This window comes from Macrotis lagotis, chromosome X (genome assembly GCF_037893015.1).
Source record: "Macrotis lagotis isolate mMagLag1 chromosome X, bilby.v1.9.chrom.fasta, whole genome shotgun sequence".
Classification (NCBI taxonomy): Eukaryota; Metazoa; Chordata; class Mammalia; order Peramelemorphia; family Peramelidae; genus Macrotis; species Macrotis lagotis.
This window is the reverse complement of record NC_133666.1, coordinates 616,025,670-616,491,187: the sequence shown is the minus strand read 5'-3', so window position 1 is coordinate 616,491,187 and position 465,518 is coordinate 616,025,670. Positions and strand designations below refer to the sequence as shown.

The 465,518-nt window shown below is 39.5% G+C and overlaps 2 protein-coding genes across 5 annotated transcripts in view; one reads left to right on the top strand and one right to left on the bottom strand.

The window, feature by feature from the left end:
- The window catches only part of LOC141499418 (maestro heat-like repeat family member 5), a 108,376-nt gene extending 68,722 nt beyond the window's left edge, over window positions 1–39,654 (top strand). Inside the window, exons 14-23 of the mRNA XM_074202138.1 lie at window positions 1,732–1,916; window positions 9,296–9,433; window positions 10,387–10,498; window positions 13,509–13,652; window positions 15,616–15,792; window positions 31,116–31,271; window positions 32,137–32,259; window positions 38,314–38,416; window positions 38,809–38,883; window positions 39,517–39,654. Of these exons, the coding sequence (XP_074058239.1) occupies window positions 1,732–1,916; window positions 9,296–9,433; window positions 10,387–10,498; window positions 13,509–13,652; window positions 15,616–15,792; window positions 31,116–31,271; window positions 32,137–32,259; window positions 38,314–38,416; window positions 38,809–38,883; window positions 39,517–39,614 (1,311 nt within the window). The 3' untranslated portion in view covers window positions 39,615–39,654. The remainder of the gene's footprint in view (window positions 1–1,731; window positions 1,917–9,295; window positions 9,434–10,386; window positions 10,499–13,508; window positions 13,653–15,615; window positions 15,793–31,115; window positions 31,272–32,136; window positions 32,260–38,313; window positions 38,417–38,808; window positions 38,884–39,516) is intronic.
- A 27,720-nt stretch (window positions 39,655–67,374) lies between these two features.
- On the bottom strand, window positions 67,375–335,871 carry ADGRB1 (adhesion G protein-coupled receptor B1). Of its 4 annotated transcripts, none has more exons than XM_074202856.1 (32): window positions 335,782–335,871; window positions 284,229–285,282; window positions 245,712–245,870; window positions 243,082–243,189; window positions 225,599–225,763; window positions 224,972–225,136; window positions 219,652–219,816; window positions 218,771–218,935; window positions 217,992–218,093; window positions 216,886–216,992; window positions 214,513–214,707; window positions 213,138–213,206; window positions 212,014–212,122; window positions 206,229–206,372; window positions 201,699–201,774; window positions 201,454–201,556; window positions 200,318–200,361; window positions 160,425–160,566; window positions 146,210–146,313; window positions 140,905–141,007; window positions 138,219–138,369; window positions 135,808–135,877; window positions 130,067–130,133; window positions 115,910–115,995; window positions 103,834–103,932; window positions 94,957–95,128; window positions 90,432–90,527; window positions 87,487–87,541; window positions 81,923–82,641; window positions 78,393–78,428; window positions 76,009–76,119; window positions 67,375–68,395 (listed from the first exon to the last, which is right to left on the bottom strand). In XM_074202856.1, exons 2-32 carry the CDS (start codon window positions 284,995–284,997, stop codon window positions 68,198–68,200), a joined length of 4,854 nt encoding a protein of 1,617 aa, XP_074058957.1. In that variant the 5' UTR covers window positions 284,998–285,282; window positions 335,782–335,871; the 3' UTR covers window positions 67,375–68,197. The 4 variants fall into 4 exon arrangements, with proteins under 4 accessions (XP_074058957.1, XP_074058958.1, XP_074058959.1 ...); XM_074202857.1 differs by having other exon boundaries at window positions 87,502–87,541; XM_074202858.1 differs by lacking the exon at window positions 103,834–103,932.
- Between the last annotated feature and the right edge of the window lie 129,647 nt (window positions 335,872–465,518).

The following is a 465,518-nucleotide window of genomic DNA, read 5'->3' as shown; positions in this document are numbered from 1 at the left end:
AATATTTGATCTGATCTGGTTTGGTCATTTTTCAACCAACATTTTTTTCGGTCCTCTTCTTAGGGCTTAGTGCTAGGCTTTCAGTCAGAAACACCTGAGTTCAAATTTGAGTTCAAAGTCTAAAAAATTACACTTATTTTGTGATCTTTGACAAGTTATTTACCTCTGATTGCCTCAAGAAAATGGCAAATCACTCCATTATCTTTGCCAAGAAAATCTCAAATTGCAAAGAATAAGGCATGACAGAAAGGACTGAACAGCAGCAGATTCTTCTTCATCCAATCTGCAGCATTTTATACTTTTGACCACCCCATCCTCTATATTCTCTGCCTTTCACTTAAAATACTACATTATTTTTTTGGCTCTTGAAGCATCCTTATGTCTCATTCTCTGACTCCTTGTCCTCTACAAGATGGTTCCCAAGGTTCTTTCTCGATAACTCTTCTTTCTTACATAGTCTTGTTCTTGTTTATCACTTTCACCCCCTTGACTTCAGCTACTAGCTCTTCAGGGATGACTATGGTTTATTTCTGTAACACTGATCTCTTTCCTAGATTGCAGGGCTCCCATCTCCAACTACTTATAGGGTTTCTAAGAACCATTAAACTTGATCCCAAATCTGTTCCTATTTCTAATTTTGCTATTCATGTTCATAACATAATGATTCAATTTGCCTTTCATAATAAAAAGAATAATAACCTTGGAGTTAGGAAAGACCTAGATTCATATCCCACTTCCAATTATCTGATCTCTCTGAGCCTTAGTTTCTTAATCTGTAAAATGGAGATAATACTTGTGGTAATTGTGCTAAGGAAATGTTCTAAAGATCCAATGGGATGACATAAAATCCCTTTGAAAATATTTTTAAAGCACATAAATATTAACTATGTTAAATTGGTATTAATTCTTGCTCTTCCATCTTCTTCACTTCTCACATGGCAGCCTAATCCTTAGCAACATCTCTATAGTCAGTCCTCTGTTCTAGGTCCTGATTGCTACCTACATGAATCTTCCAATAGTTTCCTATTAGGCCTTCCTCATGCCACTCTTTTCTCTTCCAAACAACCCTTCATACAGTTTCCAAATTTCTTTCCTTATGCCTAAATCTAGTCAAGTCAGAACCTTGACTTAGACCCTTCAATAGCTCCCCATTGTCTAGTGAGTAAGTTCAAATTCTTTAGCCTGACTTATAAGAACTTCCACGGTCTAATGCTATTTCATCTTTCCAGTTGTTTCAAATCTGCTTTATGTGCCCTGTGCTCTAGTTCAAAGGCACTAATCATCACTCTTCATACATGTCCTGAATTTTTACCATCGATGCCTTTCCTTAAACTCTTTCCTATTGGGACAGTGATAAAGAAATAAGACTAGATGGACAAGGTCTAGATCAGGGCTGTCCAAAATGCAAAGCACGGGGTGATTTTATGCAACTGCTTGTGAGTTTATTAAATGCTTTAGTAAATGAAGTCGAGCTATGGCTGAGCTCTTACTAAAATGGCGAATCAAAATATATTGTGTATTGTTCCAACTTTTAAGATTGGACAGCCCTAGTCTAGATAATAGGAGGCCTTGAATCTAAAGACTGAGAGGCTAGATTTTATTGGAGAGGCAATGGTGAATCATAGTTGGTTTCTGATCAAAGGAACACACTGATAAAAGTGGTACACCTTGAAGTCATGTGTTTTGTTTTTTTTTTGTCATTTCCCCACCCCACCCCCAACCCCTTTGCAGGCAATGAATACAATATATGAGCTTCTCTACATCCAGGAGTTCCGGAAAACGGTCCATTGGGCTTTTTCCGGTATTTTTTTTGGCCTGTTGACACAACTGCATTACCTCTTTGAACTGAATATGGTGGATGAGTCCTTGGACCATTTCGAAGATGCCCTGAATTTGGAGAATCTCAGTCCTTTCAGGTGAGAGCCTCAGACCTCTGGAGATTGGCTCTTCTGAGTCTTTACAGGTACTTCATTTCACCTGACTTCCAATTTCTGAGCAGATGGAAGGTTCTAGTATCCAGGAGTAACAAAAGGAGAAAATTCTCCCATTTTGTTCCACCTTTTTTTGTAACTTTGACCCTGACTTTTCCCCCTGAGGCATCAGGACCTGGTCCTGCAACAGGGACAATGGTAGGGTAAGAGAAAAATAGCAGAGGATATCCATGTAGGAAACTGTCTTCTTGTTTTTAACTTCTCCAGTTTGTTCTTGGTTCTACCACCTTAGGCCACATAGATTTCCTCTAGTTTATGTCAGTCATTTAAATACTTGGAAGCAAAAACTATCTCAATTTTCCCTTTTACAGGTGAAATTTCCTCTGTTTCTTTCAAATAATACTAATAGAGCCTAGTTCTGAGTTCCCTCCCTCTCCTAGTTACACTCCTAAATGGGGCCCCACTTCATGAGGAAGGCAATCCTGTTAGCAACTGTTTCCTCTGGAAAAAAAGCTTAAAATATAAGGTCCATGACTAGGTCTGCTCTGAGCTAAAGGAAGGGAAGAGGATCTTTATTTCCAAGCTGTAAACAAAATTCAAAAGAATCATTTTGTGTCCATAGTTGTTTCAACAGTTCTTAGAGCCTGGAGAAGATGGGACACTCACTAGGCTAGATAATTTATGAAAAATAAAAGTAATAAAAAATATCCTTGCATTGTAATGGCAAGCTACACTGTTTAAAGCAGCAGGCTTTTAACAAATTAAGCAGATTTGTTTGAGGGTTTTTTTAAAGTAGTAAAAAAGCATTGTGCTCCCCTTCAGTAAAGAAATAGCAGCAAAAATATAGATTCTTACCCACCCCTGGGTTATGTTAATTCAGTAACCCATCAAGGATACACTCTTGGGAGCTAGCAAAAAATTTAATTGGACAAGATGTAGCAACATCTAGTCTGGCATACATGATTTTCTAGTTCTTTACAAGGGGCGAACCTCATCTGCCTGTGGAAGGTGGGTACCCACAAGGACTTAGCCTCTGTAACTCAATACTTTAGGGATCCTGTTTCTGTTGGTGGTATTGCTGCTCTCCCATTTCTCAATCTCTACTTTGAACCTTCCAGTATTTTAATTGATAAGCAAACCAAGTGTCAACTCTTCTGTCTGCTCCTAGATCTTCACCCTGAGGGTCTTTAGTATCACACTTTGCTGAAGGAATTAAAAAGCAGTTGGCCCAACTTACGGCTAGTATTAAGTGTTATCCTATGCAGCACACCTCATGGGGTAGGGTCATCTGCTTTCCACAGCCTTGCAAATGGCCCTTCTCTCAGGTGAAAGCTCAATCAGTGTTAGTGCCACACCTGCTGGGAAAGCCTATCCTGATCTTCCTCCAGTCACTAATGCCTTTCCCTGGGAATTATTTAGTATTTAATTTGCATATATTTTGCATTTGATTTTCTGTGTATATATTGTTTTCCCTCAATAAAATGTAAGTTCCTTGAGAAAAGGAACTGTCTCTTTTTTGTCTTTAGCCAAACTGGAGCTTGTTGAATGAATCAATATAGGTGAAAACATGCATTCACACCTAAAGCACCAGAAAGGGAAGAGAGTGCTTGCACAATGAGGCCTACTTAAAAAAAAATGTTGCAAGCAAGCAAAAATCGTGAATGCTTATATGATACATGCACTTATTATTTAAGACAAACGTTTCTATCTTGAGATCTCCAATGTAGAGGCACTGACAATGTAATTATTTTACATACAAATGATCAGGATTTATGAATGACTCAGTAGTCACTGATTTGGGTTATAATTTTAGCCCATAAAAGGCATGCCCAATCAGATAATGATGACCAGGTGAGGACCAACTATCAAACTGAAGATAAACAGGAAATAACTGAACATTAACATGAAGGGGGGGGAAAAGGTGAGATATCAGAACCAGAAGGAAGAGTCAGGACTTAGGTTCAAACCAAAGAGTTGGAATTCCCATGCCAAGAAGATACTAAAAGTGGGACTTGGGAAGTATGAGCCCAGTTGGATAGGAAGGAGAGAATGAAACAGCAACTAGGATAAGAACACTATAAAACCACCCAATTAGAACTGGAAGGGATATTAGAGGTAATTGATTCCAATCTCCTCATTTTGCACACGAGTAAACTAAGACCCAGGTGAATTAGGTGATTTCTCCAAGATCACACAGTTAATGTTAGAAGGAGAATTTGAACCTAGATTTTTCAGACTCTTAAGAGATGAGCCAATGGGAGCCAGTAAAACAAGACTAGAGGAGATGTAAATAAACTTTCTTTTCTATAGTGATTACAGAGCACTGTCTTCACAATAGTACTATGAAAATAAAGAAATTATTGTTGCTATCCTTTTATAGATAAAGAAACTTGGCCTCAGAAAAGTGAAGTGATGTCATAAGTCTCATGATCATCAAATGGCAGAGTCAGGATTCAAACTCTGGTCTTTTGACACCTCTGGTCATTCCCCAGAGCTAACAAAGCAATTGATTCAGTATATTTTCCAGCAGGATATTTTACATACCAATGATCAATAATCTGACTGAGGATGCCTTTTATGGGCTAAAATTATAACAAAATAAGTGACTATTGAGTCATTCATAAATCCTGATCATTTATATGTAAAATAATTAATAGTTTTCAGATCTGAGTACCAGACAGCAAGAAGAACATAAACTATATCACTCCCAGAGGAAGCAACAGGATGATGAGAAGACTAAAAACTCTTCCTTGATGATCCATAGCAAATGACTATCTGCCCTGGACCCTCTGCATGCTGGAAAAGAAGGATGGACTTGAAGCACCCGTCAAACTCTCTTCTAGCTCAAGGACTTCACAATTTTATGTATTTCCTTATTTTTAGAATGTATTCTATCATTGTTTTTCTCTTAAATGAAATAGATTTGCCTTTCTAATTCTGTTTGCATATAGCTAATATGAATCCAAACTTGCTTTCCATGCCAAGCTAAGAGCTCATGGCAGCCAAGGACAAGGTTCTTTTAAATATGAGCTCATTTGGAAAATATCACAGTATAAGATATAGAGATTACAAGTAGGCTTATCTTTTAGAAAAAATAATTGAGAAGTATAGTAGGCATGTAGAAGAACCAATCAATGGCTAAGTCTTTGTTTTCCTCTTTCTTCCTTTTCCCCATTTTTTGTGGTGAGTGAAAGAGAGAGAAGATAAAAGTGGACACTGGAAACCATAAGAAAGACTCTATTTCTCAGAATATTAGGATCCAAAGGCACAGGTTAGGAAAAACTCTGACTGTAATAAGGAATCCTAGGAAGACAAAACAGAAAACACATGCCACTCAAAGAAGAAAACTTCCTAAATATGGTAGTTAGAAGCTATGACTGATTCCAAATGAATGCCTCACTTCCAGAGACAAGTGAGAGAATTATAAAACTACTACAATATTTGGGGCTTTATCAGGACCAGAGATTTATAGAAGTAAGCTGAGCCAGATGGAGGATAGAATCAGGAGTTGCAAGCAGATAGCAAAGGCAGAGCATTTAGTACATGGGATGAAGCATACATACCTTCTATTCTCTTCCATTTCATATCCTGAACCCTTTGTGATCCAACTCAATTCTAAACTCTTCGTTTACCAATTTGTCCTATCACTGATCACACTTTGTCAAGCTCTTACCATCAATTTTCCCCACCACCCATTGGTTTTGTCCCCCTACTCATGTCCTCCCAAATGAAACAGAAAATCACAAAAACATATTGGGTCTACTACAAATGTGATACTTAACTAACTCCTGATGACAGCAAGGCAAGTATTCTATTCTTTTCCCATTGATCTATTGTCCAAGCTCCATCTCATCCCCAGACAGTATCTGTTCTAAACCTTTTTGTTCAAGTCTACCACCACAATCTTTTCACCTACCCTCTTAGTCAAGGACTTTACCTCATACTTCACTAAAAAATTTGAGGTCATTTTCTAATAGTTTATCTTCAACTCACCATTCATTTTTCTTACATTAGCGCCTCCTTCACCCTGGTCTCAGATGAAGATGAAGAAACAGGACTTGTCCTTTCCAAAGACAACCCCTCCTAATTTCCCTACCAGATTGTCTCTATAATAATTCCTGCTGCTCCCTAATTTTCAGTCTCTTACTATCTAATGACTTCTTCCATGCTGCTTATAAATATGCCCATATCTTCTTACCCTTAAAAAAAATCTCCACTAGATCCTATCATCCCAGTTTTGCTTGTGAGCAGGTGGCTACATGGATCCCCTGGAATGTGGAGCTAAACATTTGAATATTCCCATATTTTCTCCAGGCTTTAAACCATCCTCCCCATTGGATCCCATTATCCACATTGTGTTGCTCTTCAGTCATGTCTGATTCTTCATGACCCCATTTAGTGTTTTTTTCTTTTGGCAAAATACTAAAGTACTCTTGCATTGTCTTCTCTAGCTCATTTTACAAATGAGCAACTAAGGCAAATATAGAGCTGAGGAATTTGCCCAGAGTCACATAGCCAGTAAGTGTCTGAGGTCAGAATTGCACTCATGAAGGTGGGTCTTCTGGATTCCCAGCCTAATATTCTGTCCATTATACCATCTAGTTGCTATTATCCTCATTAGCTATTGTATTATAGCTCTCTTCCCTCTTTATGGCTAAACTCTGATAAACTTTTCACACTTAGTGCCTCCATTTCCTCTCCTCTTACTGTCTTTGAAATTGTAGTCTGACTTTCCCCATCATTCAAATGAATTTTCTCTTTCTAAAGTTACCAAACATCTAACTGCCAAATCTAATGGACTTTCAAAAATCCTCATCCTCTTTGGCTTCTGTAGCATTCAATGCTGTTGATCACCTACTTTTTTTTTTTACTCTCTCTTCACTAGGGTTTAATGACATTGCTTTCTCTTGGCTCTCCTTTCTCTCTGACCATTTCCTGTCAGTATCCTTTGCTAATTTGTCCACATCCCACCCACTAATTTTGGGTTACCCTTAGTGCTCTTGTCCTCTTCTTTTATACGATCTCAATTATGATCTCATCAACTCCTAAGGATTCAATTATCCCTCTGCAGATGAGTATTAGCTCTTTATATAGAATCATACTTCCTCTCCTGAGTTCTAGGTTGGCATCCCCAAGATTTGGGACATCTTGAATTGGATGTCCTATAGGTAACTCAAAATACATGTGTCCAAAACTATACTCTTGAACTTTTCTCTCCAACCCTCCCCTTCACAACTTCTGTACCTCTATTGTAAAACCAACATCCTCCTAGTCTCCCAAGACTGCACCAAACTTCATTGCCATCCTTGACCCTATATTTGCCCTTCATAACCATCATAATTTCTCATAAACATCACCTCTCTATTTACATAAGTATTACCTAAATTCATGTTCTCTTCACTTCCTACCTGGACTATTGCAAAATCCTATTCTCCTTATCCAAGTCTTTCACTCCTCTCATTTGACTTTATCCAGCCATCACAGTCATTTTTCTGAAGTGTAAGTAAAACCACATGTTACTTCCTTCCCTAGTGGTTCCCCCATATTCCCTGAATCAAATATAAATTCGTTTGATTTAGTAAATCCACAGGGGGCAACATAAAATTGCACTGAAGGTCACATTTTGGACAGCCCTGTCTTAAAACAAAATGGGGAAAACAGTTAATAAAACTAAACATCAAAAATTCTGCTGTTCTATGTAGGATTTTACATTTTTAGTCCTGTTCATTTTTTAGTTGCATCTTGACTCATGACCCCATTTGGGGTTTTCTTGGACAAGATAATGAAGTGGTTTTCAATTCCCTTCTTCAGTTCATTTTACAGGTGAGGAAACTGAAGCAAACCAGGATTAAGTGACTTGTCCAAGGTCACCTAGCTAATAAGTGTCTGAGGCCGGAATTGAACTAGCATTTCCTGATGTCAGGTTCAGTACTTGGCTCCACTGTGCCACTGAGCTGTTTCACTATAGTCCTGTTCCTTTGTAAAGAAGTAATTTCTTATATACGCTTTGAAATGAGGTTTGCTTATAATTTCAACATTCAGTTTCATTTGATTTTTCATTCCAATTATTTTGCAATCAGTGTTCATGCCTTCTTGCTTTTATCTGCTTCATTTTGTATCAGTTTAGATGTCTTCTAATGTTTCATTTCTTTCATATTCATTTCTTATAGCACAGAAATATCTATTACATTCATGTATCATAATATGATACACCATTCCTAAATTGATGGGCATATACTCAGTTGCCACTTCTTTACAATTCCAAAAAGTGCTTCATTTTTATAAATAAGAATTTTTGAATACTTTGGGGCTTTTCTGTCATTGATGTCCTTAGGATCTCTGCACAAACATACACACACACACACACACACACACACACACAAACACACACACATACATGCCAGTGAAATCTCTGTGTCAGAGGGAATGGGCATTTTAGTTACCTTCTTATGTCAAATTGATTTCCAGGATGGTTGGATCAACACTAGTTGGACCAATGGTTGGATCCTCCAGTAGTACATTAATGTACTTAGCTCTCCACAATATTTACCATTCCCATTATTTGTCATCTTTACCAGCATTTACTCCATTCTAATTTTTCAGAAGCATTTGCCTTGGAATAAAATGCTACTCTGAAGGCTTTCTCCTGTATGTATGCTGAAGTCACATAAGATTCTAGAACAGATGGAACTAATAAGTTTGTTCAATGAGTGCTAAGACTAAACTATACTTAAGAGATAAACCCTCCCCTAACTGTGTCAATATTAGATATCCTGTGCAGATTCCAAACAAAAGTTTTGGGGTTTTTTTTGGCTATAGGAAAGGTTTTCAAATTCAGGGATGAATGATATTGCACCAAACCCTAGATTAACTGATTCTGCAATAAAATCTATATTAATTTAAAAGCAGTTTAATCATACATACTTCAAAAACTCAAACTGAGAATTTGAGCCCAGGGCCTTTGCTGAATTGAACTAAAAAAAAATCCTAGCTTCTTGAACATTAGTTAAATTAACTCTGGGAGCTGTGTATTCTCTCTCACTTAAAATGTTCATACAAAGGATAGATGACTATATGTGGGAATCTCAGAGGTTTTTAACAAGTTTGTGGGAGTTTTGCAAAGATTTATAGGAAAATATGGACAAGACTCACACAGGATGAAAAGGCATAATCAATGAAACCATTCAACTGCTCTGGTGAAAATAATTCCAAGTCTCACATCTGCCAGAGTTCTAGTAATAAAATAGGTTAGGGATTAGCAGAGGTTATGGTAACCTAGGTGAACAAGCCCATATAAACGCATTCTAGCATAAATAATTGGAACTGAACTTGAACCCTCTTATTTTGATTTCTCTGCTCCATAGGACATGTCTGGAAGCCCTGAAAGGTCTCTTTTGGACCACTGATAACTGGGAAGTATTTGCCTATATGAAGCTACAAGAAGGCTGGAATCTTTTCATGAAGATGAATACATTCATACAGGGTGTGACACTCCTGACTAGGTACCTGGGGAAAAGATATTGAGAATAGGGACATTTTGGTCTATGGTTTCATTGAAGTATACTATACCTTGGAGGAAATTAGATCCCAAAAGTCATATCTTTGCAGTTTGCAGCCAATGTTTCTCCTCATTTCTATGCCCATAGACATGTCTCACCTTGTCTCCATGGTCTTCACCCTGCCTCTGGGTCTATTCTGTACATGTTGGAGTTATCTCCTCCCTGTTGAGTGGTTTGGAACTGGGTATGATCTTCATTCTGAGAGATTGGCACTTTAAATGAGAGTCAGAGAGGGAAATGCTAAAACCCAAGAGATGAAACACAAAGAAGAGTGATCCAACTGTCAAATAACAGTGGATGAGACCCAAACATATGCACAGAGAAAAAGCAAAAAACAGGGAGACAAGACATGCAGAGAAAGACAAACAGAGACACAGGGGGGAGGGAGGGAGGGAGGGAGGGAGGGAGGGAGGGAGGGAGAGAGAGAGAGAGAGAGAGAGAGAGAGAGAGAGAGAGAGAGAGAAACAGACAGATACAGAGAAACAGAGAGATGTATACATTTCTAGTATATGTTTGTGTGCATGTCTATATAAACCCATATATCCATATGTACTATTATTTTTTTACTTTTTCCTACATTGATTGGATTTTCTATTTTTGGGAAGTGAATGACATATAGTCTAAAGAAATGTTGCATTAATGGTAACATTAATTTTAGATCCTATGACAGAGTAATGAGAGAGATATTTGGGAGAATATGTCCATGAAATTTTGTTTCATAGATTGCTGCTTCCTAAACATATAAATAAATCCTATATGCCAACACTTAGAACAAATCCAGCACATAACAAAAAGTGCTGGTTGACCTATTGGATTCCCAATCATTACCCATCTTCAGCAAGACAAGTCTATCATTAGAGATTAAGAATTTTCCCTTGTTTATTTCCCTCTCCCAGGGCCATAACTCACTACAATTGTGAGATCAAGAACATATTCAATCATGTCATGCTTTGCATGAAGAGTCCATGTGAACGGGATCATTTAGTAGGCATCCTTGTTATCACTGAGGTAAGGTTGTTCACTCTTTAGGAAAATAATAGATTCCAAATCTCTCAGTCAGGACCTCAAAGATAGGGGGATTGAGAATTCAGAGTATTTCTCTCTCTGGAAGTTTGTAAGGAGAAGCTTATGAGGCAAAGCAGAGTAATAATTTTCTTCAGATGACTTTTGGTCTAGTGATGCATATGAAGAAGTCCTCTTGATGGTAGTTGAATGCCAAATTGTTGTTGGGGTAGCCTATGTGAAAAACAACTCTCTCCTTCATTCCCATAAGAGCAGGAAGAGTGGTTGACAAGATTCAGTCTCAGAACTGACAGGGACCTTGGAGAGACATCTAGATCCACTTAGACCTGAACAAGAGTCCCCTTCTCATCCCAATAAGTAGCAATTCAATGTCCATTGAAAGACCTCTGCTCATGAAAAATACCATTTGTGACAGCCCATTTCACTTTTTGACAGTCTTTATTTTTAGAGGGTTTTATCCCTTGTATTGGGCCTAAGATGATCTTCACAGTTCTCACCAAGTGTTCCTACTTCTGCCCTTTTGAGGCCCTGCGAAACATGGTGGCTCATCATATATTTATAAACAGTTCTCATGCCCCCTCTAGATCTTCCTTTCTGCAACTGAAGCATCCTCAGGTAACCCAACCCTTTAATAGTTATCCCTTCCACATTATGACTTTCCCTATTGCAATTTCAATATATCATGAATTTGCATAAGAAAGCAAATGGGAATTTTGGGGGAGTTTTGTGCAAACTTAAATGCAAAGGCTAACAGATGACATATAAAAAGGTTAGAAACTCAGAAATGCATAAAACATTATTATTGTATAAAACCAACATATTTTATCTTTTAATACTATAATAATTCAGACTTCTTTTGTATGAAGGGAGAGTCAAAAATTTATGTGAATTTTCAATATCATGGGGACTCCTACCCTTAACTCCCATGAAGGGATAATTATATATCATGGTTTCCAGTCCTATTTTGGTACTAGTTTCCCTCCTCTGGTCAGGCATTGGTTTTTCTATTTCCTAAAATGTGATATCCCGAATTTAACACTTAACTCCCAATATGTTTTGGGCAGGTCAGAGAATAGCTGTTAATTCACTCATTCTGGATACTCTATCTCAATGCATCCTCAAATTTCACTACAATTCAGGAGGTTGCAATGTAATATTGTTGATTCACTGAGCTTGTCATCCTCTCAGATCCCAATTTTTTAAAGCCAAGACACAAACAAAAGTTAAAGAAACCTCTTTTTAGTGAAATATCATACTGACAGAGCATATTACTAGACCAATCAAAGCAAGCATAAGATTAAAGGAGGAGAAGGGAGTACTGCGAGGTTCAAATGAAATAATATAGATGAAAGCAACAAAGAAAATTTTGACATATACTTTGAAAAGTATAAAATATCCAAAAGAGAGAATTTCATTATTGCTATTATAATAAATTCTTATCACTTATATTTAGAGCTTTATAACATATAAACTACTTTCCTTTTCATTTTTGTCATTTAAGTCTCATATCCTTGGAAGACAAGATGAGAAACATTATCCCTTTTTAATATTCCTTTATATATAACTGAGGCTTTTGAATTTAAGGACCTTGACCAAGTTTAGAGCTGTTTACCAGAAAACTGGGGATCCAAGTTCATGTGTTCTGTCCCCCACTCTTGTAATGTTTAGCTTGGAGAAAAAAAGACTTTGAGAGCATGCCAAAAAAAATGAAATCTTTCTCCAAGTAAATGGCAGGGTTCTATTTCCACATGGCTCTAAAATGCAGAACTAGGAAGAATGGATAGAGAGGGAGATTTAGTCTTGGTCTACAGAAAATCTTTCTACCATCAGAGCTGTTCAAAAGAGAATTGAACTTCCCTTGTAAATAATTGGTTTCCTATAATAATAATAATAATAATTTATATTTCTGTACCACTTTTCTATAGCACAACATGTTTTCCCCAAAATAATACTGGAAGAAAATTTTTCAGCAGTTAAATAATTTTCCCTGGATCAAATGTACCCAATGCAATCCTGGTATTTATTGCATTCATTTTATATATAAGACTCTGGCACAAAACAGGACAAATTTGAAAAATAAAAACAATCCCTTTCCTTAAGTAGATTGTGAATTGGAGATTTCTTCTTAATTACCTGACCAGTCTGAGATTTGTGAATCTGTCATCTGATTCTTTCCTCTGCCTTAGTGTAAGATCTAACACAGAATGTAAGTAGGAAGAAAAGGAGATGAATCTCATTTTGGCCAAATATAAGGTAGGATAGCTAGAAAAAAAAACATTCCAGATCTTGCAAAGGGGAAAACTGTTTCAGAAAGGCAATGAGACTTGCTTAACATCACATTGAGCTAGGATTCAAGGTCAGACCTTCCTCAAGTTTGAGGGTAATGGGCCCAAAGAAATGCCTGGGAAAGATCCAGGAGATGGGTAAAGAAGTTCTTAGAAGTCAGACTGAAAAGATAAGACATTTTAAGGTTGAATGATTGAAATGGATCAAATCCTCTAAGCAGGAATAAGACAGAGAGCTGCTGCTTAGACATGTTGCCCAATCTCTGGATATGGACTCTTAGGGACCCTTCCCTGATAGCTAACAGGAAATTCAATACTAGGCTTTCATTGTCCCTGTACTAAGTTTTCATGAGGATCTCATTCCCCAAAAGAGGTTGAATTTGAGAATTAAAAAAAAATGACCATAGAATGAATAATGGAGAAGAGAAACAACAAGAGGATGGCAACATCCATCCATCCCACTGAGAGCAAAATTTCACTCAGTTTGGGCCACCATATCTAGTTTGTTGATAAAGATGATAGAGAAGCTTGACCACACCTGTCCTTGGGGAATGAGTATTTTTCATATAATGGTTCCCCACCCCCCACCCCCATTAGGATTGGGCCTGAGGTTACTCTTGGTGCACAAGTCCCTGAAATGGTTGTTGAGGGCCAGAATTCAGGGTCAGATTTGCATAATGTGAAAAACTCACTAGAAGAGTCCTGTTCAGCTTCTCAACAGCCAGCATGCTCCACGATTTACATCTCGGCAGACCATTGAGAGTTTCCTAACTTTGTCGCTGAGCAATTCCAACAAGGTGGTACAGACCATGAGTTTGCAGGGCTTGGGCAGTCTTTTACTTCAACCTGAGAAGGTAAGAAGGAAAATATGTCAATGCTTTCAATGGAAAATGTACCTAAAAAGGATTATCACTACCAGTTCAGATTTAAGGTTTAAGGCCACGATTGTTCCTCTCTGTTCTCCCACAATTTTACATCTTCCTGCTCTCTTCTGCTTTCCAATCACTATGTAAAAAAATAAATTTACTTCATTGCACTTTCATGCTCTTCCTGGATACACACTATATTCTTATTTAGCACTAGAAAAAGTGCCTGTTCTGTTTTATCCTATTTTTTTTCTTATTTTCTCCCCACCTCCAACACCCCCTCTAACATAGAAATTCAAAGAATTACAAGATACCTCAGAGATCATTTAGACCAACACTTGCCTGATCAAAAGTATCTACAATTGAGATATTCAAATTCTAAATTGAATTTTTAATCTAACCAAGCCAAATGTTTCCTTCAATAATTCAAATTGTAACCTATGTCTTCCTGTCTGATTCTGTTATATCTTGTCCCTATCTCCCAAGAAATTTGACACAGGTGATTCAACCAATATGCTGTGACTTAACACTGACAGTGGTAGAAAACAAGTATTGCTTATTGGATATTTCCTGCTATTATCACACGGTCATTCCATTTTTTTCCCCACTCATTAGCTTGGAGGACATCCTTTAGTCAAGTTTTTTTTTTCTTTGTAGTTCCTTATTTGTTTTGTGTTATAGACTAATCACACCCAAATGTGTCATTTCATTGTCCTCTAAGTTATATTCATTTTAAAAACTTCAGAAACTATAATAGTCAATAACTCAGTCATATGATACTGACAGAATATTACTATTAAAAAGATGGAACATTGATGAAGGAGAATTAAAAGAGCGTTGCAATTTCTTGAAAGTAATTTAGCTCCCTCTTATACTGAGTCTCATTGTCCACTGTCAATATCTATCCAAGAAGCACCTGAGCACTTTACACAATTCCTAAATAAAATACTTCTCTTAGACATTTGAACAATAAAGATTATTCTTCCATTTGGTTTTTTCTGTGAGTGGTTATGGATCTTTTCCAGAAGGCTGTGCAGATTCCAGGGTCTCATGAAACCAAAATCTTGTCATTTGCAAAGAATAACATCTGGAAGATTTCACTATCTACAAATAACTTTTCAAATTAAAATAGATCTTTTCTATTAAAATGGCAAACACCTTTGGTTGGCATAAATCATTATATCCCTTGTCTAGTATTAATCATCAGAAAAATCACTGAATAAAGCTATCCGTATTATATATTTCATGGGATTTTGAATAATTTTAATAAGTGCAAGAAAAGTATCTTTTAGGCAGTATTTTGCTCTTCTGAATCAATAGTCAATAATCATCAGACCAAATGAGATCTTAAATTCATCAAAGGATCTTCACTAGTCTAAGCATATCTGATAATAATGAATGTACATAATTTTATTTATTTATTTTATTTGTTTTTATAACTACATGCAATGATGGTTTACCAATAATTTTTTGCAAGGTTTTTAAGTTTTACATTCCCCCCCTCTCCCCCTAAAAAAAGCAATTTAATATAGGTTCTACATTTGTAGCCATGCTAAATATAGATCCATATTTTATATAATATGATTTCCAGATTCTTCTCCATCCAAGTTAGATAAACTCTATTTTGCAATATTCCTTTACAGTGTAGTACATATGCAATGGTTATGTTATTTCCATTTCTTCTCTCTTCCATTTAAATCATAAATAGTTCTTTTAATCCTATCTTCACAAAATAAGATTTCCAGAATCTCTCTTCTGTCCAGTAAGGGGAGGGACTGAAAACACACAAACTTCCATCCCTTTACTGTTTTCCTAAAGACCTGACAGATCAGGGAAAAAAGCTGAGGGATTTGGTGTTTTGGGTGGGAGGTATTCAGATACAGAAGATACAGAGCCTCCTTGCAAGGAGTAACTGCAGCTATTTTTTTATTCCCATTCTCATTCCCTGCAGAGAGATCTGCTCCAGAACCAACTGTCACACCTGATGGCAGGACTGTTGCTTAAAGAAGAGGAGAACATTTTGGTACTTATGAACATCATTGGTGACATCCTTCATCGTCTGACTTTACAGGGTGCTGGCTCCAACAGCCTCAAAGTGGCAGAGCAGCTGTTCGATCTTTTTGATGATGTAGGTGCCATGGTGAGGAAAAGGGGTGGGTAGCCCAGGGTCAGAGGCTAATGACTAAAATCACCTCATCTTCCTGGAACACCAAGATTTTCATTTATGGTTGCTTTCGAATCCTTCACCTTCAAGACAGGAGTAGCAGTTTTTTTCCCATTTAAGGCAAGACCGAATCTTTTATTGATTCCCTTTGTCTTTACATCACAGTCACGACAAACTCTTTCCAATGAATTTTCTTAGTTCTGCATTTTAAAGCCATGTGAAAATAGTGATAGGAGTTCAGGAAACAGATAATAGAAGCATGTTTCCTTCCTCATAGAAGAAAAGTCAGAAAACTAGGAGACAACAAGGCTTTATGCAATGTCACCTTATCAAATGTATTTTTCATTTTTTTCCCCCACAAGGGATTCTTTATCAATCATGGAAATAAGTTTTTTGGCTTATATTTGATATAATTATTTTCCCACTTTATAATTTCTCTTCTTTATCTACCTGAATTTTAATTTATGCAAAAGCTTTTTAACTTAATCTTTTTATTTTCTCTACTTTCCTAGTTTTAAAAACAGTTAACAAGGGGAAGCTAGGTGGTACAATGCATAGAGCATTGACCCTGTAGTCAAGAGGACCTGAGTTCAAGTCTAACTTCAGACATTAATAATTACCCAACTGTGTGACCTTGGGCAAGTCACTTAATCCCATTGCCTTGTGAAAACCAAAACCAAAAATTAGTATTATTAAATGCTACCATATATATTCCAGCCAAGAATTTCACATTCTAATGGAATGAACAATAGGCCAAAAACTATGTATCTACAAGATATTTATAGAAGAGATAAAACTTCAGAGGAGGTAGTATAAGTAGCTGAGGGGCCTAGAAAAATTCTTATAAAGAAGGTCGAGTATGAACTAAGTCTTTAAGGAAACAGAGAAACTAACTGGAGAATGTGATGATGAGCATCCCAAAGATGAGAGGGGAGATGGAAATTTGTGTACAAATCTGAGCAAGTAGGATCATGAGAGTGCTTGGAGAAAAGCAAAATATAAGAAGCCTGGAAAGGTAAGAAGAGACTAGTTTAAAATTCTATTTTTAATCCTGAAGATAATAGGGAGCCATTGGACTTTATTGAGCAAGGCTTTGACATAGCTGTGAAATGGGGAGACCCACCCCTTAGGAAATTCTAAATGGCAGATTAGTGGAGGATGAATTGGAGTAGGGAGACATATGAAGTAGGCAGGCTGGTTAGAAGGCTATTGCAATAGTCCAACAAGGAGGGCCTGTGGACAGAATGAAATTTATATGACTTTGTAAAAGTGGAAATGACAATCTGACACTAGACTGAATGCCTGTGGTGAGAAAGAAAGCAGTGAAAGATACAGTAAGAAAGGGAGTCTGGTTCACTGGGAGCATAGTGATGCTTTCACCAGTAATAAGAATGTTGTTTCTCAGTTGCTTGTGCACTCCCCAAGTGACTATTTTCTTTGTGTCTAATTTATATTCACCTTTTTTTAGGTATTTGTGTTGATTCCTCTATTAAAATTCAAGTCCCCAGAGGGCAGGGAATATTTTTGCTGGTTTTTTTCTTTGTATCCCAACATGGTAGCTGGAAAATAGTAGGAGTCTAATACATCATTATTCAATGAAATAATGTTACCTATATGCCAATCAATCCTAACCTCTCATGGACTTGAATTCACATTAATGAGAGCCTTTTTGGGGTAAGCAGACCACATATGGCTTAAGTCTCTCTGCCAATGTATTACTGGAGACTTAAATTCTACCTACTATGATTAATCACAAGATGCTGTTATTACTTTATTAACTGTAATATGGATAGACCACAACATAAAACCAGTAATTTAATTGAAACAGAAAATAAAATCAAACATTAAATGCTTAATCATTCCCCAGAGAAGTAGATTACCATTCTCTAGTTCCCCAGTGTTTTTCCCATTATGCATTTATGCATCTGGTGAGAATAACCCATCCCGTCAGTTTTTTTTACTTTCCTTCCTTCCTTGATCACCAATTCTCTTGTCCCACCCATCCTGGTCTCATTGGGTCTATGAATTGGAAAACTGAAGTCCATCCTTAGCCTTCTACTTTTTTCTTTCCCTATTCTTCCCACCATGAAAATGCTCCAAGAGAATGTGAATCTACCACCTGCCCTCAAACTTGACACCTTGGAGGCTTCTTGAGCTTTTGGTAGAATGAGATTTAATGGAAAATACTCTGGGAAATCTATAATGTCTCTTTTGGTTTTTTAAAACTCCTATTGCATAGATTAATGATCAAATAATCTATTTTGATGGTGTAAGGGTCTGTGGGAAAAGATCCAGAGCTGAAGAAAGAGAAGGATTCAGAATCAGGAAAAAGTTCAGCGACTGAAGTTAAGGAGAATCTGAAGGAGGAAAAGGGCTAAGCTGAAAGAGAAAGAGGATCCATCAAAGATCCCAAGGAACAAAACAAGCAGGGTAATGAATAAAAGAAGAGAAAGGAAAAGAAGGAAAGATGGGTATGTCTGTCAAGGTACTAAAGAGATGAGGAAACAGAGTTTCAGATATGCACAAGCAATTTGCCCCAACAGTTCTTTAGAAGAGCCGCTAGCAAGAAAAACAAAGAATTACAAATCTCACTTCCAGTAAGTCCAAAGATCTACATAAAATATGTAATGGTTTTATTTCTGAGACTGTATGTGTACCTATAGTGTTCACTAAGAGAACTTCAATGAACGCAAAACAAATGTTTAAATTTGTTTAAACTGAAACTCTTATTAAATTCCAGTTCTGTTAAAGGAATTTGTAGAAAAGCTATCAATGAGTATGATGCCTCTTTTAAAGAAGGAGGCAAAAAGGTGTTAAAATTTTTTTTTAAAAAAAGTATAAAATCTGAATAGGCAAAAGGAAATGATGACTTCTGTCAAGAAGTAGGAAAGTAAAGGAATGTGACAAGAGAAAAAAAAAAGAAAGACGATGAAATACTTGAAGTAATCAATATGAGAAATGTCCCAAGGAGGTTAGAGCTGGACCCTCTGTTGAAGCGGCTAGTTTTCCTTCAAGAAATGGTGCACTAAGTCTTCAGGTATAATTAGAAAAGAATTCATCCATTAAGGGTGAGAGGAAGAAGAGAGGAGTAGTGGAGGGTGGTGACTCTTGTCTGAGGGGTTTTCAAAACAACTGTTCTCCAAAATTAATAACATTATTGAAGTCAGCTAGCTTCCCAAGTATTCCAAACACATGGAGGAGAGTCTTTGAAGACTTGCTGAAATGTATGAATGCTTCACAATTCTGGTGATTAGTTTAAGCACAAATTATACTACTCGGAGAAATCTAGAAGACATTGTTAAATATTACAACATCATGCACAAGAAAGTGAAGGATTTCAGGCACAGATGGTGTTTTCTTCAGAATGGAAAGACCTATTTAAGAAATGAATAGTTTGAAAAAGCCTATAATAAGGAGACATATGCCCCTGATTGATAGAGTAAGTTCAGAAAAAAAATAGATCAGGATCCCATGACTACAATTCTAGAAAGGAAGTTGGCCCAAGAAGAATAGGAAGCCCTCAGTAATGAAAAACTGAAGACTGAAAAGTGAAACAATTCCCACTAGGAGAAAAAGAAGGAGTTGTCTAAAACAATATATGAAAAGGCATAGAAACATGCACCAATTTAGATTTTAAAATCATGTAAAAAAGAAAGAATAGATGATTTGAACAGGATGATAACTAAGTGTAGCAAGGTTCTACAAGAATACCATCAAGAACACTGGAACTCTGGGGCAGCTAGGTGGCACAGTGGATAAAGCACTGGCCCTGGAGTCAGGAGTACCTGGGTTCAAATCCTGCCTCAGACACTTAATAATTACCTAGCTGTGTGGCCTTGGGCAAGCCACTTAACCCCATTTGCCTTGCAAAAACCTTAAAAAAAAAGAACACTGGAACTCAGAAGGAGCTGAGTCTACTGAGGAAACAAGCACAACAAAGAAAGAGCAGTATTTTTAGTTATATTAAAGGTCAAAAGAAAGAAGCAAGATTAAGACTTATTTGAAGGGGATAGAATGTTGATAGCTGTGAAAACAGAATAAAGCAATTTATTTTGCTTCTATTTTCTTGGTCAAGATCTTTGAACTGGGAAGGAAAAAACCAAAAGGGTCAATGGAAAATTGATATCGGGGCAGCTAGGTGGCACAGTGGATAGAGCACCACTCCTGGAGTCAGGAGGATCTGAGTTCAAATTTGACCTCTGACACTTAATTGCCTAGCCATGTGACCTTGGACAAGTCACTTAACCCCATTGCCTTAAATAATTTTTTTAAAAAGTTGATATTTAAGATAAGTAAGGACATAGTAGTAATAAATTTCCTGCTGACCTTGATGAATTCAAATCAAATAGCCCAGGTGTCTTTATAGCCTGGAGTATTAAAAGATTCAAACGATCTCTACTACTCCTCTCTTTTTCCTCTCACCCTTATTGGATGAACACTTTTCCAATTATACCTGAAGACTTACAAATGGTATTATTAAACCATGGTCAGTGATTTCTATTAACAGACTATATATATATATATATATATATATATATATATATATATATATATATATATGTATATGTATGCATATATATGTGTTAGTATAAAGAATATATAAGAAATAAAAAAGGTAAATTGGGGAGCACTAAAGCTAGGGGGGATCAGGAAAGATTTCATGTAGATCAGGGATTTTTCACCTTTTTATGTCATAAATAACACCTCTGGCAATCTGGTGAAATCTCAACAACTCAGAATAATGTTTTTAAATACATGAACCAAAATACATGGGATTACAAAGAAAACCAATTATATTGAAATTTAATCATTAATTTTTTTAAAGTAACAAATTCATGAACCTCAGGTTAAGAAACCCCTATGTGGAGGAGGTCTTGTTTGAGGAGAGTTTTGAAGGAATGAAAGGATTCTGAGAAATGGAAATGACCTTGGAGTGCATTCCAGGCTTGAGAGACAATAAGTGCAGACAGAAAGTTAGGAGATGGGGTGTTTGTGAGGAGCTGCAGAAGGCCAGTCTGGCTGGACCATAGAATGTGCAGAGGGGTCACATATAAGTAATATGCTTAGAAGCTTGGAAGGGCTATAAATGCTAAAGAGGAGTTTATATTTGATCCTAGAGGCAACTGGAAACCACTGATTTTATTAAAAGAATAAAACATGGTTAGACTTGTGCTTCAGTTAGCCACTTTGGCAACTATGGGGAAAATGAATTGGAAAGGATAGGAATTTCAAGGTAGTGAAATCAATTAAGAGGCCACATTTATGGAGGGCAGCTAGGTGGTTTAATGGATAGAGTATTAGGCTCTGGAACCAGAGACTAGAGTTCAAATCCGACCTTAGTCACTTGCTAGCTCTGTGATCCATAACAAGTCACTCAACCTTCTTTGCCTCAAGATTTCTCATCTATAAAATGACCTGGAGGTGACAATGGCAAACCACTTCAGTTTCTCTGCCAAGAAAATCCAAAATAGGGTTAGAAAGAGTCAGATAGAACTGAACAATGACAAATGAATGAATTATAAAATGAATGCCTAGTCCAGATGTGTTATCAACATAACAGAGCAAAGCTTAATGGACCTATAACCTCATTCTTGGAAGTGATAGTGTTTTGTTTTGTTTTTTAACTGAAAATTGTATGAGTTATTTTACTGCCTTGTCATATGGTTGACTCGTAGTGAATCATTAAAGCCTTCAACATCTTTTTTCAAACAAACTACTTTTTGAACCATGCCTTCCCCATCTTGTATTTCTAAAGTGTTTCTTAAAGTATTATAAGAATATATTTTCCTATTAAATTTCATCTTACTAGATTCAACTCAATATTTTACTTGTAAAGATTTGGGAGGAGGGAGAGATACTGTCTGAATTTACTAGGATGTTAACACTTCCTTCCTTGTAAATTAAAACTTTGATAAGAGAAACCAAGAAAAATAGATTTGCTTCAATCTGGATTCAGACACCACCAACTCTTTTTCTAGGGTTAGATAGCATTCTTCTAAGTGCTTCACATCAATCTTGGGTCACTATATTGCTGAGAAAAGCTTAGTCATTCACAGTTGATTGATCACCTTCCAATTTTGCTTTTGTATTCAGTACATTTCACTTTGCCCCAGCTAAAGTAAAGTCTTTCAAGGTTTTTCTTTTTTTTATTTTTCCAATTATTTATTATTTTAAAATATTTATTTTTATTTTTGTGCAAATGATGTTTTTATATATTACTAAATTATTCTTGTTTAAGAGTAAACATAATACCCCATCCCCCTAAAAAATATAGACCCTCATGAGCAATAAAGTAAAGGAAAGAGAAAAAAATTAAAATTAAAAAATAAAAATAATAGGGGGTGGTGCAGTGGACAGAGCACCAGCCCTGGAGCCAGGAACACCTGAGCTCAAATCGGCCCCAGACACCCAACAATCACCCAGCTGTGTGACCCTGGACAAGCCACCCCAATCCCATTGTCCACAACCCCCCCCAAATAATAATAAATATGCTTTAGTCTGTTTTCCAATACCCCCGGCTCTGTTGTGGGTGGATCACATTCTTTATGATAAGTCCATTACAAAAGCTACTTCCATGTTTTGCCACTGTTGCCATTGCTGATTGCAACTCCCTCCATTCGTACTTTCCCACCACCATTCACTATATTTTCTCTCTCTCCTTTCACTCTGTCCCTCTTCTTAAATGTGCTGTAGGGTAGCTGAGTGGTGCAGCAGACTGATGACTGATGCTGGGGCCAAGAGGTCCTGAGCCCACATACCACCTCTAAGGCCCAGCAACCACCCGGCCCTGTGGTCCCGGACAGGCCATCCAATCCCAGCCCCTTGCAAGAAGTAAAAAAGAAAATGTGTTATATCTGACCACTCTCCCCCATGATCCACCCTCTCCTCCATCACTCATATCCCCCACTTCCCTCATCCCCCTTCTCTCCTTCTTACTCTAGATGTCTATACCCCATTGAGTATATATGTTGTTTCCTCTCCTAGCCACTTCTGATGAGAGCCAAGGTTCTCTCATTCCCCCTCACCTTCCCCCCTTCCATATCATTGCAATAGCTCATTGTAATAAAAAATCTTATTATATGAAATATCTTAGCCTATTCTACCTCTCCTTTCTCTTACTCCCATTACATTTCCCTTTTAGGCATTGACTACATTTTTACTAAATATTATATCTTCAAATTCAGCTTTCTCCTGTGCTTCATCTATAAAAGCTGCTTCTACCTGCTCTATTAAATGAGAAGTTTCTTATGAGTATTATCAGTATCATTTTTCTATGCAGAAATATATGCAGTTCATCATCATTAAGCCCCTCACATTTTAGCCTTCTCCTTCACTCTCTATGCTTCACCTGAGTCCTATATTTGAAGATCAAACTTTTTGATCAGCTTTGACCATTCCAACAGGAACATTTGAAATTCCCATGGTTCATGGAAAGTCCATCTATTTCCTTGGAAGAGGATGTTCAGTTTTTCTGGGTAGTTGATTCTCAGTTGCATTCCGAGCTCTTTTGCCTTCCAGAATACTATATCCCAGGCCCTATGAAGCCCTTAATGTAGTTGCTGCTAAGTCCAGTGTGAGCCTGACTGCAGCTCCATGATATTTGAATTGTGTCCTTCTGGCTGCTTGCAATATTTTCTCTTTGACTTGGGAGTTCTGGAACTTGGCTATGATATTCCTGGGGATTGTTTTTTTTGGATCTCTTTCTGGGAGAGATTTGTGGATTCTCTCAATTTCTATTTTGACCTCTGCTTCTAGGATATCAGGGCAATTTTCCTGGATGAATTCTTTAAAAATGATGTCAAGGCTCTCTTCCTGATCATGACTTTCAGGTATCCCAATAATTTTAAAATTATCTTTCCTAAATCTGTTTCCCAGATCAGTTGTTTTTTCAATGAGATGTTTCACATTTTCTTCTAATTTTTCATTCTTTTGGTTTTGAAGTATTGTGTCTTGACTTCTCATAAAGTCAGCATTTTCCTTTTGCTCCATTCTAGATCTGAAGGATTTGTTTTCCTCAGAGAGGAAAGTTCTGCTTTTTAAAGATTTCTTCTCCTCAATAACTTTTTGAACTGTTTTATCCATTTGACCTATGCTGGTTTTTAACATATTACTTTCTTCAGCATTTTTTGGATCTACTTGACTAAACTGCTGACTTCTTTTGCATGTTTTTCCTGCTTCTCTCTCATTTCTTTTTCCCAGTTTTTCTTCCATCTCCCTGACTTGATTTTCAAAATCTTTTTTGAGCTCTGTCATAGCCCAAGCCCAATTTCCATTTTTCTTTCAGTCTTTAGATGCAGGAGCTTGTATTTCTTCATCTTCAGATTGAATATTTTGATCCTTCTTGGTATCATAGACAAAGTATTTTTCAGTGGTGTGCCTCTTTTTCCTCTGTTTACTCATTTCCCTAGCCTGTGCCTGGTTTTGGGGTGCTTCCTGAACTTTTGAGTATTATTGGGACACCCCCCCAAAGCATCTCAGTGTGTGAAGTTCTGTCTTCCCTCCTGGTCTGTGAATGACCACAAGAGCCCCCCTCTGCCATGGATCTGAGGTACAGGGGGGCCTGTCGATCTATAGGGCACCTAAACTGTGATCAGGATCTGAATGTGGTCAGAGACCCAGAGTCCTGTTCCAGGTACAGAGGATAGACCTCGGAAGTTTCTCTCCACCCCCCACCCACCTTTGGCAGGCTGAGCATTCAAGGCTCAGTTGCCTGGGGACTCCTGCTTACTTACTCACCTGCTTCCAATTCCTGGATCTGCGATGTGGCCCACCATACCACCACTGCTTGCTGAGTGCCCTGAGGGCTGGGCTTCACTTGCTAGCTCTGGCAGAGCCCCCCACCCCACGCTGATCTTCCAAGTTGTGCCTATGCTCCCCCGGGGTGTAGGTCCAGAAACATCCCCCAATGCTGTGAGCCCAGCTCCCAGGCACCCTGGGGATGCCTCCAGGAGGCATCACTCTGGTGAGCCACCCCTCTAACCCCATAAAGCGGAGACTTTCCACTATTTTCCAGGTTACCTTGTTCTGGAGAATTTCCTCACTGGATCCCTCTGTGGGTTCTGTCTCTTGAAAATTTAGTTAGGGTCATTATTTTATGATTTTTGAAATATTAGAGAGAGAGAGAGAGAGAGAGAGAGAGAGAGAGAGAGAGAGAGAGAGAGAGAACGAACCTAAGAAAGGCTGTTCTCCTGTCACCATCTTGGTTCTGCCCCCAAGGTTTTTCTTGGAGCATCCTGATCATCATTTCTTTTTAAATTTTTTTATTTATTTAAGGCAATGGGGTTAAGAGTGACTTGCCCCCCCCCAAAAGAGTGACTTGCCCAAGGCCACACAGCTAGGCAATTATTAAGTGTCTGAGGCAGATTTGAACTCAGATCCTCCTGATTCCAGGGCCAGTGTTCTATCCATTGTGCCTTCTAGCTGCCCTGATCATTCTTAAAGAAGAATAGCAGTCTATCCTAATCACATACTACAATTTATTTAGCCATTCCCTAATTTATAAGCATCCCTCAATTTCCATTTCCTTGAAACCAGAAAGGAGTTTCTACAAATATTCTTGTACAAAAAGGTCCTTTTCCTTTTTGCTTTTCATTTTTTTTGGGATGTGGACATAAAAGCAGCATTGCTAGGCTAAAGGGTTAAATCTTTGGACATAGTTCCAAATTGCTCTACAGAATTATTGAATCAGTTCACAATTCCACCAATAATACATTAATGTCTCAATTTTCCCTCCATCCCCTCCAATATTTGTCATTTTCCTTTTTCTGTCCTATTAGACAATCTAATAATATAGGGACATAGCTTAGAATTATTTTAATTTACATTTCTCCAATTGATATGAATTTTTAAAAATATGGCTATAGATAGCATTGATAACCTCATTTAAAAAGTATTCATACATATTCATCATTTTTCAATTAGGGAATACCTCTTATTTTTATAAATTTGATTCCAGTCTCTATATATTTGAGAAATGAAAACTTTTATTAGAGAAAATTCTTTCCATTTTTTTCAGTTACTATGCTAATTGTGTTTCCCTCATTCTATTGCTCTCCCCACCTTGTTTATTCTATTCTCTCTCACCTGTCTCCTTCCCTCTTTCTAAAGTATTTGACTTTCTGACAACCCTTTCCATAATCTGTCCTCCCTTCCATTACCTCCCCCCTTTCTCTTATTCCTTTCACTCCTCCTACTTTATTGTAGGATGAGATAGATTTATATATCCAATTGAGTGTACCTGTTCTTATCATAATTAGCTCAATGAAGAGAATAAAATTCACTCACTCCCTCTCATCTTGCCCCTCTTTATTCCACTATAAAATCTTTTTCTTTCTTCTTATGTGAGATAATTTACCCCATTCTACCTCCTTCTTTCCCTTTTTCCTAGTACATTTCTCTCTCACCCCTTCATTTTATTTTCAATATATTATTTATTCATATTCAACTCACACCTGTGTCCTCTGTCTCATTATAACTGCCCTAATAAAGAGAAAGTTCTTATTACCAGTTTCATCTTCCCATGTAGGAAAATAAACACTTCCACATTAAGTCCCTTACAATTTTCCTTTCCTGTTTACCTTTTTCTGCTTCTCTTGAATGTTATATTTGGAAATTAAATTTTCTATTCAGCTCTGATCTTTTATATGTTTCTCTCCTTCCTCCCCTTGCCTCCTTCTCATTGAAACTGAATAATCTGATATAGGTTTTTTCATATTAGTCATTTTGTAAAAGAAGAATCAGAACAAGAAGAGGGAAACCATGGGAAGGTAAAAAAATTAAATTTTAAAGGCTGAAAATAGTAACATTGTCTGATGAACAACTATGATAGACTTGGCTCTTCTCAAAAGTACAGTGGACAAAGATAATTCTAAAAGACTTGTGATGGAAAATGTCATTCACACCCAGAGTAAGAACTATGACATCTGAGCATACTATTTTCAAAGCCTACTATTTTCAGCATCAGTTCATTTCTTTCCAGGTTTTTCTGAAATCTAACTTGCTCATGATTTCTTACAAAACAATAGAATTCCATTACATTCATATACCACAATTTGTTCAGCAATCCTCCAATTGATGGGCATCTTTTCAATTTCCAATTCTTTTTCACTATAAAAAGAGCTGCTATGCACACACACACACGTATTTGTACATATGGATCTTTTGCCCTTTCTAAATGATTTCTTTAGGATACAAACCCAATAGTGGTATTGCTAGATCAAAGGGTATGCACAGTTTTATTGTCCTTTGGGCATAGTTCCAAATTGCTCTCCAGAATGGTTGGATCAGTTCACAACTCCACCAAATGCATAAATGTCCCAATTTTCACACATCATCTCCAACATTGATCATTTTCCTTTTGTTTCCATTCTAGCCAATCTGCTAGGTGGTACCTCAAGAGTTGTTTTAATTTGCATTTCTTTAATTAATAGCGATTTAGAGCATTTTTATATGACTATAAATAGCTTTAATTTCTTCATCTGAAAGCCACCTGTTCGTATTCTTTGACTAATTATTAATTGAGGAATTACTTGTATTCTTTTAAATTTGACTCAGTTCTCCATTTTAGAAATAAGTCCTTTAGCAGAAATACTAGCTATATAAATTGTTTCCCAGCTTTCTGCATTCCATCTAATCTTGGTTGCATTGATTTGGCAAAAATTTTAACTTAATGTAATTAAATTTATTCATTTTGCATTTTTAATATTCTCTATATTTTGTTAGGTCATAATATTTTCCCCATTCTATAGATCAGGCAGATAAATAATTCCTTCCTAATTGGCTTATGGTATAAACTTTTATGTCTAAATCATGCACCAAATTAAACTATCTTGGTATAGGGTCTGAGATATTGATCTTTGTCTAGTTTCTGCCACATTATTTTCTGGTTTTCCCAGCAAGTTTTATTAAATAATGAGTTTTTAGCCCAGAACCTGGAGTCTTTTGTTTTATCAAATCATAAATTACTACAGTCATTTACTGTTTCTTTTGTACCTAAATCTATTTCACTGATCCACCACTCTTATTTCTTAGCCAGTACCAAACAGTTTTGATGATTACTGCTTCATAATATAGTTTTAGATCTGGTATAGCTAGGCCCCTTCCTTTGCATTTTTTCATTAATTCCCTTGATATTCTTTTTTTTTAAGGTTTTTTTTGCAAGGCTATGGGGTTAAATGTCTTCCCCAAGGCCACACAGCTAGGTAATCATTAAATGTCTGAGGCTGGATTTAAACTCAGGTACTTCTGACTCCAGGGCCAGTGCACTATCTGCTGCACCACCTAGCCACCCCCAATTCCCTTGATATTCTTGGCCTTTTAATGCTCCAGATGAATTTTGTTACTAATTTTTCTAGATGTATAAAATAATTTTTTTGTAGTTCAGTTCAGGTCTTTTCATCAGAAAAAAATTTTAATTTCCTATTTCCCTGAATGTCCATTTTCCCCCCAAGAAAGGAAATACTCAATTTTGCTGGGTAGTTTATTTTTTATTGTAATCCAAGGTCTTTTGCTTTCTGGTATATCATATTCCAAGTCCTATGATCCTTTAATGTGGATTCTACATTATAGAAGTTGCTAAATCTCGTGTTATCCTGACTATATCTACAATACTACATCTATATCTACAATACTTGAAATATTTCTTTCTGGCTGCTTGCAATATTTTATCCTTTACCTTAGAGCTCCAGAATTTGTCTATAATATTCCTTCGAGTTTTCATTTGCATTCTTTCAATTTTTATTTTACGTTCTGGTTCTAGACTATCAGAGTAGTTTTCCTTAATTTCTTTTTTCTTTTTTTAGGTTTTTGCAAGGCAATGGGGTTAAGTGGTTTGCCCAAGACCACACAGCTAGGTAATTATTCAGTGTCTGAGAATAGATTTGAACTTGGGTCCTCCTGACTCCAGGGCCAGTGTTCTATCCTTTAATTTCTTGAAAGATGACATCTAGGCTCTTTTTTGACCATGGCTCTCAGGTAGTCCAATTTTCAAATTATCTCTCCTGGATATATTGTTCACATCAGTTGTTTTTTCTAATGATATACTTCACATTGTCTTCAATTTTTTATCCCTTTAATTTAATTTTATTGTTTCTGGATTTCTCATAAAGTCCTTAGTTCCACAAATCTAATTTTTTTAAGAAATTATTTTCATCAGTGAGCTTTTACATCTAGTCAATTCTTTTTTGGATCTATTTTTTCATTTGACCAATTCTGCTTTTTAACATGTTCTTTCCCTTGTCTTTTTGAACCTCTTTTATAATTTGGCTTATTGTGTTTTTAAGATGTTATTTTCTTTGGTATTTTTCTGTGTGTGTGTTGCCTCAGTTTTCATTATTTTCTTACATCACTCTCATTTCTCTTCCCAATTGTTCCCTTACCTGTCTTGATTTTCAAAATCTTTTTTGAACTCTTCCAATGGTCTGACACCAATTCAAATTATTCTTGGAGGCTTTGGATGTAGGAGCTTTGACTTTGTTATCTTCTTCTGAGTGTGTGTTTTGATCTTTCTTGTCACTGTAGTAACTTTCTATGGTCAGGTTTTTTTTTTCTGTTTGCCCATTTTTCCAGGCTGTGACTTGATTTTAATCCTTTTTTATAGTAACATTCTGCTGAACTTCAGAGCGTTTGCATAACTGTTTGCAGAGGTACTTCTCTGGATCTGCAAGTTTGCAGTCTTCCAAAGCAGTATGATTTAAGTAAATGTTATATACTACTCTACTGGTCTGTGATCTGTGAGTGACTATAACTACTCTTTTCTGCCCTGAAAATGTGAGGAGATTCCCTTCTCTCCTTATGTTGCAATTTCTCATGTACTATTTCTCCTCTGTGACCAAGGGTCTGCAACCAGGACTGAGACCCAGATCTGAGTAAGGGCAAAGCAACAGAGTCCTGCCTCAGTACCAGCAAAGAGACTCCTGTAATCTTTTGACTAACCATTCAACCCACTTCCCATCTTTGAGATGAGACCTCTGAAAACAGCTGTTGCCACTGCTGATTCAATGGTTTCCCAAGGTCTACTCTTGTTTTACTGAAGCTACTGAACACTAGACTGTTCTCCATTCTCATCTAGGAGCAACAGACCTTTCCTGTTGACCTTCTAAGTTGTCTTGGTCTGAAAAAAAAATGTTTTACTGTCTTTTTGTTGTCTCTGCCACTCTGTAATTTGTTTAGACTCATTATTTTGGAGTGATTTGGGGGCAAATCCTTGCCTTTACTCCCCATCTTGGCTCTACTTCCATGTGAACTCTTTAATTATTCAGTGTTTTCCTGACACCATCTTCTATTTCAATAATGACGCCTTTCAAGTTCCTAGTTTCATCAATTGCAAAAAATGCATCCTGGATAGCTCAAAGTCCATTCCTTTCTTATCTTCTCCCAGACTCATCATCACCCTCTGAAAGCAAAGCTCATATCCTAAAATTTTAAACAAATCAGTGAGGTTGAGACCATCTGCATTGCCCTTTATAAAAGCAAACTACTGTGTTAGGAATTTATATTGAAGCTGCTTTGAATAGAGGTTACACATCTGTAAGTCTCAGATCCCATAAACTCTGCTCCCAAGAATCTCAGAATCTAGGAGAAAAGAAAGCCATACAGAAATAAGCAAGATTGTTAAATGGAGCTGAAATCTACCTTTCACCTTTTCCATTCAGCTGGATCCAATGACCATAATTTACATAATTATAGCTTTGAATATTGTAAATTTGAATACATTTCACAGGATTTATTATTTGCACTTATCAGAATACAGTTGTATACCCATTTATCTTAGTGCTTTTCTCTGAAGCCAAGTGAAACAAATTAATCCACTTTTTTTACATTTTTAATAATTGAAAAAAACTATCATTATCCCAAGATGTCTTCTTCAGGCTAAACTTCTACAGTTTCTTCAACTGAATGTCCTAAGGTCTGATTCCCAGTCACTCTCCTCTAGATAAGCTTTACCTTATCAATACTTTCCTAAAACACATTGTCCAGAAGTTTACATAATACTCTAGTTTAATTCTGAACAGGGCTACTGCTTCCATTTCTAAGTATTATATTAATTGGCACTTGTATTAATATTTTTCAGCTGCTATGTTCCACTGTTGACATTTATAATTTTCATTCTTCTAGAAATTTAGCTTTTTCCCATGAATCATTGGCTAATCGGTATTGTATATCATCTTTGTTTTCCCAACATCCAGAACAAGAATACTACCTGGAAATCCTAAATTAAACCCCAAATCCTAGATGGCATCATTTTGTTTGTCCTCTCAAACCTGTTTTAATGGATTTGTGCTTTTCAGGAGAGAGAGAAGGTTCGAGGAGAAGCCATCTTCCTCTATGGAAATGTGATCTATAGTGCTGGAAAGAAGTATGAGCAACAACTGAAGACACATGCTTTTCAGTGCCTGGTTCCTCTCCTCTTTCATCTGGTTGACCCATGCCCAGAGGTAGTTATGGTAAGAATATATCATTCTTCTGGTACTTAATGGGAACCTCTTGTGAGCTCAGTGTGGGCTCAGCTACCATGTGGGGGAGATAGAAAGAGGGGGAAACAAAAGTCTGTCTCTCTCTCTCTCTCTCTCTCTCTCTCTCTCTCTCTGATGTAATTCAAAGCTTTCATGGTAAGAGAATTTTTACCTACTGGCTGCTGAAATAGGTACATCATATATTTTGTTGTTGTCCAGTCACTTTAGTTGTGTCTGATGCTTCTCTCACCCAACTGGGTTTTCTTAGCAAAGATACTGGGATGGTTTACCTCTTCCTTTTCCAGAGCACTTTGCAACATCATATATGATGCTAAAATTTAAAATGTTTGTCATCTACTGAAGGACTCTATGAAAGAGAGCCATTGTAGTGGGTCAGAATAAGAAGGGAAGAACTGCTAAGGAATATTGATTCCACCTTTGGTTGAACAATGGAAGGTAGGTCATACTAGACAGAGAAAGTAATGGGAGATTTTGAAAGGAAGAGGGGCTGTGGAAACCGGAACAACAGAGGCTGATAACAAGGACTCTTTGACTAAGGGACTCAGCTTCCTCCCTTTCTTGTATTCTTCCTTCTTGCTCCCTAAAAAAACCATGAGAATTCCCTTCTATACCTGATGGGGGACCTAACATACAATGCTTGTAATCACTTGGTGTCTTGTGGCAAGATTTCCTATCATATTAACTTTTTTTGTTGCTTATTTTTCAAGTGTGATCAGGAAGGGAATAGAAAGCATGGAAAGTGACCCCAGAATCTCCGAAGCAGTAGGGTTGAGAAGATTATGGTAAAATCTGAATGCCAAGACTCGTGACATATTTCTTTGCTTTTTCCTGGCAGAAAACTAAGTCCACATTCATGCGTCTTGCCATTTTATTCAAATGGTGCTATCGAAAGGATCTGTTCACCACACTGGCCTGGCGAGAGGGCTTGAGAGCTGAGAGTGACATTTTTCTCTACATGGTGAGAGGAGCAAACTTTCCTTTTGGAATTACAGTATCAGTGTAGTTGGGGAAAGGGGTCATTTAGGAGCAACAGGTCAGGACCTGACATTCTTCTGCAATCAATTTATTCCTAATAGTTTTTTATGGGGAGGAAACAGTACAGGATAGATGTAATAGGATTATCTTTGCCCCCTTCCTTACCCTCCCCTGCCCCCAGTCCTAACACTACCATTTCTCCTAAAGTTGCCTTCGGCAGCTGTTGGTTTATTTTGAATTTACAATCCATTAAGATCTTTGTCTCATCTAATCATCTCAGCGAATTCATCCAGTTCTTTTGTGGATAAATTTTGAAGCCAAATGTGACACTTTATATTCTTCTCTATTAACTTTCATTTTATTTGATTTAATCTATCATTCTTTTAGTTGATTTAACTATCCTTTTTTTGTAAATCTTTTACTTCAAACTTAAATGCAAAATGAGAAAAGAAAAAAAAGAGAACATTTCCATATACTCAGCAAAACACAAGAGGATTCAATAAACAATAAATGTCTATTTCAAGAAGCTTTATTTTAAAATTACTACTTATTTTTTCAAAGCTACCCAACTTTTGCTTCCTTGATATTTTTCTTTTGTTCCTGTTGTGTACTTTTTTCCTTTCTTCCCCCTACCATCTCCCACTCCCTCCCAAAGAAGGCTACAATTAAATGCAGATTCATATATATATGTAATTCACATATATATGCACATATACACATGCATATATGTAAAATTGTATACATTATAGAGATTCCCACTTAGCACTCTCTTTATCTGGAAGTGTATAGCATCTTTGTTGGTCTTTTCATGTTTTTCTACATCAACTAGCTCATCATTTCCTTCACCAAAGCAGTATTTCAGCACAATCAAACCCTACCTGAAAAACTGTTTATGAAAATTTTCTCTTCATTCCTTATAGTCTTGACTATTGGCTTTATTTATACAAGCAATTTTTAACTTAAAATAATTTAAATTAGCCATTTTACACATCAGCAATGCTGTCACCTTATAGTTTAAAGTTTGATACTGCAGAATCTTCTTCCTTTATATCTTTTCCCCATTTTTTAAATTCCTGACCTTTTTTTCTTTCAAATGAACTTTGTTATTATTTTTCTAACTTGATGAGATGAATTTTTAGTAATTTAATTGGGATGGAATTGAACAAATAGTTTTCCTTATATTTTTCTGGATCTTATATACTGAATTTTCCATTAAGTTCTGATCTTTTTGTCATAAATAAATGAAAATCTTTCAGTTTGTTAAATGTCCAGTTTTTTTCCCATTCAGTCTTCTATATTTCTGGATAAATTCTGATCATGACCCCAGTTTTTTTGCTCTATAAAATAAAAGTATTACAATGTAGTAGCTGCTGGGTCTTGTGAGATCCTTATTATAGTCAATTGTAGTATAAAGTGTGCTTTTTTTCTTGTTGCTTGCAATTCTTTCTCCTTCTCCTGACCACTTTGAAATTTGGCTATGATATTCCACTAAATTTTTGTTCTGGAATCTATTTCAGGTGGTGAGCAGTGAATTTTTTTTCCATTTCTGCTTTGCCTTCTTGTTTTACAACTTCAAGGCAATTTTCCTTGATAATTTCTTAGAATACGTATTATTTTTTTTTATTGTACTTTAATGGTAGTTCAATTATTCTTACATTGTTTCTCCTTAATCTATTCTCCAGATCAGTTTTTCTGATGAGATGTTTTATATTCTCTTTCCAATTTTTTTTCATTCTTTTGATTTTGTTTTAATATTTCCTCATGTCCTGGGATGTCATCATCCTCTTGCCCAATTCTAGTTTTCAAGTAATCATTCTCTTATTAAGCTTTTGATTCTCTATTTCCAGTTGATTGACTTTTTCATTATTTTCCGAGCTCTTATTTTTAAAGTTTTTTCCTGGATCTTGAAAGTCCTTTTTAAGTTCTTTCAAAAAAACTTTTTGAGCTTGGGACCATTTGAGATTTCTTATTGAAAAAGTAGCCTTTTTAGCTCCATTGTCTTCCTCTCAATATGATTTATCTATCCCCAAAATAGCTATCTCTGCTTGGGCTCATTCTTTGCTCACTCTTTTTTTTATTTTATTTTATTTTTAGGATCTATAAATATAAGGCTCTAGCCCCAAGGTATGGAGAATGATGCCCCAAGTCACAGGTTCTTTTCCAGGACTCTCTCCTAGGTCCAGTCTGGGGTACTCTTCTTTACCCCTTGGTCATAGGTCCTGAAAATATTCTTACCCTCCTGTGGTTCCTTCCAATAGCTGTCCTCTCTTCCTTGAAACTGAAACCAGAGACTGTGCTTTCCTGCAGGTGACCCTCATTATCTAGTTTCAGTTTCAAGTGCTAGCCCCTTCTCTAGCCCTGACTGCTTCAGGTCAGCACAGCTCTGTTTAGCAAGCCTCCATAGTGGAACCTCCTTCAGTCTTCTGCTTAGCCATCCAAATACTTTTACCCATCCCTGAAATGAAAGTATCTGTGGCTGAAGCTGCTTCCCTACCCCAGCTGACCCCAGGGCTCATTTGTTGATTCTGAAGAATTGACTTGGAGTGGCTTGTTCCTCCCTCAGGCTGAACCTCTACTCTTAAAGGTTGAGTCTTGGGGTTTTTCTCAAATTGTCTTAGGAGGAAAACTGCTGTATGTTTCTGCTGATCTATGTTCACTCTGAGGTGATGTTTTGTCTTTTTTTGTGAAGTAAATTTGGAGAGCTGAAGGTTTTCTGACCTATTCCCAGAATTTTCTTCAATTTATCCTATCATTTGAATCTGATGAGAATTTGCTGGATTCTCTGACATCCCATGTGCTAACTCTATTTTGTATCATCTATAAATTTAATAAGTATCCATTTTGTCATTAACCAATATCACTAAATTCTAGTATTAAAAATTGCTAATATTAGTTCTTATCACTAACCACCTGCATAATCTTCAAGAAGTTACTTTGTCTAGCTGGCACTCTGATTTTCTACTGAGAAGTCTAAGAGTCTTTAACTCTATAAATTGTGAAAATAGGTTTTTATACCAAAAATGGTATCCCATCACAATTGTGTTTGGGGTTTTAATTCAATAAATATTTAGCGTTATATGCATTGGACAGAAATGGTGCAATGAAGTTAAAATAAAACTTTGTCCCCAGATAGTTTTACTATCTGATTAGTATATAAGATGTAGAGATAACTAAAGTAATCATACATTTTAATTGGACCTTGGTGATTTGACCTAGGGCACAGTTGATTTGCTCTTCTCTTGGACTTTCCACACTCTAGACCCCAATTTGGATCTATAACATAATTACAGACTTGCCCCTCAATGGGCTTGCACTTTACAAAGGCTGCCCCTATCCCTTATCAGTTATGTTTGTTGTCTTTGAAGATTCAGGAAAGGGCTACAGTTTTAGCCCTAGAAAGGGCCCATCAGGCTGAATTTGAGATCTTTTTCTCTCTCTCTGGGGTCAAAGGAACAGAACTACAGACATGACCCTGCTTTACAATTACTGACATGATCATTTGCTTGAGGGTTAAATTCCTCATCTTGGACTAGAAAAAAAATGACCCTCTGTATATTCTTCTTATACTTCTGGATCTCTTCTCAGTCTAGCATCCTTCTTGTATCATTGTTGGAGTATTGTGGGCTGGATTACTTCCTCCTATTCTGTTATAATTACTAGTCCTTGAGGGAAGAAGTTTCTTGTGGGGTGGGAGAAGGAAAGATTTCTACAGCCAGTGGTGCTAGAAATAAGTGTTAAAGAACTGATCAGAGATCTGCTGCCTCCCAGAAGCTTTGGCTTCTATGGTTTCAAGTCTGTATGACCTGCAACTGCTTGGTTATAACCCACTGGTATGGTCATGGCCTGGGTCTGTCAAACCCATTCTTGACTCATCTATGACAATGAGACTTAGCCATGGAGGATGTAGATGAGCCTGATGGATGAGAAGATAAAAAGAGAGCAATTTGGTTCAAGTACAGAAATGAAGGCAAGTAAGATAGGGTTTCAAAGTTAAGTTGGTGCCAGTTTGAGGAAGGTTTTGAATATCATGTAAACATGAAATGGTTTCCCTCATTATTTTACCTTTATATCCCTTCCTAGTGCCCTCTCCCTTCTTTTATAGTATCTAGTGTCTTCAGCTTCCCAGTGATCCATGCTCCAAAATTATATACCTCTACTTGCTCATTCAAAGTTTCAACCAATTAGTAATAATAAAAATAATCATCTCTAATATTTTAAAGAATTAAACAATTTACAAAATACTTTCCATTGTTTCCCAGCAGCTCCATGAAGAAGGAAGACCATGGATTAAAAACTAGGTTTTTCCCAGTTCAGATGGGGAATTGAGGCACAGAAAGGGGAGGTGTTTTGCCAAAAACCATGTAGCTCTTGCCAGTATGAGAACCAAGATTAACTTTTTCAATTAACAAGCATTTATTAGGCATTTATTTTATTTCTTGATATTGTTCTTGAAACTGAAGTTTCAAAGAAATGAAAAATTCTCTACTCTAGTTTATAGTTTGCTGGATATTATTGATATTCAACAATATTGGTACAAGGTTTTAAAATGTATAAAATACTCTCTTTACGACACCTCTTTGGATGATGTAGTTTATTATTATCCCCATTTTGTATATGTAAAGAAAAGGAGACCTAGAAAGGGATATGTCTCCCTCCAAAATGTCTTTTAATTCAAGGTCTATTACTTTTGTTTCTTGTTTTATTTCACCCTTCTGTTTGTCCCAGGTAAAACTGCTGATATATCTAATAATATTCAGTCTTGAATAATATACCATATTTTATCATAACTTAATAAGCTCCCTCCCCCCTCATGGAAATTTGTCTTAAAAGAGTTTAGTATAGAGAAGATAAGTGTGTGTCAAAGTGCTGATGGTGGAACTCACACTTCCACATTTAGGATGAAACCTTTGCTGTGTACCTTCATTTTATTTACATCTTGAAGGAAATATTCCACTTCTTAATGGTTCAGATCAACTGGGTCTAGAACCAATGAAGGATTTTCAGTTTTTCATTGCCAATATGGAAATAATCCCAGATGAAAACTACTGATAAACCTGTTATTCAGACTTGAATAATTATTTTATATTATATTATAATATTATATATTTATGTATTATATATATATATAAATATCATATATTACCACAAATTATTAGCATAGTTTAATAGACTCCCTCTCCCCTCAAAGAGAATTATAGAGAAGACATGGTAGATGTCACAAATTAAATGCCAATGCTGGAACTCCCACTTCCTTATTTAGGACAAAACTTTTGCTGTGTACCTCCATCTTGTCTGTACCCTGTAGAAAATATTCCATTTCTTATCGGTCTTGGTCAGCTGGGTCTAGAAGCAATGAAGGATGTTCAGCTATGCATTGTCCATGTGGAAATAGTCTTGGAGTTGAGGGAAATGGTTATCTGTTTTGAGGAACCGTGTAATTTCTCCTCCTCTATCTGTTCATCCATTTGACTGGTGCTTAAAGTTATAGTTATAAACCGCTACAACTAGAAGGGTCCGAAAGAATCACATAGAGTTGAAAGGGATCTCAAAGCTGTCTACTTCCACACAGCCTTAACTAGTGGGGGGTGGGGAGAGACAGTGTACTGCTACTCTTCTTTATTAACAGGATACAATTTTCCTACATCAAGCCTAAATCTTTTTTCATGTCATTTTCCCCCATTGCTCTTACTTCTGCTCCAGGGGAACAAGTAGAACAAATTGAATCTCTCTTCTTATATTATCACTTTATCATGTTGCACACAAAGTCTTTTCTTTTTCATGAAAACTGTTCAATCCCCACATATTTATTCATATCCCTGACAAAATCCAAAACTTTAGTTTGCTGAATGGGGGAACTGAGTCTCAAGGAGAAAAGGAACTTGCCTAAAATTACACATAACTGGAATTTCTAGTGGGAAGATGAATGTATAGGAAAGATGGGCTTGAGTTGCATCTTTCCCTTGGCTTGGGAAAACCGATAAAGAAGGACAACCAACCAGTGGAAGAGAGCTTTAACTTGTTGTCTTCTCCTTCCCAGGTAGAGAGTAATTTTGGGGAGTACCATTTGTTCCTCCTGCAGGCATTTAGGTATGTCAAGAGCCCTCAGAAGTACCTCCAACGGGCTGCCATGAAGTTTATTGGTAAGCCTCAAACACCCCCCCCCCAACTCACACATGCTAGGATCTCCCTAAAGTTCTCACTGCCTCTGATTTCAGAGGCTCACTGAGCTTACGTGTTCCTCACACCCCAACCTTGGCCTGCTCCAGTATCAAATTGTGCTGAAACGAAAATAGCCAGAGATGTGATCTCCCCCTGGAGCCAAGATCTAGGTTCTCTCTCAAGAATAAAACTAATCTTCCATCCATAATTGAGCTAGTAATTCTGGGTTCCCAATTCTTGATAGAGGAGAGGATCAAAGGCCCCATACCCAGGCAGGCTGCAAGAAAACTCCAGTTCATAACTGGAGAAAGTGACAGCCTGGAGTTGCCTTCTCCCTCATGTTAAAGATGTGTTTTCTTCAATTCTTCTTCAGGTGCCATGCTTCAAGAGTATTTTCCTGATCTTTGTTTTTACTTGAACAAATCAGATGTGAAGCTAGTGACAAAAAGTAAGCTCTAGTCTCATACTGTTAAGATACAAATTTGGGGTGTGGGAAAAAGACTCCAACAGATCAGACACAGGAATCAGGTGAAACCAAGGAGCTCTCCTCATTGCAGGGTCTATGTCTTCTCCCCAGATCTTGGGCTTTTGGAGAACAAGTTCCTAGGGGGATGTGATGAAGAGTGTTCTTGAGAGCCTGGTCCATGTCTTTCCTTCAGACCAGGAGTTTCTGTAGGATAGGGATTGGGTTTCCCGTTTGTTTCAAGGGCTTCCCCAGCATAGGGCTATTTTCCTCTCTTAGATTAGAGGTTCTCTAAGAGTTGAGACTGTCTCAACAGGCATGGTCTTGAGTCTTCACTCTCATGTTACAGGCTCCCTAAGAATAGGAACTGTGTCTCTCCCTCAAAATCTAGAATTCCCTAACAGTAGAGACCCTTTGTCGTCTGCTTTGTCTTCCAGTCAAGTCTGGAGCTCCCTTCTCTCCTAGCCTTTTTTCCTGAGTCTTTTTATATTTAAGTTCCCCCTTAGGATTAATCATCATCAGATCCTGTTTCTTTCCACCCCATCCTGAGCTCCTCAGACCCTGAGAAAGAGCATTTGAGATAAGATTTTTCTGTTCTTCTTTGCTTTTCCCTTTTAGAATTTGAAGAGCTGCGAAGGGATGAAGACCCCAGTATCAGAAAGTTCTACCTGAATTATTCAGAAAATATCTATGAGCTGTCCAGATATGTCTTCTGAAGCTTTAGTAATTTGCCTTTTGGTTTTATCTTTCAATCAACAGTGGAAAAATAAAAATTGAGTTTAATTCAACAAGCATTTATTAAGGACTTACATATGTGATCAGGTGATGGAAAAACCACAAGGTATAGTTGAGACATCAGCCCTGCCAACATGAAACACATCTTCTAATAAGCAGGTTCCAACCAGATAGCCACAATAAGCACTAATATGTAACAAGCGCATCTAAGAGTGCAGGAAACAAAAGATGTGATCAAGTCTAGGGAGAAAGGGGTTGTTACTAATCAGAGGAATTGGGCAAGTCTTTCTGTTAAGAGGTATCATTGAATCCTCAGGTCATAGAAAATGAATGGAAACAGAATGGGCAAAGGGAGGAACTTTTGTTCAGTACAAGGTGGGTTCAGGGTCCTCACTTAGTTCACAGTCTAATACAAGACACATGTATTCAAGTAATGTGTCAAGTGCCCTAAGAGAAGAGCAGACATTAGAAAGTGGGAAGTTAAAAAGAAAAAAGATGTTATTTTTGCCTGAGTGGTGAAGGTTCAGAAAGGGTCTATTTAAAAGGTATTTAAGCAAAATTTGATCTTGAAGGACTTCCACAGGCAGAGATGACCCTGGAAGTGAGTTAGAGCATTTCAGTCAAGAAGAAGGGACTTAGTATGTTCAGGAAGGAATGCAGGATCAATTGGAGGGAGTAGCCTTGATTTTTATTTGTCTTGAGGAGTATATATGAATGTGAAGAGTGGAAGATGATGGCAGTAAAATGGTTGGCACATGCCAAATCATGGTGGGTCTTGAACATAAGTCTAAAGAGGATGGATGTTTGTTATGAGTGGGGGAAGCTATTGCGAGTTTGTGAGGCAGAGATACAATGGTGGGATTATTTTCATCATCCATCTCTCCATTCTCAACTCTTTCCTAATCACTTTGTATGGGGGAGGGGGAGAAAAGAGAGAGGGATAGTGTTTAACACATGCAGGGATACAGAGACAAGCCCTTGCAGCCCTTCCCATCTGAGATAAAGCCCACATTTGTATAGCAACATATCTCTCTGCTTTGTCATCTGCTGCAAGTATGGGGATCAGGAGAATGGTTGGGACCTCTTGGAGTCTTCATGGTCTCACTTTTCCCCACATCTCTTTTTTCTTCAGATGGTGTAACCGGATCACAGGGTTGTAGAAATCCAGTTCAATCCCCTTACTTTATAGATAAGAAACAAGTCATTATAGATGTCCTGGTTTTGGGGGATCTATGAAAGATGAAACAGATCAAGAAAAGTCTAGGAGGGGATAGGTAGAGGGAGCAGGGAGAAGGAAGGGATCCTTCAGGGAACAGGGGCTTTTCAGTCATTCAGACAAGAGGCAATTGGAACATATGTGTTGGACTGGCTGTTTATGGGAATTTATCTCTCTCTGAAGCTAGCATAATTAGGAAGCCTTCATGGAGGAAAAAGTCATCTGAAATCAAAACTGGTTAAAAGCCCTTATGTAAGTTAGGCACTCCCTTCAGGGAATCATGAAGGTTCCAACAAACGTTAAATTCTGTTGACATTTAAAATATTCTAGGAACTGTGGGGAGGGGGTGGGGACAAGTAATCTCCTAGAGTACCAACTGTAATGAATGAAAAGTCAACTCCTAACTTCCAGGCTTCCTTTCAAGGTGTCTTTCTCAACTGTAATTGGTCAACTGTCCCCTCTTTAAAAGGAACTAGGGACAGGTATCAACTGACTTGCAGCTTTTTGTCCAACAGTATTGTATAAGGCACCAAAACTTTAAAGAACTTGCCCAAGGTCCCACAGCTAGAATGAATCATAGGAAAAACTTGAACTCCAAGGCTTGAACTCAAGGCTCACCCTCTAGGCCCTATGGCATACTGTCTCCATATTCTGACTTTGTCATCATATATACTCCACCACGCAGGTAGCAAAATGTCCAAGAGGAAGAAAAGTGCTCCAGGGAATGAGAGTTATTCTAAGTTTCAATATTTCCTATCACTCTAGGGTTTTGTTTTACAAAGCAGGAACTTTTCTCAACCCCCCTTTATTCTGTCCTCTATTAATTATCTCCAATATATCGTCTATTGCTTCTAGGGTGTGTTATTCACATGTCATCTTCCCCCTCAGACAGTGAACTCCTTGAAAGCAGGGACTATCATTTGCTTTTCTTTGTATTTCCAGCATTTAGTACAGTGTCTGATATATGATAGGTGATCAATAAATGTTTATTGACTTTCTGTCATAAGATGCCTACAAACTAAGTTGGAAGTGTCTATTTGTGAGACATTGCAGTAAAGTGAAATGTATTCTGACTTTGGAGTCAGGGAACCCTCATTCAAATCCTGCCTCAGACATTTGCTATGTGATTATGGGTAAGGCATATAATGCCTCAGAACCTTGGTTTTCCTATCCATCAAAGGGAGATATTAATACTTTATTTTGTGTACTCATTAGCTTCTTGTGAGAAAAATATCTTACAAATTTTATCATATAAATAGAAACTTTGATTCTTATTTTCTCCATTTGTCAGATAAAGAAACTAAGGCTGGAGTATGACTTTTTCATTACCATATAAACAATACAGGTCAGAGCAAGAATTTGAATGAATCTCTTCAAGTCTAGTGCTGTTTCTACTTCATCTCATTATTAGTCAACAAACATTTATTTAAACCCTTAAGGTGCTCAAGACACCATGCTAAAAGTAGAGAAAAAAAAAAACAAAACAAACAAAAAACTCCACCACTTCTTATTCTCAAAGAGCTCACATTTTAACTGGGGAGACAACATATAAGTAACTACATACTTCCATGGCAGCTGAAGAAATTCAGAAAGGCCTTCTAAAAAGATAGCATTTTAGCTGAGTCTTCCAAAAAACCAAGTAAACAAAGTGACAGACATGAGGATGTGAGAGGTCAGGCCAGTGGAGGAGCCAGACTTGTGGGGTGCAGAGAAAGGAGGCAAGGATACTGAGGCTGTAAAGGGAATGAGACATCAGTTTAGGAAGAGCTTTAAATGCCAATCAAAGGAGATGATTGAACCACTGGAATCACTGGGGGTAGGGGAAGGGGCATGGCCAGACCTGAGCTTTATCACAATCACCCTAGCAACTGAGTTGAAGATGGATTGAGACAGACAGAGAACTTGAGGCAAGGAATCCCAATTAAAATATGGTTTGAATAATCCAAGTCAGAAGCAATAGGGGGACTGTATGAAAGAAGAAGGCATGCACAAGGAAAGGTAGAAATGATGCTTTTGGACTAGAGTGTTGGGCAGGAGTATGAGTGAAGAATTGAGAAAGGTATTAAAGTTGAGGGCCCTAGAAGAGGATGTCATGGATTTAATGAGCAGTCTGAAGAAAGGAAGGGATCCTGAGCTAAAGTGGGTCTGTGGATGGTGCCTGAAAGGCATAGTTGGGGTCCAAGAAGTCGTCTTAACTGACTGGAGCCTATTTGACTGTCTTAGAAGGAGCAGTGGGAGATGAAGTTGGAGAGCAACCACAATGTTTAATCTTCCCCATCCCTCACAATGGTTAATAATAAATATTTATTTCATGCCTACTACTTCAAGCACTGGGCCTGGGGATATGTATTAGAAAAAGGATAGTCCCTGTCCTCAGGGAGTTTGCAATCTAATAAGAGAAGAAAACACTCTAAAGGAAACTGAAAAGGATGTGGGGGGGGGGGGATGAAGTGAGCCATTCATGGAGTAAAGGCTAAGCAAGATGCATGGAAAACGAAAGAAGCACTAGATCTTTGTGTGTGTGTGTGTCTGTGTGTGTGTGTGTGCGTGTGTGTGTGTGAGATTTACCAAATCTTATGTACTTTCCCTTCACAAAAGCTTTAACCTGATTAGGCCAGACCAACTGAAGCCAAGGCAAGGATGATGGGAATAAGCTCAAGGTGCCTCTGATCATGTGGGGAGCCTGCTAGTAGTCAACACCCCCCCCACACACACACACACACAAACACTCTCCCTCTCCCTCTCCCTCTCCCTCTCCCTCTCTCTCACCTCCCCCCCATTTCTAGTGCCTTCCTGCTGTTGACTGTCTCCACTTTGGCTTGGATGTAGTTTGTATGAAGTATACATGCTGTTCCTCTATTAGATAGTGCCCAGAGGGCAGGCCTTGTCTTTTGCCTTCCTTTGTATCTCTTAAGGCTTAATACAGAGGGAGCTTAATAAATGCTTATTGTCAGACCAGTTCCCAGATAGTCTAGATGTTGCAGAAGAAATTCATGCGTCATTCTGATGATGGGAAATGGGTGGTGTTGCCACAAAGAAAGATCAGGATTCTTGGAAGTAGAAAAACTCATAACTGGCCCCAGAGCTGTAAAACAACTCAGATCTTTTATTCATAGATCTGTAAAGATCATCAGAGGACTGCAAATCACAAGCAATTCACAGAAACAACATATACCTAGAAAGGATTTTAGGTACAAGCCCAGAAACAAAATATGAAAGAGCTTAGAAGAAAGAAAGGAGAAGGAAATGGCAGGGAGCCTGGGAGAGGAGAGGAGAGGAGAGGGAGAGGGAAAGGGAGAGGGAGGGGAGGGGAGGGGAGGGGAGGCTTAGATCAACATCAATCCAGACACTTGGAACTGGGACCACATTCCTCCAGCAGCATAGTCAGGAGCATGTGGTTCCAGTTTAGAGAAAGTGACCATTCTGCCAGAAAATGAAAAGAAGAAAAAAAAAAGAGAAAAGAGAGACCTCCACTCTGAAGAATCTTGCTTATTTCCATGATGGGTGGGTCAAGGGTAGTGCTTGGGGAATTATTTAACACCTGGATCTAGGTATTCTCTAATATGTATGCCACAAGGGTGGCTACTAGCCTTTCTTGTTCCAAAGGGTGTGACCTTCAAGTCCGATGTGGCATTTCCCTGTGCCCTGCTTCAATTCAAGGCCCTTGGTGAAAAATCTATGCTCAGTGAAGAGAGGTTGATTATTCCAAGAACACCAGCTGAAATTCCAGAGAATTCCAGAGACATGACAGATGACAACTTGCCTTTCCTTGAGTGGTAGAGGCTCTGTGGACATTGAGAGTGCTCCACTATGCTTTGGAGGAGGGGCCTGGATGCTCAGCTCAGCCTTGGATTGTCTGTCTCTATAAAATGAGGGAGTTGGATTAGATTGTTTTACATGTCCCTTCCCATCCTGATAGTCTTTGTGCTCAGGTCTCTATTATTCTATGACAAGAAAAAAAAGAAAAAGAGCAACAAACAAGCAAAAAAAAAATCATGTACAGAATAGAGAGACCTTGTCCTCAGATAACTCATGTTCAGACAGCTTGTTGTGGTCAGCAATGTGATTCCTTCCTCAACCTTGTCTAAGAAACCCATCCCACTGTTTCACTCTAGGGTCATCTTCCACACTAATCACCTCCTTCTCTCCAGGGTCAGAGTTAGAAGGAAAGGAAAAAGAAGTTGCTTGAGAAAAACCTCTATCACTCAGGAATTTCCAGAGAATTTTATCTCCCAGTGTCATCAGAATGGCCATGCATGATAATAACCTTTCATATCTAAGAGCAGGTCAAACCCCTGGAGAAGGAAAAGCATAGTCTTTCCTAGGACCATATTGTCCTGGAGAATTATAACACAAAATATCATAAGCATCATTTTTTGTTTCAGCTAAAACAGCATGTCCAGGAAACTGGTAAAGGTTTCATTCTCCTCCACCCACCATCATTTTTATATGAGGCCCACAGGAATAAAAGTGACTTGCAATAATGATTCAATTGCAGAACCAGGGACTTCCACTGAGGTCTCCAGAATCCCCTCAGCCAAAGATCTTGAAAGTATTCAATTGCTACATCTGCCTTTCCCCCTCTTCCTCAAGTTTTAAGGGCATTATTTTATGCATGGAAGTGATCTTCCACTCAAAACAAAGTTTATGAGCCCCCTCAGATGTGCTGCTTTTATCAAGAGACATATTAATTCAAAAACAAAAGGCAATTAATCAAATAACAGTGAAAGTTGCAAAAATGACCCTCTCCCCACATATCCGGGGTATACTCTTACACAGGTTGCAACCTTACCAATAGGTGATATGACACATTTCCTTTGTTGTGACTTTAATTTTGGGGGTTTTGAGAATGGATATTGCTCCAAGGAAACATGCCAAAAATGTAACTCTAAAAAAACACTTTGATGAAGTTTAGAGCTATTGCAATGAATATTCATAAGGAATTTCAGATATTGAAGCCATTGTGCAAGACCCTAATGAAATATCATTAGCAAAGAAAGAAAAAAAAACACAAAGTGGTCAAAAATGAAAAGGAAAAAACCCCAAAACTGGCAATACTATTTCTGCAGAACAGCCCATGTAGTCCCCCAAAAACACAGATCTTAAAAGGCATCTAGCAGCTGAAAGAGCTATTCTCGATTCTATTTGCAGTGAAGCATTGGATTCTTAAAGCTAAAAGACAATTTAAAAAAATTCCATTTCTAAGAAGATAAAATTCTTGGCCTTGGCAGAGTAATGTAAATACTGGAATGCAGAAGAATGGGGAAAAGATAATTATTTTCCTGATGAAAATCACTTTTTCATTCAAAGCTTTAACCAAAATCATAGTTAAAAGAATTCTATGTGAGTCTGTAAGATCTAGACATTGTCAGAAGATTGAACAAGGACTACCCCCTACCTACTTCCACTGAAGCCAATGTTTGTCTTATTGCCATTAAGACAATGATGAACTCAAAAAAGTATCTTAATATTCTGTACAAGAATTACAGAAATCTCCAAATGGAGATAGAATGTTACAATATAATTGTACATCATAGAAACCTTAACAAAGATTATTATAATTTTGCAGATGAATATGCCTCATAGGCTGGGAACTCACTTGATTGAAATTGTAGTGAAAATCTTTGTATTATAATCAAGCTGGACTTGGGAGGAAAATGATCTGTCAAAAATGCACTCAACATTTAAAATGATAAATGTGCAAATTCATGATGAACCATTAAAGATTGCAGAAATCAGTGCTAATTGCTTGGAAAAGTAATGGCAGTAAAAAGATTTGTGTATATTAAAAGTTTATTTTTTAATTGTAACAAGTGTTAGTATTAATTTTATTTAGCTAGCCAATATTAACTATTTTGCATTGTCCTAATGTGTATAATAAAAATATGAGGGATTTCTAGTGATAAGATAGGGAGATGAAAATGGAAGATAGAAGGGGGAAATACGAGAAAAGTTGTTTTCTTGGATCTCAGAATGTGGAAGAAGAAAAATATACTTAAATATTCTGGAAAAATAGTTTAGGATCAAGTTGTAAAAGACTTGCAAAACCTCACAGAGGAGTTTATATTTTATCCTAGAGGCAATACAGTTCCAGAGAGGGAACTGGAAAGATCTATTCTTAAGGAATATAATTTCGGAGGCTGTGTGGGACAGGAGAGAGACTTGAGGCAGGTAGAGGAAAGAGGTCAATTAGAATGAAATTGCTTTAACCTATGTGTGAAGGGATGTCTTGATATAAGGAGGGGGTGGCTGTAGAAGAGGATAAAAGGCATCAGATTGGAGAGAAGTCTTAAAGGGAGAAAGAGAAAGGTTGCTTGTTTGATGATGGAGGGCAAAGGAGAGGAAGGAGGTGAGGACAGCACCAAGGGGAAACCAGAAAGAGTTAACGTGAGTCAATCCTTTGAAAGAAAAAGGTAAGTTAGAGAAAGACATGGGTTTGGAGGGAAAGATGAGTTCTGTTGAGGTGGATATTTCTATGGAAAAGACAAAGAGACTGGGACTGAATATATAGGTCTGGGAGTCAGTGAATTCTAATTAAACCCATGGGAGCAGGTAAAAGTTACCAATGAAGAAATGCAGAGAGGAGGACCTGAGACAAAACCTTGGAGAACTCCCATAGAAAAGAGATATATGATGAAAAACCTATCTAGGGAAATGAGGAGTTGGGTGAACCAGGAAAGAATAACATGACATCTGAAAGAGAAAAAAGTTTCTAAGAGGAAAGGGAGATCAGTAAAAGAAATGAAGCAAGAAAAATCAAGAAAGATTGACTGACAGGCTTTGTGAGGAAGAGTATTATATGCTGGCAACTTTGGAGAGAGCAGTTATGGTTGATGAGATCAGAAGTACGATTGCAAAGAAAGTAGGAGTTAATGGGAGGAGAGGAAGTGGAGGTACTCAATGAAGAGAACAACAATGCAAACAGAACAACAAGGAAATTGAAAGCTGCAAAATTATAATAACCAAGCTTGCCCCCACAAGAAGACTTTCGAGCATCCCTCCCTCCATTCTTTGCAGAAATAGGGAACTATGGAGGTTGAACAATGCATATCATGTCAGACTTAGCTAGTGTGTTATTTAGTTTTGCTGAACTGTTTTTCTTTCTCAAAAAAAAATCTTTGTTATAAGAGCTTTGGAGACAGAAATGATGCTGAATAGAGCAGGCCTTGAGGCCCTGGGAGTCCTGAGTTTAAACTCTGTCTCCAACACATAATAGCTTCATGACCTTGGGAAATCATTTAACTTCTGAAGGCTTGAGTCATTTCTCTAAGTGCCTAAGTTCAGAGAAGGTGCTGACCTGCATTGGTAGAAAGAAATAGTTTCCTCATCTGGCAGCTCTCTCTATAGCAATGAAATTACAGATCCAGACCCTATTCCTCTAAAAGCTATCTCTTTGGAAGAAGGTGAGGAGAAGGCTATTTAAGAAAATGCGGATGGTATAAAAACAAAAGATAAACATATAGATAGAAATATGTAAATATATATTATATATATATACACATATTTACATAGGATGATATTGAGGTTTTGAAGCTGATGACTTAAGAGAATATCATTTCCTTAGAAGCATAGAAGAGTGGTGACTGTAGTGAAAGAGGATGAGCTTCATTTTAGATATAAAAATTATGTTTGCCCTTCATTTTAGAAGAAGACCATGACATCGGGGAGGTGATGCCAAAACAAGCCACCCGAATTAGATTGGAGTGTTTAGGGAGCTGTGCTAAGTCAGGAGCCTCACTTTTTCCTCAGGAGCCATCTGGGTCCAGTGACCAGATATGAATCAGGAGGACCTGTTTGGAGATGACCCTGAATGTGAGTCAATCAGGGTTAAGTGATTTGCCCAAGGTCACACAGTTAGTAAGAGTCTAGTATCTGAGGATGAATTTGAACTCCTGTCCTCCTGACTCCAAAGCCAGTGCTCTATCCACTATCATATAGCCCCCACATGGTGAATCCAAGTTGACAGTCATGCAGAAGAAAATTGTCAGCAACAATTTAGAAATATGGGAATGGAATTCAGGATGTAGATTAGGACCAAACATAGAAATCTGGGCATCATCTGTTAGGGACATTTGAACCCCTCAGAGAATATATAATCATCAAGTGATAACAAAGAGAAAGGCAAGGGGCCAGGAATGAGCCTTAGGGAACACTCACAATAAGTGGGAGAAGGAAGATGATCCAGCAAGAGAAGAAAAGTAGCATCTGACAAATCGCGGGTAATCTAGGAATGAGCAATGGCACATAGAAGCCAAGGGAACCATTTATTCAAGAGGAAGAAAGTGATTGACAGTGTCAAAAGTTGAAAAGAAGTCAAGCAGGATGAGGAACAAGAAGAGAGTATGGGACTTAGCTGTTGAAATAGGATTGGGAGTCTTGGAAGGAGTTGTTTCAATAGAGAGATGGAGTCAGAAGCAAGGGGTGAAGAAGTGAATGAGTGGCGGGGCAGGAGAAGAAAGTATAGATGACTTGCTAGGAGCTCAGCAGCATGTTCATCAATAGAGTAAGTGCCTACTTTGAAAAGTGCTGGGGTTCTAAGAAAAAACAAAAATAGTCTCTTCCCAAAGAAGCTTCCATTCTAATAAGTGGATGGAAGGTAGTCTTATAGAGGAGGGTCCCAGTAGCTACAGAACAGCTAAGTGGTGCAGTGGATAAGAGTCCCAGACCTCAAGTCAGGAAGACTCATTTTCATGAGTTAATATCTTGCCTTAGACAGTTTACCTACTGTATGACCTATAAGCCCTGTTTGCCTCAGTTTCCATCTGAAAAAATGACCTGGAGAAGGAAATGGCAAACCACTCCAATATCTTTGCCAAGAAAACCCCAAATTTGATCACAAAGCATCAGACACGATTGAAACAATAATGGGTAATAGTACCTGTATGGGACAAGGAAAGTGTTCCCTGCAAGAGGTGATTTTTGAGATGATCCTTAAAAGAAATAAGGGACTCTAAGAGATGAAAGGAAGGAAAGAGAATTTCCTGTATGGAAGACAGTCAGAGGTAGAAGACAGAGCATTGCGGGTGAAGAACAGCATGTAATCTGAGATAGCCAGACTGTAGATGCAGGGAGGGGAGTAAGGATAAAAACAGGATATAGTAACTGGAGGAAACCCTGGATCAAGTAGCTTTTTATGAACAGAGAAAATCTGAGTGTGTCTGTAGACCCTGGAAAAGTAGCCAGTAGATAAAGATGAGAGAGCTCCCCGAGAGAAAAGAATGGGAGAGGATCAAAGACCCAAGTAGTAGTCTCTGACCTTTCTCAGAGACTGAAAGAAAAAAAGGGGGAGAGAGGTGGACAGAATGATAGAGGAGTATTGTGGACTAGAGTGTTGAAGGTGGGGGGGGAAGGAGGGAGCTTAGGATGGATGGTCTTGATTTTCTCAATGAGAAAGGAAAATGATATTAGCCAATGTGAGAGAGTTTTAAGAGTTCTGCTAGAGCTTAAGACAAGAGAAAGTCTGAAAAACAATGACTGTAGAGAGAATGATAGCCAATCCGGAAAGAATAGAAATATATCTGTGCAGACACAACCCCAAAAATGTGACCAGGAAGAGTCAGAACTGAAAAGTGACTGAACAACAGCAAAGTTAAGGTCCAGGGGAGATCAAATAATGTATATCTGAGGTAGAAAACTTTCTTCAATTGTAATTGGCTGCCCAGAAATGGGAATGGATAAAAAGTCTTGGGAATAACCCAGATAAAGGACAAGGTCAGTGTATAGTTACATTGGCTAACTCTAGGATCAAGACTATGTAGAGACTGATGTAAGACCAGTATGTACTATTGGATAATATATTGAACCTAGGAGTAAGAAAGACCTAGGTCCAAGTGTCCTCTTTGATACTTTTTTTGTTTTTGCTTTTGCAAGGCAGTGGAATTAAGTGACTTGCCCAAGGTCAAACAGCTAAGTAATCATTAAGTGTTTGAGGGAAGATCTGAACTTGGTTCCTCCTGACTCCAGGGTCAGTGCTCTATCCACTGCACCACCTAGCTGCTCCTCTCTGATATTTTTAATACAACTAACTTCTACAAGTCTAAGCTTCATCTGTTACAAAAGAAGAAAACTGCAATAGTGACAACACAGAACTGTTGAGAGGATCAAATAAACTAATGTATGTAAAGTACACTGCAAACTTTAAAGCAATATAAATGCCAATCATTGTTGACTTGGAGAAAGTGAAACAGAGAAGAGGCCAAGGTTAATACAAAAAAATTAGGCCTAGGAAGAAGGGATATGAGAGTTTAAGGTAGCGAGAAAGTGGAGGCAGAGAGTATGGATGACTTGCTGGGAGTATGAAAGCATAATGAAAGAAAAACATAGCTTGAGGAGTTTATAGAAGGGTAGGAGACAATTGATCAGGATCCTCTATAACACTTGTCCTTCCTGCTCATGATTTTTAAAAAATGCAGCACATCAATAAAAAAATATTTTTAGTATTGACCACAGCTTTACATTAAAGGGGATTTTCCATGTGATATTGAGCAAAACACTTCCACTTGCTAAGCCTCAGTGTTTCCTCATTTAATCTTCCTTCACAGGCTAGTGAGGTCAAATGTGATCAGAGATATGGTCATTTTGTAAAAGTGTTAGAAAACATGAAGAACATCATTTTGCTAAGTATATATAAGTTTATTCCTTATCATCCATATAATTGATCCTATATTCTGCATATTATATAACCCATATATAATATTTAATAATATGTAATATTATATAATTATATAATATATAATATAATAATATATAATCCTATAATAATGTATAAATATATTCAATTTGTCCTGCTCTGTCAACAACCTGACTATGGGTCTATATAACAGCAGGGTGGTATTTGGAAAAGGGGCGAAATAGGGACTTGCTGGTAGAGATTTGGACCACAAAGCACTTGGAGGGCTGGTGACTAGAGGTGTGGGGATGGGTATCCTAGCCCCTTCTAACCTCAGGAAATTTGGTTGGCACCTAGGACTGGGGTCATGGTGAGGAATGACATGGTGGGTATTTTTAATATATATATTCCCTTTATTTTAGCAGCTTTCACTGACTAAAAGTTCTGTGTCTGATATGGCAACATTGGGAGTGGAAGAAGGTGAAATGTGAGTTGGAGGGTAGTGATTTAGCCTAAAAATTGTGGAAGAGGGCTGTCAGTTGTGGTGACTGACTGAAAGTGATAGATATATGTAAGGTATTACTGACAAATTGGAATGGGCTGTCTTTCAGGATAACTTCCTCCTGGGAGGTGTTCCAACTGAAGCTGGATGACCTCTTGCTAGGGATTGTGGAATGGGAATTTTTTTTCAGGTATAAATTAGAGTCGATGATTGCTAAATTCTCTGCCATCTCTCTCATTGTGCATTCTATGAAAAAGGTTACCTAATGGATGGGCAGAGGAAAATCTGGGTGGGGATATTAATGGGAGGATGCTGACTGCTCCCCCTAAACTTGTGTTGAACTAGGGAGGGTTTCTACAAACATATGTGCATATATGCTTATATCTGTATATATGTACACATGTATGTGAGTATATGTTTACAGCAAGATATAGATAATGAAAATCTACAATTTTATAAAAGAGGTTTGTAATTTTACATTCTGTTTAACTTTGGATACAGAATTCTCTCTCTCTGTTTCTCTGTCTCTGTCTCTGTTTCTCTCTCTCTGCCTCTCTCTCTCTCTCTCTCTCTCTCTCTCTCTCTCTCTCTCTCTCTCTTTCTCACCCCCCCCTTAGTTTCTGTTCTTTTGTATCTCTCTTCTCTTTCTTATTCCCTTTCTCCACCCACCCCTTTCTTCATTAAATTCAAAATAAAAAAATTAAGAGAAAATACAGAGTGTGTTTGTGGAAATTATTTCTTTTTTAGAATGGGGAATGTGTTTTATGTTAAGAATAAGAATTCTAGAGGGCAGAGATTGGATAAGGGTAAAGACTGAGCTGAATCAAAAATAAAAGACAACAGGGAAAAGGCATTTTCACCTTATCAGAAGATAAATCTATATCCCAGACTCTAGGCTAGGAGGAAGTGGAAGCTGCTAGACTAGATGGAGAAAAGAAGTGGATGGGTCCCCCAAGCAGACATCTTGAACCTTAGAGCTTTTGCTTGGCCCATCTGACACAACTGATTATCCTTCAGCATATTCTAACCCAGAATTGTAAAATATCAGACTCACAACATTTTAGGAGCTCCATGTTAGAAGGGCTCTCAAAAGTCATCTGGTCCAGCCTGTATCCTAAATCTCCTCTGGACAGTCCTGGCACCCTTGGACTCTCAGCTGTGCCTCCCCAGCTCCTGATAATGAAGACCATCTATCTTCTCAAAGGAGCAGGAAGAAATTGGGGCACAGGAATCTCTGCATTGGGGGGCTGGTATGTCCTGCCGCCCGAGCCCCGCCATGAATTTTCCCTGTGCAATGTTCTTTAAGGCACCGGAAATACGAGAAGGTTCTGGATCACACACCTCTCCCAGAGGAGGAACTCCCAGTGCTTACGCAAGAGGATGAGTTCAGGTTGGCTGGTGTATCTATCTATATCCCTAGTTGCCTTGTATGGGTACTGTTTCCGCTCCCCTCTGAGTGACTGGCACATTCCCCAGCTATTTAGAGTTGTTTCCACCCTACATTATTTTTAGTCCCTGGAAAGACTTCTCAGATGCCAGCAGTACCAGGAACCCTCTAGAAGGCTGATCAACCTGGCACGGGATGCGGGGGAAGATCAACAGGCAGGAGGCTGACAGCCGAGAGCGGGGGTGTGGGAGGAACTGGGGGAAAATTACAGCCTATTTCATTCAAGACTTCTGTTCCATAAGCTCCCATCACCACCCCCATGACCCTTGCCACTTGATCCTCTATCCCCGGCATCTCAGGGGGAAAAAACATTGGATTTGGAAGTGGACATGCTGGGTTCTTTCATTTGTTTATGGGTTAGAAGTAGGACTTAAACCCAGGCCTTCCTGGTATGGAGGTCAGCCCTCCAGATCCATTGACTCACTCTGTGTGACCCTGGGGAAAAAATTATTTCACCTCTCTATGCCTCAATGTCCTTCTCTGTAAGATGAAGGGGCAGAATTGAATGAAAGGTTCTTATTCAGAGGTCCATGGATCAGATTTTGGGGGTCTGTGATTTTGGAAGGGGAAAAAAGACATCTGTTTTAATATAACTGGTTTCCTTTATATTCCTATGCATTTTCCTTTGTGCATTTGAAAAAAAAAATCTGTGAGGGAATCCAGAGACTTCATCAGAGTGCCAAAGGGCCTCCTAGCCTATACTAAATAGTTAAGAAGCCTAAGATTAGGTGAATCCCAAGGTCCCTTCCAAATTCAAATCTTTCAATCTATCCTGTATGGACTCCCCATCTCAGTACACCTTGAGTAGGCGTGGTAGATAATTCCTCCCAGGCAGGACACATGAGGTGTACTCTCCCACTCTATAAGGAATTTAACTTCTATTTTCAGCTCTCCCACTGACTATCTGTTTGGGCATGATCATTCCTTTCCCACTCCTAAGACTCAGTATCCTCCCATGCAAATTGAGGAGACTATACTTAGTGGTCTCTCTGGTCTCATGCACTGTGATATCCAATTCTGCTGTCCTTTAGAGAATTTTCGAGTATTTATTTACCCAATTGTCAAAATGACCTACCATCTGGATCAGCCTCAGATAGATCCACTGAGAAAGCGGAAGAAACTAGCAGGGTCTTGACTCCTCGATTGTCTAACTACAGATTCCATAGATAAGGAGCTTTTCTTGCCATGACCTTATCCCTGGGAGTGTTCACCAACTGCACATGTGTGCACAGACACACACACACACACACACACACACACACACCACCCTCCAGATTTGTCTGACAAATCTAAATATGACCTCCTGAAAGTGAGTGATGCCCCTCACCTTCGAAGTTTTATTCCATACCTGCCTACTCTGGGAAGCTTTCACTAACTGTTCCCATTTGTTTATCTCTGAGGTTTGACTAGCCGTTGTCACTCTGAGTAAGGGAGGCTTCTTCATATCAGAAATGATGCCGAGTCTTGACGTCTGACACTGCTGGGAGGCAGGTGAGTTACAGGGGAAAGAGGTAGCTGGTGGGTGAAAAAGAGTACTGGGTCTGGAGTCAGGAAGAGCTGAGTTCAAAGGAGATTTCAGATACTACCTGTGTGACATTGGTTAAGTCACTTTACTGCTGATTGCCTCAGTTTCCTCAATGGTAAAATGGGGATAATATCTATAACTCCCACCCTACCCTGGATTATTGAGAGGATCAAATGAGATATTTGTTTACAAAGTGATTAGCACAGGTCCTCACATATAGTCAGTACTATTAATTTATATGTATTTACTTATTTTTTAATCTAATTTTCCCTTAAAGGATATCATCCTCTTTTATATGTTTATTCTGTCTAAAGGTAGCGACAAATTATTCAATGACTTCGTTTCAATCTAGTCAAACTCTTCTTGCTATTCCTCATGGATAAAGCTCCATTTCCTATCTCCAGCAGGCTGTACCCTCCTTTTTCACCTTCACCACTTAGAATCCCTATTTTAATTCAAAGCTCAGCTTAAATGCCACCTGCTACCTGAGTCTTTTCCAATTCCCTTAGCTGCTACAGTTTCTCTCTTCCTCCCTCCGCCCAGCACAAGTTACCTTAAGATTCATTTGGAATATACCTACATCTGTACCTGTTGTCTCCGCAAATAAACCTCCTTGAGGGCAGGACTCGTTTGATTTTTGTCTGTGTATCTCCACACGTGACATAGTGCCTGGCTTAGAGAAGACACTCAAAAATGGTTTTTTGAGTGATTGATTAATTCTCATGCCTAGACTACCTAGCAACATTGAAACATAAAGAGAACCAGAGTTACAAAGCTGGCATTCCCTACCCTGGCTCATAGAGTGGTGATGTAGGAAATGATTGTTTAGGGGGAGAATTAAGATTCAGGAGAGACTTCTGTGTGGCAGAACAGGGGAGCAGACTATATTTGTATTTATATTGGTGTCTGGGTCCCCCTGTGTTGAACTTGACTGGGCAAATTTTGTCTTCTGGCCCATGAGATGCCTTGGATCTTAGACTCTGAAAATATCAACAATCTAGAGAGAAGATGACCAATTCACTTCAGTGTCAGAGCTAGCTAGAGCTGGGAGGAAAGTTAGAAGTGATCTTGTTCATCCTCCTCATTATAAAGGAGATCCAGGGATCTGGAGAAATGTGCCCAAGGTTACACTTGTAGGTTGCAGAGGCAAGATTCAAACTCAGATCTGATTATCACAAAATTGTTCTTTTCAATAAAATTCTTGCAAGTAGACATTGACAAGTCAGATAGGTTTGACCATAGACTATGTGTCTGCCATCCAAGGACTAACCTCCCTAAGTTCAGACCAGGGGTCCTGCCTTTGGACCGCAACAAATCACGAAGACTTTATTGAAACATGGACAAATTTTTCATCTGAATCAGGAGGGAGACCAGGGCAATTACTGACCTTTGGAAATATGAAGTATGTACAACAGGTACACATCTCTTTAAACTTCACACTCGAATGGTCTGGTGCATTGAATATATAGAAATACTAGACATGATACAGACATAAAGGAAAAATGTTGGACACAAAATATTGGCTATCATCAAAAGTTCAGGGAGCATTCCAAAGGCAGCGGAAAAATCCTTCCAATTCTTTTGCCTAAATCTCAAAGATGTTGCTATGACTGAACATCCCACGGGGCCAAACTTTCACTTCACTACAAAACTGTGGCTCCCATTTTCATCTTCTCCTTTCTCTTCTCCAGAGTTTTTTCTTTTGATCTGTCTCCTTTTCTTGTTCTCTCTTCCTCTTTTCTAACTTTTTCCTTTTCACTTGATCCTGTTATGTTCACTGCTTTATTCACCTACCACTTGCACAGTCCATCATTCTTTATATTTATTTTCTTGTTTCTGTAGGTTCATCCTTTCATCCAAGCACCTAATGACCTTGGGGTAATCCCTTAACACTCAAGAATAAGACAGAAGGGAAGCATTAAGCAATGCTTATTGCCTGACTTATAAAAGACAGGAATTCTAGCCTGGACTCTCTAACTAGTTATGTGACCTTGGGATCAGGGCTTTGTCTGAAAGAATAAGTAGAAATTCACTGGACAACATCAGAGATGTCAAGAAAAGAGAACTGGGGAAGTAAAGGAAAAAATATTGCTACCAAAGATCTGAGACATAAGGATGAGAAGAAAAAGAGGTTTTGCTGGATTACAGAGTGGGTAAGAGGAAGTAATGAAAGATAAGACTGGGAAGGTGATTTGGAATCAAATTATGGAGAATCCTGAAGTAGGGAAGGTGGTCTTTAACTGCAATAAGCAGCCATTAAAAGTGATAGAACAAGTAGATAATATGATCTGAGTGTGTGCATTAGGAAGCTTAATATGAAAAGATGCAGAAGGGAACTTGAACCACTCACTATTCAGTAGGGGATGTTGAGCACTCCAATCTCTTTCAGATCAGGAGACTTGCTGTCCTCCCTCTGCTCCAGGAAAAAAAAAATTCATTAATAAATAGCAGGATTTAACTTATTCCTAAGGAAAGATGTCATGGTGGTAGTTATAAAATTTGATATGTTGTTGATAGAGGGTGACTGCCATGAAGGTCTTTACAAATGAACCTTCAAACAAATAAGAGAGACCTAGCTGCTTGAAGTATTTTGGGGCAATATTAGAAGGGAATGATGGAAAGAGGACTCAATCCTTAACTTTGCTTCTGCCATTATTTACTTTGTGACCTTGAGCAGGCCATTTCTCCCCTTTTCTGGGTCTTAGCTTCCCTTTATGTAAAGGGGTTCAATCAGATGACCTCTAAACTTCCTCCTAGAGCCCTTTTACACTAGGGAGGTAGTATGAAAAGAGAGAATTGGGTTCAAATCCTGCCTTGAAACTTAATTTTGCTTTTCCTCTTTGAAACTTTCCTTATAAATAAAAGTAGGTAAAAACAGCTGCAGTACCTTAAATGAAATATCTGTAGAGTGCTTAGTATAAATTTCAAGTATCAAATAGCTTCAGCTATAATTTTTTTTTAAATCTCTGTCCCATGGTCTATAATTTAAGGTTGCAGTTCTGATATTCTGTGAATCTAGGATTTCCTTATTAAAGCAAAATTAACTTATCAACCTCTCAGCATTTTCTTGTCTCCTGGAATTCCTTGACTTGTGAAGAGATGACAGAAGGAAAGTTGAGGTGGTACCTAGTGACAGTAAGTATAGGTGACTCATTACCGTTGCTAAGGAGAGGGAGTATGGGTGACGTATCACAACGCCTCTGATTGCTCTTGCCAATTCTTCCTTGAGTGAATCTATCCTCAGGATCAACGGAAACTGTCAGAGACACTATTTTCCCCTTTCTAGGGAATTGCTGACCCTAAATACTCTCATCAGAGCATCACCATCGTTACCTCATCAATAACACCATCATTACTTTTTAGTCAACTACTTGAGATAATTTATTACCACTACTATCATTTTCACCAACACTGGTTTCTGTTTAGCTTGAGAAAAAGAAGAAAACACTTGGAGGGACACAAAGATTACATTGCAAGGTTGTCATATAGAAGAGTTATTCTGCTTGATCCCAGAACAAAGGATGAAGTTACAAAGAAGCAAATTTTGACTCAGCAAAACGAAATATTTTCTAACAATTAGAACTAATCTAAAGTGAATTAGTTTGTCCTAGGACTATAAATGTGGCTATTGATAGTTTTGATTTCCTCCCCTAAAAACTGTCCATTCATATCTTTTGACTATTTATCAATTGGAAATTGAATCTTATTCTTGTAAATTTGATTCTATTTCTTATATAGTTTAGAAATTAGACATTTATCAGAATTTTGCTGCAAAGATTTTTTTCCCTAAAGTTCCTGATTTTCTTCTAATTTTAGCTGCATTTGTTTTGTTAGTGAAAAACCTTTGCAATTTTATGTAATCAAAAGAAATAGGTCAGCTAGGAGGTACAGTGGATAGTGTCAGGGGGCCTGGACTCAGGAAGACTCATGGATTGACAAGTCATTTAATCCTATTTGCCTCAGTTTTGCATCTGTAAAATGAGCTGGAGAAATAAATGGCAAACCACTCCGATATCTTTGCCCAGAAAACCCCAGATGGCATTATGAAGAGTCAGACATAATTGAAAAGTAACTGAGCATCAATATAAGAAAATGAGATTGTCACTGAGTGATAGATCTTGAGCACCAAGGAGGCCTTCTGGTTCAATGACATTATTTAACAGAAGAGTAAATGGAAATTCATGACTTGCCCAAGATCACCTAATTAAGAAGCATTCAGAAGGGATTTGAACACATATCTTTTGACTTTAGAGTCATTATCCTTTCCCCTATACTACACAACATTTCATTTAAACTGTATCAATGTGTTGCTAAAATGGAATGAAGGAGATTGTTGAAGATGAGACCCAGATCACAAGAGTGGTTAATAATAGAACCAGGATTTGAATCTTGATTTAAAAAATCTCTCTTTTTCTACTGTCCCATATTCATTTACCCTGCAAGCATAAGTAGATTTCATGAACTTCAAAAGAGGAAATGTCATTGTCAATTATTGGTGGAAAAAACAGTCAGGAAGTCAGTCTTTCCCCCCCTCTCCAATCTATTTTTCTCATAGATGTTAAATAGATATTTCTAAGGTGCTGATCTGACTATAGGGACATGAGAGTAGTACCAATGCTTAACAAACTTATGTGGCTCCTTATTGGCCTCTGGGGTGAATTAAAATTTTCTCCTGTATTTAAAGGCCCTTTACAATCTGTCTTGATCCTTTCTAAATTGGTTACATATTATTTCCCCTCATTATCTCTACATTCCAGCCAGAATGGATTATTTGTTGTTTTCTTTTATATGATAGCCCATCTTCTGCCTCCATGACTTTTTTCAAACTGCCATTTTCATCAAAAAGCTTGTTTAAATATTCCCTTTTTAATCACAGATTTTTATTCTTTTTTAAAAAAATTCCAAATTCTATTTTTTCTCCTCCCAAACCCACAAAATGAGAAAGCAAGAAAAACAAAACTTATTACAAATATTTATAGTCATGGAGGGGGGGAAAGGCAAGAAAATGAAAGAGAAATATGTTTCAATCTGTTCTCTACAATTTATCTGGGGGCAGATTGCACTTTTCTTCATGAATCTTTGGAATTGTGGTTGGATGTTATGTTGATAGAATTATTAAATATTTCACATGAATCACTTAATCAAGATCACAATCTTGCTTATCCTTATAATATTAGCTACTGTGTAAATTGTTCTCCTGGTTCTACTCATTTCACTTTGCATCAAGTGTAGTCATACACATCTTTCTGGTTTTAGTGGATTTTTTTTGGTCAAATTATCCCTTTCATCATAGCACAATAATATTCTTTCAAATTCATGGATTGTTCATTATTTTGCCATTCCCAATTAGTGGACATAACTTCAGTTTCCAATTCTTTGCTACCACAAAAAAAGAACTGCTACAAATACTTTTTTTGTATATATGGGTCCTTTTCCTTTTATCTTCTTGGGGCATGTACTGATAGATCAAGGAGTATACATGGTTTAATAGTCTTTTAGCTATTATATTCACCAGTATAATAAGTACATTAGCACCCTTGGGTACCTGTTTTTTCACCTCTCTTTCAATATTCATGATTTTACTTTTTTTTTGTCATCTTAGCCAATGTTATGGGTACCTCAGAAGTGTTTTACTTTACTAAACATTAGTCACTTCAAGCATTTTATATGACTATTAATCTCTTATTTATTCCTCTAAAATTTTCCTATTCATTTCCTTTGATCAATTATCAATAGGAAAATTGCACTTATTCTTGTAAATTTGGTTCAATTCTCTATATATTTTAGAAATGAGACCTTTATCAGAGAAATCTGTAACAAAGCTTTTTACCCTCAGTTTTCTGCTTTTCTTCTAATTTTAACTCGTTCCAATTTTAGCTTCATTGGTTCTGTTAGTGCAAAAGCTTTTATGTTTAATATAGTTTTAATTATATGATAGCCCTTTTATCTGTCAAGACCCTCTCCAGTTCTTATTTGGTCATGAAATCTTTTCCTAGTCATGAATCTGACAGACAATTCCTTCCCTGCTCCACTAAATTGTTTACAATTTTGTTCAAACTGAGTACCCAGGTTAAGCTTACTTTGGTTTGTGGTGTAAGATGTTGGTCTTTTTCTAGTTTCTGCCAAACCAATTTTATCAACAAGTTTTGTCAAAAGGTAACCCTAAGAACTGGGATCTTCAGATTTAATAAAGGCTATATTACCGTGTTGATTTGATTCTGTATATTGTGTACCTAAACCATTGTACTAATTAGCCTCTCAAATTTTTTTATGATTATAATTTTGTAATAAAGTATAGTTAGGCTCTCTTCCTTCACATTTTTTCATTGATTTCCTTGATATTTTTTTTCCAAATGAATTTTATTGTTATATTTCTAGCTCTCTAAAGTAATTCTTTGGTAGTTCAATTAATATGACACTGAATAAGTAAATTAATTCTTATCGTATTGACTCAGCCTACCCATGAACAATTAATATGTTTCTATTTACATGGATATTTATATCAAGCATGTTTTATAATTGTGTTCACATAGTCCCTATGTGTCTTGGCAGGTACTCTTTTATATCATCTGTGGCTAATGTAATAGAATGTATCATTTTATCTCAATACATTTAATTTATAGTTATAGAAATATTAATAATTATGTAGATTTATTTTAATATCTTAGATCTCTGTTGATTGTTTCAATTAGTTTTTAGTTGACATACTAAGGTTTTCTGGACTAAACCATCAAATAACTAGGAAAAAAGTGATGGCTTTGTTCTATTCTTATTCCTTTTATTCTTTTTCTTTTATTATTTATTATTCTTTTTTCTTTTCATTCTTTATTATTATTTTTCCTTTCATATATAAAAGTATATATGTGTCATAACTCTTATGTCATTAGTCCAGATGTATATTTAGACATATGTGTTTATGTATACCATGAGTTCAGGCATAGTTGTACAGTGATGTATATTTACATGTACACAATATTCCACATATTGTAGACATATCTGTACAGAGGATCAGTCATCTGTTCAGCCATACACGCCAGATATAATTTACTGAATTCTCAGCACTTGTACATGTATGTCTAGACTCATGGCTATACATTCAGGTAGATCTGCATGTTATATATTTATTATTCTTTTATTCTTTTTCTAGTACAATGTTCAGTAATAATAATGATAATGGACATCCCTGCTTCACCTTTTATCATATTAGGATGACTTCTACCTTATCTCCATTACAAATAATACTTGCTTTTTTTGTTGTGTAGATATTACTCATCATTTTATGAGATGCTGTTTATTCTTGTGCTATTTATGGGATTTTTTAAATAGGAATAGGTGTATTTTCTCAAAAGCTTTTTCTGCATCTTTTGAAATATTCATATGACTTTTTTTGCTATTGATGTGGCTAATTCCTTTACAGTTTCTAAAATATTGAACAAGTTCTGTATTCCTGGTATAAATTCAGCCTGGTCATAAGGATATAAAGTGGTAAAATTCTATATAGTGCTATAATCTCCATGCACATATTTTATTAATAATTTTTTCATCAATATTCACTAGAGATATTAGTCTGTAATTTTCCTTTTATATTTTGACTCTCTCTGGTGTAGGTATCAAGACACTATTTATGTCATAGAAGAAATCTGATAGGATTCTCTCTTATTTTTTGAAGCAGTCTTTGCCGTATTGGAATTAATTTTTCCTTAAATATTTCATAGACTTGCCTGTGAATCCATCTGGTCCTGGTATTTTTTTACCCTTAGGAAGCTCATTTATAGCTTCCTCAATTTCTTTTTTTTTCTCCTAAGCTAGGGCTATTTAAGTATTCTATTTCTTGTTCTGTTCATCTGGATAATTTTATGATTTGCAAATATTCATTTAGATTGTCAGTTTTGGCATTTAGTTGGGAAAAATAATTCTTAATAACTTTTTGTTTCCTCTTCATTAGTGGAAAGTTCACTTTTTTATTGATGATATTGGTAATTTTTTCCCTTTCAGATATACAAGTAAATATGTGTCACAAGTCTTATGTCATGAGTCCAGCTGTACATTTAGACATATATATATACATATATATATATGTATATATATATATATATATATATATTTATGTATACCATGAGTTCAGGTATAGTTGTACAGTGATGTGTATTTACACGTACACAATATCCCACATATTGTAGACATATATGTACAGAGGACCAGGTATATTCAGACATACATGCCAGATGTGATTTACTGAATTCTTAGCACATTGTACATGTATGACTAGACTCATGGCAATACATCAGGTAGATCTAGAAAGGCATGACATGTGTCTGAAAGGTGGACTTGTGAACAAGTTCAGACAAAAATCTGGAAATACATGTCCACTTGTCATGAATCCAGATGCACGTCTATGCCTACACGTATTTGCATGTTGTATCTTTCTAGACATATGTCACATTCCAGATGTAACTACATCTACATGTATGTGTTTCATGAATTCGGGTCTGTTTCTAGACTACTCCTACATGTCTCGTGAGTCTAAATTTATATGTTAATTGTTGTCCTTTGTTCTTGAGGAGGACCAAAATTACTTCACTTTGTTAAAGTATGTCCAGGCATACATATGCCATGAGTCCAGACACATCTAGGTATTCCTATATAGAATCTCACAAAAAACTTGCGAGATTGGTGCTATTATTGTCCTTATTTTATAGTTGAGGAAGCAGAAGCAGACAGAGGTTAATTGACTTGCCCAGGGTCACAAGTCCAGTAAATGTCTGAGGTCACATTTGAACTCAGTTCTTATCAAATTCAGAACTAATCTGGACTAGCATTCTACCAACTGTACCACCAAGTTGCTTTTAACCTGAGAGTGCAGGATAGCTTCCAGTATTTTACATCAGAAATAATAGTGGATTTTTCAGTATGGAAGAGTGAAAAGTATGGTGGGTATGGAGTTGGAGGACCCAGTTCATATTTGTGCTCCTCCATTTCTTGTTATGATATAACTATGGATGAGTTATTGGATATTTCTTTCTCTGTAAAATGAAGAGACTGGAATGGAAGGCTTCTAAGGTCCCTTCAGGTTCTAAATCTCTATTCCTATGATTTATATAAATCACAAGCATCATTGACCAGAATACTCCAATGATTGCTTTGCTTTACTCCTTCAATGCCACCTGCATCCCAAACCTTTTGGCCAAGGGTTCTGATTTTCACTACCCTATTCCTTGAGAAAATTGAGGCTCAGAAAGATTAAACACACTTCTGGAGGTCATCCAGAAAATCTTTGGCTAATGACTTAAGAGCCCCTCCTGAGCTTTCATCTTCCCTCTCCCTCTCTCCAAACACACAGATAGTACCCAGTCCCCTGTAGCCCCATTTCTGTCTGGGACCTGAACTTTGAGAAATATGCTGCCTAGTAATGTACAAAGCAGTTAGATTTTTTACAAAAAGGAGGTAGTTGGGATGGCTAGGTGGTACAGTGGATAGAACACCAGTCCTGGAGTCAGGAGTACCTGGGTTCAAATACGATCTCAGACACTTAAGAATTTCCTAGCTGTGTGGCCTTGGGCAAGCCACTTAACCCCATTTGCCTTGCAAAAATCTAAAAAAAAAGAAATAGAAGGTAGCTATCTGTGCCCAAAATGTGTGGAAAAGAAGTCACGGGCTCTGAAGCCAATGGCCATAGTTTGAAAGAGGAAAGAAGGAATGGGAGAGAGAGGGAGAGAGACAGAGAGACAGAGAGAGCTGAGAAGACAGGAGAAAAAGGACTAGGAAAAACATGGGTGGAAAAAGGGGGGAGGAGGAAAGATGAGAAGGAAGAGAGATGAGGAAGAAGGGAAAGCCTTGTTCAGTTTAGCCCCAGAGGGCATCATTAGAAAGATGTGGTTGGCAGAGAAGCAAACTTTGGTTTAATGTAAGGGAAAGCTTCTTAATACTGCTTTCCCTAAGTGGAAAAGTATTCTTAGTAGGCAGGAAGTTCCCTGCCTTGCAGGAAGCTTTTAGATTAAAATCTTCAAGGGGAGACTGGATGACTACTATTGGGAAATAATATAGAGGGGATTTCTTTTCAAGTACAGGCAAGATTAAATAACCTGAGATTCTGTAACTGTGAGAAGAAAAAAGAGAGTAGGAGGAGTAGAAAAAGGGGTGAAGGAAAGACAGAATAGGGAACAGGGGAAGAAGAAAGAGAAGGGAAGAGGCAAATGAGAAAAATGATAATAGGAGAAAGAGGAAAATAAATGGAGAAAGGAAAGTAAGGGAAAGAGAAAGGAACAGAGAAAAGAGAAAGAAAAGAAGAGAGAGGAGGGACCAGGTGAAGGATGGAGAAGTAGGAGAGGTTGAAAAAGAGGAAGGAAGAAGAAAAGAGAGAATAGAAGGGAAGGGAAGAAGAAAAATTGAGATAGATGGAAAAGACAAAAGAATTAACCAAAGTGGTGACTCTCAGTTGTTCTGAAGAATTTTTCCTTTCAGTCCTTACAGAAAGCAAGTTGATTTTTTTAAAGCTATGGAGTCAGGGATCAGTGGGGAACCAAAAGAAGTGATTCAAATATAGCAGAAAAATTTGCTCACTGTTCCCCATCTCCTCTAGGAACTAATTACAGGTCCTAATGGTCTGGAAGATGGGAAGGAGGGATGACGGCAGCCAGGATGGAATCAGGGACAGTCGGGGGAGTTCTTCCCAGAGTATGAACCAAGTAATACTCATGAAGCCTAAGATGCTATGTCTGGACAAGTAACATTCTTCTTTCTCTTCCTCTTACAGAGACCCAGAGGGCACATGCTAAAATTTGTATATGACTTTGTCCATGATTGCAAGAGATATGTCACAGGTATTTTTGGTTTCTCCAAACCAGTTCTAAAAGGGGGGGGGGAAGACTTGTTTTTCAAAAAAAAAAGCTATCTGGGATTTGGGTCAGGATCAAGACCTTTATGGCAGCCATTTTGAACCAAACAAAGGCTATCCCATGGGCCATTCCAGTTTTACCGCTCCTCCTCCTCCTCCCTCCTCCTCCTCCTCCTCCTCCTCCTCCTCCTCCTCCTCCTCCTCCTCCTCCTCCTCCTCCTCCTCCTCCTCCTCCTCCTCCTCTACTTCTCCTGAGAAACCTGGAGGCCCAGAGATGGGAAACAATATATCCTAGGGAAAAACACTGTATCTGGAGTCAAGAATCACATAATCCCAAAGTTAACAGGGTTCCAGAACTCATTGAGTCCAACTCATCCCTGAGCAGGAATTCCATCTCTAGGATAGTTGTCCATTTTCTGCTGCAACAGCTCCAAAGGACAGTTTGTTCTCTTCTCTCAGACACTTCTGTTTCTCTCTCTGTAAAATGAAGAGATTGTACCAGATCATCTCTCCTCTGTGTTGGATGTTCTAAGGTTCCTTGTGGCTCCAGAAATTTCTGAATGTGTGTCACATTTAAATCATACAGTGAGTCAGGGACAAGACCAGGATTCGAATCTGGGAGTCTTCTCTTTCTCCCTAGTGACTCTTGGCCTTGTCTAAACTTGACCCCTCTTCAACATAGATAATAAAAATAAAAATAATGATGATGGTAATAAAATAAATGCCATGATCAGGTTTGCCGATTGCTTTCCTTACAACATCCTTATAATCCTTTCCTCCAAAGAGAAAAAAGAAAAAGGAAAAAGACCCAAACGTACAAAATTATTGATGGCAACTTGCTTTTGTAGTGGCAAAGAACTGGAAAGTGAAGGGTTGCCCATCAACTGTTTATCAGCTGAACAAATTACGTTATATGATTATAATAGAATACTGTTTGTGTCAGAAATGGCTTATAGAATTTTTTCAGAAAAACTTGGGAAGATGTATAAGCTGATACAGGAGAATAATTTATAAAGTAACATTATAAAGACAAACAATGTCACAATACCGACGTAATAATCATCTCTAGAGGACTGGCTACCAACAGGGCTTCCCACCTTCTGACAGAGAAGTGACATGCAGAATAAGACAGAAATTTTTGTTCATGGAAAGTATGGAAGTTGATTTGTTTTGCTTTATGGTGCCATTTGTTCAATTTTTGTAAAGATTTTTTTCCCAGGGAGTAGGGGAATATATATTGGAAAGAGAGAAAATAAATGCTTTTAGAGTGAAAAAATGATTTATATAAATACAACAATAATTCTGTAAGATAGGGATTGCACTTCATATTATACCCATTTTATAGCTAGGTCACATGAGGCCTGGAGAATTCAAATGACTTTCTAAGGACATATAGCAAGTTAAGGGTGAAGTCTGTATTCAAACCCAGATCTCCTGATGTCAAATTCAATATGATTTCTAATACACTTAAATCTGTTTTTTTCTAACTCACACAGGAGCCAGAATTGGTAGTGTCAATCTAGGGTAAGGAGACAATGATCAAAAAGAGAGAGTATTTCTATTTTTAATTCTTGTTTTATTGAAGAAAAGAAAAGGAGAGAAAAAAATAGATTCCCCCCCTACCCCCATCCCTGTACACCCAGCCCTATTTCCCCTCAGGAGGGTGGGTGCTCTGGCCCTTTGTTCAGGGAAGGCCAGGGTGTAAGGAGGCTCTCTGCCTGGGCTTGGGGAGCATTGTCCAAACACTCTCCCCTGGGGGGAGGATTTGGGGGGAGTCTTAAAAAAGGATGTCCAGGGCTTGAGAGGTGAGGCCAGGGCTGCTCCTGGGAAAGCTGGCCTTTCTGATCACCAGTGTGTCCTTCCTCCCTGGCCAAGGGGTTCCTCCAGGCTGAGAAGAACCAGTCAGGTGGATTCTCTGTCTCCCACAGTCACCGTGAGAGCAGACAGAAGACCTGTTTGAGCAGGACCATGTCCTAGAATGATGTAGGGGCCACCCCCGGGCCCTTGGAGGTTTTCCCTGAACCTCATGATGGGTCCAGTCTCTGGCTCCTTTCCCTGGCCTCAGTAGGTTGGATGGTCCCCTTTGGCCAATGGCTATCAGGCCTGCCATGGGTCCCCTCCCTTTTGCCCATCTCTGTGCCCCCCTCCCAGAACCTAACACTACTGTATTCCCAGAGATGCCAATCTCTGTGCCCCAGTCAGAGGCTAGGCTACTTGGCTCTGAGGCAGTTCTTTGCGGGGAGCCAATGTTGCTTGCCTCCCTGTCCCGACCCTGCTGAACCTGCCTCCACTCCAGGGATCCTCAGGCCTGTAGGTCCCAGGGCCAGGCGCAGCAGATTTCCTCCCAGGAGCCTGGGGCAGGAGGCGGTTTGGGGGAATGGGGATAGGGGGAGAGATGAGTCCTGCCTCGTCCCCAGCCCCAGGCCCCAGCTCAGACCTCGGTCTGGAGGTCAATAATGTCTTGTCCCACCAGAGGTATCGTAGCCCCAGTCTTCTCCCATTCCACGGTTTTGAGTTCTAGTGGAGAAGGGGGGAGAAGGTCTATCTCTTTTTTCACCCAAGCGGGCGTTGTCTGACCTTTCCGGACACTGTCCCAAGGTCTTCTGTTCGGTGTCTGTTGCTTCTCTGGCTGTAAAGAGTGGAAAAGGAGGAGACCAGGAGAGAGAGAAAGATGGGCAGGGGAAAATGAGATGGAGACAGAATTAGAGAAAGACAAAAATCAGAAACAGAGACAAATATGAACCAAAACAGAGGAAAAGAGAGAGAAAAAAGGAGGGAGAGGAGAAGACAGGACAGGACAGGACAGGAGAAGAGAGGACAGAAGAGAAGAGGACAGGACAGAAGAGGACAGGACAGGTCATGAGAGGAGAGCACAGAATAGAAGAGGAGAGGAGAGGACAGGACAGGACAGAACAGGACGGAGAGAACGGGACAGGAAGAGAAAGGGAGAAAAGAGACAAGAGACCAAGAGGTTTAAATGGTTGGTATAGAATGTAGATATAGCAAGGCAGAAGGAGGGGGAGACAGAGTCAGTGCCATAGAAACAAAAGAGAGAGAAAAAAGACAGCAAAGCCAAGACAAGATGGTAGAGACAGAGAAAGAATGAAAAAGAAGAGAGTGAAATAAAAAGGTAGAGATAGAGAAGCAAAATTAGAGAGAGGCAGAGATAAAAAGATAAAATGGGGGGGAAGAGAGGCAAAGTATTATTTGGTAGATTGAATAAGTTTTTAATTATTTATTTTTGTGTGTGTACTGATGATATAGATACCTAGTGCAAAGTCAGTGGGTGCTCCCCCAGCTCTTTCCCTGGCTCTGACTGAGGCAGGCTGAGAAGCCAGGTGTCTCCAGACATCCAGTTGCCCATTCTCTGGGGGGCATCAGCTAAAATGTGGCTGGGGGTGGTGGACAGAGGATTAACCCAACTAAGCCCTGGGGGAAATAGAATACTCAGTGGCTATAATACACAACAGAGAAAGACTAACATGGGAACTAAAAAAAATGGAGAGATCACTTTAGTGTTGGTGAAATTGAGGGGGCCACGGTGGACAAAGAGGCAATAGGATTTTATCCCATCCACATTCTTACTGGGTACTCACAGAAGAAAAGGATTCTGTTCATTCCCTTTATCTGGAGAAAATAGGAGCAAACTAAGGTTCAGATTAAGGGAAGGGATTTGCCCAAGGTCACACAATGAGCCAGTCAGGGGCTTAAACCCAAGTTTGCTGACATGTCACTGAAACCCTTTACATGGAAACCCAGTGGTCTGGTCACAGCTAATCCCTGGTCTGTCCTCAGGAGGTAAGGATGGGACATGGGGGATGGGCAGGAGAAGTGGTTGCTAATAATTCTATTTATGTGTACAGTTATTTAACACTGAGTCAGTCAACAAACATCAAGTGCTTTCTATGTACTGGTTGTGCTAAGCACTAGCAATACAAAAAGAGACGGACAGTTCCTACCTCAAGCAACTCACAATCTATGAACCAAATAACAAGTACGGTGGAATAGTGCACAGAGAGCTGGCCTTGGAAGTCCAGAAGACCTGGGTTCACGTCTTGCATTTGCACAAACACTTAAAAGTTAAGCATGCGTGCACACACACTTTATATTTAAATTATATAAATACATATCTGCATGTACATGTATATACAGATATAATACTTCTAAATGTATATGTATTTTCATCTGTTTCTCTTTCTATATATATCTATATCACAGCTAGGTTGAACAGCTTTGGACATAGAGACAGGAAGACCTAAGTTCAAATACAACTTTAGACACTAATTAATTGTGTGACCCTGGGCAAGTCATTGACCTCAGTTTTCTCATCTGTAAAATATAGTAATAATGCCATCTACTTTTCAAGATTGTTGTGAGGATAAAGAGAGTGAGAAAAGTTTTGAAAAGGAACTTGCAAACTTTAAAGTTCTATATAATGTTTGCTACTCCTACAATTACCACCACCACCACCACCACCACAACCAACAACTGGGGATTTGGAAAGACTTCATGTAGGAGATGGTTCCTGAGTATTGTTTAAAGCAGGGGTGAGGAACCTTTTTTTTGTTGTCAAGGACCATTTGAATATTTATAACATTATTCTAGGGCTTTATTTAGTCAAACAATTAATTCACCCCTTAAAAGTTCCTAGATTTATTGAATTTTGAGTCCTGTTTGTGGTTGCCTTGGCAATGCCACACCAGGAAGAGGTTCCCTGCCCCTGCTTTAAAGGAAGTTAGCGTTTCATATAAGCTGAGTTGAGGAAGAATTCTCTAACCAGGTGAAACAACCTGTGCAAAGACAAAAAAAGGTAGTAAATGGAATATTATATTTAGGAAACAACCCCCTTGACAAATATGAACCAAAATGGAGGAAAAGAGAGAAAACATGGAATTCATGAAATAGAATAATAATGAAATAGAACTAGTGAGACATGGGGAACTATATTTTGGAAGGTTGAAAATTGCAATATTTTTTCCTAGATGTAATAGAGCCACCAAAGATTTGGGGGAAGAGAGTGACATGCTCAGATTTGTATTCGAGGAATATCAGTTTGGTAGCAGTGTGGTGGATGGATTGGAGAGAGGAGAGACAAAGAGGCAAGGAGATCAAGAATTAGAGTAGAAATGCCTGAAAATGAGAAGGGGAAAGATCCAAGGGTTGTAGGAGTAGAGCTGACAAGTCTTGGAGACCAATTATAATAAATGTATGCCATCTATTTTCATGAAGTATCAAGGAGGTGTATCATTCAAGAATGACTCTTAATTTCAAGTCTTGGTGAATTGAAAAGATGATGGTTCCCTCAAAAGAAATATCAAGGACTGGAGGAAGGCTAGAGTGGATTTAGTGGTGGAAATAATGAGTTCTACTTTAGACTATAGTTGAGTTAGAAAGATCTAAGTGGAGATTTCCACTAAGCCATTAGTAATACAGGGTATTGAAAACAGACTGGGCTAGATGTAGATTTGGGAGGAATCTTCACTGAGAGCAATTAAACTCATGGCTGTTGACAAGATTATCAAGGAAGAGAGTGCAAGGAAAGAAATGAATAATGTCCAAGACAAATTTTGCCCATACTTATTAGATAGAAAAATAATGATGAACCAACAAAGGAGATGAGAAGCAATAGAGCGAGAGAGAGCAGAAGGACCAAGAAGGGGCAGAATTGGAGAATATTGGGATGAGGAAGTGGGGAGGAGGGGGAGAGAGAATGGTTATTAGTTACTAGTGTTACAAGCTTCAAGGAGGTCAAGGAGAATGAAAACTGACAAAATGCCATTGCATTTAAGCAGTTAAAAAAAATCACTAGTAATCTCAGATGAGTCATTTTTCTGTTGAAAAGTGAGGTTGGAAGTCAGAATGATTGAGGAAAGTCTGGGAGGTAAGAAAAATGAAGATCATGACTTAAATAATGCTCTATTGGGAGTTTGGTTATGAAAGGGAGAAAAAATAGAGAAGGTTGCTTAGGAGGATAATGAAGCCCAAAGAAAGGTTTTTAAGGAAGGGGAATATTTGTAGGTATTAGAAAAGGTCTTGTGCATACAGAGAGATTGAAGATAAGAGAAAGGAAGGGAATGACTGATGGTTCAAGCTTTAAGAGAAGATAGGAGGGAAAAGGCTTGAAGGTAAAGATCCTCCAGGGGTTGGCCAGCACAAGGAGAAATTCTTTTTCTTTAGAAACTGGAATAAAGGGGAGACAGAACAGGGAATGATGAAGAGATGTTTTGAGGAGAGCATATTTCTCAGATTTTTTTTTTTTTGCTTTTGGCAAGGTAATGGGGTTAAGTGACTTGCCCAAGGTCACCCAGCTAGGTAACTATTAAGTGTCTGAGGCCGGATTTGAATTCAGATCCTCCTGACTCCAGGGCTGGTGCTCTATCCACCAAGGCACCTAGCTGCCCCATGGCTTCAAATTTCTCAATCAAGGAAGAGAGAGACTAGAGGACATGATGTCTGGGGAAGAGAGGGAAAAGTTTAGAATAGACATAGGGAAGGGTACGATAGAGAGGCAAGCAAGGTGGGATAAAAGGATTTTGGTTAAAGGGAAGACCCAAGTGGTATTAGGGAATATAAATTTACAATGAACTTAGGAGGTATGTGTGCTCAGGTTTTTCCAGGAGATAAAAAAAATAACAATAATAATGATGATGATTCAGTCTTGTCTGACTTTCTGTGATCCCATTTGGAGTTTTCTTGGCAAAGATGGTTTGCCATTTCCTATTCCAATTCACCTTACAGATGAGGAAACTGAGGTGAGCAGAGTTAAGTGACTTGCCCAGGGTCACATGGCTAGTAATTGTCTGAAGGTGGATTTGAATTCAGGAAGAGAAGTCTTTTTGACTCCAGGCCTGGTACTGTGCACTACGGCACCACCTAGCGCTCAAATGATGATGATAACTATCCTTTATACATGAAAGTTCAAAGCACTTTACCAACATTATTTTATTACATCTTCAAAACACCCCTAAGAGGTAGGTGTTATTATTATCCCTATTTTACAGAAGTGCCTGAAAGAACTTTACTCAAGGTCACACTTACAGGCTCAGGCGGAACTTGAATTCATATCTTTCTTATTCCAGTCAGTACCAAACTTCTCCCCACCTCTCCCCTCCCCTTCCTCTCTCTATTCTCTCCTCTCCTCTCTCCCTCTCCTTCTTTCTCTCTCCCCCTTCTCCTTCCCTTCTCTTCTCTCTCCCTCCCCCCCAGGAGACAATCAGGGTTAAGTGACTTGTCCAGGATCACACAGTTAGTAAATGTTTGAGACCAGATTTGAACTTAGGAAGATGAGTCTTCCTGCACCACAATGCCTGTCCTGTGGTCTCCTTGCCTCAAGTCTCTTCCCATTCTAGTCCATCCTCTCATCAGCTGTCAAAGTGATATTCCTAGAACACAATTCTAACCATGTCATCCCTTGCTATTCAATAAATTCCAGTGGGACTCTATTACCTCCACAAGGAACCATAAAATCCTCTCTTTGTTGTTCAAAGCCCTTCACAAATTTGTCCTCTTTTGACCTTTCTAGCTTTTGGACATCCCATTCTATCCTCTTTCCCCCTCCCCATTTCTTGCAATCTCTGACCCGGGACTGACTGACTCCATCTCCCAACTGTGAACACATTCGTGAATATGACTGTCCGTCACACCTCCATCATTCTCTCTCCTCATCACTGCCTTCAAGTTCCAGCTAAAACCCCACATTCTATGGGAGGCTTTTCACGATTTTCCTTAATTCTAGTTAGTGCTTTCCAACTGCTAATTATCTCTCTCTCTCTCAAACATTTACATATATATATATGTATATATATCATTTTTTGGCAAATATTTATATATATTGTATCACTTTATACACACACACACACATATATGTAGCATCAATCTTTTGTAAATAGTTGTCTGCATGTCATCTATCTCCTTCATTGGACAGTGAGCTCCTTAAGGGCTTTTCTTAGGATCCCCAGTGGGAAAGTACATTGACTGCTTCATAGTTGGAAGTTAACAAATGCTTTCTGATTTGATTTATTAACTAGTGGAATAAGTCAACCATGGGATCTTACTGTGAAGAGAGGAAAGGATAGCCAGAGGAAGAGAAATGGACTAGCAGAACAAGGAGGTATGGGAGAGAAAAGGAAAGGGGGGGTGCAGTAGCTTGGTGAGGAGTGCAACCTTTATAGAGAAAGGAATTTTGGAGTTCAGGATAATAGAGATGGGACCATTGCAATCTGAGATAAAGTTGGGCCAAGAGACAGGAAGTCCTGATTGCAAATTCAGACTTTCTAACTGTGTGACTCTTAACCTTTGTCTGCCTCAGTTTTCTCATGTGTAAAATGAGAATCATATTAATATTTACCTCCCAGGGTTTATGTGAAGGTAATATATGTAAAGTGCTTTGCAAATTTTAAAGGATTGTGAAATGTTAGAGACATCAATAAGATATTATCATCATCATCATCATCAAGGTTATAGTTTAGAAGGAGTGAAGGTGATGGTAAGGGAGTTGATGGAATTTGGAGATCAGAATTTTCAAGGTAACTTATAGAAGGACTGAGGAGAATCTGAGGGTAAGAAAACAGAGGTCATGACAAATGATACTTTTCTAGGAGTTTGATTCTGAAAGGATCATATATCTATATCCATCTATCTGCCTCCATATATATCCAATGTATATGAATATGTTTCCACATATATGTATATGTGTGTGTATATACACAAATACATATGTATATTTGTATGTATAAAAATATATGTATAAGAATATATGTCTAAATATATATAAAATACATACAGAGAGAAATTCATCTATATGTAACATCTATATCTGTGTCTATCCCTTTCTGTTTCTATCAATCTATGAATCCATTTCATATTTCTATCCATTCATCTCTCTCTCTCTCTCTCTATACCCCTACTTCTCTCTGTGTCTCTATCTTTCTCCCTGTATCTCTTTCTGTCTTCTCTCTTCTCTGTCTCTCTCTCTCTTCATTTATGGACTCCTTGAGAAAGCAGAGGAGAATTATCTGGAGACTAGTTGGTTACTGGAACAATAATAATTCCCATTTCAATAGTGATTTAGATTTCATTGCACTTTCTTCACAATAACCTTGTAAGTTAGATATGTTAGGTATTATCTCTATTTTATAGTGGGGAAATAGTTTCAGACAGTAATTAAGTCATTCAGTAATTAAGAGGTCATGGCTGATACCACTCGACATGTCCAAATTTCCCTCTCGTTTCTCCCTCACATAGTTTATGCATGAACCACAAAGATCATAACTGTTGTAGATTTCAGTATCATTCTCTGGGAAAAGGCTAATAATCCTCACACTACCTGCCTCACAGGGTTGTCCTGAGGAAAACATTTTGTGAATGTTAAAGAAAATAGAAATGGGAATTGTTCTTTTAACTATTAATAGATATTTATTGGGTTGAATTAGATTCACTCGACTATGCATGCTGCCATAGTGATTTTCCTAAAGTATGGATCTCAGCATGTTATCCTCCTAATCAATAATCTCCAGTTGCCTTCAGTATCTTCACCACCTGGCCCTCGCTCTTTATCTAATCTTCTTAGATTTTGTTGCCTTCCATGCACTCTACAATCCAGTTTCAATAGTCTACTTGCTCTAAAAACAATTTTTATTATTATTATCATCTCTCCTCTCTATGCCTTTACTTATCTCAGTCTCTTGGAGCCCCTGGTTTCCATCAGGACTCAGTTTCAATGCAACCAGAAGATCTCTTCCAGTCTTCTTTGTCCCCAGCTGCTAGGAACTTCCCCTTCACCCCCACTCAAGATCACCTTCCATTTATGTATGTTATTTACTTGATGCCCCCCTGTTTGAGAGCAAGCTCAGATCATTGAGGGCAGAGGCTTTTCTTTTTTTGCTCTTTTTCTGTATCTCCAGAGGCTTAACACTGTATTTAGTATATAAATAACGCATGCTTAATAACTGTTTGTTACCTGACTGAATTCAAGTCTCTCCATAGTTTCATGTCCCCCCCCTCAACCTGGTTGCCCTTTAAAAGCAAATGTACACAACCACCCAATGGTCAACAATAGTATGGCCCTTAGGGATGATCTAATCTAATCCTTGGATTTTTATAGGGAAAGAACACCCAGAAGGAAAAAGGGCTTGCTGAAGATCACCTAGTGAATTTTTTGACAAAGCAGAGATTTGTCCCAGTAATCCTAATGTTCAACTATGCTTGACTTTGAGCCCTTGGCTCTTGGATAAGGTGACTGACCTTACTCTCTGCAACAGGTGGTTCCTTCTCTTTCTCCTTCTCCGCATGCTGCAGCTTACGGTTCAGGTCCTGGAACATGTCTTGGTGGCGTTTCCGGGTGTGCATTATTTTCTGGAAAAAGGATGAAATATGGACAACAACACATGGTGGAGAAAGAAATGAATGGCTATCTCAGAGTTCCCATGAGTTTCACAAACACTGGTCTAATCCTGCCTGGCCTGAAGCTACATACAGGCCCCTACTGATGTGGCTTGGGATCCTTAGAATTTTAATCACTGAACTCTGGAACCCCACAAGAGAGCTCTCAAAGGGCATGATCTTTTCCATTAGACTTGGCTTATGACTTAAGAGTTGGGGTTCACAAAATTATGCAGAATCTCAGGTGGAATAATAATAGCTAGTATTTTGGATAGTTCTTTAAAATATGCAAAATGATATCTAATGACATATATACATATTATTTCATTTGATCTTCCTGATAATGATAATAAATAACATTTATAGAGTGCCTATGTCAGCACTTTGCAATTATCATCTCATTTGATCCTCATAACAAATCTGAGAGGTAGAGTCTATTATCTCCATCTTACAGATGAGGAAACTGAGGCTGACAGAGGTTGAGTGACTTGTCTACTTTCCAGTTTCCCTGGGATCTCTTCAAATCCCAAGGAAGATCATATTTTCACCAGAACGTCTTTCTTAACTCCTCTTAATTCCAGCACTTTCACTCAGTTAACCTTTTCCTACTTATCCTGTATATAGCTAGTTTTGTATATATTTGTTTGCATAATGTCTCTCATATTAGATTGGAAATTCCTTGGGGACAGGATATGATTTGTCTCTTTTTACATTTCCAGCACTTAAGACTTGGCTTATGTCGTGCTTGGTTATGACTTAATAGGTACTTAATAAATATTTATTGGATGGCTTGGTGTCACCCCACTAATAAGTATATGAGGCAGGATTTAAACTCAGAACTTTCTGATTACAGATCCAGAGCTCTCTTAACTCTCAAATGTCTCTCAAAAGTGCTTAATTCAGAGCCTAAGGAAAGCTTATTCCCATTCATTCTTTCCCTTGATTATGCCTCAGAAAGGACCTTGGCAGTCATCCATGCCAATGTATCCCTGAAAAGGACTCCCCACTCATACACTGGACAATGGTCATCCGTTGTTTGCTTGGAGACTTCAATGAAGGACAGCTCCCTATCCAAGACAGTTCAATATAGTTTGGATTATCTTAAATTTAGGAACTTTTTCCTAATGTCAAACCTAAATTTGCTTCTTTGCAAATATTTACTCATTTGCTCCTTAGTTTTTCCCTTCTGGAGTCAGGGATCAGAACGGCTCTAATCAATTGAGGAAACCGATGCAGAAGATAGGGGATTTATCCAGGGTCACACACTAGTAAGTGTCTGAGCTTGATTTGAACTCAGTCCTTCCTTATTCTGAATTAGGTGTTCCATCTACAGTGACACCTAGTGGTCTCTTGAGGGCAACTTTCATTTATTTCCACCATAAGTTTAACTAAGCCTCCTCAGATCTTCCAGCATCCTTATGTGACACAGATTTGATATCCTTAACCTTCTGTCTGACCTACAAAAATGTTCTTTGACTTATCAATATCTTTCCTAAATTGTGGTTTCTAAAATTGAACAATTCTTCAGATGTGAATTCAAATTCAGATTCAGATACTTATTAGTTGTGTGACTCTGGACAAGTCAAGTAACCTCTGATCAACTCAATTTCCTCATCTTTAAAATGGAGAAAATTACAATACCTACCTCCCATAATTGTTACGAGTAAAAATTTTTGCAAAACTTAAACTCTATTAAGCTATTAATGAACATCATAGAAGATAGCAGAACTATCAATTCCCTATCCCTGTAAGTTATGCCTCCCAATGCAGTGCAAATGCACATTATTTTATTTTATTTTTGGCTTTTTTGCAAGGCAATGGGGTTAAGTGACTTGCCCAAGGTCACACAGCTAGGTAATTATTAAGTATCTGAGGCCGCATTTGAACTCAGATCTTCCTGACACAAAGGCCGGTGCTCTCTCTATCCACTGTAACACCTTGCTGTCCTTTTTTATTATTTTTTGACCATCACATCACATTCGCTATTTTATTCATATTGAACTTGCAACCCCTAGATAAGCCCCAGATCTTTTCTTAACCCAGACTACTGTTAAGATATACTCTCCCTATCCTAGATTTGTGAAGTCAGTCTTATGAACTCAGGCATAAACTACCAAGGTCAGAAACTGTATATTATTCCTCAGTAAATTTCTCTATCAAACCACTGATACCCAGAAAGCAGTAGCCCTGGCTCCCCATTCAGAGGAGTAGAGAGGACAAGAATAGTTAGTGAAAGAGATACCCACCTCAAAATCCAGCTCTGCATACCGAGATTTCCTCCTCTGTGAAGATAAGGAAGAGAGAGCTCAATGTGAATATACAAGTTACTCTTAAAACATGCATGATTTTTTTTAACCAATGTCCTTACCTGACTCCCTTCCTATTCTAGCATCATGACCTTTCCTTATTCTCCTCCACTTAGGGGGAGAGGGGTGATCTGAGGTGTAGCAGGAGTCCCTGGATCACATACTTGTCCCCCTCTCCTCCCAAACTCCTTGAAATTCTATCATTACTGTTCTTGATCCTTATGATGAGAAAACACTGAAGGTGCTATCATGACTTCAGGGCCAGCAAGTTTTTCAAATCCTTTCCCATACACTGCTGTTTCAGGTTTAGATGTAGGCAGTGGTGGGATTCAGCCTGTTTGCCCAGGTCGGCAGAACCAATATCTAATTTTATGTCGAGTTCAGTGAACTGGTAGTTAAAATGGTATTTGTAATTAAGGTTTTCTCTAAGGTGGGTGCCTGGGCTGCCACCCAATGTGGAAGAAACACATTTACATTCATTATTCTTTTTTAACATTCTTCTGCACAATAGTGTTTTATAAGTGATGGGAATATTGATCAGTCTGTCCATAGGTGAAAATAATTGATGAAACTAAGCTTGTAATATACATTTATTCATTTCTTAAAACTCATTTTATTTTTGATGAAATGCTATATTTTAATTCCCTCATTTTTGTTACTTCAGTAAACTAACAGATAATGTAAAGAGAAAAGTACCAAACAAGCAGGGGGTGATAAGCTGTCATTTGTTTCCACTTTGTGTTATATCCCAAATTCCCCAGAGATATAATGAGAGTTCTGGTGGTCCCCTAATGGTGAATCTAATAGGAAGCTGGGACACAATGAACCAATAGAAATATAGATTTCAAGGTTTATCTTATCTCCCATTTCAGAAGTCATGGAAACAGAAGAAAAAAAAGAATTAGAATAGGTAAAATGAGTTTTGGTTCTGAATATGTTCCAACATTGCTATGGTCATGTGACTGCTTTCTCTCTATAAGGATACATATACTTACATAAATAATATACTATAATCTAGTTTTTTGTACCTCCTTATTGTTCTTATTTGAGTATTAAATGCATGAAATACTAAACTATCTTTCAGTATATCTTAAAATGGTCATTAGGCCAGAGAACTTGTTAATTTATTTGAATTCCACCACTGAACGTAGGCAGAAAGATATTGAAGGAGAGATAAAATTGAGAAGGTGGGGAGAGGCAGTGGAAACTCTATGAAATAAAAGTCAGGTATGGAGAAGAAAAGAGCAGTGAAATGTCTCAGTGAATAAAGTTCTGGGCCTATATGATCCAGTATGTTTGCCAAGAAAACCCCACAGCCAGCAGTTCATGGGGGCATTACTGATTGGCAATGGAGAAAAGAAGTGGAACAATGTAGAATATACTGCCTTGGTCCAAAGGAAGTACTAAATGCTTCAAAGTAGTGTCTCATTAAATCCTCATGACCAGCCTGGGAAGGAGGTGCTATGAGGTTACCCTTTTAACAGATGAGGAAACTGAGGCAGTCTGAAGTCACACAATGAGGAAATGGCTAAGGCTGATTTTAACTCGTGTTTTTCTGATTCCAGGTTCAATTACCTCTATTCACTGCCTTCGGGAGGTAGCATGATGAAAACTGGCTCTAGACTTGTACATGTTTGCCTCTTATTTGAGAGTATGGCTCTAAATTGCCCCCTAGTTTCATATTGTCAACATAGCAGTTAAGGAAAAAATATCATATTGGTCTAATTTTATATGCCACTTTGCAAAACAGAAGAGGAAGGGAGAAAGGGGAGGAAGAAGGGGAAGGAGAAGAGGAGGAAGAAGGAGGGCAAAGGGTCAGTGAAGAGAAAAGGAAAAAGGAAAGGGGAAAAGGGGAAGGGAAAAGGGGAAGGGAAAGAAAAGGAAAAGGAGAAGGGGAAGGGAAAAGGAAAAGAGAAAGGGAAGGGAAGGGAAAGGAAAATGGAAAGAAGAAGAGGGAGGGCAAAGGAAAAGGGAAGGAGAAGGGGAAAGGAAAGGGGAAAGGGAATAGGGAAGGGGAAAAGAAGAGAAAGGGAAAGGAGAAAAGAGAAGGGAAAGCAGAAAGGAAAGGTGAAGCAGAATGGGAAAGGGAAAGTGATATTAAATCTTAGATTACTAATCAGTGCCATTTTTACATTATACAATATCTCTCCTTTCTCCAGGCTATCATACAAACAGCTGCCAAAATAAAACTCAAATGAAAAGTGTGAGTGACCGTATATGTCTCCTGCTCAAATGATTTTGTTGGCTCCTTGCCATCTACAGTAGTGATTCTTAAACTTTTTTGATGTTGAGACCCCTTTATACTCTTAAAAATGAATGGGTACATCTCAAATAGCTTTTGTTTAAAACCAGTTCTAGTTATCATTATATACATGTTAGAAATTTAAATGTTATAGAACTATTATGAAAATATTTTTAATCTTGCGGACCTCTAGAAATGGTCTCAGGACCTACAGGGGCCCCTGGTATCACACTTTGAGAACCCCTAACCTTGGATCTGATCTTTCCCAGACCTTTTCCACCTGGCTCCTACCCCAATTTTCAGAATATTTTTTTACACTTTCTTTTTAAGCTCTCCAATTCAGCCAAAGCAAATTGTTTAGTATTCCCCAATCTGACCTGTCCTTTCTTGCCCAATGCAGCCTGCTGTTGCTGCTGTTGCCAAGCCTGGAAAACACCTAACTCCCTTAATCTCTCTTTGTTCTGACATCTTCATGTTCCTTCATCTTCCTCCCAGTATACCTTGTCCAGGAAGTCTTCCCAGGACCCCATGGCTGAAAGCAAACTCCTCTGCTTCACTTTCCCTAGTACACCTTTTCTTTTCTTTTCTCCTCTCCTCTCCTCTCCTCTCCTCTCCTCTCCTCTCCTCTTCTTTTTCTTTTCTTTTTGGCAAGGCAAATGGGGTTAAGTGACTTGCCCACAGTCACACAGCTAGGTAATTATTAAGTGTCTGAGGTAGAATTTGAACTCAGGTCCTCCTGACTTCAGGGCCGGTGCTTTACCCATTGCTAGAACACCATTTCTAGATTGCTTCTTCTTTTCCCTGATATACTTATTATACCTTGGATCATGTTTATCACAGTATATGTTATATTTTCTTGTTCACCTGTTATTTCCCCAAGGCCAACACAATGTGCTTTTTTTTGATGATTTATTAAGTGCCTACAGCATGCCAGACACTGCTAAAACTTGGGAAATAAAGAAAGATAAAAAACATTCCCTGTTCTCAAGGATCACAGACCGATCAGTAGTGAAGTTCCTGAAGAAATTCCACTGGTTCCTCCAAAATGTGATTTCTAATGTTTGAATATTAAGGCTGGGCACAAAACCTCACACAGAGAAGGGGTTTAGTGCATATTTGCTAAATTTTTAATTAATTTAAGTTTTATTTAAAAGGTGTCTCGTGTTGGGAGAACAGTCTTTGTTTGGCCCAGTTATCGTAGGTACTTGAACAGGAGGCGGCCACTTACCTCCAGAGAGCTCATGGAGAGTGTAGAGACTGTCTCAGTCTTGTTCACCACCCCTGTGGGTGCCCCTTCGCTGCTAGGCTCCCCTAGGTTGCTGGGGTGTGGCTCTGGGGCCAGGCTGTGTGGGGCTGGGGGTGGGGGGAGAGGCTGCTGCTGAGGTTGGGGTGGTGCTGAGGGTGGTGCTGGGGGCTGTGCAGGAGGCAGGGGTGCGGCCTGGGCCTCAGGACCGGGGGCTGGCTCCCGGGGTGGGCTCTTCACCCCATACCCTGGATCAGCTGCCATGTTGAGGTGGATGAGACGGGTCTGGGGCATGTGGTCAATATTGATGCTGTACTTCCCCTCATCCTTGGGGGGCTTGGTCCGGAGGGTGGCGGTGTTGGTGGGCAGGATCACATAGCTGGTGTCCAGCACCTTTTCCTGGGCCCGGCTCAGCTCGGAGTCCAGCTTCTTAAAGATGTCCCCATCACAGATATAGATGGACTTGGGGGTCTTGTCTTTCTTAAGAGTCAGCGTGTGGTTGGCAAACTCACCCAGGTTGACGCCACCCAGATAGTGGGGTGATCCCTGAAGGTGCATCTTGGACACGTTGGAAGGAAGACTGTTAAAGTTAGAGGGGGTTTTGGGGTGATTGAGTTTCAGTTTCTCCTCATCCTGGATGGAGGGGCGCTTCAGCGTCCCAGTGATAGTTGAGGTCCGGCAGGCTGTGATGTCCTTGTTCAATACTAAAGATAGGGAGACACAAAGCAAGAGGAGAACTCAGGACTGCCCTACTCCATGAGACGGCAAAGTCAGCGACACACTCATGCTCCCTCCCCTCCCTCCTGGGCCAGCTGTAACAGCCCCACTCAAATAGGGGTCTGGGTCTCTTCTCTGTGTGGGATGATCCTTGAAGGATCTGATAGGCTCACACTCAAATAGAAATGGATCCCCAACAAATCAACTTAGAAAACCACAAATTAACATTATCTAAGTTATACTGTATTTTTATTTTATTTTGTTAAACATTTCCCAATTATATTTTAATCTAGTTCAACTTCACTTAAACAGTGATTTGACACCTCTGAGAAAGGGCATTACATAACTCTGGACTCTTGTCTTATCTCTGATAAAAACATGTTATACTATTTTAACAGAGAGAATCCAATAGGCTAAGCTTTGGCAACCTTACCCCATTCTATGTGGTCTGTGATGCTTAAAGATACTAACAGACTAACAAAGCAGATCACACACAAAAAGGGCCACTACTTGATTTATCATTCACTGAATCAATGTAAAACAATTTCATTCTTCCTAAGAAAATGGTTCTTATGAAAAACTTTTGGCAAGAACAAGGTCCAGAGAAGGGAAGCTGCTCATGCTAAAAAACTGTGTAACAATCAGTTCTGCCCCACAATGCCCTCCTCTGGTGGATAGCTATTTTCACAGTCATACCTCACAAAGTAAATTATCTCCCTCTCTGATGCACTGATCATGAAATATTTGATATTTATCTAAATTTGATGATTTTTACTTAACTTAAACTATGTGATACATAAGGAGAGGTACCCTATCTCATCTAAACTTTGCATCACTCCCAGTATCAAACAGTGATCTGAAGAGAATAGTATATGTGTTGGATTGTGTTTGATAGTAGTGAGCTTCCCATTCCTAGAGGTATTCTGGTAAGTGAAAGCTAAAGGAACATTTATAGCTGGAGGGAGTTGCTTTTCAGCTATGGTTTGGATGATGTGCCTAAAAGGTCCCTTTGAAATTTTGATATCTTGTGACACTGTGACTGTGCCAAGCTGAGACATCTCTATCCCTGGAGAATGATAAGGTACCCTTAAAGTCAAAATGATTTAACTTACTATTTTCAGGTTAAGGGTGTATGAACTGAGCAGGCAGTAATCTATTCAAATGAACCAAAATTTCAGATTCAGAAAGGATCTGGGAAGTCATATATTCCAAAATTCTATTAATGGCTAGAATGGTAGAACTAAAAGTTATTTTTAAAAGTGGGTTAGAAAGGGAAGAGTTCTAAATAAAATTGTCTCTAACTCAAAATAAGGAATTGTCCCTTTAAAAAATGGAACTGAGGGGCGGCTAGGTGGTGCTGTGGATAGAGCACCAGCCCTGGAGTCAGGAGTACTTGAGTTCAAATCCGGCCTCAGACACTTAATAATTACCTGTGTGGCCTTGGGCAAGCCACTTAACCCCATTTGCCCTGCAAATTTTTTTTAAATACTGGAACTAGCTGTTTCTGGAGTTGGGGGGATGGAGAATAGTAGGATCATCAGTAAAATCACATAATCTGTGAATTTCAGAGATCACAGAAGTCATTTAGACCAACTTGTTCCTGAATGAGATAGCTAAATGTCCTTTGAAATTTATCCAAGCTCTGGAGTTAGGTGATTGGAATATTTAAGGTTATTGTAGTTTATTCCAGCAAGATGGGACAGAGGGTGTCTCTCTTGAGATCTTTGTTCCCCTTCTCCCTCAAGTCTAAAAGGGAGGAGAGGTGACCACTTCCCTAAAGTTACATAGGCAATGACAGATTAGGGGAATTTCTCCCCAATATTCCATGTTGAACTACCAATTTTCTTTATTTTTTTTGCAAGGCAATGGGGCTAAGTGACTTGCCCAAGGTCTCACACAGCTGAGTAATTACTAGAAATGTCTGAGGACAGATTTGAACTCAGGTCCTCCTGACTCTAGGGCTGGTGCTGTATCCACTGTGCCATCTAGCTGCCCCTGAACTACTTCAAATGAATTTGGTAATTTTATGCTTTGAGATCCCTGGGATAGGAGGTGGGTGTTCCCTGACAAAAGTGGCATTTTTTGAGTTTCTTTTTAGATAGGCTATCCAAAATTGGATGCACTGATCCACAGTAGCAGAAGTCCATAGAAATTTTAAGGGCCCTGTAGGTCCTCTGATATAACTTTTTCCACTTTACCCGAGTAGTTCTCTCTTTCCATAGTCTTTTCTTGAATCCTTCCTCTATTGATTATCACAAGTCTCTGAAATAGTAGTATTCTCATTTTACAGTAGAGAAAACTGAGACCCAGATGTCTAATGAAGACTTGTCTAAGTTCACATAGTGAAGTAGATAGAGTGATGGACCTGGATTCCAGAAGATCAGAGTTCAAATGCAGCCTTAGATACCTCCTAGTTATGTGACCCTGGGCAAGCCACTTCATTGCTATCTGCTTTAGTTTTCTCATCTGTGAAATGGTGCTAATAATTGCCCTTACTTTCCAGGACTGTTAAGAGGATCAAATGAAATATTATTTTAAAAATGCTTAGCATATTGCCTTACTAAATGCTTGCTGAAAACAAAATAAGGCACTTTGCAAACTTTAAAGCACTGTATAATTATTATTACCACCAAAACAACCATGACGCAGCTTACTAATGTTGGCATCAAACAGGTGATGGCTTTTCCTGAGTAATACTGATCATTTGGTAGGATTACCTACCATAATGGTTAAAGTAGAATTGGGAATATTGTTCCAGAGTCTACACTGAATGGCCAACCTCCATGTTATCCAGATTTTCAATCTTAGAGGAGGAGCCCAGGCCAGTTTGGAGAGTGGGACCCAGATCCAGGACAATACAAACAATATGAACAAACACACACAGACACACAAGCACATTTGTCTTCTGCAGGAACCCCAAGTTATGCAGATGGAAGGGTCCAGGCTGCAAAAGAAAGCATTAAGTTGTGGGCAAGGAAGTCTGAGATGAAGTGAATGAAGGACAAGAGCTAAGGCCAGGGCCTGCTGACAGTTGTTCACCAATAACTCAGACTAAGAGGTCAGGAAAGGGAGTCTAGGAAGTCAGAAAGGAGAAATGGTAGACTGGGGAATGGGGAATGGATGTGTTTTTCTCAAAAGCAATTGCATTAAGGCAATATATTCTACTACAGAAGAATTGTGTCAACAAAGGTAGCTGACCTTGGTGGAAGTGACTGAGCATAAACACGGATACCAGCCTATGTGAAGGGACTGGCTATCCAGTGGATCTGATCCTCCTGAAGGGGAGTGTATGCCAGTGAGAATCTATCAGAACTTGGGCATGGGAGTCAAGGGGGTGTACAACCAGAAGGACCTGATTATATCCCTTTTCAAAGGTTAGGGGAGCAAGGAAGAGCAAGGTCGGATTTCAATCTTTCCACAGATCAGTGTTCAGATTATGGATGATCTTTTTAAGATCTTTCTAAGAAGGTCTTTCTAAGAACATAAGATCATAGAATTTAGAATTGGAAGAGATTTTACATATCTGGAAGAAGGGGGGGGAAGGGGAAGGTCCCTGTGAAATAGGAATGGAAACATGGACTTTTTGAGGGCAGGATCTGCACCTTGGGGCTGTCTCTTAGCGTCAGGGTTCCCCCAAGGGCAGAAATACATAATAGGAAATCAGATCTTATGACCTCATTTGTTCTTTTTGCTATGTCATACCTACAAACAAGGTTCCTTCCAGACCTGACATTTCATGTTCTGGGCAAGGTCCTTTCTAATTATTAACCTTTTCTGCTCTGTCTTGTATGCCCCAAGACCTTAGAGCTGTCTGCTGACTTAGGGGATAGAATACTTGGCTTAATTAAGCCACAAGCTGTAAAGAGAGAGTTTCCCTTTCCATTCCCTCTATTAGCTCAGATCCAATTATCAGACAGGTAGGAAAAACCTGCGAAGGAGAAATCCAGATCTACAGTAATAGATTTTTTTTTTAAACCAGCTTATTTGCTGAGTAAGGGAAGGGCAGAAAGGAAGAGGCTTGATGAGGGGAGCTCAGGGCATGGGGAATGGGCAAGGCTCTTGGGGCCCCTGTCTCCTAGAATGGAGGGAAACAGAATTTTGGTAAAGGAGGGAATCTGCTATTTTGGCCCATTTTAGAAGGAAAGGAGATTGTCTCTGTGGAAAGGGAACAGGAATATGAGGGTAGAATCTGTAGCTTTTCATCTGAATCTTCTCCCTAAGAGGGATTCCCTGATGACAGATTGTGACTTTCCTTTGAATTCAGCATTCCCCAAGGGCCTCAAAGTGTTTCCTCCTCTAGGCTAGATTTTCTAGAGGTGCTTCTGGCTCTTTCCCTTTCTTTTCTATATATCCTCCCATTAGGTTCTTGACTGTGGCCATACAGAGTGCACACTATTAGGTGATGAATTGGCTTAACACTGGGGAAAACAGTATAGGCATGAAGAATTATGGGCTGGTCAGAATGAGCCATATTTAGGGACACAGGGGAACTGGGAGATAAAAGAAGGCATTGGTATCCGAGGAAGACTGTTCTTCATCTAATCTGGAGCAAAACCAAATTACTTCCTAGTCTGGAATCAGACAGGGGAGACTCAAGGAAAGGAAATGGTGAAATGGGGAGGAAGGGAAGGGATAAGCTAAGAAAGATGGCAGCAGTACAGCCCGAGTCCAGAAGCAGGAAGCTAGGAGAAGAAAGACATAAACACCCATATTCCAACATGCACCCTCTCTACCACCCCCCCATCACATACAGATTTTGCACAAACAAGGTCACAAAGTAAAGAGAAAGCCAAGGCGGACCCCCAAATGCAGGTCGCTTGTTGATTTCTCACCTGTCAGGTGCTCACCTGATCTACAGGCCATATCCACATCCTTCTCAAAATCAGTCTGAAAGACAGAGAGGAGAGGCCAGGGTGAACGGGAAAGGGGTGTGGGGAAAGGAGTTTACATCACCGTAGATAACCACCAGAACTTTTTTTTATGCAGAAAGCCTTGACTTACTTGAAACGTGAGTTTTCTGAGATAGTTGGTATATTGTTATTGCTTTGGGGGGGGGAGGGGTGTTACAGTAGCAAATTCCAGGTTTGTGAGTTCTAGCCACTTCCCTCCATTACATCCCTCCAAATCAATTGATGGTATGCCCATACTGGTCTATTTGTTTTTGCTGATAATTGATGTTTCATCTCCATCTCTTTGCCTGGATATCCACCATCTCTAGAATCTTCTCCCTGCTCATCTTTGACTTTTAGATTCTCTGGTTGCTCAAGCACTACCGTCTAAAATAAGACTTTCTTAATTTGTGAGGGCCCTCCCTCTTTAATAACTTTGTATTTATTGATTTGATAACCACACTGAATAGCCACAAAATAGATATGTGTATATATTGTCTTAGACAAGTGTATAAAAGGACTGAAAGATTGAAAGACTGGTCCAGAGATGTGCTGGAGGCAGAACTCCCTATTCTGCTGTTCGTACCATTAGCCTTACTTTAAATATAAGTGGACTTTATGCCCACTATGGCACACTAACTCCCTAACAGCTCTCATATCTTTAATGCTTCAAGGTTCACAAAGCATTAGTGAAGTGAAGTAGGCAGAACAAGAATTATAATCCCCATTTTATAGATGAAAAAATAACTGAGGTTTAGAGGTAAAATGATTTGCCATGAGTTATATAACCTGTAAGGGTATTAGGATTAAAACCCAGGTCTTTGAGTGCTCAGCTATTTCAAATAAACCATGAAAATGCACCTACCTACAGTGCTGTAGTGAGGATTAAATGAGATAGCCTATGTAAAGAGCTTTGCAAATCTTCGAGTAATTATCTATCTATTTATCTATCTATCATCTATCTAGCTATTCCTGCCAATTTATTATGCATATCAATGGAAGGCAGAAAGAAATATGTTCCCCTTCCTTTAACTTTCCCTAACCCTGTGCTAACTCCTTTATCAAACTGATCATATTAATTTGACTTATAGTTATCACCATCCAAATATGGTTCTCTTTACTGTATATATACACATACACATATATATATACATATATATATACATATATATATATATATATATATATACATATTTTTTTTAAACTCCATGAGGGCAGGGAGTTGTTCTGAGTCTGGACAGCCACTAGTCATGGAGGGTGTAGAGGTTCAAATGAACCTAGTATGAGGTATACTATGACAAACAACCTCCCTCTCACCACTCAAACCAGAAGTGCTTAGGTCTTCCTGTCTCTCTCTGTCTATTTGTCTTTCTCTACTGCGTTTTCTACAGCACAGGGTCTCATCTCCTCTTATGTACTAATCTCATTGTGGTTTATAACAAGAGAAGGTAGGCTGGGGGTGGCCTTTGGAGAACTTCAAAGTTCTATTTAAGACTCCAAGCTGCACCTTGAAACAAAGGCCCTTCTTTTAGACACCCATCTTCCTTTGATGATATAACTATAAGGGTAAGGAGGCTAGACTCAAAGGCATTTCTTATTGGGTTTTTTTTTTAGTTCAGACTCTATGATCCTATCATGGCTGACCCTGTAAGTTAACAGGAAAAGCCAGGAGGGATCCCAGCTTTGAAACAGAAGAGGAAGGAAATTAGGTTTAATTTAGGCTTGAGAGAGGCCATAGCATGCTTGACTTTCACAAGCCAGGCCAGGGCTGATCTCTCAGACTCCATCAAGGCAACATTTCTGGGTATTTTCTCTGTTATATTCTCTCCCTACTAAGGCAGTTCAACAACTATTTTGTAATGTCTTCTCTTCAAGAGTCACCTAGAACATTGGAAAATAAGAGACTTCCTCAGGTGACACATTTATTATGTGTCTGAGGTAGAGAATCTGAGGCTGGCAAAGCTTGTGTGAAAATCCCAAACTTCTATCTCGAGTGAACTCAGGATAGCAAGGAGATTTCCAAGTCAAGGTGAGACCCAGGAGGTGGGAACAGAACAGAAGAGACCTATAGCCTCATAGTTTTAGAGACCATTCAGAAAATAACCTAGATGGGTCCACATCTACTTCTAAGGCTCAATCTTCTAAGCACAGACTGAGATCTAGGAAGTCCACCTAAAGTTTTTTTCTTTCTTTCTATATTTTTTTGGCTAGGCACTTGGGAGTCAGTGACTTGAGCATGGTCACACGGTTAGTAAGTACTGAATGTGGAGACCAGATCTGAACTCAGGTCCTCCTGAATCCAGGACCAGTGCTCTATCCACTATACTAGCTAGATGCTCCATGAGCCCATCTAATCTGAAAGAAGAATCCTCCTCAAAACAGTCAGGTCATGTGGTTATCTGATCTTCCCTTCAAGACGTCCAGAGACAGTAAAACTGATACTTCTCAGGTGGGTGGTCATATTCCATTCTGGGGGCAGCTCTAAACTTTTAAGAATTTTTTTTTCCTTTCATGAAGTTTAAGTCTGCTTCTCTGTCACCTACACCCATTGCATCTAGTTCTGCTCTGGTACCAAGCAAAAGAAGTTTTATTCCCCTGCCACATAAAGGTCTCTTGGTTATTCAAATATAACTTCCTTAGCACCCCTAAATCATTTCTCAGCCAGGCCAAATATCCCATATCCAAGAGACTAAGCATGTTGTTGCTGCTGCTGATAGATTCTATTTCTGCAATAAAGTAAGGTGTGCAAAACATTTATTAGGTAGATAGAACTGCAAATGTGATTTATCCTCATTTCACAAATGAGGAAATAGAGGGTCAGAGGCTCCCGTGACTGTGACCTCCAGGCTCAGCTGTGGTTAGGAGCACACGAAGGCACTGGGTCCTACCATGAGCTGTGCATGACCATTCTGGAAAGATCCCCCTGAGTCACCATTGCCTTCCTCTTGGCGGTCTACCACTCGGCACTTTACAGCATCCTGGACCTGGGGGGAAAGAGAGTATAGAGTGGTCAGGAAGAATGCAGCACCACACTAACAACTAAAACAATAACAACATAGTCCTCATCTCTGCAAAGTCAGCCTACCTAACATCTACCTGCAAGGGTTGTCAATGTTGGAAAAGACTGTGATTTCCATAGATTTGGGGGTCAATAAGGACAATCCTATTTGCTGAAAGGAAAAAGAAATTAAGTAATAACAGCTTACTGTTATAGTCCCCTTAAGTTTTACAAATTGCCTCCCTCACTGCAGCCCCTCTGAGATAGGCTTGTTACCCTTCAATCTTTAAGAAGACCATGATATCCATTTTACAGTTGAGAAAAACTGTTATTTCACACAAGGTGAAATAACAATGTCAAACAGAAAGTAGATGTCAGCATTGGACATCAGATGCATTCCTTCTAGGCTTAAAGCTGGCAGTCCTTCCATTGGTGTGTGAGGATGATCACCGTGTGGTGTCTTGATAAATTAGAAAGAGTTCCACCCCTAGAATCAGAGAACCTGGACTCAAATCTGACCTCTGATATTTATCTGTGTGATTTAAAGCAATGATGAATTTAAAGCAATGATGATGGTGATGATGATGATGATGATGATGATGATGATAATGATAATATTTTACAGGACTTTAAAATTTACAAAAAACCTTTACAAATATATCTCATTTGAACCTCACAACTACTCTAAGAAATTAGTGTGTTTACCTCCAGTTTCCGGGTGAGAAGATGGAAGTTCAGAGAGGTGCCATGGATTCTACATTTAACTGTTGCCTCACCCCTGGCTGATTCAGCAAGGTACTTAACATTGTTATATCCTAATTTCTTTCTCTGTCAACTGAGGATGTTGGATTATTCGATTTCTGAGGTTCCTTTCAGCAGTAGACCTATGATATTAATGAACCCTTAGCTTTTTTTTTTTTTTAGGTTTTTGCTAGGTAATGGGGTTAAGTGGCCCAAGGCCACACAGATAGGTAATTATTAAGTTTCTGATACTGGATTTGAACCCAGGTACTCCTGACTCCAGGGCCGGTGCTTTATCCACTGTGCCACCTAGCTGCCCCAAACCCTTAAGCTTCTAATGACATGATTCAGTGGTGACAAATTCTCTTCAGAAAGGACACTGATGTTATCTGACTGCACCATGATTTTTAAAAGAACTTTGCCATGTTTCGATAGTGGTAACAACTTATATTGAAGAGAACCATATCAGCAAGAACATCAGATTCTGGTAAAGAGGAATAAAATGTTTACATAAAGTGAATTATGTTGTAATAAGAACAACAAGCTATGTGGGAGACACTATAAGAGATCTCTAGCTTTGAGGAGAGTATCTTCCTTCTCTACCAGGGTTGGCATCTGCTGGGTTGACAAGTCTTTCAGTAACTACTGCTCTCAACCCTTTCTGCCCTCCTGGTTCATTGCATTCTCTGAAAGCCCCATGACATCATTTGCAAATTTGTTTTATTCTAAATCTGTTCATTTTACACTCTTTCCATCTTCAGCTCTTCAAAAAGACTTGAATCCCTTCAGAAGATATTGTATCCCTGGCTGCCAACCCTCTCACTGGAGACTCTTTTGCTCATGAACTCCAAAATGCTGTGTACAAAGGAAGAAAAGGAATCCACTGTTCTTCTGTCTTACTCGCAGACCATCCCTTTACCACCATCACCCAATATGAGGTTCCCTCCATTTGCATCTCTCCTGGTTCAAATTCTTGTTAAAGTTACCTAACAATCTCTAGGATATTCTTCCTACTTTAAAATAAGGTGAAGAAGTCCACTATTTGGTTCAGTTTTACTCTTTATTAAATTCTGACCTCACATTTGGAAACTTTAATATATGCATAATGTGCCTTTGACCCTCTACCCTCCAGTTCATAAGCCTTCTTACTTCCCATGACTTAATTGTTCAGCTACCAACAGGGATGGTCACATCTGAGATCTCACTATAAACCACAATTTTGTCACATTCATAACCTTCAATTCTAAAGTATTCCCTGTGATAATAAATCACCTACTTTCATTTCTTCTTCTGTCCGACTCTTCTTAAAGACTTATTCTTCTTTCATCTTTCCCTACCAATAGGGAAAATACCTCTATCTCTTCTACCATCATTCTTTACAAAATCTTTATCCTATGGCTGACCAGTCAGTTATTCTCTAAATCACTGCTCATTCACTTGATCCCTTTCTAGCTCTTCTTTGTGGGTTGTCTTCCCCAATTAAACTGTAACCTACTTGAAGGCAAGGATTGCTTCACTTGCTTATATTTGGATCCTAAGTGCTTAGCAATGCCTGGAGGTAGTGAGCATTGAGTCAATGATCTATTCATCTGTCTACCCTATTTATGAGTTTATCTATTACATTCTATTTAAACTATTTAATATTTACCTCTTTCATCTCCATGATCCATCTATCATCTATCTATTATATATTATCTATTTGTATAGCTGTCTGTCTATCTATCTATCCATTCATCCTTTTTATCTCTCTTAACAATATTTTTCAAAATCTGTTGAAATTAAGGAAATTATGTCCATTCACCCTCTTGCCCCCAAAAGAAGGTAACCAGTTCAAATAAAGGGGATTGGCCATTAAAGGAGAGTTGATTCTGCTGGAAGGGAGTTTGTCAATGAGAATATGAAAGTCTGAATTGCCTGGGAATGTTATCTGTTGTGAGCTAGTTACATTACACTAAGGAGAAAAAGAGAGAAATTCATATGATCGATCATACAATCACAGATTTAAAGCTGAGAGGGACCTTATTGGGTCATCCAGTCTAACCTCATCATGAGTTAACAATGATATTGGCCTGGCTATTCATTTTCAGGTGGAAGGGACTTTTAAAAAATAGTCAAGTCAACTTCACTTTTGAAGAAATGCAAAATTGGATCTAAAGAGATTTTGAGTTCACATTGATAATAAGGAAGCAGAATTCAGGTTTCAAATACAAACCATCTGATTTAGATATTCAGAATTAGGATTATTTTTATTATACAATGCTGACCCTAAATTGGGCCCAAATCTCTTCCAACTCTTGAACTCTGCTCTGATCACAGTGAGAGCCCTAAGCTTGATCATAAGGGATGGGCCCTTTGCCCCATGGCCTGTGGGATAGGGACGCTGGCTGCCCACCTGGCTGCAGGCCATCACTGGTTGCTCCTTTCTCCTGCCCTCCTTCCCCAGCCCAGTCCTCCACCTGTTCACCTCTCCGTATCCGCCATACCCCCAGGTGGAGCCCCCTCTCAGGAGGCAAGGAGAGAGCCCCAGACACGTGGGTGTACTGAGGGAGCTGGAAAAAGGGCCTGAGAAGAGAAGGCTGAGGCACCAGGGATGGAAGGGGACTGGACCCTGGGGGTGGAGGCCAGGTCATCCAGAAGCCAAGAGCCGGACTTGATTGTACCCAGGAGGATAGATGGTCAGCCTTGGTCTGCCCTCACAGGCTGTGAGCAGGTATCTTCCCCCCACACCAAAATAGGATTTGAAGCCAAGAATACAATAAAATCATTGAAGCTATGTTTAAAAAAAAAAAAGAGGCCCCATGGCCTCTTCTTGCAGAGGAGGAAATGATCAGTCCCAGAGAGGGAAAGTGTCCTGCCTAACATCACAAAAACAGTAGAGAATCTGAACTTAGGCCCTGATGCTAAATTCAATTCAATTTTTTTTTTTTGGTGAGGCGATTGGGTTAAGTGACTTACCCAGGGTCACATAACTCCTAAGTGTCTGAGTCTGGTTTTGAACTCAGGTCCTCCTGACTCCATGCCTGGTATTCTATCCATTGTACCATCTAACTGACCCTAAACTCACTTTCATATTTTCCCTGGGGCGGGGGAAGTGGTTAAAACTCAGGCCATTCTTGAATCACACTCCACTTTGATTACAACTCTTAGAGCTGTTTGTAATTATGGTCACCTCCATTGTAGCTCACTGATAGGGCTTGTCATCTGTGTCATAGATTTTGTCACTAAGAATCTTATAATCTTAGGATGTTAGCCCTGGAAGGAAACTTAAAACAGAATATCAAAGCCAGGATGGGTTTTGGACTATGGAATGTTATAGGTGGAAGGGAACTAAAAACATCAAACACCAAAATTGAATCTTAGAACACAGAAAATAAGCATGAAGAAAGATTCATAGAGATAATTTAGTCCAATTGCCTCAGTTTCTCAATGAGGAACCTGAAGCCTAGAAAGGTATAAGATGATCTGGCTTAATGATATAGCACATTAAGTAGGATTCCAGCAAGGAATATGATGAGTACAGTATGTGATCTTTGATCCTTAGCTCTGGACTTCCAGGAGGCAGAAACCAGGCTGCAATTCCCCTTCTCTCCTCAGTGCCTAGGCTGAATTGGCTAACCATGGGTTACTGAATTCAGTGCACACAGCTAAGTATGCATTTCTAGGAGATGGCCCACCTCGCGCCGGAGGATGCAGTGTACCATCACGATGACAAAGCCCTCCAGGGAGTCGAAGACAGCAAAGAGGATCTGGAAGAGGGCAGAGCGCCGGTCAGTGACAGCTAGGACGGCAGACATCCAGGTGAGGGCCAGGAGTGGCAGCACCACGCAGGAGCTCCATAGAGAGGCCCTACAGGAAGGATGGCAAACAGGTGCATTAGGTAAGAGGTTTGGAGTACTTGTGTCCATTATAGGGAGGAAAGAAGTTCCCAAGGTCCTGGTCCTCCCACCGTCTGTTTCCCACTACCCACCATCTGCCTAGGAGAGCCCCAAGGGAAGTGGAGAAAGCCCAAGGACCCAACCAGAGACAAGAACTAATTTGGAAATGCTCTCTAGAGTCTACTAAGGAAAGCCTGCAGGTGGTATCTAATCTATGGGTCTTATTCTTTAAAGAACAAGTGAGAAAAGCTTAGATGAGGTAACCTCTTGATCACTCAGTTTCAATAGGACAAAGAGATGGGAGAGACTATGGGACCTAGTGATGCTATTTGAGGATGAGATTTGTTTGAGGTTTAAGCTTCAGATCACCCCCTTCCTCTGTTCTGTGTCACAACCCTCTATGCCCTATCACCTTCTTCTTTTGTTCCATTCATTTCTGTCTCTCCCCATTTTCTTCTACAGCTTTGCATGTGTTTTTTCTCATTTACCTCAACTTTTTTCTCTATTTCTGTCTCAGCTTCCTTGTCTTTCTGTCTCACACAGTCAGTTTCTCTCAGTCTGATTGTTTGTATCTCTCTCTCTCCATTGTTCTTCTCTATCTTTTGTTTCTTTTTCTTCCAGTTTTTTTACCTTGCCTCTCTCCCCCCCACTTGGGTTTCTGAATGTTTTTCTGTCTGTCTGTTCTTTTCATTTATCTCCCCTTGTCTCTATGTTATTCTGACTTCTTGTTCCATCTCTGCTTCTGGACCTATCTCTCTATTGTTTGTTTTCTCTCTCCTTTAGTCCTCTCTCTGACTCTGTGTCTCCTAATTCCTATCCTCAATACATCATGAATCATTCTCAATCCAAAATGACCTTTCTATTCACAAAACCTTTCCTCTCCTTTTTTTCCTGGATGGGGAACATCTAAGTCTTGTATACACAGGTTCAGCAGCTGGGCCTAGCCAATTTGAAGCTGGAGCTCTGCCCAAACTCTCCCTTCTTCTTTTCTCTTAGGTCCTCAGTCTCTCCAGAGAAGTTGGCGAGTAGCTAGAGAAGGACCTGGGCCTAGTCCCATAGAAGACCTCTGTCTATGGCTAGGCAATATCAGGGGTCTTCTATCATGTTACCATGGTGAGCTAGACCTTCCAAATACTAATAGGACCTATGGAATGTAGAAGGAATTATTTTGGGAGAGGAGGGAGCATAAATGAAGGATGGTCTCAGGACTGGCAGGAAAATATGGTCAAACCTCACTCCTAGAAAAGTCAATATGAGACCTGACAAACATTGCCCTACACAAACCACCTTGCCCTATAGCTCCCTTTCCTTTCTCCTGGACACCAAATATTCTCAACAAATGCTGATTTTTATCCTTCTAGAATGGAAATTCAACCTTTATTACAAAGAAGGACCCTCAAACAGCAACCACCTCCCATTTCAGTTCCTGTACAAAATAAATAAATACATAAATGGATAATAAAAAGACAAATAAATAAAACATGTATTATGTGACATCTATATTTTTGCCTTAGGCAAAATTGGGTTTGTTTTTAGCATGTCACTTCTTTCCTTCCTTTTTAGAGCTAGTGAGACATTTTAGTTTTTTTTCCCCCTAAAGAATTATTCTTGTTTTTCTCTGCTTAATTGCAATTAGACTGTTTTCTTAGATATAGTCAGAGAAGAAGAGAAAGAGATTAGGGAGAAGGAGAGAATTGAAGAGGGGAAGGAGGGAGGGAGGGAGGGAGGGAGAGAGAGAGAGAGAGAGAGAGAGAGAGAGAGAGAGAGAGAGAGATGAGGGAAGAACAGAGAATGGAAAGAAAAGAGAAGAATTGGAAAGGAGGGAGTCAGACAGAAATATAGAGATATCCAGAATTAGAGATAGAAAAATAGACTACTTAAATTATTCTGGTTTTGTAGCATGCTATCTTTTTATGGGTGTCCTATCTGTCCAGTAAGACTTTAAACTCCCTGAGAACAGGACCAGGCTTGGGTTTATTTCTTTTCTGTTCCTCAGGCTTGCTAAAGACAGAGTCAGACCCTCTCTCCTCCATGGTGGCGGTGAGCACCGAGTTGGACTCAGAAGGGGTTCTGACACATTGCTTGAACTCAGTTGATACTTGAATCTCAGGGTTCATTCCTCACATGCATACTGGGGACTTCTGGCAGATTGTCTCTGGTCTGTGCAAAAGCATCAAGATGGGTCCCTGGGCTTCCCTCCCATCTACCATCCCTTCCCTGCTCCTCCCCTTCCCCTTTTCCCATCCCCATGGGGCCAAGACGGGACTGGACAGGACAGGACAGGACATGGGCAGAAGGACATGGAGGCAGCAAAGAGGGAAAGTTTGGGGAAGGAAAAGAAACCAGAGAGGGGAGATATGAACAGGCAGAGAAGGATTAAAAGGAGGAAGGGGTAGACAGGCGAGTGGGAGGGGCTGGGGAATCCAGGGAAGAAGTGAGGAAAGTAAAAGGAAAGAGGAAAGGAGAATTGGAGATAATGGGGGCCTGTCCAGTTGTGCCCCATCATCAAAGTCTCTGATGCTTCAAGACAAGGAGGAAATCTTCCTGGGAACTGAGTTAGGACACCTTCCAGAATCAATCTTAGGTGTATCCAATTCCTAGGATGGTGGGGGAGCTCTCGTACCTCACACATATATGCATACAGTGCACACATGTTCACATAAGTACACACAGAGAAACTCACATAATGTAGAGTTGAAAAGACTATCCAGGAAATCTGCTTATTTTCCAAAGGGAGAAACTGAGACTCAGAGAAAAAGTATAAAAAAGGGACTTTCCCAAGAATCCATGAGCGGCAAAGGTCAGAAATGAATTTCATACCCAGGCCTACTGAATATACATTCATAGCTCCTTCCATTGTTTACACATGCCTACAAACAGAGGCATACCTTTCCACACAAAATACATGCATGCATACAATACATAAAAATACATACATTGCACATTCACATGTATATTTTGGTAGATTCTTTTTTTATTGAGACCTAGCAATCCAGATAAAGAGCTGAGTGTTTCCTGGAATTCCCTCATTGGAAGAGCCCCCCAGTATCACCTCAGCAGGAACATTTTTCTACCATATTCCCCAAATCCACCCTCTCCACTTGAAGACTTCTAAGGATGGGGAGCTCACTATCTCATCAGTCAATTCCATTTTGAAATGGTTCTTTCTTTGGAAGTCCTTCTTTATAATGATGTGGCTGGTGGTCAGAGCAAGAGAGAAGCGGGGACAGGAATGGAGGAATCTGTTATTCTTGGCAGTCTCAAACATCTCCCACTCTCTCAGAATTTATTTCATTCAGTCAGTTCATGAGTCTTCCACTTCCCAAATGAAGAAAACCATTGTTCCCATTATTCCTGCCTTATCTCTGCCAAGACCCACTAAGGATTTCCAGGGATAATATAGAACAAGTCCTCCTAGAAAAGAGTGACAGAGTTTAAAGCACCCTTTCCACTTCTCCCAACTTAAAATCCTGGTTTAACAATGCACATTCCCATTTCTAATTTATTTTGGGTTAAGTAGAATGAGGTTTATTCTTCCTCCTACTACCCTTTTTACAAAAGAGGAAACCAAATCACAGAGAGGACAAATAATTTGCTAGAGTCAGTAAGAGCTGGGAATGAAGTCATTGTTCCCTGACTTTAAATACAGAGCCCACTCCAGTAGACCAACTACCAGAGATACAGTCCTGCCTGGGGACTGTGGGTGGATAATGACATTCTAACTTCATGCCAGCCTCCAGGATGCCTCCTTCCTTCGTGGTTGCCTTGCTCTCCAAAATCAGTCTCTAGATCCTTCTGGTTGAGCTAGGGATAGGAACTCAGTCTACTACATGTTATATTAGTTGATGAATTACTTTGTATATACTGGATGTTCAAGGAGATAGGTGTTCTATCTCTCATCAAAGTAGTTGCTCCCTGAAGGTAGAACCCAAGAAACTCAATATTTCTTTGAGGGTATAGGCAGTATTTCCTAAATTTTCTAGATTCGATCACACTAATGAGATTTTACCAGAAGTGGAAAATGGATAAATTGGCTTTTTGATTTTACTCTTACTATTGGCAAATCTTTAAAATATAAAACTATCAGAGGGTCTCTTTCTTGTGCATGTCCTGATTTGAATAATTGTTGAAGCTATCTCTCTTTTGACACAGGGACCTATGATTCTTTAGAGACCCATCATTATAGTCCAAACATAGGGCAGAGAGATATAAACCATATAAGCAGGTAGGGGTTTTAAGCTATGTCTTCATTAAGGAAAGTGAGATGTATTGAACCATCTATGCATACTCATTATGATTTTGTTTAGAACTAAGTCTATGGTCAGGGCTAGAGTACAGTTTGGAAACAGGGTCAGTATATAAGCATTATATTTTTATTTTCATTAACCTCTAATTGACATGAAATATTTTTGGTTATAAAATTGTTTATTAGATTGTAAACACCTTGAGGTCAAGGACTGTCTTTTGCCTTTTTTGCATTTGTAGTACTTAGCACAGTGACTATCATATAACAGGTGCTTAATAAATGTTTAAGGGTGAAATTCATAGACTTCATCAGATTGCCAAAAAAGTCCATGGCACAAAAATGATAAAGATCCCTTGGTCTAGGGTTAATCTGTGCTAAGGGTCAGACCTCAAACTTTAAATAGGGACCAGACTCAGGGCTAAGTCTAGGACCAAATTTAGTCTTCAGCTTATTATGATCAAGCTTAGGGCTCTCACTGTGATCAGAGCAGAGTTCATAGACAGAAACAACATATTTCTTCTTTTTTCTCTATGAATACAACTAGCCAGCAAAGAAAGGGAAGTTGTAGTCTTGGTGCCATCAGTTCTTGCCCTGCCCTGCCCTTCTCTTGCTCTAGAGGGGAAGCATCCCAGATGTTGGTTTCTGTCTGGTTTGTAGGCAGGATGCCCACATTTTCTCCCAGGTGATGGTTCTGGGATGGTTTAGAAAGAGCTAGATGAGATCCTATCTAGATTCTCTCTCTTTAGTTTCATCTCTCCTTGTAAGTCTCTCCTAAGTTCTCTCTTTCTCCTCCCAGGCTTACTAAGCAGCTCTCAGGTTTTAGTGGAATAAGGTCCCAGATTCAGAGTCAGAGGCCCTGGGCTTGAGCCTTCTATATGCCACATAACAAGAATGATTATATTATTATTATTATTATTAATAATAATAATGACAATTATGAAAACTTTTAACATTTATAAATTTTTCCAAAGACTTTATCTCAATGGATTCTCACAAGAACTCTATGCTATAAATATCATTATGCCTATTTTACCAGTTAGTAAACTGAGGCTGAAAGATTAAACAATTTTTCAACAATTATAAAATTAAGAAGTCTCAGAAGCAGAATTCAAATTTAAGTCTTCCTGACACCAAGTTTAGGGTTCTTTCTACTACATCATGTTGCCTTTCAAATGTGATGGTGGTATTACCTTGGACCAGTCTCTTCCACTCTCTGGGTCTGGGTTTCTTCCTCTGTAAAATGAGGGAAATAATAGTGCATGCTCTCTACTTTACATATAAAGCATCCTGAGAATATTAATGATGATGATAGTAGTAATGGGGATGGGGTAGGGATAGTATTGGAATAGAAAGAACCCAACAAATCTATTAGCTATCTTGTGCCTTTATACTTCAACTAATCTTGAACTAAGAAGCTTTAGGAAGGGTTCAGACATGATGTCATAAGTTGTCAAAGACCTAACATCATAGCCCCAACCTTGGGGCTGGAAATACTATCATTTTGACAGCTCCAGACCAAGTCCCAGAAATTTTATAGTAAACATGCCATGGAGACAGTGCTGATTTTGTAGCCAGAGGTCGCTATATAGTTGTTTCAGTTGTGTCCAATTCATTGTGATCCCATTGGAGGTTTTCTAAGAAAAGATACTATACTTAAGAGTGGTTTGCTATTTTCTTCTCCAGTTCATTTTACAGATGAGGAAACTGAGGCAAACAGAGTTAAGTGATTTGTCCAGGGTCACACAACTAGTGAGTGTCTATTGTCAGATTTGAATTGTGTTCTTCCTGATTCCAGGTCTAGCACTTTATGATTACCTCACCTAGCCAGTGGACCTTGGTGCCATTTACTCCCTGTATGATCTTGGACCAGTCTCTTCACTTCCGAAATCTCACTTTCCTCATCTCTAGAGGCTTTTAAACATATTCTTTAAGGTCCTTTCCAAGTCTATGTCAATTTAATGATCCAAAGAAAAAAGGGAAGGGAAAAACATGCAGCTCCCTAATGTATCTCTAGAAGTTGAAGCCCCTGAGACCTCAAAAAGCTCCAGATCCCATGACTTAGATCATGAAGGGACCACAGAACATGAAAAATCACAGATTAAGAACTGGAAAGAGCCTTATATATCATGTCTTTTAACCCCCCTGAAAGATATTTCACTTTTTAGAGAGAAAAAATTGAGGCCCAGGACCCTCCCCTAGATACAACTTGGTTCCAAAACCCATCTGGAAAAAAATAAGCAAGCACTAATGGAAAGCCTGTCATCACCAGGGTCCCCAAAAGAAATCACTAACTTGATTCCTTCCAGTGAGATGGATGGTCACTAGATCTTACTATCTGCCCCCATCCTAGCCTTCTCAGGTTCTCCAGGCTTTACTATCTGCCCTTCCAATATCCCCTGTAGATCCCTAGCACTCTCATTTAAACAGATCATAGCTGCCAAGGACCACTGACTCCTATCCACTTCTTAGGACTTCCAGACCTTTCTTTTCTACTTCGAAACTGGTTTTTCTTTTATGTGTTGTCTCTCTCAATTAGAATGTGAACTCCTTGAGAGTAGAAATCTTACATTCTTTATATACATTCCCAAGTGCTGAGCACATGGTAAGTGGTTTTTTCAAATTCATTTAATCATTTCTTTTAAAAGATGAGAGAATTGAGAACCAGAGACAGAAAGTGACTTGCCCAAAGTCACACAATAAATCAATGACAAATCTTCCTTAGCAATGGTGTGACCTTGGCTGGAACATTCCCCTTTTCTGACCCCTGTTAAACCCACTTATAAAATATGGATATTATAATACACTACTTAACTATAAGGGATATCATGAGGAATAAATGGAGTCATGCTTATGTGCTATTATTAGTAAAGAAAAATATGTTATTATAGGACAGTGCTATATAAAGACCACATATTATTGCTGATCTGTCTCCTTCCCTTCTCTTCCCTGCATCTCTTCCTCCCCACGATACCTAATATAGAAAATATTCAAACTGCATTAGAAAGAGATCAAGCAATAGGGAATCTCAGGCCACAGCCAGGGCCCTCTGACAATAACTATTTCTTTTTTCCTGGAAGACCAAGGGAGCCTTTAATGACTACTTGTGTTGGGCCATTGAACAGGCCTTTCATAGAGCTCCCCATCTAAACCTGTTTCAGTTTTCAAGTCTTGATTCTTTCTGCTTCACTTGTTTCTCTCCCAGATACCCTTTGGGTCCTGTCACTCTCTTGCTCAAAAGGCCTTTGCTGTTTCCACTGTCCCCATGTACTTCCTTCTGAGCTATCCAGGTTGGTCTCCTACATGAGACAGGTTCAGTCCTTCATCTTGTCAGGGTAGATCTCTCCTCTTATTTCCCTGGATGAAATCTGTATCTCTTCAAGGCCCTATCAGCTCTACCTCCTGATTATTTCAGTTTCTTCTGAACTAGGGCAAATAAAAGTCAGAACCAAAGAGATCTGTTAGCAAAACTATTGAACCTAGAAAGGCAGTATATTTTTTTTTCATCTTTTAACAATGAGCATAACTCCTGAACATGTAGGTACTTTACACATTTGAGTTCAATCAAAATTAATCTAGAGTCACAGATTTGATTATAATGTTGGGCCATAGGGTCATAGGATTTAGAGCAGGAAGGGGGTCTGGGATTATCTCATGAAATCTTTCAAATCTTATAGACTCAATTTACTCCCTCTAAGAAGTTTTTCTTTTATGATCCCAGATTGATTCCTCAATTTCACATCCCACTTTGAACCTTAGCCCAGTAATAGAAAGAATTCTGAGCTTGACCACAGGCTGAGCCCAGACCATGGTCACAGACAGAGACTTGAATAGCTGGAGACTGAGCCCTGAGCCTTTCCAGGCTGATCCCCAAACTTGACCATAGGCTGAGGTTTAATCATGAGCTTAGATTGAACTCTCGCAGTGAAGACAGGTTGAGACCAAGGTCTGAACATAAATGGAGGCCTAATTCTGACTAGATACAGAACCTTAAACCTGAACTTTGACCCTAAGGGTTGAATTCTGCACTTGACCACAGCCTGAGCCCTGGCCTTGGTCACAGACTGGCTGACTCCAGACATTTCCCTGGCCCTCATTTCAGAGGGGGTGAGAAAACCCAAGGTTGAAAGGGAGGAAGACAGAAAGGAAGAGCCAGGGAAAAGGGTGGAGGGAAGAAAGAAGGAAGGAAGGAAGGAAGGAAGGAAGGAAGGAAGGAAGGAAGGAAGGAAGGAAGGAAGGAAGGAAGGAAGGAAGGGAGGGTGGGAGAGAGGGAGGGAGGGAGGGAGAGAGGGAGGGAGGGAGGGAGGAAGGAAGGAAAAGATTCAGGAGATTGGGTGAAAGGAGGCAGGAAAGGTAGGTGAGGACTCCATAAGAATGGGAAGGGTCAGGAGGCAGGAGGTGAAGGGCAAAGAAGGGGAAGGGGCTGCACTAACATGGCATTACTGGTGGTGGCCGCTGTCTCTTGGGCTGCAGAAACCACTCCGCACTTGGCACATTTCAAGGCCAGACCATACAGGGGCACTGCCATCTGACTGGAAGTGAAATCAAAGACTGAAACAAAACCAAATACCTTTTGCTTGCAGAACACAAAAGAAAAGGGGGATAAGGAAGAAAAGGAGGGCAAAGGAAGGGAGGAACCCCAAAACTATTAGGGATGGAGGGAAGGATGCAGTGGGAAAGGAAGGACGGAGGTGAGGAAGGAGAAGGACTGAAGGATAAAGTTCACAAGCATAGGGTAGAGAGGTACCTCTCAGCCCAGTCCCTGGTCCAGACCTGCTCTGAGACTCTGGGGGGGCAGTAATTGCAACTCTAGTTCTCATTTCTGAATCCTGACTGGCAGCAGCCCTGGGAGAGAGGGGGCAATGTGTGAAGCTGGGGTTGATTCTTGGGGGTGAATGTTGGAGGGATCCTGTGGATTTCACTGGCTATCTGAGGATCCAAGCTGACATGGAGGGGGTGGTCTTGGTGGGATTTCTTATTCAGTTTTTAAATCCTTGTGTTGAAAAGTCAGAGAAAGATTTAGGAGGCAGGATCTGGGAATGTGTGTATGTGTGCATGTATGTTTCTTTGATTATCTGTGCATCTGTATTTATATCAGGGTGAGAGAAAGCAGGTTTATAGCTGTATGTCTATGTATCTGTGTATATTTGCACATATCTATATGCTAGGATATCTAGGCATGTTTGTATGTGTGTATTTGTCCATGTGACTGTCAACTTTGACCTCCCCAGGGAAGTGTCACGCTTCTCCTTCCCCTTCATGTAACAGAGTTCAGCATCACGGGACTCGGTAACAACATACTTACATGTCTATCTATAACTAGCAATACACCTGTGTCAGTGTAGATGAGCATGCCTGTATGTGTAAATGATAACCTCAGAATACCAGAGGTAGGAAGGGACTCAAAGTTCAATCCTTCCTGATTTAGGGCCCATCTTTCCAAAAGACAGGGAGGGACAGTGGAAAGAGCACCATGATGGGCTCTCTGTCCAATGGTAGGATCCTTCCAGGTCACAAGAGCTGATTGTTTAATTTTCCATGCAAACATCCATCCACACATCTGAAATTGGCAAATGCTACTACTCAGGGCTTGAATTATCATTTTGTTGGTTGTCAAGACCAGATGTATCCCTTATACGAACAGCAGCCTTCCACCACCCAAATCTGCAGCCAAATCAGATTAAAATATAATTTGGGAAATATTTAACAAAATAAATAAAAATACAATAAAACACAGAAAATGTTACTATGTGCATTTCTTAGTCAATATGTAGCCTGCAGAGATCCTTATGTACATTTAATGAGTTTGACACTACTGCTCTAAACGTAAGAAAATGAAGAAAATTTCAATAATGTAAGCTAAAATTTAAAGTATATTTGATTTCCTCTCCCTGCCCCAACCCCCCCCCCCACCTGACCAGAGCTGGTTGCTAAATATTTGCCTGGTTCCATCTAATACTTATTACCTAAGTGGTCACTTAGGTAACCACTTTTCTTTTTGTTCTTCAAAAGGGATTGTTCTTGTGAGTGATTTCAGTCATGTCTGACTCTCTATGACCCCATTTGGAGTTTTCTCAGCAAAGATACTGGAATGGTTTGCCATTCCTTTCTCCAGCTCACTTTTACAGATGAGAAAACTGAAGCAAACAGGGTTAAAGTGACTTGCCCAGGGTCATGCAGGTAGTATCTCAGGCTGGATCTGAACTCAAGTCCTCCCGACTCCAGTGTTCTCCATCTACTGCTCCACCATGTTGCCTGAGACTGGCCTTGTTGACCTCCAAAGTCCATCCCTGTCTAACAGTCTATGCTGACTTTATGATCCCAAACAGGCAATACAATTTGCACTTTATTAGCTCTCATGATAGTGAACTTACTCTTTTCTGGGTCAGCCCATTCCATTGCTGGAGAGCTCTACCTCTTAGGACAGGGGTAGGGAACCTTTTTTTCTGCCAAGGGCCATTTGGATATTTATAACATCATTCACGGGCCATACAAAATTATCATCTTAAAAATTAGCCTGCTCTATTGATCAAACATTTAATTAATTCATCCCTAAAAAGCTCCTGGATGTATTGAACTTCGAGTACTGCTTGGTAGCAACAGACCAAATGATTTCAAGGGTCTTCTACAGATCATAGGCTAGATCTTCCTTATCCCTGTTTTATGAGAAAATATCAAAATTTTTCTTAAACTGAGCTTATGGTGCCTCCTTGTAATTTTCAGGATGGATTACCTAGTTCTTTTCTTTTTTTTTTTTTTATCAATAAAGAAATAGCAGGTCAGAGCAAAGAAAAGACTTATTCAAGGTAATGAAACAGATAGGACAACTGGGATTTTGTCCTATGTCATTTGCAAATTGGCGTCTTTGCTAATAACTTTTACCCATTCCCTCCAACCTAGTTTTGTTCTTTGAGGTCAAGTTGAACAAAGCTAAACCCTCTTGTACATGACAGCTGAGTTTTCTCTTCTCCCAGTTAGGCATTTCCACTTTCTCAATATCACCTTCCTTCACCATGCTAGGGACCATGCTCTGGATTCAACCTATTAGATAGTATGAGCCAAGGAGTTACCTATGAGGATTTGCCTAGAAGTACAATGGATAGAATGCTGACCTTGCAATTAGGAGGAACTGAGTTCAAATCCAGCCTCAGATACTTACTAGTGCGTGACTAGAGGCATGCCATTTAGCCTCAGAGGGTCTGCCTTAGTTTCTTTGCCTGTGAAAGAGGAATAATAATAGCACTTATCTCCCAAGGATATTGTGAAGATTAAATGATGCAACACTTGTAAATGCTAGCTATTAATATTGTGTTCATCTGACAGATAATTCCAAAACCCACACTCTGTTCAAAGCCCTGGGCTAATAAGCACTAATGAGCAATAGCAATAACAGCTCACATCTGCAAAGCTCTTTATAGAAATGATTTCCTCAAACCACCCCAACCCAACCCTCCTCGAGGTAAGTCATACTTCTATTATCATCTATTCAGTAGAGAAGGAAAGTAAAGCTCTGAGTGTTCAGGATTTCGCTCAAAGGTCAATTTTGGGGGTGACTAGGTGGCACAGTGGATAGAGCAGTGGTCCTGGAGTCAGGAGGACCTGAGTGCAAATCCAGCCTCAGACATACTTAGCTGTGTGACCTTGGGCAAGTCACTTAACTCCATTGTCTTGCAAAAAAGAAAAAAACAAACAAAAAACCAAAGGTTCCTTTTTTTCACAAGTATCCTTTGAGGTTCATAGGACACATTCTAATTCCTATTTTACAGATGAAATTATTGAGACTCAGAGAGGGGAAGTCATAGAAGAAACTGCAGTGGTCTTATCCAGACGTTACACTGCCTGTAATTATTGTGTATGAAAAAGGTTGGGGTGTGTGTGTGTGTGTGTGTGTGTGTGTGTGTGTGTGTGTGTGTATGTGTAGAAATTTTGTTGTTATTCAGTTTTGTCTAATTCTACATGACCCCATTTGAGGTTAATTTGGCAAAGATGCTAGAGCATTTTACTAATTTCTTCTCCACCCCATTTTATAGATGAGGAAACTAAGGCAAACAGGGTTATGTGATTTACCCAGGGTCACACAATTAGTAAGTGCCTGAGGCTGGTTTTGAACTCAGGAAGATGAGTCTTTCTTGTCATTGGACCCAGTGTTCAATCTACTGTGCCACCTCACTGACCCTTGTGAAGAAATATCCATTTCCTTGAAATTGTACCTGGTTTGGTTTCTGTTATGTGGATAGGAAACTGTAAACATTGTTGGTTTGTGTGATACAGATGAGAAACTGTAAACATTTGGGGGACCTTAGAGCTAAAACAATATTAGTTTGGTAAAATGAAATGACTAGTTCATTATTTTTCCTAGGGCTGTGCCATTTTTCAATAGAGAAATTATAATTCAGAATTATGCAAGTTGCCCAAGGTCTCATTTAATGATCAGTAGAAAAGTCAAGGCTCTCTTTCTGAGATACAGGAATGACTCCTTACTCCCTAGAATGTCTCAAGAACATAGAAGTTTGATCTGCAAAGAAGAGAAGGCAATGGGGTCTAAGGGTCTAAACCTCTAGATTTAGAGTGAGGAGACCAGCATTCAAATATCTACTCTGCATGTCTTTGAATAAGACACTTTTACCTCTATCGTTCTCAGCTTCCTCCACTTTAACATAACTTGATTTAGAACCAGAGGACATAGGTTTGAAATTGTTTTCTGCTATTTACCATGTATTTGTGTGGATCTGGGAACATCTTTGGATCTTTGTTTCCCAATCTACAAAATGAGAGGGCTGGACTAGATGTCCTTTGTGGTTTCTTTCAGTTCTAAGCTTATGATCTTTTAAGATTCATCAAATGGGATGGCGTCCGACTTAAGGTACATAAGATTTCAGAGTTCAAAGGGATGTTGCATATCATCTCTTCCACTCTCCTCATTTTACAGAGGAGGAAACTGAGGTACAGAGATAGGCTAGGGACTTGCCCAAGAATGAACCAAGATCTCCTGATAGTTTTCCAACTATCATGGCTTCTGTGGTGAGGTGGGCAAATCATATCTTCTTTGTGTGTCTCAGTTTTCCAGTCTGTAAAATTGGGGGTGTCACTGAAAATTTTTTTTCATGCCCAAGATCATAAATATTGTATGTAGTGGAATTCAGGATTTTAACTCAGAGCTTCTGAAGTCAAATCTAGAGATTCACCAAGTTGGAAGAAGTTTCTGAAATTAGAGTCAGGGAGACAGATGTCCTGGGTCCATTTCTTAATGAATTTTTTATCTGGATTTGTCAATTAACTTCTCTGAGCTTTGCTTCATCTGCAAAAAGGAGATAATATCTTATAACAGCCTTACAAGGTTGTCATAAGGCTCCAGGAAGATAATCATATTATTATAGAAGTTGGCAGATGAGTGGACTAGAAATGGAAAAGAACTTCAAGTTGTTTGGATGTCAGAGGCCAGGGAGTGATGGCAACAGGCCAATGGTTGATGGACTTAGGGTTGGTCAATCTGATAGCGACTGTGTGATCTTATACATGCAATATCCTTTCTGAGCCTTAGTATCTTCATCTGTCAGGGTGAGGGACAATGACAGTACTTACCCTCCGGGGTTGTCATGAGACTTGAAGGAGATAAAATTTGTAAAACACTTTGCTAACCTTAAACTGAAATTAAATATTAGCTTCCACAATTATTAATAGCTAGGCAAAGGAGAAGATTTTCAGGATATAGAATTCAAGTCTGATACAGTAGAAAAGGAAAAAAGTCTGATAATAATAATACTAACTTTTATATAGCATCTTTATTATATATAATTGCTAATATTTATATAGCTCTTTTATATATATTCATATATATATACATATATATATATGTCTATGCCAGAAAATTACTCTATTCTATAATTATTTTCTCATTTGATCCTCACAACATCCCTGCGAGGTATTATGATTCCCATTTTACAGATGAGAAAACTGAGACAGAGATTAAGTGACTTTGTCTGGGTTACACAACTAGTAAGTATATGAAACTGAATCAGGTTTCAAATACTGAATCTTCCTGAACCAGATCTGTTGCTTCCAAATCAAGTTATTTTAAAGTGGAGGAAGCTGAGAATGACTGAGGTAAAATAATCATTGTCCTACCTAACTGCCCGAAGACTTTCCTGGTCTTGGTTAGGACCAAAAGATCTGGACTTGGATCCCAACTCCAACCTTTAATGGTTGAATGATAAAGCAATACTCTCTTTAGTTTCATTGTCTTCCTCTACAAATACTAGGGTCCTTCAAGGGTTACTGAAGACACTGGCAATGTGGAGGTACCTCTTCCTCTGAGATTAGCAGATGAGTGGTTATTTTATCACCTAGTGGTCAACCGTCCCAGGATGTTTCTCCTCACTCAGCAAGGCCAATTGTCTGGTATAATAGAAATAATTCTGGATTTGAAGTCAGAGAATGTGGGTATGAAGCCTAATTCTTCTACTCAATAGCTAGATGACCTTGGTCAACTTATTCCCTCTCAGCTTCTGTTTCCTGATGTATAAAATGAGGGTTGGATAAGATAAACTCTAAGTTTCTCTCCTATTTTAGACCCTAGGATCTCATGGTACATGGAAAGCAAAGATCCACTGAAGTGCCTGTGCCTGAAACCTCTTCAGGGCTTCTGTTCCACTGTCATATCTTCTGAGGGCCCCTAGAAATTATGGTAAGTATATCACCCACCATAGGGGTACCCCTGGGATACCTCTATGCTATGCCATGATAACAAAACTGGAGGAAGATATCAATGAGGATTCAATATCATTCCATCTATAAAATGAGACCTAAGAGTACTTACATTCCCTACCTTCCAGCACCACCATGAAGAAGGTGCTTTAGTGGTAGGAGCTATTATTTTATCATAATTAGCTTTATTTCCTCAACTTTCCTTGATCAACAGTATCACTGCTGATGTACCAGTACCATTCATTTCTGGAATTAGAATCAGGAAGTTAGGGTTTCCAGGTCCATTTTATACTGGATGTATGACAATGGATAAGTCATATATAAAACAATGGGACAATATAGCACTGGTCTGGGAATCAGAAGGACAGGAGTTTGAATACAGCCTCAGAAACTTGACACTGGTTATTAGCTATGTGACCTTGGGTAAGTCACTTATACTTGATTGTCTCACCTGATTTATATCTGGCCACTGGACCCAGATGTCCCTGGAGGAGAAAGTGAGGCTGGTGACTTAGTATAGTACTTCCTCACTCAAATACAATTCATGTGCTTGTTGTGTCATCACCTCCCTTTGATGGAATGGTCTTCTTCAAGAACAAAGGATTTGTCCTGTCATCATCAAGTCAATTTAACTTCCCTGAGTTATTGTTGCCTCGTCTGCAAAATGGAGATAATACCTTATAACAGTCTTACAGGGCTGCTATGAGGTTTCTGGAAGATAATGTGTTAAGTATTTTGCAAACTTACAAATGCCATATCAGTGTATAGAGTTTGTATGTGGGGAATGGGGAGAGAGTGTTTGATGACATTCAGAATTTTTTAAAAGTAAAATTTAAAAAAAACCCTTTAAAATGCTATCTGAATGTCAACAATTATTATTACTACTACTATATCTCTTTTTTGGAGAAAAGTGTTCCTTGTCTTGGGAGAGCTGAGTGAAGGAAGGGGGGGTGGTATCTGTATTAAAGCCAAGAGAATCTGATAGCACTGAGGGGGAGAGAGGGAAAGATACATGTTCAGGCATTTTCAGATGACCCATTTGAGGTTGTCTTAGTAAAGATACTGGAGTAGTTTTGCCAGTTCCTTCTCCAGCTCATTTTACAGATGAGGAAACTAAGGCAAACAGGGTTGGATGACTAGTCCAAGGTCACGTAAACTAGTGTAAGAGGACTATTTTGAACTCAGAAAAATGAGTTCCCTATTCCCAAATCCAGCTCTCTAGACTCTATAGTGCCACCTAGCTGTCCAGGGAGGGATATAGGTAGAAACTCCTGGCTCACCTCACTTCCATCAGCTATAGTCCCCATAAGCCTTTCTTCACATTCTTCCACCTCTAACTCCCAGATAAAGATCAAAGGATTATTAGCTTTAGAGCCAGAAGTGAGCGGAGAGATCATGTAGCCATTCGGTCATTTTAAACAAATTAAAAATTTAAACATTTTAAACAAAAGGGATTTGCTCAAAATCACACTAGGTAATAGGATTAATCAAATCAGTCTGTTTACTTAAAGATCTCTAATTAAGAGGAACCTCACCCCCTTCTTGTTCTTGCTTCTCATTCTTTTTTCCAGAATCCAGAATGACAATATAATTATTAAGTTTTCCTGTTTCATCAATGCATCTCCCTATGGCATGAAGTCCAAGTCTTTAAGCATCCTGTTGCCTACAACTTGGCTTGACCCAACTCAACAATAGCCTTCCTAAAATATGACACTCGGAAATGAATTCAAAACTTTAGAAAAGGAGCAGATGACAAGGGAGCCAATCGTCTCTTCTATCCTGATCGCTATTTCATACTTGATGTAGCTACAGATTTTATTTCTTGCTCATCATATCCTACTTTTGTCTCATTTTGAGCCTGTGGTCCTCTAAAATCTCTTGATCTTTTTCCAGACAAACTGCTGCTAATGACCTTATGCTCCTGGAATTGATTCCTTGAACCCAAGAAGGAGCTCTTGCATTTGCCCTTAATAGTTTTCATTTCATTAGACTCAGGACAATATTCCAGGCTGTGAAGATTTCTTTGACTCCTGACTCCTCCATCCTGGGTTTAGACTATTCTTTCCAGCTTTGTGTCACATGCAAGTAAGATTCTCTTGTTCAAATCATTAATTCTTTTAAAAGGTTAAGCACCACAGATCCCAGAAGACCTCCAACCTTTTATGGATTGAACCATGAATAGCCATCCAAGTCACTGGACATCCAACCAGGTCTGAATCCAATTAACTAAACTATTGCCTTGACCACACATCTTTACCCTTTTCATAAGAATAGCGTGTAATTCTTTATTAAATAATTTGCTAAAATCTGAGTAAATGTTATCCACACCATTTCTTTAATCTGTCAAATTTCTTGATCTAATTTGAAAAAAAGAAAAAGGTTAGTGTAGCATGACCTACTCTTGGTAATTTTTCTAAAGCACAGATTTGACCATTTCTATAAACTCTAGGAGCTACCTCCTCTGGTAGCAAATGTAAAATCCTTTATCTGGCATTTAAAGTATTTTACAAACTGTATCCAACTTACCTTTCTAATATGTGTACATATGTGTATGTATAAATGTGTATATGGGTACATATTTGTATGTCTGCATGCATATGTAACAAATCTAACACTTTGTATAATATGTAGACACATGTGTGTGGTATATAATCATATATAGGATATACATACATACATATATAATAGTTGTGTATATATAGATATATATACATACATATACATATGTGACTATTCTATATAGCCAAACTAACCTTTCAGTTTCTCTTCTATCTATATCTATCTATCTCTAATCTGTATCTATAGCTATAGCTATATCTTTCCCTCTTCTATCTATATCTTGCCACTGGACTCAGATGACTCCAGAAAAGAAAGTGAGTTTTGGTGACTGCACAACACTCACTTCATTTAAATCCATTTCACTTGTGTGTCATGGCATCACCTCCCTGTTGTCATGGCCCTCTTCAAAAACAACAACCACCATCACAGGAGTTGCCCTTTGTATAGGTTGCCCCAGAAACCTGGAATGTGCTCCTCTTTTGCCTTTTAGAATCTCTAGTTCCTTCCAATTTTGATTCAAGTATCCTATTCTACATGAGGTCTTCCTTGATTTCCCCTATATTCTAGTGTTTTCAAACTCACCCCTCTTAAGTGTATTTACTTTGACTATAATTATATGTGAATGTCAGGACCCATATTAGAACATGAACTCTTTGAGAAGACAGCTGTTTTTGTATTTATAGCCTGGCACAGACCTACCAGAAGCTGGGAAACTTTTTTTTAAAGCATACCTGAGATTCTGTCAATGCAGAGCAGCCCCTGCTGAGAAACTTCCTCTACCAATGTAGATATTCCCCTTATTGGTGACTAATAAGTTGCCTGGGGACTCACCCAAGGTCACCTGGTCAATGTGTGGCCACAGTGAGATATACATACCTGGCTCCAACAGCAGCTCTTCATATACTATACAGGTACATGACAGGTACTTAATAAGGGCATGCTGTCGGACAGATGGATACAGTCCTGGTGATACTCTTTGATCACTGCTTCCTTTTCTAGAAGTTCATTCACCTTCCTTTTACTAATAAGTCCTAGAACTCTGCCAAGAATCAAAGTCCATTTCACTGTCTCATTGGGCTACAGAATTCAGTCACTTGTCTCTTTTGAAAATCAGTCTAGCATTTGCCTGTCTCCAGTCTGGAAGCATTTTCCAACAACCTTTTCCCCATCACTGAGCTAATGCTCAGGTCTTCTCATATCCTGCCTAGCCTTCTTTCCCTTCTACCAGCTGGTCACCCCTTCCTCAGATTTCTTAGACCATATTATTACCTGGACCTCACCTTTGTACTTCCTTTTTCTTACACTGTGGTTTATTTTAATCACATCCTTCCATTAGCTCATAGATAGCAAAAATTGAGACCTACTTAAGCTGTTCTCTTCTAGTTGTGAGCAAAGGCAGCTCTGTAAATACTTAATACTGTCCATGAGATTAGATTGAATTGTATAGAATAAGGAAGAAGACCCTGAGTTGGATTCCTTTTTGCATGTTTTAAAACAGCACCTGTCTCTTGGGTTTGCTCTTATCGGCAAATGAAATAATCCAGTGTATATAAGATCCTTTGCAAACCTTAAAGTGATATATGTGTGTGTATTTATGTATTATATATACATATGTATGTGTATCTCTCTATATATAATATCTCTTAGCTATAATTGCTGTTATTGTATATCCGTGTGTGTGTGTGTGTGTGTGTGTGTGTGTGTGTGTGTGTCCTCCTATGAATGAATATCAGGATGGGAGATGACAGTGCCACTATGGTTGCACCCCTGAGGGGATTCCCAGACACTTCCTAGATACCTGGCACCCCTCCTATGTAAGATCATCAGGGCATTTCTGGGACCAGGGTGAGCAAAGACTAAGAACTGAGGCAAAGAATTGAGGGTCAATGGTAGGGGGTAAAGAGCAAGGGGTTGGGGGTCCAGGGCTAAGGGTATTATTATTATAGGCTGAGGGCAGAGTGTAGAGAGCCAAGGAATTAGTGCTAAGGACTGAGGGCTCAGGGAAAGGGGAAGAGGCAGGGACCAGAAAATTGAGAACCAAGGATCCAAAGCTGGGAGTAGGGGCTGGGGCTAATACCTAAAGGCAAGAGGACTGAGGCTAAGTAGGTGGACCACCTGATTGTGAGGCTATGGTAGTGGGAGTGTGTTACCCTCTGCTTGGGGGGAAGGCAAGGTAAAGAGGAGTGAGGAGAAGAGAGGCAGAGGGACAGAGGAAGGGCAAGAATATTGGGGGGCAGAGAAGGTGAACTCAGAGTAGCAAACCTCCTAACAGGCAGAATGCTAAAAGACCTTCCTGGACAGACAGACAGACAGACGGACACATACACAGAAACAGTGGCACCAAGAAACAGAGATGGGTCTGGGGAGTTTGAGAGCTGGAGGGTAGGGGGACAAGTTTCAATAACAAAATGAGATCCATAACCAGCCAGCTAAGGCATCAGCCCTTCTCTTCCCAGGAGACTCTAAATTTTATTGTGCTCCTTATACCAGCAAGAAAGAAAAGGCCTCTTTCATGGACCACCACATGACTCTCTGTGTAACCTCAGACAAGTCTCTGCTCTTCTCCAGGTCTCCTGCTCCAACTATGCAAAGCAGGAGAAAAAAATCCTACCCCCTTCCCCCAAGTCTTGCTCTGATTGCTCCAAAATGATATATATTCAAGAACATACAGCCCTTTATAAAGTGTTATCACAGAAAAAAAAAATGGTGCTATGAAGAACCTGGAAGATTCTATAATTAACCCCCCCCCCCCCAATTTTTCAGTCAGAGAAACTGAGAACTAGAGAAAAGAGACTTGTCCAAGGTCTTCAAGAAAGCAAATCATGCCAGAGCAGGGACACAAAGTAGGTCTCCTGCTTCAGGTCCTCCGTGGCATCTAATGGGCCAGATGGACTCAAGGTACCCAATGGCTCTCCTGGGCATGCATTACATATTTCCTGAATGTTCACTGATGGACTGAGGAAACAAAAATAGAGATGCAGGGCTCTGGGGAGCCCAACTCAGCCCTGCCCAGCCACCCCCTCTGCCTATGCAGGGCAGGAGCCCAGCTGAGTCTCTTCCCCATCTCCCCCCACCCACTCCACCCCATGACCTGTCTCTGGCATTTGACCCCACTTTGCTGCTTGGTTATGAATCAAAATTGTCTTCAGGGACTTGGAGGTCTTTTTTGGGGGGTGGTTTCAATATTTCAAAACAAAACAAAATACTTTTTTTCATCTTCTCAGAGGAAAGAATGAGGCCGCCTACCCTGCCCGTTCCTTCAGCTTTTTATCTGTGATCCCGTCTTTGGACACAAGTTTGTTAAAAACCAAGATCCCGATGACCATGTTCACCTGTTGGCACAGAAAATGAGAGACGAGTTGGCAGGGCCCGAGGGGGCTGGCAGGAACAGCAGCTCGCTCACTTGCTCCCTCCCTTGGGGGTAACAGCCTCTGTCGGGCTAGGGGGAAAGAGTATCAGACCCCATTTGACTACAGGGGCTTCCTCTCTGCTCTACTCATCAATCTAGCTATCTACCAAGCAGACCTGGCAGGACATGAGTAGGAAAATGTGGACTGGACTGGGGATAGATCTGCTTCCTTAAACTTCAAATTAGCTTAAATCTTGGCTGGCCACAGCTCTGGGGAGCAAGGGAGGTTCGGGGCAAGGTGTGGGGAAGGTCTTGTTAGGGGCTCTGAGGAGTTCAAGACTATTTCAAGTGTGAGGGGAAGAGGAGTCCCTAGAAAGGATAAAGGGACTCAGAACATTCTAAGGAAGTGGGAAGAGCATGTGGCACTGCTAGGAGGGTTGGGGAGCTTGGGGGATTTCTGAGAGGATGAGAAACGGTAGCAAACCTGGGATATAAAGAGCACATGGCATTCCTGGGGGGAAAGGGAGAAGGTCCAGCATCTCAGACCTAATTATCCACAGGTATCAGGTAGCTCAGTTAATATAAAACACATTCAATCTCCCAAGGAGGGGTTGAGGAGACTGGGGTGATTCCGGGGTATCATTGATGGATAGGAGGGGCCTATTGACATTCCTGGTGAAAAAAGGAGAAGTGTCTATTACCTCCCTAACAAACAGGCATAGATGTGAGAGACTGGTCCATACTTACAAGCCATAAGGGACTAAGGCCCCTGTAGGAGAGTGTGAGTATTCTGGAGTGTTCTAAGGGGAAGGAATGGTGAGAGGTCGGAGTACCCCTTTGAGGTATGAGAGGTCTGACATATCCTAATCAAGCTGTGGTCTGTGAACTTATTCATATTACAATTTTGATAACAATTTCAATATAACTGATTTTCTATGTAATTCTATGTATTTTATTTTATCCATTCCAAAAGCATTATCTGAGGAGTCCATACTCTTTACCAGACTGCCAAGGAGTTTATCAGACAAAAAAGAGATTCAAGGGACTTATAAGGGATTAAGTTAAATCATAGAGTATTCTAGAGTCATGGGTTTTACAGATAATAGATATTCAGATATTAAACCTTACAGGACCATCTTTCCAGGGAAGAGAAAGCACCAGAAGACAGTTTGGCTAGGCACAAATATGGAGAAGGGGCAAGCCCCAGATCCATTGCATGATCCAAGGGAGGGTAAGGATTAAGTATGAATGAGCTTTGGACTTCCTTAGCATCAGCTGGGTTGATCCTATTTTCTGGAACCTGTTTCCCAGTGTCACTGACCATTTGGTGAGATGGTTCTGATGTCTGTGTATTGTACAGCTATGATCATAATCCAGGGTTCCCCCTTCATGAGAAAGAATGGAGAAGCTGGTATCTGGTCAAGGACAGTGTGGAGAAAGGGAGGCGGTTCCCTTTGTGATCAAGGTTAGGGTTCGTTCTAGGGGCAGGGGCAGGGGCAGGGGCAGGGCTTGGTTTGTGACCAGGGTCAGGTCTCAATTTGTGATCAAGGTAAGCGTTCAAAATAGGGAAGACCTTATTCTCTTTCTGAATAAATAAAATAGAATAAATAGAAATCAAATACAAAGCCCCCAAAAGACTTGATTCTAGTATCATAAGCTCTTTAACCCAGCAATTGAAGTGGTATAAATGGGGCTTTATAGGACAAATGGTATGATGACAGGCCTTTTTTTCATTGTGACCATGAACCCTGGTAGACCCTAGCTCAAGGTCATTCTGAGCTCCAATTCTGCTATTAACCAGGTATGTCAACTTGGGGAGTTATGAGAACCCCAGTTTCCTCTGGTACTTAACAAACTGTTTTACTCACAATACAATGAATAGTGTCCCCATTTGACAGATGAGGTAACTGATGCTCTCAGTTATTAGTTCTCTAGGGTAACACAACTAGTAAGTGGCAGAACTTGAATTTGAACTCAGGGCTTATGACTCTAAGTCTGTTCCTATTCTCACTACATTCACATTGCTTCTTTCTGGCACAATGAGTCGATCAATTTTTTTCTTTGGACCTCAGTTTCCTTATCTGTAAAATGTGGAGAGTAACTGATGCCTTTCAGTTTTTCTTGAGAAATCTCTAAAATGAGTTTTTTGATATGACAATAGATTAGGAACCAATGTCAATATTGGGGATACATTGATAATATATTCCTGGGGGTATTGAATCAACTCAGCCAGTCCTCTTATTGTCCTCCCAATAAACCTGTGATATGGATAAGATGGGAATGGTATTATTCTCTCCATTTCAAAGGTGAAGAAAACTGAGGTCCACAGAGAGAAACATGAATCCAGGACTTCTGAATTCTACTTCCTACATTCATTCTCCAAGAGATGGGGAATGAAATAGATAAACTGATAAATCCTTTGCCCAGAATTTTATTCTCCAGTATATGCCACCTTCCCAAATTAGGAGAATTTGGGAACTATTCCTAAATTCCCATTCAAATATCCAGGAGATGGAAGCAAAAGATACTCTAGTAGCCAGTCCAAAGAATCCAAGTTGACCCCAGATAAAAAAAACCCAAAGATATAGATTCCCCCACTTACCGACCAGATACATTTATAGAATGATTATTCACTTTTCAAAAACATTTCTTCTTTTCCCAAGTGCCCATTTCTCCCATGGCAAAAAAGGGTATGTTTATGGCGAATACATTCCTTGGCAAAAGTCTGGTAGGGTTGGGGAGCAAGGAGACTTAAGTAAGGCATTAAAGACCTCACTCTGGAACCAATCTTCAAGAGATGATGGTAAACTAGTAAGGAAGCATGGGGTAAAGGTTCCACCCTCTTGTTTAATATCACCTCACATTTCTGCCCTTCAGATATTCTTTTTACACTCAAAGTGAATTATTTGCTCCAGGGGCTTTTTGCTCATGCCATCCCTGGGGCCTGGAGTGGGGAATCATCCACCCTATATTCCAATTTTCTTCTGTTGAAGTCCTTCTTTCTTCCTTCAAGGACAAACCCTAATAACATCTCCTTCATGAAGCTTTCCCTGATTTTCCTCTTGTACCATGGTAAAGGATTAGTCGCCAAATAGGAGGTAGCATGGTACAGAGGGAAGAACCCTGGCTCTGAAGTCAGAAGACCTGGGTTTGAACCTTGTTGATACCAAAAACCTATCTGTGTGACTTTGGGCAAGTCACCCTCCCTATGTCTTGTTTTCCTCATCAGCAAAAAAGGGGGAAGGGAGGAAAGAAACTGCTCTCTCTTTTTCTTTCTCTCTGTCTCTCTGTCTCTCTGTCTCTTTGTCTCTCTCTCTCTCTCTCTCTCTCTCTCTCTCTCTCTCTCTCTCTCTCTATATATATATATATATATATATATATATATATATATATATATATTCAGGCAACACATCTTCTTTGGCATCGTAATTGCTGTGTAAAATAAGGTGTATATGTGTGAAAAGAAAGAGGAGGGAATAAATATTTACAAAGTTAATGTTACATGTTAAACACTTAACAAATATTATCTGGGATGTAGGTGGTACTATTACCATCCCCATTTTACAGATGAGGAAACTAAGGCAAAAAGGGGTAAGGCAATTTGCTCAGAGTTACATAGCTAGTAAGTGCTCAGGTAGGATTTGAACTCAGTTTTTCCTGATTCCAGGGCTAGCGTCCTATCCACTGAGCTAAATTATGGGCTCCCCAGGATAGGATGCGGATCTCTTATCTGTTCTCCTCTGGTGCCTCATAGTAAGAGATAAGCCCTTAGGTCTAGGTCTGAGGGCCTCAAGAACATGGAGACTTCATGATCTTTAGGAAACTGAAATTTCTGAGTTCAAATGGTTTGCCCAGCCAGATCGGCTGATGACAAAGTTGGTGAAGTTTCTAGTGATGCACATTAACCCCTGATGTCTGTTGAGACACCCTTCAAGCTCCAACTCAGACCAGCTATCAGTTTCATGAATAAATGGAAGCCAACCACTGATAAGGAAGGGGTGGATATGCTAACCCTGGAAAAACACTGTTCCCTCCAGTCACTGAAGGATGAGGAGCTCACTATGGTGAAGGCTTTGTTATGACTGTCATTGGATAATGGTCTTGGGAGCACAGGATTTAGAGATAGAAAGGGCCCAAGATAGGAACTAGGCAACTCCCTCATTTCACAGTAAGGGGAACTAATACCCAGAGAAGTAAATGGATTTCCCTGAGGTCACATAGGTAGGAAGGGACAGAATTAGGATTACATCCCAAATCTTCTGACTCCAAATTCAGACTTTCCCCCTACTTAACTATATTACACTTCCTCAGTTCTCAAATTGGGAAGAAATATGAAGATAATTTATTTCAGTCTCCCTGCCTTTAATCTGTTATAGACCAGTCTATTTATGGGATCAAAGAAGGTGGAATGGAAGGAATGGATAGAGCACCAGCCTTAGACTCATGAAGAACTAGGTTTTAATCCTGCTTCAGACAAATAGCAGCTATGTAACCCTGGTCAAACTGCTTAACCTTCAAGTATCTGTTTCTTCATTTGTTGAATGAGCATCATAGCATCATAATAACCTCTGAGGGGCAAAAGTCAATCCAGACTCGTACTTCATTTTATGGAATGAGCAAATTATTTAACTTCTGTTTGCCTCAGTTTCCTCAACTATAAAATGGAAATAATAATAGCTTCTACTTCACAAGGTTGTTGTGATGGTCAAATGAGACAATATTTATATAAAGCAATTAGCAGTGTCTTGCACATAAGAGGCACCCCCACCTTCCCCTATTTCAATGATATGATAGCCCCAGCCTCAAAGGCACAGATGGGGGAGGGTATCAGAGAGATGATGTATGAGAAATTATATGCAAACTTAGAGCGCATCAGGAATGTGGCCACTCATGATTGGATCTCTGGGACCTTAGAAGTTTTGGTAGAAACCTCTAGGAAAGGAGCATCCATAGCCTCCCTCAGGCACTGATTCCAGAATTCAACCCACATTGTTTGGGCATCTAGTTTGTTGTTCCTGACTTTCCTTTATCCATTCTCACACATACTATATGGTATGGGGTCCTTTTTTCCCTATTCTCTGGTTATCAAGGCAGACAAATACCCACGAGAACTGGATCTGGAATCAGGAAGACCTAAATTCAAATTTGACCTTAGACACTTTCAGTTATGGAACTCTCAGAAAACCATTTAACCGTTTTGAGCTTCAGTTTTCTCACCAGTAAAATAGGAATAATAATTCCATCTCCCTCCCATGGTTGTACTGAGGGTCAAATGAGATAATATTTTAAAGGCCTTGGCAAACCATAAGGTACTATATAAATACTAGCTATGATTTCTATTATGCCAGAAGCCTGACAGGTTCCTTATATGATAGGTCCTTTTGTTCTTCCTGTGTTTTAATGGTCTCTTGCTGAACAAACTTGTCTTAGAGGTGATAGAATAAACATGGAGAATTTTGGTTGCTGTTCAGTTATTTCATTCATGCCTTTCTCTTTGTGATCCCAATTGGGGTTTTCTTGGCAAAGTTACTGGAATAGTTTGTCATTTTCTTCTCCAGATCATTTTACAGATGAGAAAACTGAGGCAAACAGGGTTAAATGACTTGCCTGGAGTCACACAACTAATAAGTATCTAAGGCCTGATTTGAACTCAGGAAAATGAGTCTTCCTGACTCTAGGCCCAGAACTCTATCTATTCAGAATTAAGAACTACCTTTTTGGATATAGTCAACATGGGAATGTGTTTTACTTGACTCTACATAGTTTCATGAGGATTTTGTTTTTCTCCTCTATTCTCCCCAGGGGGATAGGAAGTGGGAGGATGATAAAAATAAATGTTTGTTAACTGAAAATAGTTCAATAAAAATATAAGCTAATAGGTTCACAGAATTAGAGCTTCCTTACTTTAGTGATGAAGAAACTTTGGCCCAGAGAAATTGTGACTTTGCCCAAGGTCACAGACAGAATTTGAATCCAAGTCCTCTGTCCCTAAAACCAATATAGTGCACACACTAGCCCTTCCTCCAGGCCACATTTCCTTAGTGATTTGTCCTTTCACTTGACCTTCTCTAAATGTTTCTTGCCATCTTGGGAAAGAAGGTTCCATCTTTCTGATAGGCACATCTTTTCAAAAGAACAGGAACCCACCTTCTGGCTGGAAACTAAGCCCCTGAGCTCTCTCAAGGCTCCACTGCACCAAAAGCAAAGGATTCTAGAGTTTTTCTGTTGTTTTGTGTTTCTATAAATGTATGGGTCTGTGAACCTATGATTCTGGGAGCCTTTGATTTCTATTTTTTTCTGAGTCATTATTCCATGATTCTATTCCACTCTGGCCCAGTGTTATGGATGCTTAGTCTGGCTTCTAGCCAAGGGCACTCTGTCAATGTTAGGAAACCTGTTCATTTTCTGGCAAGAGAGAAATTCAGGAAAGAGGCATCTTCTCCAAGGTCAGTATAAATCTCTGTAGCGACAGAGACTCAGGAACACAGATCCCAGACCAATGCATCAACCCTTTGAGGTCTGACCTACACAGATCATTTCTTCCTGCTAGTGCCATTTCTTCTCCCTGCTCTCTCTCTCTCTCTCTCTCTCTCTCTCTCTCTCTCTCTCTCTCTCTCTCTCTCTCTCTCTCTATCCCTCCTGTCTTGTCTTTTCCCCTTTTCCCTCCCTTTCTGAGGTTGGCACTGGATGCATGGATAGAACTTTGACAATGGGATGTAAAAATAACTTCCCTGGGGCAGATCTCCCTAAGAAAGTGCTCAAGGGCCCAGGATGTCTGACGAATAAAGTACAGGTTTGCTATTAATACGCATAGCACACTCCCTGCCTACAGTGCCTTCAAGGAATAAGGGTAATAGCATGAGATGTAGTCTATGAAAAGAAGGCTTTTGGAGGAAGGCTAGTAACCCAAGGAGATCAGACATACAGTCGAACTGGTCCCCATCCTAGAATCTCAGTACTGGAAAGGCTCCTAGAGGTTATCTGTCCCCTTTCACTCTCCCCACATTCTTACTCACCCTCTAGAATCTTTGAATAAACAGTAAAGTTTGAAAGGACCGTAGAGTCTAGAGTCTAAACCCTTCACTTTGTAAATGAAGAAACTGAGTCCCAAAGGACTTGACTTACTCATGTAAGTAGCAGATCTGAGACTTGAAATCACCAAACAGATCTCACCCAGGGTCCATTTGGATATCTCTGGGATGATGAACTCATCACCTCATGAGCAAGAACCATTCATTATTAGGCAGCTTATTATTGTTAAGAAAGGCTAAACTGGGGGGTGGGGGCAGCTAGGTGGCACCGACCCTGGAGTCAGGATTCCCTGAGTTCAAATCCAGCCTCAGACACTTTAATAATTACCTAGCCGTGTGGCCTTAGGCAAGCCACTTAACCCTGTTGCCTTGAAAAAAAATCTAAAAAAAAGGGAGGCTAAACTGAAGAGGAAATGTGCTATCCTACTGCAGAGACTTACTAGCTGTATAATCCTAAATTTCTCTTGTCCTCAGTTTCTTCATCTGAAAAATGAGAAATTAGATCTGATGACCTCAAAAGTCCCTTGCAGTTCTAAGACTATGATCTAACTTCCTTCTCTTCTCCCTCTACCCCCACTGTTTCTAGTTCTGCCCTCTGGGGTCTTATCTCTAACCCTTTGGATACCTTAAGATAGCATGTTCACTTAAGCTCCATTTCTTTATTTTTTTTTCCTCCCAAGAAAACATTCTGATTTCTTTCAACAAGTTCTCCCATGATCAGGTCTCTGGTTCTCTTCCCAACACAATCACCCTCTTCTGGTTTATCTAAGTTATTCCTAAAATATGGTACCCACATCTGGATTTGGTCTGATCAGGGCAGAGGACAAGCAGACTTTTGCCTCCCTCCCTTGAGAAAGGCTTCTATCTCTGACCTTCTGTCCTTTTCTCAGTAACAGTTGTCCTCTACTAAGAACCACACCAGCAGACAAGGATCCAAAGGGGACTGAAAAAGGAACAATGCTGTGAAAATTCAGGTTTGCTATAATTTACCCAGTAGGCTCTAGACAGATGTGCAAAAAAGAAATTTGTCTAAATTGAATGCTATTTCCCCATGATGATCCCTCTTCTGTCTCAAGATGTTTCATTAGATCTTTTCAGATTTGAAAGAGGACCCCCAATGTGCTTCATTGGGCATCTCCAATCCCTGTCATTTCTACCTTCATAACATTTTTAAAATCCCCTTTTCTCTTCTGACATGGCTACCATTCTAGTTCAGCATCTCATCACCTCATCATTATCACTCCCTGTCTCCAGTTTCTCCCATCCAAAATCCATCATCCACTCAAATGCTAAAGTGATTTTCCTAAATGACATATCTAACTTCATCACCCTCCCAAAAGTTGGGGGCCTTTACAACCTGGGCCCTTTCTAGCAGTCTTTTTTATACTTATCACTTTTCAAAGACACTATAATTTTGAGACTTTGGCCTTCTTCCTCTTCCTCATATTTAACATTCTGGCTCCCCATTACTTGCCTTTGCCCTGGTTGTCCTCCAGCCTAGAATGCTTTCCCTCCTCATCTCTACCTCTTGGCTTCCTGACTTAGTTTATATCTTTCTTTTTGTTATGTGGCCTTTCCTAGTTCTCCAGAGTTAGGGGTTTCCCTTTGGATTAATTTTAATTTTCACTATATATATATATATATATATATATATATATATATGTGTATATATGTATTTATGTATTATATTACAAGGTTATTTGCATCCATCTTGTAGCTCCCATTGGGGCCATGTTTTTACTTTTCTTTCTATTTTCAGGTCTTAGCATTGTTCTTCACACATTATTGATATTCTATCAGTTGAGTCATATCCAACTCTCTGTGAAACCATTTGGCAAAGATGTTAGAGTGGTTTGCCATTTCTTTCTCCAGCTTTTTTGGACAGATGGGGAAACTGAGGCAAATAGAGTTAAGCAATTCATCTAGGGTCATACAGCTAATAAGTGTCTGAGATTAGATTGGAACTCATGAAGCCCAGTGCTCTCTCCATTGTACACCTAGCTGCCCTCCTTGATGAATGTTTATTGAGGAGTGATTGAACTGCATGCCTCTGTTTGAAGACCTCTGGTGATGAGAAACTCACTATTTCTCAGTGTAGCTCACCAGGATGTTTAGATAACCTGCTCCAATTACTGGGGAATTTTTCTTTGTGTAGAGCCAAAATTTGTCTCTCCACAAGTTCTAGCCATCTCTCAGTAGGCAGTGAACATGGGGCTTTTCATATCCTCATTTTAAATTTCACTGACCCATCCTCTCTTCCTCCCTTCTCCCTTATCTCTCAACACCACACCCCCATCCTCCCCACCTCACCTTACACCAGGTCACAATGTTATGGGATCAGGAAACAAATACTTAGATGAAAACAGAAACTTCGATGCTCAAGGTATATTCTTTAGATTTGAATAATCGCCCTGGATTTGTCTGCTTTTTAAGCCTAAGGTTCTGTCAACATAAAAAAAATTGAAATACTAGGTATGCCTGAAATGGGTCTTATCAGTATGTTGATAGGGTGGATTTTGAAATGGAATTTCATTCTGAGTCTAGATACAATCTCTTTGCCTATGGTATTGAGATTCTAGACCAAAGGAGGGATCATCAATGGAGCCTTGGTGGGTCAGGACTTGGAAGGGGATAAAATTAATTCCATTTAGTCTGGGATAGTGAAGATATATCTTTTCCCCTACCAAGCTCTCTTTAGGTTTTCCTCTCTGGTATCTTCAAGAAGGGAGGATGCGGGGCAGCTAGGTGGTGCAGTAGATAGAGCACTGGCCCTGGAGTCAGGAGTCCTGAGTTCAAATCCGGCCTCAGACACTTAATAATTACCTAGCTGTGTGGCTTTGGGCAAGACACTTAATCCCATTTGCCTTGCAAAAAACCTTTTAAAAATAGAAGAAGAAGAAGAGAGGATGCAGGGAGCTCTGCTGGGGATATCCACAGTCTCAGGGAAGAGAACCAGGGAAGCAGCATTAGATGGAAATAACAGCACTAGGCTAGAAGACAAAAGACCTGATTTGAGACCCAGCTCTTTCATTAAGACCTGTGCAACCTGGGGAAAGTCATCAGACATCTCTGTACCTCAGTTTCCTATTTAGCAAAATAAGGGAATCATAATGTGATCTCTAAGGTCCTGCCAGTTCAAAAATCCCATAGCAGCTTCTCCCACAGCTAGACTTAAAAGTACAAGGTATATGGAGGGGCAGGGATATCCCATATACAGGACATTTCATAATATAAAAAGTTAAAGACTTTGTGATTGGATTTTTCCAAATCCCTATGAATGGCCCCCCACCCTTTCCTAGCTCCTGGCCTTTGTTTGTGCCATTTCTGGCCCAGAAGAATTTTTTCTCTCCTTTTCTTCTACTATGGAAATACCATAATCAAAAAACAAACCCCTATTTTTGGCATTTAAAGTGCTTCATGGCTTAGCCCTTAACTGCTTTTCCAAGTTTGGGGTTTCCTTACTGCCCCTCACATATGACACTCCATCTGCTATCCTCTTGCCTTTATACAGGGTATCCCCCTCACCTGTCTCTAAAGATCCCTAACCCCCTTTGGTCAGGGTATCCCCCTCACCTGTCTCTAAAGATCCCTAATCCCCTTTGGTCCAAGCTCCACCTTCCACATAAGTCCTTTCTTTATCATCCCAGTGGTTAGTGTCTCCCCCTCCACAAACTTGTTCAATTTGAGTTGTATTCAACTCTCCATGACCCCGTTTGGGGTTTTCTTGACAAAGATACTAAGGTGGTTTAACATTTCCTTTTCTAGTTCATTTTACAGATGAAAAAATCTGAGACGGACAGGGTTAAGTGATTTCCCCAGTGTCATACAACTATTAAGTGTCTGAGGCAAGATTTGAACTCAGGTCTTCCTGACCCCAGTCCCAGTTCTCTATCCTTCTAGCTGCCTACTTCTCAAATGATGTTATATTGATTTTCTATCTATGTATATGTGTACACATGGTCTGTCTCCTCCATTAGAATGTAAAGCTAGAATGAGGGCAGGAAATATATAATTTTCATTTGTTTTCTCAGAGCCTAGCAATGGATAGTAGTTATTAAATGTTTATTGATTAAAGGATATATTGTGCATGTGCATATGCATGTGTGTGTGAGAGAGAGAGAGAGAGAGGAGAGAGAGAGAGAGAGAGAGAGAGAGAGAGAGAGAGAGAGAGAGAAACAGAAAAACAGACAGGAGACAGATACAGGAGACAGAAAAACAAAGTGAGAGACAGAAAGAGAGACCAAAAAAGAGAGAGACAATTAGAGATGGAGACAGAGGGAGGGGCAGGGAGGAAGCAAAAAAAAAAATGGGAAGTTTAGCAAAGTCAAGGCAAAAAGAGTTAGGGTTTATACAAGGGCAGGGTCCATGGGAATAGAAAGGAAAAGAAAGATGAGAGATTTTGCAGAGGTGGAAGCAAAAGGACTGGGTGACAGTTTCAGACAGTATCTTATGGGCCTCCTATCTTTATGGTTGGGGTGTGAGACTCCAGGGAAGATGTACATGTTATAACCAATTCTACAAAATCACCCACTGTGGGATAGCTCAGAATTCAGCAAATCATTCCCCCCTGCCATATAGACATATATCAGTCAGAAAGCATTCAAAAAGCACTTACTATGTGCTAGACCCTTGCTAAGCATTGGGGAAACAAAACAGAATTAAAAAAAGAACCACTCTTCTGCCAAAGAATTCACAGTCTAATAGGGAAGACAGCATGTAAGCAAATACATGCATACAAGATAGAGGATGAATCGGAGATAATCCGTGGAGGGAAGGCACTGGAATTAAGAGGGGATCAGGAAAGCCTTTCTGAAGTGGGTAAGATTTTAACTCATCTGGAAGGAGGATCAGGAAACAGAGAGGAGTAAGAAGAGTCTCTGTCTCTGTCTGTCTGTCTGTCTCTTTCTCTCTCCTCCAATCTATCAATTTTCTGTAAGCTGCCAGAGTAAACTTCCTTTTGTAAAGCTTTCACTTGGTCACTTTTTTTCAGCAGGTTCCTATTGTCTACAACAGGTTACTTTGGTCCCTTTAGCCTGGCATGGAAGACCCTCCACAATCTGGTCATGCCTTAGCTTACCAGTCACACTCTTCTATCTACAACCACCAAGACCTGAAATTTCCCGACTCTGGATCTTTGTTCAATCCATTTCCAATGCCCAGAGTACCCTTCTCTTCTATCTGTTTGAATTTCTATATATCTATTTTTTTCAAAGTTGATTCAAATCCCACCTTTTTTAAGAGGTCTTCCTCTTGATAATGACTTTCCCCTTCAGATCTCCAGTGGCATTTTGTTAGCCCATCTCCGATATCCTTATCATATAATATTGGGCATCAAATTTTATGTCATAGTCCCTTGCTAGACTGAAAACTCTGAGGACAGGGCTAGACTCTTCTTTATACTTTGTAATTCCCCCAGGTGCTTCCTCCAAGACCAGGTATACAGTAGGTGCTTATGGGATGCCCAGTTAGTAATGCTCCTCTGAATTTCTCCTACTTCTCTGCCTACCTTCTCTCTTCTCTAGTTCACAAATCTCTTAAGAGCAGGAACAGTTTTATTTTTTTGTAGTACACAAATTGTTGGTGCACAAATTGAGGCTTGGAGCATAGTAGGTGTTTATAAAAACCTACATTTAATCAAATCAAATTGGAGTTTGCTTGATACATTTGTTTCATTTATTAAATTATTTTTTCCAAAAAGAAGAGTTGCCAATTAAACCCAGAGATATTTTAACATTAGTAAAAAAAGAAAGAGTTGAATTCTGTAGGGCCTTAATGGGAATCTTTTTAAATTCATATCCTAGAATTTTTTAAAATTCATAATCTCTCTTAGGGTTGATCTGCAGAGTCAAATACAGACCAATGCCCTTTTTTCTAATAGAGGAAAGGGGACCCAGAGAGAAGCAGACACATGTCTAAAGTCAACAATGAGTCATCAATAGAGCCAGAATTTAAACTGGGTACATTAATTCCTGGGACCTTTGTCCAGAAACAAGGGGATAATAAGTTAAGAACACCTCTTCCTCAACCTGAGCATTTTAACCCTGATATCTCAGTTTCCTTATCTGTAAAATGAGATGGAGAAGGAAATGACCAACCATTCCAGTATCTTTGCCAAGAAAACTCTAAATGGGGCCAGAAAGTTGAATAGGACTGAAAAAAATGACTGGAAAAAAGAGGAGGGGGATAAAGGGAATTGGAAAGATATGATATGGAATCAGGAGCTTATGCTGGGGAGTATTTTGGCTCCTATTTTACACTGGAGGACTGGTAGAGGTCCAGATAAGAGAAATAGTAAACACAATTATCAGCAGCATCAACCTGACCACTTCAAGGTAAGGCACTTAGCCCCCTTCTTCATTCTCACTCACTGTGTAGCAGAGTCCTAGGTCAGATGTGTATCCAGCTAAATTAGCCAATGGAAGCCCCGGATGAAAGCCTATTAAACTGAATTGCTCTGTGTGTGAATGATGAATGGTTCTTATCTATTCATTAAAGAAGGCCTCCTCTTGACAATATTATGTTATGGAGATCTAAGTCCTTAGGCTCTTTAGGTGGAAATGGTTCCTTAGAGATTGTTGAGCCTGGCCTGTCAGGTGATGAAATTGAGACTGGGGGAGTGATGCAAGGATAAGCAAGGAATGAGGAGAATCCTATATTGTCAAGGGCTAGAATGGGGCCCAGAGATCATCTAGTCCGATGCTCTCTCTACAGATGAAAAAACAAGCCCAAGTGCTACCCAAGTCAGAGAGTGAGTTAGTAGATTCAGACAGAGACTATTAGGAATGGAGTAGCCTTTACAAAATGCCCTTGTTCTTTAGGCCCCACTAGGCACAGGAACCTGCTCAAGGTCACACAGCAAAACCAGGACTAAAACTCAGGTCTTTCTGGGATCTTAGGTAGGATGAAGAGGGAAAATGAAATAAGGTCAACTCTTCTCTAGACCTAGCAGGACAAAAGGCCCTTTAGAAAGGGGCTATGGGGAATCAGAAAAGGAGCCCATGGTGGGGTGGGGGTGGGGCGTACCAGGACGACGGCAGCAGCTGGTCCCACGAAGGCATACAGCAGTCCCCCTTCCAAGGAGAGCCAGCAGCTAAGAGAGAGGGAGTAGATTAAAAAAAAAGCTTATTAGTCCAGATTAGGTGAGGGGACCTTCCCACCAATGACATCACTCCTTCCTTCCTTAGCTTCTGTTCTTATCTCACAGAATTTTCATTCTGCCTCAGTTCTTGCCTGTTTTAGCTTCTCTTCCAAATCTGCCCCAACCCTATCTCTCAAAGCCACCTCCTTCAGAAAGCCTTCCCTGACTAAATACAATTCCTGTTTCTAAAACTACACAATAAGCTTGGGAGCACTAGAGGATAGGGACATCAGGACAGACTTTCCTCTAGATTTTCTTCCAGGGTATCTCCTATTCCAGCAAGGATAAGGACAGAGACATCCCCAAATGATCCCTGCAGCATAATCCTGACTGCACTTTCCTTCCCAGTCATCACCCTATGCTGCCTATATCTTGCACCCCATTCTCATCTCTCCAACACCATGTCTTTAGACTCCCTGGTCTCTGCTAAGCTTTCACTCATCAGAATTGGGGTCCCCTTCTAGCTCTCACCATGTTATCTGTGTATTGTTGGCATTCCCATTCTACCAATGAGGACATTGAGGTTAAAAAAGGTTTTGTGATTTCTCCCAAAGTTATACAAATAGTAAGCTTCTGAGGCGGTATTTAAAAGATATGAACTTGGGTCTTCCTGACTTCAAGTCCAACCCCTCTATCCCAAGTATTGGGAGCTGCTCTTGGGTCAGAGAGAAGAGAGGGAGGCTTGGCAAGGAAATATTCCAAGGGCCTACACTCCCACTGGTGGATCAGAGCAGTCAAAAGCATATGCCTACCAAATCCAGTTGACCTAAAGTAGCTAGAGCAGGGCAGAGGGCTCCGAGCCCAGAACTAAAGACAATTTAGGTTGCTTGAATCAAAAGAATGGGATTATTTTTGAGGAATCCTCATGTTTCACATTTTACAGGTTATAGTTCATACCATTACTCTGCTGTTTCTGCAAGTAGGATGTGGATAACCAGGAAGGCAGGTGGCACTGTGGATAGATCCCTGTGCTTGGTATCAGGAAGACTCATCTTCATGCATTTAAATCTAGTTTCAGACACTATCTATGTAATCCTGGGCAAATAACCCTAACCCTGTTTGCCTCAGTTTCCTCACCTATATGAGCTGGAGAATAAAATAGTAAACCCCCTGCAATATCTTTGCTAACCCCAAATAGAATTGCAAATAGTGAAAATGACTGTACAACATAATGGATGTTGGATAACCGCAGTATAAGATAGAAGATATGATGAAAGAGGCTTGATATAACAAATGAAAGGAAGCTAGTGTAACTTCCTCCTTGACAAATTAAAATAAACCTAAAGGTCAGAGAAGTTAATGATTTGTCTAAATCACAGAAAGTAACTTTAATAATTGTTCAGGACCAGACTCTTTCTGACTCCATTGGATAGAGAAGAGATCTTGGAATCTGGAAGACTCATCTTTGTGTTCAAATTTTACCTCAGATCGTTTACTAGCTGTATAACCCTGAGCAAGTCAATTAACCCTGTTTGCTCAATTTTCTCATCAGTAAAATGAGCTGGAAAAGGAAATGGCAAATCACTCTAGTATCTCTGCCAAGAAAATCCTAAATGGGGTGATGAAGAGTCATATGTGACTGAAAAAATTAAATAACAAACTTCCTGACTCTTGGTCTGAAGCACTATCCTAGGTGGCCCAAATTTAATAGCAAACATCAACAATTATCAACAAATAATAAAATAATAATAAACATTATAAAACTTTAAATTTTGAAAAATATTTATACTACTTCATTTGAGCCTTCACATTTAATTTTTTTTCTATAAACATCTATAAAATTCTATAGAAATCAATAAAAATAAAGGGTTGGACCACACAACCTCCAAGTCTCATTCTGGCTATAATGATCAATCTATGACATCTCTGTCACAAGATGGATGGAGATTCAGGGTCAGAAGAAATTGGAGTCATTTCTTGTTTGGGGTAGAAGGGAATGGAAATCATGACAATGAGACACACCCACAGAGAAACAGTAAACTAAGGCAGAAAGGGTCCCAAAATTGGATTCAGTACCTGAGTACTTAATAGCTATGAGATCAAAGCAAATTACAGGATAATAGATTTAGAGCTGAAAGGAATACCAAAGGTCATCCCATCCAACACTTTTATTTTACAGATGAAGAAACTGAGACTTTGTAAGAATCACATCAAAGGTAGAATTTGAATACACATCCTCTGACTCCAGAGTCAGTGCTCTTTTCACTGTATCCAAACTTCGCTGTAAGGTATCTCGATTTCCACGTCTGTAAATTGATGGATTAGTGGTGCTAAATGATTTCTCTCTTGGTTCTGATATTTTATGATCCATACAATAAAGTATATTAGAGTTTTCCAAAGAGTTTTCTAGATTATTCTCTTGCTGGAGAAACCTAATAACTACCCTTTCTTTTTAGTTCTAAAATTTATAAGGCTCTTTCAATACAATGACCCCATGAAGGAGTCAATTAAGGAAAAATTAGTCCCTTTTTTCATATGAGGAAACTGATGCCAAAACTGACCTGAGGTACTTACTTTGCTCTATTTATCTGCTTCTTCATTATACATACGTGTGTGTGTGGGTGTGTCCTATTTTCTCTCTTAGTCACATAGCCTAATTGTGTTTCTCTTCCATCGTCTATCTGGTTCTTTCTTTAACATATCCTGCCTCTCTCCCTCTCTTTTTCTTTCCATGTTTTTGCTTCAAGATCTTTGTCTTCAATTTTTCTGTCTTTGTTTCTGTCTCTCTCTCTTTCTCCTCTATCTCATTGTGTCTCTCAATGTCTTTCTTTTGTTATTGTTTTTCTCCCTCTCTATCTTTGCATCACCACTCCTTTTCACCTGAATCACAGCGTCATTAAGGCAGTGGCTGGTCTCTCTAAGGGGCCATTGTTTTTGTCTGATGCCAATGGGCAGTCGGTGCCCCACCAATAAGATCTTGGGCTCCTGGCATTCCCCTTGGGTTTCCTCCTTTCCACTCTCCACATCTTCTCCAGTTTCCTTCCACATGCTATACTCATCCCTAATTGAAGCCAACACTGAACCTCTCTGATTCCTCCCTACTCCTTCATCTCAGTCTCTCCGGCGCCAGGACATGATGACTGCACCATTATTCTTTTGACTTCTGCTGAGGCCATGTTGTCTTAGTTCTCCTAGTCCAGACCTTCAATTCCCTGAACTATGGCAATGGTCTCTTTAGTTCATCTTCTGGCTGCTGGTCTCTCCCTCTCTAAAGAAAGATGGCAGAATCATATTGCTAAAGCCCAGCTCTGATCAGAGGTCTGTAGATAGAGAGCCAAAAGGGAGCTCAGAGACCAACTAATCCAGCCTTCTTCATTTTCCATAGGAGGATACTGAGCCCCAGGGACTCAGAGACTTGTCTAAGATCATATGGGTAGTAAGTCTTGATTTCAAGACCAGTGCTTTTTTCCACTGTCCTATACTGCCTCTCCTGTCATTCCTTCTATCAGAGCATCTATGCAGGAAAAAGTCTAATCAATCAACAAACATTATTAATGTCATTTATGTTCCAGACACTCTGCTAAGTTCTGGGATTACAAAAAGAGGTAGAAGACAGTGCCTTCCCTCAAGAAGCTTACAATTTATTGGGAGAGAAAACATGCAAAAGTGCATGTGTCTATATACATATATGTGTGCATATGTATAGAAATATACACATATATATATATAGGTTGTATATAGGTATATATTGTGTATAATATATGTATTTACATGTATACATGAGTGACTCTGTGTGTATATGTGTGTGTGTGTGTGTGTGTGTGTGTGTGTGTGTATCTCCAAACTCTTCATCCTGTCACTCAAACCTCTCCATGGTCTGGGTCCAATCCACATTTCTAGTCTTACCTCTCTCTCTCTCTTTACTCCTTCACTTAGCTCTAGTAAAAAAAAAAATAATAGAAATTCACTTCATTGATTTAGCACCTGCTCTGTGAAAGGAGCCTCAGTGCTGGCAGTTTTAAGACAAAGATGAAGAACCTTCTTCTACTGAATATGGTGTTGAAAGATACCCCCAACTCACCAAAACCTAAACGTGATACCTAGACCCCTGGACTCTGATAGGAAACTCATTTTCTCTTACCAAGAACCAGGCTGTGTCACTTATGATCCATTTCTAAACCATGCCAACATGTGTCATCATCCCCTTTCTAGATCCTTTTTACATGCTATCCCCCCCCCATTTGAATGGAAACTCCTTGAGGGCAGGGGCTTGTCTCACTTGTTTGTGTTTGTGTCTCTAGTGTTTAGCCCAATGATTGACATGTAATAAGAACTTAATAGAAGTTCATTCATTCCTTAGTCACTTAACTATGGAGATGTCACTTTTCCTCTCTAGATCTCATTCAGCAAATCTGAAATGAGGAGAGGATGGAATTCAATATTTGACAAGGTCCTTTTCAGTTCTAAATCCTATGTTCTTAAGGACAATCTACTGCTCCCTAACAAGAGCCTCACTTTCCATTTTATGCCTTTGTAAATGATTTTTCCCTTTGTCTGAAATATGCTTTCCCTCTCCCCAACAAAATTTGTCTTTCAAAGCTAAAATGAAGACTTCTTTTAAGAAGCCTCCCTGAGTCTTCCCCATTAGGAAAAAAAAAATCTCTCCTTCTTCTGGGTCCCCACTACTCTGAGTCTCTTATCTTACAGCATTTATCCCATCCTTATGTTATGTAAGAATAGGAGTAACTTATGTTTCTACAATATGCATAAAAAACTTTCTTCACAGATACACATTGAAGTAGAGTGGTTCAGACTACATTAGTCCCAGTTTATAGATAAAGAAACTGAGATTCACAAAGGAGAGTCTTGCCCAAAGTCACATAATTGCATGTCATCCATCTTATTTTATAGGATCCAGATCCAAGAGTGATCTTAAAGATCAAGTAACCTAATTCTTAGGTAGCTAGGAGGCACAGGGAGAGATTACTAGGATTGGAGTAAGGAAAATTTATTTTACTTTAGACACTAACTAGTTGTGTGATCCTGGGCAAGTCACTTAACCCTACTTGCCTCAGTTTTCTCATTTAAAAAATAGTTGGAGAAGAAATTAGCAAGCCATTCCAGGATCTTTGCCAAGAAAAACCCAAATGGGGGTCACAATGAGTCAGCACAATGAGAAAAAACAACTAAGCAACAAAACCTTTTTTTCCTTTTACAACTGGAAAAACTGAGACCAAAAGAGGAAAAGAAGTAACTATCGTGGGCCTCTGTTTCCTTCTATATATAAAATGAAGGGGCTGGACCACATGGCTTCTGAGATCCCACTTAGCTCTAAATCTCTGATCCAATGATCCTAAAAACCTTGACTAATTTCACATAGGTATCAAATGAAGGATTTGGGATTTGAATATGAGTCTTTTGATTCCACATTCAATGACTTTTTAACTACATTGTGAGGTCTCTGGCATTTATGTCTCTTATTCCCCTATCTCCACCCCATTAGACAGTGAGCTCAGTGCTCAAGAGAAATTTTATGGAAGAATGACTGGAGAAACCACCTCTATGCTTTTGAAAGGGAATGAGAATTTCAACTAACTTCCATTTCCTGACTTTGGCTGAGCGTCAACTGGGGGCAAAATTCTAGCGTAGGGAGAAAGGGGCGGGGGAATGAAGTCTCAATACTTACTAGTTCACCGTGCTATAGCCTTTAGCCTTAGTAAATCCTACGGAAATGGCCACGACCAAAGCAGGAAGCCCTAAAGAGGGAAATGCCAAAAAAAAGAAGGTAATAGTTAGATTCCAACTTCCTAACCCCTCCTGTTTCTAACTGTCCTCTCAAACCCTCACACAATCCTATCAGCTTAATGCCAGAGATAAATCTGTGACAGGTTTCAACAGTCTCATTAGGTTGGTGATAACAAGTTTTGGAACCATAAAAATGTAAAGTCCTATAAGTAGAGGCTTGTGACTGCATAGTAGTTTGTGTGAAAAAGATCTGAAGGTCTTAATGAATTACACTCCACATCTGGAATATTATGTTTAATTCTGGGTGCCACAATTGAGGAAAGATATGGATAACTTTAGCACAATGCCACATAGTATGTGCTTAATAAATATTAATTGATTGTTAACTTGGAGAACATCCAGAAGAAGGCAACCAGGAGAGGAAAATTAATGCATGTGAGATTAGATTGAAGGAACTGGGGATGTTTGACTTAAAGAAGGGAAGACTTAGGGGGTACATGATATCTCTGCATTGCAGAGAAGTCTGTGCTCAGGGCTGGCTTAGAGCATATGAATTTTCATGTGAAGGAAGGATTAAACCAGTGGTGGGATTCAAATAAATTAGCCAGGGTTTCACAAAATTAAGTTATCAGTTCTGCTGTAAGTGGAAATTGCAAAGAAGAAAACCAAGACTTGAAGGTTGGGGCTGGGGGTAGAGAGTATAGGTCAACACAAACTTTCCTAATTAGGACTGTCTAAAAGTAAAAGACCTATTTCTGGAGATTCAGCATGAGATGAATTCACCATTGGAGAGCTTTAAGCAACATGTAGTTAGTCACTTATCTGGTCTGTTGTAGTTAGGATTGTTATTATCTAATAGTTGTTTTTCAGTCATGTCTCACTTTGTGACCCTTTGAGTGGTTTCTTGGTCAAGATAATGCAGTGGTTTGCTGTTTACTTCTCTAGCTCATTTTACAAATGAGGAAACTGAGGGAAACAGAGTTAAGTGGTTTGCTCAGGGTCACACAGCAAAGTGTGATTTGAACTCAGATAGCACAGTCTCCTTTTGTACAATTGAAATTGGTCTTCCTGCTTCAAGTCTTCCCACTCCTCCTCCTCATCAATTCGTCCTCCCCACAGCTGGCAATGGGATATCACTAAACCACAGATCTTACCATGCCCCTGCATTCCTGTCCCAAGTTCTGGGCACATATTAAGCACTTGATAAAAATGTGTTTATTGACTGATCTCAAGACTATCTTGTCTAAGTTAGCCCTAAAGAGAAATCTCTTCTTAACAGTAGAACAATTATCACCACCACCACCACCATAACTATCCTTTGTTTGTAAATCACCATTATTTGTGAGCTGCCATCTCCCAAGAAAGTCCATCTCACCTCTGGAGAATGATGATTATTGGAAAGTCTTTTAGAAAGGAGGAAGTCTACAGTGGCTTCTCTGAAAATTACAACCACTGATTGTACTGAGTCCACCCTTTAATGTCCAGAACAAGTCCAATCCCTCTCGTCAGCCAATTATCAAACTGAAGACAGCTATGATAGCCCCACTAAGTCCTCTCTTTTCCAGATTAAATATCCCCATTCCTTTCAATGGATGCACATAAAGCATGATCTCCAATCTTTATTGTTATTTGGTGACCATCTTCTGGAAGCACTTCAGCTTGTCAGTGTCTGACCTAGACAGACTTCACCCATAATTGAATACAGTGCCCAAGATGAGGCACTAGACATTGGAACTGCCACCTTCCTCAGTATCTTAGTGAAGCTTGGAACAGCATAAAGTTTTTTGAGGTCATGTCACACTATTAGCTTATATTATTATTAATCATCAGTAATTATCATCAGTAACAATAATGATAAAAATAATAGCTACCATTTATAGAGGGCTTTAAGGTTTACAAAGTACTTTACAAATATGATCTAATTTGATCCTTACAACAACAAATTATCGTAATAATAAGAGCCAACATTTACATATTGTTTAATGACAAATGCTAAATGTTTTCAATTTTAATCTCATTTCAGTCTCAAAATGGGAGGTAGATGCTATTTTAGATGAAGAAACTGAGGCAAACACAGTCTAATTATAAAACCCATAACTTTTCCAATATTGGGCAAGGAAATTGGATAAATCCAGCTTTTTGGAAAACCAAAAAACAGAGTAGAAGAGATACAAAGTCCAGGATACTGAGACAGTAGGAATTGTAGAGATCATAGAGGTCCAAATGCTTCATTTTAGGACAAAGCCTGGAGGATGTAACCCAGGTAACCCTCCTCCCACACCAGGGCACTGTCGTCTTGTCTCACCCACCCATTTTCCTGGCGCAAGGGATGGGGTCTCTGGTTCCACTCACCCCAGCCGAGGCACAGGAAGCGCTTGCGGATGATGCGGTTGCGAAGCCTCCCGGTGACAGCCATGTAGGATTGCCAGGCCTCAGTGAGTACCCAACAGAAGGAGGACAGGAAGAAGAAGTGTAGGAAGGCAGCCACTAGTGTGCAGATCACCTGGGCAGGGAATGCAGGGGCCAGCCAAGCAGAGGAAGTTGGAGGAGGACAGGGACAGGAGGTATCCACCAGCCAGACCCCTCTCAACAGTACTCTGTGGTCCTGCCTCTTTTCCCTGACTTTCTGGTAGCCTTGAAACTGCTTCTCCTACAGCAGGAAGCCCCTGTACCAAACCAACCATGAATCCCGAACCCTCGTAGCCCAGAGCATATGTGAGATAACAGGTAGACCAGGGTTATCTTTTGCCAGGGTCACGGACTCAGACTGTGACCTAAGTCAGTTACACTCAGTATATAAAGCAAGGTAAATATTTAATGGCTAGACTGGATCAGAACGCAGGCTATGATAACAGGGTTAGAGCTCACTTATGGCCAGAGCTGGACTCAGTCTGGACGCGGGTTTAGGCCTCAATCTAAGGTTAGCTTTAAAATTTAGCAAACTGGATTATGGCAAATTCTATAATTAGGATTAGTGCTGAGTCTGGGACATTATGCTGTGAGCTCATTCTAGTCCTGCCCAAGGCTAGGACTCAGCCCGGGACTGAGTCCAGGATTCTCTCACTCAATCCCCAAAATTGGATCCAGTCTGTGACTGGGCAAAGGTCTAATAAACTGGGAATAGGAAGCCCTTAATGCCTCCCCAGGATATTTCCTACCAGGAAAATGAAGTAATAGATATAATGTTATGAGATTAAGGAATTACTATGAAGTTATTATAGTAAAGAAGATCAGAGATGAAAGCAAACTTAGTCCAACCCTCTTATTTTGCATAGAAGGAAACTGAGACACATGGCAGGGGAAATGACTTGGCCAAGGTCATATAGTAAATTAAGTGGTAAAGATTAGAAGGTAATCTTGAGTTTGCATTATCCACTTTAGTGTTTTTCTCACTACGACATGTATCTGAGATGATACGGTATTTCTTTATATTCCTTCCAGTTTTAGTTAGGGTTATTTCCTTTTGTTTAATCCTCAAAGGATTAAAATAGTTGAAAACAACTATTATGCTCCCTCCTCCCAAAAACTCTTCACACATATAAAAAAGTAAAACTAATGTAGCATGAAATAAGAATCAAAAATATATACTGTGATCTTAGAATGAGTGAATAAAGGCACAGTAAGGTCTGGATCAAGGGAGAGGTTGGTCCCCATGGCCTCCACTTTAGTCAAACCTCCCCTTACGTTCTGTTGTTCATTTCAGGTAGATTTATTTGCATAGTATCTCCCCCCATTGGACCATGAGCTTCTCTGGGGCAGGCATCATATTTTTTTCTTTCTTTCTTTGTAGTCCTAAAGCTTAGTACATTGCCTGAGATATGGTAAGCATTTAACTATGCTTGTTGATGGACTAAGTTCTGGGTCCAACAATTTAGAAATGACAAAATCTAGCTGGAATATGTCCATGAAAGGATATACTCAGATTGTGATAGGTTTAAAATACCATACTACAGGAGGGTCAGTTGAAGGAACTGGGGATTTTTAGTCCACAGAAAAGAATACTTAGGACGAATATGAGAAAGGTCTTTAAATATTTGAAGAACTCTGATTGGAAGAAGAGTTTTACTTATTCTGCTTGACCTTAGTGGGCAGAACTAGGAACAATGGATAGACATTATAGAGAGGGCTATATTTGTTACCACAAAGCAGAACTTTCTAACAATTTGAACTGACCCAGAATAAAAGGGACTCTTGGGAAAGGAGAAGATGGATGACTCAAAGAGAGGTGATAAGGGGCCCTTATATGAAGATGGAACAAATAGAAGAAGAAGCACTTGATCTGGAATCTGAAGACCACTGTTCAAAAGCCAACTCCATTATTTACCTCCTAGACATCTTGGGAAATTTACTTTCCTCTTTAGGTCTCAGTTTCTATAAATTGAGAAGGGTGGATTATATTAGAAGTCTTTAATCTTATTTGTGCATCAAAGACCCCTTGCAAAAGTTGATTAAGTTCATGGAGATCTCAGAATGTTTTGATGTCTATCTTCATCATTGTCCTCATCAATAGCATTCATATAGTGCTTTAATGTTGGCAAAATATTTTACAGATTTTAACCCATTTTATCTTCACAACAACTCTGGGAGGCATGTGCTATTATGAATACTCATTTTACAAGTGAGGAAACTGAGGTAGGCAAGAGTTAAATGACTTGCCCAGGGTCACACAACTAGGAAATGTTTGAGGCAGAATTTGAACACAGCCTCACTTTCTGACTCCACGTGTAGCTGCTTCTAGTTGGAAGAAATGTTTGGTTTTTAGTTAGAGGATCCTGAAAACAAAGATGCAATTTTTTTCTGATCCAAGTTTATCCTCCCTCACCTCCCCCCTCCAAGTTAAGGATCCTTTGGTTTATGGGTTTCTAGATCTATCATATAACTTGCAAGAAAAGAACAATATTTCAGCGACAAAGCTACATCACTTTGATGGATTTTGGTTATTGATTATGTTAGGAGCTACTTGTGCTAGGGCTGAACTGAGAATTTGCTATTTTTAATGATTTGTAATAGTAAGATGGGATCTGGGGAGCATTCTTACCTTATTTCGAGTCTGGGTCTGCCCGATGAGGATGAGGGCGTTGGAAGAGATGATAGAGAGGCAAAAGTTGATTAAAATAACAGACCTTTCAGAACGGATGTACCTGGAGAAGAGAAGAAACAGAAGGGCACTGGACCAGTTCTATTTTTTTGAACATATCTTCAATGGATTCTGATGTTTTATTCAGGGATACTAAACTGGACAAGTGGTTCATTCATTTAGAATCATCATCTGCAAGATGATTGCCCTCACTACCTTCATCTTAGTCAGTGACATAATCACATCATCATTAGAGAGACAATTGAAATAGGTAGACGGTTGGCCTTAAAGTCAGAATAATCTGGGTTCAAGCCTTGCCATGTACATATACTGATCGTGACTCCCTGGTCAAGTAATTTAATGCTGAAGGCCAGTGGTATCAAACTCAAATGGAAATGGAGAGCTATTAAACCACACATAAGCATCATTGACTTAGCAAACAACACATTATCTATATTCTATCGTATTCTAATTTATTTTGCCAAAGATTCTTAATTAAATTTTAATCTGCTTCAGGCTAACTGGCTGTGTTTGACACCTCTTATCTAGATAATTCTCTTAAAATGGCACAGAATATGCTGGTATATCTTGGCAGAGGAAGTTTCATTCACCAGGTTTACTTCCCATCTTGTCCCTTCCATTTACATAATTGTGATCATCATTTACATGTCGTTTTCCATTTGCTTTTGCAGAGGATCAGTGATGTAATTGATCTATGTCTTGACTTATGGATGAATTGGGTTTAAGTGAGAAAGAGTTGCACAAAGCATCAGTCTCACTCTCAAAGTCCAGTGGCAGAAAAAAGTTCAACATGACTGGTTAGGACCAGGATTCAGTGGGTGACCTAGGCATCTTTGATATCTGACCAAGCTGTAAGTACTTCACTGCTTGCTTTAGCCACCTTTATGACAGTTACAAAAAATTATTCTCCTCCACCCATTCCACCAGGGTAGGTCTTCACAAGCCTTCACAAGACATCCCCAACTCACCAATGGATGCAGTTCATTGGTACTCTCAGCCTGGTTTAACCTATCTGTCAAGATGATTTTACTGGAGTACAGCCTCTACCCCTGCTACAGCTTCCTGGAGTCATAGGTGAGAGTTAAATGCCAGTGACATCAAAGGTGGATGAGCAGCCCTGAAAATGGCTCAACAAGTCTTCATACCAGAAATGCTATAGCTCCTTGAATAGCCATATACTCCATATCTATAGATAATCAACCTCATCACCACAATTGCTTCAATCCTTGTGATCACCATCACCCTCTTCAACATCACCACAATAAGCACAATATATCACTATCCATGTAACTGACTTTAGTATCACCATAACCACAAATACCAGTTCTACCATCACCAACATTATCACCATCACCACATTTATCTTCATAAGCATCACTACATGGAATTACTATCAGTACTGTATTACTTTATACAAAATTAATATCACCATCAGATGATGTCAGGTAAAAACATAATCACAATCATCCCCATATATAATAACCATTATGACTATAATTACTTTTTCTCCGTCTCTCTTTATCTGTGTCTCTTTCTCTCTTTTTATCTATCTGGATACCTAGATAACCATCTTTAAAAATCAACATTACCATAATCACAATCACCATCATTTCCATCTCCATAATTGCTATCAGATGATGGCATGTGAAAACATAATCATGATCATCCTCTTCCATATAATAACCATCATCACTAGCATTATTCTTTCACTGTCTCTCTGTTTCTGCCCTCTGTCTGTGCCTCTGTGTCTCTCTATCTCTTTTTCCAGCTAGCTAAACAGCTAGGTAACCATCTTATAAAATTATAATTACCATTATCACAATCACCATCATCTCTATCTCCATAATTGCCATCTGATGATGGCACATGAAAACATAATCACAATCATTCTCATCCATATTATATCACAACTACCCCATCTCTCTCTGTATCTCTCTCTCTCTCTCTCTCTCTCTCTCTCTCTCTCTCTCTCTCCATCTAGCTGGCTAATCATACTATAAAATCACCATTACCATTACCACAAATCATCATCATCTCCATAACACCACCATTATCACAATTCATAAAATCACGGTGACCACAATCACTGTTATCGTTCAACACCTGAGCCATCATCATCATACTCCCTGGTCCAAAGAATTTATCAGGCCCTTGGAAAGAGTATCAACCAGTAAAAGTAATGCTGAATTTGGAATCAAAGGATTAGGTTCAAATTCTCTCTTTATCTTATGACCTATATGACCTTGAATAATTCATTTAACCACTCTAGTCCTCAGTTTCATTCCCTATGAAATGAAGGCATTGAATTTTAGCACTTCTAAAAATCTATGATTGACACAATTCTGTGTTTTCTCATGCCCTATGTATGAAACATGAGAGCCAACAATAATGATCACAACCCATTCCCATGATGACATAATAGAAGTCACATTCTTATCAGACTTCTATTAGACTGAAAAAATATCTGTCAAAAAAATTAAACAAAAACCAAAAAATAACCCTTGACTTTCTCTGGAGAACTAGAGGGTTCACTCACATGGAGCTCCTCCTTGGGGGACAAACAACCTAACCTGGACCAATATTAAGTCAAAGGAGGGACTAATAAATTTGGAGTTGTGAGACCTGGGTTCAAATTCCTACCTCTTAGGTCCTCTCTTTCTTCACTTATAAAATACAGGGATTGAGTCTGAACTTTGAACTCTGTATCTGTTGTCCTATGAATACGTTCTTACTTTTCAACCATCTGCATGTGACTAATCCTCCTGATCAGTATTTGTATATCCAATATGCGCCCTCTCCACAGATCTTGTACGAGGATGTCGGTGAGAGTGTGTGTATCTGAACAAGAGTCAGTGGCGAGTGCATATAAACTTGCGAACCTGCCTGTGCAAGCATGTTTGAGTGTACAAACGGTTATGTCTAACTCACAGAGAGTGTATGTGTAAGGATATACATCTGAATGTGCATAGAAAGAACTTCGGTGCAGTCAACACCCATAAGGCACAAAAACAATTGATTGCTTTAGTCTATCCAATTCTCCAAATCTGTGAGATCAATGAAAATCTCAGTCTTGACCAACAAGCAAAAACCAGTCAAATTGGGTCCTTTGGGGTCCAGAAAAAGCATTCAGCATTAGAGATAGGAGAGACCTTCTTACATAGAGCATTTAAACTACAAAACAGAAAGCTAGAGCTAGAAGGGACTTTGAAGGAAGAAACATTACCCAAATAATGCTTGAGAAAATAGAATATTAGTACTGGAAAGTTGTCCTATCATTTCAATCCTATCTGTCTCATCTGAGGTTTTCTTGGCAAAGAAAATGGAATAGTTTGTCATTTTTTTCCTCGATTCAATTCATTTTTAAGTTGAGGAAACTGAGACAAACAGGGTTAAGTGTCTTGCCCAGGATCACACAACTAATAAGAGTTGTGTGAGACCAGATTTGAACACAGGATGAATCTTCCTGACTCCAGGCCCAGCACTCTATCTACTGTACCATTTAGTTGCTTATTAGAGCTCAAAGGAAATTTAGAACAGAGAACATTACAACATCAAATGATCTTGGAGAGCATGTTATCCTATGCAGTCATTGCACAGGAAACCTCAGGACTAGGCAGTGACTAGTCCAAGGTCACAACCAACATAGAGCTCCAAGTACCTGCTCAGAGCTCTTTCCAAGGATACACCCAGTTGCTTCTAGAGTTGGCTCAATGAGGTCATTTGCAAGGACAATGTCAGTGATAATTGAACCTGACAGTTCCTGACACAATCCCGGGTTGGGCAGCCTTGGAGGCAGAATAGGTCGATGTGACCCAGAGTAGGGAACTGACTCCACTTTCCTTTTCAACCGGCATTCAGGATAATTGGCAATTGAGTGTAAGGGAGGGGTGGAGGTGGGAGTGATGAGAGATCAGATCATGGTGGCTGATGCCTCTGGGAAAATAACCAGTAGCTAGTACCCAGGACTCTAGGAATCAATTTCCCCACCTATAAAAATAATTTATCAAAATATTTCATCATGGTCACTGATTGACTGGGTGACACTAGCTAAGTCACTTTCCCTCTCTGGCCTTCAATTTTACTATCAGTCAAATGTGAAGGTTGTATTAGTAAAGCCCCTGTAAGGCCCTCTGAATTTAAATTCTGTTCTATGTTCTAAGGTCATCCTAGCTCCAATGTACTCTATTCTAAATTTGAACAGGGCATTAACTTTTTAATGCATGGTTACAGTTATAATTGTATTATATCTTCACAAAACCCTATGGGAGGTAATCAGGTCAGGGAAACTGAGCTACAAGAAGTTATTTTTTCCCCTGCTTCACACAGGCCACCACAGGGATAGATCTCTTGACTCCCAGGTGAGGTGTCTTTACAATACTGTCTGTCACTTGTGAGCATTATGAAAAATCTTCTAAACTAAGCATCAGGGTGGATGGTACATATCCCACAGGCATGGACTGATTTAAGATCATTGATTTAGAGCTAGAAGAAACTTCAGAAGATAAAAAGAGGAGCAGCTAGGTGGCGTAGTGGATAAAGCACAGGCCTTGGAGTCAGGAGGACCTGGGTTCAAATCTGGTCTCAGACACTTAATAATTACCTAGCTGTGTGGCCTTGGGAAAGCCACTTAACCCCATTTGCCTTGCAAAAACCTAAAGAAAACAAAGAAGATAATAGAGTCCAAATTTCTTCATTTTATAGCTAAGGAAAACTGAGACACAGAAAGATAAAGACTTATTCAAGGGAGAGCATCAAATGAACCCAGGTTTGCTGACACCAAGTCAAGAAGCCTATGTACTACTCCACACTGACTCAAAGCCTCACTTGTCAAAGCCCCAGGTCACATAGCCTTCACAACATTGATGGAAGGAAGAAGGAAAGGAATTGGTATGAAATGAGGAGAGGGAGAAAGACAGGGAAGGAAGGAAAGGGGGAAACAAAGAAAGAATGAAAGGAGGAAGGAAGAGAAGGGAAGGGAAATGAGTTTGTTTTCCCCATTTTACAGATACAGCAACAGAAATCCAGGTTCAAACATTTAACAGACTCAGAAATAAAATTCAGACTTGCCCCATCCAAAGAACACTGAAAGGCCTGATGAGACAAAGGGGTGAGGACTGTGACGGGTGCCACATCAGGTCTGGGGGAATCTCTGACAGCCAGCACCACCATCTGCCTCCCCAGTCCCAAACAGGCCTCCTCCCATGTCCCAAGGGACATTCTGAGAACCCTTCAGTCACCTGCCTACCTCCACACAGAAACGTAGATGATGATGAGAAGTAGCAGGGTCAGGGAGGACACGCCGCAGCCCACGATGAGTGTGACTGAGGGGACAATCGGCTTTTCCATGTTCTGCAAGAGGGAGAGAGAGACACACACACATACACACACACCCAATGGGAAGGTAACATGTCAGTATTAGCCCCTGGCATAGGAAGGAATGAGAAAATAGAATAGAATCAAATAGTATGGACTCAAATGGAATGTGAAGGGATCTATTAGACTGCAATCCTAGTCCCAATTCTGAAGCTCACTTACCAAATTGGGAAGCCCCTTTTCCTCTCTGGGTCTAGGTTCCCTCATTTATAATTAAAGAGGCTGCAATACAATGGAAGCCATGGAAGCCTAAGGCACCTTCTAGTTTTTCCATGCCACAAGACTATAAATGAAAGGAGACAGAGGGTTGGGGTTCCAAGTCCATAGCAGAGTCAGGAGAAGAAGCCCTATTTACTGACTCCCATCCTAAGGCTCTGTCCTTAGAAAGTATTGCTTTCCTATCCATTTTTCAAAGAAAGAGTTAGATCTTACCTTCTCCTGGCTCCCTGCCTTCTCTCCCTGACCTTGCCTAGTAGGTACTGACCTTTCTCTCCTAGCATACTCACTAACTAGATCCCATAGCTAAGCACTTGACATTAGTCTCTGTCTCTCTGTCTCTCTTTCCCTCTTTTTCTCTCTCCCTTTCTTTCTCTCTCCCTCTCTCTGTCTCTGTCTGTCTGTCTCTCTCTCTCAATAGAGAAGGCATATCTTTCCCTAGTTCTCTGTTTCTCTCCTACTCCCAAGCAGAATACAAACCAAGGCTGGTCATTCAATGAAGGTTTCATTCATTGCAAGGATGAGAAAAAGCATAAAGGTCATCTAGCAGAAATAACTCCCTAATAATTGCAGTTGTCCCATAATGGAATTTGCCTCCTTGGAAGAAAGTGAGCTCCCTGTAATTAGAAGAATTCAAGCCAAGGCAGGCAAAAAGCTTGCATCTCTGTAATATTGAAGGCTTATTAAGACTCTTTTATTAGGTTCTCCAGTGCCTACTCTAGGGTCTTGCTTTCCTGACATGGAGCATTCTCTAATGGCAGCCCAGACATCTCCCTGCCATGTCAGCCCCTGCTCTAAATAAATGAAATCACAAGTCTGGATCAAAAATAAATTTTAAATGATATACAAAGAAATGTAGGCTATAGAGGAAGGTAGGAATTAACCGCTCCGGACCTCTGCTTTCCTGCCTGTAAAACAAGAGATTCTAGAGATATAACTGACAATTTTCCATACAGGATCAGAAGTCTGACCACCTGGTTCTGAAAAGGATTCAAAGTACAACCACGGGCAGGTTCCTTTCCCTCTCTGGGCTCACTTCCCTAACTTGTCAAATGGAGGTCGGGGGAAGGGAAAAGATTTGGAGCAGTGGCCTCTACGGTACCTCCAGTGTCTCTGCTCTCTGCTCTGTGTTCTAAGGTGACTTCTAGTTCTCACATTCGAGGATTCTTTCCCTCTCTGTCTGTTCATCCTAGCAATTAATCCCTACTCACACTCACAGGGCTTTGAGCTAAGATCCCCACCTGCTGTTCTCAACTATATCTCAGGCCATTTGAATAGCGAAGGGGTGGGAAGCAATTTGGCAGTTTAGAGGGAGAACTGACAATTATTTAAGGGGCTCACAGTATCCACAGAAGGAACTATATTGACAATTCCACCTTCCTGTTTCTCCTTTCTTCCTCCCTCTCTCCCCCTTCTTTCTTGTTCTTCCTTCCCTATCTCTATTACTTTCTCATTCTCTGACTAAAGGAAAATCTCTCTCTCTCTCTCCCACCCATTTCTGTCTCTTTGTCTTTTGCTTTCTGTCTTTTATTTCCTCTTGATCCTTTTTCTCCCTCTCTCCTTCCTTCCATCTGTATTACTCTATCTATAGCTCTCTATCTATAGCTCTCTCTCTCTCTCTCTCTCTCTCTCTCTCTCTCTCCCTCTCCCTATTTCTATGTCTTTGTCTGTTTTTCTCTTCTCTCTGTCTCTTATTTCTGTCTTTTTTCTCCCTCTCTCTTGCTATCACTTTCTTTGTCATTCCTTCTGTCTCTATTCTCTGTATCTTTTTCTCTGCCACTTCCTCTATCTCTCTGGATATCTGCCTCTGTCTCCTTCTATCGCCTTTCCTTCCCTTCCCTTCAGTCTGGGGTTGCATCTGTCTCCAATGTTATGCTGGCTTCCAGCTACTCTAACCTACTTTAACAGCTGACACAAAGAAGAAAACCATCCAGAAACACTAAAGCACATAGCACATCCTTTCTTTACCTCACCTCAACCCTATCCCACTCCCACCTCTAGGACACTGAGGTCCACTCTCAGGATCTCTCTCTCTCTCTCTCTCTCTCTCTCTCTCTCTCTCTCTCTCTCTAAATCCTAAAGCCATCCTTGAAGAGAGATCTCAGTCATGAAGCTAAGGGGACAGAGCTTCTCACATCCCGCAGAACTCATGCCCACTCAAAAAGTTAAGTGCTTCAAAAGACCAAATACAAGCACTTCTGCTTGATGTTCAAAGCCTTAAAAAATCTAATCCAATCTGGAACCTTAATACTTGCTCTCAATCTGTTCCAGTCAACTCATCTCATCGTCCCTTTCCTAAACCAGGATTATTCCTACTTTCTTGTTTCTCTACTTATTTCCCCATCATATCATCCAATTTCCTTATCCTTCATGGTCCATCTCATGTTCCATCTTCTTTAGGAAGCCATCCATTCCTGAAATGCCTAGCCTTTTCTGGCTTCTCCCTCCTAGCAATTCCTGTAAATCTATCTATATCATTTAATTCATTACTTGTTCACATCAGTTCTAATTATCTTGATTATCAAACATTGGTATACCTTTTTATGTACTATTGTTATTTCCTTCCAGTAAGGTAAAATGGAAAGAACATAGGTTCAGGAGGAGAGGACCTGGGTTCAAATCCCTCTTTTCATACTTAGTTTCTCTATGACCTTGGCCAAGTCATTTGAATGTCTCTGACTTTAGTTTCCTCACCTGGAAGACTGGACTTGATGGATCTGAGATCCCTTAGAGCACTAAAACCAGGATCCTATAATTCCTTGGTTGGGAGTCAGGAGACTTTGGAAGCAATATGGTGAAAGACCAATGGTTCTGTGTTCAAATGTTGCCTATCTATCTCTAATGCTGCCTATCTGTGTGATCTTGGATAAGTCACTTAAAATCTTTAGCCATCATATTTCTCATCTGTAAAGTAAGGGAGATGGACTGGATATATCCTAAGGTCCTTTTAGTTCTATGTCTATGATCCTTTGAACTTTCTAAGTGAGACTTTGGGCAGCTCACTCTCCTTCTTTGTGCCTTACTTTCCTCATCTGTTAATTGAGCATATTAATTCCTACACTACTGCCCTAATCCTTAAAAGGATATTGTGAGGGTCAGTTCAGGATATCTGGGTTCTAGTTTCATATTTGGCACTGATTTGCCAAGTGTCTTTCCTTCTGGGCCTCAGTTTCCTCCTTTTTATGTCACATGAAAACTTTGGATTAGATTTTTCTAATGTCTCTCCAACTCTGATATTATGTGATTATTCTGGATGAGAATGGGGGGGTAGTTTTGTGATTAAAGAATTATAAAGTTGGATAGAGGTATTTACTTAATAGAGAAACTGAAGTATAACATAGGGAATAACTGGCCCTAAGTCACACAATGAGTCATTTCAGTTCTTGGAACTGAGATTTTCCTCTTCTGAAAAACGTAAATTAAAAAAAAAAAAACTTAATCATATCTACTTTTCTAGACTACTGTGACTTATCAACTTAAAATTCTAATTTTATTATTTTATTATTTATTGCTTATTATTAATTACTTGTTGAAGTCTAAATATTAATTCTTACAGTGGAGGAAAAAGCACTGGACTTTAAATCTGAAAATAATATATTCCCAAATCTTGTCTCCAAGAACTATTAGCTAGGGGATTGTGGAAAAAATCTGCCTCAGTTTCCTCATTTATAAAATAGAGATAATGCTAGCACTTACCTCATAAAATTGTTGCTAAGATAAAATGGCATAATGTGAATTAAATGCTTTGAAAACTTTAAAACTCTATGAATAGCACCAGTTTTTAGTTCAATAGCAATGACAAACATTTTGGGGGAAGGTGGATCAGTTATGTGACCTATCAATGCAAATTAATGCCTCCTCTGAATGTTATCTTAAAGAACTATGTTGGATGCTGAATGGTTAAGTGATTCACCTAGGATCATAGCTTGACCTCTGCACTTGGTCATAGACTGAACCCTGACTCAGGATACCAGACTATTTGTCTAAAACATATGCGTGGGTCACCAGGAGATCTGACTGAAGGTGAGAAGACGAAATCAGAGTGGCCCCTCTCCCTTCAGGAGAAACAATACAGAGCCCCCTACTCCTAATGGGGTTTCCCCCCCTTATCAGAAAGATGATATAAAGGAGACTCTCAGGATGTCAGAACCAGAAAGGACTTTAGGAGTCAATCTCTAACAACTTTTAGTTTTACAGAAGAAAACAACCAAGGTCCACAGTGGGAAAGGAAGATGTCCAAAGCTACTGTAGATATTATAAAAGTGCAAACTATCCTCCAAGGGAGAAGGAATTACAGGTCAGTGGAGGAAATGACCAAGAGGATGACCCCTGAAGAGGCAATGCATTCTCTTGGCTAGATAGCTCCTTCATCAATGTTGGTTGGCTGGCCAGAGACTCCAGGGCCTGGCCTGTTGTCCTGTCACCTGCAAATGGACATGCACTACTTGACGGAGGGCTCATTCTCTATGCCCCTCTAGCCTGCTTCTCCCCTCCCTTCCCAACCCCGATCTGCTGTGGCCATCTGCCTCTTCCTGCCCTCATTAGGACAGGGCAGCTGGCCTCCCTTGCCCCCATCTCCTCCTTAGTCCTGCTTGGATCCTTCCCAATGTTTCCCCACATTCCTTTTGAGTCTTATCTTACAAATGTTTACTTCTTGCGTATTCCATCATATACATTCCCCTAAATGGGGAAGGAAATGAGCCTCGAACATCAGAGCTGGAAGGGGCTTTAGAAGGGCTGACTCGTCCAGTCCCTTCTGTGATTATTCTTCAGTTCAGTCCAATAAGCATTAATTATAAAGAAAAAAAAAATAAAGGCCCAGTACTTGCCCTCAAGGATCTTACAATTGACTCAGTGGAAGACATGAATACTCAAAAGAAAGCATAAAGTGAATAGAAAGTAATTTCAAGTGGTGGAGTCCATTAATTCCTGAGGGGATCAGAGGAAGCCAAATGGAAAAAGTACTCAAATTGTGCTTTGAAGAAAGCTAAGAATTCTACGAGTTGGAAGTGAGGATGGAGTGCCACTCCAAACATAGGGGACAACCTATGTCAAGACACAGGCATGGAACATCATATATGAAGCATAGCTGGTATTTCATGATCTTGATATAACAATAGCTCTCTCACTTTTTTAAAGTAACTAACTAGTCTAAAAACCATGAAATTTGACTTCTATTCCAGGCTCAACTTCTGTCTGTATGATAGTGACCATGCCTCTTTATCTCAGCCTCAGTTTCCTTACCTGTCTAATGAAGATAATAACCCCCACTTTCACCACTGGGATGCTTTGAGAATCAAATAAGGCAATGAGTATGAAGGTGTTTTCTTTGGATAGCATAAAGCTTGCTGCAAAGTACAAGCAATCCCATGGACTACAGATCCTCTGCTCACATTCTGTAATTCAGACCCTCCTCAGTGGACAATTCAACATGGAGATGATAAATCTATTCACAAAGAATTTTCTTCATGACCAGTTCATTGAAAGAAGAGGACCCAGTTATCAGGAGAGAGTAAATAATTCAGCCTAAATAATCCCGGCCAAGAGGAGGAGAAAAGGGAGTGAGACTAAGGAGGATGCTTCTCAGTGGAAAGGTGGTGCAGGATTGGGTCAGAAGGCATGTACTGTAAGACATCATTGAATCATTTTGCTTAAATAGGTACTGCTTTGTTCTAAGGGAGGTTTCTCTAGGAATGAGGTGGGGACTCTGGTAAGTGAGAACAATCTTTTAAAAAGGAGTATCAACAAAATATTTAAAAGACTGATTTTTTTTTCAAAAAAGGTCAGTAATTTTGTCAGTATAGGGAACTACCTCTGGCAACACAGACCAGTCTATCTGCTCTGATTTAGGAGATAATATTAGAGAGTTACTTGAGACACATGGAGGTCAAATAACTAATAAATATCAGGAGCAGTTTTTGAACTCAGATCTCCTTGACTGGAAGTCCAGTACTCTATTGACTATAATAGGAAGCATCAGGGTCAGGGAATGAGAGCCAGGAGAAACTATTAAGACCCATATCTAAAATATTTCAGGTCCTCCACCCAACTATTTTCCCAAAGAAGCTAAATGACAATAAAGAATTCTTTATAACAAGGATGTTCTCTGGGAGGAGGGAGCAGAAAGTAGACAGAGAGAAATCTAGGCATTGCAAAAACAAAAGATATAAATAAAAATAATAAATGAAGGTCACAGGCAGCAAAGAAGCAAAATTAAGATTAGAACTCAGGTTAGTAGACTCCCAGTCCACAGGTCATTCCAATCAACCATTTTGATCCCTTCAAGGAGTTCTTATTCCCTTTTGTTCAGTTGAGGAAACTGAGGCTCAGAAACTGAGCGGTTCTGACCTCCAGCCAGTCAATGTAAAGGCCAGGATGGCACAGCCAGCACTCTTTGCGCTGGACCATGCTATCACAAAGAGAGGCCACTTCAAGTAGGCTTTCACTTGATCTGGGCTCCCCTCCTTCCCTCACCTCCTCAACTTAAACCTCAGTACTGCTCAGGGAGAAGAAGGGCTACCCAGGCCATGAGATAGGGAAATAAACCCAGGGAAGTGCCAATAATTTGCCTAAGGTCTGGGCTGAGGACTCAGTCTTCTCATAGTTGCTCATTAAGTACTTAATGTCTCCGTGGGGGCCAGGGCAGGTTTTTTGGCTTGAATTTTAGCTAATAGTTTCCTAGCTGCCTTGTGGGGGTGGGGCTGTATCAAACAAACCACTCCATAATCCTTTAAAAATAGGAGATTTTGTTCTCTGAAATTCTCATTTAATGTAGCACATTTTTTTCATAACTTTGAGAGAAGTGGGTTATCCTATATGGATCTATATATGGAAAATATACACATATACTTATTCAACATACATATGTATATTACTGTATACCCATTATAGAATATATCTATTTATTTTAACTAGCCTCTAACTGAAAATTTTGCATTTCCGTCAATTATTAATTTAATTTTTTTAATTAAAAATGTTGTTCTGATAAGGGGTCTGGATTGTTAGAGAGTCTATGTCGCAAAGAAGGTTAAGAATCCCTGAGCCCTTGATCACTCTCCTTTCTTTATTTCCTAGATGAGGATGCAAATCTAAAGAGATTTAGTGATGTGTTCATGGCTGACTCATTTGTCCACGATGGTGACAGGATTTGAACCTGGATGCCCTGGCTCAAGTCTTAGGCTCTTGTCTGTCCACTAGGTCCATGCCAGGACTGTCTCTCTAAAATCACCTGTGGAAGTCGTATCTAATTAGGAAAAGAGGCCAGGCCACCAGTGTAAGCGGGAGTCCAGACAGAGTTTGGCCTGCCTTAGTCTGTGGCGGCCTCTTTTCTTGTCAACCCCTGCTGGGTCCAGAGAATTGGGCCGGGCCACCTGCAGGCTCTGGCTGGCCCTACCTTTTCTCTGCTTCTTATTTTAGCCTTCGCATCTCTAGCAAACCCCCAACCTGCTCAGGCAAAAACCTGACTTGGAAGATCTGCTCCAATCCTGTTTCCCCAGAGAGAGGAGGTCACTGACTGGGCTGGATGAACCTGGGTTCCAATCCTAATTCTACCACTTAAAAGCTACGTAATCTTGGGCAAGCTGCTTCTCCCACTGGGCTGTTTTCCTTGTGTGCCCCATGAGAGCCGTGGGTTAGGTTAGGGTCTTTAACCTTCTTTGTGTGTGTGTGTGTCATGAAACCCTTTTACGGAGCCTCAGAAGCATGGGCTTAAATGCATGATGCAAAAGACAAAAGAAACACCTACACTGAAATACCATTTTTCAAAAAGTTTTTAAAAATTTTTACAGATCTCAGGTTAAAGAGTCTTATGTTAGAGCATGTCTGTCAAGTGGTCAGCCCCCGCCCCATGCTGGGGACACTACCACTCTCTGAATTCAACTCCCTTCCCCCCAGAATTTTTTTCCTGCTATTGTTGCTTAGTCGTTTTCAGTCCTATCCAACTCTTCATGACCCAATTTGAGGGTTTTTGGGCAAAGATACTGGAGCATTTTGCCATTTCCTTCACCAACTCATTTTACAGATGGAGAAACTAAGGCAAACAGAGTGAAGTGACTTGCCCAGGGTCAAAAAACTATCTGAGCCTGGATTTGAACTCAGTTCTTCCTAACCACAGATCTGTTACTCAATTCATTGTGCATCCTAGCTGCCCCATTCCAAATTCCCTCCCTCCCCTTTCCTTCTCGTTCTTTCCCTTCTTGATTGCACACTAGCAATGGGGGTACAAGCCTATACTGAAACAACTCACAAATAACAAGTGAACAATGCTCCCTCAAGGAACTTCCAAGAAGAGGGGCACTTGAGAAGTTCCCCCTCCTCAAACCCAAGTCAGTCATTGATTTGTGACAGTATGGGAGTCAGCCAGGTTTTAGCCTCTGCCTATTTCTTCTTGTTTCTTATGCCTTCCCTCCCACTGAATGCTAATAGCTAACATATATGCATATATGACATGAGTATATGTCTAAATATAATATCTACATGCCTATCTATTTATATATGTGTATGTACATTAGATGGTGCAGTAGATAGAGCATCAGACTTGGAGTCAGGAAGATGTGAGTTCAAATCTAGACTGAGACACTTAACATTTATAGCGGTGTGATCTTGGGCAAGTCACTTCACCCTGATTACTGCCTCACATCCAGGACCATCTCCAGTCATACTGATTCATATCTGGCCACTGGACCCAGATGGCTCCAGAGGAAAAAAGTAAGGCTGGCGACTTAGCACAGTCTACCCCTCCCCCCGCTCAAATCCAATTCCTGTGCTTGTCATGGCCTCACCTCCCTGATGTCATGGTCCTCTTCAAGAACAAAGGACAAGCATCCTCATATTATATATGTATGTATATATACATATATATATATACATAGTTATATATGTATGTATATATATGAAACTATATATATATATATATATATATATATATATATATATACATATATGACACTTGTGGTCTATACCCCTTTAAAGAACAGTAATTCTGTAAGGTATGTGCTGTTATTAATTCCATTTTCATTACAGATGAATGAAGTGACTCACTCATGGTCACAGAGTTGGAGAAGAGTCCAAGGCAGATTTCAAAGTTAGGGCTTCCTGTCTCCAGGTCTCATCATCAGTTATTGATGCGCCCAGCTGCTTAACTCTTCTTTAAAATCCAACACAATGCCATCTCTAGGAAACTTTCTCTGATCTTTTTCTCCATTCCCCTCATTCCCCTGCCCCCCCCAAAAAAAACCACTTCTTCCTCTGGCCTCATGTGGCAGTTTGTTTGCAGATCTTGAATGCATTTATCAGGTAACAAGATGAATTAAAGTTATCCGTGTTTTGTATCCTATAGCTCTGATAGACCTGAAGCTTCAAAGGAGGGTAAGCATTGAATATTATCTAAACCTCCTAACTTTGCCAAAGCTGAGCCCAGGGCTCTGCACCCAGGAAGTCTTTAATGCATTTTTGTTAGATTATACTTAATGGGAACTGTATCCAAAAAAAGACCTTCCAAAGCTGTCCTAAAGAAGCCAAGTCAATTTAAGGGGTTGGAGGTAGGGATGACATGCTTGACCATACATATTTATATAAGGATTATTTTTCCTTTTCCTTTTTTCAGTGGGTAGGGGAGATAGGAGAGGAGTTAAAAGAGAAAATAAATGCTTGCTAGTTGACAATTATGAAAAAATACAGTGCTCATTCCTCAACATCCCTGTACTATCTCAATTAGCAAAATAATTAGGGGAGAACCAATGGTCTCTGAGTCAGGGAGACTAGGTTTCTAGTTCCTGATGGTTCTAGTCCCAGGAAAGAATAATTTCCTTTCTTCTTCCCTCCAAAAGAATTGGAAGGATTATAGGAGATGGAAGGGAAGTACCTTGAAAAGCATAACAAGGCTCACATTCTCACATCAAGTCATAATCATTTCCCCAAGGCCAACAGGCAATTTACTCAAATACCAGATTGTGTTGCAGAGATCTGTTTCTTGGCAAGCCATCAACAAACTCTCTACTCCAGCATGTTATCACCTTTATTATCCTTCTTCCTATCTGACCTAAATCCCTTGTGTTGTTGGCAGAGGGGAGGAAAGCCCTGACCTGGGACTTGTAAGATCTGAGTTCAAAACCAGAGTCAGAGCTCTGACACATGCTTGTTGAATAACTTTATGATCCTTCTTTGAACCTTAGTTTCCCAGGTGGTTGGATATAATATTACTACTATCATGACCACTAATAAAATTAATATAATAATAATAATAATAATGGCATAATTATGACCTGAAAGTTGACTAAATACTTTGATTCTATGATTCTATGATATTCTAGTTCAACCTAGAGCAGAGAGAAATCTGCTCTGAAGTTTCCCTTCCCTAGTCTAAGAGCTAGGGTCAACTTGCATTGCAATGTAGTGGAAAGGACCCTGCCCTTGCAGTCTGATCAAGACTTCCTCTTCATCCTACAGCCTTCTCTCCCTGGAAGATCCTCCTGCCCTTGAGGCTACCTTCTCCTACTGTTGAACCCTCATTTTGAGGAAGTACCTAGACCAATCATGTTTATTCCTTATCTCTTTTCTAATTTGTAATACTGACTCTTTAGATTTGGTTACTATGACCCCTCAAACCCATTTCCACCCCACCTCACCTCTAAAAATGCCTGTCTTCCCTTATTAGAATATAGAATATAAATAAGCACATTGAGGTCAAATCCTGTCTTTTTTGTTTGTTTTTATTCTCAGATTTCAACATATTGTTTGGCATGGAATAAGTGCTTAATGAATACATTTTGCCTGAATGACTTATTAGTTGAGTTCACTTTCCCCACTTGGGGCCTAAGATTCCTTATTTCTAAAATCAAGGGTTTAAACTAGTTGGTTTGATCTCTTTTATTTCTAAAGGGATTTGGTTCTATGATTTCTAATTTGTCTCAGAGCCTTTAGAGAACACCGAAGAGAAGGACCAAAAGCTACTGTGGAATCCTGACCCTTCCCTTCCTGTGGTGACTGGAGATACTAAGCTGCCTCCTCCAGGTAGTCTTCTTGGATCAAATCTACTTAGTTGTCATCTGCCAGGGGGAATTTTCCTCAACTACTCACCTCAAGGCACTGCTGTCCAAGCATGTATTTTAAATATAGTTAATAAACATTTTCTGATTCTTCAGAATTCTTCAGGAATTCCATCACAGAGTCATTTAGTCCTACCCCATTTTGCAGAAGGAAAGTCAGAGGCCTCTTTGAGTTAACTGGATTTAATCTTATAGTGGCTTTCATATGAGCTAGATGCCATCTCCATGTAGAGGTCCCTATTTTCTCTTCAGACAGGGACTTCCTGAGGAAGTCTGTGTCTCTCTGTTCTCAAATTAGGACTCATTTCTCTTCTTCCCCAGCAATATCCTGGCTGATCATATTCTGCCTATTCGACTGCCTAGATGTTGAGAGATGAGGCCACGGGACTCTGACAATTTCTGGTCATGCTAGGTCCCCAAAATGTCCTAGATTCCCTAAGAAGGGGCTTGACTTGGTAGAACACTGGTGAGGAGTGGATTTGTGTGGGATAAATCTTGCCCCAGAGGACCCTGTCGTAGGAGAAGGGGGACTATGACAGAATGAAAAACAGTTCCTATCTTTAGGGCAACTTAAGGGTTGCTGAGAAACTGTTTGACAAAAGGGTTTATAAGGTAGGGAGGAGCAGCGTAGGGTGGGGTTGCTGGCTTGTCCTATCCTGGAGGAAAACCCGAACATGCCCCCAATGCATTGAGTTGTTTATTGGAGCCATCACTATGGGTAACAACGACAATAATAATAATCACTCACACACCAGAAAATCTAACAAGATATCTCCAGCCCTTCACTTTTGCTTTTCTTCCTGGCCCAGTTAATTCTATCGGTACCTGCTCTCCCTTTTTTTCACTACAGACCTGATTGACATGACTAAAGCAACTCTGCCCTAGTTCCCTAAGAACCCCGAAGCAGAATCCAAACACCCTTCTTCCGGTTAACAGAAACAACTGACTGGGCTCTTGGAAGCTCTAAAGCTCCCCCACTCCCTTCCAGGAGTGTATGGAGACTCAGCCTTACAGACAGCCAGAGCCTTAGGGGAGAAGGGGGAGGTGGGATGTTGTTCGAGGAACAACCATCCCCTCCCCCAATCACCATCGTCATCCCTCCTTCTCCTCTCAATCTCATACCCCCAAGGTTTGGGCCTCAGACATCCCTGTTAAACAGAGAAAAAGGGAAGTCTCGGTTCCTCTCCCCAGTCCCCAAGAGCTCTTCTATCGCTGCCATTCTAGATAAACCTAGTGTCCTAAGCCTCTTCAGGGCCCCCTCCCAGACCTTTAAACCCCCTCAGCTCCTTCCCCCAGTTTCTGGGCTTCTTCAGTTCTTTTTCTTGGGCCATTATACTCTTCCCTGTCTTCTGTTCCTCAAGATCTTTTCTCTTCCCCAGCAAATCTCTCAAATCCCTATACTTTCTCTCTGGTCTATGAAGTCCACATAGGCCACTCTAAACTCCTTACTTTTCTCTCTCTGATCCCCAGGTCATTTATCTTCCTCCCCAGCCCTCCCAGGCCCCATAATCCCTCCTAGGTTGTGGGCCCCTTTCTCTTCCCTTTCTTGGTCCCCACCCTCCCAGCTTCTGAACTCTTCCTCATCGTTCCCAATGCCCATGAGCTCCCAAGTTAGATGTTCAAGCTCCACATTCCCCTTTCTAGTCCCCCTCCCCCACAGCCTCACCTCTCTCCCAGATTCTGAGTCACTTATTCTCCCTTTAGTCCCTGGATACTTCGGAGCTTTCCCTCAGGCCCTCAGAGCCCAGATCAACTTCAGCCTGCCTAAGCAAAGCCTTTCCAAGATTTTTCAGAATCCTAAATTCCCTCTCCCAGGCTCTGCTTCCCATCGTGCCCCTTCCCATGCCTCAGACTTCACAGCTCCTGGGCTCCCCAGAATACTCGGTTCCCAGCTTCCTCTGCTCTATTCTCAGGTCTAAAGTCTAAGAAACACCAACTTTCTGACAGACCTGGCTAGCCAAAACTCTTGCTCTTTTCCCAACCCTCCCCTGAGATCTCAGCCCAGAAGTCCAGTGCCCTGGTTAAGATCCTCTGCCCGCTGTCATCCCTTGGACCATTCGACCCCTAGATTTCTTTGGATGAGGGAAGGAGACATCCAGGGAGAGAGATGGGAGGACCCCCAAAGCCCAGGAAAGGGAGGCGAGAGTGATGGAGCTGCCCAGGATTCAATGGAACTCAGTCTTCCTATGGGGTATCCCTAAGAACCAGACATCAGACAGCCCAGGACACCGATTTTCTTGCCTGACACCTCCTGCTCTCCCTCCCTTCCTTCCCTATTCCTGGTCCGAGCTGTGCAGTTATTGGAACATGCCGGTAAGTCACTTCTGACCGGAGCTGCCCAGCCCAGCCTCTGCTCTCCCTTCCTTGCTGGGCACCGGCCACTCACAGGGTCCTTGAACAAACCCCTGTTCCCCTCCCCCAGTTCCCTCCAGGTCTCTGGGTTCCCTGGTTCCAAGGCAGGGAGAGAGGCAGAAGCAGAGCCAGCAGCAGGCACCTGACGCCTTCTATCTATCGCTTTCAATGTCATTGGGGAAGCTTTCCCATCTTGGCTTTCTGTCTCTCTCTTCTTCCCCATCCCCCCAGCCCAACTCTCTCTCTCTCTCTCTCTCTCTCTCTCTCTCTCTCTCTCTCTCTCTCCCTCTCTCTCTCCCTCTCCCTCGGCCAGTTCAAGTCTGCAGGGACGGTATGCCTGTGTATCTCACAGCATCTCTCTCCTTCCCTGCCTCCCGTTGCCTGTCCTCCTCCTCCCTCTCTCCTCCTTCTTGCCCTCTCTCTCCCCCTTTCTCCCTCTTCCTTTCCCTCTCCCTGGGTCTCCCCAGGACTTACCCCGTCAGCGCTGAGCTGGGCTAAGATGGCGAAGGTGGACAGGCGGTCACAGAGGCAGCGGGTTCGGAAAGCATCGAGGGGCACCGTGCGGCAGCCTCGCCAGGACCAGGGGCCGAGCTGGGAGGAGGAGGAGGAGGAAGATCTGGAAGGGGTGGAGGTAGTGGTTGGGGTGGGGGGCCGGAGAGGCAGGCGGTGAAGGGGGGGCGGGCGGTGAAGTGGGGGGAGGAGGCCAAGCAGGAGGGAGGCAGAGAGAAAGAGAGAGAGAGAGAGAGAGAGAGAGAGAGAGAGAGAGAGAGAGAGAGACATACACACATGAAGGAGAGAAAACACAGCGTGAGAGGAGGCAGCAGCAGAGAAGGGAGGAATGAAATCATTAAGGGATCATTGGCCAGCACAATACAGCCAAAGGGACTTCGTCTGGCAGGCCGGCCGGCTGGCTGTCCGTCTGTCCTACAGCTTCTGTCTGTCCATGAGTCCGGCTAGCTAGCCATCTGTCAAAAAGCTCCCCCCACCCCAGCCTGGGCTGGCCCAGGCACCTCCTCACCTCTGCCCACAGCCCAGCACCCAGCCCCTAGGTGCCTGGTCTCCATCTCTCTGCTCCCCCCGAGGCCCCAGAGCTTCCTCCTTCTCCACCCTCCCCCCCACACCCACCCCCAGGCAGCAGGAGCCCTCTGAGCGAGAGCCCAGTAAGCCCAGGGAGAGAGGTGAGGAAAGGAAGGCAGGAGGGAATCACAATCAGAAGGGGGGGCCTGAGCAAGAGGGGAGCAATGAGAGATGGGAGGGGGAGACAGGGGGAAAAAGACAGACTGAGACAGAGATAGAGATAGAGACAGAGAGAGTTGCCTACCCAGCCAGCAGTGGGTAGAGATGCCAGGCGATTGCTGAAGTCTGGAGAGCAGCCAACCTTCAACCCCCACCACCACCACCAAAAAAAAAAAAACAACCCATACTCACTCACACAAATACACACACTCCTACGGGCCCAAGTCACCCACCAGCCTGGCCTGGTGGGGGAGGGGGAAAGCAAAGACTCCACAGGGGAAAACAAAGGGGGAAGGGAGAAGGGGACACAAGAGTGAGTGGATGAGTGTGAAAGAATGCACATCTGTACAAAACAGCAAGCATTTGAGAAAATGTGTGACACTGTGTAAGGTGAGTGGGCTGGGGAGGTATACGCACGTGTGAATATTTTTTTTTTTGGCTAAGTGTATATATGAGAATACATGTGACTGTATGAATCCCTGAGGGTGTGCTCTGTGTGAGAAGGCACTTGAGGATTGATGGTGTGAGAATGTTAGCTTGGATGTCTGTGTACATATAAGTCTTTAAGTAGAACTGTCTCAGTTTCCCCTTTAAAATTTCATGTCAAATAGAGGGGGGAGTGTTCGGGAAGAATACCCTTAAAAGTCTTGTGGAGAAGCGAGGAGAGGATGGTAGAGGGGTCTTGAGGAGGAAAACCTATTCTTATATGGCCAGGAGGAGGAAGAAGCTTCCTATGGCATTTGGAGTGGGAGCAGACGGGTCACAAATCATCAATCCAAAGGGAAAAAAACTCAAAGATCCTACAATCCAATAACTTCATCTTACATGTGAGCAAACTGAGGCCCCAAGAAAGGGAAAGGACTTGTCCAGGAACTCAGTTACTGATCTAACAGAGCCAAGATTTAGCTCTAGATCTTTGGGTTCTGCTGTATGCGCTGAAGAGGCGACCTACTCCAGTCTCTTTGCCAAAAAAACCCCAGCTGGGGTCAGGAAGAGTCAGAAACAACTGAAATGACTCAACAACAACCACTTTTGGACTCTAAATCCACTGTTCTTTCCAATACAGTGTGCTAACTATGTCATGCTCCCTCCTCCAGGAAGTCTGCCATGACTGCCTCTAGTTTAATCTCTTACAAATGCAGATTGAGGACTAGAGATCACAGGATCATTGATTGATAGCTGGCAGGTATAGTCCAAGTCATCTAGTCCAACGCCACCATTTTATAGATAAGGAAACCAAGACCCAGAGTCTTATAGACATACATACATGTGTGTGTATATATGTGTGTGTGTGTGTGTGTGTGTGTGTGTGTGTGTGTGTTTTATATATATGAACTGTGGTTCATCCATAGTCATATAACCAGTTAATATCAGAGGTAAGATTTGAACCCAAGTCCTTTGACTAGATTCAAGCTTGTTCCACTGTACTAGTTTACTTTCTGGCAACCAATGAGTGGACAAATCTTTCTTGGCAGAATCCAATGTGAAGCTGTTCCTCAGCTCTTTCATGTCTGAGGTTCCCATCTCCCCAGCAGCTCCAGGAGTTCTCCTCACCTCTGCTCCCAGGTTCAAGAACTCCTTGACTATATCAATGACCCATATAGAAAAAAATCATGGTGCTGGAAACTGAGGGTGGCTGAATGGTCAGACAGCCTTTTCATCCTCATACCACTAGTTTTTTACCAGAGTCCTTTTCTCATTCATTCTCCCATGAGTCTCATGGCGGGATCAGGAGGCCTCCCTAGGTAGTTGATCTTGGACAAATTACTTCTCTGAATCTTCCCTGTTAAACAGGGATGACAGTTCTGTACTGTCACCCCATGGGACTGTTTGGCAGAGGTTTGTAAGCTGGAGTTGAAATGGGTTCTGTTACTATGATTGTGAGGAAACAGTGAAATGAGCTGCCCAAGGTCACAAAGCATTTTAGTGAAGAAGCTGGGATGAGAAACTAGACTGCTCAACCTTATCCCACTCCCCAACCCCCACCTGCCGGCCAAGTCAGGATATACCATACTGCCTCCCCAGCAAGGACTCAGTCAACATCAACCAAGGCTATTGGTTAACTAATTCCCTGGGGGTCTTGGAAAAGAAAATTGATTCTCTATCCATATGTTTTTGGTGAAACTGGATGAGGAGCCTGGAGATAGTTAAAAGGATTTTGCATGGTTCCTTCTAATTTTTGCATCCTGTAGCCAACCACCTTAGGTTCAAAAAATAAAATAAATTTTAAAAACAACAATTCACATCCTATACACAATACTTAGCTTTGAATTTGGAGTCAGGAGAAATTAAGTTGAATGCTGGGTCTGACATTCACGAACTATGTGACCTCTGGTAAACTAATCCTCTCTCTCTCTCATCAAACCTATGATTTTATTGGTATAGGAACTCCTGGTGAGGAAACACCCTCCACCAATGCAGATTTGCATCTACTCTGCAACTTGGAATCTTGGGGAGCTGCTGAGGTGCTAAGAGGCTACATCATTTTTCCAGTGTCATCGCAATGTGTGTTGAAGGGGAGAGGTGATGGCTTGAATCCAAGACCTTCTAATTCTTAAACCACTACTCTATCCACTTTACCCCATCATCTCTAGAAACTGAGGTTAACTAAAATTTATCTTACATGTTTGCTGTGAGGAAATTCTTTGAATAAAGAAAAAGTCACAAGATGAAAATGGGCTATTATTATCATTGTTGCTATTATTGTTACTATTAAAGGTTACAAAGTATGAGTTCATCCAGAATCTCATTTGATCCTCACAAAAGTCTTATGAGATAGTCACTAATCATGTCCATTTTAAAGATGAGGAAAATGAGGTTCAGAGGAGAAAAAAGTGATTATTCAAGTGACTGCATTAGTCAGTGATAGGATTAAAATTTGAACCTAGATTATCTAATGCCCTACCTAAGGCTACTCCTGCTGTGCAGTGCCAAGGTTTCTCACTTTGATGACACTACTTTCCTTGACTTGAGGTCAGTCTTCTCAAAAGGGAAGACATGTCCTGTCCTGGTGAGTGTGTGCTGAACATTAATCTGTCACAGGCTGAACTAGAACATTCTTGTCATATTTTCACACCAACCAAGGAGGTTAAAAGATTATATTCAGCAGCACTGAACATGGGGATCCTCAGGGAGCCAGGCAAATACAAAAATATGGATCTTGCCCTCAAGAATACCCACTTATCCACAATATAGCAAAGAGGGAGACATGGCCTCTGCCTTGAGATTCCATTGCTAAGCAAGTTATTTCTGAGCCTCAGGTTTCCTGAGGAGTTTGAGATCATTTAACTGAGTAGGGTTAAACTAAAAAGTTGCCTTGATTTCTACCTTTTCTTGAGGTCTAGGGAAATGATAAAGAAAGATCTTGCTTCTTTGAACAAACATTAGGATATTACCTAGCAATATCAAAACCTGAAATTTAAGATTTGCCTAGAATAAACTAATATAGAAAAACCTTAATAAATCAAAATTAAGAATTAAAAAAAATAAAATTTGGAGTAGATCATTTCAAGTGTCCTTCCCAATTCTTACATTCTATGAGCTCAAGAACATTCTAACTCTAACATTCTCAATTGCATCTTTTAAGGCCCATTGTGAAATGGATTATATATATATATATATATATATATATATATATGTATACAAAATGATTCTTAAAAATGCAGGCCAGTCCCCTTTAATGTCAACTCCTTCCCTCCATTGCTCATTTTATTCTGTGTGCATTTTGTTTGTATATCTGTTGGCTATTTGCTTGTTGTTTCCCTCCTTAGAGTATGATTTCCACCTCTAGATCAAGGATGGCTTTTGCCTTTCTTTTTTGCAAATGCTTATTAATTTGGATTGGACTGCCTCAGTAGGGAGTGAATTCTTGTTTCAATGGAGATTTTTAACCTAAGACTATCAAAGTGACTTGTGGAGTATATTATAGTGGGTCATTTGAGTTAGCCTAGAAAGGTCATTGAGATTCCTTCCAACTCTAAGATCCTATAATTCTGTGAATTCTCATACTTCATAACTTTAAGGAATTCTAGAAATTTTAGTTATTGTTCTATCTACTCTGACATACATTCTAAGGACTTGTCCAGCCCTATTATGCTATGTTCTGTTCTAAGGCTCCCTCCAGATCCTAGGTTCTAGGATTCTAGGTTTTCAAGCCAGATACCAGGCTATGATTTGCAACTTGTTTTTTTTTTTTCTCCTGAGAAGCAGGGGCTCCGTGGTCAAAGGGGGGGAAATAGCTTGCTCTTCAGATGGAAATGCTTCCCTTGGCCGTGAGTGGCTCTCGGCCCGGTGCTAATTATGTTATCAGCCTCCACAGAAGGTGGTGGTGGGAGAGTGGCCAGGCCCAGCTCTCTCCACTGGGTTGGCATAGAATCTGGCAAAAGGGAGCAGCAGTGAGGCCCTCCTGGGGCTGGGGCCTGGGAGAGCCTGGGTCTGATCTCTTATGATTCTTACTCTAAAATAGCAAGAATTCTAGATTCTAATTCGATATTATAGAATTAGATTATAGTTTGTCTTTTGCTGTTGTTGAGTCATTTTAGTCATATCAGATTCTTTTTGACTCCATTTTTATGGCAAAGTTAATAGAGTAGTTTGCATTTCTCCACCTCATTTTATAGATGAGGAAACTGAAATAATTAGGGTTAAGTAACTTGCCCAGGTCACACAGCTAGTAAGTGTGGCCAAATAGGAACTTGGGTCTTTCTGACTTCAGACCTGGTTCCTAATCCCGTACACCACCAACCTCCCTTTCACTATAGTTAGGGTCCCTTATTTGTTAACTAGTCCAACTTTTCTCATCTGAAATACTAGGAAGTTGAAGAACAGAGAATAAACTACCCTGCCCAGAGTCATGAATTTAGTCAAGAAAAAATGCAAAACAAGAACCTAGATCTCACAACTTCCTTGTCTGCTCCATCACACAGACACTAGTTCAGGAGTAAATGGAAATGGTTATTAATTTCCCATGTAATCTTACATGTCAAAAGAAGTACCTAGGCTTAGCTGTAACTTGCTAGCTACAAGTCCTAAGTTAAGGTAACACAGAAGGGGAACATGGGTCAGAGGACCTGGGCATCACGTTAGAAAGAAAGAAACATGTCACTAGCTCCTTCAACTGGTCATCACATGGGAAGATTGTGTGTGTGACCTACTGTGTGACCCCAGTAAGTACTCAGAGCCAAGTGCATAAATCACAGGAAAGAAGATTTAAGACACAGTGTCTAGCTCATTGAATCTGAGAATTTACCTTTCTTTTAAAATAGGATTTCCTAACCTGGGGCCTACAAATCTGGCCTTTTTTTTTAAAATGACATTTTGATTATTAGATTTCAATAGCATTGATTTTCTTTGTAATTCTCTGTGATTTTTAAGTTTTTGCCTTTTTTTTTTTAATGCACAAGCTCGTGGGCAGGTTAAGAACTGCTACTCCCAGGTAGATTCATTGTATTGGGAAATTCTTCCCAAAGTTTGACTTAAAGGTTTCTTGCTGTTGAATTAAGCTGTTTCCCCCAAATTCTCCCCTATCTTCCCCACCCGGACCCTTATCATTTCATCATAGTATTCTATTAAGACACTTAGATTATTTTTTTTTAGGTTTTTGCAAGTGGCTTGCCCAAGGTCACACAGCTAGGTCATTATTAAGTGTCTGAGACCGGATTTGAACCCAGGTACTCCTGACTCCAGGGCAGGTGCTTTATCCACTGCGCCAGCTAGCCTCCCCAACACTTAGATTTTTTAAAAATTCAATTCCCTAATTTTACATATGGGGAAAATGAGACCCAGGGAGACCAAGGGATTTGCTCCAAGGATTTTAGCTAGTGAATATCCAGGTTTCCTGATTTTAATTCCAATGTCTTCTATATTTCACAACCGCACAGAAGATGTTGTGAAAGGTTGCTCCCTCCCTGTTTTTCTAATCCCTTCTCCTGGGCTCTAGGAGAGGGTTAGGTGACCCTGCCAAGAGTCTGCTCTGTCCTAGGTTACACCTGCCTGAAATAACTAGATCAGGGAGCTGAGTGCCCTTCCTCCTGCATTCTAGTTCTGATGAATGTGGGTCAGTGACTTTTCTGTTTCCCCTCCCCTCTTCCACCTCCTCTCACCTCACCTCACCCAGAACGGAGCTCTGGGGAAGGTACTCTGTCAGCTCCCAATCTCAGGAAATCCAGGGATCCTTTTTCTCTAGGCTAGCACAAGGCAATGGTGAGAAGAATACACTTTTGAGTCACAGAACGCTGAAGCAAGAAGGGATGTCAAAGACCAGTCTCTTCCTGAACCAGACCTCCCTTCTCTGCACCCCGCTCCCCAGACATCTAGACAACACACCCTACAGGAGATCAGCCTTGAAGGATTCTAGTGGGAGGAAAAAGTGGTGGCAATGCAAGGTAGCCCACTTCACTTCCAGACAGTTTCAATTCCTAACAAGTTTTTTTTTTCCTTATGCTAAACCTAAATTTGTCTCTTGGCAGATTCTACTGGCTGCTCTGAGGACAGAACAGACCCAAAGCCTCTTCTCCAGGAAAGTCTTTCAAATACAAATATCCCATCTTCCTCTAGTGTCTTCTTCTAGGTAGACACCCTCAGGGCCTTCTGCTAATTTGCATCTAGTATAAACTTGAGGCTCTTCCCCAGAGTTATTCTCCTCTGGAGATGCACTAGAGCTATTCATCTGAAAAATCCCAGGATGATCCATTTACAGATGGAAAGGATAGAGCGAGGGTGGGGAACCTATCTAGTCCAATTTCCTAACTGTACCAATAAATAGCCACACCCACATAGCCTTTACTTCCCTCCACAGAGGTGGAATGATCTATACTTGGGGAAAAGTGATCAAAATCTCTCTGGAAAAAATAAAATATGTTAGTCCATCCTCTTTTACCCTAACAGAGTGAACAAGATGACATTTATAATTACATTCATTTAAAATTATTTTTTTCAAGTAAACAATAAAGGAAGTGTTGAGGAGGTTGGATTTTGGCTATTTTTTCCTACCCATGTGAGCAAGTACTTTCCACTCTTTGGGCCTCAGTTTCTTCTGATGTTAAAAGAGGGATTTGGTCTTTACTCTAAACACTAAATTCCTGTGCTACCCCACCTCCATGTTTCTTTAATCAAAAGGCAGTTCAAAGACCTTCCTCATTTTGTAGCCTTCAGAGGCTGCCATCTCCCCAGCCTGCTCAAATCATTCCAGAACTTGGCGCCCTTTCAATAGCTCTCTGCGCAGTCTGCAACATAATCCTGTGGCGCTGCTTGGTACATTGCTCTATATGTCTTCTATACGTGTATGTTGCCTGCGAGGATGTATGGTTGCATTCTCTCATTCCCTGCAGATCTTCCCTGAGGCAAGACCAAGTCTCTCCCTCAAAAGAGGGTCTCTTTGAGTCTCTACCTTCCCATGAGGGGGATCCCTAAGGAAAGGAATTGTTTCTCCCCTGAGATGAATGCCTCAGAGAACAGAGGCTCATCTTTTTTCCTTCCTTTCCACACTGTCCTCTCTTTAATCCTCTCCTTTCTGATAAGCTGGGACCTGACTCTGTTGCTAGATCATGCTGGGGAGAGATCAATAATTGATCAATAGATGCTCAGCTGTCACTTGATTAATCCTCCCCTGAAATGGACAGTCATTGATTGGGAAACCCAGGGTGATACCAATATGTCCCTGAGGGAACAGGAAAGATGTTGTTCCTGGGAAATTATCCAATGGACTCAGGGTGCTAAGCCCTAGACAAATCGTTAGGGGACTCTAAGTATTAGGTGAGCTGGGTCAACATAATAAGTATCCATCCTATTAGAACTAACTTTCCAAAACATTACACTGATTCATTAAAAAAAAATCTCCAAGTTTTTTAAATGAACCAAATTCTTTACATGGAATTGGTAGTGGGGAGTGGAGGAGGAGGGAGATAAAGTTTAATGGAATTGGTTCATCACTTCCCATGTCAGCAACATTTAATGGTTGCCCATTGCCTAAGTGAAAGTCCAAATTACTCATCTTGCTTCTCAAGGTCCTCCCCAATCACTCCCCAGATCAAGAACCCAAAGCATACCACTCCTCATCTCTGCAATCTTTGGTGGCTCCCTGTTGTTTACATGAAGTCAAGGTCCTCCACAATCTATACTCTACCTCTACCCAGTTCTCAAACCTTCTTATTCCTTTATCTGTTCAAAACTAATCAATCTAGATAGGCTTTCACTATCTCCCACATGAACTAATCAATCTAGATAGGCTTTCACTATCTCCCACATGTATGGTTGATCCATGATTGGAGAAGTTGAACTGAGGACCCTCTGAAATTCCTCCAAGATATGTGATTCTATGGTTCTAATATTTTAAGGTTCTCATTCTCTCCTTCAGACTAAATACTCCCACTTCCTTTATTTGATCCTCAACTGGTTTCCAGTTCCCTCTCAACCCGCCGACCCTCACCAGACCATAAAATTACAAATTTACAGTTATAAGTATAGATTTTGAGATTATTATTAGTAATTCTTGCTCTAGATTTCATCTCCAAAGTCAGCTCTTCATATTGTTTCATGTCAGAGATAGCAAAAACCTCTCTAGTTAGTTCTGAATAGGAATTGAAGTAAGAAATTTGAGAATTAAGGTAGGTAGAGTATATATAATCTAGTCTAATTGCCTCATTTTTTATCAAAAAAGGAAACTGAAGTACTGATGCTTTCAATCAATCAATAACCTTTTATTAAGCACTACCTATGGGCTATGCACTATGTTAAGAGCTGGAGATACAAAGAAAGAAAGGGAAAAGCAGTCCCTGCCCTCAAGGAATTCACAGTCTGATTGCTATGATAACATGAAAACAACTGCATTATGTAGTTGTTTTCATGTTACCATAGCAAAGGAGGAAAGACATTAGAATTAAGAGGGATTACAAAACATTTCCTATAGAAGGGATTTTGCCCCAGGTTATCACAAGTAATAAATGACAGAGTCAGAATTTGAACTCAGGACCTTAAAATCCAAGGCCAATGCCTGATATATCATGCTGCCTCTCTATTCTAAGATCCTAAGATGCCTGGATTCCATGCTTCTGAGATTCTTAGGTTTATAGATTCTAAGATTCCACTGTCATGTTCTATTCTCGCACCTATTATTCCTGTGTATGAGTCCTTTTTTTGGCTAATTCCATGGTGAGGATGGAGGAACAAAATGTTAAGGATGAAGAGTGGAAACTGAGGTCAGGGCATATGTCTACCTTTATCTGTCTCTTGTAAAATGGAACCCCATACAAAACCAGACATAGGAGACTGAATACAGTCTGTAGTAACCTGTTGATGGATTGGGCATCCTAACTTGTGTGTCTTTTTCCTACTCTTGAGGGAGTGAGAGGAGAGCAGCTGGGGATTGAGCCCCTGGTCCCTTGGGCCATCAAGTAATGGGCCATTTGGCTCCAGGGATAACATCCCTATCCAAAGGCCAGGGACAGTGGGCAGATACAGGGCTAGTCTGTGTTATGACTGGAACCAAGCCAGTGCAAGACTAATCCCCAGGGGGAGGCTGGGAGGCACAGCCAGGAATAGCAGTTTGATGGGCAATAAATTCTGGCCCTTCTCTTGTTGCAATGAGATGCCAATCACACCTTCCCAGTGGCCATCTTTCCCAACACTGACTCCAGACCTCCCTCATTTGCCCCCTCTTCCTCAATTGCCCCCCGCCCAAGCTTCCAGACACTGGCACTAAGAAGTCACCAAGCCTCAGGAGCCTGAGACTTACTCTACTACTCCTCCAGCCTGGCATCTGAGAGGAGAGGCGCCAGTGGATCCTTTGGGAAAAGAGATGGGTAAAGGAAGGTCGAATTGATAGAAAGGTCACAAGTTTTCCTGCCTTTGGCCAGAGAAGCCACTAACCCACTCTGTCTTCCTCTCTACCCACCACTGCCACTCTAGACACACAAACACAACAAATACATACAACATGTGAAAACATAATAGAATAGGGGAGCAAGGAAGAGCAGAAATAGAAATGCTGACTTTGGAGTTCACTTAAGATTTGTTTGGTTTGGGAACGAAACAGAAAGCACTGGCTCTGGGAGATCATTAGATTGAATAAAGATTTACAGAATGTTTGTCTTAGGGATCAGGGCTCAATCTAGGCTCAGGTTTGGGAGTCCTTGTGGTTGAAGGCTCAGTCTGTAATCTGGACAAGTGCTCAATGGAGGACCAAGGTCAGAGCTCAGTCTAGCACGGGGAAATAGTGTTTATCTCTAGGTTAGCTGTCCCATATGGATGAAAATTTACTGAAATCATGGGTAGGAGTCTAGTTCACCTGCCAGGGATTTAAGAGGGCTGCCGCAGCCCACTCATTTTGGTCCTGTGGGCTCCTGAGCTGTGGGTGACAGTTCTGTCGGAAGACACTGAGTCATCTCCCTGGAATCCAACCATTTTCCAGGAGGGGAGGTTGGAAGTGTAGCCAGAATTATTCCCTCTCTTGCTATATCCCTTTCAATTATATAGCTAAATAACTGCTAAATGTTGGTGAGGGAAAAGAAGTCCTCATGTATCCCCTGTTCTGTCCCTATAATGGACTGTGTCATTAGAACATGTACTACTCATCCTGAAAACAAACTAGGAAACAGAACTGGATGTTTGTGTTTCACTTCAATCTTGGTACTGCTAAGACTGGCTATGTGACCTTGGGAAAGTCTTTTTTTTTCTTTTTCTTTTTTAGGTTTTTGCAAGGCAAATGGGGTTAAGTGGATTACCCAAGGCCACACAGCTAAGTAATTATTAAGTGTCTGAGACCAGATTTGAACCCAGGTACTCCTGACTCCAGGGCCGGTGCTTTATCCACTGTGCCACCTAGCCACCCCCATGCGCCACCTAGCCACCCCCGGGAAAGTCTTTTCCCTTCTGGGTCCCTACTTCATCATCTGTAAATGAAAGGGTTGGATTTGAACATTTCAAAAGATCTTTTCCATATCTACTGCTGCTGTCCTATGTTTCTACATCTCCATGCTCCAATATCTCTATGTTCTAATATTCTATAGTCTATATTTTAAGGTCCAGCATTCCATGTTCTAAGGTTCCTTCTAGTTCTGACATTCTAGAATTCCAGGGAGTCAGCAGTCACTAAACAGCCTCTGTGAGCCTCACCTTACCTCCCATGTTTCCTTGTTCCCTCTTCTTTCGGAAAAGTGGAATTTATTTAAATCTGTTCATTGTTCATTCACATATTCATTTATGCAACAAATACTTCTTCTGTAACCTGTATTTGGTACTGTAATGTCTGAAAAACCAAGTAAAACACAGCTTCTGCTCACTCTTTAAGTCTTTCAGGGGAGATGAGACAGATACTCAGCTAAGTAAAGTATGAGCCAGAAGTCAATAAATGCACAAGAATTATGCACTATGATATAGGACTTCTAAGGAGAAAGACATTGTGTCAGTGTTAGTCTGAGTGATCAAGAAAGACCTCATGAAGAAGGTAGTATTGGAGTTCATCTTTAAAGAATTAGTAGGAATTGGATAAGGATAATTGAATAAAATGGCTATTTCTTGTATAAGAGATAATGCGAATAAAGGCAAGGAAATTTCCACCATCATCATCATAACCACCACCACCAACACCACCACCATTGCTATTACTACCACAATCACCCCCATCATCTCCAAGCCTAATACATCTCTACCCCCATCTACCCTATCATAGATTCAATGATCACCATTTACATACCGAGATTTATCACCATTCCCAACATAATCACCCCCACTAGCAGAACCATCTCCATCACTACTATCAGTATAATCCTGCCCATTAACATCATCCAGCCACTAGCATAACCCATCACTACCACCAATATAAACCCTCTAGTCAACACCACACTACTACTAGCATAACTGTCCCCATCAACACCATCATTACTTCCAAAATAACCATTGCCATTACTACCGCTAATATAACCACCCCTTATCAACATCATCACTACCATTAGCATACTGTCATAACTATCAGTACCATCAGACTCCTGTTACTGAATATGAACAATTATTATTATTACGAACAGCAAAACTGTCTCTATCTCTACCATCACTGACACCAGCATGAGCAATTCCATTACCATAGTCCTTCTTACTAACATAAGCATCCTTCTCACTATCATCACTATCACTAGCATAATCCTCTTCACTGAAACCCCCACTCCCATGACCCACATCCCTAGCACACACAATCCCTAAGAATGATTTAAAATGTCATTTCATTTCCCTGCCTCTTGCTTCTAAGAAAAATTGCCCATTGATTAAGACAGGCATGCCCTTCTTGGGACAGCTGACACTGTGTTTTTGAATATCTACTCTGAGAAAGTTCTTACTTGTATCTAACTTGATTCTCTTCCTTCTATAGCCAATGCTTGCTCCTGCCTGTTCTGTCCTCTCGAGATGGAGAACAGCTGGTCACCACCCTCCCAGAATCCATAGACTTGAAAACCACTATTATCGCCTGGGGAGTCAGAGTTTTGATTAAGACTTGTTCTCCTAAGGGAGATGGGTAATTAAGTGTCATTGGCACAGGGAGCTTTGAGCTCAGTTTTGCAAAGGAGGGACAAAAACACCCTCACTTTCTCATCTATCTAAATATGTTGCTTCCTTCAGTTACATCATCCCAACAACCCTGAACACATTGCCTTTTCCAAATTTTTTCACAAAGATATGCAATGGTGTACAAGTCTCTTCCCTGAAGTTCTCACTCTAAGTTACTTTGTACTTACAAAGGTCATAGAATCACATAACCATTTAACTTTAAATTCCTCAAGCTTTCAAAACTTAAAATAATAGCAGTATGTTATTATGGGAAGGGGTACCATTTTGGGAGCCAGGGGAGCTGAGTTCAAATTCTACTTCAAACACTAGTTGTGACCCTGAATAAATCATTTCACATCTCTGGGTGTCTCTATTTCCTTTTTTTTTTTTAAAGGAGGGAGCTAAATTATATGACTTCCAAGGTTCTTTCCAATAGAATCATTGATATCTTTAAATCATAAAGCTGAAAGGGACTTTAGAATTTAACAAGTCTTTTTTTTTTTACTAGTCCCCAGGGAAAGGATCTTCAAAAATGCATCACAGTACTCATCCAATCTCTACTAGTTTACCACCAAAGATGGGGGCCACAATGTGATATAATGGCAAAAGAGCTGTTTGGAGAGATAGAAAATCTGGGTTCAGGTTCTGGTTCTATCATAGTCGTCTGTGTGAACCTAGGTAAGCTATCCGACCTCTCTGAGCTTGTTTCATTATCTGTAATACAGGGATAACAATCTTCCCTCCTTAAAGAGAGTAGCCAGACACTTGGTAAAACTTTAAAAATAGGAACTGGTATTGTAATCAGCACCTCATCGCTAAGATATCCTGAGGATATTTTTTTTTTTCCTTCTGTTCTTTGGAAGTGGTCATTCTTGGCCTCTTTGCCTCATCTCTCTCTTACCCAACCTTAATAACTGAATGGACATTTTCTCAGTCCAACTGTGACCTGGGTAAGGTCTAGCTTTAAAAGGCCAAGATCTTCCATTGCATCCAGGACCATTCCCCAGCCATTCTGATCTACATCTGACCATTGAAGTCAGATGGCTCTGGAGGAGAAAGCTAAGTTGGTGACTTTGTACAACACTCTCACTCAAACGCCTGACGTCATTATCTTCTTGGGGAACAAAAAACAAACAAACAACAACAGCAACAACAGCAACATGAGACAGCCTATTCCAATGAGAACCAAATCTGATAGCCACAAAATACCTTTTTTAATAATGAGAAGGAGGGGGTGGCTAGGTGGCCCAGTGGATAGAGCACCGGCCCTGGAGTCAGGAGGACCTGAGTTCAAATCTGGCCTCAGACACTTAATAATTACCTAGCTGTGTGGCCTTGGGCAAGCCACTTAACCTCACTTAACCCCATTTGCCTTGCAAAAATGAAAACTTCAAAAAAAACTTAAAAAAATAATGAGAAGGAATCTGCCTCTCAATGAAATCCCATGTATAGGTATGAAAGCCATATTAAATCCAGAAAAGTCCTCCTTGCTCAGGAAGCTAAGTATCCAACTTCAGACCACACACAGTTGCTTCCTTCCCTCTAAGGGAGGAACCCGAATTTCAAGCCTGAGTCATGGATATTGAGCCCAAAGACCATTGAATTTGAAGTCACACAATCATGGAATTTCTGAGAACCTCCTCATGGAGGTTCATTTTCTATTTGGAGATTATAAATTGTTAGGAAGTTAAACTAAAATCTGTCTCTTTGAAATTTCTATCCATTGCTTCTAAGTTCTGTCCTCCAGGAATAAGATTAATTATCTTAGTTTCCTTCTCCTAGTATACTCCCAGAGAAGGAAAGTGACTTGTCCAAAGTCACACAGTTAAGACAAACTCTGATTGAATGACTTGAATACAGCTATCACCTTCACCCAGCTCCCATTTTATTTTAAATTTGAACATTCAGATTCATTCAATCAATTCTTATTTGATAGGTCTTCATTCCCCTCATTCATTCCAGTCCTTCATGGTCAATAAACAATCAATGAACATTAAGCAAAGTCTTAAGTATTAGGAATACAAAGGGGGAAAAGCCTTCAAGGACCTTTTCCTCCAATAGCAGCCACACCATTTATTGGATACATATAAGATGTACACAAAGTTGATGGAAAGCACTGGAAAGAAGTTGGAGATGGGGAAAGGAGGGAAAGGAAAGAATTCCTGAAGAAAATGAGATCTGAGCTTTATCTTTAAGGAATCCAGAAACTAAAAAGTGAAGATGAGGGGGGCAGAGCTTTTCAGGAATGGGGGCAGTTGGTGGGTACAAAGAATTGCAGGTGGGAGATGGGGTAACCTATGTAAAAACAGCAGAAAACCCAGTGAAGAAGAATAGTAGAAGGGGGTAAAGTATTTAAAAAATGAGCTGGAGACACCATGACTCACAAATGTCCTCCCTAGAATGTGACATTCAATATGCGAACTCAATATAAACTAAATAGCCTCTATATGGGGGGGAAGAAACTTTTTTTTTTTTGCCAAGAGCCATTTGGATATTTATAACATCATTTTCAGGCTATACTTGTTCAAACATTTAATTAATTCCCTGAAAAGCAGCTAGCTTTATTGAATTTCAAGTTCCCCTTAGGTTGCCTTGGCAATACCACATCAATATGGCCATGGGCCGAAGGCTCCCCACCCCTGTTCTATATGGTTAGAATACAGTAGAGGTCAATAGGCCCATCAGTTCTTCCTTTCTGGATGCTATACTTCTACATATGCAACCGAAGATAATAGATTTTGGTTTAGGTTTTTGCAGCTTTTTGGACTGCTTTGCTGAAGCATCTGCCACCTCTCCCCTTTGGCCTGAACCTGCCTTCCCATATAACACCATGGTGATATTTTTTCCTCATTTTCTAGTCTAGAGATATCTTCTCCCTTTGATGAGACCTTGTAAGTGGCTCTGGCAGGAATCCACCTGGGTGTGATATCCCCTACTGATTCTCTTCCATGAGCTGTATTTGGATTGGGTGATTAAAATGGGCTCCCAGCTGTGGGTGAGAGCAGTGGGCTCTTGGTAGAGATCCAGCTAGAGAAATTTCAAGTTGCCTGCAGTTCCACCGAATAAGAGGTGGGGAATGGGGAGTCCCAACTTTCTGAACATCAGGCCCGTGGGTGCCTAACTGTGGAAACCTCAGTCCCCACCCCCAGGTTCCTCATCATCCAGAATCTGGATACCATATTGACCTGGAGGAGTCAGGAATATAGGAAACCAAGAGTAAGGAGATATCCCTTCCCCAATTCCATTTCCTCCAGGATGTAAATGAATCAACATCAGTGAAAAAAACCCACAATTTCCTAATAATTAAAGAAAAACCATCAAGAGAAACTATAAGATTAAGAGTTGGAATGGACCCAAGTAAGCAAACCCTTTCACTTTTAAAGGGAGGAGAAAATGAAGGCCAGATAAGGGAAGGGATTTGACCAAAGTCAGACAGTAAAGTAAGGCAGAGCTTTGAATTGAACCTAGGTCATTTAACTCAAAATCCAGGATTTTTTTTTCCAATTATACTATACTGGTGTGTGTGTGTGGGGGGGTTCTTCTCGGCTCTTCTAGGGGCCAAAAGTAAGAAAGAAGTTGAGGCAGAGTGGATTGTAGTGAGACAGAGTTTTACTTGATCTTCAGAAGAGGAGTGGGATGTCAGAGGAGGTAGTGAGTTCTCAGACACTGAAGAGATTCAAGAGAAGGGTAGATAGCCATTGTCAGGAATAGAAGAATAGGAAATTTCTGCTCAGCTCCTTACAGTTTAATAATTTCTAAGGTTTTTTAATGCTTTCAGTCCCATCATCGTGTGTTACTACAGGGAGGGGGGGAGGAATCCTAGGCCATCCTCCATATAAAAAGTAAAGTTCTAGGTCATTTCCAGATCCATTCATTCATAAGCTAAGGTCTGTGGTCAAAGTTAGAAGGGTCATTAAGGATTATCTAATCCATTTCTGTCACTTTAGAGACAAGGAATCCAATGTCCAAGAATGGAAAGTGTCCAAGGTCACATAATGAACTGATAACTTAATGGGACTAGAATCCAGGACTCTTGATTCCCAGCCCTAGGCGGTTCCCTTCCATAGCACCCACGCATACACAACAATCCTCTTTTGGGGTGAGAATAGGTTATCTTGTGAATTTTCAACTCTATTCAGATTTTATTTCTCAAGTATCTGGAAGTCTTTTATCAGTCCCTCAAGGTTGAGGGGGTAGGCTTAACTTGGGTTGAAAGGGTCCTAACAACAAAGATGACTATCTTGTCCTGAGACCAGTAGTATGGTCCTTCCCACTGATTTCAGCTTCCTAGATTCTGTGCCCTCAGCAAGGTCAGGAGTCTGGTTCAGCGCATCTCAATATAGCTGTGTTTCCTCAGACCTCTCACTCTGGCCCCATCTCTTGGAGAAAAGCTAATTAGCTTCCTCCCTCTCTGCTCTCTCCTCAGTTCAATGTCCCCCTCCTACTTCCTAGTCTCACCCGCTTCCCTCCTCCCCCAGCCCAGCCAAAGCCCAGAAGCAAAGCCAGCTGTTGTACCAGCTGTGAAGAGTGTGAGAGAAAAGTGCTAGCCTCTTGTCCTGGCATTCAAGGCCACAACTTGGTCTGAGTCTATTTCCATTTAAATAAAGCAAATGTTTAACCAAGAATCCAGCCTGGTCAAGATTCTAGAAATAAGTAAAATGGAATGTGCAGTAGAAAGAGCTGTGAACTAACTAACAGGTTACTGACCTGGGCTTTAAGGCAACTAAGTAGTTCAGTAGGTGGAGTTCCTGACCTAGAGTCAGGAAGATCTGAGTTCAAATCTAGACTCTGGGCAAGTCGCTTAAACCCAATTTGCTTCAGTTTCCTCATCTGTAAAATGAGCTGGAGAAGGAAATGGAAAACCACACACACACAAAAAGTAATACAAAGGGGCAGCTAGGTGGCACAGTGGATAGAGCACCAGCCCTGGAGTCAGAAGTACTTGAGTTCAAATCCAGCCTCAGACACAATAATTACCTAGCTGTGTGGCCTTAGGCAAGCCAAGTAACCCCATTGACTTGCAAAACAAAACAAAACAAAAAAACCGTAATCCATGACTGAAACCAAAGAACAAAAACTGGCTTTACCATGTGGTTTTGTATAAGTGACTCTCCCTTTCTGAGTTGTTTCAAAATCTGTAAAAATCATGGCCTTGAAGAGATGACCTGTAAAGTCCCTTCCACCTTTGGCATTCTGTGGTTCCTAAAATATCTATTTCACCAAATTTATTTCCCGTGAGTACTAACTATGGAGTTGAGGATAGACATTGACCTTTGAGGCAAAGAGACCTGAGTTTGAACCCTTCCTTTGCCATATGCTGCCATATATGTGAGACCCTGGACAGTCACTCAGCCTCTCTGGTAACTCACTAAGGGAGAGGTAGTCTCCACACTGAGAGTTCTCTACAGCAGTGACATCACAAGCTCATACTAAACAAAAAATATCCCCTAAACCAGAAATATCTTCCACAAAGTGATGTTGCTTTGCATAGCAGTTAATGGGTTATATTTAAAGCCTGGAGGACTGGGTTAAAATCTTACAGAGATAATAACAGCTAGCATTTATATTAATGCTTTACAAATATTATCTCGTTTGATCCTCACAAAAACCCTGGGAGACAGATGGTATTATTGGTAATATTCAGTCATTTCAGTTGTGTCTGGCTCTTTGTAACCCCATTTGGGGTTTTCTTGACAAATACTGGAGTGATTTGCTATTTCCTTCTCCAGCTCATTTTACAGATGAAGAAACTGAGGCAAATATAGTCAAGTGACTTGCCCAGGGTCATACAACTAGTGAGACCAGATTTAAATTCAGGTTTTCCTGACTCTAGGTTTGGAACTTCATGCACTATGGTGCCATTTAACTTCCTTTAGATGTTATTATGATGCCTATTTTATAGACAAGGAAAATGAGTCTGTAAGGAAGTAGAGTGACTTGCCTAGAGTCACACAACTAGTGAATATTTGAGGTCACATTTGAATTCAAGAATCCCGAGTCCAGGCACAATATTCTATCCTCTGTATCAGCTGACTACCTTTAGTCTTCCACTAGGTACTCACCCTCATATGACTCTTTATATTTACCTATTAAAGGTATCAGTGACTTAACCCTTGTGAAGGTGAAATAAGTCACAATACTATGAAAACTTACCTGTGTAAAACCTTGAGCAAAGAATTTCTCTTTTCTCTGGCCTCAGTTTCCTCCTCTGCAAAAGGACCCTCCCAGCTACCTGTTCTCCTTTTTCATTCTACCTGAGCTAGAAGATAACAGGGCCATCTGGCTGGGACATCTGTCACCTATTGATGGGAAGCATTGATTTGGCTGACCTGGCTGACTTGGCAGGTGCTCGCTTCTACCCTGAAGCTCAGCTGAAGAAGGTGACCTTCCCTAATAAAAACCGCTTACATTTATAGAGAACTTTAACGCTTATGTTATGTATATATTAATTCACTTAATCCTCAAACAACCCCACAGGTATATGCTGCTATTCTTCTCCCTCCTCTCAATTTACAGAAGAGGAAACTGAGGCTGAAATGAGGTTAAGTGATTTGCTTGGTTATATACCTATGAAGTGTCCAAGGCAGGATCTGAACTGAGCTCTATCCTGAGTCTAAGACCAACACTATCAGGCACTGAGATGTCTACAGGCACCTTTCCTTGGCCACCTACAGGGTCCAAAAAGGAAAGATGACAGTCTTGCTGTCCTTTGACCCAGGTAAGACCAGTTGGAAATAGAAGGAGACTAGAATGTGGCAAAGTTAGAGGAGTAGATGGAGGGGATTTTTAGTCCAGAGTCCAGAGTGATCTCATAGCTGTCATCTAATAGCAGCAGGCTGGTTATGGAGCATTGGAATTACTTCATGCTCTGCTGGGAATAAAAGGGCAGAGTAAGGAAAGATAAGAACATGTTCTAGGGAAGGAGATCTCAGCTGGAGTGACAGTGTTTAGATAGTCCTGATGGAGTCTGCTTTGGTCTGTGAGGGAGCTATGAGTGTCAATGGATATATGTAAACAAAGGATGGATAACTAACTCCCTTGGTGGAAGGCTGAAAAGGAGGCTCTGCAACTGGGTGGAAAATTGGAATAGATAATATCTGAAGGCGTTTCTAGCGCAAAGAGACTGGAATCACATTTATAGTCCCACAGAACCAAATCCAGTTTGGTTTACACCAACCCCTTAGAGTCCATGGTTCTGGGGACAGTTTGTGTCTAACCTGACTAAGAACTGGGATCCACCAATAGCCCAATCCTCAGAAGTCAACACTGGGAGACCTGGAAGCAAAGGGCAGGTGAGTAAATTTATGCTGCCTAGGCAGAGAGGGTTTACAGAACAGAAAGATATAAAGCACGTGGATAGACCCTCATAGATCCAAAAATACTCCACAAAATGGATAGAAGCACACACATTATTACAGCCTCTGGACCACCCAGAGGCACATATTCACCAGCAATCAACCAGTCAACTAATCAAAAAACATTTATTAAACACCTACTAAGAGCCAGGCACTATGCATATATGTGAACATTCTCACATCCATATGGACACATAAAACAGGATACTTTGATGAATTCCTTTTGTTATACCATCAGAGATCTAGAGGTAGAAGGGACCATGATGTCAATGAGTCCCTCTTCATTTTTATAGCTGAGAAAACTGAAGCTAAGATCTATTTGACTTTCCCATGGTCACACAACTAGTAAGCATCTAAGACAGAATCTGAGCCCAGATTGTCCTGACTCCAAGTCCAGTGCCCTATCCATTACACTATACTGCTTTTAGAGCATCAACATGCATCATCCTTCATTGAGGGGAGAACCTCCCTGTCTCTTCTGTTTGAAATTACAACCCATCCAATATTTTCTCATCCTTGGAAATTCTTGCCCATGTCCTCTCTGATGTAATCACCAAATCACAGACTTCTCATGACCATCTAGTCTAATTATAGGAAAGGAAGACCCCCTCCCCAAATAAGATCCTTGACTAGTGGGACCTTAAAGGAAGGAAAGTCAAGCACCCCTCATGGTGGCCAATCTCACTCTGGAGAGGCTCTCATTGTTAGGCTATCTTTTCTAACAACTTCTACCCGCTGCCTTTTGAGACCAAGGGGAACAAATCTAATTCCCCCTTCATATGACAAACTGTTAGATACTGCAAAGACAGCTCCCATGAGCCTTCTTTCCTCCAGGTTAAATATGCCCAGTTCTTTAAATATGCCAGAAAATTGCCTATCAAACTTTCAAGTCTCTCCTTCAGTAAAGAGTTGTGAGTGTATGTGTGTCTCTGTGTATGTGAGAGACAGACAGACAGACAGATAGACAGACTGACAGAGACAAGGAGTTGTAGATCACTTTAGCCTTTTCAGGAAGCCTATGAATCTTTCTCAGAATAATGTTCTTAAAGTCCTAAGATAAAACGCATAGAAATACAAAGGAAATCAATTATTGAAACATAGTGATCAAAAGATATATATATATATATATATATATATATATGTATATATATATATATATTAAAATAAGATAATGGACCCCACATTTAGACCCTGTACCCCTGCTCCAGGTCTGTTAATATCCTTTGCACATTGATGCAGTTCTTGGTCTCTCCATCTGTTATACTTTAATGGTGCTACATAATTCCCCTCCCTCTATCTTTTGATCACAAAGAAAAGTGAACAATCCTATGATCACAGGAACATAAAATTTAGAACTGTAAGAGACCTCAGAGATCAATTAGTCCATTCTCTCTCTTTTGTTACTAAAGAGGGAACTAGTTGCTCAGTCATTTTTCAGTCCTGTCAAACTGTCTGTGACCCCATCTGGGATTTTTTTGGTAAAAATACCAGAGAGGTCTGCAATGGCAAATAGGTAGAGTGTGTATTGACTCAGTTTTCATGCCACTATATTCACCTGTCTCCCCAAGTCCTGATTGGAACCTTTGGGGTTACTCCTCATGCCCAAGTCAACACCAGCAGATGCCTCATGCCCACCACGCACCTCTTCATTGTCTTCTGAGTCACCCTCAACACTGATTCTCATCCAACTACAACAATACATAAAACACATGTACAAACATAGCTATGCAAAGTATACTGACTCATGCCTATCCATGTGGCCACACAAACCCTATTTCACATTCACATGAACACACAAATGTGCCAGTATAGGTGTATCATCTCACATTCCAATATACACTTGTCTATATGAACATACGTGATTATGTACAAAGGAGTGTTGATCCCCAAGGGCAGATCCAGAAACACATATTTCCAAACATTTTGTCACACACAGAGGAGCACACACAGGCAGATGTGTGCACACTGGGACAGAAACACATATTCCTCTGTTTCCACAGTACCCTGAACAAATAAACATAAGCAGACAGTATAGGCAGCTCATGCACACACATACACATACACACACAAACACACATAGCCACACACAGAGACACACACACACAATGCCCCTTAATGAAACACGGACCCATCATTGGCACTCCTGCCCATTCCTATGCATGCTCAAATACATAGGCAGGTGCTAACCACCCGGGCACATCTAGGACCCAGCAAAGAGCCAGGCGTCTTGCTGGGAGTAAGATCCCTGGGAGAGCAGCTCAAGTCTTTGAGATTTAAACATCATTTATATTCATAAGGTAAGACATTCCCTTTGCAAATACTTAAGAGCTTCCTGCACATCCCTCACACCTTCTCTCCAAGGAAAATAACATCTTCTGTAGCATTGTAACCTGAGAAAACAAATATGCCCCATTCCCCTTCTAAGCATAGGCTTTCTATAGCTTCCTCCTCTCCCGCTCCAGCTGGCTCTGAACTGTGCTTCTGTTGGGGGGGGGATGGGCTACCCTGAGCCCCATCCTCATGCTTATTCAATTACCTATGCATCTATCAGACCTTTACTACGTCAGGTCCTGGATCTATGATCAGGAGCAGGACTCAGCCTGGGAGGAGGGTCAATGCTCAGTCTGGGGCCAGGGTCAGTGTATCAAGGTCAAGCCTCAACCTGGCACCTAGTTCCAAGCCTGTGACTGAGTGAAGCCTCATTCTGTAGTGAGGGTTAGGGGCACTCAGCCTTTGGTCAGTGACACAACTCAAGTCTGAGACTGAATTTGGGGAGGGCAGAACAGGGAATGTCATTCTGAAGCTAGAATCATGGGATGTAGCCCTGGAAGGAAACTTGTTCAATTGTTTTTCAGTGGTGTCTGACCCTGTGACCCCATTTGAGGTTTTCTTGGCAAAATAACAGAGTCATTTGCCATTTTCTTTTCCAGTTCAACAGAATAAAAGGACTTGCCCAGGGTCACACAGCTAGTACGCATCTAAGGCTCAATTTGAATTCATAAAGATGAGAATTCCTGACCTTTGGCCCAGCATTCAATCCATTGAGTCATAAGAAGTCTTCAAAGAAAGTTTAGATATGTGCTAATACAAATTTACAAATGAGGAAGTGGGTTCCCAGAGAGTGGAAATGATTTATCTAAAATCCATGAGAATTAAGTAGTCAGGTCTGAATTTGAACACAGTCTCTGACTCAGAACCCCAGTCTCAATCTCTGACATGAGTTAGGATTTTGCTTCCAGTTGAACTTCTGTCTCTCACCTTCAGTAAATATTCCCTGACCACATAAGCTCCCTAGGTGATGGACGAGTATGAATGACCCTTTGAGATGTACAACAAAGATGCATCTAATGTGGAATTCATAGGACTGGGAAGTGGGACCCTTGAATTCTGGTCCTGGACTCAGTGTGTAACTATGGGCAGGCTATTTGTTCTTTCTGGACCCTAATTTTTTCAACAATTCCATGAGAAGATGAAAGAAGGCTACTCCCCCAAGTACATGAGGGACACAGGTAAGATGAAGCAGTGATATAGAAGATATTGGTGTAAAGGTAGGGGATGACTTGTAGACTTCCTTAGACTAGAGCTGCATTGGAGTAAATGAGAGCCAGGAGAGGGGTTCATATGGTGCCTCCTTCCACCTCCTGCTAGCAAAAGTGAACCAAGCACAAGGTGGTAGAATTATCCTGCTTGCATCTTCCAGAATGTCACACGGAGACAGAATCGGGTCCTCTGCTCTCTGGTTCTAACCTTCTCTCTAGTCTTATTCTCATCATATAATCTACAATCCAACCAAATAGGGCATGTCTTGGTCTGCCCTATCTTGACATTCTACTCTCACTCCCTTGCCTAGAATGTACATCTCCTTACCTCCTTTTCTTGGAATTCCTCCCTTCTTTTTTTTTAGGTTTTTGTAAGGCAATGGGGTTAAGTGGCTTGCCCAAGGCCACACAGCTAGGTAGTTATCAAGTGCGTGAGACTGGATTTGAACCCAGGTACTCCTGACTCCAGGGCCGGTGCTTCATCCACTTCCCCACCTAGCTGTGCCTTCCTCCCTTCTTTTAAGACTCAACTAATGTACCACCTCCCTGAGCCTTTACCCTCCTTCCCATGTTGTGCAGTGGATTAAGCACCAGTCCTGGAGTTAGAAGGACCTGAGTTCAAATCTGACCTCAGATACTTGGCATTATGTGGCCTTGGATAAGCCACTTAATCCTGATTGCCTCACATCCTGACCAATCTCCAATCGTCCTGATTCATATCTGGCCACTGGACCCAGATGACTCTGGAAAAGAAAGTGAGGCTGGTGACTTAGCCCAGGACCTCTTACTCAAATTCAAATCACATGCTTGTCATGGCTTCACCTCTTGGAAGTCATGGCCTTTTTTGAGAATAAAGGACAAACAACAATGTGTATATATAATATAACCTGTAGATTCCACTCCTTGAGGAGCATAAGATCAAAAAGCTGAAGGTAAAAGGAACCTCAGAGGTACAACAAGATCAGTAGTTAAGTTGATTTTTTAACGGTTATTTTATTTTATAGTTGTGTGGTATAATTGTGGTCCAAGGAGTTTAAGTGATTTGTCCAAAGTCAAAAACAGTGAGCATCAGAATCAGAATTTGAATTGAGAACTTCTAGTTCTGCAGCCAATGAATGTCCTTTCCATTGTTTCATGACTGATTTGCTTCTCCCTCAAAGTAAGAATTTGCCATTGTACATAGCAGGTGTTTAGTAAATAAATATTTACTGAACTAAATTAAAGAATCTCCTAGACCTTAAAGCTGTTCCATAATGCAGCAGCTTGTGTGCTAAGTAGTTGGAAAGATTAAGAAGCCTGAGATCAAATGAAATCCTCTGCTTGGCCTTCAAATTCCTTCAGGAACCCCCTACATCTCCAGTCTTTTTATACCTTTCCCCCAGCCGAAATCCAGCGACATTGATTTTCTTGCTTTTCAGATCATACCTTTCACCTCTAAGTTCTGGATATTTTCACAGAGTGTCACCCACACTGGGAATGCTCTCCCTCCTCTGCTTTACCTCCTGGTTTCCCTAGCTTTCTTCAAGTCCCAGCTAAAATCCCACCTTCTAAAAGAAGTCTTTCCCCATCCTTCTTCATTCTTGTGCCTTCCCTCTGTTAGTTATTTCCAATTCAGTCTGCATAGAGCTTGTTTGTTCATAATTATTTGCATGTTGTCTCCATTGATTGCAAGATTCTCTAGGCAAGGTCTACTTTTTGCCTTTCTTTGTATTTCCTAGAATATAATAGGTACTTAATAATTGCTTACTGGTCATCTCATCTGAAGAAGATAGTAACACAAGCAAAGTTCAAAGGTCCAATATATATGTCTGCTATAATAATTAATAGTCATTATTCTTTTAGATAGTATTTTACTCTATAAAAGACCAATTTGGCTATTTCCCCTAATACAGGGTGATTGGGTGACTGCCAAGATATAGATACAGAAAAGCTAGATTTCAGGTGTGTTTGTTTGTAGAACAATTAGTGAGTGAATGAGCTGAAATGAAAATACAAGAGAATGGGGGAGCACAGAGCAGCCCAAATATTTATGGGACAATGACTATCAGACACGGTACTCCCAGAACTTGGTCTCAGGAGCAGAATATTACCAAAGAAGGGTGTCTGAGGAAGACTTTTGGAAACCATTTGGGGGTCAGAGGTACTACGATATCCTGGGGAGGGAGTGTGCTGAATGTTGAGACATAAGGAACTGCATTCAAATCCTACCTCAGATATACTAATTGTGTGAACAAGGGAGAGCCACTTAGCCTCTCTGAGCCTCAGTTTCCTCATCTGCACAATGGGGATAAAAATAGCCTATGCCTCATAGGATTTTTCTGAGGATCCAAATGAGATAATGCATGAAAATAATTTTTCAAACCCTCAAGCACTATGTAAATGTCAGCTATTATTATAGTGAGTGAGTCAGTCAAGTGGTGGGCGTTTGGGCAAAGTGGATCCTAGGGCCAAGCAGAGGCGAACCTCCCCTGGTGGTGTAGTTGGCAGGACAAGTTGGGTAGCGCTGGTCCTAATGCCCATCCCTGTGAACCAATTCTAATACTTTGGGAGCTTGAAGGAGAGATGTCTTAGAAACACTACCAATCATAGCAGCACATTTCAGAATCCTGAGTAACCTTCTCAAAGAAAAAAAGCATTCAGGGAAAAGTCAACAAACGAGGGCAACTTGGTGGTGCATCAGGCCTGGAGTCAGTAAAACCTCAGTTCAAATCTAGACTCAGATGCTAATTTTGTGATCCTGGACAAGTCACAACTCTATCTGCCTCAGTATCCTCATCTATAGAATGAGAAGGGAACAACATTCAGTATCTTTGCCAAGAAAACCCCAAATGGAGTCACAAAATGTCACAATGCAATTGAAATGACTGAACAGTAGAATCAGATCAGAGTTCAGGTGGAAATGGAATTAGCATCAAGTCATTAAGAGTTTCTGATTGTATCTGAGTGAATCTGTAAGAGTAGTGATGTTCACCATACTAGCTATTTATTCATATTCATATTCATAGCAATATGAAAAGAGACAGAGGTCTGGGATAGTAGAGAAGACATGTATTCAAATCCTACTCCTGTTACTTATGAGTAGTATGACCCTGAGTAAGTCACCATATAACTCCTAGAACTGTTTTTTTTTACTTTTATTTTTGGAAGGTAATGGTGTTAAGAGACTTTCCCAAGTTCATACAAAAAGTTTTTAAGTATGTTTCTGAGGTCAATGTGAACTCTGTTCCTCCTGACTCTGAGGCCAATAGCATCACCTAGCTACCCCTCCCTGTAACTGTTGAATGTTCTACCACCATCTTTCTCATCACTCAGGCTCAAAACTCAGCATCACTCTTACCCAACATATCCAATCTGTAACCAAAACTCAGCATTTCTACCTTCTCTCCATTCCCATAATCACAGCCCCAGTTAAGATCCACAACTCCTCTTACCTGAACTATTTCAAAAAACTTCTAATCTCACCAATCTCCCTGTTTCAAGTTTCTTCCCGATCCAACCGACCCTCAACTTGGATGCCAAGTTGATTTTTCTGACCATGTCACTCTCTACCCCGTCTGGTGATCTCTTTGGCTCCCTAGAGCCACCAGGTACCTCCTCGTTGGCCCCTTTCTACTTTTCAAGTCATAGTTTAATTTATTCTCTTCCAAACATTCTAAGATCCAGTTCCATAGGCCTATTTGTAGGTCCACCAAGACTACAATCCATCTCCTCTACCTGAACTACCTTCAAGAATATTCAAATCCCACCTTCTACAGGTGACCTTACCAATGCTCTCCCCAGCTGCTACCCTAAGCCAGCTGCTGGTGCCCTCTCTTCTCATATTACCTTCTTTGGGCCTATTCACAACATTTTCTCTCTTGCACTTGGTTATTTATCTCCCCTTTAGATTGTAAACTCCCTGAAGGCAGAGGCTATGTCTCCACATCTAAGCTATTTGAATTGAATATAGTAAGTGCTATAGTATTTATCTGCTAAGTCACAGAAGGATTGCTATCTGCATGGGTAGAGGAAATTCTTACATTGAAGATTCTCCTAGTGTGACATAATCATAGATCCTGAATATATCTGAGTTTGGAAAGGACAGTAGATGATGTGAGTTAGAGGCTTTCTAAAAGAGGTATTATGGTAAAATGGAAAGAGTATTAGACACTCAAGAGATCTGGGTTTAATTCTGAGGTCTTATACTAATAAACCATATAGCCATCAGACAATCATTTCCCTTCTCTGGGTGTCAGTTTTCTCCTTCGTAAAATATAGAAATGGAACAAAATGATCTCTAAAAAATTCTATGAGTCAGCTTAGTCCTGGAGGATTGCATTGCTAATCTAATGTACTTCCCTCTTTTCTCTCTTTGCAGAGGTGGGGGACAGTGCATGTGGAATATTTCAAAAAGGGACAATGAGTTGGTTGGTTATGCGGAAGGGACCATTATTTTTCTTTTTTTAATCTCTGTTACAAGGGATGGTTTTCTGGGTGGGGAGAGTAAGAAGTGTTAAGAATTGAAGGTGATAAAACCCCCGTGCATGAGTGTGTGTGTGTGTGTGTGTGTGTGTGTGTGTGTGTGTGTGTGTGTTTGTGTGTGTGCAGAAGCACATAGTCAAGAAAGTGGGAAGTTATATGGGGTTAACCATTCAGGACAGTCATTCTGGGGAAGGCAGCAAGATTTCAGAATAATAGGATCTCAAATCTGAAAGGAGATGCTGAAGCTTCCAGGTCCTACCTATACCTGCACAGTTATCCTATGTACAGGAGTAAGGGGAAGGCTGGGTTCCCAGGAATCTCAGTAGGGCCATGGCAGCCTTGGAAAGAGAAGTGCCATAGTAACCAGAGTTATTTATCCTTTAGGGCTGAGTTTGGCACAATTTCAAGAAAAAGAGGAGCCTGGTTTCTTCCCAGGGAACTGAAGAAAGTTTCTTTGTTGTTTTCCCCAAAGCATTTAGCTGGCCAGCCCTCCCTCAGTCTCTTCTCCCAGGGGCCCTCTTCCCGCTGTCCTCTCATTAGGAGGTGGGCCCCGGGTTTGTGAGAAAACTGGGTCTAAGGGGAGGGACGTGCTGGGTGAGGAGGCTACAGAGGAGGCCCTGCTCCCTGCCAGCACACTCGCTTCCGTACCCCACACAGTGTCTTTGTACCATGGAAACTAGGGAAGGGGAGAGACTCTTGGGGTTATGCTCTTAAAGTGGCCATCACTCAGAGGATGAGGTGGAGTATGTGTCCAGAAGATGATGGGGAATAATAACATGCTCTCAGAATCCCTCCAGAGTTCCAAATTGCTAGGAATGGGAAAGACAAACTTTCGATTTCAGGGAACCTCTGATTTAGAAAGGGAAAAAGAGTCCCTGTCCTGGGGAGCTCTTAATCTGAGGAAGATACATAACTCTTGTCCTCAGGGTCTTCTGAGACTAAAAGGGAAATAGAGCCACCATTTCTGTGCTCATGGGACCCCTGATCTTTGGTAGCAATGCAGTCCCTTAATTCAAACACTCTCTGACCTGAGGGGGCAGAGGGAGACCCCTCTCTCTTCAGGGAGCCCTAGGCTGAGAGAAGAGAGATACAACGCATTTGTCTTCAAATCTTTCTCTTCCTACAATAACTCCTCTTCTACTCAATAGCCCACCATGCCTGTCTTCCTTTTTAAATTGATGGCAAAGATCATTTTCCTTCATAAACATTCAATGATTAAACCCACTTGGCTCCTGTTATTCCTTTGGTTCTTGCTTCTTCTCATCCCTTGGGCCTTTCATGCTCAACACCTCAGCCTTATTTTAAGGAGATAACATACTATTAACATGCAACAGTCCTTGTATATGCATATATACAAATGTACATGTATATGTATGTATATAGGTGTGTATGTGTGTCTGTTTACATAATTAGAGAGATCTCAGATAGATCTATATCTAAATATGTATAGATTCAAGATTTTATTGATATACATATATGAATATATATAATATATGTATGTGTACAAATATATTTATAGAGATGTGATGGTTCTCTAGCTATCTCTATCTCTATAAAGATATAAATATATATGGAAATATGGAAACTAGGTGGATCAGTGGACAGAGCACCATCCAGCTCAGATACTTGAAACTTACTAGCTCTGTAACCTTGGGCAAGTCACCTAACTCTGATTGCCATCTCCAGTCGTCCTAAGTCATACCTGTCCACTGGACCCAGATGGCTATGGAGGAGAAAGTGAGGCTGATAACTCAGCACAGAAACCCCTCACTCAAATCCAATTCATGGGCATATCATGTCATCACCTTCCTGGTGTCATGGTCTTCTGCAAGAATGAAGATAAACTTCAACAAAAAATATATAAATATGTAAATATTTATGTGTCTTTAAAAAGATATATTGGATAGATCTAGATCCATCTCTCCATAAAGAGATATCTATATAGATATACATGTATATATATATTAATCTATATAACTATACAGGGAATATATATATATATATATATTATATATATATATATATATATATATATGTAAAGTCACCTTTTAAACATGTTGTAAGCTTCCATTATTTGATATGAAAAAGCTTTTGTTCTGAGATAAACTCCAATAATCACCTCATTCTTTAATTTGCAAATCTAGAAATTTTTGTATGGAACTCTCTTAGATTTGTACCTATCTGTAATTATTGTCAGTTGGTTCTGGCACCCACAGAACCATGCATGGATAAATAAAGACAACCCTAGCCATGAAGTCTGGTACTCTGGGTGGTAAGCCTGGTTTTTCCTTCATCTCAAAGTGTGGATCTGAGCACAACTTCCCTGAGTCTTAGTTTCATTAGATTCTTTCTTGAGGTTTCTCCTCTGGCTGTTGTTGCAATGGGCCCAAAAGGTTAAAGGGGATAGGAGCTGTCGCTTCAGAACCATCATGATTGGCTCAGTAATAGAATGACTAAATGTGAGAGCCTGTTTCAGATGGTAGATGGGATTGGTTCAGACTTAAATCTATGGTAGCTAAGAACTGCATGGCTATGCAAGCAATTATGATGACCAAGAAGAAGTTAAGTGGTGTGGTGGATAGTATGTGGCCTGAAGTCAGGAAGACTTGAGTCCAAATCTTGCCTCAGACAATTAAAATGATTTTGTGACTCAACTTCTGTTTGCCTCAGTTTCTTCAACTGCAAAATAAGAATCATAATAGTGCCTACCTCCCAGGTTTTTTTTTGAGGAAGAAATCAAATAATATTTTAAATGCTTATCACTGGCACATAAAAAATCTTTTTTAAAATTTATTTATATATTTAAGGCATTGGGGTTAAGTGACTTGCCCAAGGTCACACAGCTAGGTTATTATTAAGTGTCTGAGGTCAGATTTGAACCCAAGTCCTCCTGACTCCAGGGCCAGGGCTCTATTCACTATGCCGCCTAGCTACCCACACATAATAGAATCTTAATAACAAATGCTTGTTTCCTACATCATCCCAGGTACGTGTCTCTTTCTCTCTTCATGCCTGTCTTGAAATGTTGAAATAGATACTTAGTCCAAAAAGCCTAGCCTAGCTCTATCAAAGACTTACCTCTTCCAGAAAGTCTTTGAGATTAACTCATCTTCTCTCAGAGCCCTTCCTCTCTTCATTATTGCCTCTCGCTACATTTCACCCCAACCCCAAGCCAGTTCACAGTACTGACCTGGCTTTTATAAAGACACACACACACACACATACACACACACACGTGTCTACTTACAGAGACAAACACATAAGTACTGACACAAACTGACAAATGCACAGAGACACAAAAAACACTGCCAGAACCAAAAAGGGAGGGAGACATGTGATGTATAAACATGGTAGCCCATAAGGACCTGTATTTAGCTGGTTCAAAAGGAGAGGCGAGGCTCAGATCCTGGCAGCTGATCAAGAGCCAACCACATCCAATTAGGACTTCCATCACCCAGAGCTGGAGGGAGCCCAACATGGAGAGACACAGGAGACAGAGCCAGAGACAGAGAGACAGAGACAAACACCTAAAAACAGAGAGAGACAGAATGGATAAGAGAAAGCAAGAGAGAGAGAGACAGAGCTGGGGAGGAGGGTGGGTGGAAGGTGAGTAGAGGAAGAGAGAAAGAAAGTAGAGTAAGAGATAGAGGAGCTGAAGTAGAAAGAGGAAGAAAAACAGAAAGGAGAATAGAAAGGCAACAAGAATAAAGAAATGGAAAGAGAGATAAAGGAGGAAAAGAAAGGGACAGAAAAAAGAAAGAGAATGAAAGAAACAGATTCACAGACAAAAGTAGAAGGGAAAGAATTTGCAAAAAAACATAAAGGAAAGAGATGGGAGAAAGAAAATAAAGGCAAAGAGAGATAGACAGAGGCAGAAATAGGACATTAAGTGACAGCTATTAGGAGAATGAAAGCTAGAAATAGAGAAGAAAGATAGCAAAAAGGAAAAGAAAAGTAGAAAGAGAAGAATCATAGAACTGGAAGGGTCCTGAGAAATTATCTAATGTACTCTGCTCTGCCCCAAAGAATTAAGGCTTGTCAACATAAAGGGATCTGTTCAGGATTGCACAGATAGTATCAGAGGAGAGGTTTTCATTCAACCCCTATACTCTAAACCTAGAATCTTTCCCATTGCATCACATTTCCAAAAGGAAGCAAGAGAAATGGAGAAGGAAATATCTATATCTATACATCTATGTATAGATATAAATATATGTGTATATATGTATGTGTATTTATATATACACACACGCATATACATTGAGAGGGGAAGAGAGGAGAGAGAAAGAAAAAGAGAGGGGAAGAAGTAAGGACAAGAGGGAAAGAAAGAGAGGAGATGAGAAGAGACAGAGAAGAGGAGAGAAAAAGGGGGAAAGGGGAAAGAGACAAGAAGAGAGGGATAGAGAGAAGGAGAAAGGATATATAGAGGAGGAAAGAGACAGAGAGAAAAAAAAGACAGTCAAATGGAAAAGAGGATAAAGATGATAGGGAGACATACTGAGGAAAGATCAACAGCAAGACAGGAGATGAAGAGGGAAGGGAGCTCTTAAATAATTCAAAGATTGAGAAGGCAAAGGAGAAAGGAGGAGAGAATGTAAGGGAGGTAAAGAGAACTTGGGGGAAAGGGGGAAAGAAGGAAGGGGGAGGGAGGGAAAACAGTGGGTGGGCCAAGAAAGCTTTCTTCAGAGAAACAGTCAGCTCCTTTGTCCAGGGAAAGCGACTATGAATTTCTCAGTCAGTGTCGCTCCTCCTCCCCTGATGGTGATGAGTGTGTATTTGGGGAGCCAGGGTGGGATTCTTCACTTCAGGAGAGACTACACTTCTTTATCAGCCTCTCTCTCCAAATGAGGACAACCTGAGGAGGCAGTTCCAAATTCTCTAAGCTATGACTTTGGACAAGTCATTTTCTCTCTCTAAGTCTCAAATTCCCTGCCCCTACAAAATGAACAGGGGGGTATTAGATAGACTTTCCATTTCTAACATCTTCAAAAAACTCCAAAAATATGATGCCATTCATTTCTCCACCTGCTCATATTAATCTCATTCCTTTCTCCCATCTCAGCATCTTCTACTCGGAAGCTGCTCTCCGCTCACATTGCCACCACTTCTTCCCTGGACTACAGCAATCATTTTCTAATTGGTTTACGAGCTTCTAGTCTCTTGTCATTGCAGTTCAGCATCTCATCAGCTGCCTAGATTATTTTTCAAATGAACAGATCCAATTCCATTGGATCCCTATTAACTTCAAGGTCAAAGGAAAGAAAGTTCATCATCTGAACCCTTCCCACCTTTTCCATATTCCTGTATTTTACTCTCTTACTAACTTGATGGTTCAAGCTACACTGACTGACCTCCTTGCCATTCCTCCCACCGCCATCCTTTTGTACTAGCTTTCTCTCACACCTGGAATCCTCTTTCCCTTCTTCTTAATTTCTCAGACCTCCTTCAAGATCAAATCCAAAGTCAACATTCTGTCCCTTTCAGATTACATTGCATCTATTCTTTACTCTTGTATGTATCCAGTTATTTACATGCTGTCTTATCGATTAGAATAGATCTTCTTGAGGGCTGAGGCTGTTTGGCTTTTTTTTTTAAATCTCCAGGATTTAGTATAGCGTAAATACTTAATCAATACTTGATGCCTGACTACAACAACTCAATTCTATCCCTTTCTTCAATTTCTAGCTTGAACTTTCTCTGGGAAGGGTAATTCCAGTTAAGAGTGATCTCTCTTACCCCAAACTCTGCAACATTAAGAGTCTCAGTTTCATATTCTACTTGAGTTGACAGGATTGTGATTTTCTTTCTGGAGGATGAGAGGCTTAAGAGTGGAGTCAGGAAGACTGGCTTCAAATATATCTCTTGTACATGATAAATGTGTAATATGGGCAGGTCATTTAAACCTAACTGATCCTCAGTTTCTTAATCTGTAAAATATGGATAATAATAACACCTACTTCATAGGGTTTCTGTGAGCAGTCAAAATGATATGATATAAACAAAGCTCTTTAAAAGCCTTAAATCACTTTATGGTAGAAAGGTAGCTATCTTTAAGGTCAGGAAGATCTAGTTTGCCTGACCCATGATTAGTCATGTAATTTGTCATTCAATAGTCACTGCTCTAGGTAACTCTTAGACAGTAAGTTTCAGAGAAGTTGTCAAGATGCATTGGGAGAGAGAAATTACTCAACATGAGATCACTACATAAAGAAAACAATTGATTCAGAACCAAAAAAGCCTCACACACTTCAACAACAATTTGTATGTTGATTAGTAATTTTTAGGCCAAGCAGAAAGACTCCAAGGAAGGAAAGAACCTAAATAGAAGCAAGAAAAAGCAAAGGAAAGACTCTAGATTATCAGAAGATTAGTTAACCTTGCTAAGGAGTAAAGAACTTCCTTCCTGAAAGATGTTAAACAGGGATTGGATAAAGACAGACAAGTTTTGAATTATGAAAAAGAAAATGTTTAGAGAGTTCGTCTTATATAATTCTGATATGTTCGGCAAAGTAGGAAGTATGACCATTACATGCATATAACAAGTGGTAGTAGGGGACAGGGATTAGATATAATTTCAGTGGCATTCTCAGAGAACTCTCAGATGAGGCAACACTACCAACAGGGGCTGACAACTTAGAACCTTAGAGAGTTGCTAAGGGCACTGAAAGATTAAGTGATTTTTCAAGGGGGTCATATAGCCAGTATATGTCAAAGCAAAGATGAGACTTGAGCCTTGATCATCCTGGTTTCAAAGACAACTCTCTATCTCTCTACCATGATGGATCCCTTTGATTTACATAATGAATATAGAATTAAAACTATAAATATTTAGGAATTTTAATATCATATATTATGAAACTTAAGTTTTAAATTTTAATATTAAATCTGAGTCAACATGTATGCTGCATTTTCAAATTATTAAATGGAATAATCCCCCCCCTTTTGAAATGATTGTTGGAGAGGCAATAAAGATAAAATGGCAATAAAGATAAAATGATACACTCAGTTTGCCAATAGGGATCAGTTTAGACAAAAAGAAAACATTTCACTCAGGAGTGAAATAATTTGACTAATTTCAGATAATCAGTTCCAATTAGTTTTAATACATTACATAGAAAAAAATCAACTATTTTTTGGTGTCTACAAATGTTCCCTTGGTCTTGTCTAGACTGATTTAAGTTGAGCTGTGGGTTCTTATAATTGAATTCTGTATTACTGCAAACAACAGGGTAGTGAAGAAGGACAGGGTTAGGGACTGGGAGATCTGAATTTTATTTATTTTTTTTTAGGGTTTTTTTCCAAGGCAAATGGGGTTAAGTGGCTTGCCCAAAGCCACACAGCTAGGTAATTATTAAGTGTCTGAGACCGGATTTGAACCCAGGTACTCCTGACTCCAAGGCCAGTGCTTTATCCACTATGCCACCTAGCCGCCCCGAGATCTGAATTTTAATTCTGCTTCTGTCACTAAATAAAGATAATTACTTTGGGCAAGTCATTTGGTGGAAAGTATGCTGGGCATTAAAAAAGAAGGAAGCTAAGACTGCTTCTACTTCTAATACTGTTTAATTTGGGGAGTCATCAGCAATCAGTGGTCTAGCCCTTTCATTTTGCAGATGATAAAACTGAGATCCAGAGAAAGGAAATGACGTTCACAGTAACATGGTTAATAAAGAGAAGAAACAGATCCCAAATACAGAGCTTTTCTCACTACATTATGCTTTCTCTCAGGTCTTATCTTCCCCGATAGAAGATGAGCACCTTGAGTATATGGGCCACGTTTTGTTCATCACTGTATTAAGAAGGGGCAGGGAAGCAAATTTTGTGTTAAAGTTAAAAAACACACTAAAACTAAAATTTTCCATAGGATTAGAGTTATATTAAAGTTGTACCAAAGGCTTCCTTACTTCCTCAGTAATGTCAGAAGCTTTATGAATTATCAGGAATGTACCTCCCTGTTTCTTAGATAAAATACTCCATCTCCCTTCTCAGTTTCTTTGCATAGGCTGACCTCTGTGCCAGGAATACCTATAAACCTTATTTTAGATTATGTGAATTCTCTTTTTCCTTTGAAACTTAATTCAAATTCCTAAATTAAATCCTCATAAGTTAGTGCCCCCCACATTACCTTGCCTTTATTTTGTTTAGAATTAAAGATACACACACACACACACACACACACACACACACACACACACACACACACACACTATTTCACCTTTTAGGACATAAGCTCTTTGGAGGCAGGAACTTTTTCAATTTTGTATTTAGTACACAGCTATATAATAATTGTTTATTATGGATTGATTTTATGGAAGCCATTCTTGCCCCAGAAGAAGTTGTCCATGATCTGGGATACTTCTCTCATATCCAAAGTCTATGATTCTATAACTTTCTTTGTCTAATGTCAGCATGGCCCTGTTAGCATTTTCTATATGATATCTCTGTATTGGAAATACTTTTAAAGCACTTCACATACTTTCTGAGACTCTGACTCCTCCCTCCTGTCAGGTAGGCTGAGCAGAGATGGCCCTTCACTGAACATAGGAAAAAAAAAAGAGATCCAGTGATGAAAAAATAGAACCTGTTCAAGATTCAAGAGTAGAACAATCCTACTAGTGTGGGGCACCAGCCAAAGACAATCATGAAGATGAACGTCACTAAGATTTTAGGTATAATTATTCTGATTTGTAAGGGTTACATCTCTTGGATGAGACTAAGATATCAGAGAAGAGGGTTCACATTTCCCACAAATGTGCTCAAAACACAGTCTCCCAAGAAACATCATTAGGTTTACCTGGATTGCTTAATTCTTATTCCTACATCATTTGCCACTCCAAAAAAAATCAAAACAACGGGGGTTTCTAATAGTCATACTCTCCTTGATAGTGTAAGTTCCTCTGACCTCTACTGGGCTTCCATTGGCCAGTGAGGTGAGGAATTAAAAAGTTTTGGAAAGAATGAAATGATGGTCATGGTGACCATTGGGGATAGTGATGATTATAATGATATAATAATTAACTAAATATCATTAAGTTAATATGTTGAATTCACTATGGAAAGAGTCCTGTGCCAGGTACCAGAGTGAATACAAAGATAAATAGGACCCAGTTCATGTCTTCAAAGAGACAATATCCTAACGGGTGATGGGAGTGGGGATAATATCAAAATTCTAAGACATGGAAAGAGAAACAGAGACAGATACAGAGACAGAGATAAAAGTGAGAATATGATTGCAATGGTATTAATAGTGATTATGGTGATAGAGATGATAATGTTAGTTATCTTAGGCTCTGAGGTAAGTAGATGACAGAACACTGAGCCAGGAGTAAGGAAAACCTAAGTTCAGATCTGGCCTCAGTAATTTCCTAGTTGTGTAGATTGGACCAGTTACTTAACTTCTGTTGGCCTCAATTTTCTCCACTGTAAAATGGGGATAATAGCAGATATGTTGCAAAGTTGTTTTAAGATATCTGTAAAGTACCTGGCACATAATAGGTACTGTATATTGGTATTTCCAGTAATAGTAGCCACTGTGATAGAAACCATGATGAAGTTAATGATAATAGTGGCATAGTCTGAAAAAGTATTTGAATGATAGTAATCAAATAGAAAAATAAAGGCATCTTGCCCAAGATTGATGTATTATGAACAGACATTTTTCAGGAACTTTAGGTCCATGTTTCAAGACCTTTCCTAAGACAGAAAAGGACATCCAAACAAGATAAATATCCTGGCATATTCAGATTTGCCAAAATTTACATAGTACACTGACAATAGCAACATCAAAACCTTCCAGAAACTTTTGACTCATCCTCTTTCTTCCCCATTTCCACCCACAGTCATATTTCTCAGACCTAAATTCCCTAGCCCAATCTTAGCCAAGTCAAAATTGTGCCAATTTCCCTAATACCAGAGCCATGTCAGTTGGGAATGGAAGAGAGTGAGGTGGACAAATAACGGCAGGAAGAGAAAGAGGATTTCCAGAGAAATATGAATTATGTCATTCACAGAAAGTAAAACTGACTCAATGTCAGGGACAATAACTAAGTAATTTAGAGTGGTGTTGGCTAAGGGAATGGTCTAGAACTACTAGTATAAAAGGACACAGAAAGTAGATAGGAAGCAGGACAAGAGATGCTTACTTTACCATGGCAGCCCAATGACGATGGGACACATACTAGAATAAACCCTCAATACTGAACTCATGTTAGAACCCTGTGGTTTTATTCCTAATATATAATATCTAATTAATATCAAATATTCTGTAATCCCACTATTCAGTTCAATTCAATTCAATCAACATTTATTAGGTACCTATTTTGAATAAAATATGACTCTGTCTCTCTTATCCTATAATTCCATGATTCTTTTGGCATCAATTGTCCAAAAACTCTTAAGTGCAGATTCTGTAGTTCCATTACAAATTAGTCTAGGATCCTCTTGTCAATTTGATTAGCTTTATTATTGATTAGTCTATGATTCTATATATTACTTAATGATTCAGTTGTTTCACTCCATATCTCTAAGCAGAGACCTTATAATTTGATAATACAGCAACTATAATTCTATTGTTCTATTGGGAGCCATTATCTTGTAGGACTATTCTTTTTGGGTTCTGTTGGCAGTCCAAACAAAGAAAAGGACAAAATAAAGGTCAATCAAAGAACAGGATGTCATGGGTCAAGGAATTCATTACAACTCTGAAATTCACAGAAGGCTCTAGGCCAGAATTCCCTACTAGGTCTAAATACCATCTTATTACTCAGAAGAAACTGGACCTTGGGGTAAAAGCAGAGGAGAGGCCATTTGCAGGAGCAAAAAGACATTTTAGAAGAATTAAAGAAGGGAGAGATACAGGCCAAGATTGAGGAGAGGCTATTTATGTGATGGAGAAGAACCTTGGAAGGGTAGGAGAAGGTTAGGCCATCTTCATCCCTTCCAATCTTGGGCAAAGAACATTAGGAACAGAAAAAGAGGCATCATGGACCATCCATTTGGCTGAATGAGGGAAGAAGGAAATGTATGGTGCCAGAAGTGGGAAGAATGGAAAGGGACACACATGGCAGGTATAACCAGCAACTGCTGGAACATGATAGCTTCTTCAAAACTATCTTTCTGTATTCAGATGTAGCCTTTTCTCATCACTCCCCACTCCCTTCACCAGAATGCCTCTTTCTCTTGTGGCCCAATGCAATGGCATCATCCCCACACCAGTCCCAGCATAAACCCCAGCTAAACTTACACATCAGCCTCCTCCCAAAGGATGCAAGTCTGGTTCGTGGTGCCCTGGAAGGGGTGGAGAGACAGAGAGAGAAGGAACAGATATTAAAACTCATCCCTAGAGTTCCATTCTGAAAGAGCAGCCTAAGATACTCTAGGGAGGGGTGAATAAGGTTCTCTTAGGCAGTTATACATTATTCACACATTAGTAGGGATTGCTTTATTTTATGTCACCAAGAGTAAGGTCCCATGGAAATGAAACATACATAGCCCAGAGAGAGGAAAAAAAGGAGGAAAAAAAGCCCACAAAAAGAAAACTTGGTGTAGGAGTTCGATACCTGATTTTTTATTGTTAATTCAACGTTATGAATACCATTCCTTCTGCACCTGTACCCTAGGCCTTGTTTTTTTCCTTTGTAAAATGGAAGGCTAGGGTGGACTAGATGATCTCCAGTTCTAATATTCTCTATTTGAGGTTCTAAGAGTCCTGCCAGTTCTGACATTCTAAGGTTCTCTGGCTTTCCAAAGTACTGGGGTTCTTTCTATAACATCTATGAGAAAAGGTGAATCATATGCATTCACACATGGTACCCATACATGTTTATATATAAAAACATCAAGACAATTTCCTAATGTCCTCTCAGGTATGGATAAACATACAATTATCATCATTTCCACATAATAACATATATTCATGCCCCTATATACCCAAAGATACTCTTATTCTCCTTTATGAGTACAATATATACTAATATCATAAGATTTTGCATTTAGAGATGAGTAACTTCAGAGGTCTTCTAGTCCACCTCTTCCATTTAACTCATGAGAAAAAAGTAGGCCCAATATACAGAAGTGACTTACCTAAGGTCACACAGCTAATAATTCAATTCTATTTATTCATTAGTAGGTAGCATTGGGGTTTGAAACAAAGTCTCTAAGTCCCATTTTTCTTTTATTATACCAGAGTGCTACATACACAGTTAAATACATCTATATCAATAGGGACATATACTCACATGTTCTGTGTTTGTAGAACAAACACATTCATGAATATGGGCACCCAAACACCAAAACATGTATGTTTCCACATACAGGTCTATGTATAGACATATTCAGAAACACATGCCATCACTTCCACACACATTCACAAGCACTTACATTGTACATATGAGAAAACTCAATCTCCAGGGGAGTTTGCAGGGATCGAGGAGCAGGTTTCACAGTCACAGAGATAACTTTCGAGTTTAGAACAGTGGTGTTCCTGAAGAAGAAAAGAAGAGGCTTTGAGAGGAGAAGTTGAACCTCATATCCCACACTGGAATCCCCTAATCAGCTTGGGGAAGGATTCAAACCCTGGGATCTAATGAGGGAAGAAGGATCATCTTGAACCAAATCTTTCCTACCTGTGCAAGGCCAGTATGCTGCCAAGATTCCGGTATAATACGGTGCCAATCACAAACACAGAGGAGGCATCAGTTTCTGTAAAACAGCCCTATCAGCATTAGACTCAAGTGCTGCTCTTATCCATGGCCTCAAGACCCATGAGAAGACCCTACCCTCAATTTCCCCTTCTCCCGTCTTGTCTTCCCTGTACCCCTAGATCAGGGGTGGGGGAACGTTTTTTCTGCCAAGGGTGAACAGGATATTTATAACATCATTTGAAGGCTATATTTGGTCAAACATTTAATTAATTCATCCTTAAAAAGCTACTATATTTATAGAATTTTAAGTCCCACCTGCAGTTGTCTTGGTAACACCAGAACAATACAAAGTTCCCCACCCCTGTCCTAGATAAAGTGTTTTTTCATGAAGAAGAATCTATGGTTGGGAAGTCTCAGGTTCAATTTGCATAATAAATATATTTTGAGTTAAATTGAACTGACAATAATACATATAATCAGTGAATTTCAAAAAGGTTGAATAAAGGGACTCAAAAATTAGTCATTAATGATTCCATTCCAACTTGAAAGGAAGTCTAAAGGATAGGGTCCCAGGAATCAGTACTTGGTCCTGTGTTGTTTAATACTTTTATCTATGACTTAGATAGACAAAGATGATTTTCTGATCACATTTGCAGATAACATGAAGCCAACAAAAAAAAATGTAGTCAGAATCAAAATACAAAAAGATCTAGACTAGCTACAATATTGGCTGGATTTCAGAAAATGAAATTTAATAGGGACAAATGTAAAGTCCTTATATGAACTCCAAAAATAGATTTCATAAGTATATATTCATATATTCACATGGGGTGCATGACTAGATAACAATCAGAAAAAAATTTAGGGTTTTTGGTGAACTTTCAGTATGATATGGGTCAACAATGCATATAAACCCCATCCTGCAAAAAAAAAATCCAAAGCAATCTAAGTTTGAATTAAGAGAGGCATGTGGCAGGTGAAAATTAAATGACTAGGGAATCAAAGGTACTTCCAAATTTAGATTGAGCAATGCATGCCAACTTCTCAACAAATCAGGATTCACCCCCTTCCTAGCTAAGATCTGTACCCTGAATAGAGGGGAAGACAGACTTTTATCCATTAAAAACATTTAATCAAATGAAACTAATTAATTACAAAGAAGCAATAAAACATTAGGTAATTTTATTTCTAATTGGAGGAAAAATTAGAGATTTTTGCAAGATGAGAGGGGAAGAGGAAACAGGTACAATTCCCTAAATTCAGAAAAAGAAGTGTTACACTTAACCAAAATGTCTATAAACTAATAATTAAAGAAACATAGAGGGGTGGCTAGGTGGCGCAGTGGATAGAGCACTGGCCTTGGAGTCAGGAGTGACTGAGTTCAAATCTGGCCTCAGGCACTTAGTAATTACCTAGCTGTGTGGCCTTGGGCAAGCCAATTAACCCCATTGCCTTGAAAAATCTTAAAAAAAAAAAGAAACACAGAAATAATAATTGACCTGTTTCCAGATAAGACATATGGGTTGCTTAAGATATACAATTGGGAGAAAACGTCTTACATATGATTGAGTTTCTGGTGAGTACAACTTTGCATGTGATTGAGTCTCTTTGCATATAATTGAATTTCTGGTGAATATAACTTAAGTCCTTAGTTAAGGGTCTCTCTCAGCGGAAGGTCTAAGACGCGGTCCAGTTTCTCGGTCATACAGGGCAAGATTCAAATAATACAATAAGCTTTTCTCCTAATAGCTCAACATTGAGTTACTTCCTTTCTGAAAAGGAAATGTCCCAACTTGGTTAATCTTGAGTCAGACTTTTGATAGCCTGTGACCACATGATTGGCTGTCAGATATAACTTACCTGGAATCAAACAGAGCTAAGGAAGTTTTCCCCTGTTATTTTATATGCCAGGTCAAGCTGTGCCCCCAAGGGGATGAAGCATGACATTGATATTTCTGTAGCAAATATCTATAATGAGGCAGGTGAATAGTTGAAGTTTGGTAAATACAATACTAAAACTATTTACTAATGGATTGATATTGGAATATCTCTGAGTTACTAAAATAGATTGCAAGTGTGAAAAAAATCTTATCATTTTAATTTGTATTTGTGGTCAAATTTATAATAGTGATGAAATCATCCAAAAGGAGGAAACAGACAAAATGAGACAAATATGTAAAGAAAAAGCTTTCTAATTAAATGGAATATTAAATTTTGAAAAAAAAGAAACAAGATTCTATTTTTTCCTTAGAACTATTTACATATGTATATAACTGGTTTTTAAATCTAGGACAGAAATTTAGGCTTTGATTATGTTTCAGTAATAAGTTCTTAAAATTGGAGTAAAGATTTTACATAGAAAATTGGCTTGATAATTACCAAAAAAGTGAAATTATTTTCCCATTTTAAGATATGTCTGATTATTTTAAAAGACAGAAGAATTAGATTCTCATGAATTTTTTAAGATTCTTATATCAGCTACAGGATTTAGGTAAAGATAAAAACAGCAAATAGTGTTTAAAAAATTAAATTCTTTGAAATTTCATGTGTAGGTAACCAAATTTAAGACCTTGTTACTGGCAATTACTGGTAAATTTTAGGAGAATTACCTAGGACAAGTGATTTGGAACCAGAAACGCAGAGCCCCCTTGAGTACTCTTGAGAATGAAGCCTATTTTAGAATGTCTAAGAGAAGAGATCTGGGGACCAAAAACCCACTTAAGACATCTGGGGCTCAAAATGTGCTGATTAAATAGACATTGGGAGTAGGTTGCTAGAATACAAGGAAGCAATGTTAGTTAATATTGGTGATCATTATAGTATTTCCTAGGTCTTCTGTTTCATGATGTTTGTGTTTATGTTTAAGTTTTCTTGGTTACCTTGGTGACAAGTAAATCTCCTTTTTCAAAAGTTGCCCATTGTGAGCTCTTTAAGTCGTTTGATCTTTAACCTGACATGTAATTCTGATTACGAACATATGAAAATAGCTTTTAGATTTAACTTATATAGAAGTGATGCATGGGGAGAGTGAGCCACCCACTTCTCCATAAATCAAAATGGGGCATGGAGAAAATTGAAAGAATTGAAAAGATTAGGACAGCAAGTGGTTAACTGTGGGAACACTAACTCCATCTTGTGACTCAATTCTGGAGCTAGCTCAGCTCCCTTTCTGTTTCAATTATGGATGTAATCCAACTTCTGTCTTGTGAGAAAAGTTTATTCAGAGAAACCCTTACTGCATTGTTTGAACCTAGCCTTGAATGACTAGGAAACTATATTACCTCTACCTGCTGCTTAGAGACCCTTAACTAAAAGGGCTAGGTTATGCTGACCAGACACTCAGTTGTATCCAAAAATTGAAACAAGGAGTTTTCTCATAATTGTATATCTTAAGTAACCCATACTGACCAATTGGTTATTGTATCCATGTTCCTTTGACTGTACACAAATTGTTGGAGGGAATGAGACTTTTTTTTCTGATTTTAGGGAGTTGTTCTCTGTCCCCTTTCCACTTTCTTTCTCTCAATTAGAAATCAGATTACCTAATGCTGTATTTTTTCTTGTAACTAATTAGCCTTGTTTGATTAATTGCTTTTAATGTATATCCTTATTCAGAATTCAATCCTAAAATGAGGAAAGGCGCTGGTCCTGATTTGCTGGGCAATTTGACAAAAATATCCTTAGATGACTGAACCTTTGCTTCCTCAGCCATTTCCTCTTTCACCTGTCACACTAGAATTTATAGAATTAGGAAGGTGACAGTCTCCCTGCTCAGACCACACCTGAAGAATTGTGTTTGGTTCTGGAAATGACATTTTAGGGAGGAGTTGAAGATATTCAGATGAGGGTGACCAGGATGATAAGAGGACTAAGAGCACAAGGAGACCTCAGCCCTTTCCAAGAGAATGTAGGCTCCCTGAAGAGAGGGACTTTTTAATTGTTTTTTTTTTTAACACAAAGTCTGACACATAAAAAAAGGTCAGTGGAATAGTTTGAGCCCATCTCTGATGGAAAAATAAGGCAATGGGACAGTTGGTATGTATTTCACTTGAAGAAATGAGACTCGTGAATATGTCACTTGGGTATATATCTCCCTCAGGAAAATGTCACTGGGGTGTTGTGCTGTGTATTTGGAGAAATAAGGCAGTTGGAGAGGATGTTCATATGACCATTGGGAAATGAGTGTAATATTGTGTCTATATATGCTTTCTTTGGGGGGAAGAAAAGGGATGTTTTCTTCCTTGACAAAGACCACATAAGGATGTCCTCCCTGGCAGACTTCATATCTTCCCAGAAGGAGGATGGTATTATAACCCCATCCTTCTCTACTTCAAGCATGAGATTAAACAATAGAAAGGACTTCGTGACCAGGCCCTTCTTGACTCTTTGGTAGAGTACCTTATTACAATGAGACACAGAGACAGATTCAATATTCAAATATAAAGATCTAGTCTTTCTTAACTTCTACAGCTTATTCATCATCCAAAGCCCAGAGGCTTAGGATTCTCTCACCTGCAAGACCAGTAGAGAAGACACTTTTGGAGACAGTGACCTTGTCCTCGGATGTTCTTGACCAGTCACCAGGGGTACGCCAGCCTTTCATAGGGAAGCTGATGTCAGTGGCACCACTGGCAGGGAGCTTGTGGATGCTGAGGACTGGAGATCAAGGTAGAGAGAAAAGGAGGTGGAAAAGAGATAAAGACAAACAGAGAAAAATACAGAGACAGATGGAGAGAAAAAAGGAAAAAGAAAAAGGAGAGATACAAAGACATAAATAAGGCAGGAAGGAGAGGGGGAAGAGGGAAAGAGAAGAAGGAATAGATAAAGAGGAAAAAGATATGTTGGATGGCAGAATCAGCATTCAAAAAATATCAATAGATCAATGGGCTGGTCAGAAACTAACAAGATAAAGTTTATTTGGAATAAATGCAAAATCCTTTACTTGATTCCAAAAAATCAATTAGAAAAGTACATGGAGAGGGAGTTAGACAACAGGTCATTGAAAACATCTAGGGAATCTAATAGATTGATTTAAAAGCTCAATATAATTCAAAAGAACATTTTAAGACATGGGAAAGAAGAGGGGAAAGGGCAAAAGTCATATTTAGATGTCCAGTAACTTTAGTGAGAGGATAGCTAGAGACAAACAGAGTTCTGGGTCTCCATGGAGTTAGGAAGACTCATCTTTCTGAATTCACATCTAGCCTTATTAGCTGTGTAACCCTGGGTAAGTCACTTCAATCTGGGTGCCTTAGTTTCCTGTAAATGAGTCAGAGCAGGAAATGACAAACGTCTCTAGTATCTTTAACAAGAAAACCCTAAATGGGATCAGAAGGAGTCTGAACAACAACCACCTTTATGAAGGAGTTAGCAGTTCCATTGTCCTCTCCTAGTTCTGTCCACCACATTGATATACAATATGTGTCCAGAGGAGGACAACCAAGGTGGGAGGGAAAGAAGAAGACTTGGAAGTAGGGCAAGGGACAATATACTTTCTGTTCTTAAATATCTTAAGAGCCATATAAAGAACATAGAATAAAAGCTTATTCAGCCTGGCCACAAAGAAATGAATTAAAGGAAAGTAACTTAAAGAAGAATTTCCCCACAATCAGTCATGCCATAATGGAATGGGAAAGAGGAAGCCTCCTATTACTAAAAGTATTCATGCTTAAGGTTAATGATAAGAGTCAAGGATGCTATAGAGAGATTCTTTCCACAGTGAGGGACATGCTAATATAATGTTTGAGGGCCCAGCAAAAAGAAGACTAGACTTGGAATTAAAAAAAAAATAACAAGCTATATTTGAAACCCATTGTTGGCACTAACTGTGTGACTTTGGACAAGTCATTTTCCCTTCTCTAACTTTCTATGATTCATGCTGAAGAAATTCAACTCAAGTGCCTATCCCAGAGTTGTTTTCAACCTCAATACAAGACTCCCTGTGAGCTTGGATGGATTCAGTTTCCTTTCCAAGGAATTTATACCAAATTTCTTGACAGCTCTGGTATGCCTTGACTCTACAGTTTATCAATATAGATGTATTTTCCATCTCTACTGCTACTGCTGAAAATATAAACTCTGATGTAGCATTCTTTCTCCAGAATAAAGAGAGCAATGGGACACTTTTAAATAAATAAACAAAAATAAAGAGATCATGATTTAACCATCTATCCTGTTTTGAGAAATTTTCTCGGACAGGAGTCATAATTATAAAAAATTGGCATTGGATTATATGCCACCATAATTCCCTTCCTCAAGTACCCTCAATTGCTACCTATCTCCTCTGAAATTAAATACAACTGATTCAGCTTGGCAATTAAAACCTTTCACAAACTATCTCTTGTTTACCATTTCAGATGCAGTTCACATTATTCTCCCTAAAACTCTATGTTCCATACGTGTTAGCCTACGTTCTGCTCTCCATTTCCACTTCTCCCCTCCGTTACTTTGCATCCACTATCCTCAATATCTAGAATGATTTCCCTCTTCATTTGTGGCTCTTAGAATTCTGAGCTTCCCTCAAGACTCAGTTCAGGTGGCATCCCTTACAGGAAACTTTTGATGATTTCATTAATTAATGTCCTTTCCCTCCTCAATGCATCAGATCTATACTTACCTGTTTTACATGTTATAACCCTCCAGTGAAAGTCAGGAGCAGTTTTTCATTTTGACTACATAGTCCAGGACCTTGCATATGAAACTTAGATTGTTGAAATGAATTGAAACTTAATTGGATAAAACTTCAATCACTCAACCAAACATGCTTCTATTATACTTAAAACAAATCATATAGAATATCAGAGCTGAGATATTCCAGGCATGCCCTTACTATTTATTTTCCTATACTACTATTCCTTTGCCTTTACTTTCATTTCTCTGACTTTGCCAAGACAATCCTACCATGGCTTGAATGGAACTTCTGCTGAGTTTCTCTCTTTATTCCTAAGGAAGGTTACCACCATCTCCAAAGAACCTTACCTGAAAAGTGCTCTACCACTATCCAAGATGAAATTGATCTCTGTTTCTCAAACACCTCAATTTTATAACAGGCAGGGGTCTTTGAGGTCATTATCTTTTCCAAAACTCATTTTACTGACGAAAAACTGAAGTCAGAGATGGAAGATGCTTGCTCAAGGTCATAGTGAAGTGGTGGCAGGACTGAAACTTGAACCCATAACTTGACTGTATTCATTTCATCCTAGCACCCAAGTCTCATTCCTCAGTGCATAGTAACAATTGAGGAATGACGGTAAAAGAAATTCCTGAAAAGCTCTGAGAACCATTGGGAACTGGATTTGAGATGGAGATGGAGTAAGCCTCCAATGTTTGGAAAGTCCAAACCTGAGCAGGAGTTTTACAATAATCTCAACAATTTATTATTCAATATCCCTTTGAAGGATTCTAATGTGAGGAAAACTATTCCCTCCCCAAGCAGCACATTCTGCTTTGGCAGGGCTATTAGGAAATTATTACTGCTATTGGACCTGACAAGATTATTTTTATGTTAAACCAAGATCAAATATTTCATGCTACTTCTTGTCAAGTATCCAAATTCTTGCCAAACTAGTTTTTCCTATTCCCTGTTCTCTTGCCTTTACTACTATTTCTTTGCATTTGCTGAGCTTGAATGGAACTCCTCACTCCTTCACCTTCTGTTAGAGCCCAACCTTTCCATCACTGCAAAGGTAGAGTGTGACCACCTCCAAGGAACCTTTCCTGATAATCCCACCATCACTGCCCAAAATGAAACTGATCTATCCTTCCTCAAAATCTCTCAGGATTTTGACTTGCTCTTTCATCATAATTTTCCTCCATTCAACTCTAAACTCAAAAGCAGCACTTAGAAAAGCAATAGTAATAGAATTGATAATGATAATAACAATGATGATAGCTAGCATTTAGGAAACACTTTAAGTCTTTTTTTTCAGAAACAACATATATTTTCTCATTTGATCCATGTGTTTAATCCAATTCAATTATTATTTATTAACAACTACTATAGACAAAGCACTTGGAATACAAGACAAAATGAAAAACTGAAACAGCTCCTGTCTTTAGAAAGCTTACATTCTTCTAGAAGAATACAACTTATAAATATATAAATGGACATATATATGTATATAATTATGTTTCTATATACACATATTAAAATTTGAAGAGGGAGAGAGTATTAAGAATTGGTGGAAGGGTGTCATCAGGAATGATTCCCTGTATGAGGTGATATGTGAGGTGAACCATAAGGAATAGTAAGAATTTGAAGTTATGAAGATGAGGAAAGAGTGCATTTAGATATGGGGGATAATCCACTATGAAAAGTCAAGAAGGCTAGAAATAGAAAGTGGAGTCTGGAAAAGAGGAAATTGACTATTGTGAATAGAATGTTGCATAGCTTAAGATTAATATAAAATGAGCCAAAAAAGATGGGTCAGAGTCAGAGACAAAAGAGTTTTTATTTTATCCCACAGGAAACAAGAGGACAGTTAAGATGTCTGTATAAGGGAGTTACATGGTAAGTCCTGTATTTTAGGAATATTTGCAGAAGATAGATTGTGAAGGGGAAAGGCCAATGACAGAGAGACCAATTTAAAGGCTCTTGAAATACTGCATGGAAGAGGAGAAAAGACCTGGATTGGGGCAATGACTTTATAGGTGGAAACAAAAGGGTAGATGTGAGGGAAGAAATGACAAGATTTGGTAACTGACTGGACATGGTGAGATCAGAAACTGAGAATGTCAATCAGAGTAAATGAATGACTGTATAAAGCTTTATGTGTATAATGCCCTGTACATATTAGGTGTTTGTAATTTATTATTTAATTGAATTAAGTCACAGGATCTGAATCTTCTGTTAAGAGCTTTGGAAATTATCTAGTCCAAGACAGAAGGAGCCCCATCCCTGAAGAGAAATTCCCTGACAGAATCCCTGAAAAATGGTCATCAAGATTAAAGTTAGCCAGGGAACTCATTATTTCCTCAGATAGTAGAAGCAGTAGGAGAAGTAACAGTGTTTACTAGAATGGTGGAGATCAACATTCCAGGAAGGAGACTGGACTGTTCCCAAAAGTTACCATTTATTTCCCATTGAGAAAAGAGAGCCTATGTGAAATGGTGAGGGACTGGGGCTTGGTGGGGCACCACTGGGGAAGCAAGGGAAAAAGAATCAAATGATTCTTATCATTTGGCCGAGATCTTCTTGGATCCCTCCACCTGAGGTCACTTGTAGCTAGGACAAAATATGATGAGGTAAATAGGAATAGGGGCTAGTTAGTCCCTGAAAGCAGCAGTGACTTAGGAGGGCAGATACAAAACATCTTAGGAGAACATGCCCAGGATTCATCATGAAAAGATTCTGCTTTCTGAAGTATGATTTGGGCAGTATGAGCTGTTTTTAGAAAGAAAAGTGAAGGGAACTAGATTTGAGTACTATTTCTTCCTAGCTAACACAAAGCAAATGATTTGGTCTTTCTGGGACTTAGTTTCCATTTCTGTAAAATAAATTTAATCAAAAAAATATTAATTAACCACACAGGTTGCTATGAGGACAACTCACATATATAATAAGCATACATTTTATATAAAATATGAATATATGTATATATGTTATATGTATACATATGAATTCATAACTATAATGTATTTTTTCTTTAGACTTGAAAAAGTCCTTTGAAAATAATAATTTCATGACTCTAGAGTACTTTAAGGTTTATAAAATATTTTGCTTCCTAAATTCTATGAATTAAAGATAGGAAGTATTGGTTCAATATTTTAGAAAGGGAAACAGGGTAGGAAATGTAAAAAGACCTGCGCCTATAATCACACAAATAATTAGTGAGGGAGCTATTACTCAAATCCAGGACTTCTGGATTTCAGATTTTCTGCCATTGAGAAACTGAGAGGAAAACGGGAGATAACGGGCTGGTGACAGGAATAAGTTTCTCGGAGAGAATCAAGAATCCCCGGAAGCTCTAGACATGAAGGAGGGATCATCATGCGTTCTGAAGATCCTTCGTAAGAAGAATTCAAGTAAAAGTTGGATGTTACAGGGAAGATTTCTTATTCATCTACAGGCTGGATAGCTCCTTCCTAACCCTGAAAGCCTATGATCCAACTGTGGGTTTATGCTGGCCCATTGGAGAAGGATAAAGGGGCTGGATTGGGTATGGAGGTGTTTCAGGAACAGGTATATGATGCTTGGGTTAACTTATTTATATACTACTAAGACTGGAGATGAAATCACCTAGAAATGAGAGAGAAGAAAAAAAGAAGGAGGTTAGGGAAGAAAGAAAGGGAAGCTCACCCAGGTTGTCTGTCACTTGATAGGAATCACGGAAATCCTTCATGCGAAAGCCAATGACGTCGACAAAGTCCTCTACCAGGCGGAAGAGCTCCTTAGCATTGGGGCCCATCTGATGAGATGGAGATGAGATATAAGCACAGAAGGATAGCTTCTCAGAGCTGGAAGGAACTTCAGAGACTATCTAGTTCAATTCCCCACCAAACCCCTTCAACACTTTACTGACAAATGGTTATCTAGCCTACACATCAAAACCAGAGATAAGCTCTAGAAGTAGCTCATTTTATATTGGGGCACAACTAATTATTAGGAAGTGTATCCTCATGTTGAGTCAAAATCTGTCTTCTTATGGATACCCCACCTCCAACCAGCAGGGTCCCAATTCTATGCCTCTTGGGATAAGCATGAAAATCTGATCCTTGTGCCCTATGAAAATCTATCAGATACCTGCAAGTGTCATGACTTCGCACTAAGCTCTTTTGCTTCTCATTTGTTTCTCACTTCATGCCAATTCCCAGATACAGTCTACATATGTGTTTAGACACATGGATTCATGCAGTTGAAGTCACCTTTCAGTGTGTTAAGGAAATCTTGTTACTTTGATAATCTAAAACCAAGAGATAATTTCCCTCAACCCTAGACAAATAAAAGGGCCACAAATAGGAGAAATAAAATAAAAAACAAATCTAGATAATTTAAGAGTTATCAGATAATTCAAAAAGCACTATCTTTTTTTTGACTAATTAATTAGATTCTCTAGTTCAATACTCTGCCAACTGAATTGAATAATCTTTCCTATTTGTTTAGATCTCAACTAATATTTTAATGAACTAGTAGTCCCTGAGTTTATAGTGTCCAGGATTATGCTGGCAGAAGTTTAAGAAACCTCCATCTGGGTAAGAAATTTGCAAGTGGTTATCTGTAAGTGTGAATAATTAAAAGTTGGTGCTATACATGACCACTTGGGTAGAGGAATGAACTTCAATAGACAGTGGTAGTTATTTCTGGTGATAGATGTATCTAGAAAAGGGTAATGGGGATTAGGTGCTCTGGAAGAGTTCTGGGCTCCTTCTCCAGTTAGTTAAGGAATGTGGGGAAAAGGAAGAGGACTTGTCTCCAGTCCATACCAGCTGGGCCTCCTCCCACTTGTCCCGGTTCTCTTCGGTCAGCAAGTTGCTTATAATCTGGACAAAATTCTGAAAGAGAGAAGAAAGGTCAATAGGCTGGAGAGTTTACCATAACTGGAGTAAACCCAGTTAGTGTTTTGGTTTCTCCCACTTCAATTCATCTCTTCCAGGTAATTTCCATGTGAAGAGAGATACAGGAGGCTGTGGGAGAGACATAGAGCAACAAACACATAGCCTCAAATCTTCAGGAGATGGTAGGAAGATGGGAGAAGACAAGGTAATGATGGGAGTGATGACTAGTTGTGATGGAGATGGCACCGGTGATGGTTCTGATGTCAATGCTAGTAATGATGTCAATGGCAGTCATTATATGACAATTTACAGTGATGTGGTCTTGGTGATATAGTGGTGATATTGAGAGTAATGATAGTATTGGTGATGATGATGGTGATAGTGATAGCAATGTTTTATGGTTGCAACATTTTAGTGATGGTAATAGCAACTGTAATGCTGATAGTGGTGATGATATTGTCATTTTACAATGAAGGCAATTATGGTGCTGGTGAGGATGATCTTCAATTCCCACTCTGTGAACCCTCATATCTCCCACCTGATACCATATCACCTCCTTTTCAGCTTCCTTTTGTATGTTGTCTTCCTCCATTAGAATACAAGCTCCTTGAAGGAAGGTACTATTTTTTGTTTTGTTTTATTTCATTTTTAGTATCTAGCACAATATGTGTTGCTTAGTAAGCACTTAATAAATGTTTTCTAGGACAGAATTGGTAAAAAAAAAGTGACAGTGATGGCAAGTTGGTGTCTTTAAACGGTAACACGGGGAGTAATGGTACAATTTCAGTATTTGTTATGATGTTTTTCTCATTTAATCAAATGAGATACACATAAAGGGCTCCGTAAACCTTAAAATTCTATTACATGTCTGGCATATAAATATTGATTGATTGATTGGTTAAAATGTAAGATGTTGTTGTTGCAGCTGCTATTGCAGCTGCATTTGTTATGGCAGTAATAAATTATTATAATGAACAAATCAAAAAGCATTTAGTAAACTCCTAAAGTATGCAGAACATTGGACTAGGCACTACAAAAATGAAATAATCCAGGAAGAAACTTACATTTTGCTGGAGGAGACAACATGTAAATGAGAGAATGGTAATAGGGTAATTAAAATGTTTTTGTTTTAATATTTGGCAACCGTGGTGATGATGATGGTGCCATGGTTTGGCAGTGGTGTTGGTGGTAAAGGCTGGTATTGTCATGGGAATGGCAGAGATGCTAAATCCTTACAATGTCCTGCACTGCTCTTCTCCTCAATCCCCAAAGACCCAAGAAAACTTTTCTCCAAGACCCTTACCTGCACATCACCTGGGGTAGGACTGTAGTAGGCTCTCCGGAAGATCTCAGTCATATTCCTCAGCACATCAATAGTGGAGAGGAGGTCCCCACTGTAGCTGGTCCCATCCTGAGAGATCTCCACCAGGGTCTGGATCACCTCTGACACCCCCTCACCTGGAATCCCCCTCTGAGCTTTTGCCAGGTGCTCCCGGGTCTGTGGAGAAGGGTCCCAGGAGAAGGTTGGAGGCAGGGGCTAGATGTGATGATCTCAATATAGCAAACCAATTCTCAGCATCATAGTCTCAAGACTGCAGTCTGAGATGTCATCTAGTTCTATGTCCCACCCAGTGCAAGAAAAAAAGACAATTTTTCTGACAGGTTATTCATATTCTTTATGAAAACTCCCTGCGGACTGTTGAGTTACTCTTTCCTGGGAATCCCACTGTGAACTGTAAGTCAGACAAATCAAATGGAATTTCAAAGGGCTTAAAGTTTCTGTGTTTTGAGACCTTGAGAAAAGGAGCTTCTGAGAAATGTCAGTATCCCTTCTAAATTCTTAAATGACTCCATTAAGACATGCCCTTTGACTTTTCCATCAAAGGGACATAGGAAATCTGATGGGAATCAATAGTCCAGTCATAGCCTCATAAGAGGGAGTCAGGAATAGAACTGCTTCCCCTTCCTCAAAGGTGAACTTGCTACCAGCTCCTGCCTGTTCCTAGAGAAATAGAATAGAGAATAGTTGTGGACAAACAGTGAGAAGGGTCTAGAGGGCTTAGATAGAAGCAGGATTTTAAAGCTGAAAATTACCTTCTATCAATTTCCCGGGGAGGAAAAGGATGGAGCGGATTCTGAGGGAAAGGCAGGGAGGGAGAGAGAAGAGTGATGGGGATGATGAGGGCAAAAAGGTTGAAGGACAGAGGGAAAGAAGGACTCGCAGAAAGAAGGGGAGAAAATTATAGAATCAAAGAATTGTAAAGCTAAAAACTACCCTAAAGATCATTGTGCCCACCCCTTCAATTTACAAATGAAGAAATAATTGAGGCCCCACCAAATTAGTTGATTTGATTGAAGTCACACAGCAGGGGTGTCTAAAACCCAGGTTTCCCAACTTGCATTCCACTGCCTTTTTTTTAAGGAGACACTGGGAATAAGTAACTTGCTCAAGTTAATAAGTGTCTGAGGTCAAATTTGAACTCAGGGTTAGTGCTCTGCCCATTTCACTGCCTTTCCCACCATAGCAAGCTCACAGAATGCTACATCTGGAAAGGTCCTCAAAGGTTATTTAGTCCAACCCCAAATCCAGAGCAGGGATCTCCTTAACAAAAGGCCCAAAACTGGATACCAGAAGGGAAGACGTAAAGGGAAGATTAGGAGAATGGATAATCTGGGGAATGAGAGAGGATGGAAGGAGAAAGAGAAACAGGAGGGAAGAAGGAAATGAAAACTGAAGGGGAAATAGGAAACAGAGGCAGAGGTGAAGGAACCAATAGGTATAAAATATCGGGATGGTCAGAATGGAAGAAAACAAGAAGGAAAGGCTTCCCGGAGTAAATGGGGCTGAATCTAGAGCCTTAAGAACAAGTAGGCTGAGTGGCCAAGAGAGGGCATTCCTGGTATGAGCATTGGGTAAGCAAAGTTCAGGCAGTGGGAATTCCTTGAGTGACAAAACTGAAGACTATCAGAGCTGGAAACTACCCTAGAGATTATCTAGTCAAACCTCTTCATTTTACAGGCAAGAAAAATTGGGTCCTGGAAAAGTGGCCCAAGATCACAGTTTTATTATGATCATAACCCTAATGTAGATTGCTAGAACTAGAGGATCCTAAGTTTAGAGATAGTCTGCCCCAAATGTTTCACCTTTTGGAAGCAGACAATGAGATTCAGAGGGGCTCAGGAATTTGTGGGTGAGGTAGTTGCAGACAATGTAATATCCAGAATGACAAAGCTGGAAGGAACTTTAGGTCCTAAAATATAGAATGTCAAAACTAGAAGGGAATCCTGAAACATGGAATGTTAGAGCTGAAAGAGACCTTAGAGACCATTCTAGTCCAAAGTGCTCATTTACAGAAGAGGAAACTGAAGTCCATAGAAGTCAAGTGACTTGTCCAAGGTCATGCATGTGATGAGAAATAAAACTGAGACTAATACTCAGGTCTACTGGTTTTAAGCTTAGGGCTCTTTCCACTCTGTTATAGCATCAGGAAGTTTCAGGATTTGTCCTTGAACCCAGTGGCCAGATAGTGATAAATGGAAAGAGCCACATCTCTCTTATAAGTGGTTGAGGAAGGGGGTAGGAGGGACTGTATGGGGAGGAGGAAGATAGAAACCCTGAGGCAGAGGCAGAGGAGGATGGAAGTCCTCTCCAAGGAGTCAGTCGCTGGTCCCTCACCATCATTTGGATGTTCCTGTAGTCAATGGAGACGCACTTGATGTAAGTGGGGGGCTCCCAGTAGGCGATGCCTTCCTCATCCAGCACACACCTCCTGAGGATGAGGCCTGGGGGGAGTGAGAGGAAGGGGAGGTTTAGGTTATGTCTCAGAGAGCTCCCCAGAGGTTATCTCATTCATTATCCTTCTTCGGTAACAAATCATAGTACCAAAGATTCCTATAGTCCCTATTAGAGATTTCAAGAGCTAGTCAAGCCTCATCATCCTTGTATATTATCTCCTTGCCGCCAAGAATTTGGCACAACCATGTCTTGGGGTCCCTTAACAGCCAATGGGATGTCCCGACTATTTTTCTATCTCTGGTTACAACCAGAGAACGATAATGGTGGGAGGAACCTTAAAGACTTTGAGCTTCAACCCCTTCATTCTACAGAGAGAAAAAAAATGATATCCAATGAAGGAAAGGGATTTGGCTAGAGTCATTCAATAAGGTGAGAACACACCCAGGACTAGAACACACCCCGGCAAGAGCTGTCTGCCCTCTCCCTTGAATCTTCAAAAAAAGATTCTGAAAAAGAGCAGAATATTAAATAAAAGCTAGGCATGGTTATAATTCCTCTCAGAGTTTCTGAAGACTGTGTGCTCTTGAGGGAAGGGTTTCTAACTCCTCCCTCTCTCCTCCTCATCCCCCACCCCACTATTTCTCAAGTAAAGAGCATAGGTATCAGGGAAGTTTTTTGGAAGAGAGAACAAACTTATTCTCTGTGGCTCCTGAGAGCAGAACTAGTGGAGGGAAGTTGCAGGAAGGTCAATCCTAGTACAACTTCAGAAAGAATTCTCTAATAACTGGAGCTATCTATGAGTGGGGAAAAAAGTATGTACTGGGAGTAATGAGCTCCCCATCAAAGACAATATTCAAGAGAAAGCTGAATGACCATTGGTCAGGAGTGTTGGGGAAGGAGTTCCTGAACTTGAAAGGAAGTTGGACTAGATGCTCACTGAAGGACTTTCTAACTTTGAATTTGATCCTATGACAGGTGGAATAAGAAGCTCGAGAAAAAGTCCCAGAGCCCAACCCTCCAAGTCTGGTACCACCAAGGACTCATACCTGTGGCATTTCGGGGGCACCGTATAGCAGCCACATCCCCAGCTGGAGTCTCCTTCCAGATCATGGAACCAGCATTATCTTCATAGCAGATCTCATGGGGCTCTATCAAAAGGCAAGAGATAGTCAGGTCTTCAGTGACAGGAGGGTACATTAATCAGACTCAGAAAAGAAAGTTGAAAAGAAGAGAACAAAGGAGATGGGCTAGAGTTGGGTCAATTAGTTGATAGAGTGCAGTGGAGCCAAGTTAGAGAAGTCAAGTCAAGTTCAGGACAGTCCTCCATATAGGAAGAATAATTGACCCCCAGTCATTGCATAGCTTCACACTGAACCTCAAATCTGGTCACAGACTGAGCCAAATTTAGTTGTTAGAGATTTCCAGAGTTAGCTGAGTGCTGCCATCCCTGGATGTTACCCCCTTGCCAACTAGAACTTGAAACATCCAAGTTGCAGGGGTCCCTCAACAGTCAGTGGACTGTCCCAGAAGAGCTAGAGTAGAAACAGAATAGGACCACAAGATCTGGACTTCAATTCTCTGGTAGTCACAGTCATAAAGAAATCAGTCAGAAAGATTGAGGGAAACCAAGGCCCCTGTGTCTCTGAGGAATTCTTCTGGGTGGTAGGGGGGAGGAGGAAGGAAAGACAAGGGAGACAGGAGAAAAGATAGAAAAGAGATGAGGAGGGAGGTGGGAAGAGAGAAGTGAGAGGAAGGAGACAGAGAAAGAGAGGGGGGGTATAAGGGGATGGGGCAAGTGAGGTGTCTTGAAGGGGATGTGACTCACCAGGACATCTCCTCTGGCTACACTGTCTGTATTCTTCTTTGGGACCCTGGCAGGCCTCACCCCCAAAGAAAGGACCCTGGCAGGCTCGGTCACGCCTCTGGGTGCCCCCTCCACATGTGGTACTGCAGGTTCCCCAAGTGCCCCAGGCTTGCCACTTGCCATCAACTGGGAGGGTGAGATATGACAACATAGAAATACAAAGAAATAGAAACACGAGCTCAGAGGCAGAAATATGAAAACAGGCAGGAGACCCAGAGTTGTGGAGACACACAGACACATAAAGGAAGAAATGAAGAGAAAAGACAGAGACAAGTAGAACAAGACACAGATAATATATAGAGAGAGACATAGAAGCATGGAAGGACAGAAAGACATGGAGACATATGGAAGTCACAGGTGAACAACAAGAGCAACACCAAGGTAGGAGTACAAAGAGATTCAGGAACAAACAAAAATAAATTCATGTAGGAAGACATATACAAATAGGAAGACATATACAAATATCAGAAAAGGAGAAACCCAAAGAACCCAAGAGTAGAAGAAGAGCAGAGTAGGTCCCAGATGGGGCCTGTGAGCCAAGGACCCACATTCCACAGCCTTGACCAAAGCTTCCCCTCATGCCCTCAGTTTATCTCCCCTTGTCCCACTTCCCCTCGACTCACCTCCCCTCAACCTATCATCTCCCTTTGGCCTATCTCCTTTCATCTATCTCCCCTCATTCCATCATCTCCCCTTGTCCCAATGTGCCTTGGTCTACTTCCCTTTGGCCCACTTCCCCTCAACCCATTATTTCCCTTTGGTCATCTCCCCAACCATCTCCCCTTGGTCCTCTCTTCTTCTTACATGCCACCTAAACCTCCTTTTGCAGGATGGGTACTGACCTGGACACTGCCGGAGGAAGCAATCTCGAGTCTCTGCCCAGTGGCCCTGGCATTCGGCCCCTCCATAAGAAGGTCCATTGCATTCCCTTGTTCGTTGCTGGGTACCATTGGAACAACTGGATGAGCAGGAACTCCAACTTGACCACTCATTCCAGTTGCCATCCACTGCCCGGCCCGGGGGGAGGAAAAGGGACAGAACACAGAGCATGAATACCTTTCTTGGACTTACCATACCCTGGTGATCCCACCAGGCAGCCTGTGGAGCTGCCAAGTCACATGGGTTCAGAGCAGTTACTGGAACTCTGACCATTCCTGTCTCTCAATAGTCTCAGAAGAACTGTAATAAGAAGGTGAGGTCCAGACCCATCTGACACCAATTCAATGGGCCAAGCAGGTGAGACAACAGGCTACTGTTCTTCCTCATAACTACTATGAGCAAGACTTTCCACCAAGCTACATCCACTGGGGTGGGAAGGAGAGAAATGACAATGAGAAAAAGTCAGTGAGCTATGGTTCCTGTCCACCCAGGACTTAGAGTTTAGTAGAGAATGGGTGGCAAGACAATGGCAAAGATCAATAGGGCATAGATTTAGAGCTGAAAGACCTTAAAAATCATTAAGCCCAACCCCTGATTTTACTGATGTTAAAACTGAGGTACAGAAGGGTTAAATGACTTGCCCAGGGTCACATTGCTAGTAAATATTAAGAAACTGAGGTCAGATTTGAATTCAATTCAAGGCTGGTTTTCTAACATCTAAACCATCCAGCTACCCCAGTCAGAAATTAGTGAAAATCAAGAAGTTATTTCCCCCCCCCATTCAAATTCAAAGTCCTGAAATCTACCTGAAGACCCCTGAGGGGTCTGCAGCCTGCAGGTTTCCAATACTTGCTGAAGAATTCCTGCTTAAAAGCTATGCTTCTCAAGACCCTATGCTGAAGAATCAGAATATTTTCTTCTTTTGCCCCACTCTATCTCAGTATATATTGAGGGAGAGAAAAAGAAAACACACCTGCCCTCAAAATCCTTCCAGGCTGTGGAAAAGCTTGAGAGTATAGGTTGGGAGAGAAGGATGTCCAGGGGAGTGCCCCAAAGTCAACATCATAGAATCTCTAAGCCAGAGGGTACCTCAGAGGACATCAATCTAACCCACATGTAAGAAGGAATCACTTTCATAACATATGTGACAAGGAGTCAGTCAATCTGTCCTTAAATATTTCCATGGATAGGAAGGCTCTCTACCTCCTGAGGCAGATCATTGCTCTTTTGGATAGTTTTAATTCTTAGCAGAGATAGTGTGGTATATTTGACAATCATTCTCAAGGAAGATCTGGGTTCAAGTCCTGTCTTTGACAAATACTGGCTTTGTGACTCTGGGTAAGCCATTAACCTCTCTTTTGATACTCCAAACAACTCTCAAATACTGTAAATTCTAAAGAATATGCATGCATAGGTAGAAAAAGGGTCTAATCCATGTTTCCCCATGTCAATGAAAGCAGGTCTGATCCCTTTCCCCTCCAAAAAAAAAATTAAGGAAGTTCTTCATTTCTCTCATGACTTAAATTGCTTCTCACAAACTTTTGCCACTATTTCTGGAGTCAAGAGGAACAAATTCATCAGTCACAAAATAAATTTTCGAGCTCAGCACACAGACTTTTCTTCAACAAGTTATTCTCACTTCTTTCAACTTCATAGGATTTGCTCTTCAGTCTTTTCATTCACTTTGTTGCTTTCCTCTGGATATTTTCGGGACAGTATATCAATGTTAGTGTTGTTGTCGGTGGTGTTGCTATTGTCCAGTCATTTTTCAGTTGTAGCTGACTTTTCACAAGCACTTCGGAGATTTTCTTGGTAAAGTCATTTGCTATTTTCTTCTGCAGTTCATTGTATTTACCCGAAGTCACACAGTTAGCAAGTGTCCAGATTTGAACTCAGGAAGATGAGCATTACTGACTCTGGACCTAGCACTCTATCCAGTGTGACACATAGTTGTCCCTCACTATATCAATGTCCTTCCTAAAATGTGACTCTCGGATAAACCAAGAAAGAGTATATCAAATAGTGAGTAGAAAAAGTATATCAACTACTGAGTCCTAGATACTATTTCATTAACTTTTCTAGCTCCCACACCCCACTATTAACTCACGTTTCATTTGCAGACTGCTAGGACTTCAAGATCTTTTTTTTGTAAGTTAGAACTGGTAACTACATGATTCTCCCCATTTTGTACTTGTGGACTTATTGACTTTAACCCAAGAGTCTGGCTCTACATTTACCTCTATTAAATTACCTTTCTTTTGATATGGCCTTTAGCACTAGTCTGTTGAAATATTTTAAGATCCTGATAGTCATAAAATATGTTAGTGAATACTTTTGACTTCATGACACTATAACTATTATCATCACTTCAACTAACATCTTTCACTACCACAAACATAATCAGCATTATTATTATCAACCCCCATCACCAATACTACTATCATCCCCACTGTCACCATCATTATCATCACCATTTCTATCATGATCACTGTCAACATTACCACCATCACAAAAGTTATCACTATCATCACCATCACTGTCTCTGTTATAATTACCACCACTGTCTACATTACAATTCACCACCAACACACTGTCTATATTAACATTTCCCACTGTTATCCTCATTAGCTTGGTCACCCCTACCATCCCCAGGGACCTCCACCACCACCACCACCACTACCATTAACAGCATCACCAGTAGTAGCAGCAGCACTAGCATCAACAGGATCTGTTGCTTTTGTAACAATTTTTTTTCATAGGATGAAAAGGTTGAAAGAGTTGGGAACAGTTTTAAAAGATGAAGGCTATAAATTGAACTGAACCCCCAAAAGGAAACTCAATGAAGGGTCATGTGAGACCTGAAAGATTGAGCTTGGGAATGCCCATAATATCCCAAACATAGATTCATGAGTTCCCAATCTCCAATATTCCTTAAAATTGCCTTTTTCTTTCAAGGATAAAAAGAAAAACAGGTCCCAGTCTGAGAATCTCATAAGATGCCTCTCTGAATTGCCATTGATGGAAGTTCTTGGGGTCTAGGAATGTCGTGGACATCCCTGCCCTTCAAGGCTTCTCTGACACTTGGCAGAAGAACCACGTTCTTGTATGCCAAATAAGAGGCTATAATGGTGAGAATATGATGAGGCGAACCTCTAATTATCTCATGACTGACCCTGCAGCAGAAATGATGGGCAAGGATGGAAAACAGCACCCAATGGTCAGTACCCTGGGGAGCCACCAGTTGAACAAGCATCACTTTAGCAGTTATTCTAAATGGATAAGGATCAAATTGGGAGAGGCAGCAAGAGAGATAGGATTGTAAGGGTGAAAGCCTGAACAGGGGAGGTTGAGGGATTGAAGGGGAGCAGTGATCCATGATAGTAGAATGGAGAGGCAGAGAGACAAGAGACACACAGAGACAAAGTCAGAAAGATAGACAGATTTAGAGACAAAGAAAGATAGAAGGATAGACAGACAAAGGTTGATGAGAAAGACAAGCAGAGTGATAACTGAACAAAAAACAGAAAATCAGAGTCGGAAAGACAGACACAAAGACTGAGAAATAGAAACCTTGATAAGAGATACATTAAGAAATAGAGTCAGAAAGGAGAGACAAGTAGACACAGAACCTAAAGAGAGAAACATAGGCCAAATAGAGGGAAGAGAAGAGACATCTAAGGGAGAATTTCTTAGCAGTCAGAGGCATGGGGGCAGGGAAGAAGAGAGCATTTGTATTAAACAATTTGAAGAACTGGCCAGGAGCCTGCTTAATCCCCATGGCTATTTTTAAAGCTATTTTTCTTCCTCTAAGCTATTTCTCTCTGCTTTCTTTTTGTTAAAGAAACAAGTGAGACTGTGATTGCATAAAATCATGCCTATGGCAGCCAGGAAAGCCCAAGGATCCCTAGCCTTCACCTTTAAGGAGCTGAGGAGTTACCTGCCTCAAGAGACACTATCTCATTCTCTACCTTCCTTCCTGGAGATGGGCCTGGCTCGTTCAAGAAGAGAGGTCCCAGGCTGGAAACAGTTCAAGAGAAAGTGAATGGTAGAAATGGGCATTCCTCTCTCTTTCAATCTCTCTTCACCATGAAATCGTCCTTAATCAACTTCACCTACATAACTCTACTTGCCATTCTCAGTAGGCCTACTCATGCATGGTATCTGGACCACAACATGTCTTTTAAGCTAAGTAGGTCATTACTGGGCAGCTAAGTGATACAATGGATGGAGCACTGGGTTTGGAATTAGGAAGACAGCATTCTAAGTTTAAATCAGTCTTCAGATACTTACTGACTGTGTGACCTTGGACAAGTCAAAAAGTCTGCTTGCCTCAGGTTTCTTACCTGAAAATTGAACTGGATAAGAAAATGGCAAAACCACTCTAGTATCTTTGCCAAGACAATTCTAAAGAGGGTCACAGAGAATCAGATATTATTGAAATGATTGAATAACAGCAAAGTTCATTATCTGTAATGAAAGTTGGGATTTTGGGATAAGGATGGAGATGGTGATAACAATGGTCCTGTTCGTGGTAAAGATAGTTACAATAGTAGAATGTAAACAACTCCTTGTGGACAAGAACTCTCTTTGCTTGAGGCACTATAGTTTAGCACCCACCACAGTGTCTGACATATGGAGAATATTTATTAAAAATTTGTTGCCTAAATGATGAATGAATGAATAAACAAATGATGTTGGTGATATTAATGTAAAAAGAATCTCTGATAATAGTAGGGAGTGTGAATGGGTCAATAGGCATTTATTAATGCCTTCTCCTATGTGCCAGTCCAATAAACTGGGTCTTAGGAATACAAAAAGGAAATAGAAAAAAGATGGCAGTGATGGTGATAATAGTGATGGGTTTGGCCATAGTAATGGCAAAGAAGTTAGCTAAGTATGGGTTACATGTGAAGATCAGTGATTATCCAAAGATCATATCAAAAGAATTTTAATATCTAATGTGTCAGACACTAACATGGCAATGTCATCTGCTACCATGGCTTTGACAACAACTACAATGACTGCTGCAAATGCAATGGCTGATATCAATTCCTCTTTCTCTTAGAGAGATACTGTGGTATCAGGAATAGAGCCGGCAAAGTGAATAGCCCTGGGAAAGAGAGGAACATGAAAGAGAGGTACCCACTATCAACCAAAATATATATGAGGGATCAACTGGTCCTCAGAGACAGCTAAGGGGATCTGCCCTTTTACTATTAGTCAACCCAAGTTGGCCAGCCCAGCCCCATACCTGATCAAGGGCTCTTTCTCCCTCCAACTTACCAGGGCACAGGGCAATATTGCAAAATTTTGTCTGTTTTTCTGGACCTTCACAAGGGTTGCCTCCAAACTGAGGTGGACGGCAGGTACGGGTACGGTCCCGGAAGCCTCTGCCACAGGTAGATGAACACAAACTCCAGGGTGACCACTCATCCCAAGTCCCATGTACTGTGAGGAAAGGATAAAGTCATCAGGAAATTTCCCTGCCTCTGAAACATTACAGATGATAATTACAATCCCCTTCAAGAAAATTCATATGCCACTCATAGAGGTCAAGGTTCTTGCTGGCTTGTTCCTTCCTTAACCATACCCTTTTTGCCTACTAAAAGCTAACCTTCACTAGAAAGCCTTCCTTTATTGAATTCACCCTGTTGATCACACCAAGGCAATGTGTCTCCACCTCAAACCAAGGGCCTCCTGAAGGCTGGGCCTGCCCCTGGAGGAAATGGGCTATTTCTTGCCCTCCAGGTCTAGAAATTGCTGAAGGTAAAGTTTATGCCTCCCTTAAGGACAGGGGTCATGTCTTTCTACCTCAAGACAAAATCCTAGAAACCAGGAGATGAGATGTTTTCTTCAACTAGAGACTCCCATACCCCAGTATTCCAACCTTTTGTTGGAGGGAGGACTTACCTGGACAGATAGCTGAGTTATTGCATTGTCTTTGCTCCCTCAGGGGCCCACTACACTGAGTACTGTAGGATGAGGAGACACAGAAACGAGTCCGGGTCTGCCACCCCTCACCACATGTAGTCGAGCAGACACTCCACGGGGACCACTCCTCTGCTGCAGGGTCTCCTGTTCAGACATGGGACATTAAAGTCAGGGTCAAGTCAAATGTAACAGGAAAGATTTCAGGGAAGCCAGCATCAAAATTTTCTTCCCATAAGAATCATTAAATGATGGCTAGGCTCAGAGAAGGGTTATATAAGTCCATACTCAGGAACAAAGGAATGAATATGGTAATGATAATAAAGAGAGAAAGAAGAAAAGGAAAGAGGGAGAATAAAAATAAGTAAAAGGGAGGAGAGAAAAAGAAAAAAGAGGAGAAAGAAGAAAAAGGAAAAGAAAAAGGAACAACTAGAGAAAGAGAAGAAGGGAGGAGAGGAGAAAGAAAATGTTAATAAATACATGTAATTTCCTCAGTATTTTGTACTTTCATAGAATCTCCAATGGGAGCTCAGAGTACACCTAATTTGAATAGTACTTTGAATAATGATCTCCTTACAAGGTTACTGACAAATGGTCATCTTGACTTTGCCTAATGACATGCTGAAAGGGAACTCCAGATCTCCTGAGGCAACTGATTCCATTTTTGTTGTTCTTGCCTCTGTTTAGTGACCCTATTGGGGGTTTTCCTGGAAGAGACACTGGAGTAGTTTACCATTTCCTTCTCTAATTTATTTGACAGATGAGGAAAATGAAGCAAATAGGGTTATGTGACTTGCCCAGAGTCAAGCAACTAGTAAGTATCTGAGGCTAAATTTGAACTCAGGTCTTCCAGGTCCAATGTTTTATACGTGATGCCACCTAACTTTAGCTGACCCATTCTATTTTTGGATAGCTTTATTTATTAGGAATCCTTCAGAAAAATATATTAGGTATAGCTATGTGATGCAGTTGATAGAGGGCTGGGTTTAGAGTCAGAAAGACTTATCTTCCTAAATTCAAATGAAATGAAAGTTTATTTTTTATTATATTTATTTTTATTTTTTGTACAAATGATGTTTTAATATACATTACTAAAATATTCTTTCTTAAAAGTAAACATAAGGGGCAGCTAGGTGACGTAGTGAATAAAGCACCGGCCTTGGGAGTCAGGAGTACCTGAGTTCAAATCCGGTCTCAGACACTTAATAATTACCTAGCTGTGTGGCCTTAGGCAAGCCACTTAACCCCATTTGCCTTGCAAAAAAACCTAAAAAAAAAGTAAACATAACCCCCCCTCCAGAAAATATAGACCCTCATGAGCAATAAAGTAAAGAGGAAAAAATTAAAATTAAAATTAAAAAAAAAAATTAATAATAGGGGCAGCTAGGTGGTGCAGTGGACAGAGCACTGACCCTGGAGTCAGGAGTACCCAGGTTCAAATCTGACCTCAGACACCCGACAATCACCCTGCTGTGCAGCCCTAGGCAAGTCACCCAACCCCACCTGCCCTGCAAAAACCCAAATAATAATAATAATAATAATAATAATAATAATAATAATAATAATAATAATAATAATAATGGTGCTTCAGTCTGTGTTCCAACACCACCAGCTCTGTCATGAGTGGATCACATTATTTATGATAACTCCATCACAAAAGCTACTTCCATAATTTTCCACTATTGCCATTGCTGATTGCAACTCCCTCCATTCATACTTCCCCACTACCATACTCTATATTTTCTTTCTCCTTTCACTCTGTCCCTCTTCTTAAATGTGCTGTAGGGTAGCTGAATGGCGCAGCAGACTGATCACCAGCCCCGGGGCAAAAAGGACCCAAGCCCACAAACCACCCCTAAGGCCCAGAAACCATACAGCCTTGTGGTCCTGGACAGGCCATCCAATTCCAGCCCCTTGAAAGAAGTAAAAAGAAAATGTGTTATATCTGACCACTCTCCCCCATGGTCAACCCTCTCCTCCATCACTCACATCCCCCCCTTTTACCCTGACCTCCCCTCTCCTTCTTACTCTAGATGTCTATATCCCATTGAGTATATATGCTGCTTCCTCTCTGAGCCACCTCTGATGAGAGCAAAGGTTCCCTCATTCCCCCTCACCTTCCCCCTTCCATATCATTGCAATAGCCCATTGTAATAAAAAAATCTTATTATATGAAATATCTTAGCCTATTCCAGCTCTCCTTTCTCTCACTCCCATTACATTTCCCTTTTATCCATTGACTTCATTTTTACAATATATTATATCTTCAAATTCAGCTCTCTCCTGTGCTTCATCTATAAAAGCTCCTTCTACCTGCTCTATTAAATGAGAAGTTTCTGATGAGTATTATCAGTATCATTTTTCCATGTAGGAATGCATGCAACTAATCATCATTAAGTCCCTCATATTTTACCCTTCTCCTCCATTCTCTGTGCTTCACCTGAGTCCTGTATTTGAAGATCAAACTTTCTGTTCAGCTCTGGCCATTTTAAGAGGAACATTTGAAATTCCCCTGGTTCACTGAAAGTCCATCTTTTTCTCTGGAAGAAGACATTCAGTTTTGCTGGGTAGTTGATTCTTGATTGCATTCTGAGCTCCTTGGCCTTCCAGAATATTATATTCCAAGCCCTATGAGACTTTAATGTAGTTGCTGCTAAGTCCTGTGTGATAGTGACTGCAGCTCCATGATATTTGAATTGTGTCCTTCTGACTGCTTGTAATATTTTCTCTTTGACTTGGGAGTTCTGGAACTTGGCTATAATATTCCTGGGCATTTGTTTTATTTCTTTCTGGGGGAGATTGGTGGATTCTCTTAATTTCCATCTGGGCAATTTTCCTGTAAAAATTCTTTAAAAATGATGTCAATGCTCTTTTCCTGATCATGACTTTCAGATATCTCAATGTTTTTTAAATTATCTTTTCTGAATCTATTTTCCAGATCAGTTGTTATTTTTCAATGAAATGTTTCACATTTTCTTCTAATTATTCATTGTTTTTGTTTTGAAGTAGTGTATCTTTACTTCTCATAAAGTCAAGAGCTTCCTTTAGCTCCATTCTAGATCTGAAGGATTTGTTTTCCTCAGAGAACTTTCTTATCTCTTTTTCCATCTAGTCAATTATGCTTTTTAAAGCATTCTTCTCAATAACTTTTTGAACTGTTTTATCCATTTGACCTATGCTGGTTTTTAACATATAACTTTCTTCAGCATTTTTTTGGATCTTCTTGACTAAACTGCTGACTTCTTTTTCATGTTTTTCCTGCATCACTCTCATTTCTTTTCTCAATTTTTCTTCTATCTCCCTCACTTGATTTTCAAAATCTTTTTGAACTCTGTCATAACCTGAGCCCAATTTCCATTTTTCTTTCAGTCTTTAAATGCAGGAGCTTATACTTCCTCATCTTCAGATTGAGTATTTTGATCCTTCTTGGGATCATAGACAATGTATTTCTCAATGGTGTTCCTCTTTTTTCTCTGTTTAGTCATTTCTCCAGCCTGTGCCTGCTTTGGGGATGCTTCCTAGGCTTTTGAGTATTAGTGGGACCACCCCCTCCTACAAAGATCTCAGTGTGTGAGGCTCTGTCTTCCCTCCTGTTCTGTGAATGACCACAAGCACACTCCTCTGCCATGGGGCTGAGGTGTGGGGGGGAGGGCTGCTGTTCTATGGGAGGCCTACACTTCAATTAGGATGAGGGTCAGATTAGGATTAGGGTCAGAGCCCCAGAGTCCTGTTCCAGATACAGAGGACAGACCTCAGAAGTCTCTCTCCACTCCCCTACCTTTGGTAGGTTGAGCACTCAAGGTTTAGTTGCCTGGGGGCTCCTTCTTACCAGCTCTGCCTGCTTCCATTTCCTGGATCTGAGCTGCCACAGCCATGCTGCTCACTGAGTGTTCTGAGTGCTGGGCCTCATGTGCTTGCTCTAGCAGAGGTCCCCCACTGATCTTTCAAGTTGTGCCCAGTGCTTCCTGGGGTGTAGGTCAGAAAACTGCCCCTGCTGCTGTGAGCCTGGCTCTCAGGTGTCCTGGGGCTGCCTCCTGGAGGCTGAAGTTCCTTCACTCTGGTGGGCCACCCCTCTAACCCTGTGGAGTGGAGCCTTTCCACTATTTTCCAAGTTACCTTGTTCTGGAAAATTGTTCTGTCTCTCGAAAATTTAGTTAGAGTCATTATTTTATGATTTTTGAAATATTATAGAGAGAGAGCACCTAAGAGAGGCTCTTCTCTTGTCACTATCTCTGTCCCCAAAAGATATTTTTGACCTTTGTTTTTATTGTCCCTGTCAGTATTCAGTCAACTATACATGTAATAAATCTGCCATCAATATCTTTATCCATCTCACTGATATAAATGCTAAGTAGAATACTGCCACTGACAAAGCTCTTGGGACACTCCACAAGAGATCTCCATCAAATCTGATATTAGTATTGACATTGGTTAATGATTATTCTTTGGGAACCTTCTTGATTAGTCAAGTTTAAATCCTGGAATGTAATTGATTTCAATAAAGAGTTCAGGATTTGAATCTCAAATAGGGGAGGCTCTTAAAGCAGGAATGGGCAACCTTTTTTTCTGTCAAGGGCCATTTATATATGTATGTATATATGTATATATGTATGTATGTATTTTTTAAGTTTTTTTGCAAGGAAATGGGGTTAAGTGACTTGCCCAAGGTCACACAGTTAGGTAATTATCAAATATCTGAGATCAGTTTTGAGCTCAGGTCCTCCTGACTCCAGGACCTGTGCTCTATCCACTGTACCACTTAGTTGCCCCCATTTGTATATTTATAACATCATTCATGGATTATATAAAATTATCAATTTACAAATTAGCCTGCTGTATGTGGACAAACATTTAATTAATTCATCCCTAAAATGTTCTTAGATTTGTTGAATTTCGAGTCCAACCTGTAGTTGCCATGGCTGCATCAGACCAAAAGATTTCAAGGGCCTTATATAGTTCATGGACTGGATGTTCCCTACTCTTGCCCTAAAAGAAAAATATTCTTGGTGGTATCATTTCTGGTTGAGGAGTAATCATGGTTAAGGATTGAAATTGGGGCAACTTTAGGCAAATTTAGGAAGTTCACTTCTGCCTTATCTGATAAAAAAAAAAGGTTCCTTTCATATAAGTACATAGAATCATAGGATCTCAGAGTCATAATAGACCCCAGAGGCAATCTATCCTAAGTCATCTCTATCCCTGAGAAGTAATCATTCAGTCTTTATACAGGAACTCACGACCTTATAAGGCTGACACTTCACTTTTTGATAGCTTGACTTGTTACCAAAGTTATCTCTTATACTCACATTCAGTTCAAATCTACTTTTCTAGAACTTCCATCAATTGGTGCCAGTTCCAGTCTTTGGGAAAAGAAAAAGTCTAATGCCTTTCCAAATGACAACACTTCAAGCTTTTAATGACAACAACTATACCACCCTAAATCATCTTTTCTCCATACCAAACATTTCCATTTCCTTCAAAGAACTTTTATATACTGTATAAAGATAGAAAAGTTCTATCATCTCCAAAATATTCACAGTAGGACTTTTTTTTGTGTAGCAAAGAACTAGAGACAAATACCCATCATTTGAGGAATGAATAAACAAATTGTAGTACAAATTGTGAGCAGCTGGGCGATATCAGAAGTATAGTTATGAATCTGTAGTCAGGAAGACCTTAATTCAAATCTGGCCTTAGAAACTTATAACCATGTGACTCAGGGCAAGTCACTTAAATTCTCATATGTAAAATAAGAGATAGTTGTTTTGAGAATCAAAGATAATATATGAAAAGCAGCTTACTTTAGGACTTTAAAGCAACATATAAGTGTCAGGTATTTATTATATATAATTGCAACAGACTATTAATGCATGCTAATAAATGATGAATATGAAAAAGTCAGAGACGCATAGGAAGCCTTATATAAACTGATATGGAAAACAGTAAATTGGACCAGGAAAAAATGCACAATGACTGCAAAAATATAAATGTTAAAGAGCAACAGAAACTAAATTTGAATACTATAAATTTATAGTAACCAAGTTTGGTCCTGAAGGAATAAAATGAGAAAATTTACCCCCTTCCATTTTTTTACCATGGGAGGGATGTGGAATATTGCATTTAGTGTCAGAGTTGTTAACAGATATATATATATATATTATTTTGTATGTAATTTTTTATGTTCATGTTGTCTCTCAATATATTACATTGGCAGAGTTGGGATTGCTTTAGTCTTTGTATTTGTACTCCCAGCATCAGCTCCTAGGGCATAGAAGATGCTTAATAAATGTTTAGCAATTGATTGATTGATTTTGTTTTATGTTTTTTGCTGTTTTATTCCTTGTTATAAGATATGGTTCCTCCTTGGGGGGGGGAAGAGTAGTTTTGAAATTAAGGTAAATTCAAAAGCAAAACTATCAACAAAGGTTTTTAAATGTAACCTTGTGTGGAGAAAAGAGAAAAGGGAGACAGGAAAATGAAGAAAAGGGAAAAATAGAAGTGGGTGGTGGTGAGAAGAGGCCATTCAACAGAGCAGTTGAGGAAAAGGAAGGCATACTGGTAATTAGTGTGAAGATTTCTAAACCCAAGGAGACAAAATGATTAGGAAAGTTCAGGGCCTCAGGTCAAAGATTTTCTTTAGCACAATGATTGCTATGCTGTCAAAGTAAAAAAAAATCCCCTATTTCTGAGTGAAGGAGCTGAGTTTAGGGAAGCTGATCACTGGATAATAATCCCAGAATCTCAAAACTAGGGACAACCTAAAGGTCAGTTTTCCAACCTGTATATGAACATAAACCGCTTCTACACCTGACAAGTAGTTATCCAGGCTTAATAACTAAATATCTCTGTCATTACATTATGTACAAAAATAGAAAAATCTCATCTTCAGAGGTCCAGGACAGAGTTCAGCATCCTTCATTGGGGATCATATTCTGGATGTGTGTCATAACTCAACAAGATATTTTATGGTAGAGCTATCAGCCAGAAAAAAAAAAACAAGGAGTACCCTCTCAAGCTCTTGGGGTTCTTAGTTAAATTCAGAAGGATTAGCTTGGGGAAACACCCTGACTGAGCTGAGCTGAACAGATTTCTTGTCAGAACCTGCACCCTAGTGTGCTATTTCTGAATTTCTATTACTCTTTTTCCCTTATGAATGAACCCTTGAAATAGCATACAAAATCCTGCATATCTGTGCAGTAGATAGCAGGTAGTAGAGAGGGAAGGAAGGAAGGATGGGAGGCAGGAAGGAAGGAAGGATGGGAGGCAGGAAGGAAGGAAGGGAGTGAAGGAGGAAGGAAGGAAGGAAGGAAGGAAGGAAGGAAGGAAGGAAGGAAGGAAGGAAGGAAGGAAGGGAGGGAGGGAGGAAGGGAGGGAGGGATGGAGGAAGGGAGAAAGGAAGGAGGGAAGGGAGGGAGGGATGGAGGAAGGGAGGAAGGAAGGAAGGGAGGGAGGGAGGGAGGAAAGAAGGAAGGAAGGAGGAAGGATTTATTGTATCTACCACGTGCAGGAATATTCTCCATAATCTACCCAACAGAGACCATCCAGCCTCACATTGTGGGAAAACTCATGAACTCCCCAAGGTAGCTGAGGAGCAGCTGTGATGCTTAGGTTCTGCATCCCCTTGAGATTGTGATCTGGTCTACGGGTGCTGAAACCAGAGCTAATAAAGATCCAGAAAAGAACATTCTTACCATTAAAATCTTTGGCATTTAGATTTCACATCAGAAACTGATTGGATTTTATCAGTAGAAATAACAAGGAAGAAGAGGCAGGATCATTTGCTTTAATTCTGCCCCTTAAGGACCAGGGAACCTTTCCAGTTGACTTGCAGTTGAAATTTCACATATGTTATTAACTCCTCCATTAGAATATGAGCTACTTGAAAGCAGAGGACTGTCTTACTTTTCCATATGTTATATCTCTAAGAAGTTAAGTGCTGAATTGACTAGAGCACAGGGACTGGAGTCAGAAAAACCTGAATTCAAATCTGACCTCAAACACTTGATAGCTTTACTTCTTCTTGCCTCAGTTTCCTCAACAGTAAAAGCAGAATAAATAATAGTATTTATCTTCCAAGGTTGTTGTGAAGATCATACACTGGTATATAATTGTCATTATATATAGCGCTGCTATTATTTTTAGCACAATGTTTTAAACTGAGTAAGTTTTAACCACCTTAAAAATTCACTTATTCATTTATTTATTCAAGTCCTTCCCCATACTGAGATGAAATTTGCTTCTTTCCAAATTCCTCCCACTACTATTGGCTCTGCTTTCTTGGTCTAGGCAAAATAAGTCTAAAGTCCTCTTCCATATGACCTTCTTTCAAATACTTGGAGACAGCTATCACATTCCCACTGAGTCTTCTCTTCTCCAGCCTAAATATTGCTTATTCCTTCAATCAATCCTCATATTATGTTGCTATGGGTCATCCTTCTTCTTCTTATAGATCTGAACCAACTTACCAATGCCCTTCCAGAGGCACTCTTTAATGCAGAGGTTGGAGAGATATGGAGTGGTAGAATTGGAAATTACCTGATTTCCTTAGAAACAGACTCATCAAACTCTCAGCCAGTGCCTACTTCAGTGGCTCCCTTAGACCTACAGTTTGCCCTAGGGCCTAGAATCATTTTCCTCTTTTCTCTGTTTCAGCCTTTCCCTCTCATGCCCCACCATCCTGAATGACCACTTACTGGATGATATATTGTTGAGGAACTATATTCAAGTGTGATCTGGAATAGCCCCTGAAATCCTCTACATCTTTGAGTTTCTTTGATTTTTGAAATAGGCTGAAGTCTTCTACTAATACAAGAGTACTTCTAGGTCCTAAGAGTACTCCCTTGGCACCACACGTTTCCCCTTCTCTTTTAATTTGTAGATAGACTTTTTGATCAGATACAGGCTAGACAAGATGACCCCTGAAATCCCTTTCAGCTCTCGGAATATATGATTCATTATTCAGTTTTTTTAAGGATCCCAGGGATGGCCCCCCAAACTCTCTTGAGCTCCCATGATCCTCCCTTTTACCAAAAATAGAATTCTCTTTCTAAAACTGTCAAAGATCAAGAGAGACTAACCTCTCAATTCAATGCAATGGATAGAGCACCAGCCCTGGAGTCAGGAAGACCTGAGTTAAAATTTGAACACAGACAATTGACACTAGCTGTATGACCTTGGACAAGTGACTTAACCCTGACACTCAGGGTCAACTCCAGTTGTCCTGATCCACATTTGACCACTGGATACAAATGGCCCCAGAGGAGAAAGTGAGACTGGTGACTTAGCACAGCAACTCTCTCACTCAAATACAATTTACATGTATGTCATGGCGTCACCTCCATGCATGGGGAATAGCCAAAGAAAGTGCCAAGAGATAAAGAATTTCTGTTCAGAAGGCCAGTGTCACTAGATGGAAGAGTATGTGGTGACACATAAGAAGTAATGAGAAAACTTAAAAGATAGAATGTCTTCTTTTAAAATAAAGGACAAACAACAACAATGAAGCAGGGAGAACCTAAGGGGACTAGGGTGGGAGAATATAGGTCATTCTCAAGGACAGTTCTTGACAAGAAACTTGACCTATTTTTCCCCAAAGGGGATATGAAGATAGCAATTAAATATACATACAGGAAAAATTCAAAATAGGAGAGTTTGAAGGGATCAAGAGAACAGGACTAGGGAAATGAGAGTTGGAAGAACATTAGTCTTGGATTTAAGAGTCCTTAGTCCTGGTCCCAGTTCTGCCACTCTCTAGCCATGTGACCTTGACTAAGTTCCTTCCCCTCTGGGGAGCTCAGTTTTCTTCTCAGTTACAAAAGAGATATAATAATTATAATGGCAACCCAAGGACTTGGTGGCAAATAGAGAGTCTTAGATTGTTTTAACCAAATTGTTCTCTGGGTTTATCAGACCACATTTAGATGATCATATCCAGTTCTAGACACCACATTGATTATAAGCTAGAGTGAGTCTAACGGAGGGTGACCAAAAGAAGAACCAGAGTTCATACCATGGGTCAAAGGAATTGCTGATATTTAGCCTGGGAAAGATTCTTAAGGGAGACATTCTTGCTTTCTTCAAAAATATACTGGGTCATCCTGGGTTAGAGTGGGAAGACTTTTATAGTGGATCAAAGTTAAGAACAGTTGAAGGTGGGAAGAGTGCCAGATAAGCAGATTCAAGTTCAATTTAAAGAGAAAAAAATTCAACCGGAGTCCCAGTCTTCCCTCTGAAATGGCTTCCAATTTACCTCCTATACATCTTGTATGAAAACAATTATTTACATGTTATCACTTCTATTATTTTCCTATTATTTTAGAGGATTCCTCAGATGTCAATATTTCCTACTCCCATCCCAATCCAAGGGCTGCTGATTTCATTTCTGTAACATTCTCTTTTCTCTATTCTTATGCTGGCATCACCCTGGTGCAAGCCCTCATCATCACTTCACCCTCACACCTGGGCTACTATAATCGCCTGTTGATGGGATGGGTCTGCCTGCCTCTAGATTCTCCCCACTCTGATCCAACCTCCATTCATCCACCAAAGTGATATTCCTAAAACAAAGGTCTGAATATGTCATTCCCCCATTCAATCAACTCCAGTGGCTCCCAACTGCCTATGGGATCAAATGTAAAATGTTTTGCTTATCATTCATCCCCTTCATAAGCTGGCCCCCTTCTGTCTTTCAAGTCTTCTTCTTACTCCTTATGCTCAACCATATACTCTTCCAGCCAGTGAAATCCATCTTCTGGCTATTCCATGAACAAAACCCATTGTCTCTTGATGTTTTCTTTGTCTGTTCCCCATGCATGGGATGCTTTCCTTCCTAACTTCAGCCTACTGGCTTCTGTTAAACCTCAACTAAAATCTTATCTTCTTTTTTTGGTTGATTTTTTTGTTTTTGGAGACAATTAAGAGTAAGTGACTTGCCCAGGGTCACACAGCTAGTAAGTATCCAAGACCAGATTTAAACTCAGGTCTTCCTGACTCCAGGACCTATACTCTATTCACTGTACCACCTCTCAGTCCTTTAAAATCCTCTCTTCTATAGGAAGCTTTTCCCAATTCCTCTAAATTCTTGTGCCTTCTGCCTCTTGATTTATTTCCTATTCATTCTGCCTATAGCTTACTTGTGGTCCTCCTCATTAGACTGAGAGCTCCTTGAAGGTAGGGATTGTCTTCTGCTTCTTTTTTATCCCTCAGTTCTTAGCATATAGTAAATACAAAATAAATATTTAATAACTGACTAGTTGACATTAAATTGTGAACTCTTCAAGAGCAAGGATGGTTCCTGCCTTTGCAATGGTTTATAGTGTTTAGTATACAGTAAGCACTGAATAAATGCTTGCTGAATTGGTTTGATGAATTCCACATGACTGAGAGTATTTGACGGTTAGTGGACAGAATGAAAACCTGGAGTCCAGAAGACTGGATTTCAAATCCAGGCTCAGACACTTAGCAGCTGTGTGACCTTAGACAACTGTCACTTAACTCTTTTGCCTCATCTGTAAAATGAGCTGGAGAAAGAAATGGCAAACTGCTCCTGTATCTCTGCCAAATGGGGTCATGAAGAGTCACAACTGGGATCAACAACTGAAGATATTTGAAAAGAAGCAAAAAAAATCTATCAGGAAAATTACAAAGGATCCAATCTATCAGTAAGTGTTTATTAGGCATCTATGACATGCCAGGCAGCGTACAAAGGACCAGAGATACAAAAGAAGGCAAAAAATCCCTGCCCTCGAGGGCTCATGATCTAATGCTTCCTATAAAAGATGGAAAATTAGACTAGATGACTACTCAGCATCCTTCCAGATATGATATTCTCAGTACTTGAATTCTATGATTAGACTTAGCTGAGTTTTCAAAATTATTTTCTTTTTTTCTTTAATATTAGAAGAACCTAATATATAGCTCTATCTTTTTGCTTTCCTTCAATACTTTGATGGATCTCTGCTCTCTTCAAGGCTGGTAATGCCTCTACATATGCAGAATAAAATCCATCCATACATTCTCATCACTACTGATCCCCTTTCCTTTCTGACTATATTTCCTTGGTGAATGTCTTCTAAGTCCCTTCTTGCACACATGTTACCAGTGGTAATCTCTCCTTTTTGCTTCTTAGAAGATTATCATGTTCCATAGTTCACAGCCATATAGTCTTATCAGGAAAATCATCAAAATGAGAAGATGGGTTTCAGCAAACAGGAATATTTTTAAGATCGGTTAAAGTTTTATCCATATAATTGCCATCTTCTTCTTATTCAAGTCTGAGCTGGCTCATTGTCCAGCTGCATAGCCTGTTCAAGATGTACCAGTTGGAGTAGGAGATCTCAGTGATCTCTTCCACCTCTGAGATGTCATGATGCTGTTGAAATAACTCCAAAGATGACCCATACAATATGCTATGGTGGGTACAGATAATCCAATCCAATCCAACAAACACTTACATTTATTAAGCACTAATACATGTAAACTATTGTGCTAGCCACTGGAGATGCAACAATTAAGTAAAAAAGGGCCTTCCCTCAAGGAGCTCACATTCTACTGAGGGAAGACAACACTTATCTCTTCATGTATGTGTGTGCATATGTGTGTATGTGTGTGTGTGATGTTTGACTGACATTATATTGTAAACTCCTTGAGAGAAGGGGCTGTTTTTACTTTTGTATTCTCACTGCTTGGCTCAGTGTCATTTATCTAAGGTCTTATACCAGATAATGAACAAAAATAAAATAATATAAATTATATAAACAGTAAAGCAATATATAATATAACAATAATAATAGTAAGCCCTTAATAAATGCTGGTTCACAATGAAACCTATATTACTAAAGGTACTGTGTGTATTTATGTGCCTATATAGAAAACATAAATGCATATATTATATATCTATAAATGTTTATAGACACACATATATATACCACATATAATACAGACTACATATATTATGAGCGTATATATAGATAGATAGATTTATCAGTACTATATTTGTAGGAAGCTAGGTGGCACAGTGGATAGAGTATTGTCCTTGGTGGCAGGAGGACAGGAGTTCAAATCCAGGCTCAGACATTTGACACATACTTAGGCAAATCACTTAACCCTACGTGCCTCATATCCAGGGCCATCTCCAGTCATCCTGATCCAGATCTGGCCATTGGATTAAACTGGATCAGGAGGAGAGTGTGAGACTTAGCACAGCATCCCCTCATTCAAATCCAATTCATGTACTTGTCATGATATCACCTCCCTGATGTTATAGTCTTCGAGAATGAAGGACAAACATCATCACCATCATAAATATGTGAATATATATTAGTATGCAACATCTAGTGGATGCAGTGGATAAAGTATTGTACTTGGTAGTCAGGAGAACTGAGTTCAAACTCTGCCTCAAACACTTAGTATTTGTGTAACTCACAGCAAGTCACTGAAATGCTCCCAGCCTAAGTTTGCCCATCTGTAAAATAGTACTTAATTTACAAAGTTGCTGTGATGAGCAAATAAGATTAAATATATTTTATATATATATATATAAACACATAAGAGTTCTTTAGAAATCTAAAAGTGCTATGCAAATACTAGCAGCTCTTATTTTGCTATTTATTATGTTGTTAAATATAAGCATAGCACTGTTCTAATAGAGACTACAAGAAATGAGAAAGTCTACGTATAGATGATAGTTGTCACTATCTTCTTCCTCACTTTTTTATGCTAATATAACATTTTGATTCTTTTTCTTTCCCTTCTATTTTTCTTGGCATCTTCCTGTCTTTGTTTATTATCTGGAAAATTGAGCCCCAAGTGCCTTCACCATCAGGTGCCTCTAGCATAAATTCATTCTGTTTGTACTTGGTCAGATTCATCGGTTCTGTCTGAATTCATGTTGTCAAGTGTCATTTCATTTCCATCTCTTCCTATGAATTGGGCACTGAGGTGTTAGAGTATAAATGTGATTGTTTCACTTTCATCGATGATGAGACTTTCAGAACGCTGGCTGGTATGGAGTGTACATTTAGAACAGCTGCACACAGTTTCTCGATATCGGGGATACAGCCCCTCCTCATCTCCCTTCCTAGAGTCCTCTTCCTCCAAAATTCACCTTAGGTGCTACATCCTCTTAGAAACTTTAATTTACTCCCTCCATCAATTTTCTACTTTTATTTGACTCCTTTGTGTATGGATCTGCTCTCCTCCAGCCCCACCTCCAGAAAGCCATAATCTCCTTAAGGGTATGAACTATTTCATTTTTTTTTTTATCATTTTATCCCCAGTAACAGAGAAATAAAGTCAACAATCATTTATTAAGTTCTAATTATGTGCCAGACACTGTCCAAAGTGCGGGGATACAAAGAAATTGACATTTATTTAGGGATGAATTGAATTTTATACCTTGGCATCATAAATTTAGAACTTCTTTCAATCTTGTAGTCCAATATTCTCATTTATAGATAAAGAAACTGAGACCAAGTAGCTACGGTCAAGAAGTAAAGTCATTTATCCAAGATCTCACACCAGATGAGAAGCAACAAAAGTAGGATTAGAAAGGAGGTCCTTTGGGTCCAAATGTAGTTGTCTCTCTATTTATTTCCTTCTTATTTTAGCTTAAAAATGCTTTGGGTTTGTTTTGTTTTGTTTTTCGGTTGGGACTCATATCAAACTGTCTACACATTGTTAACAATTTGTAGGGATTTTGTTGAAATAAAGTCTAGACTCTGTTCCCACCACTGTTTCGTGAAATGAAATTGCTTGATATCCTAGCATCTTTCTCTGAATTGCTTCTCAAATGAGTCCATGCTCTAGTTGCTACCACACTTCTCACCTTGACAAGGAGTTTAAGTCCCTGTTGGCTGAGGGAGGTCCTGGACTCTATTGGACTCAGTGTCCACATCAGTTACAAGTTTTCTATGACAGAATGATAATCTGGACTATTTCTTTGACCTTCACGCTGATGTAGAGCAGTGAAAGAATTACTGAGCAAATTCCATCAACTAGTGAAGCTCTTCAAGCCACAATTCTATAGCTAATAGTTTTGTTAGGCTCTCTGGTCTAAGATGTGAAGAAGGTATTCAACCAGCAACACGTCCATTGGGGTCATAAGTGGGTCATAACTGCCTGACGTTGAGGTTGGCTCTCTGTCTTTTAGTTCATCTCCAGCCATCCTGATCCATATCTGGCCATTGTACCCAGAAGACTCCAGAGGAGAAAGTGAGGCTGGTGACTTTATACAGCCCTTTTTTACTTTAATCCAATTCACTTGCATGTCATGGTATTGCTGCTCTGATGTCAAGATCCTCTTTGAGAACAATATCTTTTAGCTCACAATGTCTTTTCATTTGAATGAACATTTTATCTCTTTCCTTCTGCTCTGAGCTTATTTAATAGGATGGGTCAAATAATAATAATAATAATAATAATAATAATAATAATAATAATAATAAATCACACGAATGTATCCTTTTTTTTAGATTTTTGCAAGACAAACTGGGTTAAGTGGCTTGCCCAAGGCAAGTAATGGATTTGAACTCAGGTACTCCTGACTCCAGGGCCAGTGCTTTATCCACTGCACCACCTAGCCACCTCAATATATCCTTAAGGTTTGTATCATCTGCACATATTATCACATTTGATCCTTATAGAAATTTTGTTGAGATAGGTATAATTATTGCTCTCATTTTATGCATAAAGAAGCTGAGTCAAACAGATGAAATTTCTTGCTCAGAGTAATGAAGCTAATAAATGTCTAAAGCAGGATTCAAATGCAGATCTGCCTGACTCCAAACCCAACAGTCTATCCACTGCACCACTTAGCAACTTCTGACAATTTAGATCTCCTGCAATTATGCATGCTTTCTTTACCTTTACATTAGGGTGTTATTTGGATCTTTTCTCTTAAAGGCTATGTTGTTCAACTGCAAATAAACACTCAAATGTAAAATGAGCTTCATGTCAACTTCTGACTCTTTTCTTGAATATATTTGTAATGCACAGGTAATTGTGCATCTTTTGAGGAATCTACAAGCTTTATTGATCCTTTTATTTGTTAATCAGGAAATATTTTTTCAGGATAATTTGTACCCCTAATTGGTGGCCAGGAAGATTCAGAAGGAACTCCTAAGTTCAAATCCTACCTCAGATACTTACTAGCTGTGTGATCTTAGGCAAGTCACTTAACCCAGTTTGTCTTAGTTTCCTCATCTATAAAATGAACTGGAGACTGAAATGGCTCAGTATCTTTGCTAAGAAAACCCCAATGAGGTCAGGAAAAGTGAGACAAAGCTAAAAGAAAAATGATTCAATTACAACAAACAGGTAGCACTGTGGATAGAGTCCAGAAGTCAGACAGAACTGAGTTTGAATCCTGCCTTAGACACTTAATAACCACATAACTCTGGACAAGTTACTTAAACCTAAGTCTGATTCTTTTTCCTCTTCTGTAAAATGTAGCACCTACTTCCCCAGATTGTCATGTGGATCAAATGAGAAAATATATGGAAAGTACTTTGTATTTTATATATCTATATATCTATATAAATATATGCTATATAACTGTTATATTACCATTTATTTGAATTGAAAAGGACCATAGTATATATTTTGACTTGATTTGTAAAATCTTGCCTAATTATTCCCAGAATTTTTTAATTCTTCATACTCAGCAACAGATTTTGGTATGCAAGTTTCCATTTTCCTCATGAGGCTCTTGTAAGAGTGTGGTCATGGTGACTGGGTAAAGATACCTGAGTATGCCTGTTGTCTTGGGAGCATAAGGAAACTAGCTCTGCCAGCCCATCAAATTGATGCTTTAAGGGCCCATGAGCTGTCTTTCTATTGAGTTTCAACTTTCTCCGGCTTCTGGCTTATTTATAATGAGAATGCCAATGCCAGTGTGATCTGGTTCCTCCAGTTATACGTCAACTCATTGGTTGTCAGGAAAAGATGGAACATGTATAGCACCAACAGTTAAATTAATGGTTATGAACAGTCTAAGAACAATAGTTCTTAGCACCCTTTGCCTCCTTTTCTGCCCTTTTACCACCACAACTATGAAATAAGGATAATAATTATACCTACCTCAGAGGATTGTAATAAGGATCAAATGAGATAATATCTCTAAAAGAGCTTAGCACATTAAAGTGCTTAATAAATATTTCTCCCTTCCCTTAAATAACTACTCCTGATTCTGAGGTAAATATTCAAGGTGGAATTTTAATCAGGCCTCCCTGACTCCAAGGCCACAATCATCCCAATCACTAGAATCACAGCTACTGATTGTATTTTATTTTTTTTTTTATTCTATCAGTTGCCACAACCAGAGAATGCCTCACTTTCTGGGAAGCCTCCTAGTGATGAGTCTCTGTAGACTTGGCCTCTACATGTATGAGATTCACCCCCAAACCATTCCCTGGTCTAGCTCCAAACCCTGATCCATGCAGAACACTCTTCTACTTTGGTCTTCTTACCTGTCTGGGGAGATGGGTATCCAAACTGCTGTAGATCATCAGCTTCCTCTCGCCTCCGGGTATCCGTGGACCTCAAGGACTGACTTCTAGAATTATATCTTCCACTGGCTATTTGGGAAGAGAAATAAGAAGGGAGGGAGAAGAAAGAGATCAATACACTGAGTCTGCTATTAGCTCAACTTCCAACCTCTCTTCCCTCCCTGAGATCCCCCACCACCACCACCACCACCCAGGTAAGGAGAGACTACATTTTATCCTCAGAACAAAGACTCCCTGAGTCAGGGGTAAAGTTTTCCCATTTAGACCAGGAATTTCCCAAGATCAAAGGCAGAATGACCCACAGAAGCTTCCTGAGATTAGGGATCTTGTTTCCCTTCATCTCATACCCAGATCTAGAATTCCCTAAACTCTCCCTCACAGGACCTGCTGACTCTGGCTTCATGATCAGGAAGGTTTATAAAATTAATAAAAAGAAAAGACAAAAGCCTACATAGTGACATTCTCATTTTAATTTTATTTAACATTATGGAAAGATTTTAAAAATGCATGAAGTCATTAAGGTTGATTATTAGGGAAATTTCATAAGCTAGAACTCTGGGCCAAGGGGAAAAAGAGCCCCCTTTGGGGACCAGTTTGCTCAAAGCATACCCCCTATCAAATCAAGTCTCAAAAGATACAACTCAGTGTAGTGGAATGAACTCTGAACTGTGAAATGGGACACCTGAGTTCCTAAGTCACTCAGTGAAATCCTAGAATATCAGAGTTCAAAGGAAACTTAGAAACCATCTAGAGTGATTCATAATCTTTTTTGAATCCATCAAGCCCTTGTGTGGTCTGGTAAAGCCTGTGGGCCATTTCTCAGAACTGTATTTTTAAATGCACAAAATAAAGTACATATATTTACAAGGAAAGTCAATTCTGTTGAAATGTGGTTATCTGATTAAAAAAAAAAAAAACAAGGACAGACTCCGGGTTAAGAACCTCTGATCTGGCTAAAGCCCCTCATAGAAAAAGGGAAACTCATAGAAAGGAAGTGATTTGGTTCTAGGTTACACAGATGATTGTTCCTTTGGAACCTGTGTTAAAGAGGGATGCTCCATAGTCTTGGCACCATCACTGATGTGTAGGGTCTTGAATAGGTCACACCCTTTCCCTAGGGCCAAGCTTCCTCTTCTGTAAAATGAAGAGGCTGAACTAAAAAGTGACATCTACTTTTTCTTACTTGCCCCCTTGAATAATCTAGAAGTCATCTCAAGCACAGGTGACTTTTTGATTGTCTGTGGTCAGGGGATACTTCCATTTGGACTTTAAGACCTAAAAATAGGGTTGGGTACATGTGAACAGAGTTGCTCATTGGAGCCTAGAAATGTGGAAATTTGTTTCCAATAAGATAATTCAGAAGGTATTGAATACATTCATGCATAATTAAGAGTTAATTATGAAAGAGGATGCTATCCCTTTATTATTACTGAAAAAAAGAAGCTGCTTGAGGAAGGGGGACGGATAGGTCCAGGTGTCATTCTTCAAAATACCAGGAATAGATTTGATACTAATTTTCTGAGCAAAGGAAGACAATAGCCCCAGGATTAGAGGCAGCATGATTACATTAAATACATTAAAAGGTGTGCTAGGTCTGAAGTTCCTTATCTGTAAAATGAGTTTGACTCAGCCTCTCAAGTCCCTTCTAGCTCTAAATCTGTGATTGTTATCTTCCAACTAGTTGAGAAAACTCAAGATTTAGTTAGGCATCCAGGTCCTGTTAGTGTCTCCTCATGGAGTCATCCCACTCTTTACAGGACTATCCCAATAAAGGTATGGGACAGTGGCGAAAGATTTGGTGTCCTAGAGATAAAATGCCCTGGTTCTGTTCTTACCCCAAGACTTCTCCACATTCCTTAGCAATCTACTGCATTTTCTCCAACACCCCATAAACCTTCATGTTACATTCCAATGTTCCACAGCTCCTCTTTCATATTCCATACCCCATCCCAATATTTCATAATCCAGAGTCAATATTACTCAGCTCAGAGCCAACATTCTGCAACCCCTCTTCCATATTATATTGCCCTGTCCCAACAATCCAAAGCCCAAATCCAATAATTCACATTTTCTGCCCCAATATTCTTCAGTTCTTTCATATTTTACCATCCAGTCCCAACATTCCACCACCAGGAATAAACTCTCCAAGGTCATATTGACTTTCACTATCACAAAATCAACCAACCCCCTTGAATTGGAGCCTCTTCAGACTCTCCCCAAACCTTTCATTCTCTACTGCTTTGTCTTCCTATATTCCATCTCAAATTACCCAGCTCTCTTCTATTATTCAGTAATTGTCCTAAGATAAGGTGTTGGACCAGAGCTGAAATCATCTGAATTTTTGTCTTGAAATGCTACTTTCACATGAGAAGGAAATGAGGGAGTCTAAGTCTTCAGAACATTCATTAATAATAGTGTTCATTTGTACAGCATCCAGTTTCATAATTAACATAGCACACCTCTGAGGGAGGTCTTAAAGATTTTACTGTCCCCATCACTCAGAAAAAGGAACAGAAACTTAGGAAGAAAGGTAAACTGAGATCCACATTTAGCTGAAAAAGATGAAGGAAGGAGCATGGGTAATAACTTACTATTGCATGCCTTTCTATTACACAAACGACCCTCCTCAAGAACACCCTCACAAGCTGAACCATGGCCAGGGAGGGCTAAGCAGGTCCTCTTTCGAGTCTGGAGCCCTCCTCCACAGTCCCGAGTGCAGTCTCCCCACAGGGACCAAAGGTTCCAGCCACCTGGGTAGCAAAAAACACAAATTCAGAAGGTGAAGTCATTCAGGGTCTTAATACAGAGAATGGCAGAAGTAAAGGTATGGGTGGGGAGAAATCAGATGAAATGGAGGCCTTAATCTAGCCTCACACCTTTACCAAACCCACTCCCACCCCACTAATCCTATGCCTTGCTTCTCCTTCAAGATCTGGTTCAAAAATTCCCCTCCTGGAAACCTTCCAGGATTGAACCCCAAACCCCATAATGAACACTACTCCTCATCTCTTTAAAAAGCCAGGACTCCCCAGTCTAAACTAGACTGTGTTCTAAGATACCCTGGTGTTCTGAGCAGTGTGAATAGGAGTTTCCTGTGAAAAATGTTTGTATTTAGCAGTATTTCGCCTCAGAAAGATTAAAGACAAAATTATATATGTATCCAAAATACTTATTACCTACGGCAATATTCCAGGGAGAAAATAGGCTTAATTTCCTCTGTTTGGATCCAAATTTTCCTAAACTCTCTCCCCAGACACATACAGACACTTTATCCTGGGGGTGTTTTAGGCTTCCAAGTACCCATGGACAAGCATTTATGATTTTCAAAAACATATTTCAAGCCCTAAAGTATTCCACTGCCAAATTAGTTAGGGAAATGTTATCTTAAGCCCTTATGTAAACATAAAATTCTAGAATGTCAGAACTGGGAGGTAGCTCAGAACATAAAATAAGGAATGTCAGGGCTCGAAAGGAAATTATAACATTGAAAGTAGAATATCAGGTTTGGAAAAGACCCTAAAATAAAGAACACTGAATAACATGATTAGAAGAGACCACAAAACACAGCGTGTCAGAACTAAAAGGGACCTTAGAAAGAGAACGTTGAATGTTAAAAGTTAGAAATGATGCTAGGATATCAAATGTCAGGGTTAGAAAGAACTGAGGGTTAGAATGTTGAATGCCGAGTTTAAGGGGAGGAGAGAATACAACACATCACAGCTTCAAACCCTCATTTTATTCAGGACAATTTGACTACTGGGGGTCCACTTCTCATTGATGTTTGTCTCTAACTCCATTGTTATTCTCAACTTGATCAATGAGTATTAATCTTGTTTCAACAAATAGGACATAAGATTTCCAAACCACAGATCCAGCTTCCTCCCCACCAGAGCTCCAGAATCTGTGTCCTCCCATTCTGGGGGAAGTTGATGCATTCTGCTTTAGAATTCCCACTTTGGGACTGAGCTATTCTGCTTGGTGGGTAACTGAAAGCAAACTCATCTTCTGTGGATGCTTATACCTACCTGGTTCCAGGGAAGAAAGTGTGCAACATCCCATTCAGACATCCATCAGGAATCATCTTACCATCTTCACTATCTCCACATGCAATTCCCCTCTCCCCAACACACACACACACACACACACACACACACACACACACACACACATACACATCTTTCTGTCTGTCTCTCCTGCCTTACAGTGAAGTGACAGTCAGCTGCCCAATAAATCAACTCACTGTTTTTAGGATTCCCCATACCAAAATTTCATACCTAGTCCCTTGTAAAAATTGCCTTAAGAAAAAAAATTTAAAAATAAAAATAAATAAATAAATTGCCTTAAAGGCAAGTGATACCTCATGTTCGTATTTGTGTTTCCAGAACCTAGCACAGTGACTTCTTTAATAAAATATTTTTTCATTCATTTATTCAACTTCCATCTCTACCCAGCACATTCTTAATTATTTTTTCATCCCAGGGTCCAGTGTCTTCCTGACAGAGAAAAGGGAAGGGGTTTAGCTTCTCAGTATCCTTTGAGTCTATAGATCAATTTTCTTCCTCTCTCCCAATTGGATTGGATTGGAATAAGAAAAGAAGGATGGAAAGAAATTAGGGGACCATCCCTGAAGCAGAATCAGAAAGAGTTAACAGACAGATTTCAAAGGTCACCTAGTTCAACCTTTCACCTAGAATAGAAATTTTCTCCTCAGCATTCTTAACAAAATTCTACTTGAACACCTCCAATGACAATAAGTGTATCTTCAAAAGCATTGCTTCAGGATATATTTTTGATTATTAGGAAGTTCTGACTTTTATGGATCTGCCTTTTCCTCTGTGGTTCATATCCCTTTCTCCTTAGATCTTAGTTCTGTCCTCTAGAACCAACCAAGTAGAAGAAGCTTCACTTTGCCCAACTTTATAGCTCTTCAAATACTGGAAGAAAGTCATCATGGCTTCCATAAGTCTTCTTTTCCCCAGGAGAGAGTGGACAATCTACTTAGGTTGATCCCAGAATAGTTAAGATCCAAGAAGGTTAAAAATGAGACCATCTATTTTCCTCTGGGAACTTGACCATCAGAACTTTTACTATTTCCACTTTCTTGAAGTCCCAGTAAAGTTTAAGGATTTAAAGCAGAACATTCTAGACTTTTAAGGTAGAAGAAAGACCTTCAACTGGACAAGGAGAGCTAGTAATGGAGATCCTAGAGACTAGCACAATCAGTATCATTACCTATGAAGAAAAGAAGTATGACTCTGTTAGGGAATCATCGATGCAATTGGCAGCTTGGAGTCTCCTTTGGGGTTTTTTAATTCAACTTCTTCAGTTTGCATCCAGGAAACAAAAGTCAAATTAACCAAATTAACATAACTAAGAGGTATCTGAGCTAGGACTAGAACTCACTTCTTTTAAATCCAAGTCTAGTGATTGATCTCTCCTGTATAGTGCATTGATTCTTTTTTTTTTAGGTTTTTTTTTTTGCAAGGCAAATGGGGTTAAGTGGCTTGCCCAAGGCCACACAGCTAGGTAATTATTAAGTGTCTGAGACCAGATTTGAACCCAGGTTCTCCTGACTCCAGGGCCTGTGCTTTATCCACTGCACCACCTAGTCACCCCTAGTGCATTGATTCTTAAGAAAGTTCCACTGGAGCTGTGAACTCGAGTATCCAACCCTTTTGGAGAGCTATTTGGAACTACGCCCAAAGGGCAACAAAAATGTGCATACCCTTTGACCCAGCAATACCACTACTGGGTCTATATATCCTGAAGAGATGATGAAAAAGGGTAAAAACATCACATGTACAAAAATATTTATAGTAGCCCTATTTGTGGTGGCAAAGAATTAGAAATCAAGTAAATTTCCTTCAGTTGGGGAATGGCTTAGCAAACTGCGGTATATGTATGTCATGGAACACTATTGTTCAATAGAAACCAGGAGGGAAGGGATTTCAGGGAAGCCTGGAGGGATTTGCATGAACTGATGCTGAGTGAGATGAGCAGAACCAGAAAAACACTGTATATCCTAACAGCAACATAGGAAGGATGATCAACCTTGAAGGACTCACTCATTCCATCAGTGCAACGATTGGGAACAATTTTGGGCTGTCTGCAAAGGAGAGTGCCATCTGTATCCAGATAAGGAGATTTGGAGTTTGAACAAAGTTCAAGGACTATTTCCTTTAATTTAGGGAAAAAAAACAGATATCTTATTGTCTGATCTTGTTACCTCTTAGAATTCTTGTCTCTTCTCTAAGGATATGATTTCTCTCTCATCACACCCAATTTGGATCAAGGTACAACATGGAAACAAAGTAAAGACTGACAGATTGCTTTCCATGGTGGGGTGGGGGGAGGGAAGTAAGATTGGGGGGAAAATTGTAAAACTCAAATAATATCTTTAATAAAAATTAACTTAAAAAAAAGAAAGTTCCACTGGGGGGCGGCTAGGTGGCGCAGTGAATAGAGCACCGGCCCTGGAGTCAGGAGTACCTGAGTTCAATTCTGGCCTCAGACACTTAATAATTACCTAGCTGTGTGGCCTTGGGCAAGCTACTTAACCCCATTTACCTTATAAAAACCTAAAAAAAAAAAAGTTCCACTGGGAAGGAACCATTCTTTGGCTAAGGGATGGCCCCATCCTTCCCTTCCCTTTCCTGGACCTTGGTATGTAATTCCCCACCTTTATCTTCAGGTTGTTGTGAGGATCTTGGGAGAAGTGGAAAAAACTTTGTCAGTTCCCATATCTGATGAAGGATTATTACCTAGATGGATTCCTACCTGTATGTATGCCCGTGGTGAGGAGGGGTGATGGTGTTCATGCTTGAGCTCTGCAAACAAGTTGACCAACTGTGGTGAAGAGCAATATCACACAGCCCTTTCCCTGAAACCATCCAGCATGACATCTCTGGCTGCTCCTGAACTTGAGATGGGGGCAGAGCAGGGTCTGGCATCTCCATCTGGAGCAAAGCAAGGTCCTGTTGTGCCCGAAGGCCAGTCCAGCTGGCATGGACCACGTGCCAGGAAGGCCATTCTGTCTCATACATCTACAGGAACCCATGTGCCTCCCTTGCTTCTGACAATCCCTGCCTCATCACAGACCCAACTCAAGTTTCTGTTGTATGGGATAGTTCTCTGAGTCTGTGAATATCTAGGAGTGTCTGTGTTTCTGAGAGCTGGTCTGTGAGTATGACTGCCTGATCATGACTGTGACTGGACCCAGTACTGTTATTCTGTGTGTTACATCTCTATGTTTGTCACTCTAAAGGGTGGTCTCCGTCTGTCTCTCTTTTTGGGACTGTGTGTGTCCCTGAGACAGTGTGCTCTGTGTGTGCGTATGTGTGCATAACTGTGTTTGAGTCTGTTTATCTCTGCATCCTGTTTCTGTGTCAGATTTTTAAGGGCTTTCTGGTATATATTTTGGTTTTGATATATTGTGTATGGGAATGGAAGAAGCTGGCATGTAGTGATGAGGAGTAGCGAGGATAAAAGAGGCGAACAAGCCCTGGAATGAAGGTCATGATACACTCCATTGACAGGAGCCCACTATGTGCCAGTCCATGGGCTAAGCATTGGAAATACAAACAAAGCTGCAAGAACAAAAACGAGTGAAATTCCAGGCCCAGCTTTGTCATTAAAGTACTGTAAAAGGATGCACCTTATCCTCTTTGTACATTTTTCTCCTCATCTGTGATGAGGATGATGACAATATTTGTACTTCATTCTTGAAGAAGACCATGACATCAGGGAAGTGATGCCATGACAAGCATGTGAATTGGATTTGAGTAAAGGGGTGCTGTGTAAAGTCTCCAGCCTCACTTTCTCCTCCAGAGTCATCTGTATCCAATGTCCAAATATGAATCAGGATGACTAGAGATGGTCCTGAATATGAGGCAATCAGGGTTAATGCAGTTACCCTGTCATTTAGGAGTCACATTAAATGAACTTTGGATCCTTTCCAGTTTTAATATTCTGTATTCTAAGATATTGGGGTTTTTTCCCCATATCTGATATTATATGTTCTAAAGTCTTTTCTAGCTCTGATATTCATTGTTCTAATGTTCTTACCAGTTCTGACATTCTATGTTCTAATGTCTTTTCCACCTCTGACATTCATTTTTCTTATGTCCCTTCTAGCTCTGCCTTTCACCGTATTGATGATTCTTCTAGCTCTAACATTCATGTACATTCTAGCTGACATTCTATGTTCTGATGTCCTTTCCAGCTCTGACATTTTATGCTCTAATGTCTTAAACATTCCAAGGTCCCTTGCAGATACAGCAATTTATGTTCTAAGGTCCCTTCCAACTCTGTCATTCTATTTTCTAATATTCCTTCTAGTTCTAATATCATAGGTTCGAAGGTCCCTTCCAATGTGACATTCACCATTCTAAAATTCCTTCTTAGCTCAGACATTCTGTATTCTAAGGTCATCCTTAGCTCTGGTAAAAGTCAAAGTAGCATAGTAGAAGTGGTGCTTGAATTTATATTTGAATAGGATTTGAATCCCATCTCTGACAGCCTCTATAAGTGAGTCCTATTCACTGATTCTAATTGTGTCTCTACAAATTTATTTATTTTTGTATCTTTAAATAATCAGTACTGGGGCTGTCTTACTCCGTGTGCGAGTCCTTACCTGTTTGACTAAGAGCCATTATTCTGATGTTTGTTACTTTACCTTGTTCCATTGAGACTACAGAAATTACAAATGACAAAATATATGTAAGGGTCTTTTTAAACTTAAACATCTTATATAAATGTTAACTATTAGCATGTTTGTAAGGACCTTGCTACCTCAGGAAGTGAGGTGGTATGGTAGTTAGTTGGAGTCAGGAAGACCCAAGTTCAAATTCAGCCTCAGATACTTATTAGCTGTGTGATCCTGGGCCAGTCAATTAATTTATCTGCCTTGGTTTCTTCAACTGAAAAATGGATATCATAATGGTACCTACCACCCAGGGTCATTGTTAGAGTCATATAAGGTAATATTTATGGAACACTTGAACCATAATAGTAGGTGCTTAATAACTGCTCATTCATTCCCTCTAAAATTCTATGTTCTATATTTTAAGGACATTCTAGTACTGGTTTTATTAATAAATTTATAGTTTGACAAATGCTCTGGCATGTTCTGAGCCATGAGTTATATATGTAGTAAATAATTGTGTAAATGTTGTGTTAGTTGTGATAAAATACAACTTATGAGTGAACTATGACCTATAAGTTATGTGTAGGTGGTGTATATGATTTGGGTGTGCAGTAAGCATGGAGTCAGAGAGTATGAATTTGGGGGCACATTCTCAGGTTGATATTCCAGGAAGGAGCCTTGTTTCTATCCACTGGGTAATTCCTCTTCCTATTTGCTTCCAGGTGAAGAGATCAAAGGTCATCCCATCCAGCTCCCAGTCTACCCATTTACCTCCATCACAGTTTGCCTTATGCAGGTTTAGATCAGATCACTAAACAATGAGCCTCCAGCTTTCATTCCCCCTCTCCCTCCTCAGGTACAAATGTAGCCAGGGAGATGGGAGGAAAAGGAGAGGTGAAGAGGGCCTTATTATAATGATGATAACAATTTACATGTAATTAGCCTTTTATGACTATAAAGTACTTTCATCTATATTTCCTCCATTCTTACAATAACAATGTCAGAACAAAAAAAAAGACAGAAACTCAATTAAAAGGGACCTCAAAAGGGCAATTAACCCAATCCATACCTGAACAGGAATATATATGTATATATATATATATATATATATATATATATATATATATACACACACACATACATATAACAACCTTGAAAGGGGGTCTATGATTTGTAATTAAAGACTTAAAGTAATAAGTGATAAGGATCTCACTGCCTCCAGATATAGGACCACCATTCCACTTTGGATGTTTGAAACTGTTCCTTATAACAAGCTTAAATCTTCATCTCTAAAGCTTCCTCTCATGACTTCTAATTCTCTTAATTCTAGTGCCTTCTTGCTGTTTTCTTATTTATTTTATACATTGTTTGTTTGTATGTAGTTATTTGCATGCTGTAGCTTCTATTAAATTATTAGCTGCTCAAGGGCAGGGACTGTCTTAGCATTCAGGAAGTGCCTGATAATTATTGACTGTTTTCTGCTCTCTGGGGATCAATCTGGATAATTCTAATCCCCATTTCCTAAATAGGCCTTTAAATATCAGAAGTCTACTTTGATCATAGGACCCCCTCCCCCCCCCCCAAGCTAAGTTTTCTCTTGTCTAGTCCCACCAACTCGAGTTCCTAGTTTGTAGGGATATTCTTTGATCTCCAGGCTCCTTCTCAATATGGGCTGTCCTTCTCAGGTCACTCCAATTTTTCAGTGTTCTTGGAAAATATGCTGCTCAGAAATGAATGGAAGAATCCAAATGCAGTCTGACCAAGAGCAGATGACAAGGTCATTACTACTTCCCTCCTTCTGGAACTCATCGAGCCCAGATCTTCTTCCCCTAACTTCCCACTCCTGCACAACCCAAGGTTCAAAGAGCAGTGGTTTGCCCAAGGACACCAGCAGAACTAGAAGACTATCTCTTCTAGTTGTAAATCTTTACATTCCTAATAGCAAGATAAACTCAGATCCCCTTCACTTCTGATGGTTTAAGGTTCTAGTCATCATCCAGCAGGGGGTGCTGTAAACGAATAAATCAACATGCAAGGAAATTTTTAGCAAAGGCTTTATAATGAAGAAAAAAACAGTTCAGTAGAATCATAAGATTTAGAACTGGAAAGAACCTTGGAGGAAAGCATCTGGTTCAATCCTTTCATTATATCGAAGAAGAAACACAAGGCCCAAAGAATGGAAGTGATTTGTCCAATGTCACACAAGTGACAGGGCAGAGTTGGGATACAAGCCCAGATCCTCTAATTTCCAAAGTCAGTGCCAGCCAGACACCTGTCAAATTGGGATATCAGGGGATTCTGTTTCTGGAGACTGGAGGAGCTCTGGAAAGCTCGGTTTTTCTCTTCTTATTTCTGTCTTTTCTTATCAGTTGACAACCTCTACTCTGTCTAAGTCAATAAACATTTATTAAGTGCCTACAAAATACATCATAGTGTTAAGCTCTAGGAATGCAAAAGAAGATAGAAAATAGTCCATGAACTCAGGAGTTTACAATCTAATAGAGAAGACAAAATGCAAAAAAACCCCCCAAAAAACCCTAAGTGTACAAAAAGATAAAGGGGGGGGGATAAATCGGGAAATAATCACGGGAGGAAATACTAAAAATTTAGAAGGATCAGGAAAAGCTTCCTATAGAAGATGAGATTTTGGCAGCATCTTGTAGGAAGTTAGGGAAGCCAGGAGGGAGAGAGGAGAAAAGAGAGCATTCCAGGCATGGGGACAGAGGGAAAAAAATTATCCTGAAGGAGATGGAGAGAATCTCCTGCACAGATTAATGAATATGTAGAGGTAAGGGAAAGGGAGGTATAATATGACTAGAAAGTGGGGGTGTGGAGGCTTTGAATGTCCTGCAAGCCAAGAATATTAGGATGGAGAAAAAATCATAGATTATCTCAGTCTATCTATCTCTGAAAAAATCTGTAATATGCCTGACAAATAGTCAACCAGCCCTTACTTAAAGACTTTTGGGGATGGAGAGTAGGTTGAGAACCAAGTAAACCTCTGGAAGAAGCACATTTCATTTTTTTTTTAGACAATTCTCCTTTATAGAAAATTTCCCCAGAGTTGACTACAACCTCAATCTTAAGTAGCTTCTATCCATTGTTCCCCTCTCCCCTCCTTTCCCTACTCCCTGGGGCAAAGGAGTGCTAGTTAAATCCCTCTTAGACTTAACAGCCTTAAAACAACAACAAAACAACAAAACCACCTTATAGTTAGCCCTGGGGACCTTTAATTCTCTAGAGTCAGGCACCTGAAGTCCGAAAAACCTAAGTTTAAATCCTGCCTGAGACATTTGTTATATGACTCTGGTGAAGGTCACATGTCTCTTGGGTCTGATTTCCTCTTCGATAAGATGAAAATGATAATACCATTTACCTCCCAAAGTTGTTTGTGGAGATCAAAGGAGAAAACATAAAGCTTAAAACCTATATAGATACTTAATCTTCACTATTTCATTCAACCAGTTCTAGTTTTAAAATGACCCTTCACCATCAAAGTAACCTTCCCATGGATGCTCTCTACCTTATCCACATACTTCTGAAATGCTATTCAACAATGCATTATAATCATAATCATCCTAACAGAGATAAGTTATGTACTAAACAGCTTCAAGTTTCGTCCCAGAGGAGCCCTTGAGTCCTCGATATGATACATATGAGTCAACATCACGAAATGTCAGAAGTCCAAAGTGCTAGGCAAAGCCAAAGACTATGTAAAGTTGGTGGTGGGAGAGCTGAGGGAAAAGGGCAAGGAAAATCGATGGGATACTGTTATGACAATTTTTAATTTTCTTTTATTGTGCAGGACTCAGGACTCCTGCAAATTTTAGTTAATATTAACCTCATATGATCAGCTAAGTTGAGCAATGTATAGTGTTGGGTCTGGAGACAGGAAGAACTAAGTTCAAATTCAGTCTCAGACACTTATTAGGATTTGACTATGGACATGTTACTTAAAGCCCAGTTCGCCCAGTGTCCTCATCTGTAAAATGAATTGGAAAAGGAAATAGCAACCTCCCCAGTTATCTTTGCCAAGAAAGCTCCAAATGGGGTCATGAAGAGTCAGACATGACTGGAAATGACTCAACAACAACATCAAAACCTGTCCAATGGGATGTGTAAATCAGAAACTTAAACATTCATTAGATAAGAAATCAGGAAGAATCTCATCTATCCTTGAGTCCTTAGTGACCTGTAATTCTCCTCAATCAACCTATTGGTGAATTCTCTAAATTAGTTTAATCTGTAACCTGATTCAGTTTGCTTATGGAATTTGATGAAATTGGTTTCCTTAAGGGTTGTATAAGATTATGATTCTATTTAATTGTTTGTTCAACTGCTACGACACTGAAGGATATATGGAATTATGGTTCTATCTTCTCTTTAACTTTGCTGCCACAGGAGGAAAGTACAAGATTGCGTGATATATCAAAGAATTGTTTCTCTGTCACTCTGACATAATTTTGTCTATAATGAACTTGATCAGAATCCTCATGATAGTTGAAGTTTTCTCTGAGGTCTGAACCTATGAATAACAATAAAACTTAGGTTTTTTTACCTCTCATGATTCTTATGTTGTGGTAAATATATATTTGGTAGCAGTTACCCACCCAGGATCTCAGAGAGGAGATAATTCTTCCATAACAATAAAATGAAAGTAGAAAACATAGAATTTGAAGTCTGAGGATCCATCTCTGCCATTTTTTTTTAGGTTTTTGCAAAGCAAACAGGGTTAAGTGGCTTGCCCAAGGTCACACAGCTAGGTAATTATTAAGTGTCTGAGATCAGATCTGAACCCAGGTACTCCTAACTCCAGGGCCGGTGCTTTACCCACTGGGCCACCTAGCTGCCCCTACCCCTGCCATTTAATATCTGAATGATCTTGAGCAAGGTCTTTAACCTTTTCTACCATCAATTTATTCTTCTGCAAAAATTTTTAAAGAATAAGGAGGTTGGATTAGATAATTTCTAAAATTTCTTCTAGATCTTAAATGATAGGGAACTCAGTTGTGAAGAAGATAGAGCCCTGGACTTGGGGTCAGGAAGAACTGAGTTGAAATTCTGCCTCATATACTTATTAGATGAATGACCCTGGGCAAGTCACTTGATTTTTTTCCTCAACTTCAGTTTCTTTATCTGTAAAATGGGACTAATAAGAAGCACCTACTTGCCTCCCAGGGTTGTTATGAGGATAAAATGAGATAATAGTTGTAAAGTATTTTGCAAATTGTAAATTGTTGGTTTTTATTATTAACATATTATAAAATTAACCACAAAGGGAGCTAAAGGGCCAAAAAAATTACACTTTTTTCCTATTTAATCCTAGAAGTCAGATCAAAGAGTAATGGGGAGAAGTTACAGGGAGACAAATCTCCACTCCATATAAGAAGCTAAAAGGCAGCATAATCAATTTGGATCAATGTACAACATGGAAACAAAGTAAAGACTGACAGATTGTTTTCCGTGGCGGGGGGGGGTAAGATTGGGGGGGGATTATAAAACTCAAATAATATCTTTAATAAAAAAATAAAATAATATAAAAGGCAGCATAAGCATATCAATAGACAGACTGACCTAGAAATTAAGAACAGAAATGAAGGGAACAAGCATTGATCAAGATTATAAAGACCACCTTGTGCCAGGCTCCAGGCTAAACTCTTTATAATTATTATCTCATTTGATCCTCACAACTTTGGGAGGTAGATGGTGTTATCATCATCATCATCATCATCATCATCATCATCATCATCATTCCTTAGATGAGAAAGCTGAGGTCACACTTGAATTCAGGTCTTCCTGATCACTGAACCACCTAGTTATCTCTAAGAAGACCTGGATTCAAATCATACCCCTGACCCATAGTGGATGTTGCAAATCCTACCTGCATATACTCAATAAGCTAAGTGACTCCGGTCAAGTCACTTAATCTCAATGCTCTGGAGAAATCCTTAAGTTACAGCACAGATGCTAATTTGTATTGATAGAGGAAATTTATTCATAGGAAGTTCCCTAGAATAATGAAACCAAGAGTCTAGATTCTACCCTTTTATGTGGCCTCATTGGTGCAGCTGCCTCCCTCTACAAGGAAAGCTTTCCTAGTAATCAGGGCTATCCCGAAGTGCCATGAACTGCCACAAAAAGTAATGAGTTTCTCTTGCTAAAGGTCTTGAAGGAGAGATAGTCTTGAAGGGCCACTTATCTGAGAAGATAAAGTGGGGATTCCTGCTCAGATACCAGTTAGATGAGATGGTCTAGAAGGGTCCTTGGGCTTTAGAGATGCTATATTTCTATGAAAAATCCAATGGGCTATGGGGAAGAGGATTTCACTGTCATTAGAAATATCTGATTGCTTTTTTAAAAAGGAATTTAAAAATAATCTCTCTTTTCGACTCATTGCTCATTGGAGCCTAGGCAGCTCCTTACCTTGCCTATCCCTAGCTGCAGTTCTAACAACTGTTTGGAGAGAGCTGTTAGCTCTGTAATGCACTTTACATATGTTCTCTATCAGAATCTCAGTATTAGTATAGAAGTATTATGGCTATCCCATTTAACAGATAAGGAAATTAAGTATCATATAACTAAATATCTGAGGAAAGATTCAAACTGATCCCAGACTCAACAATCTTTTGCTGAATCACATTTCCTCTTCAAAGGCCATCTAGTCCCATTCTTATCATTTTGTATTCCCTATTAGGGGCCATCTACCCCAAACATTTGAAGACCGGCAGAAATTGAGAACAATTTTTTCCCAATGGTCATGAGAGTGGCTGAAGCAAGCACTATGGAGCCCTTAGAGCTTGATCAGATACTGAAGATTTCAAGGTCATCCACCATATCCCAAGTCATCACCAGTAGTCTTGACTTTTATTCTGTCACTGGACTTTGATGACTCACAAAGAGTAAGGCAGATGATTTTGTGCAACTCTACGTCACTTAATTCCAATTCATTCACAAGTTACCCATGATGTGGTAAATATATATTTGGTAGCAGTTACCTACCCACTCTTCAAAAAGGAAGGACAAACAGCATTATTTTGCTGATGAGGAAACTGAGATCCAGAGAGGTTAAGAAATTTGCCCAGATAAAAAGGACCTGCCTCTATCTTTTTCTATCAAAAGACCCAAGAGCCATTAGTCCCAGCCTAGAGAGGATGGCTCACTCTGGCTCCTCCCAGAGCTAGTAAGAGGGAGATGGTGCATAACATCATTAAAAGAGAGATCATGATGAGCTTGTCCCAAGGGTGACATATATGCTAAAGACCTGTCATGTGGCTGAGGCTGATGAAGAAACAGGGATTTCCAAGTGAACCCAAGACCCTGCATGCCTGACTGAGCAGGTTTTCACTGTGGAGGAGACATAGCTACTGCCCTGGGGGAAATTCAATGGAAAGAGTGTGGGGAGGAAGGAAAAAATTAATACCACCATCTCTCATTTCCATAGTGACTTAAGAGTAATGAAATCCTTTCTTTATCAGGAAAGAACAACAACATCATCAGCAATGATTTAGATGGCCCACTTATTCATAACTCCATCATACAAATGTAGAAACTGAGCCTCAGGCCACCCAGTTACCAGACATCAAATCTCGGATTTGCATCCTGCTTCAAATTCAGCCCCATTTCCCCCTCAGAACTCACTAACTTGGTCATTGTTATAAAGCTAGTATTCATGAAGGCATGATGGGAAAACAAACCTCCTGACTCATGGTCTAGATAGTGATCATCTCGCCCCCACACAATAGCCCCTCAAGGCTTCTTTGAGGCAAATTTCAATGGGAGAAGAAAGTCCAGAATGGAGTCAGTTGGCAGATAAGAATCAGCATGAGGTTTTTAAAAGAGTCCAAGACTGGGAACCCTAAATCCTTGGGTAAATCCCTTCTCCCTCTCTATGCCTCAGTCAATAAATCCATAAACATTTATTAAGGACTTCTGATATAATAGGAACTGTGTTAAAACTTCTTCCTCTATGAAATTCAGTTCAGCATTTTCTTAAGTATCTGTTTTGTTCAAAACACTTTGCTTAGGATGGAAGTTAAAAAACAAACAAACAAAAGGAGTCCTTTCCTTTGCACCCTCACCCTTGCACTGGTGGTCTCTCCCTCCTGTAGTTCTGTCTCTCCTCAATTCTCCTTCACAGAATCTTTCACTTCCTTCAAGTCATATCTCAGGAACCATCTTCTTCACCAGAAGTTCTCAAACTTTTCATCCCAAGATTCTTCTATATTCTTAAAAATTACTAAGGAGCCTCTATAGAACTTCTGTTTATATGCTTTATATTTATCAATTATTTTCTGTACTTGAAATAAAATGAGGGCCATTAATCTATATATATATGGATTCCAAAGAACTGCATATTGATTTAGTGTTGAAATGTAACATGTATTTATGGTTTACTATGTTTTTATTTATTTTGTTAAAGAAAGTCCATAACATTTTATTCTGTTTTGGGTTGCAATAGGGCTCATTGTGGTTTGCACATGGCAAGAATGCTGAGAGTATGACATTTCTGTCTCAGTATTATGAAAAGCTTTGAGCTCATGGATTCCCTACAAGGGTCTCAGTGACCCCAGGGATCTCCAGACTACACTCTGAGATCTATTTCTGTACATAAAACATTTTCTGATCTCCTGAATTGCTAGAACCATCATCTCTAGTCTCCCTCCTTCCAACCAACTATCTTGATTCAACTACCTACAGTTAAGTCTGATATGTACAGGATATCCCAGAGTCAATGCAATTTTAAGTTTTTTTGTTTGTTGCAGTTGTTCAGTTGTTTCTGTTATATCTGACTCTCTGAGACACCATTTTGGGTTTTCTTGGCAAAAATATTAGAGCAATTTGCCATTCTCTTTGCTAGTTCATTTTATAGATGAGAAAACTAAGGCAAAACAGTTAAATGATTTGCTCAAGCTCATATAGCTTGTATCTGAGGCTAAACTTGAGCTTAGGTCTTCCTAACTCTAGGCCTGTTGCACCCAGCTGCCATTGTTTTAAGCTTTAAAAGCTATAGATAGAAACAAATAAACAAAGAAAAATAGCTACTTTGACAGATAATTTTTGGAATATCCCTATTTTGCATATATTTGATATATATTTCCATATTCATATGTTTTCTCCAACACAAACCCCTTTGGGACAATTATATTGTTTAACCCTTAAGTGCCAGGCAGAGGAGTGTATATTTTATCCTCAAGGCACTAGAAAGCCACTGAAGGCTTGGAAGCAAGTTTGTCCTATTGCCACACCAAGGATGTGGCTTACAAAGATCATTCTGACATCTTCATGGAGAAGGGATTGCAAAGGAAAAGTAGTCAAGCTGGAGGCAGAGATTTCAGAAACTGGTAGAGACTAGAGGCAATAGGACCACTTAGGAAGCTCCACAGTAAGCCAGGTGAGAAGTAATAAGGACTTTCCATTCTTGTTCTAGCTTTGGAAGGCAATGTGGTTGGGGTGGGGACATGGAGGCAGTGTTGAGCTGAGAGCAAGAAGATGTAGGTTTGACAAAATCCCAGAATTTTACAGGTAGAAAGGACCCTGGGGGCCAATCAGCTTGGCTTATGCTCTAAAAAAGCATATTCAACTGTCCCTAAACTATAAGCCATCATTTAGGCTTGATCTGAACCACTACTTTCTATGGAAGTTCATTCCACTTGTGAGGGTTTGTAATTGTTAGGTCACTTTTTTTGAAATCAAGTTTAAATTGGCCTCTCAGTAACTTCAAATCTGGCCTCAGACACTAGCTGTGTGACATTGGGTAAGTCACTTAACTTTGTTGCCTCAGTTTCCTCATCTGTAAAATTAGCTGGAAAAGGAAATGGCAAACCACTCCATTATTTTTGCCAAGAAGACCTCAAATGGGCTCATAAAGAATCAGATATGACTGAAAAGAATGAATAATAACAAAAATATTCTTGATCCCTGGTCTACCCACTGGAGCATTCCCCTTCCACAAAGTAATAGTGAATAGAGTACTACATATCAAGTCAGGAAGCCTATAAGGAGCTTGGGAAGCATCAAGAACCATGAAAGAAGGAAGCAGGTTGGGCAAGTATGTTTTTTCAGTATATATGCATTACCAGAAATAGTTCAGACAAGGGAAGGGAGGTCAACAAGTGTGGTCTTCAGATAAAAAATGGTGCTTGTGTATTGGTGGAGGTTTGAAGGAGAGGCTCATAAAAGAGGTCATAATAGGATATAGGTGGTCCCCCTTTCCCCAAAAACATAGATCTAGAGGGTTAGGTATGGCCCGAATTCATACTAATTCGGTCCCATCAAGGTAGGAGGACTAATGATAAGGAGTTGAGGGCTCAGGTTCTGGTGTACTAATTGGGCAAAGTGGTTAAATTAAAGTGGTTCCTCAGGGAACCTAAAGAAATATTACCAGTAATGTTTAGTTAGGGCTATTACCATCACCTTGAAGAGCATCCCAGAACAGGTAGCCAAAGGTGGGTACCATAAGAAACAGTTTACTTCACAGAAGTACTTTATGAATCTTAAAGCACTAAAAAAAGTGAGAATAATTGCTATTTCCTAACTTTGTGGCAAGTCCCTCAACCTCTCTGGGTTTCAGTTTATAGAATCAGTCAATCAATCATCAAGTATTTATTAAATATTTAGCATAAGCTCTGAAGATACCAAGGAGAAAGGGAAGGGGAGAGAATAAGCATTTAAAAAGAGCTTACTATGAGGCAGGCATGATGCTAATCACATTACAAATATCATTGGATGTCCTGGGTTCAAATGCAGCCCCAGACATTTACTAACTGTGTGAACATGAGCAAGTCACTTAACCTCTGTCTACTTCAGTTTCCTCAACTCTAAAAAGAAGATATAATTAGTGCCTCACTGAGCTCCAGGATTGTTGTCAGGATCCAATAAGTGATTTGCTTATGTTCACACAGTTAGTAAATTTCTGGGGTTGCATTTGAACCCAGGACTTCCTAATCCACAGAAGGAAGGAAAAGAAAGAAATAAATAGAGAGAAAGAAGGGAAAGAAAGAAGGAAGGAGGAAGGAAGGAAGGAAGGAAGGAAGGAAGGAAGGAAGGAAGGGAGGGAGGGAGGGAGGGAGGGAAGGAAGGGAAGGAGAGAGGGAGGGAAGGGAGGGAGGGAGGGGGGAGGGAAGGAAGGAAGAAAAGAAAGAAAGAAAGAAAGAAAGAGAGAAAGAAAGAAAGAGAGAAAGAAAGAAAGAGAGAGAGAAAGAGAGGGAAAGAAAAAGGGAGGAAGGAAGGAACAAAGGAACAAAAGAGAGAAAATAACAGAATCAAATGTTTAGAAGGCTTTGAGGCATTGAGTTCAACTCTCTCATTTGATAAAGGAAACTGAAAGGAGGCATGTCTTGTCCAGGATCTCCCAGATAATATGCATCTAAATTAAAATTGAACCTAGGTCTTCCTGAGTCTTAAGTCCTAAACCCTAACCACTATACTATATCATTTCACCCATATAAAATAAAGAGCTGGACTAGATTCCCAAGGTCTCTTCTGTTTCTAATTCTATAAACTGATGACTCTTTTATATTAAGATTCTTGAATCTGTTGTTTGTTAAGGCACTATCATGTAGCATAGCTACTGTCCCAGCTTCTAGAGACATTGTGTCACATGTCTTTAGGGAACCCCTTTCTGATATCTAACCCAGATCCTTCTGCTTCTCCCTCTTTTTTTAAAATTTTAAATATTTAATTTATTTATTTTTCCAACTACATGCAGCAGTGGTTTTCAATAATCTTATTTTTGCAAGGTTTTGGGTTTTACATTCTTCCCCCTCCCTTACCCCACCTCCCTTTAACAGAGAGCAGGCTAATATAGTGCCTTAAATCTTTAAATCATCTCAGTGATCAGAGGAAATGAGAGTTTATGGACTGGAATGATGTCACGGAAGGCTTTCTGAGATATTATCTCTGACACTCCAAAGTAAGGGGTTCTAATCCTCCTTCTCACATGGTCCACATAGTTCCATGAAGGTTTGGGCTAGAGCTGTAGAGGGACACCTATCCTCTCCAGTGGCTCCCGAGATACCCAGGCTTGAGATCCAAATGGAAGCCCTATAGGACATCTGCCACTCTGCAATGACATTCCTCCCAGCCTCCTTGATCTCCCACACACAACTTGCTTCTTCACCCCCCATGTCATGTGCCAGGCTGATCCATATCTGGCCACTGGACCCAGATGGCTCAGGAAAAGAAAGTGAGGGTGATGACTTTGCACAATTCCCTTACTCAAATTTAATTCATGTGCCTGTCATGGCATCATCTCCCTGAGATCATGGTCTTTGAGAACAAAGGAGAAACAGGAAAGCTCTGGTCCACACCTCCACCCACTCCATCCCAACTACTTCTCATTTTGGACTCTTCTCCTCTAATGAATTCCTCTCTAATGAACCTATCAAAAGCCGAGGAGACCCAACCTTAGGGTCCACTCTCTGCTTAGGGACAGAGTCAAATAATACTCAGTGGCATAAGACCTTGTTTGTCATCTTCTATCAGAGACAGGACCTTTGTATATATTCTGTATAAACATATTTGGACATATGGGCTTTCCTTATCAAAATGGAAATTCCTTGAAGGCTAGGTCTGTTTCATTTTCATCTATCCTCAGTGACTGGCATGTAGTATTCATTTAATAAGTCAAGGGTTCCTTTACTGGTATTTGAGACATTTGTAATTATATATTTTGATAACTGAATATAATTGGTTTCATTTTTAATCTTTATTTTATTTCATTCATTTAAAAACATGATTTTGAGAAAGGGTCTTTAGACATTGCCAGACTACCAAGAGGACAATGAAAGAAGAGAGGCTAAGAGACTCTATAATAAGTGTTTTCTGATTGGTTGATTAGTGCATTGATTCATTGACTGGAACTTCACCTCAGAATAGAGATTCCATGAAGACAGACATTACCTAGGTGAAGGAGAAAGATCACTAGATTTGGAAACCAAGACCTAGGTTCAAATCACACCTCTGTCACTTATGACCCTGGGGCACGACTTTCTGTCATTCATAAGTTCTAGGTGGACCTGTTTTTGCACCTAATAAATGGAGGCACAGAGGCTGACCATATAATAAGTGCCTGAGTTGGGATTTGAGGACTGATGGTTTACTTGTCAATGAATCAGTTTCCCCCCAGCCATCATCTTCCTTGACCTTTTGGAAGCAGTTGTCATTGGTGACCACCCCCTCCTTCTGAACACTTTCTCCCTCCCTTTTCGATGTTGCTGCTCTCTCCTGTTAATCCTCCCACTTGTCTAACAGTGACTTCTCCATCTCCCTCCTCCAGACTGCTAAGTGTGGGTGTTGTTGAAGGTGCCATTCTGGGTCCTTCTCCCTGTACTTTGCTCCCCTTATACAGCCTCCTTAACAGTCTCAGCCATGCTGCCTTGGGATCATTTTATTTAAAATAGAAAGGAACCCTAAATATCACCTAATTCAGTAATTCATTTTACAGATGAGAAATCTAAGGGACAGAAGACTTCTGGGACTTGTCCAAAAATGGTGAATCACTGAATTCAATGGTCAAAATTTTGATCAACTAGTCCAGGTCCCACTCAAAAAGAATTCCTACAACAACAAACTCAATAAGTGGTCACCCAGTCTCTATATGCCACAAAGGGAACCCTGCCATTTCTTTGCCATTCCACTTCCAGACATTGGTAATTGGCGGCAAACCTAAATAGGCATCTTTGCGACTTCCTCTATCACTTCAGGTCCTAGCCTCTGATTTTAGCCTATCAGAACAAGTAGGGTCACCCTTCCATAAGCCAATCTTCTAAATATTAGAACGGTTATTCTATCTCAATCTCTCTTCCATGTTAACCATGATCAGTTCCTTATACCAATTCTCTCATGATTAGGACTCACAATTCTTCACAAACCTGACTGTTCCTCTCTGGGTAGTTTCTAAATGATCAGTGCTTTCTTTTTTATTATTAACTAGAATTACTCTTCTCTAGTACCTACTCTAGTAAAATTGAACATAAGACTGCCAAGGAGATTTGAGAAAGGCAGAGAGGAGAGGAATAAAAACCTCTTTATTCCTGATGGTCCCACAGATACAAACAGAACCCAACTCTTTTTAATCCAAATCCAGGATTCAAACCCAGCTCTTTTTAATTCAAATCCAACAGCACTTTTTCCTACCCTACCACATGATGCAGTATCAAGTCTATACAAGTAGCCCCAATCTCTCTCCCAAGACTCCTATTTCCAATTTCTTGTTGAACATCTTCAACTAGAGATCTTCTATAGGAAGACTTTCCCAATGCCTCTTAATTCTAATACCTTCTTACTTTTTTATTCTGTGCCTAACTTCTTTGTACATGTGTTAGTTTGTTGCCTCCTGGTAGCACTATCTCTTGCCTCTTTTTTTTTTATCATCAACACTTATCACAATAACTAGCAAATAGTAGGCACTTAATAAATGTTTATTGATTGATAAGCATTACAAACTCAGCATATCAGAAACTCCTCCTCATCACCCTATATCTGCTCCTTCCCCCAATTTCCTTATTTCTTTTGATGGTGCCATCATCTTTCCAGTGACCCAGACTTAAAACGTTAGTTATTTTTGTCTTTTAACCCCTCTCCCTATATGTACTCAGTGAAGTCCTATCAATTTTAAAGATATAACATCAGTTGTTGGATAGTCCCTCCTCTCATTTTCCACTAGATCAAGTCCACATGTATTCTCTGGATCATATTAGCTTCCTACATAATCTCAGTGCCTGTGGTCTTTCTTCTCTAATCACCTTTCTCCTGCTATCAAAATCATCAAGTAAATTCACAACTCTGATCCTATGTCTCTCTGACTAAGAAACTTCAATTCTCCATTGTCAGTACACTAAAATGCAAACTCCTCGGTTCAGATTTCCAAGCTGCCAATCCCCCTCTCCAACTCTACCTCATCCTATTCTATATACCAGTTAAAGTGGACTATTCCCCTTTCCCTTTTCTCATTGTCTTCCCTTGCTTCTGAACTTTTGTTCATGCTACCTTATATGCTTGGAATGGATGCCCTTCAACTCTCCCTGTTGAAATTTTTTCCCTCTTTGACATCCATAAAACATTCCCTACATCAGCTTTCCTCTGACCTCCAAGCAACAACTTATGTTTTGGTAGTGGTTCAGTGTATAAAATGTTGTCAGGAAGAAATGAATTTAAATCCTGTCTCATATACGTATTAACTGTGTGACCCTGGAAAAGTCACTTATTCCCTCTATAAAATACAGAACCGGGAGCAGGGGTGGGGCATAGTTGAGAGAATCAAGTGAGATAACATATCCCAAGCAATTTACAAACCTTAAAGCTCTAAATAAATGTATTATTATTTTATCCCCATCTTTGAAAGTTCAATGGCAGGACAGTTAGGGTACTTCCTTCCTGGAGCCCAGAGGAAGGGGTAATCAAAATGACTTCTATGGACAAGAGCCCAAGGGTCCTGTGATTCAGACACAATCATAGTACTGTAAAACACTGGCACTTTGTAAGGACTAATGAGAGACAAGACAGAAGAGAGACAGAGAAACAGAGAGAAGCAGAAGAGCCCAGGGCAAGATACCAAGAAAGACAGAGATGGAGAACAGAGAGATGGAGGACAAGAGACACTGAGAGACATGAAATGTAAAGAGAAAGAACGGGGGAGCCAGGCAGAGAGAAAGGCAAAGAGACAGAGAGGAGCCAGGGAGGAGGAGACAGGCTCCCTCTGAGGAGAGAAGGTTGGGGAGAGGAGGGGGCAGGCAGTAGGAGAGCGAGAGCCCGGGAGCTGGAGATAAATATAGCCTGGGTGAGGAATGGAGTTAATGACAGCCGGGAAAGAGCCTCTGTGGGTTCTCTCCTTCTCCTGGGGAAAAAAGTGACACAGATGAGGCCTGACTAGGGAAAGAGGGGAAGCAGGAGCTTGTTACAGGCTCACTGGGAGTCAGACCTAGAAGGGACCCTAGGACAGAGAGAGTAGAATTCAGGGGCTGACGAGGTCTTTTAGAGATCAGCTGGTCTGAATTAGGACAAATATCAATTCTACAGCTTGATTATCAGGATAGTCTTTCAGCTTCTTCAATACCTCCAGTGATGGGGACCTCACTAGCTACAAGGCAATATATTCATTATGATGTGTTTATCATATCATAACATTTTGTTTTTTATATGATTGCAATTTGGTAGAAAAAAAAGATTAAATTTGAAGGCAGAGAGTCAGTGTTTTATCCCAGCTTTGCCACTACTAAAGAAGTCATTTAACCTTTCTGGACCTCAGTTTCCTCATCTGTAAAATTAGATTGTTAAACCAGATGAACTACTAAAATCCCTTTGAGGTATAAACCTCTGATGCTATGAAATCTTCCTCTCCCACTGAGGCAGCTAAGTGATAAAAGGAGTGGAGTCCTGAACTCCAAATCAGAATGATCTCAGTTTAAATCTGACCCCATATGCTTACTGGTATGCAGCCTTGAGCAGGTCACTTAATCTCTATCTATCTTAATTTCCTCAACTGTAAAATAAGGAAAATTATAGCACCTACCTCCCAGGGTTGTGAAGAGGTTTAAAGGAGAATAAAGCATTTATCACGGGGCTTGGAACATATTAGGTTCTCAAAAATCCTTATTTTCCTTTCCCCATAACTCCCCTTCTTCTCTCCCATCCCCACTCTCTGGCATGGCTCCTAGGTCCGCCCTCTGGGGTCACATAGAATAAGTCCACTCTCTCGCCCCATGATTTTCTTTCACCTCACACTCTCCTGGAACAGATCCAAACACCTTTCTCAGCGGGGTCTAGGGGGCTGCAGGGGTGGAACAAGTGTGTTGGGAGTAGGTGGAAGAGAAAGGGTGTCCAACCAGAGCCTAATCATAGGCTACCACACGGGTTCCTATGGAAACGCTCCTGAGAGAGCATCTTTTCCGGATAAACTCAGGTTGGTCCTCAGCTGCCAAAAAAGGCACTATTTCAGGGCTGGTTACCTTGGTGACAGGTGGAAAGGGAGAGAGGGATGGAAAGGGGGACAAAGCCACACTGCTTAACATTGAGGGGCCAGTCTGCAAGGCCCAGGCTCAGGACAGAGAACAGCCAGGGAATAATAAAAGTGTCCAAATGAATGCTCCACCAGAGAGGCAGCTGTGGACACATTCCTAACCTGGGTCCCCAGTCTGAGGCCTAATACCAGTCAAATAAAGAAACCCTAACCAACCAGTCATCTCAGATTAATGTGGCATGATTTTCAAAAAGGACCAGGCAGGAGAGAACTGAGATCTCTGAGGCTCTTTATAACTTTGGTGTACTGGAATATTCTGGGAATATGGATGGCTCTGTGAACCAGTCCATGACTCAGAGACAAGATTGGAGAAAGGCATCAATCTATCCATCCATCCCCTCCTCTCTGTTTCTATCTCTTTCTGTCTTCTTTCTTTCTTTCTTTCTTTCTTTCTTTCTTTCTTTCTTTCTTTTTCTTTCTTTCTTTCTCTCTCTCTCATTTTGTCTGTCTTCTCTTCTTCTCTTCTCTTCCTTTCTTTTCTTCTCTCTGTCTCTCTGCTCTTTTTCTCTCTTCTGTCTCTCTATCTCTTCTATCTCTGTTTCCGTCTCTCTATCTCTTCTCTATCTGTTTCTGTCTGTCTGTTTCTCTGTCTACCTGTCTCTCTTCTTCTCTCTTCATTCTCTGTCTCTCTGTTTCTATTTTTCTTTTTCTGTTTCTCGCTCCCTCCTTCTCTCTCCGTCTCTCTCTAGCTCCTCTCTCTGTTTCTGTCTTTCTTCTCTCTCGAGTCTCTTTCTCTCTCCTCTCCTCCCTTCTGTCTGTCTGTCTGTCCCTCTACCTGTCTGTCTCTCTGTCTCTCTTTTCTCTCTCTTTCTCTCTCACTTCTTTCTCTTATCTCACTTTTTGTTACCATCTATCTCCCTCTCTCTTCTTTCTCTCTCTCTTTCTGTCTTTCTATTTCTATCTTTCTCTTTCTCTTTCTACCCTCCCCTCCCTCTCTCCTTCTATTTCTGTCTCTATCTCTGTCAATGTCTCTCTCTCTGTCGTTGTCTCTCTCTGAGTTCAGGGACCATGATGTAACGTATTCTTGATGAGCCCATATCCACCAGCAACTTTACCTCATCTCTCTAATAGGGTCACCCCTTCCTTCTCCAAGTGTCTATCCTTTTCTTACCATGTCCTTGAACCACTTAGTCAAGACCCAAATTATATCACACAACAGGGATCAGCTGGACACTACATTTGCTATTATACTATAGAAATGACCAGTTGAATTTCTAAGTTGGAGAGAAATATTATAGAACTCTTCCCTTTTTGGGGAATGCCAAAAATGTTTGTTTCTGGTGTCAGCCCATTTCTAGCTCCCCTTTATGTGCTACCTCCCTCCTTTTAGAATTTAAACTTTTGGAGGGCAGGGAATTCATTGCTTAGAGCCTGGCCCAAAGTAAAATGCTTAAGAAATGCTCTTCCTATTTCTACTTCACTTGACAGACAAAGTGATTTCTTTTCAAGCACTATATAAATGAAAACTCTGATAGAGGTGATGATGATGATGATATTGATGATGAAGATGATACTGATGATACAGATGCTGATTGTGATGATGATGATCCTGTTGCTGCTGCTGCTGATGTCAATTCACTTTCCCAGACTTTAAGTTTTTCATCTGTAGAATGGGGATAATAATAACCAGTTTACCTCCCTCACAAGACTGTTGTAATGAAAGTGTTGTATAAACATGAAAGCCTTACAGAAAGGAGAGCTGTCATCATTAATGTTATTATGATTTTAAGGAAAATGTGCTTATTATAAAAACAAGAAGAATTTGGCTCAATGTAAGGAAAACCTTCCTGACAATTAGAACTGTCCAAAAGTGGCATAGACAACCTCAAGAAGTAGCAGCCTCTTAATCAGTTGAAGTATTTGAAAGGAAACTGGATACCTTTTTTAGACAACTGAGCAGGCTGGGGCTGGACCAGATGATCTGAAGTCTTTTTAACCCAGAGATGCTTCAATTCTGGAATTTTAGTCAAGCTGAGCTGGGGAAACTGAGACAGGTAGGAAACTCTAGGCATGTGTTCCTTCTACTTGATGGGGGGTCATTAGGGCTGTAGGACTCAAGGCCTAGAGAATTAATAAAAATAGTCAATTCTAGTCTGAAAATACTTCCCACTACCCAGGAGATAGAGTCCTTTGCCCTCCCTACTTTGCCCATACACTCTATCTGCTGAGTTGAGGTTGGGATTTCTTAGGTCTAGGGAAAGAGTGAACATACCAGCTCTCTTTCACTGACATCCTTCAGCATTTACAAGGACATATATGCAAAAGCTGTCCACACACACACACACACACACACTAACACACTGGAGCCCAGCACACACACAGAGCTCCCCGCCCCCAGGCTCAGGCTTTTTCTGGATCTCACACACTCACAACTCAGGCAATAAAATCCTTTAATTAAAACATGAATATTTAAAACAGCTCACAAGAGCAGAAGCCCTTTCTCACCAGAGGCAGCAAAAAGAAAAAAAAAAAAGAGAGAGAAACAAAAAAGAGCCAGGGAAACACACACACACACACACACACACACACACACAGAGAGAGAGAGAGAGAGAGAGAGAGAGAGAGGTAAAAAGATTGACAGACAGAAAGAGAGAGAAAGATGGGGACAGAGAGACAGAAACAGACAAAGACCTGGGAAGACTCAAAAGGGCCACAACCCAGAATATTAGAAAAAAACAGCACACTTAGACACTTAGACCACACTAGAGAACCCAAAATAATACTCTGTCATTTGTGATTCTTGTGACCTTCAGAGAACGACCTCTCAGGGCTCTGGTTTCCTTAACTATGAAATGATGATGATAATAATACTTGCCCTACCTACCTCACAGAACTGTTGTGAGGAAAGTACTTTGTAAATCTTAGATTGCTCTACAAACATTAGAAATTGTTGAGATGGAAACAGTGCTAGGAAGAAAAACAAAAGAAAGAGAGGTGAAGAACCTAAAGATAGGGATAAATCAGAGAAAGAGAGACAGAGAGAGAGAGAAGAGAGAGAAAAAAACATGAGAGAAAGGAAAAAAGAGAAGAGACTGACAGAAGATAAAAGAAAACAAGAGAAGATAGATAAGAGAGAGAGAAGAGAGAAAGGAAGAGAGAGGAGAAAGAGAACAGAGAAAAGACAAGAGAAGAGAGAGAGAAGAGGAGAGGAGAGAGAAGAGAAATGAGAGAGAGCTAGAGCTATAGAGAATACAAAGAGGAATTTGACCTAAGGATTACTGGGTAGAAATAAAGAATTCTAGAATCATAAAGATAGAATGGAATTCAGAATCAATCTAATACAGCTGATACATAAAGAATGAATCATTTATAACATTCCAATTGGACAGACATAAGTCAAACAGCTTTTGCTTGAACATCTTTCATGATGAGAAACTTAGTCCCTTATACAGCTCTTTGGAGCTATTTTGTTCTTGAGCTTTTCCTTCCTACAAGCTTATTACTTACTTGAAACTGGTCTCTAAAATAACCAAGGATCTCTTAATTGCCAGATCCAATGACTTTTCCTCAGTCTTCATGCTCTCTGCAGCATCTGATACTGGTTACCGCCCTCTTCTTGTTGATGACATCTTCTCTATAGGATTTTCTAACATTGTTCTCCCTTGGTCCTCCTCCTGTCTCAGTGTTCCTGCTTATTTTCCTCTGGCAGTTCTGCTTCCATATTCCATTCCCTGACTATAGTTGTACCCCAGGGTTCTATCTTTGGTCTTCTCTCTCTTCCCTCTCCATATTCTGGTTCTTACACATCAAATTAGCCCTCTTGGATTCAAATACTAATATGCAGTTAACTCCCTGATAGCTACATATCACACCACACCCTCCTCCCTTTCTGCATCACCAGCTGACTCTTGGTCATTTCCAAATAGAAAATCTCCACTCATCTCAAATTCAGCATGTCCAAAACAGTACTAGTTATCTGAAACATAATGGATGCTGAGTAAATATTTGTTGATGGATTGATTTTTACCCTAACTCTACTTCTCCTCCTATCTCAATTTTGATAAAGGCATTATTATTCTTCCAACCATCAAAACATGAATCCTTGACACTCCTCTTTTCCTCACAGTCCCCCTCCTCTGTTACCATCACTATAGCCATATCCAACATCACTCACATCTTTCCCCCTATTCATGTAGCTACTCTGCCAGTTCATTCCCTCTTGCCTGATCTCTAAAGCAGCTTGATAATTCCTCTCTCTCTCTCTCTCTCTCTCTCTCTCTCTCTCTCTCTCTCTCTCTCTCTCTCTTTCTCACTGTTTGTTGAAGAAATGAATATATGAATGAATGAATCAAATTGAAATCTGTTATTCTTCAGCTTCAGCTTCCATTCATTACTTCTCCTAATCCTGTCTGGGTCATACTGAACAAATTTAATTCTTATTCCTTAAGACAGCTTGCCAAATTTTTGAAGATGGTAAATATATAAATCCCAAGTTCTCTTCTCCAGGCTAAACACACTCAGTTCCTTCCTCTGTTATTCCATGGCATGACCGACACTCTCTGGGCCATTATAGCCACCCTCCTCTGATCCATACCTAGTCTGGCAATACCTTTCCTAAAATGTGACATGTAGAGTTGAACTCAAGACTCCCAATGCAGTCACAACAGAGCAGAGGATACTGCAGAAATGAAATTCTATCTTTTGTGATGCTAGATGCTATCTCCACCAGAAGCCAATTCAATCCCCAGCAGACATATCCGTAGGTAAGGCTATTTGGGACTGTGAGGGGTTAGGAAGCAGAGGGGTTGAAGGGACTGAGGTCCTTCCTATCTTACAGGGTGGAGCTGTATGGAAGTCTGAATAAAACCTAAAATTTCAAAATTTAAAGGATCAATGTGGGACTAATTCCAATAGGTAGTCATTCCACTGGTGCACATCTCAACCTCTCTATGACTTATCCAATGTTTTTCAAATAATGTTGTTGTCCAAAAAAAGTACCCTGTGGCCAGCATCTTTAAATTTAGCTAAGCTGATTCTTGGAAAATAGACATACAATGGACATTCATCACCAGACATATTTGAAACCCTTCCAGCTTAGGAATAGAAGTTGTCCAAGCTTGGGGTTCCATTGGCATAGACTTCAAGATTCCAGGGACACCCACAATAATCTCTGTTGGATTTAGGTGAAAAAAAACCCTAGAGCATGATAGAGATGGAAGTTTAACTTTTCCATGTCTCTGATAGTTTCATGACCAAGAAACTCTGTTTCTAATGTGCAGTCTTCTTATAAGTTAGAGATTAACTTCTCTGATTTTAGCTTGATTAGATCTTGGAGCGTGCGCACACACACACACACACATACACACACACAGACAAACATACATATATACGCAGTATGCAATACATCACCAACATGGACTGAATTTCTAAGCTGGTGGGATATGGTTCTGAGTTCAGGTTCTGCTGACATGACCTTCTTAAGTCCAAGATATCCTGCACACCATGGCAAGGCATCAAGAAGTGAACATTAGACTTGATTTAGCTAAGGTTTTTTTTTTCAGGACCTTTGGCCCTAGGCTTGATTGTGCCATATCCTATTGAGTAGCTAGGTCCCCCCTATCACTCTCACCCCAAAAGGGATTTGTAGATATTGACATGTTTGAGAGCCTGAAAGAGGACAGAGACAGATGAGAGGGAATAAAGTCGGAAGCCAATTTGATGTGGGAGAAAGTGGCCTGAACTAAAAGTAAGCAGAGCTGGATACCAATTGAGTTCTATTATTAATTCACTGGGTAACCACAGGCAGATCTCTTCCTTTACCTGGGTCTCATTTTCTCCCTCTTTTAAAAAAAAGGACATGAGATGAAGTGATATCTCAGATCCCACTTGAGTCTGATATTGCTCAAAGGAATATTTAGTAGAGTGATATCCCCTAGGGCTCAATTGTTCCATGTTCAACTTATCATGTTCTTTTAGGAGAAGTCTTCCCTGACTAGATACCCATTGCTTCCCCTTCAAAACAGAACTGCTTTACAGTGTCCCACTGTCCAAGGCAAAGAATCATACAAATTTATCTGTATATCCTCATTCCTGGGGTTGCTAGAGGGCAAAGTCTCTGTCTCACACACTCCCCAGACTAGAAACTCCCCCAAGTTCTACCTTTTCAGAGAAAGGACTGTATCTCTCACATACAACTGAGGTTCCCAGAGGTAAAAGTTGGTTTTCTCATTCACACCTGGGGTTCTCTGAAGGCAGGGTCTGCATTTTCCATCAGACCAGGGATAGGGATGGGGTGGATTTCTGAGGTTAGAGGCCAGCATATCAGAATAGGGGCACTTTCAACAAAATGAATATGGATCTTCATTTGTATCTCCCATCACCAGCCAATGTACTCTATTCAGACTACTAAGAAGCAATTTGTCAACTGTTTTGTTGGTTCAAGGCCGGTCCCCACATTTGGTCCTTTGGACACTCATATCACTGATTCTGCACTCTAGTTTCTGGGACTCTAGTTAGTTCCCATTATCTCCATTTCCTTACTTTCTGGTACTGTTTGTATTCTCCCCATATTTTCCACTCTTGCCCCAAGCACTTCACACCATCCTCACTCCCCCACAATATCCTTACTTCTTTAGCCCAATCTCCTTATTCCTTCCACATTCTCATCACTGCCCACACACTCTCTTGATTCCTTAGATATTTCCCCTATTCTTCTGCATTCACCTCAATATCAGCAAGTTCTCTAACCACCCCCAAACTCTTCTTGTTCCAGCCCAGCTCTTAAGTCCACCACTCTGTCATCTCTCATTCTCACTCTATGGACACCCACACTCCTCACGACCTCTCCTCTTCACTACTCATTCCCTTACATTTTCTTCCTTCCTTACCAAAATCCTCTCTCTCTCTCACATCATCATCCATCCTGTCTTGATGTCCCAGTTCTCTAAACCTCCTAACTATCTACATTTTCCTGGAGTTTTCTCACTTGACATATTGTCCATTCTTTTGCATTCTGACAACATTCCAAGATCAAAGAATCTCAAAATTGGAAGGAACTGCAGAAACCATCTAATTGAACCCATGCCTGTTCCCAATTCACTTCTCCAACATCTTCTTCAATGGATCATTTAGCTCCATTTCCCCAATCAATTATTTCCCCGGACCTTGGATAAACTGGACGACAAGTCAAGCTATCATTTTTGTGAAAAGGAACCCACACCTATAGGAAGAGTCTCAGTTGGAGAATTTACAATAAATATGATCCCACACTTATCTGATCACTCATGTCTCAAGTCCAACAAGTTGGTCATGATCTGAATGTCAAACTCTACTTCAGATACAGCTCTGAAGGATTTTGCCAATTCCTTAATCCAATCAGCCAAATTCAGCATTCATGGTAGCTTGAGGGCTGTCCCTTTGTGAAACTATCTGAAGGAATATGAAGAAATGGAAAAACCCCTAAACCAGAAGTTAAGTGACTTATCTAGAATCTTGTCACTGATATGTCATGTGACTAAGGGAATGTCACTTCTCTAAACATAAGCCTAGAGGCTTCATCTGCAAAATGGGGAATTTCTTAAGACCAGTCTATTTTGTTTGTTTTTTTGTTTGTTGTTTTTTGCAAAGCAATGGGGTTAAGTGACTTGTCCAAGGTCACATAGCTAAGTAATTAAGTGTCTGAGTGTGGATTTGAACTCAGGTCCTCCTGACTCCAGGGCCACTGCTGCACCACCTAGCTGCCCCTATAAGTTCAATCTTAAAAGAGGAAGAGATCTTGTAGACTATCTATTCTAATATCAATTCATAGATGAGGAAACAAAAGACTTTAAAAATCATTTTACTTTCCTGAGCCTCAGTTTCCTCATCTGTAAAAAGAGAATATTAGACAATATGACCTTTGAAATTCTTTCCAAGTGAAGTTAAGCAATTTGTTAAAGGTCACACAGGTAGTAGTTGAAGCAAGATTTGAATACAAGTTGTTTGATTCAAGAATCATTGTTTATTCTACCATTTGGTTGCCACCACACATGCTCTCCAAGATCCCTTCCAGCTCTAACATTCCATAGACTTCATTCCTTCTCTTCTTAATTCTGAGCTGCTGGTCTTACCTTAACTTTATCCTATATTAGTGACCATTCCCATTCACCCAATTCATTTTCCTTACTATAACTTCCCTTCTTCAATTCAGGCTTGCCCCCATGATATATTATTTAATAGCTACCACACAATTCTTAGAGTCCTTCATATCCTTGATCTTCTGCCCTCCCTCATATTTGAGTTCTCATCCCTGGGCAAGAAGTCCCAATATTTTCTCTCCAATCTCCAGAGTTACTGGAGAAAGTTATGAAACATAATTAATTACATCTACTAAAAATTGGTAGTAGTCATTTTTAGTGGGGTCTTGCTCCTATTTGGTAATCCCTCTATTCTATCCATAATTAAATTCCTTACACTCACTGTTTCAAACATGTTTCAAACATTTTCTTTTCTCTTCCCACCCTTCCCACCATACTAAAACCTCACCCTTAAGATATGTCCCAGATTCCTACTTCACTGAGAATATTGAGGTCATTAATCTTGAACTCCCTCAGCTTTTTATCTTCATTAAGATGAAGATAGATGGACTATGTAATAGAAAAAATATATTCAGAATTGTCTGGATGGTCAAACTCAAAGTGAGGTTAATAATGGTTCTATTTCAATGTTACAGGAGTTCTGTGATCAAATATTCCAAAAGTCTGTGCTTGGCAATGTGCTGTTTAACATTTTTATCAATGACATGTATAAAAGCATAGGTTGTATTTTCATCAAATTTGCAGATGACACAAAGTTGAGATAAATAGCTAACACATTGCATTACAAAGCCAGAATCCAAAAGGATCTTGACAAGCCAAAGTATTGAAATAACTCCAATAAGATGAAATTCACAAGAGATCAATAGAAAGATTTGTCAATGGGTACAACAAATCAACTATACAATCAAAAGGAAGATGGTTAGATAGCAGCTGTTTTGAAAATGATCTGGGATCCCTGCAATCTGGGAGTTTTAATAGACTGCAAGCTCAATACAATGCATTAGCCATGCAGCAAACAACAAAAGTTAATTCAAACTTGGGCTGCATAAGAAGGGCATCATTTCTAGGAATAGGGAGACAAGGATTGCACCATATTCTGTCCTTCTTGGCTCTCATCTGGAACATATGGGTTCAGTTCTAGGAGCCATGGTTTCAGAAGGTCACTGCTTAGCTAGAGAATGTGAAGAGGAGAGCAATCAAGATGGTGAAAGGATTTGAATCCACAAAACATTAATATATGTTGAAGGAACTTTATATGTTTATCCTGGAGAAGAGAAGATTGGACAGGAAGGAAGGAGGAGGAATAATAGCTGTATTCAAGTATTTGAAGGTCTATTATATAGAGAAGAAATTAAATGTGTTTTCTTTGTTCTTTTTTTCTTCTTTTTAGGGAAAACAGAAACTTTTGAGTAGTAGCTGGGGATTATGGAGGCTAATTTAAGCTCAAGAAAAATTTTCTAACAATTTCATATACCCATTAGTAGAATGAATTGTCTCCTTGAAAGGTCCTGGGTTCCATGTTCTTGGAACCTGTTTCAACCAGAAAATCACTCGTAAGACATGATACAGTGGGAGTTCCTTTCATGAATGGATTGGACTAGTTGACCACTGAGGTCCCTTTCAACTCCCAAATTCTATGAGGATTATTTATCTTTCTTACCTCAGCATTATCCCCTTCCCTCCTTTCTTGTTCTCTTTAGCCACAGAGGGAACATCTGAGTCCTCACTAAGCTAATCCCAATGTCTTCTCCCCTTTCTCTCTCTCTCTCTCTCTTTCTCTTACACACACACACACACACACACACACACACACACACACACACACACACACACACACAAACCTTCAAACCCTTCCTTTCTATTGCCTCCTTCCCACCTGCTTAGAAACATAAAGAAATTTTCTCAAGTTGAACGAAAGCTTTCCTTTGGCCCTTCAAATAGATTTTATCCTTTATTGCTAAAATGCTTATGCTTTCTCACTCTCTAGTCCTGTATCTTCTGTTGTGATTAGTCTCCCACTCCCATGAAATTATTCTCTCAAAGGTCATCAATATCCTTCTTATTGCAAAATGTGGTGGCCTCTTTTCAGTTCTTATCCTTCACTATCCTGAGGCTTATTACCATTTTGACCACCCTTTCCTACTATGTGTTTCTCTTCAGAAATACTGAAAGACAGTCTTAATGGTTTTCCCCTCCCTCTAGAATCATTCTTCCTCTATCTTCTTTACAATGTACTCATTCCCACCCAACACTTCATGAAATGTTAAGAGAACTGTCCATGGTACTTCTTCTTTTCCCTACACACTTTATTTTGGCAAACTCTTCCAATGGTACTTCTTCAACTCTGAATTCTATGCAAACGACCTCGAAATTTTCAGTTCTGATCCCTCTCAAAAGCTGTACCTCCAAATGCCCTCTCCACATCTCAATATGGGGAAAGGCTTTTGGATTTGGTAATGAAGCAGTCATTGGTAATAGAGTCATGGTGTTGGAAAATATATTGGAGGAATTTACAAAATGAATAAAGAAGCAGTGTTTTGGAAGGGGAATGAATCATAGAATCCTAGTTCTTTTTTCTGTTTTTACAAAGCAATAGGGTTAAATTACTTGCCCAAGGTCACACAGCTAGATAATTATTAAGAGTCTGAGGATGAATTTGAACTCAGGTCCTCCTAATTCCAGGGTTGGTGCTCTATCCACTGCACCACCTAGAAGCCTAGTTCCAAAACTACTTAGTAGGGGGGATATTTTTACAGGGAATTAATTAAAAGTAGAGTTTGGCATATGAGTTGAGTTTGAGGAGGTTCACTCAAGTTCTAATCAAGTTTTTTAATTGCTGACATGGATGAAGGCATAAATGCATGAAATGTTTATTGGAATTGTAATGAGAGGTTAGGTCACATACTTAGTGACAAAATCAACATCAGCAAAGATCTTGGAAAGTATAACTAATGTTATTAATAAAATTAAATTTAATAATGATAAAAGTAAAGTCCTAGATGAGTTTAAGAAATCAAGTACATAATGTAGAAATAAACAAAAGTGGTTTTTTTGTGGATGTTGTTGTTCAGGTTTAATTCCTATTTCCACCTGTTAAAATGTAAAGGATTTTATGTTTATTTTTCATGTTCCCTTCTATATGTGAATAGATAAGTATAAAATACATTTCCTAAAGAAAATCTTATCATACAAGTATATGAACAACAGTCCCATTGAAAAGGCTTTGGGGTTTTTGTTAAGCTTCAAGTTTGATGTAAAGTCCACCATGTGACACATTCATTAGCCATGGAAGCTAATGAGATTTTAGATGCATTAAGAGAAACCTCATGTTTAGGCCTAAAGAAGTAATGGCCTAGAAGTACTTCAACATGATTAGATCATATATGGCATAATGTGTTCAGTTCAGGGTACTACATCTGAGGAATGATATGGAGAGGTCAGAGAAGATCCAAGGGAGGGATGGTGGATGGTTTTGAGCTCAGAGCATACAAGGATCAGTAGAAGGACTGAATGAGGACTTTTAGGTTAGAAAAGGGAAGATAGTAGAGGACATGATACCTGTCATTAGAAAGACTGTCATATAGAAGAAAAAGTAGATTTTTTTTCTTTTTGGTTCTGGAGGGCAGAATGAGCTAAGAAAGGATAAAAGCTGCAGAGAGACAGAAAGATGGAGGATTGATGTTAAGAAAAAACTGTCTACCATAAGAAGTATCCCACAGTGGAAAGGGGGACAGTGAGGCCTCTATCACTGGATGGCTGATCACTTGTAAGAGTTAACATAGGAGCAGTTAGGTGGAGCAGTAGGACCTCAGTTCAAATCTGTCCTCATACATTTATTTACGTAGCTTGGGCAAGTCACTTAACCCACTGCCTTACAAAAACCAAAAAAAGAAAAAGAAAAGAAAAGAAATTCTTAAAAAGCTAATGTTGGGGCAGCTAGGTGGTGCAGTGGATAAAGCACCAGCCCTGGAGTCAGGAGTATCTGGGTTCAAATCCGGTCTCAGACACTTAATAATTACCTAGCTGTGTGGCCTTGGGCAAGCCACTTAACCCCATTTGCCTTGCAAAAACCTAAAAAAAAATTTCAGATCCTAGTTTTGGCTTCTTCCCAACCATTTTGTATATTCTGCAAGTCTTTAGAGACTCAAGTTCAAAGTTCTTAGCTTATCTATGAAGACCCTTCAAAACCTGACCCTCCACCTTTGATTTTTGGTTCCAGTTTTTTATTGCCTCTTATCCCACTTACCCAAAACTGATCAGCTGAGCTAATGCACCTGCATTATCCAGTCTCCATACCCTTAACCAAGCCATTGTCTATTCCTGGAATGCCCTCCTTCATTTTCTTTATCTGTTGAATCCTCACAGACCCTTCAAAGTCCAATTTAAATGCCATCTCCTTCAAAATTTCTTTTCCAATTCTTCTCATCAGTTAAAAACTTTCAGGTCTTAGATCACATTTTGTTTGCATCTTTCTCATGCATTTGTCATGGAATTCTTTATATTGGAACTATATATCAGTTTCACATCCCTCCATTTGACTGAAACCTCTACACATAAATGCTTGAATGAATGAACAAATCAAATAATAAGTCAGCAAGTATTTATTAAGTGCCTCTCTCTCTTTCTCTCTCTCTGCATATATGTATATGTATGTGTATGTGTATATGTATGTTATATGCATATAGCTAGCCCTGTATTACACAGTGGTATACAAAGACAATTAATTATTTGAATTCAAAGTCCTTCCACTTTTCTACTCTGAGCATTGACAATAATTCTATCTACTACCTCATTTAGTTGCCCATTAGCTTAGAGTCCCTGGTATTTATCTTGCATCTTCTATTATGGTACACATTGAATCCAAAGATAAAATGTAACCTTCTTGGGATAGGAACTATTTCATTTCTGTATTTCTATCTCTGGTGTCTAATGCCATGCCTTGTACAAAGGAGGCAAATGATTTTTGACTGCAGAGTTAATAAACATATTTTGTTTGACCGTAAAGGGCAAAATAAAATCACTGGAGGGTAAAAGTACAGGGTGGAAAATTTGAGTTCCATCAAAGAAAAAAAAACAAACTTTCTAATAATCAGAGGTATCTCATAACAGAACAGGTTGCCTTTGAAGAATGAAGTTAGTGAGCTTCTCTTCATTGGTAGTAATCAGGAAAAAGACAATGAAATATCAGGAATGTGTGGGGAGAAAATTTGAACCAGATGGCTTCTAAAATTTGATCTTTAACCCTGTCTTATTCTGCCCTGGTTGTGTGCCAGCTTTCTTCCCTACAACTTCTCCAATTTCTCCAGTCCCTCAGAACCCAATATGGATTACTAATAAAGGAATATAAATGAAAAGCTCTAAGGGACCTAATTGGAGTCTAATCTCCTCCTTCTATATATGAAGAAACAGAGGCAGAGAAAAATAAAGTGACTTATCCAGGATCACATAGTTTATAAATTTTTGAGGCAGAATTTTGAGTCAGGTTTTCCTGACTCCCAGTTTCAGTAACCTCATATTATCTCCTGGACAAGAGGAACATTGGGAGAAATTATGAAAACCATTTTTCTCCTTTCAACTGAGCAGACACAAGACACCTTAGGGGGAAAACACAAGGGAGGAAAGGTCAAACCTTTAGAGGAAATGACTTGCCCAAGTCATCTAATGACTGAGTTGAGGCTAAACTTGCATCTCTAGAGTCCGAGCTCAGAGTACTTTCTATTGTATTATGTTGTCTCCCAATCAGATTTACTCCCTAGCTCTTGGACGTCAATTATAACTTCTCTTCCTAATTATTTCAATATCCAGATTGAATGAGCAAGGACCAGAGCTTAGGGATAATGGGACAGGGTTCAATCCTGGGAGAGCACTTGGCTTTGGTTCACAAAATCAATTCTAACCAGTTATCACCTGGTCAATGGCTAAGCTCTAACCCTGGGCACAAAGTGAACCCATGATCCTGAGAGTCATACAACTTGCCATAGGATGCTACTGACTACAAAGGAGGTCTAGCATGATTGAGGTTTCTTCAACTTCATCTCTATTTTTGAAGACCCAGCTTAGAATATACATTCTATTGGCACTGATAAGCAGTCAAGAGTGTCAGATTTAATCCTGGATCTTGATGTTGACCTTGCTTTCTGCCCACCTCCTCTCGGTTTCACCTCCTTTCTGGTCCCATGGATTATCACTAGTGTTTAGAAAAGTGTTATCCTTAGTAAAGGAAGAGACAGAAGAAGACTACAGTTAATGGAGGTATGTGAAGAATGATTGTATGGAGAAAGGATGGAACAAGGGATTCAGTTTATCAGGAGTAAGTGCCTAGTAGAGTTCTGAGGCTGTGAGACATTACGGATGCAGACAGGGAAAGAAGGACAGTGGGCAAAGGAGTAAAGGACATAAAAGTCCAACTAAGGGAGCTTTGGCATTCTATTGACTTGTTAGAAACAGACCAACTTAGGAAGAGAGAGAAGAGAATGAATTCACATCAGAGTGAGAATTCTCATCTTAGTCCTAAAGTAGTATTTCCCAAGAACAGAATGGGGGTGGTTTATAACCCCTATCTTTAGAATTCCTCTGATCTATCAGAATCCAGAAGACCTCTGATCTCTTACATTCTAGTGGTTTTCCCCTCTCCTCTTAAAAGTTCAAATGTCCTATTTCCATAGAATTTGAAATTCCCTTGAGTGGGAATTTCAAATAAAAATGCCTATGTTCTTTAGAGGTCAATTCTCCTTATCTAAAGGAATTTAAATTCCCCCTGTCCTCTTAGAATTTAGGGTGTCACAGATTAATTAAAATTTAGAGCTCCATGAACCTCTTTGGATTTAGAACTTCACAATCTTCAAAATTTAGAATCTCACTAAATTATTAGAAGTTAGAATCTCTGGCCTATTAGAATTCAGAACTCTTCAGATTGATTTGGATTTAGAACCTCATTAGCCTATTAAAATTTAGAACCTAACTATCTATTCAGAATTTAGAACTGTAAAGGCCCATCGGAATTTAGAGTCGCATTGGCCTAGTAGAATTTAGAACTATTATTTATCCTCTCAAAATTTAGAATATCACTGTGCTCTTAAAATTTAGAACCTTCCTAAAGTACTATTGGTTTGACTGTATGATGCTGAGACTCCCCATGACTTAATAAAATTTGGAATTCCCCCTTCACTGAAGGATTTAATAGAATTATATTATTTGTTGTTGATTGGTTGATGAATCATTTTCAAGAACAGATAAAGTCCCCTTCAAAAAGAATTCTAGGTTCCCTAGCCCTAGGGGAAAAAAAAAAGACTCTCCCCTGTACCATGTTCCCTGACACATCCTTGCCACTAACTTGATTCAGGCTCAGATGCAGTGTTCCTTCTCTAATACACCCTTGAGTTTGTGTGAGAATGAATGGAAGTCAGCTGTCAGAGAAGCCCTGATCACTCACCAATCCTGCCATCCCCTCCTCGGTCCTTGGTCAAGCTGGTGAGGCAGTTCTCTGGGCTCTCAGTGCCATCCCTTAGGCAATCATCTCCCCTGGAAGGGTTCTCACCAGCTGCTAGGTCTGGGGCATCTCCACCAGAGCAGGCACACGGGGTCTGCATGATGCCACAGGGATGAGAGCTCCGGCTGCCAGCCAGACAGGCCTCCAACCAGCGGCAGAGCATTTGACAGGCAGCCCTGCTGGGGCTGCGATTGCCCACCACCAAATATTCCACGGAGAATTCTGCATCAGGGCCTGGGTATGGAGAGATCAGGGTCTGATCATCAGACCCCAGCTGCTGCTGTCGTCTCATCTGTAGAAACTGTTTGTTGGACTGGAGAAAGGCATAACGGGCCGAGGGATCACAGAGACGTAAGACCTCATCAAAGCTCTCCACTCCCAAGTAGGTGCGTGTGGACTCCAGGAAAGAGTCAAATTGGTAGGTGCGAACAGGCCAGGGCCCACAAGGCCCAGCAGGCTTAGACACCTTCATGTAGAGGGTATAACGCCTTGGGTCAGGATTCCGCAGGGTCCAGGAGCAGCGGGAAACGTTGGCTGGGAAGACAGAGGCTGATGAGAAATAGCCAAAGAATTTACCAAGGACTAGAGTGGCACAGGGGTCAGACCCCTGCCCAGAGTCGGTGCCACCCACTGACCAGGTTGGTTGGACCAGAAAGAGGAGGAGAGGAGTGAGGATCCAGACCAGGTCCAGGGCAGCAGCTGGGCTCCTCATCCTAGATCTCGGGGCCCCTGGGACTGAGCGCAATCGGCAGCCAAAGTTGGGGAAGGTCTGGACATAACAAGGGCTCCGTGTGTGGGGAGGAGGCCAGCAAAGTGCAAGAGGAGATCCGGGGTTAGATGTGAAGGTGGGAACCAGTGAAGGGGTGCAGGGCTAATTGGAGGGCTGTAGCAGGTAGGTAGGAGAGAAGAAGCCAGTGAGCAGGGGAATGACGATTTTGAAAATACTTCAAGCTGTGTTTTCCAGACAGATGCTCCCTCCTGTGGTCATCAACTGTAGCTGAGACAGGAAAAATAGAGAAGAAAGGAACATTAAGCACTTGGAAGAGAGTGAGCCCTTGGTCCTGCTTCCATCTCAGTGAACCCTCACAAATGGGACAATGAGGAAACACATGATGGGGACCTCCAATCACAAAGAGCATCTATGTACCCCTTCCCTACTAAACTCTCAGATCTGAGATCAGAGGATACCATTTAATCTAACCCCCTCATTTTACAAAGAACCTGAGGTTCAAAGATGGGAGACTTGCCCGAGGTCATATATGCTGAGATGTTTCAGAAAACCAACCTAAAGATCAGCTAGAAATCACAAAGCAGCCAGGGACTAGGCCTTATGCCCACATCTGGCTCCTCAGATGGAAGCCAGCCAACAGCTCTGGGAGTAGCAGGTTCTTTTCTGGGAAGGGGAGGGGTTGGAGGTGGGGGGCTACAGGTACCTGCTGCAAATAGAAAAATGGGAAAGGGGAAGCTAAACTTGCTCCTTCTACTGCCTGTCTTCCCAGGCCCAGGGTTCAATGAGCCCCAGAGCTGGTTCTAGCAAGTTAGCTGCCAGCACTGCCAACCCGCCCACATCCCTCCTCCCACCCAGGGAATTCTGCAGGGACCTTTCCCTTCTGTGCCTCTGCAGGCCAACTTGCCTCGTATGTCTTCTCCTTCTGGCCTCTGCTGTCTCTTCTGCCTATCCTGTCTCCTCTCCAGGTCAATCTATTCTGTTTTCCTGCTTTCTCTTTCTCTCCTCCCCCTCCTATTTCCTTCCTCTTTCTCTCTTCATTCTTCTCTCTACTCTGTTTTGCTCCCCTGCCTTCCTGTCTTCTTTTTCCCCTCTCCTGCCTTCCTATCTCCTCTTTTCTTCCTTCCTCTTTCCTTTCTTCTAATTCTATGTGTCTATGTATTTTCTTTTTTCCCCTTCTTCCTGTCTTTATATTTGTCTCCTCATTCTCTTCAATTCCTTCCCCTTTTGTCTGTGTATCTCTTTCTTTTTTTGTCTCTCTGTCTCTCAGTCTCTCTCTTTATCTCTCTGTCTCTGCCTCTTTTCTCTTTCTCTCTCTCTCTGTCTCTCTCTGTCTCTCTCTCCCTCTCTGTCTCTCTCTCTCTCCCTCCCTCCTTTCTTTCTCTCAAGATACTGATGCTATTGCTTCTCTTTCTTTTCTCCTCCCTCCTCCATCTCTTTCCTCTCTGCAGCTCTCTCTCTCTCTCTCTCTCTCTCTCTCTCTCTCTCTCTCTCTCTCTCTCTCTGTTTCTTGTTGTCTATCTGTTGTCTGTCTCTTTCTCTCTCCCTTCTTCCTCCCAGGGTCTCTCTTCTCTCCTCCCTACTCCACCTCTTTCTTGTCTCCTCTGCAGCTCTCTCTCTCTCTCTCTCTCTCTTTCCAGTCTTTCCTCTCTCCTCCTGGCTGCACCAGCTCCAAGTTGCTCTCACTTCTCTCCCCCTGACTCTGAGTATCTTGGTCCTTCCCCCTCAAGCCAGCCATCCGCTCCCCATCTGTCTCTCAGAGGACTTTGAATGTCAGGCAGAAAAGTTGATGGGGGGGGTGGAGGGATGAGAACCTCTAGAGGTCATCTTGTTCACCCAACCTTCTGTCTAAAGATAGACTAACTGCTTCTTAATTGCTCCCCAGGAAAATTGGTTTAGGGTGGGGCAAGAGTTTAGGGAGCAGAGAGTAGTCTGTCCTTGTCCACAGAGTTTTAGTGAGCTGCTAATTTGACCATCACTTCCATCTATAATGAATTTAAGGGTTAATTATCCTTAGAAACTTTGAGATGTGACCCAAAGCCTTCTGGCTACAACCACCTGTCTGCCTCCTCCAGTCGACTAGTGTCTTTAACCCTCTGGCCTTGTTCCCAGCACCATTGAATCTGGCTCAGTCTTTTCCTCTGCCTTTTCCCATTGTCCCAGCCCCCTCTTCTCTCTCTTCCTGCCCCCACCCCCACCCCATCATCTCTCTTCTCACCTCTCCCACTCTCTTTGCTTCTCCCTCTGTCTTTCAATTCACACTCTTCATAGGAATCTAAAATTTAGAGACCCATCTAGTCCAACCCCCATGTTTTACAGATGAGGAAATTGAGGCCCTGAGGGACTCATCCAAGGTCACATGGCAGTATACATCAGAACTGAGAATTGAAGCCAAGTCCTCAAACTCCAGACCCATATATCAGACCCTAAGTTATTACTCTGGACACTACTCTGCAGGGTAGGGGATGAAATTCAGCATCAGCTTATCATGCAAAGACTCCACTCCAAGACCAGATCTGGGTTCAAGTCCTAGCTCTGTCAATGACTTGTTTTATGACCCAAAATAAATTCCTTCCCCTCTCAGTCTTCTCTGAAATGAATGGGTTGAATTAGATGACTCTTAAGGCTGTTTCAAGAAATTTATAATTCCAGTTAAGTGACTTTGGACAAGTCACTCCCCCTTAACTAAGTCTCGGTTGCCTTTTTTCCTAAAGGAGAAAGTTGCAATATATGATCTTTGATGGATTATCCCCTAAAATAACATAAGCATCTCGAGTCTCTTTCTCAAATATGTATATAATCCTAAATGGCTTATTATTTTAGAGAAAGAGACATTAAGGGTATCAGGACCCTGAGGCCTGAACTTTCTTAATCTGCATGAAATAATGATTTCCTTCTATTGTTGCTGTTTGTTGGTCTCTCCACCACCACCACCACCACCACCACCACCACCACCACCACCCTCAGCTCCCTAGCCTACAGCAGTGCTCCTTGGAGATGCTTGTGATTCTCTGAAGACTACATATAATTACTAGAGGCCACAGTCAGAATTACAGGTGGGATCTCAGAGACCTCCAGAGACCATTCTTGGCTTTCAGAGCACATAATCTTTGTCCTTCATTTTTTTTAGATTTTTTTTTCAAGGCAATGGGGTTAAGTGACTTGCCCAAGGCCACATGGCTAGGTAATTATTAAGTGTCTGAGACTGGATTTGAACCCAGGTACTCCTGACTCCAGGGCCAGTGCTTTATCCACTGCGCCACCTAGCCGCCCCTTTGGCCTTCATTTTCAAAGAAGACTACAGCATCAGGAAGGTGATGCCATGGCAAGCACATGAACTTGATTTAAGTGAGGGAGTGCCATGCTAAGTCACCAGTCTCCTCCTGAGTCAACTGGGACCAGTAGCCAGATAGGAATTAGGATGGCTGGAAATGGCCCCATATGCAAGGCAGTTAGGGTTAAGTGCCTTGCTCGAGGTCACACAGCTAGTAAAAGTCAAGTGTCAGAGCACATACATGGGGGATAAAGGGTTTAGTTTGAGAAAAACAAATAGGAATACAAAAATAGTGATGGGAAATGACTGGAAAGTTTGGCTGGAGTCAGACAGGCAAGGGTTTTCAATACTAAGCTGATGATTTGTATTTGATTTTAGAGGTAATAGGGAGTTGCTGAAGTTTACTGAGCAGAGGAGTGACTAGGCCAGACTTATACTTTAGGAATTTATTTTATCAGTTTTAAGTAAGATGGAATAGAGATGGGGAGACACTGAGGAAAGAAGGAAGGAAAGAAGGAAGGAAGGAAGGAAGGAAGGAAGGAAGGAAGGAAGGAAGGAAGGAAGGAAGGAAGGAAGGAAGGAAGGAAGGAAAGATTTCATTTGATTCTCACAACAACCCTGGAAGGTAGGTGAGGTTATCATCCCCATTTTACAATTGAGGAAGCTGAGGCAGACAGAGGTTAAGTTACTTGATCAAGATCATACAACGAGGTTGCTAATAACATTCTGGACTAACAGTAATCCAGAAAAGGGAAGGGAAGGGCCTGAATTAGAATGATGACTATGTGAAAAGACAAAAGGGCAAGGAAGTAAGAATTAGATGTAACAGTAGACTGGATCAGGAAGGCTTGCTTATGTGGTATTAAGGGAAATGGAAGAGTCTGAGTGTATGAACCCAGATGACTGAAATAATGGCATCCTCAAGAGAAAAAGGGAAATCTGGAAGTTTGTTGTCTGGAAGAGGAAATGGATGGGTGGAGGAGATCCTGAGATCCATTTTGTATTTTTGATTTTATAGGCTAGCCAGTCAAAGATGACTACTGCAAGACAAGACTAGAACCAGAAAGAAACTAGGCTTAGGTATATGTAGACTCCTCTAAGAGCTATATACATAGAACATAATTCCTTCCCTTGGAATTCTTTTTTTTCCTTTCAAAGCTCAGCCTAAGTATCACTTCCTCCAGGAAGTCTTCCTTGACCCTCCTCCTCCTCCATATGTCAATGTTTTTTTCTTTCTTTTCAAATAACTGTGTGGGATGCAATCTGCATTGTTCAAAAGAATATCCCCACCAATGAGCTATTTCAGTTCTTGAGAGTAGGAAAAGCATTCTTTCAGTAAAAATTCAAGAATATTGATCTTTATGTCCCTAGCACTTAGCAAAGTGCTCTGTAAATAATAGCTGTTTAATTTGAAAATACCTATAGCACCTATTTCTCTAGTTGCAAAGAACTGAAAACAAAGTGGATGCCCTTCTATTGGGGAATGACAAACATAAATTGTGATTAGTCAAATTGAAGATAAGAAACAATGGGGCAGCTTTTAGATAGAACATCAACCCTGAAGCTAGGAGGACCTGAGTTCAAACATAGCCTCAGACATTTGACACTTACTAATTGTGTGGCTTTGGGTAAGGCACTTAACCTTGACTGCCTCATGTCCAGGGACATCTCTAGTTATCCTAATTCATATCTGGTCACTGGATGACTCTGGAGGAGAAAATGAGGCTGGTGACTTAACATTATCCCTACCCCTCAAATTCAATTCATGTGACTATCATGGTATCACTTCCCTGATGTAATGGTTCTCTTCAAGAAAGAAGTAAAAACATCATCAAGAATATGAATGTGATGAGTTCAGAGAAGCATGGTAAGACTTACATGAACTGATACAAGGAGAACAGAACTATGAAAACAATATTCAAAATTGATTACACAAATGTAAAGGCAAAAGCAACAAATAACCATAGTTAACTGCTATGAAAGTAATGACTGGAATGACTGGAATTAGTCCTGAATAAGAGCAACTTATTCCTTTGTTGCAGAGGTGGGGGATTTGGGGTATGCTGCACTGCATATAATGATAAACTTGGGGAATATGTTGTTAGTTTTACTCAATTGCTTTTCTTTCTCACTTCTTATTCTTTGTTTTATAAAAGATGATTCTCTCAGAGGGGGAGAAAAGAGAGATATATTAGAAAACACAGTGCTCCCAAAAGATCTCAATAATTTTAAAAAATAGTTGTTGAATTGTAAAACTAACTATATGCATGAGTTATTATTACTTTCTCCACCAAGGCGATAATACATGATTTGGTACTTAATCCTTCTTCTCAAGATTATATGGTGAAGCTTGACTCCTGAGCAAAATCTCCACCAGCTCTATTCTTCCTCTGAACTTCTGGAGAGCAGGACCCCAGACTCCTCTTTTCATCTCCCCCAAAGCAAAATCATGGGCTAAGTAGACCACCATAAGGTCTCAGAGCAGACAAAGTCAATGACCTGAACTAAAGAAGTCAAGACTCAGCAACTCACACTCCAAGTCACTCTCCCTTTGGATATGCTTCAGTCCGTCCTAAAATTTAGTGCCAGAATTGAAAAGTGTTATTCTAGATTTGGTCTGATCAAAGTAGGAGGCAAATGGCACTAGGATTTTCCTCATTCTGGACTCAGTACTTCCTGTTTATGCAGCCACTGATCAAACCCCAAACTGGGAGCAGTTCTGTCACACTATGGACTCAGACTGAGTTTGCAGTCAATTAATATCTCCAGATCTTTTTTCAGAAAAGCATCTATCCAAGTAATCTCTTTCCAACCCTTGCTCATATAGCTGATTTCTTTTAACCTCACATCAGATTCATGATGACTTTTATATTTCATCCTTGTTCCATGGGACATGGACAAAAGTCACACAATATGGGCAGACATTCTTCATCACTGGAAGGAACATCCACATTTATGAGATCAGAGATTTATCTGAGTATTTGAAAATATTTCTTCCTACTAGATTTAAACCATTGTTCCAACCTGTTTTAGTCTTTTTTAGATCCCGTCTCTCATCCAAAGTGTTAGTTATTCCACCCACTTTTGTGACAGTGATAAATTTGACAAGCATTCTCAATATGTTGCTCATAAAATGTCGAACAGAATAGGACTCAGGTCAGATCCCTCAAGCATTTCACTAGAGACCTCCCCTCCAGGTTGACATGTGTTCATTAACTATCACACTATTACTCTATGTCTGACTAAAGTTGTCAATATTTCCTTCTGGGGAAAAGAAAAGTGATTGAGAGGGAAGGAGCCTCAAGATTGTCATGATATTTCAGGGACCAAGAACCTATTATAGTCCCTTGAATATATTTGATGATTAATAAAAGTTTGCTGAAATAAATTATAAACAAAGACTGGGAGTGAAAAATGACATCACAGAGCAAAATAAGAAAGAAAATGACAGAGGCATGTGGACCAATGTGCATCATTCATAACCCTAATGTAATACCAAAGGGAGTACTCAACATAGAACCAATCCTCAAGCTGACAAACAAGATCAATTCTAACCTTAGCCTTATAAGAATCCCATTACAAACTTTAACCCTGACTCTAACCCTTATTTAGGGTCCATAGGCAGATGGTTATAAAGACACAGTAGAATAGAAAGGTCAGTGAGTCAGTTAATGAATTAATTATTGTTAATTACAATTATTTAATTAATTAACAATTAGTTTTATGAATCAGGATTTGTGCTAAATTTATAGGGTACATAAAAAGGTAAGAACATTGATTCTGGAGTTCAGAGGGCCTGGGTTCCAATTCTGCCTCTAACGCTGAACAAATTAGCCATCCTAAGCAATCAGCTTTTTCATATGCAAATGAGAAGATGAACTAGAAGGTTTCTGAAATCTTTTCCAATGCTAGATTTCTGATCCTATGATACCTAAAAATCCTTCACTTCAACCTATTTACTTGGGTCAGCTCATGAGTTTCCTCATGTTCCAATGCTCCCATGTCTCATACCAAACATCTCCTTTGGGGTCCTCTCCTCCTTTTTTCCCAGCTTCCCCCCAACCTCTATTACAAGCTCTGTCCTGGAGCTTCTCCAATGCTGTTTCTTAGCAACTCCCCTGGCTTTCCAGAGAAACAACACATCTTTATGTGGGGGCTGGATATTTAGAAGGGGAAGGAGGTACAGTACAGAGAAGATCAGGCTCAGAAGGAGAAGGTCTGGGTTTTAGTTCTAAACTCTACCACTGACTGACTGAAAACTCTACCACCGACTAAGGCAAAGTCATGTCATGCCTCAATGTCCCCATCACAAAAATGAAGATAGTTGCTGCTGTACCACAAGGTTGTTGTGAGGATCCGAGAAGATGATGCATTTGAAGGTCCTCAGGAATACTGGTCAAGTATAGGATAATTCACAGTACTGGTATCTCCAGAGAAACTTTATTTATGTCTCTCCTTCAGAGACCTCTGGGATTGCAGTTTCTTTGAAGGTATTGAAGAATTTCAACTGGGAAGTCTAATCATTCTCCGATCTACCATCCTGCCAGCGGTACTAGGAAAAGGGGCCTCCCCTGAGAGGGCAAAGATAGCTATACTGGGTGGAATTGTGAGCTTCCGTGAACAGATTATTGAACAGCCAATCAGTGATGGGGTTTGGGATTAAAACCCAGATCTTCTCTCTCTCAGTTTCATCTTCCCTGTGCTGAATTTCTGTCCCTTCCTAAATATCCAGCCTCCATAGGAAGATAGGTTGTTTCTAGTCAAGCTCTTGGTCTTGCCTCAGCTTTTGACATGCTAGGTGACAATACATTAGTCACTTCCCTTTTCTGTTTCTTCCCCTGTAGAATGAAAAGGTTGGATGAAATACATTCTGTAGCCCTCTCCAACTTTGAGATTCCACAATTTAATGTCCCTTCTAATTCTGACATTCTATGTTCTAAGATTCCTTCCAGCTCTGATATGTTGAGGGCTAGGTTCTAATGTTCCTTCTTGCTTTGATGTTCTCTATTCTATTTTCTAACATTCGATATTCTAACATGTCTTATAACTCAGATATTTTATGTTCTATGTTCTTAGGCCCTTCTCAACTCTGACATTCCATGAGTATAAGAAGGAGACCAAAGGATACCATTATAGATACCTGCCAACCCCAGCCACAGTTCATTTGAAAAGAATTGTCTGTTTAGTCTAATTCTCTTCATCCCTGCTGAGTTTGGAAGGTTTTCCCAGTGTGAATGAGAAGAATAGGCTAGTAATCCTCATCCCTAAAACATCTGTTGAGTGATTGGCAGGTTTCACAGCACTGTCATATCCATTATCTCATCTAATCTTTAGATTGCCAAGGCAATCTTCCTTTAAAGAAGAGGAAATAGAGAATTCAAGGAACTTGTTCAATGTCATATAAGAGTCAATGGTAAAAAAAAAAAAGATGAGGTTAGAACCCAGATATCTTAACCCATACGTCTAGAACGTTCTTTTCTAACAGCATGACAGGGCTTTGAAAAGTGGGGTTTTTGTTTGTTTGCTTGTTTGTTTTAACAATGGATATTTAAACTCTTGCCCTGAAAAACTGATTCAGGAAAGACCAGAAAGTCCTCCAGTTTCTTCATTGTTTACTATTTCCTACCTCCCCATAAAAACAGCATTGCTAGCAATAGCCCCCTGGCTGATATAAAACTTAAAGGGACTGAGTTAAGGATGTGCTAGTAAATATTTAAAGCACTGACTCTCAGTTTAGGGTGGAAGAATAGTTGAAGGTAAACATTTAAGTTTAATCTTCTTTATTAACATTTTATCCACCACATTCTAAAGTCTAGACTAGCAACAAAACAATAAATCAAGCCCTATTTTGTAGCATTTGCCAGTTTCTGAAGAATAAAGGTTCACACTGAAAATTTAACAATCGGCTCTTTTTTCAGAGCTGGCTCCAATACACTCCTGGCTGAGCAGGTCCCTCTCTGTAAACCTACTATTTGATCGTTTACACTTCACAAGGAGTAGAGGATGGGGTAGAAGGAACTAATTAAACTTTCTGAATTTTAAAAGACATCCAGCCAGATTTTCCATAGAAATAGATTGTCAGAATTATTTCAGAAAACAACAAAGGATGGTATCAAGAAAAAAAAAATTTGATTAGAAGACTCACTACAAATAGTAATAATGTTAACAAAAATAACTTTAAGGTTTGCAAAGCTTACAACATCATTATCTCATTTGATCTTTAAAGCAATCCTATGACGAAAGTGCTATTATTATCCCAATTTAAAATGGAGGAAACAGCAGTTTAGAGAGGTCAAGTGATTTACTAACTATGGATAAATGGTACAGGCTTTTGAACCTAGGATCTACGGATTTCAAGGAACTGTATAGTTGTGCAGCATATTAATACCCCAGTTCTGTTCCCTTTGGTACATCAAGCATCTTCCCCCCCCCCCCCGTTATTCACTAACATACCTGATTTCCATGCCATTTCCCCATTCAACCTAGGTATTCCAGTGCTGAATGGCACAAGACTAAGGACAGCAGTCTGGCACATTCAAGTTGTGTCCTATCTCCAGGATAAGGTTGACCCTTGAATGATGAGTGGACAGTCTTAAAATCATAATATTTTATATTGAAAAAGCTAAATAATCTAATCCTTGCATTTTGAAAATGAGGAAACAGGGACCAGAGGACTGAATTAATTGGCTTCAGTTTACAGGCCGGAAGTGGAAATACTATAACTGAATCTCCAATCTCTGACTCTAAACCTAGTTGTATCATTCTTCAACTCAAACCAGTTCTGAATTCATTTCCAGTATTACTGTCTAGCCCATCTCTCTTTCCAATATGACAGGATAAGGTGAGAAGTCAAGTCAAAGTCAAGTCAAATACCTTGAAATCTAGGGATACTTGTCACTGTTTTGATCTGCCAATCTAGTTATCACATCAAAAATGGAAATGCTCAGTTTAGCCTGGCATGGTCTGTTCTTGAAAAATCTACCTGGGTTCTGAGAGACCACTGCTTCCCTTAACAAAAGGGAAACTAGACAGAATAGTAAATAGTAAATAGATCTGGAATCAAGAAAACCTAAGCTCAAATCTGGCAATAAATTTGGCATGCTGTCTGTGTGACCCTGGATAAGTCATTGAACACCTGCCTTAATTTCTTCATCTGTAAAATGAGGGTAATAACTGTACTCACCTTCCAGATCAGAGAAGGATCAGAGAAGATAACATTTGTAAAGCACTTTGAAAACTTTCAAGCTCTATATAAATATTAGTTTTATTATTAAGTGCTCTTTCCTCCTTAAATCTTCTTCATTCTCTTATTTCATGTCTCTCATTATCTTATACTTATTTGTAAGTTATCTGAGGATAGAGGTTCACCTTACATCATTCATCTTTGTATTCCCCCCACCATACCCTAGCATCATAGCTTCTATGTGACAGAAATTAAAAAGAGTTTTTGAATTTGAAAAGGACACAAATCAATCCTTTAATGAGATGACCTAGAATTTATCTAGGAAAATAATTCCTTATAATCTTAACCTCATCTTAGATGGTTTCCAGGAGCAGATCCAACTCAGAAAGACCTATTAGGGATTCTTACCCTTTTTGTGTCCCTCAGCAACCATTAAGGACCAACTGTGTGCAGGCACTATGCCACGTGATTGGGGTACAAAAACATTAATAACTTGGACCTTGGGCCAGTGAGGTGGCACAGTAGATAGAGCATTGCCCTGGAGTCAGGAGGACCTGAGTTCAAATATGACCTCAGACACTTAATAATTGCCTAGCTGTATGACCTTGGGCAAGTCACTTAACCCCATTGCCTTAAATAAATAAATTAAAAATTAAAAAAAAAAACCTTGGACCTTGTCATCAAGGAGAGTTTATTCTAATGGATAGATAGTATGCAAAAAAACTAGGTTCATACAAGATTTGTATAATGTAGTTGGAAGCTAATGGTGGGGTTGGAAGGATTGGAAAGGCCTCCTAAAGAAGGTCAGATTTGAGCTGAGACAGGAAGAAGCCAGAAAGTAGAGGTGATGAGGGGGAGCATTCCAGGTAAGGACAGCCAGTGAAAAAAGCTTAGAGCATAGAAAAGGAGTGTGGTGGGTAAAAAAATAGCAAGAAGGTTGGTTCTGGGCATCCTTTAGGTAGGCTGGTAAAACCTATGGACCTCTTCTCAGAGTAATATTTTTAAATTCATTAATAAAATATATGGGTTTCCAAAGGACACTGATTATATACAATCATATATTATTAAATATATATAAGTTAAATTACATATATATATATATAATGTCATATTATACACACACATCTTTTTGGAAGTTCACAAATTCCAGGTTAAAAACTAAATATACTAAACATACTACTACTACATGTAGATGGACAGCAATGGTTTGTTAATTAATGTGACTGTTCCAAGAAGATCCACTGGCCAACAAACCCTTTCCAAATATGTCTCTCACAGTGTTCAAAATGTCATCATCATTTGAGGAATTTCTTTTAGTCTGGGAAGAATCTCAAGGACCCCTGGAAAGGCATCCCTATTCCTAAGGAGGAGACGGAGATTTGAAAGAGAAACTACAGTTCCCTAATTATCATGATGGGTCCTTCAAATAAACTGGAAATTGGAGACCCTGACCCAGGACCCCTGAGTATGATCTTTAATTTAATAGAGTACATTGCAGACCTTCTCCTCACAAATCAGAAAACCTGAATTTGGTCCCTGGATCTACCACTTATTTGCTGTGTGACCTTGGGTCAGCATTTCCTCTCTCTAGCTTCAGTTTCCCCTACTAGTTAAATATGAATAATTGTTGCAATATTTCTCTTAAGTGAAAAATACAAGATAAGTGCATTGTAAGCTATAAAGTATTTACAGAAATGTGAGCCGTTAAGGGTAAAACTCCTTAGACAGATTTGAGTGCCTATATACTGGTTCCCTTCATCCTCTTTCAAGTCCTTTAGGAGTAGGTAGGCAAGAGAGGTAATTACTAACGCTCTCATTTGAGGGAGTGGGAAAAGCCCAGAAAGGGAAAAAAATTTTCCAAAACAACAAGTTCATGGTACAACCTAAACTCAGACCTAGATCTCCTTATTTAGAGGTCATAGACAGCCTAGTGGCACAATGGATAGAGAGCAGGATTCAGAGTCTCAAATTGTACCCCAGTCACTAGTTGTGTGACCCTGGTCTGGTACTTTAACCTCTTCATGCTTCAGTTTCTTTGTAAAATAAGGATAATAACACTTACCTTAAAAGGTGTCAATATGTGTAATCATATATAAAGTGCATTGCAAAGCTTAAGGGCTATATATAAAAACAATAAAAGTTATTGGTATTTATCATATAGTAAGAGCTAAAAGGGACTATAGATGCCATTTAATCCAATCTCCTCATTTTATTGATGGAGACCTGAAGCCAGGTGAAGTCAGGTGAGATTTCCAAGGTCATGCAGAATGTGAAGGTTCATTTCATCAATCCCCATGTCATTCTTTTCACTCTTACCCCTACCACTTTTTCATTTCTCATGAGTACCCTCTAAAGAATACTACAGGCCACCTGAAATAATAAACGTACTTCAATGGATATGTGACATCATCTATTTCAATGATCTCTCCATTGATGGGGACTTAAAAACTAAACAGCCTGCTCTTTCATAATTTCACCATAGAGGTCCAATCCAATGTGTGGGCAACCTCCCTTGCATTCTGAGATCTCAAAGATACCACTCTGGCTGTCCAATTATTTTCTACCAGCCTTGCCACAGGAAGGGTGCATCTCTTCCTTTCATACATTTCCTTAATGACAGCTTTCCTCCCATTTTTCTAAATTTCCTATTGGTTGCATACTGAAGCCCTCTGCTCCCCTCTATAAGTGCCTCTTCATTGCCCTCCATGGAATACTCATTTTTTAATTCTTTGTGGACTATAAAATCCCTAATCTCTCAACCATACAAAAAACACATTTTGCAGAAGAAGAAACTGATCCTTGGAGAGTGGAAAGAAATGGCCCAAGTAGCAGAAGCAGCATTCCAGATTACCAAGCAAGAGGTCTTGACCTGGTGTCAATCATGGCTGTCTAGAGCAATAGGAAAAAGAGTTGTCACAAAATCAGAGTACCTCTGCTTGGGCAGGGACCTCGGGGACCTTCTGGTCCAATCTCAGACATAGCAGGATGTGTAAAATCCCAACCTGTGCTTAATCAATTTATATTTTAAATCCTCTGGGGTGGGGGAGAGAACAATCTCAACTCCAGAGGCTTCTCATTCCACTTTGGGTTAGCTCGAATTAGATTTTTCTTTATAGAGTTTTACTCCGTCTTTCTACAATTTCCAACCATCTCCCCTGGTTCTGTTCTTTGGGGGCCAAGAACAAAGCTAATTGCTTCTCTATATGAAAACTATTCAAATATTTAAAGAGCTATCTTCCCCCAATCCTCACCTCTCAATCTCCTCATCTCCAGCTAAATTTACTCAACTCCTTCAATTAATGCTCTTGGGACTAAAGCCCTTACTAACCTTAGACCCATTCAGTACATCTAAGTCCTTACATAAAATGCAGTTCTCAAAACTCAAAACATAGTCTACTCTAGAAGGAACTGGACTAGCCAGAATAGAAAGGAACTGCCATTTCCCTTACTGTGCACATCATGCCTCTGACAAGAAAGTCTTAAGATGCCTTTAGAATTTTTTTTCTGGTCCAAACATTTTAGTTCCAGGTGTGGAGAGGGGGAGAAAAATTGATTTGAAATGAGTTAGGAGAACTTGGGGTTCAAGTCTTGCCTAAGAAATTGTTAGTCAAATGAAAGTACCTCATTTCACTTCCAAGAAAGAAGAAAGGAAGGTAATGGGGGGGGGAAGAAGGAAGAAAGGAAGGAAGGGAAGGAGGAAGGAAGGAACTAACAAAGAAAGAAAGGAAGAGAAAGAGGGAGGAAGAAAGAAGGGAAGGAGAAACAAAGAGATGATTGAATGAGGGAAGGAAAGGAAGGGAGGGAGGAAATAACAAAGGAAGGAAGGAAGTTAGGGAAAGAGGAATAAAGGACGGAAGAAGGGAGAGAGGAATAAAGAGAGAAAAAAGAAGGAAAGAGAGGAAGGAAGGAAAGAAGGAAGGCAAGAAGGAGCAAGGGAAGGAAGGATACTAAGTGCCTACTATATGCTAAGAATTATGCTCATTGCTTTATAAATATTATCTCATTTGAACCTCAGTTTCAAACTGCACACTAGATATTCCTGGGGACAATGAACTAGTGATTTCCCTCTAAATTGACATCAACCCACTAATAGCCATTCTCTGGGGTAGAAAGATTCAACCAGTTTTGAATTGAGCTAAAGTTAACATTATCTAACCTACATCTCCCCATGTTTTCCATAAGAATAACATTGGAGTCTTTGTCAAAAGCCCTACTGAAATCATGTTATGCTATTTTACAGTATTCTAATTATCTGCCAAGCTATTATATCTGTCAATGAGACATGGTCCTTTTGGAGCAATTTGGACTCTTAGTGAACACCATTTTCTTTTCTAAAAATTCATGCCACCTAGTGATCCTGTATCATTTTTTAAAAAAAAATCTCTGCTCAAGAAATCTTCTACAAAGGGAGAGAGAGAGTAGAATCATGAGATACCACCAGAAGTGAGATCTTCTCTTCTTTCTCTAAGACAGAGAAGATAGCAGAAATGGTCTGTCTTAGACTACATTGGACTAGGAACCAGGTTAATAGGTCAAAAGAGAAGATAACTTATGCTGTGTCTCAAGCTAGGTAGCATAGTTGTTGAATGCCAATCCTAGAGTCAAGAAGACTTGAGTTCAAATGACCAAACACTTGACCAAACACTTCCTAGCTGGGTACCCTATATATAAGTCACTTAACCATGTTTGTCTCAGTTCCTCTTCTGTAAAATGGCAAGAAAATTCTAAATGGGGTCATGGAGATTCAGACACGGCAGAAACAACTAAATTCTTTCCCCCTTTCCTTATTATGGCCTTTTTCATGATCTTTCCCCCTCTGATTCTCTTTGGAGATGGTAGTAAGGGAGGCAGAGTGGGAGGTCAAAACAGTAGCTTTAGGGAAAACTGGAATAATAGGCAATAAAATCTAGAGACAAAGATAGAGGAGGAAGCATTCCCTGCTTTCCCCTTTTAAATCCTGAGACAGCGAAGCACACATCTTTCACTGAACTGTGGTCAAGACTCTTCTCTTCCATACACAGATTTGTTTGTTATTTCAGTGATGTCTTACTCTTTATGACCCCTTTTGGGGTTTTCCTGCTAAAGATACTGGAGTGGTTTTCCATTTCCTTCTGCAGCCCATTTTACAGTTGAGGGAACTTAGGCAAAGAAGGCTAAATGACTTGCCTAGGGTCACACAGCTAGTAAGGGTCTGAAGCTACATTTGAACCCAGGACCAGTGATCCACCTAGTAGTCCTATATTCAAAGATGCAAGAGGGACTAGGAATTGAATAGAGACAAATGTCCTTGAACCAAAGTTCACATTCTTGAATCTTTTTCATTTTATTCTTTGGACAACACATTGCATGTTCAAAATAGACTTAATTTCCCAATCTATGAATGCAAAGGGAATTGAATGGGAAAAAACAAATCCACAAACAAGAGATTGTAGATTTCAAATTTTAATAATTTGAGCAATGTTGCTCAATTTATCTCCTTGATCTGCCCAGGCCAACAAGAAGTGAATCTAAACTAATTTAAATTCTAAGATAGCACTGCACCTGCAAGAGGTGGGGAAATAGTTTAGGTATTTGCAGGCTGAGCACCCTCTAGTGACCAGCAGGGACAGTGCAGCTTCTTGTGAAAGGACCATCTCCAGTTGTCAGAGTGATTAAAGTCTAGGTAACTGGATCAAGCAGAGCACTCCCTAGTGGGAAATTCATATATTGCATTCCCTTGCTGGATAATTCATAGGGTGACATGCCATCTTTCTGTAGGCTTAAACCAGGCAGCAAAGGAATCACACAAGCAAAGGACTCCAACTTGAGCCCAGAGTCACACTCATAAACTCTCCCTAAAAAAAATCTGTCAGAAAGTGAAGGTGACTCTACCAGTCTATAGTTTATAGATTCTACTTCCTTTTTAAAAAATTGAGATATTTGCTTTATTCAGTCCTTTAAGACATCTTTCATTCATCACAATCTAAATGAGCATTGTCAGCAGCTCAGCAATTACATTCAATTTCAATACTTTGGGATTTAGTTCTTCTGGTCTCAGTATCCTGAACCATATCCCCTTTCCTGTTCAGTAAGTTCCAAGGACTCCCAATTGCTTCTGGGATCAATTTTTGCATTTACACATACCCTTTAAGCTCTTCACAATCTGGCTCCAATTTGTTTTCATGTCTATTTCACATTAATTCTCATCATACTCATCAGTTCTGTCACATTGGTATTCCTGCCATATACTCCATTCCATCCCCATTCCCATGCTTTTGCACAAGAGTTGGCATACATCTCCTCTTCATCTCTTCTCAAAACCCCAATTTCCTTTAAAACTCAGTAGGTTTGCCACCTACACAGTCTTATCTGATCTCTCTAGCTGATAATGCATCCCTCCCCAATTTAATTTACATTTACCTTGTATTTTGTACATATTTATATGAGTACATGTCATTTTTCCCCTCTCCAATTTAGTTTACAATTACCTTGAATTTTGTACAGACTTATAAAATATAAGACTCCTGAGGGACTGCCATTTTTAACTCTGTGGCTACTGCTAATCCAAAGCCGCTTAAACAGCAGTAACCAAAACTGTGCTGATTGACTAAATAAAACACAGGTAGTTCCTCCCTTACTCTATGTTTTGAATTTCAACTTCAAATTAACATTTTAATTCTAAAGAACAGTCTCTTTGTCAGAGAAAACAAGGAAAATAAGAGTTGACATTAAATTGTATGGACTTTGAGGGCAGGAAATGCCTTTGGTCACTTTTTGTATACTCAGCACTAATCACAGTGTCTGACACATAGAAGCACTTAATAAATGTTTATTGATTAATTGAGCAGTTAGGCCTTTTCCCTATCATCCTTCTAAATGCCCATTTACTTCAAACATTTAGTTCTATAATTTCTATCTCTTCTTTGGTCTCCCCCCCCCAATATAGCTTAAAAAGCCATTTTTCATTGGTCTTAGCCTCCAAGACCAATCTCAGATGATTTGCAAAGATAATGTAACCCATTGGGTTCTTAAGGGAACAAATTGCTTTTTGTATTTGTCCTTGCTCTTGGAATTTGTTTCCATCTCTATGTTGTTGTCAATTGTTTCAGTCATATCTGACTCTTTGTGACTCTAATTGGGACTTTCTTGGCAAAGATATAGGAATGGGTTGCCATTTCCTTCTCCAGTTCATTTCACAGATGAGGCAACTGAGGCAAACAAGGTTAAGTGATTTGCCCAGGGTCACATGTCTGGTAAGTATCTGAGGTCTTCCATGAATTCATGTCTTTCTGACTTCAAGCCCTATTCACCTATCCATTGTGCAACCTAGGGGCTCCTCCATTTTCTAGATATGACTTAACAATCAGTTACATGATCAATTCCTTACACATCTATACCTATATTTTTCTATATCTCCTTTTTTCCTTTGCACACCAGAATTATTTGTTAGCTTTTTGAGAAAGCTTCCTTAGATTGAGGAATCATACAAATCTTTCCTCTGAACCCATTACAAACCACTCTCCCAACATTTCATGCCTATGTCTAATTTTCCTTTGTTTTGTCTCAAATTCTAAAATGGAATGAGTTCTTTGATATGTGGTTCATCATTTCTACTTTAGCACACTGTTCACAGGATCATAACATGCCAGGACATATATTAAAGCTAGAAGAAATCTTAGAGATTATCCAGCTCAACCATAAAGAAACCAAGGCTTAGTAATAGGAAATGATGTGGATAAGGTCACACAGAAAAAGATTGGATTACTCTATGATGGTAAGAGGCAATTCTGTGATAACATTTCCCTTGATAGTTTCTTCTGCTGTTTGAAGAATGAAGTCATCACCCAAGTAAGCAAAATATCTATCAGGTGCTCTCATTTTGACAGAGGTGCTTCAGTAAATGTCAAGATGATGGAAACCCCTATCACCACCATAATAACCAACATTTATAGCCTTCCTGGTGGCCTAATGGTTAGGGCCTTTCAGAGCTTCAGTCCTGGTTCAATGCCCAGAGAAATGGTGAAACAGTAGAAAGGGATCAGGAAGATATAAGCACATGGCTAGGTAATTATTATGTGTCTGAGGCAGGATTTGAACTCAGGTACTCCTGACTCCAAGGCCAGTGCTCTATCCACTGCGCCACCTAGCCACCCCTTCAGACATACGTTAACTGTGTTAGAATGATCATAATCAATCATATCTATCCTTGATAAAATCCTTCTTGCTAAACACTGTACTATGGGCTCACCTGATCCTCACAACATTGTTGTTGAACTGATATATCCCCATTTCACAGATGAGGAAATTGAGGCAACCAAAAGTTAAACAACAATATAGGATCACACCTCTAGTATCTGAGACTGGATTTGAACTCAGGTCTTCTTGGATCCAGGTCCCGTTGGCTGTCCATGGCACTGCCTAGCTATCTCTGTAACGATCCTAGACAAGTATGGGAATGACAACAGCGCCTATCAAGATTGTTGTGAGCATCAGTTGAAACAATGTCACTCGTGAATTCCACAAACCTTTAAAGGGCTTTTTTTTAAAGGACTAACCATTCTTATAAAGCACTTTTCGGCAGAGCTCTTGATAGAAGTTCTTTAATCTTCCTAACTATCCTATTAAACAGGAATAACAACAACAACAACATGGCTAGCATTTATATAGTGCTTTAAAGTTTGCAAAATAATTACAAATTATCTCATTTGATCCTTAGAATCACTCTGGGAGGTAGATGCTATCTCCTTTACAGATAAGGAAACTGAGGCCAACATGACTTTGTCCAGGGTCATCCAGCAAGGAAGTGTTTGAAGGAAAATTTGAATTCAGGAATACCCAGCTCCAGGTCTAGAGCTTATCCACTATACATCTCAGAGGACATAAGTGAATTGTCCAAGATCATATATCATTTGGAAATGCAAGGATTAGTATATAAACCTCCCCTACCTTGAGCACTCTTTTCACTAGACAACATTGCTTTTATGCTAGGATTATGATCTGATTCTCAAATAACTCATGTATTTCTTCCTTCTTCCTTCTATTCAGATGGTCTATACTATATTCCTAAGAAATTTTTGCTTCCATTTCTTCCTTAGCCCAAACATTGTTCCCCTTCAATTAATGGATTTTTTTTCCACATGAGCATCTCTCCTTTTTTGGCTCTCCAGAATAGTTGGATTAGTTCACAACTCTACCAGTAGTAAGATGACATTGCATATTAAAGAAAGATACTTGAAAATTAAATTAAAAAGAAAGATGCTCATGTGAAAAAAAGAAACTCCAAAAGAGCTACACTAAATATTTTTGGTACATGTAGGTCCTTTCCCCTTTTTTATGATCTCTTTGGGATACAGATCTAGTAATGGTATTGTATCAAAAGGTATACACAGTTTTATTTCCCTTTGGACATAGATCCAAATGGCTCTCCAAAATGGTTGGATCAATTCACAACTCCACCAACAGTGTGATGAGATTGCATATTAAAGAAAAAAATGCTTAGAAAATAAATCCAGAAAGACTTGCATGACATGATGCTGCATGAAATGAGCAGAACCAAGAGAATACTGCACATGTTAACAACATTGTAAGATGATCAACCATGATGGATGCTACTCCTCTCAGCAATTCAGTGATTAAGGATAAATCTGAGAGACCTGTTATGGAAGATGCCATCCACATCCAGAGAAAAAACTATGGCATCTGAGTGCAGAGCAAAATGTACTATGATAACTTTAAAAAAATTTTTCATGTTTTTTCTTTTTTTCTCATGAATTTCCCCCCATTAGTTCTAATTCCTCTTTCACGACATGGCTAATATGAAAATATATTAAATACTGTTCTATATGTGCAACCTATATCAGATTGGTCACTGGCATGGGGGTATAGATGGCAGAAAAATGTGGAGTTCAAAAGCTTGCAAAAGGATAACTGTTGAAAAACATCTTTGCAAGTAACTGGAAAAAATAAAATCAACAAGATGGTTAAAAAATACCCAATATCATCCTCTTAACTTTTTAACTGCTGTTCCCTTCAAGGGGAGAATTACTTCATCAGTCACAATTTAATCTTGAGTCAATGATCCCTATGTGGTTGGATTAGCTTCTTTACATCTGGATTGCTAATTAATTCTGTTATTACCCACACCTTGTGCATCTGGAGTAAGACCACTGAGGTAATAGGATTTGATACTGGCTTGTATCTTGGATTTTTTTTCCTCATGTGAATTACTGGGTATCTCTACTGATTTCCTTCCTCTTATACTGCAGCTGTTGCTCTCTTTGGTATCAGGCTTGGCAGAGATCTTTTATGGGCAATTTTCTTACTCCTGCACTAATTCTAAACCTTTCTGAGAAGATTCGCAAGATTTCAGGCAAATAGATTTTTTTAAACCAACCCTCATTAGGCGCACTCCATCCCTGGCCAAGAGCCTATTATTTCTTTTAAACCATGGTGGAGAAATCCAAATCCTATTCTCAAATTCCATCTCTGGAAACAGCTGTTCATTTTCCCAAATCTGATTTACTCTTCTGAAAGGTCTATTTTCAATCACTCATGGTGATGAAAAAAACCACTAGAACTCAACAGTATTCATTTCTTAGGCAGGAGCTCATAATGTTCAGCAATTTTTTTTCTTTTTTAGTTTCTTTCCAGCAGTATCATTTCCTCTTATGTGAGTCACCAGAAGTTGGTAGAGGTACTTTGACAAGGTCTGAAAAGTCTTATTGGGTGGGGGAAGGTCTCTGTCATGACCCAGAAATATGCCTTAGGAAGACAGGAGACTTCTCTATTCTTAATATTGGTTCAAAAAACAAAAACAAAGGAATAGGGAAGATTCAGGATTTGAATCCAAGAATCATTATTAAACCAATGCACAGCTCTCAATTCCTTTTTGTCAAAAATATGTTTAGAGTGTCAGTTCCACTATCGCTCCCATACCAAGGAAGCAATCTAGCATGGTTAACTTGTCCGCTATCACTCCACTATGAATATTCAGCTCACTGAAACAGATTGTCTTCCGTATCACCTCTCTTTCTTCTTTGATGTATCCCTCTCTATTCTGCCATACTATTCTCAGAAAAGAACTGCTCTGATTCCATCAGAAAGCATTCTAAGACTAACCAGACAATTTATTAATTCATTGAGTGATTGATAAATGACAGTTACCTTCCTATAAAGTTTTAAGATTCATACTTTCCTCAAAGAAGTTAAATATTGCAAAGATGAAGAACCTGAGGCTCAGAGGCAAGTCCCTCAGTCCTCGTCCAAATAAAATAACAAGAGCCAACATGCACATAGCCCTTACTATGTTCCAATCCCTGTGCTTTTAAATGCTTTACAATTATGATCTCATTTGCTGCTCCCAACAAACCTGAGATAAGTGCTATTATCATTCCATTTTACATTTGAGGAAACTAAGGCAAATAGAGGCTGAAGGACCTGTCCACAGACACATAGCTAGTAAGAATCTGAGGCCATATTTGAACTCAGGACTTTTTGACTTCAGGTTCAGCACTCTGACACTACAATATCTAGTTATTACAATGCTGATTCTTCCTCATTAACTACTCCACATACATCTTTCCCCTTATCTTGTTCATAATAATAATAATAATAATAACATTATATAAAATAATTTAACATAATCTAAGTATATAATTTATATTGTTATATACTGATATGCACTATATACTATTATATAAGACAATAATATTATTTGATATGATGATGTCATGATATTTTATATTAATTTTATAATATATTTATAATATAAAGAATTGTATTTTATAAGGCATCCAAGCTATGAGGATGCTGAACACACAGTTTGTAGAATGTTAGAGCTGATAAGGAACTCAGTTCAATTTCCTCATTTTACAAAGGGAAAAACTGAAGCTCAGAGCAGGAATCTTTGCAACAAGTCAGGTATAGACTTGGAAATATAAAACTAAAGAGCATTGGATTTAGAGGTCAAGACAATTGAAGTTTTGAATTTCGGCTTCTGCCATATTAATAACTAAAAAAGCTAGCATTTATGTAAATGTGCTTTAAGATTTGCAATGGTCTTTTACAAATATTATTCCATTTTATTTTTGTAATAACCCTGAGAGGTCAGAAATACTATTATTCCCATTTTATGGATAAGATAATAATGTCTGTCCTTCATTCTCACAGAAGACCATGACATCAGGGAGGTGATGCCATGACAAACAAGTGAATTGGATTTGAGTGAGGTGGGGACTGTGCTAAGACTCCAGGCTCACTTTCTCCTCCAGAGCAATCTGGATCCAGTGGCCAGATATGAATCAGGATGTCTGGAGATGACCCTGGAAGGGAGGCAGTCAGGGTTAAGTAATTTGCCCAAGGTCACACAGTTAGTGTCAAGTATTTGAGGTCACATTCAAACTTGGGTCCTCCTGACTCCAGGGCCCACTAGTGTCCTATCCACAGAACCACCTACAGATAATAAAACTGAAGCTGATACAAAGCTGGATTTGAACTCATTTCTTCTTGAATCCTGGCTATTTGTTGAGGCACCTTGCTGCCTCTACCGCCAACTTCCTGACCTTGGGTTTGGATAATAAAATTATCAAATGTCAGAGCTTAGAAAGCCCTTCAGAAATCATCTGGTCTAATTCCACAATTTTAAAGCAAAGGAAACTAGGTTCCTGAGAGAAAAAGGGATTTTTCCCAAGGTCATAGGGACCTTAGTTGCAAAACTGAAATGCAAATCCATTTCATGTGGCTGCCTAGCCAGAATTCTTGTCTACACCCTCATGCTGATCTCAGGATAGAATGGCCTCACATCCATTTGTTATATATAATTTATCAGCCTAGAGGTCTCTCTTGCTCCATTCAGAATGCCTGATGAAGTCCTTTCCAGCCAGAGGAGAAAGAGGCACAGTTCTTTTTATAGTCAGTTGTCAAACTTTTATTAAACACTTATTATGTTTCAAACATGCTACAGCTATGTTAGCGCTGACAAGGCACAGAAAGTAAAAAAATGATCCTTGCCCTCAGGGAACTCCCATTCTAAAAGGGGAGACAGCTTGCGAATAAAAGAGGTATAACCAAGAGACAGAATAGAGAAGGTCATCTCAGTAAAGACATCAGCAAAGGTGAGAGGACTTAGAAAAAAACGCTTCCTTTAGAAAGTAGGATTAGAACTGAGACTTGAGGAAAGTCAAGAACCTTAGAGGTAGAGGTAGAAGTGAGGATAGAGATGGTGAGGGAAAACATTCTGTCCATGGAGACACGGGGAAAAGGAAAGTCATCTAGAGATAGAGGGTCCTGTTTGAGTAACAGCCAGGAAGGAGGCCAGCATCACTGAATCTAATCCATAGCATGGATATAAGTAAAAAAAATACTGGAAAAATGGAAAAGTGCCAGGTTCTAAAAGGATTTACAAGGCAAACAGAACTCTTTGTATTTGATCTTCCAGGGCATGCAAAGTCACTGAAGTTCACTGAGTAGGAGAGTGACAGGGTCAGGCTTGTACTTTAGGAAGATCAATTTGATAGCTAAGTGGCTATTGGACCCAAATGAAAAGAGAGTGGAAGCAGGGAGCCAACCAGAAAACTATTTTAAAAGTCCAGGCATGAGACAATGAAAGCCTGAATCAAGATGGTAATAGTGTTCTATAAAAGACATATAGAAGAAAGTTCCAAAGGCAGAAACTGTAGGATTTGGCAACAGATGGATATGGGGGAGTGATGGGGTGAAATAAATCTAGAAGGAGAGGATGGCATCTTAGTTTCCAGCCAGGGTGACCAGGAGGATAGAGGTACCCTCTAAAGTAATGGAGAAGTTTAGGAAGAAAGGAGAATTTTGGGGAAAAGATAATGAGTTCAGTTTTGAACATGTTTGATTTCAAAACGGGACATTTTGGGCAACTGGATGTGAGACTGGAGGTGAGGAAAAAGTTTAGGAATGGGCAAATAAACCTGAGAATCAATTGTAGAAATGAGAGTTGAATCCTGAAGGGTTGATAAAATCATCAATTGAAACTGTATAGAGAGAAAAGATATAAGACCCCAGGACAGAGCCATAGGGCCTATAAGAGTTAGAGAGTTGATCTGAAAAAAGATTCTGAGAAGTAAGGGAGGAGGAGAAATGGAAGATATCAGTGTCATGAAAACAGAAAGAGAAGAGAATACTAAAAATTGGGATAAGGATAGTGTAAAAGTCAACAGAGAGGTCAAGAAGGATGAAGATTGAGAAAGGGCCATAGATTTAGCAATTGATAATTCACTGGTAACTTTGAAGAGGGCAGCTGTTGAATGATGATGTCAGAAGACCAACTGCACCGGGTTTAGAAGAAAGTAAGAGAAAGGAATGGAGGTGTCCATTGTAGATTGGAGACCCTTAAGACCCATGAAATTTCAGACACTACATCTCCCCTCCCTAAGCTTCCAGTTCCTCATTCATCAACATGAATTGGTGATCTAAGTTCAACTTGTGGTAAAAATCCTGATCCCAAGTACTCTAGGTCTCAATTCTAATTCAGAAAGAGACTTCGAAAGTGATCCAATCCCCTAAAGTCATGGAATTATAGGGAACAATGCCAACCTCCCCTGATAAGCCTCAGTTGCTTTTGAGATAATTAACAGGCCTGAGTCTTCAGCAAGGACTCCCTGGGAAGAGGAAGGCACAAGGTTTCTTTGGCTATCAAGTGCTGCTGTTCTCAGGAAGGATTCCTAAACTAATCTCACCGTTCTCTAATCTGTTGCCACTTGGATGGAATTCTGATTCATATTCACAAGATCATAGGTTTATAATTGTAAAGAATCATAGGAGGGATCATCTCATGCAACAGGCCTCATTTTACATATGAGGAAACTAAGGTCCAGGAATTTTAAGTGATTGATCCAAGTTCACCCAAGTAGAAAAGTATCACTAACATTTTTTTACTCTAGAGGATGCATTTTTTTCCACTCGATGGCACTGTACTCCCAATGATTTACTAATATCTCTGATTATGTGTTTTGGGAAATTTGGGTTCTTTTGGATCTATATTTTGTTGTTTGGGTTTTTTTTTTTGCAAGGCAATGGGGTTAAGTGACTTGTCCAAGGTCATACAGCCAGGTAATTATTACATGTCTGACACAGGCAGGTAATTATTAAGTGCCTGAGGCTGGCTCTGAACTCAGGTCCTCCTGACTCCAGGGCTGGTGCTCTATCCACTCAACCACCTAGCTGCTCCCCTTTTGGATCTATATTTAAGAAATACACAATAAACCAGCCACCCTAATGTTTCTCTTCCTCCTCAGATCTGAAGTTTTCTGAGGGCAAGCACTGTAGCTCCTCACCTTCACCTCTTAATTTCTCCAGTTTCCCCAATCTGGGTTCAAATCCTACTTTCAATAGGAGGCCTTTCTGGATCCTACCACCAGCAGTAGAAGCAGCTGCTAGTGCTGAGATTACCTCCCATCTACTTTTTCTAAATCTTGTATGTTCCTATTTATTTACATGTTGTTTCCCCCAAATAGAATGAGTTTCTTGAGAAGACAGATTATGTTTTGGGCTTTCTTAAAATCCCCAGAACTCAGCACATTAACAAATGTTTTTGACTGATTGAATTCAATTCAATAAATATTAAATGTCTGTGATGTATGAGACACAATGTTAGCAAACCAAAATAGAGCCTGCCCTCAAGGAGCTTTCATTTTGCTGTAGGCAAGTAATTAAATATCCTATATTTTTTAGGAATACAAGGTAATTTCAATAGAAGGAGTCCTAAAAACTGAAAGGATGAATAAAAAATAGGAGCTCCCTTCTGCTCCAGGAAGCCTTCAGAAATACATAAAGAAAGAAACAATATGAGGATCTGATGGGGGTTGGGGATGAACTCTAAACAGTGCTTAGAGATCTCTTAGTTGAAGTCAAGTTGGGGGGCTGGCAGTAAAAATTGGGACTTATCCACTGTTTAGTCATCTTGTTAACTAGTCACTATTTAATTAAATGCCAATCACTAGCTCCTCTCCAGGGGAATCTGTGATTACTTCTCTGTTGAAATTGCAGGGCGAGATAGACTATAATTGGTTTCTAGAACTCAGTGTAGGCAATCCCTACCCTGATTACCCTCTGCCAGCTCCAAGTTTTCCTAGGAATGCATGCATTCTCTTTACTACCAGAGCCCTGAACTGCCATGGCCACCAATGGGGCTGCTCCTGCCACTGACACCATCACCACCACCACCACCATATACATCCTGTACTTCCTCAGTCATTTGTACAGTGTCTAACATCCTTTGTTTTGCCAGAAGGCTCTTCCCAGTATCTAACCCCATTCCCTTGGGCTATACCCTAAAATGTGATCAGACTTCAATGTAAATAAGTCAACTCTAACAAAAGAAGCACTCAATTTTCCTTTTTTTTTGCTTCCTTCCTTCCTTTTTTTCTTCTCCTCCCTTCCTTTCTTTCTTCCTCTGCCCCTTTCTTTCTTCCTTCCTGCCTTTGTTCTCTCCTTCCTTTCCTCTTTCCTTCCTTCCTTTTTTCTTCCTCCTTCCCTTCCCCACTTTCTTTTTTCTTTCTCCCTTCCTCTTTTATTTTCTTTCTTTCTTTCTTTCCCTTATTCCTTTTTTCCTTCCCCTCCTTTCATCATTTCTTTTCTTTCTTTTCCTTTTCTTCTTCCTTCCTTTCTTTTTCTTCCTTCTTCCCCCCACTTTTTTCTTCCTCCCTCCCTCCATTTCCTTTTTTCCTCCTTCCTCTTTTTTCTTCCTCCCTTCTTCCCTTTCTTCTCTCTTCCTTTCATTTTCTTTCTTCCTTCCTCACTTTCATTTTCTTTCTTCCTCTTTGTCATTTTTTCTTTCTTTCTTTCATCCTTTCTTCCCTCCTTCTTTCCTTTCTTTCTTTGTTTCTCTTTCCTTCCTTAAACACAAGTCTGATCATAACTTGCCCTCAATGCCCTTTAATGACTTCCTATTATCTCCAAGATAAAATATAAATTCCCCCAAATGACCATTGTAAAGCCCTTCACAACCTAGACTAATCTATCTTTCTATGTTTATTGCATATTATTTCCCTTCATGTCCTTTATAGTCCAAGATTCCAAGTCTTATATGGGCACACATGCTTCTATGTCTCTGACTGAGCTGTGACCTCCAGTTGGCATTCCCTCTCTCATCTCCTCTGCCTATTAGAATCCTGACATTCCTTTCAAGGATCAATTCATGTGCCACTTTCTGAGGGAACTCTTTTCTGACCTACCAGATTTCAGTGGTTTCCCTCAAATTATTACATGTAAGGCTATCTCTTTACATGCTGTATGCCCATAGAAGAATGTAAGCCCTTGGAAGGCAGGGACTGATTTTCATTTTGCTTTGATTTCCCCGGTGTTTAACAAAGTGACAAGAGTCTTGCGAAGAGAACAAATAGGATAAGGATGTGGTAAGGTGGATCACGATTTGAGTAAAGACAGACTTGGTGACATAGGGAGTTAGGAGTCACAGTAGAGTGTCTGATCTGTAGTTAGGAAGATCTTAATTCAAATCCAGTCTCAGACAGTGTGTGACCTGTGTGACCCTGAGCAAATCATCCTTTAACCCTTGTTTATTTGTTTCCTCATCTGCAAAATGGGAGAAAAGAGGAGAGGAGGAGGGAGAGGAAGAGAGGGGAGGAGAGGGGAAGAAAAGAGAGGAGAGGGAAGGAAGGAAGAGGGGAGGAGAGGTGGGGAGGGGAGGGGAGGAAAGGAAAGGACCAAGAGACAGACAGAGACAGACAGTCAGAGACAGAGGAGAGACAGAGAGACAGTCAGAGACAGAGAGAAAAAGAGACAGAGACAGTCAGAGAGAGAATATAGGAAAAACACTATACTTTTAATTTAATCTGCATTATTAACATTTTTCCATCACTTTCTTAAATCTAGACAATCAGGGGAAAAATAAACTGAGATTGATTTGTAGCATTTGCTGAACTCCAAGCTGTAACTCTTACCCCAAAATTTAACCACTGGCTCATCAGGTAGGAGGAGCTGCCAGGTCCAGGTTCTTTCCCCCATCCCCCTCTGTATTAGAGGACATCTCCTAAAGCTTTCCAAAAATGTAAAAGGGCTGCCGTTAGAGGGAGTGTTCTCTGTCCTTCCCCACCTCCACTCTACCTGAGGTCTTCATGCAAAGGTCCCTGAGTGGCTTTATGATTGAGGGGATTCTAGTGCAGGTATGATTGGACTAAATAATAGCCTCTCAGGAATACATTGAACTTCCACGATTTGGAGACCTGGGTTTGAATCATGGCTCAGTCTAGCCATAAGATGATGGACAAGACACAACCCCTTAGAATCCATTTTCCAAATAGAGAATCTAACACCTGCATCACTTCACAGATTCATAGTCAGGAAAGTGTTTTGAAAAGCCTTAAAGCACTATGGGAATAAGAGTTGTTTATTTTTATTATTACTAGCATCATTATGAGTAAAGCTCAAAGGAACATTCTATTCATCTTCCAACATCTGCTCTGATTCCAAGCCCTCACTTTACCTGATTCTCTTCCCCCAGGTCCCAGGCCCCTAGCCCCAACCCCAGCAGCCCTGGGTCTTCTCCCCACCCTCAGGGGCCACCAATACCAGCCCCAGCCCAGCCGCAGGCCCAGCCACAAAAGGCGCTCTGTCATTCTGGAACAAGCCCTCTGAATAGCTGGCCCCTCACTGGAGCCTGCAGAACAGTGCGGTCTGTGTTGTGGTTGAATGGGCCCCGCTGGGGGAGGGAGGGGGGAGGGGAGCCTCTGCAGAGAATCAATACCCTGCCAGCCAAGAGACAGGAGAAGGGAGGAGGATGCTGGGAGGGAGGGAAGAACTCAGGAGGGAAAGCAGGTCCCTAGAGTGCTTGGGCTGGACTCCCCCATGAGCACATACGCATCCCCCTCCTATGAATAGTGGGAAAGTCTGAAGAACATAAAACAGAAAGGATGGCAGAGCTTGGAGAGTCTTCAGAAAGCACCAATACAAGTTCACCATTTGACAGCTGTGGTACCTGAGGTCCAGAGCGGCTAAGGGCTTCCCTCCGTCACAGGACAAGCCATCAGCAGATCTAGGATATAAAAGGTGGTCTTCCTTCTGGAGATCTAGGGATCTTTCCATGAGCAAGAAGCTGGACTTCACAACCTCAGAGGAACCCTGCTGCTTGGTGATCCCACTGATTCCCAGAGTTCTCTGCTCTCAATGAAAAATAGTTCAGAACACCTGCTGCTCAGGTGTCTAAGCCTCCTTGGCATTTCTCCCCTCCCCCTTCCATAGAAGGCTGTCAGTCCACTGATATGTACCAGTTCTAATAAGTAATTAATACATAGAAAGTGCTAGTAGGTGCTTTTTTTCATTCATTAATTTACTATTTGATTGGTTCATTCATTCATGCATTCATCAAATATTTTCTAAGCCCTGTGAGACTCCAAAGTTGAGGAAGAACTGGTTTGAGGGGAGACTTTAGGCAAGTCACTTCCCAATATAAAACTGGGGGGGGGAATAGGAGGCCTTAATAGAATCAAAGAAACAGAGGCTCTAATGGGATTGTGTTTTATCCATCATCTTATGGCTAAATTGAGGCATAATTCAAACCCAGGTCTCAGGATCGTGGAAGTTCAATGAAGAAAGGGTCCAGGTCTCAGGATAGTGGAAGTTCAATGTAGAAAGCCTCCTGAGAGGCTATTATTTAGTCCAATACAGTCTCAGAGTCAGAGGGTGGTCTTAACCTCTCTGGCCTTCAGTTTACTCATTTGTAAATTAAGGGATTAGATTCCAGGATATTATAAAGTCTCTTTCAAGTATAGAGAGCTATAGATATAATAAACAATAGCTATAGCATTTGACATGTATTATCTCATTTCCTCACAACAAATTTATAAGGCATTTTCTATTTTACATTTTACAGTTGAGGAATCTGAGATAGAAGGAGGATACAGGACTTGTGTAGGGTCACACACAGCTAGTAGACATCCAAGGCCAGGTCTCTCCTGACTCCAGGCTCATGGCTCTACCCACTGTGCCACTTGCATCTATCTAAACAGGAATTTTTCTCAACAGCATGCTGGACAAGTGGTCATCTTGTCTCCACCTGATGGGGATCTCAGCATCATAAATTCACAGAGCTCATTCCACCCTCAGACGAGGTGATTTCTGTAGTCCTCTCCAGCACTGGGACTGCAGGCTTTTAAATCATTTCTTTAAAATTATCTTGTGTCCCTACCCATGGTGGGGGAGGGGGTATGGAGGGCATCAATCAAAAAAGAGACAAGCAGGTTTCTTCCTGCAGCAGGAGGGACAGAGGTAAAGGCAAGGGAAGACCATTGAGTTGGGAAATGATGAAGGAATGCCAGAAATCTTCTGCCCTTTCTGTAAGGGAGAAATGATCCCCTGCTTTATCCTGAGGGCCTGAGGGGACAGATGGCTTTTGTTTTCACATCCTCCTGCACCCCTCACACACACACTCCCCTAAAAGTTATCAGCATCTCCATCCGTCTCTCTCTTTATCTCTCTGTGCCTCTCTTACTATATATTTCTCTTTCTCTGTTTCTCTCAATCTCTGTTTCTGTCTGTCTGTATTTCTGAATCTGACTCTTAGTCTCTCTCTGTCTCTGTTTCTATCTCTCTCTTCTCTCTGCTCTATTTCTATCTGTTTTTGTCTTTGTCTCTGCCTTTGTCTCTCATTATCTTTCTGTCTCTGTCTCTCTCTGTCTCTTTGTCTCTCTCTGTTTCTGTCTCTGCTCTATTCCTATCTCTCTCTGTCTTTGTTTCTCTTTCTGTCTCTGCCTCTCTCTGTCTTTTTTAGTCTTTGTCTCTCTCTATCTCTACCTCCTTCTCTGTCTTTCTGTCTACATTCCTTCAGTTGAGCATCTGAGGGTCTAAAGAGCCAAACCCCAAAGTGATTTTTTTCCTAATCATTTCTCATTCCTTTCTAATAGACCCTGGGGAGAAGAGGGATAGAGGTGAGTCTGTCAAGGAGAAAGAATAAGTTACCACTCCGAGAAGCACCTACTGATCACTGGACCAAGCAAACTAAGCTCAGTCTTCCTGCTTGCTCCTCCCTCCTCCCCCCTTCACCTCAGGGGATGAGACACCGGCATTTGCATTAACCTGCAGACTCCTCCATCTCCTGACAAACCTAGGAGCAAGGCAAGGAGGCTTGGTTGAAAGTAGCAACCTTGGAAGGCGAGCTCTCTGTCACTAAAGGTCTTTGAACAGATGGTTGAGGATCACTTGTGCAAAATACTGTAGAAAAGACTCATGCTTTGGGGAGAAGTTGGCAACATGATACTGTGGATGGGGAAAAGGAAGTCTTGGGATTCAAGTCTGATGCTTACTAGCTGTAAGACCTGGATAAGTCACTTAACTGTTCTGTGCAGTAAAATGAGGGGATTGGGCTCAAGGGTCAAGAGATTGTATGTTTTGAGAAGGAATGGATTTGTGATGTTGACTAAAGTGAATAGTTGAGGTTGAGGGGGACTTACTAATGCCTTCCAGTTTGTAGAGAATTTGTTTGGAAGAAGACCTGGACCAAGTCTTCTCTGTGTCCTTTTCAGAGCCATCTGGTCTACAGCTTTCTATGTAACTAGTTATTTACATGTTAGCTATCCATTAAAATGGAAGCTCCTTGAGGGCAGGGATATTTTTGCCTTTCTTCGTATTGTCTACCTTAGCCTTGTGATTTGTTTAAGCACTGTGTTAGTACTTAAACTTTGTAGACTGACTGATTGGCATAATGGACTTAATACTTAGACAAGACATTTGGAAGAACCTCTTGAACCCCAATGGGCTAAATCACAAGAATTGTCAATTGCCCAAGAGAAGTTATGAGTTTTCTGCTCTTTTAGAAAGGCAGTTAATCAATGGTCAGGTACTCTGGATAGCTGAAACACTGCATCTCCACAATGGAGAGAAGGAAGGGGGAATGGGGCAAATATGGGGAGATGGTCCTGTGGGTTCGATGAAATTCCTTACAATTCTAAGATTCTCAGATTATATTCTAAAATCCTAGAATTTTAAGATTCTAGAATTCAAGACTCTAGAATTCTGTCTCACAAGTCTAAGTTAATTCTGTAGATTTCATCAAGAAAAATGAAAGAGGTTGAGTTTACTCCTTACCTGGAGTAAACCACACAAGTTCTCTTTTGAAGGACCAATGGAGTGCTATTCTGCCCAAAGGCAGGGAAACAAACTACAAAGTTCCACAATGTCACCTCCTCTGAAAAAAGTAGGTTTAATGGTTCAAGGATAAAGACCAGAGCTCAAGGGAAACTCTTATCTAGTCAAATTCCTTCCATCCCTATATTCTCTGACTGGCTTCACAAGTCTTTGTAGTTTGTCTGATGGGCCTGATCTAAGGTTTGGCAGTCCCTGGTCTGAGCAGTGATACAGAACACATGCAGGGCAGAGGACGTCCTAACCCACAGAGGAAAGTCAAAACCATTCTAACCTAACGGTCCTGAAAAGGCATCTGCTCATCATGTCAGACTGGGGAGAGATACCATGGAAAAGGCTTGATTAGAAGCACAAGACATGAGCCTTACATGTCAGAATCTGATAATAAGAAGAGCAGAGAGAACACCATTGTTCAGTGGAAAGATCACAGGAATCTAAAAATGTAGGTTCACTGCCTTCATGACCTTCAACAAATTATTTCAAATCCCTCAAAGGCAGCAAGGTGGTAAAAATGCATAGAGCTTTGGGTCTGGAGTAAGAAAAACCTGAGTTCAAATCCAGTTCACTTACTATCTCTAAGTCCCTGGGCAAGTCATTTAACCTGCCTGCCTCAGTTTCCTCAATTGCAAAAGATCACAATAACATCTACCTCCCAGGATTGTTGCAAGGAGCAAATGAGATCATATTTGTGAAACACAGTGACTGGCATGGAGGTATTTTTTTTCTTTTCTCCCTGGGCCTCAGTTTCCTTATCTGTTACATATAGTTGTAATATGGCTCCCTTCTTGTGATCAGGGACCCTCTAAGGGCAAGGACCATGTCTTCCCCTCAGAGTGGAGGCTCTCTGCGGTCAGGAGACGTCTTTCCCCCCATCTAGGAGAGGAATGCTTGAGAAGGGCTATGTTACAACTTTAGACAGGGGCTCCCTGAGGTCAAGAGCTCTGCAGTATCTCTTTCCGTCACCTGGGGGCCCAGGCCAGGGTCAGACCCAGACAGAATGAAGATGTGAAGAGCCCAGCTGCAGTTGGCTCTGACCTCTCCCACCATCAGCCAGTGAATCTGCCCTTTATCCAGGAGGCTTTCCAGAAGAGTTGGCAGTGACTCACTCCTTTGGCTGCTGAACTGTGATCTGGCTCAGAGTCTCTGCAGCAGCAGCAGCAGCAGAAGCAGCAGCAGAAGCAAACGCCCCCACCTGCCCCTATGCTGAGCTCTGGCCACCACACCCCCACACCCCCCGCGTGCCGACCACCCCTGCATATCAGCTCCCCAAATCAGCAGTCTGGGAAGACCTGTGCCTGAGTCATCCTCCCCAGCTCTCAGAGGGAAAAAAGAAATGCTTTGCCCCTGAGAAGGAAGAGAGGGAGGGAGGGAGAGAGGTAAGGAGGGAGAGAAAAGGCCAGGAAGGGGAGAATCAGAATGCCAGCATTGGAGAAGACCTTCTCTGATACCTCTAAGTCCAAGTTCATCCTTTCAGAAAGGGAGACAATGAAGGCCAAAGAGGACCTGTGTTCCATCGGATCATGGTGCAACCTAATAGCACTACCAGGACTTTTACTAAATAATAATGAATAACAATGGCTCTAGAGACTAGATTTAATTGCTAAAGGGAACTTCTAGAGGAGGAAACTCCCTTTATTCATGCAGGACAGTACCTTTTTTTGCAACCTACAGTTGCAGAGAGTTTCTTAAAGCAATTGAGTCAAACTCAAATGGAAACTGGGGCCACTAATATTACATAAGGGCAACTAAATGGAACAATGGATAGAGCACTGAGTCTGGAGTCAGGAACATTTTCAAATAAAGTTTCAAACATTTACTAGCTGTGTGACATTGGGCATGTCACTTAACCCAATTTGTCTCAGTTTCCTCATCTGTAAAATGAACTGGAGAAGGAAATGGCAAACCATTATAGTCTCTTTGCCAAGAAAACTCCAAATGGGGTCTTGAAAAGTTGAACATGACTGAAGCAATTGAACTACAACAATGACACATAAGGATTACTTTAGGCAGCATGTTGACAGTTTTAAAACATAATACTATCTATGTTTATTCTGGTTCCTTATTTTATTTTGTTAAATGTTTCCCAACTACATTGTATCCTGGTTCAGTCACGTTAGGGAATGTTTAGAAAGGGTTACAGGATGTTATACATTCCTGGCCTAGACCATTGAGAGGTTCTATAGTTTATATGTGACTGAAGCAGTATTTGAAATCCAGCTCTTCCTTATTCTCAAACCAAATCTCTATCCATTATTTTACACTATGTCCCTACCACTAATAAAAATAATAATGATAATAATAATAGCAAAAAATATTGTTCACAATCAACTAGACATCACTGATCCATAAAAATTTAGGATGAATGTTTTTCATAGTTATTGCCATACCAAATATTTATAATATCCAAACTACAAAGAAAGAACAACTTTCAGAATATTGAAACTTAACAAAAACAATTAAAATCATGCAGAAAAAAATAAGAGAGCTGCATTATTCCTATCATCCCTGCAGTTGTCCTGGAGATGCTTTCTGTGAATGTACAGACAATAAGCTTACCTCTTTATTCAATAATAAAAACAGATATTTTATCTATCTGCACATTAGTCCACAGGGCAGTAAATATAAAAGATATTAACAGAAGAGTACTTTGTCCTTGGACAGTTTCTATCTAGAAATAAAAAGTATGAAAACAGCAACAAATATTATTATTACTAGTGATAATAAATTCCTGACAGATACATAGCACCTTACAAAGATCACTCCCATGTATAGTTTACAAGGGACTTTTCATTCCTTATCTCAATGAATCTTTCCAAAAGTGATGGGTATGGTCATTCTCATGAAGCAATTGCAAAACTTGAAAATGACTGAGGGCAAAGACTTACAGGAGGTCACACAGTGACAAGAAGTAGCAATTGAAGACTTCTGCTCCTTCCCTAGATCAACCCATTTGGATGACAGGGCTCTCCTTCCCTTCATTCCCATTCAATTCTACATTCAAATTTGAATTTCCATTCAGATCTACAGACCATTAGAGTCCCGGCTCTGGGTTAGTTTTAAATTATCTCCAAAAGGTCCTGATGAAAATGTCTGTTAGCAGTGGGGCTACAGGTCAGGTTATTTGTAAATTCTGTCCATGACTGCAGTTTTATTCAGGTACCTCCTTGGAAGGCACTCGGAACTAGGTAAGGAAGATGCAGCCCAGGATATATATGAGATCTTAAAATCATAGACAAAGAAGGAACCATAAAGACCATGAAATCCAACCCTATCATTTTAAAGATGAGGAAATGAAGGTCAAAGGAAATGAAGCTATCTGTTCAAGGGCACACAGTAGCAAGCATCAGAGGCTTGGACCATCCCACTTTCTCAATCCTTTAGTAGACAGAGCACATGTCCTTTTGCTTCCCATTGAAACAAAACACAGGTCATCATGCTTTCTGGGAACAGCATACAGACCTTCAGACTGTATTCCTTCATTAGAAAGATGTGGAAATTTTTTACTCATTTACTTCTCCATGAAAACAATAAGCCAGTATCATCCCAGCAGAGACAGACTGGTCACTGTCCAGGATACATACTACAAATAAGAATAATGTTTTGGATAAATGTTTGACTGGTACCCATTAAGGTGTTTTCTAGGTCTAAGGTCCCGAGAGGCTAGGATTTCCTTTCTCACTTCTGTCTACTCAAGTAATGAAAAGACCTTAAAATAGCTTCCTCTTGGAGAACAGGAGTCTACCAGGCAGCCTCAGAACTGGAACCTTAGAGAGGAATCTCGTCTATCTCCCAAACTCCTAGGGGAACAGCTTTGTCCATATTTAAAGACCATCATGGAGAGAGTCATTCTGCTACCTGCCTTAGAATTGAACAACCATCACTCTAGGAAGGTATCTCCTAAATGTAAGTCTAAGGAGAACTAGGTTGCATAGTGGTTAGAGCACCAGCCCTGGGTCAAAAGAACCTGAGTTCAAATACAGCCTCAGACATTTGATTCTTACTAGCTGTGTGACCTTGGCCAAGTCACTTAACTTTTGACTTCCATGTATCCAGGGCCATCTCCAGTCATCCAGAACCACAATCAGGCCACTGGACCCCAGATGGCCCCAGAGGAGAAAGTGAGACTGTGACTTAGTGAAGCATACCCTCATTCAAATTCAGTTCATGGGTTTATCATGGCATCACATCCTTGATGTCATGGGCTTATTCCAAAACGAAGGACAAACACCATTATCCTCCTTTTAGTGACATTTGAATACTGCGTTCAGTTCTTGGCATCACAGAGCCAAGATTCAAGTGACATCTAGTGATATTTTCAGTGGAATACCTGGGAGTGGTGTAAGGGATCATCTACTCCAACCTTCTCATTTTACAGATGAGGTAACTAAGGCTAAGGATGATTAAGTAATTTGACCATGATGACATAGGTAGTAAGTTATAAGAAGCATAATTTGAACTCAGATCTCTGGTCTCTAGAAGACATACTCTCTTAATATACTGCACTGGCTGGTGAGAAGAACCAAAGAGAATGTGAAGTGGAGAATAAAATGACCTCATTAGTGTTAAAATAATGTTACATTGGCTCTGAAGACCTTTTCTATATTAGCCCTTGTTCATCTCTTCTACAGGTTTAATTATTCCATTTCCTCTCTTTTTCATTGACTATACTTCACTATATTTTGGGGTTTTCTTTTGTTTCTCTATGTAGCTACCAGAGGGCAGGACCATAAACTGAGCATCCAATATGTAGCAGGGACTGGGTTCTGGGCATCAAAAAGTAAAAATTGTTACAACATTTGACCTGAAGGAACTTAAATTCTAGGAAAGAGATACATTTACAGAGAAAGTCAATGCAAGATCATTGGAAGAGGGAAAAAGCTAAAACTATCACAGAATTTCAGGGCTGAAATCGACCACATCAAACATCCCCCTATCCCAAACCCACCAAACAAATCTCACTACAGCCTGCCCTGCAAATGGTCATTCAGCCACTGCTTGAAGACCTTTAGTGAGGGGGAATCACCAGGCAGTTAGAGAGATTTTCCAATTTATTTTTACAAAATATAAATGTGCCTCTTTCAAACTTCTACCCATTGCTACTGGTTAAATGCCATGAGGTCAAACAGAACAAATCTAATCCCTGTTTGTTCCATGAAATAGTCATACAGTTATTTGAAGATGGCCTCTCATACGCTCCTCCTCAATGACTCCTCACCAAGAATTCCCTTCTCAAGATAAAAAAACCAAATCCCCAATTTCTTCAAAATGATCCCATACTGCATGGACAGGAAATCTCTCATCATCTGGTTGCCCTCCTCTGATGTCTTCCAATTTATTAATATCTTCTCTAATTATAATGTCAAGAACTGAACACAATATTCAAAATGTGGTATGAGTAGAATATCTCAGGATGATTCCTTCCTTATTCCTGGAAGCTATGACTCTTTTAATGCAGCCCAAAACCAAATTCACTTTTTTGACTGCCTTATCATCTTGCTGACTTAGACGGAGTTTGCAGTCCACTAAAACCCCCAGATCACTTTCAGACCAACTACTGTCTTTCCATACTTCCCCCACTTGTGAAGTCAATTTTTATACTTTTGAAGTCAGTTTTTTGAACCTAAGTGTAACACTTTGAATTTCAGCTCAGGAGAAAGCCAAGAATAGTGACTAAGGAGTTTCTCTTGGATCCAGAAAGAGCCAGATTCAAGTCATGTTTAATAATTACAGTTGTTTCAAGCTGGGCAATTCCTTCAGCCCCTCAATGCTTCAGGCAATGGTTTCATACTATAGAGTTATAGATTAATTATAGATTTGCATTACTTTATAGTTTCTGCAAACTAAGATTATCTACTCTGATGAAACTAGAATCTGACCCTATGAAAAAAAATATCTTATTTGATTCTAGAATTAGAATCTAGCAGGTCTTGATGAACCATCCTTCTTTTTTTTTTGTTTTTTGAATACTGACTCTAGCTATCACATCCATCTTGGTGCTTTCTGCAAATTTCGTAATAATACTGCTTTTGGCACGGATAAAATATTAAAAAGTGGAGGAAACACTTCTTGGACTTACAAGATGTCACAGAACCATTAATGGCTACTCTTTAAGGCTAGCCATTCAACAAACTTCTAATTGATCTTAACTGTATTATAAGCTAGTCCCTATGTCTCCAAGTTTCCTACAAGAAGAACACTGACCAAATGCTTTCTTAAAATCTAGATAAGTTGCATTGGTAACTTTTCCCTGATTTGTCAGTTTAATAATATTGTCCTGAAAAAAAAGAGTAAGGTTAGTCTGATACAACTCATTCTTGAATAAGCCATCCTAAATTATATGAGGACTGCTTTCTTCTCTGTGTTCACTAATGAAGGAGGTTATAGGCAAAAATGATGTCTTTGATAATACATTATAGAATTTTCTAAGGAATGAAAATCAAGTTCAATGGCCTATAGTTTTCAGGCTTTATTAGTTTTCCTTTTATGAAAACTGAGACACTCTTTGCTTTTTTCCTCATTTCTACAGTTACTCTCTCATTCTTCACAGTTATTCAAATAATATTGTCAGTGGCTCAGAAATCTCTTTCAAGACCCAAAGATGTACTTCTTCTGGACCAGGTGACATGAATTGATTAAGGACAGTTAAGTGCTCTCTTACTCGCTCTTTAGTTACATTGACTATCAACTCCCTGATAGCCATTTTCTCCCATTCTTTCCATAGGTCACTATGTGTTATAGAGCAGAATGTATTCAGCATGCTTATGCAAATTTGTTTGCTTACTGTCTTCTCCTTTGGACTGTAAGATCCTTGAGGGCAGGGACTGTCTTTCTCCTTTCTTTGTACCTCCTGGACTTGATAGAATGCCACACATAGTAGGCAATTATTAGCTTACTGAATGGAAAAAAATTAAGTAAGAACTGAGCAACATGATCTTCTCTCTGTTGTCGGTATAAGATGATATAATGGTGGTGATGTTTGAACTACTGATGATAGTGATTGTGGTGTTCTTACTTAAATCTATGTTAATGATAAAGATGGTTACGATGGTGAATGAAATGGGTTCATGATGAGAATGAAGATGATGATGGAATTAGAAACAGTGTAATTGATGGGAACTGAGATGAGTTGATGATAGTAACATTTATAGAGATGGTGATGAGATTAATGGACTAATTATGGGGACAGGGATGTCAATGGTTATAGTGAAGGTGGTGATTTAATGATGGTGTTAATAGTTGAGATGAAGATGATGAAGGAAAATAATATGAGACTCAAGAATTAAACTAAAATTTGAAGTACCTGTAGTCATAGGTTCTACTTTATCTGCCTCTACTCAGCTAATATAAGGTTACTATGAATGCTTAAATTTATATTCAGCTAGATAGTGAGTGGATAGAATAAGGGCCTAGAATCAGAAAGACCTATTACCTCATACATTTACAAGTTGGGTGAAACTGTTTACCTCCATTTCTTCATCTGTAAAATTATCTGGAGAAAGAAATAGCAAACCACTCTAGTATTTCTGCCAAAAAAACCCAAATGGGATCACAAAGGGTTGGGCACAACTAAACAATAACATATATTTATATAAACAGCAGGGTAAGCCCCCACAAAAAAAGCTTAGGTGGGGAGGGGAACCTTTCTTTGGAAACCCCCATAATCTAGTTTAAGCAGGCACAATTGCAGCACTAGTCATAGAATCTCAAAGCCTTAAGGGTCCCTGGAGAGCAGCTACCTCATTTCCCACCTTAGGATTAAAATTTGAAGGTATTTTAAAGGTCATATATTCTTATAGTTCTTAAAGGTCATCTAAATCCCTTATTTTACAAAGGATGCACAAAAAGGTTAATTGATTTGCCCAAGGTCATACATGTAGTAAGTGGCAGAGCTAAAATTTGACCCAAGATCTTGTAACCCCAAATCTATCAGTCTTTCTACTGAGCAAAGGACTATCCAGCCTCTCTAAGAAAAACTCCAGGGTAGAAAATTCCTGCCTCCCAAACATTCTATTCACAGACAGTTCTTTACTTGTCCAAGCTAAATCTTCCTTGCTGCCACCTGCCTATTTCTTCCTAGTACTGTGTTCATGGATCAAAAAAACCAAATTTCTCCCTTCTTCTAATCAAATCCTTCAGAAATTTGAACAAAATTATCACATTCCCCCCAACTCCAGATCATTTCTTTTTTAGGATAAACATCTCCTATTTCTTCCATCATTTCTCATATGGCATTGTCTCAACCTTCATCCTTAGTTGCCCACCCTCTCCTCTGGAGTTTTGCAGAGAAGAGAGCAAAATTATTTGTGAGGAAACACCAAAGAAATTCAGTCTTGGGGCAGCTAAGTGGCACAGTGGATAGAACACCAGCCCTGGAGTCAGGAGTACCTGAGTTCAAATTTGGCCTCAGAAGCTTAATAATTACCTAGCTGTGTGGCCTTGGGCAAGCCACTTAACCCCATTGCCTTGCAAAAACCTAAAAAAAAATATCTATTACAAATGAAGAAACTGAGGCAAACAGGGTTAAGTGACTTACTTGGGATCATATACCTAGGAACCGTCTGAGGCCAGATTTGAATTCATATAGATTAATCTTCCTACTTCAGGCCCAACACACTATATCCACTGTACCATCTAACTACCTGATCAGTCTTTATTATTAAGCATCACATACATCGACCTCCATTTCTTTACCATAAAAATGAATCCATGAGGAGAGCCCAGCTACCACTGTATCTCTTTAACTTCTGGTTTTACTAATTCATTCAGTTAAATTCAATGAAAAAAAAATTACTAAGTGCCCATTATATTCAGAGCTCTATGTTTCGCTCTGAGGATACAAAGAAAACAACAGCAGCAGCAACAACAAGAAACAAGCAAAAGCAAATGATCCCTGCCTTCAAGGAGCTTATAATTTAGGAGCAGGGGATTGGGGGGAAGGAAGGGTTGCCACTCAAGGGATGCAATGCCCATGTGACCTTGAGAAACTCACTTAACATTTCTAAGCATTGATTTCCCAGTACAATATAAATAAGATCCTTAAAGATAAGAATTTTTAAAAATTTCTATATCCTCAACATAGAGTCTTGAGAAGAGTATAAGCCTGAAAACAATATTTGCTGAATTGAATTTATGCACCAGTAAACATTAAAACCAGGTGTAGGAGTGGATCACAACCAAGGTCCTTACCAGCTCCAACATTGACCTTAAAGGGGGGAAGTGATCTTAGCTTTCTGGGCCTCAGTTTTCCTAAGTGAAAGACAAAGGGGTTAGATTAGATGATATCTAACAACCCCAAGAGACTACATTTCTGCCAGAATCACTAGAAAACAGCTGCTTGACCTCCTTTGCAATTTATACTTAATCTGTCCCATCTTCCAGAGTTTTTCTTTCCAGTCTAAGAAAGCCCCTCCCTAAGATTGTGTATTTCTTTAGTATTTAGGGATCACAAAAGGAGTCTGAGTCAGTGAAAAGTGAGACATGGAGAAAAGAAGGTGAGGTATTTTCATTGAACTAGATTACTGCTGAAATTTGTTTACCCAAGGAAGTTGGATAGGTTCCCTTGAGTCACCGATCCATTGACCTTTCAGCATTAGAAGGCTCCTTAGGGATCTTTTTATCCTGATCCTTCATTTAGGGTATGGGAGTGGTGGACAAAAGGAGAAGGAAAGGGAGAACAGAGGTCTATAAAAGGCTAGTGATTTGTCCCTTATCTTAGCCAAGTCTTGAAGAAAGTAAATTTTCCCATTTCTCTCCAGGTTGTATTCCAGAAATCCATGACTAAAGAAACTTATTCATCCTGGGAGTTCAATGGAGCTGAGTTAATTCACGAATTGGAAGTGACCTGCACCTTGGAGACCCCTCCTTTTGGAAAGACTCCTCTCAGAACCTCCACTGAAGGAAGTTCTCAGGCTAGTCATGTCTCACTCAGACTTACTTTGCTATGCCTCTTGTGCAGATCAGGTACCATTAGCCCTTTTACACCTTCTTCTTGTACATCGTTTTCCCTCATTAGAATGAAAGTCATGTTTTCTTTTGGTTTGTATTTCTATTCCCAATGATTAGTCCAGTGTCTGGCACATAGTAAAGCCTTTAATAAATGCCTATTGACATAATTCCACGTAGAAAAGTCATTTAAGGACAAGAATCTCATAGGAAAGTACATTCAGTAGTTTTGAAATTAGAAGACCTGAATTCAAATCTTGACCCTGCTGATTATTTAGCTGGGTAGCTTTGTATAAATCAATGTCCTTCTCTAGGCAAAAGAGTCTCATCCATAAAATAAGGTGTGGGGGGGTAAGATTGAAAGATTTCAAAGAAATAAGATAGCCTAAATAAAATAGTATAAGAAATAAGGTAGGAAAGAGAAAGGACAAAGTGTGATCTGTCAAGTCCCAACAGTGGACTCCCTGAAGGTACAATAAATAGAGCACCAGCCATGGAGTCAGGAGTTTCTGAGTTCAAATCCAACCTCATACATTTGACACTAGCTGTGTGACCCTGGGAAAGTCACTTAGCTCTGATTGCCTCACATGCAGGACCATCTCCAGTCATCCTGATTCATATCTGCCCACTGGACCAAGATGGTTCTGGAGGAGAAAGTGAGGCTGGTGATTTAGAATAGCGCCCCCTCACTCAAATCTAATTCATACACTTGTCAGGGCATAACCTCCCTGTGCCTTAGTCTTCATTGAGGATGAATATAATTATCATAAGTTGATCATATGTGCATGGCATGGCATCACCTCCCTGATGTCATAGTCTTCTTTAATTACAAAGGACAAATGACAACAACTGGAAGAATAGGAGGATGAGTAAACCTCTTTTTCATCTTCCCTTCCCCTATCACTCTCTTTTCCATCTCTTCATCATTGAAAATATTCTGTCTCCCCCAGACCTTATAAGGTTCATTCTCCATCCTCCAGGAAGCCCGCTTGGCTTGATATCACTAATGAAGCATGTAATTGTTTATACCAGCCTTGCCATAGTTAGCTTTATAAAAGGTAGATTGATCTGAACTGAATTTAACTGAGTATGTGTATGAATGAGCATTTCACACCTTCCAGGATGTTATACTATATTAATATTAATAATAATATTAAATGGTATTTATAGGTTTGCAAAGCAATTTGCATCTCTTGTGTCCCTGGAGGCTCTCAACAGCTCAATGAGGTAAGTGTTACTGTTAAATCCATTTTACAGATGAGGAAACTGAAACCTAGAGAAATAAATGGCTTGCCAGGATCAAATAGCTGATAAATGTCAAAATCAGGATCTAAACTTTTCTTCACTCTGCTCTACCAATTACATCACCCCAATGTCTCTGTTCAGGAATGATCTAGAACCAAGGTTAGGGTTCAATCTGTGGCTCAGTTTGGGACTCTTAATTGGAGTTCAAAATCAGAGTTCAGCCTGTGATCAATGTAAGAGTCCAGTCTTAATCAGACTTTTAACACTTTGAGTAAAATCTAAGCCTAAGAAAAAGGAAAGGATCTGAGACCTGTGATGCCAAGTGACTGAATCTATGACACAGGTTGATTTTTAATCAGTAGACAGACTGCCAGTTTGAGAGTCAGGAAATCTTGGTCAAAATCTTGGCTCTGAATCTTCAAGGCCTGTGTGATTGTGATCTGGATAAATCAGGTGACCTCTCCTGGACTCAGTTTCTTAAACTTTAATATGGGAATAATAAAACCTGTAGTACTAGATTCAAAAGACTGTTGAAGATCCAGTGAGATAATGTGTAGAAACCATTGTAAACTTTAAAGCACTATAATAAGCACAAATTCATTCATTCATGCATATAGTGACTACTTTATTGTCACACAAATGAATGAATGAATGAAATAAAAAAGTATTTATTAATCCCTTAATATGTGCCAAGTTAGTTGTGGTTACAAAGGGAAATTGAGATAATTCTTGCTCTCAAGGATCTATACTTTAATGAAAGACATATAAAAGATAAATTCATACTTACAAATATAGCCACAAATATGTGTGTTTACGTGTAAACATGTTTATATGTATACATATAAATGCATGAACACAATACACACATATACACATATATGTCATGAATATGACAGTTGAGATATTTGTGCAAATATGTTAATGTATATTATGTTTGCATATGTATGTAGATAATTATAATTTATATGGTATATACCTTTGTGATAGGGTTTTCTGTTGAAATATTTGTATTTCAAAGATTCAGAGCTAGAAGTGACCTCAATAGTTAGAAGGGACCACAAAGCCCCCATTTAACAGATAAGTAAACTGGGGGCAAGAAGAGGTTAAGTGACAATAGTAAGTAAGATCACAAAAATGATAAATATCAGAAGCAGTAATTGAGCCCAGGTTTCCAGGCACCAATTCCAGAATTCTTGCTGTGAATGGATATTGTTTATTATGAGTATGCATGCCATTGGCTATTTTTAAAATATAACTAAGAGTGCAAAAAAAGTCTTTATGTAATTGAATATATTACAGAAACCATCCCAAGTTGGTGTTTCTGCTGTGCTTGGGGCCTTAGGGTCAGGGAGTATTCCTGTAGGACATAAGATGAGAGACTTTCTGTAGCCCCCGGGCTAGGTCGAGCATAGTAGGTCTCAGGAGACTTTCTCTGGGGACCAGAAATGTAAACTTGGCTCCAGAACCTCCCAAAGTGAAAACTCTCCCATAGATTCAGCAAGTATCTCTGCAATTTTAATTGTGAATAGTAATAAACGCTACCCATCCTCTACTCAGTTCTTTAATACTAAATAACACTTCTTTCTGCTAAAGTCTTCCCTTTTTCCCCCTCTCCCTCATCCTATCTTCTACAGGGAAGAATGAAAGAAGAACATATTAGAAGAGTGGGGAACAATGAAAAGAGAAGATAAGGGATGGGTAGAAATGGTTAGGAGTGTGGTGAAGATAACAGGTAAAAGAGGGAGAGGGTGAGTTGAATTAATGGATGACCAGGACAGGGAAGGAGAAAACTAAGAGAACAACAAAAGTGAGTGTCATCAGAATACAGAGGAAAATAATGGAAAGGGGATGGGAGGATGATCATCTCAGTAGAGGGAGAAAAGGAGTAAATAAATGGGAGCAGGTGAGGGAGAGTGTGCAGGCCACTTGCAGATTATTATATAAACAAATAGTTTCAAATAGAGTCAGCTAGGTGGTGTAGTAGAAAGAGCGCCAGTCCTAGAGTCAGGAGAGCCTGAGGTCAAATCCAGGATCAGATACTTAACATTGTGTGACCTTGGGTAAGTCACTGGCCTGATTGCCTCAGGGTCATCTGCAGTTGCCCAGATCCATAGCTGGCCACTGACCTCAAATGGTCTGAGAAGAGGAAGCGAGATTGGTGACTTAGCATAGCCCTCCCTGACTCAAATTCAATTCATATGGATGCAATGGCATCGCCTCCCTGATATCATGGCCTTCTTCAAGAATAAAGGACAGAACAACAACAGCAGCAACCAATAGTTTCACTATGGGCCTTCTCTGTAGCAGAGAGTAAAGGGGGAAAAATGGCCCATCAAGTCTCCCCTCATTCTAGGATTCCAGGAAACCCATATCCAATACAGTCACATAAACACAGAGGTACAGACACAGGCTCACCCCCCACACACACACATATACACATATGTATCTATACACACATTTTATATATATATATATATATATGCATATTATATAGGTATTATAGATATAGATAGATAGATATCATATTCCTTCCTTGATTAGATTGTACATTTCAGGAAGACAGAGTTTTATCACAACTCTGTATCCCCAGAGTTTAGGGCACATCTGGTAGAGACCAGAGTAGATTCTTAACTGATATTGGTTGCTACATTGACTAAGGCCCAGTCTTCCTTAAATTAGAAAGAAAAAAAAAAAGAAGCCCCCCATAGAACAAGCAGTGCCCTCTCTCCCACCACTTCCCTCTGAGGGAACTTGTGTGATATTATAAACAAGAATGTCAAGAGATGGAAAGGCAAAGAAGGGTGGCTATCTGCATTTTTGGGGAGGGAACATCCGTACAGAAGAGATGACAGAAAAATCTGAGTAATTCCGCAAACCTAGTCCCCTTCCTAGGCAAATATATACCAGTCAATGCATGGAGACACACACCTTATATACATGCCCGACGGTATGCATATTTGTGAGCTCCCATATAGGTGCAAATGCGTGGGTGCACACTCACACACTCAGCTGGCACGAAAGGGGAAGGCCAGGGAAGCACAGAGGTCTGGGAGCCCATCCGCGGGGAGCTGGCGCCATCTCTCTGCAATTGGAGAAAGCTGGGCCACCGCAGCCCAAGCAAACAAGAGCGAGAGAGAGCGAGAGCGAGAGAGAGAGAGAGAGAGAGCGAGAGCGAGAGCGAGAGAGAGAGAGAGAGCGAGAGAGAGAGAGAGAGAGAGAGACCCCAGCCCCAGCCAGAGTCTCCAGGTCCCAGATTCAGTGCTAAGAGAGTCGCTGGCTCCCACTGGACTAAGCAGAGTCAGAGATGCTACCCACCCCTCCCCGGCCCCCGACCCCTTTCCCCTGCTAGCCTTTCAGCAGTCCTGGCCCTGGGGAAGTCAAGCCAAAAAGGCAGGTTCCAATCCGGATCCCCCTCTGCCCCCGGGACCCGGCGTGTCCTTAGGCGCAGAGCTCCACCTGCCTGGTCCTTCGGAGCTGTCAGATTTCCAGGAAAGGCAAGGGGATGGGGGGGGGGGGGGGGATGTCAACCCAGACTTTGGCCAGGTCTACTCCCTCCAGGCCGGGAATTCCGGAGGAGGGCGCAATGATTCAGAGACCGCTGCCGTAATCCTCTAAAAAAGCACTCCTCCTCCTCCTCCTCCTCCTCCTTTCTCCGCCACCACCACCTCCTCTTCGCCCTCCTCCTCCTCCTTTTCTCCCCCAGCCCCGGAGGCTTCCATGTGACGGATGCACGTCCCCGCAGCACCGCGAGGCGGAGAGCTAGCTCCAAGCTCTCCCTATCCCCCCCCCCCCCCCCCAGGCCCCGGCCCCCGGCGCCACCTCCCCCGAGTTTCAGCCGCCTCCCAGCGGCACAGCCAGCCGACCTGGGGGATGCTGCATCCCCGCTCTGGGGCACAGGCAGCAATCTCTACGGCTCCCCCCCCCCCCAGGCCCGCACCAGGGCCAGTGGCTCTGGGGCGCGCGCACCTCACTCCTGCGGCTCCTTCCCAGGCCCCGGCCGGTCCCAGGCTGCAGCACCCAGCCCCTGGCCCGGACCTGCCTCAGAGTCTCCGATCCCAGCTCTCAGCTTCTGGCCCCGGCGCACGGCTCCCGGCCCCACGGCCTAGGCCGGCTCCAGCATCTTGGCCCCGGGCGCAAGCACCTCTCCAGCGTCAGTGCCCCTGGGGCTCGTGCCGGCTCGCAGCCCCCGACCACCCGCCGAGCCTGGCCCTTGGACCATCCCTAGTCTGCTGCTCCCAGCCCCCAGTCGGCCCTCCTCCCAGGTCCTCCTCCCTCCCTCTCATTCTCAACCATCTCCAGCCCCCGGACTCTCCCCCCCCCACCAACTCCCGGTTCCGGGGCCCTATCTCCGCCCCCACCGCCCCCGGGACGGAGAATCAACAGGTCCCAGAGAAGGAGGCTGAGAAAGGGAGGTAGAATGAGGATGGGGTGGGGCGGGGTAGTGTGGGCTGCTGAATGCTTGAAGAGGGGGTGGTCCCCTCGAATGCGGGCCTCTTTGGAGTCTCTCTTTGCCTGGCTTCTGCACCCCCCACCCCGTCCCGGAGCCCCTTCCTCCCTCCTTCAGCTTCCCTGACCTTGCTCTGATATTCACAGCTACCAGGCAGGGACCCAGGAGTCCCACTCGGAGCTGGGGATAATCTAGAGAGACTGGAGGGAGGGAGAGGGCAGCTCCCTCGCCTGGGGGGGGGGGGGGTTCTCACCCTTCTCTCCCGGAGAGCAGGTTGGGAAGAGCCCAGCCACTTGGGATTCCGGGATGTGGCAGCTACCTGCTAGCTGCACCCGCGGGGCCTCTGCAAGCTCCCCCTACCCCCAACCTTAGCATGCCTTAGCCATGCCGGGAGAGATCCCTTCCCTTGCCAGGAAGAAAAGCATTAGACGACCTTACCCCCACCCCCGCTCGCCCCCCGCAATCCACCCTTTTCCTTTTCCTCCTCTTCCTTCTGCTCTATCTCCTTAGTTTTCTTTCCTCCTTCTCCTCCATCTTTCTCCCTTTTTATACCCTTGCTCCTTCTGGGCCTCAGTTTCCTCATCTGTAGAATGAGATTGATTAGGTAATCTCTAACGTTCTTTCTAGCTCTAAATCAGCCGGCCCTCTTCCTTCTCCAGGACCTGGCAGAACCCACACAACCATCGGAGAAAGGATGGCTCTGCCACCCACAGCAGAGGCGCGGGCAAGGGGGAGCTGTGTGTGTGTGTGTGTGTGTGTGTGTGTGTGTGTGTGTGTGTGTGTGTGTGATGAAGGGGGGGGGGGTGGAACAGTAAATGTCTCAGTCCAGGGTGGGGGCAGGGGATTGGACAAGGACCTCTTCTTCTCGGCTCTCCACCACTTCACCCCTCCCACTCCCACCCCCACTCTGAAGGAGAGTGGGGGCAGGGAAGGAAGGGCACACCTACCCCCTCCCAACTCCTCCACGGGAGTTCGTGGAAGAGTCTCTACTCCAGATTTGGAGCCTCCGGGGAGGCTCAGGGGGATGGGAGGGGGCACAAACTGATGGCCCCCTCCTCCAATCAGGGCCGCCTCCAAACCCAGGCTTCGGACGTTCAGGGAAACTTCGAGGCATCGCAATGATCAAGAGCCGGTGGGTTCCAAGGGTGCGTTATGCGCCGCTCGGCCTGCCTTTTTGCAGGAGGAGAAATGGAGGGGCCTGATGGGTCAGCCAGCTGTGCGAGAAGCCCCCAGTGGCCTCAGGACTTGGGGCCTCAAGCCCCGCAGTGTCCGCCGCGACCTCCCTCCTTGCCCTGCGGGCGACTCGCAGCTGTGGGCGCCACCCCCTTTCTACTCTGTGTGTGTGTGTGTGTGTGTGTGTGTGTGTGTGTGTGTGTGTGTGTCTGTGTGTGTCTGTGTGTGTCTCACTGTGTGTGTGTGACTGTATGTGACTCTGTGTGTGTGACGGCGACAAGTGAGGGGGAGTTAAGGTGGGGGGGCTCTCCAGCCCTGAGCTCCCTCTTCTCTAGGTCTCCCCAGCACCAGCAGCCCCTTGTCGCCCCCCTCCGGAGTTTCTTCTCCCATAAGGCTCCCGCCTCTCCTTGGCTACACATTCCTCTAGGCAGGTCAGCGGAGAGCCAGAGCCAGGGAGAGGAGGAAGGCCAGGGAGAGCAAAAGCGGGGGTGCTGGAAGGAGAACCAAAGCTCACTCGCTCAGACCCGGGAGACCCCAGGCCCAGCCTTGTGGAGGGCAGATTGGGCACTAACGGAGGGCTGGGCAAAAGTTGGAGCTGTTTATCCGCTCTGCCGAGGAGAGGAGGTGGAAAACAGAGAACGGGGGAGGAATGAAGGGATGGGTGTGTTGGGGGGGAAAGACATCTGCGGAGTATGCTCTGTACCTGCCTGGGAAGGGAATGAACATCTGGGGAGTGTGTTCTACACTTGACTGGGGGTGGAGAACATCTGGGAACTATGCTTAGTCCTCGACTGGGGGTGCATTCTGTTAGGGTGCCTGGTTAGGGGTTCTGGGTAGGGGAAGGACAGCAACATTTAGGGAGAATGTTCCGTCTCTGACGAGAGGAAGACAGCAGTGAAGCATCCTGGCTGCAATCGGGGAGGGGGGCAGAAAGAACATCTGGACAATATGTTGTGCCTGTTGGGGGGAATGATCTTACCTGGATGGGGTCTGAATAGGCTGGGGGGAGGGGAAGGAGGTTAAATAACCCGGGGGCATGTTCTGTGTTTGGCTCTGGGTCTGGGGGGTGGGTACGGAGAAGGTCTGGGGAGCCTCTGCCTTCGCTCCCGGCTGGGCTGGGCTGGGGTTCAGGGGCAGGGTGACTGGCTGGATTCTAATCGCTCCAAACCCAACTTCACCCAGGAAACACTCCAGGAGGCGGCGGGTTTTGCTTGAAAGGGGGGGAGGGAATAAAAGGGGGTGCACAAACTCGGGAGCTCAAAGCGCAAACCTCGGGGGATCGTTCTAAAGCCCCAAAGTGGGAAGTTAAAAAGTCCGCTTGTCTCTTCCATACCTACACAGCCCCCCACCCCTCTTCCGAGCCCGCTCTCCCCCGTCCCTACCCAGAGAAAACCAACAGCTTACCTTTCCCCGGCGGGGTCGGGGTTCCTGAAGACTCGGGCCGGCGAGTTGCCAACCCCCCAGAGGAAGCATCCGCCAGCCGGGGCAGGTGGGAGCCGAACCCGGGAAGCCCTGGCAGAGTCCGGGGAGGCTCGCTTTCGGGGGCGCGGAGGGCAGCCGGATGGGGCGGCCGTCAGCCCCACGTCCCCGGGCTTCGGATCCCAAGCCTCGGAGGACGCCAATGCACACACACTCGCGGACCTCGGTCCCCCTCCCCCTCCCCAAAGCCCAGCAGCCGGAGCCCCCGGGGCCGTGGAGGCACTGGCAGTCCCGCACACACGCGTCGCGGGACGCCCGCCGCCGCTTAGATCCAAGGAGGCGAGCGCAGCCTCGGGCGGCCCGAGGGCGCCCGGCTCAGCGCAGCGCGGCGCCCACCCCGCCCGCCCGGGAGAGCCGGAGCCCGAGCCCGGAGCCGCCGCCGCCGCAGGTCCCCGCTCCGCCGCCGCCGCCGCCGCCGCTCCCTCTCTCCTGCCGCCGCCGCCGCCTCTCTCCCCTTCTCTTCCAATCTTCTCCCCCCCCCCTTCCTGAGGGGGAGGGGAGCCCGGGGGGCGGGGCGGGGAGGAGAGAGGGCTTTTTCCCCCCCTCTCCCCCTTCTTCTTTGCCTCCCGAATCTCGCTCAGTGCGCCTAGATCCCGAACCTCCAGCCAGAGGCTACATGAAGGATTACATCAGGGCTTAGAAACCTTCCAGATCACACATTAGAAGGGGGAGAGGGGGAGGGGAGGAAAGGGGGAAAGGGAAGGGGGAGGAAGGGAAGGGAAGAAGGAGGGAAAGAAGAAGAAGGGGAGAAATAGAGGAGGAGAGAGAAGCAAGAGATGGAGGGGAAGGACAGGGCCGGGGAGAGGAGGAGTGTGCAAACATGGGCAAGAGGGAAGGGAGGGGAAGAGGGAAAGAAAAAAGGAGAGAAAGGGGAGGAGTGAAAGCTGGAGGGAGGGATAAAGACAGACATGGATGAAATGCCCGCACACACACGGAGTAGAGTGGTGTCTGTGTGTGTGTGTGTGTGTGTGTGTGTGTGTGTGTGTATGGAGAGAGAGAGAGAGAGAGAGAGAGAGAGAGAGAGAGAGAGAGTGAGAAGCAGCTTTCTGTACAATCCAATCCAGCCAGGAGACAGCAGCTTGATCCCTCACTTCCCAGGAGCATCCCGGAAAGAGGGAGGGGAGTGAGGAGAGGTAGGACTGAAGGAAGGATAGACAGAAAGAGAGGATTAGTAGATGGAAGAAAAGAGCAGTGTGCTATGGCAGGATTAGTGGGTGGCTAGAAAGATGGCTAGGTGAGTGATTGAATAGGAAGATGGATGGAAGGAAAGAAAGATGGATGGGAAAAAAGGAAGTAATAACATGCATTGATGAAAAGATACAGGGGGCATGTGAGTGGATGGAAAGGTGGCTAAGGGGGTATGGGTGGGTGGAAGAATGAGTGGGTGAAAGAAAGGTTGAGTGGACAGAAGGATGGTTTTAAAGGAATGTGTTCTCTGCATTCTCGCCTTCCTCTGTAATGGACTTGAAGGGAGCAGGGGTCTAGAAGTCTGTGTACTGTTTTGGTGTATATTGAAACCTCTAAGTGAAGTACTCTTCGACTTTCCTGACACTGGGATGGCCCATTAGCACCTCCCTCAACCATTGTCTCCCATTTGCTCTGGAGCCTCTCTGACCCTGAGGCACAGGGAAAGGTTAAAAAGAGGGGAGACTGGTTGCCAAGGCAGACAAGGCCAGAAGAGAATTAGTGAACAAAAATGTATGTTCTTTGTACCTGAGAATATATGCTTGTAGTTTCCTTTACTGTTGCACCTTTTCTTAATTTACTGAGCATAACTTTATGTTAACCCCATCATTGTAAAGAAAGAGACAGGGGTTTCTTTGTTCATCTAAACCTAGAGAGCTGGGGAACTAGAGTAACCCAGAAGTAAAGGAGAGATTGGTGACAGAAACCACTAGATCATTAAATCTGGGGGGGGGGGGGAGGGATTCAAATCATTTCCAATTTAACTTAAAAAAGCACAGATTTGAAAAGGAATCCCCATGGAAGAAGTAGAATCTGAAGTTCAGTGCTAGGTGTTGGGCCCTATATCCCTGAATCTCCATTTACAGAAGGACAGGTGGAAAGGTGAAAGGATGAGTGGACAAATGAATTGTGGGTACGTTTAAAAAATATGGAAGAATGGATAGGATGGATGGATTGATGGATGGATGGATGGATAGATGAATAGAAAAGTATGTAGCTGATAGATAGATGGAAGGGTGATTGGGGTTAGGTAGGTGATGAAGAGAGGGTTAGGAAGAAATCAGGTACAGGCTAATTGATATCATGGAATGCTCCCAAATTGTCGGTATGTGTGAAATATCAGTCTCTAAACTATCCCCATTGCTTCACATTCCCATTGTTTCTACAAGGCTTATCTTCAGGTCCTTCAAGGGAAATGGGTGGAATGGGGGAAGAACTGACTGGAGGGATGGGATGTGGTATACTAAGGAAAGAGAATCATGACCAAATATAGTGGCTAGAGTTTCTAAGACAGAAGACTCCTTTGGCTCTTCCTTATCTTTATCATTGCTTCATTTCTCCCTTCCCTTTGTTCTTCCCCCTCTGTTCTTGGCACCTTCCCCCTCTTCTCTTTATTTTTCCTTTCCTTATCAGATAACTTCTTTCTCAATTGTGGATGATCTATTATTTCTTCATTTGGGGACTCTTTCCCCAAGAATAAATATATAACTGAATAGAAAATATCTGGAATTCAGAGAGGTCATATGGCTAGTCCAGTACAGGTGGAATTTGAACTCATGCTTTCATGACTCCAGGTCTAGCATTTGGTGCATGATACCACATTGTCCCACTCAAAACAAAAAAAAACATATTCCTTTAACTTCACTTTGGGCTCTTCTCCCAAAATTCACTCATACTTAGAAATTGGGGTTCCCAAGGTCATTGGGCTCAAAGTTAGAGTGCTTGTAGTATTTTTTTGGGGGGGAGGGGTGCTTGTGTTTCAAAGGAGTACCTTCTGGCCCCCTGGGCATGGAGTTCCTTTTCTTCATTTGTGAAATGCTCATAAAGTTCTTTTATGTAGTACCCCCACTGAACTTCAAGAATGAGTGTTCTAAAGTTCCTAGCTACTTTTCTTTTTGCTTTTCTTTCACATGAGGTCATAGCCCCTGAAATTGCACCATCCTCAAGCAGCTGTCTTTCCACATTGTTCTGCCTGGCACTCTCTCTCTTGTCAGGCATTCCAACCCCTCTGGTGGAATTTTTCATGGATTCGAGAAGCTGGTGGAATCTCTGATGACTCCAATGGAGTTTCTTAACTCATATAGTCACTCAAACACTTCCTTTTTTCCATACTTTAACTTAAGATCAGAAAAAATAAAAGAAACAGAATCATAATGTGTTCCCAGATGGGTGTGAGAAAGAGATGAAGCAACTACCATTTCTCACACCCAGCAACTCACAGCCATTTAGCCTCACAGAGTGAGAGATTATTGTAGGTCCTCCTTTTTGTACAGATAACCATCTCCACTCCCCTTTGCTGCGAAGACTCAATAGAATGACAGTGTCAATATACAGCAGAGAAGCAAACCAGAAAAACAGGGAAGAAGGAGTAGTATGAGCCTGCTTTCTACTCATTTTTCCTCCTGCCATGTTTGAAGGGGAGGCAGGATTGGGCATCATAATGATAGCAGAGCGAAGAGAAAGCAAACAGAGTAGAAACTTTGTGGTATGGTGAAGCGCACAGAAAAGGGGGTAAGGGAATGCAATTGCACAGATAGAATGATTTATGTAGATACTGCGGATAAGTCCAAAGTGCTTGGCTTCCTATTACAGTTTTGCTTCTTTCCCATCTTTTCCTTTATTAATTTACAGGGTAAATGGGGTTCCATCGAGCTTTTCTTTGCCCTTCTAATAACTCTATTTTTGGCTCTCCCTCTGACTGGAAGGATGTGGAGATGGGAAAGGGAATAAATTAAACCTATTTCTATAAATATATATCTGCATTACAACATTTTTAAAAAATCTTATTAAAATATTACCTTTTACAATGATTAATACCTGGATTTATAAATGTATAGTTCTGGACTGGAAGAAGGCAAGTAGACCCCAAAAGGCAAGAATGATTTCTTTAGCTTAAACTAAGTGGGGGCAAAATGATAAGACAATTTCTTCAATTTTAGTAATCTGTGAGCTATTCCTAACAGCTTTGAACCTAGAGAGAGATTTAATAAGGAAATAAGCAAAGCAGTGAGAGGTGGAGGTTTATATTTGTTCAAATAATCATATCTTTTACACACAGTACCCATTCATGGCTTCATATCATCCATCCAATGCTTCACCTGGCATCTCACAAATGCAGACTATTTTGGATAATGGTAGAGAGTAAAGAGGGAGAGTTGGTGTTTTAGGGTTGAAAGAAGTCAGGAAAGGAAAGAGCAAAAAAGGGGAAGGAGGGAGATTAGGCTGTTACAAAGATAAAGAGTAAGGGTGCTAGGTGAGCTAAAATAAGTTGAAAGAGAACTGATTTGAAATCTGTGAGTCAACTTTTGAAATCATCTCTGCCACATATTATCTTTGTAAACTTAGACAAACCACCTAAACTTCTGTTTTATGTTCTCTACAAACATCAGTTTCCTTCTCTGTTGAAATTAATTGACCTGGAGTCTAGATCAGTGTGTTTCAAACTTCTTTTGTCTCAGAATCCCTTTACACTTAAAAAATTATTTAGAACACCCAAAGAGTTTTAGTTTATCTGGGTTATATCTATTTATGTTTACCATATTAGACTTTAAAATGCCAGTATTTTTATTGTTTTAATTTTACAGACCCCACAAAGGGTCATGGAGACTCGCTTGGAGACCCCCATCCAGATACTACTTCCTTCTTATCTCTCTCAGGAATACCTGAATTCTAAATATTGCAAGCATTGAAAAACTGTCAAGATCACATAAGACCTGCTCATTTTTCCTTTAAATGAGAAGAGAGCTTGGAATACAATATTCCAAAAAATAAAATATAGGCTTACAATTAAAAATAACTTACTTTTAAATGTTGAGTATGGGGGAGGAGAAGGAGGCTCTTTATTGGAATAGGGGACTTTCAAACATTTCTTATGAAAAGAACAGAGCTGAGTAGGAACTTTGAAATGCAAGTATAAGAGTCAAGCGAAACCTAGAAAGATAAATTTATACGAACAATTAAAAGGGACTGTATAATGAAACAGTACTAACATTCTAACAGGGAGAGAACAAATGTCTCTTCCAAACCTTAATGTTTCAAAGGGTATTGACTGAATTGATTTTCTTAATGGAGAATCTGGAGTCTAATTGATTCTGTTCTAAAGTTTTTAAGAGGGGAAAAAGGGGGAGGATAGAACTTACTCTTCCATATATTTAGAGGTGCATTGAGAGAAGAATATGCATGGAAGAAAGGATGGGTGGGAGGAATGGCTGGTCATCAGATGAACCTTACTTTTATCTGAAATGGACAAGAGTGAACAAACACACACATAATTTGGTGTATAAATGTACAAACAACAGAGGAATGTCAAAAAGGAAAGGGGAATAAATAAAGAGGATAATACCAAGGAAGGGATAGTTCTAAGCAAAACAGATTCTTGATCCTAAAAGGAGATGAGAGTATTAAAAAAGAATAAAAAAGAGAAAAAAATGATCTGATACTAAGGGGTTACCCATCAGTTGAGGAGTGGGAACAAATTATGCTATGTTATTGTAATAAAATATTATTGCACAATATGAAATTGGAAAGAACTTTAGAGAATTTGGGGGAGAATTAATGAGTAAAATAAATAGATTCAATAACAATGTATATAATGTCAACAATATGGAAAAGAAAAATAACCGAAAAATCTAAGCATTCTAATCAAGGCAATAAGCAACTAAATCTCTATGATGTTACTCCATTTTTGATAGAGAGCTAATGGAGTCAAAATATGAAGGATATGTTCTTTAAAAAATGATCCTGTGTATACATTTGTTTTGGGAAGAAGAAAGAAGAAGGAAGAAGAAGAAGGGAGGAGGAGGAGGAGGAGAAGAAAAAGAAGAAGAAGGAAGAGGAGAAGGAAAAAAGAGAAGGTCCATTAAATATATTTTTTGAAAAATATAAAGGAAAAAAACAGGAGGCCGTTAAAAAAAAGAAAACATAGATAAGCAAAACAATTTTGAAAGTAAAATTTTGAATTTATTGTGCTAGTCTATGTTGGAGGAAGTATTGAGAGAATGGAGAAAAAGAATGGAAAAGAGGGGGGAAAGATGGTTTCTTCATAATTTGGTCCACTAGAATCTCTTAGTTTTTCTAAGTGCTATAAGCTATATAATTTCACTCTCTCATTCTTTTCCCCCTTCCTTTCCTTCTTCCCATGTTTATGATCTTTAATTCATTCTGTTGTCTCCTTTCTCCCCTTTCTTTATTCTCACTTTCTTCTTTTTTCTTCTCCTGCCTTAGTATTCTGACTTTTTGTTCTCCACCCCCCCACAACTTTTTCTTTTTTGCAAAAAATTCAGAGCTGGCAGGAACTTGTCATCTAGTCCAACTCCCTCATTTGACTAATAAAGAAACTACATTAAGGGAAAATGTGTTGTCAAAATCCACTTGACTGGAATGCCCCAACTGGAAACCAGTTCTCCAATTTTGCTATATCATCAGTTTTGCTCTGTTTTTATATTTCTCCTCTACACAAAATGTAATTCAACAAACATTTAGAATCTGTTGTATACAATATCCTGTGCTCAGAGTAAAAGAATTTATAGCCCCAGAAATATTTACAAAGTTATAAAAATGGCATAATCTTCACCTTCAAGGAATTTATAGTCTAAGGGATTTTAAGTTACTTCTGGTCCAGACCATCACCATTTAATTAATAATCTCCCTATCTGTACAGTTTTCATACTTACATTTTTCCCCTCCCTAAAATAATCTTCTGAGATAGTGGAACTCAGACCTTTTCTGACTATGCTCTTTTCACTTCACCACTGTTTTCTCTGTCCCAGCAACCACACTTCACCAGTTCCTCCTCGACCATCCTCAGACCCAAGGGAAAGTACTTCTTTCCTTTAAGATTCATCCAAATGTCTGCATCATATTTTATAGCCTTCTCAGGCAAAAAAAAAATCTTTTTGATACTTACCTGAAATTCCTGGCTCTGCAGGTTATGCTTATCCTGTTTGTCTTTCATCCAGCTCAGTTTCTACCCCATTATCACCACCTTAGAGCCACAAATCACAGACTTGAAGACATTCCCTAAGTGACTCTTCTGACAATCTCCTTCTCTAAAGTTCAATAATTCTCATACCTTCAGGCTTTCCTCCAAGATTCCAATCTTTAATGCTTTCAGCACCACTCTATCTCTCCCCTGGACCCTGACTCAGTTTGTCACATCTCATTTTAGACATGGAATTCAGACACGAACAGCCCAGAACTAAGTAGAAAAGGGCAAAGATATCAATCTTATAAGACAATTAATTATTGAATTTAGAACTAAGAGGAAACTTAGAGAAGGTTTATAGAGATAAGATGGGACTTGCCTAAGATCCCACAGTGAATAAGTAACATAGTTGGGAGTGCTAAATCTCTTGTTTTTGTCTCCTGAGATATTATTACTTTGCCATGTCCTGAAAGATATGCTTGATTCCTGACATAGTCAGCTTTTAGAAGTCCATTCTAATTCTGAGATCATTTTTTGCAGGATGGCCAAAACCAGCCCATTGGACCTTAAAAGTTGTTAAGTCCACCATTTCATTTGTCTAATATCTAATGTAACAAATCATGAGAGTTTCTGCTTTCCTCTCATTCAGAGCTAGGTCCCTGCAGGGGTCAACATATTCATCACCATCACCAGCATTCTAAAATTAGAAGGGACTTCTGTGGCCAACTCTGCCAAATTGTACTTGAATATGCACCTACTATAAATGAAAACTCAGCCTCCACTGGAAGACTTCCACTGACAGAATACTCACTACCTAGCAAGGCAGCACTCTTCACTGTTGTAAGATTTGTTTTCTTATATTGAGAAAAATCTGCCTCTCAGCAATTTCTACCTATTCTCCATTTTGCATTCTGGATAACCACCCCCACCTCCATCAATGAAAGCTCTTTAGATACTTAAAGAGGGGGGAATCAAGCTTCCTCTATTAAACACTCCCTCCCCATCTCCAGTCTTCTCTATGCGAAACATTCAAACATTCACAACTCCTTCATTGATCATAGAATAATAGAATGGTTTTTAGTTACCTCACCATCCTTACAGCCCCCCTCCGACTCCAATTTGTCAATGTCCTTCCTAAAATGTGGCTCCCACAACTGAACAAAATACTCCCTATGGGGTCGGTCCATAGCAGAGAATAGAGAAACTTTAGCTTCTCTTGTCCTAAATCTATGCTTTAGGCAATACAGCCGGAGATCACTTCATAGTTTCTTCCCACTGTTAATGTATTCTGATCTTGCAGTCCACTAAAACCCCCAGGTCTTTTTCATATGGAACTGTCTAATCATGCCACCCCCACCTCATTCTTATGCAGTTGATATTTAAAAACTCTAGCACAGGATATCACATTTCTTTCCAATAAATTTTAGCTTGTTAGCTTCATTTATCATTCCAATCTGTTGCAATAATTTTGCATCCCTGTTAGGTCGTAGGTGCACTCTCATTATCACCATATCCATTAGTACCGTCCATGCATTGGTTCATTCAGCAGAGTATTTCTACAATCATAATTCTCTTTTTCTGTCATCCCAATTATTGTCATCCTTTCTCCAACTGTTCATATTTCCTAGTTCAGATTTCTCTGAGCCACTCTTCCCCCCCCCCAGATTTCTACCCCTGAAAAATTTCCTTTTCAGGTCCTGACTTGGATTTCAGTCCTTGGAAAGGTCATTTAGGGAATGGTCGGGAAAGAAGCCCCACCCCACTCCCTATACTGAAATAGAGTTCACATCCTGAGGGATGCTGATTCTGACAAACCCAGGATGGTATGGCTGACTATTAGCCTCATAGACAGAAAGTATCACAGGTAAGATTGTTTCTGATTCTTTAATTTGATTCTTTAATTAAAAAACTGAGGCCCAGGAAGAAGAATTGACTTTTCCAAGGTAGCAAAGAAAATAAGTAAGAGAACCTGTATTCTTAACTCAAAACCTCTGACTCTAAGTCCAGGACACTTTTCATTGCAATAACCTACTAATTTATTGCTTCCGAAGATAAATTGTAACTCATTTCATGTTTGAGTTTCTATTTATCAATTAAAATCCAGTTCCTTGGTGATTCTGGTCAGAAATGACCTCCCCCCCCCAGACTTCATAGAGTATTTTCCACTTATCATTTGTTATTGTATATCATAGTTATCTGGATCTGTGTTTTATCCCAATGCTAGACTGCAAACTCCATGAGGCTAGGCCTCAATCCTGTCTGCACTTTCTATCTTCCCAGTCTCTATCACTGGTACTGAATGGAATCAGGGGTCGTGTTTCTGTTTTCTGCACTTACAGTTGATGGCCACCAGGAGGCGTCTAGCATTACTAGAAGAGGCAGCAAACAGAAATTCAGGGAGACAATTGTGGGAAAAGGCAAAGATGACCCCGTCTTCTCGACTTTTCCCCCTCAGAGCAGGTTCTGCTTGAAGAAAGTAGGGACCCTGTCTCTTCCTCATATTGCAGGCTCCTTGAGGATAGAAGCAGTGTCTTACCCATGTTACGGAAATGCCGTCCCATAATTTGAGCTTCCTTATCCTCTCTCATTCCTCATTTCCTAGAATGTGCAGGGTCCAGTTCAAAGGCTGGCAAGAAGAAATGGGGGAGGGAAGACTGCACATGGGAACCAGCATGGCATTCTGGATAGAGCTCTGGGATCAAATCTTGCCCAGCCACTTATCAAATTTGTCACTTAATGTCTCTGTGCCTCAGTTTCTTCCTTTGTAAAATAAAAAATTTTGCACAGGATTTTTCCCAGTCTAGCTGAAGCTCTAGTTCTAAGTCAGAGGGTCTCTCATATTTGGTCTGCATTCATGTAATTTGCCTGTTATACAGATATAGTTAAAATACTGAGACCCACTATATGTCCTGTTGTCCTGCCACTAGTCTTCCCTTTGTCAACACAAACACACTGACCCACTACTGAGGCTCTGCTTAGGAAAGGGATTCGTAAATGTTATTTCTTTTTGAATCATTCAGTCTTCACAGTATGATTATATGAATTTGCTCCTCCTCTGAGCTAAGCCCCAGGAACAGGCCAACCTGCCCCTTGCTCGAGACTCCTACCCTGGCATAAGTGGAATCACAACCTTGAAAAGAATCAATGCCCTAGACCTAAACCCCCAAATAGAACACAGAGTCCCCAAACCAGCCATACCAGTAGCTGAGCACAGATCCCTCTCCAAACAATCAATGAGGCAGCATCTATTATAAACCTAGTTAGGCTGGGTGCTGGACTACAAAGTACAAAGAATGAAATAATTCCCACTCAAAGGAGTTTATATTCTATTAGGACATCCTTATGTCCTAAATGGCCATAAAGAAACTTCTTCTCTACATTGTCTCTATCCCCTCCCTCTCTGGTTTCCTGGCCCTTGATGCTCAGTGCTGGTGGATGAGCTCGTCCTCAGGCAATAAAGCCAACAGAGCATTGGCCCTCTAGCCAGAAAGTTTGCCTAATTTCCCCTCTGACACTGGCTAATTCTTATAGTATGGTCCAAGTCTCAAAGGGCCAATGCACCAAGGATCAAGTTTCTTAATTACTCTGAAACTAGACTTTTTCATTTATAGTGGAAATAATATTTTAGTCCCTACTTCACAGGGCCGTTTGGAGGTTCAACCGAGATAATGTATGCATTGCAAACATTAAAGGGCTACAAAATTACAGGACCTACAATACAATATATCATATCCCCCAAAATCTCAGTATAAGTTCAAGCTATTAAAGCTTAAAATTGTACAAGAACTCTGGGGAGACCCTGAATATGAATATCACCAGAAATTATTACAATTGAGAAAACTGAGGCCCAGAGGAGTGATCTTAGCAACCTTTCCACCATGGTCACATAGGAAAGAAGTAACAAAGACAGGATACAAACTCAGTCCCCCCCCAACCCAAATCCAAAAGAGCTAATATTTACATAGCTATTACTAGATATGAGAAAATGAGTTAAGTGCTCTCCAATTACTATCTTCCTCACAACAATACCTGGGAGGTAGATACTACTGTAATACTCATTTTACAGATAAAGAAACTAAGGCAAGAAGAGGTTAAGTGACTTGCCCATGATCACACAGATAGTAAAAAGCTGAGTCTAGATTTGAACTCAAGTTTTCCTGTTTTTCTACTAAATGAATGACTCACAATCACTTTTAGTTTTAAACTCTGATCTACATGACTTTTCCCCTCTAACCTGAGCTAGGAATTATGAACCAATCATCAAACATTCGTTAAGCACCTATGTACCAATCATTATGCTAGGATACAATTCACAAAAATGAAACAATCCTTGGCTTTAAGGAACTTTAACAGGAGAAACAATATGCCCATGCCCAGGAGTAAATATAATGTGTGTGTGTGTGGGGGGGGGGGAATACAGGAAAATATTCTAAAGAAAGTTGGAGCTTGCATTAACTTCTGGAAGGAAACCAGAGATTACAAAAGGTAGAGGTAAGGAAGGAATGTTTTCCTGCAATAAAGGATAGCCAGTAGAAAAGAAGAAGATGGAAAATGGGAGTGTCTCATGGTAGGAGCCATAAGAAGGACAGGATTGTAGAGTGTATTGGTAGGAATGCTGAATAAGTCTGAATAGTTAGGAAGAGTCCAGGTTGTAAAGAGTTTTGGCAGAAAACAAAAGAAAACTCCGAAAGATGCACAGAAAAGCAGGATGTGTAATATTTATTACATAGTTTTTCAAGAAAAATAAAAAGTAAAGGTATGAAATAGAAATTCAAGGCTTCATAGTGAATCTTTGTGTGTGTGTTGCACTATGTATGGAAATGTTTGTGTGGTGGATTTTTTTTGTATTTTTGTATTTAAGTTCAAAATGAATAAAAAATTTAAAAAGAAAAAAGTTTTAAATATCAGAGATTTTCCCTTTGACCCTAAAGGAAAAAAGGAATGAATGGTATTTAATGAGCTAGACATAAGCAAAAGGGGATGGTAACATGTTCGTGCTACTTCATAATCACTTTTGCTATTCTGAGACTTTAAGTGGGGGGATACTTATAGCAAGTTGACCAATTAGGAGAGTATTATAATAGTTCAGAGAGATGATGAGGGCCTGAGCTAGGGTGAAGACTATATGAGTTGAAAGGGGAAAAAAAAGTATAAGAGAGATATCCTGGAAGTGGGGTGAATGAAAATGCAGAGTTGAGAATGATACCGAAATTTTGAATGTGAGTGCCCAGAAGGATGAACTTCCTTCCATGGTGATGTTCTCATCATTACTGTCAATCAAAAGGAAGGACTTAAGAGGAGGAGAACATCATATCTTTAGGAATGGATAGATAATTAAGAAAATGATATATGAAAATACTTTTCAAAAATTTCTAGACTGCAGTTACTTTCTTTTTTAAATGTTTTTTTTTTAGATTTTTCAAGGCAATAGGGCTAAGTGGCTTGCCCAAGGCCACATGGCTAGGTAATTATTAAGTGTCTGAGGCCAGATTTGAACTCAGGTACTCCTGACTACAAGGCCAATGCCCTTATCCGCTGCACCACCTAGCTGCCCCTTCTGCACTTACTTTCGATGGTATCTAAATGAATAGACATGTATAGGCAATACTACTCATGTATGGTAAAACAGTAACTAGAAGTAAGAAGCTTGGTGGAGAGAATTTGAAGGAAGATTAATAGTCAGAAACATAAGTATTATCAGAATATACTAGAAACTACCAATCAGTATAGCAGGAGGACATAGATGATGAGTTCAAGAGAGAGGTCACAACCTGACAAGGAAGTATCATATGATAATAATAAAGGACTTCAATAAAATGGACAGCTGATGGAATTATCTCTGTCCAAAGCAAAATAGTAGCTAAGCGGTGCAGTGGATCTGGAATCAGGAAGATTTGAATTCAAATCTGGGCCTTAGATACTTATTAGCTGTGGTGATCCCATGCATGTCACTTAACCCTGTCTGCCTCAGTCTCCTCACCAATAAAATGAGTCGGAGAAAGAAACAGCAAAGCACTTCAGTATCATTGCCAAGAAAATCCCCAAAAGGGCCACAAAGAATTGGACAGGAATGGAAAGTATTAAACCACAACAAAAACAAGAAAACTAATAGTTTCTTCTCTCGTCTCAAAGTTCATTTCATCCTTCACAAAGTATCCCTTTAACATGGAAATGTTATTATAGACAGAATTCTTATCAACAAGAAGGAAGTAGTTGCTGAGTTGGCAATGATGAGAGGAAGTGACCAATTCTTCCTAGAGTTCATAATAGAGAAGAAAACTATACATAATCTAAAATGAGTCCTTTATTTGGGCGCACCCAGAGAAAGACAAGGTAGGAACCTAATGGTCTAACATTTCATGGTAGTCAGCCCTGGAGGAGTGATGAGAAGCTCTTAAGAGAGAATTCTGAAAACTCATTGAAAAAAATTTCAATAAGGAGAAAAGGAGGCCCTTGTTTAAAAGGAATGCAAATTCATGAGGAACTGACCAAAAATAAGCATATAGATTCTAGGTAAGAGCTGATAAATATATTTAAAAGTAGTGATGGGAATGTTAAAGTTCAGAATGAGTAGAGGCCTAAAAGGGAAACTAAAGGCAACATAAAGTTAGCTTTATTTTATTTGAAAGGAAAAAATATTATAGTAGAAAGAAAAGGAAACTCAGGGAAGGGATAGGACTTTTGCTTAGGGGAAATGAGACGATAATAATTGAAAACACAAGAGCTGTACAAATCGTATTTCATTTCTGTTTTCCTTGCAAAAGAAAAAGAGGTTTTCTACTGAAAATGACAGGACAAAAATGACTAACAGAGAGCTGATAACCAAGATAAGTAAGGAGAAAGAGAGAACTTGATTACCCTTAATAAATTCAAGTCACCTGGTCCAGGTGAATTGTATTTTCCAGTCCTAAAAGAGCTGGAAGATGTGATTGAGTGGTGTTTGAAAGATCGTGTAAGGTGCCACAGGATAGAAGGGTAAATGTCTGATTTCCAAAAGAGAACAGAGTTTGGAAGTTACAAGCTGATGAGTTTGATTTAGATTTCTCAGAAAATTTTAGAATGAATCATTAAGAAGATAAGATGGTTAGTGAACATTTGGGAAGGGAAGAGGTGATTACAGAGATAATATGGCTTTTCAATAACAGGTCATGCCAGACTAAACTCAATTTCATTTTTGACAGTAAATAAGAAGAATAGATGGATATACTTTACTCAGACCTTAGCACAGTTTTTGATAAAGTATCTTATACTACTCCTTTGAAAAACATAGAAAGATATGAATTGAATAGAAATAGAAATAGATGGAATCAAAACTGGGTGGATGGACACAATGTCAATATGGCAGGACATGTCTAGTGAAGTTTTTCAGGAATCTGTGCTTGGCCTTATTCTGATTAATATGTTAACCAATGATACAGAAGGAGGTATAGTGTCCGTTATCATCAGTCTGTAGAAGATATAAAGCTGATAGGAATAGTAAGCTTCTTGAGGGCAGGGACTATTTTTTTGTGTCCTGAACAGTTAGCTCTGTGTCTGACACAAATAGTCATTTGATAAATGTTTATTGATTGATAGCTAATGCAAAAGATGAGAGTTAGGTTTCAAAAGGATATTGACAGGTTAGAATGCTAAAGGAAAAACATATAAAGCTTTACCCTTGATTCTAACACATCAGCTTAAGTATAATATTGGAGAGTAGATAGATAACAGATGTTCTGAAAGAAAGAGTTGGGGGTTTTAGTGAACTGCAAACTAAATATGAGCCAATAGTGTGATATGACAGGCTAAAAAGCTAATATGATTGATTTTGAACTTCATTAAAAGAGGAAGAGTTTCCAGGAATTGGGAGTAGGGTAGTAGTTTGCTCTGCTTTTCCAGTAGACATCATCTGTACTATTTTATTTATTTTAAGATACCGTAATTTAAGAAAATTATTGATGTACTAAGGGCAGATAGATGGAGCAGAGGATAGAGTCCTGGGTCCAGGGTCAGGAAGATTCATAAGTTCATATCCAGCCTCTGGGCAAGCCACTTAATTCTGTTTGCCTCAGTTCTCCATCCCTTATGTCTTTAAAGATGGCACTTGTTGGATATGATATAATAGAGATTCTGTTCATGTGTGGCTTGGATTAGATGACTTCTGTGGTCTATTGGATTTAATATAATAAGGATTCTGCTCATGTATGGCTTGGATTAAATGACTTCTTTGGTTTATTTTCCAGCTCTCAAATTCTTGATTTTCAAAGTACTTGTACAGAAGAGAGAAACAAGGGCTGGTAATAGAGGAAGTACACAAAAATGTGATATTATCCGGTAAGAATTATGTTAGGAGCACTAAAACCCAAATATAGTCGATACAGGCAAAGAAAGCTAAAGACAATAAAAAATATAAATATAGTAAAAGAGCATGTTTTGAAATAGCCGTTTTGGGAACAAAAGAAGGAGCAGAGAAGAAATGACACCAATGCTTGGGGTGAATGAAATATTGGAAAGCTGGTTAAAAATCTGAATTTTTATTCTGATTCTGTTCTCTTGGCCAAAAAGGAAAATGATTAGACCAGAAAGGACAGAACCAAAATGCTTACTAGAAAGGAGAAAAGTAAATTTGGTAGGGAGATGGATAGTGAGAGAGCTGAAGTTGTTAGGTTCAAGTCCCCAGGCTCAGATAAGTACATTGTAGGATACTGAAAGAACCAACAGATATGATGCCTAGCCACCTTTGATGATCACTGAAAGATTGTGAAAAGCAAGATATATGCCAGAAGAGTATACACAGAAGTACAAATGTCCCATTCTAACAAACGTGAAAAGAGTAGAATCTAAAAAATCATAAACTAGTGAATTTAACTCCCATGTCTGGTAAAATCTTAGCAAATATCTGAAAGAAGTACAGACCCAAAAAAGTCACCATGCATTTGTCAAGTGGAAATCTTGTCAAACTAATTTCCTTTTTTTAAGACTTACTAAACTGTTAGGTACCCTAGTGGATAAAGTGGGGGGCCTGAAGTCGAGAAGACTCATCTTCCTGAATTCAAATGTAGTCTTAGATTCTTACTAACTGTATGACCCAGGCAAGTTACTTAATTCTATTTGTCTCATTTTCCTCATCTATAAAATGAGGTAGAGAAGTAAATGGCAAAACACTCCATCTTCACCAAGAAAATCCCCAAAAGGATCAGGAAGAGTTGGGCACAACTAAAAAAAGTTAATGTTAACCCAAGAAAATAGATGGAATTTTTCCTAGAGAAGATCACTAAATGAGCTTCCATGTTTTTCTTGTGAACCAGATAGAAAAATGTGAATTTAATTACACAGTTAGGTAGATTCAATATCAATTGGATCAACTGGACCCAAAGAATGATTAATGGCTTGATGTCCTACTGGTGGATTCCAGAGAACTCTCCTTCACCATTTTCTCAGTGGTTTGGATGAAGGCACTGATGGCATGCTCATTCAATCCAGAGATGAACCAAAGTTGAGAGGGACTGCTATTGGATGTCAGAGTTTGGATTTAAAGAGATTGACAAGTTAGAACACTGAGCTGAAACAGTTGGAACAAGGTGAAACTTAATAGAAATAAATGTAAAATCTTCCACTTGGATTGTAAAACTTGACATTACAAGTACAAGGTGAGAGAAGCGTGGTTATTCAGTGGTTTGCCTGAAAAATATTTGGTAATTTCAGCACGTTTAACATAAGTCAATAGTGTGATGTGGTAAACAGTAAAATGAAAGGGATCTTAGACAACATTAAGAGAGAATGCCTGTGCAAGAAAAGAAGGGTGATGGTCATCCTATATTGTACCCTAGTCAGATTATCTGGACTACTATGCTCAGTTCTGGGTCTAGAATTTTAAGAAATTTGTAAACTTGAGAGCATTCGAAGGAGGGGTACGAGAATTATGAAGGTCCCAGAGATGTTGCTATATAAAACTGAAGATCAGTTAAAAGAACTGGGGATATTTGGGACTAAAGAAGAAAAGACTTGGAGAAGTCCAGATATAGTGACTAAAAAGTTGATCTGAAAATCAGGAAGATCCAGATTTGAGTCCTACCTCTGACATGAACTGGAGGTATGGCCATGAATAAGCTCCTTAATGTCACAACCCCCCCTAGGCACAACTCCCTCTGAGACTGTAAATTGCAAAGAATATGTCCATCTCCATTGGTAGAAGGAGTTGTCACCAAGAACTCCATAAGAAGAAAAGTCTTAAATTCAGCTAAAAATATAACTAAAAAGGTTTTTTTAGGTTTTTTTTTTTTTTTTTGCAAGGCAATGGGGTTAAGTGGCTTGCCCAAGGCCACACAGCTAGGTAATTATTATGTGTCTGAGGCCGGGTCTGAACTCAGGTACTCCTAACTCCAGGGCCAGTGCTCTATCCACTGTGTCACCTAGCTGCCCCAACTAAAAAGTTTTTTTAAAAAAAGAAAAAAGTCAGGAGACATACTACACAAATATATATATATCATGTGGAAGACTGGACAGCTAGATATCACAGCAGATAGAGAACCAGACCTGGGTTCTAGTTCAAATTCTTATTCAAATTCTTCAGATTCTTATTACTAGACATTTAATCTCTGTCTCATCTACAAAATGGGCACCTAGCTCCCACAATTGTCGTGAGGATTCCACAAGAAAATAATTTCAGAGCATTCATTACTCATTAGATTTAAGTTCCTTAAAGGTAGGGCCTTTTGCCTCTTTTTGTATCTTCATCACTCACACAGCTGTTGACACATTAGGTGCTTATTACATTTTTACTGCTGAATTGATTGAAGAGTGACCTAGAGGCACATAGACGGAGCAGAGGACAGAGTCCTGGGTCCAGGGTCAGGAAGATTCATCTTCACAAGTTCTGTGCTCCAAAGAAACAAACAGGGAATAAAAGGGGAAAGTTTCAGGGATGCCAATTAAGGTTCATTGGGAGGAAATTCAATCATTCATAAAAGCTATCTTGACTTCTCCTTCAGCCCAGGTCGTTAGCTAAGATTGGGTGCCCCTTTCTTTGAGGGTGTTCCAAATTTCTGTTCAGGGACTCAGGCATGAGAACCCTTCCAGCACTGAGATTCTGTGATCCTGGTCAGCTGGCAGAAAATCAGGCAGACAGACCTTTCTGCCTCTCCAAGCATCTATGTAAAGGGTCCAATCTTCCCTTCTTACCCTTAGATTCTCTATCACAGAATCTCAGAACTGGAAGAGACATAGAGACTCTTTCTGTCTTCTCTTCCTAGTTCCAAGATGAGGGTGGCTTGGGGAGAATATTGTGGTCTCCACCAAACTTTTGGGACAGTAGGTCATCTTTTATGCAACATTCTCCCTCATTCCCCCCCCCCCACCTTTAATCACTTTTCATCCAAGCATAAAGGATTTTTTTGTGGTAGAAGGCAGTCAGGGAAGAGAAAAACACCAGGGAAAGAACACATTTCTTTATTTGCAAATATACTTCAGATATAGTGTAGGTTTGGTTCCAGACCAACACTATAAAGCATATAGCACAATAAAGTGAGTCACATGAATTTTTTGGTTTCCCAGTGTATATAAAAGTTATGTTTATACTATAGTGTAGTCTATTAAGAATTATGTCTTAAAAACCTCAATGTGAATACCTGAGTTAAAAAATTTGCTTAAAAATGCTAACTATCATCTAATCCTTCAGCAAGTCATATTCCTTTTGCTCAGGGAAGGTCTTGACTTGATGTTCATGGCTGCTGTCTGATCAGGGTGATGGTTGCTGAATGTTGGCGTGGCTGTTAAGATAAGGCAACAATGAAATTTGCCACATTGATCGACACTTTCATAAAAAGATTTTTCTGTAGCATATGATGCTGTTTGATAGCATTTTACCCACAGTAGAACATCTTTCAAAATTGTAGTCAATTCTCTTAAACCTTGTTGCAGCTTTATCAACTAAGTTAATGTAATATTCTTCAATATTCTGTGTCTCAGAGAACAGGAAGGCTTAAGGATAGATGGGGAATGGCCAGTCAATAGAATAGTCAGAACATATCCAACATTTATTGATTAAGTTCTCCATCACATATAGGTCCAGTTCATGTATTCCAAAACAATTACAATAGTAATATCAAAAATCACTGATCACATGTCACCATAACAGATTTAAAATATTGCAAAAATTACCAAAATGTAACCCAGAGACATGATATGAGCAAATAATGTTGGGAAAATGGCGCCAATAGACTTGTTCCATGCAAGGTTGCCAAAAAATCCTTCATTTTGCTAAAAAAATAACCATACACAATATCCACAAAGTGCAAAAAAAGTGAAGCACAATAAAATGAAATATGCCTATATCTTATTCTATGTTGAAGGAAGAGGTAAATATGACATATCTTTCTATTTTACAGATGAGAAGCCTGAGGCATAGAGATTGGAATTCTCATACAGTAAGTTAGAGTCAGGGTCTAGAGCTCAGAATTCTTTTTGTCTGACTCTCAGCTAAATATATTCAAGCCATATGAAACCCAGGTTGTAGCAAATAACTTAGCCTAGCCTCTTTAAAGACCTAAACAATATCATAGAGTAGAAAGGAGGGGAATGTGAAAAAGAAATGGAAGAGGAAAGATTGATCAAGAGAGGGAGAAGAAGCAGGGCTCAGCTCTTGGTCCTTCCCAATCACTGTGTGAACTTTGCAGGCAGGGGAGAGGAGGGGAGAGCTAGTGAGTAATTAGCTGATTCACATGCATGTTAATTAATTGTGGATACAATATACTGCAATTAGCTTCTCAGTCAGTACATACAGAGAGGGACTCCTCGATCTTCTACAAACAAACAGCTCTCCCAAAGGGCAGCGGTAGCTTCTTGAAATTGATTCCCCACACTCACCCAGACTGATGACCCACTGGCCTAGGTCTGCCCAAGGCCCAAGGAGGGTAGATGCACAATAATGATATGAATGAGTATCGCACCCAAATCTCTACCTGTCCTCTCTACAGAGCGGCTTGTCCAACCCTTATGTCCATTCTGAGCTCCCCAATTCCTGGGAAAGTGCACAAAGGACAGCCATTGTTTCCAGAAGGTGCCTATAAAACTATTTTTTCACAGGAAGGGAGAGAAAGGTGTCTGCCATTGAGACATGATCAACAAATTTTATAGGCTCTCACAGCATCTTAGCTGGACAAGACCTTAGAATACACCTGGCAAGAACCCTGGATTCTAAAATACCAAGGCTGGGAAGACTCTTAGAATCACTGTTAGCACCAAAGCCATTCTCTTCCTATCCCCTTGGTTCTATAAAGGAGGAAACTGAATTTGGTTGAGTCTTCTCCAAGGTCACACAGAGACCTCAAAGGGATGAGACATGGGATGGGGGAGTTTAATAAGAAAAATAAGGTGAGTTTGGGAGGGAGGCAAATCATGGTGGAGCCTAGGGTCAGAAAAAGGCACTAGGTTTAAGAGATTTGGCTTGGGAGAGTGTTGGCAAAGAGATGGTGAGTATTTCAAATCCTAAACTTGGAGTCAATAGAGACTGGGTAAGTAATATGAACGAGCAATCAATCCCTTAATGAGCCTTAATTTCCCTTTGTGCCAAATGGGGATAATAAAGCCTATACTACATATTTACATCATGGGATTTCTATGTTAACCTCTAAGCACTTTCAGAATAGAAATTGAAGCTATTAATGATGATATTTGTTTTTCATTCTTGAAGAAGACCTTGACATCAGGGAGGTGATATCATGACAAGCACATGAATTGTATTTAAGTGAGGTGAGTGCTGTGTTGAGTCCCTAGTCTCACTTTCTCCTCCAGAACCATCTGGGTCCGGATATAAATCAGGACTATTGGAGATGGTCCTGGATGAGAGACAATTTAGGCTCTAAGTGACTTACCCAAGGTCACACAGCTAGTAAATATCAAGTGTCTGAAGCTAGATTTGAACTTGGGTCCTCCTGACTCCAGAGCTGGTCCACTGCACCATCTAGCTGCCCAAGGTGCTATTAATAGGGTCACAGGAGACAAACCATGTCTTTACTAGTCACAATTCTATGATCATCCCATCTTTAACCATTTTTTCTACATTTTCTGTTCTTCCTCTCCTCTCTTCCTTACTTTCTCCCTTTCTTTCCTTCATCACTGCTTCATCACTACTTCATCACTACTCTTTCTTTCTCTTCTCCTTCCTCTAATGCAGGAACTCTTAACCTAAGTCCCAGATACATATTTCAGCAGGTTTATGAAGTTGGCTGAGGGAAAATAATTACATTTATTTCCTTTGTAATCACATATTTTATTTTACACATTTAAAATGTTATTCTGAGAAATGATCCATAGGTTTCATAGGACTGTCAGAGAGAGAGAGAGAGAGAGAGAGAGAGAGAGAGAGAGAGAGAGAGAGAGAGAGAGAGCCTTGTTCTAATACCTCTTGACCCAGGCCAATAACATTTTGATTTTTGAAGTCTTTGGATTTGGAAAGGCTTAATTAAATTTAAAATCTTCCTTGCCTCTCTGCCCACCCCACCTTCATTTCATTATTGATAACTTTTCATTGGGATTCTGATTTACATTTTGTATCTGTAGCTTACTGATTCCATTCTCTAGCTGTAGAATCAGAGACTAAGTAAAAACTTGGTCAGGGACCATCGTCAGACTCAGGCTGAGAGATAACCTTTGCCACTAAGTGACAGCTCTCTTTATTTTCAGGTTGAGACATAGACAAGACTGAAGTCTAACCCCAAGCCCAGACTGAGCTCTAACTCTGCTCATGTACCTCCAAAGTTGGAATGCTAGTCATGATTATACCTGGAAAATTCTGTTTTCCTCTTCTCTATTCTTTGTCTCCCCAATGTGGCCTTCTCCCCCTTCTTTAAACTTCCTCCTTCTGTTCCCTCCCCCTCCATAGTCTGCCTCCCCATTGCTGACTGAGCACCACCTGGCTGAGTCCTGTTCCTCCCTGGATGACTCTCCTGTGATCTGCACAGATGTCTCTGTTTGGATGCCCATACTATCCCTATCCCTCACTCCCTGAAGCCATAAAACTTTCCTTTACCTGAACCCTCCCCCAAAACCTTAATTTATCCCATCAGGTGCTGTTTCCTAGTTTCACAGCTCCCTCTCCCCCCCTCCCCCCCCCCCCCGCACATACCATCCCCATCATGACTTGTTTCAAAAACCACTTCTAGAAAGTCTTCCTTGTCCATTTCAGTACAAAAATGCCTCCCTTTCATGAATTCCTAAATGTATATTTGACACCAAATTTTCTCTACTCTTCACATATCCTACCTCAGAAATGAGGCCTGTAACTGAAAGTTTGATAACTGAAAGGAGTACCTTGACTTGCTGAAAAAGAGCATTTGAATTCAGTCAGAAATTCAGGTTTCAGCCCTGGCTCTGATCTTTCTAAGATAGGCAGATGTGAGAAAGTCACTCATCTCTTTGAGTCTCTGCTCCTTCAGGTATGTGAGATGGTGCCTCAAAGCCCCTCCTGGGTTTGAGGTGGGTTGGATTTGCATATGAAAGAATCAGAGTTATAACTTAAGCTAGGAGAGGAGACAGAGAGCTATGTTGACCCCTGAATTTAACATCCTCTTTGGGCCTTTTCCTCAGCTACTTATCAACAAGAGAGGTGGGAAGAGCCTTAAAGTCTGAAAACTGGTGGTTTATAGTCTAGCCTTAGGTTAAAATGGGAGGTATGTACAAGGCTCAACATAAGTTGGGGTAAGATCTATGACAGAAAGATTCAAATTCCTGGACCAAGGAGAAAAGAAAAAAACCAAGTCTGAGGGGGGTTTGTTGGTTAGCTAAGAAGAGCTTGCTATCTGTTCTAAAGGTCTTCTTGGAACCAAGAATTGGTTCCAAGAATAGGGAAATAAATTTTTATAGACAAGACTGACAGAACAAGACTGGAAAACTGGAGGGAAGGTCTTTAATTTTTTTTTATTTGCTTATTCCAGACAAAGGTTTGTGCCTCTTCTAAACAGGCCAGAAAATTCTGTGGAATTTAAGTTACAGAAACTTGACAGTCCCCACTTTTTGAGGATTTCAGTTGAGCCAGACACTGGATGAAGTGAGCATCCAGTTCAGCAAACAGTTTAGCATACAGTCAACAAACATTTAGTAAGAGCATCATTCACTCTACTAATGTTTGAGGATACAGAGAAAGATAAAAAATTGATCCCTGTTCTAAAGGAACTTGCAAAAGTAGAGATAATATGCAGATAATAATGTAATAATAAGATTTAGACAGGCTACATTAGGGATAAACTCAGAGCAAAGAATAAGGAAGAATGAGAAAAGATTCTCATAGAAGGTAGGTCTTTAATCAACACTTTAAGGGAGTCAAGGAATTTAGGAGGTAGAGAAGAAGAGAGAGAGAATTTCAGGCATGGGAGACAGCCAGTGAAAATTTTCAGAGTGGGCAGCTGGACTGTTTTATTTGAGAAAAAGCAAGGAGAAGGACAGCTAGCTGGCACAGTAGATAGCACACTGGCCCTGGAAGTAAAAGTGCCTGAGTTCAAATCCTGTCTCAGACACTCTATACTAGCTGTGTGACCTTGGGCAAGTCACTTAACCTCATTGTCTTACTGGAAAAAAAAAGTTCAGCAAGGTAAGAAGGGAATCTTAAAGAAAAGTCTTTAAAAGACAAACAGAGGATTTTAGATTTTATCTTAGAGGCAATAATCAGTCACTGGCATTTATTGAATGATGGAGGTGGGTTAGCAAGTTGTAAACCTGACATTGGTCAGGTTTACACTTTAGCAAGACCAATTTGACAGCTGAGTGGAGAATGACCTAGAGTGGGAAGAGTCTTGAGTCAGATTTGCAGTAGTCTAGGCAGGTTAGAAAGCCTTGCACTGGGGTGGTTGCAGTGTCAGAGGAGATAAGGATGTATTCCAGGGAGATGCAATGAGGTAGAAAGGATAGAACCTGGCAACAAATTGAATATGGAAGGTGAAAGAGAATAAAGAGGATGACACCTCAATTGTGAACCTACTTCCTGGGAGCATAATGGTACCTCAGACAATAGGGAAGTTAAATAAGAAGGAAGGGCTTGGAATGAAAGATAATGAACTTAGTTTTGGACACATTGAGGGTGAGATGTTTACAAGACATCCACTTTGAGATGGTCAGGCATTTGGAGATTCAATACTAAGGTTAGGTTTGAACAGACAGTTTGGAGACTCATCTTCATAGTGATGAACAGCATTCAGTAGATAATGTGACAGTTGTGGGACTAGCATGATGGTTTCGCTAGAAGACCTTCACCATGTTGTATTTTCACAAGTGTACCTTGAAGTACAGGAGTTCCCTAAAACCTGTGTGCCCTTCCACGCATATGTCCTGACCAAATATGTCCCTTCCCTATATTCTCTAGATGTGCCTGCTCTTCCCACTTATTTTGGATGTACAGTTATACCTTCCATATTGCAACTTTTCCCATTAAGATTTCAATGTATTGCAGAGGGGCGGCTAGGTGGCACGTAGTGGATAAAGCACTGGCCTTGGAATTAGGAGTACCTGGGTTCAAATCCAGTCTCAGACACTTAATAATTACCTAGCTGTGTGGCCTTGGGCAAGACACTTAACCCCATTTGCCTTGCAAAAACCTAAAAATAAATACCTATCAATGTATTGCAGATCAGCATAAGAAATGAAATAGGAATTTTGGAGTGAGTTTTTGCAGAAGTTGCAAATAACATGCAAATTCCAGCAGACAACATAGAAGAAGTTTAGGAACTTACAGATGCATTTAATATATGCATAGCATTGTATATTACCAATATATTTTCTATTTTAATATCATAATTCAAGACTTCTCTGGTGTGAAGGATAAGCTACAATCCCCCCAATACCCCACAAAGTAGAAGGAATCACTGTAAGGGTGTAAAAGTCTGACTTAGTTTATGGAGGAAATATTATTTTACCGGCACTTTTCTTTCCAGTCATTCATTAATTTCATTTGCTTTGAACTAATTGCTCTTTGGATCAAACATTTAGATCTAGAAGGCACATGAGAAGCCATCTAGTCCAATCCCCTCATTTTATAGATTAGGAAACTGAGGTCCAGGGTGGTTGAGTGACTTTGTCAATGTTATACTGGTTATTAGTGTAAGATGTAGAATAGTTTTAACCTAGGTCCTGTGCCTCCAGAGACTCTTGTGTCCTCTGACTTAAGAGATTTGGACCCACAGAGTTCCTTGGATCATTAAATAGCTGCCCAACAAATCACTGGATAGGAATAATCCTTTTAACTTCCCTTCTCACCACTGAGGAAAGATATTTGTAAACTCAAAAGTACTAAATTAAAATGTGAGCTATTATGATGATAACTGTGGCATGAATGAATGATGAATGAATGGATGTAAAAAATGGGCCATTCCTTCTTGTTTGGTCTTTAACTGGGAGAAAAGAAGAGAATAACAATTCAGCAATACTCTCACCCTGACATTAAGGCTGATGAATATTCTAGTCTTCAAGACTCTGCACAATCTATACCTAGAATCTGGAAGCTTCTCCCTCCTCTCCTCATCTCTTAGTTTCCTTAACTTCTAGGGCAGCTAGGGAGTACAATGAATAAAGCACCCACTTTAAAGTTTGGAGGACCTAATTAGATTCAAATTCACCCTCAGACACATACACAAGTGACTTGATTGCCTCCCCAAAAGTGAAAACAAAAGAATTCCTATCTTTTTTCAAGGCTCAGTTAGGGCACTACCTATGTAAAGACTTCCTTGATTTTCCAAGTTATTAGTACTTTCTCTGTCCTAAAATTATTGTGTGTGTTTCTTCTGTAGGCCTAAAATATCCTGTTTCCCTGCCCTGCCCTTACACCAACCCACAGTAGAATGGAAGCCCTTATTTCATTGGAAATTCTTTCTTTATTTCTTCCTGTTTTTCTTCTTCTCCTCCTCCTTCTGTTTCTTTTCCTTTTTTCTCTTCTTCTTCTTCTTAGTACCTAGCATAGTGTTCTACAGACTTGCTTAATATATCTTTGTTTATACTCCACTGAATTGACCCTATGTTCCAATGCTAATCACTCTTCACCACCAAGAAATATTTTCTGAGTCTTACCTAAACCTCATTGCTGTGCACCTATAAGAGAATTCAGAGCTCATCTAGTCCACCTCCCTTATTTTGCCCACTGTCAACAGTATCAAGTATATAGAAGTCATTCACTTTATCCTTTATGCCCTCTTTTTTCCCAACAAAAATTCCAAGATAACTCATCATCTCCTCTATCATTGTGCTATGCCTTTCAGAAATGAAAATCTCTGACTTCTTGGGAAACATTTTATTAATAGAAGCATACTTGTAGAGTTTGAATGAGTTGATCCAACTTCATAGTATCTTGTGCTATAATCTGTTGTCCAGATTCAACTCATCCATGGACATTTGCTTGATAAATAGAAGAGCTGGTTTTGCATTGGAACTAAAACCAGTGTGCTTTTCACTATACCACACTGTCTCTATTACTAGCCAGTGGGACAATGATTTGGAGAAAAAAGAAGGGAATCTGATTCCTTACACTTGTAAGGAATTCTAAGAAATTACAAGCTTTTAACTTTTTCGAAGTATTTACACATAAACTATCTCACTTGATCCTCACAGCAGTCCTGGAAGGTAGATAAATCAGAGATTATTGATTTTCTATGACAGATGAGAGAACTGAGGTCCAGAAAAGGGTAAGAATTTGCCCAAAGCCACAACCTACATCAGTGGAAGTGCTGGGATTAAAATCCCCAGTTTCCTGAATCTCATGTAAAGCTTATTGTGCCATACAAACTCTTCAAATTCCCAGAGACAGTTATCATCAACCTTTTCCTCATCCAGCTAAACATGTTCAAATCTAATAACTTCTCTCCATAAACCTCCTCAGTCATTCCATAAATGTTACACACTATAAAGAAAAAACAATGCTATAGATGTTTGTTGGTATAACCTTAGTGCTGTTTATCATACAAACCTATTATCTGTAGGGCTGTGTATACACAGATGAAGTGAAATGTCTTTAACATTATCAGGGAGAAAGTGAGAAGTGGTTTAAAAAAACTTTGAGCAATTGGTGGTAGTAGTGATGATGGTAAAAATGGTGTTGGCATTGGTATGTGTGCTGATGGTGATGTGAGAATGGTGGAGAAGATGATGATGATGTGAATATTAACTTCAGATACTGGTTGAAGGAAATAGACTCAAATATCTTTTCGTTGGTTCTGATGGTGACATGAGAATGATTGTGATCCTGATGATAGTGATCATGATTCTTCACACCCTAGCTGGAGGAGATAGATTCATGTCTTTTTAATTTTGATATTCCATGATTCTATGATTCCCATAGTCAGACCATAACTGAAATTACTATGATGTTCCAAAAAACTGACTGAAATTTTCCAGGTTATATGGCATGAAGAGGTTATCCCCCAGGAATTCAAGGGTGCCTCCATCGTTCATCAATATAAAGGTAAAGGAAATAGATTGTCCTGTTACAATCACAGGGGTACTTCTTTTTTAGTCATTGCTTGAGAGATTCTTGCCAGAGTCCTTCTCAAAAGACTGATCCCTTACCTGGAAGTTGATCACCTCCCTGAGAGCCAGTGTGACTTCAGAAAGAATAGAGGAAGAGTTGACATGGTATTTGCTGCCCAACAACTCCAGGGAAAATGCCAGGAACAGAACAGAGGTCTGTATACATCTGCAGGCCTTTCATATCATCAGTCACAAGGCTTTATGGAAAATTATGTCAAAATTTGTTTGCCCAGAGAAGTTCATGAATATTTTACATCATTTTCATGATGGCGTGCTTGGCTGGGTTCTGGATAATGAATGATGCTCTCGAGATTTCCCAGTCACCAATGGAGTAAAACAAGGATGTGTCCTTGCTCCTATACTTTTTAGCATGATGTTTCCAGCCATGTTATCAAATGCCTTCACTGAGGATGAACATGGCTTCAAGGTCAGTTACTGCACTGATAGCAAAGTCTTTAACTTGAAAAGGTTACAAGCCAAGACCAAAATGGAAGGAGTGTTGGTGCATGATCTTCTGTTCGCAAATCATTGAGCACTCAATGCAGACTCTGAAGCTGAGATGCAACAAAGTATGGATCAATTCTCTGCTGCTTTTGCTAATTTTGGTGTAACAATTAACACCAAGAAAACAGGTGCTCCATCTGCCAGCACCACATCATCCATATGTGGAACCATCGATTACAGCAAATGAAGAAGTTTTGAGTACTGTGGACAAGTTCACTTACCTTGGCAGTGTCCTTTCCAAGGAAGTACACATTGACAATGAGGCTGACACTTGCATTACCAGAACTAGCTCAGTATTTGGGAGGCTCCAAAAGAAAGGATGGAAAAGAAGAGGTATTGAACTGACTACCAAACTGAAGGTCTACAGAGCCATTGTGCTGAGCTCATTGCTGTATACCTGTGAAACCTGGACAATCTACCAGCACCATGTCAGGAAACTGAATCGTTTCCATTTAAAGTGTCTTAGGAAGATTCTGAAGATCACCTGGTAGGAGAAGAAACCAGACACTGAGGTCCTTTCTCGAGCTAAACTGCCAAGCATTCCAACATTACTGGAGAGAGTGCAACTACGATGGACTGGACACATTGTTAGAATCCAGATGTACTCTTGCCAAAAAAAAAAACTATTTTATGGAGGACTCACGCAGGGCAAGCTCTCACAAGGGGGTCAGAAGAAGTGATCCCAAATCACCCTGAAGGTCTTATCGAAGAACTTTATAATTGATTGTTCAGCCTGGGAGACACTGGCACAGGACCACCCTGCATGGTATGCCCTCACCAGTGAGGGTGCTGCACTCTATAAGGAAGGTAGAATCGAAACAGCTCAAAGGAAAGGTGATATCCTTAAGTTTAGATTACCTACCCCAGGTGTTCACATGGACTATTTGTACCCTACCTGCGATAGAGCATTTGAGCTTGTGTTGGTCTGATCAGCCACAGTCAGACACATTGTAATTTGTCTCAAACATAGTGATGTCATTTTGTCTTCTTCGATAATTAAGGACAAGAACCAAGCCACCAATGATGTTCCATTTTGGTTAGAATTCAATATGAAAAGGATTCCTAGGACAGTATGGGAGCCCAGAGATGTTGTCATTAGATCAGCTAAAGGAAGTAGAAATGTTTAGGCTGGAGAAGAGAAGACCTGGTCTTTAAGGACAGGAAGGGCTGCAACCTTGAAGAAAAGAAGGAAGGAAATAAGCTGTTATTAAGAACCTACTTTATATCAGAAACTGTGTTAAGCAGTTTTACAAATATCTCATTTGGATCTTTACAACAACTCTGTGAAGTTGTGAAAGAGACATTAGATCTTTTCTGTTTGACATCAAAGAATAGAAGTAGGAAGAACTGAATAGGAACAGGTAGAGATTTAATGTAAGATAATACTTTTAGAGTTGGAGCTATCCCATTGTGGAAAGGATTGCCTTAGCAGAGCGTGCTTTCCCCTTCTGGAGGTCTTAAAGTAATAGCAGGATAACCACCCATAACATTTAATGTAAAGGAACTTCTTGGTCATATATTACTTGGACTATGTGACTTTTGAGGTCAATCAGTCAATCAACAAGTATTTATCAAGAAACTAGGCAGTACCAGAGGCAATTTGATGGCTCAGTAGATAAAGAACTGGGCCTGAAGTCAGAAAAACCTGAGTTCAAATCCAGCCTTGGACACTTACTAGTTGGGTAATCCTGGGTGAGTCACTTAATCTCTGCATTAATTTATTGGAGAAGAAAATGGCAACCTACTTCCATATCTTTGCCAAGAGAAAAGCCCATGGACAGTATTGGTGTGCTCTGGGTCCACAGAGTCACTTAGAGTTGGGCAGAACTGAACAGAAGTTGTTTCAGCGATTGGGCTAGGTTCTGGGAATTCTGAGACCAAGATAAAGCAGCTCCTGCCTTTTAGGAGCTTCCATTCTTTTGGAGAAACAACAAATGCATAGTTGTGTAGGAAACAGATATTAAGTGACTCCTATGTGTGGCTAGGCACAACACTAAGAGCTTTACAAATATCTCATTTGATCTTCACAATAACCCTGTGAGAGTTATTAATCACATTTTACAGTTGAGGAAACTGAGGCAGACAGAAGTTAAAAAATTTGCCCAAGATCACAGAGTTATTGAATATCTACTGTCAGATTTGAAGTCATCTTCCTAAAATATGTATACACCACATAAATATAGGGTAATTTGGAGATCCTTTGTGGTCCCCTACAGACTTGTTGGGTATCTGTAGGCAAATCATTACCTTTCTGGGCCATGTTTTCCTCATTTGTCAAATGAGAATGTTTGTGCAAAGATCTCTTTCAGCTTTGACATTTCATGAATTTGTTAACTTCTTGAGCATCCAGAATATTGTCTCTCGATTATCTGAGAATCGTTTGTTGGCCCTGGTTGTATCAATCGAGAAAACTCCAGAGCTGAACTGTTCAGCTGTTCTATTTTTTCCCCTTTTCCTTTCCATACACCCTCTCCTGTCCTCCCCCAAATGTGGATGTGGCCCTGGGTTGTAAGCTGTGCTATTTCTAACTTGCTATTTTCACAAGCTCAAGGGGTGTGAGTGGCGGGTTTTCCTAACACACCCTTAGGGAACAGGTGTTGCAGAGGGAATACAGGTCAGGGAGGGGAAGGTGACAGGTATGGGAGTTTGGTTCACAGGTTCTCAGAGACCCCAGAATCAGAGGAGGTCCTGGAAAATATGCTGAGGTTGGGCAATTAGTCCTCAGCGGCCCCAACCTCTCCAATCTTTCGTCCTGGTGCAATGTAAAGAACGTTAGATTAGGAATAAGGAGACCTGAATTTTAACCCCAGTTTTGCCACTGATTTATTATATGATCTTAGGCAAATCAATTTAAAATGAGGAGCTTGGACTACAAAATTTCTGATGTGTCTTCTTGTTCAGACAGCCTATGGGTCCTTGGACCCAGAATCCTTTCGTTTTTCTCCTATCTTTCCTATTATACCTCTTAGTTTTTGAGGTAGCTGGTTGATACAATGGATAGCATGGTGGATCTGGAGTCAGAAAGATCCAAGTTCTAATCTAGCCTTACACACCTATAAGCTAAGTGATCCTGGGTCAGTCACAACCACTAATTGTTCCAGTTTCCTCAACTATAAAGTGGGGATAATAATAGTACTTGTCACACAGTGTTGTTGTGCAGATCCAATGAGATAATATTCGTAAAGCATTAAATACATAGTAGATGCTTTTTATTGTTGTAGGTTGCTCATATTGAAGGTCAGAGGTTGACCCCCCCTTTGTTTTGCTGAAGTTGGGGAGCACTTGGTGATTCATGGCATTACGTGAGCAAACATGAAATGAGGTGGAAGACCTTCATAGTGCCCCACTCCCCAAATGGTGACTTCTTCCATTCTAGGAGAAGGGAGCTTCATACCTGCTCAGTTTAAAGATCTTTATGAGCATGCTCCAGCCACTGGAATTAATCAGCCTAGCATCAATATCTTGAGGAACAATAAGCAATACTCCAGGCCAGTTTTCTGGATCTATGCCAGGGAAAGTGGACCAACAACAGTGTTCACTTCGGATGGGAACTTGGTGGGATCAGTTTTTCTCAGGAACTAAACAAAACTCCCCTGTTCTATCCAGTCTAAGGTGGCATTAGGATATAGGGGAGGATATTTGTTCTTGTTATATCTTTATATCTTCAAAGTAAATATCTAAGATGTTTTAATAGAGTCCAGGTCAGAGAACTTAGTGACTGTACTTAAGGAAGTAATGAGCTCCCTGTCACTGTAAGCATTTAATGAGGCACTGGAGATTAAGGATGCTGGTGGAAGGAATTCTTGCTCAGGTGTGGGTTGACCTATATGCTCTGTGAGGCCCTTTCCTAATCTGAAATTCTATGAGTTGATTAACCAGGGAGAATATATAAAGGAGTCACAATTTCTGAGAGACATATAGTTGATAATTTTAGGAAGAGGAAGAACAAGTTGATATCTAGATACCTCTAGTCTGAAGGGTTCTCTGAGAGATTCAAATAAGATTCAAATGAACTCCATGTCTCTTTGTCCTCAAAATGGAACCTGGATAATCTGGCTCTTATTCCTTGGGATGGTTGACAGGGGCTCTATGATCTCTGACTTCATGCCCAGAATTCTCACGTCCTCTGAAACAGATTGGTTCAAAAGGCCTTTTCTAGAGGATGGCTATTGCTGACCTTGTAATAGAATTAATTGCTAAATCCAGTCTTCTCTTTGCCTAAAATCTCAGAGCTTATATATGGCACAACCCAAATGTGTAAGACATTCCTTGGAGAGGTTCACAAAACAGAAAATTAAACATATAGAGATAGTCAATGACTGGATTTGGAATTAAATTTGGGTTCAAATATTAGCTTTGTTACTTTCTAAATCATTTTTGTTCAATGAACATGTAGCATTTACATACCAACCACTCTGTTAGACACTGTGGATGCAGAGATAGATCTGAAAGAACCCTTGCCCCAAAGGAACTTATATTCCATTTAACTGACTAGGGAGAAATTATTTTATTTCATGACCTCAGTCTCCTCATTAGTAAAATGAATATCATGGGGCCTCTTTTTCCTTTATCTCACTTTCCTCCACTGTAAAATGAAGGCTAATATTATAAGATCCATTCTAACTCTAAATTAAATGGTGATCTAACTCCAATACAAGGCAGGATGAGATAAAGTTCAGAATAGAGGTCCAAGTACAGGAATAAGTGATTTTAGAGGAGGGGGAGATGTTCAGAAGAGGGAAATAACCACACGCAAAGATGAAGCTAAGGGCAAAAACAAATCTGAACTAAGATGAGGAAATAAGAAAGTCAGAAGGAGAGTGGAGGAGAATCAAGGAGACCCATTCTTTGTGAGAGGAAGAGGAAATGGAAAGGTAACAAAAAAGGTGAATAAGGAAAAAAATAGCATTTGACAAACTGTGAAGCCTAGCTCTGTGACCACAGATGGTATCAGCAGGAAGGGAAGCCTTCTCTGACAGGTTAAACATTGGAATTCAAGTTAGAGCCTCCCTCTCATAACCAGCAGGAGAGAGAAATTCAATTATTTTCCCCTTGAAGATCTGGGACAAATCTTCAAGAAGACACCTGTGGAAACACCATGTCATTAAGAAAATACATACACTCAAGTTTAATACTGGGGGAAATGTAGTTGTGGGCGGAGTAATAAGGAAGTCCATCTGTCAGAGATGGGGCAGAGAACTGACTCATAAAGAAATGGAGAATTTTTGAGTTCAGAATAACTCCTTTTTATTCAGATGTCCCAGTGAAACCCTCTTTATATGGTCTAAGGACAACAGGTGACCTTTTTCCTCCCAGTTGTTACATAACAATCAAGGCTCACAGGTCAGCTATGGGAATAGAAAGGCAATGGCTGCTGCCAGCTGCCCTAATGAGGGCACCAGTTTCTCTCCTTTTCTTAAGCTACATGTAGTCAACTTATTAATGTACAGAGATCCAGGCTTCTGGGCTGCTATTTCTAATATCACAGCTAGCTAGCTGAGTGTATGGCCAGGAGGGATATCAAGATGGCAATGATGATGATGGTTACAATAATGATAAAGTCAATGGTGGCAGTATGCCTGGAGATATGCTATGTGCCTGGGGTGAACCAAGAAGAGACCCTCTCAGTCTTGCCCTGGGCAGAGAGTATATGAGAAAGAAACCAAGTCATGGGAATACTCAGCTCCACTGCCTAGCTTCTTGAGGAAGTCAACATAGGCATCTATGGGAAGGAGTTTCATCTTGGATCCTGATAATGGTGACCATGTGTGGAGATTAAGAGTTTGGGAGAAGCTGGCATGTGGTTTTTGGAGGACATAAAACTTCAATTTTCACAACATGCATTTTTTACAACACCCCTGGGAAATAGGGAATTCAGTTATTATTATCCTCATTTTACAGTTGAGGAAACCTGACACTCAGAGTTGAAATGATTGCCCAAGGGTGCACAACTAGTAATAGTTTATGTTGTGATATATATATATGCATATATGCAAATATGTATATATGTGTGACTGGAGGGAGGAAATGAGATTTACTTACAAGTAGATATATAAACAATTTCTACATTTTTACTCAGTTAATAAACATTAATTAAACTCCTATTTACTAGACACTGTGCTAAGCACTGAGGATACAAAGGAAGGCAAAAGACAGGCCCTGCCTTCAAGGAGTTTACTGTCTAATGGGGGATGCAACATGCAAACAACTATGAACAAACATACTAAATGTAAGATCAATTAGAGATAATTAATAAATGAAAGCATTGCCATTAAGAGGAACCAGGAAAGATCATTCATTCACCAGTAGGTGAGTGTTTCCCTACAGCAGTACATGATTATGTATAAAGGGGTATGCATGTATGTGGGTGACTTTGTATGTGTGTGGGTGCTTCTATCAATCAACCAATAAGCATTTATGAAAAACTTTTGATATGCCAACTACAATATTAGAGATTGGCAATTTAAAAACCAAAGTGACTTAATATCAAACATTATGGAGGAATGAATATCTTACATGGAGAAAGGAGGATCTTTATCACTGTTGATCACACTGTTGAGTAGGTCGGGATGTTAGCAAGTTTCCATGTATAGGCTTGTGTATGTCAGTAAGCCAATTCATGTGTGTGAGGCCATGAGCTGTGGATGTGCCTGAGGCTTCCACCTCCCCACCACCTGGCCTCTCCTCGCTCCTCTGATTGCCTTTATTGATTTTTACTGCACTGGTTATTAAATGCTTAATCTTCCTCAACCAAGCATTCCCAGAGAAGGTTTAGCATCTTGTGATCATTTGGGCTCTTTGAGACTAACTAAGAGGCAGGGGACCCTGGGAATTAGGGGATTGTTTCAGGTGAGTGAGCATGGGAAATGGGGCCAGGACCAGGACTGGAAATTCTGGGACTCCATGGGACATGATTAACCCTTTTACCTACGCTCTGCTGGCCACTGACTCTCAGGAATTAATGAATGATTAGGCCCAGAAGGTGAATGCCTCACCAATTTCCCTGAAGGAGATGAATAAAAGAGAAATCCTCTGGTCCTGATCAACTGACATAGAATCTGAATTACATCATTTTATGGGATGGACTCTACTGAGTCATCCACATTCTCTATCTTTAAACTTATTATACAAATTTTGGAGCTAGTCAATAGATTGGGTGCTCAACCTGTGTCACAATAAGGTTTCAGTATATGGCCAGGAAGAAGGTCTGGTCTGTTAGTGGAGCAATTAAGGTAGAAGACACTTCCTATACCTAGTTTAACAGCAACCTGCAATGGGGCACTGACATAGACCTTGACTCTTGAATGGACACTAATCCTCAATTTATAATCACCATAATCATCATCTACATCTTAAATCAGTTTTAACCTATCACTTGCACTTTAGCTAACCTAACCCCTCCTTAAACTTGATTCTTTTCCTAAAGTGGTTTAGAATAAGAGATAGAGTTATGGCTGAAGGTCAAATGTCTTACTTTTTTTTTGTTTGGCTTTTGCAAGACAGTGGGGTTAAGTGACTTGCTCAGGGTCACACAGCTAGGTTATTATTAAATATCTGAGGCTGGATTTGAACTCAGATTCTACTGGCTCCAGGGCCAGTGCTATATCCACTGCTCCACCTAACTGCCCCCTAAATGTCTTATTCTTAAATGTCTTACTCTGATACAATTATAAGATTCACTCTAAATCTAATTGTCTAATATTAACCTCAACTACAATTATACACACATTTTTGTCTCTTAAGAACACAAAAAAGATTGGCACATCTCATTTGGGGAACTGCAGTCAGTGGAGGCTAACCTGAAGTTATTGTCCTCAAGATTAGTATCATCAGAGAGAGGAGTGGATGCCCCAGGAAGGGCATCTATTCCCAATAAGTCTGTTCCCTGATGTTGCCCAATACAGTGTACTTGATCAGAGTCAATGGGTCTTCTCACTGACTAGTAGAATTGTGGATTATCCCTGATTTCTCTTTTTTTTGTTATTGGGTGTCAAGTCTCTCTTCTGGGTCATGGACCCCCAAGAGTACTAGATAACTTTAAATCTAGTTCTGACTTTTCCATTTATCTGAACTTGGATCAGTCTCTTCTTTTAGGCCTTTAAGAAGAGCCTCAAAATTGATACTGTTCTAAGGTTTGCAAAGTGCTTTCAGTCAATCAGGAAATATTTATTAAGGGCCAACTGTATATCAGACACTATACTAGGTAGTGGGGATACAAGGACAAAAGAGAAATAGTCCCTGCCCTCAAAGAACTTGAGAGAGATAGCATGTACACATATGAAGATATAACAAAGTAGACATGATAACCTAGAATGGGAAAGGATTAGAAATTTGGTGGATAAGGAAAGGATTCAGTAGAAGGTGGTGCTTGAACTGTCTTTTTTTCTTTTTAAATTTTGTCACTTTTTAAAATTTAATTTAAAAACTTTTGTGACATTTTATGTTCCAAACTATCTCTCTTCCTACTTCACCTTAGAGAAGGCCACCATTTCTCATATATATATACATATATATGTGTTTATATATACACATAGATATATACATATATCCACATATGTAAAACCATTTATCAGTTCTTCCATTTATCATTTCTTTCTTGGGAAGTAGATAGTATCTTCCTTCATAGGTCTTTTGAACATTATATAATTTTGACACTGTTCATAGGGGCCTAAGAGAGGCAATTCCTGTCATATGTGGCCATTAGGAACAGCTAGGTGGAACAGTGGATAGAGCACCTGCCCTGAACCTAGGTGACCTAAGTTCAAGTTCAAATCCAGCCTCAGACATCTAGTCGTGTGAACCTGGGCAAGTTGCTTAACACTGTTTTCCTTCCCCTTCAAAAAAAATGACAGGCTAGATAATCTTCAAAGTATCTTCTACTGCTATGTTATATGAACCTGTGAAGATCATACATGTGAAATGACTAGACCAAGCTCATCCAAATCTCCCTGTCCTTCAAAAAGTTCAGATTCTACCCTATTAAACTATACAGATCAAGCAATTGATCAGCTAGACTTAATTAAGCACCTGCTACTGACAGCTGGGTACTAGGGAAACAAATAAAATGATTGCCATTTCAATTTCCCTTAATTAGGGCGGCTAGGTGGCTCAGTGAATAAAGCACCAGCCCTGGAGTAAGGAGTACCCGGGTTCAAATTCGGTCTCAGACACTTAATATTGACGTAGCTGTGTGGCCTTGGGCAAGCCACTTAACCCCATTTGCCTTGGAAAAAACCTAAAAAAAATATGAAGAAATGATCCCTTCATCTCAAGGATGATAGATTTGGCCTAGATAATTTCTAAGGTCGTTTCCAGACCCAGATCCCATGGTCTTTCCTGTGTGATTTGATTTCACACCAAATTGTGAGATAGATGGACTCTTTTTTACAGAAGGTAGAACAAAGTTCCATAAAAATGAGGTGGGTTGTCTATGGTCCCCCAAAAGTAAAGCTTCTTTATTCTAAGCCAAATAATTTCCTTCCCAGATGTCAAATAGGTTCTGCTTTACTTAGTGCATTACTCACTATATTAAAGTAAGTTTTCTGAGCCCTTTTTTAGTTTGGTTAAATCTTTGCACCCTTTCTTAATATTTTGAATGCATAAAACAGAATATACACAGCATCCCAAAGGAAACTATTTTAAAATAATGATATCTGCTTCATGTACCCCCTGAAATCTATCCATGGATCCCAGATTAAGAACTCTTGTCATTGAGGGTTGCCTATGGACACCAGGAGGGTGAGTATCATGCCAGAACCAAATAGACACTGTGTACCAAATGTGGGACTTTACCCTGGGTCTTCCATTGCTCTTTGGTTGGACTCTACAATGTTAATAAAAAGAGAAGAGGCAGCATTTTTAATGAACATCATATCTCCCTACTTTAGGGAGATTTTAGGGGTCAGAACTTCAGGGAAACCAGGGTGAAATGAAGATCTACCAGTTGACTGGGGCCTCCTTGGGGAGACCCCTTTATTCCTCTCCCTCCTAACTGGAGAGAGTTGTAAAGCTGCATTTCAGCTCAAGAATCATCTGTGAGCATTCGTGCATAGAAGGCCCTTAACAGCTTTGCTGGGCATTTTATAGGAATCAATAAAGCTTAAACGGTGGAACCGTTGGATTTGAGCTATCTTCCACGTTCTTCATCTGCTACTCTGGCCATTTGTATGGGGGGGGTGTTTGAAAGAGCCCTAAACTAGAATCTGGAGAAGTGGATTTCAGTCCCAAGGGTTCTCATGACCAGAAACTCAATGGGTTAGCAATAAGTCATAGCAGACAAAATGCTAGTGTGATCTTTGGCTTCCCAAAGAGAGATGCATCTGCCAGAACAAGCAAAGTGAGAACCATCACTGTACTCTGGGTGATGAAATTCAGTTTCTGCATAATTTTAGGAAGGACATTAACAAACTGAGGATCTAGAGGAGGAAGCCTCAGAATCAACCATAGCATAGGGAGATTAGTTGAAGGTACTGGGGATGGTTAACCTGGAGTTGAGGTTAATGGGCACGTTATAGCTGTCTTTAAGAATTTGAGGGGCTGTCTTGAGGCTTGTTATGTTTGGACTCAGAGGACACAACTAGAAGCAGTGGAAGTTTTGAGAAGCAGATTTTTGCTTCATATAACCACTGAAACTGTGCCAGAGTGGGAAGATCTGCTCAGGTAGGTGGTAGACTGGATGACCACTTGTCAGGATTGCTGTAGAGGGAATGCCTGCTTCCATACATGTTGAGTTGAATGCTTTCTGACATCTTAGGATTCTGTTTTTCTATATAAGTCTCTCTAGCTTTGGGGTTATGCTAGGTATCTCCTTCCTCACTACCTACTGCACAAATATGTCTGGCTCTATTGTTAAAAAAACTGAACAAAACAGTTTACTTGGCTCTGATGAATGCTTAAGCTATTGCCCTATATCTCGCCTCCATTTCACTGCCAAAGTTCTAGGAAAAAAAAATTTGTATACACTCATTGTCTCCACTTCCTCTCCTATTCTTTCTTCAACCCCTGGCAATCTGGCTTCCGACTTCACAAACAACTCAAATTGCTCTCTCCAAGGTTACCAATGATCTCTTAATTGCTAAATCCTCTGGTTTATTCTTTTTCCTCATCCTTCTTGACCTCTTTGTAGTTTGACATTGTTGACCACCCATCTTTATTATGTACTCCTTGGTTATTGCAATTTCTGATCATTTGATGTCTTTATATGTCTTTATATCTGTCTTATTCTCTTCTTTTCAATCTTCTTTCCTAAATAATAGTCCATGACTCACCTATTTTGTGACCTATGGTCTCAGATTCTATCATGGACTTTTTACTTTCTTTCTGTCCTTTCTCTTGGTTCTCTCATAAGCTACCAATCAATTCAATTACTCCATATATGCAGATGATTCCCTGTTCTCTATTTTTGGACTCCCTCCCTGGATTCTAGTCCCACACCACCAACTTGTTGAATATTACCATTTGGACATCCTGCAGGTATTTCAAAATTACTGTAATATGTCCAAATGGAACTTAGTATCTTCTTCACTCATCCTAAAAATTCCAAGGTCAGCCCATCCTTCTCTCTTCCTTGGTCTCTGCTCCTCCCACATCCAAGCACTTTCTAAGTCTTGGTAATTCTACCTGAACAATATTGGTGAAGTTCATTGCCATTTCCATTCACTTGATCATCACTGAGATGCAGCCTCTCATTTGGGACTCTTTTTAAAGCCTCCTACATGATTTTTTGGCTTCCAGTCTCTCCCCATCTAGTATATCCTCCTCACAGCTGCCAAACTGAGTCTTCTAAAGGCAAATCTGACCATGTAATACCCCAACTTAAGAACTTAGGACCATTGGATCATTTAGAGGTGGAAAAACACATTACAGGTCATGTAGTCCAAATTCATCATTGTGCAAATGGAGAAAATGGAGCCCAGAGAGATTGTGTGACCTATCCAACGTACCAAATGTGATAAGTAACAGAACCAGGAATAGCATCCAGGTCTTCTGACTCCAGATACTGTGTTCTATTTCCTCTAGGATAAAATACAAACTCCTCGGTTTGGCATTTCTAAAGTTTCACAATATGGTTCTAATCTACCTTTCCAGGATTGTTGCATATTACTCCCATTCACACACTCTGTGTTTCAGGCAAATTGGCCGACTTACTATTCCCCAAACTGGCACTCTGTTTCCTGCCTCCGCTGTCTTTTCCAGGCTAAATTTTATGCCTATTATTCACTTTTCCCTCATCTCCACCTCTCAGAATCCCCATATTCCTTCAAAGCTCATGTCCTAGTACTATCTCCTCTAAGAAGCTCTTCCTGAGACCCTTAATTTTTAGTTCTTAATCCTTCTTCCTCAAATGATGTATATATAAATTTGTTTGCTTATTGAATCCTTATAGTTGATTCCAAGATCCTTGAGTGTGGGGATAATTTTTCATTTTGTTTTTGTATCACCAGAACATAATACATTAATCTCTTACACACATTATACACTTAATAAAAGTTTATTGGATAGGACCAAGTTGGATTTGGCTTGGCCTTTAAGATTTTCCATAATTCTAAATCTTTCCATCTTTATTTCACACTGTCTGGCTCAACTTTTCTTTCCATATTGCTCCAAATCCCTACCAGCTGCTTTGCCTTAGGGCAGGTAATTCCTCCCCATTTTCTAGTACTTCTTTATGTTTTATCAGGAGGACCTAAGTTCAAATCAAGCCTCAGGCACTTGCTAGCTGTGTGACCTGGAACAAGTCACTCACTTATCCCAATTTGTCTCAATTTCCTCCTCTGTAAAATGAACTGGGGAAGGAAACCTAAAATGGCTCTAATATTTTTGCAAAGAAAATACCAAATGGAATCACAAAAAGCTGGACACAACTGAAATGACTCAAGACAAAAAAAAAAAGGAAAAAGGTGGAGGAGGAGGAGTCCAAGCTCAGATGCCATCTTTTTATTAAATGCTCTTTATTTTCCCTCATTGATAGGAATCTTTCCTTTCTCACATTTCCCAGTATACTTGGACCTCTCTTTTGCCCTCCATCACATGCTATCTACTTTCTATTTTTCTCATATGTGTACATGTTGTTAAAAAACCTTTCAGACTCTACCTCCAAAGTCTGAAAACTCCTTGAATGAAAGAATTGTATCTATTTTCCACTTTTGTATTTCCAGGGTCACCAAGCATAGGACTTTATATATAGTAGGAACTTGATAAATCTCAGATTATTTCAACTGAATGTTACTATAGTAAAGACAATGACACCAATGATAGGGAAGCTGGAGATGATAATGATAAAATGAGGTGCTCAGTGAGCAAAGAATGGATTCCACATCCCTTGGAATTTCTTGTTCAGGCAGAAACTTTAGGTATCTCAGAAGTTCAGAGCCAATATATCCTTGGGTGGGTACCTAAAGGGCAATCCAATGGGGTACAAAAGAGGTATATACAAACCTCCTTGGAAATGCTCTACTCCTGACATTTCCCTAGCCCTGGGGGAAAATCAACATTAGATTTGTTCCCTTAGGTGGCTTTGAGCCTGGGACTGAATTTGTCATTTGAGAAGTCTCATATGTCTACGTTCTACAGTCCTTTCCAAGTCTAATATTCTATGTTCTATTAGTTTATGTTCTAAGATGAATTTTGGCTCTGTTGATCTCTGTAGGAATTTTCTGGAGTCTTCACAAATTGGTTTTTAAGAGCTGATTGTTAAATTTTCAGAGTGAGCACTTTCACCTAATAAATCAACAAACACTATAAATCAAGGCTAAACATTTTTTTCAAAGTCAGTTGCTAAATATTTAGCAGTGCAGTACCATATTCTATATTTTATAGGAATCCTATAATCTATATTCTAAGGATTCTTTTGGACCTAATACTCTACATTTTTTTTTTGGATTTGCAAGCCAATGGGGTTAAGTGACTTGCCAAGGTCACACAACTAGGTAATTATTACATGTCTAAGGCCAGATTTGAACTCTCATCCTACTGATTCCAGGATTGGTGTTCCATCTACTGTGCCACATAACCGCACTTAATACTCAATATTCTAAGATACTTTCCTTCACTAAAATTCTATATTCTATATGCTAAAGTTTCTTCTAGCTCTAATGTTGTGTGTGTTATATATTCTAAGGTCTCTTTTAATTCTGATTAAAAAGATTTTGCTTGTTCTTCTAAAATCTTTTCCAGCTCTAACTTTTTATGATCAGAGCTCAAAGGAGATTATAGTTGGGTATCTGCTGAACCAGACAGGGAACAGTATTTATCCCAAAACATTCCATTTTGGGATGCTTGGGCCTTTCTCCTTTTCCCCTGGAATGAGAAATGGCCTCTGTACTTTGCTTCTTGGCATGGGACTGGACCACACTGAATCATCTACATCATCCTATCAAGCTATTTTCCCTTAAATCAAAGATATATAGGAGAAGGGGCAGGGGAAAGTAATAATCAAGCCATATCCAATAGAGCAGTCTCCTTCCTACTCTCCCCATGTCTATCCCTATAAATTCCTTTCATTTGTATAATTCTTTCTGGGCAATGTCTTAGTCTTTCTATTCTAGGAGAGCAAGGATTATTTCTCCCACTTTACAGAGGATGAAATTATAAACCTAAAATCATTCTATCAATATGTCAGAGTTGAGATGAGAACTATGGCCCTCTAATGGCCAGTCCAATTTGTCAGAAGCTTGCTGAGAAAAAGGGAACTTTGATCAGAATGGGAATGAGGTATCTGACTAGTGAAGGCAGACTAGGGTAAAACTCCAGTAGGGAGCATTCCTAACAGCTGTTGGGACATGGGACCCTCAGGGGTTAAGAATGAAGGTGGATACTCAGAAGTGATGAAAGAGATGGTAGAATACCAGTCATAGACTCTTAGAATCTGTATATTTTAAGAAAATCCTTATGTTTTTGAATCATCAGATCTTAAAATTTTAGAATCATTGAACCTTTGAGGAATGTGGAAATAGAAATATCTGGATTAGAAACAGGGTAGAACAGGAAAATATTGAGGAAGACAGCACCCAGGTATAGTGAAAAGAAACTTGGCCTGGCAATTAGGAGACCATGGTTCAAGTCTCAGTCTAATTGACTGTGTGACCTTGCCTAAATCCTTTCCTGGCCCTTGGCTTCAATCTATCAAATAGGGATCCCCAAGATTTTTCCTGCTACTCTCATTCTCTGATTCTCTCTGCATTTGCCTGAAGACCCAACCTGGCTGCCTCCTACCATTCCCCATGCCACTCACCTTGAAGAGTAAAGGGAGAAAATAAGTCTGCCTTTTTTCTGTGAACAGATCTCTTGGGAAAACCTGGAGTTTGCTGCAGCCTTTCCCTCCTCACTCACATCCTCATCCCCTCCACACTTCTCACTTCTCTACTGCCTTTAGCTGAGTCAGAACCACACTGCTCAGCCTCAGGGAAAGCCCCTTTAACTGTGGAAATGCCAGCCAATCAGGGGGCAGAGCTGGCTTGAACCAAGCTGCCCAGGTCTGAAAGAACCACCTTACATTCCTAGGCACCCTCAGGGTTTCTGTCTCATTCCTCCTCCTCCTAATTCCCTCTGCTCTCCTCCCATCCCCATCTTTCTCCCTCAAACTCTAGTCTTTCTTTTTTGTCTTTTCTTTATGAGTTTCTGTTTTTCTCTGTGTTCCTCCCTTTCTCTTTTTCTCTGCCAATCAATCATTCTTTCTTACTGTTGTTTCCTTGCTGTGGTCTGTCTCTTTCTTTATTTCTTTCTCTATTTTCTTCTCAGCTCACTATACTCATACAGGTACAGATCCCCCTCTCTGAAGGGGACTCACAATGAGGAAACGAGGCTTCATTTCCTTAGCAGCCCAGGTCATCTTATCCCTACCCCAGTTATCTGCAGATAAAAAAACATCAATTCTGTCTTTTATTATTTCAGAATCCAGAACAGGACCCAACACCTAGCAGTCACTTACCAAAAATGGTTTAAATGGATGGAAAGTGAGATGTGGAAATGAACAAATTCTGTTCACCACTTTATCCTAATCCCCAGCCCACACTAGTTCCATCCTTGGCAATTAAGGTTTACTTAAAAAAATACTTTCTTCATTACAAACCTGTGAGGTATCACATACTAATCCACGTTTTACAGATCAAGAAAAACTGAGACTCAGAGAGGCAAAAGTGAAGTTGAGTTATACATCTAGGAGCTCTCAGAGCCAGAACTCTATAAGCTAGAGCTTATCATCTTTTGACTCTTCAACTGACTATCCTTTCCACTACACTATACTCTATCCAAAAAGGTGAGAAAGATGATGGGGATGTTGACTGACTTGTGAAAAGGGGAGCAGATGGGGGCGGCTAGGTGGTGCAGTAGATAGAGCACCGGCCCTGGAGTCAGGAGTACCTGAGTTCAAATCCGACCTCAGACACTTAATAATTGCCTAGCTGTGTGGCCTTGGGCAAGCCACTTAACCTCATTGCCTTACAAAAAAAAGGGGAGAAGATGGAAGAGCCTCCAAGCTAGGAGGGGACCTCAGGGGTCATCTAATCCAACACTACTTGAGCAGGAAGCAACACCCTGACAATTTAATCTAGGCTAGGAAAATCATGGTGATGAGGAACCAATTGCTTTCCAAACTGGCCAATTCCCCTTTAGAACAGCTCTAGCTGTTAGCAGGGTTGCCTTACAAACATTTGAAATCTCATTTTTTTTATTTCCATTCATTTCCAGGTCTATCTTTTGGGAACAGACAGATCTGGAAACTCCATAAAGGTAACAGTCTTCTTTTACTTGTGTCCTCAGCAACTAGCACAGTGCTGATATACATTATGTGTTTAATAAATGTTTGCTGATTGATTCCATGCAATAATTCTTTTGATGCTTGAGCACAGAATCACCATTCATAAAGAAATGATACTTGGAGACAACCCTCAGAATAGTGAATCTAGAGTGTTAGATCTGGAACAGATCTTAGAACCTAGAACCCAGAATACTAGAATTAGAAGGGACCTTAGAACTTAAATTTCAGGACTGGAAAAGACCTTAGAATCTATAATCTAGACTGTCAGAGCTACCAAAAAAACTCAGAAGTTAGAGCCCAAAATATCAGAACTCAAAGTAGACCTTAGAATATATAACTCAGAATATCAGGAACAAAAGGGCCCTTTGAAATCATCCTAACTTTCCTCCTTAATTTGTAAAAAAGGAAGCCAGAGTAAGCGATTAACCACCCTCTTCCCCTAATCATACAGTAAGTTATTAGTAGGACCAAGACTTGATTCCTGGTCTCTTGTCTCCTTGATTAGAACTCTTATCATTATAACATGCTGCTTCCATGTAACCATCCCAACTGGATTGGAAGCTCTCTGAGGAGTCTTTCTCTGGTGTACTCCTATACATAATCCAGCACAGGTTCGGACACCCTAATAAACTCAGAAAATACCAAGTTTTGATTGACTGAAAGACTGCTGGTTTAGGATTCCAGGAGACCAAATTTATTTAACTTTGTTGCTTGGTCAAGACATGACTCATTATCTATTTACCAATAATAGTGTCTATTGCTATCATGCTAGCAGGATTATAATATACTTCTCTTACTACCACCTGATGCAGATAACAGAATCATTGATATTTCCATTTTATGGGTGAGGAAACCAGCTCAGAAAAGTGACATGAATTGACTAGAGCCCCATACTAGTACATATCAGAGCTACAACTTAAACCCAATTCTTCTTGGTCCTCATCCAAGCCATGTTCTTTGGTACTTTGCTTCTTCTTTTCTGTGATTTGAACTCAAAAGTTGGGGGGGGGGGTTAAAGTGTGTGGGTGGCTGTGAGATTTTTTTTCCTTTTCCTTCTCTTCTGAAAAGCAAGTAGAGGAGAGAAAAGGAAGCTAAATATAACCACTTGCTTGGCCTGGTCTGTGCCCAGTGAGACATGGAGGTCCATGGCTGGCCCAGTTGCCTTGGTAACATGCAGTATCACCCAGGTCAGACTTGGGTGATATTGTCTCAGTTACAAAGGACAGAGAGTCCCCTGGAAGACAAGGCTTACTTAGATTGGGGCTCAGGGAAAGCTGGGGAGAAGAGGAAAGAGAAAATATTCTATGGATTTCTGTGGGCAGAATAGAAAGTCAATATGACACAAGATTCCCAGACACTGACCTCCATGACCTGGTTGGTCTTTTGAGGGTGGGCCTAGTGTTCAGCAAAATCATCCAACTAAATATGTATGTGTGTGTATATATGTATAAATATATATATATATATATATATACATGTGTGTATGTAAGCATGTATATATATTTATATGTATATATTAGAATAGGATTCCCTCTATCTCTCTTTCTTATAAATGAACAAATACATATAACATACACCAATGTAAATCACAAATATTCATAAAAATACATCAACACAAATGAGTATACATTATGATCATAATGTCATAGGACCATAAGATCCAGAAACTTTAATAGTCCAATCCTCTAATCTTAGATTGGAAAACTGAGGCCTAAAGAGAGCTAATGAAATTCAATGTCCCACAACTTAGATTTGCCTCTTGAAGCAAAAGGCATGATTCAGTAATCAGCATAGATGCCTTCCAGAAAATTGATCCAGGTTTCAATTATTGGACCATGCCATTGGAGTTCATCTGTGAGATAACATGGCAGATTGGAATATGCATGATATGACTTCTGAGTTATATGATGTTATTCATGTCACTTGGAGTCTTTGAAACTCAGTTTCTTCATCTGAAAAATGAGATGACTGGACTAGAAGGTTCCTTCTAAGTCTGGATCAATTATACTGCAAATTATATTTGTGGACATGTAAAATCAAAGTTTCTGAGGAGTACTGCCTAGGCAAAGATAGCAGATCATATGTTATAGATTATTTCTGCCTTATTATATTATGCTATGTTGTATCATATGTCATGTTATAACACATATTCCATCATGTTGTGTCATATTGTGGCATGTTGCATCATGTCATATTTTGTTATGCTGTTTTGTATTGTTTGATGTGGTGTTGTGTTGTATTGTTGTGTTTAGATTATGCTATATTTTACCATGCTATGTTATATTAACATTATACAGGGTGTCCATGAAGTCTAGTGCATATGTATATTCATCTGTATTGTGTATGCATAGATATTGATATATATTCATATAATATAGTATGTATACTATATATTATAGGCAACATGTGTATAGATACAATTTATTATATATGCAACATATATATATATATATATATATATATAAAATATGACTGATTAAATAAATCAATTTCTCATTGTTGTCAGTGAATGAATAAATGAAACAATGAATAATCCCAGAATGGGTTAATATCATGGACATGATTATACAGTGGATTATATCATGAAAGTAAAGACTCCAGAACAGGACTTTCTTCAGGCTAGTTGTTCCCTGGGGGAACTCTTTGCCTAGGCTTTGAGAAGCTTGGCACCTGGTAAAGTAAAAGTCCTACGAATCCCTCCAATGCCCATAAACAACCAATCCAGAGTGGAGATAGAGCAAAGGTAAGAAAAATGAGTTCATTTCTTGTGGGTCTTTAGCTTCTGTTTCTAGAAATTATTACTACTACTCAATTAAGGAAAGCTAGGTGGTGCAATAGAACATCAGGCCTAGAGTCAGGAAGACCTTAGTTCAAATCTGGCCCCAGACAATTAATAGCTGTGTGACCCTAGGCATTTTGTTTGCATCAGTTTGCTCACCTGTAAAAGGAGTTGGAGAAGGGAATGGCAAACCAGTCTAGGATCTCTGTCAGAAAAAAAGCCCAAAAGGGGGAAGAGTTGAACATAACTGAAATGACTAAACAACACCACCCAATTTTAGTTAGCTTAGGTGCCTACATGGTGGGGGAAAAAAATCCTAAATTTGGGCTGCTGGCTTTCTGGGTTACTTCTGCAGTTACCATCCATAGCCTTGGGTCATGGAGAAACAGGGAATTAAAAAGAAATTAATGAAAGAAGAGAAGAGACATGGCCTCTTCCTTTGGGGAGCCTTTGGTCAGAGAGTAAATTTATCCCCTGCCCTCAGAGAACCTTAGTCTGAAGGGGGAGACATAGCCATATTCCTCAGGGAGCCCCTGGAGGAAAAGTCTAGAAATATATGTCTGGAAAATACCTAGAGACAAGAAGAGAGAAACCTTCCAGCAGGCAAAACTACACATTAATCTCATGTGACTTGAAGATATTAGCCCTACAGAAGTTGCTGTTTTTTGTCCTTTGTTCTCAAAGGAGACCATGACATCAGGGAAGTGATGCCATGACAAGCGAGTTGGATTTAAATGAGGAAGTGCTGTGCAAAGTCACCAGACTCACTTTCTCCTTTGGAGCCATCTAGGTTCAGTGACCAGATATGGATCAGGTTATCTGGAGATGGCCCTGGATGCAGTGGGAGATCTTGGTTTTTTAAAACTAGGTCTTTCCCAGGTTAGAGTTTGACTGTGGAAACACTCATTCAGTCATTAAGGTTAGTTAAGAGAGCAGTGAGGCAAAGAGACCAAGAATGATCATTTCCAAAAAAGAAAAAGGAAAAAATATTGGTAGGGTAAGACACTCAGGGTATAGCACTCAGGTGAAAAAAAAAAGAATCAATCTTTTTTACAATACAAAAAAAAATCAATCTGAGATGTCAAGACCTTCAGGGTTTCTGGCCAGAATGAATCTCAAACAACTCTAAGGAAAGGAAGAGCAAAGAAATGGTAGTTGGAATGGATAGTTGGGAATGGAACATGACTTTGGTATTAGGGATATTACATAGTTCCACCTGCAACATTTCTGTATTATTTCCCAGGCCTCTGGAAACTCAGAGTTGAAAGGGACTTAGAGACCACCTAACCAGGGGTTCTTAACTCTTCCTGATTCCTGAACCACTTTGACCATCTAGGAAAGCCAATGAACCCCTTCTCAAAATAAGATTTTCAAATGCATGAGATAATAATACAAGCAATTATGAAAAATCAATTATATTAAAATAGTTATCAAAATCTTTTAAAAACTAAGTTCATGGACCTTAAGTTAAGAATTCTTAATTTAACCGGGCATAGGTCCTACCCTTCTGACTCAGCCCCAGTATCATAGAATGATACTTTGTCACAGCAGAAAGGAATTTAGGGATAATTTTGGAAACCACCTCATTTTATAGATAAAATGGACATGTAGGCAGGAGATGATCAAGAGCTCTGCTCAAGGTCATACAGCTAGTAAAACATCAAAGCTGAGATTTAAACCAAGGTCAGTGTACTTCTCACTTCCATTGTGATTCATTCCTTTAATCCAATGCATCTGGAATCTACTTGTCCTGGGGGAAGGAAAGGAAAATTTTTCCATGCTCTGGGTTCATTTTTGGGGAAGTGGGAATGGACTGAGAAGGTAGAGGATCCACCACCTTGATGCATTTATTAGAATTCAGGAGGGGCTGTTCTTCACGCCATCTAAATCTGGGGCCCGCAGACCTCTCAGAGATGTGTACTGCTAATGGGGTCAGGCCCACAGGGGAAGGAGTTATACAAGCCCTGTCCCTGTTTCTCGACCCACATCTCTGGGCCGCCCACTCTGGGAGCAAGGGGCAGAGGGGGTGTGATTCTCACCCTCATTTACAAACACTCATGGTAGGTACAACCACACAACAGTGAGCAATTCCCATTCTGTAAACAACACAACTGCCCCTCACCCTGCAGTGGGAGGTTATGGGTTCTGAGTTTGTGAGAGGAGGTGAGAGGAAAGAGCAGTATTGAGCCATCCACTGTCTCTGGCCCAATCTCCTTCCTGACCCAGGCCACTTGATTGAGAGGCACTGATGGGGCAGGATTTTAGATGAGCCTAGAACTCAGTCCAGACTAAAGTCACTGTCCACAATTAGGACTAAGTTTGTGACCAAGATCAGGGTTCACACTATAGTTTGGATCAAGGATCAGCCTTTGGCAAGGACTGGATAGGCCCTTTTGGAATGGAACTTGACTTTGGTTCTAGGATATTACATAGTTCCATCTGCAGCATTTCTGTATTAGATCCCAGGCCTCTGGAAACTCAGAGTTGAAAAGGACTCTTCTTGATTTCTGAACCACTTTGACCATCCAGGGAAACCAATGAACCTTTTCTCAAAATAATGTTTTCAAATGCATGAAATAATAATACAAAGGATTATGAAAAAAAATCAATTATATTAAAACAGTTATCAAAATCTTTTAAAAACTAAGCTCATGGATCTCAAGTTAAGAATTCTTAATTTAACCCAACCTTGCCTATGGACATATAGACATTCAAGGACAAGACCAAAACTGCAATCAAGATTTCCTGATTTGCAGTCCATGACTCTTTCCATTAAGCCACACTGCCTCCATTCTGGGAATCCTACAGGATTCAGAACTGAGCTCTGAAAGAAGGCTTATTTTCCCAGAGCCTCTTGAAAAGGTTTTGTTCCTATGCAGGGGAAGTAATGGGTTCCGGGCTCAGGGCTTTCTTTTTTCTCTTTTGGAAACTTAGAAATCATTCTTCATGGACTCTGGCCTGAAAGTCCCTCTGACATTCCAAAGCTATCAGGTGCTGTGTCTTGGTGCTTTGAGAGATTGCAGGGGGGTTGGGGGGGAGGGCGAGGAGGAAAGACAAGGGGCTGCTTCCTTCTGCCCTCCCTATGACCGAAGGGAAACTAGCCAACAGCCTTTATTTCAGCCCCACAATGATTCATTCTGTGACCTTGGGAAAGCCAGGTTGTATTTGCTTTATATATTTATTATATTTACTTAGTATCACAAATCTAGAGCTGAATAGGACCTCAGAATCCATCTAGTCCAAACTTCCCATTTTCAGATGGGGAAATTGAGGCCCAGAGAAGTGAAGTCATATAGGTAGTATCAGAGGTAGAATTTGAACCCAGATACTCTGACCCTGGAAACAGTGCTCATTTCTATAAACCACCCTAATCTAGTATAAATTCCTCAACTGTGGGGATTGTTCAGTTTTTGTCATTATTTCCTCATTAGGTGCTTATTGAATTAATACATGAATAAAAATCATCACACCACCCTGGGCCTCCCTTTTTTTTATCTGAAAAATTGGAGGAAACTTATTCTCTCCCAGAATAACTACTCTTTATAAATCTTAAAATCCCATCAAAATATGAGCTGCTATTGCTATCTCATTGATAATTTGAAGCATATCTGTTTTTATTGTGTAATAATGCTAGTAATTACACACTAAGACTCCCAGGATTCCAGATTCTATCAGTTATTCACTATATGGGGGCATTCTCTCTACACATTAGCAAACCATCTTTATGACTTTTGGTGGCTGAAAAAAAAAACATCCTCCAGAAATGAGTTTTCTGATGATTGACTTGTCTGGGCTGCTTTGGCTAGTCCTCAAAGGAAGGGAACAGGAGCTTCCTGTGAACCAGCCAGTGTGCTAAACGCTTTACAATTATTATGTCATTTGATCCTCATGACAACCCTGGGAGGCAGAGACTGTTAAAAGGACAACAGATTGTCACTAAGCCTGTATGAAAATCCTTGCCATGTTGGTGGTCCCTGTTACAAGCTCATATTCTACTGGCATAGTTTTCAATTAAATTAAAAAACATTTATTATTCATTTATTAGGGACATGATGGCACAGTGCAAGGCTGTAGGAGTATATAGACAAAAGGATTCTATCTCTGCCCTCCATGAACTTATATTCTAATTTTAAGAAGTATAGAATCTTCTCCACAGCACAAAGAGATAAAATATACACACATGCATAGACACACACACACACACACACACACACACACACACACAGACACAAACTATCCTACATCTCGTTAATTTTATTTGGACTCAGAGCAAGCTATCTTCCATGATATTGGTGAATGAATATAAGAAAATCGTTCAATAAAAGTATCTCTATGGTTGGAACCATCAAGGGAATAATCTTGTACAATTTTTTTTCTTAGTAATTATTTTCAATTCACAAGTGTTCATTTTCTTTCCCCTCTTTCTCCTACCTCTTACCCCACCAATTGGAAAAAGTAAAAGTAAAACAAAAACAAAAGTATCAGAACAAATATTTCTAATCAATCAAAATAAATACTCATGTTGACCACATATAAAAATATGTATCATTCTGCGTGTGATAAATTGATTGATCTTAACATAGACATAGGAGCTATGTAGACAGAGGAGCATCTTTAAGGTTCTATTCATTCTACCAATTGGTAAGTCAATACAAATAACAAGTTCTTATTTGCTTTAGTTTTATATTGATTTGATGATAGAGTTGGGAGACCTACTCAATCCCATGGAAGTTTCTGTTCATGGTTAGGTTGTACCAACAAAATAAAAATTATGATACTACCTAAATTAATTTGCAGATTTAATGATAGACCTGTCAGACTACTTAGGATATACTTTTTTTACTAAGGAGATATGTAAAAGAGCTAAACATAATAATCACAAAATGTACTTGAAGGAAAAAAATTGTCTAGAATTTAAAGAGAAATAAAGAATAAAGAAAAAAATAAAAGAGGAATAGCATTTCAAGATCTCAAATAAAAGCAACAATGATCCAATTCATTTGGTTCTGGTTAAAAATTGGAAAACTACATCAATGAAACAGATTAGATAATTAGGTATTAGAGGTAAGCTAACTCAATAATCTCATATACAATAAAACAAAAATACTTGAGGAAGGACTTCCTATTTGATAAGAAGTCCCAGGAAAACCAGAGAGCAGATGGAAAAAAATTAAACTGGCAGCTTCACTCACAAGTTTTGAATAAATAAAAGCTCAACTTAAGTATAAATATTCCCCACAAATTAAAATAGAGGAAAAATGGATGGAAGTAGCATCCACAACTACCAATGGGGGAGAGAGGAGGGGTTGGGGGGGGAATTCTTGAAAGGATAAGGAATAAAGGAGACAGCAAAAGATAAAACAAATAAGTTCAATGATGTGAATTGAAAAGCTTTTTTGAGAACAAAATCTGAAAAGCCTGCATCATGAAAAATAAAGCTAGATAGAATTTATAGTGTGCTTTAAGGTTTGTGAAATACTTTTGCACATATCTCATTTGAACTTCACAATAATCCTGGGAGTTAGATACTATTATCCCTATTTTGCAGAAAAAGAAACTGAGACAAAGAAAGTTTATGAGCTCAGTTCTCCCTGACTTCAAGACAGGTTCTCTATCCATTGTGGCACATAGATCTTTGGTTGCTTTTTTCTCTTAGATGGGGAAACTGTTGGAGAAAAGCAAAATCTTTGCAGCAAGTATCTCTGGTAGAGTTTAATGGTCAAGATCCATGAGGAGTTAACAGAAATATATAAGACCAAACATCACTCACTTAATAGTTAAGCTATTGAAGGATAAAGGGATAAAGGATCATAGATTAATATCTGGAGGGGACTGAAGAGATCTTCTAATCCAATACCCTCATTTTACAAGGATATAAACTCTCAGAAAGGGAAAGTGACTTGCCTGACACAGTTAGAAAGTAACAAAGTCAGGGTTTTGTTGCAGAATCTTTGGGTAGACAAACATGAAGACACTATTGGTGGATCTGTATATTGGTCTGACCATTCTGGAAAGCAATTTGTAATTATACTTTTAAAAAGTGACTAATAGAAAGGATTACATGAACTGATGCTGATCAAAGGAAGCATAACCAAGAGAACATTGTATACAATAATAACAACATTGTAAGTTGATCAACTATGATGGATGCGTCTCCTCTCAGCAGTTCAGAGATCAAGGACAACCCTGAAAGAAAATGTCATCCACATCCAGAGGAAAAAACAAAACACAAAATCTGAATTTATACTATGCTCACTTTTTAAAAATTTATTTTATGTTTTTCCTTCCTATCTCAGGGTTTTTTCTCTTTTCCCTTAGTCCTAATTCCTCTTACATGAAATGACAAATATGTAAATATGTTAAACAGAAGTGTACATGTGCAACTTTTATGAGACTGTTCACTGCCAAGGGGAGAGGGGAGGGAAGAGAGGGTAGTAGAAAATTGTGTAACTTATAAATTTGCAAATGGATGAATGCTAAAAAACTACCAAAGCAAATAACTGGAAAATAAAATAAAATATCAATTAAAAAGAGAAAAGAATTAATTAAAATAAAAAATGACTAAACTATCCATGCCCTTTGACCTAGAGATCTAATTACTAGGGTTATGAGTCAGAGAAGCCAAAGATAGAAAATTCCTAATTGCATAGAAATAGTGATTTCAGCATTTGTTGCTGAATGGTAATTTATCATTTCCAAAAAAGAACTAGAAATGACATGGGCTACTCAAAATGGGGAATGGCTAAACAAATCACGGCTCAAAAATGTAATGGAATATTATAGACATATGGAAAATGATCAAGAAAGCATGAAGAAGTCAGAGAAGCATGAGAAGACTTGTATGAAGTGATCAGAGCAAAATAAGACAAATGAGGCAAACAATATACTTAATCAATTAATAAACATCTATTATGTACTTTCTGTGGTCTGTCCCTTCAGTTAGATGTTGTAATACACAGCTAAAAAATGTCAGCAGTCTCTCATTTCAAGGTGACCCAGAAATGAAAACAACAATGTAAACAGAAAGAATAGAAAAATGAAAATGTATGAATTAAATGAATACTGTATAATTATAAGGATCAACTTGGGCTCTAAAGAAGAATTAAGAAATATGCTTCCCTCTCATCATTGCAAAGGTTGGGAACTATGGGTGTGGAATGTTGGCTATGCTGTCAAAAGACTGATGTGTTGGTTGGTTTTGTTGAAGTAATCTTTTCTTTATTTTAATTTTTTTTTTCTTAGGAGGGAAAGCTCATTAAGTGAGGGTGGGAAAGGGAAGATATATTTGGAAATGAATGTGATGTGAAAACAAAAGGCACCCACAAAGCAGAACCAAAAAAAAATCTGGAGGTTTTAGCAAATCTAGTCATTGTACATGGTCCTTGGATTACTTAATAGTGGTACAATGTTCAGAGGAAGGGAGATGATGACCCAGAGGTCTCCTTCCCTGGTCAGATGGGGGAATGTGTCCCCTCTGCATGATGCTTTCGGAAATGCCATTGACATATCAGAGCCATACAGATTGATGAAGGGACCAAAGACCATTCCATGGGTTAAAAAATAAAAAGCAGATCCCTGGAGACAAGAAGTCTGATGATGGAGGAAACATCATCCCTGGTTTCATGTATCTAAAGAGATAATGCAGCCCAGGGACATTAGATTTATTTTTTATTATCCCAGGAGGTAAAATTAGAAATAGTGGGGTAAATTGAGTTGTGGGGGAGGTAGGAAGAAAGGAGAGAGGCATATTTAGTTTCAGTATAAGGAACAATGCCCTAACAACTAGAGCTGTGACATACTAATACAAATGGTAATGAGTTGCCCTTCCCTGACTGTGTTAAAGGAGAAAATGTATGACCTGGTTTAAGAGAGACAATACAGAGAATCTTTGCAATTGCTGACCGGTTGCACTATAACCTAATGACTTTTCCAGTCCTGATAATCTGGGTGTCTGAGAAATAATGCAGTTACTCCTAAAGCTGATTTCAATCAACACTTTTGTCTGCCCCAGTCATAAACATCTCTACCAGAGGAAATTGAGTCTTTCAGTCAATCCCTAGCCCAGTTTGAGTGCTCTCGAAAGGTCACTTTCCTCTAGCATATTCTGGTCAGAGAGAGTAAATGTGATTGATCCCTGTGTAGAAGAAGCCTCTAGTCTGAGGAGGAGAGACAGCCCCAGCCCTCAGGGAGCCCATGTTCATATTAGTTGGCTTCTTAAGGATGGTAGAGGATGGCTCCACAAGCCAGGAAGCCTGCACATTAGCCCTGCCTGGATCATTCATGATGGAGAATAAGGAATCTGAAGGTCTGGAGACTGTGGGGATGTGACTCAGCTGGAGCCGCCAGGCTTGATGAATGCTAACCTCCTCTGTGCCAGTTTGAATTAGTCTCCTCCAAATTAAAAATATATATTGACTTTAACTGACTAGGGTGTTTTGGAGAAGATGAAAGGGAGGAGAGATGAAATATTACAAATTAGATAATTAAGGAAGCGAAGAAGAGGAAGTGCATAAATTAGAGGAAATTGGGTGAGTTGTGAATCCCCCGCTTCTCTCCAATTTAGAGGTTTAAAAAAAAAGTCAGAATGAAGGAGAACTAAACACAAAACAAAACACTAGCCAGTCTGAGAGAATTCCATGAGGGTGTGCTCAGACGAGAAATAGAATAAATACTGAGAAAATGTCTGTGGGCAACAGATGTGGGATGGGCTCAAGGACAGTCACTCAACAACTTATCCAACCATTGTCCATCAATCCATAGAGGCTGCCTTGTCTAGGATCAGGGACTTGGAAGACTCTAATAGAGAAAACTTGTCTCCACTATTAGAATATAACTCTTTAAGAACAGAGATTATTTTACCTTTCCTTATATAGTTGCTATGCCTAATAAATGCTTATTAACTTGTTGACTCCATGGTATAAGAAGTAATAGAACATAACCTCAGGTTCATGAAGTTGTTATTTTAAAAAAAAAAGTCGGAGACTATTTTAAAACAATTGACTTCCTCTATAATCCTATGGATTTTATTTTAATTTTATTTTTGCATTTAAATACATTGTTCTGAAAAAGGACCCCTAAAAATCACCAGATTGTCAGTGGTCCCTATTGTACACACACATACACACACACACACGTATACACACACAGGTTAAGTCAGATCCCTGGCTAGATGATTATGTGTAATAGGTTGAAGAATAGAGGATGACCATTCAAAAAATCCTGAAAAATAATGCAGAATTATGCAGACTAGGGAAAGGGTTTCATGATGTCCATGATGATGGTCAGAGGTATCAAACAGACACTCTGAATTTATTCCAAACTAGATTAAAGTGTTTGCAAACTATTTAACAAAATAAACAAAGATACAATTGAATATAAATAATATTGATATGTGGTTTTCTAAGTCAATATGAAGCCCAGAGGGATCCTAATATGTATTTGTTTTCATTTGAATTAGACATCACTAATGATAGCCATGGTAAATGATTTGAGGGTTGCATTGGGAAGGAACATTGGAATGACATTGATAGAAGTGGATGGGGATTATTGGTGTATAATAGGAAAGATGATGATAAGAGTTAAAGTAATAGTAAGATTGATAGTGATGGTGAGAGGTATGGGGATAATGGTAATGCTGAGAGTGAAACTGATAATTTAAGTGGTGGTGTGACAGTGATGGTGGTAAAAATAGTACTTTTGGAATTGGTAGTAACAGTAAAGGTGCTAACTGCTATGGTGATGGTAATAATGAGAATGGTAGGTTATATTGATAAAGAGTCAGGACTTTGCTCATACTCGGATCCAGGTTGTAGTCCTGGGTGGCAGTCCCAGAACAAGAAGTAACACTATTATACTAGAAATTGTGCACATAGGGAAGCAAGGACCTTCCTAACAGTCTCAGAGCAGAAAATAGTATTTGTAGTAATTCACATATCAGAACACAGACCAGAAGAATAGTAAACACAATTCTCCTTATATCATACCACCGTGGGAGAACTAAAAACTTGCAGGTTATTAGAACTCTCTCTGAAAACAACTGCACAAAACCCCTGAAACTTGGGACAGTGTAGCCTCCACCCTGGAAACAGAGTCCTATTTTAACAAAGATTTAAGTCAAGTAATAGACTGAGAAAGTGAACAAACATAAAAATATGACCATAAAAAGTTACTATGGTGACAAGGAAGATCAAAATACACCCTCAGAAGAAGATAAGAAAGTCAAAGCTCCTACATTCAAAACATCCAGAAAAAATACGAATTGGTCCCAGGCCATGGAAAAGCTAAAAAGGATTTTAGAAATCAAATAAGAGAGGTAGAGGAAAAATTGGAAAGAGAAATGAGAGTGATGCAAGAAAATCATGAAAAACAAGTCAACAACTTGGTAGAGAAGAGGTACAAAAAAGAGTGAAGAAAATAACACTTTAAAAAAACAGTCTAAGTCAAATGGCAAAAGAAATATAAAAAGCCAAAGAGGAAAGGAAAATTCTGCCTTAAAATGCAAAATTGGTCAAATGGAAAGGGAGGCACTAAAATTCATCGAAGAAAAAACTCCTTAAAAAGTATAATTGAGGGTGGCTAGGTGGCGTAGTGGATAAAGCACTGGCCTTGGAGTCAGGAGTACCTGGGTTCAAATCCGGTCTCAGACACTTAATAATTACCTAGCTGTGTGGCCTTGGGCAAGCCACTTAACCCCATTTGCCTTGCAAAAACCTAAAAGAAAACTATAATTGATCAAACAGAAAATGAGGTATAAAAGCTCACCGAAGAAAATAATTACTTCAAAATTAGAATTGAACAAGTAGAAGCTAATGAATTTAAGAAAAATCAAGAAAAAATAAACCAAAACCAAAAGAAAAGAAAAGAGAAGACAATTTGAAATAGCACATCAGAAAAACAATTGGAAAACAGATCCAGAAGAGATAATTTAAAAATTATTGGACTACTTGAAAGCTATGTTCAAGAAAAGTGCCTAGTCATTCAAGAAATTATCAAGGAAAACTTGTCCTAATATTCTAAAATGAGAAGGTAAAATAAAAATTGGAATAATCTACCAATCACCTCCTGAATGTGATACCAAAATGAAAATTCTCAGGAATACTATAGCAAATAACAGAGCTCCCAGTTCAAAGAGAAAATACTGCAAGTAGCCAGAAAGAAATAATTCAATATCGAATCACAGATTGACTCAAAATTTAGCAGCTTCTATGTTAAAGGATTGTAGGATTTGGGATATGATATTCCTAAAGTCAAAAGAGTTGGAATTACAACCAAGAATCAACTACTCAGCAAAATTGAGCATAATTTTTTCAGGGGAAAATAGAGACATTTAACAAAATAGGAAACTTTCAAATTTTCCTAATAAGAAAAGGGAGAAATAAAATGGAATAAATTATCTCACATAAAAGAGACAAGAAAAATGTTTTACATTGGAAGGGAAGAGGGAGGTGGTGAGGGGAAATGAGTTAAACCTCATCAGAACTGGCTCAATGAAGGAATAACATACACACTCAATTGGTTATAGAAATCTGTCTTTTCTATAGGGAATTAGGAGGGGAAGGGGATAAGAGAAGGAAGAGGGGGTGAAAGAAGGGAGGTCAGATTGGTAGAGGGGGAGATTCAGAAGCAAAACACTTTTGAGGAGGAACAGGGTAATAGGGAGGAGGAAAAGGATGGAGGGAAATGCAGTTAGAAATAGTAATTGTGAAAAAAATCTTTTAAGCAAGCTTGTCTTATAAAGGCTTCATTTCTCAAATATGTATAAAACTGAGTCAAAATTTTTTCAAAATTAGAACACTTTCTTAAATGATAAATGACCAAAAGCCTTGAATAGTTTTCAGATGAAGTAATCAAAGCTATATATAATCATATGAAAAAATAATATTAATATTAACAATATTAATTGGAAAAATGCAAATCAAAGCAATTTTGAGTTTCCATCTCATATTTATTAGATTCACTGGGTGCAGTAGACAGAGTCCTGGCCTTGAAGCCAGGAGGAGTTCAAATCCAGCTTCAGACATTTACCATTTACTGTATGACTTTGAACAAATCATTGAACTCTGATTGCCTGTTATCCAGGTCATCTTCAGTTGCCCTGATTCATATCTGACCACTGGAAACAGATGGCTATGGAAGACAAAGTGAGGCTGATGACTCAGTACAGCACCCCCTTCACTCAAATCCAAATCATGTGTTTGTCATAGCATCACTTCTCCTGATGTTGTGGTCTTCAAAAATGAAGGACAAACATCATTAGATTGGCAAACAGGAAAGAAAAGGTAAATGACAAATGTTGAATAATGCATTGTTGTCAGAATTGATAAAACCATCTTCTGTTGAATTGATAAAACCATTTTCTAGAGCAATTTGGAGCTACACCCTAAAGACTATAAAACTATACATACACTTTGACCTATCAATACGATTACTAAATCTATAGTCCAAAAGAGATTTAAAAAAAAGTAAAAAGACCTAAATGTACAAAAATATTTGCAGCAGCTCTTTTATAGTAACAAAGAATTGGAAATTGAGGGGATGCTCATCAGCTGGGGTTGGTTGGTTCTTGTCCTTTGGTTCTTGTCCTTCGTTATTGGAGAAGACCAAAATGATATCACTATGTTTGAGACAAATTACAGTGTATCCTACTGTGGTTGATCAGACCAATTCAAGCTCGTAATGCTCTAACAGCACAAATAGTCCATGTGAACACCTGTACTTATGGATGACACATTTCCTTTGAGCTGCCTCAATTCTGCCTTCCTCATAAAGTACAGCATCATCACTGAGGAGTGCATGCCATGCTGGGTGGTCCTCTGCCAGTGTCTCCTATGCTGTACAATCAGTTCTAAAATTCTTCAATGAAACTTTCAGGTTATCTCAGTATCTCCTCTTCTGACCCCCTTGTAAGCACTTGCCCTGTGTGAGTTCTCCATAAAACAGGTGTTTTGGCAATAGTATGTCTGGCATTCTAACAATGTGTCCAGCCCATCATAGTTGCACTCTCTGTGGTAATATTAGAATGATAGGCAGTTTAGCTTGAGAAAGGATCCCAATGTTTGTTATCTTTTTCCTTCCAGGTGATCTTTAGAATCTTCAATTTAAATGGAAATTTAAATTTAAGTCAATTTAAATGGAAATGATTCAGTTTCCTGACATGGTGCTGGTAGGCATACAACAATAAGGTCAGCACAATGACTGTGAAGACCTTCAGTTTGGTAGTCAGCCTATTATTTCTTTCTCATTCTTTCTTTCAAAGCCTCTCTCAAGTACTGAGCTAGCTCTGGCAATGTGAGTGTCAATCTCATTGTCAATGTGTACCTCCCTGGAAAGGACACTGCCAAAGTAAGTGAACTTGTTCACAGCTCTCAACATTCTCCATTTGCTGTAATCAATGATTGCATGTAATGGATTATAATGTAATAGATGATATAATGCCGGCTGATAGAACACCCGTGTTTTCTTGGTGTTAATTGTTACACCAAAATTAGCATAAACAGAAGTTTCAGAGGCTGCACTGAGTGCATAATCACCTGCAAACAGAAGATCATGCACCAACACTCCCTCCACTTTGGTCTTGGCTTGTAGCCTTTTCAAGTTAAAGAATTTGCCATCAGTGTGGTAGCTGACCTTGAGGCCATATTCATCCTCAGTGAATGCATTTGATAACATGTCTGAAAACATCATGCTAAAAAGTTTGGGAGCAAGGACAAATCCTTGTTTTACTCCATTGGTGACTGGGAAATCTCTAGAGCATCATCCACTATTCAGAACCCAGGCAGACATGCCATCATAGAACTGATGTACAAGACTGATGAACTTCTCCAAACTACCAAATTTTAGCATAATATTCCATAAACCTTCATGACTGATGGTATCAAAAGCCCTGATCAGATCTTCAAATGTTGTATACAGATCTCTGTTCTGTTCCTGGCATTTTTTCTGGAATTGTTAGGCAGCACACATCAAATTGACTGTTGCTCACTCTTTCTGAAGCTACACTGACTTTCAGGAAGATGACCATCTTTCAAGTAAAGGATCAGCCTGTTGAGAAGGACTCTGGCAAGAATCTTACCTACAATGACTAAAAGAGAAATACCCCTATGATTGTCAGAGGGCAGTCTATTCCCTTTGCCTTTATAGAGATGAATGATGACAGCATCTTTGAATTCATCTTTTTCATGTCATATACCCTGGAAAATGTCAGTTAGCTTTTAGATAAGCAATGGACACTCCATTTTGTAGATCTCAGCTGGAATAGAATCAGTACTAGATGCTTTGCCACTTGAAAGGAGCCAAATGGAATTTAAAACCTCTTCTTCAGCTGAAACTTCAGCTAGGGACTGATTGATTTCAACTTGAGGTAAACAGTCAATGGCTTCTGCATTGATTGATGATGGCCTATTAAGAACACTATGGAAGTGTTTAGCTCATCTCTCTAGGATTATGCCCCTATCATTAATCAGTGTGGATCCATCCGCACTGGGTAGTTGAGATGCACCATATGTCTTTGGCCCATAAGAGCTTTCAGAGTATCATAAAAGCATTTTGGCTTGTTACTGTTTGCTTAAAATTGAATTTCAACTGCTGAGCTGAGAGTCCTGCATCTCTCTTAACTTCACTTGGACTTTACTTTTGATGGAATTAAATAGTGCCTTCTTAGAAATGTATCCTGCAGGTAAACCCTGTAGAGTTCTCGTTTTTCATTTAGCAGCCTTCTCTATTTCCCCATCATTTTCATCAAACCAATCTTGGTGTTTGTGAGTGTTCTTGTCCAAATGAGCAAATGCAGTGCTGTATACCAGATATCTAAAAGCTGCCTACTCAACTGTGTGTTGCCTCAGTTTTCCTTCCAAGTTATCAACAAACTGTTCTATTCAGAGAGAAACTCTAAGCTCTTTATGTTAATTTTTCTAGTATTCATTTTGCCTTAGGACCACCACTTTGGTTGATTATGAATATTTAGCTTAGAGAGGATGAGTCCAGGAATGGCTAAACCAACTCTGGTGTACAATTATGATGGAATACTTCTCTGCTATAAGAAATGGTGAGCAGGATGCTCTCAGAGAAAACTTACATGAGTGGAATGTAAAGTGAAATGTATTATGTGGAAAGTAACAGCAAGAGTACAGATTGAAGCATTCTTTTTAAAAAATTTTCTTGAGGTTTTTTTTTGGGGGGGGCTATGTTTTCTTTTACAATACTATTGTAGTAATGTTTTTCATTACTATACATTTTTAATCTATATGAAGTATAGAGGGCTAGCTTCTGTGGAGTAGGAATGCAGGCATCCCTGGTACAAAGGTTACCAGAGGTCCAACATGCACTTTTGCTCAATAAACAGGATGGTTGGCTCACCAGTGAACCTTGACCTATACATCTGCTGAGCTAAGAATATAGTGGGAAAATTCTGATAAGGAAGTCCAAAAGACTTCAAAGTACAAGTATCATAAGTATAACCAGGGAGCTGCGCATTTGGATTTCATCTGACTTATCATGTCTGAGATAAGGTTTGTTATAAGAGAATAGATGTTCAACAATAAAATTAAGAGAGAGTTATTCATGACATTAAGTTGTTTGTGTCTCTCTCATCAACTCGACTCTCACCATACCCAGGAGCACAGCAAACTGCTGGTGGTAATCAAGCAACTTGCTTTCTCAGTGAGGGAGAGTAGGGTGGGAGGAAAGGAGAGAGTCTGGAATTCAAGGTTTTGAAAGTGAATATTTTTGGGCAAGTCACTTAAACCAACTGCCTTGCAAATAAACTAAAAAAAAGTTAATGTTGAAACTTACTTTTGCATTTAAACAAGGGAAAAATAAAATAAAAGAAAGTATCAGCAATATTTTAAGATAATCAGATGTGAATGACTGCTATTCTCAGTAATACAATGATATAAAAAGGACTTATGATGAAAAATGCTATCCAAAACTGAGGGTATTTGCTCTATATTTTCTCTCACAATATGACAATTAGAAATATTTTATATCAATACACATATATAGCCTATATTCAATTCTTACTTTATCAATGAAGTGGAATGGGGAGGAGGAAAAGAGAATTTTGTTTTTACATGTTATGAGAAAAATAAAATACTAAATAAAAAAAGAAAATCTGAGGAATAGAAATATACTATGATTAAAAATTTACATTAGCTATGTTGCTCTAGATACATCTATTATTTATTTTTTAAAAGCATTTTGTTATTTTTCCAATTATATGTAAAGATAGTTTCCAACATTCATTTTTGTAAATTTTTCTTCCTTCTTCCCTTCCCTCCCCTTGCCTCGAGGCAGCAAATAATCTGATATAGGTTATACATCTACTTATTTCTGGATTAGTCATGCTGTGAAAGAAGAATCAGAACAAAAGGGAAAAACCAAGAGAAAGAAAAATCAAAACAAATTTTTAAAAAATATGCTTTGATCAGCACCCAAACTCCATAGCTCTTTCTCTAGATATGGATTGTATTTTTCATCACAAGTATTTTAGAATTATCTTTGATTACTGTATTGCTGAGAAGAGCTGTCTAATATAACTAATATAACAGTGTTACTGTTGCTGTATACAATATTCTTCTGGTTCTGCTTCACTCAGTGTCAATTCATGTAAGTGTTTCAGGTTTTTCTGAAATCTACCTGCTCATAATTTCTTATGGCGTAGTAATATTCCATTGCATTCATATACCAAAACTTTTTCACCCATTTACTAATTGATAGTCCTTCCTTCAATTTCCAATTCTTTGCCACCTCAAAAAGAGCCGCCATGAATATTTTTGAACATGTAGGCCTTTCTCCCTTTTTTTATTACCCCTTTGGGATACAAACTTAGTAGTGGTATTGCTCAATTAAAGATATGTACAGTTTAATAGTCCTTGGGGAATAGTTCCAAATTGTTCTCCAGAATGGTTGGCTCCATCCACAGCTCCACCAACAATACACTAGTGTCCCAGTTTTACACATCTCCTTTAACATTGTTCATTTTCTTTGTCATGATGATGATATTGATGATGGTGTTTGTCCTTCATTTATGAAGAAGTTCATGACTTCAAGGCTTGATGTCATGATAAGCACATGAACTGGATTAGAGTGGGGGGGGGGCTGTACTAAGTCATCAGCCCCACTTTCTCTTCCAGAGTCATCTAGATCCAGTAGCCAATTGGAGATGGTCCTGGATGTGAGGCAATCAGGGTTAACTAACTTGCTCAAGGTCACATAGCTTGGTAGTATTAGACAATCATATGAGGTGATACCTCAGAGTTGTTTCAATTTGCATTTCTTTAATTAATGACAAGTTATTTAAACTTTCCTAGAGCTCAAATTTCTCATTTGTAAAATGATTGTGATACTTTTGCTACTGTCTCACAGGGTTGTAAGAAAGACATGAGTTCAACTCTATCTTTCAGACACTTAGTAGTTGTGTAATCTTGGATAAATTACTTAACTGTTAGCTGCTCAGTTTCCTCATCTGGCAAAAAAAAAAAAAAGGAAAGTAACAGCACTTACCTCCCAGGGGTTGTTGTGAAGATTAAATGACATGATAATTGTAAAGTAAACATTGCTCAGCCAAAGCTGGGAGCTCCTGGAGCTTCAAAGACTGAGACTCAAGAAAAAGGGTTCTGACACCAAAGTGCACACTGCAAGGACCAGCCTTTCAAAAAAGCAGTTATGATACATCTGATAGGAGGCATACTGGGCCAGAGGAATTTCTTTGGAAATGCTGACTACTTGCGCTGTACCTATTGAGCCAGTGCTACTTGAGCCTGGCACCTGAGACTCTAACCCAATCTCCTTGCTATTTATTTGCTGGTATCTCAAAGGAGAACATTTTGTTTTTGTTTTTTTGCAAGGCAAAAAAGGGTTGTGACTTGCCCAAGGTCACACAGCTTGGTCATTATTAATAAGTGTCCAAGGTTGGATTTGAACTTAGGTCTTCCACACTCCAGTGCTGGTACTCTATCCACTACCTATCTGCCCCCTAAAAGAGAATATTTTTATCAGTATCTCAGACTTCACAAGACTCTTGAAGGTAAAGGCTCCAACCTAGTACTTTTTCAGTCTAATGACTAGCAAATTTGCCCCTCATGATCCTCCTAATATCAGCAATTTAGAATCTTTCAAAGGTGAAAACTTCCTTCTGCTAATGTTCCCACTCCTTTTGGCCTCATCCATCCATAATCTCAGCACTTATCAAAACTTTTAATTCCTCTGCCTTCCTCCTTCAATGTACCCCCCCCAATTATTCAAAAACTTCCCTTCTTCCTTGATTCTTCTGCTGATAATCTTTCTTGTTCTCCCAAAGACTTTTGTTTTCTTTCCAGGAGATACACCTCTTGAAAGATTTTCCAGTGTGGGAACTAGGAAGTGCCATAGAGGACAGATTCTGGAGTTAGGAAGAGCTGAGCTCAAATCCTAAACCACATTACTTCATTTTTTTTGGTTTCAATTTCCCCAATTGTAAAAATGAGTATAATAGTAACCCCCCACATCACAGGGTTGCTATGAGAATCAAATGAGATTTTGAAATGCTTTTAGAATAGTGCCTATGCTAAAGCACTTTATTAAGAATTTATATATATATATATATATATAATTTTTATTTATATATAATGAAAATTTATAAATAATATTTATAAATACATTTCTAAATATAAATATAACAATAGTAGGCACTTTATAAATATTTATTTCCTTTCCCCTCTTCTTATTTCCAGCACCATGAGTGAACATATTTCTTGCTCCTCACTAAAATGTTCATATTTTCCCTTGTTTCTTTCGGGAGGCTTACTCCCATTTGCTGATATTATTGAGTCCAGATTCTTGTTGCTCTTATTTATAATAATAACAGTGAATAATTATTCAATACTTACTCTGTCCAGACAATGTGTAAAATGCTTTATTATTATTTCATTTCATATTCACAGCAACCCTGGGAGGTAGATGTTATTATTACTCCCATTTTAAATGTGAAAAAACCTGAGGCAGATAGAAGTTAAATGACTAGCCCAGGATCATACATCTAGTCTGAGACCAGGATTGAATTCATTTCTTCCAGACTATAGTGCTCTATTCACTAAACCATCTACCTCCTTTATCTTCTTCCAGGCTTTTCTCTTCTTTCTTGTCAAGGAATCTAGTACTTGGATTATAACCTTCCTCTCCAACTTTTCCTAACCCAACTCTTATTTTGTTACTTGAAGATTTAAATAAATACATACATCAACAAAGCTTCAAATCCTGGATTCCCATTTCATCAGCCTTATTATCTAAAACAGTGCTATCTCTATCATTTTGAATTCTAAAATTTCCCTCTCTGATCATAATCTTTTACCCCTCTATCTATCCTTATGTCTCTGTAGATCTCAGACCTACCCTATTCTTCATCTCTACTGATGCCTTCAGTTCTTCTATCCCTTCCCCTGTTCCCCAGGTACAAGACCCATGCTCTGATATCATGCTGACCATCCCATAACTCCTTGTATAATCATAATTCGACCACCGGGAGACCTTGCTGGCCAATTCTCTGATCCTGTTCAGTAATAAGGACCAAAACACTGTCATGCCTAGGAGTTATGCTCCCCGCCCCCACTCACCACAAGAGGTATTATCAAGCTCTCTCTGGCTCTCAGAAAGTTGGCCATCTTTTCTACTTAGATCAACAACCTTTTTGGTGACAATATGCTTCATTATGCTAAAGGTTTAAGACAGTTCAATTAATTATTTATTCAATTGAATTTATTATTTAGTTATAACATTAATATATTTATTATATAAAGCATAATATATTTTACAATAACCTTATAGGATCATAGACTTAAAGTTAGACAGGATCTTGGACTTTATCTAGCTTGACTCTCACTTTATAGATAAGGAACCTAAAATCAGAGAAATTATTGACTCTCTCAAATGAGCAGAGAACGAACAATAGAGCTAAAATTTGATGCCAGTCATCTGATTCCATATCTAGCATTCTATCCAATGAAGCATTTTTCAGTCCCTATTCCATCAGGAAATAAAAACCAAAAAACCCCCCAAAAAACCTGTCAATTCATCTTTCCATTATGCTGTATTTCATTTGAAATCATATGCAAAAGCACAAACCACATAGACTTATTAAAATATAACATCCAAAAAGAAATAAAAAATCAAACACTTCAAAGCATTCAGCATAGTCAGAATAGCTGTGAACCCTTTCCAGATCAAGTAGTTATCAGCCTTGGTTCACTAGGCAAGAGGATCCAAGAATTCAAAGAAAGAATTCCAATGCCCAGATTCAAACTTTTCTTTCTTGGTGGTTGAAGGAGAGTTACAAGTCACTCAGAAGGTCCTGTTTGGACATTAGAAATCCTGATCATTTCCTGCATCTGATACTTCCTATTAGTTTTTAATCCTCATCCCACCCCCCTTTTTTTTGTTCTGAACATACCTTTATCCTTGATCCTGCTCAGACCCTAAGGAAAAGGGGTACTGACTTGTTAAAATCTCAGAGTAAGTGGGGAATATTGATAATGTGAAAAAGGAGAAAAATACAATCAGAGGGAAGATAGCATGGAGGGCAATAAAGAGTTAGTATTTATAACTCTGAATGTGAATGGGATGAATATTCCCTTAAAACATAAGTGAATAACAGACTGGATTAAAAACCAGAATCCTATAATATGCTGCTTACAAGAAACTCATTTGAAGCAGAGAGATACATATAGAGTAAAGGTAAAAGGTTGGAGCAAAATATATTTTGCTTCAGCTGAAGTGAAAAAAGCGGGAGTAGCAATCCTTATCTCAGACAAAGCAACTGCAAAAATAGAAGATGCTTTAGAAGAGGTAAGGAAAGTATATCCTCCTAAAAGGTATTATAGACTATAAAGTGATTTCAGTACTGAATATGTATGCATCCAATGGTACAACATCCAGATTCTTAGAGGAGAAGCTGAAAGAACTACAGGAAGACATAGACAGCAAAACTCTACTAGTGGGAGACTCAACCTCCCACTCTCAGATTTAGATAAATCTAATCATAAAACAAACAAGAAAGAAGTTAAGAAGGTAAATAGATTATTAAAAAAAACCTAGATATGATAGACTCATGGAGAGAACCAGAGAAAGAACTGTGGAGTTTGAACAAAGACCAAAGACTATCACTTTCAATTTAGGAAAAAAAAAAACCATTATCTTATTATGTAATTTTGCTATATCTTATACTTTATTTTTCTTCCTTAAAGATATGATTTCTCCCTCATCACATTCAATTTGGATTAATGTATACCATGGAACAATGTATAGACTGGCAAATTGCCTTCTTTGGGGGTGGGAAGGGAAGTAAGATTGGGGGAAAATTGTAAAACCAAAATAAATAAAATCTTTGAGAAAAAAATCAACCCCCCCCCAAATATCTCAGAGCAAGGAAGAGGTTTCAGGGAAAAAACAGCCTAGCTCCATTCCAAATGTTATTATCCTTGTTCTCCTTGAAAAGCCCTGGGCACTGGCTGGCATCCCATGTCACTTTCCAAACACCAGTCCGGACTCCACCTGCTTCAATTTTCTGTCACTGCCTTGGATCCAAAGCTTTGCAGGCAGGGCTGACAGACACAGTGCCCACTTAGTCATGCTTATTACATCAGGATCATAGATTTAGATGTGTAAATGACCTTAGAGATTAACTTATTCAACTCCCCTTCATTTTATAGATGAGGAAACTAAGGCCCAAAGAAGTTATGGCATGACTATATTCACACAGAAATAAATGGCTAACCTGAAATTTAAATTCTGCTCCTATGACTCCAAATTTGACATTTTTCCTAATTTTACCCCATTGCCAGTTAAAATATGCATTATGCTTTAGTCTGGGTTCACTTGCCCTGCTGCCTTCCACATCCTGCCAGTCCTCACCTCTGAATCCACCACACCATCTGCTTTCTTAAACACTGGCACTTCTGAGTCACTAGAGGAAAACATGACCATGCTTACTGGGTCCACTTGCAAATTAATGTTAACTTAACTAATCAGAGTTGATCCTTTTATTCTTCCTGGATTTGTTCTCTAGACTTCTCCCCTCTACAATCATGCTAAACCTTCTCTTCTTGCCCTGAATACAAAATACTTCTGTAATCACAACATAGCCCCCCCCCAATCCCAAAATGGATCTCATAGATTCTACTCTATGAAAATATTGGAGTCAAGCAATGTAAGATCTTTAATCTCTGCTTCTGCCTCCTGGTTTAGTTGACTTACTTTAAGTTTCAACTAAAATCTCACCTTCTCCAAGAAATCTTTCCCAATCCCTCTTAATTCTTGTGCCTTCCCTTGGTTGATTATTTCCTATTTAAACTATTTATAGTTTGTACATAGTTATTTCTATATTGTCTCTACTATTAGATTGTGAGCTCTCTAAGAATGGGGACTATCGTTTGTCTTTCTTTGAACCCTCAGAACGTAGCACAGCACCTAGCACATAGGTGCTTAATAAATATTTATTAACTGATTAATTAATACTCTATACCTCAAAGCTTTCTCTACACTCATCTGTCCTTATCCTTATCTCCTTTCTGAGGAAAAGATGGTTTTCTCTTTGCCTAAGTGAAGCATCTACCTGTGCCCTTTGTTCTATTCATTTCTATCTGTTCCAGGAAATTACCCTATCAATCAATTCTCTCTCTCTCTCTCTCTCTCTCTCTCTCTCTCTCTCTCTCTCTTCATATTTATTCTTTTCCTATTACCTACAAACATATTAAAGGCTTTCAAACTTTTATTGACCTCATCTTCCCCTTAAGAAATTTCCTATATCTTTTCTCTATTTCACTGCCAAAATCCTAGAAAGAATCATCCCCACATTTAATGTTTCCATTCTCTACTTTCTCAACTCTATATCTAAATTCTTTGCAACCTGATCTCCAAATTCACCATGAAACCAAAACTGTACCCCTTACCAATATTACAACTGCTAAAGAAAATGGCTTTTTTAGTCTGAATAATTCTTTGGTTTTTTTATAACTTTTCAAATTATTCATGGCACCTTCCTCATTTAGTCTCTCCTCATTCATTTTCTGTGATAACTACTTTTTCCTGGTTCTCCTCTAAACTTTCTAACTTCTCAGTCTTTTTTTGGGGGGGGGGAAGATGATGAATCATCTGCTCCTTAAATTTTATCTCCTAAATTCTATATTGAACTCTTTCCTCTCCTCTCCTTCCTTCCCCTCTTCTCTCTTCCCTTCTCCTCCCTTCTCCTTTCCACTCCCCTCTCCTCTTCTCTTCTGCCCTTTCTACTACTCACCTCCTATTCTTTCTCCTCCATACAGGCATATCTTTATTCTCATAGAGATTTTGTAGAGCAAGAGAGGCAAATTTATGAGTTTTAGCATCAAATAATTTGAGAGTTGGAAGGTACCTCAATGATCATCTCATGAAAACCAACTGGGGAAGGAATGACTATTATAACAGACTTGGTCAGTACTAATTGATTTGCTTGAAAACTTCCAAGAAGGGGAGAAAATACACCAGCTGCAACCTATTCTACTTTTGGATAACTATAATTACTAGGAAGTTTCCCCTTGCTTGTGTACTGTCTGACAGATCAACTGAAATCAATCCTGAATTTATTTCTTTTCAATTTCTACCCATAATGGCCCTTGAAGTAATTACTTGAGGAACACCATTCCCAAGTCCTCTGTTCTTCAAGCTAAAAGCCATCTAACTCCTTCAACCTATTATCATTACTCTCAGTAATTATTGATATGTCCTCAGTTGTCTCTTTTTTAAGATGTAATAAACTATGATATTTTCTCTCAAGATTTTAGAATGCTCCCCCCACCCCTTTCCACCCTGATAGATTCATTGATTAGTGCTGGAAGGAACAGCAGAGATTATTTGTCCAATTCTATTATTTTAAAAAAAGAAAATGAGGGTTGAAGAAATGAAATGACTTGCCCAAGGTTATATAGATAGTACAGAATCAGAATCAGGATTTGAACTCCATTTCTCTGCCTACAGAGTCACTATTCTTTCCATTGTGTCACAATGCTACCTTCAAAATAAGATTGCCACCAGCATAGACTTTCTTTGTTTATGCTGTATCTTTGCCCTCTTTATTTTCTTTAGTCATTTTTCCCTCTCTGTTTTCTTTAGTATTATTTCTGTTTCCTCATGCAACATGGGACGTAGTGCATTATTACAGTCTAAATGTGATGGCTACCTTGTCAAAAATGGGCCAATTTTATATACATACACATATATGAATATACACACACATACACATATATATCTTCAAAGATTTTTTCCATTTTTCAGTTTTCCTCAGATAACCTTGTAACAATTGAAATTAACTGAGTTTCCCTTTTCCAAGCTTTCTATAAACTTGCTTTATTCCCCACCTTCAACTGCTTCTTGCTTGTTTTATGGGAGTAATGTTGCTTATGATCGTCTTGCTCTATTAGATTTTCCATTTAAATGATGTTCTAAACCTGTTATCCTTAACTGCTTTTCACTGAGGTATTTTCTCTTAATTCTTTTTCTTTACCTCATTATGACAATTGATTTATGCAAACATGCTTACAAAATGGTGTATTAATGTTTGTTCTTTTATCTATTTCCCACTTTTAATCATCAACATCTTGTTTAGATAGGCCATGTTGGATTTGCCTAAACTACATTCAATATTTTTTCTCATTTTGATTCTTTCTTCTAATTTGTTATTGATTTTTATCTTTGCTCTAACTAGATGAAGCATAGAAAGCTTATTTAGAAATGACTCCCAAATCAGTTATTAGTCATTTCCTATGTAGTCAACTCAATGATGCTATTCATTCTTGCCATGTTCTTCAACTCCCAATACTTTGCTTGAAAAAAAAAGTTTATGATTAGCAGATATGAAAATTTTATATAGTGTACAAGTCTTTGTCTTTTTTTCATGTATTACTTCTGTAATTTGTTTTTATGGGGATATTTAGGAAACATGTTTTAGAGGGAGAAGTTATACAATTTGATCATTAATTAGGTTCAAAGGAGGTAAAGAAGAAAAAGTCAGGAATGATTCTGAGGTTACAAACCTAGGTGATAGAAGAAACAGTGGCTTCCTCTGCAGAAACAGAATTTTGAGTAGGTCTAAGTTGATAGAGGTGAGAGGAGGGAACTAAGGAGCTCTATTTTAAAGACTGCAAGTTTAAGATAGTGATAGGGCATGCAGAACTCAAAAGAAGGCAGCTTATGACATGTCACTAGAGTTTAGATGGGAAGTTGAAACTATGTGTTATTATTAATGATGGCTATCATGGTAAGTATGGTTTGAATAATCCCTTATATTATTTCATGATGGCAAAATTCTTTCATGTGCATTCTCTTATTTGATATGCAGAGTAGCCTGGGGAAGTAATAGGACCAGAGTTCATATTTTCACTTTAAGTGAGAAAACCAGTCCAGAGTCCAGAGAGGGACTCTAATTCTTCAATGCCACACAGTTAGTGAGTGATCTACCTGAGTGTCATTTTTATCATGAGGATGACATTCAATTACTTATTTAAATAGTTCAGAGTCAATTGCATGCAATTTAAAAAATGTTCTTCATTTTTAAAAACTTCTCTTAGTTTAATGACTCAATGGTCTGATTATCATGAAAAGCTGATTTAGGGAGACAACTCACATATTCATATGTAAATATATAAAATCAATCCATTTTCTAATGTTAATATAAAAGCTGTGTTTTCTTGGCAAAGACACTGGATTCCATTTCCTTTTCCAGTTCATTTGATAGAAGAGGAAAATGAGGCAAATAGGTTTGTGACTTTTCCAGGATCACACAGCTGGTAAGTGTCTAAAGCAAGATGTGAACTCAAGAAGATGTTTTCCAGCCTTTAGGTCTAACACACTATCCATCTAGCTGCCCCAACATAAAAGCTACTTAATTCAATATTTTATTCTTTCTTTTTGCCAAATCCAAAACCTATTAATTCTTTTACTGAAGAAAATGTTAATAATATAAGACTTCACTGTAATCTACAAGTCTTTGGTCATTATTATATCTACTTTTTGAATTATATTTTGTGTAATTTTCTCTATCCTCATTTTTTCTCCCAATTGTTAAAATAGTTACCAAGAAACAGAGCATCGGGGCAGCTAGGTGGCTCAGTGGATAAAGCACCGGCCCTGGAGTCAAGAGTACCTGGGTTCAAATCTGGTCTCAGACACTTAATAATTACTTAGCTGTGTGGCCTTGGGCAAGCCACTTAACCCCATTTTGGCTTGCAAAAAAAAACCTAAAAAAAAGAATCAGAGCATTTTTCAATCTAATTAGGAATGTCTTACCTAGTTTTTCACAGAATTTGTCTACCTGTTCATTTTTAGCAACTATGGTTGTTGGAACATAAGATTTTTGAGGCAATCTTTTCACCAATGCTTATCATTTATACTGCAAGATATGATGATAAATAAATATCCTATGAAATATTTCTTGTAACTCATTCCACCAGCTTAATTCCTTGTCTCTCCAAGGAGCATCCATGACCTATTATTTAATAGCTTTTTTCGGTTGGCTTTATTTTAAATGAAACCTCCTTCAGCAAGATATCAGCTTATTGATTGTTGGACAAAATTCTCATGTTCAGATCACAAATAGTAAGACTATGTTATTCATAGCATTCTGTATAATCTTCTTTCCATTCTTTCACCATCTCTGCAGAAGAGGAAGGGGGCATACAAGGAATGAAGATCCTTCAAAAATTTTTCTTGCATCATGAGTTGACTTGGCTCCCCTGCAAAAGAAAATTCACTAGTTGATCAGCCTTTTGGTAATGTGTCTCTCTGTTATTATCTAAATTTCTTCTTAGAAGATTGATTCAGTCTGTTGCTGAGGTTCATACTCAAAGCCTTTCCAAAATGATAAACTTGCCAGAGTTCATGCTTATATGGCATGATCTTGAAAAACCAGGCTTATACCCACACTATAGTGAAGCACCTGAGTTGGACTGGATGGAAGTCTTCTAAATGTTCTTCTTTAAGGAAAAATTGTTCTGATTGCATTGAGCCCTAGGATATTTAAGAACATCCTAAAGGGATCTGTAATACTAAAGAAAATTTAGGTTATTTAACATCTCAGGAAAGATCAAGTGGATGAAGAAATTTTAACAATTATTCAATATGCATTTGGGCCCTATAGAGTTTGTCCATCACTACTGCTTCTACTATGACTCCGACTACAACCATGACGATGACGACTATAACAACTACAACTACTTACTATACTACTACAACCAGCACCACTAATATTCCTAGCTACAATTTATATATAACACACTGTGCTAAGTTCATTACAAATATTATCTTATTTGATCCTCATAATAACCCTGAGCAATAAGTGCTATTATTATGCCCATTTTACAGTTAAGGAAATCAAAACACAGATGAAATGTTATTTTCCTAAGGTCATACTGCTAGTAAGTGTCAGAGGCTAAGATCTGAACTCTTGTTTTTCTGAATCCAGAATCAACATGCCACCTAGCTGTTTACTATGTATGTTTCTTGCCACTATGTATATTTGGGGCACACTATACAGATGGACATCAAATTGTGCCCAGAATTGAACAGGAGGAAGAGAGCAGGCTTCATTGCTTCTGGGAAATGACAAAGTTGACCCTTAACTTCCCATGAAAGCAAAGCTTTATCTTTATAATGTAAACTTTCTACCATTATTTCTATATGTCAGGAAGACATGGAACATCACTTTCCCTGAAGGGGAAAAATTGAGTATCATGTAAAGGGCAATGGAGACACAGAGAATAGGGGCAATCATGCTGCTCCAAATAACCAATGAGGAACTCCTGCAAAAGAAAATGAGTAAAAGTAGAATCAAAAAATTGTAATAAGAAAAGAATATGAACTGGAACTGCAAAAAGAGGAGGAGATGGTCATTGAGAAGCCAGAATATTCAAATAGCACCCTTGCATTCTCAGGTAAAATCAAAGCTCTCCAGGTCATTGGAATGATTCCATATTGTGAAATTATGAGAGGATAAAGGCAAGAGTCACATAGTTGGGCAAATATTAACAGGCTGCGATCTACATTTGAAACACAGGAGTCAATAAGATCCCAGATCCATTTGGGTATTTGAGTTGAATGTGTTCCTTGTGATCTTTCTGTTAGCCTTAATTTTTTTTCTTCCACTTCTATATCTGGAATGTTCTCCCACCTCATATTGAAACCTCTAGCTTCCTTCAAAGCTCAGCTAAAATGTTCCCTCTTTGTACAAGAGGCCTTTCCTGATTCCTTCACATAAGTAATTAATTTGTAATTATTCTGTGTGTGTGTGTATGTATGTATATATATATATATATATATATATATATATATATATATATATATCTTTGTAGTATCCCTTGCCATATAGCCACTTCCTCAACTAAAACTCTACTCATGGATTGATGTCCCCATAGGGTCAACTGATTTTTTTCTGTAGGATTCTAGGGGAAACTGGACAGGCATTTGATGTTTCCACTTTTTTACTTGAATTAAAATGAAGTGGGGAATATGTGTGGATACTCCAAGGAAAGGGCTCTTGAAAGAAGAGTCCTGAGGATACCTATTACAATTTACATTTATTTAATCTGCCTACAGAGAAGATCCCCATATCAGAATATGTGATTCTTAAAGCAAGGACTATTTTATGTAGGTCTTTGAGTACCCAGTACCTGGGACCTAGTAGATCTCTGATAAGTGATTATTGAATTTAGTTGAAGTGAATTGCAGTGGTGATGATGAAGTCTCACATGTGAAGAGAAATGATTCTCTAAATTTAATTATTCAGAGGATTGAGAGACTTCCTCATCAGAAAGGTAGTAGATGGACCTTCCAGGAGTGAGAATTGTCTCATCAGAAGATACTTTTAAGGACCTAACTACCAGCTACATAAGTTTTCTTTGTAGGGAGAAAAGTATATTTTCCCTTCCAAGACCAACTCATTTAACTCTGGACATAGGTTGAGTTCTAATCATGACCATAAGTTGAGCCCTAACCCTGATTATACATTGAATTCTGACCTGTTCACACCCTACTCTATCTTGACCACAGTTATAGATTGAATCTTAATGCTAAACTATCCCCATTCTGATCCCTGATCCTGATACCCTTGTTGCAGACTGAACCTTGAGACTGGTGACTACAGTCTAAGACCACCATTTCTCATGAATCTAAGAACTGTAACTCATCAAAAAGCTTAGGTAGCAGAGTGTGGATAGGCCAATGAAGACTTTGCAGAGGATCCAACTTAGAGCCCATCTCCAGATAAAAGAAAAAATCATTTAATCCCACTGCTGCCGTCCAATCCTCCATTTATCTTGCCTCAGATTCCTGAAATTTTCCACTTCAGCCTGCTCCTCCTCTATATATCTCAGAGATATCTCTCTTGTCAAGGAACAGTGTCTACTTCCTGCACCCTCCCCTCAAAGCACCTGTTCTATGATAAGACTTATGAATTATTTGAAGTTCATACTGTTCTTTTCACACCAGGATGGAGGTGTTGGGTGTTACCTGGGAATCTTTAAATTGGGACAAAGTAAAAAAATGGGGCAAAGGAGAATAGCAGAAAGATGCCCCTCTGACCCAGAAAGGCCTTCCAGGGCCACTTGTTTTTTTCTCTTGTTTCTTGCTCAGAGGGCACAGGTATCATCACATGGTCAGCTCTAGCAGAAGGTCCCAAGTTTTCTCTCTCTCCTTCACAAAAGTAATTAATTTGTAATTATTTTGTATATTTATATATATATATATATATATATATATATATATATATATATATATATATATATATATATATAGTAGTATCCCCTGCCACATACACACTTCCTCAACCAGAGCTCTACTCATGGATTGATGTCCCCATAGGGTCCCTCGCTCACCTAGTTACTACTTCTGCAATCCCCTGAGTTCAAATTTATTTCCTACCTCTTTTACAATGTAGATTTCTATAATGTTTTGCAACTTTCAGAGAGTTAGATAGTCTCCAAAATGCTTTTGCACCTGTGGCTCATGAGTCTCTTCTTCTCCTCATAGATTGGACAATTCCTCATTCAATCATAGGGAACTTTAAAATCCAGTTCACAAACTGAGAAATTTTCAAATTATTGTTCATCATGCTATGACACTAGAACACATGGTATGACATTAGAACACTGAAACATTTAATCAGGATAGAAACTAATTTTTTAAAGCAGCAGGACACAGTAACAAACATATCTCTGAATAAGGAGTGCTATCATTTCCTTTCCCCTCAAAGTAGGATGAGAAATGAACTCCTACAAGAAACTCAAATTCTAATAGGGCAAGGTATAGGTAAGGTCCCTCTTCAGGAGAAGTGGGAGATTAGAAACTTCAGGGTGGACAGTTTTAGCACTAGTGCTCAAGAAATGCTGGTAAGGGATGTCCCATTCACCACTTTCCATTTTTCTATCTTCTGGTCTCTGAAGGCATCTCCCAGTTTGGTTGCCTTAGGCAATACTTTTTGCTTTCTTCTTCTTCATCATCACAAATCCCAACAGAGGACTCTATTAAGTTCCCATCTTTTTTTATCAAGGAAAAACAACCTTTCATTTTACCAAGAAGAGGATGAGAGCTTTTCTGTTTAACCACTAAGGATAAAAGCTCCTCTGCTCCCCCTTCTTTATGTCTAAGGAATCTCTCTCCCTCCTGGCAAAGAGAAGGGCATATCATAAAGGTTCCCACATTCTGAAGGTCTTCTGGCTGCATAATATCATATGACCCACACAATTTGATCTGAGAAGAAGGTAGGGCAGGGATTATTATACCCCATTGGAAGGCTAGAAATGCTGAAGTCAGAGGAGGGACATGGTGATTGAGAATCATTTTTCTTAATGAGACATTTCTGAACTTTAAAAAGAAAATGTTTCCCCCATTAAATTGTGAGCTTCTCAAGGATGGGAATTGTGTTTTGACTTTCTTTGAATCTTCATCTCCGAGCACAGTGCTTAACATATGGTAGAAATTTAATAAATGCTTGCCTGACTATTGATTATATGAATATTTAAATAACTGTATTTAAACATAATTGTTTCCTTTGTATATTATTTTATGCATTAAAAACATTATTCTGATGAGTCTTTTGATTTCACCAGACTATCCAAAAGGTCTACAACAAATAAGCACTCAAAAACAGACACAGACACAGACACACACAGACACAGACACACACAGACACAGACACAGACACAGACACAGACACACACACACACACACACACACACACACACACACACACACACACACACACGAACCTTTACTTTATCCAAACCTTATAGAGCGTGAACTCAAGGTCCTTCACTGGTGTGGTGACTCTTTCTTGTTCCATCCTTCTTAAAACACAGCTTCTAAAATTGAATATCAGGCTCCAGAAATAGTCTGATCATAGTAGAACAGAGTCAAATGATCAACTTGCTACTGTTGAAAAATTCATCTCAAGATTTCATTAAACTATTGGGTGCCATATCACATTGTTGACTCCATGGCAGTTGTTATCCATTGGAAAATAAAAAAAATCTTCCCTCAAACTTTGCCTTCATATCTGTGCCTCCAAATCTTACATTTGTAATTATTTGTAATGAATGTTTACTGAAGATATGGCAATATTAGAAGTCAATCATTTTCATATTTGGGATATGAAAGACATTATTATTATGAATTTTATAAATATATTACACAGATACAGATTTTATAGGCATACAGAGATTAAGGGACTTGCCAGAATATGTCTAAATACAGGTCTTCCTGACATGAGACCTAGCATGCTACTGTGATAGAAATCCTGGGATGGTATCTGGGACTTGGAAGGTAACAATTCTCTTTTTTCTCTACCCTGGTCAAACCTCTACCCAGATCTTGTTCATTTCTAGGTATCAGATCTCTGGAAAGAAACAAGTTAGTTGGAAATTATCTGGAAGAAGACAACCAAGAAGGCAAAAAGCTTTGATCTCGCATCATATTTTGATGTATTAGAAGAAATGAAGATGTTTAACCTGGAAAAGAGGTGACTCAGAGAGCATATGGCAGCTGTCTTCAAGTATTTGAAGTACTATCCAGTAGAATCAATCAATCAATCAGCATTTATTAATCACTTTATATGACTTGTTCCACTTGTTCTCAAGGAGCAATGGGTGGAGGATAGAGAAGCAAATATAGCCTTGGTGTTAAAAAAAAAAAACTTCTTACCAATTGAAGCTATTGAAAAGTAGAGTAAGCTAACTCAGGAGGTAATGAGCTCCTTCCCTCTGGAAATCTTTAAGCATATGCTGGTCACACAATCTATTAATAAGTAACTGGTATATATTACCTGTCTACTTATCAAGTTTTTTTGAAGATAGGATTCCTAGTCAGATATGATCATCACATTTTATTTGGCCCAGAAGTCTAATCTGAAAATTTTGTTTGTTGTTTTTTGATTCCTTGTTCTGTTATTCAGTGGGTTGGCCATCCCTCTCAGACTGATGCCATCAACACATCTGATAAGGATTCCATCTCTACCTTTATTAAAGACACCAATTGAAAATGGTTCCAGGTATTTGTAGACATGTCATATACAAGACTTATTATTCTTGACCCCAGAAAACTTACTAATCATTTATCCAAAATAGAATGAATTGCCTTAAGTGGTAGAGGGTTCCCCAACATCAGAGGTTTTCAACAAAGGGCAGGTTACCAACTGTAAAAATTATAATAAATGGTATGGTAGAGTGCTAGACCTGCAGTCAGGAAAACTTGAATTCAAATTGTTGTGGCATCCTTCATTTTCCAGAGGGTCAATTACATCTTGACTTGTTAATAAATTGAATTTAAATGAGGTTGACTTGCAAAAATTCATCAGCTTCACTCTCTTTTCCGGGCATTAAAGTCCAGTTGCAAGACAAAAGTCAGGATGACTGGTGGTGGCCTGTGATGCAGTGGATAACCTTGACATCTTCTAAGTTTGACCAAGCTCTAAAGACTCCAAAGTGTCTGCTTCATGGCTGTTGGAACGAATTGCTTTTATTTGTCCATTCCACTAGGGGAATGCTTGGGGTAGATGTCCTCCCAACTCACCTGTGGATCTGAGGCCTGTTGGTTTTTATTTTACCCTTAACCTGATTTAACCTAGCTGCTGAGAAGGTTTGCCAGGGTGTGTCCACTGTATTCTTATAGCCACAGGTAGAAGTCAAGTGACATGTGGATACCAAAGGGTAATAAATAGGCTCAGTAAGCCCTTACACCAGAGATATTAATAAAATAAACCTCAGATATTTATTAGCTATGTGATCTTGGGCAAGTCTCATAACTTCTGTCTGTCTCAGCCTCTTTATCTAGAAAAGGAGAATAATAATGGTACCTACTTCCCAGAGTTATTGTGAGAATTTTGTGAAATAACCTTGTGAAGTGTTTTGTAATCTTTAAATTTATATAGAAGTGCTAGCTATCATCATCATCATCATCATTATAGGGGGATTCTGGTTCAGAGACAAGCTTGACTGGACAGTCTCTCAGGTCCTTTCCAAAACTGAGATTTTCTATGATATAATACTATTGTTATTCTTCCTGGTCACTCACTTGGTGAGTGGGGAAAGTCAGGGGTTTGTGGTAAAAGTCCTGGATTTGAAATCAGGAGAATTGGTTCATGTCCTATGGTTGCCTTTATTGACTGGGTTATCATGAGGCAAGCCATTTAACCTTTCTCAGCTAGTTAAACTCATATGTAAATTAGAGACAAACCATAAATGAACTCATCTCATTTATAAAATAAGATGAAAATACTTCCAGTACATGACGTGAAATAGCTTTTAAAACTGAATGGCTTCAGAGAAAAGGAAAATCCATCCTGTTGAGTTGTAATGAGGGGACCAACTAGAATTTAGCCCTAGGGCTTGAAAACACAGAAAGTTCTAATAACACTCACATTTTTTCAGAAGTGTAGAAACAAGTGAGCCTAGCACCTTGTTAGCATCAACAATTAGTTAAAATGGGAAGCTGCAATGGGTGAGCTCCTTACTTCCTAACTCTCATGAAGAAATTTCACAGAATGAGAGAGCCCCCTAGTTTCTGTGCCTTCCCTAAACTGAATTTAGCCTAAAGAATTGATTTGATTTGATTTGAAAAAATTGATTTTTGTGTTGCTTGCCCAGGCATCAATATTGTTAATTATGGCTCTGTTAAACATATTTCCCCTTCATCTCCACCCCCCCTACCCTGCCTTGGTTTACAGAATAACTTTCATTCATAAACAGTCTGGTATTTTGTTACCTCCACCTTTAAAATGGCAGAGGGGACTGGTGATCTCTAATGTTCTTTAGATAGAGCTTTGATTTAGAGTTCTATGTCACTCATGAATTCAAACAACATTTGAAAACCTGACAAGATAACGAATAAGACAAGATTGTGAAGAGAAGGGGCTCTTCATCCTATCTGTGTGACCAGGTAAGTCATTTAATTTTTGGTCTTTAAACTCCTATCTAAAGTGAAAAAATAAACAATAGGGATCAGCAAACTATGACCTATTGGCCAAATCTGAGCAGTTACTTAAGGTTTTATAGGACCAAGAGCTAAGAATTTTTTTTTTCATTTTTAAGTAAAGTTTTATTGCATATTAAATTTTTTTTAAAAAAAGAACTTTGTCCCCAGGCCGTGGAAAAAACAGGACTATGGGCAAGTTTGTGGGTTCCTGAACTAAATGGTTGCCTCCCCCCCAGTTCAAAATTCTATATTCCTTTGATAAGATAGTGATGTAATAAATCTTTCCTTTAGGAGATTACAGGAGGGAGAGATCTGTATGCACTAGAGATTTTTGTACAGGTTTTCCAGAGATCTTTTTTTTTCTTAAAGATACCATGTTAGGGGAACATAAGCTGTTGGAATCAGGATATCTGAGTTCAAATCTTGGATTTTGGATTTTCTAGCTATCTGACCATGGTCAAACCACTCTGAAAGCACTGTGTTTCTTTTTCTTTAAAATATATAACTTATACTCCCTATTTCCCAGGGATATTATGAAGAAAGCTCTGAGTTACTTTTCAGGGCTCTAGAAATGAGAACCACTATTCTAATGAGCATTCCAGTCTCCCTTAGAACAGATATCAGTCCTGGATCTGATATATGCAAGCAGTTTCTCCCAGATGACCCAGCTCCTGCTGCCCTCATTTGCTTGCCCCAGATCCTGCCTTGGCCCAAACCTGGAGCAGTAGGGGTGGAGGTGGGGTGCTCTTGCTGGGCCTGGAAAGAGAACAGGTGTCATTTAATTAACAGGTCGCCACCCTCAGCACGAGGGCATTTTTAGAACAACCCAGTTTGACTTGGAAGGCGACATTTCTGTTACATGGAGGAAAAAGAGGGGCATCATTCCCCCCCACAACAGCAGGAGTCCTTGACCCCTTCCACAAGGTTCCTGAATAGGGGAGTCTTGGTAGATACTTGGTGGCCAATTTACCCCTCTCCCCAACTTCCCCGGTCATATGAAGGTCTCTTATCTGTAACACCCAGAAACTTCCTACTTTGTGAGCCTGCCCTTTTAGTCCATTTCTACCGGGCATAGTCCAATGTTAACTGTCTAGTTTCTATATTCAGGTCCTATGCTCTGGGTTACAAGTTTATGCTGAAATATTGTTCTTGAACTCCTGGTCTAAGGGGAAAGCAGAACCCTTGTCCTCAGGGATCCCTTGGTCTTAGAAGGCAGAGACTGAAAAAGATCTGCAGTCATAAAAACATCTTTCAAAGGAACACATTAATAAATGCCGTTGGAGTATTTGTCTTTCAAGTCCCACTGGGGTTCTGTTCATAGAATTTTTAGGAAGCACAGTATATTGTTGAATTGGTCTGGAGCTAGAAAAGACCTGAGAGGCCACCTCATCCAACACATTCATTTTACAATTGAAACAGATCCAGAAAAGAGAAGGGACTTGACCAAGGTGAACTCAAGTATTCTGACCCCAGATCTAGAACCCTTGATGTCATTAGGTATTGTGGGATTATATGAGAAGGCTTCATGAAGAGAATTCACAGGAAGCATTGAACAATGTAATCATCACTATTCTGGAGGAAGAGGACATGGATTCCAATCTCACTTCTGATGCCTTCTACCTGGGTGATCTTGAACAAGTCATTTAACCTCCACCAATTCCAATTTTCTCATTTGAAATAGGAGAAAATTAAACTGAATGGGCAGCTAGATGGTAAAGTGAATAAAGCTGGAATCAGGGGTTGGAATCAGGAAGACTCTTCATCTTCATGAATTCAAATCTGGCCTCAGATACATTTACAAGTTATATGACCCTAGGCAAATCACTTAATCCTATTTGTCTCAGTTTCTTCATCTGTAATAGGAAAGAATTAAACTCTTGGACCTCTGAAGTTCTTTCTAGCTTCAGATTCACAATGCTATGGCAACTCAACTGAACTCAAGAGTGCATCCCTTATTAAAGGCCAGTTCTAATTTCTAAGGAATCTCTCTTTCCAGGAAATTTCTGGAAATTTCCTTATATTTCTATATGACATCTCTAAACTGGTTTAAATAAGTCAGAATTTACTAAAGTTCCAATAACATTTAACATCCATCTAATCTTCCTTCTGTACCTAGGAAAAATGAGGGGAAAGTTAATGTCTCCCTCCTTTCTGTGCTCACACATCTCATCAAAAATCCAACAGAAGCATTACCTTGCCATGAGGTGCAGAAGCTCCTCATTCTTTAAAAAACCCTAAATACTGAAGGGTGTAACATGATGGATTATATTTAGTCAGGTCCCCCTAATCCAATGCACTTCCTTTCTATAGCAAGCTATAGTGATTTGGAATCAGGAGATATGGGTTAGACTATGGATACTTACTATGTGACCCTGGGCAAATCACTTATCTGAATGTGTTTCCTCATCTACAAATGAGAGAAAGTAATACCGCACAGAGCTGTTCTAAGGACCTAGCTCTATAACCATTAAAAGCAAGAGATGTGCAAGCTGATATTCTTTTTCATAGCTAGTCAGTCCTAGTAATTATAATCATGTCAATAATACCTCACATTTCTATAGACTTTAAGGCTCACAAAATACTTTACACACATTCTCTTCTTATCTTAACCTATCAAGCATGCTCTCGACTATATTGATCTTTTCAGAAGCAATGGAGTAGGGTGGAAATGAAGACTGATACTAAGGAAAGGGCACTGATGTGGAATCAGAAGATGCCTGAAGTGTAGTATCAGTTCTACCACTAACTGTGTGACCCTGGACAAGGCATCTTTCCTCTCTGTTACCTTTTCTTTCAAATGAGGGGATTGGAGTATATGATCTCTAGTTCTTTCTAGTTCTGATAGTCTTTCTTCTCTGGGTCTCAGACAGTAAGTGGTTTCAGCTCTGTGGACCTTAGACCCCTTTGTTTTCCAGGGAATTATTGCAAGAGGAACTCAAATTCATAAAGACTGAGCCAACATTATTTCATGTGCTTATGCAGTATACAAAACTTTCTCTCAAAATTTATGTAAATGCTATTATGATCAACAAAGCATGGCTTCATTTGGAAACCTTGCTGAATTCATAGAAATTTTCATCATCATATAGATTTGTAAGTAATGGATATTAAAAATACAACTACTCTGATGTGGGTATTTGTGAAAAACTTTAACACAAAGAAGAGGATTCTGATACTCAAAAATATTGGGAATCATTTTTCTAAGATCCCTTACCACACTGACATTTCTTTTGTGATCTAAGTTTCATTCTCATTTTTATGCTTAGGTCCCTTTTACCTCTGACAATCAATGCCTCAACCGTGGCTCTCAGATTTCAAAAGCAGTTTTCATAATGTCGCTCATCTATCACAAGAATAGCTTTCGCATTTATTTCAAACTTTCAAGCCTTATACTTGGAGTCCTTTATAACTTTGGAAGACAAGGATTATCTATTCACCTCTGCTCACCATGGCTCTTCCCACTGTATTCCCATCAGGCAATGGTTGCAGACTGAAACTCACTTTCCCACCATTCACCAACAGGAATCCTCTGTTCCATTCATAACCAAACTCATTAAATAATTATGATATACTGCTTTAAGAAAGGTAGAATGGGCAGAGTGGACTGGAAGATAATGTAGTGTGAGCTAGGCTTTAAATCAGGAAAAGGTGGGTTCAAATTCTGCTGCTGATGTTAAATGGCTATGGTACCATGGACAAGTCACTAAATCTCTTGAAGGTTTACTCAATTCCCTAGGACATCTACGAAATTATGGAGAGAGTTCAAGGTTCTCATGGGTAGAGAAAGTTCCCATGCCAAGGTTATCAAAGATGCTGTGTTGTCCTTATGTACAAAGTACAAGTTAAATGTTAGGAATAGAAAGGGGAGAAAAAAGATTTTTTTTAAAAAAGCAAAAGCAACAAAGAAAAACAAAACAATAAACTACTTAGGAATCAATCCATACCTTCAAGGAGTGGGACTTGGGACAATTTTTATATACAGATATGGAAATTCAAAGTATTTTGAATAGGGAGAGAATACAAACTAATTTTTTTTTTTTTGTTCAGTTGTGTTCTAACTTTATAACCCTATTTTCTCGGCAAAGATTCTGGAGTGATTTGAGTGGTTTGTCATTTCCTTCTCCAGTTCATTTTATAGATGAGGAAATGGAGGCAAACAGGGTTAAGTGACTTGTCTAAAGGTCATACATCTAGTAAATATCTGAGGCCAGATTTGAACTCAGAAAGATGAGTCTTCCTGACTCCAAGCAGACACTCTATCCATCCAGCCACCTGCATGCCCAAACACAAACTACTAGATGAATTTTCTAATCTCACAGCCTCTGCTTTAGAAGAGCTCAGTTTAATGGCAGACAACATGCAAATAAGATAAATAGAGAAGAGCAACTGATTAACAGAGGAGAGGGATGAGTTTTGAAGAGGATCAGGAAAGGCCTCCAATAAAAGGTATGTTAGTTGGAACCTGAAGGAAATCAGAGAAGTCAGGAGGCAGAGAATAGGAGAGCATTCTAGATAAAGGGACAGCCTGTGAAAATTCCCAGAATCAGGAGATTGTCTTATTCAAGGAGCATCATGGAGACCAGTATTATAAGATTGAGGAGTACATGGTGTCAGTGGTGGGACAATATAAGGTGTAAGATGACTTGAAAGGTAAGAAAGAGCCAGATTATAAAAGTCTTTAAACTCAAAATGGAAGATTTTATATTTATTTCTGTAGATGATTTGGAGTCACAGATTTATTGAGCTGTGTTGTTTTGTTTTGTTTTGTTTTGGGGGTGGGTGGGGGCAATGACATCGTCAAATTTGAACTTTAGGAAGATCAATTTGATAGTTAAATGGAGAATGGACTAGAATGGAGAAAGGACTAGGAAAGGTCTAACTTAAAAGGTGGCACCTAAGATGAGTGTTGAAGTAAGAAAACAGTTTCAAAAAGCAAAAGCAACAAACAAAACAAAACAAAAAAAAAAACAACTTAAGAATCAATCCATACCCTCCTCACATAACTCTTGCTTTGTGGATGGAGCCATTTTGACAACCAAGGATGAACCCAGTATATGGGTGTTAGACAAGAAACTAGTACTGAAACTTCATTTGACCATCTATAGGAGGTTAGAAACTCATAACCTTACAATAGGTTGATTTTTAAAACTCCATTTAACCCCATCTAAAAAAGAGAGGCTAAGGCAAACTTGCTCCTGAGTCCTCTCTTCCCCACATAATAATAGTGCTTTAAAGTTTATAAAGCTTTTGAATATAAGACCTCATTTGTATCTCATATATTAAATAATTATATTTCATGACTAACCTCATTTTACAGATGAGAAAAACCAAGGCTGAAGGAGATTGTGGTTTTTCCACAACCACATAACTAGCACATTTCAGTGATAGGATCTGAACCTATAGCTTACTGATTCTGTATACTGTACTCTATTGACTGTTCTATACTTGTGGCCCAGACATTCATAAGGATCCCCCAAGTCTGGCAGAAATTCTAGGAGCTTTTGATTATTAATTCCTGTCTCTGTACCCAAAAATGGATTGGAGTAGTTGGGTTTGAACCACCCTTTATGAAGTGTGAGGTCTCATAGAATATACCATATAATAAATTCCAAATGTCTTATTTCCTTTTGAGAGCTATCCACAGATTTTTATATATAGTTCATTGACAACATGATGTAGGAGAAGGAGCACTGGAAATTCTGGATATCTGAACTCTGGGCCAGTTCCATTATGGACCCACTATGTAAATCCATACCCTTTACTCTGGGAGTTCAGTTCTTCATCCATTGAATCAAAAAGTGACAGTGTGTGAAGAATAAAGGAATGAACAAATGAATGGCTGAATGGACATTTATGAAATGTGAAGCATTTACAGACACTGCGCTATGGCAACAAATACAAAAAGTAAATGACTTGACCTCATGGAGTTTGCATTCTAATAGAGGGGAACAACATACACAGATGAGGAGAGACTGGGATAAGCACTTTGATCTGAGAAGTCACAGGGATGATGAGTGAGTAAAATAATAAGATATTAGATTAACAAGTTCTTTCCAGAAGCAAAAGTAGTGTTCATCTAAGTACTCAGAACCAGAGGAAGAAAAGGGAATTGGGGAGTCTTCTGAAATGGCATGGTCTCATAGATCAAGCTGAAAGATAGACAAGATGACATTGGCTCTTGAAGAATGAAGAGGAAAGGGGGTTGAGTGGAGGAGAAGATGAAAGAAAGCATGCAGGCAGGGGAATCCCTAAAGGTCCTCACCAAACTAGTGTAGGAGTTTAAACCTGTGATAATGGAAAATGGTGAAGTGGGTGTTGATTTTACATGAAACCCTCATTAATCTCATTTATTTCTGAAGATTTGGGGAACTCAAAGATTGCTTATAAGTTCTCAACACCGAGACAGGCTTTGACTAAATCTCTGTAGTAATAAATGACCAGGGTGCTAACTGATGGACCTTGGCTTTAGGATGACAAGGGGGAGAGGCAGTAAAGGGTAGGGAAGGAGTTGGAACAGAAAGAAAATTGGGTGGGAGTTACAACATTGAATGGAAGCAATCTGTGGAAATTTAAGGGGTTGGGTAGTGTGGGCAGAGCCAGAAGTTTCCCTTTAGAAGGGAAAATGAATACTCCAACAGGCTACAGCCATCAGGGGATAAAGTGTCTAAGGAGAGGAGAAAAGGCTCTCATTCTAAGGAATCCCTCCTGCTCTAAGGGAGAAGTTAGTCACTATTCCTGGGGACACCCTACTTTGAGATAGGAGACAGCCTCTGGTCTAAAAAATGGGATAGCTGTTGGTTTAATGGGGAAATCCCTTTCCTCAGTGTTCCCTCGGTCTGGAAGAGATCCACAACCCCAACCCTCAGGGATTCCCTGGAATGAGCAGAATCTGTGTTCACAGGATAATGCCTTCATAGCACTTAGAAATAAAATAGTCCAACCAACCAGAACACTTGACTAAAGTCATTAAAAATAATAAAGAGTAAGGGAGGGGGCCTTCTGGGCCCCCAATTTCCCCGAAGCACATTCTGTGGTTTTCTGGGAACTGCAGGACCTTGGGACCAGGTGATGAACTAGCTATGTCTCTTCCCTTCATCAGAAAAGCCAGTTATAGCCTAGCAGTTAAAATGTTAATGTCTATCCATGAAGACTTTACTAGCTGCCTGGCAGGTCAGCTCTAGAGGGCAAGAAATCAGAGGCATATGTAAAAATGTCCTGCCCTGACCATAGCCATCATGGCTATTCATCAATCCCTGTCAGATAAGGTCTCTCCTCTGGATAGGAGGTAGGGAGGGAGAAGTTCCCCAGGAAAGGCTCTTTGGGCAGCCAGTAATTCATGGCAATAATAGTAATTTTTTAAAAATAATAATCATAGCACCTGAAAGTTTACCAAATTTTTGCTTACAAGTCTGTGAGGGAAGCAGAGTCATTACTATTATCCTTGTTTTATAAAAGAAGAAAGTAAGATTTGGCAAATTGGAGGGAATTGTCCAGAATCAATAAAGTACAATTAAAAAAACACATTTATTGTGTTTCCTGTAAGTGTGCAAGTTGAGGAACAGCTTGGTAAAGGACGCTAAGAACCAGCTTCAGATTCCAGAAGATGTAGGTTCTAGTACCATTTCTGATACAAATTGGCAGTGGAGTTACTCTGGGAAAGTCAATTAACCTCTTAGTGTCCAAGGTAACTATTGGAAATGAAATTGCATAGAAGTTTCCAAATTTCATTGCTGGAGGGCATTTCTTCATTTGGGAGTTCTCTGTGATATAAATATATATATATATATATATATATTATATACATATATATAGAGAGAGATACACACATATATGTATGTATGTGTGTATATGTATGTATGTATGAAATCACTACTACTTAGCACTGGAAATAAAAGACAAAGATGAAAAAAAAATACCTGCTCTCAAGCAACCTACATTCTTTTGATTCCATAGCTAATAAGTGTTGGAATAGGAATTCACATCTAGATGTCCCAAATCTATGTCTGACATTCTACCAACTGTACTTTTCAGTCACACTCACACTCACACATTTATAGAGTATTTTAAATCCTCTTTATTTAAGTGGTAGAATTGTAGGATGCTTCATGGAGGAGGTGTCATAAGTTAGATGGAAAAGCATGGGAAGGCAGACCATGGGAGGCAGTATTTCCAATAGCCTTCCTTCTAGTCAGGTCACATCTGGGATGTTCTGTCCAGTTCACTGATTAAAAAAGGAAAACAAACAAACAAACAAAAAACAAACACAAGCATGAACAAAAAGAGGGTAGCCAGGATAGGCAGAGGACTCAAAACTGAATTTGATCAAAGAAAACTGGGGGATATTGAATCCAGAGAAGAGATTTAGATATTTGTATTTGAAGGGAGGGTTCTATTCAATAACTAATTTGATCAAGTAGTGGATACTGTGCCAGATCACTGGGAACAGGTAGGCAGATATGTATATAGCTTGTTTTGTTTGCTTATAAACTCCCTTAAGGAGCTTGCATTCTATTTTGGGAAACACTATGAAAATACATATAAACATACACAAAGAGTGATGTATATATATATATATATATATATATATATATATATATATAATACATGCATACACATAGATAAATACAAAATTGTAATGCAAATACAAAGTAATTTGGGGAGCATGGTACAACTGAGAATGTTAGGATAGGCTTCTTGTAAGAGGTGGTCCTTTAGTTGAGTCTTGAGAGAAACTTTAGTTTCTGAGAGGTAAAAGTAATTTTAAAAGGTAAAACTGTAATCAATTAATCACTAAGTATTTATTAAAAGCTTCTTATGTACAAGGAACTGTGCTTGGCTGTGAGGATAGAAATACAAAGGATAAAAAAAATGTGTTTAGTTTCTAATAGGGGAGATCACAAGTAGAAATTAGAAATGTAAGAAATGTATACAGAATAAATAAAAATTTAACAAATGAAATATATATTTGTATAAGTTAGCTAAATATTAGTTACACTGGAAGGGAGGAGACTAGCAGAAGCTGGTCCAGTTATGGGGCAAAGTCTGTGTGAAGACCCTATGACTGAAGATGGAATGTCATGTATGAGGAACCTTTCATTTTACAGAAGAGGAAACTGAAGATAAGGGAGGTTGTGACTTTCCCAAGATCCCACAGGTAGCATGTGTCAGGTAGGATTTAAACATTGGTCCTTGTTTCAGAGCTATTTCTATTTGGTAATGAAATGCTTAGAGTACATTGTCTGGAGTAAGGAGGGTCTGGATTCAAATGTTTCAGATGTTTACTAGCTGTGTGACTCTCAGCATATCACTGTACCTGTTTGCCTCAATTTCTTCATTTGTAAAATGAGGACAAAACAGTAACTACCTCCCAGTATTGTTGTGAGTAATAAATGAAATAAGAATTGTAAAGTGCTTAGCACACAGCAAGCACTCTACAAATATTAGTTATTGCTAGAACTGACCATTGGTAGAATTTTTAGGGAGATATAATGAATAATGTGCAACCATCTCAGAAAGGAGATCTGGGGGCACATCATGAAAAGATATGAAGCAAAACAAGGAGTTCCTAATTCTTTCTAAAGGAAAGATAGATCCATAAGAGTTTCTTGTGTAGAATTGTGACATAACCAGAATTGTGCTGTGTGAAAATCAATTTGGTAGATGTACAGACAATATATTAGAGAGCAGAGAGGCTACAGGAAGAGTGAACAACTAAGATGCTGGTGCAGTTGTGCAGGAGAGATGTAAGAAGGACTTGAACAAGGATGATGAACTTGGCAATTGAGTATGAGAGGTGATAGAAAAGGATGATTTGGGTGTGAATCTGGGATATTAGAGAGATTGTGATGCCTGCAATAGAAAATTTAGAAAAGGGGTAAAGTTCAGAAGGAAAGTTGAGTTCAGTTTTGGACATATTGAGTTTAAGATGCCTGTAGGATAGGTAAGTAGGAAATATCTGTTAGATAGTCGGTGATACAGGTCTTGAGTTCAGGAGAATTACAAGGGTTGGACATATATATATATATATATATTATATATATATATATATACACACACATATATATATATGTATGTATATGTATATGGGTGAGTCCTCACTATAGCTGTAAACATTAGTCCATAAGAGCTGATGAGTCCTAAGGGAGCATGTAGAGAAAAAGAGGACAGAACTCTAGGGAATCAGGGGCCATCACTTATCTGGGGTGAAAAGAAGGCTTAGCATTTGAACGATTATCATGGTGGAAAGGTAGCAAATTGGTTCTATGTGGTTCTAGAGAACAGAGCAATGATTTTGGCTTATTAAGGAGGCAAAAATCCCTTGTAATCAGAACTCTTCCAAAGTGAACTGTGTTGTCTTTGAGGGAAATGAACTGTCCCCTATTGTTTTTTTGGTCCTTAGTTCTTGAAGAAAACTAATGTTATCACAAGGGTGATGTCTTGACTTGCTCCTGAATGGGATCTAAGTAAGGCAGAAGTGCAAAAGTCATCAACCTCACTTTTCTATTCCAATTTCATCAAAGTGGGTGGCAAGACAAAATACTAAGCTCCCTGGCTTCCTTACTATTATTGTTCAGTCATGTTTGACTTTTTCGCACACCATTTAGGATTTTCTTGGCAAAGATACTGGAGTCTTTGCCATTTACTTTTCTAGCTCAATATACAGATGAGGAAACAAAAAAGGCTTCTGTCACTTAGCTAGTAAGTGAGGCCATTTTTGAACTCAAAAAGTTGAAACTCTATATTTGCCACTTTATCCACTGTGCCACCGAGCTGCCATGGCTTCCTTTAAGTACCACTAAAATCCTACTTTCTTCAGGAAGCCTTCCCTCACCTTCTTAACTCTAGCACTTTTCCTCTTATAATTATTTTGTTTTTTCCTGTAGGGTAATTAGGAGGTGCAATGGATAGAGCACTGGCCTTGGAGTCAGGAGGACAGGAGTTTGAATCCAGCATCAAACACATGACACTTACTAGCTGTGTGACCTTGAACAAATCACTTACCCCTGATTGCCTCACATCCAGGGCCATCTCCAGTCATCATGATTCATATGTGGTCACTGGACCCAGATGATTCTGGAAGAGAAAGTGAGGCTGGTGACTTAGCACAGCACCCCCTCACTCAAATTCAATTCGTGTACTTGTCATGTTATCACCTCCCTGATGTCATAGTCTCCTTTGAGAATGAAGGATAAACATCATCCTTATCTTCATCATCAATTTTTTTCTGTATATAACTTACTTTTTTTGCTGGTTGACTTCCCTATTAAGTAAGCTCCTTGAAGACAGGGATTATCTTTGTTTCCCTGTTACTAAGCATAGTAGGCACTTAGTAAATGTAATTGGTTATAATGTAAATGTAAATTGGTTAATTGATTGATCAATCTCCTCCTGTTATTTTGAAACTGAAAGCTTTTTCCCATAAGAAGTCTCTACTATCAATAAAAATCTAGTGGAAGGTTATGGCTTTAGGTGGGGGCTCACACTTGTACCTTGAATTCCTATCTTGCCCAGAGATTCTGTAGTTCTGTGATTCTAATTATAAATACCTAAAATGAATCCTATTCCAAAGAAATGTGACTATGGCTAAATAATACTGTGTGGTCATCATGACTATATATCTGTGGCTATGACATTTCATTGTATGAGTGAGGCTGTGTGCTCCTGTATTGGGGCATAACATATTATTTTGTGAGGAGATGGCTGTATATTTTGTACAAGTATGTGACTATATATGACAGTGTCAGAATATGACTGTACTTTGCTTAGTCTGCATATGACTGTGGACAACTTGCTTGGGAATGGGAGGGAGTAGATACCTCTACAAAGTTCTCAGGGTAGGAGGTGGGGGGAACACCAATGCCCAGGCATGGATGGAACCTTATGAATTTGGAAGATTATTACTGGAGTCACTGAATCTGGAATTCAATGGGATGTATCCACTTGAAGATATCCAATAATATAGGAATCAGTGCTTTAAGAGGTGACAAAGGCAAGAAATACTTATTAAGTAACCTACTTTGTACCTCAGAGTCCTGTTCTAGTCACTTCTGGAAAATACAGAATCAAGAAAGCACTCAGTTCCTGCCTTCAAGGAACTCATAGAATAGTAGAGAGAAGAGATTCACACACAGATAGCTATAACTCAATATACAATGCATGATACTGCCCTTGTCAACAAGTTGCTATGACTCCCTATTGATTCAAAGACCATATACAAAACCCTCTATTTGTCATTCAAACTTCTTCACATCTTGGCTTTCATCTTTTTCTCCAGACACATGTCTGCTTCACACAGTCTATAGTATCCAAAATAGGCTGCTTTGCTATTTCTCAAAAATGACATATCATTTCTTTTCACTATACTTTTGTACTTTGTTCCCCATACATGAAATGGTCTCACTTCTCATTTTATCACTTAAGATTCCTAGGTTCTTTCACACTTAGACCAAAACAACCATGAGACTCTTTCAGTCCCCAAAGTTGCTATTGCCTACCCCCTTACTAAAATGATCTTTAATTTCCTTTTGTTCATATATTATATATATATTGGCTATTCCAAAAGTTTTAATAAGCAAAATAATTTAATAATTAAGCTTCAATATAGTTTAATAAGCTTAAAATATATAGTAAACCTTTTAACATGCTTGTCAATTGATCAAATAAAGGACAAGTGCACTAGAAAGACACAGTGGACTCTGAGAAGACTGAGGAGGGATCATTAATAGACATTCATTGCTGCATAGAACAGAAGAAAGAGCACTGGGACTGGAGTCAGAAGATCCGGATTCAAATCTTGCCTCTGATACAATCTGTGCAACCAAGAGCAAGTCACTTCATCTAACTGTGACTCAGTTTCCTTATTTAAAAAAGGAAGAAGTTAGTGCAAATGCTCATTTCTACATCTGTGATCCTCTAAATCAGCTTCCTGGTAGAAGTGGCACATGAAATATAGCAATTCAATCGATCAAGATAGGGGCTGAGGCAAAGATGTCATTGGTATAAAGAACAACTTAGGTCAGACAAGGAGATCTGAGAATATAAGGGATATTTAGGGACAGGAAGTCAAACAGTTTGGCCAGATCTCACAGTTGTGGAGGGGAATAGTAGAAAATAAGGCTGGGCTTCCAGCCCAGATTTTTACCTAATTATAGAAGGCCTTGAATGCCAGGCTAAGGAGTTGGAGCTGAATCCTATAACCCATTCCATTTTTGGACAAACCTTGTTGTCAGGAAATTCCCATGTAAGTCAAGTTTAAATCTGCCTCCTGTAATATCAACTGGGTATTTCTAGTTCTGCCTTCTGGGGTTGAGGAGAATTAGTGTAACCCTCCCTCCAGCAGAATGGACCTGCAGACACTTGAAGGCAGTCAGCCCTCCCTCTCGTTCCCTACTCCCCTACTTACCTACTTTTCTCATTGAATTATCCCATTCTTGCCTCCTGAGAGGCAAGACACTATTTAAAACCAAGGGAATACATTCATTTTTCTTTCAAAGTTCAGTGACCCTTGTTATTGTGAGGATCAAATGAGACATTTGTAAAACACTTAATCAGCCTGGCACATTGTAGGGGCTTGCTTATTCCCTTTTCTCCTTTCTAGACCCTCCCAGTCTGGAGAATGCACAGATCAGAGAGGCACACCTCTCTCAGTTCTCCTCCCTGTGCAACAAGAGCAGAGTCATAGTTCTTCAAAGCTCCTCCTTCAAGGTACCAAGAGCAGAATCATAGCTCCTCAAGGGAAGGACTGCAGAGACCATTTGAAACAAGGATCTCTGCAACATAACTGGCAAGCCCTTAAGAAGCTCTTACTGTGGCAGCAGCTAGGTGGCTCAGTGGATAGGTCACTTGACCTGGAGTCAGGAGGATCTGAATTCAAATATGACCTCAGACACGTAATAACTGTGTAGATGTGTGACCTTGGGCAAGTCACTTAACCCCATTGCCTTACAACCCCCCCCAAAAAACAAGAAGTTCTGGATGAGTGACTGACCTCTGTTAAGGATGGGTTCCTTTCTTCCTCCTTTGTTCTTTTTGTGTTTCCTTCTCTCTTTCCTTCCTTTTCTTCTTCCTTCCTTGACTCCTTCCTCCCTCCCTCCCTTCTCTCTTTCCTTCCTTCTTCTCTTTTCTTCCTCCCTTCCTCTCTTCTTTTTTCCTTCCTCCCTCCCTTCCCGTGACTGACTTCTGCCAGGAACCTTACAGAATGACTAGACTTGTGGACATCCATTTTTATTAGACTTTGAGGTTTGCAAAGTGCCTTACCCAGAAAAATCCTGAAGTGAAACAGACATTGTTACCTCCTGTTTAACAGAAGAGCAAACAGAAGCTCAATGAGAGGTCATGGCTTGCCTTTGGCCACACAGTGAGTGGGATTCAGGCCCAGGTCTCCTGTGCTCTTTCTACTTCTCACTGATGACGCTGTTTTGTTCTCCTTTACAATGTATTCAACTGTCTGTTTCTCCATGCCCTCCCCCCTTCTCCTAGAGGGCCAATAATTGAGACTCTACATGTTCCAACCAAATCAAACTCCTGTCCATTTTCATCTCATCCTGTCTTTTTCCATGTCTGGAAAGGAACTTCCATCACAATTCATTACTATCTGTTAGAGAATTAGTGTCTTGCTCTTTCTATTTGTATACCATTTGATCAGTTCAATCCATGAAATATAGTGTTTAGTAAAAGCCCTTCCTTCCACCTTTTCTCCTTTCCTATCTTCCTTCCTACCCTCCCTCCATTCTTTCCTTCCTTTTTACCTTCTTACTTCCATCTTTCCCCTTTCTTTCCTCCTTTCTCTCCTTTATTTTCTCCTCCCTTCTTTTTTCTCCCCTTTTCCTTTCTTTCTTCCTCTCTCCCTTCTTTCCTTCCTTCCTTCCACTCTCCCTTCCTTCCTTTCTTCATTCTATCCTTCCTTTTCTCCTTACTGCCTTCTTTCTTCCTTCCTTTCTTGCTTCCTTATTTAGTTCCTTCCTTCTCCCCTTCCTTCTTTCCTTCCTTGCTTCCTTCCTTTTTCATTCCTTCCTTCCTTCTCTCCTTTCTTCCTTCCTTTCTACCTGTTGAAACTTTTTTTCTAGCCTCTTGATGACAGAGAGTGTTTTGGTTTTTGATTTTGCAATCCTCACATCTGGCACAACACTGACACTTGAAAGTTTCTTGATCTAAATTGAAAGGAAAAAATGCTAATTCTGGAACCAAGCTCCTTCATGAAGATTTGCCTGCCTGACATCCAATCAGGAAACATTCCTTCTTCTTTAAATCTCACAGGTCTTTCTGCTTCACTTTCCCTCTGTACTTATAATGTAGCTATCCTAAAATTTGCTCTTAAATTCCTACTAAATTGTAAATTCATAGCACTTAACATAGAACTTTACACATTGTAATTATTTAATAGATGAATTTTGAAATGAATTAAAATCAGGAGACTTGGATTCTCCATTAAGTTTAGTGTGCCATTGAGTAAATTCCCTTCCATTTGCTTCTTCTTTATTTCCTTCTTCCCCTCTTCAATGTCCTCAACTACCAAATAAATGATTTAATGAACTCTAGCATCTCTTCCAGTTCTAATAATCTATGATTCTCAAGTAAACCACAGAATGAACTCCAACCCTAGTCACAGATTGAGAGCTGATCCTGGTTGTAGATTCAACTTTGTTCAGAGGGAGTGCCTTAACACCCTTACCCCCGTCATCTTACAAACACATCTGAGTCAACAAGGCAAGTAGGCATGAGATTATGGATAACTCAGAGGTGGATGGACAAAGGGGAGCACTGGGAGTTAGGGGGACTGAGTTCCACTACTTAGGGCCTCCGTGACCTTAGTTAAGATGTTTCAGTATACTTCATCTTTAAAATGAGAAGGTTAAGCTACATGATCTAGATGTTCCCTTTCATCTCTAATCCAATTTTTTTTCCTTTAGAAGACATAGGTGATGATGAATTTCCCTTTGAAACGAGTAGTGGGAATTCTCTATATAAGAAAGGAAAGTAGGTATTAGTTGACTGTGAAGTCACCATCTTCTGCACAATACCTTTCCCCATCCTTACAAGGGATAGTGTTTTTTCTTCTCCAAACTACTTTTACTTTATGATTTGTATTCTTATAAAAATGGAAGTATTGATACAGTACATTAAAATTTTCAAAAATCGTATAAATATATATATACCATATTTCCCTATGTATAAGATGCACCTTTTTTTCAAAAAATTTGTGAGTGTCTAATACAGTGGTTGTAGATTTTTTCTACTTGCATTTCCCACTTTTTCATGTTTATTGTCCTTTTACTCATTGTTTTGCCTTTGTATCAGTTACATTAGGTTACATTTTGCCATGTTCTGCCCAGATATGACTAAGAAAAGATTTTCATACAGTGCTAAATTCAAGTTCAAAGTGATCCTCTTTGCAAAAGTGAATGGAAATCATGCTGCTGAACATTAGTTTGGTCCTCCAACTGAGATAACAACCTGAGACTGGCTTCAGGAAGAAAAAACTCTATTGAAAACACCCTGGCAAAAGAAGACCATGAGAGGCAAGTCAGCAAAATGGCCCGATAGAGAGGGAATTGAAGATATGGAAAAAAAGAGCAAAGGGCAATGGTATTCCTGTGTCCACAAAGATAATTCAGCATGCGGCAAGAAGACTTGCTCCTGAAAAAGAAGCTACTGATTTCAAAAGACACAATTGGTGCTTCAGGTTCATGAAACAGAATGGATTAAGCATGTGTACATGTACCAGACTTGTTCAAAAGATGCCTGAAAGCTATGAGAAGATCCTTGAATTTCATGATAGATAAAACTTGAGTTCAATAACTTTATGTAATACTTTTTTTTTCAAATTTTGGGCCCCAAAATTGAGGTGCATCTTATACATGGGGAAATATGAACCAGATAGATCTTTTTTTTAGATTTTTGCAAGGCAACCAGGGTTAAATGGCTTGCCCAAGGCCACACAGCTAGGTAATTATTAAATGTCTGAGACTGGATTTGAACCCAGGTACTCCTGACTCCAGTGCTGGGGCTTTATCCACTATGCCACCTAGCCACCCCTTACATGGGGAAATATGGTATGTGTTTTTGTTTGTTTGTGTGTGTGTGTGTGTGTGTGTGTATCATGTTATTTGAGCCTCACATTATTATCCTCATTTTATAGATGAAGAAATAGAGACAAATGGTTAAGTGACTTGCCTAGGATCATATTATTATTAACTTTCTGAGGTAGAATCTGAACTCAGTTCTTCTTTAGGCTCACTAAGTGCAACCTTCTTCAAGAGACCTTCCCTTGTCTTTGCAGGACTGGTGCCTGGCCTCTAAGATTACCTACAATTTGCCCTGCATATATTTTGTATGTATTTAGTTGTTTGAATACTATCTCCTTGTGTACAGGGACTGTTTTTGTTTTACTTTGCATCCTCATTGATTAGCACAGTGTCTGGCATGTTGACTTCCTAATTTCAAGTCTAGCTCTCTATGTACTATACCATGAAAGTGACCTACACACATATATATATATGTATATGTACATATATATATATATATACATACACACAAACACACATACACATATACATATATGCTTGTATTTGCTGTCTCTCCCATTAAAGAGTAAATTTCTTGTGAGTAAGGCTTATGCAATTTATTATATTGAATTCCTGATGCTTAGCCTAGCACATAGTAGGAACTTAATAAATGCTTATTGTTTGCTTGATTATAAAGATTGTCATGCCCTTGAGGGGGTCTTCTCTCTCTGCCCAGTCTCATCTCTCTCCCTGGGCTTGACTCCTTCCCTTTCTCCTCCCTGCCTGTTGCTTTAATTCTGTGACTGATAGAAACCACACTGAGAAATGTACCCCGTGACTCATACATGCTCATGTTATTTTTATTCCTAACAAGCCCTATAAATACTGCAATGATCACCAAACACAGTCAATATTCCCCAACGCCTCCCGCCTCCGGCCCTCGCCCAACAGGCCCTTCATGTAGGGATCGCCCACTTGAGCACAACATGTAGATCGTGGTGGGGTGGAGAGAAACAGGCGACTCATAGAAAGAGATGAGGTGATTCCCCTGATGAGGTAACACCTGCAATACCCTCCTCCACATCCACCCATTCTCAATTTCACTTAACAATAATAATCTCTCTTATACATAGAGCCCTTTATGATTTTACAAAGCCCTTTCATTCCTAATTCCTCAATTGACTCATAATAGCCTTCAAAGGAGTTAGAGCAGGGATTATTATCCCCATTTGACATGTGGGGAAAGTGGTGCCCAAAGGCAAGACATAACTTCAAGTATTTAAAGGATTATTATGGGGAAGTGAGATTATACTTACTTTGCTTGGTTCCAGTAGGCAGAAATAAGAGCAACAGGTAAAAATTTCAAGCAGGCCAGTATGGGGATGATGATAATGAAGAATGAAGAAGATGAAAACAGTAACTTGGAGTTTAGAATGCTGTAAAGTTAGTAGGAGTCAAAAGTACCGTAATGAGTGAGAAACAAAATATTCAGAAGACAACATAAATCCCACATTCTACTGCTCTGACCTCACCAGACCACATGTGTGACATTATCTTCAATTCTAATTGCCACATTTAAGGAAAAGTACTGCCAAACTGGAGAATATTCAGAGGGAGAGCAAGAAGGAAAGTGAAGGACTCCCATACTGTTCCCTTAGTAAAATGTTGAAGGACCAATAATATTTATCCCAGGGAAGGATTGAGAAGAAAACACAGCTATATTGAAAGGTTTGCTGTGCAGAAGAGAGATTGATGTCCATGAAGAAACAGAGAACAACTTAAGGAAACTGAAGACCACAGAAAGTTAGACATCAGCTCAATATAAAGAAGCCTAATCCCACAATTAAAGTTGCCAAAAATGGAATGAGCTCCCCATCATTAGAGAGGTTCAAATAAAGCAGGTGCAGTTAACCTTTCTTATTTTCTGAGTCTGGTGAAGCTTATCAACTGCTTCTTAGAATAATGTTTTAACTAAGTGAAATAAATGCTTAATTTCGATCAGAAATTAGTAAAAATAAAGGTGTCAATTTTTTTGTCATTTCCAAGTTCATACACCACTCCCTCCCCCCCGAATACATCTACAGACCACCAGGTTAACAATCCCTTAAGTAAAGGTTGCAATATCACCTTTCAGGCTAGGGAATTTTTTGTTCAGGGATAGGCTGGACTGGAAAGTCTCTGAGTTTCCTTCAGATATGATTTTGTAATGATTTTATTTGGTTTCTATTTTCCCCACCAAGGAGAATGGTATTTGTATTGGAAGGAACAAAAATGAAAGATTCTGCAAGGAGTTGAAACCCAAGTTAAGGAAAGGGATAGTGAGAGCATGTGACTAAGTTCAATGAGCTTGAGCCACAATGCCCAAATAAACTATCTCCGGGCATTAAAAGCTACCAGATGTAATAATCAAGCTATTTTCTATAAAGCAAGCTGCTGACTTGGATATGAGCAAATGTGATCCAGATATTCAAAGGAAGAGAAAGAATCAAAACTTCAGATGATAGGTTGGTAAGTTTGACTTTAATTCCTGGCAGCATCCTAATATTTTGAAAGGGCAATGATGATCAAGAATGATAAAACTGGTTAAGAAGGCAGAGTGAATGGGGGAACAGAATGAATGGGAGAATAGCTCAGTTCTCACAAAAGCTCTCCAGCAAAGATAAAAAGAACATCTGAACAACTTCATCCAAGTTATATTCATATGAGGAGACAGCAAAAAATTTGCAGATACAAAAGATGTCCAGACAGAAACACCTGGATTGGTGTAATGCTCAGATATCTTCCAATTTGGACCAAAAAAATGCTCCAAGAAATCTGAGAGTGTTCAATATGGTATTCTATGGAGAATGCAGGTGGGTTTGAAACCTGCCAGCACTCTGAAAACAGAGACCATTGAAAATATAAACCAAGAAATAAGGATCAGGACCAAATAGAAGTCAACCATTCTATGCACTATTGTAAAAGCAGGAGGAGCCCAGGATATATACAGCTAAATTTGGAGTTTAGGTAAGAAATATGAGTAAAAAGAAGATGAATGAAAAAAAAATTATGTATGCAGAGACATTAAAGACAAAAATCCAGTAGAAGATAGTAAATCCACAGCCATTAGAGCTTCAGATAAAAACAAAACAAATAGCATGGCCAAAGGACCATGAAATTCCTGGAAAAAAAATGAAGTGATAAATAAGAAGGGATATTATTAATAAAGTAAAAGTTTTAGAAGAAAGATTTAGAAAGAGAATAAAAGTCTAACAGGCAATAAACTTTTCCCAAATAGTTGACCTCCAGTTGACAATAGTGAAGCAGAAAAAGAGTGGCAGCTTTCAGAGATTTGATGTATAACACTACATTTGCTCATCTGGGTCAGAATACTCACAAACATCAAGACTGTTTTGATGGAAATGATGGGGAAATACAGAAGCTGCTAAATGAAAAACAAGAACTCCTCAAGGTTTACCAGCAGGATAATCCATCCATTTCTAAGAAGGCAGCATTTGATTCCATCAAAAATAAAGAAATGTGAAGCTTAGCGAAAGGCAGCATTCTTGGCTCAGAAAGGAGGCAGACAAGATTCAATTTTATGTGAATAGTAACAACTGAAAGTGCTTTTATGATGCCTTGAAGTCTATTATAGTTCAAAGATATATGATGGGGGCAGCTACATGGCCCAGTGGATAGAGTACTGGCCCTGGAGTCAGAAGATCCTGAGTTCAAATTTGGCCTCAGGCACTTAATAATTACCTAGCTGTGTGGCCTTGGGCAAGTCACATAACCTCATTGCCTTGCAAAAACAAAAACAAAAGATATATGATGCATCTCAACTGCACAGTGCTGATGGAGCCACATTGATCAGCGAGGGGGGACATAATCCTAGAAAAATGGATTGAACACTTCCATAGTGTTCTTAACAGACCATCATTCACAAATGCCCATTTATCTCAAGTTGAAGTCAATCTGGCCCTAGCTGAATTTCCAACTGAAGAGGAGGTTTTGAAAGCCATCAAACTCCTTTCATGTGACGAAGCACAAGTTGCTGATTTTGTTTTAGCTAAGATTTATAAACTGGAAGGTTCATTGCTCATATAAAAGGAAACTGAATTTTCCAGGTTATGTGACTTGAAGAGGTTATCCCTTATAAATTCAAGGATGCCTCCATTATTCTTCTCTATAAAGGTAAATTAATAGATTGTTCTTTGACAATCAGAGGGGTATTTCTCTTTTGGTGATTGCTGGTAAGATTCTTGCCAAGAGTCCTCCTTAATGGGATGAACCTTCACCTGAAAGACTGTCACCTCCCTGAGAACCAGTGTGACTTCAGGAAGGGTTGAGGGACAGTTGATATGGTGTTTGCTGCCCAACAATTCCAGTAAAAAGGCTGGGGGGCAGAATAAAGGTCTGTATACATGTTTGTAGATCTGACTAAAGACTTTTATACTATCAATCTTGAGGGCTTATGGAAAGTTATATCAAAATTTGGTTGCCTAAAGATTTTCATCAATATTGTACATCAATTTCATGATGGTGTACTTGTCCAGAGGGCAGCTAGGTGGAGCAGTGGACAGGCCACTGGCCTTGGATTCAGGAGGATGGGAATTAGAATCTGGCCTCAGATACTTGCCATTTACTAGCTGTGTGACCTTGGGCAAGTTTGTATCCAGGGCCATCTCCAGCCATCCTGATTCATATCTGGCCACAGGAGGAGAAAGTAAGGCTGGTGACTTAGCAGAGTACCCCCCTTCACTCAAATCCAATTCACATACTTGTTATGACATCAACCCTCTGATGTCATGGTCTTCTTTGAAAATGAAGGACAAATACTATTAGATAGTGGACAATGCTTCCATTATTTCCTGGTCATCAGTGGAGTGAAACAAGGCTGTGTCCTTATTCCCAAGCTTTTTTAGCATGATATTTTCAGCCATGTTATCAAACACCTTTACTAAGGATCTTTTACCAACATCAAGGTCAGCTATACCATTGCCAGTACATTCTTTAACTTGAAAAGGCTATGAGACAAGACCAAAATAGGAGTGTTGGTGCAAGATCTTCTGACTGCAGATGATTGTGCCCTCAATGCAGTCTCTGAAACTGAGAAGCAACAAAGCATGGATAGATTCTCTGCTGCTTGTGCTAACTTTGGTTTAATAATTAACACCAAGAAAATATAGGTGCTCCATCAGCCAGCACCACACCATCCATTTGTGGAACCATCAGCTACAGCAAATGGAGAAGCTTTGAATACTGTGGAAAAATTCACTTACCTGGACAATATCTTTTCCAGAGATTTTCAAGAGCTAACTCAGTATTTGGGAGACTACAAAAGAAAACATGAAAAAGAAGAGGTATTAGACTGACTACCAAACTGAAGATCTATAATGCTCTTCTGCTGACAACATTGCTGTATGCCTGTGAAACCTGGACAGTCTACCAGAACCATGTTAAGAAATTGAATTGTTTCTATTTGTCCTGGAAAGATTCTGAAGATCACCTGGCAGAAGAAGATACCAGACACTGATGTCCTTTCTTTAGCTAAACTGCCAAGCATTGAAATGTTACTACATAGAGTGCAACTCTGATGGGCTGGCCATGTTGTTTGAATGCCAAATATATGCTTGCCAAAAAGGTTATTTTATAGAGAACTCACACAGGGCAACGGCTCACAAGGGCATCAGAAAAAGCAATACAAGGACACTGTCAAGATTTCTCTTAAGAACTTTGGATTTGATTTGCAGCATGGTAGATACTGGCACAGGACTACCTAGCATGGTGTGCCTTCATTAGAGAGATTATCATGCTCTTTGAGCAAGGCAGAACTGAAGTAGCTCAGAGGAAATGTGAGACACGCAAATTTAGAGAACCCACTCCAGGTGTTCACAAGGCCTGTATGTCTCCAACCTGTGATAGAGCATTCTGAGCTTGTATTACTCTGGTCAACCACAGTGGGACACATTGTAACTTGTCTCTAATATTGTGATGTCATTTTGGTCCTGTTTGATAATGGATAAGAACCACTCTACTCCAAAGAGAGACAAAGAAAGAGTAAAGGGATCCATATTATATAAAAAATATTTATAGCAGCTCTCTGTTTGAGGTAGGGAAAAATTAGAAACTATGGGTCTACCCATCAATTAGGGAATGGCAAAACAAGTTATAATACATGAATGTGTTAAAAGAAATAATAAACAGGATGATCAGAAAAATCTGGAAAAATGTGTATAAATTGATGCAGAATGAAGTGAGTAGAACCTGAAGAACAAACAAAGCATGTTTGTTCTATGTTCTGCTCTAGAACATAGAATGTCAGAAATGAAAGTAATCTTGGGCAAGTCATTTAACCTCTCTGGGTCTCAGTTCCCTCCCCTATAAAATGAGGGAATTGAACTAGATTTCCTGAGATCCCTCTTCACTCTGGATTGACAATCCTACCAGAAAAGGACATTAAAACAGAATAGAAAATGACTGGGTGGAAAGGTCATTTAATGATCATTCCATCTAACACTCTCATTTGACCTATCCAGTCAATTATTCAATAAAAGTCAACAAGTATTTATTACACACTTAATATGTTCTGAACACTATGCTAAATAAGGTAGGTACAAAGCAAAAAAATATGGTAGTGCTTGCTCCAAGGAAACTCACATTCTAATGAAGAAAGACAACTCCCCAAAAGGAAAAGCTGCAAGAGGAAAGTGGAGTTGCTCAAGTGTAGAGATGATAGTGAAGTCAGGAGAATCAGTGATGGCTGATGTGGACCTTCCCCAGCATGGAGGGTCTACGAAGAATTCACCAAGGGGAAAATAGTCCATAGATATGTTGGGAAACTGAGGTCTGGGGAAGGAAAGGGGCATGGATATCATCACAGAGTGAGCTAACTGGAGAACTGTGACCAGAACCTGGTTTTCCTGATACCCGATGGACCAAACAAGCTCAAACAAAAAAGAAAAGGAAAGAGTTTCAAATGGACCTAGTTAGTCTAAGGCAGGGTGAAACAAATTTGGTCATGATGGGAATGGATCTTTCAAATTTAGTCACTCAAACTAATAACTAATATTTGTATAATACTTCAAAATAACAAAGGAGGCACATCAAATAGAGTGCTAGGCCTAAAGTCAGGAAGAATTCATTCAAATTCAGCCTCAGATTGCTATTTGTGTGATAGATTAATTGTATGATGCCAGGCAAGTCTCCTAACTCTGTTTACCTCAGTTTTCTAATCTGGAAAATGAGTTTGAGAAGAAAATGGTAAATAACTCCAGTGTTTTTGTCATGCAAACTCCAAAGAGAGATCATAAAGAATCAAACATAACTGAAAACAAAACAAATTTGGTTTACAAAGCACTTGTATGTGTTTTTTTTTTTTCAACTGATATTCACAGCAACCCTAGGAGATAGGAGCTAACATTATCTGGTAGCTGAGGCTAAAGGAGATTAAGTGATTTATCTAGAGCCACACAGCTAGGAAATGGCTGAGGCAGTATTTGAACCCATTCGCCTTAATCCCAAATCCTGCCCTCTATCCCCTAGGCCAGAGGTGTCAAATAAATGACCTGTGATCACATGTAGACAGGCCACAACACTCCTGAGTGCAACTTGAACATATTTAACAAAATAATTAAAAATAGAACAGAACACAGTATTTCATTTTAAAATTGAGTCAATATGTAGCCCACAGGAATCCTTATGAACAGATTAGTGGCTCCTGCTTTTTTCTGAGTTTGACATCACCATAGGAAGTCATCTCCCTATCTCTAATTCTATGTAAAATTAGAGGTTACAACATATTTTTTTCACAACAATCCTGTGATGAAGGTAACATAAGCATAATTGCTTCAGTTTTACAGACAAATAAACTGATGTTCAGAAAGGGAAAAATGATTTGTTCAAAGTTATACAGGTAGTAAATGTTTAAGTCAGGTCTCAAACATAGATATTAAGAGCCTTTGATAGGAACCAAGTCCAATCATCTTTCTATTATTTTAGGACTACAAATGGAATCATATATTCATTTTGTGGTGTCATATTTTGGGAGAACATTGACAAGAAAGCATACAACTTGAATAGGACAATAATGAAAGTGAGAGGATGAGGACTACCCCATTCTGAATTAGAATTGGTCATGTGAAGGAAGCCCTGGATGAAGCCACATCCAGAATGATAGTCAAATTCATGTATTGATATGAGATATACATGTAGAGAAGCTTAGGGTCTGTATTTGTAGAAATATGCTTAACTAGGTGATTTGAGCTGGAAAGTCTTTAAAGGCACTATAGGTAATGGGCCATGATTATTAAGCAAGATTTGCAAGGGACTTGCAAATATTATTATTCCTTTCCATTACCCAGTCAAAATTCTGCATTATTTCTGTTGTTTCTAGTAATGTTCAACTCTTATAGTTTGAGGGGAAGGCAAACAGTGTTCTCTTCTCCTCCCATTTTAGGAAAAACAATGATAATTTGTAATGATATCAAAGGATTCTCTTCTGATAGAACAAGGAATGGTTAGGTTAGAGAAAACTGGGGTTCAGGTTTGAGGTGGGAGGGTATACAATACCAATCCCCAAATAGCTCAAAGCCTATTATGTGGAAGCAAGATTAGGGCTATTGTATTTGGCCCCTGAAGGGGCTATGGACAAACTTTATTTGGAGGAAAATTCACTTATCAGGAACAACTATTTAACGGTGGGACCAGCTGCTTTGAGAAGGAGCTTGATGAAAACTTGCTGAAGATAGAGGAGGGAACTCTTGATCAAGTCCTTTCAGCTTTGTGATTTTGTGTTTCTGTGAAAGCTACAGAGAGAAAGAAAAAATGTTCCTGGATTATCAAAGTTTTAAGGCCCAACTGAAATTTAAATAAAGGAGAACATTAGGTTTGTAGTGAGTAGACCAAGATTCTAGTCCTAGTCTGAGGGGGGAGGGGCAGGTTACTGCTTCATTTCAGTCTTAGTTTCCCTACCAATAACAATGAGAAGTCTCTTAGCTTCCTCCTAGCTCTCCTATTCTCTGAATCTAAATTAGAAGTATCTGCAAGGCCACACTAATATTGGGCATGCTCAAGTCACTGTCAGAAATGGAAGGGATTTTATGAGGAATGACAGTTGATCACCTCATTTCCTTTCTGGGGAGTCGCTGAAACCCAAAGACTTCTCAAATTCACACAGATCAGAACTAGGATTTGATTGACCAGGCTCTCTTGAGTACAAGTGCAATGCTTACTTTCTTGCATTTCTTTCCTTAGGATAGCAGGGCTGGTCCTTGATCAGATCTCAGAACAGGAGTGAATCGGATTCCAATTTGTGATACCACACTGGTCAGGCCTTGTTGCTTCTATGCATATCTAATTTTTCTTAAGACTGTGGAGATGACAACATTTGCTGCCTGCCTACGCACAGAACTGTCGTGAGGCTCAGAGAGATAATGTTTGCAAAGCACTCAGAGCCCTGGGAAGGTAGGCAGGCGCCATGTAAACAGAAAGTGTTATGATTTTGCAAAACGTAGTTCTCTGAATTTTACCTACTTTCAGTCTTCCTTTTTTCCCCCCTTAAAATGTTTTTGTTCCTTCATTAGCATCTCATTATTGTTTCCCGGAATTTGGATAAGCTGGGTTAGTGTTTATTTTTGGTTCCTGTAAAAAAAAAAGGAATTAAAATATACCATTGATTCACTGTTTATGTAGATAAAGGAGGAAAAAAAACAGTGTACTATGAAGTGAGGCAAAAATCTTGGGTTATGGCTCTTGGTCAGTTGAATGATCTTAGGCAAGTCACCCCAGATTCCTCCTCACTTGTCATATAATGAATCAGATTATCTCTAAATTCTCATTCTCTACAAAAGCCTCTTATGTCCAAAAGCCTCTTTCTCTTCTATATTCTAAAAGCTCTTTCAAATCAAACTTTTTTTGTGCTAAGGTTCCTTCCAGCTTAAAAATGATGTATCTCTAATAAATAGCCAGGATTTTGGTGCATGTTAAGAGCTCTTCAAATATTATTTGATCCTCAAACAACCCTGGAGGATAGGCACTATCATTATTGCCACTTTTCAGTGGAGGAAATGGAGGCAGTTAGGGGATAAGTGACTTTCTCAAGGTCACATGGCTATAAAGTTTAAGGCCAAATTTGAACTTCCTAATTCTAGGTTCAGTGTTTCATTGACTGCACTACCCAGCTGCTTCTCATTCTATCATCTGAGATCTCTTCCAACTTTAACCTTTTATAGTCTATGTTTTAAATTCTAACACATTGCATCCTAGTTGTGTTCTCCCAGGCCAAAGAGAACCAATATAAGCCCTTCTTCCATTAGATAGATCTTAAATGCTTGATTGAGGATGGTTACAACCACAAGCAGGAGAAAGGAAAATAAACCACATGTAAGCCACATAGTCATTTGACTAACCTGTAGATTGTGAGTTGATAATACTGGGAATGTTTCCTGGAATTAGGATTTTAAAAAAGTGGTACTTTTAATGTCTTTTTAAAAAGGTTTTGTTGTTGTTCAGTTATTTCAGTCATGTCCAACTCTTTGTGACCTCTTTTTAGCAAAGATCAGGGAGTGGCTTGCCATTTCCTTTTTTTTTTTTTTTTTTTTAGGTTTTTGTAAGGCAAAGGGGGTTAAGTGGCTTGCCCAAGGCCACACAGCTAGGTAATTATTAAGTATCTGAGACCGAATTTGAACTCAGGTACTCCTGACTTCAGGGCCGGTGCTTTATCCACTAGCCACCTAGCTGCCCCCACACTCATTTGATAGAGAAGTAAACTGAGGCAAACAAGGTTAAGTGACTTGCCCAGGATCATAGATAGTAAGTGTCTGAGGTCACATTTGAACTCATGAAACTGAAGTTTTTTTATTCAAAATCCAGTGCTCTATCAAATGCACCATGTTGCCACCCTGAGTATAATTTTCCTTTTATTTCTTGTGGGAATAGGTGGTAGGTTGCTGATAACTACTGGCACTTTAATGACCACACCTAATTTCCTCCATTTTTTTTTCACTTTATTCCTCCACTTCGATTTTTCTGATATTCTCACTCTCCTATTCATGATCTTTTCATTTCTTATTCTTCTTTTCTTCATTATCCTTGCTGACTTATCTCTTCTTTCCTCTTCTCTTTTACCTCACCTTTCTGTTCAGGGGATCTTAGAGCTAAAAAAACCCTTAGAGATACCCTATTTGAACTTTAGTTCTAAACTGTAAAATGGGAACAATAACACACTATTTCAAAGGGTTGTTTTGGAAAAAAGAGCATTGCAGGTGTCAAAACTCATATTAAATGCAATAGCCAATCTTGGTTTCATTGGATACATGTTGAAACACCCCCCCCACGAGGAATTATGGGTGTGAAATATTGCATCTAGGTTTCTAAGCTTTCATTTTGTTGGGTGCTTTTGCTTAAATAATGTTCTTTTTTTTTTTTATAAGGGGAGGCTATATGAAGAAGACAGAACAAGAAAAAGATATCAATAAAAGTTCTGAGGCATCATGGTATGATGGATAGAGAGGACTAATCTTGAATCCAGGATGACATAGGTTTATCTGACATATACTAGTTATTTTAACATAGATATTTACCCTGATTCTCCCAGAATCTCTAACATTTTAATTACAATCAAGTTACTGATCTTTCAGTGAAGGGAGTTTCCCTATGGGAATTTCTTACCACTAATGAAGTCACAATTCAGGATCAACAATAAAAATCATATGTGGATTTTTTAAAAGGGTCTTGGTGAATACTGTAGTCCTATTAAAAATAATAATAATAAAAACCAAGTCTCTATCTGAAGCATGTAATCTATCTATAACATCTTTAACAAGTATTCACTCTGCCTCTGTTTGAACTCCTATAGTGATGAAAAGTTCATTTCTTCAAAGCCAATTCCACTGTTGAAGATACCTGCTTGTTCAAAAGTCCCCCCCCCCTTTATAATGACATAAAAATCTTCACTTCTTTAGCTCCTCTAACCCTCTATTAGTCCTAATTTTGCCATTTGGAATGACATGGAACAACTCCCTCTACCTATATCTTCGAAATATCATCACATATTTGAAAATAGTGTTTATCTCTTCTTTTCTGCAAGTTAAAAACCCATGGTTACTTGAACTAACCTCTGGAGGACAGAGAAGCAGAGCTGTGTCTAGAAGGGAAACCTATTCCCAATCTATCTGGTTCCAGGGAACACTGTATATCTGTCTAGACCTCTCAGTATTCTTATTTCTAGAGACCTTTAAGATTTAATCATTTTTTTTTTTTGCATCAACCACCTAGAATGATATGGAGTACAGGTATTATTGATCCTATTTTAGGAAATAGGAAGGAAGGAAACAAGCTTTGTATTAAGTGTCTGCAATGTTCCAGGCTATGTGATAAATAATTAAAAAATATTATTTCACTTGATCCTCATAACAATGGTGATGCAGATGCCATTATTTTCATTAATAATAATTATTGTTGAACAGTTGTTTCAATTGTATCTGACTCCTTTGTGACCCTATTTGGGGTTTTCTTGGCAAAGATACTATAGAGATTTTCCATTTACTTCTTAAGCTTATTTGATTTATTTATTTATTTTTTGTTTGTTTGTTTGTTTGTTTCCCTATTACTTGCAAAGATAGTTTTCAACACTCATTCTTTTGCAAGTTTTTGAGTTTCACATTTTTCTACCATGCTTCACTCCTCCTTTATGGCAGCAATTGGATATAGGTTGCACATGTACAATCATTTTTAACATATTTCCATATTAGTCATATGAAAGAAAAATTAGAATTAAGGGAGAAAAAAAAAACCTTTCAGAATCCATAGTTTCCTCTCTGCATGTAGATAGCACTCTTCTTAACATTTCTTTCAGGATTGTCCTTGAGCCATACAGTTTCAATTGCTGAGAGAAGTTGCTTCCTTCATGATTGTTATACTTGTTCCTTCATGAAGTTGTACTAAGTTCTCCTGGTTCTGCTCATTTCAGTCAGTTCAGCAGGTCTTTCCAGGTCTTTTTGTAGTAAGGTTGTTCATAATTTCTAACAGAATAAAATTACTCTATAACATTCATATACCATAGTTTGTTCAACCATTTTCCAATTGACAGGCATTAAAAGAAGTATTTAACAAAATTTCACAGATTCATTAATTAGTCTTAGTTTTCCAATGCCTTTCTCCTTCCTTAACTCTTTTAACTAGAGCTAGTTTTATTTTTGCTTTATCTGAGATCAGGATTGCTACCCTAGCTTTTTTTTTTAATTTCAACTGAAGCTTTAGATATTTTGCTCCAGTCTTTTACCTTTATCCCTGTGTATATCTCTTGGCTTCAGATGTGTTTCTTGTAAATTACATATTATAGAATTCTAGTTTTTAATCCATTCTGCTATCTGCTTTGGTTTTAAGGAAGAATTCATCCCATTCACATTCACAGTTAAGATTACTATTTCTGTATTTCCCAAAATCCCATCTTCCCCATCTTTGTGCTTTTCTCTCTCTCCTTTCTCCTTATCTTTCCTCACCTATGTTTTGCTTCTAACTTCTTCACCTTTCAATCTACCCACCCTTCTACTAGCCCTCTTCTGTTTCTTCTCCCTCTCCCCTTTTACTTTATTTTTTACTTTAACTTTAACTTTACCTTTACTTTTACTTTCTCCCTTCTCTTTTATGAACCTCATCTTCTTTCTTTCCTCTTCCTCCCTACTCCTCTGTAGAGTAGGCTAAATTTCTAAAATCATTTGGGAATGTATGCTATTACCTCTTTGAGTCAAATCTGTTGAGAGTACAATGTATTCAGTAATCACACACTCCCTTTTCCCCTTCTACTACATTGGTCCTTTGTGCCTCATCATGTGATGAAATTTATCCTCTAAAGCCTTGTCTTCTGGTATAATCCTCTTTTTTCTTATCTTCAGTGTTTTACACTTATCTTGTACCCACACCCTCTGTCAAAATATACTGCTTTTAACCTTCCTGATAAAAGTACAATTCTCAAGGGTTGAGTGATTGATTTCTAGCTTCATCACATCATAGTCCCAATATAAATATAACTCTCAAGAGCTAAGAGTTTGATGACATCATAGTCAATTTATACCAACACCCCCTTTTCAAGTATCCTTCCTTCCACTCAATAGGAATACAATCCTCAATATCTGTTTGATTTTATCACAATCAATTTATAACATACCCTCTGTCTAAACATGTTCTTTCCAACTGTCCCAAGAGAAATACAATTCTTAAGAGTTAAAAGCATTATCTTCCTATGTAGAGATGTGGATAATTTGGTCACATTAACTAACATTTCCTCCCTTTTCATTTACCTTTTTAACCTCTTGAATCTGGTATTGAAGATGGAATTTTCTGTTCAGTTTGGTCTTTTTTATCAGGTAAGTTGAAAGTCCTGTATTTCATTGAAAGTCCAGCTTTTCCCCCAGAAAAATATGCTGAATTTTACAAGCTAGTTGATTATTGGTTTTGATTCAAGCTCTTTATGCTCTGGAATATCAAATTCCATGTCCTCTGATTCTTTAATGTTGAAACTGATAAATCCTATGTAATCCTAATTGTGATTCCTTGGCATTTAAATTGATTTCCTTTGTTTGCTTGCAGAATTTTCTCCTTTAGCTGAGAATTCTGAAATTTGACTTTAATATTCCTTGGAGTTTTTATTTTGGAATCTCTTTCTGGCAGTGATTGATGAATTCTTTTGAGGATTATTTTATCTTCCTGATCTAGGATATTAGGCCAGTTTTCCATGATAATTTGCTGCATGATATTGTCCAGATTCTTTTTCTGATTGTGAATTTCAGGTAGACCAATGATTTGTAAATTATCTCTTAGATCTATTTTTTGGTCATTTTTTCTAAGAAGTATTTTACTTTTCTTCTTTTTTTTCCAACCATTTGGTTTTGTTTGATTGGTACCTCAGTCTTACAGAGTCATTCGTTTCCATTTGTCCATTTGTCCATTTGTCCAAAACCTCTAAGGTTTTATTTTCTTCAGTTTTTGTTTTGTGTTCCAGTTGTTTAATTTTCTTTTCCAGTTGGTCAGTTTTAGTTCTAAAATTATTGTTTTCTTCAGTTAATTTTTCATAATTCTCCTGCATGACTCTCATTTCTTTTCTCCATTTTTCTTCTTCCTCTCTTCTTTGGCTTTTAAAATCCTTTTTGAAGTCTTCCAAGAGGATCTTTTTTGGAATCAGGACCAATTCAATTAATCCCTTAGAGGCTTCACATGTTGGCATTTTGTCACTGTTTTCCACTTCTGAAATGGCATTTTTTATTAACCCTATCAGAATAGTAGCTGTCAATGGTTAATACTTTTTTTGGGGGGGGGGGGGTTGGCATTTTGTCAGTTGAGTTCTGTTACTGAGGTATAGGATGTATAGTCCCAAGTTGTTTGCTTGGGGCCTGGGCTTCTGGTACCTGGCTTTTCATTCTGGTGTTTCTAGTGCTCCTGGTTTGTTCCCTATTCTAGAGTACCACAACACCAGGCTAGGTTTACAGGACTGAGGTTGGGATTCCCACTTCTGATGGAGCTGCACAGAGACCATAGCTACACTGCAGCTAAAAGGTCTCCTCCCTACACAGGACTATACTCCCTTTTCATCCATACAAACTCTTTTCTGAAGTTTCTCCTCCAAGACATCTCACTGAAAAGTTGTTTCATTGTTTTTTTTAGTGGGTTCTGTTGCATTAGGATTTTTTAAGAGGCCTCATTCAAATTTGTTTAAGGAAAAGCATCAAGTTACCATCTTGGCTTCATGCTGGAAGTTTCCAGTTCATTTTACAGATGAGGAAACTGAGGCAAACAGGGTCTAGTGACTTTACTAAGATCACATGGCTAATAAGTGTCTGAGGTCAGATCTGAACTCAGGAAGATGAGTTCACTATCTACTGCATCGCCACCTAGATGTTCTATGATGATAATGATAACAAAAGTATTATTAGCCAATATTTATGTAGTGCTTATTGTGTCAGGTACTCTGCTAAACACTTTGCAATTATTATCCTATTTGATCCTTATAATGATGATGATGATGATGATGATATTTGTCTTTTCATTCTCCAAGAAGACCATGATATCATGGAGATGGTAATGTAACAAGCACATGAATTGTACTTGAGTGAGAGGATGCTATGCCAAATCACCAGCCTCACTTTTTCCACCAGAGTTATCTGGGTCCAGTGGTGAGATTTGGAACAGGATGACTGCAGAAGGCCCTGGATGAGAGGTAGTCAAGGGTTAAGTGACTTGCCCAAGATCACACTGCTAGTAAATGTCAAATGTCTGAGGATGAATTCAAATTCCCCTTATCCTGACTCCAAGGTCAGTGCTTTTTCCAGTGTACCACCTAGCTGTCCTGTACTTATAATAACCCTTAGAAGAAGGTACTACTATTCTACTATTTTTCATTGGAAAGACTGAGTCAGATAGCTTAAGTGAGTTACCACAGGGTCAAATTCATACTCAAATATTTCTAAGTCCAGTGTTCATTTGTTGTCTAACCCTAAAGGAGAATAAATTGAAGTTCATAAAAGCAATGTTATTTAGTGAAGGTCACTGTTGAAAGTAATATCAGAACTACCTCTTCTGAAACTACATTTGTTTCTTTTTTCCACTAGATGACCCTGGATCTATGAGGGTATCCCACCCTGGTTGAGTAGGAGATGAAAATCCTCTTAGCTATGTGCTGTGCTCACCAAGAGGCAAGAGGATAGCTTCAGTGGGAGGCTGTCAGAGAGTGAATGGCAGGGGCTGATGAGCCCCTACTAAAGCAGGGCTTAGAGGCATTCTATAAAGAATCTGGCAGAGAGAGGAAATTGAAAGACTGTCTTTCTCCCTAAACAAATACTGTTTAAAATAAGAATCATACTTTGTATTTACATAGCTCCTCTGAGGAAATCAAAGTACTTTACAGACATTAGCTAAATTAATCCTAGCTGGTAAGTATAAGTTAGTACTATTCTTCCCTCAGGCCCTGGAGATAGGCTGAGCAATGCCTTGCTAGAGTATTCTTGGTTGGATTCCCAAGACATACCTAGCATTTAGCTCTGCTCCTCCTCTAATGCTAAAAAAGGAGCAGCTCTCATTCATTCCCTGAACCTGCATTCCATGCCTGAACCCTGGACCCGTATTCAATCCCTTGATCTATCATAGAACCTCCCATTTCCTCCTAAAGCCCTCATCTCCCTATGTTCTCAACCTTCTCTTTTGCCATCCTATTCTTTTAATCATCCTCCTCTATCTCAATTCTTCATTTGTAAAATGAACTGGAGAGAGAAATGGTAAATCCCTCCAGCACCTTTGCCTAGAAAATTCCACATGGTGTCACAAAATGTTGAACACAACTAAAAAAAAGCTCAACAACTTTATATACAAATATACATATATGTATATATACATAAATATATGTGTACATATAATATTTTTGCATATGTATATATTTGACAACTAGGTAGCACCAGAATGTTGGACTGAAATTACAAGTTCAAATCCAGTCTCAGACACTTACAAATTGTGTACCTCTGGGAAACTCACTAAACCCTCTTCACCTCATCTTCTTCATCTATAAAATGAACTGGAGAAGGAAATGACATTTCACTATTTTTGACAAAAAAAATTCAAATTGGGTCAGTTGGACATAACTGAAATGACTTAACAACAAAAACAACAAAATTTCTCTCAATGAGGCATCACCCTATGCCTAACCCCTCATCCCTGATATTGGGCACCTGTTGCTTTCCTTTGTTCTCAAAGATGACCATGGCATCAGGGTGGTGATACTATGACATACACATGAGTTGATTTGAGTGAGGGGATGGTGTGCAAAGTCACCAGTCTCCCTCCTCTGGAATCAGAATAAAGAAGCCTGGAAATGGTCCTGGATGCAAGGCAGTCAGGGATTAAGTGACTTGCCCAGGGTCACACAGCTAGTCAGTTTAAAGTGGCTGAGGTAGAGTTTGAACTCAGAGTCCCCCTGACTCCAGGGTCCTCTTGCTCTTACTTCCTTAATGACTTTATTTTCTGAGGCAGCTAAATGACAAAGCAAATAGAATGATGGGCCTCAAGTCAAGAAGACTTGAGTTCAAATTTAACTCAGCCATTAGTTGTGTGATCCTGGACAAGTCATTTAATCTCTGTTTCAGTAACCTCATTTGGAAAATTAGAACAATAATGATACCTATTACTCAGGGTTGTAAAAATCAAATGACATAATATTCATAAAATGCTTTGTAGACTAAAGTGCTTTACAATATTAGCTATTATTGCTCTCTTACTCAACTTCTATATCTGGTCTAGGCCTTTTTCTTCTTCCTGAATCCTCATTTCATCACTGAGCACTCTTATTCCACTCATGGAATGCTCATTCCCTCTTGAAGCACCCATTCCCAACAATGGGCCAATCATTTACTAATCATCACAGTCATAATCATCATTGAGCCACCCTCCTTGATACAAGATCCCCAACTCCCTTACTGAATTTGTATTCTCATCACTGAAGCCTTCATTATTAACATTGAGTCCCCACTCTGTTCATTCCTCAATGAACTTCCATCCTTAACTTTGGAGCACATCTCCTCACTGAACTCCAATGTCCATTTTCCTCATTAAGACTAATCCATGATACTGAACCTCTATCCTCTTTGATTTATTCCTATTCTCTCCCTCAGCCTCCATCTTCTTAAGATAGCTTCACTTGACATTGAGCCCCCATTTCGGGGAGGCACAGAGCTATTATCCTTAACATTGAATCTCTTTTCTCTTTATCTCTATCTCCAATTCCATCATTTCCCCTTCCCTCTTCCAACCATCTTCCTCATTCAACTTTCATATATAACACACACTGAGTCCCCTAGTCTCCACATTTAATCTTGACATAAGGAATTTAAAATACTTTCCAATTGAGAATCAAGGAGTTAGGCTTCCAAGAAGTTTCAAAGCCTTCAGTATTGCTATAGACACAGCAGCCCATCCTCACTTTGCACAAAATTCATCCTGGTCACAATCACATATCACAGTACCATTTCATGTATAGTACTGTGCAGAGATGTTGGTATTGTTTCTTCTGGTCCCACAGAAGGGGCAAGAATATAAAATGCTTATTTATTAATATTTTTATATTTTTTTCCTTTATCCTTATAGCCCTTCACTTTCCATGTCTAAAAACATGTGTCTCCTATGAATTCCTGGAGAAAAGCAATAGTTTACAAACAGTTTAATGATGAAAAATGCAGTCAACCAACCTGCTAGGAATTTAAAAGAATGAAATAATTCAAGGGCACTCTGGAGTGAATATATCCTCTTCCTTTTCTCTCTCTCTGTCCTCCATGAATGACTTTCTCTAATTTTTCTTTGTATTGGTTGAATTATATTGGGTTTCTAAAGACCAAACTTAGACACAGGCCTTCTAAGAAAGAACTCTTTTGAGTTCAGACTTGCTGGTGAACTAGGCTTATCATTGAGTTGATCACAAAACTAATCTTTTTGTCTTGTCATAGTTCAGGTCATCTTGAAGATCGACACTTAGATCAGGGGCAGGGACCCTCTGGTCAGAGGCCTGGTGAAAAGGCAACCCCATACAGGACTTGAAATTCAATAAATCTAGAAACTTTTTAGGTGTCAATTTTAATAAATTTAATAAAACATTTAATAATTGACCAAATAGAGCCATAAATATCCAAATGCCCTTGTCAGAAAAAAGGTTCTCCAACCCTGACTTAGATTGTGAAAGGGAGATACTTTGTATTAGTAAGGAAGGGAGGGCCTATACTGATAAAGTCAGAAATCTCTGAAGTGTTGATAAATTGATCTAGAGTTCAGCTTACAAGGTTGCCTTGTAATTCATTCATTCCTATTGAATCACTGAATCTTAGAATTGGAAGGGGCCCAATTGAAGATGAAAATGAAAGTGGGATAGTCCCTGCCCTCAGGCAACTTATTATTTAGCCAAAAATATGATAGCAATAGTCATACTAATGAAGATGATAATAATTGTTTTCCAATACCTCAATGTGGTATGACAGTGATTCACATCTCTCAAAAGTTACTTCAGTGACACTCAAGCTCTGGTAAGTCACATCAAGCTTCAAATAAGGACAGCTGTTTGATATGAAGACCACAATAAATTGAGAGAGACAAGCTAGTAGGTTGATAGCTGGGTAATGAAATATTCTATCACAGTAGTTCTCAAAAATGACCAAATAACAGAATTATAGGATTTTGAATGAGAAAGAACCTTGTAAGTAATCCTACGGTTTCATTTTTAAAAATATATTTTACTTTCAATTCATGAAACAAAGAATTTCCACAGCAGTACAATAAAAGAGATAATTGCACATGAAACTTCAGATTACCATGTACAACATGCTATTCTCTCTAAATAGACAATAAAATTATCATGTAAAATTTTCTTCCTTTATACTTCCCTCCCCACTATGATGCTGCTGCTGCTGCTGATGATGATGATGATGATATTTGTCCTTTGTTCTTGAAAAAGATATTGACACCAGGGAAATGATGCTATGATATGTATATGAATTGGATTTGAGTGAGGGGGGTACTGTGCTAAGTCACCAGTCTCAATTTCTCCTCTGGAACCATCTGGGTCCAGTGGTCATATCTGAATCAGGACAACTAGAAATGGACCAGGATGTGAGGCAATCAAGTTTAAGTGACTTTCCCAAGATTATACAACTAATAAGTGTCAAGTATCGGAGACATATTTGAAATCAGGTTCTCTGACTTTAGGCCTGGTGCCCTATCTCCTGTACCACCTAGTTGTACTCCCTAATCAGATATATTAACCCTAGGCTGTCATTAAACACAAATATATATCTATATATCTATATCTATATCTATATATATATATGTATATATATATATGTATACACACACATATATATTCACATACATATATACATGCATATACATATAATTATGTATTCATGTCTATGTGCATGCATGCATGTATGCATATATGTATATGTGTGTCTGTCGGTATAAAATTATTCTAAACATACTTCTATTTATCAGTTCTTTCTCTGGATACAAATAGGTCCTTCTTCATATATCTTTTATTTTTAAATTGTATATTTATTATAAAAACTAAGATCCAGAGTGGAGAAATGTCACACAAGCAACATTGTGTGTCTAAAGTCACACAAGTAGTAAGCAGAAAAGCTCATTCAGGAACACATCTTTTTTTTTTTCCTAAGTTTTTACAAGGCAACGGGGTTAAGTGGCTTGCCCAAGGCCATGCAGCTAGGTATTTATTAAGTGTCTGAGGCTGGATTTGAACTCAGGTACTCCTGACTCCAGGGCCAGTACCCCAATACATCTTTTTTTTTTAGATTTAATTGTTAAATTAGCATTTTTCTCCTTTGTACATTTCCCCTCCAATTGAGGGGAAAAACCCATAAAACAAAACTGTTGTAACAAACATAGATAGTCAAACAAACAAATTTACACACTGAATATTTTTAAGAATGTATGTCTCATCCTGAGCTCATCATTTCTTTATTAGGAGATTGGTAACATTTCTAAAAATCTAATGAGGGACAGGGCTTGTCTTTTTCCTCTTTTTGTGTCCCCAGCACTTAAGAGTCCCTCATACATAGTGGATGTTTAGCAAATGTTAATTGATCAATTAATACTTCAATGCTTGGAATCAATGGGTTGGTCAGAGTTTAAGCGTTTTAATGCTGTTCATTTTCACAATATTACTGTCATTGTATAAATTGTTCTCCTGATTTTTCTTGATTCACCCTGCATTGTTTTATATGTATTTCCAAATTTCCCACAAGCAACCCCTTTCATCATTTCTTCCATCTCTCTAGGATTCCATTGTATCATTTTCCATTGATCATTTTGAATGTAGGTTTTCTGATTCCAAATGTAATGATTTTTCAATTACATCAAGTAACCTAACGGGTTTGGAATCTGTATCATCTGAAAGAGTTCCACCACTAATGAAATGACAGATGATATTAAAAGAGATAATGTTTCTGAGGCACTCAGCACAGTACCCAATACAAAGTAGATGCTTAATAAATGTGGTTTCCTTTCCCTGCATTCTACTTTAAGCATTTAAATATAATAACAGTATTTCATTCAAATACTTTGAGAATTCATGGTTTAAGCATGTAAAGACTCCTCCAACTGACAGCAAATTCCAACTCTACTTTAAAATAATTTTGATGAGTTGCCACAGGCAAATACATTCTTCTCATTGTAAACAGCATTATGATGAAATGGTCCTATACCCTTCTCTAGCCTAGTCCTAAAGACCATTTAGTTTATACTTGAAGCATTTTTCAGTGGTAGAATGTAACATAGCTTACATTCTATTGACATAGTTCAGCACAGTGCACAGTATAAATTTTACTGAGAAGCAACAACAAAACAAATTTGATTTAAATAATGGGTAGAAGGTGAAGGGAGGGTTATCTAAGATTGATGTCAGGTAAAACTTTCTAACAGGGAGAGTTATTTAAAAGTTGAATAGGCTGCCTCAAAAGTGGTAGATACACTTTACTTGAAAGTCTTCAGGCAGCTTTTGGTCTAGATTCTGGTTAGGATATGTTATAGAAGGGATTCTTTTTATGTATAGATTGTACTAGAGGACTACTGAGATTCCTTTCAATTCTCCAGTAATGTGATTTCATCAGTGTGAGTATTTCCTCCAAAATATCACCATCTATTCCACTGTAGACAGCCTTCATGAGTTTGCTACAGGAAATACAATTTACCCAATAGCATATACCACTCTGGTGAGGAACCTTTCTATATTATCTACACTGGTGCTTGGACAAAAAAAAATATGATCCCATCATTGGAATCAGAATCTTTCCATCTTGATAGGACCTTTCAGAGTTTGTACTATGAGAGCTAAAGATTCCCTTAATGACATATTGAGACTTTCAAGGACTTTTATTGACTCATTATAATCAATAATATCACAGATTACAGGTGGAGAGATATAAACATCCTCAACCTATTCCATTGTCTGCTGTCAATGTTTTAGGACATGGACTAGAGCTGGCTGCTCCCTATTCCTGTGTGACAATTGGTGGTAGGAATTGTAGCATTAGTTTATGATACAGTCTCCAAAAAAAGTAACTTTAAAATTCCTTTTCTTTGCTATTCAAGGTCATTATGGGATGTCTCACAAGTCCTGACCAGTTTTTCTTTAAGATGTCCTATGTTCTGTAGTTTCTTTCTTCACCCCTCTGAAGGTCTGGCCAGTAGATAACACTTTCATTGTGCTTGGATCAGATAATTTGTTTTGGTAATATTTAGATTTCAAGTATATATTCAGATAATAGCCCAGTGTCCAATCAAGAATTCTAACTTATTGTTGATGTTCAATTCAATTGACAAGTATTTATTAAGCATTTATTATGTGCAGTACTTTGAAAACTCCTGGTTCTCCAATCTTGTGGCTTTGAACTACTCTGTTGAGGACCTGAATTTTTCCATGTATAGAACAAAGGAGTTGAGCTCAAATTATTTAAGATCCTCTATAACTCTAATGTGGGGTATTTTTTGTTTGAACATGGTAGCCTCTTTTAGCTCTACCATTTTGTTCTATATTCTATATTCTTTTCTAGTTCTAACATTCTGTTTTTGATCTAAGGTTTCTTCCAGTCTTGACCTTTTATGTTCTAGAATCTTTCATATCTGCCACTGTAAGACAAAGATTCATAATCTTAAATCACAAGAGGTCTGTGGATATATTTCATTGGTTTCATGAACCTGACTGGGGGGAAAATGTATCTTTATTTTTCAGGAAATTCTGGTTTCTTTTGTCATTTTGTAAATTTTACATATTTAAAATATTATTAGAAGAGTTCAATAAGACATAGTCACGAGACTGTCAAAAGTATCTATGCCAGAAAAAGAAAAAAACCTTAAGAATTTCTGATTTTAGTATACAAGAATTATAGTCTGAGCTTAACTGGCCACTGGCCATGGTGCTGAAAAGGTTGAAGCCAGAGAATTCTGACAGTTGTCTATCACAGGTAAATAACCATTCCTTTTCTTTTTCCTAATGGTGCTATTAGAGCTTCGACAATTTGAAATAGCAACACACAAAAGTGTAAACACACACACACACACACACACACACACACACACATACCTCAATCCTGATGACAAAGCAGGACATCTACTATAAGATAAAGCTTAGGCCCTGTGTGGGTGCTTTTCTTCTGTCAAAGTGGGATATTCACTTAGAGGAGTCATGTTTTCTTTTAAAAAAATCTTTTGCTTTATATCTGGGAAAGGAGGAGATCCAATGAAGGATAGCTGCAGGGGAGAAAAAAGGACAAATCTTGGATTGATTTTGGGCCTATGGGAAAATAAACAGCCTCTTATACTGTTTCTTTCCTATGGCCCCTTCCCTTATGGTCTCCTTTATCTTTCCAGGAGAAACCAGAGGAAAGAACACTATATTTTAGGTACCCCATCCTTTAGCTCAACATTTGAATACTAACTACCCTTGGGGCTAGATTATTTGTGGAACAAGAGGAGAAATGGGAGGAAGAGGGTTTTATTTCTCATTTTCTATAATTGAGCATTGTACTTTCTATCACTTATTACATGTATCAAAAAACAAAAACAAAAAAGAAAAAGTATGTCTAAGGTGTGACCTTTGGTTTCTGAAAAAGTTGATGGCTAGGTAGTATAGAAGAAAGAATATCAGATTTGGTCAAGGTATTTAAAGGGCAATCATTTTCACCTCTCCAATATACTGAGAAGTTTCAGAGCTCTGGGAAACTATTGGTCTACCATGGCTCCCCACCCTCAAGGTATCTAGTGTTCAGGTCTTGCCCTCCTGATGTTCAAAGTTCTGTGTACAGAGATGTCAGAAGTCTAGGTTATTTATATTTTGACCTTTGTAAGCCAAGGAAAATTCATTATTCATAATTTGTTGATTGGGGTGGTTGCAAGGAAAGAATGAGAGGGATCAGAGCCTGATCCTGGATTAGGTAAGCTTCTTGTTTGTAGGTTGCTTCTGATTAGCCAGTTTGTGCTTAAGTACAGTGTAATGCAAAAATTACAGATTTGGGGCTAGAAGAAATTTGAAGTTGAATACGGTCTTCAATACCTGCTATCTGGAGGCAGCTAGGTAATGCAGTGAATAAAGCACCGGCCCTGGAGTCAGGAGAACCTGAGTTCAAATCCAACCTCAGACACTTAATAATCACCTAGCTGTGTGACCTTGGGCAAGTCACTTAACCCCAATGCCCTGCAAAAACCTAAAAAATAAAAATAAAATAAGTTAAAAAAAATACCTGTTTTCTTGGTGACCTTGGCAAAATTATGACATTACAGAATTAGAGCAGAGAGGATAAAATCTTAGAGTGTATCAAATTTATTCCATCATTTTAAGAATGAAACAGGTCTAGAGAGGCTAAGTGACTTGTTCAGGATTCCTTATCTTCCCTGCGTCTCAGTTTCCTCTTTTGTAAGCAGAATTATCATTATGCCCATTTTCCTACCTAACAAGGTTGTTGTGAGCATAAACATGTATTTTGCAAACTTCTTTTTGGGAGAATAAAATTAAACCTATTATACCATTGGTATAAAAAACTACTAGAGTAAAAGCCCTCTGTCAATCCAATTATGTGCATGTACTATAGTCTTGAAAGTTGTCTGGAACACTTTGAGGTTAAGTGACTTGCTCAAAGTCACAGTCAATGTATGTCAAGACTTGAATTCACATCTTCCAGACTTAGAGGAGGCCAGTCCTCCATGTGGAAAATTTTAAAAGTTCTCTATTAATGCCAGCTCACATTACTAATTCTGCATCAACTAGGACATGCTAGGGATCCACTATTATCCACTCAAACCATTTTTTTCTGTAGATTCCTTCCTGGACTGTATTTGAGGTTCTACATTTATCCATTGATAAAGGTAGTAAAACAAAGGAGAGACATTGGTTGTCAGACAGAGTGAGTTAATTTTCTATTACTTGTAACCTTCAAGGTCTGATTGTTCTGAAAGACCATTGAGGCTCTCTGATGAGGGGCTTTGCCTTTTCATAAAAGAAAAAAATAGTCACAAACCAGGATCAGCCTTTATGACTGCTTTTTAAAATTAAAATCATCTAGGTATTTTTGGAAAATATTTCAATAATTTGGTCTTGCCCAAAGAATATAACTAGATATGGGATGTTCCATTGTTCCTCTTAGAATTAAGGGAAAAGAAGTGGATTTGGTATTATTAAGCTCCAACTACCTGCTAGGTCCTATATTAAGCACCTTATGAATATCAAAACAATCCTGGGAGATAGGTACTATTGTCATCCTAATTTTACAGTTGAGAAAACTGGAGCAGACAGAAATCAACTAGCTTTCACATGGTCCCAAAGTTAGTGAAAACTTGAAATTGTCTTCCTGGCTACAAGCCTAGCACTCTATCCATTGTACCACCCAGTTGCATCCTTCTAAATTGAAACGAGTACCCCAGATGTACAATCAGGGCAGAAGTATTATTACCTCTCTCATTCTGGACCCTGGGCTCTCCTGGATCTACTATTCACAGAAAAAGCATGAAGCTGTATCTTGTGATCCTAATGACCTCCTGTTTTTGATATTCTGTCTATTCTTACAGACAGCTCAAATATCACTTCTGCCAGGAGGTTTACCCTAATTTTTCCATGTGGGATTTACTTCTTTCCCCTTTACTTTCCCCTCAGAATCCATAAAGCACTATTTTTATCTCTCTGTGTGCTTATTTTTTGTTTTGCATCATAATTGTTGTAAAACTCTGTACATGCGAAATCCTTGCTAGAATATAAACTACATGAAGTCAGGAACTTTTTCAGTTTGTCACTGCCTTTTACTAACCCTGCACTCAATATTCTGCACATATTAAAAAAAGAACACATGATCCATTATCCAATGAGTTTTGGTTCTTCCTTTTCCCACACCTCTAAAATCTGATCAGTTGACAAGTCATGTCAAGTCTACCTCTGAATCATCTTTACCCAGCATCTATTCCCTCCTCTGCATTCTTACAGTCATCAAATGAAGGTTTGGTCTCATTAATAATTAATACACACACACACACACACACACACACACACACACACACACACACACACAGTCTTTTAATAGTCTTCCTGCCTTTACTCACCACCAATCTATCTTTAAAACACACTATCAAAAAACAAAGAAATAAAAAAACAAAACCTAAAAATCTAACACCTTTTTAATGTAGAAATCTGTTTAGGATGTTCCCTGCATAAAAATTTCTATTATCCAACATATAAAAGTTATATTTCTTTACTTGACATAGAAGGACCCTTCACAATCTTGTGCCAACTTTTTCTCATACTATCCTGCATTGCAGAAGATTGACTTTTTTCTTCTCTGGACAATCCCTGCAATTTTTCCCCTTCTGTGCCTTTGTTTACTCTGATACATCTGCTGGAAATTTTCCCTCCTGGTGTGTTTACCTGTTGAATTCTTCCTGGTTCTCTAAAGCCTGACTCAAAGGCTACCTCCTTCAGTAAAAGCCTTCTCTGAGTCCCTGGTAATGACCTTCCCCCTGGAAACCTCAGATAGCATTTTTTTTGAGTCTCTCCAATGAACTTGGATGCATATTGAAGCATCTCTCTGTCTCTCTGTCACTCTATGTCTCTCCCTCTGTGTCTCTCTCTTTCTTTTTATTACCCTGCTAGCTTTTATGACATCAAAAGAGTCTTATCTAAATTTCCTATTTCTCCCAACAGCAAAGTATTGTTCTGTATAGAGTCAATGCTTTACTGAATGTTTATTTAAAGACATTAATAAATGAATACAATGAATAAATGAATGAACGATGTTCTTCCCAGGTCTAAAAATATGGTTTTGTATGTATTGAATGCTTAATAAATATTCATTGAATTGGATTGAATTGTGGGCTATAAAGAAACACTAGGCATGATCCCTGCCCTTGTAGAGATTTCAGTCACATTAAGGAAAAGAGACTAACACATATGAGAAAAAAAAAGTAGTGAATAATATAAGAGCACACATAACTAAGTGCTAAATTGTGTGATACAGACTGCAAAATGAGGGGGTTGGACTAGATAATAATCCCTTACATTTCTATAGCCCTTCACAGTTTGCCAAGGGCTCTCACATCCATTCATCTCATTTGATTCTTACACTAGTTTTGTGAGGTAGGCAAAACCCAGATTCTTGTATTTATCACATTCTGCTTTGTATTACAGTCATGAGCAGTCAAGTCTCATCTACCAGCTTATGAGCTCCTTGAAGTCAGGGACTGTATTCATTCTTTATAGAAAGGAGGCCTTGTGGTAGCAGAGATGGAATTGGAGGGAGAATCCGACTTGGGTTTGAGTGAGGTTCAGATTATCTGTTAATGATGTGATCTTGGAGAAGATACAATCTCATTGAGACCTAGTTTTTTTCTTTGAAAATAAGGATCATCATATTTGCAGCATTTGTCTCAAAAATTGTTGTGACTAAAGTAGTTCATAAAGTGAGTTGTTTCAAAACCAATACTTTTTTTTTTTTTTTGTATGAGGACTTTCCAATTTGCAGAGGAAAACAATGAAGTCCCAGGGAGGTTAAGTGACTTACCGGAAGCCACACTGAAACCCAAAATCTTACAAGGGAAGGATCTCAGGAGTCATCTAGAACAGCCCCTCCCTGACTAAGAATTCCCTACATAGCACCTCCCCATTAAATCTTCATCCAGTCTCTGAAAATTTGTGATGGAGGACTCACTACTTCCTAGGACAGTGAATAATTGTTAGAAAACTCTTATCAGGCATATTTACTTATTTGAAACTTCCAACCATTTCTCTAGGGCTAGGAGGAATATATCTAATCACATTTTGCTTTCTTCCCAAATCCTTTACCAACTTTCTGGACTTAATAACCATGTTTTCTCCACACCACTTCCTTTAGATCCTGTGGTCTCCTCACTCTGTAACATCTACCACCTCTGATACTTATTCTTCCCCAAGGTCAGAGTGCTCCTTCTACCTTTCTCCCATTGGTGAGGTCCTTCTGATGCCTCTATTTTATGGAATTTTCAAGCTGACCTGCCTTCATTCTTTTTTCCAGAACTTTTACTGATTTTTATGGATTTCAAACAATGGCTCTACACTTCATTTTTTTTTCCCTCTCTCCAAACTTTTCATCTTTCTATTGTGTGTTGACTTCCTCAATTAGAACATAAGCTCCTTTTGTATTTATATTCTTAGCATAGTACCAGGCTTGTAGGGATTTCATAATAGTTGCTTCTTTCTTCCACATCACAATCCCTCAAATCCTTGAAGATCATGGTCTCTCAGTTTACTCTCCCTCTGCACTCTATTTTCTTCAGATTAAATATAACCTTTATCAAGTCATTGGGTTACATGCTCTAATTCCTTTATTACCTTGGTAAAAATTCCTAAGAGATCAACTAGTCAAATCCACATTATATGGTGTTGCTGTTTAGTTATATTTGATTCTTTGTGGCCTCATTTGGGGTTTTCATGACAAACATTCTGGAGCGGTTTGCCATTTCCTTCTCCAACTCATTTTACAAGTGAAGAAACTGAGGCAAACAGGGTTAAGTGACTTGCCCAGGATCACACAGCTAAGTTGTCTGAGGCTGGATTTGAACTCAGATCTTCCTGACTCCAGACCTGGCACTCTCTCCACTAGAAGCCCTCCTTATAGTTTAAGCATTTCAAAAATGGAATGGGATGCCATGTGAGTGATGAGTTCCTGTCACTTAAGTCTTTAAGGTCATCGAAAGGTTGGAGGAATATTTGCTTGGTGGTACTAAGATAATATGCCAGGTCTGGAATCAGGAAGATCTGAGTTCAAATCCAGCCTCAGACAACTTAGCTGTGTGATCCTGGGCAAGTCACTTAACCCTGTTTGCCTCAATTTCCTCATCTGTAAAATGAATGGAGAAAGACATGACGAACCACTCCAGTGGCTTTGTCAAGAAAACCCAAATGGGGTCAGAAAGTCAGAAGTGACTGAGGGGAATGATGAACATTTGCATAGTCTCTCCCTCTTTTCCTGAAACGCATTTTCCCTACTTCTCTTCCTTTTTAAGATTACTGTGAGATTTTTCTCCGAGTTCAGCTCCGTGCTGGCCTAGAAGCCAGAAGATTAGGATTCAAATTCAAATGCTACCTCTGAAACCTCTACCTGCAATCAGTTTCCTCTATTCTCAAACCGGAGGAATCTTTTCTAAAACCAGACTCAATGATTCTGAGGTCGCCGGCTAAGATGCGCTTTCCTCATCCCGCCCCCCCCTCCCCAAGGCTTTTGTATGTACTTGTCTCTGTCTTTGGGTTCACAATCAGCACCCCTGCTCTCCAGGACTAGGGGCTCCCTGAAACCAGGAGTGGTTTGCCATCACCAGGCTTTGAATGGTGCTGAAATGAAGCGACATGGGGGGACGGGGCTCAGGATGGGATTTTAGAGCCATTTCCTAATCTGACAGCGGGAGAGTTAAGCGGGTACCCTAGGATGGTCCTGCTCCAGGTTCGGAAAAGAACTGTCTGCTCCCCGCGACCATCCCGGGAGGCTCTCCCCGTTGCCATGGCTTCCTTAGCTCCGACCATCTCACAACTTCGCGGGGAGATGGGGA

Excerpts from the sequence above, each read along its gene's own strand:
- ADGRB1 (XM_074202856.1), bottom strand. The coding sequence starts at position 284,997 with ATGAGGAGCCCAGCTGCTGCCCTGGACCTGGTCTGGATCCTCACTCCT. Across the intron at positions 200,362-201,453 it reads AGTTTTCTCATATGTACAAT|GGCACCACGAACCAGACTTG; the intron begins GTAAGTGCTTGT and ends CACCCCTTCCAG. Across the intron at positions 135,878-138,218 it reads CTTCCTGTGCCTCGGCTGGG|GGCTTCCTGCTTTGGTCGTG; the intron begins GTGAGTGGAACC and ends TTCCCTCTTTAG.